This window comes from Pseudorca crassidens, chromosome 13, assembly GCF_039906515.1.
Source record: "Pseudorca crassidens isolate mPseCra1 chromosome 13, mPseCra1.hap1, whole genome shotgun sequence".
Taxonomy (NCBI): domain Eukaryota; kingdom Metazoa; phylum Chordata; class Mammalia; order Artiodactyla; family Delphinidae; genus Pseudorca; species Pseudorca crassidens.
The window spans coordinates 26,854,881-27,431,596 of NC_090308.1; the positions used below are offsets into that span (position 1 = coordinate 26,854,881).

The 576,716-nt window shown below is 38.7% G+C and overlaps 3 protein-coding genes across 16 annotated transcripts; 2 read left to right on the forward strand and 1 right to left on the reverse strand.

The window, feature by feature from the left end:
• Window positions 1–4,840: 4,840 nt before the first annotated feature.
• On the forward strand, window positions 4,841–34,466 carry BCLAF1 (BCL2 associated transcription factor 1). Of its 5 annotated transcripts, none has more exons than XM_067701977.1 (13): window positions 4,841–4,998; window positions 11,254–11,357; window positions 13,119–13,232; window positions 14,089–15,000; window positions 16,279–16,944; window positions 17,088–17,257; window positions 19,621–19,726; window positions 20,825–20,909; window positions 23,379–23,554; window positions 24,668–24,848; window positions 25,932–26,078; window positions 31,438–31,650; window positions 31,805–34,466. In XM_067701977.1, exons 3-13 carry the CDS (start codon window positions 13,129–13,131, stop codon window positions 31,808–31,810), a joined length of 2,766 nt encoding a protein of 921 aa, XP_067558078.1. In that variant the 5' UTR covers window positions 4,841–4,998; window positions 11,254–11,357; window positions 13,119–13,128; the 3' UTR covers window positions 31,811–34,466. The 5 variants fall into 5 exon arrangements, 4 of the variants coding, with proteins under 4 accessions (XP_067558078.1, XP_067558079.1, XP_067558081.1 ...); XM_067701978.1 differs by having other exon boundaries at window positions 14,095–15,000; XM_067701980.1 differs by lacking the exon at window positions 25,932–26,078.
• Window positions 34,467–43,798: 9,332 nt separating this feature from the next.
• On the forward strand, window positions 43,799–264,838 carry MTFR2 (mitochondrial fission regulator 2). Of its 3 annotated transcripts, none has more exons than XM_067701988.1 (8): window positions 43,799–44,126; window positions 44,752–44,864; window positions 48,777–48,881; window positions 49,336–49,448; window positions 50,747–50,982; window positions 52,456–52,807; window positions 57,923–58,097; window positions 264,693–264,838. In XM_067701988.1, the coding sequence occupies exons 2-8, from the start codon at window positions 44,802–44,804 to the stop codon at window positions 264,813–264,815; spliced, it is 1,167 nt and encodes a 388-aa protein (XP_067558089.1). In that variant the 5' UTR covers window positions 43,799–44,126; window positions 44,752–44,801; the 3' UTR covers window positions 264,816–264,838. The 3 variants fall into 3 exon arrangements, with proteins under 3 accessions (XP_067558089.1, XP_067558090.1, XP_067558091.1); XM_067701989.1 differs by lacking the exon at window positions 264,693–264,838 and adding an exon at window positions 129,546–132,255 and having other exon boundaries at window positions 43,800–44,126; XM_067701990.1 differs by lacking the exon at window positions 264,693–264,838 and adding an exon at window positions 60,199–61,314 and having other exon boundaries at window positions 43,800–44,126.
• PDE7B (phosphodiesterase 7B) lies at window positions 91,408–430,766 on the reverse strand. Of its 8 annotated transcripts, XR_010933671.1 has the most exons (14): window positions 243,327–244,108; window positions 177,996–178,079; window positions 138,401–138,552; window positions 136,343–136,406; window positions 134,303–134,398; window positions 132,152–132,252; window positions 130,576–130,707; window positions 115,084–115,175; window positions 109,622–109,766; window positions 107,571–107,667; window positions 102,626–102,706; window positions 95,367–97,211; window positions 94,047–94,126; window positions 93,530–93,955 (listed from the first exon to the last, which is right to left on the reverse strand). XR_010933671.1 is itself a non-coding variant. In XM_067701985.1 (13 exons), exons 1-13 carry the CDS (start codon window positions 430,405–430,407, stop codon window positions 96,976–96,978), a joined length of 1,362 nt encoding a protein of 453 aa, XP_067558086.1. In that variant the 5' UTR covers window positions 430,408–430,766; the 3' UTR covers window positions 93,530–96,975. The 8 variants fall into 8 exon arrangements, 5 of the variants coding, with proteins under 5 accessions (XP_067558086.1, XP_067558085.1, XP_067558087.1 ...); XR_010933669.1 differs by adding an exon at window positions 91,408–93,497 and having other exon boundaries at window positions 93,810–97,211; XR_010933670.1 differs by having other exon boundaries at window positions 94,047–97,211.
• Window positions 430,767–576,716: the final 145,950 nt, after the last annotated feature.

Below are 576,716 nucleotides of genomic sequence, written 5' to 3' on the forward strand. Positions count from 1 at the left end.
GTTTCTCTAACTGGAATATTCTTCCTCCTATTTTTCCTACTCCTTATCTTTTAGTTCTTCCCTTAAATCTTGTCTCCTCACGAGGACTTTCCTGATGAAGCATCCTCTCTGAAGTAAGTCTCCCTCTCATATTCTCTGCCACTTCCTTACCAGTATCAGACCTTGTATTATGTCTGTTTCCGTGTGTTCTGTCTGTCCCACTTATTAGATTGGCAGCCTCCTGGAGAGCAGTGTCAATGTTAGTCTTTGTCACCACTCTGTCCCAAGTACCTGGCTCAGTGTCTGTACACTGCACATACTTCATTTTCGTGTGTTAAATGAATGGATGAATGAATGAATGAATCAATAAGCATGTGGTGAAATCCCACCAATTCTTTAAAAGCTAGGCCTTCCCTCTTTCACCACTGGCACTTCTCCCATGAAGCTATCCTTTTGTTTCCTTTGTTTAGAGAGTTATACCCTATCTCTGCTAGATTTTGAGTTCCAACAGAGAAGAAGCAACGATGTCTTATTCCCATGATATCTGGACGATTATAGGTACTCAATAAATCAGTGGTTCTCAGATTTCAATGTGTGTGCCTGCCCTCACAGATTCTGCCTTAGTAAGTGTGACCTGAAATTCAGTGTGTGTCATGGTTTATTTTTAAAATAAGCAACCCAGGTTATTTTTGTATCACACTTTGAGAAAAAAATGGTACTGCCTGTCAATATCTGTGGTGACTCCTCTACACCAGGCTTAATTTTTAGTTCTCATAAGCAATGAGGGTGAAATTTCAACACCCCAAGAAGTCTGGAGAGCAAAGGGTTATTGTCCCCCTCCCCCAATGTAATATTTCCCCATTTTTGGATATCATCATATTTTTTGAGCCCTCTATGTAGTTTTAGCCCTCTGCTTGTGATGTCAATTGATTTTTTTTTAATTGTATGTGTAGAACTGAGAATTTAGACCTTTTAGGGAACAGACACAGAAATATTTGTCTGCAGTTGTGTAGACAACTGCTTTAAAGAAGGAGATGCTCTGCTCCTCTTATAGCCTCTCTTAAGGGAGAAATGATTTTTGGTGACGAATCTAATCATAATTCCATTACCACATTTTAAGTAGACTTTCCTCTCTGCTCTTTAGTAGTTACATTAAATAGCCAGCTGGCATAATTTTGGGGCAAAGATTTCTTATGAAAACTTTGAAAGTATTACATATTCCATTTGTTGCAATAATCTTTGTGAGGAAGATGCACGTTAATCTTGGTGGGACTTATGAACAATGGTTACCAGTTGCACTTTGATATTTTAATTATCTTTCAAAATGGAGAAATGAATATTAAGGAACAATACTGTAATAAATAATTCTTGAATAAATAATTTTTGTAATTTTAAATCTTGGGGGAAAACAAAAAACTTTCACATTCTTAGTAGGCAAAAGAGGATAGAAAGAGTGGGGGATGGAAAACCCAGTCAACTTGTGTTCACCAGTAGGAAGTGAAATAGATTAGGCAAGGGGAAACATTTATTTCAATAGTACAAATAGGGAAAACTGCCAGACCATTTGGAAAAATGTCTTCATAAACAGAAACTGACTCTACTCAAAGTATGCAATTGAGGATTCTTGTTTGTGAGCAACAGAAACCAACTCTGGTTAACTCACTCAGAAAAGAAATTTACTGAAAGATATCAGCTAGCTCAAAGTACAATGCACATTTTACCACAACTAAAGAAAAAAAAAAAGGAATGAATGCAAATCCTTGGGAAGAATAGGAACAGAGGAGGCAGCAGAAACGATAGCCAACCCCCTCCCCACTGCCCGCCCCCAGTCTTAATGGAACCTCTGTTGGCCCCATTTCCTCTTTTGCCTGCTTCTCACTACTACTGTTGGGTTAGCAACGTCACTATTCTCAGGGAGTTAGGAGACAGGGACTCCAAATCCCCCCTCAACTTTAATTTCCCCAAATAAGAAAACAGTTCCAATATTGTTCAGCCTAAAAGCACAAACAAAATAAAACAAGCAAAACTAGTAGAATGAGGGAGTTTGCCTTAGTGGTCTAGCCTTCCAACCCCATTTTCATTCCTATCTTCTTTGTCCTTTTCAGACATCACGTCTTTTCCTGTTCTCCCTTTCAATTATCTTAAACAAAACAAACCAAAACCAAAACCCTAAGGAAAGAGTTTTATAAATACATTTGTGGTAAATTGTCAATGACTTATAAGTTAAAATTAGTTTACTAATTTATTAGATGTAAAATATTTCAGTATTCCTTTTGTATGCATTTATCTTATTTTTAAGTGACCTTTTATTTACTAATTGCTTTTAATTAATTAGTTTATTTTGGCTGTGTTGGGTTTTAGTTGTGGCATGCAGGATCTTTCGTTGCACTGTGGGATCTTCGCTGTGGTGCGTGGGCTTCTCTATAGTTGCGGAATGGAGGTTTTCTCTCTAGTTGTGGCATAAGGGTTCCAGAGCGCGTGGGTTCTGTAGTTTGAAGCACGCGAGCTCAGTAGTCGTGGTGCAGGGGCTTAGTTGACTGGAGGCCTGTGGGATCTTAGTTCCCCTACAGGGATAGAACCTGCATCCACTGCATTGGAAGGCGGATTCTTTACCACAGGACCACCAGGGAAGGCCTGCATTTATCTTATTAATAAGGTTAGTCATTTGTTTACAATTTATATTTCTTCTTGGAACAATTTTCTATTTTTATTCAATGTCTTTTTGTTAAATGGGCTCTTGATTTTCCCCGTATGTTTCTCTCCACATTATTTGTATTTTCAACAGGAAACAAGAGAATGGAACAAAGAATGCAACTGTAATGGTGGAATTTCAGGTTTTGAAAGTAAAAGAAGACAATACAGTGAAGTACATAAAACATGATCTAAATTCAAGATCCTCTAATTTTGGAGGTTGGTAAAAGCAAGTATCTCAAATCAAATGGATTTAATTCAAGGGAAGCCTGGACTGCTTTTTATTGAATTCTTCAGGTATTCAGTAACACCTGTATCTTGGTATAGAACTGATCTTTTTTCTTTTGATTTCGAAATACCTGATATTAATTTGGAATGAAGATTCTGTTATAGAAAATGTATTTGAAGACGCTAAAGCAGAGAGCTGAAACAATTCTCACACCACTAGCGGTTGAGACGTACCTCTAGGTATTTTGAGGTATTTACTATTTACTAAATTTAGAAAGTTTTTATGTTTACTGTAAGTGCAGTAAAATTTACACACACCAGATACAGAGGAATTTTCGGTAGATTTTACTTGAGAGAAGGTGAGTATAAACCAATTTGCAGTCATTATTGTAATGACAAGAATACCGCTAAAGTGTTCCAATGTGTCTTGTCTCCTTTGTTATTACCTCAGGTTATTTGAAAGCACAGTTATACTACCTCACATTGAAAGGTGACTTCATTTTCAATGCATTTGCAATAGAATTGCAGAAAAAGGCTTAAGATAATATCCGAGCTTGCAAAGCATTGCTGTCAGATTTTTGTGTATTTTGAAAAAATGGATAAGGGCTTTTAGCCCTAAGGGGTCCACCCTCCCCCTCCTTTACCTGCAGAATAGTAGAGTTTTGTATTAAGCCATCAATGGTTAGGTTTTCTTTTTTTTCCCTTTTAATATAGTTTATCCATTCAACATATATTTACTGAGCACCTACTAAATGCTTGGGACTTATCAGTGCACCACATAGGCCAAAGATTACTGTTTTCACATTCTGATGGTGGTGATGGGGTGAGGGGCAGGCTGTACAACAAGAGAAAACTGAGAATACATCCCATGAAAATCACGTATTTTTTCCAATTGAGCTGGTATATTGGATTGTGAGGAGAGAACCCCCTAAGTACAGTGTTAAATTCACAACTAGGGTCCAATACTGGACTACATTTAACTGACCGAAGACTGGTTGCTAATTACAACTTTGAAATCCTTTAAGGCAGTTTACGTGCCTAAAGAACAAAGTTCTAACGATTTTAGGCCCAAAGGAAGTAAGTGCAGCAAAGTATTAATAGGAAACGTGCTATATGGCTCCTGCTGAAATTCTATCCAAATCAAATGTGGCTTGCCTATTTATAACCTGATTTATATTTTTGGCAGATTAGACTGTGTTTCTCGGCCGGCACAACTGATCGTTAAGCTTCGTGCTCTGCTTTATTTTCATGCTCATGCCAACGTCCCTAGGTTCCGAAGTGGTAACGCTTCAACCACGTCCGAGAAAAAGCAGCATCCTCTGACGCTAAACAGCCAAGAAGCCTAAGCCGCTTCGGAGCACTGCGGCGTGAACTCCGCTACGCGCGGCAGACTTGGTGTGACGCCACTCAAAAAAGGGACTTAGATCGTGGCCATTTTTCTCCTTTCTAAGTGCGTCTGACATATTTTCTATCAAAGCAAAAGCAGCACTTCCTGGTTTCCAGTTGGCGTCGGAGAACTCGGCGCTTCCTGGCGTAGAGACGCAGTGTGCGAACAGAGCAGCCCCTTGCCTCCGCGTCTTTTCCTCAGTGTGAGATTATCCTTTTGCTTCTGGCCTGGTCTGAGTTGGCGCCACAGAAAGCATGGACCAGACGAACAAAAAGTGGGGGCGACAGAAAAGTCCGGAGGGTTCCCTCAACGCAAGGCAGAGAGGCCAGCGTACCCAACTGTGTGGACCATCGACCTCAGGGCCGAGCGACAAGACCCCGCCCACTGTCTACCGCCACCCTGGCGGAGGCGGCTGCTAAAAGCCGGAAGGCGGGGCCGCCAGATCATCGCGCGAGACCAGCCACGCGACTTCCCAGAAATCCTCGGGAAACATCTTTTTAACGGCCAGGGAGCCGGTTTAGGGCGGAGGGGGTGGGCGGGGCCTGCCCATATATTTAGCGGCACCGGAGGCCACGCCCCAAATCGGAAGTGACGGAGAGGAGCTAGCGCGTCGAAGATACCTCTATGGTTTTCCTCCCGTGCTTGAGTCGGGAAATGGCCGCGGTGTAGTTACGAGGAAGATAAGTCCCGGGAACCGTGCTTCGGCGTGTCAGGTAGGCCTTGCGTTGCATTCAAATCACTCAAAGGGCAGTGTATGTTGAGGAGGAATGAATATTGTTGAACCTTTTGTTGGTAGTGGCGGGTTGGCGGCGACAGGAGAACCCAGGAGACCTTGCGCCGTTATTTATGCGTTTCCCGGTCAGCTTCCCTCAGGTTTTCGAGGCACTACGGCCCGAAAAGGTGGGGGTGGGGTGAGCAGCGAGAACGGTGTGCGCGCGCGCGCGCGCACGCGGCTCCGAGCCTGGCTCGATACCCACAGACCGCGCGGCCTTCTCATGCGCTTGCGCAGATCTCTCTCTTAATCCCTTCCCCCATTTCCTCAGCCCGGACCTCTGCTCGCGCCCGACTGAACGCTCGCCTCGCGCACGCGCGCTTCCTTCTCCCTCCCTTCGCCGCCTACGGCCCCTGAGGCGGCCCGAGGTACAACTTGTGTTCGCTTCTCGCCACCTTTATTCCCGGCCTTTGGGGCTTTGATAGGATCACTGACGTGCAGCGAAGTGCTTTGGGTAGGTTAGCTAACCCCTTTCCGCGTCGTTTGAACTCCTTTTCCCCGGCTTCACGCTCCCAGTCGGTTTACGCCTTATTTTGGTTACCTCACTTTGTCTTAGGATCCTGTTCCGCTCTTCAGACCCCGGCATCGCCTCCGGGGTTGCGGGAAAATTGTCTTCGGGGCTAATCTAATCGGGCCCCCCGGTAACTCTGCTTTGAAGCGAAAGTGCACTTTTGACTGTAGGAGTTGGTGCCTAATCACGGTTTCCTAGTTTGGGCAGCGGGCCTTAGTCGATGGATCTAAGAACGGCCCCGCCACCCCCGGGCCTAAAGGGCAGTTGTGTAGTACACGCGAAGCCACGTCCTTTTTGCGAGAGTTTCAGCCCCTTGTACCTCGTTAGAAATGTTGTAGCCGTGGTTGGTACAGTTGGTGGTATACATGGAGCGGAGTGGTGAGTTGAGGTTAAGGACTTTGCCCTCATTTTATTTAAGTCCGTAGTTGGCTTTATTTACTTTTAAGGTTTATCTCGTCAGAATCAATTAGCAGCACTGGCAGCTACTTTTCGATGTCAAATTTTTTTTTTTTATAAATCATTTTGAATTGAAAAAACTGAGACTAAAGTTGGAGGCAGATATGACCAGAAATGATGTACAGAGATTAGCTGCTTCAACTTGTATCTTTTTGCAGCAGCGCCTTTAAAATTCTTTTGGTATTAAAAAGCAAAACAAAATTTCTTATCTCTCAATGTGAATTTTCCTTCCGATTGGACTGTAGCTGGGAAGAAGGATTGGGCTGCAGGTCAGACAATAAAGAACCTTTACAGAGGAAAAACCCCTACCAGTTTATTTGCATTATTATGTGATCCTAGCCAATTTAGGGTAGGTAATCGAATCGAAGATTTGTGTGTCTGAAATAACTCACTTTAGGTGAACAACCTAAAGCCTGTTTACTGATGGCAGTTAGCTTTTTTTTTTATAAATACCACACTTTCACTGATACATTGTGGTAAACATTGAAATCCCTCTTGATTCAGATAATTAAAATGGTGGCAAAGGAAATTTTTTAGGCAGAGCTGATTCTTGACTTGGAAGAACAATAGTATTTTAGTACTTGGAAATAGACCTGTAAAAACTTGTCACTTGGTAGGCTCAGGTCTAGTTGAGTTTATTGAATGACTTAATGTGGGCAGCTAGCTGTACTAGATTAACTATGTGAGTCACGACTTAACAGAAACGAAGAAAGTCTTTTCAGTTCTACATAGAGCTTTGGATTGGGAGTTTCCAGAAGCTACATTCGAAATCATTAGTTGACTACTAGCTGAATTCTCCTGTGTAACTTACAGTGATTTATTAAACAACAAGAAGTAGGTAAGGGAATCAAGAAGTCCAACTTATATCTCTGGGTAGTAAGTGTAAATGTTGTTTATAGTTGTAGGTTAGGAATTTGTTCATTTTTCAACTCCAGTTTCTTAAACAGTGGTCATCAGTATTACGTTGGAGTCTTAAATATTTAATGTTTTATTTGTCCTCAGGGCTGGGAAAGAAACAGTCTACAAACATTAATGTAGTAATAATACAGGCCTACATTTGTGTATTATTTTGGAATTTTCAAACACTTTAATTTTACTTGATCCAGTATTTGTCCTTATACTAGGTGGAGGCCAAAAAAGGTAGAAAACTTTTTAGGGCTACATGAACCAGGGAGTGGCACACCCTGGTCTAGAATGAAGGTATTCTTTCTTTTTCTCAGTTCTGTGCGCTTTTTTTTTTTTTTTTAAAGCAGACTGACAAGGAGCTGGACAAAGAACTAAAAATTTGCAGCTAAACCTATCATTTTTTAAAGCTTTTACTTGTGGAAATTTTCAAGCACAAAGTAGAATAGTGAACTGTTTGTTATCTAGGTTAAATAATTATCAGCATTTACCAATTTTAATATTTGTTTTTTTCTGTTTTTTTAAAATTTTTATTTTATATTGGCATATAGGTGATTAACAGTGTTGTGTTTCAGGTGTACAGCAAAGTGATTCAATTATACATGTGCATATACCCATTCTTCAAATTCATTTCTTCTGGAGTGTTTTAAAGCAAAATTACTTTTTTGTAATGCTGGTTAATGCCATATCAAAAATATCAAACTTAAATATAGTAATCATTTGAAGCAGAATTAATAAACTGCAGTTAAGACTGTCACAGACCAGGTTTACCAATAATGATAGTTAACATTTGAATGCATACCATGTGCCAGACTTTAAGTTGCTTACATTTATTAGTTCAGTTTGTTAATTTTAAACCTATGAGTAAGTATCCTAATTAACCTTATTTTATAAATGTGGAAACTGAAGCTGGAAGAGATTAAGGTAATTTGTCCAGTGTTGGACAGCTAGTTAATGGTCAAGCCAGAATTTTGAACCTAGTCAGTTGGAGTAAGAGTCATGGGATATTAATTTTAGGATTATTGAAGATGTGAATAGCAATAATTTGTTTACAAAATCTGGAGCCCAGATTCCCTGAGTATGATCAAATTAAGACAGCTCAAGTATGCTTGATAGGGTAACCTAAAGAATCTCTTCTGGAGGAGCTTCAACTTGTGTATTTTGTTGAGCCCAGTTGTCTTTGCTCTTTCCATCACTTGTGTTCTAGCTGATCATTATGTTATTATTATTATTCCATAAACGATATGCTCTGTTAAGATATTTAAGAACTTTATTTATTTTTGGACCTGCTGCCTGGCTTGAGGGATCTCAGTTCCCTGACGAGGGATTGAGCTGGGCCACATCAGTGAAAGCCCAGAATCCTAACCACTAGGCCACCAGGGAACTCTCTTTAAGAACTTTATTTAAAAAAATAAAGCCTGACTCATTCTCTTGTGTTCTTCACTGGTTGGTGAATCATTTGGATAAAGGTGCATGAAGCACTTTATTCTCTATCTCTTTTTACAGTGTGTTAGTAAGTGATCTTGTTTAGAATAGAGGAAAGATTGATTTGACATTTTGAATTATATATGTAGGTTATGGCCACATCAGGCACCTGTCAGGGTATCGGAGAGAGCATAGGAGATCTTGGTCAAGTTCTGGATTAACTTTTTACAGTCTGTGACCATGGGCAGCCTAAAAGGGCAAACAAATCTCCTGTTTTTGCCCCCAAATTTGCACTTCTTCCAGATACTTGAGCCCAAAACTTAGAATTTAGGAGCACCGTTGATTTTTCGTTTTCTTTTTTTTGAATTCCCTGTGCTTCATACCACTAACAATCTGTGAGCAAGTACTGTTGACTCTATGTACTTCCAAACCAGATTCTGGATTTGCTTCTTTTTTCTTTCTTTATTGCTACCACTTTATCCAGGCAACCATTATATTGAACTTCAACCTTCTAGTTTGTCTCCAAGTTCTTCTTTCCAAGTTGTTCGTGCTCTACCCAGCAGCCATCTTAAATCATATGGTGTGACTTCCCTGATCAGGCTTTCCAGGGCTTTCCCATTACAGTTAGAATAAAATCTAGACCCTTTACTCTGGCCTACTTACTAGATGCTATTTGATTTGCTCCTTTCCTGTCTCTCCTGTTTTATCTTATACCCTCTCCTTGATCAACCTTCTTACTGGTCTTTTGTCCTGAATTTGCTACATTTGTGTCCTTTGCCTAGAATGCTTTTCTTTTCTTGGGTCTTTGCAATGTTCCTTGTCTTTAGCTTAACTGTTACCTCTTTAAACACGGTTCAAGGACCCACCGTAGTAGTCCTGCTCTTCGCCTCTTGACATATTACTTTTTTGTTTTCTCTCTTCCCCTATCTTGAACATAAGCTCCAAGAGAGTAGGGAACTTAATGTCTCACTTAAAGTGTTATATTTCCTACACTAGAATAGTTGTGCCTGGCTTGTGATAGGCACCTTTGTTGTAAATTCATATGAATTCTGAAAGCTTAAATTCATCTGAAAGATGGGGTTAAATATGTAGTTTCTAAGATTATGAGGATTAAATCAGGTGATTTTATTTAAAGTCACCTAGCACAGTTCTGGGCACATGGTTGGTAGTTAAATTTGCTGTAATTTGTTGATTTCTGTTCTTCTTTAGTTGTTTTTGGGAGGGCAGGGACCTTTTACAGTTATGTCTCCCATAATATTTAGCACAGTGCTTTGTACATAGATTTCATTAAAAAAAAATGGAGCAGATTACAGTCTTTGTACTATCTTAAATATTAATATATTATTAAATGTTAAATATAATGTACATTATATATTATTAAGTATATTGTGTGACATTTTATATATGATCATTGAGTTCTTGGTATGGATACTTGAGAATGTATTCATAGATTGTGAACAAGAATGTATGTCTCATCTACTAGTCTAACAGCCTACAGCCCCTCCTTCCTCACTGCTATTTCTAGTGTATATTTTCTTGGAACTTCAGAAAATCATCACTTGGAGTAAAGAGAGATTTGGCAGTTGGTTCTTCTCTGGATATATAGAAATTAAAATTAGCCTTTTAGAATTGTTTGGGGGAAGAGTTAGCTAAAATGAGCCTTGTATCACTTCCAGCAGTGAATCAGTAGTATTGGACTTCTAGGTCAGCATAAAGTTTCATAACAACGCACCAATTTAGATGATGAGAGGTTTCCTCTGCCCACTTGGGGGATTTGATATTTTTAAAACTAAACATGCAAGGACTTTAGAAATCTTTTTGTTTCTGTATCCATGACCTTTTGTTTTTGCTAATTTTTATTTTGGTGTATTTCCCTTAATTGCTAAGTTTCTGAAAGCTCAGATCTCTTAATCCCCTCAGCTGTAGGGCCATGGGTATTTAGGGGACATATTCTTGATTTACCAGTTTAATTTTAATTTCTTCTACTTTGTATTTTCATTGTTATTACATTTTTCATTGGATTGATAACTTGGTAAGATTCACAGATTTTCATATTAATGTTTTTTTTTCATTCAAGCTGGTTTATGAATTCCTTGAGTATAGGCATGTACAATGTTAATTGTTTAGTTTCTGCTCCCCTAGTGTTTTTTGACTGTTCTTTGCACATAATTGATAATCACTGAATGTTATTCATTAGGCTAAGTTTTTCAGTAAATACTGAAACTGCTTAATAGTCTGTGCAGAATTTAAATTTATTTGCATAGTAATGGTAAATTAGGAAGAGCATTGGCTTCCAATAGATACTTGTTTCATCTACTGGCTGTTCTTTTATTGGAACATCTGTACATGTATCAAAATGCTTTTAGGGACAAAATTAGAATTACTGTGATGGCTGTTACACGAATTTAAAAAAACAGCTTCAAATGAAACTAAACTGTATGAAAGGAAGTGACCAGGAGAGAATAAGGTAAATAGCAGAGCACTAAAATAAACTCATATTGTACTTAAGTTACGAACTGTAGCGTTATGAATACTAACTATAGATACACGACATGTTTTGATATACCAAGATGGCCACTTATGCCAGCCACTTTGGAATTTTCTGATAGGATGACAGCATAGCTTCTGTTTTCTAAAGCCCAAATTGCTAAAATTAGAATTCAGGTGTTTGAATTAAAGGTGCTTCAGTTTCATAATGCACTGCTTGATTGAAACAAAAAAAGTTAAGTTCCTTTAAGCTTTTGTGGTTAAAAATTTATTTCCTTAATCAGTTTTCCATTCCCTGAAATATTTAGTGCCTTTATTAAGAGTTTTTTATAGCAGTGTTGAGTGTGATGCCTTGTAAACAGTGGATTTTTAATTTACCATAATTCAAATTCATATTTTTTTTATCTTTGCTAGGAGTTTGAATTTAGAATTTAATTTCTCAGAACATTCTCTCCAGGAAGAATTTTACAGTATCTCAAAGACTTCACTTGATTGCTTGATCCTGCATAAAACCCAAGGTAAATAATATCCTTTATTCTAGTTTTCAGTTTTGGCTTATTTAAGAAAATGTGACTTCTGAACTCATGATTTAGACTGATTAAAAGTGATGTGGTCTGAAACTCTTGGGGGCTTTCTGGTGGCTTGTATGAAGTAAGCCAGATTTTAAAAGATAGTTTTAAGGAAAAGATTGTCTATCTCTTCTGCTTCTAGGTTGTGTGCCTGCTTCTACTTCTATAAACACATCTGCTTAAAGACTCAGAACACACAAAGTTATTTAAAAATAAAACAAGACAAAATAACTCTGCTTATTTAACTACCTTCCTTTATGCATGCAAGAGGAGGTCTGTAACTTAGCTTTTTTCCCCTTATGTGGGTGTTAAGGTAATTAAAATTGATTGCTTATTATGTGCTAAGCATTGTATTAAGTATATTACATGTATCAACTTGTTTAATCCTCACTATAACTCTGAGGAGAGTACTGTCTTTATGTATTTCCTAAGTTACTTGGAATTAAGAGTGAGAGAAGACAAAGCTGGTATTTGTCTCTTTGAAGATAGATATGTTTTGTTTTAAAATAAATACTTGACACCCCTTGAATTTGTCATTTATGTGGTTTTTTGGTGAGGAAGTATGCAGACATCATTGTCTCCTCTATAATTCAGCTCATCTTAGTACTTTCAAATAGTATTTCATAATACTGAGCAAAGTCTAGGTAGGTCAAATAAGTGCCCTAAAACATTTTGGTAGTAGGAGAAATGGTTTAAATATATGGCAATTGCAGGCTATTAAGAAAGTTTAATGAGTTGTTTTTTATGGAAAAAATTACTTATTTTGTATAAGTTAGTGGAAATTTGGAAATAGTGTAGCAGGAATAAAGTTGGGAGGCATATGTATATGTTTAATTTTGTGAAGAGTAGATCTTATAAATCATTTAGTCCTGTTACTGATTTCTGTGAGGTCTGATTATTGTATTAGATACTAGGTAGTGTTTAGAAAAGTTACAATACTGGTGCCCAAGTTCTCTTTTTCGTGTAGTTCCAAATTATCTCTTTCTTGCAGCAATCTCTTCAGTTTATTCATCTTTTATCCTTTTTCATCTTCTCACCAGAAGGCTACAGGGTGAACCTAGGCATTGTCACATAAGTCCATTTTTATTCTGCAGTCATGACTATTGAAAGCAGAGCCATGGCTCCAGCTGTTCAGACTTAGTGACCTTTATTCTACTAGGAGACTATCCATCACCATTCCAAGCAGTATTGTATACATGGAGTGGTCAATTTAGTCCCATTTCAAGGCCATAAAGCACTTATGATGGCAGTCGGGTAGGTTTATTCTGTATTTTTTAGTATTGCGCCACTTGTACTTTCTTTTTTTCAGGTTCGTTATCTGTAATACTCTGATGTTATTTATCTTTTTTACAGGAGAGGTAGGCATTTGTATTGGGCATGGAATAACATCTAACATGCTGCTGTAGTCTGATATCATTGCTCTTTCTGGCTTCTGCAGCTGCTGCCTTTTTGGATTGAGGCACATAGGTGGGGCAGTCCATAGAAATCTTCTGTTGTGTCTTCACTATACAGTACCTGTCATGTAGGTGAAAATACAGTTTTAGTTAGGGATAATTGACTGTCTTAGTACTCATATGAATAATGATGAGTAATATCCTTTGAGAAACTTACGTCTTGTAAATTCAATTTGTATCCGAAAATAAGTTAAATAATTGAAACATTTTCACTTGTATTGTGATTTTAACCTTTTTCACTCTCTCATTTGACTAGGAGAAAAGAAATGGGTCGCTCCAATTCTAGATCACACTCTTCAAGATCAAAGTCTAGATCACAGTCTAGTTCACGATCAAGATCAAGATCACACTCTAGAAAGAAGAGATACAGGTGAATTACTGTGCTTTTAATTCCTTAAATAATGATAATAATCATATCAGCTAATACTTATGAAGTGCTTACACAGAGTGCTACATTCATTAACATGTTTTATTCTCAAAGAACCCTGTGAATGGATCTATTGTTATCCTTGTTTTAGAGTTAGTTCACTGGGGGTCTTGGAATGTATTTCCTGCAGATAAGCGGGAACTGCTGTAATGTTAAGAGATGAATTGGATAATGTAAGAATTATTTGACAGTAAGCAGTCTTTGCATACTGTTTCTTAGTTTCTCATTTCTGACTCTGAGGTCTCAGTAGGTTTATTGTTTAAAAATTATAAACTCTGGTTGTCTTTCTTTAAGTAGTAATACATACTTAACATAGAAAATAGAGACCACAAGTTGAAAATAAAAGTGACCATAATTTCATTATGAATTAATACTTGTTTATGATTTTCCTGTACTATTTTTCTAGGCCTAAGTTTTTATTATGCATGCATTTAGCCAATGGTATTTCACTGGTGAATATTCTTCCATGGCATTACATTTTCTTTTAACACTATCACTTTAAGTGCCTGCATAAAGGTACTGTAATTTGTTAGTGTGTCCTGTTGTTGGTTGTCAATTTTTTCCCCTGTTTTCTGTGCCTTCATTCCTAAGCCCTTTATTTCTCAATATTTACCTTAGAATTGAGATTTTCTTCATTGAAAACAGTAAACTTTTACTTTTGTATAAATGAGGGCTTTTTAAAAAATAATACATTTTTGGCTTTGACACTTTATTTACGTGTTATATTCAACCAGAAGTATTTGGGATGGTAGGATGTAATAGTTTATTTTTCTTGGATTGATATTTATTTCATTTTTAGTTCTAGGTCTCGTTCCAGGACATATTCAAGATCTCGTAGTAGAGATCGCATGTATTCTAGAGATTATCGCCGAGATTACAGAAATAATAGAGGAATGAGACGACCTTATGGGTACAGAGGAAGGGGTAGAGGGTATTATCAAGGAGGAGGAGGTAGATATCATCGAGGTGGATATAGACCTGTTTGGAATAGAAGACACTCCAGGAGTCCTAGACGAGGTCGTTCACGTTCCAGGAGTCCAAAAAGAAGATCCGTTTCTTCTCAAAGATCCCGAAGCAGATCTCGCCGGTCATATAGATCATCTAGGTCTCCAAGATCATCCTCTTCTCGTTCTTCGTCCCCGTATAGCAAGTCTCCTGTCTCTAAAAGACGAGGGTCTCAGGAAAAACAAACCAAAAAAGCTGAAGGGGAGCCCCAAGAAGAGAGTCCTTTGAAAAACAAGTCACAGGAGGAACCGAAAGATACATTTGAACATGACCCATCTGAATCTATTGATGAGTTTAATAAATCATCAGCCACATCTGGTGATATTTGGCCTGGCCTTTCAGCATATGATAATAGTCCCAGATCACCCCATAGTCCTTCACCAATTGCTACACCACCTAGTCAGAGTTCATCTTGCTCTGATGCCCCCATGCTCAGTACAGTACACTCTGCAAAAAACACCCCCTCTCAGCATTCACATTCCATTCAGCATAGTCCTGAAAGGTCTGGGTCTGGTTCTGTTGGAAATGGATCTAGTAGATACAGTCCTTCTCAGAATAGTCCAATTCATCACATCCCTTCACGAAGAAGCCCTGCAAAGACAATCACACCACAGAATGCTCCAAGAGATGAGGCTAGGGGACGTTCCTCATTTTATCCTGATGGTGGGGATCAGGAAACTGCAAAGACAGGAAAATTCTTAAAAAGGTAAGAACTAAGAGAATTTAGATTATAATATTAATACTTCTGATCTTTGAATTCTTTTTGGATTTTAAGGCTAAAAATTGCATTGTGATGTGTATTTAGCTATTTTTACTCCTGACTTCCTTCTTTATAAGATAATTCCAAGTTGGTTTTATTCGTATCTTGTTAACTTTGGAAGTGAAGTATTCTAATAAATGTTTATGAAGCTAATTCATATTCCTCCTTTTCATTTTATCCATTTTTAGTCAGTCCAGAATTGAGAGTATAAATGAGAAATTGAGTAGCATAAAGCATAACTAATGGTTAACATGTTGTAAAAACAGTAAAAACAATATAACTAATGGTTAACATGTTGTAAAAACAGATTAATTTTATAAGTGTTAGCTTATTTTGTACTCTTCACCATTATAAAGTGACCTACATAAATAATGCAATTATATTACATGTTCTTGTGTGGTATTATAAACAGTCCAGCTACCAGTTTTTAACGAATGTGCCTGACTGTAGAAAAGATAATAAATGGTATTTCTTACTCAAGTAAACATTTCAGAGAGATACTTGGTTTGAATTCTAATTTCAAGCATTGCTAAAGGTTACTAAAAAGCTTAATGAAAATGGGTTGCTAAGGTAGTGTGATTGACTTACAAGTGAGGGAATATTGCAAGCATGCTATTTATGATTTAGTGCTATACAATCTAAAATTAATTTTCTTAGTGGACTGATACATAGTTTCTACTTAATGTTGCCAGAAAGCATCATTTTCTACTGCAAAGTATATATGAACTATTTTGTGGTCTAGATAGACTATTAAATATCTAATATTAATTACCTTGAAGTCCACTTTTTTGAACTCTTATTTATATTAGATAAGTGAAATAGTCTGAGATTGAGTATAATCATAAGTAGAATTTTAATAGATAAGTATATTGTTTATTAGTGGTTTTTAGCCTCAGAAATTAAGCTGTGTTGTATGTTCTAGAATCTCTGGAAATTTGGATTTGTTAGTGCAGAATTGTGGACTATAAATAGAACAGGTTTTTGAGATGGCTTTACTTTTTTTAAGCTTTAGGAAGTCTAATGTGTAAATTTATTTAAAAACAGTACATAAGCTGTATGGATGCTTTTAATGCTTTTTAAAAGTGGAATCTGAAAAAGCACTTTTCAGTAGGGTTTTTTCCTCTTATTACTGGTCCTGTGATATTGGGAAGCACAATTAAGTATGCAAGTGATCTGCAATGAATGCAATCCAGAGTTACCATCCTCTTCTTTGCTTATTCACAGGTTCACAGATGAAGAGTCTAGAGTATTCCTGCTTGATAGGGGTAATACCAGGGATAAAGAGGCTCCAAAGGAGAAAGGATCAGAGAAAGGGAGGGCAGAGGGAGAATGGGAAGATCAGGAAGCTCTAGATTACTTCAGTGATAAAGAGTCTGGAAAACAAAAGTTTAATGATTCAGAAGGGGATGACACAGAGGAGACAGAGGATTATAGACAGTTCAGGAAGTCAGTTCTTGCAGATCAGGGTAAAAATTTTGCTACTACATCTCACCGGAATACTGAGGAGGAAGGACCCAAGTACAAGTCCAAAGTTTCATTGAAAGGCAATAGAGAAAGTGATGGATTTAGAGAAGAAAAAAATTATAAACTTAAAGAGACTGGATATGTAGTGGAAAGGCCTAGCACTACAAAAGATAAGCACAAGGAAGACGACAAAAATTCTGAAAGAATAACAGTAAAGAAAGAAACTCAGTCACCTGAGCAGGTAAAGTCTGAAAAGCTCAAAGACCTCTTTGATTACAGTCCCCCTCTACACAAGAATCTGGATGCACGGGAAAAGTCTACCTTCAGAGAGGAGAGTCCACTTAGGATCAAAATGATAGCCAGTGATTCTCATCGTCCTGAAGTCAAACTCAAAATGGCACCTGTTCCTCTTGATGATTCTAACAGGTAATCCACACTGATACCTAATAAATAATCTGTGGGTGGTTAGTTAATAATCCAGTTAATTATTTTCTGAATGTACTTACCATTTTCATATTCAAACCAATGGTATATTTTGTTTGTATGTGTCTGTTACCGATATGCTCCAGACCTGCTTCCTTGACTAAAGACAGGCTACTTGCTAGTACACTTGTCCATTCTGTCAAGAAGGAGCAAGAATTCCGATCCATCTTTGACCACATTAAGTTGCCACAGGCCAGCAAAAGCACTTCAGAGTCATTTATTCAACACATTGTGTCCTTGGTTCATCATGTTAAAGGTATGTTTAGTATGTTTCTTACCGTGAATTAAAGTTATCTTGTAAGTAAAAAAATGAACAGCTATGTGTAATGATTAATGCACCCCAGGACTAGCAAGTATATATAGACTATTAAATTTTTGGAAAAATAGCACTACACGAAAGAGCTAACAGTCTGGTTAACATTAAGACCTATTTAGTAAAGTGATTTTTAATATTTAATAAAGTGATTAAAATGCTAAATAGAATTAAAACATACCCTAAAAATCTGTATTATGATAAAACATGACGTAGATTTATACAATGCTAAAAGTCTTTTTGAAATGTACCGTAATACTGTATTTGAAGTGCAGGGTGCTTACAGATTATCTTTGATTGCATGCATGGGACTTGTATTAATGTACTCTTGGCATTGGATTTATAACAAAGTGGGGCAGTATTGTTATTATTAAGAATTTCTTTTTAACTTTTAAAGAAACTTGAAACCAGTGGGGAAAAACAGTATTAATTTCCTGTGTTAATTTTGTATTAGTTAACTTGTTATAATATTTGGCTTTTTTATATGATAAATAAACAAGAAAAAACATTATTAGGAGTTTTAAAGGGGAAGAATTTCAAGAAATTTATAAGTATGTTGGGTAAGTAGTGATTCTGTGAATAGTGACTGATTAGGATAATAATTATGACATTTCTTTAGGTCCTGGGGTTGATAAGGGTGTTCGTTTCAACTGAGTAGTGATGTTCTATTTTCACTAGTACGTAGTTTTAGTTTCAAAGTTACTAATAATTTTCAAAGGTTTTAGCATGTGACTTTTTGGGCAAATAGAACTTGTTTTTATTATTTTGGTTTTGTGTTTGAAAGGCAGTTTACTTTGAAATAGTTTCTTACCCAGGAATCTCCATGGCTGTTGCTCTGAAAAGCCGTTTTCTGAAAAGTTTGTCTTTGGATGTGAGAACAACTGATAATAGCTGAAACTTGCCTTTAGCAAATTCTTTATGCATTTGATATTTCAAAACAGTGACTAGTTAATGAATTTCATTTTGACTGTAATTATTTAAACATAGTAACAAAAGAGTTTTGTTATTTGGCTATAACTAGGTTTGTGAACCAGTTTATGACCATATTACTGTGGTGCATAGAATATGAAACGTTAACATTTTTTCTTTTTTCACCTTTTTTTGACCTGTCTCCACATTTTACAATTTATTGGTGAATTTTGAGATCAGGTTTTCATAAAATTTTTCCTTTTTCGTTTTCCTTTTTTTTTTAAAAAAGAAAAAGAATTGTAGTTATGTTTCATTATTCGTATTGTGCAACCGATCTGAACAGCTCTTACTTAACATAGAGCTGAAAATGCCCAGTGATGTTTTCTTTTTCATTGTAACTAGGTCCTGGAATATGTTTTGAAATGGCAAATCCATGTTTCAAAGTAAAATAGCTGTTGAAAGATACAGGCAAAGTTGAATCTTCTGTCTTCCTGGCAAAAATGGCATAAAAACTGAGTTGCTAGCTCAAATTCCTGGGTTTCATGGAATTATGATTGAGGCACTACCCTTGTAGTGGCCGTTTCAAGTTTTAATGATTGGTTATGAGACATGTGCTGGATATTGGGCGGTAAGTTGACACAGATGTATGTTGACCTGTTAAGCAGATAGCTTGCTTCATAATGTAACATTTCATGACTTTATACGTCTTTCTATATTACATCTACAGCATATTTTGAAATGGTTTAAAAACTAATCAGTATTGCTATTACTAATTTTAAAGTTGTTAAAAGAAAGACAAGACAATAATATCAAATGTGCTGTCAGGTTTGCCAAGATGCCAGAGTTTTGGAGTAATTAGTGTTAATTGATTTAAAAAATATTTTTCCAATTGAAATGGCAGTATTCAGTTTTTTCTTAAATCCAGTTTTTGTTGTCAACATAGTTCTTGCTGAAATACTTTGATTAGCTTACTAAAACTAGCTGTGTAGTTACCGTAGCATTTTTTGTTTCCTGCAAATGATTACTTGAAGTTAACTTCATTGGTTCATATTGGCAAGGCTTAAGGACATTCACATATTGTTCCTTTTTGTTCTGTTTGAGGAAGTGTAGTGCATTATTGAAATGGAATTAGAGACTCAATTTAATATATTTATTGTTCTTGGTCTATATGCAATATTGACAGGGACCTGTGAGGAACTTTGCATCAGTTACCTGTTGAGGTACAAGAAGTTACAAGGGACAGGGTAGGAGTTCTTTGTAACACTTGGTTCTCTTCTGCTAGGTTTCTTGAGTATTTTTATTTTTCTTTTCACCTGCTACATGCCCTTCTGTCACAAATGAAAATCGCTCTTAAAGTAAAGATAACTAACTGGGCAGTGTTTCTCCTAAATCAACAGAGCAATACTTCAAATCAGCTGCAGTGACTCTAAACGAGAGGTTCACCTCGTATCAGAAAGCCACTGAAGAACATAGTGCCCGGCAAAAGAGCCCTGAGATACACAGGTAATGTATACTGGGCATGTAAAAATGTTGTTTTGATAGGAAGACGCTGTTCAAACAAGTTTATGTTGGAACTTTAGACAAGATATATGGAACTACGTGGATGTTATGACACAAACGAACTTTGATTTGTAGCTTGAATAAATATATTTCCAATCTTGAAAAGTTTGTAATTTACTGTTTCTTTTTAATTTTCAGTTTTATTTGGTTTAAACTGGTTGTTAGAACTTAAAACACTAATTCTTATCACTTGCCAGTATGAAATTAAATAGTTACAACATCTGTATGTTGGGAGGGGGTTGGATGCCTAGAGTAAGTAACCCTTGAATTAGATTTACTTCCAGTAAGTTTGTAAAATTAAAATGCTTGGTGAAAGGTAGAATTGTTTTTCATGAAAAGATCGTGAATGTTGAAGTCAGACGGTTGTATTCCAGTCCTTGCTCTCTCACTTAATTGCGTTGAGATAAAAAAGTTACTTAATCGCTTAACATTAGTTTTTCCCATCTACAAACAAGAATAACAGTGCCTGTTTTGCAGGATGGTGGTGACAATTAGTATTGATTATAAAATATCTAGTTCGGTGCTTAATACAAAGTAGGTATGGTTTTGGTGGTCACTGCTGAAGAGGCACTGAGAAGATGAAACTGACACTAGCTTAAAAAGGCAAGGAGAGGCACAGAATAAAACTAAAGATCTACTGAATCTGTAAAAATATTGGAGATACTTAACAAATAATCCTATTTGTGTATTCATTGATACACAATGATTATAATTGTATGATGATTAACACTTAAAATGATAATGTCCAATTTAATCAAAACATGTTTTCCTTTTTTTGATGGTTAAAGTAAGCTTGATATCTTGAAAGGTCAGGCTTCATTTATATATAAAAAATTGGTTGAAGCATTTTAATTCATTTTTAATATAGTTTTTATTTCTTAATTATCTATTAGGAATTAGATTAATAATCTTGCTGTGCTAAATTAGACAACTGGGAGAGAAACAACTGTCTAGTATTTCCTTTACAAAAATGGACAATTTTAGGAATTTGTGGAACCATAAAGTTAATGTGACTACAAATAGATTTTATTTTACATTAAGGAGAATTGACATCTCTCCAAGTGCCCTGAGGAAGCACACGCGTTTAGCAGGGGAAGAGAGAGTTTTTAAAGAAGAAAATCAAAAGGTATGTTTTGAATGGACCTTTTTTTTTTTCTCATGTTAACTTCAGCTTAGTTAATGATGTTGTACTAATAAGCATAGTTTGTTTAGGCAAAATGTTTAAGGATATCATCTGTAACTTGTAAATACATTATGTATATATTTATGGTAGCATATATAGTGTACTTTCCTAGAAGAAATTAAGCTGACACTTGTACTATATATCTAAGTTAAACCAAGAATGATTTTTTTAAATGCTACTGAAAGGAAGAAACTAGTTCTAAGAAAAGGGCAAAGAATCAATGAGTAGACAAAGGAAAATTATAAAAGCAAAGATATAAATTATATTAGGGTTTCTGTTAGAGGTGAAATGGATGAGCCAGAATATTCCTTGATTTATGTGTGCCTAAATTAATATCTCTAGGTTCTTCACAGAGAGAACAAGAAGTAATCTCCATGCTACTGGGCATTTTTGATCTGGACTAAGAAATAAGCATTCTAAGAACTGGTTTACAAATGAACATTTGGAACAAAAACTGTGTTATAGTTTTTGTGGATTGTGGGGAAGAATGCTTTTAAACTTGAGAAAGGAGTCTGAATGACTGGAATTACTGGCGTTGGGGTCGGAGGACTCTTGAATATGGAATTCAGTCGTTAAGGGACTCTGATTAATTGATAATTTGAAATTGACATTTTCAAAGTAGATTATATGACAGTCCATAAAAGTCTAGTTGAAATATGGAGCAAGGTTAAAAGGGAGCAACTGTCTGTTGTAGTGAAAAGGCTAGGGAACCTGGAAGCGTATTGCTTGGTTCCAATTCTGGCCATCACCAAGTACTGTCTCTGTGATATTAGGAAAGTAATTAGCTTCTTGGACATTGGTTTTCTAATAGGAAGAGTGAGAATACATCTATCTTGCAGAGTTGAATAATTGGGCTGTTATGAAAACATTGGCATTTTTATTACTAGAAGCTGTTATTAATGGTTGTAGTATATAACCATTTTAATTAGGCATGCTATTAATTCATTAGATAAGAAATTTAGAGCTTAGGAAGAAAGTGGTTTCTTTGCATGGGGCACATTAATCTTGGAAAACCAGATTCTGAGAAGTGAATGCTAATTTTGGCTTTTACTTTCAATACCTTGGGTTCAATGTTGGTTAATTTTGTTTTGCCCACAATTTAGTCTATTCTTGTACTCTGACAGAGTGAGTATCTTCCTTCTCTCCGTTACTCAGACCGATTTTGATTGAGAGGAGAGAAAATAGTGATAACTAATGGAAGGACAAGAGGATATGACATTGCTTTTTATCCTTTATCTTCCTATCTGAGTGAACAATTAACATATATTTAGTACTATGTTGTTTATATATATGTATATATATATGTATGCATATATATATGTGTGTATATATATAGTTTGGCCTTTACAAAATACTTTCACTTTTATTGTTACTTGTGGACTTGGTAATAATGTATTACTAGGTGAATAGGAAGATTTTTGCTCTTGATTAGATTTTTCTTGTTACAGTGGGAGCAAATGGGTGAGTAGTTGGTATCATTTGGAGATATGAATGTTTATGAACATTATAGCTAGACTTCCCAGAGTACTTCTTATTGTTGAATAGTAGCAAGGATGTCCACATTGCTTAGCATCTTACTGATGTATAATTTTTCTTCATTCCTAGATGCCTCTTTCCATCTTCCTAAATTATATAGTATTTGAAAAAGCAATGGAACAAGAAGGAGGTGAATTGTGACCCAGTTAAACTAATGTCCGTTGCAATACCTGAATTGAGAAAGGGCAGTATATGGCCCAGATACTGAGTACAGGATTGGGAATAATATCTTTCTGGCTTTGTTTCTACCCTTGTTCAACCTCAGTTGGTTTCCTTAATCATATTACGCTTGCATGTTATGGAAATTACAGAATACTTAACTTTTGAAGCGGTTTTTATTGGGTTGGTCAACTTATATGGGAAGAGCTTGATGACGAGGCTTAAATAATGAGAACCATTACTTTAGGATCCCTTAGCTTTATAGGCAGATGGCTACACCCACAACTGAGTATAACCTCTATCATTGTAAAACTATATAAAAAACCGTTTTGAAGGATAAATGAGGATGTGCTGAGTACAAAAATAATTGTATCATAGTACTGTATGAAAGTTTATTATGGATTGCTTTGAACAAAAACCTATGACATTTTCAAGATGATTTACCTTTTAATAATTTCCCCAGTCCCATTATACTTGCGTACACAAATGTTTAGTGAAAACATCAAGTACATTTTTAAACAAAAACTAAGTATGGAAGTAGTATGTTACTCATTCTTTTCTGATACTAAAATGCCAGCTTAGAAATTGGCATAAAATTTGGTTTTGTGTGTGTGTATATATACACACACACACACACATGTACATACACGCACATATATACGTATTTTTGTCCCTATAGTTTCCCTGAAATCTGTATTTTATATCTGTCTTTTATAGGGAGATAAAAAATTAAGGTGTGATTCTGCTGATCTTCGGCATGACATTGATCGTCGGAGAAAAGAAAGAAGTAAAGAACGGGGGGATTCCAAGGGCTCCAGGGAATCCAGTGGATCAAGAAAGCAGGAAAAAACTCCAAAAGATTACAAGGAATACAAATCTTACAAAGATGACAGGTAACTGTTAAAACTGTCTGAGTTAGGTTTTAGCTTCTAATTAGCCTTTAATAATTGTCAGCTTAATTGCTTTCAATTTTGACTGTGTAATCGAATGTTTAAATTTAAACAATTAAAATTATTTGTTTTACAGCAAAAATATATTTGTCTTTTACACGGCTTATGGTGGATGAGGACAAAAACTTTGGAATAGCAAGCTAACACTGAAAAAAAAAATGACAAATTAATGTGTCCTATTATCCAGGCTACATCAGGAGGTTGGACTTCAATGCAGTGCATTTCTAGAAACAGTTTGTGTAAGAACTTTGGTTCGTTATGCTTGATTCCGCACTTTTTCAACTCATAACACCCAGAGTACAAGAATTTTAAACTGATGTCTAGTGGTTTAACATGGGAGAGATGGGGGGGAGGAAGGACTAGTTTTTTTGAAATAGCAATGTGTATTAGTCTTTCAAAGTAATGTTTCCATGGATACTGTTAGAAGTGGTAAGAGTTATCGCAGGTATGACCTTTTCGGGTGTTGGATTAGAATCATGTAAAATTGTTCATCATAGAGTCAAATAAATAACAGGAATACTAAGAAGTATTATAGATAATTGTTTTCCTTGCTATTCATTAGGTAAATGGTGGATTTTACTTGTGTTTTTTAATTTATGACTGGTATTTGTAATGTCATATGCTTTTTATTTCAATAACGGAGTTATGGCCTAAACGATATCAACTGTTCTCACCCAGGGTGTACAAACTGCATTCATTTTGAAACATGGCCTTAAGACCATTCTTACTTTTTCCTACTCTTCTCTTCCTTTCCTTAAAATAAAAATAAGTTTAAAATATTGAAGAACTGAACCTTATTCTTGAAGTTGCCAGACTGCTAGTTTCTAACTGGCATGTCATACCATGTTTTTCAGTAGTCATGTAAAACAAATATTGAAGGAGAATGGAAACAGACTATGTCAGAGTTTAACACCCAATCATTTTAGTTGCATAATAATTTTAATAGGGGATAGTTTTTTTGACTTGAAAAATATCCCTCTTATTATAAGATTCAACAGGGGGTCTTTTTATCTTTTTAAAAAATAGCACACATTTTTTGTTTGCTTTATTTTGCAGTAAACATAAAAGTAGAGAGCAAGATCATTCTCGATCTTCATCCTCTTCAGCATCACCTTCTTCTCCCAGTTCTCGAGAAGAAAAGGAGAGTAAGAAGGAAAGAGAAGAAGAATTTAAAACTCACCATGAACTGAAAGAATACTCAGGCTTTGGAGGAGTTAGCCGACCACGAGGAACCTTTGTAAGTAATAAAATTATCTTTGATCATTTGGTAGAACTTTACTTAAGAGTACTATACATAAGGAAAGTAAAATATATGTTTTAGACATTGTTGTGTGAGTCATTACTCGTATAGCCTTGAAAAATAAAATGGTATTTGATATATCGTCATTAAGAAATGCCATTTAGGGGGAGTGAGGAAGGGCTTGGAGCTGGGATGATGCTTTCTTTGTATATAAAGTAAAAAATAAATGTTTTTGCCTGATTTTAAAAGAATAAAATGCCATTTTGAGATTTAGAAGCATCTATATAAACTAGATAACTTTTCTTAACATTGGAATCAGTAACTGTACATAGTGCTTAGAGACCCAAGAGTCAAGCAAAGTTAGTGATTGAGATCCATTTCTTTAATCACTTAGTCCTTGAAAAAAGTCTTGAAACAAACAAAAAAATCCATATGTTCATCTCTGTATTGACAGCTATTTTCATTTTTGCCTATTATCTTCAAGTTCTTGTTTATCCGTGTATCAGTCATAGAAATTATATCTTTTCTTTTTATTCTACATAGCATATGCATTATTCCCATGTTTCCATAAATTTGTTACAATTGTTAATTTAATGACTTCATAGTAGTGCATCTTCTTGACTCTTTAATTTCTAGATTCAGATTCCTACCTTGAGCAAGTATCCAGTTTGTTATTAGTGGGGTTCACTAATTAGATGATTTGGGAAAGAGAAGAGCTTTGCCTGTATGGTGATAGGTGTAGTTGAACACTTGGGATGTTAGTGTTAGGAATTAGACAACTCTTTTGGCTAGTAGAAGGGAAACAAACCAACTTGATTATTTAAAAATTTTAGTTCAGGCCTTGAAAGTGCAGCATTCTGACTGCACTGTTAACTAATTAGGTTGACTGCATTTCTTCTTAACCTACTCAGCTTTCAGTAGGCAGAATTTTTTGCCTCCTTACTGGCCTCAGTGGCCATGAAGTTGAGATTTAGGAAAGAAATTAGGGAATGTTTTTTGTTACTGCAGTAAAATTAGAGTTTGCATGTAACTTAATACCTCTTGATTTCACTACTAAACAACTTTGTTAATGTTAATCAGTTTCGAATTAGAGGCAGAGGAAGAGCCAGAGGAGTTTTTGCTGGGACAAATACTGGTCCAAACAACTCAAATACTACTTTTCAAAAGAGACCGAAGGAAGAGGAATGGGATCCAGAATATACCCCAAAGAGCAAGAAGTACTTCTTGGTGGGTGTTAGAAATCTCTGTTTATTTGGTTTGCATTAATTTTCAAAGCATACTGGGTGAATACATTTGAGTACAGGTATCCACTACTATGAGAAGATTTCACCATCATATAGGAAACTTTTAAAATAAATCATTACCCAGATGATTTTGCAGTTTTGAAAATGTGGGTCCCTTTAGTCCTGTTTATACTTTATTGATATCACCTATGGGCTGATCAGGGTAAAGTAAAAATATACCTGATTTGATAGCCACATTCAGAGAAGAACAGTAACTTGTTTCGTATCTGTCTATAAGACGGTAAAAGTTGTAGAAGCTTCTAATTAAGATTTACTTTTCATCATCGCAGCTATTTGTTTAATTGAAAGACAAGGAGAAGAATTCTTTCACAGTACATGTAATTAAGGTTCTCAGGAGGCTGTTAACTTTTATTGGAGTAAAAGGAAGATGAAAAATTACATTATGGAAAAGTTGCTAGATACACATTAATTTAGTGCTTCCTTGTGATGCTCTTCTCTCTGAAGTAGTTTTATAAGGGATGAAGCCAGAGGAGGTGGGTCCTGAAAGATTCTCTAGGTAATGATGGAAATTTTCTGCACTTTGGCATGGGAGAAGAGGGTTTTTTCCTGTATTATAGAAACTTGAGGAAACACCAAAAACTATTACCAGAATACTCATTTTTGTCATAGCTTCTCAGGGAAGTCATGTTTTAGAGACTATTTCTGAAGACTAATTGTTTTGTCGAAGCAGGGAGGAAAATAGTACTGGATTTTATAGAAATGTATCTTTCATTTGGCTTTTTATGAATATATTTGAATAAACCTGAATGTCCATGCCATCAGCTAAATTAGAGTTATAGAGCTGTATTCTGAAGTAGATCTATATTTTGTTTGAAGAATGGGCATTGTAGCTGTTTCAAAAACTAATTTCCATTTGCCTCTTTTTGGGATACTTTAAGGACCAAGAGTCTGAAAAAGTTAAGCATAATGTTTGCACAGCATATGCTCATGTGAGGAGAAATTTATGCTTGAGTTGACAGTCTGGAAAGTGAAAGGCATTTTATTCAGTTACAGAAAAGTTTAAAAGACCTATCTCCTTTTCGATTTAAGAATTTATGAATAGACTGCTGTTTATGCTGTAGATGGAAAGATAAATATGATTTCAATTCTTGGCTTACGAGACCTAGTAATGGAGAACATTCTAAATACATATGGTGGATTATTGCAAAGGAGATACTGATTAGAAGAGACTTCGTAGACGATATTGGATTGAATCTTGAGCTTAAAACATGAGCAGGTGTACTGTAAGAAAGCAGGAGTGAAACATCCTTAAATAGAGAACTCCAATACTCAGATGGCTAGATGATTGGTGTAAGTTTGGGAAAATTAAGAAAAAGCGGGAGCCAAATTTTAGAAGGCCATAATACTTTAATAAATTTGGATGTTAAGCAGAGTTTGGAAAATCATGGTTGTGACAAACATATCTGGGAAATAATTGTTTGAACTAAGGGGCTATAGGTTTGGAAAAAGTTTAAGGAACATTTATGAAGGCTTATTCAGGGAGCCACTAGTCGGGTGTTGGTAGTGAGAAGATGGAATCTCTCAAAGATAGGGAATAAAGGGGAAAGCAGCTAATTTGAGGTGAAGATTAAGTTCTGTTATTGAAGTGCCAGGCAGAAATTAAGTGGAAGTGTGCAGTAGGCAGTTGCTAATGCAGATCGAGAGAGAAAAAAGTCTAGGAGCCATCATTCAGTCACAAAGCCACAGTAAGATCATCCAGTCTGAAGAGATTAAAAGGCCAACCTTGCAAAGGAGGGGTGAGGAGTGAGTGATTGTAAAAATGCCAGACAAATAGAGCAAATGTGAAAGGACAAAAAGTTAAGAGGGAAATGAGAGGTGAACAAGTAGATAGTAATTGTTTAGCACCCTTAAACATTTTACGAATATTTAATTTAGGCCAGACCTTCATTTTTGTATGGTGTTCTTTCAGTCTGCAGTATCATAGTTTTTATCTTAAATTGGGACATAATTATTTTTTATTGTCATACAGCTAGGCGTTACAGTAATTAAGAAGAGTGTTATTTAACATTTTATATGTTGCTATTCTGGGTTATGTTTTAAAACCTCCATTTCTATATAAATATAGGCATACACGTGCATTTGTCACAGACTAATGCTTACTAGAAGTAAACTTAACGCATCACATTTTTACTTATAAATCAGTTTCCAAAATTAATTATTTTGTTAATTAATGAGCTATTGGAATGACAACTCTGGTTTTTACCTGGGAATTTAAAGTTAAAATATTTTGCGTAGTCTGAATAGGTCTGACTTTTCAGACAGCTAGTGTTGAGAATAGAAATATTAAAAAAAATTTGAGACTAAATGAAGTTGAAAATTATAGATTCCCCTAGGTTTTGACACACATGGAAATTTTGTCCAGAGTAATGAAGCATTTAATACTTAGTAAAAATAATGGATAGCATTTATTGAGCATATATTATGGTAGGCACCATTCTAAGTGTTTCACATATATGAATTTATTTTCATGCTCATGAAGTCCTTTTGAGGTAGGACCATTATTCCACTTGTATAGATGGAAAACGCAGAGGTACAGAGATTGAGCAGCTTGACCAAAGGTACATGGCCAGTAGGAGTGGGGTCAGGATTTGAACCCATGCCTTGGGCTCCAAAAGGTTCTTACAGCTCGTATCATTTTTCCTCCAGTACTGAGTAATAGTAACATTTGTTGCATTCTTAATCTGAAATTTACCTTCTCAGAAGTTTGATTTATGCAAAGATAAGGTAATGTTTTCAATAATAAGTATTCCAGGAGAGATAATAGTCTTTAGAACCTGAAATTCTCTGGAGAGGTGAGAGTACGTGAAGAGTTGGAGCAAGTGGAAAAGTACTAAAATGGGCAAGTTCTCCATGTTGAGTTGAAGTCATCTGAGGAAGAGAAAATCCCTGTGGGGAAGGACGTTTGGGTTGGCGCTTTAATAAATTCACTCTTTGAAACTTGATCATTCTATACAGAAGAGTTCAGAGGATTCAGAAGGTCTTGGTTCTAACATGGCCTCCTTTGTTAACATATTGTTGGCTGTGTATTATAACTATCTGACATCCTCTATGTCATCTATGAAGTAATTAATTTTAATTAGTCTGTAACAGGACTAAAATCTTGGATGTAGGAATTTGAGGATTAAGAGTTAGTATGCTTAGGGACTTCCCTGGCGGTCCAGTGGTTAGGACTCCGTGGTTTTACTGCAGGGAGCATGGGTTCAATCCCTGGTCAGGGAACTAAGATCTCGCATGCCTCTTGGCGCGGTGAAAAGAAAAATTAAAAAGTTAGTGTGCTTAGCATCAAAATGTCACTTAGGTATCTGCCGGGATACCCTCTGAAAAACACAGTGTGATCTTGGAGCTTTTGTTTTCTTTAATTTCAGATGATTGTATGTTTAAAAGTAATTGCTAGTTTAACTGTAGTGTCTGGCTTTGCCACTGCTTTTTCTGTTTCAGCTCTTAGCTACCTCATACGGTAACTATTTACTGTCACCAAGTTACCTAGAAAACGTATTCTGTGGATGATGGGCATAAGGGGCAGTGGAAAAGATTGACTCTGTGGCTTTGGGCAAGTTACTCAATTTCTCTGTGCCTCAGTTTCTTTATATCTAAAATGGGGTTAGTAACAGTATTTTACAGGGTTGTTGTGAGAATTAGATGAGTAATAAGCACCATATAAACTTTATCACCACCGTTGATTGCTTGCTTGTCAGGCACTGGGCTGGGCACTTTTTAACAGATCGTTTATGTTTCTTCAAGGCTATCTCTGGTTTTTTTAAATGAGGAAGTAAAGTCACACAGTTTCTGTTAAGATTTAAACCCATGCCTCTGGCTTCAGTGGCTGTTTGCTTCTTCCTACAACTCCATGGAATACTGTGTAAACACCACAAACAAGAAAGCATAAAGGCTATATAGAGTTAGTTGTGTTAATACCAAAAGGGAGCCTGAAATTATGTAATTGTGTGTGCATATTATTTTGAGTGGCAGACTATTTTAACATAGTTTATTTTGGGTTTACAATTGAACTTTCTGACATACTGAAATTTACACTTTTGATAGTTCCTAAGTTCATTGTTTGAGTCATGCACACCTCTGCCTAGTCATCTTTTATTGGTTTGATAAAGCTAGATTATTAGAAGTGGGTAAGGCCTCTTTCATATAGTCTGTTAATTACATGTGTGAACTTTTCAAGTGATTCAGGAGGGTGATCTGTATTACATGAATATGCACAAAGGCACATTGCATGTTTTGAAAATGTGTTCATATTATGTGTTTGAAAAGTTTTAGTGACCTTTGGACAGTTGATCAATATCAGTACTCCATAAGTTGTACTTAATGTATGTAGATTGTACTTGTGTACAGTATGCAACATTGTTTGCATTATGCCTGTTGTCTCATAAAGGGGTGTCACTCCCATTTTTGTAGGTACGAACTTAAAAGTAAGTTTGAGGTGGGCAGCAGTTAAATTACATTACAGGAGAACTTTGGCTTTTTGTTTTGTACTTTGGGATGTAATACTCTTCTGCTTGTCGACAAAGTCAAGTACTTTTCAGTTTTGCGGATGTTTTGATTAAAGGAACAATTTGTAACTTGGGGAACATCTGTTTTTGGATGCAGCTAATGAAAAATTAAGGTTGGGCTGTAATAACTGCAGTATTTTAGGTTAGTGAAGAAGAAAGAAGTTGAGATATTACTCTAGGGACCACGCCATCATGATTTGGCTTGTGAAATTTCCTTGCCAAGAAGACTGATGTGTAATACACATTGATTTAGATTTAAATCTCAGTAGGATTTTTAAAATCTGTTGCTATATGTAAACTATAATTCTTATCACCTGTTTTATTTAGTAAATGTTACTGATAATGTAATGATATTTTTATGCTTTGTTGCATATTTATGACTGAGGTAATTTTTTGGGGAAAAATATCGGTTATTTTATCATTTATACACAGTATAATATACTTATTAATAATAAGTGGACTTAGACGGAAATAAAAACGGAAAGCAAAAATAAAAATTTTGAAAATTGGCAGTAATTTAGCAGTTGAGATTCTCCAAAAAAATTGGACAGCTCTCAAATGCTTGGGTTACGAAGCAATGATATAACTGTTTGCTTTCATGATGGAGTATGTTTTTGTTGAAAAATTCAGTTTTATTGGTTTTGTTTTGTGTTTTGGAACAGTACCAATCTCATTTACCCAATCTTCAGACAATTTATACCATGACTTATGATTGGGGATATAATCATCTTCCTTACAAGAAAGACATTTCATTGATGATTGTTTTTAACCTTTCTGTAGCATGATGACAGAGATGATGGTGTGGATTATTGGGCCAAAAGAGGAAGAGGTCGTGGTACTTTTCAACGTGGCAGAGGGCGCTTTAACTTCAAAAAATCAGGTAGCAGTCCAAAATGGACTCATGACAAATATCAAGGGGACGGGATTGTTGAAGATGAAGAAGAGACCATGGAAAATAATGAAGAAAAGAAGGACAGACGCAAAGAAGAAAAGGTAGAAATTTCCAACTTGTTAGTGATTCTTATATTTTCTTATGTTATGGGTTTGGTGGGCCAGTTAATTAATTTTTAGGAACGATGATTATTTTGGATCATTTTCACTCTTCATATCTTTGCTAATCTTTCTCTCTCTTTTTTTTTTTTTTTAGGAATAGTAAATCTGAAGTGAGATTGCAACAGAGAACAGAACTTGCACCCACCATTTTTTTACATGATTTTTGTTTTCAAATAAGAATGTAAGCATTTTACTTAAATTTTACTGTTTGCAAGTAGTAGTCTAGAGAAATTTTGTTTTAAGTCTTCAAATATCCTGAAAAATAGTAGACTGTATGTTGGAAATTGTACTGAAATAAAGTAGAAAATTGTTACGTACCATATTTGTAACTATCAACTTTTAAAAAAAATACTTTTACTGTTTTTGTTACATGCATTGTAATTCTGCTTTGTCTATAAGATATGGTCAAGTACAGCTCTGTGAAAGTTATGATTCTCTTCCCTCCCTGTTTGTTAATGTTTATTCTGAAGTAAACGTTAGCTCTACATACAAATCCCTGAATAGCAGTTGTTTATAGAAACCACACTAACTATTTTAACTGTATACATCTGTTTAACATTCTCCTTAATTCAAACACACTACATTGTAGGGTGACTAATTTTTGAAGTGTACCATGGAAAAAGTTGTTATTTTGGTAAACTAAGCTAGTTTAACACCTCAGCAAATGTTTAAGAAGGAAAAAGAAACTTTGCCAATCGTGAAAAAAGTACAAGCTGTTAAAAGTTAGATTGAAAAGTATGAGAATATTTTTCTTTTTTCTTTTTTTAACTGAAAGCAAGCAGTGGCCTATATACAAACCATTCTTAGGAGCCTTTACTATTTGAGTTCAAAATTCAATATTCTCTTTCTATTCTTCCCTGAAAGTTTGAGTCATGGTCTTAGATATCAGCTATTGTTTGAGAGAGGAAACTGGTTTGCAATAGTACAAATAAAAACTCCCTTCCTACTGAACGTCTTAGACTTTAAAAAAAAAAAAAAACAGAACAAAACCTGTAATCCTGGCATTGGTATGGAAGAGGATTATTCTGCAGAGTAACTTGATACATTAAAAAGACGTGTACCTGATGTCATACCTTACATATTTATTTGAGCTTTTGGACAGCCAAATCATTAGTTTGTAGTATAACCATAAGGAAAAATAGGCGAACAGAATATACTGCTCATTAGTGGTATTTTAAGTAACTTGTTTTTCATATGTCACCAATAAAAAGATCTGACAGGAAGTTTGTCACAGCATTGATCTAACTTGTTTTTTATTTTTTTCCATATTTCAGTTGCAGTTTGTAAAATGGGTTTTCTTTTTCTTCCCAAGGGTTCTATTGTTCAGGAAGATAATCTTTCAAATGTGAATTGCCTTTATGTTTATGATGATATCTCTTAGAAGGAATGAAAATCCAAAATAGTAAATTTCAGTGTTTAAGTCTGTCTGCTCTTAGAGCATATATAAAAGTAGTCAAATTTCACTTGTTAATTCAGCAACTGAATTAGTTTTTATGTTTGCATTAAAAGGAGATAATGCTTATTCTGTTAGTGTAAACTTTTAAACATCTTAAGTGTATGGCTCTTTCATCCTCACTGATGGTTTGTTTACAGGTGCTCTTCTAGCACCTTAACTGCAGTCAGAGGCATTAGCTAAGAGCTGTATGAGGGAAAAACATGAAAACAAAACTCAGTATATGTGATGTTCATGGCCCTAAGATCCTTAAGTATTGCATCATTATTTTTATTTTGTCTTTCTGAAATGGTTTGAGCAGAGGAAATACTGTCAAAGGAACTATGTGTTGCATTAATCAGGGCATAACTAATATTCTCCTAGTCAGAATAATAATTAATTACATGCTAAAGCAACATGGATTTGATCTCTGACACAGGAGAATTTTCACGACCATTTTATTTTATACAAATAAATTTAGCTTTTATTTTAACAGTTATTATTTGGTTAGATACTGAATCTCTATGCATGTCTATAAATGTGCAGTTTTGCTTTTCCATGTAAGACAACAGGAAAGGGGAACCTACTGAGAAATTACTTTAGGGAGTAGGAATAAAGCTACCCAAGTCCTACCAGCAGGTTATATTTTAAGTGCAAATGCGTTGCTTTAACCCAAATATGTTAATGATTTGGTTACTTTTATTAAATAAAATTGAGGAAGGAGTATCCTATTAGAATATAGTAGGAAGGGTGATTGTGAAAACACTGCAATAGAATGCCATTGTGGATGTTATTTTTTTTTTAGAGCCAAGCATATAAAAAGCCTGTGTGAATTTTTTTAAACCGCAATTTAACACCCTACTTCATGACATGTTATAAAAGCTGAATGGTTCCTCTTGGTAAGGATATTTGTTTACAAGTGCTAGAAAATAGTAACTCCTTGATAACCTGCATTAACACACTTCCTTTTGCTTAGAGAAGGAAAATAAAAATGAACCAAAGGATATTTCCAGAAGGGATTAAGAAAGCTGTTTTAAGAAGGCCATGACTCAGTCCTTAGGTGTGTACACCTTTCAACATCGTAGGAATTTTAATTAAAAAAGCAAAATTTGTTTTTCCAGTTGTAGCCTACTTTAAGGAATTACTGTTTTTCCCCTTTTGTCACAGTTAAAATCAAGTGTTGGGAATTCAGTTATAATTTGAGTAAAAATATATCCAGTAAGAATGAATGTAGATGGCTAACTGATTCTTACTCAGTGTGATGTATAATGCAACAGGGACCCTTGTAAATTGTCATATGCCAATAAAATGTCATAAGTGGTAATAGCTGTTGTTTGTTTACCTGATTTTGAGACTGTTTCTGTGTGTGTTCTGTACAACTGATGGCAATGGCTTATGTCTCATTTTAGAATACCAGCTTATCTGTTAGTAAAATTATTAACAGGGATGATGTGGCTTTTTGAGGGTTGATAAATACTTTATAAAACTGCTCAAATCCCCATTTATTTTTTATTTTTTCTCCTGGGAAAATGGGAAATTTTACAGTGGGTAATTATAAGCCATTGTTAATACAGGAATTTCAGACTTCTAGTCTAGCCTTCCTGTTCCTGTGTTCATACAGGAACTTGTCAGCCATAATATTATGATGGAGAAATCAGCATTACTTCTCTTTCTTTCTAGAAATAGTAGTCAGTCAATAACTAAAAAGTGGTTTTTTTTTGTTTTTTTGGTTTTTTAACTTAGTCTTTGTTCACTTTGATTTAGATCTGGTGTGATTCTTACCATGCCCCTCGCATTTTCACAGAAATTTGTGTGCTAAGACATACATTTTAACTAATACAAATGACAAGTTATTCCTCAAAACTTTGTTAAAGAAGTAAGAACTCTGTACATGTATGCTGAACTATACTGGGTAATTTTAACACTATGTACCAGTTACCTACATAAAAATGTGCTATTTTATTTATTAGGGACATTTATTTTTAAAGAGAGTTAGTTGCTTTTTTCTTTTTCTCTTTGGATTTTTTTTTTTTTTTCTTCCTTTTTTCTTTTTGGGCACGGCATGTGGCATCTTAGTTCCCTGACCAGGGATCCAGTCCTTGCCCCCTGCAGTGGAAGCGCAGTGCCCTAACCACTGGACCGCCAGTGGCTTTGGCTTTCAACTGGAATCCCTTTGGGAAATACTTTGTTCCATATGGAACAGTATTTCTTTCACTTTCAGAAAGAGAAGTACAGAGACCTAAGTTTATGAAGTTGCTGAATAGGGAAGGGACATGGAGAAATAAACTTCACCTTCATGGGATTGTATTTGACTAGACTCAGTCTGTGAGTAGTAGATTGTGATACATCCTTTAACAAAATGTTAGAATATTATCTGTTACATACATTTAGGGTTCTCAAATAGTTGAAGCCATTATTGTTAAATCTGAATGTCAAGGGTCTAACTGTTCGGTTTATTGAGGTAGATGTTAAAAATTTGGAGTCTATGTTAATGAAGTTTTAAGTGAAAAAGTTATTAGTTTCTTCGAATTCAGGAATATATTGAAATTAGTTATTCCATTGTCTGACTTGAGAGCTTTAGTAGAGGTGTAAATTTATGAGCTGGACTCATGTTTTAGAAGCATTCAGTAGTGATTAGTGTGTCAGGTACGCAAGTGAAGCCAAAGTTGTACATTAAGTGTGCTAGCTTTCTTTATATTGTTGTATTACCTCCTAGTACTTTAGCTTTTAAAAATGGATCCCACTGGTTAAAAAAGAACAGGCATTAGGATGCCACTTACCACCACTACTAGGAGAAAAATTCCAAACAATGTGTCTTAATTATAATGATCTGTACATAAAGATTTTTTCCCAAGGATGTGTTAGGCATTTCACAACAGTGAGCCGATTTACAGTGCTCTTAAAGTGCAGATGTTAATCTTGATTCTTGCAAGTAGAAAAGGGTTGGGTAAGTGGTTTTAATGGTATTCTCCTAAGAATTGGGATCAGATTTTTCTTAGTAATCTCTTAGGGTTGCCCAACTTCCTGATTCAGTAGTGAGTCCTCCTTTTAATGAAAGTAGATGATATATATTTAAAATAGATAACCAACAAAGTCCTACTGTATTTGTACAGGGAACTCTGCTCAATATTCTGTAATAACCTAAATGGGAGAAGAAGTTGAAAAGGAATAGATAGTTGTGTATGTATAACTGAGTTGCTTGGCTGTACACCTGCAACTAACACAACATTGTAAATCAACTGTAGTCCAATATAAAATAAAAACAAAACAACCCCCCCCAAAAACTACCCCCCAAAATAAATTAGGAAGAGCAAAATAAAAGTAGATGATAGTTAAGTACACCGTACAGTTAGGTGACGAAAGGCTGTACTTTCACAGCATGAACTCTGTATTTGGCAATGATAACTTCTTGGTATTGTCATAGTAATTGCAAATTCCATGGCTTGTAAAGCACCACTTAAAATTAAGAATACCACTCTCACCCAGTCTAGTCCTTGAGTATGGGAGGTCGTAATTTTTTCTGTCTTGTACTGGAAGGGGAAAACTAGAAGCCTTTTGTTTTTTGGCCGCACCACGCAGCTTGTGGGATCTCAGTTCCCTGACCAAGGGTTGAAACCGGTCCCCGGCAGTGAAAGCGCCAAATCCTATCCACTGGACCGCCAGGGAATTCCCTAGAAACTTTAAGCTTCCAGTGTACTTCTAAGCCTGCCATGAGGGTAATGTTAAATACACTTGGAATATTTTTGAAAGATTGAGTATCACCAAATGTAGACATAAAAAGATACTTACAATACAGAATTTAACTGGTTAATGTCAGTATACAGTTATTTTTTTATGCCTTCATTTGGTGATACTCAACTTTCAAAATCAACGTGTTGGCTGTTTTTCACCCCTGTGATAACTGTGGTAAAGATGCTCATCATTTGCCCCAGTTGCTGCAGTATAGTCTTCTGTTGACCTTTTAATTGCCATCTGTGGGATGTTTTTCAACTGGAAGTTGTCTTTTTTAAGCTAAAAATTCTTCGATGACTTCTCGTTGCCTAAATCTTAGGATGAACTATAGGAATTTCCTGTGAGCAGCTTTTTTTTTTTTCCTTTTGCCTTATCCCACTCCTTGTTCACTTACCTATCCTAAAATCTTACACCCTACCAAAAATCCTAAAAGTTCCTCTTGTCCTCATTCCTTTAGGCTGGCAGCTCATTCTGTGTATGTGTCATGCTTTGCGAGAATAAATGTTTAGTACTTAGCATTGTGTATTGTGTAAGACATACATACCATAGGTATGCAATAAATGCTCCTTGAGTGTATAAAAGAAAGCATGTTAACTGCGTGTGGATATATAGAAATTTGATTGGTATGAGTCAGTTAACGGCTCCTGCTAAAACTTAAGTCAATCTAAGCCACCTTAAAAATGAGCTGAACTGGAGAGAGTTCAGATTGCTATGAATAGAAGAGTTGGAACCTTAATCTTTTTATACACGGCTCAAGTTACCTCTTGTGTGTTGTTTTGGAGTACTGTGATTTTAAGGGAAAACATTTAGTATATTTAAAGGAAGGAGAGCCAGAAGCTTGAGGTCTGAAATATTGTCATATGAATAATTGGAAAAGGTACATTTACTATAGAAAAGTGATGACCTGGATGAGTCCTTGATAGCAGTCTTCAAGTACTTAAAGGGCTGTCCCTTAGAAGAGGAAATACAGTAAAATTCGGATCACATAGGACCAGGAAGAGCATTTGATATCACTTTGCCTAGCCTCATCATTTTAACATGTTCCATATTTGGAGGGCAGAACCAGAGCCAGTGGATTAAAATCATAGATATATAGACTTTTGTTGACTCAGTGAATTAATTTTGATAACCAGATATTTAAAAAGAGTAGGCATTGACATAAATCACAGCAATATCTTTTTGGATCCATCTCCTATAGTAATAGAAATAAAAATAAACAAGTGGGACCTAATTAAACTTAAAAGCTTTTGCACAGCAAGGAAACCACAAACAAAACAAAACCCCTACAGAATGGGAGAAAATATTTGCAGACAATGCGACCAACAAGAGATTTGATTGGTATAAGCCAACTAATAATAATCTCCAAAATATACAAGCAGCTCATACAGCTCAATATCAAAAAAACAACCCAAAGGAAAAATGAGCAGAAGACCTAAATGTTGGTGGCCAAAAGGCACATGGCAAGATGCTCAACATGGCTGATTATTAGAGAAATGCAAATCAAAACTATGAGTTACCACTTCATGTGGGTCAGAATGGTTGTTATCAAGAAGTCTAGTAATAATAAATGCTGGAGAGGGTGTGGAGAAGAAGTAACGCATTTACACGGTGGGAATGTAAATGTAAATTGGTGCAGCTACTGCGGAGAACAATATGGAGGCTCCTTGAAAAACTAAAAATAGACTTACCATGTGATCCTGCACTCCCACTCCTGGGCATATATATGGAGCAAACCATTCTGAAAGATACATGCACCCCAGTGTTCATAGCATCACTGTTTACAATAGCCAAGACATGGAAGCAACCTAAATGTCCATCGACAGAGGTATGGATAAAGAAGATGTGATATATATGCACAATGGAATATTTCAGCCATAAAAAAATGAAATAATGCCATTTGCAGCAACATGGATGGACCTAGGAATCATATGATATTGCTTATATGTAGAATCTTAAAAAAAAATACAAATGAACTTAAATACACAAATAGAACCACAGACATAGAAAACAAATTTATGGTTACCAGAGGGGAAAGGGTGGGGGAGGGATAAATTAGGAGCTTGGGATTAGCAGATACAAAATAGATAACCAACAAGGACCTACTGTAGCACAGGGAAGTATGCTCAATATTTTGTAATAACCTATAAGGGAAAAGAATATAAATTATTATTTTTCTGTATACCTGAAATAAATACAACATTGTAAGTCAACTATACTTCAATCAAAAGTAAAATTAAAGGAGTAGGCAGCTTGTGAATATCATAGTTTTCTGCTTATAGAAGTATGGAGAATCTGGATATCTCCCTAGCAGGAATACTGGGCTACCTGAAGCTGAACTTTTTTCTAGCTATCTGAACTACTTAACTACATTTTACTCTCAGGTGCTTGCTTTATTAAACTGTGTGTTATCAACTGAAATTACCTGTGATAATTAAAAAGAAATGCTGTATTATTGCTACAGTTTTCAATGTGATAGGAATGAACTTCAATATTTAAGACTTATGCCATATTCTTTTTTGAAATATGCTAAATATTTTGATGACTGTCTTACAGTAGCAAATTATTTGCTACTGTAAGACAATATAAGTTATTTGGAATTTTTATGAAGTAGAGTTTTTTTTTCTTTTTCCTGTTACTCAGACCATGAGAGTTTTGAAAATTATGATTATTGCTAAAAAATGAAAAGGGCTAAATGGAAGTATTAGGAGTAAAGATGTTTAACTGGACTGTCTGGATGATCCAGAAGCAGAGTAAAACCAGGACATCCTTTAACTATGTTTTCTGTGTTCTAGGTTTTAATCAACTCTTTTTAAGTGTTTGAGAAAGTCAAGGCATATCTCTGTGGACATACGATTGTATCAGAAAACAGTATAGAATCTATTAAGTCATATGGATTTTCTAAAACTAATGGAACCAGAAAAATCAAGCTGCCATTCACCTTTATGCTTTTAGAGAGGTCTAAATATTTTTGTTCAAAAATAGTATAAGTAGCCAATAAACACATAAGACCTTTGGATTCAAACACTGCAATAACCTAGGCTTTTATATGTTATTTAAAGGTTCAAATAAAATAATTCCTGCATTTAGACTTATTTAACTTAGATTTTGTAATTTTAATATATCACAGGTAAATAGCAATTTATAGATATATAGTAGGTATAGATACATAGGTAGTAGTTCTCAACTGTGTTTTACGTTACTTAGTCATTTTTATTGTCAATACAAAAAGCAGAGATTTTCAGGACAGTTTAGTTTGAAACATGGTTTTAATATCAAGGAAAATCTTGGTCCTAATTAATGTCAACTAATACTTAAAAGTTTTGAATAAACAATTGTAAAGTTTTAATGCACCTTTAAGAAGTATGTAATCTTTTAAATAGTGCTGGTTGGTTTAAGTGTACTGCATTACTACTGCCTCTGAGAGGTTTCAAGCATAGGTAGCAGAACAGAAGGAAAAAGGCCCTAAGTATTATTTTTTTTGAAATGTAAAACTAAGTGAACTTTCTGGGCTGGGCATGTGCATCCCAATCTGGATATCACCTTTTCATGACATCCTATGGTTAAGGTTGGAGAGGCTATTGCCTACTTGTTAGAATGTTACATTGTATCCTGCCCCATTAAGATAATTATAGTAATTCGAGTACTCCTAATCACCTAAAACTTAGCCTTGTGTCAGAGGCTAATGGGGTTTCAACTGGGCAGTTGGCAAGATTGAGTACACATCTTTCTAGCCTCTGTTCAAGCCAGCCCTCAGCCTCCATTTGTTCACTGGGAAAGTATGCCTAGCATTGGCTGTAAAGTGAATAAATTATTGGTCTCGGGGATCCAGTACATAGTGTGATAATTAACTATAATGTATTATTAATGGTTCTGGGAAAATGGAAAAAATACATCTAGATAACAAAACCAGTTATTTTTGGACAGCATTTACAATTAAACTAGGTTACAAGCTTTTCCCACGAACCCACAAATATCGGGATGGGGACAAAACACCAACCTGCCTGGTACTGATTTCTATGTGAGTAGGAGTTAAGAATTGGGGTAGCATCTGACAGGCTTGAAAAGGAGAATCTCAAGTGAGCCTACTAAAACGGAGTTTTTCCTCTCCAATAGTGAGCACAAGGTACCCACAGTAAGGATTAGAGAGACTGGGATACTTTACCTCAGTGAACTCTCAAAATGGACCTGTCAAGGCAAGACTCCTTTTAAGGACGGGACCCCACACTGAGGAGAAAGAACTGAAAGTGGAATCCTAATTCGCAGGGTAGACACGGTGGATTGAGAGGGCCTAGATTCAACTGTGGGAGGGGAACACAGCCAGGAAAATCTTAGAAAGCATGCCATCAAATATTTGAACACAAAAATGACAGAAAAGGTAGAAAAGATTTACTGAAATTCTGCATCATTCTAAAAGTTCACGGAAGTAATTTCACTTAAAAGTAATAGAAAAATATTAATGTCAAATCGTAAAAGGTTGTCAAGATGTGGTATGTATGAATGCTTTAGTAAACAAAATGGAGGAAGGATCACTGGAGAATTAATTTTAGAGGGAAATTGTCAGCAAAGCATTCATGGAGATGTAGCATTTGACCTGGGCCCACCGTGTTGTTACCTAAATCAAAGTTGAATATTGAGCTCTATTAATAATGCACCCTGGGGCTTCCCTGGTGGCGCAGTGGTTGAGAGTCCGCCTGCCGATGCAGGGGACACGGGTTCGTGCCCCGGTCCAGGAACGCCTGGGCCCGTGGGCCATGGCCGCTGAGCCTGCGCGTACGGAGCCTGTGCTCCGCAACGGGAGAGGCCACAACAGTGAGAGGCCCGCATACCACACACGCGCACACACGCGCGCGCGCACACACACACACACACTAATAATAATAATAATGCACCCTGAAGGAGGCTTTAGTACCACTGGTTTCCCTTCTCATGCTCTCAAGGGATATTCTCCTTTTGCACCTATTGTGTGCTGTTTGATATCAGATTGGAAAGGGAGGAGGTTATAAGATCATTATTTATGAAGGCAAAAGGGAAGGACAAGGAACTTGAGAAAATGCTATGTAGGGTCGCTGATCCATTTGCATTCTTTTACATTTGTCCAGCACCCCTCTCCTGCTCCTTTAATCCTTATCTAGCCTAGACTACTGGGCCTGTCACTATAATCACTGTTGTTCTGCCGGTTTCTTCGTTTCAAATCATTCTTGGTGTCTGTTTTCTCTCATTCCATATCCAATTATTTTATTCAACAAATACTCAAATAATTTATCCAACCATTTTATTGAACGCCCATCAAATATACCAGGCAGTCTTCTAAAGCGCTGGAGATACAGCATGGGTCAAAACAAATTTCCTATTCTGGAGTTTTGTTTGGCAGTAGGTGGAGCATAAATATACACGGTATAAGTGCTATAAGGAAAAATAAATCGTGGAGAGAGATGCTCTTTATATATATTGCTCAGAGGAATCGTCTCTGAGGTTTCTACTAGAATGTAAACTCCAGGAGGGCAAGGACCTCAGCTGCCTTGCTCATTACATTCCCTGTGCTTTAGAATGATGCCTGGGACATAGTACATTCAATGTTAGTTTAATGAATAAATGTTATGGACACACAGAAATTAGTTGAAAAATTCTCCCCTTTTTTTTTTTTCTTTTGCTGTACGCAGGCCTCTCACTGTTGTGGCCTCTCCCGGTGCGGAGCACAGGCTCCGGACGCGCAGGCTCAGCGGCCATGGCTCACGGGCCCAGCCGCTCCGCGGCATGTGGGATCTTCCCAGACCGGGGCACGAACCCGTGTCCCCTGCATCGGCAGGCGGACTCTCAACCACTGCGCCACCAGGGAAGCCCCAATTCTCCCAGTTTTTGACAGTGTTGCTCAGCAGCAGACACAGTTGATCCTAAATTATATGTCACTCCAATGCATTTCTCACTGAAATGCTAGAAGCAGTAGCTGTTTTTTTTTTAATAATTTTATTTATTCTTGGCTGCATTGGGTTTTCGTTGCTGCACGTGGGATTTTCTCTAGTTGCGGCTAGTGGAGGCTACTCTTCGTTGTGCGTGGGCTTATTGCTGTGGCTTGTTGCAGAGCATAGGCTCTAGGCGCATAGGCTTCAGTAGTTGTGGCACGTGGGCTCAGTAGTTGTGGCACACGGGCTTAGCTGCTCTGCGGCATGTGAGACCGAACCCGTGTCTCCTGTGTTGGCAGGCGGATTCTTAACCACTGCGCCACCACGGAAGCCCAGTAGCTGTTGTTTCTTATGAAGCCAGTAACCTCAGATCAGAATTGAAAATTGGGATATCACCTGCCAGGACTTGGTGGTCACTTTACCATCGTAGGCTAGGCCAGATCAGCATTGGCAGCCTGGATAACCTGGAGCGTTTCATGAACGAACATTGTAAGTACTGCAATGCTGCAGATTCCTCGATGACAGCGTTTAGCATCTGCTAGTCGCATAAGCATAAAATAGATGTTTGCTGAATAGACGAATGAATTATTAAACAAATCGCGACATTCCACGGCAAGCGGACTTGGGAGAGCGGCCCCACTTCGGGTCTGTATGTAGAGGATGACACACTTTGCCTGCGAAGATCTGTGTGGGGCACGAACTCCGGATCGTGGGCCTGATCCAAGGGCCATAATGGCTCCATACTCTGGGCTGTAGACACCGGTATTATGGGAGCACCCGGGAAACCCAAAGGCGAGTCTTGAGCATGCGTCATCGTCCCTGCGCTGCCTGCCCCGCCCACCTGTGCCTCTAGGCTTCTATTGGCTGCCTCGCTGAAGGCCCGCCCTCTTGAAGGAGGAAGACACTCAGTAGCCAGTCTAAATAACCGTAAGTAACCTGACGTCATTACGTAACCAGTCACAAGCAACGATCTTCAGCCTTGTCCAATGAGGTCGGGCACGGGTCATGGCCCGCGGAGTTTAAGTTTAGTCGCGGGTTTAGACCCGGAAATGGTGAGCCCATTGTGGAGGCAAGGAACAGGTTCGGTGGCGCACGGGCGGAGGGCCGCGCTTCCAGCTGAGTTGCCCCGGCCGAGTGAGGGGCTACAGGGCCAAGCCCTGGGCCAGTGGAGGCGTCGTCACCGCCCGTGGCAGGCAAGCCGAGGCGCACGGGCGGACACGTGTGGACGTCTGAGCGCTCCCGGACCAGGACGAGTGCACGCCGGGCCTAGTCCTCTGCGGATTCCGCGGCAAGGTTCCTTAACGACTGCTTGAAGTTCCCGTGATTGCCGAGAGGCTGGGCTTCGGAGGAAGGTAAGCCAGGCGACCATGCTGGGTTAGGAGAGACGCCGAGGGAGCTTGGGGCCAAAGCGAGTGATGTGACTGGGCGCTAGTCTCGGCCTGTTATTTAGTAGTTAGGTGACTAAGTCACGTCGCCTATCTGGGGTTCATATTCTTGAAAATAAGCAAGGAGGTGGGTGGTACTCCGATACGTTAGTGAGGAAGAGCTACCGTTCCTTTTGTCAAAGCCTTGAGTCGGCCCCCTGACTGCTTTCAAGGATGGGTTGAACTCATCCCTTCTAAGAGTCTCAGCCCAAAGCTTTCGGAGAGAGGGCGCATCGCTGTTGCAACTAACCTGAAGGCTTCCCTGCTAAGTTTCCAATTTCGCTGATTGATATTTATTAACCAGGTCCCTTCAGAGGCTCAAAAAAATCCTATGAATTTTTAATGCAACTTAACTGATAAATTGAAGTTTCTTTTACCAACCCTTCCCCATTCCCCCGTTCCTCTTTTTCTCTCCTCTCATTAAAATAATGCTGGCCAGAGAGATTAGTTGATGGTGTAATGTGTAACCAAAGGAGTTTTCCAATTATTTAATACAATTTTGTGCGGCAGTTATTTATCAAGAATAATGTTTTCTAATTTTTTTTCCCTTAAGGTATCAAGAAACAATGTTTCCTTAAATTTGCTTCTGTATTTGCCTCATCAATGTCATTCATATTGAGTATCTTAAGAGAGATGCTGGAATATTTTGGTGTTCCTGTAAACCAGGTAAATATCTTTTAATGGATTTGAATGAACCTGTTGTATTTGTTTGAGGTCTTATTTTAGAAATGATTTATGTGTCAACACTCAAGGCAAAATTGTTACTTCTCTATAGGTGTAACAAAGGCGAGTTTCCTTTAGTATAGCTTTGATAGTTTGAGTTAAAAAAGGGATAAGATTATCAGGAACCCATTTATTTGATAGGTCAAATGCCAACGAAAGATACAACCGAAGCAAAAGATAGACATGACCTTCATAGATAAAATATTTAAAAAATATCTAGTGGCTTTATTTAAGGTAATTTAAGTTTGATACTTGGATATAGAATGGCAAGTTATAGCTCAGCAAATTCAGAATAAATATTAAGGAGAGAGGTTGGCTTAGGTGCGAGAAGCATAAGCAAATCAAATTTTGTCTACTTACTGAGTAGCTATGACATCTAACACAATATGCTTGTTTCTGTAGGTGATGCAGAGTAGCAGTACATGGTTCTTGTATTCATGATGCTTAAAATATAATATGAGATATAAGAAACGTATAGAGATAACTGTAATACAGGACTGAATATAAGAGAGACACAAAAATAATAGGGGGGCTTACAGAAAATGGGCAAATTGTTGCTGTTTGGTGTTGTGAATTAGAATAGACAAGGATAATTAAAATGTTTTAAACAAAAGTTGAAAAATGATGGAGCCATTAATATAAATGGACAATTCCATACGTGAAACTACTTTGAGTAGGGAGATAAGTCATATGTGCTGTTGGAATATATAAATACAAAGGTCCTGCAGATAATTGGGTATATGGTTCTGGAATGTAGGAAAGAAAAGAGATTCAGATTTGGAGTGATCGACATTCTTTTGATATTTGACTTTGATGACATGTAATGGAGGATGTCACTGGATGTTATTGAAGCATTTTGAATTTCAGAATTGGAGAGATTTAAAGACAACAAAGACTGAGTGATTGTTGAAGATTTGCTTATCAGTAGATTATTGATGCCTTTAGGGATTTCTGTAGGTGGAGAGTGGCAGCTGAACTGTAGTAGTTTGAAGAATGATTGAGGAAGGGAAGTGGCATCAGCATCCTTCTTTTGAAAAGTTTGTGAAAAGAAATTGAGAGAGGCCATCAATCTGAAGGAAAACTGCTTAACCCAAAAGAGCATGTGTTCTTGTTAATGGATAGTGGGAAATTAAGTTGGATAGATAGAATAGGGCTAAGTGGCAGAGGACCTTTGAGAGTGATTGGAGAATGAATACGCAATTCATGGAGTATGTTATGGCAACTGAGCTGGCAGAATTGATGGAAGGTTGTGAGGCTGCCTGATGGAATCAGTATTTAATGGTTAGAGCCGGGTGCTTGGATATGATCAGATAAATTCAGAACCCTTGCCATTTAAAAGCAGAGGAATGGCATGACTTTGTGCAGAAGATTCTATGAGCTGATGACTTTCAAATCATTCTCTCTAGCCCCAGTTTTTCTCAACTAGTCCTATGGCTTCGATTTTTACCTGTCATGTATTCTGTATGCTGATGATTCCCAAATCCATCTTTCTAATGCAGATTGTCTCCTAAGTTCTAGAACTGTGTATCCATCTGCTTACGGGATGTTTCCATGAGGATGCTGATAGGATGCTACCTCTGTATCTGTGGCTTATAATAAACTTCGTTTTCCTTATGGGATCTCAGGAAAAATGAAAAGTCCAATTTTTAATGCTTTTTGAAGAGAGAAAATGCCTCCTTTGTGTTGAAATCACTTCCAAAAGAACAAACGTTATGTCATATTTTGGGGGAGGTTTCCTGTGGGAATAGTTTACACTAATAGGGGAAACTCCAAGCTAAAGAACAAAGTTATTATTTGAGTTATAGAAGCACATTTCATTTCTGTTATCTTAAGAACTGACTACTAGAAAATGTATTCCACTGTAAGTAAAGCATTCTTTTTTTTCTCTTTTTAAAAATTGAAATATAGCTGATTTACACTATTGTGTAGTTTTAGCTGTACAGCAAAGTGATCAGTTATATAATATTTCAGATTATTGTCCATTATAGGTTATTACAAGATACTGATATAGTTCCCTGTGCTATGCAGTAGATTCTTGTTGCTTTTCTGTCTTACACACAGTAGTTTGTATCTGTTAGTCTCATACTCCTAATATAACCCCCCCTTCCCTTTCCCCTTTGGCAGCCATAAGTTTGTTTTCTACGTCTGTGAGTCTCTTTCTCTGTTTTGTTTATAGATTCATTTGTAGTATTATTTAGAGTCCCCATATAAGTGATAATATTTGTCTTTCTCTGTCTGACTTATTTCACTTAGTATGATATTCTCTAGGTCCATCCATGTTGCTGCAAATGGCAATATTTTATTCTTTCTTATGGCTGAGTAATATTCCATTGTGTGTATGTATGTGTGTATGTATGTATGTATGTATATCTACATCTATATCTATATCTGCCACATCATCTTCAACCAGTCATCTATTGATGGGCACTTGGGTTGTTTCCATGTCTTGACTATTGTAAATAGTGCTGCTGTGGACATTGGGGTGCATGTATCTTTTTGAATTAGAGTTTTCCCCAGGAGTGGGATATTGCTGGATCATATGATAACTCTACTTGTATTTTTTTAAGGAACCTCCATGCTGTTCTCCATAGTGGCTGCACCAATTTACATTCCCACCATCAGTGTAGGAGGGTTCCCTTTTCCCCACACCCTCTCCAGTATTTATTATTTGTGGACTTTTTGATGATAGTCATTCTGACCCACATGAGGTGATACCTCGTTGTTTTGATTTGCATTTCCCTAATAGTTAGGGCTGTTGAGCATCTTTTCTTGTACCTGGTGGCCATCTGTATGTCTTTGCAGAAATGTCTATTTAGGTCTTCTGCCCATTTTTTGATTGGATTGTTTGTAATTTTGATATTGAGTTGTATGAGCTGTTTGTATATTTTGGAGATTATCCATTTGTCAGTTGCATAGTTTGCAGATACTTTCTCCTATTCTGTAGGTTTTTTCATTTTATTGATGGTTTCCTTTGCTGTGCAAAAGCGTTTAAGTTTAATTAGGTCCCATTTGTTTATATTTGCTTTTATTTCTTTTGCCTTAGGAGACTGATTTAAGGAAATATTGCTACAATTTATGTCTGAGAATGTTTTGCCTATGTTCTCTTCTAGTTTTATGGTGTCATGTCTTACATTTAGGTCTTTAAACCATTTTGAGTTTATTTTTGCGTATGGTGTGAGGGAGTGTTCTAACTTCATTGATTTTCATGTAACTGTGCAGCTTTCCCAACACCACTTGCTTTTCTCCATCGTGTATTCTTGCCTCCTTTGTCGTAGATTAATTGACTGCACATGTGTGAGTTTGTTTCTGGGCTCTCTGTTGTGCTCCATTGATCTATATGTCTCTTTGTGCCAGTACAACAGTAAGTAAAGCATCCTTAAACTGTTTAGGGCCTGCTTCATTTATTCCCCTTTTTATTCCTCCTTTAAAGGAAATTACATGAATATACTCTGTATTACTTCACTGCTTGAAAAATTGAAATTGTCCATTTTTCATTGGGCCCAAAGATGGGATTTTTAGTTGGGAGGAGGGGAGACAATTTTTCTGAATAAAGTTCCCCAAGATATTTGGCCATTATCAGAAATAAAACAGAATGAATTTGTGGTGCTTTCTCAAAAGATCTTTCTTCCTGGAATCTGTATATGTTAACTCCCATCCCCCTGCTTCCCACGTTTTTAAAGACAGATATGAATAAAGTTTAATTCTTTGAAGAAAATACTTTAGAAGTATGCCATTCTATATTTTCTTTTTAAAAATAAATGTTATTGCATATTTTACATTTTTTCCATAAATAATATCAACACAAACATGCTCAATAGGGTACTACTTTTTAAACAATGCTTTATGTTTAAATAGGTTTTGCAGATTTGGGAAAATAAAGACTATGGATCAGCTCGGAGTATTGTTCGTATTATTGGGAAAATTCTTCCTTTAGAACCTTGTCCCAGGCCTAATTTTGAGGTAAGTCAGTCAACATGCATTGTTTAAGTACCATGTGTAAAATTATCCCAGGTACTCCTAGGGACATAGGGTAGAACAAAAGAAGAAATGTTTCCTGCAAGCCAAAAAACCTTTAGTTTATCCTGGAAACAAGTCATTTCACGTGTGTCTTTGTCTTTATTTTTTTAAGTAATTATATCCAAAGATTGGCAGATGCGAAGCAACCCCTGAGTAGCTTATTTCATTCTTCTAGTTTGTGTTTTATGTTGGATGACATTCACTAAGGAAGAGAATATTGCCACATGTGTAGACTTTAGAATAATTATTTTCCTCAGTTTTTTTTCTCGCTAATAGGTGTATGTTTTTCTATTGCATATCCTTTTTCCTTTGCACTCTTGTGGATTTTTAATTTACACAAATAGTTTCCACGGGCATGTGTCTTTCCCCGACTCCCTGACTTTCTTTTTTCCTTTAGCTGATCCCACTCTTGAACTCTGTGGACCCAGCTAACTGTGGATCTGTAGTCCCATCTTTTGCTGACGTTTTGTATGTGACGAATGATGAAGAAGCCAGTTATCTCAGATTTCGGTAATTTTTCTACTTATCTTGGAAAGTGGGGTGTGGGCTATAATCTGAATTCTTCCACATGGTGAAGTATGTTCAGACTGATCGAGCCTTTTTATTTGTCTACCTCTGTACTGCGCTGTGTCCTGCTAGTGTCTTCCTAATAGGGATGACTGGTGTTTTCTCATTTTTAGCCAGTTTTTTCTTTTTTTTTTAATGTATTTTATTTTTATTTATTATTTTTGGCTGTGTTGGGTCTTCGTTGCTGTGCGCGGGATTTCTCTAGTTGCAATGAGCTGGGACTACTCTTCGTTGTGGTGTGAGGGCTTCTCATTGCAGTGGCTTCTCTTGTTGTGGAGCACGGGCTCTAGAGTATGTGGGCTTCAGTAGATGTGGTGTGTGGGCTCAGTAGTTGTGGCTCATGGGCTCTAGAGTGCAGACTTGGTAGTTGTGGCGCACGGGCTTAGTTGCTCCGCGGCATGTGGGATCTTCTCAGACCAGTGTTCAAACCCATGTCCCCTGCACTGGCAGGCAGATTCTTAACCACTGTGCCGCCAGGGAAGCCCCTAGCTAGTCTTTCTTAATGCACATTTAATCCTCACCCCAGGCCTAGGAAGGAATGATATTAAAAGGATATAAAAATCACCATGTTCATTTTTGGAGAAAGCTTTTTCCTATACTAAATACTATATTTATTTTATATATTTAGCCAAAACTTATATAGTGTTTACTGTTTACCAGGCAATGATGTTAAATATATTTCAACATTTGGATGTTTTACTGCTTGGTAATACTAACTTAGCTGTTAGTGTATTCAGATACAGGCTGAAGTACAAAAGGGTCAGTTATTCAGAAAAACTGGCTAAATTTATTCTATATCAAATTGGTTTATAAATTTTCAAAAAATTAGAATACGGTAAACTTACCCCAACATAACAAGGAATCCTGTAGGACCTTATATTCCGAATATGTAGAATTTCTAAATAAATTAACTTTATTTCTAAATAAATCAATTTGTACTGTGTTTGAAGTTAATAGATAGGATCATTATTTTTGGTTTACAGTCTGTAAGCAAGATGTGTTCCTTCATTCACTGACCGCTTATTGGTCACCTATTAAAGTCAGCATTTGTTCTGGGTACTGAGAATATAAAGTTACATAAGATGTTGTTTGTCCTCAGTGAGTCTAGAGACCATTATAGGGTAAAGAGAGCTATTCTGGTTTTGTTTTGGTATCTTTATTCTTTAACTGAAAGAATTTATTTCTAGAAAATTTTTCTTCCTCCTTCTCTCTCTCTTTCCATTTTCTCCTTCCACCTACAGAAATAGTATATGGAAAAATGAGGAAGGGGAGAAAATTGCTTCTTTCCATCCTTTGCAACTAGTTGAAGATCCATTGACACCTGCTCTAAGGCATAACAAACCAACAAAAAGTGATTGGCCTGAAAGTGAAGCTGCAATTAAAAAAATAGCTGCCCTTGAAGATGAGCTAGCTTTTCTTCGCTCTCAGATTGCTGCAATTGTGGGAAGGCAAGAACTGAGAAACAGTACAAATTCTGGTGAGTAACGCTGGATTTTTATTTCAGTTGGATGATACTCATTTAGTATTTCAGTCAGTGTGGTTCTGAGTAAGAAAAGAATGTTTGCTGCTAATGTATCTTATGAATGACATTAAATATGAAACGATGTTGGGTGTATATATGTGTTACCTCTGATGTTTATTGAGAATAAATTAAGATGCATTTGTAGTGACAGGGATGGCTTTGGTTTAAAGAAGAGCTAGCTATGCTGCCGAAGATTGTAGTTTTGTATTTAAAAGCCTGTTTTCTAAGTACAGTTGTCCCTTGGCATCCGTGGGGTGTTGGTTCTAGGACCCCTGTGGACACCAAAATCTTAGGATGCTTAAGTCCCTTATATGAAATGGCATATTTACATATAACCTTTACACATCGTCCATCCTCCCATATACTTTAAATCATCTCTAGATTACTTATAATACCTAATAAAATGCAAGTAGTTATAAATATAATGGAAATGCTTTGTAAATGGTTGTCAGTGCATGGAGGATCAAGTTTTGCTTTTTGGAACTTTTCTGGAGTTTTTTTTTTTTTTAATTCATATTTTTGATCTGCGGTTGGTTGAATCTGCATATGTAGAGCCTGAGGATATGGAGGGCTGACTGTAAGCTTTTCTAACTCCGTAGAAAAGTGTTGGACATTTAAGCGGAGGGATGCATTAATTTGAGACAAGAGTATAGATTTGAGGCTTCATATATATATATTTGTAGTTTGAAGTTATTGCTGCTATACTTCCACCAAATCTAGGTGAATACTGTTTTCCAGATGATTCTTTTTAAAATTTTTAGAGATGTGACTTGCTTTAAATAATATACATACACACACACTATCTGTATGTATATAAAAACATCCATATAAACATATATATAATTTGTGTATAACATAATACTTATATAGTATTGTATATTTATAATTTATATTAAATATTATATATACTACTGGGTAATAAATGAGGTATGATATATACACTTTTTTAAAAGCAGTCGTGTTACACATGATTTTAGGAGCAGATCTGTTGTGAAAAAGTTAAGTATTTGGTACCCGTCGTAGGCTCCTGCCTAGAAAATATATGCCTGGGTGTTTCTACAATGTCATCATTAGAGTGAATATATCAGTTTGCATGTTTCTAGCCACAAGTTGTTGATCGTGTTTTAGCTTTTGTAAATAGAGGATGAAATTCAGATTGTATGTGAAAAAAGCACTTTTAATTTTCTCTTTAAAGTGCATTCTCCCCCTTCCCCTACACAGAGAATCCTAATTGGATTAAAAATGAATTTACTGTTTGCTTGACTCTTTCAGAAATTACTAAGCAGATGGGATTGCTTCACCTTCCTGGCCACAGTATCATTATTTTAGTAGCATTACAGAATTGTTCCTGTTTTGATTCTAATTAGTGTTACGTGTTACATTGGAGAAAATTTTGCATGGTTTTTCAACAGACCACATTTTCTTTAGGCTCCTTGGACTTGAAGAACGACAGACCTAGTGGTTTGGGACACATGCCATCATCAGGGACTACTCAACTGAGTGTCGAACCAGATTCGTTTTCAAGTTCAGTGTTTCCCTCTCCTCCTCCTCCACCACCGCCTCCTCAGGTTTCTTCTCTACGGCCTCCATGTTCTCCTCTCGTGCAAACAGCCTCTAATAATATTTGTGCATCAGATAATTCAGCAACTGAAGTGAAAAAACAGCACCCAGATACTAGGAAAACCAATTTTAGTCATCATTCAAAAAACCATAAAGATGTTCCAAACATGTTGGATGTTCTGAAGGATGTGAATAAGGTTAAGCTACGTGCTATTGAAAGGTATGTTGTCATAATTTGAGAAATGAACCCAAATTTTATCAATGGTGTTTAAAGAAATTATTATATTTATCAAAGTAAACATATATAAGTCTTCTCTGATTCCTCTTTACCCCAAATACCCCTCGAGAGAGAATCATTTTCAGTTTTTTGTGACTCTTTGTTCTAGTGTCCTATCTCCATATTTTTGAAACAACGTACTATTTTTGCTATTTCTTGATATTTTAGTTATATTTACTTGCAATTGTTAAAAATCTGGAATACGTTCTCTTAGACATTCTACCCCCTAACACACGTGCACACACACTTCTTATTACATCTTCCCGATATGGTTAAGTCACAGTCTTTCCTTAAATCCGTGTTCAGAATTTATATCCTTACTATAACAGTAAACATTCACAGGTAAGCCATTTCATATACTATGACTACATTTTGTTTGTTACTAATTTTATTTTTTATTGAAATTAATAATTGCCTCCTTGAATCCCCCCCACCCCGGAAATCCCCTCACGGAGCCCTCTGTCCTGTTCTAATCTCACCTGTTGCTCTAAACTTCCTACATTGTCATCCTAAGAATTTCCTTCGTCATCATGGGCATTCTCTTTGTCCTGTGTCGCATCACCCATTTCCTGGGTGTCATATCTTCTTCCTGCAGCTTCCTGAGGAGTGCATGAAAGGTAGATTTAAGACCTTGTATATCTGAATTTCTTTTTCTTTTATTCTCACACTTAATTGCTAGTTTGGCTGGGTATATAATTGACAGAAAATCATTTTTCCTCAGAATTTTGAAGACATTTTTCCATCGGTTTCTAGCTCTCAGTGTTCTTGTTGAGAGGTTAATGTCGTTTTGATTCCTGATGCCATGTATGAAACCTGTTTCTTCATTTTTTTTTTTTTCTTGCGGTATGCAGGCCTCTCACTGTTGTGGCCTCTCCCATTGCGGAGCACAGACTTCGGACGCACAGGCTCAGTGGCCATGGCTTATGGGCCCAGCTGCTCCGCAGCATGTGGGATATTCCCAGACTGGGGCACGAACCCGTGTCCCCTGCATCAGCAGGTGGACTCTCGACCACTGCACCACCAGGGAAGCCCCTGTTTCTTCATTCTTGAAGCATTTAAGATCTTCTCTTTGGTCCTGGTGTTCTTAAATTTCATGGTGATGTGCCCTGGAGATTTCTTTTTAAGTTTCTTGTGCTGAGCATTTACTTCTTTTTAAGTTCCTTATGCTGAGTTCACTTATTGATTGAACTCAATCAGTTTAGAGTTTTATGTCCTTTATTTTTGGAAATTTCTTATAACATTTCTCTGATAATTTTCTTCTATTCTTTCCTTCTGTTCTCTTTTCTTGGAAAGCCTATTAGAAGTTTGAATGCCAGAATTATTTGCCTTATCTTTCCTTTACTGTTTTCTTCTCTTTGCTTTTTTTTATTGTACTTTTTGAGAAAATTCTAACTCTTCTATTGTTTTTCCTGTCATCACTTGTTTTTTGGGGGTGTGGGTGGGGTGTGGGGAACTGTGCAGCTTGTGAGATTCTAGTTCCCTGACCAGGGATTGAACCAAGCCCTCGGCAGTGAAAGTGTGGAGTTCTAACCACTGAACTGCCAGGGAATTTCCCCCATCATCATATTTTTAATTTGTGAGACCCATTTCTTTTTCTTTGAGTGCTCCTTTTTTATGTCTTCTTGCTTTTGTGTGTCTTATGCTACTGAAAATATTAACTACAGTTTTATTCTTAGTTTTCTTCTGCTCTTGAATTATGTTCATTTTTCCTGAGTTCCTTTTTCCTCTTATTGATTTTGGTCTCCATTTATAGTTTTGGAGCCTTATTTAAGTATCTGGTGATTTGCAGCTATGCATTTATATTTAAAAGTGAGGTACGGAAAAGCTGATTGAAGTTTCTTTGTGTGAGGTGGGATTGCCAGCTGGTGGGCTTCACAATTTAGTGACTGAGGAGAGAACCTTGCCATTTTGTTAGCCAGATCCCGTATTTCAGTAGCTGTATGTCTTTTCTTTGGGACTAGAGAGTTTTTCTAGAAAGTTCTTCATTCTCCTTGGTCAGAAGAGTTGGGGATTTCACAGGTGGTGCAAGCTAGGTAGTTTGAGAGTTGAGTGGGGAAAGGGCAAGGGAGGAGCATATCATTCCATATGTGGACTTTTCCTCAATCCGTCTGTTTTCAGGAAGGCAGCTTACCTCCCATTCTCTTCACTGTCATCAGCTTTCCAGCTTTCAACATTTTGTTGCAATTCTTATCTACTCTCTCCTCTCGTAATCTCTTTGTCTTTGTGGGTGTACATCTTTTTCATTTCTTTGCTGTCATTTTAGTAGGCTTTCACAGAGATCTGCCATGTTCACCTGGAAATTCCTCAATGAAGTTTTGCTGAGAAAATAAATGTATTTTCTGTGTAATAGTGTTAGGACAGATAAGTCATTTCATTATCAATGAGGTTATGATTGATCCTTGTATGAGGCAGCTAGTACAGAGAAAAATCTTACGGTTGTACGTACCCATTTAGTCCCAACTAGATCTCTTACTGGTATCGTCGGGCACAGTCAGTGTAAAATGATGACTCTGTGGCTGTTACCATCACTGGAGAAATGACTGAAACGCCAGTAGACTCCACCCTCCACCCCTCTATTCTCTCATTTTTCTAACAACTGATCTTGTTTCATACATTACTGCTAAATCCGACGAGACTTCCCACATCTTTACATTTACAAATTTACTCCCCATGTTCTCTGCCTTCCATTTTGTTATTGCAAATGAAGCATCCTTGATCATGTCCATTGCTCTCCCCTTGGTCGCTGGTTCCCCTTCTCTCTAAGCATTTCACTTAAAATTCTCTCTTCTGTCTTCTGCACAATCAAATTTTCCATCTTTATTCTTCTCTTCACACTTGAGCATTTCCCATCTTCAAAACATGTATACCCTCAGCTATTATAGTTTCTCTGTTCCCTGTGTGGTATAAATTCTTGGTGTTGTTTATAGTTTGTTTCCATTTCTCACTGCCTTCTAGTCACTGTAATATGGTGTCTGTTCCCATCACTCCATTGAAAACTGTTCTTTCAAGGTCTCCAGTGACTCCACGTTGCTAAATCCAGTCAGTGGTCAATTCTCATTGCTCTTCTTACTTGACCTCTCAGCAGTGTTTGATACAGTCCTCAGTTCCCACCTCCTTGGAACACTTTCTTCACTTGGCCTTGAGGAAATCATGCTTGGTTTTCCTCTTCCCTCATTGTCCACCTCTTATTTCTTTGCTGATTCTTTCTTCTGGACCTGGTCTCTGAATGTTGGCATGTTCAAGGCTCAGCCCTCAGCCCCATTCTTCTCTCCACCCACATTGTTTCCTTGGGTGATCTCATCTAGTCCTAGGCTTTAGATACCAGCTAAATGCTAATGATGCCCACATTTATTTTTCTAGCCCTGACCTCTCCTCTGAGCCCCATGCCTACTTCACATCTTCATTTGCCTGTCTCACAGGTACCTCATGCTTCACATGTCCAAAACAGAACTCTTCCTTCCTACCTGTTCCGTCCTCTACCTTGAAAACTTGTTCTTCCCCCAAGTCTTTTGCTTCTCAGCAAATGGCAACAATATCACCCTCAGTCCAGACATCTGGAAATCATCCTGTTTTTTTCATTTCCTTTCTATCCCACATCCTTTCCGTCAGCATACAGCTCAAATTTATGTACCCTCAGTGGTCCTCACTGCCACCTTTCAATCTAAGCCACTATCTTTTTTTTTTTATTTTTGATGTGGACCTTTCTTTTTTTAAGTCTTTATTGAATTTGTTACAATATTGCTTCTGTTTTATATTTTGGTGTATTGGCCAGGAGGCATGTGGGATTTTAGCTCCCCGACCAGGGACTGAACCCACACCCCGTGCATTGGAAGGCGAAGTCTTAACCACTGGACCACCAGGGAAGTCCTGCCACTATCTTTTTTTTGCGGTACGTGGGCCTCTCACTGTTGTGGCCTCTCCCGTTGCGGAGCACAGGCTCTGGATGTGCAGGCTCAGTGGCCATGGCTCATGGACCCAGCCGCTCTGCGTCATGTGGGATCCTCCTGGACCGCGGCACGAACCCGTGTCCCCTGCATCGGCAGGCGGACTCTCAACCACCGTGCCACCAGGGAAGCCCCTTGCCACTATCTTATATAGCTTGGACTTTTGCAGTTGCCTCCAACCTGGTCTCTCTTTTCATTCTTGCCTCCTTATCTGTTCTTCATATAGTAACCAGAGTGACCTTTAAAAATTGAAGTCAGATCATACCATTCCGCTGCTTAAAATCCTTTGGTGGTTTTCCATTGCGCTTAGAATGAAATCTTGAAACCTTGCTGTGGCTTGGAAGTCTCTCTAGGATTCAGCCCTTATCTCTCTGACCTCACGTCCTACTTCCCATCTTACTTAACTGCACTCCAGCTATACCTGTTTTTCTTTTTTCTTTTCTCACAGGTGCCAACCTCCTTGCGATGCATCCACTGGATGTTTACACTAAAATTGACTGCTTGTCATTTCCTTAAAGAGAATGTCACCTCCTTTAAGAGGCTTTTCCTCATCATCTCATTGAAAGTGCTTTCAACCTAGCCACTATCACATTTCCCTCTTTTATTTTATCCACAGCACTGGATAATTGCTGTCCAAAATGTTCTTGCTTACTTGTTTTGGTGTAACACTGTCCTGCCACCAGAGTGTTCTGTGGAAGTAGGATACTGCTCTACCCCTGAAGCGTAACATAGAACCTGGTAAAATAGGGGGCATTAAGATTGAATGAATGAATGAACAGTTAGCCTGATGTTTTTCTTTTCTTGAACTCCATAGTCCTTTTAAAAGCTCTTAAATATTTCTTTAAATTTTTCTACCAACTGGAAAATTAGAAAATAAAAAATAAAGATGATATTTGATAAATCCCAGGTTACAACGGATTGTGGTAGAGCCTCACATGGGCTCTCAGCTTTCTGATTACTAATCCATTGTGCCCTCCAGATTTGTTTTTTTTTACAAGGCAAAACATTCCAATCTCTTGAAGATTGTAATATATTATGCTTATATTTCTGCTGTGTTTGTCAATAAGGAACTTAAATTACACAAAGTTTTAATTTATTCCATTTTTTTTTAAAGGTCCCCTGGGGGCAGACCCATTCATAAAAGGAAAAGACAAGACTCACCTTGGGATCCAGTGTCTTTAATATCCCATGCACTTAAGCAGAAATTTGCATTCCAAGAAGAAGATTCCTTTGAGAAGGAAAATAATTCCTGGGAGTGTTCTCCATTTTCTAGTCCAGAAACTTCAAGGGTGAGATTATAAGTTTAAATCTTCAGTTTTTCTAATGCGTATTGTTCGTGATGTATCTTTGCCTTCAAGTTCCTTGAAGTAATTAATTATGCAGAATGGGCTTAAAATTGTTGATGCTGTGTGCTGCTAATGTTTCTGTTGTTTGTGTTGACTTTCACGTTCATTTTTAGCTTTTAGCGTACTATGAAGTTTTTTTGAGGTGAGACACTTGATTTGAAAAATACTTGTGCATAAGTTTATAATGGTTTATCCTGGGCACGTGCTAACTTGACATTGCTGTCTGCAGTATGAACTGGGTGTCTGAAACTTTGAGAGGACCAGAGAAAAATGGTGTGATAGATTCAACCTAACCATATTTAAATGTGAATATTCCCAATATTTTTTCCGGTCAAATATGAAGATTGAATTATTTAGATAAATAGGACATTAACTGTGCTTTTAACAAAGCAGATGAGGTCATAATTACTTCAATGACCATGCTCATTGGATACTTAAAAAAACTCATATTTCAACCCTTGACCCTTAAGATTGCTTCTTTCTTGAAGTGTCTTTTCTTTGGTTTAGATACAATCCAAATCTGGGGGGGGTGGTTTTCCATCTCATAAACTAGTTGAGGTAGTAAATAAGAATAAGCCTTAGGAATGAGAGGAGAGTGAAAGATGGACAGTATATACAGTCCAGTGGGTGGCTTTAGAGTGGCGGACATCAGTCAGACAGCAAAGAAGATGGAAAAACTGAAAAGCAGATGGCAACTCAAAGAGCACAACGGAGCAGGAGAAAATCATTCTACTCAGTTTCAGCGCGTGTGTGGTTTCTAAGTTACCGTTGTGCCTGTACAATAGCTGATGCTTATCATGTTGACTCAGAAGATTATATTCTTAACTCTAAGAAGGCAAAAAAGTATATAGTTTACTTTAGAACTGTTACAATTAAAATTACAAATGTGTCTAAGTGTTCAACATTTGCATAGAACTGGCAAAGTACTTTTTTTACTCATCTCATTTGACCTTTGCAGCAATATTTTTTTCTATCGAAGTATAGCTGATTTACAGTATTGTATTAGTTTCAGGTGTACACCATCGTGATTCAGTATTTTTGCAGTTTATACTCTATTATAGGTTATTACAAGATAGTGGCTATAATTCCCTGTGCTATACAGTATATCCTTGTTGCTTATCTGTTTTATATATAATAGTTTGTTAATCCCATACCCCTATTTGTCCCTCCCCACTTCCCTCTCTCCTTTGGTAACCACAAGTTTGTTTTCTATATCTGTGAGTCTGTTTCTGTCTTGCATATACATTCTTTTTGTTTTGTTTTGTTTTTAGATTCCACATATAAGTGACATCATACAGTATTTGTGTTTCTCTCTCTGGCTTATTTTGCTAGGCATAATATGCTATAGGTCCATCCATGTTGCTGCAGATGGCAATATCTCATTCTTTTTTATGGCTGAGTAATATTCCAGTGTGTGTGTGTGTGTGTGTGTGTGTCTGTGTGTGTACCACATCTTGTCAATCCAATGATCCGTTGATGGTCCTTGGGTTGCCAATATTCCCTCTTTTACACATGAGGAAAATGAGTGTGAAAGTGGTTAAGTGATCTGCCATCTGACATCTAAGTGGCAGAGCAGTGAATAGAACTCGGTTTATTAAAATTCTAGGATATTTGAAAACTTTCAGTTATCTCAGAAATTCACTTAGGTGGAACACATAGTTTCCCAGTGCTAGTGGATCAAGGAGGTATTACTGGTTTGTCTTACACTGTTCACTGTTCTTTTCACATTTTCTTTCCAGCCAACTACAAGCATCTTAGAGAAAGAGCCATCTCTTTTTGTAAATTTTATAGCACCTTGCTTAGGGATGGGCACATAGAGACTCAAATTGTAGTCTACGGAGAGCTCAGTCTGTGCAGCTGTGACTGTCCTGCTCACTTTCATGTCCTCAGCCCTGACTGAGCACAGTGCCTGACATGTAACCCGCTCTTAAACAATTACTTACTGTTGAATGAGTTAAGCCTCAAAGGGTTATTTGGTGTTTGTGTTGCCATTCTTTTTTTTACATCAGAATAGTTTCTGTGTTAAATATTTGCTTCATTTCAGTTTGGACACCATATTTCACAGTCAGAAGGACATTGAACTAAAGGAAGAACTGACAAACACAGCAGGTATAGCCCAAGCCACGAGCTACAGGGCTTGTGTCTGCACCTACAAGGCAGGATTGCAGAAGTATGCCAGCATACGTATCCCCACATGTGAAAGGATCTCACCTCCTGTTAAGGAAGTTAAATGTAGTCTATACACTGAGGTATATTAGTGCAGAGGTCTGAAGGATCTTGACTCTTAAGAATACCTGTCTCTGGTTTTAGAAGATCCAGCAGTTAACTGGCTACTGATGGTAGTTAGGGAAATGGATCTTTTTTTTTTTCCCATGTATGTTAATGTTATTAAAAGCTGAATGTATACTTTGAGTGATTCTCCTAAGAGCTAAATAGTAAATAATTTAATGTTTCTCATTAGAGAACAGTAAGGTCTCATTATAAGGTGACAGATGCCATTTAATGGATTAAGAAAATGTAAACTAAGTCTGTATTGTACTACTCAACAGATGATAGTACATTTGGATTTTTAAAAACAATTTCTTAAAGCAGTTATGACTTTCTAACTTAAGAGCCTTTGAATCTTTTAAAAATTGGTAGTGATCGGGGCTTCCCTGGTGGCGCAGTGGTTGGAAGTCTGTCTGCCGATGCAGGGGATGCGGGTTCGTGCCCCGGTCTGGGAGGATCCCACATGCTGCGGAGCGGCTGGGCCCGTGGGCCGTGGCCGCTGGGCCTGCGCGTCCGGAGCCTGTACTCCGCAGTGGGAGGGGCCGCAACGGTGAGAGGCCCTAGTACCGCAAAAAAAAAAAAAAAAAAAAAAAAAAATTGGTAGTGATCTGGTTCACTTGGCCTCCAGCAACTTGGAGATTTTCAAAGAATATAAAATTATAATTTGTTCATTAAGATAGTCATACTTTGAATCATAGATTGAACCTCCTGAAAAATCTTCCTGAGGTGATAAAAGAATTAGAAGCTGATTTTGACCGTTAAATGCTAGATTGTAGAAGTATTTAAAGAATCTTCTTGATAAGTTTTGCCTACACTAGCTATGTAAATATGTACGCTTACCACTTTATTTCCTCTGTTCCTTTGTAAATAAATATGATTTTTTGAACTTGTTTGTGTTTTATAGCAGTTCCAATTCACGTTCTCTCCTCACTACATTTAGAACGTCTGAACTGTTTTTGGAAAGAGGGTTCTGTAGTTAGTTTCTTGGTCAATGCAATGAAACACAGAAAAGTTTGGAATAGGTGTTTTGTCCTTCTGCCAATACTAATGTGGTGTGGGAATTTACATGTTTCCCTAGAAATGGAGCTTAGGTTCCATTTGGAGGAACTCAGCACCCACCCATTTTACAGGCTCTCCCCTTTCGGAAGAGCCCAGTTTGCTCACAGGTTTCATGTTATTGTGGTAGAGAGTTGGCTGCCTGGTAACCCCTATTTCCGACCCCTTTCTCCTGGCACCTTCCAGTTAAGGGTGGCTGTGCAGCATCCATCTTATAGCCATGAGGAACGGGCTTGAATCACAGAGATGTAAACCCTGACATCACTGAGCTGCTGAACTAACACCAGCAAGAGCCATCTCCACACTTCTTGTTACATGAGAAAGAGAAATAAAAAAATATGCATTGTGGGTTTTCTGTTACTTGCAGCCAGAAGCATTCATGATGATACAGCAAGTACAGCAGTGTGACTTCCATACCTGCCTGTTACTCCTTCTGTGTAGTTTTCTGATACTTCTTATCCTGTGTCAGTAGTTTGTTCTTGCTGTTGTTCCTGCCCCTCCTAGACATTGCTCCCACCCTGCCTTTTCTTCTCTCTTGTCCTTGTAATTAGAGTCCTTTTCCTCTGAAATAACTGCTTTTTATCCCCCGGGGTAGTCTTGCATTTTCAGTTTTATCGTTTCCTTATTTAGAAATGTTTAAGGAACAACCCCTCCCCAACAGCCAGCAGAAACCTTTGGAAGATACCATTTTCTGCTGAGTGAAATCTATTTCTTAAGAAACCTCAAGTTAGTTTTTGGGGGGGCTTTTCTGTTCTACTTCAGAATGAATTTCCTGCTTGCCCAAAGCACATGTCAGCACCACGATGCATCAAGATTGAGTTGCCTTTAGATTCACCTCAATTTAGAAGTCTCACTTCCGATGTCCTGGGGGACATGAGACCATGCCCTGAAAGTCTCCTTCAGGAGGCCTTCTGAATAGCCTACACTTGGGCTCCTGGTGACTTAATGTTGACTGTAGAGTTCGTGAGGGCTTAGGCTTTCATTATGAATCTATCTGTAAATTATCTAATACCTAAGTGTTATTTATAACATTTTACTCTATTTTAAACTTGTCTGAACATATAGTGAGTGCTGACACTTTCTGTTCTTGCAAGGTATATAAACGCCAACTTCTTTTCCTGGCTCTAAAGCATTAATCCTCCCACTTGCCCTAGAAGAGTCCCTCCTCTCTCCTCCCTTTTCCTTGGATGCCTTAAACTAACTTGCATTCTCTTTCTTGATTGGCTGCTAGTTAATCCCTAGAAAAGAATCAGGGCATTTGACAAAACATTCTAACACTATTTTATATTGGAAAAAATACTGGCTTGGTAATATAGACCACAGGAAGTTAAAGCTGTTTAAAATCTTGACTGGTTGAGATGTGCAGATGATAGTAGTGATTGTCAAGGCAGGGAGGGGAGATGGGACTTCCTAGGAGGATGTAGCAGCATCTGGAGGGCACCCATAAATTGAAAATATTGGCATGGGACTGTTATGGGGATGGAGTATCAAAAGACTTTGCTTTTACAATGAGAATGCATTTGTGCTTTAATTATGAAATTTACATAAAAATTGGATTGGGAGAGAATTACTTGGAGGATGATTTAGATGAGAGCAATGGGGAAAGAAGACTTTTAAATGTGTTTTGCTGGATATTAAGCACAGACTCTCCTTAGACTAGAGAGGTTGCATATGCAATTGCGTTTCTTATAAATTGAAAATCAATAAAACAAAACGAAAAATGGGTCAGTGGGAATGAGGTGTGAAATTTTTATGTCAGAAAAGGGCTACTGCAGGTTGGGTCCTCTGGGAGGTGGACTGTGAGATGGCGATCAATGTGAGGAAGTCTATCTGTGTGTTCTCAGGATCACCTCCCTGCAAGGGAAGGAAGCAGAATTGGGTGAGGGAGAAGCTGGGCTGTAATGCATCCTCGGCAAGGGCCTCAGCACACCCTGGAGGGTGCTCTGAAGCTGGGGTAGCCCTCATAGTCGTCTCCCATTGCTCTGAGGGTGCTGGGTCTTTATGTCTTTACATTGACCAAACATTGAGGAGTGGGGCATGACCTTGAGCAAGGCATCCTTCAGCCAAGGGCATTTCCACAAGAGGTTTATCATAGTGGTGCATCACAGTCCATTAGAAGATTAGCCATCCACAGAAGACATGGGTTCCAAAAATGTTGCAGGGCCCAGCCTGCCTTCCACTGCCATTAGCCTTCAGTAGTATTGACTGTCCAGAATTACCAGAACCCATTACCCTGTCATCCTTCTCCCAGGCTAGTTCTTATACTTATTTTCTTTAAAATTTTTGCACTTTAAAAGTTGGGGACGAAAGAGGTGAGAATGCCTTTCTGTCTCCAAATATCCCCCTTCAAAACCCCCCACCCCAGGGTTTCTGTGTGGGTAACCTATGGTTGGTCTTTCACAGCTTTGTCCTTTTCTCTTCATGGAAATTACTAATGTTTCCAAGGACTCAGAAGCATTAAACAGTTATCTCATTGTGTGGCATTGGGAACCAATGGAAGAAGTGCTGGAAATGTGCCGGGAGGACTGAGTTATTACTTCTTTGGACCCCAAGCTCCTCAACTGGAAAATGAAGAGGTCAAGCAGGGTGTGCCCTGGGGTCCAATGTGTGATACTAACATTCTATGACTTACTTGCTTGGGTAAAAAGAGACATAATCATAGCTCAATTGAAATGGAGAATCATCTCCTGCTTCAATCTACTGCTGGATAGGAACTAATCAGAGAGAGAGGCAGAAGATGGAGAAGGAGGGCATCCAGGGCTTTCCTGATCACAAATCTCACCTCCATTCCAACTCTCTTTATAGTTTTCTTGCAAAAATAATAATAGAAATAAGGAAGTGGTGGGGTTTCCAAAAACAAAAATTGTAACTTTCAACCATCTGGGGAAGGCAAAAATCCCATCCACCACAGCTCTCAGTTTGAAAGTAAAGTTGTACCGCACACAATCAGGATGTTACTTAAGCGTGCTCTTAAAAGAACACATTGTGTGTGGCTGATAGGGTTTTGGTGCTTCGGCCAGGTGTCAGGCCTCTGCCTCTGATGTGGGAGAGCCGAGTTCAGGACATTGGTCCACCAGAGACCTCCTGGCTCCACGTAATATCAAATGGCCACATAATATCAAACGGCGAAAGCTCTCCCGGAGATCTCCATCTCAATGCTAAGACCCAGCTCTGCTCAATGACCAGCAAGTTACAGTGCTGGACACCCTATGCCAAACAACTAGCAAGACAGGAACAAAACCCCACCCATTAGCAGAGAGGCTGCCTAAAATCATAATAAGGTCACAGACACCCCAAAGCACACCACTGGAGGCAGTTCTGCCTGCCAGAAAGACAAGATCCAGCCTCATCCACCAGAACACGGGCACTAGTCCCCTCCACCAGGAAGCCTACACAACCCACTGAACCAACCTTAGCCACTGGGGGCAGACACCAAAAACAGCGGGAACTATGAACCTGCAGCCTGCGAAAAGGAGACCCCAAACACAGTAAGTTAAGCAAAATGAGAAGACAGAAAAACACACAGCAGAAGAAGGAGCAAGGCAAAAACCCACCAGACCAAACAAATGAAGAGGAAATAGGCAGTCTACCTGAAAAAGAATTCGGAGTAATGGTAAAGATGATCTGAAATCTTGGAAACAGAATGGAGAAAATACAAGAAACGTTTAACAAGGACCTAGAAGAACTAAAGAGCAAACAAACAATGTTGAACAACACAATAAATGAAATTTAAAATTCTCTAGAAGGAATCAATAGCAGAATAACTGAGGCGGAAGAACGGATAAGTGACCTGGAAGATAAAATAGTGGAAATAACTACTGCAGAGCAGAATAAAGAAAAAAGAATGAAAAGAATTGAGGACAGTCTCAGAGACCTCTGGGACAACATTAAATGCACCAACATTTGAATTATAGGGGTCCCAGAGGAAGAAGAGAAAAAGAAAGGGACTGAGAAAATATTTGAAGAGATTAGAGTTGAAAACCTACCTAATATGGGAAAGGAAATAGTCAAGTCCAAGAAGCACAGAGAGTCCCATACAGGATAAATCCAAGGAGAAACATGACAAGACACATATTAATCAAGCTATCAAAAATTAAATACAAAGAAAAAATATTAAAAGCAGCAAGGGAAAAACAACAAATAACAAACACACAAGGGAATCCCCATAAGGTTAACAGCTGAACTTTCAGCAGAAGCTCTGCAAGCCAGAAGGGAGAGGCAGGACGTATTTAAAGTGATGAAAGGGAAAAACCTACAAACAAGATTACTCTACTCAGCAAGGATCTCATTCAGATTTGACAGAGAAATTAAAACCATTACATACAAACAAGAGCTAAGAGAATTCAGCACCACCAAACCAGCTTTACAACAAATGCTAAAGGAACTTCTCTAGGCAGGAAACCAAAGAATAGGAGAAGACCTACAATAACAAACCCCAAACAATTAAGAAAATGGTAATAGGAACATACATATTGATAATTACCTTAAATGTAAATGGATTAAATGCTTCAATTAAAAGACATAGACTGGCTGAATGGATACAAAAACAAGACCCGTATATATGCTGTCTACAAGAGACCCACTTCAGACCTAGGGACACATACAGATTGAAAATGAGGGGATGGAAAAAGATATTCCATGCAAATGGAAATCAAAAGAAAGCTGGAGTAGCAATTCTCATATCAGACAAAAGACTTTAAAATAAAAACTATTATAAGAGACAAAGAAGGACACTACCTAATGATCAAGGGATCAATCCAAGAAGAAGATATAACAATTGTAAATATTTATGCACCCAACATAGGAGCTTCTCAATACATAAGGCAAATGCTAACAGCCATAAAAGGTGAAATTGACAGTAACACAGTCATTGCAGGGGACTTTAACACCCCACTTTCTCCAAAGGACAGATCATCCAAAATGAAAATAAATAAGGAAACACAAGCTTTAAATGATATGTTAAACAAGATGGACTTAATTGATATTTATAGGACATTCCATCCAAAAACAACAGAATACACTTTTTTCTCAAGTGCTCATGGAACATTCTCCAGGATAGATCATATCTTGGGTCACAAATCAAGCCTTGGTAAATTTAAGAAAATTGAAATTGTATCAAGTATGTTTTCCAACCACAATGCTATTAACTAGATATCAATTACAAGAAAAAAATCTGTAAAAAATACAAACACATGGAGGCTAAACAATACACTACTAAATAACCAAGAGATCACTGAAGAAATCAAAGAGGAAATCAAGAACTACCTAGAAACAAATGGCAATGAGAACACGACAACCCAAAACCTATGGGATGTAGCAAAAGCAGTTCTAAGAGGGAAGTTTATAGCAATACAATCCTACCTCAAGAAACAAGAAACATCTCACATAAACAACCTAACCTTACACTTAGAGCAATTAGAGAAAGAAGAAAAAAAAAAAAACCAAAGTTAGCAGAAGGAAAAAACTCATAAAGATCAGATCAGAAATAAATGAAAAAGAAGTGAAGGAAACAATAGCAAAGATCAATAAAACTAAAAGCTGGGGACTTCCCTGGTGACATAGTGGTTAAGAATCTGCCTGCCAATGCAGGGGACACAGGTTTGAGCCCAGGTCTGGGAAGATCCCACATGCCGCGGAGCAACTAAGCCCATGCGCCACAACTACTGAGCCTGCGCTCTACAGCCCATGAGCCACAACTACTGAAGCCCGCCTGCCTAGAGCCCGTGCTCCACAACAAGAGAAGCCACCGCAATGACAAGCCTGTGCACTGCAATGAAGAGTAGCCCCCGCTCGCCTCAACTAGAGAAAGCCTGCCTGCACGCAGCAACGAAGACCCAACGCAGCCAAAAATAAATAAATTTATTTAAAGAAAAAAAAAACCCTAAAACCTGGTTCTTTGAGAAGATAAACAAAATTGATAAACCATTAGCCAGACTTATCAAGCAAAAAAGGGAGAAAACTCAAATCAATAGAATTAGAAATGAAGTAAGGAGAAGTAACAAATGACACTGCAGAAATACAAAGGATCATGAGAGATTACTACAAGCAATTATATGCCAATAAAATGGACAACCTGGAAGAAATGGACAAATTCTTAGAAAAGGACAATCTTCTGAGACTGAACCAGGAAGAAATAGAAAATATAAACAGACCAATCATAAACACTGAAATTGAGACTGCGATTAAAAATCTTCCAAGAAAAAAAAAGCCCAGGACCAGATGGCTTCACAGGCGAATTCTATCAAACATTTAGAGAAGAGCTAACACCTATCCTTCTCAAACTCTTCCAAAATATAGCAGAGGGAGGAACACTCCCAAACTAATTCTGTGAGGCCACCATCACCCTGATACCGAAACCAAAGAGGTCACAAAGAAAGAAAACTACAGGCCAATATCACTGATGAACATAGATGCAAAAATCCTCAACAAAATACTAGCAAATAGAATCCAACAGAACATTAAAAGGATCATACACCATGATCAAGTGGAGTTTATCCCAGGAATGCAAGGATTCTTCAATATATGCAAATCAATCAATGTGATACACCATATTAACAAACTGAAGAATAAAAACAGTATGATCATCTCAATAGGTGCAGAAAAAGCTTTTGACAAAATTCAACACCCATTTATGATAAAAACTCTCCAGAAATTAGGCACAGAGGGAACTTACCTCAACATAATAAAGGCCATATATGACAAACCCACAGCCAACATCCTTCTCAGTGGTGAAAAACTGAAAGCATTTCCTCTAAGATCAGGAACAAGACAAGGCTGCCCACTCTCACCACTCTTCTTCAACATAGTTTTGGAAGGTTTAGCCACAGCAATCAGAGAAGAAAAAGAAATAAAAGGAATCCAAATCGGAAAAGAAGAAGTAAAGCTGTCACTGTTTGAAGATGACATGATGCTATACATAGAGAATCAGAAAGATGCTAGTAGAAAACTACTAGAGCTAATCAACGAATTTGGTAAATTCGTTTGGCAAAATTAATGCACAGAAATCTCTTGCATTCCTATACACTAATGATGAGAAATCTGAAAGAGAAATTAAGGAAACACTCCCATTTACCATTGCAACAAAAAGAATAAAATACCTAGGAATAAACCTACCTAAGGAGACAAAAGACCTGTATGCAGAAAACTATAAGACACTGATGAAAGAAATTAAAGATGATGCAAACAGATGGAAAGATATACCATGTTCTTGGATTGGAAGAATCAACATTGTGAAAAATGACTCTACTACCCAAAGCAATCTACAGATTCAATGCAATCCCTATCAAACTACCAATGGCAGTTTTCACAGAACTAGAACAAAAAGTTTCACAATTTGTATGGAAACACAAAAGACCCTGGATTGCCAAAGCAATCTTGAGGAAGAAAAATGGAGCTGGAGGAATCAGGCTCTCGGACTTCAGACTATACTACAAAGCTACAGTAATCAAGACAGTATGGTACTGGCACAAAAACAGAAATATAGATCAATGGAACAGGATAGAAAGCCCAGAGATAAACCCACACACATATGGTCACCTTATTTTTGATAAAGGAGGCAAGAATATACAATGGAGAAAAGACAGCCTCTTCAATAAGTGGTGCTGGGAAAACTGGACAGCTACATGTAAAAGAATGAAATTAGAACACTCCCTAACACCACACACAAAAATAAACTCAAAATGGATTAAAGACCTAAATGTAAGGCCAGACACTATAAAACTCTTAGAGGAAAACATAGGCAGAACACTCTATGACATAAATCACAGCAAGATCTTTCTGACCCACCTCCTAGAGAAATGGAAATAAAAACAAAAATAAACAAATGGGACCTAATGAAACTTAAAAGCTTTTGCACAGCAAAGAAAACCATAAACAAGATGAAAAGACAACCCTCAGAATGGGAGAAAATAGTTGCAAATGAAGCAACTGACAAAGGATTAATCTCCAAAATATACAAGCAGCTCATGCAGCTCAATATCAAAAAAACAAACAACCCAATCCAAAAATGGGCAGAAGACCTCAATAGATATTTCTCCAAAGAAAATATACAGATTGCCAACAAACACATGAAAGAATGCTCAACATCACTAATCATTAGAGAAATGCAAATCAAAACTATAGTGAGGTATCACCTCACACCAGTCAGAGTGGCCATCATCAAAAAATCTACAAACAATAAATGCTGGAGAGGGTGTGGAGAAAAGGGAACCCTCCTGCACTGTTGGTGGGAATGTAAATTGATACAGCCACTATGGAGAACAGTATGGAGCTTCCTTAAAGAACTAAAAATAGAACTACCATACGACCCAGCAATCCCACTACTGGGCACATACCCTGAGAAAACCGTAATTCAAAAAGAGTCATGTACCACAATGTTCACTGCAGCTCTGTTTACAATAGCCAGGAGATGGAAGCAACCGAGGTGTCCATCGACAGATGAATGGATAAAGAAGATGTGGCACATATATACAATGGAATATTACTCAACCACAAAAAGAAACGAAATTGAGTGATTTGTAGTGAGGTGGATGGACCTAGAGTCTGTCATACAGAGTGAAGTAAGTCAGAAAAAGATAAACAAATACCGTATGCTGACACATATATGTGGAATCTAAAAAAAAAAGGGCAGGACAGGAATAAAGATGCAGGCGTAGAGAATGGACTTGAGGACTCGGGGCGGGGGGAGGGTAAGCTGGGACGAAGTGAGAGAGTGGCATAGACATATATACGCTACCCAATGTAGATAAAATAGCTAGTGAGAAGCACCTGCATAGCACAGGGAGATGAGCTTGGTGCTTTGTGACCACCTAGAGGGGTGGGTCAGGGAGGGTGGGAGGGAGACACAAGAGGGAGGGGATATGGCGATATATGTATACATATACCTGATTCACTTTGTTATACAGCAGAAACTAACACAACATTGTAGAGCAATTATACTCCAATAAAGATATTTTAAAGAAAAAGAAATGGTTGCCATTTCAGTTTCTGTACTCTGTGCCAAATATTCTTACCAAGGAGATGTGGTCTTGGCGTGGACACTGCGGGGAAATTGTCTGTGCGTCCCTGAAAACTTCTGTTACTTGGGAGTGGGCTGTAATTTACGTTTCAGGTGATAGCAAATAGCTGTCGTTTTGAATGGCACTGATGTGTCAGCTCCTGTTCTCTTAGTGCTTAACATATATTGACTCATTTAATCCTCATAACAAGACAAGGTACTATTGCTATTCTCATTTCACGATGAGGATTTAGAAGTGGGGAACCGGAGGAACTCCCCCAGATTTCCACAGCTGGTACGTGGCCGAGGTGGGATTTGAACACAGGCAGATGGGTTTTCAAGCACACACACACGCACACACACACACACACGCATATATTTTCAAACACATACATTTAACCCCTGGGAAACACTGCCCATCTTGTAAATTTGTTTACTTGGGTGTTTAGAGTTTGCCTTTTTTCTTGAAAGTATTTAAGGCAGGATAAAACCTGGCAAAATAAACTGAGAGGGAAAAAACCTATATACTGCAGTTTTCTGTATTTGCCACAAGAGGGAAGTATAGCATTAGAGAGCACCTAGGCTGATGTTAAAGCTACTAACTAGTTAATAACATTTGAATGTCAAATTTTTAGAAGTTATAGAAAAAATGGGGTTGGATTTAGTATAACGTGCAAAAGCATCTTATTTTAAAGCATAATAATGAATTACAAATGACCATGGCCTTTATCAATCTGAGATTACATATGTTATCAAGCTAATTCAACTTTTTAAAAAAATCGAAGTATAGTTCATCTAAAAAATTTCAGGTGTGCAGCAAGGTGATTCAGTTGTACATAACAGAATCAGATTCTTTTTCAGATTCTTTTCCATTGTATGTCATTATGAGATATTGAACTTAGTTCTCTGTGTTATACAGCAGGTTCATATTGTTTATATGCAGTAGTGTGTATCTGTTAATCCCAAATACCCAATTTATCCCTTCCCCCTCTCCTTTCTCCTTTGGTAACCACAAGTTTGTTTTCTATTTCTGTTTTGTAAATAAGTTCATTTTTATCATGTTTTAAAGATTCCACATATAAGTGATATCACATATGTCTTTGACTTACTTCACTTAGAATGATAATCTCTAGGTCCATCCATGTTGCTGCAAATGGCATTATTTCAATCTTTTTTTATGGCTGAGTAATATTCCAGTGTATATATTTACCACATCTTCTTTATCCATTCATCTGTTGATGGACATTTAGGTTACTTCCACATCTTGGCTGTTGTAAATAGTGCTGAGATGAACATTGAGGTGCATGTATGTTTTTGTAATTCAGCTCTTTTCCCAACTAAAAATAAATATTCTATAATTCAAAGATAAAAGCAAGAGATAGCATTACTTAATTGCTAAACTTAAAGATTGCAGTGAGATTCTCCTAAGTTCTTCAGTATGAGTACAGCTATTATTTCACTACTAGAGAAAAGCACAAGGCTTATTATGAATAATAGGATTATAGTTTTTGCTTTTATTCCAGTAATAATTAGTACCTTAAAGTGGTGGAATTTTTATTAGGTATACCATAACTTACACTTGCAAATATGTGTTGCAAAGACATTATAATTGTTTAGAAGATCACCCTCCCTCCATTCCTCCCCCACTTTTGTGTTAGCCCGGCATCTTCCTGCAGTTGAGATAAGCCTTGTCAAAAGCTAATCCGGAGAGGGGTATCAGTGATTTCAGATCCACCTGCTGGGGCATGGAAGAATGGTGTGGTACTGGAGGGTCCCCTGAGTGGGATGGCACTCTGTCCCATGTGGTTTCAGGCTTTGACTAGGTCTCTGCCTAGTTCCCCCAACTAAGGACACTTGAGTTCCCCCCTCACGGTCGGGTTTTCAGCCTTGCCCTAAACAGCTGGTAGCCAGGGAGCCTGTATTGTGTCTGCTCTAGCCAGCCCTTCTTCTGTGGAAACCAGAGCAAGTCTTCTGCCCTCCATGGTTCTGCTGCCTATGGTCAGTGGTGATGATAATCAGTCATGGTAGCTAAATTCATTGAACGTGTAATTTGTGCTGGTCTCTGCACTAGACACTTTACAAGTATTAACTTGGTAAGTCATATTCCCTTTTTTACAGATGAGGAAACTGAAGAGCAAAGAGGTTAAGTACTTTACCCACATTCACTTTACTAGTAAGCCGCTAAGCTAGGGTTCAAACTCTGAGTTCTTGCATGATAAACCAGCCCCTTTCAACAGATACCAACCACTTCCTCATCTAACCTCCAAAGGCAACAAGTAATATTGGTCCCCAAAGTGCCATGCTAGCCTAACTCTGCTATGGCATTTGCTGTTTTTGCAGTATGAGGATTCCTACTCATTTAAAACCCAGTTTAGACAGCACTTTTCTCAGAAGCCTTTTTTTTTTTTTTTTTGGCCATGCATGTGGGATCTTAGTTCCCTGACCAGGGATCGAATCCATGCCCCTGCAGTGGAAGTACGGAGTCAACCACGGGACCACCAGGGAAGTCCTCTTGGAAGCCTTTTCTGACTCTCCCTTTCCTCTAAACCCTCCAGCAGATGTTACCACTTACCATCAACCGGGCTCTTCTCTCTAATTGCTTCTGGGGCTGGCTTGTCCCAACTCCACTGGGTGCTTCTGAACAACTTGAAGGTAGAAACTGGGTCTTACTCATCTCATTTCCTTCTACATCCAAGTGCAATCATAGCAGCAATTAGTGAGCACTTCGATGTGTTAAGAACGACGCTTAGGATATAAGTTATCTCATTTAATCACAACTCTTCAAGAGAGATATTTTTATCATTTTACAGACAAGAATGGAGCTCAGAGAATTGCTACCAACTGGAAGAGCTGGGCTTGAACCCAGGTTTGTCTGACCTCAGAGCCTGTGCATGTAACTATTGGACTCTGCGTCTTTTGTTGACAAATGTGATAGAAAATGACTTGACCTAAATGTATTTAGTTAAAACTGCATCTGTTATTTAGTAACAGACTTTATCCAAAAGTATAAAAAATAATGCAAGTTAATTGCTGAAATTCAGGAAGCCAGAAGATTTCAGAGCTGGGGTTTAAACCAGGGCTGCTGAGGCCAGGGCTGTTGCCCTCAGTCTTTGTGGCACGTGTTTGGAGGGAAAGAGCTTGCTCAGGCCAGGCTTTCTTGGCCGGTAGGTCAGGCTGGAACCACTGACTGCCTGAACCACCCACGGGATGGTGAGGCCTTCGGCCCTCACAGGACCACCAGCCTTGGGCCCCTGGTTAACACCCCTGACCATGCGCAGACCCTGGTGAGCAGGTCTGCCCCGCCTAGATTCCCTCCCACTTTCTGCTAGGTCTGTGTCCCAGGATGTATAACAGGAGAGCCTGCTCAAGAATTGCCTCAGAGTCTTTGGAAAACTACTTCAGCAAGAGTATCTTTTTCTCCTCTGAGGATGAATTTGATTTCTGGAAATAGACAAGTGCCAAATCTGATGAATGAGTGGATGATCAAGCTGGATGATGTCATGACTGGTCACGAGTGACCTACGACTTGCAAGTAATTCAAGTGATTTTTCTTGCAAGGACTGTTGTAATCTGGCCCTGAAGGCATTTCCTGAAGGCTGGTTCCAAAAATATTTTTGAGCAATGGCTACATTGGGTACATTATCCGGGATGACTTTTGGAAGCAAAATACTCATTTAAAATATTTTAAATATAGAATTTCTGATAGAAGTGTCAGTGCATCAGTCATAGGACTTTAAAATCATCCATGTTCTGTGATTGGTATTGCTTGGATAGGTGTTTGGTCCAAGATTTAAAATGTTAATTTTAACAGATGATAGAGTAAAATTTTGGATGAAGATAAAATATTCTTGTCTACTTGGGTCCAAAGCAGGTTAGTTTTGATAAAAGCTACCGAAGTATTACGTCATAAATACATCTGTTTTCCTATATTTTTAAAGATATATGTGGGACTTTCATACCTATCTGTTATTTTCTACTCGAACTGAATATTCTGACCAAATTTAGTCATTAAGAAAGTAGATGGAAGGTAAAACATCACAGATGTTGATTTCTTTTCCTTTAATGAAATCTGCCTGTGGTCAGGAATCCCTAAACTCATAAATTGTTGACACTGGTGATAATCAATTGAACGTGAAAAAAACTATTTTCTTGAATTCTACCAGTCTTTGTACATTTCACCTACTACGTGCTGTGTTAAGTATTAGTTTCATAGTTTTTATTTTTGAATTTGTTTTGGCTCGCAGCTTGTGGGATTTTCATTCCCCGACCAGGGATTGAACCCGGGCCCCCTGCAGTGGAAGCGTGGAGTCCTAATCACTGGACCACCAGGGAATTCCCAGGTTCATAGTTTTTAGTGCAAACTTTATTTTGTAAGAATTCCAGCTTTAGTCTTTTTCCACATAATTTCAGAACTAGAGTTTTAGGAAAGCATATTAAAATGGGCTCCTGTGCATTCTGTTACAGTGGTTCGTTTCCTTTTCCTCTGTCCTGATGTGACGGGGGCAGTTGTGATGAATTGAAAGACCACAGACTGGACATTGGGAGACTGGGGAACTAGTCATTGCAGTGACTCAGATGTATCAAATAATATTAGCTAAGTCTTAAATACTATATGATATCATTTATATGTGGAATCTAAAATATGACATGAACTTATCTACGAAACAGAAACAGACTCACAGATATAGAGAACAGACTTGTGGTTGCCAAGGCGGAGCTTGTTAGGGACATCAGCCTCAAGACTATGTAGTTGTATGTGCTATTGAACAGATATAACCGGGAAATCCTCGTTTCCCCTGGACTGAACCTTATTTTCTCTATGAGTGTTGGTTATCCATCTGAGATGCCTTCCTGGGGTTAGATGTTTTCAAAAACGTAGGGAAAAATATCAGTTGTTTCTGCGTCTGAGGTGCTCTTTCCCTCTCCTGCTCCCCAACCTTTCCTTCTACTCCCGCAGCTCAGACTTTCTTCCAAACACGAGGGCAGAAAGAACCAAAACCCCTGAGGATCTGAGAAAGATGAAGGGTTCATTACTAAGCCTTCCTATGAATCTCTTCTGCGGTACCTCCCACTGCCTTCTGCAGCTGGAACAGAGTTGCTTCTTTATACAGCTAAACACTGATTTTTTTTTAGAAGTATAGAGGTAATAAAATCATATTATCCCAAATCAGGAAATAAAGCAAATTTGAGGAATCCCTTGCTAATATGACTACTTAACAATTTACCGTAATTTATTTCGGCCCCCTTTCCTTTTTTTGTACATTGTGGGAAAACCTAGGCTTGGTTGCTTCTTGTCTTTCTATGCCGTCTTTGTGAAAAGAATCCATTCAATTTAGTTATTGGGAGTAAAGTAGAAATTACTGACATTTTCCCTGAGAATTTGGAGGAGAAGCCCTATAGGTTCAGCTTCTGCCCCAAAGGGCTTATTGAACCACTTCCCAGCCAAGGTAGGTCCCCAATCCCACCTTCAGAAGAAATGCTCATGCCAGCTGCTGAGAAGACAATTTTTGTTTATGTTACTGCGATTGCAATCACACTGCACATACAGTATTTTGCTCTTTCATTAACATTATCATCTAAACATTTTCCAACTTTTAGTGATTGTACAGTATTCCACTGAAGACGTATCCTCTTATGTACTTATCCATTCCCCCAATTGTTAGACACTTAGATTGCTTTTTTCTTTTCTTTTGTTTCCGATTGATCAATAATGAATATTTTATTTTCATTGGGTTACTTTTTTAAACATTTTAAATTTTAGTTTTTTTAAGGTATGCTTGGTTCACACATATATGTAAAAATGTAAACATGACCTAAAGATTTACAAATCAAACCACATTCCCCAGCCCCCAGCTCTCCAGGTCCCCTCTTCAGAGGCAACTGTGGTCATCAGGTCCTTCCAGAAGCAGTCTAGGCACACTCTATTCGTGGACGTATGTGCGCCTCTTTCTGTTTTACTGCTATGAGGCTATAGGGCTGCTGCGTGCAATGTGTGGTTTGTGCAAGGACCCTGCCCTGAGGCTGCTTCCACTTAGAAAATAGGGCATGGTTTACTTCCACCAGACGCTATCCATTCTCTGAGCCGCGCGTCTGCAGGGGGCAAAGGGGCAGAGCAGAGGAGTCAGCTTTAGAGACTAGAGCCCTGGGTGGCTAATCCTGTATTTAACTAGTTAGCTCCTGATGGAAATTTGGGTTATTTCCTGTACAAACTACAACCTTGTACCAAAAAATGTCTACATGCATATTTGTGGATTAAATTCTTGGAAGTGCAGTTGCTGACAAAAAAGGCATATGTAACGGTACCCCAGTTCACACTGAGGAAGTTCATGACCAGCGCTGGCTGGTGATGTAAAGACTTGCCTGCTTCGGAGACTTCAAGCAAGGGCACTCTTCAGGGAGAGTCTGAAGGGCCGTCCAACCCTGTCAGGCTCTGGAGCCAGGTGGCCTGGTCTCAGTGCCGCAGACAGTGATTTAACCCTTTGGTCCTCAGTTTTCTCACACTAGAAGAAACCAGAGGACCAACTTCACAGGGCTGTTGTGAGTTAATTCATTCAAAGCTCTTAAAACAATACGTTGAAAAGTGCTTAATAAATGTTAACCGTTATCATTATCGTGATCGTCGGCCTGTTCCTGGAATTCTGGGCAGGCTCTCTGAGAACCTCAGTGAGGCTTGCGACGCTTTCACATTTTAGGTCCTTTTGATTTGAGTAGCATCTCAGGTCACTGGATTTCAGTTAGGGTCGACATTTGTGACGAGTTCTCCCTCTGATTCCCTGTATAACTTGCCACTGGGTTAGCTGTCAAAATTTGAGACTCTCTGGGGCTTATGCTGTGTCCTCTCTCCAGTGTGGAGTTCTTCTCTGCCTCTTAGTAAGACCGCAGCAGTGTGCATAGTTCCAGCAGTGTGTGTGAGTGTGTGCGTGCGTGAGTGCACACGTGAGGTTGGGGCATGGGGTGATTGCACTTGTCGGCCTCGTTCTCTGGACTGTCCCTAGCCAAGATCCAGTTGCAGGGACCTTGCCAGTGTACTGCCACAGGCAAACAAGCGGTGGGCAAGGAGGAGCAGGTGTCCCCACTAACTGACTAATTGGCCTGGCTCTTGACCTCATTTTTCCACGTTCCGAAAGGGTTTCGGCAGTAGTACCAACTGCCAAAGTTAGCTGAATGCTGCATGTGTATAAAACAGCTTGTGCTCCATCAGAGGTTGAAAAATTGCTTTTCCTAAAGGTGATGACAATTTTCAGTGTTGCAAAGGGAACAAAGGCAATATTTGCAAATTATATTTACACGTACATCAGTACGTGTAGATATAATTCAAATAGCAGAAACAAGGCATGGGAGTATGGTCAGTCCTTTTCTCCACATGGAGATGGTGGGTGTGTGAGTTGCCTTTTCATTATGGTGTGGCTGGCAGTACCCACTCGGGGCCTGGGGCTTCTGTTGGTAGTTTTTGTTTATGTCATTTTTGCAAAATCAATGCGGGTGTTTGAAGCACTCAGGTTTCCTAGAGGCTATGTACTTGTTACAGATTGCCTGTGAGCGTTCCACGAAGGTTCACAGAGCTGCCTTTGGCCAAAGGGGCCTGTTTCAGTAGCTCTAAATCGCTCTCGCCGTCTGAGCTCATTCATGTCTGGCGCTGAAGACAGATTGTGCCCTTTCTGTAGAGCCTGCATTTTTTACTCCTTCCTTTTTTCTTCTTCTTTTAAGGAATGGGGCTCTGTCTCCTTTGTTTCTGCCTGTCTATGAGATGTGTATGGGACTGAAGCTGTGTCATTACATTTCCCACCCAATTAATTACACAAGTATTTCTGGGTGGGCGCAAAGTTAATATGGTCTCATTTCTTTCTATGTTCCCCAAATATTTCCCAGTGATCTCAGCAGGGTCATTTCTGTGGCTTGCTTCTGGTTTCACTAGTCTTTTTGTGAATGTGTTTATTTATTTTCATTGTGATCATACGTAAAATGCAATTTTAGAAACATGTTCTTGTTTTAAAGAGCAAACCAGATGTCAAAGCCCTTTGGTTTTGTTGGTTTGCTGTTCGATTCTCTGGTAGATGTCACAATGACTGTTAATCCTGGGCAGGATTTTACATGAGAAAATTGAAAGGAGTCGTCATTTTCTTGGAAGTTGTCAAAATATTACAAAATCAGGGTTCCACATTGAGCGAGGCCTTTGTTCACTCCAGCCCTGTGTCCACTTTGCTATTGACAATAAAGGGTCATTTATAATAATGATGATGATTCTATTGGTAAACTCTCTACTGTCTACTGAGTACTCTCATGGACGCAATCTTATTTGTCCTCCAAACTGTGCTATGAAGTATGAGGTAGAAGCATAATAATTATCTGTGACCCTTTTTGACCCCCTCCAAAAAAAAGGCAATTTTAAAAGACTCTACTAAACAGAAAAGGTGGCCATGCAAGCTAAGTGACAGAACCTAGTCCGAAACCCAGGCCTTGTTTCTGATGCCAGAGCTTCTGCTCTATTGAGGGCTACTAATCACTGGGTTTGCCTGAGACTTAGGGAGTTCCCAGGATGTGGGCCTTTCCATTTTAAAATGGAGACAGACCTGGACAAAGCAGAGTATTGGTCACCCTGCCACTCTCTGTCACCCCAACAGACACCTGTGAACGAGGTTGCTGCTCTTCTTTCAGGGCTCTCCATTCATCACACTGCCCCTTACTGACCCTACCTTCTCATATGGGGGTCCCTGCCAGGCCTGCCTCCCATCCCCTCACCAGCTCTTATTTTCTATTTTTCTAGGGCAGGGCTTAAATCAGAGAGGGCCCCCATTATAGGAGAAAGGGGGCTGAACTCAAAACCAGACGTCTAGTCCCAGCTCCACATTTTACTCTCTGTGGGACCTTGGGCAAGTAACTTATTAATGTCAAGTCCCAGTTTACTTGGTTATAAAATGGGGATCGTAAGTCCTACTCTATCTACATGACAGGGCCCTTTTGAGATTCTGCTGAAATAATGTATGTGAAAGCAAACATGAAGAAATACAAACTTGCTCATTTTTCACTTTGGAATAAAATTTCTGTGTGATTAAACTTAGGACACCTGACTAAGCTTTCTAGTCTCGTCTCTCTCTGTGGATTTGCCTTTTTACCTTCAGGCCTTTCCCGTTTGCCAGATACCCTTGCCCCAGTGACTAGTTGTCTGTTAGTTCCAGAAGTGACCGTGAAGCAGTCATTTGTTCTATTTGGAAAGCTCAGCTCTACATTTGTCTTGGTAGATTATCAAAGTCCCCCTTTACTACTACCTGGAAACTTCTGTAGTTTCTATAGTCTTATTATTATTACTAACTGGGCCTAATTTTCTTGATTATATGATAATGCATTATCTCTTTTACAAAATGTGTTCCGTAAATACAGATTTCCTTCACAGAGAATTTAGATTTCCTCTGCTCTGCTGTCCCATCCTCTGGCCCGCTGCTCTCTGTTTTGAATTCTCAGATTTGTAGCTTGGCGATACCTCATCCCATGGCCACCTTCCTTCCACCAGCTTCTGAGAGCTCCCAGCCAATGAGGCTCCTAGAAGATGAAGCATTCCAAATTCCCCCTGTCAGTTCTTATGTTGCTAAGGAAACAAAAATATCTTGATTTCTCTCTCTCTGCTTTATCTTTCATGCTTTATCTTGGGGGCTAATCACTTAGTCAACACCATTTCCCCCACGTCCTGAGCACTCCAGCAGGACCTTTTTCCTTTGACCATGGTTACACCTTCAAGCTGGGCCTGTTGTGGCTTTTTCGCTGGCCCTACAGTTGTACAATGATTGCTTTGTTGTTTTACTATTTACTGAACAAGTTCTTGTAAAAATCCTTCTCACAACCCATTTATAAATTCATAGATACTTTTAACTAAGTTCACGCACATATCTTTTCTCGTCAGTGGGAAACTTGCTTTCATTCTTACAACTCCAGAATCTTTTTTGACTTCTGAAATGTGGAAAAATATGGAAGCATCAAATTAAAGGAATAAAGCTCATGAAGCCACTTACAGCCAGCCAATCTGGTTTCCAGGTATTAAATCATTTGCTCATTCATTCATTTTTTCATTTTGACAAACTTTTCTTGAGCACTGTTGTTTTAGGTGTTGGGTTTCTAACAGCAAATAGTACACAGATTATATTCTCAAGTTGCTCAAAGTCCAGTCAGTGAGACATACACATAACCAATGGTGAGAATACTGAATAGTAAGTGCTATGGTAAAGGGTGCTATAGCTGTCCAATGGAGGGCCGCCAAATCAAACAGAATTGTTTGAATTGGTCCAGAAAGGGTGAGTTGAAGAATGAGCATTCCCATTGGAGAAAAATGCAGGTGGGAGGGCTCATAGATGGGAAATAACACGGGAGCTTCAGAAATCAGCAAGCGTTGACTGGACTCAAGACTGGGGGGAGCTGGGGAGGCAAGAGGGAGGGTGGGTGGGATAGTGATTGCGAGAAGGCTATAGAGATTGGCAAGCATTCAGAGTATGGACCTTAGTGTTCCAAAGAGTTGAATTTTTCCATGAAAAGCCACAGGGGGGACCATTAAATGGTTGCAGAAAGGTTAATTAGCTTAGCATTCTAGAAAGACTACTGGATTGGCAGAATGACTGTGATATATTTCAGATGGGGAATTATGAAGCCTGAACAAAAGCTGTATGTGTGAAATGGAGAGGGGCGAGGGATGAATATCTAAAAGGTAGAATCAATAGGGTGAGAGAGAAGGAGGAATTATAAAAGACTTCCAGATTTGTTTTGGTTTGGCTGACTAGGTGGATGGACACCTTGATCATTCACCAAGATAGAAAATAAGAAGCTTCTTTTGTGGAGAAGATGTGTTCTGTTTTGATACATTAGGCTATATTGGCAGTTTGGGTTTGGAGAAGATGTAGATTGGTAACCATCATCCAAATATATCAATAGTTTTTAAAGTCTTGAGTTGAATGAGGTCACCAACGAGACTTTATAGGGTGAAAGGGTCAGAGGGCCAAGGATGGTACCCTTGGGACACTGACATTTTAGTAGTGAGTGGAAGACACAGAGACTTCAAAGGAGACTTAAGACTAGGGTGACCAACTGCCCCACTTTGCTCTGGAGTAAGGGGTTTTTTGGGATGAGGCACTTTCAGTGCTCAAACTGGGATGGTCTCAGACGAACTGGGATGGTCGCCCCAGAAAGGAATGGCTAGAAAATGTAGGGAGAACAATCTGGAGAATATGATGTGAACAAGAGTGTTCAAAGGAAGAAAGAGTGGGCCCCAAATGACAATGCAGGGAGCATGTCAGGTAAGCATAGAAACGCCCTCTGAATTTGGAAAGATGAGACGTTTCAGGAGCACTTTTTTCTTTTTTAAAAAATTTATTGAAGTATAATTGATTTACAATGTTGTGTTTAATTTCTGCTGTATAGCAAAGTGACTCAGTTATGATATATATATTCTTTTTCATATTCTCTTCCATTATGGTTTATCACAGGATATTGAATATAGCTCTCTGTGCTATACAGTAGGACTTGGAAAAATTTTTCTTCATTTTTAGAGCTGAGTAATATTCCATTGTATGTTTGTACGACACTTCATTTATCCATTCATCCTCCAGTGGAAACGAGGGTTGCTTTGATCTGTTGGTTATTGTGAATATTGCTGCTACAATCATGGGTTTACAAATATTATTTCAAGTTCCTGTTTTTAATCCTTTTGATATACACTCAGAAGTAGACTTGCTGAATTATATGGTAATTCTATATTTAATTCTTGAGGAACTGCCACAATATTTTCCAAAGTGGCTCCACCATGTTATGTTCCCACCAACAATGCATCAGGTTCCAATTTCTTCACATCCTCATCAACACTTGTCTTTTTTTTTTTCATATTAGTTATCTGAATGCCTGGCAAGTGGTATCTTGCTGTGGTTTTTATTTGCATTTCTGTAATGAAGAGTGATGATCACTTTTTTCATGCTCTTGCTTGCCATTTGTACATGTTTAGAGAAAGTTCTCTTAAAGTTCTTTTCCCACTTAAAAATAAGGTTGGTTTCCTTTTGGTTGAGATGTAGGTATTTTTATTTTATTTTTTAAATTTTTATTGGAAGTGGGTACTTTTAAGATAGAAGATAAGAGTTCATGAGAAGTGCAGGCAGAGCTATAGGATCTTTTGCAGAGCTTTTTAAATAACAAGATTCTAGTCTTTTTGCAATCTTGGTTATTCTGTGCCAACTATTGTAGAATGTACACAAGAAGTGAAAATGATCTCAGGTTCCTGGGTGAGGGAAAGGTAAGTTTTCTACTTTTCTATGCCTAAATTATATCTGGTTATGTTTTGATAAGCTCTTATGATTCCCTAAGTGAACATATTTTATTTGAGCCAAGACCGTGGACGACCTGGCCCTTGAATCCCATTGAATCTGGTTTAGGAAGTTGTCCTTTCTCATTCCCCTTTCCATAAACTGTGCAAGCCTCTGATGGTTATTTTTCCTTTACATGTTTCCTACATGACTGGAAAATGAATACTTGCAGTATTGAGATATTAGAGTTCTTAAGATGAAAAAAAAAAGGCCTTTAAACATCTTAGGATATGCCTGAAACTAACACAACATTTAAATCGACTATACTTCAATTAAAAAAAAATCTGAAATATGACCACAACTAAAAATTTTAGGAAATGGAGGAAAAATCAGAGAAGAGCATGAGGTGAGAACTGGAGAAGAGATGAAGGAATTCTGCTTGGAGCTTTGTGAAGAGTACCTCTGCCACTGGAAGCAGAGAGTCCTCATTAGCACAGACAGGGCTCCATCCTCCTTGGCAGTTGCTGTCTGTGTCTTGTTTGGGACTCTTCCAAATGTTGTGCTTTTGCTCCCATCTCACCAAGACGTTGGAATTTTGCCTCATTTATTCCTAGTAAGTTGTATGGCTCTGTTCTAAGCAACTTAGTGATTATGCTTTACCAGCATGGGCAAACGATGATGAAGGGAACATGATCGGGTAGGAGATACTTGAAACAGGAGCTGGAGTTACAATTCTGCTCCCAGGTGTTGGTTTACAGGTTGCTCTGCCCAGTCCTTGGTTGGCCGCTCCTGGATATTTCCTTTTTTTTTTTTTTTTTTTTTTTTTTTGCACTCTTTCTCCTTTTGATAACCTTAAGTCTTCTATGACTGTTTTGTCTGAGGTTCCATTTAGCTGAACAATCATTCTTGGAGGACCTATTATCTGCTAGACATTTTGATCTATTCTGGGTTTGAAGAGATGAATCAGACAGTTTCAGGGAAGACAGGTATCTGGAAGCATCGACCCCAAAGTTAAGACAGTAATCTTGCAACATCTACCATGGAAGCAAAAACTGAAATATATACTGAAAATACTGCATACAGTAACCCTCCCTCCTTAAGCTCTGAGCAAGGTGAGAAGGTCAGGAGAGCATGTTTTCATGTTTCCTGTTCATATGACCATTTAACAACGAAAAAACTTATTAAGCTGCTGGTATGTGATCCACACTCCCTTGATCCTTGTAACAAACCCATGTGTGGTACTGTTATTACCCCATTGATGTAACAGGGACACAGAGGGATTAAGAAACCCTTCAAGGGGTAAACAGCTAGTAAGTGGCTGAGCCAGAGTTCCAGTTCAGGCAATCTGCCTGTAACCCCTCCTCTATGCTGCATCTCCACTGCTCACCACTAGAAATCACTGGAGTGGTACACAACTGCTCATTAATCATTAATCATGGGGGGATGGGGGAAGGGAAGAGTTACGTCTCAAATGTTGCATTCTTTGGGTGCGTGAGAAACGGTAGTAGCCATCTAAAGCCATCCTCTATTTTTCTACCAACGCTTTTTTGGACTAATCCAACGTCCTAGTATAACTTCAATACATTGTATTTCAGTGTAATGATTACCGACTTGGGTCTTGATTTGGAAATTACACTGTAGTTGAAATTGGTGCTTGTTGTTGGTAGTAGAATTACCATATAACCTTTTCATTTCTAGAGAATATTGGATTATAGACCCTGTGATTCTAGGAGGAAGAGGGCCTCTGCACATAATGTTAGCAGAAGATGTGGTTGCATTGGAAAATCTTGACTGAACTCTCTGGGATTCTAAATAAAAATTCCAGGAAGGCTTGAAGGCTTCTGGGCAGCAAGATCACTTCCAGGGAAAAAGAGATATTTTCTAGCGAGTTCTCAAATTTCAAGAATGGCCTCTTTCTTAAATTAAATGTTAATAAGAAATCACTGTACACGGGGTTGCTGTCTAAGCAATCTCTTTCTCTTCATGTTCTCCATTGCTTTTTGAGAGCCAACTCTGATTAAACGTAAGAGGGCTTGAGTGGAGCCATTTTTTCCCAGCTATTATTTGGGGCTCTTTTTCTCCCTGAACTGAATGTGGCCGGGCACAGGACCCTGAACTTAGATTAAAATATGGATGTTGCTTGATTTATACTTTACAAAGGGATTACATGCATTTCCAATGTAAGTATTTATCAAAAATCATTTACTTATTAGTATCCTCTTTTAGTCTTTGCTGCTACATGATGTTCTCCATCATTAAAGAGTGGCCCACTTGCTTGGTCAGGGGTAAATTTCTTTCAATTTTTCAGACTTACTCTACCTTTCCATTTTATCCAGAAAACTGGCGGGTTTGATGACCCTTCCTATTACAGCAAGCTGCCTGGGCTCACAGTTGATCTCTGGAGACACAGTACAAAGGAGACTTAAAAAGTGTTAGCTACAGACCCTATCTCTGCCTCCAGACTACACACAGAATCTATAACAGTAGTATTGCTGGGCTTGGAGTCCCCAGAGAAGAAGCAGAGCTGGTTGTATGCCAAGATCTCCAGGTCATTGCTGTTTCTTAAAGAGCCTGATCCCACCACCCCTTCCTAGCCTAGGTTCTCTGGGTTTGGAGCCCCTAACCACTCTCTGGGTAACTGCATGTAAATTGCTGATGCCCAGAACCTCCCTGGGACCATCACAGTCAATCCAGACCATAAGTCACCTCGTCCAAGAGCTCCGGGCTCCCCTTTCCCCTAAGGCTTGGAAGTGGATCTAGGAGGACTCTGTAAATCCCTGAGGGTCTCCTTTCAGCCACAGAGGGAATGTTCGGACCAGTTCTCTGGGCAGTTGAATGTCTGGCTTAACCCACCCTCCCCCACCTGTTTTACCACCTAAGAATAATGCTTCCTCCATTCATTATCTTCTTCCATTGCCTCATACCCCATGTTATTCTGATCTAACCTTCTTTTACCAGAGTCCTCCTTCCTGACCCTTATATTATGTTCTCTGGAGCTCCCAGAATAGGATAAACACACAATTATGCACTCTATCTCTGCACCTGACATTCCTTTATCCTTTATGCCTCAATAGAAAAACTGTCCCACCCCCAAGACTCTGCTTTCAAGATGCCTCTCAAATGGAGGCCATTCGTTGCCAACTGTCCTTCATGTCAGTGTTGGGAAATAGGATCAGTTCCCCCTTACATCTTACTGCCACTTCTCGACCATTAATTCTCTACCCTCATTAAGGGATCAAAAACTCTAAAACTCTTCTTCCTGGGGTTCTTGACATGTAGCAGTACCACCCCCTTGTCTCTGCCATCACTGATGTTCCATATTCTCTATTTCAGTTACTGGAGAGGTCCCAGGCTTCTCACCCCAAGTCCTGCCATCCTGTGTGTCACGATTTTATTACCAAGTCGATAACTCATCTGCCACCAGGTCCTTTTTTTTCTTATCTACCTTAACTTTCTCCTCCATGTCCTGAAGCTACCCACTCCTGTGGCCAACGCTCCTGGATCTGTCCTTACATCTAATTGCTTTGCTTCCAAAAGAATAAATGAATAAATAGATTGGAGTATCTGGAACATTAATGATGATGAGAGTGAAGAAGCTGAAATGTGGAATAAGAATCACATTGTCATCTCCAGATGGCAGATGCTAGAGGGATTTTCAAGACTTTTTTTTTTTTCTAAGACAGATCTGAATTAGTAAGGGAAGAATATAGGAGAAAGAAACAAAGATGTGCTTTCGATCCTCCTTCCTGTAAGACTTCTCCAGACTTTCCCCCCAAATATGCAAAAACAACCATATCTCAGACCTGAAGCAATCTGTCCCAGTAGCCTCACTCAGGGGAAATCTGGAAGACGTGTAGGTGCTGTGTGTGTGTGTGTGTGTGTGTGTGTGTGTTGGGGACGATGCCATGGGAGGTAAAGCACAGGGTGGATGGGTGAGGAGTGTCAAGGCTGAGCAGCAGCCCCCTTCCCCACAACATTCATGTCCACCTAGAACCTCAGAATGTGACCTTCCTTGGAAATAAGGTCTTGTAGATGTAATTGGTTAAGATGAGGTCAGACTAGATTAGGGTGGATCCTGATCCCATGACTGGTTTCCCAAGGAACACCTGGAAACCACCAGAAGCTAGAAGAGACAAGAAAGGATTCTTGTCTGGAGCCTTTAGAGCACGCAGGCTCCGACAACACCTTGGTTTCAGGCTTCGGCCTCCAGATCTGTGAGAGAATACATTTCTGTTGTATTAAGCCACCCGGCTTGTGGTAATTTGCTACAGCAGCCCTAGGACACTGATACAGCAGGGGAGTAGTAATTTTGTTTCTGCTTGGTTATTCTTCCTTAAATGCTTATTTTCCTTCACATGTTAAAGAACAATCAATACAAGCTCACTCACCTTGCCATTTCTCCTCCTTGCCTCCTGTCTCCATCGACAGCCTCATTTGAGTTAGAAGAATTGAATAACCTCTTGCAGCAAACGGAGCATAGCTCCACCAGTGTTTTTAGTTGATAAAAGCTACTAAGTGGCAATAGTATACAAAATAGTGTGCAAAGCACTCCGAGTACATTAGCTCTAATTCTCACTCCAAAGCTGCAAAATAGGCTGTATTATTATTGTTTCTGAAGCAAAATTAAGCCTCAAAGATCACTTTTTACAAGTGATTTGTTTTATATGGACAAAGTTGAATGATATACTTGCCATCTGGTCAGAGCCTTTGCCAACCATGTGTAAAAAATTTGTGTCCCTAAAACAGCTCTAAATATAACAAGGAGGAAACAAGGACTATGTCCAGTCATTGCTTGCTCCGTGCTTTGTTTTCTGGCCCCAATAAAACTTTATTAACATATTCAAGTCAGGGGTCCTCCCCTTCCCCCTTAATCCCAAGGCAATTTTCCATGACACTCGCACAGACCCAAACTCTCCGCAGACTGAAGCGTACACAGCCCTTGCTCTGTGGGCTGCTTCCCCCATTGGAGGCTCTTCTCTTCTCATCTTGCTCAGAGGCTGGTACTGGGGCCTCCGGGATTCACTGTGTAGAGACTGCGATCACCATCAGGGCAATGGCCTTTGGCTGTCTGCCTGGCTCTTATGTAGGTGGTTGGTAGAGTTAAATGTTCCCTCAATCATGCTAAGAACTGGAAACCTGCTGTTAAAGTGAAAGTTGATCAGAGTGAAAAAAATATCTCAGCCTTCCCATTAGAGTTTAAGATCAAGAAAGCTTCAGTTGCAAAAAGTTATTTTTTGGTAAACTTTTAGTGGGATGATTGATACATTTTTAGTAACTAACGTCAGTAGAAGCATCTAAGAACTATTTCACATCATGTTACATAACCTGAGAATTGAAAGATCTATCAGAACTTTTTGTTCTTCCCCAAGTCAGTCAGGTTAACACTTGAAAATTCCTCTGTAATTCTAGAATGTATTTCTCACTTATGCTAGTATGTGATACCGTTGGTATTTTGTTTGCATTTATAAGTTATTTTTCTTCAAGTGTGGATGAAAGTCCATTGATATGTTAAGTCTGACTCTCTGGTTAGAAAGGTCCAAACAAAAATGTAACAGTGGGAAGTGGAAAGGGATAAATAACCCCAAGAACTGACCCTTCATTTTGATCCCTTAGGCATACTTTGCTGACAACTTAAAAAATGCACATGTAGTTGCTTCCTGGGAAAAAAAAAGCAGGAGTCAGTTATGTGTGATTGCAAGTGCTTGAAACAAAGATAAAATAGGAGATTCATCTGCTGCTCTCATGTTCCTTTGTAAAGATGAGGGTTGGGATTTATCTCTGTCTTTTCTTGGATTGTGTATTACTTTTATTAGCTCTGCAAAGCTTATTAGCTCTGCAAAGGAAGTAATTTAGTGGTCCTTCTGTAGGTTTTTTTCTATTTGGATGGGAAAAAACTAGAAATCTTTGGGCATCAAGTTTTTTCAGGGGAATTATCTTTGCCCTCACCACTCAGAAGAGTAGGCTCATAAACTGGGAGGAGAAAACCTGTTGTCTTCCTAAATCATCTTCCTAGAAACAAAGCAAGTCTACTGGATAGAAATCAGCAAAATCAAAAAACAACATCTGCATTCAAATTATCGGGACATTTATTGTTCCAATAGGAACTTGTTTGTTTGGATTTAAATGTTAACATATTTTTCTGATATGATTTTCAATTTATCAGTCAAAAATGTGTTTTTTCATTTAAGAAACATTTGTTTTGTACTTTCTGTACTACACTGTGGAGAATATATTAAAAAGGATAATTATTCCTGTTATCAAGGAACCTGTAGATCAGGGGGCGAGGGAGATGTTGGGTTTTGCTAATACTTAATTGAGTGCTTTCTGTGTGCCAGACACTGTTCCAAGTGCTTTATATGCATGAAATCTTTCAATCTTCAGAAACTCTATGAAATAGGTATTATTTTTTATCATCATTTTACTGATAAAGAAACTGAGGCACAAAAAGTTTGGAAGCTTGCCCAAGGTCAGACACCTAGTAAGTGGTAAATTCAAGCCACAAACTCAAGCAAGTTAACCACAATGTTATATTAAATCTCAAGTTGGGCAGAAAATACACACACATATCAATAATAAATAATTAATAATCACTGACAAAACTAAAGCAAATGATAAACAGGGAGATCATTGTGGGTTGTGGTCAAGGAATCCTTCATGATATGAAACCGAAATTAGATCCAAACAATATCATTTATATTGTCTTCTTGGAACTGTGCATTAGCATATGGGAGGTTCACAGAAGCATGCAGGAGAGGAGCCTGGGTGTTTAATCCATTGTTTCTTAAATATCTTTGGCTATGAAGCCATTTTTTTTCAAGGAATACTTAGCATCTTTTAGCATATGCATTATCAAGCATAGTTTGGGAGAAGAGAATCTCTTTTAGGATCATCTATTTACAGAGACTCTCCTGGATTCTCAACCTCTGCTGTCAGTGGCCAGAATCTAATATTACAAGAGGAAGGGCCACTGGAAATTTCTATGGATAGAATTTATAGGATATAAATGGAATTCATGAAAAACTTGACAGTGTATCAAGTTTTGTTTGTTAACTAAATAACCGGGTTGTATTATCATTACCTCTAGGAAAGCCTTGACAGACTGGTTCTCTCTGGTTGGGCTGAGGAGTACTTACTTTACAGTCAGAAAAGACAGTTCCTTGTTTGTCCCTGGTCTTATTAGTGTATCCTTAGTACCCTAGGGACACTGTCTACCTCTATAATCATTTTTTACAATATTTTGTCCATATTATAAGGATTGTTTTATAGTCAAACTGGTCATCTGTATATACAATCATGCTCAATGTCTAGTAATGGGTCTTGTGTTTTCTTTTGCACAAAAAAGTACAACCTAGAGAGAGCAAAAGTCATATCCCAACTCCCACTTTGTAGATTTTTGTTCTTTAAATGATGTAAGAATTTATATTTGCTGAGTACCCTCTTTCTGCTAGAAACCATGCTATATGTTTATCTATGTCCTCTAATTTTGACCTCACACTGCCCTGGGAGGTACGTGTTCCTCTCGATTTATACATTTGGAAATGGAGGCACAGAGAAGTTAAACTGACTGCCTGGGGTTAAACAGCATGTGATAATGAGGGATTTGAATTCTGGTCTGTCTGACTCCAAAGCCTTCACTTTTGAAACTCCACCGTACCACTTCCTTAAAAGGAAAAAATTATTGGAGATTAAATCAGCACTTGCAATACTAGAATTTAAAGTATTTCAGGCAATTGAATCAAAAATACACTTGCTTAGATGACTAACTAAGCAAGGCAATCATGCATCTGCAAACCATATCAGCTAAAACTTAAAATTTGTCTAATAATCTCTCTGGTTTACTTAAAAAAAAATCATGGACTGTTTCACAGCTAAAAGCTCCTCATTTAGTCATTATTCAAATGTTTGTCTATTACATTCCCACGGAGGCAAAGACGGAGTCTTCTCCCTCCTCCAACACGTTGTTAGGAAATGCCTCTGCATTCCGCGCCCTGCTCTAGGGCAGGCAGTAAACTTTAGCTGAGAACACATTTGGAGACGTGTGAATGAGTGAACCAAGTGTATCCTGGAAGCACCAGCCCATGCCTGCTCCTGCAGAGCCTGTGAAAGCCCAGCAAACTTTTTGGGGACTGACGCAGAGGACCAGAGCTATCACCAGCTGGATTTGGGGCTTTGGTGGCATAGATGAAAGGGAGATAAATGCCTCATATTTTGTTCTTGGGAGCTGTTTCCTTCACAGAAATTTCTGACAAAACTGGTAACAAAAGATACACTATCTTCTACTCTAGAATATAGAGGACTAAACAGAAAAGTAGGCTGTAGTTGAGGCAAGAGTTTTCATTGAGTAATCTTTTTACCCAATCTTGCAATAAATGAGTACATAAACTAATCAATCTGTTTTAAAAAAATATATAGAAATGAGTTTGTCTTCCCAGTGTAAGATCACTAGCATCTCTTTACTGCATTATTCTCCATATATTCTCCACATTCTTACCACGTGTGAATGGCTATTTGTAAAGCATCTTATAATTTAAGAGGAGGGAACTTGCGTCTCTGAAAAGCCTACCACGTGTACCAGACAGAGTGCTAGGTGCTTTTTGTATGCAATCTCTTTTAATTGCCATAACAAAACCAGAAACAACACCAAAACCATAACAAAACCATTATTGTCTAGAAATAATTTTGTAGAGGTTCAGTAACTTGCCTGAAGTCACAGAATATGTTAGTGACAGAACCAAGACTGGGACCACTTTTGTCTCCACATCTTATCTGCACTATATTACATTGTTCTCCAGGAGGTAAGCCCTCACAGATGTCCTCCTGAAATCTCTAAGAAGAGTTCACTGGTAGTGCCAATCTCTGACACAAGTCTGAACGCTCTGGAGGGATTGGGTCTTTTTATATCCCAAGTATCTAGCCCAACCTCTGGCACATAGTAGATCCTCAATCAGTATTTGTTGATTTACATTATTCCAATTTCCAATGAGGAAAAGGCAATTGTGGCTTGCTGATCTCACAAGGTTACTGACTTTGGTTGTGATAGTCCTAATTTTTCCAATCCTGTTTTCATTGGGGTAAGGCTACACAGTTATGGAATCACTCTGACTGCCCAGATGGCATTTGCTTTTACTTATCCCTGTATAGTTCATGTGTGTGTTACAATCCTAGGTCAACACCTTTTACACAATAAATAGATTATTTTTTCCCTTGAATTTCCTACTTTATGGCAGTGACCAATATTGCAATCATGACGAAGTTTAAATCAAGCAATGTTGCAGTAAGCTGAAAGGAATATAGACCCTTGACTTGAAAGACCATGGTCTCATAAGTTCTACAGGAGTTAACAATTGTCAAACGGAAATTTCTTTTTAGTGAATTCTGTTTTCCAAATTTTTGACTGTGTGACATAGCAAAACAGCTTGTACAAATACACTTACTTGCTTACATTTCTACATGTAAATAAGATATTTTGTGAGAGACTGAGAGCAACAAATATTGTTTGTTGAAATTTATAGTTTTACACAAATGAACATACATTACCAAAGAGAAGAACGAATGCCAGTGTTTTTCTGTATTATGGAAATTCACACACACACACACATACATACACACAAAACAGATTAAAGGACACTACAAAATATTTTGCTTATTGGCACCACGTAGATTTTCACACTTAAGACATTTTCTGTCATTTTTAATATTAATATTTGGATAATAAAAATTTGCCAATTGAACTATTCTTTAAAAATATACTTTAAATATAAATACAAATAAATAGCTCTATTTTGCCTCTTTGGTATGAAACAGCATATACTATATTTATTGCAATAAAAGATTTTTCTTTAAAAAAAATTGATTTAAATTCAATTGCTTACATAGGCTTGGCCTATTTGACGATGTGTCTGCTAGGTTCCTGGGTACATTTGAAAGTCATGTCTGACCTTTACTTGGGAAACCACTGGGGGTCCCACTTTTTTTTTTTTTTTGCGGTACGCGGGCCTCTCACTGCTGTGGCTTCTCCCGTTGCGGAGCACGGGCTCCGGACGCGCAGGTTCAGTGGCCATGGCTCACGGGCCCAGCCGCTCCGCGGGCATGTGGGATCCTCCCGGACCGGGGCACGAACCCGTGTCTCCCGCATCGGCAGGCGGACTCAACCACTGCGCCACCAGGGAAGCCCTGGGGTCCCACTTTTGATTTTGATTGGATGATACGGAGTATGGACAAATGAAAAAAGTGACTTTGCATTCAGACATGGAGAAGCATTAGGGTATCAGTGAGATTCTGAATACAAATCTTAACAAAATGTACGTGAGGAGACTATGTAAAGATATAAGACTGTTCCTGGGAACCATGGGTGGTGGGTTTTTTTTTTTCCTCCTCTATTTCCAGATAGATTTAGACACTCAGTTGTCCTGCCTGAACTGTTCTATTGTTCTTGCTGGCTTTCAATCCTGAAATGCAAGACCATAGTCTTCACAAGTAAGTCCACTATGTTTCCACAACCTAAAACATTGTACCTCATTCTCATTCATATATGAATTTGACAAATGTGGATCAGAAAAATATCAGAACTCAGGGGAAATGCAGAGCTGAATGGTGGCCCTTTTTCCCTATCTTGGTACTAACTGGCAAATGATGGCTTCATGGACATGGCTGTTTCTGCAGCCCCTGGTGGAATGAGTCCCGTGGATCATGGCTGCATCTGTGCTCTTGACCTTGACCTTGAATCTGATTGGTTGGCTGGTAACATGTTACCTGGTGAGAATCAGAATATTTTCATATTGCAATATTTTTAAGAAATTATCTTTATTTTTAATTGTTTATCTAGACATGCCAATGGATATTTCGGCCACATTTTGAGCAAAAATTCACAAGGTGTGTTTTTTTTTTTTCCAAACCTCACGTGTGTACACAAAACAACACAATTGTAAGGGTTTGCGTAAAAGAACAAAGCATAAGAAATACAGTGAGATACAAGCTCATAACCAATGTTCAAATCAGTGAGCAGATCTGATTCAACATGAGAAAAGTTTACAAAACAAGTCTGTGGCTTGTAGGAAGCACTACCTGGTGACAGCTTTGCAGGACACGCTCCACATCCCATTGCGGGAAGCCTTAGGCAGGTAGAAACAGAGCAGGATTTTCACTCAGCCTAGCAGGGAGTTATGGGGAGGTCAGCGTTCCAGGAACAAGGTTCTGACTGTTCACAGGTGCTGTAAAAAGAAAAAGGCTTTGCCTATCAGGCCTGGCAGTGATATCTATTCTCTCTCTCTTAATTTGATTTTAACTTTAGCTTTCACTTACTAAAAATAGCTTTTTGATTCCTTTCTTCTCAAGCATTGAAGGAATTAAACTCGGAAAGTCAGCTTGTGATGGTCCAGGGACTAAGAGAAAAAGAATGTGAAGATAAAGCCCACGGATAATCCAACAGCTGTGTCTTAACTAGTAATTGGACACTGGACACCTTCTATTGAAATATTGCTAGAGAGCCACCAGTAGGCAGGAAAAAAAAGAGTTTTCATATTCTTTTTCTTTTTTTTTTTTTTGTCAAAAAATGAGAAACTCAAGAAATCTCCAGATGGTTGAAAGAAGGAGACAAATGTATCTAGTTTATGCATCACATCTCATTTTGCTTCAAATTTGTATTGTACTAGTAGCTGCTTCATAGGCTCAACTGTTAGATATTTGGTAGTTTTCTCTGTGAGCTCTTCTTCAAGACCTAATACACTTTTGTCCTATAAATTTGGAACTACTAAAACCACGTCCAGTCTTATTTATTTAAATTATTATATAAATATAGTTTAAACAAAGTCCATTTCCTAAACTCAAAGTAGAGGCTCCATTAGCTAAAATAGCATCTTCTTTCTTATCTCTACTGTATCTTCCCCAGTAATTGCTTTCCTTGATTTGATCTCATGTACATTAAAAATAGACTACTCAAAAGCCCAACCCAAACCAAAATAAGAGAGGTTTGGAAGCAGAAATACATTCAATACATTCTCTTTCGGGGCTTCACCAAGCTGAGAGCTTCAGAGTATTAAAGCAATAAAAAATCATGTGTCAGTTCATAGTTATTACAGGAAAAAACCCAAAGTTAGTGTTACGTTTTCACAACTTCCTTTCTTACCCATATCAATAATTTCAACTTATCATCCACCCATTTCATGAAGTTTTCACACTTTCTTTAGTACCATCTGACAATCTCTTCTGCTTTAATGAAAGTACGACTAACTTTCCAAATTTCCTCTAAACCTTTATTCTGCAAGCCTCAGTCTTTCTGCAGGAACTTAATACAATCCAGTCAAGTTTCTAACATTTCATTTGTACGTTAGGAGGAAAGAAAAAAAAAAAGAGTTGCACTTAGGAAATGAGAGTTAGCTGACATTCTATCAGCTTGCGAAACACGTTGATAGTGGCAGAAACAATCATAGTATCATTCTCCCACTACCACATTGTTTAAGGTAAAAAGAAAGGGGGCATTGCCAATTTTCATCTAACATTAGTTATGCTAGAGCTTATAAAGAAAATGTTCAATGCACAGAGTTTAGCTGACTAGAGAAGAATGCTGTAATAAATTGATTTTCTGGCCAAGTATATGCAGAAAAAATGGCAACAAAAACCTACCCAGGAAGGTAAATTCTATCAGACAACTGAAATATTTTCTTTCCTTAAGTTATGTTAACGTCTGCTAAACAGTTGCGTAGTTGTTCACATGAAATGAAGGAAAAAGGAAAATCCAGTTACTATTGACACCAAAGAAATGCACGCCAACCATAAACCAGAGATGCTTTGGTACTGTAGCCAGAACAGACGACAGCGTGCTAGGGGAGCAGGGAAGTCCCTGATGGATAGATGACGGGGTCACGGAAGGTTTGTGAGACCTGCTATGTGTCCCGCGAGGCTGACACACTGCCATGTCCATGACAAGAGTCGTATAAACACAAGCTTATCAGCTGGCTTGTTAAAACAGAGTGCAACATCGCTGTGTTGATAGTGACTTCAGGCTTGCTGAAGGGTCTTGTTCATCTGAGGAAACAATGCTTGGTGCCACAGATTAAACACTATGGTCTCAAGCGGAATGCATGTGAAGTTTCCAAAATATTTCCTCAAAGACTTTATTCAGTTTTGCTTTGTGACCTTAGCTGGAAAGCATAAAGATGGACATGGGAAGGCAGTTCAGAAGGACATCTGTGAGGATTTAAGTTGGGCAGCTTACAGAAGATGAAAGATGTTTAAAGTTAAGGCCTTTATCTGCAAACAATAGTATATTAATAAACTCTATACCATATTTACAAATGCATTCTCTTGTATTAAAACTAACAGTATTCTGTTCACAGTGCCATTGTTTATACAGGTAGCAATCCCATAATACTCATGTATTTTGGCATGGGAATCAGTAGCGCTTGATATTTACAGAGAATGTACAGGTGTGAATATAAACATGTCACTGAATCTGAGTTATCGATGAAAGACAGATTGGCAAGTGGTGCAGAGGAATGAACTGTACAGCACCTTCCCCTTGGATCGGATAGGAAACGTGGTTTCTTAATTGAGAAGATGCCAAATCTCTGACCCAAAATGGCATAAAGTCCGTAAGAAAACAGTGAACCCCCTGTTCGAGTTTGGGTACATTGAGTAATGTTTGCCCATAGTCTTAGATCCATTGTCTAGTGCATAAAATAGAAAAGTTAAAAAGATTTATTATTATTTTTATAATAATAATTATTATTAAAATAGAAGGTACTTTCTCTCACGCTCTCATTTGTGCTCTTGCACCTGAAACCAATATCCTTGGAGTTCCAAATATGCTGGTGTTTTTGTCATGCAGATCAGCAGTCCGAGGGCCAACGCTAAAAATGCTCTGGACTTAGGAAGTGCCGCCTGTCTCAGTGTGACCCAGGACCCGAGGGGCCCACGGCAGGAGCACCTCTTTCTTACTCCCCAGTCTTCACCTCGAGGGCCAAGCCGGCCCCTGGAATCAGCTCCCTCATGGCGGAATGGAGCTGCTTATCTCGGCAGCTAATGCTGAGGTGACGGATGGCTTCTGTACACTTGGAAAAAGGGAGGCAGGTGAGCGGGAGGAGGGTGGCGTTCCAAAGAGCCCCAGGACGACACCCAGAGAGGGGCTGGGTTTACCGGCAAGAGCCCCTCAGAGCATCTGCCCTCCCAGAGGCCTCTGCGTGAGGAGGCTGGCACTCTCAGTGTGCAGAGCAGGGGGCAGGCCTGGCTGGCACTACGGGGCGTCGCCTTCGGTCACGGTCTGCCCCTCAGCCTCGGTCCCTGGGCCGGTGTGGTCTGGGCCGCCGCTGCCACCGCCACCGCTGCTGCTTCTGCGCTGGTTGGGCAACAGCCTCTTCCACTGGGCTTTGTTGTGCGCCAGGTGGCTTAGCATGCTCTCAGACAGGGCGCTGTGTCCCGTGAAACGGGCCCATTCACGGAAGAGGGGCTCCACGATGTAGGTCATGAAACCTGGAACAGGCAAGGCCAAGCTCATCACCAGCAGGGCAGTAAGACTTACTTCTTCCTCCCTAACAAACATGACTGGGCCCACGATGTGCTGGGCCCGTGCGTAAGAAGGCCACCAAGATGCAGTCCCTGCCCTCAGTGTCGAAGCATAAGATATGTCACCTTGGGCTTGGCATCTAACCTCCCAGTGCCTCAGTTTCTGCAGTTGTAAAAAGGCGTTAAGAAGGGTACCAAACCCATAGGGTTGTTACGACAATCAAATGACTTAACACATGTGAAGATGCTTAGAAAGCTCCTGGCACATAATAAACACTCAATAAGTATTGGCTATTATTATTTGAAGAAGGGAGAAGACATATAAAGAAAAAAGTAAAAAAAAGTTTGTGCTAGAACTAAGGACGGTGGGTGGGGGATGGGAGGAAAGAGCAAATGATACCAGGAAGGGGCACCTCGTTGATTTAGACCATCTGAAGAATTGATACATCTACTCCGTAGGGTATTTTTTCAGGATTATCGTTTCACAGTTTTGTCTTACTTTCAATTATGTTAAACAACTAGGTGTAGGTAATAAAAGTTCATTCATCTTCAATACAGATTTTTACCTGCATAAATGTTCTGCTTGAATGACTAGATAAGATGGATTGATACGAGACTTCTTTGTTTGCATGTCTGTTCTCTTAATTATTTTAGCCTTGTTGCTTTCTAACCATGTTTCACTGTTAATGTGCCTTCCATATTAAACATGATTTATTAAAGCAAAGATAACTTCCAGTCTAGGCTGGAATAACTGGACTCATCACAAATTTGGATATATTTAGTTTTTATTGTATTTCCCTGAAATGTAGGTATGGGGAGAAAAGGCAGGTGTTTTTCAGCTAACGAAATCTTCCAACAACTAACCCTGTATGTTTACAGGCATGTGAATTATAAGGCTTGATTTGATTATCCTTTTATTGGACGAACAGCAGATACTTGGCCTTTGAGGATGCTATAGAGATGAAAAAAGAATGCAGCAAAGCAAAATTTTATTGTACATGCCTGCATCATCTCACCAGATGTGAAATATGATTTGAATAGTATAAGATTATTTTAGATTACCTGAACCTGAGGAGGAAGGTTAAGCCAGTGACTTACTGTCTACATCTTGATAAGGTCATACAGGGAGTCAGCAAGAAAGGATTTCATTTTGGAATGTCCTTGCTTGCTATTCTTGAATTTTCTTCACCTCCTTCACAATCTCCATATCTAATTTTGATATCTTTCATCTTAAGAGAGATTAGATATTAGGTATCTAAAAAGATAGTGCGCAATATTATACTATTCTGAAGTTTAAGTTGTGAATATTTATCAGGTTTACCTTAAGTATAAAAAAAGTTACAAATCCCACATTTAAAAATCCAGTACTTAAAAATCAACTCATTTTCTTCCTGAAATTACTCTGGAATTACACCTCTGTATTTCTACTCGTCAGATATAAAGACCTCTTATAGGAGATAGAAGAGTGATTTTAAAGTCTGAAGAAACACCATGAGGCAGTTTTTCACATGAAAAAGGCTTCTGCACTTGGGAGCCTGCCCCATAGGTTCCTTGTGTATTTGTGCAAACCTCCCTCTTCTATTCAAGCGATGTAGAGCCTGACTTTGCCGGGATATTGTCTTCCTGGAGTGGTGGGAGTGGGGCAGGGGAGAAATGATGGCTTCAGAGTACACAGGGATTGAAGGAAAGCCTCTTTCTCCTCATCTTTCTATAGGCTGCACCAATTAGAGATTCATTTGATTTAATGCCTTCTTTTTTTTTTTGCGGTACGCGGGCCTCTCACTGCTGTGGCCTCTCCCGTTGCGGAGCACAGGCTCCGGACGCGCAGGCACAGCGGCCATGGCTCACGGGCCCAGCCGCTCCGCGGCATGTGCGATCTTCCCGGACCGGGGCACGAACCCGCGCCCCCTGCATCGGCAGGCGGACTTCCAACCACTGCGCCACCAGGGAAGCCCTGATTTAATGCCTTCTTTTTAAAATGTAGAGTTTGATGGGGAGAGGGGAGGAATATGGGTGTGTGTGTGGGGTGGATATTAAATCCCTGTCTCACTTGGGTAAATATGAATTACTTAAACAGAAAATCAGGTCTAAGCCTGAGATGGCTCTCAGGAAATCCTCACTGTGGATTGGGAAAGGAAAAAGAGAGGGGACATTTTCAATCCCAGGGTAATCAGAACGGAGGAACTAGCTGCATTATTTAGCACCCACTGGAAAAATCCTTGTCTGGGAGCCTGGAGCCCACAGTTCCCATTAGATTCTGTTGATCTATTTGGGTTTTTCCAGTTTAGTCTGATCTACCTCTGCACACCACACCTCCCAGCCTTGAACCTACAGAGCTGGGAGATGTGGAACAGAGACAGAAAGATTTATCTACTAAGGGTTGTTTTATAATCACCTCTTTCTCTTTATTGGTGTGCTGGTGTAGCATCCATGGGATTTTCCTTTTCATTCAATCCCCATCCCATTTTAAAAACAGGTATCTATGGTAACCACATTTTCCTGAGCTGAAAATCAGGACATATGATCTGACAAAATAAGTGTGTTCTCATGACAACAAGAGAATAGAATCTCCGAAATCAAGTCTGTCTTGTAAATCTAGGTTGTGTGCTTAATAATGTGAATGCTTTTCTCTGGGGGCTCAAAATGTCTTTAACAGGTGCCTGGCAAATTTCTTTCTAGCCAGAATTTAGCAAGCTGGGTCCCAGGATGAGGATTTTGGTTGGGGTCTATTCCTTTTGAATTGCATCTGCAGAATTTCCTACTTGATAGGGCATTGGATCCAAAGAGGCATTTCTGTTGATGTTGATGCCCTTCCCCCTCCCCTGCAATTCTGTAGCTTCATCTGCTCTGGATTCTTGCAGGGTTTTATTTTTTATAACAACACCCCTCTCCCTTTTTCAGGTGGATGAATCGGTTTAATTGTAAAAAGAACGTAACGATATTAAGGGCATTTTGGAAAAAAAAAGATCACCAGTTATCTCAGAGTTCCAACACATCTATTTTAACATTTGTATATTCCCTTCAAATTTTTTAAACTAGATAAATTTTGTTCTTATTTCCTTAGGTTGACTTTGTGACTCTTTTGTGGGACTGTGGGTTCAACCTGACCCTCAGTAATTGGAAGCATATCTTTCTAACTGGCTCTGGTTTTCTCAGTTTTCAACTGATGTTTTCAGGTGACCCTTTCACTCCCAATCTCCAGGCATTAAGCCTTGAGCTTGCAGAGGTTTGCAACACTGTGAATGTGTTAAGCTGTCTGAGGTCTGTGGGAACTGGTGAAGAACATGAAATGGTACATGTCAGGGCCATAGTTTATAAGTAAAGAGTTAAAGTTTTGAGGTTTATTTTTTTTGTAAGTTTATTATCTCTGCTCTAACAAATCTTGAAATTAACATGCAGCCTTTAACTGCTATATTTCACTTATGTGGCAACATGTTTTTATTTTTAAAATTTTATTTATTTATTTATTTTTTATACAGCAGGTTCTTATTAGTTATCTATTTCATTTATTTTTTCACATTACCCAAAGCAATCTATAGATTCAATGGAATCCCTGTCAAACTATCAATGGTATTTTTCACAGAACTATAACAAAAAATTTTACAATTTGTATGGAAACACAAAAGACCCCGAATAGCCAAAGCAATCTTGAGAAAGAAAAACAGAGCTGGAGGAATCAGGCTCCTGGACTTCAGACTATACTACAAAGATACAGTAATCAAGACAGTATGGTACTGGCACAAAAACAGAAATATAGATCAGTGGAACAGGATAGAAAGCCCAGAGATAAACCCACACACATATGGCCACCTTATCTTTGATAAAGGAGGCAAGAATATACAACGGAGAAAAAACAGCCTCTTCAATAAGTGGTGCTGGGAAAACTGGATAGCTACATGTAAAAGAATGAAATTAGAACACTCCCTAACACCATACACAAAAATAAACTCAAAATGGATTAAAGACCTAAATGGAAGGCCAGACACTATAAAACTCTTAGAGGAAAACATAGGCAGAACACTCTATGACATAAATCACAGCAAGATCTTTCTGACCCACCTCCTAGAGAAATGGAAATAGAAACAAAAAGAAACAAATGGGACCTAATGAAACTTAAAAACTTTTGCACAGCAAAGGAAACTACAAACAAGACGAAAAGACAACCCTCAGAATGGGAGAAAATGTTTGTAAATGAAGCAACTGATAAAGGATTAATCTCCAAAATTTACCAGCAGCTCATGCAGCTCAGTGTCAAAAAAACAAACAACCCAATCCAAAAATGGGCATAAGACCTAAACAGACATTTCTCCAAAGAAGATATACAGATTGCCAACAAACACATGAAAGGATGCTCAACATCACTAATCATTAGAGAAACGCAAATCAGAACTACAATGAGGTATTACCTCACACTGGTCAGAATGGCCATTGTCAAAAATCTACAAACAATAAGTGTTAAAGAGGGTGTGCAGAAAAGGGAACCCTCTTGCATTGTTGGTGGGAATGTAAATTGATACAGCCACTATGGAGAACAGTATGGAGGTTCCTTAAAAAACTAAAAATAGAACTACCATATGACCCAGCAATCCCCCTACTGGGCATATACCCTGAGAAAACCATAATTCAAAAAGAATCATGTACCACAATGTTCATTGCAGCTCTGTTTACAATAGCCAGGACATGGAAGCAACCTAAGTGTCCATCAGCTGAGTTTGGTTTTAATTGGAGGGAACTGCAAGGAACAGAAAGACTTGCTTTAAACATAGATGGAATTGGTAGAGTGTTTCAAGGAGTGATAGAAACAAACAAGTACTTTAGAGGCATTAACATCACCGTTTAACATTTTAGTGCAATTGACACTTGAGAGTGTGGTCCTAAGAGAATGAGACTGAAAATCCATTTTGAAGTGAAGACTAGAGAAGCATGGGATCCCATGTCACATGGCTGGTGGGGCCTGGGCCTGGAGACCAAGCCCCTAGTATTGAGCATTGAGGATGAAGGGTAATGACCAAATTGGAAGGATCCTGAACTGCAGATTTCCCACCCTTCATGTCCTAAAGAGAGTGCGAGCTAATCCAGTCTTCAGCAGCCAATAGTTGATTCTTGTTACTTTCCTCTACTCATTTGGTTTTGATTCAATTCTGAACTACAAAGTTAATACAGTTTAGTTATTAAGGGTCTGTAACAAAGCCTTTACCCTATTTTTCATCTCAGTTGGTAATTAGTGATGACTAGAGTGTTCATTTGGACTCAGCCATTCAAAGGGCCATTGATTAAACCTCTCGTTTGGATCTTGAGAAAGCTGTGTGTAGATCTTCTTAGTGACTCTTAGCAGAGGTGCTGAAACTGTTGATTTAAAATTAAAATTGAATTCAACTCACCAATTTGTATACTAGGGATTGAATCTTTCTGTTGATTGCAAAGAGGACTGATTTCCAGTTCAAATTTCTGTTCAAGGTCACCTAAGAAGAAAAAAGAAGAAACACATTGGTAATCGAGAACCTATAAGAATGAGTGTTGATAGTTTTAATGATCTAGTTGGATGAAGTTATCTGGGAATTACTGTTCCCTGCCTTATCACTAGGAACCCTTTAGCAACAACTGGCTCTGCCCTGCTCCGGTAGCTTCTGCGAAAATTTAAAATATCAGAGTATCGACGATCATTTACAATAGGCTCATTGTAATAGGTATGCTCTGGGATTAGAATAAGCTTTTGAACAAAAATCTATAAAAACAAGAAAACGAATGGCCAGTTTCCTAATATGAGATGGAAGTTCTGGTTTTAAGTTGCAGATTAAGAAAACAGGTTTTATGCTTTTTCCCTCCTTTCACTCTGCCTGACCCTCATCTGGTTTCACCTGAACAACCGGGAATAATTAGTAGGCAGGAAATCGGGAAGAGGAAGTAGAAAGATCTCATTTGAAGAGCATCTCTGTAGCTACAAAATTAATCCAAAGTAAGGGTCTGGTATCTTTCATTCTTACTCCTTAGAGTTTTACTTAGTGTAAATGAAGGTTAAAGAAAGTATAAAGCTCAGGATGATCTTTCTTTTTAATGTCTCCATCAGCTAGAGCAAAAAAGAAATACATCATGCAAAGCTTTATCAAAGTATTTTATCAATTCTTCCTGAAGGTGAAAAATTGTGCATAATTACTTCATTGGGAAAAACAATCTGGTTAATCAGTACAGAAGCTGGGTCTCAGAAACACTTAGCTGAGTTCAGTTGTGAGTGCACTCCTCTAAACTAGAGGAGAGAAACACATAACATTTATATCATGCTTACTGTGTGTCAGGCACGTTCTAAGCAGTTTACCTATTTAATTAATTTAATCCTCATAACAGCCTCACTATAACCCCCATTTTACAGATGCGGAAATTGAGATGAAGCGTAGGGAAATATGTTGACCTAAGGTCCTTCTGCCAGTGAAGAGGGGAGCCTGGATTCCAACCCAGAAAGTCTGGCTTCAGAGGGTCTGCACTTAACCATTAAGCTAGGATCTTTTGAGATGCCACATGTCTGTCATTTTCCCTAAGACTTTAGCCATGGCTCCCATGGTCTCTCGGGCCCTCGTGATTCTCAAAACTGATGTGAGGAAATCACTTTGGCTTAACTGAGGAGTTCAGGGAAGTCAGATGATAATAGCCTTCTGAGGGCAGAGCATGACACCATTTAATATTAAAATGAATTCTCCTAAAGTTGGTTTTACTCCTCACCTCCATAGTTCTGTTAATAGTGATTTTTCAGTTAAGTCTGACACTTTGGAGGAGTTGTCTTTGATTTTTCCCTTCCATCTACCCTCTGTATTGAGGAAGCAAATCCTGTTTACTCCTCTGTTGAAACATCTATTTTCCCTACTTTCACTCTGCCTGACTCTAGCCTGGTTTCTTTCTTTCTTTCTTTAAATTGAAAAATAGTTGATTTACAATATTATATTCATTTTAGGTATACAACACAGTGATTCAATATTTTTATAGATTATACTCCACTTAAAGTTATTATAAAATATTGGCTATATTCCCTGTGCTGTACATTACATCCTTGTACCTTTTTAAAAAAATTTAATATTTATCTTTATTTTATTGTTTTTTTTGGCTGCACGGCATGTGGGATCTTGGTTCCCTGACCAGGGATCAAACCTGCGCCCCCTGCAGTGGAAGCACGGAGTCTTAACCACTGGACCACCAGGGAAGTCCCACATCCTTGTACCTTATTTATTTTATACCTAGAAGTTTGTACCTCTTAATCCCCTATCCCTATCTTGCCCCTCCCCCTTCCCTCTCCCTGCTAGTAGCCTCTAGTTTGTTCTCTGTATCTGTGAGTCTGTTTCTGTTTTGTTATATTCATTCATTTGTTTTATTTTTTAGATTCTAGAGATAAGTGAAAACATACAGTATTTGTCTCTCTCTGTCTGACTTATTTCAGTAAGAATAACACCCTCCAGGTCTATCCATGTTGTTGCAAATGGCAAAATTTCATTCTTTTTTATGGCTGAGTAGTATTCCATTGTACACATACACCACATTTTCTTTATCTGGTTTCTTTATAACTCATTCCGGTTTTTTGCTTGTTAGCTAGTTTCTTTCGTATTTCTTCTGCTTCAGTTATACATGTTGCCCTAATTGTACTTTCTAAGATGACTCCCATTGCCATGTTCTCTGCTTTTAGCATGGTGTACAGGGGCCTCAACAGATCCTCATATTCTCACCTTCTATGGGATCAAGCTGGTCTACGAGGCAGGGGGATGGTCTGCAGTGCTTCTGTCCATTTCTGCTCCTCTCTGTCTAGACCACTGGGACTGTCTGCAATGATGGAAATGTTCTCTGCACTGCCCACTATAGTAGCCCCTTGAAATCAGATCAAGAAAACTGAGGAACTAAATTTTCCATTTTATTTAACCTAATTAATGTAAATTTAACTAGCTACATGTGCCTCATGTTTATCCTATTGGAAAGTGCAGTCACTACACATCCTTGAATACCCAGCTCAGATTCTGCCATCCTCAGCACTAGGTCTTCTCCTGTGACCTCGACCATAATTGGTCTTCCAATTGGATCATTTAGTCATTCACTTATTTCAACATATATTTACAAAGCACTGCACATTTCAGACACTTTGTTAATCAATGTAGAGAATACAAAGAGGAAGATTGGAGTTTCTCTCCTCCAGGAACTCTACTGGTTAGTATTTTGAGCTTATGAAACATTAACTATAATTCTTTGCCTCCTTCATGACACCCCCAGTGGGTCTTTGCACATAGGAAAATCACAGCTTTGCTGAGGATTAGACAAGGCTGGAAGCAGATGTTCGACGAAAACTTCTGGGAATCTTGGTTCATTGAGAAATACCAATCTGCAGTTACAATAGGACAGAAATTCTACTTTTTTAAGGCACTGAGGGGACGAGGGTGAATGATGTTTGAATCCTATGTCTGTTCTGAGAATTTAACACTGTCTTCCTAATTCATGGGATCTCATCTTCCTTTCCCCTTCTGTCCCTGACCTTGATTTTAGGGTTTTTCCTTTGCTCAACATCACAAATCATTAAAGATACTTTGGCTGGGACTGTTAGCAGTCTGTGGAAGCCCAAATCCTAAACTGAAAGCCAGAAGAAGATTAGTCAAAGTGATACAAATGGTGCTTTACAGAATTTCTAAAAAAATAATTCAGTATGGAGGACAAGAAGTTTGGATAACCCGAGAGTCTGGTCTTCCCTTAAATAAGCTGAACTTCTGCTAGACCATAAGGCTATTAAATAAAAAGGACCCGACATACCCTCTGAATTCTCCTTTCTCTGCTAGGAAACATGCCACAGCAAAGTGTTTGAAAGCTCACCTTTAGTGATCAGAGTTACAAATATTCTAGGTTGTTCTATCTTATGATGCTGCACATGCAGATTATTATGAGGACAAGTTTTTGCCAAGACGTCTTACAGATTACCTTTATTGGTAGATCCCACTGATGCCACTTAGTTAACAACTTCCACTCACCAGCTCTGTGGGCCTTACCATCTGCCCAGGGGACATGGTCCAGGCCCCAAACTGCTCATAATCCAAATAGGGCTCAAGATAAGCAAATGAAAGGGTTAAACTCCAATCAGTGCCAACAAGAACGCATGACTGAGTCAAAACTAAGAGGGACAGAGTAGAATCATTGCTTGATCAAGGATGAAGATCCCAGCCCTTTTCTCACTATGCTATTTCCATATTTTCTGTATCTTATAGTAAAGAAAGTATTTATCTTATCTAACCTGAAACCTCCTTGCTCTAAGTTCATCATATTTCCTTTTGTTTTTCTCTCAGTGGAGATTTTATATCATGGGCAAGTAGAACTGGCCTTTTGTTTTCTAACCACTCACACTCATTTGAAGTGAAAGTACACAGAGAGGGAGCTCCATGAGTGCTTTTACTCAAAGGAAAGAGATGCGGAGCACAGCCTGCTGGTCCCACGTGAACCCTATCCGTCTGCTTTGTCTTCTGTCTTTGGGACCATCTCAGTGTCACTGACACATCTTTCTACGGAGGCTTCTCCAAAAGGCTCACTGTTGCTACTTGACCTCTCCACAGAACTGGTATGTGGGACACTTCAGGCTTTATTTGTTCTCAGCCTCTCAGACCTGATCCTGTCACTAACATCAGGGCACTGTTGTGCCTGAAAAAGCATCCCGAGCACTGAAACCGGGCCTGAAGAAACAAGCTGTGTTTAAAGGCCAAGATCCCACCCAACATCAAGATCCTGCTGTTAATTCACTGCTTTACTTCTGAATGAGGTTAATCTCTTAAAATTTATACCCTAACTTGGGGCCACTTGTCTTTTCACTGTATATATTTGAGAGGACGAACACTGGCCAGCTGTGCTCTATTTCATTATTCACTTTATTTAAGAAAGTGAGGGAAAGGAATACAAAAAAAGTCTAAGTCCTTCTGTCAGAGTGGAAGACATTGATCCCAAATGGCATTTAGCCTTTAGGCTGTGCTCAGCTCATAAAAATGAAGGTCAGAGTAAAAATCAAACAGTCCTGCACATTCTTATATCCACAGAGAAAAACCATTAACAAATTATATATATATATATCCCCCTTTTGCTCATTTTTACTGTACCTCATTACTACCTGTTTCCATGGTAAATCAGTGTTATTTATTAATATTTTCAAATTAATTCCAGAAAAGGGCTGGATGGTTCGCAAGAGGGTTAAAAGAGAAAGGCTGGGATAATATGAGTTGATGAAAGAACAAATGTCATGATAGATGATCCATTCCCTGTTTTCTTACGATAAATGCCTGAAAGGAGAAGGGGCAATGAAAAGTCAGCTGTCGGGTCACTACTAACCTTGCCTGTAGAATTCTTCACAGACCCTTTCACTCCATTGCTTGCTCATCTCCCAGATTCTACAAGGATTGCAAATGTCAGCACACTTCAAGGCAATCTGAGAAATGACAGGGCAGGGAGAGAGGGTCAGAGGATGATCTTTGAGCAGCAAATGCACCCCAAGCCCAAGGGGCCATCAGACCTGCCAGTCGGCCTCATGGTACCAGTCCTGTATTTATAGAGGCTTCCCTGACGTGCCCCTTCAGGAAAACAGCACTTATTCATCACAGCACAAAACCTTCATTCAGAACTCCCACTTTATAGCAGTGAGAAGGAGAGAAGAGCCATCGTCCAAGGACACGGAGCTACCTGGAGGAGACTTGGGACAGGCAGGCCAAGGAAAGCCGTGGCCTGTTCCTGCTGCTCCACTCCTTGTGGGCAGGGAGGCCGCAGCCAGGCTCAAGTGAGATCACTGGGACCTCACTCACTCTCACAGTGGCCACACTGACCGAGTCCATACATTAAATTATTTGTGTTTGCATTTATATGCCCGTGTCTGTGTGAACAAGCTCAGACTGCCAGCCAGGGAGCTGAGTCATATCAAGCCTAGGAGTGTTTGGTTTGCAGAGATAAATCTGGGCCTTCTTGGCTTTGCCCACGCTGTTCTGCATCTGGGATACCAGCTTTTGTCAGAGATGCTGACCCTAGGAGGGTTTCCTTGGATTTCCAGAGAAATAAGTTCTCCCCCTTAACTACCAGCTGCAAAGAGCCCACTGCGCAGATGGGCTTCTGGTGGCATGCCCGTCCATCAGCAAAGTCTGTTGGTTTGGACCGAGTTCTTTGGGATCATAGAACTGCTAGCAGTGCTGGGGTCTGGGAGAGCCTGGATCATATTAAGTTGCAAACCTGGTTGGTTCTTTATTTCCTGGTGAATGGGGACACCAGTACATGTTGGAGTAGGTCAGGGGCAGAAGTCCTCTCCAGGTTCCGCCCTTGAGGGATTCATGTGTGTTAGCAAGCTTTCCTTTTGAAATGCAAGTGTCCAGGCCAAGTCTTTCAGCTAGTCACAACTAGGCTTGAGTCTCTAAAATCAGGCGTCTGTGGCACTCAGGGACGAGAAGACTAGTTTGGGAAGAAAGATGGAGGGAGATACAGTTTTACAGCTGGGAGGAGGGTATTTCCTTAAAAGGATGGAGCAGTTGGACAGCTTCCGAAGGCAGCCTGAAGGCATGGAAGGGAAGAAACAGTATGGTTCAGTCTCCCACGTGCAGGTCCACGTCCGTGGTTAAAGCTGGCCTATCTAGATGCATCCAGGATTCACCCATTCAGTCTTTTGTGCCAAAAGGAAAGAAGGAAAATGAGAGAAAATGGAAGATCAAGCAAAAGGCTCTGGTTTGGATACAGCAGGTCAGACTTCTGCTTCCAAGGTCCACTTCCCATCTTGTTCTTTCTTAACTTTCACAAATGGCTTTTTGCCATGGAAGGAAGCAGAAAGGGTTGGGCTTGATATGATTCAATGCATTCAATTAAACTTAAAATCATTTATTTATTGGTGCCTAAAAATGGTAAGACTAGGTAAACACGTCTGAGCCTCAGATGAAAATATGAGTTAAGGTAGTAAAAGGAAGGAAAGCGGGGTTTAATTAAATAGGCTTTAGGTAGAGGAAGGATACTTGTTTTTCAATTTTCGTTAGTACTGTAGTTAACATAATATACTTTTGTATTAAAGAAACAGTTTTCTACATTGCACAGGTGTGATAGTGATCAGCTGTATATCAAGGCACAAAATGTGGTAGATTCTTACTGCATGCAACTACACAACTACGTTGTGGTGAAGCAGTTACCAAACAAGGAAAAATGAGATATTATGAACTTACTGACGTGAAACCCAGATTTTACTTGCTTGGAAACCACTTAAAAATTTCATGTCTCAAAGTTTTTAATAAAGTAGGTCACCGCTCTAGCTTATACCATGGGAGATCTTTCTTCTCAGATGCATTAAAATGATGGATCGTGTCCTTAAGTGTTATACCCAGTGAGGGTAATGACTTCTTTTTTTTGTTGTTGTTTACCTGAAGCATAAAGTGCCTGTCGTGTACATCCTCCAGGCTTAAGTCTTTATTGTGGAGGTGAGCTTTCAATCTGGTCAAAAATTCATTCTGTCTGTTGATGTCTGTTGCCAAGATCAAGGAGCCCAGCTGCTGTTCAATATTCTGTCTGCATCCACAAGAATGAAAGAGAAAACACACACACAAAGCAAATTCCTTTGAGGAGGGTGATGGATTCTGTCATCATCAGGTGGCTTGTACTCTCATTTCTGCCTCTGATTCTGTTTATTACACAGAATCCCAGTCCTTGCAGCCCGAGGGTGATTCTTTCACCCACCATCGTTTCTGTCCTTGGTTGGGATGTATGTCAAGGACTGGACAGAGAGATTGAAACCATGGGTGAACAGAGTTGTGGCAGTTTATACATTCCCATGGTTCCTATGGGTGGGAAGATCGAAAGCCAACGAGAAATGTATGCTTTAAGGAGGACCCAGAAAGACTCACAGAATCACAGGCATTTGAATTGTGCTTTTTATAGAGTTCAAACCAACTCAAACTTTAAGATTTGCATGGGGAGAGAAATGGGCATGATAATAGTAACAGTAATGAAGACAATAATAGCGACTGATTCTGTGGAATGGAAAGACCCATCAAGGGAACAAAACTGATAGGTTGGAAAGAGATACTGGAACTTAAAAAAAAATCACAGTTGATTAAGGCACCATTCAAAAGCAGTGGTCAAGCAATATATTGGTCAACAGATGGTATATGGAAAAATGGGATATTTTGGAAAGCTAAAACAAATCAGAGCTTATCCTCACATATGGAAAGTAATCAGTGGGAGGAATATCCGTACCTATTTTTAAAACTCACCTTTAAAAATGAAGTATACTTAAGTAGAGAGCATAGAGTACACATATACAATTTAATGAATAAATATCAAATAAACATCTTACAATCACCATCCAGGTCAAGATCGTTGCCTGCCAGTACCCCAGAAGGTCCTCATTGTGTCTCTCATCCAACCCCACCTCCCCTCAACCCCTTAAGTAACCACTCTCTTGACCTTTGTTTTAATAATTTCCTTGCTACTTATAACAATTTTACCACCTGTGTATGCATGTTTAAATAATACGGTTTAACTTTAACTGCTTTTGCACGTTATGTGATAAGTTATCAGTTTGTGACTTGCTTCTTTAGCCTAACATACTTTTTTTGTTGTTGTTTTTTTTTTGCGGTACGCGGGCCTCTCACTGTTGTGGCTTCTCCCGTTGCGGAGCAAAGGCTCCGGACGCGCAGGCTCAGCGGCCATGGCTCACGGGCCCAGCCGCTCCGCGGCATGTGGGATCTTCCCGGACCGGGGCACGAACCCACGTCCCCTGCATCGGCAGGCGGACTTTCAACCACTGCGCCACCAGGGAAGCCCATAGCCTAACATATTTTTGAAAGTCACCTAAGTTGATGTGTGAGCTGTCGTTCATCCATTTTCTTGATTATATTGTATCCTATTGTAGGACTATACTTCAATGTATTTATCTGTTCTACTTTTGATGGTAACTTGAGTAGTTTCTAGCTTTTGACTACTATGGAAAAAATGACACAATAAACACCCTCATGTACCTCCAGTTACACATGTGCAAAGTTTCTCTAGGGACTATATCCAGGAATAAAATTATTGGATCAGAGATGTTCATCTTCAATTTCTTAGATATTGCTGATTATTTCCAAAACAGTTGTATAAATTTACACTCCAAACAGTAATAGATGAGGTTCTCATTGCTTTATAGTCTTACACTTTACTTTTTTTTTGCCCATTTGCCAATGTCACGCAACTCATTATAATCTTAATATGAATTTCCTTGATAACTAATGAGGTTGGACATATTTCATGTGTTTATTGGCCATTTCTATTTTTTTGGTGAAGTTTCTATTCTAGTCATTACCTACTATTCTATAGGGTGGTTTCTGTTTTGTTTATTGCTTCTAAGAGTTTTTAATATATTTTCAATAATGGTCTTTTGTCACTTATGTGTTGCAAATATCTTCTCTCACTCTGTGGCTGGTCTTTCTGTTTTCTTTATGATGTCTTTTGATGAAAGGAAGTCTTAATTTTTAATATAGCTTAACCTAAAAATATTTTTATTTAGGTTAATATTTTTCTCCTATTTAAGAAATCCTTCCTACCTCTGATGAAAATATTCCCTACATTATATTCTAAAAGCTTTATAGTTTCATCATTAACATTTTTGTTTTTAAGCCACATACACATCTTTAATCTACTCCTGGACATTAGAAATAATCTCAGAAAACAGGCAATTCACAAAAGAACTTTAAAATGTTCCCAAAATATGAAAAGATATTAAATATTCTTAGTGTAACAAAAAATATTAAAAGAGCTATGTGATACTATTTCCCACACTTTTATTGGCATGGATTAAAAGCAACTGCTAAATAATATGATGAATTAATGAATGATTGTGATACTTAATGCTGTTGATGATATGGGGAAATCTTCCTTCTTATTCTCTGTTAGCCAGAGTATAAACTGGTGCAGTGTTCCTGAGGGTAATTTAGGAATTAGTGTTAAAAGCAATAAATATAAATAATTTGACCAACAGTTCATCTACAAATTTACTATGAACATGTTAGTAAAGATACAGTTAGTAAAGATATATGTTATGAGAATGTTTATCCTATTGTTTAAAATAATGAAACATTCTAGGGAGAAAAATATCACAAGAATTCATAAATAGGAGATTGGTTAAATGAACCATGTTACAAGCATACTATGCAATTATTTCATATGATGATGTATAGCTATATTTGTTGACATGGAAAAATACCATGTTTTATTGTTATGTTTAAAAACAGGATACAAAGTATGTAAGACATGATCTCTATGGTCATAGAGAAGAATTTGGAAAGACATATAGGAGAATTATGAATGATTTTCACTTAAAAAATAATTTTCAATATTGTATGAATTCTTTAAAAATACAAATATTTATTAAATTTATAACCAGGAAACATAACTATTTTAGTTAGGTGAAATATTTCATGAACCAGGTTAAAAGGCAAACTAAAAGCTTCAAATAATATTTACAACATATAACAAATGGTTACTGTAGTTAAAATACAAAAACTTCTTACAAATGAATAACAACACTCATAAGAAAATAAGAAAAGATCAAACGCAAAATTTTGTTCTCTAAAGAAATAACAGTGGCCAGTAAATACATGAAAAATTTTTAGTCTCATTTGTTATCAATGAATCTCTCTCTCTCCTTCTTTCTTTCTTTCTCTCTCTCTCTGTCAAATCTGCAAATATTTTAAAAAGGTAATAGAGATAAAACTCAATTTTGGTGACAGTACATTGGTAGATTTTCTCATAATCTACCAGTGGGAATACAGATAGATGCAGCTTTTTGGAAAAGCAATTTGATAGTATACAACAAGAACCTTAAAAATTCACACCTTTCTTTCTGCAATAACTCCTAACCACAAACAGTTTCTGAGAAAATAGAATATCGTAGTTTGGGATAAAAATATATGTTTAAGGATGCTTGTTAAGCATTATTTGTAATGACATAAATTTGGAAATCATCTAAATTCCCAACAATAGGCAATAGTCAATACAATTTGATGCAATGGAATGCAGTACTTTATTTTAGCAGCAGGTTTAATGATATGGAAAAAGACCTTTACAGTAAATGAAAAATAGCAGGACATACACTGTATGAGATAACTTCCCTATTTCTTTAAAATATAGTTGTACTGAAAACAAGACTAAAAGGAAACAAACCAGCCAGGTTAACATTTGCTATTCCTGGACTGCCGGATTACCAGTAATCTCATTTTTCTTCTTCCTATTAGGTTGAATCATATGAAACTGCCAATATTCTACTGTTCTGGGCTCAAAAACAGCAACTTCATATGGTGCAAACTAATACTTTTCTGATTTTTTCCTTAGTATGTATGGTTAACCTGTCTTTCAGAATCAGAAAAATGATTTGAAGGCATTTACATGAGGATAGGATACTCACTATGAGTAGGATGACTGTAAATTTCATTATAAAGTCCTTTCACGTATATTATTGCATAACAGTTTTTCTTCTAGCAAAAGCAACTTATAACACTATGTTCCACAAAAACATATAAAATATAGTATTTTTATTTGGAATCCATAGGGATGAGTAGAAGTATCTTAGGAAATGAATATTAATTGAGCAACGAGCAGGATTAAGGAGGGCGTTACAGGGACAAATCTGGTCCCAGGTTCCTCCTCCCTTTTTCCTGTTGTTTTATTCCTTCCTGTCTCCTTCTCCTTCCTTCCCTTCTTCTCTCTTTCTTTGGCTTCCTTACCATTCACCTCTTCCTTCCTCCTCCTTCTTACTTGATTTTTTGCTCTAGTTTTTAGTTCTTTTTGCACTTAATTCTTTCGATCTTTGCAATGTATTGTTTTAGTAAGAGGCACGAGTTTTTATTCCATGTGTGAGGATTGGTTTTATTTGGTTTCGGGGGTAAAATGTTATCAGAATTGAAGTTCCTTCCACAAATTCCACTTTCTTCTGGGTGCTAGGGAACAGCATGAGATAGAATCAGCGTGCCAGGGGTAAACGTGCGAGCCCAGAGCATCCTGCCTGCTTTACCGAGAGACACCACGTGGTCCTTGACCTTAAGTTTTGTGCCCTTCAGAAACATGGTACAGGGATCTATTTACTTTTTCCCTCCTAGCTACCCTGGGTTCTGTGCATTTGAATTAAACAGATAGGAATTAGCGGTGACCTTGGAAGACAGTGCAGCAGCTAAATTAAGGCCAATATGGTACAGCAGCTAAACTGAGGCCAGGTGGAAATGAGGCCATGGTCTTGGATTTAGTAGGACTCGACCTAAATACCCGGGCTAACAAACAGTGGACCAGGAAACTAGTATTTCCCTTTCTGTTTAAAATGCAAGAGACATAGGTAAATTCCTGGTGAAAAAAATTGCTGGGGCCAATTCAGTTACTTAACAAAAGACATTTTAGAAAAGAATTCCTGACTTCTCCTTTTGCTAAGACTGGCAATAACAAAACACGCTTTATTGAACTAGGCTTCAATCTAGCTTGGGAACTCCTGTGTTCCTTCTTGATAAATATTTATTATTTGGATCTACACAGGAGGACAATTTTGCTAACATAAAAGACAGGAATTTGGCAAAGCACAGCGTTGATGCCGAAGAGTGTGAAAGCTGAGAGCTGTTTATTATCTCTTTTCCTGACGTTAGGTCCTACACTCTCCAGGCCCTTTCAGAGTTCACAGAGGGATTCTGGTTTCTGGGTTGCTGTAACTGACACCGCATCTCCTCTGATAGGCAACCAAGGCAGCACGGGCCGGAAGCACAGCGGGCTGGCTCCCTGCCATTAACCCTGGCGGTCTCAAGCCCAAGAGAAAGAGGCTTATCTCTAATGTGTGGACATCGGTATGTTTCATCTCTACGTCACTTACGTCATTTCCTTTGGCAAGTGAGCCAGAAGTCTTGATTCTCGAAGCATGCCGATCGTAGATCGCCAGTGGTGATTCTCCAGCACAGACATATTCTAGAAAGAAAGAAAATTAAAACTATAAATGGGGGAGAAGCCAGATACCGATCTCTCTCACTGAACACAGCTCCGTGGAGGCCAGTATTTTCCCTCTGGCCAGTTGGTACCTGATGACATAGAGGCAGAGCAGAAATACAAAATAAAACAACCGCAGGCCTATTCTCAAGGCTATAATAATAGTGTGTGTGTGGGTCAAGGCCCCGCTGACCTTCCACCAGAGGGCTGAATGCGGGTCTATTTCTAGCAGCCGCAGTCCTGTCTCTGTCTGGTTTTGAAAGCGCATTCAGGTAACAGTGTAGAAGAAAGAAAGTGAGGCAGTAACAGTAGGTAGTAATGGATACCGTAGGGCTATGTGCATAATATAATCCCAAATCACACTACTCAGCGGAACAGAGGCAGGCCTCACCACCTCTGGTGTGATATGTGCCCCAGTCAATGCAGTCTTGTTTTGGTGGCTTTGTGGTGATTTATTATCGTGGACACTAAAGTCTGAGAACCACTGTCAGTAATCTTCGTGATCAGTATATCGGCACTTAGCCCATTAGGTCTGGGTTTGAATCTACAGTTGCTTCCTTGTTCAACTATCTTGATATTTCTTCCTTTGTGGAAACCTCTACTACATCCAATCTTTCCTTTGACCTTAAGTATGCTGCCTGTCTGAACATTAGCTAACCATTTAAATAATGAATATTTCTTACAACCTATTGTGTTTTGTTCTATATTAGCAAACATTATGGCCTTACCACTGACTTCATTTACAGAGAATAGAACTCTTCTAGTCCCCAAGAAATCTTTTCCCTTTATTTTCTTATTTATTTATTCATTCTCCATTTTGTTTCAAGAGGTGTTATAAACTTACAAAAAATATGGGAAGATAGCATTTATTAAAAGTGAGGCTAAATTGTCAAGGCATGGAAGCAACCTAAGTTTCCATCAACAGATGAATGGACAAAGAAGATGTGGTGTATATATATATACATATATATGTGGTGTGTATATATATATACACACACACACACACAATGGAATACTACTCAGCCACAGAAAATAATGAAATTGTGCCATTTTCAGCAACATGGATGGACTTGGAGGGCACTATGCTAAGTGAAATTAGTCAGACAGAGAAAGACAAGGACAGAGATATCACTTATATGTGGAATCTAAAAAAAAATACAACAAACTGGTGAATAAAATAAAAAAGAAACAGACTCACAGATGTAGAGAATAAACTAGTGGTTACCAATGGGGAGAGGGAAGCGGGGAGGGGAAATGTAAGGGAAAGGGATTAAGAGGTACAAACTGTTATGTCTAAAATAAGCTACAAGATATATTGTACAGCACAGGGAATATAGCCAAAATTTTGTAACTGGCTATACTGGAGTATAACCTTTAAAAACTGTGAATCACTATAGTGTACACCTGTAACATACAATATTGTATATCAACTATACTTAAGTTGAAAGAAGTAGGGGGCAATTGTGTGATTCTGCTTATATGAGGTACCTGAAATAGTCAGATTCAGATTCATGGAGACAGAAACAATGGAAGTTCCCAGGGGAGCTGAGTGAGTAGGGAGTTATTGGGTTGGCCAAAAGGTTCGTTCGGGTTGTTCCACACCATCTTCCGGACAAACCCGAACGAATATTTTGGCCAACACAACATTGTTTTGTGGGTACAGAGTTTCCGCTTTGCAAGATGAATTCTACAGCTTGATTGGGGTGATGATTGCACAACAGTGCGAATGTACTTAGTACACTGAACTGTACACTGAAAAAGGGTTAAGATGGTAAATTTTATATTATGTGTATTTTGCCACAATTAAAAAAAAGTGAGGGGGGCTTCCCTGGTGGAGCAGTGGTTGAAAGTCCGCCTGCCGATGCAGGGGACACGGGTTCGTGCCCCGGTCCGGGAAGATCCCACATGCCGCGGAGTGGCTGGGCCCGTGAGCCATGGCCGCTGAGCCTGCGCGGCCGGAGCCTGTGCTCCGCAACGGGAGAGGCAACAACAGTGAGAGGCCCACGTACCACAAAAAAATAAAAAAAAAAAAAAGTGAGGGGAAAGAAGGAAGGAAAATAATATGGAGACTGATGGAGCCAGGACAGACACTGAAAACTACTCCATCATTATGCAACCCCACTTTTCTTGCCACTATATCTGTGCCATCCGTGTAATGCTCAACTTCTTCAGCAAATGGGAAAAGAGAATCCCCCAGGAGTGACACAATCTAGGGTCTATTAGGAAAAAACAAGTTCAAGAAAACTGCAACTATTCTTGGTTGTAAAACCAGGTCATGATTTCTCCCCAGGACTTTGTAGAATGAGTTTCACGAGGTGGAGTCTTATTCCAACTCTCTGTACAGGCTGCTCTATTGCCATTCATTTCTCTTTGCCAAGGAGTCATTATTCCTTATGCACCACTTGACCAGGTTTGAACCTGTGATGAGATTTTGTTACTTTTATCAACCAGTCTATTATCTCCTTTTGGGCATGAGCTACACACAGCAAAAGACAATGTTTATGAGAAATAACATACTAGACTAATTTGTTTTGATTGTAAAGATTTATGAGAGCAGAGAGTAATAGGTTAGTGTGATGTAACAGATGTTCTATCCCTGCTGTGACATTTAATTCAGTCACTCATGAGCATTCACTTGCAAGACTAATTCAAGTGGATGTGACATGAGTGCCCTCACGTGAGTTTTTCAAGGGGCCAGAAAACTGTAACAAGACCTAATGATAAATGACGCCATATCCCTGTTGAGTGGAACAAAAGCGTCTGGAGAATTGTCTTAAGCATTGTTATTTATGCCAGCCTGACTTAACATCTTCATTAATAATCTTCCTGAAGACAGAATAAACAGATACTTGGGAAATTTGCTGGTGAAACCATATTTGGAGGTTAGCACCAGAAAAATGGGAGGAAATGGAGGGGGCCTGGACGCTGGCACAGAATAAAAGAAAATAGCATACATATTACAAACACAACCTTTCATGGAGCTGTCATTATAAATAAAGTATGTTTTGGCCAGAATTGTGTTGGAGGTAGGGGTACTCCACTGGATGCAGAAGAAGAAAATAAGAGAAGTTTAGGGAGGGGGGATTAACATTTCTGAAGCACCCACTGTGTGCCAGGCCCTTTACATGATCCCATTGAATTCTCACATAACTGTCTACTGTTTTAATCATTAACTCACAGCAAATGAAACCCCAGGTTTCTCTGACAGGCCACATAGCTTAGTCAGTAACTGAGAAAGGCCTTCAACCCAGGTCTGCCAGGCGTCAAGACCTAAGCTTTGCACACCTCCACTTGCTGTCTCCTAAGAATTACCTCTGTTCACCCACATCCAAGCATTCAGAGGCCTGACATTTAACAACTGATGAATGCCTACAGTTATACTTAATTTTCCCCCAAGTCATCTATAGTTGCTGCTTTAAAAGTCAATGGTTGATTGTTTTAGTTAGATGTTAGTTTCTAAATCCACACTGGAATCTTTGCACATACCTCCAAATTTGGTGTCACTTCAAAAAATCTTGTAGTTTGAGTGTGTTATGAGTTGAGGAGATTTAGATTGTCTTGGGGGAGAATTCATCCTTCAGCCACTCTCGACCCTCACATCTGAACAGTCTCTGAGTTGTGTTGGTTCTTCCATCATGGCGTCTCTTATACCCATCCCTTCCTTTCACTGAAGTGACCGTATTTTAGTGCTTTATTATCCTTAATTATCCTTCCTTCTATTCATCCTCCCTACAACTTCCAGAATGTGACTTGTTTATTTGACAAAATTTTTTACCATCTCCCTAATCATTGGTTGAAATATAAACTAATATTTTTTTGAACACCTCCTAATATGCCAGGTGCCATGGCAGGCACTGGGGGTCTAAAGGTGAATAAGACAAAATTGCGGCCCTCAAGGAGCTCACCTAACTTCATTATGATTGTGCCATCTGCCTTCTTCCATGCCCTGCTCCAAACTCTACCTTGGTGTCCTATCAGATAAATTAAGCTTAACTCCTTAGCTCGGCATTCAGTGCTCCCTAAAAATTGTCCCAACTATCATTCTGTTCCTATATGTTTGAGATAATTGAATACCTTTACCTTTCCTTTCCTACAAAGGTCTTATAGTCCAAATAAATGACACCATATTAATAAAACTATAACTTATTATTTACATTATTAAATTATTAATACATGAAAATGTCCTTTCCTTTTGCCACTTTCATGCCTTTCAAGGTAGTTTATGTTCCTCAAACTCCTCTATGTTTCCTTATCAAACTAAAACCTGTCTTCCAAAGTCCAATGCAAACACTCCATCCACAAAGCCACCTGCAATGAGTCCAGTTAGAGGCGAACTTGCTCTCCTCTGAGTCCTATAGCTCTTCTTCTCGGCATTCCTCAAGTCCTGAGGCCAGTTGGTCTCAGTCCCGTTGATGTGTGTGACAGTTGTGTATGTACTTCCTGTTCTTCTTACTAGATTATAAACTGTATGTGAGCAGGAACCCTGCCTCGTTCCTTTTGTATCCACTCAACTGTGTGCCTTGCACAGAGAAAGTGCTTTCTATTAATTTGCTAAGTATATAACTGAACAAATTACTTGATTTCATTCAGCAAACATATTGGACACTTACTATGTTCCAGGCACTGTAATATGTGCTTGGAATATATCAGTGAACAAAAGAGACAGAGAACTAGAGGTAGCAGGGATAGAGAGAGATAGATAATAAACAATAAGCACAAGAAATACTTTGGGGAAAAAAAGTATAGCATCCAGAAGATAGCAAATGCATGGAAAGAAGGAAAAGTAGAGCAGAATAATGGGGATTTGAGAGTCTTTGGAGGGGTGGGATGGGGAAGGTAAAGTAGTCAGGTTAAGAGGTGAGATGAGAGCGAAGACTTGAAGGTAGGAGGGAGCTCACCATGCTGATGAGGGAAGACTGTTCCAGAGAAAACAGCTGAAGTAAAGGCCCCCAAAGGGGAGCAAACAGCTGTGAGGTCCACGTGCAGCGAGGGAAGAGAAGTATCGGTACAAGGAGTTAGAGAGGTAATTCGATACCAGATCATGTGAGGTCTTCCGGCCATTGTAAGGATTCTGATATTTACTCTGAGAGAAATAAGGATCCACTGCAGAAGTTTGGGAGGAATGAAATTATATGGCTTAACCGTAAGTAAGATCACTTTGGTTGCTATGCTGAAAATAGACTTTGGTAGGGGATAAGGGTAGAAATAGGTGTAGAAGGTGGGGGGAGAGGGCAGTTATCCAGGCAAAAGCTGATAAAGGCTTGGACGAGGAAAGTGGAGGTGGTGAGATGGTTGATTTCTGGATCTGCTAGGATGGCTCAGTGTTTAGAGGAGTCTCATCATTGTCCAGAATAAAGATAACATTTCCGAGTCTCCTTTACAGCTAAGTGGAATCATCAGGCTAATTTCTGACCTATTAAGTGTAAGCAGAAATGTTGTGTGGGATTTTAAGGAAAGTTGCTTAAAGGGAACTGTTTCATCTGGGAGAGGCTTCTTTTGCTTTATCCCTTCCTTCCCTCTCACTGTCTGGAATGCAGCAGGAATGGCTAGAGCTCCAGCAGCTAGCTGGGCAATGAGGACAAGTGTCATACCCCAGTGATAGCAGATTGAAGAACTGAAAGGATCTTGGGTCACTCATTCTTAATTTTGTGAAGCCACCACGCCTGCCCTGGACTGCCAGTATCCAAACTTCTTTTATAAAGGATAGAAACAAACTTCTACCCTTGTTTAAGTCACTAACACACCACCTTATTTAAAGTTGCTTTATTATCTTCCATATCATCCCAAAAGAGTTGATAAAAAGACCTTTTCAATGTCTTAATCTAGAATAATGCTTGGTTTTTGCATAAGAATCTTAATAAAGAATTTTATAACTAAAAAAGAGTGAGGTGAAATCACCTTAGTAAAGTCTGAAACGCACGCGTGGGCTCACGCGCATCTGCGCGAGGGCGCACACACACAAACACACATTTCTTATTTCTGAGATCAAACATTGCCACCTACTAGGAAAGACTTTCCTGGTTCTCCAAACAGAACTGACAGCTCCCTCTTCTAGCTCCCCATTCCCAACCCAAGCTTCTATCCTACTGTCCAAAATACCTTATAACAACTTTGTTCACTGGCCTTGCTCCTACATATAAGTAATTTTCACATGTTTTGTTCATTTACTCTTAAAATAGTCTTGAAAAATTATGGTCTCCCTATGCTTTTAAAAATTGATATCTAAAATCACAAATTTCTATGGTAACAAAAGATGTAATAATGTCTGGGCTTCCCTGGTGGCGCAGTGGTTGAGAGTCCGCCTGCCAATGCAGGGGACACAGGTTCATGCCCCGGTCCGGGAAGATCCCACATGCCGCAGAGCGGCTGGGCCCGTGAGCCATGGCCGCTGAGCCTGCGCGTCCGGAGCCTGTACTCTGCAACGGGAGAGGCCACAACAGTGAGAGGCCCGCGTACCGCAAAAAAAAAAAAAAAAAAAAAGATGTAATAATGTCTTGCATTTTTGTGAATATTGGTGTTTTAATATAAAATCATTATATAACTCTTTTATGCATTAAATGTATCTAAGGGAATCAAAATACCAATGGCATTTAATACCTATTAATCACATGTTTAAGAAAACACATGAATAATTTATTTTTTAAGTCAAAAATTTTAAATTGATTTTTTCCCTCTAGAACTTACATTTCCATTCTATTTCCCCATAGAATTTTATTTTAATGCAATATATTTTGATGTGTGAAATTCTTTCATCATCACCCTATCATATCTCTCTGAAACAAAAATAAGTATTGATATATAAATTGAATCTTTAATTTAACAAATTTACTTGACATCAGGCTCTAAGTAGTAAATATTTTTCCAGCTTGGGTTTACAATGCAATTGCTATTGGTAACTAATTGACGAAAATACACGTATACTGCCAATTTGGAAAACATTATGCTTAAGAATAAAAATGTTTTGGGACTTCCCTGGCGGCGCAGTGGTTAAGAATCTGCCTGCCAATGCAGGAGACACGGGTTCAAGCCCAGGTCTGGGAAGATCCCACATGGCGCAGAGCAACTAAGCCCGTGTGCCACAACTACTGAGCCTGAGCTCTAGAGCCCGTGAGCCACAACTACTGAAGCCCATGTGCCTAGAACCCGTGCTCCACAACAAGAGAAGCCATCGTAATGCACACCGCAATGAACAGTAGTCAGAAATAAATAAATAAATAAATAAAAAGAATAAAAATGTTCTGACAATGCATTTATTCATGAGATGGCTGGGAGCATTATAGTACCTCAGTTATAGGAGATTTCCTTGAATATTTTCAGTTGTTCCTTTGGTATTTTTTCACACTGGGGCAATATACAATATTAGTGCAATTGGAGCAAGATGCAATACGCAGAATGGATAAGAGATATGTCTTTCTTTTGTACGGTGGGAACAGGGTAACTGTGAAAGAGGAGTGGAAAGTAGAACTGGCTTGACTGTCCTGCAAGCACATTCCAGGTGGTTCAGTTTGAGGAGCTGAAAATGAATTCTGTTAGCACTATTCATGCCTGTGTGCTCCTGGGAAAGTCTTCGCGTATCCCCACGGGCACACATGCCTGGTTTGAAGCTGCTGCCATACACGATTGCCATTGAGAACAAGGAGCATATCTTATTCATCTTTGTGCACCAGTATGTGGCACAGTGCCATCTAAATAAATATTTGTTGAATGGATACTAAGCCATTAACCTCCAAACCCCCAAAGTTCCGTAACTGCAAAAGTTTAAGTAATTGTATAAGTACCAGAGTCCTGTTAATTTTTTAGTCAATAGCTGATAAAAGCCAGACTTGGAATCTCCTGCTGTGAAATCCTTAGACTCAGGTAAAAGTCAAAGAGCTTTTACAATTATTATAGCGATGGGCTCTCTCACTATTCGCTCACAGATGACCAGGATCAGGTAGACGACTCCAGAAATAACATATATCAGATAGCATTTGTCAGTTGCAAGGTAAACAAATAGGAAGATCATTATGAAGAATTTTCCACGATGCTTCTCAGTCTTCATGGCGTACTCTTGATGTAGGGAAGTAATAATGCAATAATTAGCACAAGTACCGACTAAGTGGACAGTACGGGGATGTGCTTTCTCGTCTGTGTGCTGCTGTCTCTCAGATTTCCCCTCTGGGTCCCTGTGTGTGCTCACTGTGGCCAATATTCCTCATTTTTCAGTGTTCCTCAGGTTCTGTCTTTCTTGCTGCATGGGTCCAAACTGTGCGTCCATCCGTCTCTCCATCCATCTATCCATCCACTTACTCATCCAGCAAACGTCCCGCCACCCAACGAATATTCACTAAACGTGAGGGCTGTGCCAGAGGCTGAGGATACAGCAGCGGACGAGGTAGATGCCTAGACGCTTGCAGGCGACGGGGGATATGGACGTCTAATCAGGAAATGGCAGTTTAGAGAGGTAAACGCCGTGATAGGGCAAGTAAGAGAGTGCTGTGAAATCATATAGCAGGGGCACGGAAGATGGATTTTTAAAGAAAAAGAAGGCTTTCAGGAGGAAGATCTGTCCAAGTTGGGATCAAAAGGACGAGTAAGTTACAGAGGAGTCCGGGAATGCAGGCAGTACAGAAACTATAGCACTGCCATGGTTACATTTCATTAAAACAGGCGGAAGGAAGAAGAGCACGTGTGTGAAGACCTGGAGCATGAGGGACACTTTATACCTTCCCTCCCTGTTTTATTTATTTTTTAATCATTAGAAATGATCACTTTCAAACATACTACATATTTCACTTATTTTCTGATTCCCCTAGTAGAAAGCAGGGATTTCTATTTGTTTTGTTTTATCTTCTGTACTGCCAGCACTTGGCACATATGTCGGCTCTGGGATTCTGAAAGCGGTTCAGACTGGATGATGCATAGAGCCTGGGAGAGTAACGGTGGGAAGTGGAACTGGAAAGCGTAGTGAGGGTCAGATCATAACGAGGCTTGTAAACTGGGTTAGGATATTTGGACTTAACCCCGAGGGCAATGGGATTTTAAGCGGGCATCTAAGTGTCACAGTTGAGTTTCAGGAAACTCATTCTGGCTGCACAGTGGCGGAAGGGTTGGAGACAGGCAAGGCTGAGTGTAGATGACAGGATGAAAGATGATGGTGCCCTGCTCTAGGGGAGGATCTGGCATGAGCAGGCTGGGAGGTACTGGTATTTCATAGGCAATGGCCAAATTATCTTTGTCTTTCTTAAGAGGGAGGTGGCTCTGCTCCTACAGACTCACTGGCTTTCACAGCAGCTCAAAGACCAATATCAGCAAAAGGTAGATTGAAAAAAAGGAGATGCTCATCAGAAATGCTCATGGAGATCTGAACATAGGATGAGATGAGATTGCTTTAATAGCCATTTGAATCCCAGCACTGTTTTGGAATCCCACAGTAGGTACAACATCCCTCTACTTTCAGAAGCAGCAGCTCAGCAATCTCACATCATTCCAATGAGAATGTGTTCTAGTGTCACAAACTCTTCATACCTGTAGTTTTATTAGTAAGAATAATCTTCACTGTAAAGTTGAGAGAGTAAGCATCCACCTTTGTGGCAACAAAACCTACCAGAATTTATTTTGAACAAAATAAAACTCTTCAAATTGCTACTGCAAAACCTTTATTTCCCCTTTTATCTGAATAATCAAGTATTTTCCACCCTAAGAAGAAAACAATCTCTTTGTTCTAGAATAACAACACATCTGGCATTTAATAAACCACCAACACAGGTTTTCAAGTTAAACCGAGAGTCTCTTTGTCAAAGAGAATCTGGCAGAGCAGATTTGCTATCATACAGAGCAGCTTTAAACTGTTGTTGTTGTTTTCTCCTATTTACTGGACACTTTCTTTGATTAAAATACTTAGAATGACGTTGATAAACTGAGTCTGGTGTACAACAAGACTCAGAGTCAATTATACCTTTTAAACCAGTGGAGGCAGGAAGAAAAACAACAACAGGAACATAGTCTGTGTTTTCATTTTTAATTGCTCACGAAACCGGGAGGCGAGACTCCAGAAGATAATGAAGTCACTGAGTTCTTCCCTAACAAGCCCAGTGGTCTCCTTGGTAACGCTGCAAGGGCCCCAGCCCAGGAGGTCTCAGAGGAACAGAAGCTCCTTGAGTCCTAAACAAGATCTTGGCCCTTGAGGAAACTATAGCACTGCCATGTTTACTGCCTGTTGGAAGATGTCTTTCTCTTGTTTGATCTGCATCTGCTGAAGACACTGCTCTCACGGGGAGCCCGAACATTGATTGCTGTCCACGGGGCGGGCCTGTGTTCAGATCAGGGCCATGGATGTGCCACATGCCAGCTACCTCACTATGAACAGTGGAAACTTTATGAAACAGAAACTCAAATTTGAACCTCCTTTTTACAATTTTCACTCCACTTTCCAAAAACACCTTTCATGAGACAGAAATCATGAGGTTACATATAATCTTTGCAATTGCTTGTTTGAGTAGAGGTTATAGGACCATATGGAAGGAACATGTCTTCTGGCTCTAACTTCATATTTATGGTGCAGAGTCATTAAGAATAAAAAGTGGTTAAAAATGCTGGCCTCTTCTAAGTGCTTGTGATAAGTGACCAAGAAAAATGATTATAAACTTCTGCAAGACAAATAGAGAATGTAATAAATACAATGTTTCATGGAACAACTAATTATTAATTATTTTATTCATTAGGTTGTTCTGTCACTAGTTAATATGTAGTTGGACTCTATCAAAAGGAATTAACTTTTTTATATGGTTTATTACAAGATATTGAATATAGTTCCCTGTGCTATACAGTAGGTCCTTGTTGTTTATCTGTTTTACATATAATAGTTTGTATCTGCTAATCCCAAACTCCTAATTTATCCATTCCCCCCGGTTCCTCTTTGGTAACCATAAGTTTGTTTTCTATGTCTGTGAGTCTGTTTCTGTTTTGTAAATAAGTTCATTTGTATCATATTCTAGATTTTAAATTGAACTGAAAGCAATTCCTTTTGCAATTGTAATAAGCAATATCATGTCTGATTTAACGGTTACTTTGCAAAACTGCTGAACCCCCATGTTGGAGGATTGGAGGGTGGAGGGACAGAAAATAAATTCTCAGCTGTATCTCTCACATCCTGTTAGGTACACTCAGTCCACCACGGACACCTGGACTGCTTCCAGTCTGATGAGAGTGGTGCCAGGTGGAAATGCCTTTATGGTCTTCATGTTGAACTTGGGTTGGCAGTTCAGCTAGTGAGTCTGGCCCAGACAGAGGACAATGGGAGAGAGCCCTTTAACTTGGCCTTCACTCCAGCTGCCCTGGCTCTCTCTTTATCTCAGGGCAGAAGCACAGGCTGGGCCTTATGCAATGATCTTCTTATTTATTAGAACTAAAAGAGCACAGCCAACAAAAGGAGGGAGAGGAAGCCCTCTTCCATTTTATCTCATTTATAGTAAGTCTGGATTGTACAAAGTCACGCACAGGGTGTTCTCAAAGCCCCATAATTCCTGGCACATCTTCTTGGCTATTCTCGACCAAATGTGTGTTCATGTGCATGTACAGTTTTTGTATATATATATATATGTATATATATATACACACACACACACATATATTACACAATATGTGTATATGTATTGTGTAATATATATGTATATATATGATGTGTATATATATTTTTTCACTCATTATCACAGTTCTTAATATATTCTGGATCTATAACTCATTTTAAAATATAAGTCATGGATCCTCTCCCTAGAAAAATGTGTAAAGGTACGTCGTCTGAAAAGCTGCATATAGTTTCCTGAAAGCTTATTTATGTCTCAACCAACAGGCCCTTGGTAGGCTAAAAGGCTGTATTTCCAAAGATTTTAAAGTATCATGTGTTGTTAATGATCTTGCTGAGTTGATATTTTATGTAACACGATTTTTTTTTTCTTGAAATTGAAAACCTAAAGAGTTATGCCAGTTCTTCACTGACAATGTGAAATGATTTTCTGACCCAGATCACATTCTGTACAGCTAATCTACAGTGTGTACAAAAGGGAGAATATACACTTCATCATAACATGCCCAAGTCATTGAACAGAGAGCAGGGGCCATTCATGACAGGACTATATTCAGCTCAAGGACACAGAAACAGTCCATTTGCAGTTACTCTGGAGTTGTGGGTTTTCATCCCCAAAGTACACCAGTTTATGCTGCCTTTGGTGTCACACTCTCTGCCCTGCTACTCAAAATGTTACTCACACTTCAAGGCCCAGTTTATATTACTCTCCCTCCATGAGGTTGATTTTTGTTTTTTGTTTTAATTTTTTTTATTTCCAGAAACCATCTGCAGAATCAATTTCTCTTTCGCCTCTGTCTTCCCATCACATTTTGTTTGTAGCTAACTACCGTAGAGCACTTAGCAAAGGCTCTCCCACCTTAAGCTATTGATACACGTCTATAACCCTCCTGTCTCTCTCACTGCGATAGGAGAACCTGGAGGAGAGCTCTTACTTTCCTGCACATCACAGGTGATCAATATGAATTTTAGAGGCAGTATGTGTGGTGCTTAGGCACATGTGGCTCTGGAGATAACAGTCTTGAGTTCTAATTCCACCTCTGCCATTAATTAGCTGTTTATTATTTTCGGGAAAACCCACTTGGATTTCCTAATAACAATTTTCCTCTTTCTGGAAAATAGGTATGATGATAGTACCCACCTAACTGGGCTATTGTGAAGATTAAATAATATAATAGATAAAATCACTTAGCCCAGTGTTTGAATCATAGTAAGTGTTGAATAAAGGTTAGTTATACAATTCATTGAACTGAATTTTAAAGGGAATTTTCTTTATCTTTTTGGAGCTCCTTCATATAGTTAATAAGAACGGTATATAGCCAGATGTAAAAGCCATCATATATATATTTTTGGACAAAATTAAAATCTCATATTATTTTTAGGTCCTCTTAACAATTTTTACTTTAATATGTAAAGTCCCAAGTTGGCTGATAAAATTTCTTCATCTTTTATACTAGCCAGCTCTAGGATATTGGAAGTATCTTTATGACATTAAGTGATGCTGGTTTGCCCTCAACACTGTTCCTAAAACTTAGAGACATGGATCTCTAGCCTCCAAGAGAGCCTAAGACCATTTGAGCAGGGGACTGATGAAGACAGTCTCTTGAATGTGGTTTTTGAGTCCTATATGCCAACTTCTGTCTAGTCATTATGAAGAGGATCCTTCTCTTTCCTATCGAGCATCAGGCCAGACAATTCAGATGGATAAATTCACTGCTAGAAAAAAAAAAAATAGCTCACTTTATTGTTGTAACATCTTTGGATACAAAGAACAGCATGGGGAAATTTTGTCTTCAGAGGCTTTAAAAAAAAGCTGTTTCTAGGTATGTATACAGAGATATCCATGCGTATCTTTGGCTCTAACTCCTCTAAACCTTTTCAAACTGGGATTAAGTTTTCTTGGATTTTGCACATATTGAGCATCTGAGTTTGAACCAATGTCCAAGGGCTGGGATTATATTTTATTTATCTTTGTACTCCTAGATCCTAGTATATCATCTGATGCATGCAATCAATAGTTGCTAGTTCAAAATATACAAGACTGTATGTTGTGTTGAAAAGCCTGCAGAATTTGGTTGTATAGGAATGTTTATTTTTAACAAAGAGATTAAATATTATCAAAAATTATCTGTACTTCAAAAGTTTGAGTAAGGAATCCATTTATTTGAGAACATTTTTAGTATATGAACAAGTAATTGCAGTATCTTTCTTTTGAGAATCAGTTTTTGTTAATTAGCAGTGAGTAGTTAATGAAATTCTACATTCTTGGTTTTTACATCTTTAACATCTGGCATATTTCTTTCTGACTTTCTGTCTAAATGTGCATTCATTACGTGTTTTATATACACTACATGTCAAAGCACAGCTTTATGATCCTTATTTTCATGGACAAATCAGTCAGTAGCAGTACATACTCTCTTAAACTCCATTGATGTGATCTATTTGATGATAAGAAATTAGAATTAGGTAAGCATTTACATTATATGGAAGTAGATCAAGTAGCCAGTCTTGTTGCTTGATTTTCTTTATTTAATTAAAGACATTTGAAAAGTCAGAATTAAAATATGACAGGAATAGAAAATCTATTTGGGAGCTCTCAGTTCAGTCATTCATTTTTTTTCCGCGGGTCAAATTTTTAATGTTTTCCCCAAGCAATAAATTTAGCTTCTGAGACTGTTTAGAAAGTTTAGTTTTCATTTTATTTGTTTAGTTTTCAGCTCATCATCAAAAGTTTTTCTAAATTATGTCACCCTGTCCCCTCTTTATGGTCATTTCTATCCCCGCTCCAGGTGCTGGCTGACAGACCAAGAGAGCCGAGTGCTGAATTATGATGTCCCAGGGGATCCATAAACCTCGGAATGACAATTCCTACCTGGACCAAAAGCTAATCAACTGGATGGAAAAAAGCTCTGTTTCATGTTTCAGTTGTACTTTATCCTCAAGCTGCACTGTTTTGTATAACGCAACTGTTTTACGGGAATCCTTTAGAAATTCTTCCCATACTGAATTTTTTCAAAAGATGCACTAAAATTGAGATCAATGACTCCTTTGAATGCAGTGATTTTGTTAATGACAACCAAAGGTCTCCCCCAAACCATGTTGAAAATTCTGGGAATAATTCATTTATGATATAGGGTTATAATATCTGAAGTAATATCACAGATAAGAGTTCTTTGGGCCAATCTACTCGTGCTGTTGAACAATTTTATAACAACGAAGTACGCCTATTGTCTTCGATAACATACCTCTGACTCAGAGGCCAAAATGTTCAGAAATGGCCCTGGAGAATATAGCCAATATTTTATAATAACTATAAATGAAGTATAATCTGTAAAATCTTTGAATCACTATATTGTATACCTGAGACTAGCATAATATTGTAAGTCAACTATACTTCAATAAAAAAAAAAAACATGATTAAAAAAGAAATGGCCCTAGAGACGTAAATCTGAACTAGGATTGCACCTGGTAGTATCATTTATAGAAGTTCTACGAGGACTGGCTTCAACTGGCCATTCTATATTAGATGGTTCCTATGGAGACAGACAGTCTCAGACCATGAGACAGTAGACTCAGGAATCCTGTTTGACTTAGAACAATTTCAAACCTGCTTCAGAGCAAATTGAATTCCTTGGATATCCTTGTAAACCAATTTAATCTTCCCTGGGGGACACTCTGAACCTATTTCAAACCCATGCTCTTTGGCTGTGGTCATCATTGAGGCTGACCCTGAATGAAGGCTATCTCCAAGGGTGAGATTCAGGCTACAGCACTGGGCCTAAAGCAGTTAACCATATTGTATCATGTTGGCTCCCTTACCTGATACAGGTTGGCAAGGTGGTGGTTTGTTTTGATCAAAAATGGCTGGTTTACCCCTGGATGGTCAACATCGTGGGCTGCGGCAGCCAGCAGTCCAAGCATGATGTCCAGAGGTGTGAGGGAGCTGGCGAGCTGTTAAAGAATTGAATGGGGAGATTGACTGGTGTGTTTCCAAAAATAGGTTAGCATTTGTTTTGGCTAAATCGCACTGAATGAATCATCATAGTATCGTTCAGGCCTTTCATCCAGACCTTAACCTTCTGAAGCTGTCAATAAGGTAATAAAACCATGGAATCGCAGGAATAAAGAAAGGGCTGTGAGGAAAGGAATTAAGCAACTCAAATTGTGTAGCTCATCCAGGTGGCCTCCCCTTCCTGCTGCTACTGTCTTGTTTTGTTGTTGTAGTAGTATTACCTGTTGTTGGCAACACTGCTCTATAGTGGGCGGGGAGAAGGCAGAGTCTAAAATCAGCCTTGCTCCTAGGAAAGCTGTAAGTGAAGGAAAAAGCTGAAGCCAAAGCGATGGAAAAAAATCCCTTGTGTATTTCAACCATCCAATATATCATTGCCACTTCTTCGAATATGAAATCCACAGTGGGCTGAATTGCAAAATTTGCATATTTCTTCAATGTGTAATAAATAAAGTGGGGGAATGTGTGAGAATCTGTCTTTTTTTTTTTGGCTAGCTAGGAAAACAAGCAGGAAAATGGGAATCTAGTGTTAGCTTTAAATACACAACTGTGCAATCTATACAATTTTCAAATTACTTAGGGATTAAATAACAAAACCTTTAATGTCTTTGGGATATTTTATAAGGATAAGGCATACCCAGTTTTGTCTTGGGAATGCCTATCTGGCATCTGTATATTTAGTGGTTGATGTTAAAACTGATTGAACTAAACAGAGTCTTGGACTGAGATATCATTTTCCTTGGCTATCCAGGGTTGGATAACCCTAAAGAAACCTCATCCTGTATGTTTTAACAGCTAGGTTTTATATGGCTAAGAAATGCCTAGATTTTAAGTAACGAGCATTACTATAATGTTTTAAATTTTGGATTAATATGTTGCATCTAGGCATATTTTTAAAGAGGTTTTTGATGCTCACAATTTCTCTTGGGCCTGAATCAGGATGCCTAGTCGCCTCAGTAGGAAATGCAGCTGAGTCTTGAGGAGTTTTAATTCTATTTGTTGATCAAAAACCACGAGGTGGGAGACTTCCTAGAAAAGTTCAGTTCTGGTACTGTTGGTGGCAAAGGTTCAAGGCAAAAGCAGCTAACTTTTGTGATGGTTGAAGACATCTAGGACGTAGATTGTCATAGAGAGGGTTGTTTTCATCCTAATGCAGCCTTGAAAATATATAAATTATGAAACAGAATCTCTGAAAACTTACATCCTCTTTCATGACTATTATACAGTTTTCAGAGCTGATGCTGAAACCTTAATAGAAGCAATATGTATTCATGCTATAAATTGGCCCATAACCCAGTCGCTCTGATATGTCAGGTGATCTGGGACCCGGCAGGTAGTTTACATGGCATTTCCAGATGGCCGAGGAGGCAGCGGGTCTTGCCTTACCTTTGGCTCCTTTAGGTAGCAGTGCATGGCCTGGGTGACGTCGGCTGCGTGAACAGCATTGTGATAAGGGTTTTGGCTGTGGTAATCTTCTTGAACCATGACTAGGAGGTAAACAGATAACTCAATCAGCTAAACACAAAGGACATACTAGCTCAGACTTATTGAGGGTCCCTTTTGCTTAAAAATAACAGTGTCTCCAAAGTGTGCAGCCTGGGGATGCTTTAGAAATGGACACGATTTGCCAGCTTGGCAGTTCTACTGGGTTGATTTCAGTGGAGAAGGAGGGGGAGGGAAGAGGGAAGAAAGGCTAAAAGGATTTGTGAGGCCCTTGGGATTCCTCACCACCTTCATAAATCACCCCTCTCTGGCATTCATGAAGGCTCTCATTCATTGGAAAAATAAATATGTAGGAAAAGGGCAACTTTATTTCACACTATAGTTTAATTATTTAAGTTTGCTGCCATTTAAGAATAATGTGCCAATAAAAGAGGTTTCCTTTTAAAGAGACCTACTCTCATCCAAAGGTTGCTTTATCACTTAAGTAACAAATACTGACCAAAGCAAATCTGGGGATTCTTCAGGCAGAAATTCATAGATCCAGCTGAGGAATCCTTGGATTTATTTCTATCTTATTCAGATTAAATGATCATCTTTCTTGCCCTTCCAATCTAGGGACCGGAGTGTTCTTGGAACCAAATAGAGACACAAGGAAGGCAATTTGAATTTGCTATTTACAGAAGCTACTTGCCTGCTTCAGCTAATAACTAAGGCAATGTCTAGGATGCAATATATTCAGTGTGTATAGAATGTCCTGGCTTTCAAGTGTGGCTTTGTTCTCTCAGCCCAGCTATGACTCTGGCTCTGGATTCCAGTGTTATTTCTGTCATTGAATCTTTGCCTTTTCCCCATGTACTCTGGGTGCATACACACGTCCAAAGTATCTGTGCTCTCCCTCTTTAGACAAATCAAGATTATTTGGCTCTATTCATGGCCATTACTTTGCTCAATCAATCTGAACACAATTAGCTTGAGGTTATCTGTGTTTCTGGAATGAGCCATGCTCTGGCTTGTTTCCAGTATTTCTGTTGTGCCACATGTACCTTTTAATCAGCAGGTTTATTTGACTATTATATGAACCCTGGCTCTATTACTTATCTGTATTGGGCAAGTTACTTAACCGAAAGTTTCCTCCCTTTCCTTCTCTATAAAATAGGGATAACAACAGCTCTGATCTCAAAGAGGTGCTGTAAGGATTAGATGTGTTAATATATGCAAGTTCTTAGAAGACTTCCCAGCACATGTAAACACTATATAAGCCTGGTGGTTGCTGCTACTCTTGTTATCACCATCACCATTATTTTATCCTTGATGCGTCAAGTCAGCTTCCAAATGCAAAGCACTGCCATGTGCCAAGTCAAAGAAGCCAGGAACACACTACGAGGCAGAGGAAAGTCATTTGGTGACTAAAAATGTGCCCTGGATAATTCACTGGAAGATAAATAAGAAGATGCATGAAGTCAGATGAGATCTGGGGCTGCTTCTTGATGAGGAGAGATGGTGGAGTTGAGTGGGAAGACGGTAGGCTTTCAAATCAGACAGACCTGGGCTTGGACTGCAGCTCTGCCAATTATATGTTGTTGACCTTGAGCAAGTTACAAAACCTCTGTGTACTTCTCCTTACTTATGGGCCAAATGGTGATAATGGCCAACTTGCAGGGTTATTGAAGCTGTTAGAAATAACATACCAAAAGCCCCCTGCATACGGTGGGTGCTACACACGTGGTAGTTCTTATCATTAAAAAAAAGCCTGTTGAATATTTCAACAACTCATATCCAGAGTGGCATTATTTGAGGAATATTTTCTGGGATTTTGTTCATCCGTGAGCAGATCAGTAACTTCTGTGACAGTTATTTGCTCTTGAAGGTTGTCTTTACATAGCCTTTATCTCTTTTAAACATAACTAATCAGGTAAGCATTTTTTCCAGTGATTTAAATAAGTAAACTTATTTTAAAATTACGATGAGATAATTTAAGACTAATATGAGGTCTTCATCTACCAGGCTATGGCTCTTGCCAATTTATGTTAAAGAATATTGTAGACTGCCATTTTTCAGGGGCAAGGGGGTAGAAATAAGGATAAAAGGACTTACCTAAAAACCTGTGTAAGGTCACCATATCTAACTTGAAGTGGTGAATGAGCCCATGGGCATTGAAGAGGTGGCACAGCAGTGTTACCAGGCTGTTTCCTATAGGGGAACAGCCACCTGTTTTAATCCATTTTCATCACCATTAAAATATCAAGACTAGCAATAGGATCCAAAGTTTCTGTAATGAAAGTTCTCTGATAGGATCATTTCTTTTCCCCTTTAGATTTAAAATTATTCAAGTATAAAGATATTATTACTATGATCTGGTCCCATATTTTCTCTTATTGTACAAGTAAAATTAACTCAGACCTTCTCCCTATGCTAAAGGCAATGAAAACATTAAGAGTTAAAAGGAGTCTGCCTACTGCAGTATCAGGGACACATATACGTGTGTGTGTGTGTGTGTGTGTGTGTGTGTGTGTGTTTGTATGGTTACTTTTTTAAAGACATAGTTTAATGGTCACTTGAAATGTGTCTTAAGTTGCTTCCAATTGACTCTTACATTTACAGGGGTATCTAAGCCACCACAGTGCCTATTCTTCTTTTGGAAAATCACCGAAGATGAAATTTGACTGTGAGATATTTTATAACTCAAGCCAGCAGAGGTGCAAAATTGAAGCTACAATAACTTGTAAGCATTCAAGAAATACTGTTCATTAGAGATAAGGATTTTAAATATTAAAAGCATTATAAAGTTTATGAAAGACTTTGAAATGTACCAAGAAGATGACTGGCTGTCTTAATTGGAAAACTAGGTGTTGCCCAAGCACACTCTTCCAGGGTACCTGGTTCTATGTGTTTCTGTAGCTTTCATCATCTTTGAGCTATTTCACAACAATCAAAGTTGTAGATAACTGATATTATTGCAGATGATTCTTGGCTGTATACATGCAAATGAAATTAGTGAGGTGGAAATACAATTGATTTCCCCCTCCCAGTTTCTCACCTATTTACAAATTCATTTTGGCATTTCTTTCTGCTTTTATATGTATGGCTCTTTGAATATTCCTTTGAACTAGCTGTAACATTTTACTGGATCTCTAATTAATTGAGTTTAATAAAATCATTCATGTGATCACTTCATATCTTTATGAGAGTCGTGATTATACTCTCTTTTTAACAAATACCATTGAACAAATTCTTTTGTTCATGGTTAATTTCATATACTGGTCCCCATCTCTCAACTGATTTGAGCAAAGCGAAATGCAAGGTTATGAGATACAGCTCTATATGGTCTAGTTATCTTTCCACAGTGTAAAGCTCAGTGTCATGGTCTTAGGCCGTACCTCTCTCCACTGTGTGTTGTTTGTCAAGAAACAGAATGGTGAGAAAACCATCTGTAATGACTTAAAACACAAGCCTGTAGATGATAGGACATGTGACGGTCAGCATTAAACGTGACGTCTTTCATTGGCTCCCTATTATCCGCATTCGTTTAATGGGCAGATGAAAATATTATAGGATTTTGTTGTTTTCTTAAGGGAAGCCTCTATAGGCACAAAAATTTAAAAAGTGGAAACAATAAGAAGGTCTACTTTTCCCTTCAGCTGCAGCCTAAGTGTTTACACTCTATCCTCAGGAGTTGTTTTCTTCTCATGATCCCAAACATATCTGAACAATACCTGTAATGGGGCAGACTCTCTCACTTAATAAAAGTGCAAAACCATTGGCCCAGTAAGAGTCAGGACTGATCAGATGTGTTTTTATGTTTCTAGTTTTCATTGACTCACAACAAACTCCTTCCTTTTGCATGTGGCCAAAGTATTCTGCAAGGAAGGAATCTAATCTGTGGTTTCTAAATTGCTTTGGAAACAGCAAGACCAGAAGGAAACTGTCTTAAGATTTGAGGTCCAAATTCAACCCTCCTTCTTCATTTGAACTAATTTTCCCTTGCCCTGGTCCTTCTTGAGTGGCTGTAGATTTATGAATGTGGGAAAAGAAAGAAAAAAGAACAACAGTGTTTAAAAATATATTTTGTTTTTCACAAAATTAATCCCACTTTAATGGTGTGTACTTTAGTGAGAATTCTTTTGGGTGACTTACCATTTGTCAAGCGATCAAACAAGAAAATGTCAAAATCCCACATTCCCACTTTGGAGAGCATATGCTGAAAAGACAAACAAAAGCCAGCACTCTCATGAATCATATCGGAGACTCAAATATTTACTTTGAGACATCGTGAATTAAACAATTAAACAGTTGAAAATAGCATACTACTATCTATGTACAACTGGTTTGTAGTAAGACAAATCTTACTCTGCAGCCTAATAACAACAGTGTTAAAGGGACAGGCTCCGGAATCAGACCGCCACATCCACTTACTGGCTGTGATACCTTGCGCAAGTTCCTTAACTCTCTGTACCTCGGTTTCCTAATTTGAAAAATATAGCTGATAATACTATTGCTTCAGAGGGTTGTTGTGAAGATTAAATAAGGTAAAACATGTAAAAGTGCTTAGAGCGGTGTGAGTACATAGTAAGCACATGATAGATACCTTTTAAAATTGTAGTTCCGTTAAGTCTCTACATCACAAACTACTATGCACTTACGGGAGGAGGTTTACAGTGAACTTAAAAAAAAAGAAACCTAGATGACTGATGAGCACACTACTCTGCTCAATGTGGACGAAATGTGAAATTAACCCCTGTAACAGACAGGAAACTGAAGTGTGGGCAATTGAAAATATTGGGTACTTTAAAGACCTACTGTTCAATGTAGACTTACTGTGCTATTTTCCTTTTTCATAATACCCCCTGATTGGAATTAGATGGTGTTAACTCTCAGACACAAAGTTGCAGTTGCTGATTCTATCCTCACTGTAGCTCCTGCGACTGCTTTCCTCTCCTCTCACAGGCCCTGCTTCCCGTAAGGACCAGCTCACTCTCCTCTACCTGCCCTTGAATGGCCTCCCTGTGTCTTTTGATAAAATCCAACGGCCTCATCATGGCACACAAAGGCCTTCAGAACAGCATCAGAAAAATGAAGGGATAGTAGGTTTTTGGTGAAGTCTAGTTTGAGTGAGTTTTTATCCAAAAGTCACACAATTCTAAAGGCGGAGCCAAAATTTGACCTCTGATCCTGACCTCTGGTCTGTTGTTCTTTCTACATCTCACCGTTGTCCTTCTTGAGAGGTCCCCACAGAGAGTGCTCTGTCATGGATGCTGCAGCACTGGGAGCTTAGCCTTGCTTTCTCCTCCTCTCACCAAATGAAACAACCAACCAACCAACCATTCACTCAATCTCAGACCTTGGGCTGTTAGAAGGAGTGATATTTGCTTTCTTTTTGTAGACCTAATGTGGGGAATTAGTTCTTCTAACATTACTTGCTGCTTATTTCTTAATAGTATATACCATTAGAATGTATTTCTTAATTGCATATAGACAGCATAATATTCCTTATCATAGGAACCATAAGATATTACCTTTGACTTCTGTTTAAACTGAGGTGGTTTATTCCTGAAATTTAAATTCCTTTGGGAGTTTGGGCTAGAGATAACCTTTGAACTTTTTTTAGATTGTCACACATTAGATTTCTACCCTCTGTTGGATCAATGCATTGCAAAAATAGTTGTCAAATTAGTAAAATTTTTTTGAATAAATTAAAAATTATAAAAAAGACAGTGCACTGTATTGATAGCCTAAAGTGTAATTAAGAGTTGGTAATTACTGGGTTAATTTCAGGGTAGCTATTACGGTGAGATAATTCAACGGGTTAAAAAATTTATTCCTTCACTGGTAATCGGCCAGTCCAAAACTTCATTTTATTTAGTGTTGTGCAGATGTGTTTTGCACATTTATAAAAATCAAAATAGCTAGCATGTGCTAGGCATGAGTATATTAAGCATGCAAACATGCTTTGCCTTGTTTAATCCTTGTACCACCCCATGAGGTGAGCGTTTCTATTACTTCACTTTATATTTAAGGAAAAAGTCCAGATGTGTTGAATAACTGTCCAGAGGCACGGAGCTCTTCAGTGACAGAAGTAAAGACTCAAACCTAGGCGCTATTGGGGGGTGGGGGTGGGAGGGATGGGGAGTAGAGGGGGGCACATGCTCTCAGCCACTGGCCTGGTATGAGGCGACAGAGGGGTAACTAGCTCACCCTTGCTTGTCCAAGGTAGTCTTCATCCAGCAGGTGGAGCGGCGCTTGCGGTATAATTCCACGAAGCAGCCTTGATGCATGGAAGTATCTTTGAAAGCTTAACAGTCTTTTCACCTTCTTTTTGGTGCCAATTTCCCCTGAGTGTGTTGTATCTGTGGAAAGTAGTCAAATTCAGAAGTTATATATTTAAAAAGCCCCATTTTTCTCCACTATGTAAAACTACAAAGTACAATATAAAGGAGAGAAATCCAAGAGATGCTCTCCAGTGCTTTCTTAATACAGACCATTTAACTCTGCATTTGCAATTTTTCTAGAAAAAATGATATTTCGTATATGTTACATTCATTAAAATGAGATATTTCTGACTGATTTTGGAAGACATGAAATACATGAATTAAAAACTTCATTTTCTTATTAATGACGCTGGTAAACTTAGTGAGTGAATTCACATCCTTCTGCATGCATTTAAGGAACAGTTATGCTGTTTTTCCTGCTATACTGGAGCTGAGGTTCCAAAATTTAGAACACGTTCTCATCCTATCCTCTCTCTAGTCTGATGAAATCCTTCACCTGAATTAGAAGAGCTGAGAATACACTAGCTTAGACATGAGGAGATGTTTCCTAATGTCCCAGGACCATCAGCGGTAAAGGAATTAAAAATCTCAGCGCAAGAGTGACCTAGATTGCCATGACATGAGGCAGAGTGGGTGCTTTTTTCTTGATGGAGTATATTCTCTTTTACTGGTGGCCATAAAAATCTGATCCTGTCAGTACAGATATTTTAATACTCCTGTCACATGTGCCTTTTAAAACTTGACTGTTGCTTGTCCAGAAATACCCCAAGCACATTATTTGAATGTCTGTCAAGGTATGTCTCATCTCAGCTGAAATTCTATGAATCACTCAGCCACATAAGTGACGTCTGCTGCCAATTTCAGATCTGGAGTCAACTGAACAGTCCTAGTAGGAAAACGTACAGTTCATATACAAAGAAATTTTGGGTTCTCTCGTGCCTCCTCCCATGTCCCCTTTTCCTTTATAGAACTCAAAATCACGGTGGATATTAGAAGCCCAGGAATCAATGGGCAAGGGTCTCCTTAGCAATGTGGCACTCCCCAAGGGCAGGGAGTGACCAAACTCAGTTCGTTACTTGGATTAATTATGCACGCAAGGACTTAATTCAGGGCAGACAACACCTACTACTTTCTGAAAATGCCACCTGATTAAAATTCTTTTTATTTTTAAAATGGTTCTAGATTTCATGTGTGGGGAGATGTAAACAAAAACATAAGGAGATAAGAGGCGTAAACTGAAGTTAGGTGCTTAGGCTCACATCAATATTAAAAATGGCATATATAGACTCAATTCTACTGATGGCTTCTCACGCATTTCTATTTGTTTATCAAGTTAAGGTACAGGATAAAGTGGTTCATTCATTAAAAAAAATGTTTTGAGGGGGGACTTCCCTGGTGGTGCAGTGGTTAAGAATCTGCCTGCCAATGCAGGGGACACGGGTTTGATCTCTGGTCCAGGAAGATCCCACAGGCCACAGAGCAACTAAGCCCGTGCGCCACAACTACTGAGCCTGTGTTCTAGAGCCCCTGAGCCACAACTACTGAAGCCCGCGTGCCTAGAGCCCATGCTCCGCAATAAGAGAAGCCACCGCAATGAGAAGCCCGTGCATGACAACGAAGACTAGCCCCCGCTCGCTGCAACTAGAGAAAGCCCGTGCACAGCAAGGAAGACCCAACGTAGCCAAAAAAAAAAAAAAAAAAAAAAAAATGTTTTGAGGGAATTCCCTGATGGTCCAGTGGTTAGGACTCGGCACTTTCACTGCTGGGGCCCGGGTTCAAACCCTGGTCGGGGAACTAAGATCCTGCAAGCTGCTTGGCATGGCCAAAAAAAAAAAAAAAAAGTTTTGGGCTTCCCTTGTGGCACAGTGGTTGAGAGTCCGCCTGCCGATGCAGGGGACACGGGTTCGTGTCCCGGTCCGGGAAGATCCCACATGCCGCGGAGCGGCTGGGCCCGTGAGCCATGGCTACTGAGGCTGCGCGTCCGGAGCCTGTGCTCCGCAACGGGAGAGGCCACAGCAGTGAGAGGCCCGCGTACCGCAAAAAAAAAAAAAAAAAAAAAGTTTTGAGTGCTACTAAGGAACAGGCACTGTTCTAGATGCTTGGTGAGATCCCTCAGTTCTAGATCCTCCAGTGAGCAAAACACAGATCCCTGTCCTCAAAAGCTTGCGTTCTAACATAGAGAGATAGACAATAAACAATAAACAACAAAAAAGAAGTAATGTATAAAAATGTATTAGAAGCTGGTATGTGAAAGGGTGAAGGAAGAAACGCAGGGAATGAGGGATCCAGGGTTCTGTGTTAGCGTAGTCAGGGTTGGCCTCATTAGAGGCTACGATTTGATCAAAATTGAAGGAGATGAAGGAGCTGGCCGAGCAGATATCTGGGGAAATGCCTTCCTTACAGAGGGACCAGCTCGAATAACCCTAGAGTGGGAACGTGCTTGGTTGGCTGGCATGTGGGGTGAGCAGCAGTTCAGTGTGGATGGGGAGGAAAGGAAGAGGAAGGAGTAAGAGATGTGGTCATAGAGCAAAATGGGTGTGTGTGTGAGAATTATGCCCTGAAAGCTATTGTGATGGCTTGGGCTCTACTGTCAGTGAAATGTGAAACCACCACAAAGTTTTGAGAGGAAGAGTAATATGGAAACACTTAACATTTAAAAAGGGTCACTGTGGTTTCTGTGTTGAGAAGAGATTGTAGCAGCAAGCTTTGATGCAGTGAGGTCTGTTATGAAGCTATTGGAATAATCCAGGCAAGAAATGACGGCCGGTTAGATCATGGGGGGAACAGTGGAGAGTAGAAGTGGAGGGATTCTGAATATACTTTGAGTGCCTTCAAGTTTTTGGCCTAAATAACTGGGGGAATGGAGCTACCATCACCTGAGATGGGGAAGCCTACAGGTGGAGCAGCTGTGGGTGGATTTCAGTTTTGTACATGTTGCATTTGGATGTCAATTGGAGATTCAGGTGAAGATGTCAAGTAGAAGTAAGTGGATATAAAAATCCAGGGCTTGGGGGAGAAGACTGGGTTTGAGATACAAATTTGGGAGTTGTCAGATGAGATTAACCTAGGGAGGGAGTGTAACTACAGACGAGAAAAGCATCAGAATCTGAGTTCTGGAGTACTTCAACTTAAAAGGATGTGGAGAAGAGTAGAGAGAACCAAAGGAGATTGAGAAGAAGTTATCCTGCGGGGATGGACGAAAACCAAGAGTATCATTTCCTGGAGGCCTAGTGAAGACAATATTGCAAGGAGGCAATATTTGATCCTCAGTTTCAAATGCTACTAATAGATCAAGTATAATGAAGACTGAGAATTGACCATGGGTGTATACATCTGTCAAAATTCATTGAACTATGCCCTGAAAAGAGCACATGTTATTGTATGTTTAGAAGCAACAACACCCAGTAGCTACAGGCACATCTAGCACTCAAATTTTGTTATTTAAATACAAGTTATCACTAAAATGAACCAGATAACCTTGGTGAAATGGCCAAGTCTAGGACTCGGGCAGGCAGAATCAAGATGAACTGTAACTTCTCGTAATGCCAGAAAATAAGGGAGAGCTCAAAAAATGGTGGGCTCATAGAAAAATGACAGAGGAGACAATGTGAAGGGGGTCCCTCTGAACAAATACGGGAAAAGCTGAAACTCAGCATGGATAATAGAAGAGTGGATTATAAACCATCGACTGAAAGAAGACTCCAGCAGTCCATACCGTTAGTAAGCAAGCGAGTAAATAAATAAGGGAAAGCTCTTCCTTGCAATGAGTGCTGACCAATAAGGTAGAAGAAATAATAAGAGTTAGTTACCATTTTGCAACCTTTATAGTAATAACTGATTCAGGCCAAGATCATTAATGGACAATAAAATTGTTAAGTGAAAGCTTAAAAAGCAACAGGATAATTACATAGCATCAAAGTCTCTCTTCACAGATAACTTATTAATCGGAAAAGAAAAAATGGACAAATATAGAGGGGGCACCATCTTCACTAACTATTCAAAGTTAACATCACCGGTCATAGGAAAAGCTGGCATCTTACTCTTCCTGATGTAATTCACTGAGGACACAACATCACCTATTCAGTGTTCCTGCCCCAAATGCACATCCCATCCCCCAAAAGAGAAAACATTAGAAAAACCCAAGCTGAAGCATACTCTATAAGTGAACACTCGGCCTGTACTCTTAAAAAAAAGTCAATGTCATAAAAGGCAAAGAGAACCTCAGGTATTGTTTCATAATAATGGATACCAGATATAGTGCGCTAAATGCAATGCACGGCTCCAGACCGGATCCTGGATCAGAAAAAAATTTCCATAAATGACATTATTAGGACAATTTGTAAAATTTGGATATGGACTTGTGTATGAGATAATAATATCCTATCTATAAATGTCTTGAATTGCATAGCTGAACTGTGGTTACATGAAAGAATCCCTTGTTCTTAGAAAATACATGCTGAAATATTTAGGGATAAAGGGGCATGCTGTGTACAACAAACTCTCAAGTGGTTACGAAGAAAGTAGCAGCAAGGCAAATTGGGCAAAATACAATAATTGGTGCATCTGGGTAAAGGGTATATGAATGTTCTTTGCTCCGTTTTTGCAAATTTTCTATAAATCTGAAGTTATTTTGTAATAGAGTCTAAAAAGAGGGGGAATGGGAAGGGAAAAATCTGAGGCAATGACATGGAGTATATTCAGCTCTCAAGGAGTTTTGCTACGTAGGGGAGCAAAGAAACTTGGCGATATTTCTATTATAGAACTATATAGAATGAAATCAAGTGTGTCAGTAAAGAAATGAAATTAATTATTCCTGTGTTATGTAAACCTAAAAGGAAATATCCATACAATGATCTATTCCTTTTTTTTTATAGTCTATGAAAATCGCCCAATTTTAAAATACTAAAAGAGAATCTCCTATGTGGCTGAGAGCATGCTGTGTTTACATAATAGAATGTAAAGCAAGCAACTTAAGACTGGATTATGGAAATATGCCACGAACATAGCAAATTGAAATTATGGATTATTTCTTTGTCAACTTCCATTCAGCTTTGCAGGTGGTATAATATTTTAAGCAGAGTCATAGTTAAGATAATGACACTTGTCATATACAGTAAGTATAGGTGATAGGAAACAATGGTTTTTAGCCACTAAAATTATCATTTTGACTCAAATATTGCTAATCTAATGATGCTGTGAGCTGGAGATATCAAGTTGAGAGCCGTTTTCTTTCCTTAATCAAAGAGGAAAACAGCAAGATTCTCTCCTTCCCTACTTATTATTTTCAGCTTGTCAAATAGATGATAGTCTACCAACATGATAATGTATATCTCTTTCAATCTTTATTTCAATTTTTGATATTTTTTGTCCTAATTTTTATTTTAAAAATATTATGTTAAAAAATGAAATATTTTAATTACTGAATTATTTGGTACCTTCTAAAATTTTGAGCCTGAGATAAGTGCCTCACTTGTCCCAACCTAGTTTTGGCCCTGTCTTGCATCTTTGCAGCAAAAGCTCAGATAATGTAAAATATATTTAATATTGAAATAAATCTATGTATAGATAGATTTATTTATAAAAACTTCTCATACTTAATTTTTTATGGTAGTGTGTAGGTTAAAAAAATGTAGCATATAATGTCATTCACCGTGAGAGTTTCAAAGTTTTGGAACCAATTAGCTGTAATGATGTGTATTGTTACTTGTGCAATTTCAAACTTATTGTCTGAGATGAGCAGGTAGATATCTGCCAAGTTACAGTATTCATTGGTGGCCAATATTTTCTAAAATACCAAGGCAAGTCATGACTATGCCATTTAGTACTGCTATCTGGGTTATTCCTTAATGCACAAGAAAATAATTCAGAAGTGATGCTGGGTGACCATTTATAAAAACAATAGGGCTTAATTTTCTTATGTCAGGACGTTCATAAAGCTAAATGAAAAATAAAATCCTCAAGGTAGCTCTCTAAAGAAGAAGAGCATTCCATAATGACAGAAAAATAAATTTATTTTAAAACAATACTGATAACTAATTTATCAACTGTCATTTAGGGAGCATTTTGTGCTGTGAGATAACGGAAAAGTAGGATATAAACTGAAGGTATAGTTGGGAGAAAAAATCCATATAAAGAACAAATTGTGAATAAATCACCATGCTGTATAATAATCCTAAGTATTACTTTTCGAAGTGCCAAAATGTTTTATACAGTTATTGAATAAGACCTGACACATTTGTTTCCAAAAGGACTTTCAGTGAATAACTAGCATATTTTTGCTTTTATTATTAGGGGTAAGTGATAGGCATTTCTGGAAAGAAATTTAAATGATTAGCTAAGCTAAATTTTGCAGATAGTTCAGTTAAAATCAGCTTGCAAAAATTTAAAGAATCTTAACAATGTACGTAATAATAAAATACTGGGTTTATTTAATACTTTTATATAATTAAACCCTTATTATTTAAAGGCATTCACAGCTATCTTAATGGTGTTTTTTGTTTGGATTTTGTTGTTTTACAGGCTATGGGTCTCCATAGTCTCATTTGGAACAGTTATAAAATGGTGCTCCAGAATGTTTCATTGCCTAATCTATGTGCACATTGACCCTGATTGTGAAATTCATTTTCTGTTTACTTGTTCTTTTACAAATTTCACAAATTGTGCATATTAACACATTTCTGCACTATTTAGAAACTAATTTTAGGGTTATGAAGTTTATATTGGCACTGCTGATATGGTAAGTTTTAAATTTCACAAGTTGGGGTCGGCTTAAATGCAAAAAATGTTAATAAAAATTATTTTCATTTTGAGTATCTTCTCTATGTCATATTCTCTTTACGGGGGGCTGATAAATTTTGGTACTTGGAGAAATCTTAAACCTAGAATAAGTATCTGGGATAAAAAAAGTTATAAGCACACTTATATGATGAGGCTGTTTCTGTCGACTGTATACATAGTTCTCCAGCAATGTCTATATCTACTGTTCCCAGAATTTGAATAGTTAGTAATTGGTGCAGAAGTAGCTCAGGTGATAGTAAGAAAAAAGCGCTTTTAGGTTTAAATGAGCAGAACTTGCTTCAAGCAAACATGGACACCCAACTCCACAAACCTAATATCAATACTTTCAGAGCATTAATTCTACTGAATACTTAAAATAATGTTATTAATAAATGCCCTAGGGCTTCCCTGGTGGCGCAGTGGTTGAGAGTCCGCCTGCCGATGCAGGGGACACGGGTTCGTGCCCCGGTCCGGAAAGATCCCACATGCCGCGGAGCGTTTAGGTCTGTGAGCCATGGCCGCTGAGCCTGCGCATCCGGAGCCTGTGCTCCGCAACGGGGAGAGGCCACAACAGTGAGAGGCCTGCGTACCGCAAAATAAATAAATAAATAAATAAATAAATGCCCTAATCTGATAATTATTGTACTAATAATTATAATACTTATATATTATGTAAGTATTATATAATTATATATAATTGTTATATCATAATAATTATAATGAAATTCCTTGCTGGGTTAGTGGCTATTCATATGCTTTCTATATTCTTACAGGATTTTAAATATGTCGTACTATAGAGATATTGGTATAAATAACTTATTACTCCTCTAGGTCAGAAACCATCTTATCAAACTTTGTAACCCTTTCTATCTAGTGCATAATCTTGCTCATAATGGAAGCTCCATACAAAATTTGTTGCTTTAATCTGCATCAGTTCTCTCAATTAGTTTATAGAAATATCATTTTAAAATAATAAGCCAATTTGTAAAGTGTGATTCTAAAACTTACACTTGTACGTTAGCTTTTTTTGGAAAAATTTATTTATTTATTTATTTATTTTTGGCTGCATTGGGTCTTCATTGTTGGGTCTTAGTTGCTGTGCGCGGATTTTCTCTAGCTGCCGCGAGCGGGGGCAGTGCGTGGGCTTCTAATTGCGGTGGCTTCTCTTGTTGCAGAGCTTGGGCTCTGGGTGCGTGGGCTTCAGTAGTTGTGGCTCGAGGGCTCTAGAGCGCAGGCTCAATAGTTGTGGCGCACGGGTTTAGTTGCTCCGCAGCATGTGGGATCTTCCCTGACCAGGGCTCAAACCCGTGTTCCCTGCATTGGCAGGCAGATTCTCAACCACTGTGACACCAGGGAAGTCCCTGTACCTTAGCTTTTAAAATCATTTTCTCAACCCCGCAAACGGAGTTCCAGGGACCATGTCCTCCTGCTACTGCCATTTCCTGTGAGTGACCTCCACTATAACATTGTGCCCCGTGTGACTGCAAATTTATTTACACATCTTACTTTCTTATTAGGCTGTAAGCTCTCAGAGGCCAGATTCCTGCTAGTTTTCTTTGAATTTCCACAATATACTGCAAGATATAGGTGTTAAATATATGATGATGGAATTAAATAACTTTCCTGTGTCTGTGCTCCAGTTTTAAGTTCAAGAATGATGAGTCTTGGAGAAATCAGGTTGAGATTCTAGTTTTAAATATGTAGTTTTTAAAAAAGATGAAAAAAGTTAGTTAGTGTGATTTTAGGGGCCCTGAAGCACAAATAGCAGATTTACAGTATAGCTCTTTCTCTTTTATTGCCAATTCTACTAGTTTAGGATTCAGGATTCCTGCAAAGTGGGAAGGTTAGTGGAGTTGTCCAGGATGGCAATTTTCTTGAAAACATTCATGAGGGTTTTAAGATTGAAACAACCACATGCTAAGATGCAGTTTCCCTGTAGATATAATTTTTAAGTAGACTACTTTAAAAAAATGAAAAAAAACCTAGTAAAGAGGTTATGTGTAGAAAACAATATCAGTGGATTTCAAAAGTGTATAATGTGGACTTCTAGTTTTTTTGACGAGGTGCTGAATGAGACTAGTGCTCATTTCAACATGTATTAAAGACTTCAGTTTCATGTGCTTCAGTCAAATCCCAGCTTTCACAGATTAGTATCTCTAGACATTAAAGTCTCCATTTCTTCCTAAAATAACCAGATGCTTTAAAATATAGAAATGATATTATGATTTTGATACATGATATATATAGAAAGCCCTAAAGACTCCATCAGAAAACTCTTAGAATAATTGAATTCAGTAAAGTTGCCAGATAAAAAATCAATACACAGAGATCTGCTGCCATTCTGTACGCTAATAACAAACTATCAGAATGAGAAATTAAGAAAACAATCCCATATACAATTGTAATCCCATATACAATTGTAATCCCATATACAATTGTAATCCCATATACAATTAAAAAGAATAAAATGCCGAGCAATAGATTTAACGAGGGAGGTGAAAAATCTGTATACTAAAAATTGCAAGACGTTAATAAAAAAATTTGGAGACAAATAAATGGAAGGATATTCTGTGCTCATCAACTGGAAGAATTAATAGTGTTACAATTTACATACTACCTAAAGCATCCTACAGATTCAATGCAATTCCTATCAAAATTCTAATGACATCCTTCAGAGAAATAGAACAAACAATCTGAAAACCACAAAAGATCCTGGATAGGAAAAAACAACATTGAGAAAGAAGAACAACGCTGGAGGCATCACACTTGCTGATTTCAAACTATTTTACAAAGCTATAGTAATTACACAGTATGGTATTGGCATAAAAACAGACAAATAGATCAATGGAACATAATAGAGAACCTAGAAATAAACCCTTAACATATATGGTCAATTAATTTATGACAAAGGAGCCAAAATTATACAACAGGGAAAAGATTCTCTTCAATAAATGGTGTTGCCATTTGTGACAATATGGATGGACCTCAGGGGCATTATGCTAAGTGGAACAAATCAGTCAGAGGAAGACAAAGCCGTATAATCTCCCTTATATGTGGAATCCAAAAAAAAATCAAGCTCATAAATATAAGGAACAGATTGGTGGTTGCCAGAGGTGGTGGGTGGGGGTGAGAGAAATGGGTGAAGGGGGTATTAAATGTTAAAAAGAAAAGAAAATACCATGTCTATCCCGATCTTTCAAAAATCATCAGTGCTCATAAATGACCATATTTGTTTATTTTTCCTGTACATATTGCCAGCAGTCAGAAAATGGTGCATAGAAACTAATAATGACCAAAGATATTATTTCTCCTGTAACATGAAGTGTGGAGACTGTTCTCACGTGGGTCAACATATATTTAAGACAAAGTCAGTACAAGTGACCTTTGAGATCCTGGAGTAATTGGATTGAGATAAAATGTAAATTAAATTCCTTCTGGAGAATTTAATCTGGAGCATTTTCTAAGGTCTTTAATAGAAAAGTGAGAAAATCAGTTGTGATATCAAAAAACAAACAAAAATACACACAACGTAACATTAACAATAATAAACACACACACACACAAAAGGAAAGAAACAAAAGGAAAACAAACCCAAACCAAAAGAAAACTCATCATTACCTTAAAATTTAACTTGAAGTTGGAAAATCAATTTGGGTTAAAAGGAGCTAAGTTATTTTAAGTTTTCTAAACTCAGGTCTTGGACAGAGATGTATTAAAGCTGCACATCATTAGCTCTTCTACGTATGACAAATACTCACGACTTCTTGATGGCTGTCACTAGAAGAAGAGTTTTGCTTCAACACTGCCACAGAGTGGGAAGAGGTAGAGGAAGAGGAGTCTTCTTTAAGGCAAAAGGAGAATTGTTTCTCTAGCTCTACTTTCTAACTTGTTTATTTATTTTATTTTATTTTTAAAAATTTTTATTGGGGTATAATTGCTTTACAATGGTGTGTTAGTTTCTGCTTTATAACAAAGTGAATCAGTTGTACATATACATATGATCCCATATCTCTTCCCTCTTGCATCTCCCTCCCTCTCACCCTCCCTGTCTCACTCCTCTAGGTGGTCGCAAAACACCAAGCTGATCTCCCTGTGCTATGCGGCTGCTTCCCACTAGCTATCTATTTTACGTTTAGTAGTGTATATATGTCCATGCCACTCTCTCACTTTGTCACAGCTTACCCTTCCCCCTCCCCATATCTTCAAGTCCATTCTCTAGTAGGTCTGTGTCTTTATTCCTGTCTTGCCCCTAGGTTCTTCATGAACTTTTTTTTTTTTCTTAGATTCCATATATACGTGTTAGCATACCATATTTGTTTTTCTCTTTCTGACTTACTTCACTCTGTATGACAGACTCTAGGTCCATCCACCTCACTACAAATAACTCAATTTCGTTTCTTTTCATGGCTGAGTAATATTCCGTTGTATATATGTGCCACATCTTCTTTATCCATTCATCTGTCGATGGACACTTAGGTTGCTTCCATGTCCTGCCTATTGTAAATAGAGCTGCAATGAACATTGTGGTACATGACTCTTTTTGAATTATGGTTTTCTCAGGGTATATGCCCAGTAGTGGGATTGCTGGGTCATATGGTAGTTCTATTTTTAGTTTTTTAAGGAACCTCCATACTGTTCTCCATAGTGGCTGTATCAATTTACCTTCCCACCAACAGTGCAAGAGGGTTCCCTTTTCTCCACACCCTCTCCAGCATTTATTGTTTGTAAATTTTTTGATGATGGCCATTCTGACCAGTGTGAGATGATATCTCATTGTAGTTTTGATTTGCATTTCTCTAATGATTAATGATGTTGAGCATTCTTTCATGTGTTTGCTGGCAATCTGTATATCTTCTTTGGAGAAATGTCTATTTAGGTCTTCTGCCCATTTTTGGATTGGGTTGTTTGTTTTTTTGATATTGAGCTGCATGAGCTGCTTGTAAATTTTGGAGATTGTCAGTTGCTGCATTTGCAAATATTTTCTCCCATTCTGAGGGTTGTCTTTTCCTCTTTTTGGTTTCCTTTGCTGTGCAAAAGCTTTTAAGTTTCATTGGGTCCCATTTGTTTCTTTTTGTTTTTATTTCCATTTCTCTAGGAGGTGGGTCAAAAAGGATCTTGCTGTGGTTTATGTCATAGAGTGTTCTGCCTATGTTTTCCTCTAAGAGTTTGAGAGTGTCTGGCCTTACATTGAGGTCTTTAATCCATTTTGAGTTTATTTTTGTGTATGGTGTTAGGGAATGTTCTAATTTCATACTTTTACATGTAGCTGCGCAGTTTTCCCAGCACCACTTATTGAAGAGGCTGTCTTTTCTCCACTGTATATTCTTGCTTCCCTTTTCAAAAATAAGGTGACCATATGTGCGTGGGTTTATCTCTGGGCTCTATCCTGTGCCATTGATCTGTATTTCCCATGTTTATTTTTTAAAATTGCCATTTCCCAAACCAAGCTATGGTGACAGATTGAGAACAGTGGTTATTTTTGGAAGGTAAATACCTGAAAGGAGACACTAGGGGAGTCTTGGGTGCTGTAGCTTATCCGTGTGCTCGTTGCACTGGTGTGATCAGCTTGTGGAAATTTATCAGGCTGCAGTCTCATGGTATGTGCACTTTTCTGTGTGTGTATTATATTTTCACTTAAAAAACTTTTTTAATGAACAAAAGTGAAGGGTCAACTGCAGATGTCCAGCCAGGACCAAATCACCCAGCTGGCCCTCAGACTCATAAGCAATAATAAATTGTTGTTTTAAGATTAAAAAAAAATTGCCATTTCTCTTTTATGTTCTTGACAGTGAAGAGAAGACCAATATGGCTGACATGAGTCATAGAATAAACTCCCCCAGTTCACTGTACCCACACCTGCTGCTTCATTTCTAGAAAACGTGTTCAGAAAGTATTCAAGAGGGTCAAAATTCTTGTCCTCCTCAACCATCCAATGCACTGGGTTTTGGCAAAATGTGCTGGTTTTAGTCTATTGTTTTGCCTACCAAAAATTCCATTCCAACCCATGGATTACGAATCTCTAACTTCTGGGGTTCAGGGATAGTTGGAAAACTATTATTTCCTTTTTGTAAGGAGGGGAAAAGTCTTTAAAAATAAGCTCTTAAGATTTCTCTGGGCAATAGAGAGGTTTTTCAAAATCCCAGTTTGAATGAAATTTAAATGAATTAGTAAGCAGATCAAATTTCCTCAGTTTTAAAGGAGAAATATGTGCCAGGCACAATGTGGTTTTATTGAACCCTCTGCTTCTCAGAGTTTGAAATGTTTAGCAAATCCCAAATTTTGAGGGCAATGGTTTGTGGTGAGCAAATTGAGGTGACCAAACTTTCAGTTGATTCTAAGTCTCCAGAGGTTAAAAACTGCTGCATTAACTCCCTAGTTCTCAGCATATATTTAAAATAAGTGTGGTCTTTTATCTGGTGATATGTGTTTGGATTGTTATATTTCACTACAGAAATTCCAAATGTGTGTTGTAATGTACGTCTGCTCCTTGCCTTTCACTCTGTCTGCTGGTCTACACTCCCCACCCCAGGAGAGTAGACTAACCCTCTGATTGTCTCCAGTTGTCCCCTCCAATCTCTCTCACCTACCACTGACAGATTTATTCCCCAAGCTCAACTCCTACCATGTCAGCACCCCCCACCCCACTCCAAATTCTTCACTGGCTCCCCAATGTCTACTTAGTTATATTTATAATATTTATTCTGGTATTCATGGTCCTCCACAATGTGATGCCAACTTAGTTTTCCATTTTTGTCTCCCACCAGTCCCCTTGCAGATAGATAGGTCTCTGTTTTTGCTGTTTTTTCCCCTGCCAGGTCCCTCAAACTTCTGTATGATTCCCATACTCCTTCTCAGTTGAATACTATCTCCATCTATTGAAATGCCATCAGCCTTTCAATAGCCCACCTCAAGTAATTCCTTCTCACTTCCCAGTCAGATGCATTCAGATCCTCTGTGAGTCCCCCTAATGCTTTACAGTTGGTATTGGAGTAACCTGCGTTCTTAGCTCTCCTGCTATGTAGCAGTTGCTGCACACACTACTGTAAGCCCTGTCAGGCTAGGATCATGTCTTGTACAGTACGGTGGCTGGCTTAAAAGGTGTTCATTGAATGAGGGAATGAAGGAATAGGTGATTATTTATTATTAATTTTTAACCATTTAAAAAAATGGAAGTATAGTTGATTTACAATGTTGTGTTAGTTTCAGGTGTACAGCAAAGTGATTCAGTTATACACATATATACATCTATTCTTTTTTCAGAATCTTTTCCATTATAGATTATTACAAGATACTGAATATAGCTCCCTGTGCTATACAGTAGGTACTTGTTGTTTATCTGTTTTATATATAGTAGTGTGTATATGTTAATCCCAAACTCCTAATTTATCTCTCCCTGTCCCCTTCCACCCCATCACTGTTGGTAACCATAAATTTTCTTTCTGTATCTGTGAGTCTATTTCTGTTTTGTAAACAAGTTCATTTGTATCATTTTTTAAGATTCCACATATAAGTGATAACATATGGTATTTGTCTTTCTCTTTCTGACTTACTTCACTTAACATAACAATCTCTAGGTCTATCCATGTTGCTGCAAATGGCATTGTTTCATCCTTTTTTATGGCTGAGTAATATTCCATTGTGTATATATATCTATATATATCTATATATCTCACATATTCTTTATGGAATAAGGTGATTGGTTGAGATATAAACTTTTTATTTTTCCTTTCTCCTGTGGCACATTGTCTTTCTCATGATAGATACCACCACAGAGTTGTTGAATTGAATGAATTGTCCAGAGCAGGGAAGATTCATTCATCTTACACAACAAATAACAGGGTGATCTCCTGTGCAGAAGAACTTGAACTTCTATTTCTTTTCTGAATTTGTTGGGTTTTCTGAAATGATTTTAAGTATATCTTTAGAATAGTGGTAGATTAGTACTAAGTGTATCCATCAGTAGAGGCCTGGATAGGAACATGGATCTCCAAAAGCTTTCGGAAAAGGATCATTTATATTTTATTCTTTGGAAAGGAAGTTCATCTAAGTGAATTCCTTTCTCTTTATGGGTTACGATAGCTGCCTTGAATTATAGTTCACTTGAGTGAATCCTCTGATTTAATGGATTGAATCAAGTGGGTATTATATGAAGGTGGAATATAACTCTTTAAATGCAAATATCCACTCTAGTTTAGTAAAGCTTGAGATTTTTACTTGTACATTGAGATTTGTCTCTTACGGCACATGGCTGTCTGTGGGTTACAGTGGCATCTTAGTTGTAATCACACCTGCAGCTCTTGGTGTAGGACACTGTTAAGGAAACGCTCCCACTAAGACACCATTAACAGGCCATGGAAAGCTATAGATTTCCATATTGAGTTAGATCAGAGAGAAGAAGGAATTGTTTTAGATGGTTATTCCAGTGTCCACTTGCATGGGTACCTGAACTGTCCCCAAAGGTATAACTGATATACTTAATCTAGAACAAGCACCCCTGGCCTCCTATTCCAAGCAAAAACAGGGCTTGGGGCAAGGGGGTGATGGGACTAAGAAATATTGAGCACCTACTAGTTAGTTTACATATGTCATCCTACTTAATTTTCAGAAAAGTGGGTATTGTGAAGCTGGTATTACTAGGTATATTCTACAGATGAAGCAATGGATTTGGAAAAGTTTACTAATTTATCCAAAGTTGCACAACTGATAAGTAGCAGAGCAGGGACTGGAACCCTGGTCTATCTGATCTTTCAAGATGCTCTGTTCATTATATTCTGCTCTTTATAGGAAAGGACAAAGGGTAGGGGACATGTGGCAGTCCAGCACGGGATCCTATTTTCCCTGAGGCACAGTGATGCATCAGTACTCAAGGAATCTCAGATTTCCTTCCTTTTTTAAAAACATAGTAAAACAAAAGCAAAAGACGGACATTTCAATGTAATTCATACATTGTGTTTTAAATACAAGTGTTTTAAAAACAAAGATTTAAAGGTTGAAGATTAAAATCGGTATCATTGAACAGGAATGTCAGAGTGAGAAATACTGTAGGGCTAATATTGAAAGACAACCTGTAAAATAACCAGAAAACAACCAGAGGAATAAATTCATAGCAAAACTTGGAAGTGATTCTTTGTATGTAACTTTCCTGTTTCTCTCACTAAATGTACAAATGGAATATTGGGAGGTAAATAATAAATCACTTGTGGGTTTTAAAATTGAAAACACATGTATTACTGACACTGACTTAAATGTGATTTGATTATTATGTTATTACACAAAGAAATTCACAGACATTGGTTAGTACCTCAAGCTTTGGAAAAGACAAACATTTTTGTTGTGTACATAGAACAGAGCGGCAGTTTCTGGGGAAGGGAAAGAGTGGGAGGTACTTGGGCAAACAGGCTGCTCAAAATAAAACTGTAACAGGATGCACACAGGCCTCGTGTTTAACCATTTCTGAGCCGGGCCTTAAAGTCTCCTAGGATTTTTACCTGAAGGGCGTCTGCTGATTCCGACGTGGTCTGAGAGCGTAATCTTACACTTGTTTCACATGGCCCGTGGGCTTTCTCTCCTTTTCTCCTGTCTTCTTCCCTCTAGAAGACACATCTATCTTTTATGTGTTTTCTGAATATTTCTAATTACCTCTATAATGTTAAATAATATTCTAACCAGGAATGGTTATTTAATAAATATCTAATATCCTTTGGTAGGTGTCACTGAATGAAAATGAAGTCCTTTAGGCATGAATTGGCTGGTTTTTTTCTGAGTCTCTCTTGGTGCTTAGATCTAAGCAGTGTGGTAAACACTGGGAAAGCCCCACCCACAGATATTCATTGAGCACTTACTCTGTGCAAGCTACTGTGCACTTGAATCCACAGAATTTTCAAGACAGTGTTTCTGCCCTCAACTACTCAGAGGAAGGTGGTGGGATGGCCTCGTTATCACCTTCATTACTTTTGTTTCTACTTCAGCTGTGGTGGGTAAGGGATACTTCAATATAAAAATGCCTCGAAATTATCATATAAAGTGGAAAATATGAGCAAGAGAAAGATTATTTGTCTAGTGGGCTCTACGCTCAAGAATATGATGATTCACTTTGCCCCTTGCCCTGGGCGGAGTCAGAAGCCTATCTTTCCACAAGGGATAGAGGCTAGATGGTGCCTGGGATGTACGTAGGGGACGTGGCAGGGTGGAGAGGGTGGAGAGAGCAGGAGAAAAGGAATGAAGAAGGGAGGTCAAAAGAGGAGGGACAGGGCTTCCCTGGTGGCGCAGTGGTTGAGAGTCCGCCTGCCGGTGCGGGGGGCGCGGGTTCGTGCCCCGGTCCGGGAAGATCCCACATGCCGCGGAGCGGCTGGGCCTGTGAGCCGTGGCCGCTGGGGCTGCGCGTCCGGAGCCTGTGCTCCGCGGCGGGAGAGGCCGCAGCGGTGAGGGGCCCGCGTAGAGAAAAAAAAAAGAGGAGGGACATACAAGCACCCATTGGAGGTGGTCTCTGTACTAACGAAAGCCAATCTGAGAAGAAATGTAAGGAATTTGTTGTAGCACCCTCTGAGTCCCATATGGGTTTGCGATTTCCTACCAATGAGGTCATGTTTTTCCTGGCAATGGACTGGGTCTTGCATGTTCTTCCAGATGAGGTGAAGCCTAACTGCAGGGGTAGAGTAGTCAGTAAGAAATATGTTCTTATTCTTAGGACTATAGAGTCCACAGAGCTCTAAAAACAAGTTTATAGCAGCCTGTGTTAAAAAAAAAAAAAGTGAATATACGTACAACCTGGTAAAGCTGTAGAAAACCCCACTCAAGTAGGAGCTGTGGAGATGCAAATGGCAAGGAGTGAAAGTGGAGTGACAAAGAAATGCACGAAGAAGTATATGAAGTGTCTGTGCTGAGGTTTCTCTTGCCTTCCCCATCGTTCCTCTTTAGCACTGGATTGCTCAGAGCGAAGAGTTTAATTGACGCGCCTGAAGGAAGAGGCAGAGAGGGAGGGAAGGCAGAGACATGACAGCTGTGGAATCAGTTCAGCTAAAGGACTTGTGGAGAGACCCAAAGAAGGACTGTCCGTGATTGTCTCAAAAGCTCATCTCTCCTTTTCCTTCCCTCCCCTTCCTTTCCCTTTCCTTCTTTCTTCCTTCCTTTCCTTCTCCAAACATTAAATAAGGGTTTACTTTGGTCCAGACGCTGGGTGGTGTTGGGGGTGAGAGATGATGATGACATGGCCTCTTCCCCTCAGAGAGTTCCCTGTCAAGAGGGGAGCCCACTCCTGTTCCTCCACGGCAGTAATAGTAGAAAACTGTAATCCTGGCTTTGGAGGGTGATATCTCTACTCTCTTGGGACCTCCAACTGCCCTTCTAGCAGGCAGCTAGTGTCGCTGGGTAACTAAGCAGTGCCCTCAGGGTGTCTGGGTCTCCAGGAGCGGCTATGACGCCGTGATGGTGCTTGTGCCAGCGTTTGTCCCTTCTTCACGTAGGTGAGCCGTGTTAGCACGATCCTACCGCTCTACTTGGAGTCTCAGCCAGTGGGGCTATCTAGCTAGGCAGAGCCAACAGACTGTGATAAAAGAGTGTAATTCCAAGGAATGAGCCTTTGGTCTATAGTGAGCTTACCAGGCTCAAGCCTTGGTTTTCCCATTCATCAGTCTTCTGGGTAAAAGAATTGAAATTAATCCACACAGTGCATGCTCAATAAAGATTAGTGGAATGGGTAAGGACAGCCCTAGTCAGAATGCAACTATCATCTGGGAAGAGTCACTTAACCAATCAATGAATACCTTAGTTGACTTAGTTCACAATTAGATAGGCAACATCAAACAGATTCTGATGGAAGGGGCAGAAGGAACAGTCTCAAGCTTGGGGTTCTATCTCAGAAGGGCAGCCTCTGCTTTGGGGAGAGCTGGAAGTTGGGGTGGAGAGGCTGAGAGAGGAGATAGAGGATGTTGGAAAGTCTTCTCCATCCTTCCCAGTGGTGGCTGGTGTTCTGCACTGGGTTCCCATAGCAACCCCACCTCTCTGTTCAGCAAAGCAGTTATTCATGCACGGCAGAATTGTCATATTTACTTGTTTTCTCACCCACTAAAATGTTAGTTCCTTGAGGGCAGGAGCTATGCCTTAATGACCTTTTAATCCCCAGCATTTAGCACAATGGAATGAGTTAAAGAAGGTGTGAAAGTCAAAGAAAAACTTCATCGATTTGGTAATTTTGCCCAGAGTTCCCAGTTCTCCAACAACGACAACAAAACCCTGAACTAATAATAGCTATCCTCATTCCAAGTTTATAAGCAGAGAAACAGAGTACCGAAAGGTTAAAGAACTCGGTTAAAAAAACCCAAAACAACAAAAACCTAGAACAAGTAGAAGAAGAGGCATCAAGAGTTCCCACCTCTCAGTAACTGATATTGTTTCTTTGTCTCCCACAATAGAATTAATAATTTTAAAAAATCAGGTTCTGCTTCAGCTGAGGTGTTTTAAACTTTTCATTTTCTGCAAATAAAGCTCTGTTAGTTGTTTTCAATGATCAGCTTTCTGATAAGAATTAAGAGGATGGATGTCAAATGTCACTTGGGTAGCTTGTGTTTGATTCAAGTGTATGTGCTAAGCCAGCTTTCCCAATGTATAGAAATCAGTCCCTTTCTCAAAAAGCCAGGGTCTCGCTCTTGGTAAAAAGCAAAATCTGCCCAGCTTCTTCAGTGTCCTAGAGAACATCCCTCTCTATGACAAGTCACACTCTGCCCTCTTGATGACCTGGTTGGGTTGACAGATTTCACACTGTTTAAGAATGAAGAGTGAGGAGTGTGCTCTCTGGAGACTCTCCAGAACGATTCTTCAAAGTGTCAGAAAGATCACAACAGGGCGTAAAGTTCAGAAGTTCAGTTAAGTTTAAGGTCCCTCACCCTGGAAAGTTTTCATTAATTTTTTTTTTCTCTTTCTTGTACATCCCAATGAATGCTGCAGTTGCAAATTTCTCAGCATGACTTGGTCAAAACCCACTCAAAATTATGCCAAGAATCTGCTTTTAAAGCTATGCTGTCAAAATTTGCAGCCCTAGGAGGCTTAGATAATTCGGAAAGTATCCGATTTTCAGTAACCAGATTTCTAGCTATATTGAATTTCAGATTCTTTTAGGAGCCCCAACTCTGAAATATTTTTCGTAAAAGCAACAAACTCTCTGAAATTTACGTTGAGTACTTATTCTTTACCAACTGTAAGCCAACAAACTTTCCAGTTAACAAGCTGTAAACAATAAAACTCCTGTAATAATAATAAAATAGAATATTTTTATAGTTGCTTTAGAAGCCATAGAGCTAATGTTTTATATTTAAGATACTTTAGAACCAAATGCTATCACTGATAAACAGAAAGCTCAAAGTGCATTAATGACTACCCATTAGTTAGCGGTGAAGAGCTTAAACAGCGAAACCCAGGAGCGCTACTGGATTTATGAGATCAGCGTGGGAGGCACTTGGGAAATGTTGGGGGCATTTTTGGTCACCACAACGACAGAAAGAGCCTGAACGGAATTCAGTGGTAGGGAGCCAGGAACACTGGATGTGCTGAAGGGTGTGGGATAGTTCCACACATCAAAGAGTTATCCTGTATCTTGTTCCAACTTTTCAACGGCCACTCAGGTATTCATGTAGGTGAAAAGTCTGTTTATAATTATCTGAACCTGGAACCTAATCCTGTTTCCTTGTTTTACATACAAGCACAAAATATTCTTTTGCAAAGTTTAATATTCCTTTTTCAGGAATGCAACTACTATGCAAATTAAGGGAGGAATGGAATTTTGGCAGGGAGGGGTGGTGGGCAGGACTCTATCAGAAGTTGTTCTCCATCTTGGGAAATCACCAGTGGCAAAACTGCTTATGATGTTGGATTGCGTTACCTACGTAACACCCTTGCGCCAGTCTGTAGTAGGAGCTGTCATTCACAGCGATTCTGCATGGAGATGCAGTATTTAACTACATCATTGTGCCTTCTAAGGTGATTATCCCCAAGGATTTACATATTGAAAACATGATTTAAGTCACATGTTGCTTGTATTGTACTTTTGCTTTCTAATACAGCCAGGACCTTAGATTGATTTTTTTTCGAACTTACGTGAACAAGTAAGTAGGTTACAGATTTCGTTTCAAGATAGTATAGGAGGACATTATAAATTATGTGCTATAAAATGGAAGCACTGAGTCTGAGAAGGTTAAAAGCCATTCTACCATATAAAAACTTAGCTGGTGAAGGTGGTAAAGCAACAGACTTCAGTCTTGTAAGACGGTCCTCATAAGGATGCAGGATGTGTCTTGCTCCACGCAAGAACTAAAGTCAGAGTCTCCCCCAGTTTCATTCATCCACCAGCCATTATTATGGTCTTTACCATGTCTACTTACACCACTGTGTACCTAGTACCTTTCTTTAAATCAAGTGAGTTCATTTTTACTTAAGTGTATCTTGTATTAATTTGGTATCAATAAAAAATAGATTTGATGTGCTAGTTACATTTTCCCTAGTACATTAAAATAAATATGTAACTATTAAAGGAAAAGATCTTCCTGTAACAAGAAGATCTTCTTGTGTACCCTTTGGTATGTACATCACACTTTGGGAAATGGTGCTATAAATGATACATACTAACGAAGGCTATAGGCTTGAAAATACAGCTTAAGGGCAAAGGATGATTCAGTCATATGTTTGTGTTTTTTTTGTGGTACGCGGGCCTCTCACTGTTGTGGCCTCTCCCATTGCGGAGCACAGGCTCCGGACCCGCAGGCTCAGCGGCCATGGCTCACGGGCCCAGCTGCTCCGCGGCATGTGGGATCTTCCCAGACCGGGGCACGAACCTGTGTCCCCTGCATCGGCAGGCGGACTCTCAACCACTGCGCCACCAGGGAAGCCCCAGGCATATGTTTTAATTTTCTTTATTCCTTACAAAGAACATATGTTCCTTTTGCTAAAATATATCCTATATATTGCATTTCAAGTATTAACGCTGTGTCACAAATACGAGTACTTTAGAATGGAATATATGTAATATGGTAGCTGTACCACATAATGTTGCTAGTCTTCATGAAAATACTCTTTACTGAACTCTTATTTGAAAAACTTCTTGTAACAACGCAAACCTTCAGCCACTGTTGTCAGCATATTATGTACAAATTAACTTTAGTAAAAATAGAATATGCCATCCATAGTAACAAGTCTTTTTGAATAAACACTTTAAATAATATATTTATTCATTCAACAAATATTTGTCAAGCCCCTACCACGTGCAAAGCATTGTTCTGGGCACTAGGATACAGCAGTGAACAAGATAAAGTTTCTTTCCTTGTGTAGCTTATATTTTATTGACATAAGATGGGAATAAAAGCAAAATTGATTTTCATTAGTTCCAAGAAGGAAGACTAAGTTTGGCATCAGGGGATGTGCACACATGATACTGTCATTTGGCATAATTTTATACAGCAAAGTGATTTTAATGTTCTTTTGTTTAATGTTTAATGTTCTTTTAACAATATACTATTTTGTTGAACTCATACAGTTCAGTACCAAAAAAACAAACAACCCAATCAAAACATGGGCAAAAGATCTAAGCAGACATTTCTCCAAAGAAGACATACAGATGGCCAATAGGCACATGAAAAAATGCTCAACCTCGCTAATTATTAGAGAAATGCAAATCCAAACTACAATGAAGTATCACTTTTTGGTGATGGTCAGATTGGCCATCAGCAAAAAGTCTACAAACAATAAATGCTGGAGAGGGTGTGGAGAAAAAGGAACCCTCTTGCACTGTTGGTGGGAATGTAAGTTGGTGCAGTCACTATGGAGAACAGTATGGAGGTTCCTTAAAAAACTAAAAATAGAGCTACCATATGATCCTGCAATCCCACTTCTGGTCATATATCCAGAGAAAACTATAATTTGAAAAAATACATGCACCCCAATGTTCACTGCAGCACTATTTACAACAGCCAAGACATAAAAGCAACCTAAATGTCCATCAACAGATGAATGGATAAAGAAGATGTGGTATATATATATATATATATATATATATATACACACACACACATACATACACACACACACACACACACACACACACACACACAAAATGGAATATTACTCAGCCATAAAAAAGAATGAAATAATGCCATTTGCAGAAACATGGATGGACCTAGAGATTATCATATTAAGTGAAGTAAACCAGACAGAGAAAGACAAATGTCATAAGATACTGCTTATATGTGGAATCTAAAAAAAAGATACAAATGAACTTATTTACAAAACAAAATTAGACCCACAGACATAGAAAACAAACTTATGGTTACCAAAGGGGAAAGTGGGGGAGGGATAAATTAGGAGTTTGGAATTAACATACACACACTACTATATAGAAAAGAGGTAACCAACAAGGATCTACTGTATAGCACAAGGAACTATACTTGATAATTTGTAATAACCTATAAGGAAAAAGAATCTGAAAAAGAATATATATATATCTGAATTACTGTGCTGTATACCTGAAATTAATGTGACATTGTAAATCAACTATACTTCAATTAAAAATATATATATATATTATTTTGTTGATGATTTGCACATATGTCTCATCCTGATTTAAAATTCCACTCCACAATGTAAGAAGTGGAATTTAAGAATTCCTTAATACTTCAGCTCAAGTTTTCATCTTTCATATGCAATTTAAATTGTCCTTAAATCACCTTGAGTCACCCTTCCTTAATATTCATGCCATTAATATCATTGGTAAATGGTTATCAGAGCCTCTTAATTATCATTTAAAGGAGTATAATGTGCCTTCTCTTCATCTTCTCTATTTAAAACACTTAAAACATAATACCAATGGGTGATTTAAGGTGGTAAGAGCTGTTAAATAGGTAGCTCAAAAATACTCTAAGAGAACATTCCTGTCATAAGACTATAGTGACATCTTACTAATTTCCATATAGTGGGTGCTTTTTACTTACCCAACTATTAATGTTAGATGAAATTCATCCATTGTATTACTCTGTTAGTCATTTCCAAACAGCTGAAATAAAAACCCACTGCTTTAGATTATTTTCAAAGTCTCGGGTGGTACCACTAGCCTGTGCAAGTTCAGCAAATGGGAAGTTTACACATAAGAAAGCTAAAGTCTTCACAAAGATTGTTTTGAAGTTCCAGGTAATAATTGCTATTAAAAATAATTGACTCTGAAGAATTCTAAGATTCTGAGAAGTCATGAGTCACTGAAGAAAAACTAAAAGTTACATCTCAAATAGCTTTTGTTTTAGGAATTTTTGGTTCTATTATAATTCTTTCAAAACAGGTTATTTGTGTTTGGCAATTCCCAATTAAGAGAATATTCAACTGACTAGAATATGCTTGTCTTTCAATATATTGATAAACACTTATCTTTTAAAACATTTCCCTCTGAGGTATTATCATTTATTTGTCTTTGAAACTAATTTTTTACATGAAGATTAAGATGCTTTGGCAGTGGTATCAAGAATACTGTTTACATTTTGGAGACCTAATATTTCCCCTTAAATAATTGTCGCTATAATCAAGAGGGACAAATGTGGTAGAGAAAATACTCTAAGAGAAGAGGTCCCTTAAAAGAAGGAAGTTTGTTGTTTGTTTCCTTTCCACTGGCAGAGCTAAGCCCTTAGAACACTGCCTGACAGAGTAGGTGCTCAATACATATCTATTTAGTGAATAAATCAATGAAAAAGAGGATCCCAGCAGCCTTAGTGTGTCTGGAGACCTGCCTAAGGAGGATGCCATCGTCATCAGGGCGCGTGGTGGGGAGCCTTCCAGCAGAGGGTTATGGGGGATGATCCCTAGAATCTACTGTGTGGCTTTGCAACCTGACTGTGTCCCATACAGCTATGTGGACTTCTGCATCTTCTTGGTGCCTCCACTGCCTCGTGTCAATTGAAGATAATAATAATTAACAGAACCTACCACATTGTTAAGAGGGATAAAAAAGGTTATACATAAAAAGTGTTTAGGGGCTTCCCTGGTGGCACAGTGGTTGAGAGTCCGCCTGCCGATGCAGGGGACGCGGGTTCGTGCCCCAGTCCGGGAAGATCCCACATGCCGTGGAGCGGCTGGGCCCGTGAGCCATGGCCGCTGAGCCTGCGCGTCCGGAGCCTGTGCTCCGCAACGGGAGAGGCCACAACAGTGAGAGGCCCGCGTACCGCAAAAAAAAAAAAAAAAAAGTGCTTAGCACATTGAACCCTCTCAATAAATATCAGCTAATTTGAGTTATAATGATACATTTTATATTGATATCAGATTGAGATCCTAGACTTTCTATGTAACAATTTGAAATAGAATTGGACATCAAGAGCAGTATGTGGGGTTTTTATAAAGCATGTCATTAAAGGAGTCTTGCCCTTAGGTATAGGAGATCGGACTAAAGGTGTTGAAGTGGTACAGAACGCACTTTCATTGTACAGCCGGGAATCACTGGCCATTCCTTTGTAGCTTAGTTTTAATATTAAAAAGAAGAACCACTTGCTGTGCAAGGAACAAGGGAGGAGAAAACGTATTTTTCTTTACACACAAGCCTTCAGTGAGTCTCCATTTTATTTTTTACAGAGTAAATGACAAACTGATATTCAAGACAGCCCCTGGTATAGTTCTAAACAATCCCCATGGTTTAGTAAAAGTTCAGCCTAATTTTACATCAATTCTGATTACATTCCCTCCAACTGTGCAGCTCTCTCCCTTCAGCACTGCACATTCACTCTAGGATTTGAAGGCACTCAGCTTTTGAATGAACCCAGCTTTTCCCCACCTCTGGTCTTTCTTTTGAATGCACCTAAAAAAATTTCTACTTATAAAAATCCAACTGTTGTCCAAGTACCAAGGCCAACCCCTCCATGAGGTCCTTCACTAGAATGACCAATGCTCTCTCCATGGGAGCCTCCTTGGCACCTGTCAGTTTATCTGGTGTTAATTTCGCTGGTGTTTGTCTGAGTTGTGTACCAGCCTTTCCCCAAATGTTTTGTTTATCTTTTATCTCCTGTAGCTCATATCCTGGCACTCAGTATATTCTCGATAAATATGAATTGTTTAGTTTACCTTTCCTTCTTAAAAAAAAGAGAGAGAGAGAGATTTACTCCAGGTCTTCCAAGGAGAAGGTGTTTTGGGTGGATTTTTAGTTTCCTGGTCTTTACCAAGAATTGTCTCCAAAATAGAAAGCAAAGCAAATCTGCTAAGGCACAAAAGGAGAGAATGAGAAAAGAAGAAGAGAGGAGATGGGGGGACTTTGCTTTTTCACTTGGCAAGGATTGTCAAAAAATGGTAGGTGGGAGAGGGAAGGGGGGTACTAGGGCTTGCAATCTACACTAAGGTTAAGTTTGTTCTACTTGACTGAGTCTTGGTGACTCTTGGGAGAGAAGGTGCTAGAAATCTTCACGTTGCCACAGAATCCACAGCCACTGGGGGAGGAAGAGCAAGGAGGAAACGTCTCCCAACCCCCGCCTAGACATAAACTAGCTGCTGCCACAGCTGTCTTCATGTGATGAATTGGCTCCTGTGGGTGGTCACGGGGTGGGTGTGCAGGGCAGAGACACTGGAGACAGAAGTAAAACTTATTTTCATCGACATTCCTTACAGATTATATTACCCACAGAGCACAAGTAAGCCCAGGAAAGAAGAGAGGAGTCTTTGACAGGAGGTTATCATTTTCTTTTGTTTTCAGTTTTGCACTGTGGGAGATGTGGGAGAGCGGGGGCGGGGGGGGGGGGGGCAGGAATGGTGACAAGCTTATCTATACTGTGACAAGCTTATCTATAATGGTCCACACTGTGAGAAAAGGGGAAAGCAATGACACCGACTTAGCTGTCCCAGGTGGGGCCAGGCCACCATGTTGTTGCTGGAATTTTCCTTTAGTGGCACCACAGCTGTGGTCCAGCAGACGCCGAGTGCTGGTGGCCAGGTGGAGCACAGAACTCTCTCTCTGGGCCACAAATGCATGGCCATCAAGCTCAGAGGGTCCTCCAGTCCCTGTCTCTACCACCCTCCACCTTGCTTCCTACTTCATGGAGAGATTGAAAGTCACTAGGTGGGACATTCCTTACCATTTTGCTATAAAACCTATAAAACCTCCTACTCTGCAGACATTCTTGTCTTCGTTCTATCCATTCTATTAGATGAGCTGCCTCCTTTTCTAAGGCCAGTCCCCCTACTATGTTTCCAGGACAGTTTGCTCTGTTGGGGCCCCAGGCAGGTCACCCCAAAATATGCCTCAATGGCATATTGATTATTTTGAATTAAAATTACTTAAGAAACGGCCAATGTAAGAGGGATGCTCTGATTTTCCTCTCTGTCGCCCTGAAAGCAGGAAATCAACCTCTCACGTGAAAGGTGCACTCCTTGTATCTGGAGGTAGAAGGACACCCTGATCATGGACGACTGGGAATTTGGGCTGAGACGCTTGCATAAACAAACCTTATTTCTTCTTCTAATTTACAAGCCCAAACTCTGTTTAGTTTCTTCACTAACTGGGCACCTCAAACCTAAGTTTCTTCATCCTGTCAATTCCTCACAAATTTATTCTGTGTAAAAAAGTATAAAAGTAGCCTGCTTTGGCCACTTCTTAGGTTCCATTTCTATGAGTCCTTCATGCACATGAATTAAAATTTGTTTCTTTTTCTCCTTTTCATCTGTCTTGTGTCCATGTTACTATTTGTCTCTCCACAAGAACTCAAGAGGGGTAGAGGGGGAATTTCCCCCTCCCTAAATAACGACTCCCAGTTATGACTTTTCTCTCTCATATATTTCATTGTTTTTTCTCAACTAGATCTTTCTCACCATAATTTCATTATGCTTCAATGTCTTGCAAAAACAAAACCAAAATTCTTCCAGTCCCATGTTTCCAGCTACCATTTTCTCTCTACCAGTTTATTTAGAAACGTGCTTGGGAAAGAGATGTGTCTGGCATTGCAGGGGGAAGCTCCATAAATATTTGTTGAGAGAACGAATAAGTGAAAGGATGAAAAACTGAAAAGGGTTAGTGAATCACTGCCTTCAGTGTAAGTCAAATGTGTTATGTATTGTATACTCTTCCCACAAAGCACTTCTACATATGGTCATAGAGAAATACAAATATGAATAACCGTAATAATAAAAGCCCACAGTTATTGAGGACCTGTACTGGGATGGCTACTGCGCTAGCACTTTACACACATTTACCCATTACTTTTCACAATAAGCCTATGAGGTCTGTACTCTTCAATCCTTTTCCGGCCCAGGAAGTTGGAGCACAGAGAGGTCTGGGCAGCCCCTGCTGCCGGAATCGAAACCCAGGCAGCTGGCTCCCACCAGCTTCAGGGAGAATCCTTGTTTTATCTTTCCTCTCATCACAAGTGGTAAAAGTTATTTTATATCACGTTTAAATAAGGAAGGCCGTGTGACTGTGTGGAAAAACAATGTCAAAAGGCCTGAATCCTTACTCTTTCATTACCTTGCAGTGAGTCACTTGGCCTCTCTGTTGTTTTGCTGGTTGTTTTTTTTGCTTGTAAAACTGAAAAACGGGGCTGAAAGATCTCTTGAGTGCCTTCATTTAAAAGCTTTGTCAAATGTAAAGTGCTGTTTAAATGTGAATTAGAAGTTTGGTTTCATGTTCTTTGGAATACACTTCATCTTTAAAGGACAAGCCATCATTGTGAAGTACCATACGTGGCTTCGATAACTACCCAACCTCACAACTTCCAATCAGTTTTTCAAGAGAGCCCAGTAAATAATGTTTTCTGGACCATGGCTGCAACTTCATTTGCTGTGTGCTGATATTACTTTATTTAGGAAAAAAGGTAAAGATTCTATTTCTGGTCAACATTGAGTTTTTTTCTTTTCAATAAAATTTCATTTTTTTTTTCTGAATATAAGAGGAATAAATGCTTATGATATAACAAATAGAAAAAAAGAAAAGAGGGAAATAATAATCATCTAGAAATAATCCCTGTTAAAATTCTGGTGTATTTTTAAAAACATAACTGAGATCTTCTTTTAAGTTACGCGATTTGTATCCTGCTTCTTTTTACTTCATGTATTATAAACATTTTGAGAAACTGTCTTTCAACGATGCAGTTTGCATGACAGGAAATAACCAACTCCCCCTGGAGAAAAATTAAAGCAACCGGTGGCAGCCTCAAATCTGACTTAAATTTGTCACAATAGTGATTCCATTTCCTTCTTCGTGGGGACAGTTGACAAGTGTCCTCAGCTGTCACCACCACACCCTTCTCTTTCTTATCAAAGAACACAAGGTCGGGTGATGAAATGAGCAATTTGTCACTCGGCACATTCTGCCAGAACAGTAGGAATATTGAAAAACAGTTGAAAAGTTGCAAAATCTAGTATTTAGGTGTATAATTACACATTTCTTGTTAAGTTATAGAAACATTTGTTCAATGATATTGAAGCATTTCATACCAAAAAGGGAACTGTCTAAATGTACTATAAAAAGAAAATAATGATTATAATGTAAGAAAAATACTTCATATGAGTAACTGGCACTTAAAAGGAATGTATGGCATACATGTATTGCCTTTGAATATTAAAATGCATATATAAGGAAGAATTATAGTCCAGGATGGTTAAGAACTTGTGCTCTGGCATTGTATTTTTGAGGTTTGAATTCTGACTAACAAGTTATTTCCTGGGAGAGTTATTTCTCCTCTTTGGGCTTCAGTTTCCTCATTTTAAATAGCAGTGCCTACTTCATAGGGATCTTGTGGGGATTAAATAAGCCGATCTGTGCAAAGTATGTAATACAATGTCTGGAACCTAAAGGCTCCACACATTTTAGCTATTATTATTATCATCTGATATGATATGTGTGTGGCATAACTGACCTATGTCAGTGGTTTCCAAATACTCATAGAAGGTCCAGGTTTGCTGCATCAGATCACCTCAGGATGTTTTGAGAATATACTATCTGGAGATTCAGGTTCAAAGAGTTTGCAGTTACAGTGTGATGGATAGTTTCTTGGAGATATGGTGGGAGCACAGAAGCGGGAATAATTAGTTAGCTGGGAGGGTTGAGGGAGTCTTCACAAAGGTCATAATGCTGGGCCAGAGCTCGAGTGGTGAAGACAGACAGACGGCTCTCCCTATCTGCAGGTTTCGTATCCGCGAGTTCCGCATCCGCGGACGAGGAGGACGGATTGTAAGGGATTTGATCATTCGCCGATTTTGGTATCCGCGTAGCCCAGGGCTCCTGAAACCAATCCCTTGTGGATACGGAGGGACGAATGTAGATGTCTCCTAAGGAGGAGGTGGCCAGGTAGGCGTATACTCAGCAGAGGCAGTAGGTACATCCAAAGTTAAACTACATCTATTGAGGACCTATTAGGAGCCAGACGGGCTGCTGGACACATTGATCTCATTTACCTCTCACCGTGACCCAATGAGTCTGATGTTACAATGTCCTTCCATATGTGTGGACATAAAGTAGTTTGAGCATCTTTCCCACACTCACAAAAGATGTAAGATTGAAACTCAGGTCTGACTTGCAAGTTCATCGTCTTTTTGCCAGTCTCCTTTGCTGACTGCGGTTCAGTGGGTGCGGGGATCTAGGTGGGCAGCCATGGTGGACCCGGCAGAGAAGCAGCCTGCGGGGGTGTGAAGGCCTCTTATTTCTAGTGCTCGCAGCAGCCTTCCTGTGCTTCTCGGCCTTGGGGAGCCTTGCCTGAGAGGGCTCCACCGCCAGCCACCTGCATCCTGGACCTGGGGTTAAGCACCTCCTAGGTTAAGGCTGTTGTGGTGACCGTTGTTAGGTGCAGTGACATTGGCCACCTTCCCTTGGGATTTTCCTCTGTAATTGCTGCCCCTTTCCTCCGCATGTGTTCTACTGCCCTCCCTCCTAAGGTTACTTATCAGTAATAAACCACCCAGGTGCCCCAAGGCAATCTGGTTTGCTAGTTAGAAAGAAATCAAGATCTTGATCTTGTGTGTTAACCGTGAGATCTCAGTTTGGAAACACACAAAAGATTTTAAGGATGGAAACACTGTATTTTTCCATATATAGTTCAATGGGGACCATGGTGAGTCTTTTAGATCTTCTGAAACTTTGAGAGTAGGGTGGCAATCAGAGGACATAACCCCTCATTTTGTTTATTTAATGAAGCCACAAGAGATCGGCTGTGACTGCTTCTGGGTAGGTTGAATTTAATTTTATTTAACAAACAAGTCATTCTAGCTCAGTGACTCAGAGGGAAACTTCAGTCAAAAAAACTTGACTTACTCTTGCTTCCCTCTATATTTTACTGTCTCCAGAAATCCAAAGACACCACTATGCCAGAAATACTCCAGGTGGGTTAGGGTTTTATTCAAGGAAATGCTGCAGTAGAAAATTGCCATTTCTCTGTGCTGTGTTCAGGTGAGTCAGCAAACCCTCTGGGCTCTGATATAAGCAGCCACGTTTGTACCAAATAGAATCCATGAGGGGAGGGTTGGGGAGAGGTGTCTGAACTGTGATGTCTAAATTATTTCTCACAGAGGAAAAGAAATTGCTGGTGAAACTTCCTTCCTTGTGGGCTTTCTTGTCAACTGTCTTGTGCTTTGCTAAATCAAGCTTATTCTAAACTAATACTCTAGGAGCATTTGAACAAAGTAGTCGTTGATTTTGTGATACCTATTCTGGCCATATGGCTCATGGACGGATGTGACTCCCAAGTGGAGCTTCCAAAACAGGCCTCTCTGCCCTGCACTGCAATCCCTTATTTCCAGCTTTCTCCTGGACATTTCCACTTGACTCTCCTGCAAACAACTTGTCCTGACTGAGCTCACTATACTTTCCCCACCACCCTCCACTTTCCTCACCACTGACCTCACCTCCAGATTTTCAGATGACCAGACCAACCCCTGGAACGCCCAGTCTTCAGTATCAGCATTTTATCTCCTTTTCTCCACATCATGTCTGGATTTATACTTTATTTCTACTGCCATCATAGCCTGCCACCTGACTATATTCCTTTTGATTCATTGGGTCTGTTCCCCCTAACATACGGATGTGACTTAATTTTCTGAAACACTACTTAATTCACGTTTTTCTTAAAATTCTCTAGCGATCCTCTTTGCTTTATGAATCAAGTTCAAATCCTCTATCTTGGCATTCCAAGTCTTTTCATTTTCTCTCTAGTCAACGTATTTTACTACTTTTTGGACCTTCTTCCTACTCAGTGCTTAATATCTCCCATATGTCAGCTCAGTCTCGCTTCTAGGCAACTCCTGAACCAGCCAACACTCTGCTGTATCTTTTAGATTTCAGCATGAGACCATAAAGTCCTGTTCTCCTGCTCAGGGCAATTCAGTAATCTCTGCCTTCTCTTGTCTCTGATTTACTGTCCAGTGTCATTTACTTAAGAACTAGTTCATTTATGCTCTTGTATGGTCCTTGGTATAATGTATATTTGTCTTATCCATCTAATAAGGTTGTTAGTTCTTTGAGGGTAGAGGAATATCTAAGTTTCCTTTTAAACACTCGGAATCTTCAGCCCAGGGATGTAGTAGGTGCCATCCCACCACCCCCAGTCCTTGTTGCCTGGAAAGGAATTATTTGGATATTTGTGTTTGGTGCATCCGGCAGACTCCAGTCCATTGTCATCGGAGACAGGAGCCAGCCATCATGTAAAACGCTGTCTCAGCCCGGTGGTTATTGGTGTGGCCCACGGCACCTTGGCCTCACGGCCTGCTGGGCATAGAGCGAATGTTTGGTGAATGCGTGGATAACAGCCCAGAGGAAATACTGGGCTCACGGATTCAATTTTCTGTTTTTCATCACTCAGATAAAAAATCAATTTGTTAAATGATGTCAGCCAGGTTAATAGAAGGCAAGGGCTATTTTCAGTTCTGGCTTTAGAGGGTGAAAACTCTTTCTTTTTGAATATGGTTTTCCTCAGACAGTCAGGGCTACTGCATGATCTCTCCTGACTTCTCTGGCTCCTCCTTGAATATTGCATCCCCCAATAACATTTACAGCTAGTGGAGTAGAAGGGTGGACGACTCTTTCCTGGTTCCTGAGGTCCTGAAGCCCTAAACACTGGCCTCTGTGTGCAGCCCTCCTTCACATCATCGTTGTTTCAGAGCTGCTCATGTTTTAGTTCCTCCGGAAAGCCTTCTCTCATTTCCCAAGATAGAGTTAATTCTTCCTTTCTTTAACTTCCCCCAAGTTGATCACGCTCTCCTCCGAATCTCGTTTACACATATGTTTCTCGTATTATGTGTACTCTTATTCTAGACACATGTATTATTAGATGTGTCAGTCATATCAAAATGTATTTGCTTATGTCTCTGTAAATTCCTTGAAGGCAGTGGTTATGTCTCACGTATATTCGTGTCTTTGGGGCCTGGCATACTGCTTATCCTAAGAAGTAGTCCGCTGATGGCCAGTGATAAACAGTGAACGGGAGCGAGGGAAACAGTGTGGACACCATCAGGTCTGTCTTCTGCAGTGCAGTGGCGTTTCGGTGGCTGACCATCCTACTGGTCTGGCGCTTCCGCATCTGAAGTGCTGGGAGCCTGCAGCCAGAAACCCCGAGTGCCCATCACGGAGTACGTTCCAGGTGAGTCAGAAGGCATCACAACCACAACCACAACCAACGCCTTGCCTTTCTCCCAGGGGAAGGCAAATATTGAACTTTGAAATTGTGGGGCGTTAACCTTGGAGAAGTCTGAGCTGATCCCAGCCAGCGCCTCCCTCCTCTGTTTGGGGAGCACAGGGCTGGGGGCCGGGGTTTGGGGCTGGTGGGATATCATCCTCTGAGCATGACTCCTTTCAAATCACAGTAACATTTTTTAAAGGATGTTTTTATTTTATTTTCTGTTTTTAATATATATATTTTTTTGGCCGCGCTGCGCAGCATGTGGGATCTTAGTTCCACGACCCGGGAGCAAACCCATGCCCCCTGCAATGGAAGCACAGAGTCTTAACCACTGGACCGCCAGGGAAGTGTCTATTTTCTGTTTTTAAATGTTTATTTTTTAAAACAATTTGAGATATAACGACATAGAACATTGTGTAAGTCTAAGGTATACAAACGTGTTGATTTGATAACTTTATGTATTACAATATGATTACCACTGTAGCGATAGTTAACACCTCCATTCCTTCACCTAGTTATCATTTCTTTTTTGTGGTGAGAACAGTTAAGAGCTCTTGGCAACTTTGAAGTATATAATACAGTACTGTTGACTAAAATCACTATGCAGTGCGTTAGATCTTCAGAACTTATGCATCTATTACTTGCAAGTTTGCACCCTAAACAATATCTCAGCTGTCACATTGTAGTTTAGGTTCTTTACATTTTGTGTGGCTCTCATAGGTAACATTAAAAGTTATCATTCAAGGGCGGGTGAGGGGAGGGATAAATTAGGAGGTTGGGATTAACATATACACACGACTATATACAAAATAGATAACCAACCAGAACCTTCTGTGTAGCACAGGGAACTATACTCAGAATTTTGTAATAACCTATAATGGAAGAGAATCTGAAGATAGTATGTATATTTATATTTATATCTATATCTGAATCGTTGTGCTATACACCTGAAACTAACATGATGTTGTAAATCAACTATACTTCAATTTAAAAAAAGTTATCTTTTAGAAGATTACTGAAAGGCTGTTACCATCTGCTACGAATTCTCTCTTAGAAAACGGAGTTTATAATCAAATTGCCGCCCCTCCCTCTTTAAGATGGGGATATCACTTAGCACCAGATGGTTTGTAACATGCAGGGTGGCTTTTGGGTGACTCATTTTGTGAATGTATTTTATATTTCTGCAGGGTGTAATGTGTTCAGATGGAAGCTTTTAAAAAAGCATTAAAAAAAAAAAAGCATTTGAGTCTCTGGGTCAATTCTTCATAAAAAGGTCAATATATATATGTTTGCAAATATTCTGTGTTGGAAATAATGATCAAAGGAAAATATTTTGGTAGTGCTACTAAAATTACCTCATGCTTGTGCAGCTAAAATGGCCCTGCCTGGAGAGGCAGATCTGGAGGAATAGAACTTTAAACATCAAGATTAGCAAATTAACTGACAGGAAAAGCCAAATAGCCAATTAACCTACTATTGCACAGCCCCGGGGCTGGTCTCGAGCTCCAGGCTCTCTGTGGCAGCTGATATCTGGTGCCCTAAAACCTCCAGCTGATGCTCCTTCTTTCTCTCAAGCTCCACAGTCACTGGGCATGTTTGTTTTGTATGTCACTTCCTTTGCTGAGCCAGTGTGGAAATCACATCGTGTTGCTCTGAAGTGGTTGCCACGGGAACATCTCCACCTAGTCATTATCTACTCAGGCTCCTGATTATATTAAGCCAGGAGACAGAGATGTAGCAGGGGTCACTGGAGCCACCTGCTCTGCAGAAACTGTAATTGCTTCTGCGACGTTCATCTCTGGCCACCCGTCTCTCCGAACACTCCTCTACATTTTCCCCTCTCTCGTTTCCCCCCAAACAAAGTCAGTAAATGAAGTCAGTATATAGGAAATCAGCATGGGGATAAGATGAGCCATTACATTCCCATCCCTCCTGCCCTCCTCCAGTTCTCTGTTTTAGAACCTCATGTGGATTAAAAATAACTGTCACCCTTTTTTCACATTCTGTTCTGCCCCTCCATGCTTAGAGATAAAGATGACTCTCTTCTTTAAAAGTCTATAATTCCTGTGTCCCACACAATGGTGCTGAAGTCACAGTTTCCTGCTACTTATCCAGAGAAGCTTCTAGAAATTCACATAGATGCCTCTTTTCTAAATTGTATGAAATATCAATAGGACCTGAAACTGGTTATTAACAAGTAATTTTATCTCACATGTTTCTATTGATCTGGATGAATTCCTTATGAGGAGGATTTTCTGATCTTCATTCTCAGATTGCATGTGACATAGGAGGGGTGTTGTCTCAGAGTACTTTTTGGGGGAAAAACCATACAATCCATTGGCCTTGTAATTTATTGTCCAAATAAGGATGTTTTGGGAGTTGAAAAGTGGCATTATTAATGGGTATGCCTAGACAACAGGTGTAAATTAGGACCATCTCCGGCAAACCAGGTATATATTGTCATCTTAAATGTAGATGACAGGTACATGGGCATGGTAGTACTATGCCCTCACAGAATATGGGGAAAGGAGCACCTCTTGCAAGAAAAATTTGTGCATTTAGAAATTATACTTGCGGAGTTAAAAATCTGGATCAGCAAGAGTTTCCCTTTTTGTTTATACTTCTACTGCGTGTAAATTTGGTTAATGTGAGACCATTCTTAATGTAACGTGATGGCACTGGGAATTGAAAAGGAAAAAAATATGACATTAACAAAGGAAAACAGACTGGACTAAATGTGCCTATATTGATGTCATAAACTCTTTTACCCCGATTAAAAATCTAACTTAAACGTTGGTAACTTTTTTCTGTAAAGGGCCATATACTCAGTATTTGGGGCTTTGCAGGCCATATGGTCTTTGTTGCAACTACTCTGCTGTTGTAGGGTGAAAGTAGCTGTAGGCAATATATAAATGGATGGGCATGGCTGCATTCCAATCAAATCTTGTTGACAACAACAGGCAGGGTAGGGACGCAGATTTGGCGCATGAGCTGTCGTTTGCCCATCCTTGTTCTAGTTCTCTGTTTGAATATCTAGAGACTGTTCTGATAGAAGGAAAGTTATGTTAGATATGAATTCTGATGTCTCCTGTCCTGTTGTGACAGGTTGGGGGCTGTGGCTAGTGGGGCCCATGGAGAAGTACAATGGGTCTTACTACTTAGTGTACAGTTTTGCTTAGGCGTGTTTCAGCCATTCAAGGCATAGCTGAGGTGGGTGGTGGAGGGTAAGCCATCAGGGACACTTCGGACAGGGAATGGCAGCCATGTAGGTTTCAAAAAGCCTTTTAGGAGGAATGCTGTAGGGATGCAGACACAGGGAAGAGAGGCTACGGTGATTCAGTTTTTCGTACAAACTTTTTTTTTTTAAAGTCCTAGATGAGATTCTACCTTGGGAGAGTGTGCAGAACTGCAAGCACCTGAGGAAAATGTGTCTGTGCCTATTCTTGGAAAAAACTGACTCAAAATTAAGGTAAATTACATTTAAAAATCACTTGAGTTTGGCACTTATCACGTAGAATTGGAATCAGCTGGTAAAACTAAAAGCTTTAGGAGGAAGTCTCAAAATATTCTCAGGGGTTTATTTCAAATTTTTTATAAAGTTATATTTAAAATGTTTCCCTTTAGGCAGAAAGCACACACTAACAACTCAGGCAAACCACAGCAAGGACATGAAAGAGATCAAAGAGAATTAAGTAGACTGTATATGATAAGGCAGTAGGAGATGTGACACATGTATTATATCTTATGTGACTCTATATAACATAGACATGCACACATCTGCTGCTACTTGGTGACAATCTGCTTTAACTGTAGACTAAGGAAACTGTGGAGAGTGACCACAGTAATGTCATTGGTTCTAGACAATGGAATGGGTAGTATCACAAATAAGGAAAAATCTCGGAGGGCTTCAGTTCTATCTGATTTGTTTGGTTAAATGAAGAGGATGATTGACATTTATAATTATTTAATACGATCTTTTCAAGGGGACCCTTTAATTGGTCAGTTAACAGGAGTTACTAAGATGTCAATAACTCTAAAGAAAATATCCTTTCGGATCTTGTAGTCTATCTTGGGATGTGGTTTTCTGTATAGAGGAAAAAAAATTGAGACCACTTAGAAAACAAAGTACAGTGAAGGCAAATTATTATTGCCTTAGCATATGTTACTGATAAAGAAATACGAGTGAAAGAGTTATCCAGAGTGGAGTGCTGAGCAGAGGAGAAAGGGAATTGCAGGATGGATGGCCAACACTCACTCGGCAGGTGGGAGGTCATGAGCAACAGGCAAGGTGAAATGGGGATGGAGGGCAGAGAGTCAGGGGAAGGAGGCTAGGGTTGAGTCCAGGTACCAGGAAGTTCCTGGAGGACCTACGGCAGAGGGATGACAGGATGGCATCTGCTTACAGATGGTCTAATATTATGTTGTGAATAATATAACAGCGAAGTATTATCTGCATTGAGTTTCTCTTCAAATTTTTATAATTTCCAGTTTTTTTCAGCTTAAAAAGTGAAACAAAGTATTAAAAAAAAATCCAAGTGTTACAGAAACCTAAGATGTAGACAGTTAAATATTCCATAATCCCACCTGCAAGGATAACTATCATTAGTAGTTGATGTTGCTCATTAACACTAAGATAAACAGAAAAAGTTTATCATTTGGAACCTTGGAATTTTAAGGAGAAATGTCTCCTATTTTCCTAATTTGTTCATGGCGTATATTAGGACCCATGATATAACATCTCATTTATTGAAAAGAGGCTTTTTGGTTATTTTCTGCCTCTGACCCTAGGTATGTGATGCCGTTGAGAGTCCTGGTCTGTATAAGACAGTGAATTGGACCCTTGCTTATCCCCACACTGCTTGGTGGGACCATATGGCTGGGACCTGGAAATCCATACAGGCTAGGGGCTGTCAAAAGGATAACTTCCATGGGTAGCTGGAACAACGCGTTTAGGGTTATAAGGCGGGGTAAGAGACACCATCAGAGCTCCCCATAGGCTGTAACCAATATTGCATTAGTCTAGGAACTCGACTGTATCCTCTAAAATGCATTTTTTTGGGTCTGGGTGGGGGAAGTGGTCTCTAGTATGAAAAGAGTTACTCCGAATCCCTGTGTCTCTGACAGAGCTGAAAAAACAGATACTGTACAGTGATATGGGAGGTGGACAAACCAGGAGAAATACACATGTCCATCTTTCACTGGCCTTTGGCAGATCTAAGGATCAGAAATAGCAAGTTGCAATTTCTCCTAGTAATTTTCAGGGGTCAAGGTAAATCAAATTACCTCTTGAGTTGAACTCGTTTATGCCAAAGGAAAGTAATATTTTGTGGGTACAACCCAGCACTTTGAAATTTATGGATGAGAAGCGCTATGAGAACCACATACCGAAAACCTTGGAGCAAGTTGTGAAATTTATCCATTTTCTTCATTCCCCACCCCCAAGTCCCAAGTGAAGGATGATTGTGACAGTTAGAAGACATGAAATCTGGAGGGGTGACTGGTACTGGTTCAGGTTTCCAAAGGAACATGAAATTAAGAGAATTATAAATCAGAGGTGGAGCAGATCTCCAAAGGAGGAATAGTATATGAAGGGGAAAGTTAGAAATAAATGAACTTCTGAAGTAGTCATACTGGAGGAAGCAGCAGCAAGTGCAGGCTGAAAGGACTTTGCCGTGGTGAAGCGTTTTACCAGGGATGCAAGAACAGACCTCAGGACTTAGATTAGATAAAGAAAGTAAAATTAGATAATGGATGGTTACTAAGGGCAGCTGTACAATAGGTTACCCTGTGGGGTTTTAAAAATAAAATAGAATCTCCTCTAGTCTAGTCCCGGCTGAAGGTGGAGAGAATGTCCTGGATAATGAAAGGAATAGCTTCCTCGTGTCAGGCTTCACTGTTTTCAAGATTTACGTTTCTAAAGCTGGCGTGATTTCACTGGACCCTCATTGAAGCTCTGTGAGGTAGGGCAGGGCCCGAATGACTTCACTACTAAGGAAATCTAAAGACCAAGGGTTAATTTGCAACTGGGCAGGGAGAGATGGAGGAAGGGAGGCGGACCTCCAAGGGTTTTGAAGTTCAGAGGGAAACGAGAATTTTTTTTTCAAGGAAACATTTGTTCCTTTCCAGGTACACTTGATTACTCACTGTTAAGGAGGCGGAAGTCAATGAATGGGTAGGAGCCGCGGCGTTCAGCAGGAACCCCCGTCTGACCCCTCAGTCGTACATCTCCTAGAAAACAAAATCCAAGCAAATGTTTGAAAACGTTGCCAAGTGTATTCACTTTTCCTCTGTAAATCCTCCTACCCACTTATGTCACTGGAACCTACACCAAATAACAGGGGAAAAATGATTCCATTCACCTTGTTTAAGAGAGCGCTATGTGGGAAGGGATATTTAATGAATGCTGAGTGTAGTGAACTTGGCAATATTCTAACAAATGAAGCAGCACTCCTTTCTATTTGCCTGGAAGATAGGTCTGTGAACATTTTGGTAACTTACAAAGTTTCCATAGTCCTTTTTATTCTTCCTAGTGCCATAAAGATGAAGCATCTTAATCTGGAGGACAAAACGGTGTGCTGGGATTATAGCTTTTATTCTAATTAGAAGTTTTAATTGCCCACAGTGCTATTTTTCTTGGTTCCAGCACAGTTTTTGTTTTTTTTCTGGCTGGCATCCACCTTACTTGTTTCTCAGGTTGTATCATTCATTGACCTGCTTGAGAATGCGCTCAGATCAGGGCCAGTCTAGCTCTGGGTACTTTAGACCCTCAGTCTCCCTTGCACTTATGAGTCTGTAGAATTTCTAGTCCTTATTCATTTGTAGGTTTCCTTTAATGTCTGTGTTCACTTTCCCTGATTAAGGAAAGTAGTGAAGTTGAGTGGAAAGGTTTCACGTGGACTTCAGAACAAGGTAGACCTTGGATAAACCTGGCTCAGACACTTGCTAGCTGTGTGAGCTTAGAAAATGTATTTCTCTGAGCCTCAGTTACTTCACTTGAAGGTGTCATTGGTTGGAGAATCTGAAATAACACTTGCTGCCTGGAAATAAATGCTGGTTTTCCTTCTACAATCCTGCAAGGCAGGGATCATGTATATTATGTGTTTTGCATTTCTCTGTAGTGCTTTGTGTGTTGTCTGGTACTTAGCAAACTCTAAGTGAATGTCTTCTGTTAACAAGAATAGATATAATGACCAAATTCACCAATTAGTACATATAATACGGAATCAGAGGAGAGGTAAAAATATAGTAGACCTAATATATTTCCGGAAGACTTGAATTGGGGAAGGTTTCAGTTCCAAGAGTGATGCTTCCATTTCCATAAACCACTCTTTCCAAGACAAGAGGTGGCACTAGGGCCTCAGCCTACGAGTACAGAGCAGGAACAGTCTTCTCTCATTAACTCCTGGAGTTAACCAGAGCCTGGATGAGATCTCCATCAGCTATAACCCATGCAATTGACAGTGTTTAAAATATCCCTCACAGATGGGCCTTGTGTACACATGGGCTTGTAAACTGTAAGCTGTGAGCCCTTGGGCTATTCTTTGCTTTGAATTTTATACTGATGCTTTATTTAATGTTTTGTATAATCTGATACGGTAGTGCCATATTGATATTAAAGAACATTACAATTTATGGAACACAGTAAAGCGGGAGGAGGAGAGAAGAGATGGAAAAGTACATTTAAAAATATGAATATAATCTGACATTAAAGAAGAGAATGCTAGTATTTGATAAATTCGTGGGGCTGGATGGTCAATAGTCATAGGAAAGCCACCAGAAAAAGCTGAGGAGTTTTCCTCTCCTCGAGTTGTCTTCAACACCTTATGTTTATAACTCTCTAAAGAGTTTACAAAGCACTTTCACAAACATCACTGTATATTTATTTTCTTGTTTTTCTCATTGGATCTTCACAATAGCCTCGTGAGGAGAGTCATATTACTACCCTTCCTTTATAGGTGAGAAAATAGAGGCTCAGAAGAGAGGGTGAACGATTGCTATTCACCCTACTGGCCCCAGCTCAGGACTCAGACCCCTTAAAGGCACTCAGTAGACTGACTTTATATGCATGTTTAAACTTTTATTATTTTTTATTGAAGTGTTGTTGATTTACAATATTATATTAGTTTCAGGTGTATAGCATAGTGATTCAGTGTTTTTACAGATTATATTCTTTTAAATGTTGTTACAAGATAATGACAGCAATTCCTAGTGCTATACAGTATATCCTTGTTGCTTATCTATTTTATACATAGTAGTTTGCATCTCTTAATCTGATAACCCTATCTTTCCCCTCCCCTCTTCTTTCTCCCCTCTGGTAACCACTGATTTGTTTTCTGTATCTGTCTCTTTCTGTTTTGCTATATACATTCACTTGTATTAATTTTTAGATTCCACATATAAGTAATATCATACAGTTTTTGTCTTTTTCTGTCTGACTAATTTCACTAAGCATAGTATTCTCTAGGCCCACCCACGTTGCTGCAGTGGCAGAATTTCATTCTTTTTTATGACTGAGTAATATTCCATTGTGTATCTATACCGTATCTTCTTTATCCATTTGTCTATTGACTTTAATTGACTGCCTGAGTTTATGGTGCTTTAAGCTTATAATTAGCAGGGCCAGTCCTTAAATCTAGCTTGTTAAACTTCATAGGCAAAGATCTCTCCTCTCAATACCATTGATTTTTTGTCTATGAAGTGTGCGCACCTGGTTTTTAAAGTTAAAAAAAAGTCATAGACCTCCACATGATAGAAGCTGTGCTTTTAGTATTTATCAAGAAAATACAGCATGTTAAAAATGATACAACAAATGCAGCACTGCCTTTGAATGAATTTATATTTTATGAGTGACAGTAAGATAGACACACACTTGAAAACCTAGGCAGACTGGGACTTCCCTGGTGGTGTAGCGGTTAAGACTCCGCACTCCCAATGCAGGGGGCCCGGGTTCGATCTCTGGTCAGGAAAATAGATCCCACATGCATGCCACAACTAAGAGTTTGCATGCCACAACTAGGGAGGCAGCAAGCCACAGCTAAAGAGCCAGCCTGCTGCAACTAAGACCTGGCTCAACCATATAAATAAATAAATAATAATAAAAGAAAACCTATGTAGAGATGAGACTGTCTTCATTTGGTCTAAAGCTGGCTCGGCTTGTGGATTTGTTCACCTGTTGTGTCATCCCTTTGGGCTTCTCCTATGGGTTTCAAGCTCACTAATTGGAACTCACTTCCTCACTAGTATTTGCTTCTCAGTGTTACCAAAGAGTTCATCCTGACTTTGTAGTTCTGAAGATACTATTTTGCCAGAAATTTTCTGTCTAATATCAATGTGGGTTTTAAAGCCTCTTCCAGAGTTTATTCCATCTGTCCATCTGAGGGTCTAAGGCAGAGGTGGCCCGTCCTCATGACTTTAGATTTAGACTTCAGATTTAGAGAAATCGTGAGGAGACAGCACCAGGTGGCGGAACGGGTAAAGGGGGGGGTGGTGGTGATACGCTGAGAGTCAGGAAACTCTTGTTACTGAGAGGATCAGAATTTTGCCACCTTGGTGACCTTGGGCAAATCAATAACTACTTGGAGGTCCAGTTTTCTAATATTTAAATTTGCATTATATAGCATTCCCCCCCATCTCCCCACAGGATTGTTGTGAGGAAATTATCAGGTGCCTGAAAAATAACATGACGATTAACATTATTGAATACTTATGCTGTGTTGAGCATTTCACATGCGTTATCTCATATCATCTACCCAACAACCCAATGAAGGAGGTATTATTATTATACCGTTCACAGATGAGGAAACTGAAGCTAATGGAAATTTGATATTTTGTCTGTGCTCAGAGCTAGTGAGTGGGGAGCTCGTGCTCAAACTCAGAACTGGCTCCAAAACCCATGTTCTTAACCAACCCTGCTCCTATAGCATCAGGATAAAAAAACTGTATAAACAGTTAAGCATTAACTTTTTATTGCATAATGTATGCTCTGATTGCTAGTTGCCCATAAACCAAATATATATTCATCATGATTCCAGGAAACTAAATACCAGGGGAATCTACCCCCTTGATGAATTTGAGATTCAATCAGACAGATGCTGTTTATTCAAATAGCAGTTCAGTGGAAATGCGCTGCATGAATAAGACGACCAAATCCTGCTCTGGATCAACAAGGCATTTATTATTTTCAAGTAAGAAATGGAAAGCGATTATTAAAAGTATTATTCAGCAGAACTCAAATGACCTGGCAACTAATTTACCGAAGCTCTTAATTAAGATAATTTTTTTATGATGCCAGCCCACTTCTGAGAAAAAGAGACAAGTAACAGTGAAGCATGTTGATAGAAAAGATACCTAAACAAACAAACAAAACAAATCAACAGCAACAACAACAAACTACAAAACCCGAAAGGTTCCGTTGCAGTGTTTATTCTTTCTGTAACTATTATTATAGTCTTGGAAGCAGATACTCATGAACCTAACGATGGCCTTTAGGTGTGGCAGCTAATTGCTTTGAAGAAGGATGAAATCATATTAAAAATACTAATGAGGCAGGAGGCAGGACAACTGTAAGTGGGCTAACAATGCATTTTAGAAATTCTTCAACATGAAAAGTTAAATACAAACAAACCAAAGATTCCGTAGCTTCAGTGTTCTATTGAATCAAAGCTTGAATGGGGTAAAACGAAAGTTTTCAGTATATATTTCTCATATAGAAAGTTCTTGCTCCTTCTCCCTGCTTTCATGAGCCCCTTCTGATATTAAATTGCTTCAATATGCTCGTGGGAAGAGAGAAATCATTCAGTAACCATGGTCCCTGGAGGAGCAGAGGCCACTGGTCCGAAGAACAGAACGAGTGGCGTCCTACTGCACTGCTTTTACTGGCCCACGGTCTCAAGCAATCATCTGTTTACCTAAGGCCTTATATCCAAGCTAAACAATTACTTTGACTATTCATTAGACCCTTGTTTAACTGAAGCAAATTTTTTTCTGGCAAACGGAAGGTGCAGTGGAAGCAGGGAGGAAGCGTTGACAGCTCAGAATCGTGTCCTCGCTCTGTTCTTATTGTGTGCCAAAAGGAAACAAACAGCGGGGGAATTCTTATTTTGAAAGGGCTGCTTCTCTTTTGCCCCTTCAGGCCGAAAACATAACATGTCGTCCTCGGGTATTTAAAGCTGCCAACACAGGCAGAGAGCTGAGACAGCCACTCACCCTCCCGGGGGACGAGGTTCCAGGATGGACCTCTTGCCCACTTGGCCTCTCAGGCCGTCTCTGCTTAATAAAAGCTTGGGAGGGAGCAGACGTTATGTGGCCTCTTATGTAACTGGCAAAGAGGGTGGAGACGCTGACAGCGATGACAACTTACAGTGGCTGAAACACGGGCCACATGACGAGAACCAGACTTTGGCCCCAGTCATGGTGTCAAGGTCATTTCAGGGTGGGGAAAAGAAGCGAGAAAGGAACAGAGCAGTAGCTACTGTGCTCTGATGGCCTCTGAGACGAAGGAAGAAGATAACGAGAACAGCTGCAGGGACCACGGGATAGACATTCATGGGGCACCACAATGAACGAGGAAGATGGTCGTAGAGTCAGAAAGGTGCTACTGAGCCACCATTCTGGCAGGAGAGAAGACGCTCCCGTGAAAGGTATCCCTTTGCGCTTCCTTAGACATTTCTAATTCATGTCACTGCCACAAACTTGCAAAATGAAGGCAGAGAGAAGTCAGATCCCCAAATCTCACACTGGAACTTTCAACAGGCTGCACTGCCCCAGAGCTGGCGGCTGTGAATATTTCAGATGACTACTCTCAATTAGCAAAGTGAATTATTTCTCCTAAGACGTTTATCTAGCCAAATAAAAAGGAGAAAGTTTGTGCAATTTAATCACTCCACAGATTTATGGGATAGGACAGGCAGCCAGTGTAGATGAGTCAGGCAGAGAGGGCCGTTCTGAGTACTGTGAGCCCACGTGAGATCCAAGATGGCTGATGACACCCCAGTTTCCCACCCAGAGGTTCAATCTTCTGCTTTACTTTCCTGAGTGGGGCTGGGCCTGTCTCGTTACTAAGAACCTCTCCAGTGGTCTGTTGCACTAATTGTGTCTTTCTGGGCTGTCGCTGAGAGAGCTTTGTGTGTTGGAAAGAGAGGAACCAGGAGTTATTTGTCCAGAAACCATGCTTTTGGCAAAAGGAACAATATAAAGTTTTCCTTGCATGTGCAAAAAGTCCTTTCTTTTCTTCTCTTTGAAAAAACCTTGTACTTTCTGTCAAAATCAGAGAAAGGGAAATTTCACCAAGTTAGAGTTAATGTTCTATTGCCTGTACTTTATTACCTTGCAGCTTTAGAATTATTAAATACTTCGTGACAAATGCACATTTTGGGACTTAAATGCTGCAAAAGTGAATATATAAATAGCAGTGCTTTTATTTTTTAAGGCGGGTATGGTATGTTTTAACTCAGACTAGACATCCTTTAGCTTGATGGTTTTACAGGGGGAAATGAGAAAAAAAGTTACAATCACTAGGAACACAGAAGACTAATAAAAAAAGATATTGAACAAGAAGCAGCAGGAATGCCTAAAGAGAATTCCAAGAAGCTGTAAAAGGACTTAAAAGGACACCAAGCACATGTCTTCTTGCAAAGATTGAGAATAAGGGGAATAATCTGAGGAGTCAGTTTAGGGAATACGTGATCTGGATCTGCCTTAAGTAATGAAAACACCAGTGTAAGCTTGCACATTATTCACTTATTTCTGGGATAACGCTTTTTACCTCCAGAATCTCACCGAAGCAAAGCTTGCTATTTTTTAATAAATGTATAATACACACACACAATGCCTGGCACGTTATAGGCACTCAAAAAAACCTACAAAAAAACAGTAGCTATTATTATTATTTTGTTGCTGTTCTGAGATTCCTGTGCCCTCCCCCACCACAGTAGGTATTATTTAGGAGAATTTCAAAGTCAGGAACTGTTTTAAGGACTGTACATGTATGAGCTGGTTTAGTCCTCATAACAGTCCACCTGAGGTAGGTATGTCTAACGTCCATGTTGTGCTGAGGAACACAGAGTTTGTAAGTCACTGAATTGGGATCAGAAGCCAGGTGGCCTCGGAGCCATTGCTCTCTAAACCACTGCTGTGCAGAGCCAATGTCTCCATTCTTTACAACAGTGACCAGTCAGATCACCCATGATGTTTTTCATGGCTTTCTTGACCTTCCAAGGCTGTGTTTTTCCTCCCTCTGCTGGGCAGGTCAGGGTTAATGAAAGTCAGTACCAAAGCTGTGTCCTGAGGAAATCAAGATGCTTCATGTCTGTACTATAAGCCCAGGACCACAGGGGGTGCCACAGATCATGACACTAGAAGCCACGAGTCTCAGATGATGCAGGTTAGACTACAGGGAGTCTAGACTCCATTGGAGAGCTAGGTATCTTGTAGGGAAGTAGAACTTTTGGGTAAGTGTGTCAGCAAAGGGGCCAATTCTAGAGCAGGCTCTGAGGAGACCCTAGACTAATTCAGTTCCTTTTGATAAATTGTCATGCAAAACATTATACAAAGTGTTGGAAAGTAGGTGGGGAAAGGGAAACACAAATGAACAGAAGATGTCATCCTGGCACTAAGATCATTAATAATCTAGAAGAGATTCATAGAAATGAGTAAATATGGTATAAAGCCAGAAGGAATCTAACTTTTAGTGATACTGAGATATTTGGGTTTGGATCCCTGTCTCAGAAGTGCTGTGAGGTTTTCTGATTTTATATGGATAAATAACTTGCACATTTCTGGGTCTAAAATAACTTCCTAGTCATCTACAAAACTGTTGCAGTTAGTAGAACTGAAAGAGAATCATTTAACGTTCAATTAAACAATTTAATATAATTTTACATTTAAAAGGACTTCACATTTTAGAACAATGATTGAAGGTGTGATTTAGACTGTCATACCAGGTCTTCAGTAAGCAAATTTCTGTGGGTACAGGTGAATAATTTAAATTAGAACACTCTTTCTGAAACCACTTGTCACTAGGAAGAGACGTCCTTTGGATTTCATGAGTATGTTAGCTTTCTGGAAAAAAAATATACATACAGCAGAAGAGGTGGGGGAGGAAGAAGCACAGAATGAAGAGGAGGAGAGAGAGAAGAGGCTACAAAGAAAACGGACACAGGGAGGGACCGAATCCTGCGGCTGAGGGAAAGGGAGGCATCAGAGATAATTTGTAGATTTTTGTCTTGCATAACTGGATGGTTGGTTGTAGCCATCACAGAAAAAGGAAATTCTCACAGAGGAGTCATTTCATGTCCTTCATTTGATAAATGATATTTAATATAAATGATATTTATGAGACATGATATTTTTGGCAGGCAATACAATGGTGAAGAACCTTGGGAACAGTCTTTGCCTCATGGAGTTTACATTCTCTTGGAGGGGACAGCATAGAAGAATTATATGCATAGATGTAAAGTTGCAACTTTGGGTACTGGAACAAAAGAGAGGTCTATTGATGTTAAGAAAGTTACAATGAACTTCACTTTGCTAGGGAGGTGGTTGTGAGCCTCCCCGAGAAGGTGACATTTGATCTGAGATCTTGGGAATAAACAGGAGTTAATTTAAGGTGAACACATGTCCCGATGTGCCCTGGAAAGTCTTGATTTAGGCCTATTGTCTCTCCTGGCGTAATCAGTAATAGTGCCCCTTTCACACTTGGAAGTATTCTGATTGGATCACACATTACATGATTACCCCGAGTGCGGCAATCCAGGCAGACAGGTGTGCATGTCCAAAGGCTTCATTGCAGGAGGATGGTGTGTCTGAGCTCCTGTAACAAGACCTAGTGTGTATCATGGGAAAGAACAAAGCAGATGTGGTGGGGCATGATGCACAATGAGGCTGGAGAGGTGTCAGGGCTTTGCAGGACAGGCTGAGGAGTCTGACCTTATTCCAAAAGAACTAGGAAGCCATGCGATGGTGTTAAGGGGGAGATGATATAACTGGATTCGCATGTTGAAAAAAACAACTTTGGGTGCACAATAGAGAAGGATTGGAAGGGGCAAGAAGGACTAGTTAGGGGATCATTGTATTGATAGTAGTCCAGGTGAGAAGAAGTGGTAGCTTGGAGTATGGTAGTGGTCCTGGCAGAGAAGTGAATAGACTTTAGACATATTTAGTAGGTAGAAATGACATGTGGAATTGCCTGGGAGGTCTGAGGGAGAGGGAAATATCAAGGATAATTCCTAGATTTCTGGCTTTTCGTAACTGGATGATTGATTATGCTAACCACAGAAAAAGGGAATTTTAAAAGGACCAGATATGGGAGAAGTTCATGTGATCAACTTTGGCTACACTGAGTTTAAGTGTTACTGTTATTTCAAAGCAAAAATGTCAAGTAGGCGGTTGGACATATGGGTCTGGACCCATAGGGAATGTCTAGGATGAATATATAAATTTATAAATCAAATAAAACTACAGGCATGTATAAATTTGCCTAGGAAATGAAGTGATAGGTGAATAGGGCCTGGCATCCAGGGTTAAGCAACTCTAACATTTAATATCTTGCTGGAGGAGGAGTCTGTAAAGGAGAAGAGGCAGCCATAAAGATAGGAAGAAATCCAGAAGCTCATTTTGTCATGGAAGAGAGTAATTCAAGAGGGAGGGAATGGCTTTCAGATAGATCTTGCTGAAAGCGTAAGTGAAAGGAGGATTGAAAAAAGTCCATTGTGTTTAGCTGAGTGACAGTAGTGTGAAATAGAAGCAGAGTCCTTTGGGCATCACATGGAGTTGGGAAATTGGGAAGGTTTTATTAAAGAGCCAATATTTAGATGATCTTAAAAGATATGTAAAATTTTGAAATTTTACAGTGTTGGCTTGCAGTCGATCCAGCTATGATGATTGAAATGAAGGGAAGAGATTTTAAGGAAAAAATCATGCTGATCTTAAGAACATTGGTAATCCATAAGATTGATATTAATAACAAAATATAATTTGAAAATTGCACAGAGGATAAAACAGCCCTGGTCATGAAAATGCCTGCAGATTTTTGCAAAATATAGTGATACCCCATCTAATCACTTCCTATACCTAAATATACTTCAAGAAAAAATAAATAGTCTCCTGGAAATCAGTGTCAAGGAGAGTACTTGTTGGGAAGAAAAGGATGGGCACATTAACGAGAAGAAATATAATTAATAAGATAAAATACCAAGTCCTAATATTGTTGAATAATTTCTTGTTTTCTTGAACTTTGAATAATTTGAGAGAAGTGTTTCAATGTATTGTTTGTTTTCATGTGCTTCTGAACTTCCTGATTCTGGCCGGGAACAAGGACAGACCTGCCAAAATACTGCAAGAAAAGATGTTGCTGATCACGGGCAGGAAATACTCAAAGTCCCACGAGATAGCCTGTTCTTAGGAGACTTCCACATGAAGTCTGCTGACCTCAGAAGGACCATCAGGCCACCACACTCACTGCTGGAGCCTGCTCAGGGTTAGGAGGTGTTTGGGAGTTCTTCATTCCAGGCATCCGTGCCAACATGGCACTGGAGATTCTTTTAAACTCCAAGTGTTGTTCATTTTTTGTTTTTCAGAAGGGAAACAGATGGCAAAAACTGGACTGAGTTGGGAAATGGTTGAATCTATTATGTTACATCCATGTTATAGGATGTTATTTTGCTATTAAAACCTGTCACTTATATTTCTATAGTAATCGCTAACATTTATTGAGCATATAGTATGTGCTAGGTAATGTTTGAAGTACTTTTCATGAATTAACTCATTTCATCCTCTCAATAGCCCCCTTAAATAAGTACTGTTGTCTATGTCGTACCTGGGAGACAGAGGTGTTAAATTACTTTTCCAAGATGATGTAGTCAGTGAGTGTGAAGGCAGATTTGCAACCAGGATGACTGGCTCCACAGCCTGTGTTTTCAACTAATATGGTACAATATGTCTGTTCAAATATGTCTTGATCTGAAGTGAGAGCCATGGTATATTGTTAAGGGAGGGTGGGTATTATGTAGTATTGAAAAACTATCACAAAGAAGAAACCAATAATATGAGAAACTATTTACTACCTCTATGAACTTGGTAACTATTAACCGTTCTGGGTTTCATTCAATCTTCTGTTTTGTTAAATAGGGATAATAATATCTGCTCTGTATACCTCATAGAAGGTAGGAATCAAATCATGTGGATAAAAGTGCTTTGTCAATCGTCTTGTCATAAAGTTTATTATTAAGAATATTCTTATTGATATTGCTATATAAAAGTTAAACATACATAATATACTACACATTATATAAATTATATATTGAATTATATTTTATATATTGTATAAATAATATTATTGATATTGCTATATAAATCTAGGTCATTGTTAAAATAGATTCAAACAGAGTAACATTACTGTTTGATATATAATTAAATGTGAGTTGGGGCTTCCCTGGTGGCGCAGCGGTTGAGAATCTGCCTGCTAATGCAGGGGACACGGGTTCGAGCCCTGGTTTGGGAGGATTCCCACATGCCGTGGAGCAATTAGGCCCGTGAGCCACAACTACTGAGCCAACAGAGCAAAAATAAATTAATTAATTAATAAACTCCTATCCCCAACATCTAAAAAAAAATGTGAATTAAGGGTGCTGTAGTCAAATGTGCTTGTGAAATGTAGAGGTTTAATAAAATGAAACTTTTAAAAGTGGCAATATTATGGGCTAAATTGTGCCCTCCATTCATATATTGAACGTGTAACCCCCTTAGTACCTCAGATTGTGACTATATTTTGCGATCTGGCCTTTAAAGAGGTGATTACGTTAAAATGAGGCCATTATGATGGGTCCTAATCCAATCTGACTTGTGTTTTTATAAAAAGAGGACATTAGACACACAAGGAGACACCAGTTTTGTGTGAGCCCAGAGAAAAGGCCATGCGGGGACATAGTGAGAAGGTGGCCATCCGAAAGCCAAGGACAGAGGCTTCAGAAGAAACCAGACATGTTGACACTTTGATCTTGGACTAACCTCTAGAACTGTGAGAAAACAAAGTTCTGATATTTAAGACACTCAGTCTATGGTATTTTGTTAGGTAGAAAGGCTGCTTCTACTGTCAAAGAAGACTCGTCGGAATTTGGAGGTTCAATGTCCCCAGCTTCATCAGGGCCTTCTCATATGTCTCCATTCCAATTTTCAGGGTCCCATTCCTTCCCACTCAAGGCCCTCACTTTAATAGTAAACACCCTCCAATGTTGGAAATTCAGTTTGTTTTGTAATTCAGCCATTAGCCGGATGAGATTCTGGGCTCAGGAATCTCAGCTTTGCAGCTACAGGAAATGAGTCTCTTTCAAGGCAGACATAGAAGCTTTCAGGGTCATTTATACAGCACTTGAGCTGGAAATTTGAATCCCTGAAGTCATTCTTTTCTTTTCCCACTTTGTCCAGTAACGTTAGGAGTAACCAGCCAATCTCATTATTCTTGTTAGTTTGACAAAAAATTTGAAGGGATTACATACATGCGTACCCAGAAACTTGCCTCTTATACATGTTTGGTTAGGAGAATCTATTGTTGATATTTTGCATATCTCTATTGCCACATCACTCTATGAACTCATCAGTGTTCCCTTTACTAATGGGAATAATTAGCATCCTTAAATCTAATCATATTAGACAGCCGATCCCAGACAGCCCAGACCAATTGAGAAAACCCATCCTTAAGATTCTGTTCCTCTCGAACCACTCTTGTTACCAAAATCTGTTATTAGTGAGGGTTTTGTTTCTCTGAAGAACCCTGACTAATACGTGTGAGATTTTTTGGATTCTTCCAATTATTGAGCTTCACTGTGAAGGTGAGATCATACAGAATTTCCCAAACACCTTTGTCCACAAAACACGTTTTTCAAGTACCTTCTAAGATGACTATTTTGAGGAAAATAATTGGGTATATACTGTTCTACATGGAGCGTGTGTGTGCGTGTGTGTGTGTGTGCGTGTGTGTGTGTGTGTGTGTGTGTGTGTGTAATACTTAGGTCAAAATCTCAGCACTGGAAGGAGCTTAGAGGTCCCCTAGTGCCCTTCTCTGGTACCATCACTCTTTGCATTCTTGTCCTGTATGACTAAGTCTACACATCTGGTTCTAATTGCTTTCTTGGGGTACAGACCAACTGGATATTTATTCATTTATTCCTCAAATTGTTTTGAGTGCCTACTATGTGCCAGGCCCTGTTCTAGACTCTGAGAATATGGCAGTGAAGAGAACAGACAGAACATGCCTGCTCAGGTTCCAGTGGAGGCAAGACAGATAATAGACAAAATTAACAAATACATTGCTGATGGGACCTGATGTAAGTGCTCTGGGGTGAATAAAGCAGGGAAGGCGTGAGGGAGTTCTGGGTGGGCTGGGTGGGAGGTGGGACTGAGGTTTAAATAGAGGAGGGTGTGGGAGGGCTGCTCGGAGGTGCCTTGGAGCAAAGACCTGAATGAAATGTGAGAGGAGCCATGGGACCATCTGGGAGGAGCATTTCAGGCTCAGGGAAGAGCAAGCACAAGCCTGATATGTTCTAGAAATAGCAAGGAGGCCAGCATGCTGGAGCAGAGAGAGTGTGGGGAGGAGATAAGGGCAGAGAGATGACAAGTGGGGAGGGGTGGGCAAGGAGGGGAGTCAGAAATATCAATAGCTTAGAGACTCAGAGAGAAACGGAGACACAAGAAGGTTTTGAATAGAGAGTGACATGATCTGACTAATGTTTTTAAAGGATGGCCCTGGCAGCTCTGTTGCTGATCTCGGGTGGCCTCTGTCTGCAGTGGCTTGAAGCAGGATTTCGGTTCCCGGCCAGAGGCCAGACATTGAAGTCAGGCCGTAGCAGTGAGAGTGCTGAATCTTAGCCACTAGACTATGATGGCCAGTGGCCAGTGACAAGGCCCTGGCCCATCAGCTTTGTAGAAATAAATTTCCACAAAGAGATGGAAAGAAGTGAATCAAGTAAAGTGTTTATTAGGAGGAAAAAAAGGGTATGTGTGGACAGACACACGGGCGGACTCAGAGAAGGAGTCACTTGTGGTAGTTTGAATCACTTATATGGGGCATTTCTTCCAGTTTCCTTTGGCCAGTCATCTTTCTTTGCCTGGTTCTGAGTCCGTATTTGGTTTATCTCAGGGTCCTCCCATGTTGGTGTGCGCCTCTCTTAGCCAAGATGGATTTTAGCGAAGAGGGCTTTGGGTAGGTTGACATCACTCCCTTTTTGACCTCCAAGGAGCCTTTCTGCGCCTGTATAGTCGGGAAGGTCTCCTTGAGCTTGAGAATGAGAAATATGTGGTCTCTGTCTTTTACCTGGGCAGGGCTCAGCTCTTCTCTCCCTCCTGCTATTTTGGAATATCTGTCCACAGGGGACAAACTCCAGCTGCTCAGCCCATCTATCTCCTGCCTCATTGGGAATAGACTGTTGGGGAGTTTATACATTTAGTAGATTCCCAAACAAATGTGGTGTCTTTTCCTCTAACCCAGGTGCTGTCTTGTGTCCTAGTTATGACAAGTCCAGTCAGCCACCAAGGCCTGTTACTGTGTGCCGCTCCCCAATCCCCAGAGTTGGTCTTATCACTCAGCAGGGGTAGGCGCTCTATTAAAGCGTGTATATGCAGGGCCCTCTCTAGGAAAGGGGGCTAAGGCCCAATCAACATTCTTCTGGCATCATGGAGAAGGCAGAAAATTGGTCAAGTCACATGATCATGTGGCTACTTCATTCATACAAGTTCCCATCAAATTTATAAGTACGTAGGATACAAATACATCTATTTTAGGGAGAGGTGTATTTTAGAATATTTTATTATCTGTAAAATTAATTAAACTGGTCCTAGCAGAATATATACTTGGAAGAAAGACCTTGCAGCATACTGACTTGGAATAGGAACTATTTAAGAAGCAGATAAAATATAAAACTCAAGAAACACTGGCTCCTAAAGAAACGGTCCCTGAAACCTGCCCTTCTGTGCCTGGACTTTACTTACGATAGGGTTGATTGGAACATACATTAATTTGCCCACTCAGGACTCTACTCCCTTGCCTGTTTACACAGCCATCATAATTACCCTTGGCGACTAAGCTGAAGTAGAGGTACTTTATAAACAGAGATCATTTGATTTTTTTTAACCAAATAATATTCAGACAACTTTTGCCTTTTTTCTAGTTTTCTGACACTTTCCAACTCTCCATAATTCCACCAGGATTATTGACAGGAGTTTAGCAGATATATCTGCGAATAGTTGGGATTATAATTCACTAGACCCAGAAACTTGAATTTTTGCAAAGTGGCCCTTGTTTTTGTCTATTGTTTGTTTTTTTGCTTTCTTGGGCTTCCATTCCAACCCTCTACACTGACCCTGTTTAAAACAAAGCTATACCTTTTCTACTTTGAATTCATTCTTTTGGACAAAAAGAAAGAAAAAAAAAGGGGTGGTTCCTGGGCCATAGGCTGGTTCTTTTCCATTCTTGTTCTTTAAAAAGCATTTTAAGAAATCCTTTAAAAAATCCTTTCTCATTGGTTTGCATCACGCATTTGTGTTTGCCTTTGGTTACATGAATCTTCCTCTGTCTTTTGTGCATGTTATTAATAGTTTAAAAAATATTTGAACTCATCAGAGAACTTTTTATACACCTTCATTGACTTCTTCAGGTAAACCTCTCTATTCTTGCTTACTGAGATACCTTGTGATCTCGATATAATGTGATTTCTACGTTTCTTTCCTACAAACCCAGAAGTCCGAGAATACATCTTAGCTATCACTGGGAAAATTATGCCTGAATTAAATGAATAAATACACATTCTAATAAGTTTGTATTTTAGATTTTTCTGTCCTTATCAAGTCTTACAGCCTTTTAGAATCTATTTTGATGGCAATATACATTTCCCTTTATGAAATTAAAGTCTAACAATGTCCCGAATTCCTTTCACTACATCATTTTCCTCTTGTGATAATTAAACCCAGAGAAACAGTTCTTCATGTCCAAACCCAATTATGTGATTTTAATCTGTTTGAATTTGAGAACTGGAACTGAAAAACAGATCCAAATATATGAACTCATTCTTTTGGAGATGATAAATGAATAAACAGTAATATTTGTTTTCAATCAATGTTCACTGACTACCAATTATTAATCTATTGTACTCATGTATTATTATATTAGGAATTTGTGAGCAATATAATATAATGTTCCCCTCAAGTGATATTGGGGGACAAGTCTTTTAGTATTAATTGCTTAGTTTTTCATATCTGATATGCTGCTGCTTATGGCTTTACTCTTAGTATGATTGTAACTGATGGATGGATTTTGGCACAGTATGTAATTCCTTCTGCACTGAGTAAAACCTGGTGCTCTGTATTGCTTCTCACTTTAGACACTCAAGATTCTATCATCTGTATTTCTCCAGGACTTCCCTGCTTTTTCACCTCATATCATACATAGAAAATAACATTTGATTCCACTGGGTTGAATGTACCTGGTTGCTCAAGTTGAGAGCCTTTAGAACTGGGATCTTGGCTGCCCCCCGCTTGCCTGGATACCCCAGGGACTGAGGGTGATCAACATCTCAGCACACTGGAAACCCATTCACAGCACATTGGTTGGGGAACACTGATCTGTACAACTAAGATGAAGCTACCTGGATACAGCCCTCAGAATAGCTTATCATATGTTTGATTTATTAGAATATATACTTCTTGAGGTCAACAGACTTCACAGAATCATAGGATCAGTCTTCAGAAAACTATTCATCAGCAGGGATTGGGCAGGGTGGGGTGAAGGTCATGGAAGATTGGAGTAGAAGGAGTGGACTGTCATTGAAAGCAAATGTTTTATTTCTCTGAACTAACATGGCAGTGACCTGGAAAAAGATAAGCTCTTGCCTACCTTTAACTTTCTAGTCATATGATTCAGCAGGATACTTAAAATTATTTTTCCCATTATACTTTCAAACTGGTCAGAATTTTCCCTCTGCATCCCAGGATGGGAGCGAAAAAGAAATTAGACTAACATTCTACTCTGTTTCACAACCATCAAAGATCAGTTGTTTTCAATCACATCTTCTGACTTAATTGGTCTGGGGTGAATTTGGGCATAGGTATTTTTACAAAGCTTCCCCAGTGGCTCCAATGGGAAGACATGGGTAGGAACTACTGATGAGTATCCCATTTTGTAACTGAGCACATATGTGAAAGGACACATCCCAAAGCACAATCATCCAGCAAAATAGAGATGAGACATGAGGCAAAAGCAAACAGTACAGGAAGCAAATATTTATATTAGGCGTCATCTTTGGGCATTTCTGAGTTGTGTCTCGTGGGATTTGGGCACCTTAGTTGGGGAAATGGATTGTCACTGCTCTGGTGAGCTAGGAGAGGTTTTGTGGAACAAATCAACTTAAAGAACATTCTGAAAGAAAAAGGTAGTGAAAATTTGGGGTATGAATTCACAGACCAGGAAGAAGAAGGGCCAGAGCAGCAAATGGAGAAATAGATGGAGGAGTGGTTTGCTTAGTGAAAGAGAATTTGCAGGGGGTGGGTAGTAGAGAAATGGGAGATAAAGACCCTTGGCCTTCCAACGAGGAGCTCAGTCACTGAGCAAAAACTAGGGTGCTCCACAGGTGGCCTGGTTCAGATTTAGAAGGGGAACTGGCACATTTTTTCTTGGATTGGGCAATCAGAGCTGAGGAAGGACTTTGTCAACAATAATCTGTACTCACACTCAAAGAAAAACTACATCAAAAATAATACAGAATACTACCATGGAAAATGTTTACTGACAAGATTAAGAGTGCAATAAGGTACAGGTATGTTTCATATTATATAGTATAAGGAAGTTACAATTCAGGTTCTGAAGAAAAATACAGGTAACGACCCAAAGCCTAACTTTATTATACAGCATCTGTGAAGCCATCTCATATCTCTATAATCCCTCCAACGAGAAGCACAAATTCTCCAAATTCCTAAACAAAGAACTTTAGCAACGACTTATTACCAGCTTTATTGAGGATTTACTTTTGGATCTTTTCTAGAATTTTCAGTGTCACTTTTTTCTCTAAACCTTAATGCTCCACACATGTTCGGGCTTTCTCATAGCTAAGTGAATGGCCCCATGCTCCCCCGTCAATGGAAGGATATTATTCCTGAGGGTACAAACTGAACAGTCATTTCTGGGTTTTCAAGGTTAACGCTGATAGAGCACTCTTTGGATTAGTTTAAAAACCTCATTTGGTGTCTTGCAGTTATCTCAGAGGGTCTACACAATCACTAGCCATCACTGTGTGTATCACTAAGACAGACAGTTCAGAAAGACGGACAGTTCCAGGGGGATTATATGCCTGTGACTGGGCAGAATATTCGTAACTCCAAATAGCTAAAAGTGCCTTCTGAGCACTAGAAATAGAAAATAAGGAAGAGAGAAAAAGACACACAAAGAAGGAAATGTTTAGAATGTTAAGTCCCCGAGGGTGAGAGTTCTGCCTAAATGTGACAAATATATGTCATAAATTAAAAATGTTCAATAAATATTTTGTTATTTTATTTTATTCAAATGCATTTTTTCCCACTTGGGAGTATGCCCGATATAAAGATGCATAAAATGTTCACTTTGGCAAACTCATTTCCATTCATTTCTTGTTTTTCGGCATTCGGAAAATCTACAACGGTGTCAATATAACATTCTGATTTTGTTTTTCAACTTTCCCATTCATTTACTTGGCTTTATACAAAAATAATATTCAAAAGATGGCCCCAAAGAAAATATGCTGGGTACCAGGGTCATCAAGTGAACAACTGCATCTTTCTCTGAGAAGGGAGCCGGGGAAATGGACCAAATTGCAGGAGGTAGAAGCACATGTTTGTAGTCTTCTCTTTTCTCCATTTTTAATAGCACGGAACCATTTATTTATTGACTGCTTGAAATAAATTCAAATAGAAGAACTTTGTAAATGCTGCAGTCTCTGGTAAGACCTACCTGGTGCCAATCTTTTTTGTTATTTATGAGAGGGCTTCAGAGAGCTTGAATGTCTACTCTTTTCATCCAAGAGCTTGTGTTGTTGTCAGCTAAAGCGCTTTTGTCTGGAAAAGATGCTGGACGATAATTCACAGGCTCACAATTCTCCTAGGACTGAATTGGGACCTCATCGAGCCTTACACTTAAGCGGGTTCTCTGAAGAGTATTTCACTGTTTCTAAGCAAGCAAGAGCATTTCACAGCTTCCTCTGTTTTGTTCCCTGTGGGTAGGTGAGAAAAGAGGGCAGGCTGTGGGGTCAGGGTCCTGACAGGGAAGACTCCACCCCTGGAGTTCTTATGGCTCCTTTCATTTACTTGGCTTTTCTTTCTCCAATTTTTAAATTACCTTAGATTTTTAAATAATGGCTTTGTTAAGATATAATTTACATACCACACAGTTCACCCATTGAAAGTGTACAATTCAATAGTTTTTAGTACATTCACAGATATGTGCAACCATCATGACGGGGGATGTTCAACTTTACGACATTTTCATCACCTCGAAAAGAAATCCCGTACCCTTCAGTTATTACCCCCGTAGTCCTCTATCCCCGCCCTCCTTGGCCTTGAGCAGCCACTCATCTACTTCTGTCTCCACAGATTTCCCTGTTCTGGACATTTCATATAAATGGAATCATATAAGATGTGGTCTTTTGTTCACCCGGCTCTTTTTTTTTTTAAGAAATTTCATCTTTTTTTTTTTTTTTTAAAGAAGATGTTGGGGGTAGGGGTTTATTAATTAATTTTTGCTGTGTAGGGTCTTTGTTTCTGTGCGAGGGCTTTCTCTAGTTGTGGCAAGCGGGGGCCACTCTTCATCGCAGTGCGCGGGCCTCTCACTGTCGCGGCCTCTCTTGTTGCGGAGCACAGGCTCCAGAAGCGCAGGCTCAGTAGTTGTGGCTCACGGGCCTAGTTGCTCCGCGACATGTGGGATCCTCCCAGACCAGGGCTCGAACCCGTGTCCCCTGCATTAGCAGGCAGATTCTCAACCACTGCGCCACCAGAGAAGCCCCTGTTCACTTGGCTTTTAATCCCATTTTGTCTTATGACATTTGTAGTCATGTTGTCTTGCATTATTGTGCTTTGAAAACTTTTAGTGTGTCCCTGCCTTTTCGCCTCACGTAGCTTATGGTCTCCCTGAGTGAGGGCCACCCGGCAGAGACGGCACACCTTCAATCAGTGTTTGTGAAATTTTGAACCAGCTTCTCTTGTTTCCTCTCCTAATACAAAGAGAAGTTCTCTGCAATCTCTCTCTAAAGAAGGTCATCCCGCTTCACTCCCGCATCATGAAGCAGTCTCTTCTCCCTCCAGCACGATGAGACTTCATAACACCTATAGTACATGTACAGTACGTGTGACAACATGCTAAAAACCCAGGTCTTCATCTCCTGTCCTAAGCTTTCACTACACCTATCTCCGTCTGCTCCCATCTCTATTCTGTCCAATTTTCAGGAATGTTCCTTAGCAGCCTACTTGCTTGGTTTGAAGCTATCCTGGTAAAAGAAATCAGAATAACACTGAACTTCAAGTTGTGTGGATACTGGTATGCTGGCAATAGAATGGATTACTCCACAGGAATGCTACCAATGGTCTACTCTTCCTTATGTGATTTAGAGAAAAGACTTCCTCCCACTGGGAGTGACTTGTTGAAACCATGGAAAGTATGATCGTTTTACTTATCTATTTATTTGATTTTCTGAGATAGTTCTAAGAGCAAAAGATTTACCAATTTCAGTTGTAGAAAATAACTCCTCTTGCTGCACATCCACACTGCATGACCATCTAAACAGGCCTATGAGAACAAATTGCGCTCAAACTAGGAATACGCATATGTATATATTTCTCAAAGGGACATATGCATGTATGAGCATTCTTTTTTACTGCCCTTTTGGAGAAGACTATGCTATTTAATTAGGAAGCTTTGCATGCCTTAGACATATTGGAAAGGAGGGACATGAGGTTACTACTTTCTAATTGTTTGTCTAAGTTAACGCTTCGGATCTCAAAGAACTGCTTACGTACAGCCAAAGTGAAAGTTAACTAGGCCTCATGTTTACAGAATTGACTTAAATTCCAAGCCTGAATAAAATTTGGGGAAAATATCTCTTGCTCTTCCTACTCTGTGGTAAACAAACTTAAAGGAAAATGTACTTTGTCCTCTCTGCTTGGAGGTAAAAAAGAAGTTTCTTAGGGAAATTTCGAAGTACTGCTTTTTGTTAGCCAAAATTTCTGGCTCCCAGCTAGCGAGCTTGAGAAAATGGATTGACCCATATGGGCTGGTGCATTAGTCACCCTTTGAAGTTCGCTTGTGTTTGTTTATATCTGCACCCTTCATCAACCAAAGATGCCAGCCAGGCTATAATCAATATTTAAACCGTAAAGTTATTTGTTATAACAATGTAAAATGAAAGATTTTACATTGTTTCCCTCTTCAGTATCCTCTCTTTCTCATTCCAACCTGTGAAGGGAGAATGCGTGATTAAAGAAAGGAAAGGACGTAAGTAACTGCTATAATTTTGACACATAGACACGATAGGGCCCCTTTCTAGTTGGCATGGGAAGGCGCTCTTTCCCCCAGAACTTGGCCCAGCCTTCCTGCAGCTTGGATGGTGATTGGCGCATTCCCTTGCCAATGGGAATAACAGCTGGCTTCTCAATATTCTCCTACAGCAGCTGCCACATCCACCTTGGCGCTGGTTGCACACAGCTTTAGCCGCTGACGTTCTCAGGCTGTTGCTAAGTGTCTCTAATAACAGTACTTTCCATTTTACGCTTTTTCTTCTGAGCAAAATACATGCATCTTCGACCCTTAGTCAAAGGGGGTGCAATGAAAAATAACCCTAGGGTGAAAGGCACGCTCAGAGTCAGGTCAGTGTCAAGCTTTCTGTAAATTACTGTGGTCGGGAAAAGAGAAATTGGATTTCTATATTTACGAATATTGTGATACGTGCCTTTTGGAAAAGTTTCAACTTGAGGCCGAAGTGGAATAAAAGAAGAGTGAAGGAGAAAGCAGAAGTGTATGGGAATATTTAAAAGTCATTAAGAAATGAATTAGAATACTGAAAGTGTAAGTTGCATGTAGACAGGGAAAGGAATACTAGCATAGGGGGAGATGCAAGACAGGTCCAGACTATGCGGAGTGGTGCAGAGTACTAGAATATTCTCCAAGTGCAGGAGTTATAACTCCAGTTACCCAGATACACAATCCAAACAGAGAAAATACAATAATTGGAAAAGGTCTCTTCTGACACAAACACATCTTGATGGGGCCTATCGGGAAGTGCTGCAAAAGAACTGTCTGTTGGACAATAATTAAAAATACCTATGTAAGAAAGGAAGCAATCTCAGCCTAGCAGGGGATTGTAAAACTTGGCCGATAAAGCAACACCAGAAAGGTATCTGGGGTAAACATTTTGTGGATAATACTCCAAAAATCTTACAAAGCTCAGAGTTTAATAATCACCTGCAGGTGACATGAATTCTAAAATACTGCTGAGTCCACAGTGTGGTCTCTGCAGCTCAGTCAGACTCTGTCATCTCTGCCCAGTGAGGTAGAGTACAGTGAAACCAGGGATTAAAGTGGGCAAAGACACGCAGTAAATACAACACCTAACATTCACTTCCCAGTATTACATGGGGAGCTGTTCTGGGAAAAGGGTGAGAGCTTCATAAATTCATTTTACTTTTCAATATTGACTTTTCTTTCCACCACTTTGCCTCAGTTCTTTGCCTTTAGCCCTGCATCCCCTGCATAACCAGCATCCTCCTGATGAAAGTCAAGATTTCCAAATCTGCCTGGGGATGTTAATTGAGTCCAGCAGCCAAAAGTCAGCCTGGCAGGGAGCTGTTTATCTGAACACCCAGCCGCCCCATGCATCACAAAAACAAGACCAACTGGGCTACCAGCTTAGAAGTTTTTGCCTTTGCTTTTCACAAATCCCCATAAATTTCAAAAACAGACTAGTACCAGGACAGCACTTTTGGCATAAGAATGCAAAGTCAAGACACAAAAAAGAATTTCCTGACTTATTCTCTATGTGTAGTTTCTATGAAAAGAAAAATTCCTTTTTTTTTTCCTCCTGCTTCTGAGAAGTGAATGGTGTGGCAGGAAAGAGTGGTAGAATTTTTCTTTTCCTGTTTCAGAGTTGGGAAGCGAAGTCAGACTGTGACATAAAAGGCTCACCAACAAAAAGGTCCTATATCTTTGGTGCCTCGGTTACTGCTTTAAGACCCTATGAAACGTGTCTCAATACAATAGTGCACTTTTGAAAAGATTTATTGTCAGGCTTAACTGGGGTGGGACAAATGCCGGAACGATCATCTCCAGGATGTGCCCTGCCCATTCCACCTGGCTTTCCTGCAAGTACTAGAACTAAGCCGTAGAGACCGGCCATCAGCCGGCCTGGAGCTGAGACCCGGAAGGTAAAGGAGGGTGGAGAGAAAGGGAGGTGGTGATGGGTGTTTTGGAGAGAAAAGGAGGGCATGGAGAACTTGTGGAGTGTTTTTTCCACTCCTTGAAATGAGATGAAATTAGTGTCTCCTTGCCCCCAGATTATATGGAACCCGTATTATTCCTAGGCTTTGATTTACTAAAGCATAACAAAAAATTCTCCCTAAAGGGAGAACATAAATACTTGTACATTTTAGATGCCCTGGCCTGCAAAAAGATTCCCTAAACCAGTTGAAATACGACAGATTTCACAGTTCTGAGACAGTGTCTGGCACTAGCTTTCTACCCCTAATACTTATACAACACTTTATACTTACAAAATGTTTCACAACCACCTATATTAGCTAAGCCATAATTAACCATTCTGACAGAGACTACTGTTGTTTATCTTAAATCTCAGAAACATGAAATTGCCCCCAACTATGAGGTAATTAATCATTGAGGCAATAGTGTTGATCTTTCAGGCTGTGAAGTTTCTCTTCCTTGTTCTTTCCTTCCCTTCTTGGAGATCTTATCTCTAGAGTTCAAGCTGAAAGTATATTTCTGGTACAGTTCTCTTGATATTTCATATGTAAGTGCATTTCAATCCATATTAAGTAATTTCCCATGGTATCAATTGATTTGAGATAGCATAGATTCGGCCAGTAAAAGCTTCTGTGTCAGGAAGACCACTCAACTTCATTGAGGTTGATCTAACTTTTTTTTTTTTTGCGGTACGCAGGCCTCTCACTGTTGTGGCCTCTCCTGTTGCGGAGCACAGGCTCCGGACGTGCAGGCTCAGCGGCCATGGCTCACGGGCCCAGCCGCTCCGCGGCATGTGGGATCTTCCCTGACCGGGGCACGAACCCGTGTCCCCTGCATCGGCAGGCGGACTCTCAACCACTGCGCCACCAGGGAAGCCCTCATCTAACTTTTAATGAACTGGGATATTTGGGTTTGACTCTCTTTCTCAGAAGGTTGTGAGGCTTCATGACTTTATATGAATAAATAACTTTAAAATGTTATGGACCGAAGTGACTTCCTAGAGACTCTATAAAATGTCCCAGTTAGTACTATTGAAAAAGGAATATTTTAATGTTTAATTTTTAAGTCAAACAAAATTGTACATAGAAAAGTCCTTCACATCACAACTATGATTGTACATAGAAAATTCCTTCATACAAAATTGTACATAGAAAAGTCCTTCACAACTATGATTGGAGGTGTGATTCAGATTCTCACACCAGGTTTCCAGTAAGCAAGTGTTTATGAGCACAGGCAAACAATTTAAATTCACCAACTCTATTTTCAGAAACCGTTTGATATTTGGGAGATATGTCTCCTGCGTCTGATGAGTTTATGGCTGTCTGAAAACCAGATAGAGCAGGGGAGCTGAGGAAAGGAGAGAAAGACAGAGGAGGAGGGCAAGAAGGGAGAAAGGAGGAGGAGAAGGACATGAGGAGGCTCCAAAGAAAATGGTTAGTGAAGGAGAGCCAATCATAATCCAGCTGTTCCAAGCCAACCAAAGCATCTGGTTTCTTTAATTCAGGACACTTCATACTAAAAGGCCGGCTTGTTTACACTGTATATTTTGAGTTATTTAAACACTCTCTTCCAAACCATGGGTTTGCAACTTCAGGGGAGGCTTTTCAAATGTGGCTGAAAAGTATCCCCACATCAATATCACATGGCATGAACGATATGGAAAGAAAGAGAGAAGTTATAGACATTTTAATAGTCGTTAGCATGCCATTTCAGACTATTTTATTATAATTTTCTGAGAGGACTGAAAATGTCCCCAAGTCAGCATCTATACCATGCAAACGAAGCCCTGTTCTCTATACAGGTGGGCACAAATGCAAGTGGGCATGTGCACGCCCTCAGATGTATGGGGTATCTATCCATAGGCTACCCTAGCCTGTGTTCCAGAAATACTATTTACATTTTAACCAAAACACGAGCCGAAAATACACAAAGGTATCAAATCCAAGAAGAACCTATTTGGAACCTTCCGGAAGGACTGTTTGGGGTTCAGTCCTCAATCCTCTCACTGTTTCTTCACAGACCCTCTCTCAGTGAACTCCTCATTGACAGGGCTTCAGTTTTTCACTTCTAAGTAGGGGTGACCCAGCAGGATCCTCCAAGCCACTGTTCTTACCCAAACTCTAGTCCTAGATTTCCAACGATTTCCAAACACTTCCACTTCATTGCCCCACTATCACCAAGATGTCCAAGACAGAACTCAGCATTGTACCTACACCAATCCTTCCTCGATCTTTACATTTATGTAACTGATGCCATCCTTCTCCTGGTCAAAAGAGCTGGAAACCTGAGAGTCCGTTTCAACTACCTTGTCTCATCCCACATAGCCCCCATGTCAAAGAAGCCAAGCCTTTTACCATTTTCTTTATAATATTCTTTAAATTTGTCCCTTCTTTCCACTCCCATTGCTCTCTCTTCACTTGATACCCAAATTACTCAAGAATTTCTTGCTTGATTTTCCTGTATGAGAGACTGAAAGACATATACCTGAAAGGCAAAGACCAGAAAAGCTTCTGAATATCATGAGTAAACAGAAGGAGCTTAACTCTGCCTAGAAGCGATCCACAATTCGAAACCACTCACAAGAAAACAAATTCATAGTGAGGCATTTGGCAAGCCATTACGTTCACAATGACACTGTGAGACAGGTTCTTACCCATTTATCTTTTTTGTGGTCCAGGCCAACTGCATGACTGGACCTGAGATGATCACTGCAGCCCTTCCAGTGTCTGGCAATATTTGGCAAACCTTGCCACTTTCTCCAGGTTTACTGATCTTTGACTTTTAAACTCAGGTAGGATAGAAGTTCAGACAGAGGAACGTTTGCTGCCATTTCTCAAGTCTCTCCAGCTGGGACTATCTGATCTCATCAAGAGCCGTAACTGCAGCAACTTACAGACCAATAGCGACAGCAGTGCCCAAGGGGGAATACAGCTGATAAACAGGAGGCGAGAGCTGGGTGGTGAGGGGATAGCCATAAACACTTAAGGCCTCAGTGTGACAACTTTGTGGCCTATGTAATTCCCATTGACGTCAATTCCATGTTATGGATATGGAATTGTTTAGGACCACAGGAAGAAAACCTTACATTGCTTCACAGATCAGAGTTACTCTCACTCAAAGCTCAGAGTGTGGTCCTTAGGCCAGCAATATTGGTAGCGACTATAAAGTTGCCAGGAACGCACATTCATGGACCCTACACAGACTGACCTCCTGAATCATAATCTCTGGGATTAAGGCCCAGGAAATTAGTTTAACAAACTCTCCACCTGATGCTTATTCATCCTATAGTTTGAGAACCACTGTGCCAATGTATGATGATAATAACTAGATTTTAGCAAACAATCAAATAACTACGCAAATAAAAATGAGATAAAGAACGATTTGAATAAAGGGTCTATTTTCTCTTGTACTTACAATTCTTAGCACAGAATAAACTTCAGTAAACATTGTTGACTAAATGACTGAAAGGGTCTTATATAGGTTGATGCCAAAATTAAAAATATTGCACATAGCAAATGATGTCTTAGATTTCTGTGTTTTGAGAGTCACTGAAGTCTAGAAAACAGAACACTAATCTGAGAGGCAAGGCTTTCAAGGATAATGAGAATCAGTTGTGATGTGCACAGAACATCCAAAATGTGCTCTTCTTCTGTTTCTTGCCTTAAGAATGTTTCAATATTTCATATTTCAGATGCCAGTGTAGATGTTCTGATAATAGCCACCCCTCCCTCAAAGCAACTCTTAAAAGACTAGTTTATTTTATAATCACTCAGTTATCCTTGAAACTATTCTAGTTCCCTTCCATTTGTCCAACTGGTTATCAGATCCTGAAAATTTTACCTCCTAACATTGAAATCATATCACTGGGCACTTCCTAGACCTTCAATACTCCCTTAATTTAAGCATTAATTTCTCATTTGAGGCACTGTAGTCACAATCAGTATGCTGTCTCTCTCTCTCTCTCTTCTCATGTGTGTCCCCTTTTAGTCCAACCCCTACAAACACACCACATAAATCTCTCTGAAATTATGAGTCTCTCTTGTCATTGCCATGCTTAAAAGCCTTCAATGGCTTTATATCACTTTCAGAATGAAATACAGGGTCTCTCATCATCTGACCCTGTCTGACCTCCAGCCTTATTGGTTTATTGTACCAACCTCACCACGTTATCTGCCCTTCTGCAAACATTGTGCCATTCTCCTTTTTCACTGTGCTGGGACAGTCCTTCCCACCATCACTGTTTGGCTAATTCTTAGCTATCCTTTAAGACTCAGTTCAAGCATCCCCTCCTGGAGGAAGCTTTCTTAGACCCCCTCCCCCTCCCCCATTTTTCAGTGGGTGCCTCTCCTCTTTGCAGTATTCCCTCTTAGCATTCATCACATCTTACTTCTCTTTTTCCTTAGAGCTTCTTAAGGATAGGAGCCATTTCTTATTAATGTTTGTAAAAATGACATGGCTCTCTCCCTGGTGCATAGCAACTGCTCAATAAATGTTTATTAAGCAAAGGAATGAACAAATTAATAAGTAAAGACAAGAGCCCTTCCAAAGACTGCTCCTTAGGATGCAGAGATGAGAAAGACCTCCATGTCACATGGGTATCACTGAACACAGATGGCTCATAAGCAGAGATAAGACAGTTCATATCAAATGAGAAATGACTCCAAGTCTTCCTACAGACCTCAAACTGGGCCATTTTGGGAACCTATAGAAATTGAAAATCGCTTTTCATGCTAATATTTTCTTCTCATATTTCCATACTCCTATTAGGACTGGGGGAAGACGTGTTGAAATGAAATCCCAAAGGCCATTTGGAGGAAGTTAAAATTTAAGTGGAAGGAGGAAGGATAAGAAACCTTCTGTGAGAATGTTTGTTCTCACTGCCAAACTTTTAGTCTCCAGAGATTTAAGAAGGGAGTTTGTGTGAGACTGGAGAGCATGTAACTTTAGGTGCTTATTCAAGCTGCACATAAATTTTGAAAATCTGAAAGTTTATCTTCTCAAATTATTGGAACAAGCCTGTGTATTATGTTCCCTAGAGACACAGGGACCAAGAAGGGGGAGGGGTTATTTGCTCAGCCTGAGAACATGACACTGAACACGTTTTTTTCCCCTTCTATTCTTTTCCTCATCGTTATAGCATAAGACCTAAAGGAACTTCAGGTGGATGGTTGGTTTGGATCCAGTTCCCAGACCCTGCTGCTCATTAATTGTCCTTGTTTTATTTATATTCTGAAATTTGGAGTGATCTTCCCACGCTGAAGTAGGATGGGACCCAATCTACCAGGCAGCACCTACCCTCAAACTCTCATACTCATTCTGAGTGAACAAGAGCCATGATATCTCAATCAATGGAGCCGAGTGTTATGAAGAGCGTTATTCTGGTCACAAGAACATCTGGAAGTCAGGATCTTTGAGAAATCACTGGAAATGGTGGGAAAGGCTTCCTCTTTGCCTTCTTTATCCAAATGGCTGGTTGCTGAGTTGTGACTTCTGGCTTCTACAGTGGGATTTAACCCTGCATTATGTTGACAAGAGTCAAAAGTCAGAGCCCTTGGAAAATTCAGGTGTTTCAATAAAACCTCAGCCCTTAAGTGGTCTGTGTCTGAGAAACATCTGGTTCCAACACAGTACTGTCCAATAGGATGTTCTGCAATGACGAAACTATTCAGTCTTGTCCTATAGCGTAGCCATATGTGGCTGCTGAGCCCTCGAAGTGTGCTTAGTGTAACTCAGAAACTGAATTCTAAACTTTATTGAATTTTCATTAATTTAAATTTAAGTAGTCACACATGGCTAGTGACTACTGTATTGGACAACGCAGTTTCAAGATATGGTATTAATGTGTAAAACAGATACCCTGAGCGTGCAAAAGGATGGTTTTTAAAAAGGAGAACACATCTTCTTTATCCATTCATCTGTCGATGGACAAGATATGGTACATGTATACAATGGAATATTACTCAGCCATTAAAAAGAATGAAATAATGCCATTTGCAGCAACATGGATGGACCTGGAGATTATCATATTGAGTGAAATAAGCAGACAGAGAAAGACAAATATCATATGATATTGTTGCTATCAGGAAACTAAAAAAAATGCTACAAATGAACTTATTTATAAAACAGAAAGAGACTCACAGACTTAGAGAATGAACTTACGGTTACCAGCGTGGAAGGGTGTGGGGGAGGGATAGATTGGGAGTTTGGGATTGACATGTACACACTGCTATATTTTAAATAGATAACCAACAAGGACCTACCATAAAAAAACGTAAAAAAATAAAATGTGCAGGAGACTGAGGGAAGTACCCTCACCTCAGAAAAAAAATTAAAAAAAATAAAAAGGAGAAAAAAGCCAGGGTACTACCATGCCTGATGGAAGTTTATCTACCTGTTAAGAGTATAGAAGTCTCCCAGTTAGACAACAGTATGAAGGGCATGGCCCCATTTGTATAAAATTGCATGTGTGTTCATATAGAGGTGTCTGGAAAGGTATTAACAAAATAGGTTTTCCTGGGTGATAGCATCTGGGCTATTTTTTACTTCGTACTTTTCTGTTTTTTAAAAAATATCTGCAATAAAAATGTATAATTAAAAAAACTTAAGGCTGTTTTATAAGAATGTATAGTGTACATCTTTCAACATTATTTAGTCTAAAATGTATATGTACTTTTTAAACATAAATTCAGCTACCTCTTATGATATGATTTAAACTGACCAAAAGAAGGCTATTGGGCTTCCCTGGTGGCGCAGTGGTTGAGAGTCCGCCTGCCGATGCAGGGAACATGGGTTCGTGCCCCGGTCCAGGAAGATCCCACATGCCGCGGAGCGGCTGGGCCCGTGAGCCACGGCCGCTGAGCCTGCGCGTCCGGAGCCTGTGCTCCGCAACAGGAGAGGCCACAACAGTGAGAGGCCCGCGTACCGCAAACAAACAAACAAACAAACAAAAAAAAAGAAGGCTATTTAGGAGTTGGGGTAGGTTTTCGCACACAAAGTTGGGTGTCCCTCTTGCTAATCAAAAAACCAAAGAGATTCTTTTTCCTCTTGTCTCCTTCAGATACTAGCTTTTTTTTTCCAGGGTATTTAAAGTTTTTCACCATCATTGGAATTCTGGGATACCCTTGCAGTATCGTCACTCATCTGGAGCTGGGATGCTCAGATATCCAAGACTACTTTAACATTGAGGTTTTTCAGGGAATCAGTTAGGTGTGGACTAGATAGGATCTTTTTGGGGTGGGTGCAGGAGGCGTTAATGTCTGATCATAAGAGTTGTCAGGTGGGCACTCGTCTATTTTCCTTAAATCAAAGGTGTTGTGAAGGATGAGTGGTCTTAGCTAAATGTTGGAAAGGCATTCTAAGAATGCAATCTTCACCAGACACCTATCCAAAGACGAGTATAGCCTGTATTCAGCCCTCACTGGCATAGGGAGTTTTTTCCAGATGAGTTAGTCCTTTGAAGTCCTGCTAAGCCATATATATCCTCTTTGTACCTAACTTACAGCTCTGCTCAGTATTCTTGCAGAAGAGGACCTATGCTAAAACATCAACCTCATGTGATCTTTCTTTCTTCGATTTGTCACCTGGCTTCCTGAAGCGCTCAGCTCACACGGAGCTCAGCGCCAGGCTCACAGTCAACTGAACTGAACATTCCGTCTAGTAGCTAACCTCAATTCACCCTGGGATGAGATTAGAATCAGGCAGCCTGGCCAGGTTTGAATTAGCGATGCATGACTACATAGGATTTCAAATAATCATGGAAACCATTGTGCATGTGTGTGAGCCAGACTGGACCTTCAATGTTCATGTTCATGATCAAGGAACTCAGCTTTTCAATAAACAGCAAAAGAAAATATGCCTTACATGAAAAACATAAAAATCCAGGATTGACGGAACCTCTTTACAGGCATAATTACAGGAACATTATACAATGTGATAATAATTTTAAAGACTTACATTTATAAAATTCTGCTTTTTGGAATCTTTAATATTTATTAAAAATACTTTTTCATTTAGAACCATGTTGAAATATGTACTTCATATGGGCTAATTAACCTAATATTTTAAATTTAATTTAAACTTTTATATAAGTAATATGGCACATAGTTTAAAAAATCAAGTAATACTAAGAAGCTTACAACAATCAAAAAGCCATCCCCTTTCTCACCATCCCCTCCCAGTCCCCAGTCAGACACGCTGCTGGTGGTTACTTTTAAGAGTTTCAGTTTTTTAAATGATAGTTACCTCCATACTTCTAAATAATATTTTTATATTTCTGTATCTTGATTTTCAGTTTTAGACAATTAGGAAGTAGCACTCTTATACATCCTTCTCCCCCACGCTTTCTGTTCTTTAATCATTCCAATTTGAGTTAAATCATATGCATTATTATAGCCTTAATATTTCACAGCTGAGCCACATTGGGTACTATGTTGACATTTTCTTTATACTTTTTTTTAGTTTGCTTAGCTTTCTGTGTATCCTAAATAATGATAAACCACATTAATATTGTCCAGCACAACAGGTGTGATATTTTTCTTATCTTGTTCATTCTGTTTTAGACCTCCTTCCTATAGCTCTTTGTCACTGTTCTCCTGGTCATTCTCTCCTTCTCTCCTGTGTTGGATTTTCTAATTTTTGCTTGCGCTCTCTTTCTCTCTCTCTCACACACACACATGCATCTCTGTCTCCATCATCTATCTCTATGTTTGTTTATATCCTGATTTGATGGAACACATTCTCTTCAAGCTCCCTGACAAAGAGTACATGAGGAGAAAAAAGTTGACATCTTGCATATCTACATATGGTTTGTTGCATCTTTATTCATTGTCAGGGATTCAGAGGGACTTAGCCATTTTTTTCCCAGGGACTCCCAAATATGAATAACTTGAGATCTCTTTCCTGGCTGGACCACTTTCCACAGTGAACTGATTTCAGTGCTGCTAGTTAGTAGACATATTTTGACTTCATTCCTGTGACTTTAGAATGGTGACCCACTCTCTCCCCAGGTGTCTCCATGTTCCATTGTCCAGAACCTTGCTGGCTCAACCTCCCCAGAGAGTAAACCCCAGTATTATGCCAGGGTAGAAGGGGAGGATTTGCTTGGGTGTGTATGTGGGGGGTGTGTGTAGGGAAGAGATCTGGGGATCTAACTGCAACCCACATAGACTTTGTACCAATTCTTTTATTTTTAGCACTCTCATATCTCCTTTACCCCTTGTTGATGGCTTCAATTCCTGAGGGTTTTAAGGTTTGAGACACAAATCTTCTTAGTTTGCCCAGGTTTCCCCCTTCTGCACTTAGTGGTACTAAGAAGTAAACATAACTCAGGCATCACCCTCCCATCCATTTTCCATCCGCCAAATGTATCTCTTGCTTACTGGTGTCTCCTACACTCTTATGTCTTTGGGGGTTTATTTATTTCTTTTTACTGTTGCCCCATCATGGGCTTTTTGGGATAAACAGGTGTGTTCCATCTACCACATTTATCTTCCCTATTAAAAAGTAAAGACAAAACATGTTGTCACTGCATGGATGCAGAAATTGAGACACAGAGCATAAGATACATAATCAACACCCTAGCTAAATGAGTGACGTAGTTAGGGCCAAGGTTTGCTTTCTTTGCCTCTGAGCAGTCCTGCCTTTTCTTGAGGCATTGTCTGTCCTTGAGGGTTTGTTATGTAACCCAGGTAACTCTTCTCAACGGTGAGTACCATTCCCAGGGATCACTCTAACAAGAGGGGTTCCTAGAAGAGGGAAAGGATGAAAGGGAAGGGGCAGTTAGGGAGCAAAGGCCATCAATCCATATGTGTACTGTAGGCATTCTGAATTGTAATCTGCAACCACACTTCACCCAGTATTAGGTCCTCAAATGGTAAAATGGTGCCCCTGCAGATTAGAACACACAAAACCCCATACAGCTGGTGGAGAGACGGCACAGCTCTCATCCTTGTTATAATGTGGGACAGTGAGAGCATCGTGGTCATGAATGTGTCACAGCTTTGTGCCAGCTCTAAAATATCTCATTTATTATGTACAAAAAGGAGAAGTCATCAACAGATCTAAGCAATACAGTTCAACACACTTTCCTTTTTGTGAGAATCTCAAGGGGGCGGGTCTTTCACTTTGCCTAATGCTTTGTAATCCTGGCACATGAGTAATAATTTACATGATACTGCAGCTGTCAGAGGACACCAAGATAATTTTCTGATTCCTCCAGTGCTTTAATGTTTTGAACAATTCAAGTTTCAAAGAGTCTAAAATATGCTTTTGCTGTGGCTAAAGAGAAGCACTCAGGAGAGGAGAATCAGAGACATTAGACTGAGGGAGACCGTGGCTTGAAAACATTTTATCCATTAACAAAGATGTCGATCAAAGTCTTTGATTTGTGAAGTTGTTTCAGAACTTTTCCCTCGTTACAGTTAACAACTGAATGATCTCACGTGGAGGAAAGAAACCTAGTTTTCCCAAATTTCTTTTTGTCATTGGAATGGGGTGGGAATGGATTCTCTACCAAGGAATTAGGTCTATTGGGTAGCATGTGGGGAGTAAAAGTTTTCATTTGATTCACATATGGAATTTCTGGTGAAATTTCATTTTTTTCTGTTTGCATTTTACTTTCATAACAAGTTTTTAGAAAATAGGTTGAGATTCTTAGCTAGAAAGATTTAAATGATCACCACCCATGGCCACTTATACTCTGATACACTTTGGTGATTTATTTCTAGATTTATACTATATGTGGCTATAAAGATGCTGATATGGGCTGAATTGTGCCCCCCCTTCAATTTCATATATTAAAATCCTAATTCCCAGTACCACAGAATGTGACTGTATTTGGAGATATGGTCTTTAAAAAGGTAATTAAGTTAAAGTAAGAACCTTAGGGTGGATCCTAATCCAATATGACGGGTGTCCTTATAAGAAGAGAAAATTTGGACACAGACAGGCACAGAGGAATGATCATGTGGAGAGAATGACCATCTACCAGCGAAGGAGAGAGGCCTCAGGAGACACCAACCCTGCAGATACTTTGGACTTCTAGCCTCCAGAACGGTGAGAAAATAAATTTCCATGGTTTAAGCTACCTGGTCTGTGGTACTTTGTTAGGGCAGCCCTAGCAAGCTAACACAGATGCCCTTATTTTGGGACTCAGGAAAGAAAATTTTCACCTTTATTTAACCCAATCACATTCTTTACACAAAAGGGGGGATGTCTTTAATATATGTTGTCCCAAGACCTACCACAATGCCTGGTATAGAGAGGCACTCAGCAACACACTTTGAGTTATGTACACCCTCCTCAACATCATTCAGATGGAGATCCTCGGTTGTGGCCCTAGTTGTGTGATATTGTGGGACAGGAACAGGGCCACAGTGACCTGGATTGTGAAATGGAAGGCAGATGTAAGGGCAGCTGCCCCTACTGACACTGCCACTTCAGATATTCCGTTAACACGCTTTAACCAGGAGAGTAGGCCAAAGTGACGTAAGAGCCAACACTGTTCTCAGAGCAGACCAGCCACAAGCAACACTACTCCCTGGGACTTCTCCAAAAAGAGGAGGGTGAGCTGAGTGGCTCTTAGCTGTTCCTATCAGAATGTACAGGTGAGCCAATAAAAAACACATGACCAGCTTTATCGAGAGCTGCTGACAAGCCCGAAAGTCCAAAATGGACACCTGACCCATGTCTGTTGTCAAGACATTATCCACCATGGCAACCGGGCCAGTTTCCACTGCACATGCTGCCCTACAGCTCAACTGAAAAGGATCAAGAAAGTCAGGATTCCAAATATCAATAGCATCACCCTGTCAAAACCCCTCCTGTGACCTTTCTCAGAAGAGGAAATGTAATGACAAAGTGAAAGCTAGCCGGACTATCCATGTCCAGAAAAGTCTTCAGTGGTCTAGCTTCTGTCTGAAATACTCTGTCCTACCAGTCGGTCACAGTCTTTCCAAAGGGTAACGTGGCACTGTGAAACTTATGCTAAAACTGATAAGTTTTTGGAAGACATGTTTTTTCTTTCTTAAGATCAGTGGAAAAATAAAGCAACAAAATTCAAGCATCAGCTAATGCTCTGAGCTACCTAATCAGGTCCCCTCCTCCCCTGCTATTTCCTATCTGTGAACCTTGTTCAATCCCTTCATAGCACTGATGACAATTTCGATCTGTCTCTCTCCCTGTCTCTCGCCCACCCTCCCCCTTCCTTACTTATTTTCTGTTTTCCTCATCAGATTGTGGCTTCCACGAGGGCAGGAACTATATTTGTTGTGTTCGCCAATGTATATTCAGAACCAATTATAGTGCTTGCTGCATAATCGTTGTTCAAAAAATATTTGTTGAGTGACTGGAAATTAATGAAAAATATCAATGGAAACTAAGGAAAGAAATTGATATCTATTTAGTTCTTACTGTGCCGTGTACCTTATAAGGCACTGTCATAAACTCATCTCATTTAATCTTAAAATATGAAAATGATGTATTCTGAACACCATTTTTCTGATGAGAAAACTGAGGCCCAGAGAAGTATCATTTCTTGGTGCTCCTGTAATTAAAGTGGAATGAACTATCTCTCGTTTCCTCTCTAGTACTTTGAAAATAAAATTCCTAATACTTTGGAATTCAGCTTTATTTTATATGCATATGTGTGGCTTCCCCCTACCTGCCCCATCTCTTCCTCTTGTCCAAGCTTTCTGATGCTTTAGTGATTCTAAACTTAGAGAAATGCTGAGGTGAAGGTGAAGGTTGGCTGCAGAAACCATGGCAGCTCAGCTACAAAACAGCCTGTGTGATTTTGTTTTCATTGGTTATTTTCAATATATTTATTGGTTGGTAAACTGAACCATGTTGACTTCCTCAGCCAAGTTTCTTACAGTGCAAATGGCACATTAACTATGCAGGTATAGTGAAAGGAGTTAGTACTCTTAGGTGAGTGCCTGAATCTGAAATACAGATGGGTAAGCCATGAGTGGGTCGAAGGTTCAAGGCAGTCTTTTCCAAACCTCTCTGGTTTGGAAATCTAACTAGAAACCTCCTGGGGTCAAGGTTTCTGATGAGATTCCTGGAGCTTCTTGGTCCAGGCGTGGGTTTGGAATACTTGGGAAACAGTCAACCACAGGGATCTCAGGGCTCCTCATTCTGGCTCGGTTGGGAAGTGCTGAGCTGCATGAAAAGTAGGACACTTGAGGGGGTTGTGGAGACTTTTTCAAACCTCAACAGGAATTTCAATTGTTCATTTTGGGTAGGAGTTTGGGTTTGGTTCCTACTAAGCCCAAATAACTTGCTTTCTTCTGACTTTAGATTTTTTGATTTGAGTCGTAAGTGTTCAAGTAATATTACGGTATTTTAGTTTGCTGATAATAAAAAAGTCAATATGCTGCAAATTAAAAAAAAGTCAGAGTGCCATTCTAAATGATCAGGGAGTTTTTTTTTCTTTTGTGTTCTAAAGTATACAAAAATATGGCATAAATGAATGTCTAAAATGCTCTTCCAGCTGGATCAATTACTGACCTTTTTAAATAAAGGAGATTAGAGTACACTTAATACTTTTTTCCTTTGAACAATATTGTCATTAATGAGATCCAATTATGCCAGTATTAATATTTGAGAACCACACATTAATATAATCATACAAAATGTGAAAAATGTAGGTCTGAAAGCAAACTGTGTGGGTATTCATAGAGTTTAATAAATATTCTACCTGGACACCATTGTGAAATTATACATAATTTGCCTTAACCTACTGAATCTCATCCAAAGGAACTCAAATGGGATGGATTTCCTTCTCCTGTTCAATTGGAATTTGAAGACTCAATCCACTTCTAATTAAACCTTTCTTGGTATCACATCAGTATGTTATGCTACCACCTGTTTTTGAGTATAGGTAGCTGTTTCTTCAAATTGGTTTTAAATCTTGCTTCTGCTTTTTTAGGCTTTGATTCTTTAAAATACAGTGCACTGTATTTTAAATTGTCTGTAGCGTAATATGTATGTTCAGGAAGAGTTGACCAGTGGTGGTAGTGGGGAATTTCTAATTTTTGATATTTATCAATTTAATATTCAAATTTTGGTAACTTTTGTGCTCAGTTTAGCTTAGATTTGCTGTTTGAATAACACTTTTCCTTAATGGTGAATCAGATTGGAGATAGAGAGAGGATATACCACCTCTTTAACTTTAAACCTTATATTTACCATTCTGAATTTATTTATTTATTTATTTTTGCGGTACGCGGGCCTCTCACCGCTGTGGCCTCTCCCGTTGCGGAGCACAGGCTCCGGACGCGCAGGCTCAGCGGCCATGGCTCACGGACCCAGCCGCTCCGCGGCATGTGGGATCCTCCCGGACAGGGGCATGAACCCGTGTCCCCTGCATCGGCAGGCGGACCCTCAACCACTGCGCCACCAGGGAAGCCCTGAATTTATTTTTTTAACATTCATTTTTGTGATATTTTTACCAAGGCAATTTATCTCTGAGTTATTTCCTGATGGAGATACTGTGATTTTAACACAGTAATAAAAACAGAGAAATAAACTAAATTTTAAGATTATTTTTCATATTTCATGATTGTATATTATAGAAAAACGTTTTCAAAAATGTTGGAAGCAGTTCATTCATGAGACCCAGTTTAATTTAATTGGCTAGATATCCATTTAAAACCTTTAAGATAGACAGTACCTTACTAACTGCACTCTTGAATGCCCTCAAAACTCTGCACATTTATATAACCAAATGCTTTGCAAGATACCAGTCATGCATTTTTGGGGACAGGTTTAAACTGGTTTATTTCAAGGATTTAAGTTGAAGGGGAAAATCATGACTTTCTGTTTGAGGACACGTTCACTGCCGATTATTTTCAAATTCCTCCTTGAGTGTGATCTAACATGACCTCACGTGTCCGTATTTACACACACGCGTGCAGTCACACGCAGTCTTTCAAATGGTTTAAAGATTGATTCACAGTGCGCAGAGAGCATTTTCTCTCTTATGATTTGTCCCTGTTTGCTTACTGCTTCCAGCTCCTCTGCCTTTAAAGTTTCATAGAGAGCACATTTTCAAGTTATTTCAAGATTGTTTTTCCTTTGCTATGAGGATTAATGCGATGTGGGGCAGCTAACCATTGAACTGTTTTTAGGATGAAAACATAAATCACGAACTTTCCTTTCAGACTGAATTTCTATTTCTTCTTCTCCTGAAGAAAATCAAGAACGAGAATTTCAGTTCCTTCTACATTAATTAGAAGATCATTGTTTTCTGCTTTTCCTCTTCCTGACCTTCTCTTTTCATTGACTCTGAAAGGGAAGTGTGTGCAGCACTCGTTTCAAAGGAATGATTGCAATTTGGCGGTAAATTATGCAAACTCCAATTAGTGATCCACAAGTTGTTGAAAAAACAGAGTCCGATGTGTGGGAAATACTGGGCGGCTCACTTCCAGCAACTTGAAAAACACCTTCCTTGCTTAGATGTGAAGCCACATCTATATCAACATGAAATGCTGGTCAAAGTCACATCTGCAATAGTTGAAATGGAAAACCAAACCAAACCAAAAGAAGAAAAAGTAGTAAAACACCTTCATTCTAATGTTTGGTGCACAGAAGTCCTTACACATTGCTATTCAGGTCTTAATTAGAATGTCCTATATAGTTTTCGGTTTTAAAATTTATTTTTTAAATTAAAAATTGTTTTATTGAAGTACAGTTGATTTACAATATCATGTTAGTTTCAGATGCACAGCACAGTGATTCAGTTATACTGAATATATATATATTCTTTCTCAGATTCTTTTCCCATATAAGTTATTACAAAATATTGAGTATAGTTCCCTGTGCTATACAGTAGGTCCTTGTTGCTATCTATTTTAAATAACAGTAGTGTGTATATGTTAATCCTAAACTCCTAATTTATCTTCAGTTTTATAATTTAAATACTGTTCACTTCTCATTCACTCATTTTGATTAAAAATATTTACGTTAAAAAATATTTATGCTCAGTTATGGGTGTACAGCTCTTCACAGAGTGTGGAGTCCAGTGAGATGGAGGTGAAAGTGGACAGTAGAAAACAACAAATGCAGATGGTTAGAGTTGAGAAACAGAAATTTCATGCTGTCTCACTTAGAATTGGGATTATTTAGTCTGGAGAAAAGTGGGTAAACTGTTACTATAAAGATGTCTTGGGCTGAAACATTTTATATGCATACTTTATCTTTTTATCTGAAACGTTTCTGAGAATGAAGGAAAAAAACATTATTTCTAATGTGTGAAGGAATTTTCCTACAGAGATAAGAAGTGGGTGTCCAGAGGAATACTCTGGGAGTCATTGACAAAGATGCAGCCAGAACTGGCTGGTTTGTGCTCTATCTCCCCGTCTCTTCTGCTTTGGTTGCTATGTGATGTTGTACAACTTTATTTTTCTTTTTAAAGAATATTTACCATGGTACTGTATGTAACAGAATATACTGCATACCTGACAATTTTTTTTAAAAATTCCCTTTTATTTTAGATGTCTTTTTCCATAATTGGTTTGCATTTGCATAGTGAGGGCTGATTAACTATTTTTTCTGTTGCCTAGGCCATGCCTGTTCCATTAATTTGTCCAAAGCATCAGATTCTCTAAGGGCTTTGCATTTCTCATAATTTAAGGATGCTCTAATAAGAAAACGATGGCTTTGTATATGAGCATCAACAAGGTTTCATTTCTGTTCAGGGTTTAGTTCAGAATCGTCCCACATTCTCTGACCATACAGCTGCCTTCTAGAAGTACCAAATCAAACCCAAATGGCAAACAAGACATCCAGGGTGCACCTTTGTTCTCAGGGCTCACTGAGTCATCCTGGGGTGGGAGGGCAGGTTGCCCTGCCTCAAGGACAAAAACTTGGGCACAGCTCTCAGTGCTGCTGTGTAAGGAGGATGCGGACGACTGCACTGCCTCCCTGGTACTTCCTCCTGGACTGCGACTACGTCAGACTGACTGAAAATAAGAAAAGAGCCACATGTGGACATGCCTGGATAGCACTTAAAAAAAAAAGAAAGAAAGAAAAACTTTTATGGAAACCATTGGAATGTAAGACGCTTTGAGGAAGCCCTGTGGCAGTGGTGTGTGAAATTGATGACCTGATCGTAAACCACCGGTTAGAACTCTGAAAATCATAGGGGGAAATACTATTTTTGTATTATTACTAAGAACTGATAAAAATAAAGAGCATAGCTTAGTGCTTAACTGCTCAATGACAGCTGTTACTCTAGAAAATGGATTTTCTGAGATTTATGAAAATCCTACTCAAACATATTTTTTATCTAGAACAAAATATTTAGATGAACACATCACAGAACCACCTTTCCGCCTGATCAGATATACTGAATTGTGTAATTTAACAACATTATTGCATATACAGCCATGCACCGTGGATTCCTTGTCTGCTTCTTGGGTTGGGTTGGGTGTACCCAACCCAAAGGAAGCCCACACCTTTGGCCTCAGGGTATTTGGAAGTGGTGGGAAGATTCTGAACAGAGTCCTTCAATGCTTCCTAAACTGGAGGTAAGGGAACAATGCTCCCGGCACCTGGGATCAAATTCGATGCTTGTTGAAGATCATTAGACTATCATTAATTACAATAGAAGCAGTGGACTTACAAAATAGTCAAATCAAGTCCAAGGTCTCTTCGTTCACAAGCATTCGCATGGCTTCTCATATGAGGGAAAAAGGATGTCAATTTCAGTTTTTTCTCATGTCATTTTACTCCTGGGACTTCGCCTCAAAGGTAGTTTTGTGAAGCGGATGCTTAATTTGATAAGCTTATTTGTAGGAGAAATGGTTATTAACATAATGATGTGACATCTTCAAGGTAAACTGAGAAAACCCTGCAAGCCCAGGTTTCGGCAGCATTCCCAGGGAGCTGCTGCTAAATTCTCCCGTCCCCAGCTGAGTCTAAGTAGGTGTCTCCTCCATGGACGTCTAGGCACATGTGAAATTGTGCTCTGTGGTACTTGGGCTTGTTGTCTATAAAGGCTAAGTGTAAATGTCACACACACACATACACATGCCACCCTCATAAACCTACAAACATTTGGACTCTGTTACTTGCATTGTTTATTCATTATTCACAACCAATATTTACTGAGACTCTACCATGTGCCAGGTACAAAGCAGTGACAAATACTGTTTTTGTCCCTAAGGGGCTTACAGTGTTTTGGGGAAAGGTAGAAATTAAACATATAATTACCGGCTTCATAAAGGAGAAGGGAGGGTGCAACAGGAACATGTCTTAGAGACCTAACCTATCAGGGGCATCAGGGAAGATCTTCTGGAAAGAGTGACAATTAAACTAAAGACAAGGAAAGCAATGCTTTATGGGCTGTGAGACGGACTCCCTTTTAGGAGGGGAAGTAAATGGAGCTGATTGTCTCACCTCATTGTCAAGTTCTTGGTTGAGGTTCCAGACATGAAGGTAGAGACAACTATTTGAGACAGCTGAGAAGGGGTCAGATCAGGCCAGGGAACCAAATAGGACTCAATCTGAGACCCTCAGAGCTTCAAGAGAAGAATGGTATCCACTCAGGCCCCATGTTTGAGGGAAGAAGTGGCCTGTTGTCGGTTCCTCCTCTTGAGCCCCTTGTCGCCAGCCTCGTATCCAATGAACTTGCCACCAACAGAGAAGCAGGCGGGTAGCTTTTGCATTTACGAGAATTTTTTTTTTTTTTGCCTACTGTTGGGTGATTTGGGGCTCCTCTCACGCACAGACAGAAAGTCATTAGAGGTAATTTGGTTTTTCTTCTTTTAAAAGCATTTGTTCGACCTGTTTGTGCTTTTCCTTTAGGGCTGCAAGGTTAATACAGGTGCACTTTCAGAAAAATTTTAGCTACTAATAGTCTTCTGTTGTACACGAAAACAAATCCCCGGGTAAAAAGATGTACGGTTAAGAAGTTGTGAACATTTTGATCGTTTTATCACATGGTAATAGAATCCTAAACCAGATGCTATTCCACACGTTGTATTAAAAAAGAGATTGTGTTCTTCGTTCAACCTTATTAATTAATTAAATAAACGTTAATGGGTACCTGCCTTGCCTGGGACAAATGGGTGTTGGAGGGAAATTTATTATGTAGCCAGGGAAATATAAAATATACAGTAATAACTATAGCACAAGCTAGAAGGTAAAAAAGACAACGCGATGGGTCACAGGTGTGGAGGTGTTTATTACTGAGATAGTAGGGAAGGCAACAGGAAGGTGGTGATTGGGCTGATCATTGGACAATAAAGGCATCTGGAAATTAGAGGTTTGGGGATGAAGCATGAACGTCCACGGGAGATAACTTTGAGTAAATGTTCAGAGGGAGGAAATAACAGTGATTATGTGAAATAAAAGTATTCTGTTTTGCTGGTGCAAAGGGGAGGTGAGGCAGAAGAGTGGAGTAAGGAGTGGGGCCAGCTCATGGTTTGTCTCAGATGTCAGGTGAATGGGAAGCCGCTGGAAGACTCTGCGGCGGAGTGGTATAAGCAGAACTCTGCCTTGGATGGGGTAACCTGTGTTTAGGATGGATTCGTCTTTAGGACGTACTGAAAGCAGGGAACTCAGATAGAGGACTAGGGCAGCAATCTATGTATGAAATAAAGAGGTCCTGACTTCCCAGGGTGGTGGGAGACATGGGCTGGAGTGTGTGGGTGGGAAAGATATTAATGGTTGTATACAGTTCCTTTGACTTTGTAAGATATTTCTGGTTTACTTTTTAATCTCAAAATATCCAGTTGTGGTTTTCAAGTGCTATCTGTGAGCTTTATCAGCTACTGAGCCAGATTCTCTATGTGCCTAAGTTAATCAGATGCTGTTAACTCAGGCAAACTCTGCTTACTCTTCCAAGCCACTGGCTACAATTTTGTAATTCCTTGCATTATTTTTTCCCTGTATTTACTTGAAATTCATTTTCACATATATTGTCCCTTATAGAGCCTTGTTTATGCAGGCAGGGTAATTAATATTAGTCTCATTTTACTGAAAACCTGCCCAAGGTTATAACAAATACTCGATTAAAGGTTCTTTTTCACTGTTTCTTATTGTCTCTCAATCGGCCTCAATTTTGAGGGTTCAAGCTGATCTTGAGACTCTGGAATGGCCACAGGAAATCTACTCCAAACGCAGATCAGTGTGGTCGGTTCCTGTTTCCCTTGTTTCTCCTCCCCATACCTTCTGCCCCACAAGAATTCAGGATGGCCTAGAATCAACTGATAGATTCTAGTGCATTCCTAGGACTATCTCAGCCTTCAGTTCAATCTGGGGCCTTGGAAATGACTGCAGATCCACTCTCGAGAGGGGTTTGGACTTGGAGGTTGGCCTAGAGCCTAGCTGGGCATTGGAGGTGGAGAGGAGGGGGTGGTGGGAGGGAAGGGATCTTTTCAGGACCCCAGAGCTGCTGTTCTCAGGCCTAAAATGGGCTTCTTCTATTTTGTTTACTTGGCAGCTCTCTGATCCTCTGAAAATCCTCCACGGAAAGAGGCTTTGTGCCATCCTGGTTAAGTGTGGGCTCTAGAGACCCCAAATGTGAGTTCAAATTCTGCCTCACTAGCTGTGTGGCTTTAAGACAACTATCCTAACCTCTTGGTGGCTTCATTTCCCTATCCACAAAATAGGATAATAGGATTTACCTCATGAGGGTGGTGAAAGGATGTAAAACATTAGAACACAGTTTAGTTCATCACCACACTGCATCCTCCAAGGCCATTAAGCTTTCACTCCTCTGTTTTCTCACAGACCCTTGCCTTCTATCACAACAAGCATCACATAGTATTTTATTATTTCCATTTCTGTCTTTTCACTAGACCATGAGCTCCTTAAGGGCTGGTTCAGTAATGCTAATAACCCATGTTTGAGGTCTGGCAATGTACCAGGAACTGCGCTAACTTACACACTAGAAGCCTGAGGACGAAGAGGTTAGATGGCTTGCCAAGAATCACATGCGTAGTAAGCAACAGACCAGGATTCAAAGCTGGGTATGTTGGGCGGCATTCTCAATCGCTGGCCTGCAGTTTCCTAGTCTTAGTCATTTTTGTACCCCCTGGGGCCTGGTGCAATGCCCAACATGGATTAGATGCTCATTTAATGCTTAATGCTTGATGAACGAGTTTGATGGCTTCTACCCTATGGGGGGTCGAGTTTGAATACATCTCATGTGACCTCTGTGGGGTATTGCTAAGTAGCTGAAAACATTGAGAGGTACTGTTGTCCTGGTTTTCACAACCTCTCTGACTTTCAGATTTGGCAGGCAAGCCCCTTTTTCCTTAGATGGGGGAGGGAGAGAGGAAGAAGAGTCATTAAAGGTTAAGTTCATTGCCTAAGAATTCCTGATTTTAGACTAGTTCTCAGGCCTCTCTAATCTAAAACAACTATCCTCGAATTGGTGCAGAATTTCTTATTCTCTTGATGAGACTCCCCTGTAAACAATGCTATTAACAGTAACATTGATTCATTCGGAAGTAAAGCTGTTTGTTATGCTACTAGCTAAGAACTGAATTTATTTAAGCGTCAAATAAAACAGAGGGTGGCCGTCATTTGTCTCATTCATTTACATTCATGAATTCAAGAAATCATTATTGAGCATCTATTACATGGCAGCCACCACGCACAGCATCATGTTCTAGGAAACAGTGTGACAATCCTCCCGCTGGGGTTTGCCCTGAAAGAGCAACCAAAACAACTCAAAGGACTTGACTTTTCTTATAGAAGTAGAATGTATCAGAGAAGTGAAAAGAACCCTAGACTTGGAATCAGATGCAGAGGATTACGGTCCCTACTCTGTTGTAGAGTGATAAAACCTGGAGTTTACTGAGCACCTACTCAGTGGCAGGTATTATTCAAAGCCTTTTCATTTACTATTATTATCAAATGTAAAAAACAGCTTTATTGAGATTCATTGACACATAAAAATTGTATACATTTAACATATACAACTTGATGTTTTGTTGTATGTATACATCGTGAAATGATCACCATAATCAGGCTAATTATCATATCCATTACCTCCATGTAGCTATCATCATGCGTATGTGTGTGTATTGAGAAGATTTAACTTAAGATCTATCCTCTTAGCAAATTCCAGTATACAATACAGTATACTGTTGGCACCATGTTGTGCATTAGATCTCCAGAATTTCTTCACTGTGTGTAACTGAAACGTTGTACCCCTTGACCAACATCACCCCATTTTCCTCTCCCCACAGGTGCTGCCAACCACCATCCTAACCCTCTACTTCTATGAATCTGACTATTTTAGATTCTACATATAAGTAAGATCATGCAGTACTTCTCTTTTTGTGTTTTGCTTAGTTTGCTTAGCGTAATGTCCTCCAAGTTCATCCATGTTGTTGCAAATGGCAGGCATTCCTTGTTTTTTTAAGACTGAATAATTTCATATATATGTTTATGTATATATGTTAAAAATAAATATATATGTATCACATTTTAAAAAATCCATTCATCCATAGAAAGACATTATATGTTGTCTCCATATCCAAAGACTTATTTCTCATTTATCCGTGCATCAGCTATGTGCTTCGGTTTCCCGTTCATGAAGTGGAGTGATAATTCTGTATCTACCTCACTGGTTGTTATGAGGATTAAAGGAGTTGCTACAAATGTGAAAGCTCCTTGCACACACTAAACCTCTATCTCAAGGAATCCATTATAATAAGCTTTTTTTTTTTAACCACAATTTATATTTTCTTACAATTCATTCTTTTTCTCTAATTTATTGCCTTTCTTATTCTGTTAATAAAGTGATTTTAGGTTCTTTTTTGTAAGCTTCTTTTTAAAAAAATTTTATTGAAGTACAGTTGATTTACAATGCTGTGTTTAATTTCTGCTGTACAGCAAAGTGACTCAGTTATACATATATATGTTCTTTTTCATATTCTTTTCCATTATGGTTTATCATAGCATATTGTACATAGTTCCCTGTGCTATACACTAGGACCTTGCTGTTTATCCATCCTATTTATAATAGTTAGCTTCTGCTAATCCCAAACTCCCAATCCTTCCCTCCCCCACCTCCCCTCCCCCTTGGCAACCACAAGTCTGTTCTCTGTGTCTGTGAGTCTGTTTTTCTTTCGTAGGTATGTTCATTTGTATCATATTTTAGATTCTACATGTAAGTGATGTCATATGGTATTTGTCTTTCTCTCTCTGACTCACTTCGCTTGGTATGATAATCTCTAGGTCCATCCATGTTGCTGCAAATGGCATTATTTTATTCTTTTTTATGGCTGAGTAATATTCCATTATATATGTATACACCACACCTTTTTATCCATTCATCTGTCATGTTAGCTTCTTACATAAAGCCACTATCTATCCTAATTTGGCTGTTTATTTACAAATATGACTTTTAATATATTAAGTTTTCTTAAGATGGGCAGTGAAGAAGAGAGGGCAGAGGAGACAGGTGGAAAAGAAAACACAGGGAGAGAAAAAAAATGACATAAATCAAATGTAAGCAAAAAGAATCACCCCTTCCTCCATCAAAATTAGGGACAGGATGAATGTCTGGGATTATGACCCAGATTTAGAAATAACCCTTATTCAAGAAAAAAGCTCTGCAAAATGGTAATTAGCTAAGGAAGAAGGAGGGATTAGTTAGATATTCATTTTTATCAATTAAATTTAAAATAATGATGCATTTTGATTCTGATGCATTCTAATTTTTCAAACTAATATTCTACATCAGAACACAAGGGTTTGAATTGCTACTTAATGTTTCATGCTCAATATCTTGATTCCAAACTGCACTGTAAATTCTCAAGAGGAGGGGTTGTAATCTGTATTTCTTTGTATCCCTCTCCAAGTTTGGCAGAGGTCTAAGTTTCGGTAGATGGGGAATGATCAATTTATAGCAAATACTTTCAGTAAAGTGATGTTCAATGTTCCTAATAGCATCATCACTATTTTCTTAATTGAAAAATAAGATTTTAGCCTTTTATCTATGGAAGCAGTTCATTTATTTCAACTGTGAGGAGGTGAGAGCTAAAATCCTGAATGTGAAATAGTTATGAAAACTGAGAAGCATGATTTGGGGAGATTAATCAAGTGGACTTTAGGATAGTATTCAAACAGCCACTACGTTCTTGGAGTTTGCATAATTAAAATGGAGAAATTTATGCCTAGTGCCTTGGTTTGTCTTGATCAAATGCAGCAAAACACCCCCTCACCCCTACCCCAGCCCTTGCCAAGTTGTCATTCTGAGCTTAAATCAAACGTGGGCTCGGTTTCAAGTGACTGTGCCCTCCTGGCACGATTCCACCAGAGTTCCGATCTCCACGGTTCACACTTCGGCTGGCTGTGGTGCAGAGAGAGGAACGTTTACATCTGCATAGCAAGTAGGAAGGTGCCTTTTGATTCCACATCCAGGGATTTGATTAATTCTGCATAACTGCATTGAGGAACTACAGAGCGATCAGAGCCAGGGATGGAGTCTGCATACATTCTTCTGCCTTCTCTCTGCCTCAACAATGAGTCACTTCTAATTCCTACCCTGTAAAGTTACTATTACACCATCTCTGGTCCAAAGCACAGGTCAACCTGACATGTCAACACCGCTCAGGCTGAACAAGTGCTCAGGGTGGCTCATTCATAATTCATGCATCTGAAAAGTAGATTGTGTGTATTTAGGTTGCTGACTTCCCAATCCTATTTCTGATACTTTCATAGAAGAACCTAAAAGCCTTACATTCTATTAAACGATTTTTTATGTAAATCACTTTTTTCTTTCAAATGGAATTCATTTTGGTTTAGTAGACGTTTAAAGTAAATAAACATGGTATAGTATGTTTTCCTCTGCATTCCGTTAAATACCACCTATGAAGATCCCTCTTCCCTCTGCCCCTCCCTTTCATCTTTCCCAAATCCACGTTTTACAGCACGAGCGAATACCAACCAAGACTTGAGCTGATAAGAGGTGAGGTATATAAGCTTCCTGAAACTAATATTGCTCAAAATGTTGGAATATCATATACTAGGGCTACAAATGAGTTGTTCATTCTGAACAACTGGGATAATTTTTACTAGTCCTATTCCCCTAAAAGCAATTAGCCAGATATTCTTTTTCTTAATCCCCTTTGATTGTTATTTCTACCCTGCTGCTCGGTTCCCAGGAAAGAGACCTTGGAGGTGGGGTGGAGGCACAGTCTTTGTTCAACAAACATGCTGGTAGTTCTGAATATTTTCAGGTGTCCTTGGACATTTTGGGGAGAGCAGATGTTACATGATTTCAGGGTGTCCTTTGTCTCCAGTTGAAGATCGTCTGACCTCTGAAATCTCATGAGGAAATCTAATGGTTTTTCTTCGGCATAACTAGAAGACATCAACTCCTGCCAGTTTCATTAGGAAATGAGCTATTACGTTGATCTCCTTACAAAACCCCTGGTCTCTGAGAAGTTTCTCTCCCTGTGGTAATTTGGATAGGTCTGCTGCTTGTCAAAAGTGATCAGTCTTGATTCCTAAAAAGCTGTGGCTGGAATTCTAAGGGCAACCTGTTATGAATTGGCTTTTTGGATTAATAAGTCTTAAGTAGATATTGTCCCAACAAAATGGTAATCTAGAGGCTAGGTTCAAGTAAAAAACCCTTTGTGATTAAATAGGTTTTTGATGTTAAGTGGCCATTCATGCCATAAATAATTGACTACTCAAAAATAAGAACACAAGCCTCTCACATTTTACCTCATTTTAGCTAAGGATTTAGTTGACAAATGAATACTGGCAAATTCAGTGTGCTTTTAGAAATTACTTTTGCATGTTCTTTGACCCAACCAAAACTTAAATTCCATTACTTCACCCCAAATCAATCACAACATTTTGGCAACTGCATGATTAGAAGTATTAGTTTTCATTGTATATGCTGATGTATAATGGATGAAAGTTTGATTAAGAATGATAAGTAAAGGGTACTTTCAAGATTGTATCACTGGAATTGCAAGTATAATTAAGCCAAAATTCTGTTCTATGACTTTTCTTCCCACTTTATTTATGACTCAGAGTAATGCACCTTAGATGAGGGAATATTAATTAAGTGCTCCCTGCTTTTTCAATGATAAACTAAAAAGCTACCTTAATACTTCTGGGTAATTATTAGAAATAAGAACAGTGTGGGATAATAATCATTAACGCTTACAGAGTACTTACTATGTACTAGGAGTATGCTAGTTTCTTTACAGAGATCATCTGACTTAATCCTGCACCTAAATCAGTTTCTATTGTTATTTCCATTTTACAGATGAGAAAACTGAGGTCCAAAGAGTTTAGTAAAGATACAAAGCAGTCTGACTCCAGAGCCCATCTTTTAACCATGATAATGAAGTAAAGAGAAGTATTCCCAATGACAGGGCTAAAGGGGAGTGTAGGGTAGTAGGCAGTTATTAATTTTTCATAAGATTAAAAGAAAATAACATAAACCAGAAGCATAAACCCTATAAAAATGGAGTCTATTCCCCAAGGAGTTGAGAATTGAAGCCTCTCTGAGAAGTGCAGCTCTTTATAGTCTTTAAATTTCAGCTTCGCGGGGGGCAATAGCAAATATCAACAATGACTACAGAAAGAACTCAGCACCCTCACAGGTAGGTCCAGAATTATCCTGATTCAAAGTAATCTTACAGTAGTGAGTATACCGCACACATGGTCTGCATCCATGTTGGTCGGTCCTTAGTTTAAGTTTGGTTTTCAATTAAAGTGCAAAGTTATTCAACTTGATTAGTTTGGCAAAGACTGTTAATACAAATGTATAGCAACTGTTGATAATAAAGGGCTCACCTTGACCTTGGCGAGCTGTGAGGAAGCGCATCTCAGCTCTAAGAAGTTAGAAGATATAGTATATGTAACAAGCCTTTCTACTGCATCCAGACTCCACCTCCTCTATTTTCTGTGCCACCTTTGGCATTATCCAGCTCAGGCCTCTTTCTTCCTTTTTAAACCCCATTGTTCTTTTCAGAAAGCAGGTGTTACCCTGCTCAGTTATGCTTCCCCTCATCTTTCAGTCTTCTATTCTTTTCCTTACTTATTTTGCAAGATCATCGTCTGGTATATTATACTTGGACAAAGCAAAAGCCTGTTTTCTTTCTGACATTAATCTGCCCCAACATACACTGGTAACCCTCCTCGGTAAGTTTATTTGGAAGTGGTCTCAGAAAAGATGTCAGGACTGCACCTCTCAATACACTTAATACCCAGCTGCTCATCACTTTTGCACTGAGTAGGAATAAATCCTTTTTTTTTTTTTTTTTTGCGGTACGCGGGCCTCTCACTGTTGTGGCCTCTCCCGTTGCGGAGCACAGGCTCCGGACGCGCAGGCACAGCGGCCATGGCTCACGGGCCCAGCCGCTCCGCGGCATGTGGGATCTTCCCGGACCGGGGCACGAACCCGCGTCCCCTGCATCGGCAGGCGGACTGTCAACCACTGCGCCACCAGGGAAGCCCAATCCACTTGTTTTCAATACTTACTGTGCTTCCTTGAATATAGTATTTATCTTTTAATCTAGACACATACATTCTTTCCAGTTGTCTGAATCCTTGGGAAGTATTAAAATGATTTTGACTGAGCAGAATGTTAGGCGAAGTGTGGGAAGTGGTTTCAAATAAAATGAAATATGCATTCAGATATTGTTAATTCTGAACTTTTAAGACAACATGTATGTTTTGAGTTGTCTACATGGGTTCATACACTGTAGAAACACTGATGAAATAAAGGGCTTAGTTGTGGTACTCAAAGTAAAGCGTATCAGGTAAAAAACCTGGTAAAGAGTCAAGACTCACCTATGAGTTAATCAGGACCCCTTATCGATGTATATTTAATTAGAGCCAAATGTCCGGCACAACCAGAGACAAATATAAAAACACTTCTACCATCTAAGAGCAGGAATTTGCTTCTTAATTTTTCTCTTTCCATTTTAATGATTATAATGGCAGGTATGACCATTAGGAGACTGGTAGAACTGTTTGACATTCCAGGGGCTATGACCTAACTTAATACATTCACAAGAGCTGAACCCTTCGCTGAAGCTACATGCTTTCATTCTCACTCCTCACAGTTTTACACATGTTCTTGACCCTGTTTTATGTCTGACTCCTTATTATGTCAGACCACCCCAAAGCCACAATGAGGCCACCTCACTTTTGGCTCCCAACGAATGGTCTCTATGGAACCATCTTTCACTGAGAAAGTCTGTAAAACTCCCTCGTGGTGAGGCACCTCTTCACAGCTGCATATCAAACTCCTTGGAAGGACATCCTCCATTATTATACAGAGAGCTCTTGTCAAAACTTGCTCCACATACCCAAAGCCAGGAAAAACTTCTTTTTTCCCAGCTACAACGAATGCTGTAACCATCCCGTTTCCCATTTTACCTTGCCTGCTGGTAAGTTCAGATCTCAGTTTTGCTCAATTACTTTGCATATTTGTTCTCTTTCCCTCTTACTTTACTGTATGGTTTTTGTTTTTTATCAGGACACGATGGTTTTATGTCTTTGGGTCCTTATGTTTTATTATAATCTTCTTAGAAGCTTACAAATCTTTTTAGAAATAGATGTTATATAAATAAGTTCTTATTCTCAACCTTTTTTATTTTAAATTTACATGTAATGCAATATTGATTTAAATCTTGATTTACTCTCTTACCTCATCCTCTGACAGCCCATACATGTTCCTCTGCTTATGATCTAATGGTTGAGTTCCATAGTTTTGGTTCCGAACTTATGAAAACTTTTCACAGGGGAATTTATTCCCCATGTCATTTATATCTAACCAACCCATACATATTTTATTGCTGTGGAATGGAGGTGGTGGTGCCCAAAGAAAGGTGATAGTAATGATGACTGGAGTTACTGAATACTTTGGCATATCTTGGGTACAGTAATGTATCTTTTAGCATATTATCAGAGACATTTCATAGCCAAGGCTTAGCTGTCAAGATTGGAAATGTTAAACTTTGGGAAGCAAACTCATTTTGAGACAAACCAGTTAGTTTCCTACGTCTTACTAACCGTCAGCTTCATCCAAGATTTACAATGCACGAAGCAAGCTGAATTCACTATGGGACCAATGTAGAGGCTCTGTGTAATATCTTTGAATACCTTCATGTTGACATTCATCCATAATTCACAATTTCAGGATATGCTTCTTGGGGGGAAAGAGAAGAGGGCAGGGGCAGAACAACAATGCGAGAGTTCAAAAGGGTTGAAGATGCACTTGGGGTATTTGGATTGGCACTCTAGCGCTCACGGATGCTTGTGATTGCTTATCTGACCTATCTAAACTGCTGACGTCAAAAGAATTAGGCTAGAAATCTTATGATTACAGCTTTTCTTGTGATCTTTTCTGGTATTTCCTGTTTCCTGTCAGGCCAAATATACTTCGAGAGAGGGTTATTTTATGGCATCTCACCGTTTCTGTCTCAGGGAGAGCCAGAGGTACAGGGAGCACCAAGTAAAAATAATGAACGACATCACAAAGCTCTATCCGCCACCACTCCCCCATAGTCACTGACATTTCTTCTTAAACATCAGAAAAAGTTTCTGTAATGGTTCAGAGTAGGGTCTTATTTTTAATGGAACGAGGTCTATTATTCATTAAAAAGAAGCCCCTTCAATTGTGTTTCTAACTATTACCTTATTTGGGGGACAAGAAGCAGGCAGGCTGTGCCTGGTAAAATGCAGGCTGCCAAGGAGGCTGCTGAGAGAAGGCAGACAGTTTCGGAGGAAAAAGGAGGAAGAACAGCCTCGAAAGCCTACACTTTTCCTCTGGAAACACAAACACCTTCTAGAAGCAGGAAAGAAAAAAAGGGCGGTTGAGGATGAGCTTCATCAAATCTTGCCTAAACGCTGCTAAATCTTCAACTTGCTTTCTGAGCTCGGCACCGTGTTTGCAAAGACAGCCCGAGGGATTGAGGGGTTAACCCTCAATGGTTTATGGGCAAATGCACTGCAGACCCAAGCTTCCAACAGCCACACGTACTGGCTCTGTCTGGCCCACACCCCCCTGCAACTCTATCTCCAAGCGACAGGCGGAAAGAAGAACCACGGAACAGGATCACAGAAGCATCTCATTTATGATGGTTTTAGCAACCAGCAGCTACCATCTCTATTTATCTCATACGTAACTTCCTTTAACCCCACGATCCTGTTTAAATTCTCAGCTCTAGTATTCTTTCCTGGTGAACAACTCACCTTTCAGTGCATCGCAGGCCCTCTAGATGGGGAAACTCACAAAGAGAGGGCTTGGGATATGCCCCCCACCACAATTCACAGTCAAAGTATGAAAACAAGAAAAAGATGTGTATACATACACACGTAAGTATGCGTTTACGGGTACATATATAACGAACTCTTGTTCGTGTAAGATGAACACCACACGCTATAGAACGCAATCACGGAGATGTTGGCGCTCGGCAGTGAAAAGGACAGAAAATTAGAATTAGAGAGATTATCACGTAGAGAGGCATTTTTGGAGTTGGGGGACTCAAAGTTTGGACCACGGCAGAAAGCATGACTGAGTCAACGGCACAGCTGTACATCAAGGAACCTCGAATTGTCTCCAAGCATGTTATAGCCTCCAAGTACATTTAATTTTCTTACTTCAGAAAATGCAGTGGTTTAACTAGAAGATCTTAAAGGCACTTTCTATTATACAATGCAAAGAATCCTCTACTTTCCACTTAACAGTTTTCAACGGTTCTGCAAAAATTAACATTTCTTGTTCAGGGGCAACCTGGTCTTATTAATGTCATGTCTTTCTGTTTTTCTGTATTCTTTATGCCAAACATCAGACCAAGTTAATTTGACTAATCTCCATTTCTCCATCATTTCTTGTGATTTTCTGCTTCTGTACCTACATTCATGTTAATTCACCAAGAAAGTCACCTTGTTACACCTTGTTGAGATCTTAACCATTTTAAAGACATAGTTGTAATGACCAGTCCACACAAAGCCTTTGTAGGTCACTCTAGAGAGGGATGAGTTAACTAACATCCAGTCCTCATGGATTATCTGTCACACTTGGTTTATATTTGAGGAAGTAGTTTTACCTAACTCAATACATTATAAGCTACATAAGAATTGTGTTTTTCTTATACGTTTTCTCTTGAAAGAACAGTCTGCTTAAAAAAAATGGCAACCTGAATTCAGGGAGAAACGTGACTTGACAAATTAGGAGGGATAGGCTGTTCCGAGATTGTGAGGATAAACTGTGTCAGGTTTTGAATTTGGGGAAAAGATAAGCACGACTTTGAATGGGAGGTCTGGATGAAAGAACATTAAGGATGTAAATCCTTCAGGACAGGCTGGTATCAGGTGGTACAGGGTGTTGGCTTGATGATTTGTGTATTATTTCCTGTAAAATGCTATAGCACTTGGGAAAGTTGGTTTGTAAGTTAAAGAAAAAATATTCATCGTCTCAAAATTCTCAATATCTACCTAATACGGTCAATGAACACCAAACTGATGGTTAAAAATCCATTGGTATCCTTACCCCAAGTCCAGCTCTCCACCAGCCATTGTTGCTAGAGCGACCTTTTGAAACTAAAATTTATCACTTCCCACTTAAATTATTTGAAGGCTTCTCACTGCCTGGAGGAAATACTCCTTAGAAAGGCAGATGAAGCCCTTGGTAACCTGTCCCCCAGTTTGCCTTTCTAGTCTCATCCCTAGCCGTCTTCCTGATATACTTCATATCTCACGACTTGGCATTGCCCAGAATTTCTTGCATTTGGTCCTACTATTTCTTTTTCCTGAAATGTCCTCCATTTCTTCTTCATTTGGAGAAATATAACTTACTTTGAATGGTACCTCAAAATAACCTCCTCTCTGAAAACATCTTTACCATCCATAATACAGACAGAATTAATCGCTCCCTTGTGTGCTGGCACAGACTTTGTGTAGCTACCTCCAGTGTAACATATGTCACCTACCTAGCCTGCCCTATCTATCTATCTGTGACTGTCTGTCTGTCCAACCATTCATTCGTCCATTTACCTCAACTTTCTTGGTTCATGAATTTTTATTTTTTTAAGGAACCAAAACGGTGTCTGGCGCATGATAATCACTAAAAATCTTAGTTGAATAAGCAGTCTTAATCTTTCTTCAGTGTTCCCAGAGAGTATTATTTCTACTGTATCTTAAAACATATGCCATTCTGCCTCGGTATCAGTAAGTTACTTATAGATCTGTGTGTTCTAACAGGTCGTGATCGCCCTTCCTTCTGCTTTCCTCCCTGGTACATTAACAATGCTGCACACTGAGGAGACACTCAAAAGATAATTATTCAATTGAATAATTGAATAAACCTAGAAATTTGAATTATTTACTTCCTTTTCTAAGTATCTTGAATAAACAACCAGTAAATATAGGTCTCAATTTCTTCTATTTCTAAATGGGGAATAAATTCCCATTCAACTGATACTTATTGTACGGTAGAATAAGCTAAATACTTGTATGTAACATCAAAACATCATTTTCTATTCTGTGACCTAGAATGTTCCTAATTATTTTTGGAGTGTTGGAGACATTTTCAAAAATATTTTCAAAGCAAAATTTGTTTTAGTCCAATTTTGTCTATTCACATTCTAGGTGCATTTATCACCAAATCAAAGAATAGGGCATTTAGGATGAGAGAGGGCAGAAATCATCTGCTTTAGAGTTTATAAAGTCCAGTGAATTCACAATTCTTGATTTTGTATACCAGTTTAATTGACAAGGAAATATTTTCTTTTGTTCTACTGTAGAATTAGGGATTGATCCAAGAAAAACAGTGCAGAACTCAACTAATATTCAAGAGAGATAACAAGGGCAAAAAAGATAGGTGTACCTAAACCTCAGGTGAGTTACAGAGAGGATAGGGAAGGAGACAGCAGTTTCTGTGTACCAGCTACCACGAAGGAGGCAATAATGGCTCCTATGATGACACTTGAAAAAAATATTGATCCCTGTTATCATATGTAAGGCTACTGTTCTTTCTACCAGTACATGCCTCCCACCCCATCTTCTCCCTAGGGGCCAAGGTGCAGAGAAAGGAGAAGAACTCTAGAAATTTCCAATTAGCACATTTAAGCGATGATAATGTAGCAGACCTGACCAGAGTACAACGCACGGTATGATTATGACGACAATCCTAATTTGCATTAGATAGAAAACCTCAGCTTTCAATGTGGAACCTGATCATAAAGGTGTGACTTGCACACATCCTGCTTTGTGCATTACGATCATTCAGCTGAACTTTTCAGTGTCAGAGTCCTGAGATGGTTACTGAAATGCACATGCATATTTTTGGAAAACGTGAAAGAGGGAGTAGAAAGCGGAGAATGACTGGGTTCGGCACATGCATGGGAATGTAACTAAAATAAATAATATTGAGCACGCGGTACTCAAGTACAGGGCTCAGCACATGGTAGCACAACCAGTGGATAACGGAGAGCATGTTTTTGGAAATATATCCATGTGATTTTTCTTTTGCCCTCTCTTGTGTGTATCTTCCCCATCCGTCCCACCAGAGGCAACCATTAGGGATGATTAGGAATGCTATAGCAAGAAGGAAAGGAGAGTGAGTCAATATTCATAATTTCATCTTCAGAGTAAGGGTTTTCATTTTTGTTTGTTTTCATTTGTGTGTGTGTGTGTGTGTGTGTGTGTGTGAGAGAGAGAGAGAGAGAGAGAGAGAGAGAGAGAGAGAGAGAGAGTTTGTAGCAGAACAATGATCTTAATAACTGGTCTTTGTGGAAAGATAAAGAGACTCTCTACAGTCATTTGTCAGGTCTCATTAACATTGAGAGGTAGGCTGTGGATACGGTTTCTTGTCCCTTCCACATTGAGGCTTCTTTCTGGAAAAGAGGATATGGCACAGAGTAAGGCCATCTACTCCTGACACCCTGAAGAACTGTGGGAAGAGAAGCAAAGGCAGAGCCCAGTGGTCAGATGGACATGCTTCCCCGTCTCAGACCGGCACTTTATGTTGCGTGTGGTCGAAACATTCAGTTGAGAGTGCGGGAGCCCAAGACACATTCACCAGATAGTACCTTGGAGAGGAGCAAGGGGAAGGAAAGTATTTATCCAAAAGAAGTCATTTAATCCAGAAGAGTCTGACCACCACCTCGTTAACTAGCGAGTTCAAATTTTCTTACCCCTCATTAGGGTGGGTTCAAGGAAGCTTTGATTAGTTGAAGAAAAGAAACAGGCTACATGTACTGTACATTTGAGTGTGGGAATTTGAGATCCCTGTGACAGATGTTTTTAACTGTTTCCTCTTCATTTCTGTATGTGTTTTTGATTCCTCTTCTTACACTTGGATCCACTTTCTTCGCAGTGTCCTCACCTCACTTCCTTCTCCTTGATGCTCTACGCTTGGCCCCACCTGTCTCCTTCTCTTTTCTTTCTCAATCATTTTCTTCAGCAAGTTCTATTTACTTTTCTGAATACATTTTTTGTCACACATCCTCTAAATGAGTATGTCTTTGGGTTTTCCTAAGTGCTCATCAAGTCTGTAGATTTCTGTGCCATCCAAAAAAGAGATGGAGAAGGAAGCAAGAAAGAGAATCTTGTGCTTTGGCTTTAATTCCAGAGGTCGAGGAACATCTGGAGATTTAATGGGAAAAGTTCTAACGATTACATTATATGTCCTATTACCCTTGGTTATTGAATTTTCTTTTAAAATACCCTGACTAAAGTTTTACATTCATTCCCATTATATCTCTCACCGTCATTTTACTTTACAATTTTCTGGATTCTTCACCTTTCAATTTCTACTACCGGGTACGTGCAACCGCATCCTACTCAATCTCTCTTGAAATCTGTCCTTTTCTTTCTAGGGATTTTGTCTTTCTGAAGTAGTCCTGGACGCTTGGACTCCTTTTAAGGCCATACACAGCTAAACCCTGCTTTGCCTTTGTCAAGTATGCCTTCCAATTGCATACAAGGTTGACTTTTAGGTTTTATCTTGTTACTAATGATACAGACTGTCGTGTTCCCTTAGCACTGTGTGAGAGCCCAAGAATAACAAAATGTTCAGGACAGGGGCTTGCTTTATAATCTATAAAATATCATGCCATGCGGATATTTTAGGTGAGGAGAAGTACTCTGAAGGAAGGGTCTCTGATAATTTTGTATTTTGAGGAAATCTGAGACAAGTGCACAGATACAAATCCAAACCCTTGGGGTGATCTCTTAACATTTTGGAGATGGAAGTCAATTCTAAATAGAAATCCATGGAAAGGCAGAGAGAGATAAACAGAAAAACAAAGAATAAGGTCTACATTGTGTGTACATCTAGGCTAGAGCATTGTATTAAATCACAAGTACTTTGAACTTTGCTCCCTATCATATTTTTGATATGGTGATACGCACTACTATGTATTATGAAGTAGACTGATAATTAAAGAGAGAAAATATCAGATAATAGGAGAGGGCACACACTTTGAGTTGCTTTTGGTCTTTTAACAATAAAGCTTCTAACGTTTTCCTTTTAGAAATTAGATGCAAAAGTCAATGCTTTGCTGCTCAGTGAAACCAGTCTTGTTAAAAAAAATAAGAAAAAAGAAAAGAGAAGCTGTTTCCAGGCAAAGAGCAGGGGACATGGGAATAACATCCTCTATTCAGCTCCATGCCCCCAAAAGCTCATTTGTAGAGCCGGGTAAACACACACCTTCCGCATTCTATTTTTGAAATTACATTGAGGAATATACAGACTGTTATCTGTAAAAGAAGCAACTTTTGAAACTTTAGTTGATGTAAAATGTTCCAAGATTTATGAACAGAGTAATTATTTTAAAAGTATATAAAAGCAGGCATAATTTACAGGCATTACTCTAAAATTTGGTAATTATCAGTAAATGACAACTCTTCTATATGAAGAGAGAACTGTCTCGTATTAGTTTTGCACATACTTTATACCTTTTAAATGGTTCTGACATCCACTCTTGTGTATTCTTTTCTTTTACTTTAAAAGCCGTAATGACTAATACTGATCTTCTGCCAGAATATAAGTTTAAAAATGACTCCATTAAAAGCAAGAAATAGAATTTATATTCTTAAGTAATCGTGCCTAGAAAAGAATGTTCATTCATGCATTTAATGGCAACTCATAAGCTATTTTATTCCTTCTGATAATTTTCTTTTTTTCACTTATCAAAGTGTATTGAGTGGCTGACATGTGGAAGATGATAGGGAGAACACAAAGAAAAGAGAATTTTCTCCAGATTCTCAAAAAACTGAAAGTCTAGGAGGGGAGGAAGCAAATGTATATTAATTATAATAAAATAAAGTGGTTTGCCTGTGAAATAAATACAAAGAAAATTCTGTAAGACTTCAGAAGAGAAAGGCACACCCTTCCTCGGTAATCTCAGAAGGGCTTTGTGTGGGGAACGGCGTGTGAGTGAGGTCTTAAAAGATGGCAGAAGTTGGGGACATGGAGGGAAGTAATTTTAGGCATTGGCAACAATGAGCAGAAAGCACGTAGGAAGCTGTGGGATGCTTGTCCTATCCGGGTGGAATATAAGTGACAAATCAGATGGTAAAAGTTAGCTAGTTTCAGAGTGTGGAGTGCTTTGAATGCAGGATGGTAGAATTTGGATTTTCTCTACAGACAATGGAAAAATCATTGAAGGATTCTGAAGAGGGGGGAGATCTATTCTGATTTTTCTTTTGATGTTATTGATCTAAATGATGGAGGAGAAAGAAGAGGGGTGGAGAGAGTACTGGAGTTGGAGGCTATTGGAAGATTAGACCAAACAACATGAGGTTTGGCTAAGGGCCATGTAACTGAATAGAAAGAAAGCAATGAATGTGAGTAAGTTGTTGAGGAAATAGCAGCGATATCAGTAATTATGCTAGTGAGCACTTGCTGAGCCTGTGGTAGGATGTAGGCTCTTTTTTAGGCACTGTTTTGTATTATCTCACTTAATACTCACCTTTTGCAAAGGTGCTGCTGTTATTCCCCTGTTTTTTAAAAGAAGGGGAAACAGAGGCACAGAGAGGTGAAGTAATTTGCACAGTTCACACAGTCCATAAGAGAGAGGCAGGACTTAAAATTAAAAAAATCTCAACTCTGCCAACGACACTCTTAACCTATTCTATGGAATTGGAGAACTGGTGGGAGCGGTTTTTTGTTTTTGTTTTTTTTTAAATGAACAAGTGAAGGTTTATGTAATCCACATGAACTGGGAAGTACGAGGGAGCAGTTTTGAATCTGGGTTTCTGCAGGAGTGATGCCATTTATGAAAACTAGGAGGTCTGGTGAAGCACAGGTTTAGTTCAAGGAGTGATGACGTGTCCCAGTTTTCACTCAAATTTGCATTCACATTTAAAGAATGGATTGACTTGTCGATGGTTATTATCTAGTATAGCTACAGGATGAGTGGAGGCTAATGTCTACAAGAACATAGAAAAATGCTTTGAATTAATGTCAAGTTATCTACTGTTAAGACTAATTGATTCTTTGATCAAAGCAATTTGTCCTGCTTTGAATGAAATCATTAATATTGAGGAGTATTTGAAAGTGCGCTTGAAGTTTTTACTAGTGTTTTTGAATTTTACTGGCCAATTTTTATAGCCAGTACTTTCAGCTGACATAGAAGTTGAAACTAACAAATGCTTGTTTTCACACTGACGTTCTAGATAGAATTCTGATTCATAAACTCATAATTGTTCTCTTCTTATTAAGTTTGATTGCTCCCTGAATCTTTGGTGCCTACCACAGTCCGTGGTATACACTACACGTCTAATAAATGCTCCTTGATTTATAATAATAAAAGTGTTCAGTCTTCAACATATTTAATTTATATCATGCTTGACACTTGAGATATTTAAAAATAGCCTCTTTGTCAATCTGAATTGTATAGTTCTGGAATCAGTGAATTGTTTCAGAGATTTTCCCTTCCGAAGCTGTTTGATTTTTAGGGTTCAGTATAAAGCAAATTTCTGACATTTTTATTCTTCTTGAAGACAGGACAAGTTACAATGGCTATGGGGAAAATGAATGCTTTTTTCTTTTGAGGGAGGTGTGTGTTTTATACATTTCTGTAACCAAAGGCTATTGAAATGGAAACAAGCTTAATAAATAAGTAAAACATAATGTAAAATTTAGACCAGAGATACCAAAATGAATGGTAAGTTCCACAGCTGCAGAGTTTGCAGGTATTTGGTTGAATTCTGAAGTCAAATTATTTATTCAACTAAGACCAAGTCCTGCTAGGGGATGTCTAGTCTTAGGTTGCTGACTAGAATAACAATTAGAATAATATTTGCACTCAAGAGCATTTAAGAAACCGTTTATTTATTCCCCATCCTTCTTCCCTCTCCTCACTCCCCACTTCTGGGCACGCTCTGACCACCATGCTTTGAAGCTTATTTTCTATTGGTAATAGATGGATAATCTCCCCCTGGGAATCTTCTCAGCACTGGAAACTTGGACCTAAAACTAAAGCCCACAGAATGAGTTTAAAAATGTAAAGGAGGCACAATTCTTTGACTTATTTTCCATGGTAATATTATTTTTCTGCTTTGACCAAGGCTTATATTGCATCCACAGCCTCCGTGTTTGTCCAGCTACATGTAATCAGTAAAACAATATCTTGGTTTAAATTGAAATTACCCAGCTTGTGCCTCAATCATGTCCGTTCTGTGGATTAGACTTGGATGACTGAGATGGTCTGGTTCTGACACAATGTCAAGGTCTGGACAAGTTGTTTAGTCTCTAGCTCATTATTCGCCTCGTTTGTGTTAACTAGACAGTTAGACCATCCTTTGTTTGCTTCATAGAGGGAAAATGATGTGAGTATTAATACAATTAAATACTTGGGTAAGGGGTAATGAACTGAGCTGACACTCCAACTTTGGGCATGCCGATACGTTCCAGAGTCCCTCTCCAGGGCAAACAGTGCCTCTGCCCATGTCCAGCTCCTGGGGGCACGCTTAGACGCATGCACCCGGAGGTGTGACTTTGAAGAGCCTCTCTTCCTCCTATCATCCCCCATTCCCTCCTCCAACCTATTGCTTTAAAAGTCGCTTTAGTCTCCAGCAAAGATGTTCCCACTTCCTCCTCCCTAGCTCGTCCTTGCTCTCTTCAGGGGACTCTGTTCCTGTCTGTCTTCCATCACTCAGTTCAGTATATTTCATCTTAAACCTCTCTCATGAATACATATGTATGCATTTATTTTTCCATAAATCCTTTTGCTCTCTCCCTTTATTACCTAAGCAAAATCTCAGAACACTTTTCTATTTCCCTTATGAGAAACAAAGTTCCAGTCTTGACTAAGGAGTATGAGTACAAATAATGATGCCCTTCACTAAGGAAAAAAAAAGCTAGAACTTTTAAAGTTAAATTCAACTTATTAAGAACGGTGACATCCGTCTCTAAAGTTCTCTGGACTGTTGGTTCTCTTCAGAAGTTCTGCAAGTTCATGGTTTTTAGAAATGTAAACTCATTTATCTGTTATCACAAGCAGTTGAAATATACATAGAATGTTATAGTATTTAATGTTCCTGTTTTTAGTTACTAGCATGGCAAAAAATTGTGTGCTGTAAGTGTAAGATGTTAAGTTCCTACAGGCAAAGAGAGCAAAGGAGAGGGAATAAATGACTGTGGGAGAAGATTTGGGGATGGGGATGGAGATCAGAAAAGTCAATACAGAGAAAGGGATGCCTGAGCTGGACTCTGTATTTGAATAAAAATTTTCAATGGCCCAAGCCAAAAAAAGACATTCTAAGCATAAGGCAAGGCTCAGAGGTAGGGCACCAATTGATGCATGGTGATGAATAGTAAACTGTCCCATGTCGTCAAAGCATAAATTGTTCGAGGATTCTGAGGCAAGGGTCAGATTCCAGAAAGAGAGGGAGGGAGGGAGGGCGGGAGGGAGGGAGGGAAAGAGAGAGAGACCACCATGTGTCTTGGTGTTTTCTACTTACACCCCTGTACTCAAAATGAAGACAGTTTAAACCATCTCCTTCTAAAAGTGGAAAGATTCCAGGCTTTTGGAAATATTCTACCCTCACCATCACGCTGTTACGGTGAGAATGGCACAAAAACTTGATGTGAGGAGGAAATGCAGCCTCAGCAACAAGAAGAGAGAAACAATAAGACAATTTGGAAAGTGAAGCAACTTGCCTTTGAGGTTTCAACATATGGCCCCATGCTGCGTATATGAACGATAATGGCTTTATGTCCATGTCAGAAAGTGTGAGCCCCTCATCTCCTTGAGGCTGGGGAGGCAGGGAAGGAAGAAGAGAAGGTAAACAGATAGCTTGTGGGGAGGTGTTGAAATAGAGCTTGGCCTCCTGGAAGGCAGGATGAAGGGACCAACAAAGCAGGGGCAGTCTCCCTGGGAAGCAGCATGGCTGCTGAGATATATTCCACAAAGGGTGAGGCAGGGGTCCAGGGGCACATTAAGACTCAGTTAGCTCAACTTCATAACATCCAGAAAAATGTAGCTTTTAAGTGACAAAAAGTTATAGGGGTTTTGTTTTCTCTCCGTAGTATTGCTTTTTCAGGAATTAGACACCTGCTAGTATATAATATAAAGAATAATACACACATATCTCTACAGACATGCTAACATCTGTTAAATTAAGTAGTTTTACCAAAAGTGTAATTTGAAACATGCATTTTAATCATTTAATATACTGAAACAAACCAGAGCAGTAGAAGTTGAAGTGTCACAGTTAAGTTTTCTGCCCAGGTGGGTTTTTCCATTTTTCTTGTACTCACATGAAATATGGGATGGCTTTAGCATTACCTCATTTTTTCTGACCAGGACCCATTTCCCTGGGCATCCATCTCCCAAATGCCACATAAACGTCAGTCTCATTGGTTTCCTTCTCTTTCCTAAGTATTCGTTGTTTACTAGAGACCAATACTGTTGTTTTTTTAATTCCTTTCCAATCTTTTTTTTTCTTGCCCAGAGCATTATTTTTTAATAATGTTCATTTTAGATCATCAGGCAACTTAAAAAAGGTTTCTGCATAAATGATTAAAAACAAGATTAGCCGAGTTTTGATTTCCTAGTCTTTTTCCACGAGAAAAAAAGAGAGGTACTTTTTGGTATTGCTTTTCCATCTAGGTCCCCATCTCTCACCAACAATGGCATGTCAGGATTCCGTGCATAGGGCTAGCCAAAACTTCAAATGCATAAACACATGCTCACATTCGTTCTTCTAAAGCAAACCATCACTTTCCAAATATCTACCAACATATTCCCCTAAGGAAGAGTGCATCCTATATTCTTAGTGTACGGAGTTATCGGAGTCCCATCCTCCACAGGGATCCTAGGTATGTTTGTGGTGTGGTACCCCCTGTTAAAAACACAGCAAAGTGCTCCTCAACTGTCCCAAACACAGCACATTCTTATAACATAACAAAGCTCCTATGAACCATCATTTCCAGATCTGTGAGTTGATTTTTCCTGATATCAATGGAGAAATCTGTATTATTGTCATTTGTCAAAAGGGAAAACTGAGGCAAGGAAGTTTATCAACTTTCTCATGACATAAAAAACAACCAGGCCAAACTCAGTCCTGGGAAGATTTATACATGCTGTAGTTCCACAGTTTAAAATGAGAAAATATATTTTACTTTCTATAAAGCATTACAAAAAAGCAACCCAAGAAGAATATTCTCTCAGAGGTAACTGTCTTGTCAATAAGAAATTGCAGAGGCAGGACAGACACCCAATTTAAAGAGCACGCAATTTCATCCCCTCCCTATGGAGACTGAAACTTAGGAAATTTCACTTGTTTAAGCCACAGGGCAAACAAGTGACAAGCTAAGCCCAGATCCCAGGTTTCTTGATTGTCTGTCTGTTCATGCTCCTACTCCCACATCGCTCTTAATTTTAAGATGCATTTCTATAATAGAGCAAACGTTCATTAACCACAGCCCTCGGGCCCTATGCTGCAGTTTGTCTTCCTTCCTTTTCCCATTTTTATTTCGTGGGCTCTCCAAGAAAGGGACTGAAAGTCATGAGACTTGGCCCTGGTACCTTTCACACCTCCCACAGCTGATTTACCTGGAAAGCTGTGGAGAGCATCTTCATTCTCCAGAATGCCTCTCTGTTTGGTCGCCTGCAGCTCACTTTTGGATTTCCAAACCAGCTTTACCATCCTGATCATCTCTGGCAAGTCCCAGGGCAGCGGCCCCTGCTGGCACACCGGCCGGCTGCCCAGGGAGGAGGGCAGCACACCTTCTGGGGCCGTCCACCTTCTGCCCAGCTCTGCCGAGTGGAAATAGCGCTCGAGCACAGGCATTCTGCCCTGGTCTCCAGAAGAGGAGGTCGCGCTGCTGCTGCGGCTGCTACCAGAGGGGAAATTCTTCCCAGGCAGGGGAAGGCAAACCCCCGGAAAATCCTCTCCAGCTTCGGAAAGGCAAGCCTCCTCCAGCCTGGCAAAGCCCTGTCCCTCCAGTCCCTCCACAAACACTGACGATGAGAGCGACTCACTTCCCAAGGTTTCTCACTGGTGAGAACGGTTCCTGTCCTCCTGCCTTAGAGAGAGAAAGCATTTTTTTTCCCCCTTCTCTCTCAGGCACTGACTTTGCAGCACTTAATTAATCCCAGGCTACAGCTGGAACGACAGCAGGGGGGGAAAAAGGCCATGGAGGCTTTAGCCTTCGCTTTTTCTCTCTTCTGATTTATTTGTTCTCGAGTCTCTTTTGGTGCTTGTCAAAGTTTGTCAAGTGGCTTGTTTAGCCCTCAGAGACTTCAGGCAAAGATGTGGGGCGGCGCCCCTTTGCCAGCCTCCCAGGGGGTCCTCCAGAGACCAGTTACCTGAAGGTGTCAGGTAAGGAGTCACCCCTGTGGTGCAGGAAACCTAGACGCTTCCCTGGCTCCAGCCCTGCAAGCATCAAGGAGAAAACAGGGGAAGCTCAGCATCGCAGCTGCTTCTCTCCGGAAGGTCTGGCTGGGGGCCACCTTACCCTCTCACCACAGTGTGCGCTGGACTGGGGCTCTTCAGAAGGCTCTTGGGTTGGTCCTGGGCACCACGGTTCACACACTCCCCTCCTCCACACCCCTCCCCCTTCACTGTCACTTGCTTTTCAGCAAACTTAACTGGGTTTTGGCCTATTAGTCAAATTCCTTTGTAACCTCAGCTGCCCTTCAGCTGGAAGGGAAATAACACTGAATCACATTCCAAAGCTAACTGTGAAAGAAGTGAATTGGGGAAGCATCAAGGTCCTCGTGCAAACGTGCGGTGCAGTTGCAGAGTCTGGACAAATAGCTGGGCATGGTTAAAAACTCATTTCAAAGGACTAGTAATTTCCTTTAATAATAATTTTAAACTAGCTTTGTTGGGGGCATAAATGACAGTGAAAAGAAAGTGTTGAAGGTTCACTTTCCAGAGACAGAGCGCTGTGGACATAGTATTTTGGCCACAAACTGCTCCCCCCACCTGACAGTGGTTCAGTTGAGGACGATCGCGGTCCATGTGTCTTGGATCCTGAGGCTCAGAGCTGGAGACACTTACCCTAGAAGTCAGAACCCGTGCAACAGAAAGGGATGGCCCCTGGAGCTAGTGTGCAAAGCCCTGGACACAAACAAAAGTGGGATGCTATTATATTTGGTACTTTTGCCAGCAAATTGGGTTTGTAGGAACAATTTGAACTTGTGCTATTCACGTGAATAGCTCCTATTTTCTTGGGGAGGCCATTGTAACAATCCCATCTTTCTCTCCTTTTCATGTCTCCGTATTGCAAAGTGCATTATTTTGCTTGGCATTTTATTTTGCTGATGTACAATCTGTTGCTTCTGCTCTACATTCTTTTTGGGGCTGTTTTATCACACAATCATCTGATGTTTCTTTAGGGGAGAGCAGAGGGGACTTGGAGGAGAGGAGAAAGACCATTGTAGGGTGTGTATTATTTTCATTGCCCTTACTTTAAAAGTTGAAACTAGCAAAGGCTACTGTAATTTTGTTGTTGTTGTTATTATTATTGCCCTAAACCCATGGTTAAGGAGTTTAGTTTTCCACACTGAATTAAGTGGCTTTTCTTTTTTCTGGATGGAAAAGTACACTGGCAAACCTACTGTCTTTCCTAATAGGCGAAGAAGGGTCAACATCCTTTAAGGATAAAACACAACAATAAAAGACATTTAAGACACTGCTTCTTGTGAGTTTCATGATTAAAATATCGATCAAACAGCTCTTCCTATTAACAACCAGATATTCATACAACCCAACTAGGGAATAATCAATGATCCACTTATGAGAAAGATGTGCCTTTTTAAACTTCCCTCTTTATAAGGGATGAAGGGATTTAAGCCTCAGTCTGACAGTTTCACCACTTTTGACAGCCCTCCCAATTCTTATCTTACCCTTCCATCAGAATGGAGGCATTCAGGCTCTCTAGAATTGAGACACTTTTATTTAATAAGCACATGTAGGCTGTTGTACTCTATTAGCATATTTCCTGAATAATGTCTTATACTCACTCCTCAGTCACAAACTTCCTTGACATAACAACCGAAGAGTTTCCTAAGTGTTTGACTATTTTTATTTTTGTTCAGTTATTTTGCAATAGTACTTTGCATCAGGATATCCTGACCCTCAGAACAAAGGGGTTAAGAACAAAGAAAACAAGTATATGGTATAATATGTCACATACGCTAATGTATTAAGAATATAACTCTTCATTGCACGTATTTCTTCAAGAATGGCTTTCTTAAAAAATCCAAGGATATGAGTTTCCACTGTATTTTCTATATTGTCTTACATATTTCCTCGTAAAAATATCTTAGAGAAGTTGCAAAACGTTGAATCACTGAACATGAATACTTCCTCGTGGAAATGAATTAGGGCCAAGCAAATACCATCTTAAATTTTCATTCTCAAAGAGGAATCTCCTTCATCTGGATATTTGAAAATTAAAAATATTGCATGATTAAAACCAAAAATTCTCCCCAACATGGGATTATCTTCACTCCAGGGTAGAAGTGCAGAAATACCACAAGGAAGGTCATTCTCATGGTATTTCTGGCTCACATAGAAACAGGAAGTACAGGAAATCTTGCGAGAAAGCTTGGCTCAGGAGAATTTTGGCTCAACTGCAGGTTCAAGAGAGTGGGATAAACCGATGAGATGCTAGCACTTGTTGGACTAATATTGCTATCCCTCACAAATTCTCTGAAAGGTGGCTTTGTTCCATTCTGTAGGCTGGCATCTCTTTTGTCTTAAAGACAGTTACTTTAGAAGAGCATGTCTGTAAACCTATGATTTTTCCCTTACTCAGTGAACATCATTCACCTATTATTATACTAGGGATGGGGAGAAGGGGCTGATGGGGAAGTTCTGTGCCCTGAGGACTCATGGAGCAAAGAGGTCTATGTGACTCTGTGACTTGTAAGATTCTTATAAGTCTTAATATTTGTAACTAATGTGCTACAAATAGGAAATTTAAAATGGACTTTCAAAATAATTGCATTTTTTTTCAGGCACTGTGAGTCAACCTAACATCCCGGTAAGAGGGAAATAGCGTAGTCCTCTTCTTGTGTGAAGGAAATGTAATGAGAACTAACAAAGTCAAAACCACTTGTTCCAATGGATACCTAATTCTATCAAAAATACTTTGCTGTGTGTTTGCAGCTATAAAGGAAAGAACTGATAACCACAATGCTGAAGTATATGACCAAGAAAAAAGATTTGAAGACATAATGTTATAGAACCTGGATTATCTTGAAGAATTTCTAGTGTTCTGGGGGCTATGTAAAAATCTTGTGGACTTATGGCTAGGCAGATAAGCCCTTATTATATATGATTTTTAAAAGAAAATATTAACAATATTAAATATTTCTAATCATTTTAGAGAATGTACATTTTTTAAAAATGGAAACTTAGAAATACACATTCATTTCAATTTTAGATTATTTTGAGTCTAGCAATAGATTTTCACAAAACGTCATTTTAATTAATTAAAGTATTCTCACTCAGATATTTTGTAAGTTTTTTAAATACTTATTTTTTTGCGGTACTAGGGCCTCTCACTGTTGTGGCCTCTCCCGTTGCGGAGCACAGGCTCCAGACGCGCAGGCCCAGCGGCCATGGCTCACAGGCCCAGCTGCTCTGCGGCACGTGGGATCTTCCCTGACCGGGGCACGAACCTGTGTCCCCTGCATCGGCAGGCAGACTCTCAACCACTGTGCCACCAGGGAAGCCCTTAAATGCTTATTAACCCTCATCCTGTTTCTATATTTAAAGAAAAATTTCAAACTATCGTGGGAGTTTATTCATTTTGTCCTGGCCTTTTCTCTCCATCAGTTCAAATACGGATGTGTAAACACACACACACACACATGACCACCCGAGGTTTCACAAATGCAATTCAAATGAAATTCAAAACGAGCAAGGGAGGAAAAACCAGTCTTTCAACTTTGTTTAATGTAGTCTAAGTAGAAGAAGCTCAAACAATTTACAGTGTCCTTCAGGAGAAATAGAAATGTAATAACTGTGGCCTTAACTAATCTCAAGGAATCATGCCAGCAAGCAGGGAAAAGGACTTGGTCTACAGACCGACCATAGAAGGCAGCACATATCTCCCTTGTCATGTGGAAAGGGAGGAGAGTGGTGGGGCAAGATGAGAAAAGGCGAGGTGGGGGAAAGTAGAAGGGGGCTGAGCTGACAGATTCATGGTTTGATTTCACAACAGGTTTCTAAACTACAACCAATTATTCCCTTATTCACTCTGCAAATATGTATTAACAGCTAGAGCAACAGCAGAGGAGAGAACCTCTTGTACCAGCCCTTGGGTCCTTTCTCAGGCACTGGGACCTGTCTGGCCTCCCTCACCTCGATTCTGATTTTCACTGTGGGTTAGGTCTTCTATTACTTTTCTTTGGACATTTGAAGAGAGAAATCAGAGTTTGAGCTGGCATCAGATCTCTATCCTGGCTCTCAGATATCTAACTAATGCTGTTTACTGTCTCTGACAGTTAACCCACAACAAATGAGTCCAATAACACAAGGGTTGAGAACAAAATGGCTGGAAGGGGCTTCCCTGGTGGCGCAGGGGTTGAGAGTCCACCTGCCAATGCAGGGGACACGGGTTCGTGCCCCGTACCGTGAAGATCCCACATGCCACGGAGCGGCTGGGCCCGTGAGCCACGGCCGCTGAGCCTGCGCGTCCGGAGCCTGTGCTCCGCAACGGGAGAGGCCACAACAGTGAGAGGCCCGCGTACCGGGAAAAAAAAAAAAAAAAAAAAAAAAATGGCTGGAAGAGTTGATTTTCTCCATCTGGCTCCTCCTCCCTGCTGTTCTTTCCAGGACTAAACACCTGATGCTTTGCTGTGTGATGATGGCATCCTCTGGCTGAAACCTTCCTGGGATTTCAGAAATATTTCTGATTGTCAAAGATTGTAAAGTGGTGGTAGAGTACATTTTTCATAATTTCATGTTTGAGGGCATGTCACCTTCTTAAAAAAATAGCTACAATGATGAAATCTCCAAGAAGTCCTTCAAGACAACTTATCTTAGGGTTATAAAAACTGTACTTCAGTCTCAGTTCACCACTGAGCTTTGCCTCAAACGTAAGAGATTTATTTATAAATGGGTATGATAGCAGTAACGACCTCATCTATCACATGGGGATCTTCTAAGAGTAAAATAAGATTAAAATGTGAGTGATTCGTAAGCACTAGTGTGCTGTAAAATTTTTGAGTGATTGTTTTTAAGCTAAGAAATCATAATTGACAATTTATCTAAACTCAAATTTTGGCTCTACTTTCCTGGGATCTATAAGAAAACTGACAAGTCAAACCCCCCATCCTTGAGTTAGGTACCGCTTTGGAAATTCATGTTCCCCATGAGGATGGAGGAGTAGAGGAAATCAGAGACAGGGGTATTGGAGAGAGTATTGGAGAGTGGCCCCATGGGAGAGATAGTGAGGGATTTAATGGTACAAAGGTGAGGAAAGGTGGGCAAAGCGATTGACGCGTGAATGAGAGTAGACAGATTAAGGACAAAGTATGTGTTAAAAGAAGGGTCCCAGTAGGATAAATGTTCACTGTAACTGCATTTTGGAGGTGTGATAACGGTCATGAATCCTGTCTAGGGGGTAAGCCTGCAACCCTGCTTTACCATGCGTTATTTAGTGTTCTGTATCGATTCCCTTGATTGGGAATTTCAATTTCAGACCACAGTGACTAATGGGTATGTTTGATGTTCATGAGCTGTACAGCTTTGTGTCGTGTGCTGTGGCAGTGAACATGCGTCCTATGCCTCCCCCGGCCTCATTTCTCTAAACAAGTTATGTGGGCCTCCAATTTTTTGCTTGGGGTCTATATTCCTCAAACGTTTTAATAATTTTGACAGCTCCTAGCTCATCTCCGTTTAATTGACAAGTGTTTTTCAAGGTAGTATAGTATGTAAAACCAAATACAGTGTTTCAAAAGTGGCTTAAAAACAGTCTGACATATGCTTTACTTCTTTTTTAAAAAAATTTTTATCGGAGTACAGTTGCTTTACAATATTGTGTTAGTTTCTGCTGTACAGCAAAGTGAATCAGCTACATGTATACCTATATCCCCTCCTTTTTGGAGTTCCTTCCCATTTAGGTCACCACAGAGCACTGAGTAGAGTTCCCTGAGCTATACAGTAGGTTCTCATTAGTTATGTATTTTGTATATAGTATCAGTAGTGTATATATGTCAATCTCAGTCTCCCAATTCATCCCCCCCTCCCCCTTTGTTCTCTATGTCTGTGTCTCTATTTCTGCTTTGTAAATAAGATTGTCTATACCATTTATTTTGCAAGTGAGATACATGGATTCTGGAAGCTCTCAAGAATTAGCCCAGGCTGAGAAGACCTCAAGGAGGCAGGAGGGGAGATTGTCCAGACATCTTCAAAGACCTGCTGGGAAATGCCCGAGTGAGGATTTTTCCCTCTTAATATAATCAAAATAAACTAGTAAGATAGAAAAATATTATTAGTATAAACAACATAAAAGGAAAGTGAGAAAATGGTAAGGAATAAAACCTTCTAACAGTACCAATTTTTCCCCCTTGGCATTCATTTATGTTTATGTTTACGGAGTTCAAAGTCAATTTGGAAGAAGGAAGTTTCAACTATATGTGTATGAAGTGTAATCCTACTGCCTCTTCAAATTATTATTTATTTTTCCCTCTTTCTTTCACTTATTACCTCCTGGTGATTATGAATTACATAAAACATCTATGCCAAAAGGTGTCTCTCAGATGCTGTTTTGAGCAATGCTTTTCAGATGTTAGTGTGCAAACAGATCACCCGGATATCCTATTAAAATGCAGATTCTGTTTGGGCAGGTCTGGCTGGGGACCTGAGACCCTGCATTTCCATGAAGTTCTCTGGGGATGACAAGGCTGCTAGTCTGCGGTCCACACGCTGAGTAGCAAGGCTAGAGGATTACTATGTGGCAGGTATTTTCTGCCTCTTCCATGTTAGTTATTTATGAAAGAAAATGCAGCAAAAGTGCCTACCTTTACGGGAACATGTGTTAAGACTTTTTTTTTTTAACATCTTTATTGGAGTATAATTGCTTTACAATGGTGTGTTAGTTTCTGCTGTATAACAAAGTGAATCGGCTATACATATACATATATCCCCATATCTCCTCCCTCTTGCGTCTCCCTCCCACCTTCCCTATCCCACCCCTCTAGGTGGCCACAGATGTGTTAAGACTTTTGAAAACAATCAATAGTGGCTCAGGATAAGTACTCTCAACTGGAAATAAGCAACCAGGACTGCAATATAAGAGCAAGGGCTATATGTGCAGGGACATTCATGATATTGAACCACTGCTTGGCTTTCGAATTTTGTTTCATTAATTTCTTTCCCTTAGAAATTAACTTGAAAGATAAGGTTGAACATCCAGTATTGGCCACTGTGATGAAGAATATATACAATGGAGTCAACTTCAAAACCAAATGGTAATTTTTGAAAGTCTTTCCTCACCAAATGTCAAACAAAATTTACTTAGGCCAATTTTGCCAACCCTCTGTCTTTCCAGCATTTTGTTGGGCTACTACTATTGCTATTTTCAGAATGACTGAAATACAGGCAAGGCTCTGAGTCTTTGATCTTCATCATCAGGGATATTCTCACCAAGACCTACTCCTTCATTTGATTTATTAAAGTCTATGTAAAGCGGTCTTTGGATGAAGCCTGGTAATCTTTCCCACTGTAATATTCCATGCATGAAAGAATGGTGACCAGATGATTCCACAAAGCAAAGACGGAAGAAAAGAAAGTAGGCATTCATGGCACTATAACCAGCGAGTGGCCCATGGTGCTGCTGACTCAGAGAGATGTACTGTAGTTTCACAGCCTCGGCGAAATACGAAACAAAACACAAAAGATAAATAAACTCTGCAATGGGCTGCGCTCTTTACCATGTATCACCTGGAATTCATGCAGCTCCTGGCATGGTATTCGTGGGAAAGTGATGCCAGAAGCAAAAGGCATGTGAAATCAACTGGAAGACAAGAGCAAATCCAGAGCACAAGGCTCGAACACTACCAGGTTTATATGATTAAAAATTTGTACAGTTAACTGAATAAGAACGCTTAGAATAAATGGAAGCATCTGCTGGTAATTGGAAACACAGTTTGCTGTATTTTTTTCCCGTTGTTTTCCCTGGTTCTTTCTAAGGCTAAGCGCTTTGCTGCAGTGATGAACACCTATTTTCCTGTCATCTACAGGAGTAACTTAAAAAAAAAAAAAAGGGAAAGCTGGAAGATAATGGATTAAAAATGAATATATATCATGGTTATTTTTAAGGTAATTTTAGAACCTGTTTTCCTCTGTGATGGCAGGAGAATCAAGGGTGAAAAGTAAAGGTGAAGCTTTTTAATGTATAATGTATAGACAATATATACTACTCTCTGTGTAGTATGGTACAGGGGATCCAACGGAACCCCCTCCCCCACCCCGCTTTTTTTTTTTTAACATCTTTATTGGGGTATAATTGCTTTACAATGGTGTGTTAGTTTCTGCTTTATAACAAAGTGAATCAGTTATACATATACATATGTTCCCTATCTCTTCCCTCTTGTGTCTCCCTTCCTCCCACCCTCCCTATCCCACCACTCTAGGTGGTCACAAAGCACCGAGCTGATCTCCCTGTGCTATGCGGCTGCTTCCCACTAGCTATCTACCTTACGTTTGCCCCACCCCGCTTTTTTGATATGTAGTGTTGCTAGAAGAATAACAGCAGTATCATCAATGAAAGAAAGCCTAGCACGCTGGAGTAATCGACAACACTGGTGCACGTATGAGATCTTAACTGTCTAAAGATTCTCTAAGAGTTTCATTGTGGTAACTTTCTTTTCCATCCCACAGTTAAATTCTAAGATTTTCTCCTTCTAGTCCATAAAATATCTAAAATGATTGCAAATCTTTCTGTCTCTAAGATATCGTTACCATGGGTCTCACTCTATTTTCTCATCTGGACCTCTGGGCCCTCCTACTCTCTGTCTTCCATGACCTTCTCCCTGAATCCGTTCTGCAGTCTGATCATGAGACTTCTTGCATTCTTTGTCCTCTTATACATCTTTGTTTTTGACATTCATGTTCTGCTGCCTGTTTAGTGCAAGGTAAAAATACCTACCTTTGACTTGCATGTGTTCACATACCTTGCGGCTCTTAGGTTTGTGTGTCTGGATTAGAGTATACGGGGTCAACTCCAGAACCACCTATAACTAGGTTTTTAATAAATACCTTTTTAATGTTGTTATTACTTCTTTGCTTTCAAAGTTTGAGGAGTAAATTGATTGAGCTACTTCTAAAACGTGTTTTTCAAGTCTCTCATAAACCATTAAAAAAAGTTCAGTGAAGTCTTATTTATCTTTAAAAGTTTTGGTATTGTGAATTAGACATACCTTATAATCATGTCATTTTCTAATGTGTAACAAGTAAAAAGTGATGGCAGATATTAGTACTAATTCGACACAAAGAGAATTATTACTTAAAGAAACAGTACAAATCCCTTTGCTGGGCATTCAATGTTTTCACAAATAAGTTGCCACTGACCTCCTGTAAACTCACTCAAATTTACATTTAACACTCAAAATTCCTATGGAAATCACATTGTTGCCCATACATGCTAGATGCACTGTGACATTTTGCATGGTAGGCAGAATAATGGCCTCCCAAAGATGTCCACATCTTAATCCCTAGAACCTGTGAATATGTTAGTTTACATGGCAAAGAGGAGTTAAGGTAGCAGATGGCATTAAGGTTACTAATCAGCTGGTGATAAAATAGGGAGACTCTTCTGGATTACCTGTATGGGCCCAGTGTAATCACAAGGGTTTTAAAATGTGGATTCTGGGGGCAGGAGAGTCAGTGTCAGAGTGACGGGATGCGAGAAAGACTCAACTAGCCAGTGCTGGCTTTGAAGACAGAAAGGAACCCCCAAGCCAAGGAATGAGGGCAGCCTTTCAAAGAAAAAAAAAGGCAAAAGCTGGATTCTCTTTAGAGCCATCAGAAAGGAATGCAGAGCTGCAGACACTGTGATTTTGGCCTAATGCACCCATTTTAGACTCCTAATCTCCAAAACTACAAGATAAAACATTTGTGCTTGTTTTAAGCCACTGAGTTTGCGGTAATTTGCTACAGCAGCAATAGAAAACTAATATGTTATTGTTCACATTATTCTTCTCTTTATTGGGAAAGAGTTTCCCATTCACCTAATCTGAAAAAAGTCCCACTTTCTTCATGAAGTCTTTGTGCCCCACTTCAAATTGCCTCTTTTATTTAAATAAAGCAGCACCTCATCCATCTTATTTATCTGTAAGATAACTTTACTTGTATCACTCTTTGCCTTTGATGCACTGGCTTGTCTTTCAATTTAGACTGCATTGTTTCATACTTTGTAACATAAAATCCTGGTGATGTATCCTTCCTTCCTTCATTCATTCTGCATTTACTGAGTGGTTAATAATTTACTGAGTGTCCCATGCTAAGTGCTTTATATACCAAACCATAGTCCCTGTCTTTAAAATTATTTACAAATTTAGTGGAGAAACAAACATATATATAACTAACCATAAAGCACAGTGAACTGTAGTGTTAACATATAATTGTGGACAGAACAGGTCTCAATTAGTGTTTGTTATTAATAACGATGAAAACCAACTTTCTTCATTACATTTTTTCTCATTATCTTGACAATTAAGACAATGTCTAGAACTCCTTTTAAAACAAACAAAAAATCATGAACTATATTATATAGAGTTTGTATATCTCCAGGATAACATGGATAGTTGATTATATTTTTGTTATCTTTTACGTGCTGATAGGATTTCTTTAAAGTTTAGCTGTAATGACTTCTAAAACGTCAAGAATCTTCTCACCACTTTTCTCAGGTGAGGTGGCACCGTGTTCCTAGTGAATTGGCAGCTTAGGAAAAGTTCTTGCTCCTAGATAGCCAAGAAAGACAAATCATGTAATGCCAGGGTTTTAAGGGACTTTAGAGATAAATTAACCATTTCAATTAGATCATGCCTTAGCTCAGGCTGACGACAGGCTGGGTGGCTTAAACAACAGAAATTTATTTCTCACAGCTCTGGAGTCTGAAAGTCTGAAATCAGGGTGTCAGCATGGTCGGGGGCAGGTGAGGCCCCTTATCCCAAGGCTGCCTTCTTGCTATATCCTCATGTGGTGGAGAGAGATCATCTCTCTCGGGTCTCTTCTTATAATCTCATGAGGGCTCCACTCTCATGACCCAGTTACTCGCCACATTTGGATTAGGGTTTCGAGACAGGATTTTGGGGAGGACACAAACATTCAATCCATAGAAGATCACTTTCTAATTTTACCAATAATGACAGCATAAGCCCTGGATTCTCACAGACCTGAGCTTAGGCATTTCCTTTGAGTGCTTATGTACCCAATACGGTACTAAGCATTTTATATGAAATGCCTTATTTTATCCTTACAAGAACCAGGATGAGGTAGGTATAATCGTGATCCCCTGCGAAAGTAATTTGCTCAAGATTCAAATGCTATGAAGCTTTAGAAGAGTAACTTGAGCCAGGGCAGGCTGATTCTAGAGAATGCTCTCTTGACACTACGCTACGCTATCTGTGTGGCTGGGTGTTGTATAAAGCAGTAGGAACTCTGTTGGATTCATGGACTGCAACCATATCTGGCTGTATCATAAACATTTACGTGAGGCAAGTCAGAAGGAAAGAAAGAAAAATTATGACACCCCAGCACCTATTTCTATAACTGTTCCGCATGGCAGGATTATGTCTTGTGTTCCTCAAGCCATATTCACTGTGGTTATGACTGTAGCCACCAGGTTGGACTTTAGATTTCTGCCACAACCTTCATCCAGGAAGTGCTGAAGAGGGTCTTCCTCTCTCAGGATGATTGGAGAGAAACGACGTGGTGCACATAGACATTTTTTTAAAAATTAGATGAACGTCCGGTCTCCCTTCAGTAATGGGATGGTTTCCTCAAACCAGACTGTACACTCCTAAAATTACCTTATCCCTTATGAAAAGTGACTTGATTTACCCATACCATCCCTTGTGATTGCCAACGCCTTGCGCTGGAACTATTCGGGGTAGTGATGGAAGAGTATCAGAGTAGTTTCTATGTGATTTAAACATAACTGCAGGAGCAACTCTGCCGTCTCTGACCTAAATCTTGGATCTGAAGAACCAGAGAACAATGATGTGAAACTGGTGAATGGAGACGACTAGATTTACTCAAGACATTGGAGGGATATTTTCCTTTTGGAGTCATTTAGCAAGGCTGCTTACAATATCACAGTGCCAGCTGCATCTGTGCTTTCTAAACAGCTTGGCTAGAAATGGGGGAAAAAGGAGCCTTAAAGTGTTTCCAAGTGTTAAGGAAACGACTTGGGTCACTTTTTTGTATGTACGATACATGTGGGGAATCCAAATCTGGTCCCCAGCTGATTTCTGTCCTGGGGTAATAGATCAGAGATGAAGTTGAGGACAGCTACGTTTCCAGTGGGCCAGGCATCTTCTGTTTTCTGCCTCAGCTCCTTTCTTTGGCTTTACTTCCACATGGTAGATTTGGTTACCTAGTCATTTATATTCACAGTCCTTCTGCTAGGGAAATATAAACCTATAAATTTCACAACATCTTTATATAGGACCTTCTTTATAAGTTGTTGCAAAGTGACAGAACTCTTCAGAAATGTCCCTAAAGAAAGGAAAGTTCAAACCCTGGGGCAAATCATTCCGATGTGCAGAATGCTCAGCTTCTTTTGGTATTCACCTGGTCCTGTCCCCAGTAATAATTTATCAATAAATTAATTCACTTATTTGAAATAAGAGTAAATACTCTAAATCTTTGCCTGACAAGACCCAATTAAGTCTAACTATTCCATTTGTCCTTCTACACATTTGTCCCTCTATCCATTATAACCGATGCCTTGTTTTATTTAACAGTTGTCTCTGTGTTCATCTTGCATGTAAATTCTGTATTTCATTTTTGTGATGTTACATTGAGTACAGGTACTCGTTTCTTTGATAGCTTCCTTAGAGCACCTCTCAAGTGGTCAAGGTTACAATGAATGCTGAAATAGCACTATTGTTTCTGTGGTAAAAATAAGAAGAAAATCCTGTGGGGCATAGCCACTGCATTTCTGGGAAACCTCAGAAGGGATACTTGGTGTTGCAAAATCAAGTACTCTTTTTGACCTAAACCATATACTGGTTTTCCTGAAATTATTGAAGGGTCAGAACTTTTCCCCACTAACATGGTTGGTAAAGTCACGTTTTCCCTCCAAAAGCACAAATGTGCAAATAAAAGATTGGTTACAGAAATCTACTTGAGATTTCTTACAGGCCCTACCCAGTTGTTTCTTATCTCTAACCTATTGGACAAATGTGCCTCTTACATTGATTTTCTTCAAGTTGGCATGTCTTGGGAACTTTTCCTTTACAATCTTTGGAACTAGAGCTTTCAGAAACAAAACAAAAACCAAAATAGCCTCTATCTTTCAGTAGAACCAGGGTGTTGGGAAAATTAGACTGAGCTCTTGGGACAATTGAGAGGACTAAGTGAAGAGCATTCGCGGAAAGTATGTAGCGCAAGGCCAGCCGCAAAGTAGGCATTCAGTAAAAGCCAGCTATGATCATCTCCTCCAAATTATCTGCTCTCTTCTGCACGGAGCTGGCACCAATAGCCCCTTTAGCTCTGGGTGTTATTGGTAGAACCAGAAAGTGATATACAGAGGGTAAAAGATAGAAAAGGTTAAAGTGGAGGTGGGGGGATAAATTAGGGGTTTGGGATTAGCAGATGCACACTACTATATATAAAATACATAAACAGCAAGGACCAACAGTATAGGACAGGGAACTATATTAAATATCTTGTAATAACCTATAATGGAAAAGAATCTGAAAAAGAATATATCTATATGTATAAATGAATCATTTTGCTGTACATCTGAAATTAACACACCACTGTAAATAAACTATACCTTAATAAAAGAGTTTTAAAAAAGAAGTAAAACTAAGGGAAAAAAAGGGTGTGTGTGTTTGGTATGGAATGGTCAAGGAGATGGGGGAAAAGAAGACAAATAAAAAAAAAGAAACTACAGACAAAAGAAAAAAAAGTATGGCTTTTCACTACCAATGATCATAAAGGTTACTCCAGGACCCTGGAGAACATCAGTTGCTGGGCCCTTCTGTTCAATAGTGGTCTGTTTCTATCTCTTTTTCTCATGTTCTAACTTCTAACATGAGTTTCTGATCATCTGGAAGGTTCTCCAGATCCAGTTCTATAAAACATGGGTTAAAATTATTTTTTTCTAGTGTGGTCTAAATAGACAGCCATAGACATTGAGTACTGAACTAGTTTCTCTTTAACTCTCTAGAAACCCATTACAATGTAATTATTCCTAGAGAAGAATTTTTTTTAAAGTCATTATTTCCTCACTTTCCATCAAAGGATGTAGTTACTGAAGTATCAAATCTTTCTTGGTAAGGCACAGTCATCTGTAAATCAGCCCCTTAGGACTTTGCAAGAAGCATGCTCCTGGCTGGTAATTAAAGCACTCTGGGAAACTCCTTTACCTCTTCAGGCCTTAAGAACATCATTTAGGGCATTAAAGTACCAATTTTCTAAACAATATCCCTGTGGTCTGAAAAAGGTAAAGCAACTTCAAAAAGACTTTTTTTTTTTTTTTTGCCATAGGACGGTTCCTGTAATAAGAGAACTCAGAGCTTTCTTATGAGAGTGTGAATTGACTTTTGCTCTAAAAGAGATTGTAGAAACTGACTGTGTTAAAACAAACTAAGAGAATGGCTTTCTTCTCCACCACCAGGAGATCAGGATGGTGAAGGAAAGGTGCTCTGTTCAAGGAGCTTTGGGGAGCTGTAGTTATAGAACCACTCTGAACTGTCCTTTCCTCAGCCCCTCTACTGAAGACTGGAGAAGGGTTGTTGGTGAGACTAGTGTGGTGTGGGACCAGGGGACAACTCGGGAGATTTGGGGGCCTCAGTCCTACATCAAAGATTCAAATGGAATAGTTCTAAGCATCAACTTTTCTTTAGGGTTCTGTTCAACCCACTTTAGGGGTTGAAGAATATCTTTGAGTTTGTCAGACCTGGCAATATCCTGCTGTTCTGGGGTCTTCTGCACTGAGAGATGAGCCTGGACCAAGAGTGACATTACTACCATACCATCGATCAGAGCAGACTGTTTTCATCAGGTGTAGTAGATACCTGTTCAGTGAATGAATGACCATGTACCCCCAAGGGGCCTCATGGGCAACTAAAAACAGTTCCATAATTTGGGAAAAAAGCAGGAGTGTCACAGTGGCCTGATGGTAACTCAGACAGTGTAGGACTGTATTAGCAAACAGTTGGAAAGAAAGAAGGTTTCAGGGTTTCCTGGCAGTGGGGTAAAATGGATGAGTGAGCTGATTTGTTTTTTCTGAGACCACCCTGTTTCTCTCTGTCCCTTTCTTTCTCTTTCTGGTTTCCACCTGTAACCTCTGAGACTTAACAGAAATAGTGTTTTGTAGTTTCTCCCACCCGCTCTGCCAGCACTCTCTAGTGGGACAAGTAAATCTGATCTCAGAAGGAGCTCAGTCACTACCCACCCGAGGCCTCAGGCCAACTCTGGGAAAAGGTCAGGACTTTGTGCGCGGCACACACAGGCTCTGCACTCAGCCCCCACCAAGCTGCTGGCGCCGGGCAGGGAGGTCAGCCCTTCTGATACCTGAAGAGCGGTGGCTTCCACCTCCTGCACTGCGGGTATCCCTGCACATGGTCAGGGCAATGGGACAAAAGGGATCACTCTGGCTCTACAGGCGCCAGGATGAGGAAAATCAACGACAGGGCCCAAAGAATGCAACTGCTGGGGACAAAAGGTCACTACACATTAACAATAGGTCTTCACAGAAACATTGAGTAGGTGCTCGAGGGTGGAAAAGAGATGAGATCTTTTGACCCTAGATGACAAATGGTTTTCAGGTAGACTCTGAGGCACAGGACTTCATTCATCTTGCGCTTGTCAGCAGCCACGGCAGGAAGGTAAACTGAACAGCGCTGAGCAACAACTATTTATGAAGCACCTTATGAGCCTGCACTAGTCTAGGCAGGAAGCAAAGCTTTAAACAAGTCAGACTTTACATTCCAGTGAGGAGAGCCACAAAGTAAACACATAAACGCGCACAAAAATACATTAACAAGACTATATTCGGTCGTTATAAGAGCCATCATAAACAAAATTAATTAATTACTTAATAGACGCTAAGGGGGTATTTTCACTGTATGGTCAGTAGAGGCCTCTTGAACTAAGTGATGTTCAGGCTGAAAATTAATGACAAGGAAAAGCCATCCAGGCAGAGATCTGGGGAAGAAGATTTTAGGCAGAAGGAACAACCGAGGGAAAGACCCTAAAGCAAGAACTAGCTGGTTGTGACTGAGAAACGAAGAAGAGTGGGTGACAGGGAATCAGTGAGTGAGGGAGAAGGTGGTGTGAGATGAGGTTCTGAGCAGACAATGTTGGGCTGCGTAGACTAGAGATGATCTTGGATGTCATTTCGAGTGGGATGATAAACCGTTAGAAGCTTTCCAGAGGAGTGGCATGATCAAATGTAGTCTGTATAAGATCATGCTGGTAGCTCTGCTGGGAAGGGATTTTATAGGATCAAGAGCAGAAGCAGAAATTCGCTAGCAGGCTAATAAAATTCAGGAAAGAAAGAACAATGGCTTGTCTAGGGTGAGGCTGAAGGAAAAATGCTTCTAGGAAATATTTTGGAGGTAGGTCTATAGAATATACCCATGGATTGGCATGTGAGGGAAAGAGGGCGGCTGAGTTCTAGTATCCTAGTTATTTGTTGGAATGGGAAGAATTATATTTAGATGTGGTGCTAGTCAAGCATTTAGCTGGATATTGGGAGTTTGGGATGCCTTTCGGATACCCTAGTCAAGGTTAAGTAGATAGTCCCAGTATAGAGTATAGGGGGAAAGTCAGTCCTGACATATTAATTTGGGAATTATTGGCATATGAAGGGATTTAAAGAAAAGAAAACAAAACACTTTGTCCAGTTCAGTCCAACTGCTTCCATCCCAAGTCAACACTTATGGAACTAAGTACAGTAAGTGCTGAAGGTAAAGAGATCAGAAAGCCCATAACCCCAGAGGGAGGGGCAGAACAAAGTGTGTATGATTGGCATAATGCAATGGTAAAATGGAGGAAGGAATAGATACAAAGCAAGCTATACTGTGGGACAAATAATTATTCCTGGAATGGCCAGGGACAGCAGAGACAAGAGGTGATCTGAAAGACAGTCATTTGATAGGAACAATTTTCTTGTGAGTTCCTTGCTTTTAAAGTAAGAGCTTATTTAGAGACCATAGAAAGTAGATGGGATTGGTTGCAGAAGTTTTATGGACAAAGGAAAATTCCATTTTTAATGGCTGTTTGATTTTGGAGAAGGCAGTAATCACTCTAGGACTTATTCTCCTCTGTGAAAAGAGAAGATTGAGTTGAAAGCAGTTTCTTGCCCCAGAGACATGGTAAGATAGGGAATCATGGTCTGTAAGTTATTTTTCTGATATATTTAAAAGCTATCTTATATTATCATACATATTTCAATATAGTAAATGGCTTAATATATAGATATGTATATATTTATAAGCCCATTATACATATGTCTAGTAGAAATAAAATATTTAGCCTTGATACACTAATAAATTAATAAAATAAATTGCCTTATGCAGATTGCCAAAAAAGTCAAATTTTTAACTTTAGTTATATCAGCTCAGTGAAATAAAATTGTTAACACCTTGTTGAAAATAAGGTCTAAGTGACTGTAGTTAATAAAGAAGGAAAAGGAAAAACGAAATAATTATTGCCAAATTAAAACAGTTTCATAGACAAAATATTTCAAACCGTGGAGTACTTTGGGGGAAAATGAGAAAAGGCGTATTTGGAGGTGCCCATTTTGAGCCTCTTGTGGCTGGGTGATAAAAGTATCAATGTCAGCCCTGACAGCTATACTAGATGCTTGACTTCTTTGTCACTTAATTTCACTCTTTGTGAAATTTAAAAATTTGTTTTCTGGGAATTAATTTCTTAATCGTATAAAACAATGTAATTCTCTCAAGGCACCCTGTAATTTACCAGAAGAACGTTGGTTACAGAGTCCTGGAATGTCCTTTACTTTATTCATCTTACAGGGTTGAACCATTTATTCCCAGAGAGTCATTTACTAACCTCAGAAGCCGGTCAATTTTAAGAACAATACTTGGCATTTCTGTAGTATTTATTTCCAGGATTGTATTTAAAAAAAAAAAAAATCCACTTAGTAGTATGCATATTGACTCCATGAAGTGGATACAAGCGGAGACTACATTTTTATAAAAACAGAGAGTAAGCAGGATGGGTGGCCATGAGACAATACTGGGCCTCTGGGGGAAGGGGGGGAACCAGGCATACATCACCGAAGGTGAGAGGTGCTTGGCCACCAAGATCAGTTAATACATAGGCTAAATCCATATTTAGGGGATTAATGAAGCAGGGTCACCAAAATTTTCTTATAATAAAGATTTGTTTTTTGATATATATTTTTTTAAAGTATGGAAATAAATATCTTAAGAAACATCAGAACTTTGCTGGACTTCTTTTTTTTGCGGTACGCGGGCCTCTCACTGTTGTGGCCTCTCCCGTTGCGGCGCACAGAGCGCAGGCTCAGCGGCCATGGCTCACGGGCCCAGCCGCTCCGCGGCATGTGGGATCTTCCCGGACCGGGGCACGAACCCGTGTCCCCTGCATCGGCAGGCGGACTCTCAACCACTGCGCCACCAGGGAAGCCCTGCTGGACTTCTTTAAGGAGATGAAGATTTCTTTATTGTTTTGTTTTGAATTACTTAGATGAGGGGGCGCCGTGTTCTCTTCGTTGCTTAAAGGGTTCAAAGGTTTCCATTTGACTTTAAATGTCATGATGGTCCAGATACATGCTAAGTGTTGGCCTCCTTTTTCTTGACTGGGTTGGGATCAGGATTGTTCATGATGCTGAGGGGCTGATCACATTTAGTCAGGTTGGCCATAATGCTCAGGTGCTAAGTCCACTGTATGATTTTTCCATGTCTGTCTAAGACCACCTAGGATAAGGACCAAAAGTCTTCAGGGGAAGAATGTAGTCCCAGAGTGATCACCTATTGATCTAATCAGCCTGGAGCTACCAGGAAATTGGGATATATAATAGGAGTCTGAGACTAAACAGGGAACGTGTTGGAGTAATGCTCTAAACAAAGAGACAGGTGAAAGGAAAATCAGTCCATCTCTCAGGTGATGTTTTGTCCGGTCCTCATTTATTAGTTTTTCAAGGACCCTGGTTGGGTGGGGGGAGGTGTGTCTTGCTGATTTATGCTGGATTCAGTAATCTGCATTCTGGGGCTGAATATATTATGTCTGCCCATCATACTGGGATTGGAATTCTTCTGGGGATCAAATGATTTGTTCCCAAACGCATGAAAAAGCTACAGATAAAAGTCAGAAGACAACTATGCTTTAAAAAATCCTGTTACTATTTAATAATTAACAAAATTTTAATTAACTGAAATTTTCCCTGGTTACCTTATCCACAGACATCATAGTCCCTAACTTCTCAGGGCTGTCAGCTAATGTTGTCAAAGATTGTTGAAAGAACCTGTTCAGTCAAAAATGCTCAAGGTAGGTGGGGGGGAGGGAGACTCAAGAGGGAAGAGATATGGGAACATATGTATATGTATAACTGATTCACTGTGTTATAAAGCAGAAACTAACACACCATTGTAAAGCAATTATACCCCAATAAAGATGTTAAAAAAAAATGCTCAAGGTAAAAATTCTTAGGAGTCTCCTTGTTTCCAGACAATGTGCTCATTTTCTTCCTGACCATACTTTATGATAAAAGTTGCCAATTCCTTCTTAAATGGTGCAAGAACCCATTTCCCATGCTAGTCAGTGAATGTTTGAATACTGCCTGATGTAAGAATTGCCTTTGGTACAACTTTGATCAACCAATTCAAAAAATTATACATAGTGAAATAAAGTCCCGCAAGCCAGAAATTAGCTTATGTGGTCAAATTTTCAGGATTAATAATGAAAAAATTAATTTTGTCAAAATCCTTTAGTTAGCTAATACTACCAGCAGAGGAAGTGTATTTAAGTGATTTTTTTTTTCCTGCTGATACTTCTTATTTAAGTCCCTGACCCAAAAAGAATAATATTTGGATGGAATTTGTTTTTTATATGAACTGTGTAACACATTTCTCTTCTAACAATTTAACAGTTTAAATGACTTTATTATGACAATTACTTCAAGGACTCCTATGCTAAATGGATCCAGGCTACTATGGTTTTTAAAAATTTGGGGTCAGCATTTGGCAGGATTTTGGAAGTCACTTTTCTTGCTTTCAAGGCAATTGGCTGTAGAAACCTGTCCCTACCTTCTGTTGCTTCAAATCTTTTAGAGGTGAAGGAGATCTAGAGATATAAACTCCTCATTATAAAATAAATATGTCATAGGGATGTAATGTACACTATGGTTACTATAGTCAATGATATTGTATTGCAAATTTAAATGTTGCTCTCATTATAAGAAAAACAACCTTTAACATTTTATGGTGACAAATGTTAACTAAACATTGTGGTGATAATTTTCACTGTATACAAATATTGAATCATTATGTTGTACACCTGAGTGGAATGTCATATATCAATTATACCTCAATTAAAAAAAAAAATCTTCTAGAGGCTGTGAGACGAGATAACCAAGCTGGTTAAGTATCCTTGAAGCGCATTATGCTTGCGAATAAGTAGGCTTAGAGATAGCTACTGGGACTTTCTCTTAGAACGCACAGGTGAGAATGCCAGCTACCTTGTCTTTTATTTTATTTTGGTTTACTTCTGATTTCCCTGTTCTGTTCCAGATGATTGAATTCACCCAAGGCCTGCCTGACCAATACTTCATATACTTCAGTAGGTGTGGCATGTGCAGGGTAAGGCCAGGAGCTCTGGAAAGGATCTCAGTTGAAATTCTGGCTCTGTTATAATCCTGCTGTATGACATTGGGCAGTTACTTTACCTCCCAAGCCTTAGTTTCATCGACTGGAAAATGAGAATGAAAATAAACACTCTTCTGAGTTATTGTGAGGATAAAACGAGGTGTGTGGTATGATAATAGCTAACATTTATAGAGCATTTATTATGTGCCAGGTATGCAGTTAGCACTCATAAATGGTAGCTCCTTTAGACATAACTGGCTTTGTGCCCTTACCAGTTGGACTTAACACAATTAATCCACTGAAATCCTCACACACTTTTTTCAAATGCCATAGAAAATAACAAGAAGATAGTAAGGAATGCATCAGAAAGAATCTACTGTGTACATTCACCAGGTTAGAAATTTTACTTATATTGTATCATCTAATCATCTCCACAGCTCTTTGAAATGGGACCTATTATCTCCATTGTACAGATGAGAAAAGTAAAGGCCCAGAGAGGTTGTTTTATATTTTCTTTTACATGATAACAGAGAAAGCAGCCATATAAACAGAACACATACAGTACAATTGAGAACTTAATTCTGTAAGAGTAAATTACAACACTGACATTAATAATCTAGTTAATTTCTTCTTGTTTATTGGCAAATCATCACATTTTCTCTTATGGAGTTAAAATAATAAAATGTAAAGCATCTGTCCACATATTAAAAATAGAGATCAAATTCATTTTATTCTGCTTAACACAGATGTTCTCATAGATCCTTGCATGAGTAAAAGGCTAAATTACTTTGTTTCAATCATAATACATACTGAGGCTTGCTTTTGCTGCCAAAACTGTTCTCTGGTTTAGAAAATTTCCCCTAGGTCACTTAGAAGTATTCCCAGAAAAGATGAAAATGCCAAAAACCTGGTCAAAAAGTTTTTCAAGTATTGCACCAAGTATGGAAAATATCCGGGAATCAAGAATGTATATTTATCTGGTCACAAGGAGAATAGGGGTTATCTGAACGCCACCGACTCAGTGTTTGTCACTGTCATAGTTGGCAATTTCCCCCTCATTCTCTTGCTAATTTCCTGTACCGTGTGGTCAATCATCCTACCTTTCTCTTATTTTCAATTTTATTACTTATTCTCAGGAGAAAAGGCACTTGAGAAAAATTTCTTTTGGGGGCTCCACCTTTTCAAAGGAAGATGCAAATTCAATGTAGTAAATTTGTAATTCTATTTCCATCTTTAAAAAGAAATAGCGTTCAGGCATTGGTCTGCTCTGTCACCTTGAGTCAGAAAACAGCTCCATCTGGTTTATTTAGTTTTTGATAACTCACACTTCAAAGAAAGGCAAGGGTTATATCCTCTGACAACTGTGCAAGCCTGCGCAAGCAAAAAAAAAAAAAAAAAAAAAAATCTTCCCCAACCCCTGCAGTGATCAGTATGTATATCCTGAAGCACCAGAGATCTGATGACGTCTGTTGTGGTTTGCTGACTCCCAACAGACTTGATTCTGCAGGCTTAACTCAGGAAAAAAAATCCCACTAGCTTCAAGTGAAATTGTGCCCAAGTAAAGATTACTAATAAAAATATCGTGGAATTGGGCCCTGGTGCTACTTTTGGTCTTAAAATTCTGTGTGTGTAGCTGTATGTTTGCACATGGGCACACCTATGTGTATTTTAACTTCATCATACATATTCAACGTAATCTTTTAGCATTCCCTGTAGCTCTAACACACCATTTAAGCTTTCAGGCAAGAGTCTGGCAGTAACTCTTCATATGCAACTGGCTTAACTTTCCATTGATACCCATGTGGACTCCCCAAGGTCAGATTTGTTTCTTAATTCATGGAAAAGTAACAGAGGGCCGGTATGATTTATGCATTATCATTTCAAAGAGATGAGGCTTTTGAATAGAAATATAAATCACCAACTTTTAATTTCACCTATAATTTATATTCTACCTACTTTCACAATAACCCCAGTATATTTCTAGCTTTGCCTTGGTTATGCAATTGCTGTCTGCTTTGGATACCCCATCTGCAATACAGTGATAATAATACTTGCCACCTACGTCATTTCACAGTGGTGTCTTAAAACTAATGAATAGAGGCCGGCGTGAGCCCAAGGCTCTTTGAAATACAACAGCTTTATAGCTTACGAATTATTTTCAACTGGGCTGAAAGTTACACACTAGATATAGTTCTACAAAAAACTGCAAAATAAGAATGTACTTGTAAATTATGTAATTAAAATTGGTTTAAAAATAAATGGAATATATATTACATTGCTAACATTTGAAATTGCTAAAAAACTTATTATGAAATATTTCTATAGAAAACCTGAGAAAATAATATAATGAGTATTCTATGCAAATTAATACTGACGATGGTTATCAGCATTGGTGGTGTTGTAGGTAATTTTATTTTCTTCTATATAGGTTTCCTCTATATTCCAAGTTTCCTAAAATGAATATGTAGTTTGTCCAAAATCAAGAAAATAATCTCAAATATTTTTATAAAATTTAACTGGACAAGATAGAAAGCAAATGTCAGAGCTTTTAAGAAAAAATCCTGGGCTTCCCTGGTGGCGTAGGGGACACGGGTTTGAGCTGTGGTCCAGGAAGATCCCACATGTCGCGGAGCAACTTAAGCCTGTGCGCCACAACCACTGAGCCTGCGCTCTAGAGCCCGTGAGCCACAGCTACTGAGCCCACGTGCCACAACTACTGAAGCCTTCACCCCTAGAACCCGTGTTCCGCAACAAGAGAAGCCACCGCAGTGAGAAGCCCGTGTACCGTAACAAAGAGTAGCCCCTGCTCGCTGCAACTAGAGAAAACCCAGGCACAGCAACAAACACCCAATGCAGCCATAAATAAATAAATAAAATTTATTTTAAAAAAATTCCTTTGAAATTTTTGGGATTCGACATTAATGACATAAATGCCAGTCCTATAGAACTTGAGTTTGAACCCAGTTTATAATAGGAAGCTCAGAGAAAACCTATCATTTAAGGAAAATATTCAAAGTCTTTGTCCATATCCATATCTAGTTTTTCTTTTTATTCACAAGTTTGTATGGTGTGTCAGCAGTTAAAATTAGTCTTATCTATTTAACTAGCACACTACTGAGTGTTCATAAATTTAATGTATTCAAAAAGTGCAAAAGGGAGACTCTAACAGGTAAGTTATTACTGCTCCCCACCACGCCTGTCACACTGGATTTCTCTGGATTCTAACCAATATGCTGCCAGCTCTCTCATCTCTAGGTCTTCTCACATCCTGTTCCACCTTTCTGGAACATTACCCACACTCCTTCACCAGGCTCATTCCTACACATATTTTAGTTAGTTTGGTCCTCACCTCTTCCACAAATTGTATCCTGATCCTTAGACCAAGTTTGATGGCCTCCCATATGCTCCCCAACATGGACGGCCGTCCATGTTCACCCCTAAGAGCACGCTTATCTTACCTATAACCTCTGATCTGAAAACCACTTGAAGGCAGAGACCTCTGTACCTGGCACACAGTAAGTCTGACTCACTAGATAAGAACTGCTGTGACTTCTCCAATGCAACAACTCTTTCTCTCTACTGGATTTGGGAAGAAAGACAAAGACTTTAGTCTTGGTCATTGTCATCATGCCTTGTGTTTTTCTCCCATAAAAGAAGAGAGTGAACGAAACTTTTAAGATTTATTACAAGGAAATTTTAATTTAACTTGTTGCATAATTTATTTAGTTAAATTTTTTATTCATAAAAAACACCTTGGCTTTGTCTTAGAGAAATGACTACATACACAGAGGAATTTTAAAATAAAAAAGATGAAAAAGATTTTTTTCCCCTCTGACTATTGTAAGTCTCAAAGGCAGGCATTCTGTTAGTTCTACACATGTTACATCAAAGATAACATGATTTGTGCTTCTTCTTTGAAAAATATCCTACATCTGTAAGTCATTAGCTTTTGTCTGGCTCTTTTGTTATACTGGATGAAATCCTTGAATGCTCTGTGTCTCCATTTTTCTAACTGTAGAATGGGGCTAATTTCACTCGCCATAGTGAAGTTAATGTTAGAAACAAGATCATGCCGAAATACAGATGTTAGCTGGCTACTAATTAAAATGGAGAAAATTACTTTCACATTAGAGTTTTTTTGGTCAGAGTATTCTCTTTAACCAAAGGAATTATAACCTTCTTTTTCTTATATGTTTAACTAGCTCTTTCTGCATATAGACTTTCACACTTCCCTTCTTCAGTTCCTAGCTAAAATGACGGAATTGCTGAAAAACCACAGTATGGTTGAAAGGTGGCTCCGTAAGCACCCACAAGAAAGGGGAGAAGACATGAAACACATATTCCTCACTCCTTAACTTTTCCATATCACAACTCTGAAACCATCTGTGAACAGACATATTCATAAAATGAGTAAGTTAGGTCAAAGTAAGCAGTTACTTAAGTCAGTCTGGTTGCATCTCTCTAGGTTAAGTCTGCATGTCTGTCCCTGAAGGAGTCTTGATTTCTCCCATTCTCTAGACGTTGCTGATATTGCGAAGGAGCCACAGTTCACAGTGCATGGGGCCGAAACCAGACCAGAAGAGTGCAAAGAGAGTCATAGGAAAAAGTGAGCCCCGAAGGCCTCATTTTGTTCACAGTGGCTCCTCCTGAGCAAAGAGAAGGTGAGAAGGTGACTGTGGGCCGTGGGCTGGGAAGGGAGTGGGCCCCCAGTGGAAGGTACTGAGTTGAGGGAGAAGCTGGTAAATCAGGGACGTGAAGGGGTCGCTTGAGTGCTTTTCTTAGTTTATTTTTTTCTTCAATTGTCACAGATATGTTATTGGCTTGGAATTGGATTTGCCATCTCATGAGACAGGCACACACAGAACAAAGACACTAAAGTCTTAACCAAGGGAGACACATAAACCATATTCTAAACCATTATCATTTCCTAAAAACTTCAATTCCCCCAATCCAATAAAAGCTACACTCTTAAACTTCTTCCTCTTCTTCTTCTTTTCCTTTTTTTTAAAACAAGAATCTAACAACAGATGCCTACACAGCCTATGAATCCAAGCCCAACAACCCTGGATAACATCAGAGATGAAGACCTAACTGAGGCTATTTCACCAAGTTAGCCACTATCCATACGGCTTGTCCCATGTTAGTTCAGGCACTTAGAAATATACACACACCTTAATGCTTCCCAACTCTGATCCGTCCACAGTAAGCCTCTGGTTAGCCAAGATAGACAAGTTCGGGTAAAAAAGGAGAATATTATTCAAAAGGCCAAGATCCACATTTGGACACAGGGATACTGCAGTCAGGCAAAAGAGTGATTCCAAGGTCAGGCTGCTAATAATAAAGGATCTATTATGAAATGATAATTATATTTTCCATTACTTTTTCTATATGATTCAGATCCTGTAATATTTCAAATAAAGAGTGATAACTGAGCCTTTTGTGACCTCAAGTTAGTCTTACTCTGAGAGGAAAGATGCTCCATGTTTAAGATTCACTCGAGAAGGGAGATGACTAAATACTGGGACTCACTGAGTACAGCCAACTCTGTAACAGAGTGGCTTGGGAATTCAGGGCAAATTGTACACATATTTCTGCTATAAAGAAGAAAAAGGAAAGTAAAAACTATATATATATATTATTTTTTACTGTTAGAAGTGAAAAAGCACTATTAGGATGAATTTCTTTCCCCATCAACCATGTGCAAAAGTAAAGCAAACAAACCTCAGTTTGTGATTAGGCCTGAGATGCGAGTAAAATGTAAATTCAACGGGAAAGTGGTCCATTCAGCACATGACATGGACTAGAATTCTGGGTGAATGAACCTCCCCTGCAGGAAATCTGGGAGCGCACGTGCAACCTCACCAGGCCTTCAGGGGCTGGACTCTCAGACTTGTTTCTCTGGCCTGACCTTGTTCTAGCCCTAGAACTTGGACTGTGATGGTTTCCCCCTAACCTTCTGACCCTGACCTCCTATGCTCCCAGTTCTGGAATCCATTTCTCATTGCTGTGTTTCTGACCTTACTTTCCGTTTAGAGCTTCTTGCTCTCTTTGATTCAGCTAACAAACCAGAAGCTGACTTCACATCTTATTAACTTTGTCAAATTATTGGCTAAGCCTAAAATATTTCTTTTAGGAGATAAGAAAAAAGCTAGAATGTGAATTGAAGAAGGGCAGGGTCTAGGAATGGAATTAGGTCCAATGCCTACCCTTGCCCCTGTGGGTTAGAAGTTCCTAAATCCTGGTATAGACTGTTGAAGTGTTGACCTCAAAAGGCAAACAAGGATTTATGAACTCTGTGATTTTTTTTTTTTAATTGTCACCTGGTGGTTTGTGAAAGTTTCCAGAAATATCTCTCAGGATATACACTATCTATTCCCTCCCCAAACTAGACTGACCCCCAGGCAACCTAGCTGCCAAAATCCTTTGATTTTTCTAGTTCCGAAGAGTTGTTACTTGCCTCTTCACCTAGGAGTCTGCAGCACAGAAAAGGTCATTCTGTTTCCTCTTCCTTAGCATATAGGAAAATTATATTTCCCAACCTCCCTTGTAGTAGATTTGGGACCCATATTTCTGAGTTCCTTCTGTTTCTTTCTTTCTTTTTCTCTCCTTCCTTCCTTTCTCCCTCCCTTCCTTACTTCCTTCTTTCCTTCTTTCCACTGTTTGAATCAGTGATAGAAAAGGAATGAGAATTGTAATGTTCTAGTATCACTTTTTGGAGTTTTAAAGCTATGGCTGTCAATTTTAAGGAAAGGTTGAAAAATAATGCAAAATGTATATCACATTATATAAATAAATGGAAACATTTCATTTATTAAGATAACTAATTTGCATTAGTTTTTTACTTAGTCTACAGGAACCAGGCTCACTACAGTCTTCACAGTTTCCTTCATTGTGGTCAGAATTCCAACCGGTGGCAGAAGGAGTGATGGCCAAACTGTCTTCACTATACAGGCTGACCTGCAAAAACTATGAAAGGCCCTCTTCCTCTACCTCCAAGAAATATATATATTATATATATATAATCATATGGGGTTTTTTTTTTTTTTTGCGGTACGCGGGCCTCTCACTGTTGTGGCCTCTCCCGTTGTGGAGCACAGGCTCCGGACGCGCAGGCTCAGCGGCCATGGCTCATGGGCCTAGCCGCTCCGTGGCATGTGGGATCTTCCCGGACCGGGGCACGAACCCGTGTCCCCTGAATCGGCAGGCGGACTCTCAACCACTGCGCCACCAGGGAAGCCCTAGGATTTTTAAATTAAAATGGTTTCAAAATACATTATATCAGCTAACTCTAGCATAGTCTTATGAGATAAAATTACCATAGCGTATGAATAGAGCATTGATTAGAGATTTTCCTAACATCACGCAATTTACAATGGTAGGATAACTTGGAAAATTAGCTTTCTGACTTCATTTCTAGTGGTTGCGTGCCTGTGTGTGTGTATTTGTTCGTTTTGTAAAATGTGAGAAATGCTTCGTGTAATAAGTGGGAAATAAAAAGGACAATATTAGGACGGGAAGAATCATGTATAATCCCCCGCCCACCAACTACTGTTAACATTTCCTGTTTTCTTTCTAGTCTTATCCTGATACATGCATAGCATATATTTTATATTATACATATATAATAGTTGGCATGATATCATGCATACCATTCTGTGTTCTTTTTCACTTAACATTGTAAGAAAACAGTTCTCTTTGTCATTAAAACTTTTCACAAATGTAGCGTTTAATGGCTGCATGATGTTTCAACATATGCTCCTATGATAATTAAATTCATCTCTTCCCTATTCCTAGGCATGTGGATTGTCATTAAATTTTTGGTTCTTATAAATAACACTGCTGAAACATCTCTGTACAAAAACCTTTTATGTATTTGAGATTATTTTCTTAGGATAAATTCTTAGTAGTGGAATTACAGAAAAAGAACAAATGCGTATGTTATCTTTCCCAAATGAACTACTTCCTCTGCTTCTTGAAGTTATTACACAGTCAGTAAACAACAGCAACAGTAACAGTCTAGCTCAGGAGCACAGGCTTGAAGCGAACAATGATTCCCAGCTTCCTTCTGGACCCGGAAGATGGACCTGAGTGATGTGCCTGAGTGTTTCTTATCAGCCTTAATATTTGGCCACAGTATTATATTTCTAAAGAACTGTAATTGGAATTTACTGTGACTAACCCTCACAGCACCCCTGTGCTCTAAGTGGGGATTGTTATTTCTTAGGGAGGGAGAACGCCAAACAATATATTCCCTGTACTCTGCTCTGGGCCCTTCAGATTTACTCATACAACTGCTGTGCACACTGGAAAAGAATTAGGGTAACTAGCTGGATTTTTCTTCTCTGTATTGGATCAAAACAACCAGGTCAAGATAAAAGACTACATTTGGGGTCAAATGGGTATATTTCTGCTGTTTAGCATTCCACAATGGGACAGAGAATGAGTTAAAAGAGAGGATAGGACACATCTCTTCTCTGCAACAAAGCTAGATTGTTTAAATGGGTTAAATCAACAGTGAACAAAGTCACAAAACACTCCGCCTTGTCCTATATTGATAAAAATCTGCACTTTTGTCTCTGTCATTTTCCTGTCCTTTGTAATGGTAGAATACTAATATATTACTTTCTCTATTAGCTTTTGGGAGTCTATACAAATATATAATTTAAAGGAAATCTAAATATATCATATAAAGTAGTTGGTGGCTGGATCATTTGGTAAATCAACGGGTTTCTGAGTGAGGTTAATTTTTGCTCAAAAATATTTATGACCTAAATAAGAGCGAGTATCATTGCTTGATTTATTTGAATAAGTAAAGCTAGAACTCTAGAAAAATCAGTTTGAAAGACAGGCTTGTTTATAAATGAGCCAATAATCATGTCAAAATGTAAAGTCATGATTTTGAAATTAGAAAATTCTACGCTATTATTCTCAACATATTTATTTATGTTTGCATATTTGACACTAAGGAATCTATGTCTTCTGGGAAAGGTTCTTACAGCTAAACATATATCAGCAACAAGTAGAGATGTTTTTCTCAGTTAAGGGTGAACTTTAAATGAGATTTAATTAACTTGGAGGAACAATTTTTTAAATCAATCTCTCTCTTTCTGTGTGTGTGTGTGTCCCTTTATTTAAAGAAAACTGAGAAATTAAGTGTTAATTAACAATTAAATTAAAAAATAATTCCTATATAACAGGCTTTTAAAGAAAACAAACTTTTAAGTTTATTTTAATTCCTTTTCCACTAATTTTTATTTTCATGTATACCCAATTATTCCGCTGACAAATATGTTAACTAGAATATTTATTTATAACTCATTAAAATTATGTTATAGTAAAAAGCCTTTATATGTAATAGATAATGGCCAAGGCTTTGAACTGGTGTCACTGGGCTGGTAAGATTATCTGTTTCAGGCCAGTCAGCCACTCAGGACAGAAGGTACCTTGTTCTGTACATGGCAGAGACAGTAGGTACGTTAGTCAGCTTTAAGAAGTTCGCCATGGCTATCTTTTTCTAACAGCAGGGAATACTTTTCTGTTCTCCTCAGAAAAGACCAAATTTCCATTTGTACACATGGCTTTCCTTGCCCACTGTCGCCCCTGAACTAGCTCACAAGAAGGATTCTTACTGGCTATGGTTCCAACAAAAAATAGTATTTGTATCTCTTTCAGAAGTGGACCTTTTAAAAAAATAGCTCTTTTAGAATCTTTAATGTTTTCAAGATCCTGGGATTCAGGCACATTTCTAGGGACACACACTGCTTCCTTTTCTTGGACCTGTCAGAGCAAGTTTCAGGTCTGGGGCTGGATTCTGATGGACAAGTAGGAACTAATTAGGTCTAAGCATGTGTGTGGCTGGGGGGTTAACGTTTGGAAGGTGGAGGTGGGGGCCAGAGGACCCTGAGGCCTGAAGGAGCCGGGGCAGAGGGGGCTGTGAAGGGGCTTGGTCTCATTGACTATAAACTGCGGAGTTGGGGGGCGGGGGAACACAGGACAAATCACAATGAATGGGTCTAATTCTGAATAATCTGATTCTGGGGTGAGGAAGTTCGACTTGATTTGATGGTAATGGGCAGCCAGTACTTACTACTGATGAGAGCGCTGTTTTATAAAAGTTTGCTAGAATGAGCAAAGAGTGAAACTGAGCCCTAGGGCTCTTGACCAGCTTTGTTTTCTGTCCTTCCAACTGCTGACAGTACTTACTGTTTCTATTCCACATTTCTTCTTCAGTAATGGCATAGATTTAAATGAGAACTTTATTATCTGCTGTCTTATATAATATGTCTATTATATTGTGTAGCATTCTCTGCTTATTCAATATGTGTTTTGTAGTTATTATGAGGAGGTCCTATGTTATTTTTTACTCTCAGCAATGTCAAAACCATGATGGATCCTCAAGAAGCACGTGCTGGATAAAATTAAAAACATGAACCTCTTTCCCCTTCTAATGTAATAAAGGCAAGTTCTTGACTTTAGAAAGTCTACTCCAGTTGCTTCTTTTTGCTGTATTGTGGGTTCGTCTTCTATAAATCGTGGAGACATTTCAGTTGATTTTGAATGAGTCAATGGTTTTCTGATTATGAATCCATTTATATAAGGGCTTAGCTGCAAAAGGTTAATTAGTAATTAGGTATCTCCTTACTCCAGGTAGGGTGCAGTCAAACATATCTTTGGTGAAATAGAAACTTCAGATGCAATTTGTATATTCAACCCTATTAAGGAGCACCATCTAATTTTTTCCTCTAGTACTGTAACTTTGTATGATACATTCATCTCCTCATTTTTATATGAAATGAATTATTTCTTTCTACTCATCCACTTTAATAAACTTATTTGTTCTTAGGTGTTTCCTTAATGGGACTCTCTCACACATACGTACACGTAATCCAATATAGGGAGAGGAAAGAACTACTGATAAAATTTCTAGGGGTTTCCTTGTGCAGGGGATTAATAAAGGAAGGGGTAGTTTAAGGACAGACCCTAGGTCCCTCTTAGATTTCTAGAAGTTGTTTTTCAGGCTGCTGTTTATTACTTTGCTTACTCAAGTTAATTATAGCTCTCCCCCTATGTCTATCTGGATAGACCCAAGTTTTTAAAAGGGCTGGTCCATGCACATTTGACTGGTAAAGGAAAGAAAGCATCCTTTTTATTACCACCAGTGCTTGTCTTGTGAGAGATAGGAAACTCAAAGTTAAACTTGAAATCTGTACCTCCACATTGGTCACTTTGTTAATCTGCCCGAATTTTGAGGTTCAATCTGCCTTAATGCTCACCATTAATTCAGCCCATCAGTTAACCATAAGCCCTTTAATAATAGCCCACAGGAATTCCCTGGTAGACACAACTTTCTGGCTTGTTTGGAAATTATACAAGGCCTCCACATAGAAATGGCTGGGACTGTCAACAGACATGCTCTTTTTACCTAGTTTGAGGAGGAAAAGAGGCAGCTTCTGTGCCAGTTTATAACAGCCTCGCTTCCATTTCAGCTGTATCAGTGGATCTCAATCCTGGCTGTACATTCGTCACCTGGGGAGCTTTAAAAAATATCAATGTTTGTGCCCCATCTTAGATGCACAGGGGCGAGGCTAGAGCATCTGAATTAAAAAAAAACTTCCCAGGTGATTCTAAGGGTTAGTCAGGATTGAAAAATCACTGAGTTTAGGACCAAGAAGATATACTCCTCTGAAAGAGGACATAGGTGATACTTTCAGTGTTACTGTGGCAGGCTGAGATGTTGATGAAGACTAGACTTTCCATGTCTACTTTTAGAGTCAGATACAGGATAGCTTCCATCTCCCTCCAACCAAGAGTCGACCTATCAGAGAGCTCTCTCCTTTCCTTTTATGCCACCTACTGAAATGTGACCTGGCCCAATTCTGTGGAGGTTGACCAGACTTGGGGGAGTGGGGCTGGGAGAAGCTCAGCTCACAGTGACAATGGATGAGGTAACTGAGCATGGGTGACACAAGCATCTGGGCCAATAATTGGTTTCATAACTCATTGTGTGACGTTGGGCAAACCACTGAATCTTCCTAGACTCTTTTTTTCCAGTCAAGTACATAAGAGGTAATAACCCCATGCCTACTTCACAGGGCTGTTGGGAGCATCACATGAAATTGCGTCCCTGAAAGCACTTTATAAACTCTAAAGTTTCATATTTCATTGAAGGTGATATTCCCACTTGTGTAACAGAGTTATTTTGAAGTGTCTTGTGTGTTCTTTCTATGGACCAAACACTGGAAGATAATATTTTAATATCTGTAGATGAAACATGAACAGACATGTAGCTCATATCTTGCATCATATTTTCCTACATTTGTTATCATTTATCCCGATGGTAAACCATTCACGAAATCTAGCTACAGGGAACAATTAAGTAAAAAAGAAAAGCCAGTCTGTTTATTCTGATATTTCAAAGCTAGAACAGAGAAAACCTAAAGTATTATATTATCACAAATGTTACTGAATATTTATTGCCCATGACTATGTGTTAGGCATTGTACAATGCAGGCTTAATTTGACTTTAAAGAGATTATAAACTAAAAATAAACTGAAGCACAAATAAATGATACATATTTGAAATCTAAAATGATCTGGAGTTGTCACCTGAAACAGACTACTTATGAAGTGGAATTTTTTTCAGAGACTGCTTCGGTGAAAATTTCTAGACTAACGTAAGTGGGAAGGAACGGAGAGGCAGCCACCTTCAATCTTGCTTTGATTTATCACAGTAACGACGAAGATGGAGAAACTATGGATTACAGTGACAATTTTGATTGACGTATTCTTCGGCAAGGAAGTCCTTTTGTGGATTCAACAACAATAAAAATAAAAACAAACTAAAAATCCTCAAGAATCACATGAAACAAAACAGTTTGATTTTGCAGATACAGGGGGGAAAAGAATCCGTTTTCATGAAGGTCTTCAAATGAATACACTTGCTGAAGGTAATTCAAGGCATGGCTGTAAAGTCTTGAAAGTTCACAGCCTCTTTTTTCTTATAGCTCCCTGATCACTCCCATCATTGGAACCCCTCTCTTTCTGCCTTCAGCTAGTATTCTCCTGTTTGTCATCACACTTAGAAAATGATTTGTTACGCATGACTAAATAGCATCCACAGAAAATACTACCTTAACCATGAGCTGTTTTAATCTATTATTATAGGACCTGTAAAGCCCTCACCATGGGTTTCCAAGAGAACACAAAGCTCATCGTTCTCAAAAGTGAGTGTGCATCAGAATCACAAGGAGTGATGTCGAAACAGATTACCCTGCCCCAATTCCAGAGTTTCAGATTTAATGGGTCCCATGTTGGGCCAAAGAATTTGCATTTTTAACAAAATCTCCAGTGATGCTGAAGGAAAACACTTTAAGCACCATCACTTTAGACTGACCTTCTGTGACTTTGTCTTGTCTCCCATTTTATGGATGAGCTACCTGGGGTCCAGGATGCTAAATGACACCCAAAGTGTTGATAAAAACCTAGGGTTCCTATTACCAGGCCAATGTTTTTTCTTACTGCGTTCTCTACCTTCATATAATGAGAATGTGTGTTCTATTCTCTCACTTCAAGGCATTCAAATGCATATTTTTTCGTCTCAATTTCTTTTTCATACTGTAACCATAGTCTGCAACCATGCACTCCCTATATAATCTGTATTATCCATGCTTTTGCTTTTTATAACCTTTGTTTCTGACGCACAAGCATTTCAATGAAGCAAACTTTCTTCCGTTAATGGAATCTGTTAGTAAATTTCCCCCTAAATCTAACTGAACTTTTTAGAAGAGGCATAACCAATATTCAAATCTAATTGGAATTTCACATCTTATTAAACATCTGCTGCTCATGCAATAACGCAACAGCAAACAGGAGGAAGAAAACAGAAAGAAACAAAAGGCCCTGGATGATGCACTAAGTGGGTAGTTCTTGAAAAACCAACATGGACCACTGTAATTGAAGCAACTTTCTAGTGTGAATCTGATTGATATGTTTTTAAATACCTCATCAGATGAATCGTTAGCGCTCTGAAAATAATTTTTCATTAATTTGATAAATTTGTATTGAGCTCCTGGTAGCAGACACCACAAAACACAAGAAGGAATACAGTGAGGGATAAAACAGATACTGTCCTGTCTTCATTATTTCAAATTCTAGTAGGTTTAGTCAGTCATTGGAACCACACACATTTTATCAAGGTCTAATCGATATCCATTAGGTTGGCTGGATTTTCAGTTGGTTTAAACAGAACTGAATTTTTCAGAAGAGAGAGTAAATTAATTTGTATCTTTGTTAGAAGAAAGTGAACTCATATATTTCCAATATGAAAAAAGAGAGACCGGGTGCTTTATTCTAGAACTTCGATTATTTAAAAGTAGGCAAGATTACATAAGGGATACATTTCCTTAGTACTGGCAGATAACTGATAAGACAGACCAATCTTAGCTTAGATTGAGATTAATTTTTCTTACAACAGGCTTAGTTACTATTTTTGGCGTCATGAACCTCCATCCATCTGTCCTTTCCATAGAAAATACACAGTTCATGAAATAAACAAAACGTATGCCCTTAAAACAAAATAAACAAAACAACAACAATAAAACTCTTATCTCATGATTCACTTGAGATGAGGTTTTTCCTAATTATCAACCAATTCCTTGGTTTATAATTCTTTGCAACCACTTGGTCTGAAAATTATATTTCCTTTGAATGCTTTATCCTAAGCACATCCCTAAAAGGAAGAGCACATTTTGGATGCCCTCTCCTACCCTTCATTTAACACAAAATAATATTGTATATTTGGCCCTTATATTCTTTCTCCTACTCACATTTGGATCATTTAAAGACTATCATTAGAGGCTGAGCTCTTAAAACATAGCATCTTAGGGTCAGAATGGACTGTGGAGAGATCTGGTCCCAGGTTCTGCCTGATTCAAAGTCTGCCGCTAGAATGTCTCTGAAAGAACATTGTCAGTCTGAATGAGTTCAGGGCTGAAGACCTTACTATCTAATTTGGGGGCAGTTCTCTTTATTAGAAAGTTCTGTCTTATACTTTTCCAAAATCTACCTCCTTCTAATTTCCACTTATTCCACTCTGAAACTATAAAGAAGTCAAGTCCTTCTTCAATATGCAAGTCTTCAAATATTTTCAACAAATACTTGTGGGCTGTGTCCTCTCAGATTTTCCTTCTTAGCTTCAAAGAGCTCTGGTTCCTTCAACATCAATACCGCTTATGATATGATTTCTAGTACTTTGGCTGGTTAATCTCTTTTCTCTAGATGCAGTTCTCCTTTTCATCAATCCACATGATCTAGAGTGCTTAGTTTGGGCATAATATTACAGGGAATAGTACCTCTTTAAGACTTTGTGTAATTCGCAAATGTGATAAGCATGTGTTATGGACTGACTGATCGGGTCCCCTGACCCCCAAATCCATACGTTGAAGCCCTAACCCCCACTGCGATGGGATGTGGAGATGGGGGGTTGGGGAGGTAACGGGATTAGATGAGGTCATGAAGATAAGGCCCTCATAATGGGATTACTGCCCTTATAAGAAGAGACCCCACAAAGCTTGCTCTTTCCCCCTCTCTGCCACAGCAAGAGGGGGTCCTTCTGCAGACAGGCTCTCACCAGGACCTGACCGTGCTGCCACCACAATCCCAGACTTCTAGCCTCCAGAACTGTAGGAAAATACATTTCTGTGGTTTAAGCTACCCAGTCCATGTTATGGCAGCCCAGACAGACTAAGACAGTTAAAAAGAGAGGGAAAATATAATTTTGACTGCTTGGTGAAATTACTGTGATTTACTCAATAGATTATTTGAATTTTAAAAATACACAAATACCTTGAAATCTTGCTTATGATTTATAATTTTCACTTTGAAGTTCTATGACTGTTCTGAAAATAGACAGCTTTGATATACAGTTTCCTTCCCTTTTATCACTTACGCAATAAATGTGTGTGTGTGTGCATATGTGTGTGTGTATGTATACACACACACACACATATATGCACACACACGCATATGTCTTTATTGTTTGTTTCCTGCTTGGCAAATGTTCACCTTCTTATGTATTTATTAGTGAATCAAAGCAGAAAGATGAGCCACCCTATGTGGAGAAATGCACCTTGTTCAGTTAAAGTGTCTTATTCTTTCTCCTTTGGAAGATAGAAGTGGGAGTAGTTTTTGCAACCAGGTTACTAGCTGTCATCACTGTGCTCATGAACACAGCCTACCTTGGGAGCAGATAAACATCTCCAGTAACAAGTGGGATCTGTCATATGCAAGTTAACTCAACTACCACTGTCTGCGGGCGTCCAAGGAGGGAAGGCTCAGGTCTGGTTGCCTCTACACACTGCAGTCACAGATACAATACATGTGTATGTAGTGTTGGACTCTAATATTAACTGTACAGGGAAATCCCCAATAATCTAATCCGGGAGCCACACCATTCATCTCACAAGTCGGAGGCCTGGGACTCACACTCAGTACAGATTCCAGAGGGATCGTGCCCCCAATTCCTGTGAATTGGCATCACCTTATCCTTGCCGTTAACTCAGAGGCACTCCTTGCAATTCTGACCAACTTTCACCTGAGCTGAGACTATGATCCGGAGTCATTTAAAAATGGCTAAACTCTGTTCATGATTGTTCCTCTAAATGTGTCAACCATTACAGATCTGTTACAAGGTTAAGGATCACTTTTGTTACTGCGGGGAAAGTTTCAGTTACTAGTAAAGATAACCTATTCTGGACAGAGTTATTACTTCAAAGATATTAGGTCTACACACACCCTCCTTTAATAAGGTAGAGCAGCAAGTTCACAGGATTATCATAGCTCCCTCCTAGAAGTTTCCAGAGTAAACTTATTTGGAGGTAAATGTACCAACAATAATCTTGTTTCCTCTTCTCACCCCTTCTGCTCCACTGGTAACAAGACTGTCCCTAAGATGAGGCAGATCATAGAATGGGGATATTTTATTCTCTTCTCCCCCAAACTGTGGCCAGCCTCATCAGATTCTTGGTCTGAGACAGACTGGAACTTTGGGAGGAAAAAATAGGCTATCCTAATGATTAGAACTTTGATGAATAATATAAAACATTTTATTGGAACATCAACATTCAGAATTTGTTTCCTTCATAACACCCCTTTCTGAAAGAAGCTTCTTCAAGAAATTGACATGAATACAGGTTCACCACATAAAGGAGATTTGGGAAAAATAAGCAGGTAAAGAATTGTGATTGTATTGTTCTCGTTTCTCCTGTGTTCTTCAGACCTGGCAGATGGAGCTGTCCAGGGCATATTTAGCATCAAATATGAACAGAGTACCTGTGTCACCCTGCGTGGAGCCATCACGTGAGGATGCCGACACTGAAAACATAACCGTATTTTAACTTCCTAAACACTAGCCTGGTCCTGTTCTGTAAGCAAAGCTTGATCAAGTTTCTTTAGTATCCAGTTTGTAAAATGCTTGCTTAACTTTGTTGCCATTACACTTTTCTAAATGTTTTCCCTTGAATAAACTATATTAATAAATTGACCCAAAGTCCACCATTTTGCAGTGTTCAGGAAGAACATTTTGGTTTGGACATTTTCACACAATGCACTCAGAGGAGAGGACGAAAAGGAAAATGTCATCACCTCAGTTACTGAAATTACACTCCTTTTAGAGATATTTTGGTAAACGAGTCAAGGCAGCTCACACAGCCATCAGCCAGTCTTCCCCGCACGTATTCAAAACAAGCTAGGTTTGTGTTCTCTGCAGATTCAGTAATTCGAAAGCTTCAGCAACGACGAGGAAGCAGACACTGAACAGAGCTTTGATTCCAGGGTCTCTGGTGAGCAGCATGGGTACCTTCTAAAACGTGCAAGGCTGAAATCTCTGCTAGAGAAGTAACTGCATTGTAATTGGATCCCAGGAGTTTTATTAACAGTGGGAGGGGAGGGGAGTTGAGAGCATCAGCTGGGTGCCTGAGCGACAAGCCTTGCAAATACCCTGCTCTACGGGATCCGGAGATGGAAAAGCTGTTCTCCAGGGCTCAGTGGCTCCTGTGTGCTGCTGCCCTGATCAGGACTATCAACAAGGGTGCTTCTCTGACCCATAAACTTGCCAGTGCATTGAGGAAGTCTTCAGTTGCTCTGAATATGGAATGCTTAGAATTAAGCCAGGCTTGACTTGAGCTAGCTAAAAGATCACTGGTTCTATCTTTCCTACATTCCAAATCCATCCAGGGGACAGAAATACTTTTGGGCACTCCAAACTATGTTTATCTGTCTTATCTTTTGTGTGGATGAAGAAATGTGGTTAGATGAACTAAAATTGTCCAGAGCAACTTTACTTTTTTATTTTGATGTAGCAACTTTGCCAAAGTGGAGTCTATGTCCAAAGAAATCGTTCCCTTTCGAGATGTGAAAGAGAATCTTTGGACTAATCTTTTTGCTCCTTCCCAGCCCCCTCTTCCCCATCCATTTTCATTTCTCCACCAGTCTAGAAAAATGGTAGAATACTTTGGATCCCCCAGAGTAGTGACATTTTTGGGACTGTTGAAGACTTCTAGTTTTCTCTCCTACCCAACTGTGGAAAGCTGCAGCCTGGGGGTCTTTGGGGCCCCCAACAGCTTGGTTCTGCTCAGCCAGGAGGGCAGAGGGCACCATAGGACAGTTGTGGCTGAATAGGGGAAACCAAACTATTTGGAGGGTTTTGTTAATTTCCCAGTGGGGTTTCCCCTCTGAATTTGTGGCAAATACAGTAACACGACACTCTCTTTCCTTTCAAGAACAGTCACAGAGAGAGGAATGCAAATGATCAAAGTGTAAAGTCTGGTGCTTAAGCAGGGTTAGCCTGGTAGCAAAAGGGCAGGTGAAATGGGTGGTGGTGTCCAGTTTGCTTACGGAAGACTTTAATTTCATTCCATGGCTTCTAAGGGGATGACAGTGGTTCTAGAAATTTCTCCAAAGCTCCTCCCATCTTCCCTTCCATGTAACCTTTGAATTTTTATTTGTTTGTTTCTGTTCTGTTTTCCTTAGGATTGGTGAAGACTGGGTGGAGCTAGGCAGGTGGGATCAGAGCTGTGTAGCACCAGCCTTAGTGCTCTGAGCTCTCCCCAAGTGCCCACTCTGTACTTCACCCACGTGATCTCAGCGTACCCTCACAGTGACTGTTTCCATAATTGCAGGCAACGAACCCAGCATGTTACAAGCAAGGTACTTTGTTATCAGAATTCAAGCTCATGTTTGATTCCAGAGCCCAGGCTGTAACAACTGCAATAAGGAATCATCTTTGCTCTTCTCATTTTTCTTACATTAAACCCCAGTCTAAATCTTACTTTCTATATGAAAATTCAATACTCTTTTTTTGGCCTGGAATGGCCCTGGATTGGGTCTGTACAAAAGCCACCACATGCCATGTGAGACACCACTGGTCATTCATCCCATGGGCCCCTTTAATTGGCAAATTAATATAAGCATTTGTCAACCAATTTCTGTAATCAGGGGAATTAACTGTTCAAACTGAAAATGTCTATATCTCTTAGATTAGATGAAGATATTTTGAAAGAGAATAGAAATATGGTCTGGGAGGTTCTAAGTTAGCAGTAGCCAGGAGCTATCATTTCTGAATGTGTGCTAGCATCTGAATGACATGAACCTTTTTTTAAAAAACTGGGAGATTACAATCTGCTTCCAGGTCTTCTGATGAATAACCTTGATGTCTTAGGCAGGGACTCCAATATGCGTCACTCCTTACCTCAAGCAGACTGTTTTATCAACAACGCTGGCTGATGAAAAATCTTCCTGCAATTGTTTTATTCTTATTCAAAGCATGCCACTTTCCCCCATTCCGGCTGGTCTAATAGGTGGATAAAAGAATTGCTAAAAACACACTGCAGGAGCATCTGCTTCTGAAGAAAAACACACCAAGCTTATCTGCTTCGTTCCTGTTCCTTCAGCATTTGTAGAATATTGAGGAAGTCTATTTTGCAAGAGGTTACTAACGACGGGAGTAAATGCTCTTGGCTTGGCGTGCAAGCACACACGTATGGGAAGTGAAGAAACTTGATAAACACTGAGCCTTGATGGCAGCAACTGATATCTTCCAAGATTTTCAGGCCCCGGGTGCAAGAGGCAACAGATGCCTGGAGCGTTTTGCAATGGATTCCAGGTGTTTATACTGAAGATCAATACATTTTTATCTTTAGGAATCAATGAAATCTTACAGAGTCTGCAGAGGATTTGGGAAGGCTTAGAGAAATGCCTATAGGATAGTTGGGAAGTATTTTCATTAAAATGCTCAGATATGAGACAGGAAAAAGAAAGGAGTTCTTATTTAGAAAAGTTTAATGCCATGACCAAAGTATTTAAGTTGGCTTAAATATTTTTTAAACAGGCTTTAAGACAAACTCAGTAGTTACTTAAGACGCATATTAAACCCTGCAATGACTAAGAATTCAGGTGCACAGCCTTGCCCCTCCTTATTCTTCTGCTGGCAGAGTGTTTACATAATGTGGGTAGTTTTCCTCCTGAAAATGCTCAGCTGCTATTATGCACATCAAAATGTAGTTTTGAATGCAGGAGACAGATTCTGCATAAATTACCTGGATAATTTCAGCTGGGACATAGCCAGGACGCTTTGGCTACCATCCGTGGTTCTGATGCTGGTTCAGAACCCCACAGGTATTGCTGAGCCAGCCAGAATCCATGGCTTCTGTGGACCCAACTGAAATTTGTGCACCTTTACCTGTAATATTTTGAGACAATGGGTAGCACTGTGCCTATCTTGTCTTAAGATTTTTCTTTATCTACTTGCCACAGTGACTGAAATGGCTCCATTAGATATTCATTCCTTTGGGAATATAGCATATTCCCTTAAAGAAAAAAAGCAAATATCCAAATATTTCTTAAATATTTTGATTTAATCAATGTTTGCCAATTAAATTACCATTAATGATGTGGATTGGTTCATCAAATCTCTTTTCTCCATGAAAACTAGGTGAGAACCAACACTTAGGGATTGGGAGTTTTGAGGAGGTGAGTTGTTAGAGGATGGTGAGAAACTAATTATTTAGAGAACATAAGGGTCTTCTCAGAGAGGACAGGCACCCCTGAATAAACTCCACTCCATGACAAGGGGAGATGAGCACCCAGGGGCCAGAAGAAGGCCATGAAGTTATGTGCTACACTTTGCAGGGAAAAAAATGGAGTCACTGTATTGGGAAACGCTCCAGCCCACATTCCATAACTGCTATATGGGAATCACAGACCAGCAGCAGCAGTATTACCTGGGGGCTTGTTAAAAATGCAGAATCTCTGGCCTTATTCCAGACTTAATCAGAATTTACATTTAAACAAGATGACCATGTGATCTGTATGCACGTTGAAGTTTGAGAAGCACGGGTTTCTAAGACTGGATTCCTCTGAGTTATGGTGTCATACGTGAACCACCCCCTAGTGGGTCCTGATTGGGCAAGAGATGTACACCGGATCCAAGCTGGGCCAATCAAATTCTCACTCTGCATTTCTATATTAAGACAAAAGCAAATAAGAGACAGGGAGAGAGGGAGAAGCTAACATGTGGACCTCAGAGTCAGAGGAAGCTGGTCTGCAGAAAGAGAAAAAAAACGAAGCAGAGGTTCAGAGAAGCAGACACAGGCTCTCTAATTCCTATTTCCAGTTCCTTCCAAGTCTGGCCAAAAGATTTACTAACCGTGAGTTCCGCAAAGCCCCCCTGGGTCCTTATAATAACCCCTCCTTACTTTGTGCTTAAGCCAGCTTGGCATTATGTTTGATACTTGGGGCCAAGAGTCCTAATATATAAAGCTGGCATGAGTCTGAGTTGGGTCTAGAAAGGGGAGGCAGGTAGGGGCCAAAATATAACTACAGGTTTGTCTGATTTAGCCCAGGTAGGCACAAGCGATAATATACTCATTATGTGTGAATGCTCCACAGACCTTCTGAACTAATGAACTGAGGTATTGTTCTCAATCTTTTGAAGTGCATTTTTATGCTAATCTCAAGCAATCCCACTTCAAATTCGGAGTGCTTGAGAGATGGTCATCTGAGTTGGCCAGTGTTTTTTAAACTACCCACCACTTTCCTCTCCGTTTCTCTCCTTTCTTACCTCATCCTATTCACTGCTCCTGTTCTTGGCCTCACCAGCTCTTAGTGATAATAAATTGGTCTCTGTCCCCAGTGTGACCCAATGAGAGCTCTGTCAATCACGTTAGAAGACCCATCTCACCTTTGACTAGGGTCTGGAAGCTACTCTGTTGCTACTTTCTCTTTGATGGGCATAACCTTTAGGGTCTGGGTGAGTGAGAGGTGGCATCCTTTAATGTCAAGAGAAGTAAGCCTGTTTGACTAGTTTTCTGCTTGGGTCTTTGGATACTTGAGTCTATTCAAGTTTTCTTGGTGGAGCTATATGTAACCAAATCTGAATCCCAGCAGAGGGCAAAAGGATTCTGGCCCCTCATCAAATTCCTTCAAGCCTATTTCTTTGGAGCTGGGTGATGTGTCCACCCATCTTCACATGACCAGGGCTGGATCCCCAGACCTATGATCCCATAGTCATCACTGATACTATGAACCTCCCAGAAGTCCCTCCCCCATACTCCAGACTGTTCATCTGCTCCAATGGGTTGGCTACTGCCATTGGATTAACCAGAAGCAGGATGACTCTGTCTCTCTGGACCACGTGATGTAGACTGTTGGCTTCCTGCAGGGGCCTGTCCTTGTGCCCTTGCTGATCTCAGCTCCTTTTCTCCACCATGTTAACCATAATACTGATAGTTGTGACAAGCTGACCTTAAGCTCTATTAGAATACACAGATTTCAGAGGATAGATTTCTCTTCCTCTGTATCTGAACATGCTCATAGAGGTCTAATGCTAGGTAAAGTCACCAATGCCCATTATGTAGTGCTTATATGTAAGGACTTCTAGATAATGAATGGGTAGAGAGTACATGATTTCAGGACCTAATATAGCCTGGGTGAACCAGCAAGAAGCCCAAACCAAGGGAATGTTAATGCTGATATTGCCAAAGTCATTACTGTATTCCTTGGATATCACAGACTATTTGAGAATCGTGAGGAATTGACTGCCAAAGCAAAAAAAAAAAAAAAAAAAAAAAAACCAAAACAAAAAAACAAATTAGGGAAAATAGCCCAAGAACTGAACTCCAGGTAAAGAAATCACACAGGACCTCTGAAACATTTCCTGACATTTGCTGCTGTTTAAAAGATGACTGAAGAAACCTTCCCATTTCACTGTTTAAGTTGTCTAGATGCCTTTTCAGAGATCCAGAGAAAGGTATAACAAATGAAGTCTAGAGATCTAAAATGATCCAGGGAAAAGTATAACAAATGAATTCCAGAGACCAAAAAAAAAAAAAGACAAAAAGAATCCTGCATCTTCCTGGAGCTCTGTTGCACCTGCTTCCTCTCTGCCCTGCTAACAGGTGTCTTATCACTGTAGAGTCTCCCCTGTGAGAGGTGTGGAACAGAGCTCCCAGAAGCAGTCATCAGAGAAACAGTGAAATTGGCCCCTAAGGACCACTGTGAGAGCTGAGAGACTATGGTGATGACCAGAGGACCCTCAAAGCTCCCCCTTTTCCCTCTTCTCCCCAAGTGGTCCAGGAAAGCAAAAGTTGAACTGTGGAGAACACTAGCTAAGGAATAAAGAGTAAAAGTTCAGAAAGAATTAATTTTCAGTTCAATCCTCCTTGATAAAAATCGTTCTAAGGGATTACATAGTTCCCTGGCTTCTATGAGTATGCCAAACTCATTTTAAAATACTCAAGGTCCCTGACTGATGATGGTTTGGCTAACAATTTTTCGACTTTACAGTGGTGTAAAAGCATTATGCATTTAGTAGAAACCATACTTCAAATATTGAAGTTTGATCTTGTCTTGGGCTAGCAATATGCTTGAAGATCCTCTCTTATGATGCTGGGCAGTGGCAGCTCCCAGTCAGCCACGCAATCAGGAGGGGAAACAACTGATACACTTACAACCATTCTGTACCCAGACAGCCATTCTGTTTTCACTTTCAGTACAGTGTTCGATAAATTACATGAGATATTTAACACTTTATTATAAAACAGGCTTTGTGTTAAATAATTTTTGCCCAACTGTAGGCTAACGTAAGTGTTCTGAGCACGTTTCCGGTAGGCTGAGCTAAAGCTATAATGTTCAGTAGATTAGGTGCCTTAAATGCACTTTGATTTAGAACATGTCCTACTTAGGATGGGTTTATTGGGACATAACCTCATTGTAAGTTGAGAAAGATCTGTAATTTGATTACCTGTGATTTAATAAATGGGTTGTTTTCAGGGCCCCCTATAAATAGATTTCTCCGATGTCTGCCGTGGTTTGGATACTAGAACGCTACCATTTCTGACTTCTCTGAGCCTTGCTTTTCAGTAAAAAATCTTCATATGGGGTTTCCCAACGTTACCAAATGCTGCTTTCTGTTGCCATTCACTCCTTTGCCTGGTTGGAGACATCCTCTGTAGGTTACTGTAATATCTCACCACTGTGAGTGAGTCTAGGTCAGGTCCATTTCTTTACCACCCCAGTCCTGGTGATGGCGCCATATTTGTTATGGGAATTATATCGGTTCTCTTGATTTAATTGTGTTCTCCACTCTCACAGCTCCCAAATCTGTAATTTTGAGACTTGTATTTCAGTTAAAATCTACCCTAAATTTCTTAAACTTAATTTGGAAGGCTTGCTTTTCCCTTGAGCCCGATACATTGAAAATAGAGATCTTGTTTTCATTCTCCTGACTTTCTTGTCTCTGTCAGAGGCCCCACAGTGATCTGTTAAGGGCATGTGAACGCTGTAAGGCTCTCCCTCCTTGGAGAAATTCAAACCTGCACTCACTCTTGTCTGTGATGGTGTTAAATTACATATGGCTCTATCCAAAGGCAGGAGGGAAGGGGCTGGATTTGGGTCTTTAAAGGACCTACTTTTCACTTTCTCCAAAGCTCATACCCTTCCCAGTGGAAGGGAGGCTGCTTCTTGTGATGTCCCTCTGGGTGTGAGAGAGCAGAGAGGAAAAGCCCTTGAGGGGAGTGGGGCAGAAACATTTTGGAACATCTCTCTTCCCCCTGAGAATCCCTAAAGCAGAAGTTGCAAAATGGTGGCCTAGTGAACTTGGCTGCATTGTATTTAAAAGAAAGGAAAATGACATGACCTGCCATCATTTACAAATCAGGGTATTTGCACAGATATCTGAATTTCCAGATTTTCTTGGAAAACTCGTAGACTTGGCTACGTGAAGTTGGCATTCCCTCCTGGCATCGTGTGCAGGAGCTGAGCTGCGTGCTGCAGGCGGGACACTTACTCTCCAGGTGGCCTCAGTGCTGCCACCGTGCCTTGTATTGAAGCCACTCAGTTTCACTCTTATACATCACGCCTCTGGCCTGGAGGCATGTGAGTGTGTGATCTCCAGGAGCATCCCTGGAGAGGGACATTTGGAGGTTTGCAAATCCACTCATAGAATCAGCAGCACCATATTTGGAAACAATAAGAACTTGACACATGCTTATTGAATTGATGTGATTTTGAATCTTTGGACGAGAAAAGGTTACACGAGGAGGACTCTAGACTTGAATGATAACAGTGATTATATAGCTGTAGTTAAAGAACTATAAATCTTGATTTTGTTCAAGTACAAGAAATGTCTGTCACATATTCCTGACATATTGAGAATACACTTTCTGGGATTTAAGTGCCTTGTTATTTTATCAAGCGTCCTGCTAAGAAGTGACACACGTTTCCCAACCACCCAGCCTATAAAAGAGAGCCAGACTGCTGCATATACAATGCTGACTATTTCCCAGTTTGTTCAGTCTGAGCCACTGGGGAGAAATAGTCTACTTTCATTTCTTTCACCTTAACCAGCAACATCTTTGAATATAAATCACTAAAATTTTCAGCAGTAATTGCCTGGTATCTCAGGGTCAGTGTCTTAGGGGACAAAGTGAACATCCATAGAATGAAAATAAGAAAATCTAGTATTTGTTAGATAAAGAGGATGAGATTATATATATATATATATATATATATATATATATATATATATATATATATACACATTTCGTTCAATTTGAATGAGAGGAAATTGATAGCATTTAAAATATTCCAGGTATATTTTGAGGATTGATGAAAAATAATGCATGGAAAGCACATTGCACAGTCTGGCAACTAAAAGAGTCCAGTAATTGTTAGCTATTGTTAGTTAGTTTATAGATTAGCCTTGCTCTAAGTATCTGAAAAGAACCTATCTTGAACACTATATTGTTAAGATGTTAGGGGTGATTTAATCTTGGTCATTGATTGGTGTCACTCTCCAGTTTGGAATTTCCAAGTCTCCACACGGGGGCTGAGGACCCCTTGGACATGGAGACTGAATCGTCTTCCTGCTCCTGTAAGTGGGGCTCAAAGAGCCAGGTAGCAGAAGTAGCTGGTGGTGCCTCAGTCTGGTAATTGTTCTGCATGAGGTGACTAAACTGTCACAATTCTAACGGTCATCTTCTAACAAAACATAATTTATTACACAGAATGAAAGACAATATTAAAGGGATTAAAATAAGCCCCAAGACCTTGGGCGGAGTGGACAATTGTTTTAATTGCAATTTCTGTACCTTCCTCTCCCCATACCCTCCGCCTTCCCACCTTAACTGGGCCAAGAGCATCATAGCTGTCATCTATCTGCCTTGGGTTTCCTTTCTATTCAGTCCATCACCAAAGCTCAGGAAAACCTCATGGCTTATTTCAATGAGCTGCATAATTTGATGCAACAGTGGTAGCTAAAATGGTTCACTTTCAACCAACACAGTACTGATTTATAGAATTGACATGGCTTATTTTTTAAATAAGAGTTCCTACAAAAAATAATACTTCCCATCCAAACAGTTCTGAGAAACATAATGTGAGTTTTTGCTCTTGTTTTTGTTTTTGTTTTTTTTTTTGAGGGGGAGTGATTTAGCAAATAAACACACTAACTTCAAAGATTTCCATCTTGTTTTCATGTAACCTAAATGAGATTAGATGACTAGTGATTTATGCTACCACAATCTTCTGTTGCTCCCCACTTTAAATAAAAATATGGTTATAATTAAAATCACATGAACTTGATTTTTTAGCTTCTAAAGAACAAGATGGATGACTTGATGATCGCCAAGAGAGGCTCTGGAGTGTCCTCATAACATCAAGGCACGCGGCTCTTGAGCTGCATGTCTGGGGTGTGCGTAATGTCCATTCACTAAGGCATTAGAGCACAGTCTCTATTAGAGCGGAAACAATAACCACAGCAGCGGCAACAACCAAACAATCACCACAACTCACACTTACATAAGGCTTTGTACTTTGTGAACTACTTTCACTTGTACTTTTATTTGCTTTGGACCTCTCAGCAGCCTGGTGGGGTACGTGCCATGGGTACTCTTGTTTCCATTTCTGATGAGAAAACTAAGGCTCAGAGAGTCGAAGGGACTCCCTCAACATCGTGCAAAAAATAAGTGGCAGACTTAGAACGTACTATGTCTTTTGAATTCTGATCCAAGGATCTTTGTACTCTAACCCTGCAACTCAACCATGTCACTACTTTCTGGGGTTTAAAATAAAATTTTCCTGTCATACAGAGTGAAGTAAGTCAGAAAGAGGAAAACAAATACCATATGCTAACACATATATATGGAATCTAAAAAACAAAAAAAAAATGGTCATGAAGAACCTAGGGGCAAGACGGGAATAAAGACGCAGACCTACTAGAGAATGGACTTGAGGACACGGGGAGGGGGAAGGGTAAGCTGGGACGAAGTGAGAGAGTGGCATGGATATATATACACTACCAAATGTAAAACAGATAGCTAGTGGGAAGCAGCTGCATAGCACAGGGAGATCAGCTCGGTGCTTTGTGACCACCTAGAGGGGTGGGGTAGGGAGGGTGGGAGGGAGGGAGACACAAGAGGGAGGGGATATGGGGACATATGTGTATGTATAACGGATTCACTTTGTTATAAAGCAGAAACTAACACACCATTGTAAAGCAATTATACTCCAATAAAGATGTTAAAAAAATAGATAAATAAGATAAAATTTACCTTTGGACACCACCCATTCCCATGTCAGGGCTTTCACACATGTTCATGGGCTGTTCTCTCTTCCTGGAATGCTCCTTCCCCAGTCATTAAAGTCGACTCCTGCCCAGATAGGGTCTGCCTCAAACAGTGCCTCCTCTACTGTTTTAGTTTGCTGCTATGACAACATAACACAAACTGGGTGGCTTAACCAACAGACATTTACTGTCTTACAGTTCTGGAGGCTAAAGTCCAAAATCAAAGGGTTGATTCCTTTGTGGGCTATAGGGAAGGGTCTGTTTTAGGCCTCTCTCCTTGATTTGTGGATGGCCATCATCATGTTCATATGGCATTATCCCTACAGACACATATCTGTGTGTCCAAATTTCTTTCTTTTTTTTTTTTTTTTCCAGTACACGGGCCTCTCACTGTTGTGGCCTCTCCTGTTGCGGAGCACAGGCTCCGGACGCGCAGGCTCAGAGGCCATGGCTCACGGGCCCAGCCTCTCCGTGGCATGTGGGATCCTCCCGGACCGGGGCACGAACCCGTGTCCCCTGCGTCGGCAGGCGGACTCTCAACCACTGCGCCACCAGGGAAGCCCCAAATTTCTTTTTTGTATAAGGACACCAGTGATACTGGATTAGGGCCTACCCTAATAATCTCATTTTACCTTAATTATCCCTTTAAAAACCCTGTTTCCAAATACAGTCACATTCTGAGGCACTGGGGGTTAGGACTTCAACATACGAATTTGCGGGGGGACACAATTCAGTCCTGAACACCTGCCTCCTCAACGCACGTCTCTCTCGACCTTCAACCTCCTGCTACCATCTCAGTCAATGGCATCACCGTCTGGCCAGTTGCTTTGGCCAACTCTTCACGATTCTCTCTTTTCTTCTGTTTCCTACATCCCATTCATCAGTTAAGTTTCATCAGCTCAACCTTCAAAATGTTGCCTGATTCCAAACTTCTCACTACCCCACTACAGCTTTCCTAGCCCAAACTACTAATCTGCTTGAACTAACGTTATCATTTGTTTCCAGCGGTTACGTGGAATCTATTTTCTGCACAGAAGCAAGTGTGACCTCTTTAAAACACAGGTTATGTCATGCCACTCCCTGTTCAAAACACTGCATTTCGAACAAAATCTGAACTTTTTGTCATGGATGAAAGACCTGCTACTTAAAATGTGTTCCAAACTCTATCAGTATCACTTGGGAGCTTGTCAGATACATGGAATCCTGGGCCCCGCTGAAGACTTACAGACACAAAATCAGCATTTAGCAATAGTCGCAGGCGATAGGTATACATTTTAAAGTTTGAGAAGCACCGGCCTAGAGAAGCCTGCAGGACCTCCCATGTGTGTCTTCCAGCTCAACTCCTTCCCACCACTCTTACTCTTGTTCTTCCCATTCCAGACTCTGGCCTTGCTGTTCCCACCCCTTTCTGGCTCCCTCTCTCTGCCTGGAATGCGTTCTTAGAGACGACCCTATCTCCATCTCTCCTATCTCTAAGGCTACCTCCTCCATGTCACTCTGTATCCTCCTTATCCTGCTTTGTTTTTCCTGCATAGTCTCTATTACTACCTGAAATTGAGTAAGTATGTGTTTACGTAAGTTTTATTTATTTCCATCAATCAAATGTAAACTTCACGAGATCAGAGATCTGGCTTACTTTACTCATGGCTATTTTCTCCTAGGCAGAGAAGAATGGTTGGCACGTCGTAGGTACTCAATAAACATTTGCTGAAACGATAAATATCTAGACTTTTGGTACAAGATAGGTCGTTGTTTTGGTGCTGATTCAATTAATTATTTTCTTCAGTAAACGCTCAGGCTACTGTTGACTGTAGCATGGCCTTTTACTAATTTACCACTCTTCATAATTATCCCACTTGGGTTATTTTTCTTCTCTTCTCATCCCATCTCCCCTCCTTCCTCATTGGAAGAGCCATGGGGTTATTTTCCATTATACAGTACATTAAGAATGGCTAGGAATGATAAAACAGGCAGCTTCTACTAAACTTTCCAAAACAACGTGAAATAATATAGGCTTAATAATGATTTTATTGTACGGTAGTTACTGGCTAGAACTTCTGAACTTGAAGTTTTGAAATCTAAGAAACTTTTAAAACTCCGATCTTACTATAAGATCTTGGCAGTAAACTCAGCACAGATGGTAGCAACATTTCAAGCTGTGCTTACAAAATAGTGACCTTATCTTTTGATCTGTGAGACCCCTTTGCTCTTTAATGAGACAAGGAAGATTCCGAAATACCATTAAGTACCAGTGAGCTCTGATTAGTTCTTCCTTACAGAGAAGGTTCTTTTTAAAGCTATCCCTAGAAAAATACATATTTTAATACGTGTATATGATGCGTAGGAAGAGGCCATTTTAAATTGAGATTCTTGAGTCGTTTGTTTCAATATGAATTTAAATCTGCTTCGGTGTGGTCAAAAGCAGGCCTTTCTTCAAAAGCCACAGTATTCTTGCCAAGTCTTCGGAACAGAATATTTCTTCAGAAGTCACTGACTTTCTCTTTTCTCAGCTACCTTGGCTTGGGGGCTTGGGCACTTGCAGTCTCAGTGGGCCTTCAGGTCCAGCCCAAGTGGCCCTGGCTCTCTTTTGTTCTCACTTATGTCTTTTCTCACGTGATCTCTTGCTGTTACCTCTTTATCCCAGGGTTCATTCTGCCAAAAGCTTTCCTACAGCATCAATGTGTATTTTTGGAACCAGAGATAAGCCAAACCATTCAACTGAATACAAATTAAGCATCGGTGATTTTTAAAAAGGACAAATATGGACATAGACCCTAAAAAGTTAATCAGGAAATTTATTCCAGGGATATTTGCTGGCCAAGTCTGCTAGTGGCAGTGCCCGATGGCAGAAATGTTGTCACTTCTGATCCCAGATTCAAGACTGCCTCCTTCAGATCACTGTCTCAGCTTTTTGAAAGTTGAAATATTGGTGATGGCAAGTCTGTTCAATTAGTTATCTTGCACTGAAGGTAAACTACAGCAAAAGCTAGTTCACTCAACTACCTTACCTGGGTCTAGACAATTGTTTTTTCCCATGTGCTTTACTCATACCACTTTATCTTCAAACTCATAAGCAATGTAGTTAAAATAGGAGTTGGTTAGGGGGTTGTTCGGAACATTTGAAGGACAAGGCATTTGAGACAGAGAGACATTGTGACACAGTTCTTAGGGGAAGAGGCAGGACATGAAATCAGGTCTCTGGACTCTCAATTTAACACATCCATTAGAGTTTTCTGGGGCCATCAGTGCTTCACCAGGATTAGCATGAAACAACTCAGAGGGGATGACCAGGTCCTGGGCTGATGTGTGTCCATGAATATCCACATGTTTTTAAGAAAAATGCCACTGCAGGGAAGGGACCAATCATGCCCCATTCTCTGCTACTACAGCCTTTATCCTTAGAGCCGAAGGGGCGGATGGTATAATGCTAGAAAATAAGAAGGTTGGGGAAGGGGGACATCACTATTTCTTCCTATCTCTGCTATGAAGCATTAGTTCTAGGATTACAGTAGATGCTCAATTATTGTTGGCTAAACTGAACGGACAACTGTATATTGTGTTTTGGGACTCTTTCTCTGAGTTACGTTATATTGTTTTGTCTTAAGAAATTCTCACACATCTTTCTTTTGAGGTAAAATTCAAGTGAATGGGAGCGGAAGAATGATGGTATTCTCATTTTCTAACTGAATAAGTCAAAGAACACGCTGGCATCTGTCCATGGCTCTCAGACAAAGTGGGCTTCAGAGAAGCCCAGTCCGTAACGATGTACTTCATCCTCCTTCTCAGGGCCCACGTTGCAACTCCAGGGGCGCCATTCACATTCCAGTCTAGGTCAAGGGCACGGTGGGGCTTGTGGGTGTGCCGCCTTCCAAGAACCCGGTGTCTCCGCTCTTTGCCATAAGACTCTCGGGCCTTGCTTAACTCTGTTAGTATTTGTAGACACTTATTTTATTTTTTTAGCTTTTTTAAATTTATTTTTTTAACATCTCGACTGGAGTATAATTGCTTTACAATGGTGTGTTATTTTCTGCTGTACCACAAAGTGAATCAGCTATATGTATACATATATCCCCATATCTCCTCCCTCTTGTGTCTCCCTCTCTCCCACCCTCCCTATCCCACCTCTCTAGGTGGTCACAAGCACCGAGCTGATCTCCCTGTGCTATGCGGCTGCTTCCCACTAGCTATCTATTTTACATTTGGTAGTGTATATATGTCCATGCCACTCTCTCACTTCGTGCCAGCTTACCCTTCCCCCTGCCTGTGTCCTCAAGTCCATTCTCTATGTCTGCGTCTTTATTCCTGTCCTGCCCCTAGGTTCTTCAGAACCTTTTTTTTTTTTTTTTTAGATTCCATACATATGTGTTAGCATACGGTATTTGCTTCTCTCTCTCTGACTTACTTCACTCTGTGTGACAGACTCTAGGTCCATCCACCTCACTACAAATAACTCAATTTCGTTTCTTTTTATGGCTGAGTAATATTCCATCGTATATATGTGCCACATCTTCTTTATCCATTCATCTGTCGATGGACACTCAGGTTGCTTCCATGTCCTGGCTATTGTAAATAGTGCTGCAATGAACATTGTGGTACATGACTCTTTTTGAATTATGAAAACACTTACTTTTAAAGATAATAGAAAAAGGAGAGTTTTCCCTTTCCTTTGGTTTTTAATGAAACTGGTTTCCTGAGTAGACCATTAACTATGATTCCAAGCTACTATTTAGGAAAGTAAAGAGTCTAAGAGGGAAATGTAACAGAGATGGGTCCTTCCATTAAAACAAACAAACAAACAAACAAAAGCCACTCTAAAGACAAGTTAAATAAAGAAAGAACTCCCTTAAGGAGGGAAAATTTTCTAGAGGTGAGATTGCCAATCACCTTCCTTTTCTAAATCCTAATCACTTTAAAGTGATAGTTCCTCTAGTTGACTTTCTAAGTTAGATGAACATTAACCATTTCACATATCTGGCGCATGTATATAACATACGGTGTTAAATCTGTTCACTGTTATTTTCCTAAATACATCCTTTCAAGTACCCATTTCAGGACAATGGGAATATACTTCTCCAAAACCATAATGCAAGCACTCTTTCCTTACTTTGTTATTTTTTAAAACGAACATAATATATCCAGTACTTTAAAATGGAAGTCAGCTCATGTGACCCCAGTGCTCAAAAATTTCTGATAGTTCCTCCTCTCTGGCTGAATAAATCCAGAGGCCTCACAATGACTCACAAGGACCTGGCTCCCAGGACCTCTCAGCTCTCTTCCTCATCCCTGGGCCTCTGCGCACTCCTCTCCCTCTGCTCCTTGGGTTGTCCAGGCTGCCTGCTGCTTCAGGACACTCTTCTGCAGAGCCTGGCTATGCTCACCTTGGGGAAAGCTTTGTCAGCTCTAGTTAAAATCTGCACCACCGCTTCCACCCTAACCATCTTTACTCTACCCTTCATAGGCACCCTGCCTTATTTCTTCCTTAGTAGAATTTCTTCCATTGTCATCTTTAAAATTCAATATAAGATTTATATTATTTACAGCCCATCCCTCACCCTCATATGCCCCTAGAATCTAAGTTCTGTTAGGTAAGGAGTTTTGTCTGTTTTACTCACTGCTGTTTTTCTAGTGCACAGCAGAGTATACACACTTGCTAGGTACTCAATACCTATTTTTGTTGGACAAATCAGCATTATCAGATCATACAGTTATACAATATTATGTTTTATAAACTCTGGATTAACCAGGTTCATATTATAAGCAAAATGTCACACAATTTTGTCAAGACAAGGGTTATGGGTGCGATTTAGAAGCTGTGTATTTTTAGGGAAGTCACTGAATTTCCTTCCAGTGGACGGTTTACTTTAAAAATGAACCCAGAAAACCCTTCTTATTTGAAAAACAGATGGATTGCTAAAGGGGTCACAACACATTTTAAGCTGCCTGTGAGAAGACAGTAAATGATAGAGCCTGAACAAAGGCTCGCCTGTCTCTTAGTTCTCAGAAAAGCTTGACACCAAGGTCCTGTCCCTGGACAGTCTCTGAGAGCCTCTGCGGAGCTTGCCGAAGCACCACTACACACTGCTTTCAGCCTCCCCCCATGTATTTTTACCCCTCTTTAATGTTTTTAAAGTTACCAGCAGCCTCCCTCCCCAGATATACATAACTTCCGCCATAATCAATATCCCCCATAGAGGGGTACATTTGTTACAATCAATGAACCAACACTGACACACCATCATCACCCAAAGTTCCAAGTTTACATGAGATTCACTCCTAGTGTGGCACATTCTGACTTTGGACAAATTTATAATGACATGTATCCACCATTATACAGAGTATCTTCACTGCCCTAAGGTCCTTCTTTTATGTTTATGTTTTTCTATTATAAGAGTAATACACACTTGAAATACACACGCACACACACACACTTCCAAAAAAATACAAATAAATAAAAGTAACACATGCTGATGGTAGGAAAGCTGTGAAATACAGAAAAATATGATGAACCAAGTAAACTTTTTCCCTACCACTAAAAATTATACACGCACGTATGCAACCTTTCACATTTGGAAAACCACAGTATATGTGTAGTTCTTTAAATAGCTTTACATCAGCAGAATCTTCCTTTATTTGAGACAGACTTTAGGACACTCAGAGCCATTAAACATTTCTCCTTGTCTCTTCTCCAAATACTGCAAGTAAACTAACTGGTGGTGCAAAATAACTACCTACATACCTTTATTCCCTTAGACAAAAACCGTGTGGTTTCTGGGTCCCAGCTGAGAAGAAAGGAACAAAATAGAGATCTTGAGCTTGGAAATGGGCAATTGCCTTTGTGCGTTTTTAGCCTAATGAAAGCTGCACTCTCTTGAAATAACTGAAACACTTCTTGGTACCACCTCGAGGGGGTCTCTGGGGTGAAGGCAGACGTGTGTGTGCGTGTGTGTGTGTGTGTGTGTGTGTGTTCCTGCATGCATGTGTATCTGTGTGTATGTTACATCTTATAATTCTGAGAACCTAAGGAAGTTCCACAATGTTTTGTTCTGCATTGGTCTATAGCATCTGTGCAATGAGCTCTCTCCCATCCCTGATGCAATGGGCTCTTTAGTGTGTTTGTTCTGGAAGGCTTCCATTTGCCACAGAACCACAAACCTCAGTTACTTGACTTTCATATTGTTTGGCGACTTCTGTGCTATTTCATGGGCTGTGTTTCAAGGGATGGCAATTTATTTTTTATTATTAGTTAAAAATTTGTTATTGGAGTAGACTTGATTTACAATGTTGCGTTAGTTTCAGGTGGACAGCAAAGTGATTCAGCTATACATATACCTATATCCACTCTTTTTTAGATCCTTTTCCCATATACGCCATTACAGAGTATTGAGCAGAGTTCCCTGTGCTGTACAGTAGGTTGGATGGGACTTTAATCTGTGACACAAGGCACAGGATTGCTGGGATGACATGCATTCTGCAAAGGGAATGGCTGATCTCAGAAAGTCCATTTGTTTGGGAGAAGGTGACTCTGTGAGAGAGAATTCAATAAGAGCCCAACTCATCTCCAAGATGTAGCAAACGGAGTAGTGGTTCCCCCAAGGCACAGTTCATGTTACAAACACCTCTTCATCTATGTCTAGTTCGCCACCAGAATAAGTTTGGCACTTGTCAGGTGTAGGTTTTAGTAAAGGAAACAACAATAAGAAACTATCTTTGTATCCTTAGAAATCAGAAAAAATCTGCCTAAAATCTCTCTTATTACAAAATGAATGCTTAATTTTTGTTGAACACTTGAAAAATATAGAGAGACAAAAAGAAGGAAATAAAAATCATCCATTATCCCAATATCCAGGTAGCCAAAAACACTTCTTGAGTATTGGGAAATTATAATTCTCTCATTCGACTCAATTCTGATATTGACCAATGGTGAGCTTCCTATCTCCACCTGGACATACCCAATACTGAGAGAAACTCATAAAAAGAGAAAAATGGGGCTTCCCTGGTGGCGCAGTGGTTGAGAGTCCGCCTGCCGATGGAGGGGACACGGGTTCGTGCCCCGGTCCGGGAAGATCCCACATGCCGCGGAGAGGCTGGGCCCGTGAGCCATGGCCACTGAGCCTGCGCGTCCGGAGCCTGTGCTCCGCAACGGGAGAGGCCACAACAGTGAGAGGCCCACGTACCGCAAACAAACAAACAAACAAAAAGAGCAAAATGAAAATGATTTGTTGCTTCATTCCTAAAGCAAGTGTGAATAAAACCCACGAAAACAACATATGAGGGTTAAACTTCGAATCACTATGGCCATGTGATTTCATAGTGAGGGACTAGCCTCTTGATTTTTCAGAATTAGATGCTGTAATTATAATTTTCTAGTATAACTTCTATTTTATAACTTTAGATCTGTAAAAATGATAGTTGTGTATTTTTTAGCAAAAGAAAAAAAAAGGAGATGATTTATCTCAACAAAAAAGAGTGTTTATTTATGAACTGGGGTTTTGCTGTGGGCGGGGAAGGACTAATTAGGATCATTTGTGGGATATTTAATTCCAAGTGGTCAACAAAGAATAACTGTTCGTTTGGTTTAAGCAACAAACTCCATCATCTCATTAATGTTCATTGATAATCAAAAACTTAAATGTACCTGTTTTATTGCTACTATTATCAACGTGATGATCTGTTTACATAAATGCTAATCGTGATCTTCATTAAAGGCTATTGCATGAAATGTTGTTTGTGTTGAGTTGAACGATGATTTATGTATTCTAACTTTTACTCAATGATAATTATCGAGTGTTAAATTGTTTATGGGACTTTCATACACAGCTGGTGGGAGGGTAAGTGGGTACAGCCTCTTTGGAAAACTGTTTGGCAGAATCAGTCTAAGTTGAATATGGACATGCCCTATGACCCAACAGTTGCAATTCTAGGTAAGTACTCAAGAGACAATGTGTAATTTTGTGCACAAAAAGACTTGTACAAGAATGTTCACAGCAATATTATTTGTAACAGTCCCAAACTAGGGAGAGCCAAATGTTCATTACCACTAGCATTAATAAATAGTCACATGCACATACACATACATACACATACACTGGAACAGTCTACAGCTGTGGTCAGAAATCTTTTTCTGTAATATGTTAGACTTTGGAAATCATGTGGTCTCTAACACAGCTACTCAACTCTACCAATGCAGTGCGAAAACAGCCTTAGACAATATATAAATGAATGGCAATATTCTAATAAAACTTTATTTACAGAAACAAGCGACAGGCCAACTTTAGCCCATAGGTCATTATTTGCTGATCTCTATTCTGTAACAAAAGAAAACAGAGAAAGAATGAACTATAACTGTGTGCAACAGCATGGATGAATCTCATAGACAATGTTGAGTTAAAGAAGGTAGACAGAAAAATATATATACTTTTTGATTCCATTTATAAAAATCTCAGAGGTAGGGGATAGTGATAGAAGCCAGTGAATTAGTATGGATCTTTGGGAGGTGATGTCTGGGAGGAGGTGTGTGTGAAGCTGTCTACACTGGTCTGTGTGGTTTTACATGCATGTGTTAACTTTGCAAGAATTAATGAGGTGTACACCTAAAAATTGGATATTTATCATAATTTAAGCTATATTGCAATAAAATGTAAGAAAAAATTTTCTATCTAAATATATCAGTAGCTAAACAAACTAATAGCAGGGGAGTTAGAAGTGCCAATAAATATGCGAACTACAATTTCAATTGTTGAGGGATATCAGGCTATTGATAAATATAAGCTTGGACCCATGTACACATATTAGTTCATATATACCAATGTTAAATACATTAATTGAAAACTTGCTCTTTTAAAGATGCTAACATTTGAAATGCATCTTCCAAGAAGTTTTCCCTAAAAGAAAGTAAAGAAAATTGACATGCATAGTCAAACTTTCTTTTTTTAAAAAAAATCAGACACTTCTCCATTTCCAACAGTACAATTGCTACAGGGAAAAAATTCTTTATTTATTGTAATGGCCTAAAATTTACACAACTCTGTGTGGTTACAAGTCTGAGCCCTGACCCTGAACTTCTGGAGTCCAGGCAGGTGGATTAGGTTGAGAGAAATGACTGGCTCCTTCTCCTACTTGACTCTCAAAGCTGCTTTCAATCTTAAACGCCTATGAAAGCAACATCTGAAAAAACTAAGCTCCTTCAAATATTGAGAGATTTGCTTTAGCCTCTGTGATGACCAAGTTCCAAATGTCTTTGCTAAATTACCCACAACGTGATCATAGTCATTCATATACTGCTTCCCAGAATCATCTTGGCATTTCATTATCGACCATGTTGTACGCATGATCCATGAAAGAAGACTCCTTGACACAAAAAGTGAGACAGCAGACAGAGGACAATACCTTTTCCCACTGACTGCTTGGTAGAATCAATTATTAACAAACCCGTTCTATAAAGAAAGTAGTAATTCAGGAATAAGATGTTGTACTTTTCCTGAGAAATGTGGAAAATGTATTTCTGAATTCAATATCTACTTCCAAAACGTTCAACTACATTTTTCCAAGTATTTGATTTTCTAAAAGAAGACAAAATATTGAAATGCATTCTCTTGACATTGCTATATAATTTTATGGTTTAAAAAATTTTTTCCAGCTCTACTAAGGTACAATTTAAAGAATGTATATATTTAGGTTGCACAATGTAATCTGTTAAAGATTTATGACCTGATGGTTTAACATATACATATATAGCAAAATGATTACTACAGTGAAGTTAATTAGCACATCCATCACTTCACATAGTTACCATTTTTCTTTTGTGGTAAGAATACAAGATTTACTGTCTTAGGAAATTTCAAGTACACAGTAGTCTTATTAACTATACTCACTATGCTGTACATTAGAACACTGTAACTTATTCATCTCATAACTGGAAGTTTGTATTGATGGAAGAAATTTTCACATATTGAGGTATGGGGAAATCATTCTGGCTTATACATGATTTAACTTGAACTTTTGGCTAACCAAAACAGCCTGTCTGTGGCCTATTAAACATGCATTGTGCATCTGTTTGAACCATTAAAGAAAAGAATGCATTTAAAAATCAAAATGGAGTAACTGTGGTTCAGGCACCCAAAATGGAAGTAGGTGGCCATGGTGGATGTGGTTTCAGACACGTTCCTGTATTACTGAGAACTTGAATATTTTGAACTGTATCAGACTCAAGGACATCACCAGCTGTTCTCAAAACAATATCTGCTAGCAGATGCCAGCTGCAACCTCAGAGTCTCAAGGCCTACCCTTGTAACTATGCAATCATTTCCAACCTCAATCCTTGCTTAATAAACACTCTTACTTCTCACCAGCTCCAATGCTAATTCTTGACAAATGACTTATATAATTTTGTGGGTTTTACCTTTATAATCTCCCCCGCATTTTGTAGTCTAGCAGAGCACAATTCAAGTACTTCTTGAATCTGTGCAATATGATTTTAGAAAGAAGCTTGGTATGGGAAATATTTTTATAAACTTACTATACATATTGCAGAAACTCTCAGATTTGTAGTTTATGATGATCACTGAAGATACTCATGTTCTCCAATCTTATGGAATTCTATATCCTATTAACATTTCTGGCGTTATTTTCTTACACTTATGAATGTGAGGGTCTCTTTCGGAATGAAGTTTTCTGCTGTGCCAAATAGAATTAGAACCCTCAGAGTCCAGAATTTAGTTAAAGATAAAATGACAAATATACAAGATTTCATAATGTTAACTACCTCATTAGGTTACACGCCATAAAACCTTTTAAATGTTGACTAGACAGCAAATGTAGTAAACTCATATGTGGTTGACTACCCAAACGTAGGCAAAAGCAAATTCTTTGCATTTGCTTATTGTTATATATAACATACCTTTACATTTGCTTTTAAGATTTTTGCAGTAAAAACTCAGTAATTAATTTTGATAGTGTCCAAGCTAGCCTCACAAAAGTTGAAAACTTGCATTAATCTGTCAGTGTAAAAGCTTTGGGCTTATGGAAACTGAGCTTTTCTTTATTACCAGTTAGCTGTCTCGTTGGAACTGATATCCTGGCAAGTTAATAAAATAGCTTTTGACATTTAGATATGACAAAATCTTATAGCTCAAAGACAGCAATTGATATAATGGGAGCAAATATTTATTTCATCTAAAATTATCTTTTGGTGTATCTTTGATAATATACATTACATTGTCTCATTCTTTGAAAATTTCTATATTTGTGAATGTTTATTATCTAGACACATTAGAAAATATTATATACTTACAGCTGGCAAGGCAGGTGGTTTGAGATTGACAAGTTGGGACCTCTTAAGCCATGCTGAATAGCTAGCTATCATGTATAATTTGTCTGTTAAAAAGACTGAACTATTACAGGGAAATACAATTATAATCTGTATTCCTTCCAGTAAAAGGCCCAACACTGTTTTGGGGTCAAAACAGAGATAACATTGTCTCTGGAACATTATAAAAAATGCAGTTTGATGAATACAAGGATTCCTAGGGGGACTCATCCTGAGATCAAAAAGCCTTTGAATGAAATTTGTGAGAGGGGAAAGTGAACTGGAGAAGGAGTAGCTGAGGAGGAAGAGGGAGTTTGGATGTGATTGGCCAGCGGTGGGCGCAGCTCAGGAGACATTGGTACTGTCAGAGCTCAAATGGCTTAGCACCTTTGGTCTCCTTGACAACTGGGAAGTACAGGTAGAGGCATGCCCTTTATGAAAGGGCAAGTCAGAAAAGAGAGTTCTTGACGCACCACGAGGTCAGAGGAGGACTTAAGAGGCGAATACATAACCTTACGCTTTTCTTCTATCTTCATTCTGAATTTTTTTGGTGCTTCTTTGAAGTTTTAGGCCAATTCTGGGTGCTAGGGATACAAAGATATTTAAATAAAATGGACACCTGCTCCCTTGAAATATGCAGGCTAGATGGAGGAATGGAGAAATAATTCAATATTTGCAGTATGAGAGAGAGGCGCTTGTGAATTAGGGTCAAGGAAGGCAGCCCCCTGACCATTGCAGAAGGAGCAGGCATCAAAAGGAGAAAAGGGTAGGGTGTCCGTGAACAGGGAGCATCTGAAATGCGTGTTGGAACACATAGCTTGCGTTTTACATTTTATGTTTAGTGACTGGACATTAGTTCATAAATTCTAACCTTAGAACTGCTTCAAATAATTACCCATTTACCCCTCTTTAGTTGGTTCTTTCTCATTTCCGTCATTAATTTCAGACCTTCACCTACCACTTTCTGCTTGCCTCCGCTACTCTCCTTACTCTCATCAGAATATCATGCTTTCTTCTTAGAAAGAAGGGAAACAATTAGATGGATTAGTCTCAGTTTCTGCCCTCAGATATGTGTCACTCCGAGAGATGTGTCTCTATCCTTACACTTCCTTGTCCACCATCACCACCTTTGCCCAGTCACAGTGTGAGGGGGGTTTAAGGCTCACAATTACTCTCTTTCTCTTCAGAAATATCCAACCACTTCCTCTACTCGCTCTTTCCTCTCTGCATCAAAATATCCTCAAACCTTTCCCATCTTGAGAACTCCTTCCAGGCACTGTCAGATTACCCACCTTCCTTTCTAAGACAAATTTCCTGAGAGAGTAGCACCCCTCCTCGGTTCTCTTTATTTAGCTCCATGCTACCCTCCTGACCCTTTGCCCTTCCACTAGCTATGCTCTTGCTGATACTATACTACCTTCAGGTTGCTCAGTCCAAGAACACCTTTTAGGCTTGATCTCATTTGACCTCTATGGTGTTTCACATTTTTAGCATGACCTTCCTTTGGAAGTCTTTCCTCTTGATCAAGATGATAGCATTCTGTTTTTCCTTCTGTTTCTCTTAATCTTAATCTCCTACCTACTTAGGCTTCTTTAGACTCCTCTTGAACCTGCCCAACTCTCCAGTGGTGTTTCCAAGTGTTCTAAGGTGCATCTCCATCTCACTCCTCGCCTTCCCCGGGGCGTCATCATCGTTGATAGGCAGTCACCACTGCCTACCAGCAGATCACTCTCTGAGCTCCAGACTCTCTTCTGCACCTGAGAAGTCCTTGGGCATCTCAGTGTATTATGCCCAAATTGAACTCATCATTTCCCCCATTGCAAATCTGATTCTCGAATACTCTCCACTGGGAGTAGGTGGGGGGAAACACATCTCTATCTGTTCTCTATCTACTTAGCTATATTTCCTACATTCACTCCATTGTAAAGTCCTATCATCCTCTCTCAAAGTCCGCTGAATCTCATACCTTCTGTCCTCCCTGACACTGTCTTAGTTCAGGCACAGACTCATCATTTCTTTCCGAATTATTGCTGCAGTTCCTTAAGCTGGTTTCTTTCTTCAGTCTTGTCCTCCACCAGTGCATTCTCTATTCTGACCAGGTGATCCCTCTAAAAACTGTATTTCACATTGTAGCTCCCCTGCTTAAACATCCCTAAATGGTCTTTACCCTGTTATAAGATTCCTTATAATCTGCCCCACCTTCCTCTCCATGCTAATTATCTTATCATTTCTTTCCTCTTATTCTGTTCTCCAGGTATAATGACTTCCAGTTTCTCTAACTGGTCACATTAAGCATCCTGTACCCGCTGCTCCTGTTACCTAGAATTGCCAATGCCTTTCACAGCAGGCTGCCCTTTTCCAGGCTCACAGGGCTGTGAGTTGCTTCTCTTTGACACTCAGCTCCTTATCACCACTTGCACAGACCTGTCCTGACACCCTTCTCCCTCCCATAACACCCTGGCCCATCCTTATTATGGTTTCTCATGCTATGTTGTCATTGCCTGTGTCGTTGTCTTGAGGGTAGGAACCAGAACTTCAATGTCTTCGTATCCCTACACTGGCACACAGTATGTACCTATAAATGTTGGTTGATTGAATACTTTTTTTGAAGTGTAGCTTTGTGCGAAGGATGATAGGTCTCATTTTCTCTTCCTTCAGACCGAAAATGAAGCTAATACAAGACTGGCACATTTATATTTTGGGCGTTTGATAACTTCAGTTCTGATAGTTTGACCTTTGCTTGTGTTGTTGTTCTGCAGCTAGCTCTTATCTGAGTTCTGGTTTTCAGCTGCAAACAAAAGTGTGGTGTTTGGTTGCTGTGGAAATGCTGCCACATTCCTCGGAAAACAACTGTGAAACTAGCAAACTTATTTTCCTTATGCAAGACAATATTGATTTCCAAATAAAAATTTTTGAAAGGCAGCAAGAGAATGTAAAAGCCTTTTAAATGATAAACCTCAGGGTGAAATAATACTTTCTTATTATACTTATTTCTTATACTTATGTTCTTGTAAATATAGAGAAGACGAAATAATAATCCTCCTCCTGTTTTCTTAACCCAGTGTTCCAGCTGCAGAATAAAGGGTGGTGACAGGAATTCTACCTAGCTCACTATTACATCAACTTTCAGAGTAACACTAGCAGGGGGGTAGGCATAGAGTAGTGCTCAAGAAATAATTGGTAATCACCTATATTTTTAGGATATGTTCTAATTGCCTATTTGTAGAGAACTATGTCTTTCTCATCCTGTAACCCAGAGTAGTATGCTTGGGAAACTCTCACTTAGTTCAATTAGGAGATGACCCATTCCTTGGCTGAGTTAGCAGAGGGTTTTAAATGCTATACCCATCAGTCTTTGGCACATCTGGGCCATGCTTTACAGACAATTGTGCTGTTTTGACAAATGCATCAGCATGTATCTCTTCAGCAAATATTAAGCTCCAGTGAGGGGCTAGGTGGCTGGACCCTCTTCCAGATGCTGGACCCTTAGCAGTAAATAAACTAATTCCTTGTTTCCATGATATTTACATTCTGTATATATGGGTGTGTGGTGCAGTGAGACTGGGAGAGAGCGATGAACAAATCAAACGAATATAAAATACATCATTTGGGGCTTCTCTGGTGGCGCGGTGGTTGAGAGTCCGCCTGCCGATGCAGGGGACGCGGGTTCGTGCCCCGGTCTGAGAGGATCCCACGTGCCGCGGAGCGATTGGGCCCGTGGGCCGTGGCCTCTGGGCCTGCGCGTCTGGAGCCTGGGCTCCGCAGGGGGAGAGGCCACAGCAGTGAGAGGCCCGCGTACCGCAAAAAAAAACAAACAAAACAAACAAACAAACATCATTTGGTGATGAGTACATTGAAAAGTAAAACAAGGCCAGGCCCTGGGTGAGAGATGAGGATAATGCTGTCTCTGTCCTCCCTTGGGAATGTCCAGGTTTCAATCTGTTCTCTTTTAGATTTAGAAAATATCATCCTTGGACATGCATATAGGAGTGAAATGATGTACTCACATGATAAGAATGAAGTGCTTCGTAAGTGTAAGACGAAATTAATTAGTGGGAATGTAAATTGATACAGCCACTATGGAGAACAGAATGGAGGGTCCTTAAAAAACTAAAAACAGAACTATCATGTGACCCAGCAATCCCATTCCTGGGCATGTACCTGGAGAAAACCATAATTCCAAAAGATACATGCACCCCAATGTTCATTGCAGCACTATTTACAATAGCCAGGACATGGACGCAAACTAAATGTCCATCAACAGAGGAATGGATAAAGAAGATGTGGTACATATATACAATGGAGTATTACTCAGCCATAAGAAGGAATGAAACTGTGCCATTTGCAGAGATGTGGATGGAACTAGAGACTGTCATACAGAATGAAGTAGTCAGAAAAAGGAAAACAAATATCGTATATTAACACATGTATCTGGAATCTAGAAAAATGATACAGATGAACCTATCTGCAAAGCAGAAATAAAGACACGGACATAGGGGGCAAACGTATGGACACCAAGGGGGGAAAGGGGGCGATGGGATGAATTGGGAGATTGGGATTGACAATATATACACTACTATGTATAAAATAGATAACTAATGAGAACCTACTGTACAGCACAGGGAACTCTACTCAATGCTCTGTGGTGATCTAAATGGGAAAGAGGGGATACATGTATACGTATAGCTGATTCACTTTGCTGTACAGCAGAAACTAACACAACATCGTAAAGCAACTATGCTCCAATAAAAATTTTAAAAAATTAATTCAAATTCCCAAGGCATTTTAATCTCAGTAAATCAAAGTTAAGCAACTTGAAAGCTTTTGTCTTTGAACATAGACCTTCACTTTTATAAAGTTAAGTGCACATAAAATAGTCCTTACAATAATCTTTCTTTAATAACCTATGATGATAATATGCTTATTTCTAGGTTGCAAACATGTACTTGAAAATATCTATTCACTTGAAGCAAACTGAAACAGTTTAATATTGAAAGTATATCAAAGCTGTCAGTTTGCATAAAAAATACTACTAATATTAAATTAAATGCAAGAACTTAGAACATTTTAGTTATTAGTATAAATAAAATAATATCTATATTTCTAGGACTTCTAACAGTTTACTGAATGCTTTAATATTTGTTGTGTTATTTGATCCTCAACAAACCTAATAAGGTAGATAATAATATTGTTATTGTTACTTCTTATTCCATTTTAGGGAGGAATAAACTGAGATCTATAACTCTTAAGTGACTTTCCTACGACCACACAGTTTTTAGCTGGTCCAGATATTTAAATGCCCTGTTCTTTCCACTATGCCACCAAAGTAGTGACCTACTTTGATAACAGATATTATGTTGCCTTCAAACAGACTGTGTATTAATTTCTAAGAAAAAATGTATAGACCTCAAAATTGTCCACATACAAAAATCACAGGCAGATGCCAGTGATAAGAGCAAAATTTTAAAATAAAAAAACTCCCAATTTTATTAGATGAAAAAGTGAAAAAATATCAATTTTTTTCCAGTATAAAAGATGACAATATTGTACTTCTTAAATAAAATACTATGTATCTGATATCAAAGAGAAAAGACAAAAGTAATATTCATTAAAATAATCAAGCCTAGAATTCAGGCCATCAGTTTCAAATATACATTGGGTTAAAATTATTTAATTTCACAAGTATTTGGTGAACAGCTGTACTCAATACTGCCCCGCAGAAACTAGTTTATAGAATATTCTATAATACCCTCTATGTAAATTAAAAAATGCTCTCTAACTGACTAAATAAAAGAGACCAGAATGCTCTTTCGTTTGGTACTTCTGTCCTTTTTATAGCTAGTGGTAACAGTCAAACTGTCTATAATAAGGCCTCAAATTCCTTTCCAATTTATCCTTTTATACTGCTTGTGGCCTGAAACACTTACTTCCTTCTCCACTCCTCAGTTTTCTTGTATTTGGGCTTTTAAAAATGGTCATGTATCTACCTAGAATGCTGCCTCTTTCTTGGTCTTTGCATATCAATCCACGTGTCTTCATATCCCAATTGTATGCACTCTTTTCATCTTCTGAAGTTCCAACACACTTTATTTCTTTTCTATCATTTGTCACTCTCAAGCTAGCATTGCAGATTTTGGGGTTTGGGGCTTGAATCTCTGCCTGGAATGTAAACCCTCTGAGTGCAGGGCCTGTGCTCCACTGGTCTTTGCATTCCCAGTGCCTAGCATAGTACCTTGCATATAGTAAATGCTCAATGAATATCCTTTGAATGAATATTAGATGATGCCTTTGAGATATGACAAAATTTTGAAGAACATATTTAATATTTTTTAAAATTGATCTCACATTTGCATAGATTTGTCTTTTCAATTGCTTTTCTAAACACTGTTAATGTCATAAATAAATAATTTACTGTTTGTTTATTATTATTTATCATCAATGTGCTTATTTTCAGTTGTTATTATTTATTTATTAATTTATTGATGCATAAACCATATCTAGGGCACCATAGCTGGGAACATCTCCTCACAGAACATCACATTCTGTATTACCAGGACAACCCCTGGGCTGGAAGGGACAGACATTTTTATTACCACTTTGCAGAAAAACTATAAATTGAAGTCTAAAAGATGAAGCAACTTCTCAAAGTACACAGTTAATTTTTCAGAGGTTGGACTACAAAGCAAGTCTCTCTGTGCTCATGTTAAATGTTAATAAAATATTGATCTTATGGTATTCTATTTCTTTGAAAACTGACGACCTCTTGAAATGATTTATAAAAAATTTCAAACAGAAACCTGACAATATGAACACCCCTTTCTAAGCCATGGCAGATAAGAAAGTACGACCTTATATTCTAATGATATGACACCAATCAGCATGAAAGGAATCACCCATGAAACAAAAGCAGGGCCACTGAAAATTTCAAATTGTAAAATTACAAGGGAAAGAAGGGCACCAAGTCTGATCGGGAACTCTTTTTAGAAAGTTTCTTTTCCCAGGATTTAGCATTTCCCAGACAGAAGTTAGCAAATGAACTAAGTGAATTAACATCGATCATTTTATGTAGTTTCTTTAAATACTCTTGGCTCTTTGTACCCTAGCACTTTCATTATACTTTGAAAAATAAAATCCTTTTAGGAACCGGCCACACCTCATACGTCAATTGTGTAATGAGAGAGAATTTCTCTTTCACTTCCTTCTTCCCTTGGTTATCAATTCATTATACCTAATTAAGGTACACATCTTACTATACAGTTGAGTACCCTTTGATATAGTTCTGTAAACTTTGAGGTCTATCTTGATTTGAGAGAAATCTTATGGCTAAATTGAGAAAAAGGAGGGAGATGGGAGTTAGCAGTTTTGAACTCCTTAAGGGTGAAGGAAAGAACAAAGCCGCATTTATTACAATTTCGTACTTAACATTGTCTACATTTTATCCCTCTGACAGAATTTTAAGGAATAAATAGTAAATACTCAGTGTAGCCAGCTCTGCACTACATCTTTATTTACCTTCATATCCAACACGAACTATTCCCCTGAACATAGAAATGATTGCCTGTAAGGCCCACATATGACAAGAGTTTGCTCTCACTTAAAATTGCTTTGAATTCAGTACTTCAGAGTAACTTCAGATGAATTTCACACTTATGTCTCATTGAATGTAATGAGCCAGAAGTATGAGTTTTATGAGGATGACTTGTTCATGGAGGTCATGAGGTAAACGACTCGAAGCATAAAAATTGTATTTTTCAGAAAGGTCTGGGGAGACACTGGTGGGACAGAAGAAAAGTGCAAATGGTGTGCCTGGCTAGTGACTGTCTTCCCTGTTCCATCTCAAACGTGCTGAAGCACAGCTGGGGCCAAGGCAGGGGCCCCAAACCTGGTGTGTGAGTGGGTAGAGAGGGAATGCCGGAGGGGGTGAGCCAAGAACTTGACACTTCAAAGCTCTGAATGTCTTAGGTTGGCCTCCATTAGGGATCTCAATATTGGGGTGGCATAAAGATCAGAGTGAAGTTTTGGAAATGCAGACTTGATATATTTGGTTTTCTTGTTTCAAAATTTTGATTTATTCATAAAAAGGTTATAATGTGATCTGCAAAAACACAAACTACATTCATGACTTAGAAACACTTAGAAAACTTAACAGTCCCTTTAAGCAGCAGAGACTCCTTATCCTTTACTGTTGAAGATATAAAGTTTTCTCAAGAAATGCTTCGGGAAGTCATAAGGGCACGATCACAGGTTCCTCTCAAAGGAAGCAACAAACGAACTCAGATAAGACCTCAGACAGTGGTGAAGCGGAGGTTTGTTGTTATTTTCGTGTTATGCAGATGCCCCTTCTTGATAAATATGTGGTCTAAGATGTGGTCTCAGTTCTAGTGAGTTACAAGTTCATGCCTTGAGTTTCTCTTGTTTCTTTTAAGGGAATAAATCATTCAACTTTTTTCATTATCTTGCACACTATTGCTGTGAAATGGTAGCCTTTGGCTTCAGGTGGACACATGCTCATGGCGGATTGATCCATCTGTACTGATACCCATAATAGTTTTATTTTGGTATTCTCTTTCATCTAAGATTTCAAAGGACTCTGTAAATGCTTCAGTTACATTTTGTAGCAAACCTCTTAAAAAGAGAAGTAGGAAAAAGTCTAAGCCTTCTTATGTGTAAGCTCCTTGAGGGCATAATTTTCATGATCGGAGTAACTCCAGCTCACTAGACATAGTAATATCTTCAACATTCAATAAATATTTACCACCTGCTTTAAAGGTAAAATGTACGAGTGTTCTTCCTATTCCATCTTTAATTATCCCACGCCCTTAAACTAATAAAAACTTCCATTTTCATGGTTCCTTTATATTATTTAGTTCTATGTTCCTAAGAAAATAGAAATCTAATAAACTAATGAAACCTACAAGCTTAATAATATACTGCTATTGCCAAAGATATCTATATTTTGAAGGAGAGGCTATGTCTTAATTTACTTAGAATAAATGATCTAACTATGTAAGGTACTCTGGATGGACTTCATCTGTGACATATTTAAGTACTCAGTTAATTGTAAATCTTATGACAGTGGTAGTAACAGAAAGCTGATTTATATAAATATTCTTCTAATTTGGGGAATTTGTGTAATTTGGCAGATTCATTGGGGGAATGCATTTGGTGGCCAGGAGTGTCTTCCGGTTAGGGTTATAAACCACACCATATTATCCAGAAGAGATGGAAAGATGATTGACTTTAAGTGAATTCAAGTCTATAGGCAGTAGTAGACAGTCTATTGCTGTCCTTGTCCTAGCTATAAACTAATCAAGCAACTCACATGAGAGCTCGTACAAGGAAAAATTCATCAAAATAAGTTATGTGTTCATGTGCTTAAAGTCATCATGAATTAAAACTGATTCATGTTACTAGATCATGTAGAAGCTATAAACAAATAATATTTTAGTGGGATTAAGGTCCTATAGTATTCGATCATTTGTCACAAATTTCCTTCTGTAAAATGAGGATTATAATAGCACCAAACCATACTGCTATTGTGAAAGTTAAATGAGTGAGTTGATGAATAGATCTGATGCGGTGATGAGATGGTCTCCCACATCCAAAGCTGGGATATATGGCTGGACAAAGGAAGTTTTTCTGCTTCCATCTCTCTCTCTCTCTCTCTCTCTCTCTCTCTCTCTCTCTCTGTGGTTTGTACCCTGCCCTTAGCATTCTGAGGCATTTTCACGGTTAAGGGAAAGGAATACTGGACATTTGAAATGGATTTATGGATGCTATGCTATATTCACTGTTCATGTGCTTCCAATAGAATGTTCATTTTCCAGTGGCTATGTTACTATATAGCCCCATCCTAATTAAAATAAAAACATATAAGAACTGCATCAGAAAGGTTTAAAATACTAGCACAAGAAAATAAGAAAGATCAGAAGACCAGGAAAATACAGTGTTTGTGTCTGGTTTCTGTTTTTGGTTTGTTTTTAGGTAATGAGCAACTTTTGATTATTTATTACCTGATTATCTTGAATTATAAATTACCAAGATGTTCCCCTGCCTCTATCTTGCTGTCTGCTTTTGAGCCATCTTACCAATAACCTAGGCTGCCAACATATGAGGTAGCCAGAGAAAACAGAAGGAGCTAAAATGAATAATTTTTTTCTTTGCTTATGAGTATGGTTCAAAGTTGGAATGGATTAGGGTGAAATTTTGGTGAAAGTCAAATTTAAGGATTATTTTTATTTATTCATGCTACTGCTTTGTTCTATTACTATAATTACTTAATTAAAAGTTCATTGAACATAGTTCAGTGGCTCAAATAAGATCTAAACACTAGACCTAAATTTTTACAGATTAGAAACTTTCATATCATGATTTGGCTCATTTCTCATTTTGAGGTTAAGTGCATCACTTATATTCTCTGTATTAGTTTTCTACTCTATAAAATGAGGAAAATAATATCAACTTCATCTTTTAACAGAATATTATACATTAAAGAGTTTGTGAAAGGCACTGATGATATATCATCCCACAAGAACAAATGATTATTCATTATGATGCTGCAATTTTTATTACAAATGCAGTGTGGGTAACTGCGGTGCTGACTTCAGTTTAGTTCAAATGTATATTCCTCCCAGGCACTGTAAGTAAGGGCTTTGTGCTGTGGTGTAAATACTTAATAGTTTACTTGCCTAGCGTATGATCTCTAGTTTAGGAATTACAATGTGATTCTTCTTACTTTCTCATCACAGTTGCCTGAATACAAAGCACCCAATACTATGTTATGTTGATGATCCAAGAAAAAATTTGAAAGACTCAGAAGCATGGTTCCTGACTTACTGACAGTTATTAAAATCAAACCCCTTCTGTATCATCAAGTGTTCCACATACAAATGTGTTATAGCTGTCTATAAACCTATAAAATAGCCTATTAGCCTCTGCAATATGGAACAAGAGACAATCACTAAGGCAACAGAACAACAGTAAGCTCACATGACATCAGCATACTTAATAAATTTTAAATGAGAAGACTTCTTACCTAGCATGCAAACACATTTGACATTCTGATCAGGGTTTTCAAACAAGATTTCGCCACACCTCTGAAATAGAAAGAAAGCCATCATTATTTTAAGATTTCCTATCAGGTTTCCCAAAGCAACATGTCCATGCAACCTGACATCACCATGACATTATTCTGCTCTTCATGTTTTCTTTAGTTGCCTGAGTCTAGGGACTTATGTCATGAGCAGAGACTTTCCTCGTAGCAAAATATTGGAGAGGTAAATTGGGGACAGACTGTTCCTGCGTGCCTCATGCCCCTGCCTCAAGCTGATCTGTGTGTTCCTATGAGGGGTCATGGCCAGAGACGCACCCAGTGTCCAACAGTTTCTATTTCAATGGAAGATACACAGTCTATTAGATCTAGTAATTTGAGGTGAATGACTCTCAAAATTGGCTCTTATTCAGTACTGAAATTATCCTAAGCTACCTACTCTGCAAGCAAACAGACATTTTCAAGTACAACCTAGGTGGCCTACACTTAACTCTCTGAACTTGGGAACTCTGAACTCTCTGCACAAATAAGGAAATGATGAAAAAGTGGCATTCACAATCCTTTTCCAGAAGCATCGACTCATGGAAATATCAACTCTCTTATCTACATCTCAGTTTTAACTTGCATCTTAACATTTCTGTACAGGGCAAACTCCAGAGATACAACCAGTTATTTAAGAATAGACCACATTTATGTATATGATTGACAAATGGTTAGTACCTGAATGTATAAATAAATCCTCCAAATCAATAAGAAAATAACAAATAATCCAATGGAAAAGTGGATAAAGGACATAAGCAATTCATGGAAGAGGAAATCTGAATGGTCACTAACAGAGAGGATATATTCAACCATACTAATAATCAGGAACCAGCAAATAAAAGATAAAACGAAGCCTATTTTGAGCCCATTGATTTGGCAACACTTAGAAATCTGGCAAAAACAAGTTTATCAAAAATGTAAAGAAATGGATCTTCTCACACACTGTGGGTTGCAGTATAAAATGATGGAACCATTTTGGAGAAAAACCGGCAAAATCTTACTAGATTTATACTTATTACTTACTAGATTTCATTCTTACTAAGTTGAAATGTGCATACACTATGACATAGCAGGTCATCTTCTAGAATGATAACTACAGAAACTTTACTGTTCAGCTACAAAACAGATAAATGTTAGTCATACATTGGAGTGCTATATGGCAGTTAAAAGTGAAAATGGGAGGAACACTCCCAAACTCATTCTAAGAGGCCACCATCATGCTGATACCAATACAAAGATGTCACAAGAAAAGGAAACTACAGACCAATATCACTGATGAACATAGATGCAAAAATCCTCAACAAAATACTAGCAAACAGAATACAACAGCATATTAAAAGGATCATACACCATGACCAAGTGGGGTTTACCCCAGGAATGCAAGGATTCTTTGATACATGCAAATCAATCAATGTGATATACCATATTAACAAATTGAAGGAGAAAAACCATATCATCATCTCAATAGATGCAGAGAAAGCTTTTGACAAAATTCAACAACCATTTATGATAAAAACACTCCAGAAAGCAGGCATAGAGGGAACTTACCTCAACATAATAAAGGCCATATATGACAAACCCACAGCCAACATGGTGGAAAACTGAAACCATTTCCACTAAGATCAGGAACAAGACAAGGTTGCCCACTCTCACCGCTATTATTCAACATAGTTTTGGAAGTTTTAGCCACAGCAATCAGAGAAGAAAAAGAAATAAAAGGAATCCAAAATGGAAAAGAAGAAGTAAAGCTGTCACTGTTTGCAGATGACATGATACTATACATAGAGAATCCTAAAGATGCCACCAGAAAACTACTAGAGCTAATCAATGAATTTGGTAAAGTAGCAGGATACAAAATTAATGCACAGTAATCTCTTGCCTTCCTATACACTAATGGTGAAAAATCTGAAAGTGAAATTAAGAAAACACTCCCATTTACTACTGCAACAAAAAGAATAAAATACCTAGGATTAAACCTACCTAAGGAGACAAAACACCTGTATGCAGAAAACTATAAGACACTGATGAAAGAAATTAAAGATGATACAAATAGATGGAGAGGTACACCATGTTCTTGGATTGGAAGAATCAACATTGTGAAAATGACTCTATTGCCCAAAGCAATCTACAGATTTAATGCAATCCCTATCAAACTACCAATGGCATTTTTCACAAAACTAGAACAAAAAATTTCACAATTTGTATGGAAACACAAAAGACCCCGAATACCAAAACAATTTTGAGAAAGAAAAATGGAGCTGGAGGAATCAGGCTCCCAGACTTCAGGCTATACTACAAAGCTATAGTAATCAAGACAATATGGTACTGGCACAAAAACAGAAATATAGATCAATGGAACAGGATAGAAAGCCCAGAGATAAACCCATGTACATATGGGTACCATGTACATATGGGTCACCTTATCTTGGATAAAGGAGGCAAGAATATACAATGGAGAAAAGACAGCCCCTTCAATAAGTGATGCTGGGAAAACTGGACAGCTACATATAAAAGAATGAAATTAGAACACTCCCTAACACCACACACAAAAATAAACTCAAAATGGATTAACGACCTAAATGTAAGGCCAGACACTATCAAACTCTTAGAGGAAAACATAGGCAGAACACTCTATGACATAAATCACAGCAAGATCCTTTTTGACCCACCTCCTAGAGAAATGGAAATAAAAATAAACAAATGGGACCTAATGAAACTTAAAAGCTTTTGCACAGCAAAGGAAACCATAAACAAGATGAAAAGACAACCCTCAGAATGGGAGAAAATATTTTCAAATGAAGCAACTGACAAAGGATTAATCTCCAAAATTTACAAGCAGCTCATGCAGCTCAATATCAAAAAAACCAAACAACCCAATCCAAAAATGGGCAGAAGACCTAAATAGATATTTCTCCAAAGAAGATACACAGATTGCCAACAAACACATGAAAGAATGCTCAACATCATTAATCATTAGAGAAATGCAAATCAAAACTACAATGCAATATCATTTCACACTGGTCAGAATGGCCATCATCAAAAAATCTACAAACAAGAAATGCTGGAGAGGGTGTGGAGAAAAGGGAACACTCTTGCACTGTTGGTGGGAATGTAAATTGATACAGCCACTATGGAGAACAGTATGGAGGTTCCTTAAAAAACTAAAAATAGAACTACCATACGACCCAGCAATCCCACTACTGGGCATATACCCTGAGAAAACCATAATTCAAAAAGAGTCATGTACCACAATGTTCATTGCAGCTCTATTTACAATAGGCAGGACATGGAAGCAACCTAAGTGTCCATCAATAGATGAATGGATAAAGAAGACGTGGCACATATGTACAATGGAATATTACTCGCCATAAAAAGGAATCAAATTGAGTTATTTGCAGTGAGGTGGATGGACCTAGAGTCTCATACAGAGTGAAGTAAGTCAGAAAGAGAAAAATAAACGCCGTATGCTAACATATATATATGGAATCTAAAAAAAAAAAAAAATGGTCATGAAGAACCTAGGGGCAAGAGAGGAATGAAGACACAGACCTACTAGAAAATGGACTTGAGGACACAGGAAGGGGGAAGGGTAAGCTGGGACAAAGTGAGAGAGTGGTAGTGTATATATGGACATATATACACTACCAAAGTAAAACAGATAGCTAGTGGGAAGCAGTTGCATAGCACAGGGAGATCAGCTCGGTGCTTTGTGACCAGCTCGAAGGGTGGGATAGGGAGGGAGATGCAAGAGGGAAGAGATATGGGGATACATGTATGTGTATAACTGATGAACTTCGTTATAAAGCAGAAACTAACACACCATTGTAAAGCAATTATACTGCAATAAAAAAGTTTAAAAAAATAAAAGTGAAAATGAATTAGGGCTACATATAGTGTAAAAACATGTTATATGTATAATATACACATATAAATATATAATATTCAAATTGTATAATATTTAAATCTTATAAAATATATAATGTTCAAATCATGTAAAATATATAATATTCAAATCATATAAAACATATATAATGTTTAGGGACTTCCCTGTTGGCGCAGTGTTTAAGAATCCACCTGCCAATGCAGGGGACACGGGTTCGATCCCTGGTCCGGGAAGACCCCACATGACGCGGAGCAACTAAGCCTGTGCGCCACAACTACTGAGCCTGTGCTCTAGAGCCCAGGAGCCACAACTACTGTATCCGTGTACCACAACTACTGAAGCCCATGTGCCTAGAGCCCGTGCTCCACAACAAGAAAAGCCACTGCAATGAGAAGCCCGTGCACAGCAATGAAGATCCAACGCAGCCAGAAGTAAAATAAATTAATAAAAAAACCCGAACATATATAATGTTTATATCATGTAAAAGTATCATGCTAGGTAAAAAAAACTGTCTCCATGTTTTAATGAAGTTAAAAATATCTAAACATAGCGCATGTTGTTTATGGATACATTAATTTACAGAAAAAGCATAAAAGCAGGCAATGAATAAGGAACATCAAATTCAGGGTAGGGGGAAGATATACAGAGTAATGAAATGTTGGAGGGCATACAGGGGTTATCAACTTTTTCTATAATGATCTGTTCCTTATTCTCTGTTTTCTGTGCTTGAAATATTTCATAATAGGAAAGAATTGTCCCCATTTGCAACACTGTGAATATAAAAATGTCCCGTCATATTCTGCCTCTCTACACACGTCTCCCATGGGCTTATGGATGTCATTTAGTACCAGGCTGGACTTGTTTTTACCATTTATTTCCTTGTCCTTAGAAAGACTGAGGGCATCTATTTTGGTCCATTTTCCTCTTTCTTTCACTGTTCACAACTTGGTTAATTCCACTCCCGTCAATCTTTATTGTACTTACACTTAAAATATTATAAGACAAAGTAATTTCTGGGCAAAACGATTCCCAGATGAAAGAATTCATATTCTTCACACCTAATGATGCAACCTCCTGGTACACAGAGGCACAGGTTGAGAGGAGAAAGGATGACCCAACTACATTCAAATCAACCCATTTTCTGGGATGACCTACACTGTGCACAGAGATGGACAGTTGGTTCAGGACCACGAAAAGGAAGGAAGCTGCTGGCTCGTTAGACTCCCTTTGGCAGGTCAAGCGAATGGACTGTGGAGGAGGAAGGCTGGGTGCACCCGAAGGTTGCAAAAGTGCACTGAATACTAAACAGAAAGTACATAGCATGAACTTTTTCCCTGGCTACTCTGCTGAACTAAATATCATGTGATATTTATCACGTATTTAATCTCTTCAGACTTCATTTCTCTGTAAATAACATGGGGAGGCTAATAGATGCCACAAAGTCAGATCAGAGAGCAAATGTGAGGATTAATGATCCGTGGAGTCTGATCTGACTGTTGCTGTTTTGTTTGTGTTTTGGTAGAGTTTAAACCCTTTCGAGTTGCTAAGATCTATTTCCTGTATTACCTGCTTTTTAAAGTGGTATTTTTTTTATGACCTGAGTTAATCATTATTTTTAATTGAAAGATCAGATGTTTCTAAAGTGTTTTCAGCCTCTTGGTGAAACAAAGTGCTAGGAAGCTCTATCAGTCCATGTTCTGGGTCCTACAGGGAAATAACTCTGGAGTGATTGCTTGCCCTTTGTTAAGGATGAAAGCCCACGCACGTGCTAGGATGGAAGAGCTTTCCTTCTTTAATTGCAGGGGCTTGCAGTGGATGGTGGCTAACTTCCCACAGCTACCCAAGTCCAAGGGCAGCCTTACATATACCCCTTCTAGATGCAGGTGGTGTGGGTGTGGGTGTTCCATGGGGGTCTTGCTCCCTTTCCTGGATGCTAACAAATCCAGGAGAAGTTTGTAAAATTCCTGTGAAACTTGCATTCATTAAAAGCCATGGCCTGCCTGGGTTCAGTGACCACGCAAGCTAATGACCAAGCAGCAACAGTGGGTGCAGTGGCCCTTCCAATGATCACAAGACAGTCCTTTTCCTTGTCTTCATCTCCCTGGCTATCTGGGAAATGGCTGAGGCACCTCTAACTAATTCTGTAATTGCCCTGCTTTGTAAAGTTACCTGATGATGGTACCAGATTTTAAAGCAACGCCCAGAAGGGAATCTGATTGTTCTCAGTTCTCAGGACTTGAAAGAAACCAGATTTTTTCCAGTGCTTTTACTCATTGATACCAGTGTTTACAGGGCCTTTGCTGCCAGGTTCCTGCTTGCCGTGCAACCCAGGGTGATGACCCAGTTTAGGAGATTAATTGGGCTAAGCCACAGGCTTCAAGTCTCAGAAGACCACAGGATCTGCCGTGGGGGAAGGTCCCATGCCTCCCTGGGTTCTCAGGGCTGCAGCCCTCCTCGCTTGCGGCTCTTCCTGGTCATGCATGCTGGGACTCCCCAATCCAGTGCCTTGCTGCTGGATGACCCTGGCTTTGATCCGGTTCTGATTACCAAGCTTCTGCCTGATTCTCAGAATCCCATCTCTCCAAAGAATCTCCATCTTTGTTTTGTCTCCTGTGCCTAAAATAATGAGACCACCTTGCCTTGCTTGTTTCCATCACTCCCAGCTAGCAACGCCCCTAAATAACGACATGGTTACTGAAATTCCTATCCAAGGGGCTGGAGCCCTGCTAGCAACAGGGAGTCTCCTGGTACACGCTCTCCTCCCATAGCACAGAGGCTATGCTACATATGAGCTCAGGTGTTCGTATGCCTATTTTCCTCATAGACCATGACGAATCAAACCACTTTCACTGTTAGCATTTTTAACATGTCTCATTATTATAACCTTTGTGCCTTATATATACCAGACCCTTAATAAATATTTGTGAACTAGCTAAAATTTCTTTAGCCCATACTGTGGGCTAAGCACTGTTCTATGGGCTAAGCTATGCATCTACCATCTTGTTCTCTGATCATACCCTTTTAAGAGAGTAGAAAATTGAGGCACAGAGAGTACTACTCACTATAGAATACACCCCGCACCCCCCCCCCGCACCCCCGCCAATGAGTGAGAGAATGAAAGCTGACAGCTTACTTAATGCTTGACTAGATTCCCAAATACTGGCTACTGCAGGCTTCGATATTGCCTTGGCCAAGTACACCAGGTCTATTTACAGCCCCTCCTCTCACTCATTAGTCACTGCTGTTTGCACGAGTTGCCACCTATTAGAATATAGGCTTTGGATTAGACTGACCCAAGTTCAAATCCTGTTGCTTCATGCACGTACTGACTATATCATCATGGGCAATTTATTGAGTTTGCTAAACTTGCTCTCTCATCTGTAAAGTAGGGTAATATTATCTACATCATAGTATCATTGCAAGTTTAGTTTTTAATTATAAGCAAGAATGTACCAATTTAAATTACTGTAGATGACATAATAATACAAAAATATGAATTAATAAATTGAACTCATTCATTATAATTTGATTTTAATACCCATATTATTATTTAAGATTAAAAATGAAGAAATACTTCTAATTTTAAAAGTCAGACTATTTCACAAGTTAGTTGCTAATTTTATTTACTAAGAATTTTCTATATTAAATCTTAAATTTACCTTTTAGTCAGGAAGAACAAGATGGATGTTATAAAATACTGCATCTATTCTAATACATTAAAAATTTATATCAAAAACACTTAATTTTCATTAGTTTAATTATGTGTTCCAGCAAAATGTACAATAAAGTATATTTCTCTTAGGTAGACTGTATATTTTCCATTACTTTCATCATAAAATTAGTTGTGAAAAATTAAGTGTGATTCAAAAAAATCACATTTAAGTACTCGGCAAACCTGTTTTCTTAAGGGAAAGTTATATCTGAAGTGAAAATAATATTCAAATATTAATAATACTACCAGATTATACTCTAAAGAAAAAAAGTTAAAGATAGTGAAAAGTTTACACATTGTTCAATTGGCAGCACTCCTAACTTTCTTAAATCAGTTAATGTTTTTTTTTTTTGCTTCACATAAGATTTCATACTCTTTTTTTTCTGAATATTTGTTAGCACTTGAATGTACAGGCATACCTCATTTTACTGTGCATCGCTTTATTGTGTGTTTTACACACAATATTGTGTGTTTCACAAATTGAAGGTCTGTGGCAACCCTGTGTTAGGCAAATTTATTGATGCCATTTCCCAACAGCATTTGCTCACTTTGTGTCTCTGTAATTCTCACAATATTTCAAACCCTCCACCAGCAAAAAGATTACAACTCACTGAAGGCTCAGATGATGGTTAGCATTTTTTACAATAAAGTATTGTAAAATTAAGGTATGTACATTGTTTTTAAAGACATAATGCTGTTGCACACTTAATAAATGATAGTATAGTGTAAACCTAACTTTTATATGCACTGGGAAACCAAAAAATTCATGACTCGCTCTATGGCGATATTCACTTTATTGCAGTGGTCTAGAACTGAACCCCTGATATCTCTGAGGTATGCCCATGTTGTTCTCTCAGCAGGCCTGCAGCAACTAGTCTTTTCAGGTCAGGTATCTTGATATTTTTGGATGGGAGGAAACATTAGCAAACAAATAAAATCCAAGACAGAAATCTTTTTGGCTTGGAGGTTTTCTCCAGTATCAGCTGAAGCAATAACTGTTTTCCACAAGCAGGTAATGTTAAATGTTATCAGCAAATAATTAATAGGCTGTGATTCTTTGATTATTTCCTTCCCACACTTATAGCCTTTTTTTTTTTTTTTTAAGCAGAAAGGAAATTAGTAAAGGAAATTAGGTGTTTATAAAATCATTGGACGAGCAGGCTATAGGCTGGGCCTCCAGGAATGACTCAGACAAAAATGCAGAATTGATTCGTGAGGGGAGCTGATGGTGGGCCACAACTGGGAAAGTGGACAAACAGAAGGCATCGCTGGAATTGTTGGTCCAAGGTCACATCACCATGGCAGTGATCCAGGGATTAGATAGCTCTGGGCACAATTGCCTCTTGACACCCACGGAGCTAGTGACTGAATGTTGGAGGCTACTGTAGATTTCAGAAAACCCAACATCTCCATGACTGTACTTGATGGAGCATTCAACCAAACAGAGCAAAAAGAGCCTCTGACATATGATTAGACCTTTTTTAAGAAAAAAAAATAAAAAGAAAACTGAGTTTCCTGATCTGAAAAGTGCTAATCATGGTCACTGGTGGAAAGGGAAGCCTATCTCATCTGCCCCCAGAGGCAACCGAGACAACCTGGAAGAGGCACGTCCTCAGCACAAGTTACCTTCATTCCACCCTCACCCCATCTTTAAGTACTTGGATTCTGCAAGTTTGCCATTCAATATAAGAATTTCTCTAGTGAGGTTTTTAGTAAATAAGGCAAATGCCTGTATGCTGATGCATCTGTTTTCTTTGATCATCCCTTACGTTATGACTAATGCATAACGGCACTCTCAATGCTAATCAAATAAGTGAATAAATAAATTTTTACTGCAATTTTGTGGGATATAGTTGAGATTTGGGATTATCTGGGGTAGCATGAGAGGAGACTTTTTCTGGTTATTTATGTATACACACCAGTGAGTGCTGCATTCTGTGGGATACAGCTGAGGTTTGGGATTATCTGGGGTAGCATGAGAGGAGATTTTTTCTGGTTATTTATGTATACACACCAGTGAGTGCTGCCATCAGATGCAGCCATGTGATGTGGAGCTGCAAAGGGGTGGTGAAGGGGAAACTTGACATTGAGAAGACATCTCAAAACATCTGGGTCACTTCCCATCTCACATTTTCCCCAACAAAGAACTGAATGGTACTAATTAAAGACAGACTCCTGGAAGATCAGCCTGGAGAGAACATGGCTTAGGTCTGCAGATCATAAAAAGATAGGTTCTGTTAAGGGACTGCACTCCCTAAAGTCTAACAGGGCCTGGAAGCCTGGGACTACATTACTATCTGTCAAATTAATGAATGAATATTCAAGAAGACACCATTATCAAGTGCCTACTCTATGTAGGCATTATATGGTGAGGATGGCCAAAAAAAAAAAAAAAAAATCAAATGAGATTTAGGCTAGATCCTGTCCTCAGGAAGTTTAGAGCCTGGTCTTAAGTCAGAATATGAAAGGCTATGGGCACCCTCAATGGTGGGCACCCAACACTGCCTGGGGCTACCAGAAGGCTTCTAAAAAGAGATGACAACAGGAAGAAGATGGCTGGCAAAAGAGAGGGCTCCTCCTGGCAGAGGCAGCTGGCTGTGCAAAGCCCAGAAGCCCTGTTAGAATCCTTCAGTGGCCTCCCAGGATGGAAGCAAAACTGTGATGGGTCAGGGCGAAGGGCTTAATCAAAGTGGCCATCACTGGTAGATGGGAGGAAAGTAGAGGATAACAGTGATTCTAAAATATATATATATAAATACATATATATTTCTTGGCTGGGATAGTGAGGCTGGGTTTGCTTTAGAAGAGCCAAGATGCTCAATGAATTCTTTTAGCAAGGTGACAAATAATTACAATACTATCGTACCAGACATCACTCACCAACAGTATTGGCTGCAATCTTTCTGTCCATTTCTACCTCAAAAAAGGTACCAAGACTGAGGTGTTTTTTAAGTCCTTTTTATTGGATCATATGCCTACGGCCAAAAGAACAACCCCTAACTACCCAGCTGAAACCTCACGAGAGGCCGACTTCTGCTACTGATGGAGCCATTAGCACCCAGTGTTGATCCCCAGCTCCCAGAGGTGCATCTTCAGAGGCTCCAACTTCCCAGTGGCCGAGTCCCTTCTACCCTGTGGGTGGCATAGTCAGGCCTTGATCTCTAACGACTGTGCAGCCCTCGGCACCCTGGTGCCAGAAGACGGCGGATTTGGACCTGGGGATGATTTCAGCTCAAGCTCATGTTTTCCTTTCTAAGTTTTTCCAGTGAAAGAGCAGATTTCCACCCCATTGCAGGCTGTTAAAACGTCAGACTAACAAGTTTTCAACAATCTGTCAGTGCAGATCTCCAGCAACGACCTGGCACTGTCTGTGAATCGGGGCCTCATCGTCCAACCCAACCTCAGCCAGTCAAAATAAGAGACGCACCAGCAGAAGAAAGAAAAAAGATAATCACCTCGAGCTGAGCAGAAATTCTTCACAAAGCCATTGTTGCCAACAGTCAATAGCAAATCTGTGGGCTGCCTAACCTGAGGTGACCCATCAGGAAGGGCCATCCCTCATAAACCTCTAATTAGCTATGGTTAGGAGTGACTTGAAAGATATTAATGCTATTGCTGTTGGAAAAGGAGCCTACCAGCTTTTAACAGCTTTGTTTTTTTCTTCAGTCAAATGTTAGCTCAATGCGTATGCTTTCTATCAGCATTTTATTACACACCCCTGTTTTTAAATGTTTAAAAACTACTTATTATAAACCAAAACTTGGAAAACCCAATGTCAGCCCAAGAGTAAATTATTTTTTTTAAGTTATTAAACTAACATCCAGAATACAGAACTGTGTTTCCTGTCATGTCGGTCCTGGACAGTAGAGGGCACCAGGAATGCTGTATCTCTAACATGCAGTTGGGCCCCCCTCAAGGGAGATCCTGGGATTAGATGGCTCACAGGTTCAGCATCACTGTGTTAGGTTATTTTACGCCCTTCGGTTCCTGCAGACCTTCTCCTCGTACCACTTTTAGTCTTGAACTCCACTGCACACATCAAAATGCACACTGAAAACCACATTTTTCATCATGCAAAACAGTGGCAATAGCCTCTGGGTAAGCCCAATTTTAGCAGAACCTGTACCTGTGAGGGCTGATGGCATGTGGAATATAACTGGGGTATCTCTCTAACGCACCCAGTTATAGGAACTGAGTGGGGATCTTGGTCCAACGCACTTTGGGTTTCTGGTATGAACTCTGAGAATTCTCCTCCATCAGACACAAATAACTATGCCACAAATCTTGATAAACAGAGCAAAAATTGTGTCAGAATTTTGCAATATAATTTCATCTTCCATCCTCTCAGAGCCCCAAGCGTTGATAACAAGCTATGGCTAGTTTTCAGTGAGAAAGATAGACACTTCTGTGAAAGCAAACAACTAAAGCCATAACCATTTCGCTCTACATAGGGACTTCTGAACGGTGAAGTCCATGGACGCTTTGTGTTAGAGCAAACAGAAAGCAGTACAGAGAGAGGACAGATTGGTACATATAGTGGAAAGAACTTAGAATATCTGGATTCAAATCCCAACCCTATCCCTCACTAGCTGTGTGATCTTAGGCATGTCTTATCTTTTTGAACCTCCTTGTAGAAAAGATAGAGTAACAATGCTCACCCTTCTACTGAAATAATGTAATATGTGTGAAAGCACCTTGTGTACTCTGAAACCCATCATGGGGCCTGGTGTGTTCGGTGTTTTGTGGAATTTCTTCCACAAAACAGGTGGAAGTAGGAGAGGGCCGTTTGGTGGTACTGTGTACAAGAGAGAGATTTTATGAGGAGAAAACGTTTGCTCCTCCCACAATGGAGAGCACTGGTCCTTCAGAGGGTAACCTGCAAAACCAGAGGTCTAGAGAACAGAGGTCCGTGGGGCAGGACAGAAGTAGTAAGCTCGGGCTGGGTACGAGCAGCAGCCTTTGAGAAAGTATTTGAGAAAAAGCAAAGTCTAGTGTGAGGTGCAGATCTGAAAGAACGCAGGAAAAGGAAGAGGGCCTGTGTGAGGATTTGCACATTGGACAGGGCAGCTCCAGTACCATAAACAAGCACTGTTAATCTGGGAGGGATCTGGGAGACCACTGTGGCCAACTAAGTCACTTTACAGATGCAGCAAACAAACAAGTCCCTGTGGGGTCAGGTGACTTTCCATTCCAAGGTGTTATGATGATCAGAGTATGGGCTCTTGAGTTCAAATCAAGACTTCAGTATTTACTAGATGCATCACCTTGGGCAAGTTACTCAGCAATTCTTTGCCTCAGTTTCCTCATATGTAAGATGGAGATAACACTACTGCCTACATCCTGGGTTCCTCACGAGGATCAAATGAGGATTAATATAAACACCTAGAATAGTGTCTGGTAGAAATAAGTACCCAATAAATTATTACTTTTAAGAGTATACAATTATTTAGAAGCAGAGAAGCCATGAAAACCATAGCTTTTTCAACTGCCATTCAGTGATGTTCCATGTTACCTCCTTATTTTGGACATTGAGCCATTGCCCTGGGCTCAGGCCCTCTGAAGCATGCATAAAGGGACAGAAGCCAGCGGTACCTGTTAGACGGGAGTGCCCAACAAATATTTATTTAATGAATGAATGGGAAATCAGAGGGCAAAGAGCAGATTGAAAACTGGACCAATCCTTACTAGACAACTATCTCCAGTTCCTGCAAGGGAAGTGTTTGAAGGTCTAAAGTCAGGTCTCATTTTTTTTACTGAATATTTCATTCAAAATATCCATTCAGCAAAACTTCATTGGGGGCTTTCCAATTCAGTAAAGATGCTGACATATCTGTAGTCAGCTGCTTATGCTGAACTTATTTATTAAGTTCAGTAGAACCTATCTCCATTTTGATTACATTATTTTCAAATAATTCTTGTGTGTGTCTGAAGTCCTAATTAAGGAGGAGTAAGCAGACTTTTTGTGTAGTGGAGCTGCTGACTGTAGGAGGTTCCTATAGACCATGTGGTTACTGGACTAATGCCCAGGGACTATCTAGCCCTGCCCGATGCACCCTTATCCTTGGCATCAAGGAAGAAGGAAGAACCCAAATAAGTTTGGGGAAGTGGAGACTTCTCATAGGTGATCAGGTACACTGGCTACATCCTGATGGGTGTGGAAAAGCTTCTGAATAGCGTATTCCGATTGGATAGGGGAGAGAGGAACTTGTTATTAATCAAGTCCTCAGTGGGCAGGGGGAGGTGTTGAAGATCATGCGATAAGCTGGAAGGGTGTCTCTTCCAGGTACCATAAACTGTAGGTGCAAAAGCCTAAAGGCGATTGAAGAATTGAAGGAAGTTAAATGACTAGAAGGGGGCTTCCCTGGTGGCGCAGTGGTTGAGAATCTGCCTGCCAATGAAGGGGACACGGGTTCGAGCCCTGGTCTGGGAAGATCCCACATGCCACGGGGCAACTGGGCCCGTGAGCCACAACTACTGAGACTGCGCGTCTGGAGCCTGTGCTCCACAACAAGAGAGGCGGCTACAGTGAGAGACCCGTGCACCGCGATGAAGAGTGGCCCCACTCGCCACAACTAGAGAAAGCCCTCGCACAGAAACGAAGACCCAACACAGCCAAAAATAAATAAACAAAAAAATAAATAAATTAAAAAAAAAAAGAATGGCTAGAAGGAGATGAGGTTCAGAGAATGAGGAGAACTGGGGAGTGGAGAGACAGGAGGCTGGGGAAGTTGGCAGGGACTACATCACGCACGGCCCTGTGGGACTCCATTTAGTGATTGGACAGCAGCCTGGATTCTGTAGACCCTGGATCTGAAAGAAGTCACTGCAGGTCATGAGCCATCTGTTCAAGGCAGTAGAGAAATCCCAACAGTGTTTAGAAAGCTTTTGTAACAGGAATACACGTTTGCTGACCCGTGTTGTTCTTCACAACTCTTGGCAGTACCCTTCGGTGGCGAGAGAGTTCTGCTACGTGAGGGAAGCACCATCTTATAATTGAGTGTTTAATGACATTATCCCAATTATCCCTAATACTTCTGGCACTCAACGAAGGCAGGGAATTCCACAGAACTGCTCACCCATTCTCACTCTGCAGTATTACCTCACACAGGGTGTTTGCAATCAGATAGATTTCTCTAGATTTAGTGCATTCCATATGACCCTTACGAAGGGCAGATCATGGAAATGAGACTGTGACTTGCTATATTTCCGAGTCTGGCAAGAATATATTATGGAGACCAGGGCCTTTCAACTCCTGAGTATGGTGAGGGCTGGGAAGGCATGGAAAGGGGTGATTAGCAGTCAAGACCCTGGATGCCAGGAGGTAGAGGAACTAGGCGCCTGGAGCGAAAGTCCTTCCCTAACACTTGAAAAGAAATCTCAGAAACGACTGGGAAAGCATGCTGTACTTCAAGAAAATCGTTCCTTTATTGGACTGTCACCTCCAGAGTGAAATTGAACCAGAACAGGACTCCACATTCCTGCCCTTCAGGCCGACGCAACGTGCAGCAATGCCCCACTCTGTCCTCCCGCTGCCCCTGGAAGGCTGACGCTGAGCGCCTGGAACAACAGCCTTTTTGTCTGACCTGTGTGCTGCCAACAATATGTACTCACAATGGCTCAACTCCAGCCATCTGGTCGAAGGGTCCAAGCTTTAGACATTGTTTTTCTTGATTTACATTGCAATTTCCAAGCTACTTTATATGACCCTATAGACAGCAAAACCTTAATAGATAATATCAACAGTATCTCCAAATCCTCGCACAGACGTCATGATTCAGAGATTCATGGGACCTCATCCAGCCTGTAACTGAATGAATATTTACTCAGGACAAAGGAGTACTTATAATGTGCTCCCTGCAGCTCAGGGCAGTAATGCTCCTGTACATAAACCAACAATTAAATGTAATCCTATACACTTATAGTTTTAAAAGAAATTCAAACCAGTCCTTGGAATTAAATAACCCCAGTGCTAGAGAAAATGACTTCCAGAACATCAAGCCTAACATGCAAACACAGGGCCTCTGAGCCACAAAGGAACAAACACTTTTCCACAGGGATAAGGGCCTGTTGTATAACGACTTGTGAGGTCAAAGATCCAGATGTTCCTGTAGACAATCAAAAAACTATTGCTGGTCAAACTGTATTGACCATCTCCATGTGGACAGCTCTGAGACATGGCTCTGGCCTCAGAAAGGAGCTTTCTGTAAATTCTACTGGCAATCAGTGGCAACCCCAGGCTAGAGCTGGAAAATCCAATATCTTGGAGAAGTGACCTGACGGGTTTTATAAGCTGCAAGTGAAAATGAAAATCCATGAAAATAAGTGTTTATTTTGCTAACAGTTATATTCTGCTTTGGTATCGCTTACTCATTCTCACAACCTACTTTGAAAAGAGCAATATTAGATAGTCACCTCCTCTTGGGTCTCTCTCACTTCATGAAGGTCAAGACTTTTGGTCTAGATCACTGCTGTCCCCCAGCTAGATCAAGGTCTGTTACATCCTAGGCTCTCAATAAATATTGCTTGAAAAAAGAATGAACAAATGAGTTGGGACACAAATATACCCAATCCCTTCATTACTATATAGCAGTCAAGTTAAAAATCTGTGAGATGGTGTGAATTTAAATTGAAAGACAAGAATAAAGGACTAAAGTTATACTTAAAATTTAAATAAACTCATTTGCAAGTTTTGATGCCATTACTCCATTAAGAAGTTGGCATCTGGGGTTGTGCAGTGAATCTATATACTATGAATTCGTTTAAGTGGAGTCCAACCCGAAGGCAAAGATTTCTCCAAGTATTATAGCTTTGAAAGATAATTGTCCCTGGGGAAAGCAAGAATCATAAATGCTTCTATTCTTTAACCAGCTGCCCTTTCCACTGACAAATATTACTAAAATTAAACAATGAAACAAAATTTCTCTTAACTCTCCTTGTCAGAGTCCATGTCAGGAAAATAGAGGTAATACCTATATTTTATCTCCTGAGTATATGCTGAAGGGTTAAATCAGCAAAATGCTTCCAATGTCTGAGAAGAAGAATTGTATAAAAGTCACTTGGGGATTATGTGGACAGGCTGTATTGTTGATAAGTTATGGCTCTCATTTTAATCACTTTATTGCCTCAAGATCCTCTGCAGCCTTCTTACACGTAGAGATGATCACTGATTTAAGATTTAATTCTTAATGGTGTCAGTGAACTCGAGGAATACTGAAGATCATGCTTTGTTAGCTTCCCAGCAAATCTCCCTGTGAAACTAACATTGCAGTATGACATACATTCATCAAATAATAATGCTCATTAATTAACTAATGCTCGGCAAACTAGTAGGTTTCGGCTTATACTGAATCTTTTTAACCTAATGACGTAAAACTGTTTTCTCTATGTATTTTTAGCAAAGCAAGAGAGAACTTGAAACAATAATAGCAAGTAACCTTAGAAATAAAGTAATGCTTATAGACCCATTGTATTAATTTAGCAACCTTGAATTTCAAAAGGGTAGGCTATTTAATTATAGAGGCTGTGTCTTAGCTTTGAATTCTGGTATCCGGCAGAATGTTTGGCATAAAACTAGTGTCCAATAAATGCTCTTTAATGCATGGCAGAATGCAGACAATAACACAAACCAAGGAATGTGGTTCTACTAACGTTCTACTAAACTCAAGACATATCAACACAAGCATTTCTGGATATCACTGTTAGGTATGAAACACGTGTTTGTGTGTGTGTGTGTGTGTGTGTGTGTGTGTGTGTGTGTGCATATACACATATGTATACACACATATACTATATATATCATATTCATACACATACATGATGTATATCACATAACTCTGCTTTCTAGGGCATTGTAGTTTAGCAGTTAAGAGTCCAGGCTCTTGTCTGGAGTCTCCTGACAGTGAGTCTGAACCCTAGCTTCACCATTTCCTAGCACTTTGACCTTGGAAATTGGCTTACTCTTTCTCTCTAAGCCTGTTTCCTTACCTAAAAAACTGAGACAATACAGAATTGTTAGGAGATTAAATGAGATAACATACATAATATTCTTAGCGCAGTGCCTGGTACACAGGAAGTGGACAACATATGCCATCTATGACTATGATACCCTTACCCTCTGGCCTTCATCAGGTCAAATAAACAAAGAAGGAAAAGGCTTCCTTTTCACTCTGGATATTGTGAAATTCACCTTGCCCTCCAATCAAAGTGCATATTTGCTGTTTCCTGAGTTTGTCTTGCAAGTTCATGTCTGCAAATCTTTGAGGAAGTGTAAAGAAGTGGCAACAGAGAGCTTGGGCTTTGGAGTCCAGCGGCTGGTGGGTGATGTCTACCAGCCATGTGACCTCAAGAAACCCTCTGAACTTGCTTCATTCTCTCTAAGTTAATGTGATAAAATCTACCTCACAGGGTTGTCCCGAGCATTAGACGTTATCAGTAAAATTCTTGGATCCACAGTATTATGACATATATGAACACATCTATGTAGTTATCTATCTCTGCTCTAGTTTTTTAACTTCAGTATCTTTCCTTCTCCATATGTTCAAATTATCCCTATTTTTCATGGTCCGAATAAAATGGTGATCCTTTATGAAGCTTTCTAGATTTTTTTGGAGCCTAAGTTAACCTTTTTCTCTTCTGAATTTCCTGTAATTCTTGTAGCTACCTTCCACTTTTTTTTTTATTGGAGTAAAATTGCTTTACAGTGTTGTGTTAGTTTCTGCTGTACAATGAAGTGAATCAGCTATATGTATACATATATCCCCTCCCTCTTGGACTTCCCTCCCACCCCCTGCACATCCCACCTATCTAGGTCATCACAGGGCGCCACCTTCCACTTTCTACTTGACATTTTCGTTACTTTGTCTATTAGGCCATCTGGATTAAGACCTAAATCCAGATCTACTTTATTTACTTATTCCATTTATTTCCCATTCAGCCTCTGGAATAGTGTATATATCTCTCTCCGTGCGTGTGCGTGCGCGTGTGTGTATGTGTTTATGTATATGGTAATGAAAAATATTTAACAAGCATCTGTCTTTAAAATCTTGTTACTACTCTGCCTTAGTCTACAAAGATGTTGAGGTAGATGTTTGTTTCTCTTTGTGCGCATATGTGCGTGTTTATACACCGATCATCACCCCCATACACACACCTACACGCATGTATATTTCAATGGGCTTAAAGTCTGGAATTAAAACCTCAAAATGTTCCAAAAAAGAATATGTAGTACACAGTGTTAAACTCATTGTGGAATTCTGTTCTTCATGTTGAAATCTCCTATTTATTTTGAAGTGATTAAGAGAGGACACATTCTCTTGTAACACTTCCTGTAATATATTTTGTTATTATTCCAGGAAAATTTTCGATCACTGTTACTCACTTATTACAAATGAAAATACTAAACTTTTGGAATCAAGGAAGTAATAGTCAGTTGCTTTCTTGGCCTGCCACCGTTCATACCTTTCACTTTTACCGCTGCCAACATTCTTTTAGAGCCCTTTGTTCCCGAAACATTTCTTCATCTAAACCCCAAGCGTAATTCTTTTTATTTTCAAAATGAACGATCTTGATGTTGGATAACACTTTCAATGTCATCTCTACAAACAGGTCATCAGTACTTCATATGCTATTATCTACATCAGATAAAGAATATTCTTTTAAAGAGAGCACTTAGTTGAAATTGATGAACAAAGGAATAAAATTATGAAATTTGGTTAAAAATAAAGTTCTAAAATCAAGATGTGATTTTGAGTATTTTTAAGTTAACAACTCATTGGGTATATGTGTTAGTTTCATGAAATAATTACTAGTCTTTATTTTCAAATTTTAGACCTTTATGTGGCTTCTACTCCCTAAAAAGGAAAATTAACATCTTTTCTGAACTTTAATGTGCAAAACCTTTAATGTAAGGCAACTTTTAAGGAAGACAAAGTATCAGCCAACCTATTAACAACTGATGTTTCAAATAAGTGGTTAGGTGAGTTGGCAAGAATGATTCCTCATAAGGAAACTATTTCGATGGTCAGAATAATAAAGCCAAAGAGTTCTGGCAAATGATACTTTGAAAAAATGAACTATAACAGACTTTCAATTGCCCATATAACCCAAGTAGCCCAGAAATCTTATGGTGAGTAATAAAGTAAATGTATATTAAACTTTTTGTCATGAATACACCACTAAAATATTTGGAATCTGGGCAATAATTTTATAACATTTTTGATTTCTCCCTTATTTGCTAGCTCAGTTGCACAAGCCAGCATCCTAGGTGTCTTCCTTGATTTCTTCCTTCTCCTGCTGCTTCCCACTCTTATCTCCTTCAGCCTCAAAACAATTTAATGAATTTTCAAGTGCTTTTGTTTCTACTTCTCAAATCCATCTACTTTTCCCTGTCCCACCTCCAGCACTTCAGTTCCCATAGCACTCTCAGACTGTGCTTAGATTTCTGCACAGCTGCCTCATACATCTTTTCTTTGGGTCACCTCCCTCCATTCTAATTGTCACATAGCAGCTAGAATGGTCTCTGAGTCTGATTCCACCACTTCTCTGCTTAAAAGTCTTCCATGGCTACTTTTCTTATCATCATAACCTAGAATTCTTAGTCTGGCACACAAGGCCCTTCATCCACAGGCTCTTGCCCCCCAATTGTACACTTGCTCTAGGCTTACTAAGCTACTTTTCCAAAGCCTTACTGTTTTGCCTCACCTGCACGTTCACCAAGGTGAAGCTCCTCCTTATCTATCTTTCAGGTTACAGCTTTGACATCACCTGCTCCTCCTACGGGCCTTCTTCAACCTCAAGGTTCTACTGAGTGCCTCTTCCTAGTGTCCTGGTAGCACCCAGGATAGACATCTATGGACCCATTAATCACACTGATGTCATTTCCTAGAGCAAAAGTCAGGTAAGGCTCCCAGCTTTTTTCCAGTTACTTTCTTGGTGCCTAATGCAGTGCCTCCTACTTAAATGTTTGCTGAATGAAAGAAGGAAGGAAGGAAGCAGGGGTAGAAGGACATATGACACTAATAGAACAAAAGGGAATACAAACAGAAGTCTACCTAGTACTCCAAGAGTATGTCCAAAGTATGAGAAAATTTGAATTCAAAACAACAGCCAAATAAACAATAAAAACCCTTGACACTTTTTTGATACCAGAGTTTTTGTCTTGCTGAAGAACAAAGACTTTTGGGACTGAGAGTAACGTAGGCTAGGTGCATCACATCCTTATTATTTGTTAACAGCACCCAAAAATATCATTAAAAAAGAGCAGAACCCAGTGTAGGGGGATTGGTTTTAGTTTTGGACCTCTGCTCATTGTGCAAATACAGAGACATAACTTGCATGATCTGTTGGCATTTTAAAGTTTAGATTTATTAAAGAAAAACCGTCACGATCAGAAATTTCAAGACTAAGTACCTCCTTTCTCCATATCAGCACACACTGATATATTTTGGGACCAATCTTATATATGACTAAACATAGAGCTAAAAAATTATACACGCAGTTACAAATTTTTATGAGGCAAATATCTGATCACTTGCAAGTTTTAAAATACGTATAATTATCATGTTAATTTTATGGTCTTGCCACTTTTAGTTTGTGAACTAGACTCTGTCTTTTTGCTTACTCTCCACCCAAAAGAGATAAGGAAATTTTATATGTTTTTGAAAAATAAATTCAATTAAGAAAAAGATACACTTTCTATTTGCGGCGACTTCATTTAAAATGGCTGAAATTTAAAACACAAATTCAATATTAAGCAGAGACAGTGGCCTTTTTAGGTGACTGATATCGATATATCATTGCATGTGAATAAATTTCACCTGTCCACAAGATCCAGCTTAAAGACCACCTTCCTGGTCTATCACCCTACCCCTCACGTCACACTGCTGTATTAGCCATATGTGATTTCTCTTTTCTCCAGATCTTCAGGCCAACTTTCATTTTTCTCTAAGCTGCACTGTCTGCATTATAAGCAACATCTTTATGCTAGGATTCATTACTCCTATTTAGATTTTAAGCTCATTAAAGGGTGGAAATACTTCTCTTTGGATCCACAACATGACCTAGATAACACAATTAATTGTTGAATTAAATCTCTGACAAATAAAAATAACAAACATTTATTTGTTTTTGCTATTGTGTTTCTCATTTCATTACTAATAACACTAATAAAATTCCAAGGCTTCTAGTAGCATGAAAACTCGGCAGTTACACAGTAACGCTGATCTCTTGAGAATCCCTTTCTATGTAATCTCTTTTTTTCCCTCGCTTCCCAGAATGATTCCTGGATCCTACTGATACAATATTCTCCATATATATATGACTTATTCATAACCACTTCTGTGCATTCATCCAAGATGAACTCTTACCTCATCTGACCTCAATAATGTGGGACCATGGCACAGTTCACTGGCTCACATACCTTCCTCCAAGAAGGCTCTTATAATTAATCTCTCTTAATTTGGATCAGTTTTCCAAATTGCCTACTTCAATATATATTTTATTTAATATACTTTTTGTATTTAAAGAAAATATTCTGCGTGATATGTAAGATGTGTTGATTCTCAAACTCTATTTGGCATAAAAGTTATCTGATGTGTTTGCTAAAATGGGTGGTCCTGGGCTGTACCATGAGAGAGAAAAAGAAGAGGACCCAGGAATTTAAACATCTAAGAAGCACTCCTGGTGATGCTGATGATAGTATCCTTTGATGTTACCTTGGGAGATGCTGGCAAAGCAGAACACATTTCTAAGAGTGAGGAGATCTGGGTTCTAGAGCCAGCTCTGATCCTGGGCAAATTCCATGGCTTTTGTGAGCCTTAGCTTCCTCATTGGGAAAACAGGAGAGTTAGGCTAGATGTTTCTCAACTCCTTCTGATCCTAATTTTTTTTTCTTTTGTGATTTTCTTCCAAACATAGTCTAGTAATAAGCAAGGAGCAGACCTTCAAACTGCCCCCAAGTCCCAGGAATATAGAAATCCTGAGTCCCAGGTCCAGCTCTGTGACCTTAGGCAGGTTTCTTACCACTCATGGTACATGGTACAAGCAAGGTACATCAAGTACGTAGAAAAGCAGTCTGACTAGAAGTATACTGTTTTGTAAGCAGTAAGCCCTTTAGTGACTACATATTCTGATTTTTTTTCCAAAAGAATCATTTTTAATTCAAGGAAAATGATTGAAATTAGCTAGGAAAATGAATTTGAATATTATATTGCAATGACCAGATTTAAAATTGGCAGAGTTCATATATTTTTAACAAAAAGGGAATTTCCCAGTAATTCTGTAAAACATCACTCATCTTGCCAACTTTTACACATCAGAAAAATATTCAAAATATACTATCAACTAAATTTTCTCCTCCCAAGATCAGTATTAACAAACATAACTAACCTTATGAACTACAGGAATTACTGTACTTTTATAAATGTGCTGAAAAGAGTGGTTTAAAAATATAATGTGACTCTTTGTAGCACTCTGTATTGTAGACTGTAGCCTAGAGAAATAGTCTAGAACTGAAATTTCATTCCACCTTAGCAAGATAGGAACTACTAAAAATATACTATTTAAAATTGATGGATACACACAAATCACTGAAGTCAAGAAAAGTCTAAGAAAGGCCTGTTTTTCCATCTGGATGGAATATAATCCAGTGGAATGATAACAAAATATTGGTTTTGGTTTATATTTTTTGTGTGTTTTATGTGATATTTCACTGCCTTATGGGAACTCTTCTGTTAGTCTATTAAGAAACACCTAGTGTTGACATTCAATTCACTATTTCAGAAAACATCTTACTAATAGCTTGCTTCTTGCGAATAGAAATTTGCTTCTTTTGGCAATTTTGTTTTTAGTCATTGACAGAAGTTAAATGGCATGTAGCAACAGGATTTAGAAACCCCAGAAAGACAAAAAGACTGTTTTGATAGTCACATTTAAATAACCATAACCTGTGTTCACGATTAAACAACTTCTTAGTTTCTATACATATCTATACATCAGAGAAATGCACATCAAAACCACAATGAGATACTACCTCACACCTGTCAGAATGGCTATAATCAAAAATTCTAAAAAATAACAAATGTTGGCAAGAATGTGGAGAAAAGGGAAACCTGGTACACTGTTGGTGGGAATGTAAATTAGTGCAACCACTATGGGAAAACAGTATGGAGGATCTTCAAAAACTAAAAATAGAACTACCATATGATCCAGCAATTCCACTCCTGGGTATATATCCAAAGAAAAAGGAAAACACTAATTCAAAATGATACAGGACCCCAATGTTCATGGCAGTACTATTTACAATAGCCAAGATATGGAAGCAGCCTAAGTGTCCATCAACATATGAATGGATAAAGAAGATGTGGTATGTATCTACAATGGAATATTACTAGGCTATAAAAAAGAATAAGGTGTTGCCATTTGCAACAATATGGGTGGACATGGAGGGTATGATAGTGAAATAAGTTAGACAGAGAAATATAAACACTATATATTTTCACTTATATGTGGAATCTAAAAAAAAAAGAATGTAACAAAACAGAAACAGACTCACAGATATAAAGAAAAAACTAGATATTACTGTGGGGAGAGGAAGGGAGGAGTGGCAAGATAGTGATAGGGGATAAGAGGTACAAATTACTATGTGTAAAATAAGTTACAAGGATATATTGTACAACACAGAGAATATAGCTAATATTTTATAATAACTTTAAATAGAGTGTAATCTATACAATATTGAATCACTATGCTATACGCCTGAAACTAATATAATATTGTAAACCAACTATAATTTAAAAATAAATAAATAATTTATTTAGAAAAATACTACAGTGAAGAAAAACAAAGTCTATAAAACACTTAGAAAATTTGCCTGTCACATAGTAAATGTATAATGAATTTTAATTACTGAATGAATACATGCATTTAAAAAATTATTTTAGTGTTTCTGAGACTTATGCACTTTTTAATATCTCGAGTCTTCTCTCTTGTCATTGTTATTAAAAATATTTCGTCCTATGGATAGATTTTAATATCTATATTTCCGTATAACACAACAATTAAGCTATTCCCAGTTTTTTAAATAATAAAGAGCACTGTGATTAATGTATTTTCTTGAACTTTTTATCTTTTGCTCGTTATATATTTATTTACTTATTTTTTTAACATCTTTATTGGAGTATAATTGCTTTACAATGTTGTGTTAGTTTCTGCTGTATAACAAAGAGAATCAGCTATATGTATACATATACCCCCAATATCCCCTCCCTCGTGCATCTCCATCCCACCCTCCCATCCCACACCTCTAGGTGGTCACAAAGCACTGAGCTGATCTCCCCGTGAGATGCAGCTGCTTCCCACTAGCTATCTATTTTACATTTGGTAGGGTAGATATGTCAAAGCTACTCTCTCACTTCGTCCCACCTTAACCTTCCCCCTCCCCGTGTCCTCAAGTCCATTCTCTACATCTGTGTCTTTATTCCTGTCCTGCCCATAGGTTCATCAGGAGCATTAAAAAAATTTTTATTACATTCCATATATATGTGTTAGCATACAGTATTTGTTTCTCTTTCTGACTTACTTCACTCTCTATGACAGACTCTAGGTCCATCCACCTCACTACAAATAACTCAATTTCATTTCTTTTTATAGCTGAGTAATATTCCATTGTATATATGTGCCACATCTTCTTTATCCATTCATCTGTCCCTGGACACTTAGGTTGCTTCCATGTCCTGGCCATTGTAAATAGAGCTGCAATGAACATTTTGGTACAAGACTTTTTTTTTTTTTTTTTTTTGCTGTACGTGGGCCTCTCACTGTTGTGGCCTCTCCCATTGCAGAGCACAGGCTCCGGACGCGCAGGCTCAGCGGCCATGGCTCACGGGCCCAGCCGCTCCGCGACATGTGCGATCTTCCCGGACCGGGGCATGAACCCGTGTCCCCTGCATCGGCAGGCAGACTCTCAACCACTGCGCCACCAGGGAAGCCCAAGACTCTTTTTGAATTATGGTTTTCTCAAGGTATATGCCCAGTAGTGGGATTGCTGGGTCATATGGTACTTCTATTTTTAGTTTTTTAAGGAACCTCCATACTGTTCTCCATAGTGGCTGTATCAATTTACATTCCCACCAACAGGGCAAGAGGGTTCCCTTTTCTTCACACCCTCTCTACCATCTACTGTTTGTAGATTTTTTGATGATGGCCATTCTGACTGGTGTGAGGTGATACCTCATTGTAGTTTTGATTTGCTTTTCTCTAATGATTAGTGATGTTGAGCATCCTTTCACATGTGTGTTGGCAATCTGAATATCTTCTTTGGAGAAATGTCTACTTAGGTCTTCTGCCCATTTTTGGATTGGGTTGTTTGTTTTTTTGATACTGAGCTGCATGAACTGCTTGTAAATTTTGGAGATTAATCCTTTGTCAGTTGCTTCATTGTAAACTATTTTCACCCATTCTGAGGGTTGTCTTTTGGTCTCGTTTATGGTTTGCTTTGCTGTGCAAAAGCTTTTAAGTTTCATTAGGTCCCATTTGTTTATTTTTGTTTTTATTTCCATTTCTCTAGGAGGTGGGTCTAAAAGGATCTTGCTGTGATTTATTTCATAGAGTGTTGTGTCTAAATTTTTCTCTCTGAGTTAGATAGTGTCTGGCCTTACATTTAGGTCTGTAATCCATTTTGAGTTTATTTTTATGTATGGTGTTAGGGAGTGTTCTACTTTCATCCTTTTAAATGTAGCTGTCCAGTTTTCGCAGCACCACTTATTGAGGAGGCTGTCTTTTCTCCATTGTATATTCTTGCCTCCTTTATCAAAGATAAGGTGACCATATGTGCGTGGGTTTATCTCTGGGCTTTCATCCTGTTCCACTGATCTATATTTCTGTGTTTGTGCCAGTACCATACTGTCTTGATTACTGTAGCTTTGTAGTATAGTCCGAAGCCAGGGAAATGATTCCTCCAGCTCCGTTTTCCTTTCTCAAGATTGCTTTGGCTATTCGGGGTCTTTTGTGTTTCAATACAAACTGCGAAATTTTTTGTTCTAGTTTTGTGAAAAATGCCAGTAGTAGTTTGATAGGGATTGCATTGAATCTGTAGATTCCTTTGGGTAGTAGAGTCATTTCACAATGTTGATTCTTCCAATCCAAGAACATGGTGTATCTCTCCATCTGTTTGTATCATCTTTAATTTCTTTCATCAGTGTCTTATAGTTTTCTGCATACAGGTGTTTTGTCTCCTTAGGTAGGTTTATTCCTAGGTATTTTATTCTTTTTGTTGCAATGGTAAATGGCAGTGTTTCCTTAATTTCTCTTTCAGAGTTTTCATCATCAGTGTATAGGAATGCAAGAGATTTCTGTGCATTAATTTTGTATCCTACTACTTTGCCCAATTCATTGATTAGCTCTAGTACTTTTCTGGTAGCATCTTTAGGATTCTCTCTATATAGTACTATGTCATCTGCAAACAGTGACAGTTTCACTTCTTCTTTTCCAATTTGGATTGCTGTTATTTCTTTTTCTTCTCTTATTGCTGTGGCTAAAACATCCAGTGCTATGTTGAATGAGAGTGCTGAGAGTGGTCACCCTTGTCTTGTTCCTGATCTTCGAGGAAATGATTTCATTTTTTCACCATTGAGAATGATATTGGCTGTGGGTTTGTCATATGTGGCCTTTATTATGTTGAGGTAAGTTCCCTCTATGCCTATTTTCTGGAGAGTTTTTATCATAAATGGGTGTTGAATTTTGTCAAAAGCTTCTTCTGCATCTATTGAGATGATCATAAGTTTATTCTCCTTCAATTTGTTAATATGGTGTATCACATTGATTGATATGCATGTATTGAAGAATCCTTGCATTCCTGGGATAACCCCCACTTTATCATGGCGGGTGATCCTTTTAATGTTCTGTTGGATTCTGTTTGCTAGTATTTTGTTGAGGATTTTTACATCAATGTTCATCAGTGATATTGGCCTGTCATTTTCTTTTTTTGTGGTATCTTTGTCTGGTTCTGGTATCAGGGTGATGGTGGCCTTGTAGAATGAGTTTGGGAGTGTCCCTCCTGCTGCTATATTTTGGAAGAGTTTAAGAAGGATAGCTGTTAGCTCTTCTCTAAATGTTTGATAGAATTTGCCTGTGAAGCCGCCTGGTTCTGGGCTTTTGTTTGTTGTAAGATTTTAATCACAGTTTCAATTTCAGTGCTTGTGATTGGTCTGTTTATATTTTCTATTTCTTTCGGGTTCAGTCTCAGGAGGTTGTGCCTTCTAAGAATTTGTCCATTTCTTCCAGGTTGTCCATTTTATTGGCATATAGTTGCCTGTAGTAACCTCTCAAGATCCTTTGTATTTCTGCAGTGTCAGTTGTTACTTCTCCATTTTCATTTCTAATTCTGTTGATTTGAGTCTTCTCACTTTTTTTCTTGCTGAGTCTGTCTAGTGGTTTATCAATTTTGTTTCTCTTCTAAAAGAACCAGTTTTTAATTTTATTGACCTTTGCTATTGTTTCCTTCATTTCTTTTTTATTTTTTTCTGATCTGATCTTTATGATTTCTTTCCTTCTGCTAACTTTGGGTTTTGTTTGTTCTTCTTTCTCTAATTGCTTTAGGTGTAAGGTTAGGTTGTTTATTTGAGATGTTTCTTGTTTCTTGAGGTAGGATTTTATTTCTATAAACTTCCTGCTTAGAACTGCTTTTGCTGCATCCCATAGGTTTTGAGTCATCATGATTTTATTGCCATTTGTTTCTAGGTATTTTTTTTATTTCCTCTTTGATTTCTTTAGTGATCTCTTGGTTATTTAGTAGTGTATTGTTTAGCCTCCATGTGTTTGTATATTTTACAGGTTTTTTTCCTGTAATTGATATCTAGTCTCATAGCATTGTAGTTGGAAAAGATACTTGATACAATTTCAATTTTCTTAAATTTACCATGACTTGATTTGTGACCCAAGATATGATCTATCCTGGAGAATGTTCCATGAGCACTTGAGAAGAAAGTGTATTCTGTTTTTGGATGGAATGTCCTATAAATATCAATTAAGTCCACCTTGTTTAATGTGTCATTTAAAGCTTGTGTTTCCTTATTTATTTTCATTTTGGATGATCTGTTCATTGGTGAAAGTGTAGTGTTAAAGTCCCTTACTATTACTGTGTTACTGTCATTTCCCCTTTTATGGCTCTTAGCATTTGCCTTATGTATTGAGGTGCTCCTATGTTGGGTGCATAAATATTTACAATTGTTATATCTTCTTCTTGGATCGATCCTTTAATCATTATAGTGTCCTTCTTTGTCTCTTATAATAGTCTTTATTTTAAAGTCTATTTTGACTGATGAGAATTGCTACTCCGGTTTTCTTTTGATTTCCATTTGCATGGAATATCTTTTTCCATCCCCTCACTTTCAGTCTGTATGTGTCCCTAGGTGTGAAGTGGGTCTTTTGTAGACAGCATATATATGGGTCTTGTTTTTGCATCCACTCAGCCAGTCTATGTCTTGTGATTGGAGCATTTAATCCATTTATATTTAAGGTAATTATCGATGTATATGTTCCTATTACCGTTTTCTTAATTGTTTTGGATTTGTTATTGTAGGTCTTTTCCTTCTCTTGTGTTTCCTGCCTAGAGAAGTTTCTGTAGCATTTGTTGTATAGCTGGTTTGGTGGTGCTGAATTCTCTTAGCTTTTGGTTGTCTGTAAAGGTTTTAATTTTTCCGTCGAATCTGAATGAGATCCTTGTTGTGCAGAGCAATCTTGGTTGTAGGTTTTTCCCTTTCATCGCTTTAAATATGTCCTGCCTCTCCCTTCTGGCTTGCAGAGCTTCTTCTGAAAGATCAGCTGTTAACCTTATGGGGATTCCCTTATATGTTATTTGTTGTTTTTCCCTTGCTGCTTTTCATATTTTTTCTTTGTATTTAATTTTTGATAGTTTGCACAACATGTGTCTTGGTGTTTTTCTCCTTGGATTTATCCTGTATGGGACTCTCTGCCCTTCCTGGAGTTGACTGACTATTTCCTTTCCCATGTTAGGAAAGTTTTCAACCATAATCTCTTCAAATATTTCCTCAGATCCCTTCTTTATCTCATCTTCTTCTGGGACCCCTATAATTCGAATGTTGGTACAGTTAATATTGTCCCAGAGGTCTCTGAGATTGTCCTCAATTCTTTTCATTATTTTTTCTTTATTATGCTCTGTGGTAGTTATTTCCACTATTTTATCTTCCAGGTCACTTATCTATTCTTCTGCTATTGATTCCTTATAGAGAATTTTTAATTTCATTTATTGTGTTGTTCTTCATTGTTTGTTTGCTCTTTAGTTCTTCTAGGTCCTTGTGAAACATTTCTTGTATTTTCTCCATTCTATTTCCAAGATTTTGGATCATCTTTACTATCATAACTCTGAATTCTTTTTCATGTAGACTGCCTATTTCCTCTTCATTTGTTTGGTCTGGTGGGTTTTTACCTTGCTCCTTCATCTGCTGCATATTTCTCTGTCTTCCCATTTTGCTTAACTTACTGTGTTTGGGGTCTCCTTTTCACAGGCTGCAGTTCGTAGTTCCCATTGTTTTTGGTGTCTGTCCCCAGTGGGTAAGTTGGTTCAGTGGGTTGTGCAGGCTTCCTGGTGGAGGGGACTAGTGCCTGTGTTCTGGTGGGTGGGGCTGGATCTTGTCTTTCTGGTGGGCAGGCATGCATCTGGTGGTGTGTTTTGGAGTGTCTGTGAACTTAGTATGATTTTAGGCAGCCTCTCTGCTAATGGGTGTGGTTGTGTTCCTGTCTTGCTAGTTGCTTGGCATGGGGCGTCTAGCACTGGAGTTTGCTGCCCGTTGGGTGGATCTGCATCTTTGTGCTGAAATGAGATCTCTAGGAGAGCTCTTGTCGATTGGTATTATATGGGGTCAGAAGGTCTCTTGTGGTCCAATGTCCTGAACTTGGCTCTCCCACCTCAGAGGCTCAGGCTTGACACCAGGCCAGAGCACCAAGACCCTGTCAGCCACATGGCATTTAAATTTCAAGTACTTCATCCATTTCGGTGACAAAGGTGGTTTAGCAGCTATCATTACATTCCTTTAAACTTCAAAGTGCTTTGGGTCCTTCCAAGATGAATGTCCTTTCTTCCTTGCCTCTCATTCCTTAACTTATTTTCTGAAGATAGCAACGTTTACAACATGCCATCCCTCACACCCCAATCATCACACTTCAGGACACAAATGCCACACAAATAACACCCCTTCCTAGGGAATCTTTTACCAGGTCAGGTACAATGATGAACTGGTGAGATCCCTATGATGTCCTCCCTTTCGTCTTTGCCCTCACACAAATTCATTCCCCAGTCCACAGCAATATGACTTCTGCTAATACCATTATATTAATCCAAGAGTTCTTAACCTAGGACAGTAGAGTCTTAGGTTTTCAGACAAATCCACAAAGAAATGTCTACAGTGTAAGTTCCAGTTTGATCAGATACCTGAGGGGCTCACACGCCGCTGCAGTGACTACCTTCGCTGGCCGTTCCGTACCCTTCCTGGTGATCACAGCCGCCGCCACCGAGGAACTGACACTGACTAACAACAGCTAACTACTCGCCGCCACTGAGTCCACCGCGCGCTCCTGGCCGCCCATAGCCCCCAGCCCACCAGCCTGCCCGCCTCCTCCCAGCCCCGTGCGCCCTGTATTTTTACATAAATGTCTTATTATTTGTTCAACACACTTTTCTAGAACTGGCATTATTGGATCAAATAATATTATAATTTAAAAATTTTCTTAATACTTACTGTCGAACAGATTTCCAGAAAATGTATTTTAGTGTCAACTAGAATTGAATGAGGTTGACTGTGCACCTTCATAATATTAATCACATGTATCTTAAAAAACTGTCAATTTGATAAGCAAAAAATTATTATTGTTGCCTTAATTAGATTTCTTTGATTACTAGTGAAGTTTAATGTATTCACCATGTATTTCTAACTGCTATTTTTCTCTACTACATGGTTAGTAGTATTAGTTGATTCATATCAAATCTTCACTTATTAAGGATATTAATTTGTTGTCATATTTTGTAAGTATTTTATCAAGTTTGCATTTCTGTTTTAATTTTATAAAATTTCTACATACAACTTCTACATTTTTATACTATCAAGTTTAACATTTGGTCTCTCCTCCATGACTTTTATACCTAGAAATTCCTTCCCTATTCTAAGACCATTTCATATATACAATATTTTCTTCTACTTTATATGGTTCTTAATATGTACAATCGACTATTAATCTACTTTTTATGGTGTTCTGCTTGAGGCTGGTATAATTTACGTTTTTTTCTAAATAGTCAGTTTTTGCTGTACCATTTATCGAATGATCCACCACGTTCTCATTGCTTGTGAAGCTTTGCTCACCACATATTAGGTAATTTCCCATGTAATAAAGTCATCTAGCCTCAATTTTATACACCTTTAAATACTCCACCAAATATGACGTTATACAGATATCTCCACACATCTCATAAATTACTTTTGATTATTTGATTCAGTTTTTTCTGTGGAGCTCCTCCAAAACAGGCCAGACATCTTCTTGGTGTCTGCCATACCTAGTGCAGAGTTTGGCACATAGTAGGCACTCAACATACAGTTGTGGAATTGCATGAACTTTTTTCATGAGAAATGTTCTGTTCTGTGCAACAAAAGGAGGAGCACAAAGCAGGCTACATAGACTGTGTTAGCTACTTTAGTTTCTTTTCCTTCTTTCATTTTTAAATAAACACTAATAAAACAGGATTGATATCTCTTGAGAGTTCTAGTAAAGCAAGGAGATTTTCCAGAAGGTGGTTTCATCCTTTTATTGAAAGCATCTGTGTCACAGCCCCTGGCATAGACCCAAACAACCTGAAGTGGTTGGCTCTGGGAAATCACAGAGATAGAACATAGCCAAATTCTGAGACGGAACAACATGTAAAATCGTACTGCATCTTAAATTGATGACCAAGAGGAAAGATCTTTCTGCCTCATCAAATCTTATAAAGCAAGGTGATTTATGATGTCCTTGTGAGCCTAGTAGGTAACAAGAAAAATATATAATAATGCTATTTTGTAGACTTGGCATAAGACTCTTACGGTATTTTGTAATTAATTTTCTACTTTCATTTTCTCTCTCTATGTTTGGTTTCATATTCGGTGTTTTATAATAGATATCCATTTTCCGTGAAACACTCTTAAAGCATGAAAAGAAATCCTCTGCGAATATCATCTTAGTGAATAGGCACAGCAATGAAGTTATATATCTCAGAAGATGAAAATGCCATATACTTCCTCTCCAGTACGATAAATAATTACCGAGAGTCAACCCTAGATGATCTGTATAGCAGGGTGGTAGACAGCATTTAAAATCATAGCTGAACTCCGACTGATTTATTTATTTATTTATTCTGGAATGGTTCCTGTACTTACATATGAAGAAGAGAGTGACTTATCCCCTTGGGAATTCACAGCACATCAAACCAAATTAGGAAGCCAGGCAGCTGTGACCTGCTTTTGTAAGGGCCAGGAAAGCTATAGAGTTTCACTATTGAACCCTGCAACTCAAAATGATTCCCTGGTTCCCATGCCATTTGGGACCCAGAAGCAACTCACTGACCCATAAAAAACACCACTCTGGGCCTGTGTTTTCTCTTACAGTATCCAGAATTGTACACGAGGAAATAAAGACTTTGATGTGAGAGGTCTTGAGAGTGGCAGTCTGCAGAAGAAATGCACATAGGAATTAGAATGAACAATGTTAGCTAAGAAGAACTTGGATTCAAATTTTACCTTACACAGTGGAAAGATTTACCTCATGTGGTGAAAATAACCCTCGTGAACTGAGTTCTAATGCCAATGCTCATTTCGTGGATGTTGAACTGCAGGAGGCAGAGTCAGTCAGCTGCCTATTCTGCTGAGTCTGACTCCGTACATTTTATTTTTCATTGTTTTAGGGATGATCTTGGGAGGGATAGGAGAGGGAATGAGTATTGAAATTAGAGGTTGGCATGAGAATACAAGGGAGAGTTGAAGCTTTCTTTGGTAGTTGGAAGGGAAATGGAGAACAGGTTAGAAAGAGACTCTAGTTTTTTGTTATTTGGGGTTTGATAATATTCCTCCAAATTCTGAAGCCCTCACAACCTACAAGTAAGTGTAGCTTTTGGAACCTAGTTTAACATTCTCTGAAGGTACTGAATAAAATTGTGAGCTATATTTTATTCATCTTTATTAGCATATCAGCCTTGTTTCTTGAAGAAAATGAAAATCCCTTCCTATAAACAACAATTCCTCAGGTAGTCTTCCTTGAAAAAATAAAAATATCAACACTTGGAGTATCTAGTATGTATTCTGTTATGAAAATTTTAATATAAGGGAACCTATCATAATGGAAACAGTTTAATAAGCAGGGAATTTTCATGTGCTCATTTCTGTAAAAACTCTACTATTATTTTTCTTCCTAGTTTGGTGACAAGCAATATGTTCTCTTGGCTTTTGTTCAGGGATAAAGCTTGCAAAACCGCCTGTTGGTTTCTTTCATTGTTATTGTTGCCACTGGGGGAGCTTTCACCACCACCATGTCACCCCATCAGCCTCCTGAATACTCCCATTCATCTAAGAAAAGCGTTCATTCCAAGATAACCTTTGCCATCTGGATTCTACCACAGAGTGTTAGGATGGAGACTGAAACAGGAGACAAGCGGTGGTTAGTTGGAAATAGCTTATTTTCCAAGAAACTCCATTTCTTTACTGATGTTGTACTCAAAGAGGAGTGAAACCAAACCAAAATATTGTCCTCAGCGCTCCCTGATTTTAATAGGTGATTTCATAGGTGGCGTCTGACCACTCCCAAGCTCTTTCTGTCTTACTCTCTGTTGCTCTTTAAACAAAGCTTAAAAATGAATTAGGAACTTTGCTGGTTCCTCCTAAGAGAAAAAGAATTCACCAGTGGCAACTACCAGCACCACATTGTTTATCAGAACATAAAGTTCGGTAGAAATCCCACAGTGATGTCATCCCCCAGCACTTGCTGATGAAGCTGGAGACGTTTCCAAGACATTTTCAACTGGATTGGACACTCTTTGCAGGAAATGGTCAACCAGCTCACACTTCAAAGGCCTTTCCTTTACTAGGTTACTCATAAAAGAAGTGGAAAGTAACCTAAATCATAGACTCAGTCTAAATCGGTATTAGAAGGATTCCAAGAAATTTCATGTGCTGGGATTATTTTTCCATGGGTCAATAAGTTAACTATAATTACTGATATTTAGGTGAATCTCCTTCTGAAACATCGTTAAACTAGTAGAGCCTTGCTATGGGAATGGAAAAATGCTTAAGAAGACATACATGGATAACACACAAAATCAGTCCTAGAGAGAGACTTATCTTGCCAGAGGTCAAGCCATAAATGGTTTGAAAGGAAAATTATCCACATTGGTAGAGGGGACCATGTGTAGCTGGGAGCTGAACCCTAGGATCAAAGAAATAACTTTTCGGAAGATTAAGAAATCAAAAAGTTGTATATATTTATTTAGAAGGAAGAAGGTGCATGGAGAGGAATTGGCATGCTATATGCCAGCTGAGGTGCTGCACCTTTAACTTGTTTTTCATCTATTATGGTAAGCTGTTCTATATTCTAATTGTAAAGGATGTTATAGGGGACTCAACAGATACAGCCACATTGTCTATTCGTAGAAATACATCATAATCTTGAACTCTCTTCTATGAAGGAAATTTTTGGTTGACACTAAAAATATCCTTATTAAATTATTATTTAAGTTAAGTAGATGACCAAGCTACACTTAGCAAAGGCTCGTCACCAGCATGAAAAATGTCTGAGTGTTTTAATATTCAGAGGAAAGCTGAGACAAAAATACAGCCTTTTAGAGTTAGAAGACCTACAGCTAAGTTTGGTTTTCTTATTATAAAATAAGGATAACAATATCTACTTGAAAAATCTATTGTAAGGACCAAATAATCTAATTTTAAAGAGCTTTGTAAATGGTAATAGTAATGATGATGATTAACGCAATAGGTTAAGTTTTACTGAGTGCCTGCAGTAATACCAGGCAGTATTGCCACCTGAATTAGTTCCTTTAATTTTCACAAGTCTCTTGTGAAGCATGTACTATCCTAATAACCATTTAACATATAAAGTGAGTCAAAGAACGGTTAAATAGTTTGCTCAAGGTCATTTAGCTATTAAATGGCAGAGTCTGAATTTAAACTTGGGTCTTGTGTTTCTGGAGTTACTTCCCACTGTAAAGTTCATATTGAAATATTAAGAAAAACAAAATACAGCGTGTTTTGCCTAAAGACCGCCTGTGTAGTAATCACAAGTGCTCTAATGGGGCTTGTGCAATCACAGCAGGAGTGTACTATTGTCATGTTGAGAAAAGAATATATCTAAAAGTGGTTCTAGGGAGAGAGAGAGCAATTTGCAGCAAATTGATTACTTAAGTGTATAATTTACATATTCTGTAATAACATTTTATTAGATGGCTGTATCTTAGACTTTTTTCTCTTAGCAAGATTCAGGAAGTCATAACAAGACAAAGTTACAGACGTAACATCCGGAAGACTGGATCCTTAGGTGAGCCTCCTGAAAGGCTCCTTGTTAGATCAAAAGGCATGGAATGTTCATTATCTGCTGCCCTTAATTTTCAATTGAAACTGAAGTAAGAGGCTTTCAAAAAAGGAGGCGTACGGTAGCACAGGTGGAAAGATTGGCTTGGATTATTATCCTCTCATATTATAGCCGGAGGAGTTCTTTTATTTTGAGAAGACATTTGTGATTCTTTCTACAAGCTGAACACACATTTACCCTGGAGAATGACTCCCACATGTGGTTGACCTGAGAATGTGGTATGATATCTTGATGCTTTCATATTTCCCCCTATTAGGAATAATAATTTGGGGGAGTGTTTTAGATTAGTACACAAGGCAGTTAGCTTTAAAAAGTTCCCATAAGACCACAGAGGAAATAAACACAACCAAAACATTCCCCATGTTAAAACATAACAGCAGACTTATAGCGATAATCTGATTGGGAATGTTTCATTCTTTATAAAATGTTAGATGCTTTATTTCAAACATGATAGGACTCTGTACTTACTCTCTGCCCAAGCAGAAATGGAATGCCTTAAAAGCCATAGTTATTGTATGTCTACTTTAAACAAATACCTTTGTGACATCTCTATTAATCATACGTAAGAACTGTCTATGATAAAAAAGTAAATTTGCTTCAACTAAAATTGAAATTTCAAATATTTTTCAAAGTTCTCTCATAAAATACATTCTAACACAGAATCGCATCCTACAGGAATATAAACTTTAGCAGGACATATGGTCTCCTAGAAAATACTTTCACTCTGCTTTATAGTTGCACATATATAAGTAGCAGTAAAGAAACAAAATCGGAATTCTGGTTTCAGAGATGACATCAAATGTGAAAGATGGAGGAAATGTCTGAGGCCTAAGGCTTCATATGCTTTTTTTTCATATTCATAAAAAATGACAATGGGTAGCTTCCCTTCCCAGTCACAATGAAGGAACCAATAGTGATGAGCTCATCTGGCCATAAACAATGGAAAGATGGCAAAATATGTGAAGCAACTGCTCTTGGATATTGGAAGATACTTAGCACAGAGCCATGGTCGCTGAGAGGGAGGAATCACATGATGAGAGCTCCTTGATTATCCCAGATATATGCATAGACACAGGGACGTGGAGCCAAAGCAGCACACAGTGGTCTTGCCAAGCTAAGGAGGCAGATACACCTTGGGGCTGATGGAGTGGCTAGAATTTTGGAGGAGGCTCCTGGAGAGAAGAGAACTGGGAAGTGCATAAAGAAGAAACAACAGAAACATCCAGGAAGGTCGCTTTAAGGCTTCGGAAAAATACGAATCTGTTCATGCCCAGGGCAAGACCTGTGAGGTACAGCAGGGTGGAGCTACTAGGGAGCTGGGAGCAGAAGGAAGATGCCAGGGGTACCTTGGGCTGGGAGTTGTAGGAGGTTTCACCAGCTAGAGTAGAGAGGCCTCACTGACACTCTTGATGAACAGTTGAGATCTGAAAATCACCACACTTTAGGAGGAAGGCCATTCTTTTCCTAGAGTAAGGGTTATACAAAACCTACCCTAATGAATCTTAATAACAAGGCTTAATAGAGTTAACCGATTCATAAATAACTTAACCTTCTAGAGAACAGAATTCGATAATTATTAAAGGAAGACAACAAAATTCAGATTCACAACAAGTTAGAATTCAAAAAATCCAGCATACCCCCCCAACAAAACAAAAAACAATCCCCCAAAACACTAAATGTACAAAGGAATAGAAAAATTTAACCTGCAACCAGAAAAAATGTCAACAGAGGCAAACCTGAAATAACAAAGATGCTGGAATCAGCGGAAAAGCTAACACTCCAAAACGCCTCTTTTTTATACCTAAATCTTACTCAGCCTTCAAGGCTCTGGCCTTGACGAGATGGTTTGCACAATAAACCTTCCATATTGGGCAAAACAGTATTATTCACTTAAATGAACAGTAAGTTTTTGAAGGCAGGGGCCATAATTGTCTCTAGCAGAAAAGCCAGTCTATTTCCAGCAAAAAGCCATTAGAAGCCTAGCATAAGAGTTTACCATGTTAAAAAAAAAAAAGAAAAAAAAAGAATATAATAACTAATATCAACATGCTAAAGGATTCAAAGGAAAAAGATCAATATAATGAATAAATAGATGACAAATCTCAGTGGAAAACTGAAAAAGACTACTAAATGAAATGTTTAGAACTGAAAAACTCAATATCCTAAATTAAACACTTGCTTGGTGGAGCTTGGCAACAGATTCGATATAGCAAAAGAAAAAAACAAGTGCCAGTGAAAACTGGAAAATTAAAACTACACAAAATTGAAGCACAAAAAGAAAAAAAAGTTTAAAAATTCCCTGCAGACTTTTGTAAACTTTAAAAGTTAATTCTAAACCATATATGAAAATGCAAAGGATCAGACCAACCACAAGCACTGAAATTGAGACTGTGATTAAAAATCTTCCAACAAACAAAAGCCCAGGACCAGATGGCTTCACAGGCGAATTCTATCAAACATTTAGAGAAGGACTAACAGCTATCCTTCTCAAACTCTTCCAAAATATAGCAGAGGGAGGAACACTCCCAAACTCATTCTACGCGGCCCATCACCCTGATACCAAAAACAGACAAAGATGTCACAAACAAAGAAAACTACAGGCCAATATCACTGATGAACATAGATGCAAAAATCCTCAACAAAATACTAGCAAATAGAATCCAACGGCACATTAAAAGGATCATGCACCATGATCAAGTGGGGTTTATCCCAGGGATGCACGGATTCTTCACTATATGCAAATCAATGTGATACACCATATTAACAAATTGAAGGAGAAAAACCATATGATCATCTCAATAGATGCAGAAAAGGTTTTTGACAAAATTCAACACCTATTTATGATAAAAACCCTCCAGAAAGTAGGCACAGAGGGAACTTACCTCAACATAATAAAGGCCACATATGACAAACACACAGCCAACATCATTCTCAGTGGTGAAAAACTGAAACCATTTCCTCTAAGATCAGGAACAAGACAAGGTTTCCCACTCTCACCGCTATTATTCAACATAGTTTTGGAAGTCCTAGCCACAGCAATCAGAGTAGAAAAAGAAATAAAAGGAATCCAAATTGGAAAAGAAGAAGTAAAGCCGTCACTGTTTGCAGATGACATGATACTATACATAGACAATCCTAAAGATGCTACCAGAAAACTACTTGAGCTAATCAATGAACTGGGTAAAGTAGCAGGATACAAAATTAATGCACAGAAATCTCTTGCATTCCTATACACTAATGCTGAAAACTCTGAAAGAGAAATTAAGGAAACACTGCCATTTACCATTGCAACAAAAAGAATAAAATACCTAGGAATAAACTTACCTAAGGAGACAAAACACCTGTATGCAGAAAACTATAAGACACTAATGAAAGAAATTAAAGATGTTACAAACAGATGGAGAGATAAAGCATGTTCTTTGATTGGAAGAATCAACATTGTGAAATGACTATAATACCCAAAGCAAACTACAGATTCAATGCAATCCCTATCAAACTACCAGTGGCATTTTTCACAGAACTAGAACAAAAAATTTCGCAGTTTGTATTGAAACACAAAAGACCCCGAATAGCCAAAGCAATCTTGAGAAAGAAAAACGGAGCTGGAGGAATAGGCTCCCAGACTTTAGACTATACTACAAAGCTACAGTAATCAAGACAGTATGGTACTGGCAGAAAAACAGAAATATAGATCAATGGAACAGGATAGAAAGCCCAGAGATAAACCCATGCACATATGGTCACCTTATCTTTGATAAAGGAGGCAAGACTATACAATGGAGAAAAGACAGCCTCTTCAACAAGAGGAAAAACTGGACAGCTACATGTAAAAGAATGAAATTAGAACACTCCCTAACACCATACACAAAAATAAACTCAAAATGGATTAAAGACCTAAATGGAAGGGCAGACACTATAAAACTCTTAGAGGAAAACATAGGCAGAATGCTCTATGATAGAAATCACAGCAAGATCCTTTTTGACCCACTTCCTAGAGAACTGGAAATAAAAACAGAAATAAACAAATGGGACCTAATGAAACTTAAAAGCTTTTGCAAAGCAAAGGAAACCATAAACAAGACGAAAAGACAACCCTCAGAATGGGAGAAAATATTTGCAAACGGAGCAACTGGCAAAGGATTAATCTCCAAATTTACAAGCAGCTCATGCAGCTCAATTTCAAAAAAAACAAACAACCCAATCCCAAAATGGGCAAAGACCTAAATAGACATTTCTCCAAAGAACATGTACAGATCACCAAGAAACACGTGAAAGGATGGTCAATATCACTAATCATTAGAGAAATGCAAATCAAAACTACAAGGAGGTATCACTTCACACCAGTCAGAATGGCCCTCATCAAAAACTCTACAAACAATAAATGTGGAGAGGGTGTGGAGAAAAGGGAACCCTCTTGCATTGTTGGTGGGAATGTAAATTGATACAGCCACTATGGAGAACAGTATGGAGGTTCCTTAAAAAACTAAAAATAGAAGTACCATAGGACCCAGCAATCCCACTACTGGGCATATACCTTGCGAAAACGATAATTCAAAAAGAATCACGTACCACAGTGTTCATTGCAGCTTTATTTACAATAGCCAGGACATGGAAGCAACCTAAGTGTCCATTGATAGATGAATGGATAAAGAAGATGTGGCACATATATACAATGGAATATCACTCAGCCATAAAAAGAAACGAAACTGAGTTATTTGTAGTGAGGTGGATGGACCTAGAGTCTGTCATACAGAGTGAAGTAAATCAGAAGGAGTAAAACAAATACTGTATGCTAACACATATATATGAAATCTAAAAATAAAATTTAAAAAAATGGTTCTGAAGAACCTAGGAGCAGGACAGGAATAAAGATGCAGACGTAGAGAATGGACTTGAGGACAGGAGAAGGGGGAAGGGTAAGCTGGGACGAAGTGAGAGAGTGGCATGGACATATATACACTACCAAATGTAAAACAGATAGCTAGTCGGAAGCAGCCACATAGAACAGGAAGATCAGCTCAGTGCTTTGTGACCACTTAGAGGGGTGGGATAGGGAGGGTGGGAGGGAGACGCATGAGGGAGGAGATATGGGGATATATGTATATGTGTGGCTGATTCACTTTGTTATAAAGCAGAAAGTAACACACCATTGTAGAGCAATTATACTCCAATAAAGATATTAAAAAAAAAAAGATGATATGAAAGATAGCTATGACACTTGGTAAGAGGAAATAGCAAGGCCCAAACAGTATGTAAAGGATTAAATTAAATAAAATCATATTTAAAAATAAAAAAGAAAATGCAAAGGTTCTAGAATTGCAAAAACAATCTTGAAAAGAAAAATGTTGGGGGATATTTGATTTTAACTTTTACTATAAAGCTTCAATAATCACGATAGTGTAGTATTGCTCTACCATACATACACACAAAATAATTTTATGTATCTCAGACCTAATGTAAAAGTGAAAACTACAAAGTTTCTGGAAGAAAACATAGAATATCTTTGCAACCTTGGCGTAGGCAAAGATTTCTTACATAGAATATTGAAAAGACTAACTTAAAAACATTTTTGATAAATTAGACTTCATCAAATTGAAACATTTGCTCATGAAACATATATTTGTATTTTATAAAATATATCTATTAATGTATATTATAAATTACATTTATATGTTATAAATACATTATGTAGATATACAAGTAATACACAATATTATATTATTAATATATCATATATTACATTACATTATATTTACTTATATTTTATTACGCTTTTTCCAAGCCACACACACACAGAGAAACATATATCTGACAAAGGAATTGTATACAAAAATATGTAAAAAAAACAACTACAACTCAGTCAATGAATTACAGTTCAGGAATAAACAGATAACCCAATAAAAAAAGACAAAATACCTGAGCAGATACTTCATCAAGGAGAATATACAAACGGGCAAATAGCACAGGATTAGTCATCAGGGAAATGCAGTACCACCACAACGAGATATCACCACACACCCATTAGAAGGGTTAAACTTTAAAAAAAAAAAAAAAAGGAAAACAATTTGGCAAGGATGTGGAACAACTGAAACTTATACTTTGTGGGTGGAAATGCAAAGTGGGAAAGCCACTTTGGAAAACAGATTGGCAACGTCTTCTAAAGGTAAACACGTACCTACTCTATGACCCAGTAATTCCACTGCTAGCTATTTGTTCAAGAGAAATAAAAATGTGTCTTCACAAAAATGCTTGAACAAAAATATCTGTAAGCGTTTTAGTCATAGTAGACAAAACCAGGGAACAACTAAAATGTCTACCGACAAGAGAATGGATAAACAAATTGTAATTTATCTGTATGAAGGAATGCTAGTCAGCAATAAGAGGAAATGTCCAACAGATACTCGTTGCAACTTGGATGACCTTCTGAACACATCAGGCTGGGTGAAAGAAGCTGGCCATTGATGGCTTCTGGAGGAGGAACCAAGATGGCAGAGTAGAAGGACGTGCTCTCACTCCCTCTTGCGAGAACACCAGAATCACAACTAGCTGCTGAACAATCATCAACAGGAAGACACTGGAACTCACCAAAAAAGACACCCCACATCCAAAAACAAAGGAGAAGCCACAATGAGAAGGTACGAGGGGCGCAATCACAGTAAAATCAAATCCCATAAGTGGTGGGTGGGTGACTCACAGACTGGCGAACACTTATACCCCAGAAGTCCACCCACTGGAGTGAAGGTTCTGAGCCCCACGTCAGGCTTCCCAGCCTGGGGGTCCGGCAATGGGAGGAGAAATTCCTAGAGAATCAGACTTTGAAAGCTAGTGGGAATTGACTGCAGGACTTTGACAGGACTGGGGGAAACAGAGACTCCACTCCTGGAGGGCACACACAAAATAGTGTGAGCATCAGGACCCAGGGGAAGGAGCAGTGACCCCAGGGTAGATGGAACCAGAACTACCTGCTAGTGTTGGAGGGTCTCCTGCAGAGGCGGGGGGTGGCTCTATTATACCGTGGGGACAAGGACACTGGAAGCAGAAGTTCTGGGAAGTACTCCTTGGTGTGAACCCTCCCAGAGTCTGTCATTAGCCCCAGCAAAGAGCCCAGGTAGGCTCCAGTGTTGTGTTGCCTCAGGCCAAACAACCAACAGGGAGGGAACCCAGCAACACCCATCAACAGTCAAGCGGATTAAACTGTTACTGAGCTCTGCCCACAAGAGCAACAGTCAGCTCTACCCACCACCAGTCCCTCCCATCAAGCCTCTTAGATAGCCTCATCCACCAGAGGTCAGACAGCAGAAGCAGGAAGAACTACAATTCTGCAGTCTGTGGAACAAAAACAACATTCACAGGAAGACAGACAAGATGAAAAGGCAGAGGGCTATATACCAGATGAAGGAACAAGACAAAACCCCAGAAGAAACAACTAAATGAAGTGGAGATAGGCAACCTTCCAGAAAAAGAATTCAGAAAAATGGGAGTGAAGATGATCCAGGACCTCGGAAAAAGAATGGAGGCAAAGATCGAGAAGATGCAAGATTGTTTAACAAAGACCTAGAAAAATTAAAGAACAAACAAACAGAGATGAACAATACAATAACTGAAATGATAACTACACTAGAAGGAATCAGTAGCAGAATAACTGAGGCAGAAGAATGGATAAGTGACCTGGAAGACAGAATGGTGGAATTCACTGCTGCAGAACAGAATAAAGAAAAAAGAATGAAAAGAAATGAAGACAGCCTAAGAGACCTCTGGGACAACATTAAATGCAACAACATTCACATTATATGGGTCCCAGAAGGAGAAGAGAGAGAGAAAGGACCAGAGAAAATATCTGAAGAGATTATAGTCAAAAACTTCCCTAACACGGGAAAGGAAATAGCCACCCAAGTCCAGGGAGAGCAGCGAGTCCCATACATGATAAACCCAAGGAGAAACACGCCGAGACACACAGTAATCAAATTGGCAAAAATTAAAGACAAAGAAATATTATTGAAAGCAGAAAGGGAAAAACGACAAATAGCATACAAGGGAACTCCCATAAGGTTAACAGCTGATTTCTCAGCAGAAACTCTACAAGCCAGAAGGGAGTGGCATGATATACTTAAAGTGATGAAAGGGAAGAACCTACAACCAAGATTACTCTACCAGGCAAGGATCTCATTCAGATTCGATGGAGAAAGCAAAAGCTTTACAGACAAGCAAAAGCTAAGAGAATTCAGCACCACCAAACCAGCTCTACAACGAATGCTAAACGAACTTCTCTAAGTGGGAAACACAAGAGGAGAAAAGGACCTACAAAAACAAACCCAAAACAATTAAGATAATGGTCATAGGAACATACATATTGATAATTACCTTAAACGTGAATGGATTAAATGCTCCAACCAAAAGACACAGGCTTGCTGAATGGATACAAAAACCAGACCCATATATATGCTGTCTACAAGAGACCCACTTCAGACCTAGGGACACATACAGACTGAAAGTGAGGGGATGGAAAAAGATATTCCATGCAAATGGAAATCAAAAGAAAGCTGGAGTAGCTATACTCATATCAGATAAAATAGACTTTAAAATAAAGAATGTTAAAAGAGACAAGGAAGGACACTACATAATGATCAAGGGATCAATCCAAGAAGAAGATATAACAATTATAAATATATATGCACCCAACATAGGAGCACCTCAATATATAAGGCAACGGCTAACAGCTCTAAAAGAGGAAATTGACAGTAACACAATGATAGTGGGGGACTTTAACACCTCACTTACACAAATGGACAGATCATCCAAAATGAAAATAAATAAGGAAACAGAAGATTTAAATGACACATAGACCAGAGAGATTTAATTTATATTTATAGGACATTCCATCCAAAAACAGCAGATTACACTCTCTTCTCAAGTGCGCACGGAACATTCTCCAGGATAGATCACATCTTGGGTCACAAATCAAGCTCAGTAAATTTAAGAAAATTGAAATCATATCAAGCATCTTTTCTGACCACAACACTATGAGATTAGAAATCAATTACAGGGAGAAAAACGTAAAACACAAACACATGGAAGCTAAACAATACGTTACTAAATAACCAAGAGATCACTGAAGAAATCAAAGAGGAAATCAAAAAATACCTACAGACAAATGACAATGAAACCACGACGATCCAAAACCTATGGGATGCAGCAAAAGCAGTTCTAAGAGGGAAGTTTATAGCTATACAAGCCTACCTCAAGAAACAAGAAAAATCGCAAGTAAACAATCTAACCTTTCACCTAAAGGAACTAAAGAAAGAAGAACAAACAAAACCCAAAGTTAGCAGAAGGAAAGAAATCATAAAGGTCAGAGCAGAAATAAATGAAATAGAAACAAAGAAAACAATAGCAAAGATCAATAAAATTAAAAGCTGGTTGTTTGAGAAGATAAACAAAATTGATAAACCATTAGCAAGAGTCATCAAGAAAAAGAGGGAGAGGACTCAAATCAATAAAATTAGAAATGAAAAAGGAGAAGTTACAACAGACACCACAGAAATACAAAGCATCCTAAGAGACTACTACAAGTAACTCTATGCTAATAAAATGGACTACCTGGAAGAAATGGACAAATTCTTAGAAAGGTATAACCTTCCAAGACTGAACCAGGAAGAAACAGAAAATATGAACAGACCAATCACAAGTAATGAAATTGAACCTGTGATTAAAAGTCTTCCAACAAACAAAAGTGCAGGACCAGATGGCTTCGCAGTTGAATTATATCAAAAATTCAGAGAAGAGCTAACACACAACCTTCTCAAACTCTTTCAAAAAACTGCAGAGGGAGGAACACTCCCAAATTCATTCTTTGAGGCCACCATCACCCTGATACCAAAACCAGACAAAGATACTACAAAAAAGGAAAATTACAGACCAATATCACTGATGAATATAGATGCAAAAATCCTCAACAAACTACTAGCAAACAGAATCCAACAGCACCTTGAAAGGATCATACACCACAATCAAGTGGGATTTATCCCTGGGATGCAAGGATTCTTCAATATACATCTCAATAGATGCAAAAAAGGTTTTGACAAAATTCAACACCCATTTATGATAAAAACTCTCCAGAAAGGGGGCACAGAGGGAACCTACCTCAACATAATAAAGGCCATATATGACAAACCCACAGCAAACATCATTCTCAATGGTGAAAAACTGAAACCATTTCCTCTAAGATCAGGAAGGAGACAAGGATGTCCACTGCTACCCCTATTATTTAACATAGTTTTGGAAGTCCTAGCCATGGCAGAGAAGAAAAAGAAATAAAAGGAATACAACTTGGAAAAGAAGAAGTAAAACTGTCATTGTTTGCAGATGACATGATACTATACATAGAGAATCCTAAAGATGCTACCAGAAAACTACTAGAGCTAATCAATGAATTGGGAAAAGTTGCAGGATACAAAATTAATGCATAGAAATCTCTTGCATTCCTATACACTAATGATGAAAAATCTGAAAGAGAAATTATGGAAACACTCCCATTTACCATTGCAACAAAAAGAATAAAATACCTAGGAATAAACCTACCTAAGGAGACAAAAGACCTGTATGCAGAAAACTATAAGACACTGATGAAAGAAATTAAAGATGATACCAACAGACGGAGAGATATACCATGTTCTTGGATTGGAAGAATCAATATTGTGAAAATGACTATACGACCCAAAGCAATCTACAGATTCAATGCAATCCCTATCAAATTACCAATGGCATTTTTTACAGAACTAGAACAAATCATCTTAAAATTTGTATGGAGACACAAAAGACCCCGAACAGCCAAAGCAGTCTTGAGGGAAAAAAAAACGGAGCTGGAGGAATCAGACTCCCTGACTTCAGACTACAGTAATCAAGCTACAGTAATCAAGACAATATGGTACTGGCACAAAAACAGAAACACAGATCAATAGAACAAGATATAAAGCCCAGAGATAAACCCATGCACATCTGGTCAAGTAATCTATGACAAAGGAGGCAAAGATATACAATGGAGAAAAGACAGTCTCTTCAATAAGTGATGCTGGGAAAACTGGACAGCTACATGTCAAAGAATGAAATTGGAACTCTCCCTAACACCATACACAAAAATAAACTCGAAACAGAATGTAAGGCCAGACACCATCAAACTCTTAGAGGAAAACATAGGCAGAACACTTTATGACATAAATCACAGCAAGATCCTTTTTGACCCGTCTCCTAGAGACATGGAAATAAAAACAAAAATAAACAAATGGGACCTAATGAAAGTTCAAAGCTTTTGCACAGCAAAGGAAACCACAAACAAGATGAAAAGACAACCCTCAGAATGGGAGAAAATATTTGCAAACGAATCAATGGACAAAGAATTAATGTCCAAAATATATAAACAGCTCAAAAAATAAATAAACAAAATAAAATAAACAGCTTATGCAGCTCAATATTAAAGAAACAAACAACCCAATCCAAAAATGGGCAGAAGACCTAAATAGACATTTCTCCAAAGAAGACATACAGATGGCCAAGAAGCACATGAAAAGCTGCTCAACATCACTAATTATTAGAGAAATGCAAATCAAAACCACAATGAGGTATCATCTCACACCAGTTAGAATGGGCATCATCAGAAAATCTACAAACAACAAATGCTGGAGAGGGTGTGGAGAAAAGGAACCCTCTTGCACTGTTGGTGCGAATGTAAATTGATACAGCCACTATGCAGAACAGTATGGAGGTTCCTTCAAAAACTAAAAATAGAATTACCATATGATCCAGCAATCCCACTACTGGGCATATACCCAGAGAAAACCATAATTCAAAAAGACACATGCACCCCAATGTTCATTGCAGCACTATTTACAATAGCCAGGTCATGGAAGCAACCTAAATGCCCCTCGACGGACGAATGGATAAAGATGTTGTGGTATATATATACAATGGAATATTACTCAGCCATAAAAAGGAACAAAAGTGAGTCATTTGCTGAGACATGGACGGATCTAGAGACTGTCATACAGAGTGAAGTAAGTCAGAAAGAGAAAAACAAATATCATATATTAACGTATGTATGTAGAACCTAGCAAAATGGTACAGATGAGCCAGTTTGCAGGGCAGAATTTCAGACACAGATGTAGAGAACAAACATATGGACACTAAGGGGGGAAACCACGGTGGGGTGGGGATGGTGCTGTGCTGAATTGGGAGATTGGGATTGACATGTATACACTGATGTGTATAAAATTGATGACTAATAAGAACCTGCTGTATAAACAAACTGAAAAAACAACTAATACTAAACTTTCTTTGGGTTATTTGTATGGAAATATGTTAACATAAATGTTTTAGACATTACATGAAATTTCTAAAAATCTTATATGTTCTGGTATAATGTTATTTGATAATTCTAGTTATTACTTTAAAATTTATATCTCAGAAATAACTAAATTTCCTTGTCAATTGCACTATTATGAACTTTCATCAAATCTTTAACCGTGGTCATTTTTAAGTCTTTTGTCATTTACAGATAGTTCTGGGTATACTCTGATGCTCTTGCAAATATGTTCCTATAAAAGGGTTTCATCTTCAAGGAATTCACGGAAAAGACTGACAAGTACAGGTTTCTGGTAACTGACTATACTGCTGAACTGAATGAATAAGCCTTTTCAGAACTCTAATGGAAAACTGATGAACTCATAAAAGTGCTAACAAAAGATCAAGATGAAAAAAAAATTAATTACATGGCACTGAGTGAACTGATGAGGATGATTATAATTTTTGTGACTTTCTGTTTGAATAATAAAAATAAAAATCCCACAAGGACTCAGAGGCAAAAAATATACAAATCAATTTTCACTGCAAAGTAAAGGAGCTGTTACAGTGGAGCATTACTGGACTAAGTGGGAAACACAACATAATATGTCAATATTATGACCTAGTATGAGTGTGTTTCGTGTTTGGTAATTGCAATCATTGTTGCTTTTGTTGTGGTCATCCATTTACAATGCTTGGTGTCAGTCTATTTATCTCTTGTAAAAATAAAATACAGTGTGTGTGTGTGTGTGAAAAGAAAAAAAGGAGCTGGCCATAAAAAAGTATACTCTGCCTAATTCCATATATATGAAGTTCTACAATAGGCAAAAATAATCTATGGTGGAAACAATTCACAACAGTGGTTTGTGTGGTGGCGGGAGACTGACAAGGGTACGAGGGATTCCTGGTGGGTTGGCCGTGGTTTATACCTTGATCTGGTGTGGGTTACACAAGGGGTGTGCATTTGTCAACTCACCCAACTGTATCATGTGAGACCATTGTACTGTATACAAATTATGCCCAAAAAAGAGACCTATTAGTGACATCTCCAAGGGAATGCAAATTAAAACCACAATGAAATACACCTACCAGACACGTCTACAACAATGGTTAAAATTAAAAAGACAGATGCCGAGTATTGGCAAGGATGTGGAGAACCTGGAATTTGCCCATACTGCTGCTGGGAATGCAAAGTGTTATAGCGACTTTGGAAAACGGTTTGGCCGCTTCTTATAAAGGTAAACATACACCCACCCTAGGACCATTCCTAGGTATTTTTTCAAGAGAAGGGAAAACATACATCGACGCCAAGACCTGTTCACTGCAGTTTTATTTGTAACAGACAAAATTCCAAATGTCCATCACCTGGGGAATGGACGATTAAATTTTGGTATATCCATACACTGGAATAACAATCAGCACTAAAAAGAAGTAAATGCTGAGAGATGCAACAATAGGGATGGATTTTAAAAACATTATACAGAATGAAAGAAATCAGTTCAAAAGGCTACCCACTGCATGATTCCATGTCTCAGAAAAGCAGATCGATAGGGACAGAAAGCAGATCACTGGTACCAGGGGCTCAGAGTGATGAATGGGATTGACAATAAGGGAGCACAGGGAATTTTTTGGAGTGATGGAAATGTATATTTTGATTGTGTTCTATATGCAGTTGTGTGCAGTTTTCAAACTCAATGAATTCAAAAGGGTGAATTTTAGTGGATGTAATTAAACCTCAATAAAAAGGTGAACAATTTGAATATTCAACGTAAGTATTTTTTCCCTCTGAAGTGGCAACTACATGGCAACACTGCTTAGAACATGCAACTATGGAAGACTGAGGTGTGAGGAGAAAGAAGCGACAGGGCTTAAAGCCATAGGTAAATAAGGGAATCAAATAAATCCTCTGGCCTCAGCCATGGGCCAGCAAGATCTCTGGTGAACACTATTGTCCACTCAATTCTGCATTTCTGGAAAACTTTATGTTAATCACTGTGCCAGTGATGAATGGGTTACAGAGAAAAGAAAGTGACACAGACACCGTCATCCAGGAATTTATAGTTTTAAGAAACGGACAAGCTTGCCGACAAGCTTGTCATTCACATAATGACAACAGGAACATGGAGTAAGCTTACATATCTGTTTTCATACCTCAAATGGCACCAAGAAGTTCTGTTCTGTGAATAATGCATATTCCTTCAAGGAACATTTTTTTTAAAAAGCAAACTATATCAGAGAGGATAACAAAAAGTAGGCTTTTACTAAAGCAAGCATAATTGCTTATAATTTTAAAAACAAGTTGTGTGGCGACTCTTTCTGGTACATGTCAAATGAGAAAGGGTACTTTTTTTTAATGTACCTTCGAAGAACTCCTTTTGAATCAGAACACCTACTAGAAGGTAGGACAGGCATTGGCAGGATTTCAATAAGAGAGGTTATTTCAAATGGAGACCGGCAGGATAAAAGCCAGGGGGAATGTTTCATGCAGTAAAGAGTAGCTGCAGTAGAAGCTGGGTGCTGGAGATGAAACCTATGAATTCCAGTTAAGCTGGGTTTTCATACTAACATGACAGAACAATAAATGGATGAGGCAGAAGGCCCAGTGGGGACTGTGGTCCTGTGCCAGTGTATGAGACGGCAGCTTGCGTGGTGGGTAGCAGTGCTGGCCCTGCACTGGGATGGCCTGAGTTTGAATCAAGTTTGAATCCAGGCACTTACCAGCTGTGTGACTGGGTAAGTTGCCAATGACCTGGGAGACTTAATTTTTTTTTTGTCCCGGTTTTTTGGAGAGAAAAATTAGGTAAACTTATGAGATTGTTTTGCAGATTTAAAAGATAATTATGTGAGGTACTTACTATAGAGTTTGTGGCACACAGAAAATATTCAATAAATATTTGTAATTATTAGTAATGCAAAGAGAATGGGACTTAAGAGTCAGAAGATATAGGTTCAATGGAGGGTGACCAGCCGCCCTGGTTTGCCTTGAACATTCCTTCTTCTAGCACTGAAGCTCTGGTGTGCTGGGAAAACCCAGTCCTGGGCAAACTGGACCATTGGTCTCCCAAGTTCTGGACCCACCATTAACTGACTTTGATCTTAGGTAACTCTTAAATTTGGGCCTCAATTTCTTATCTGTAAAATGGGAATAATAAAAACAGATTTCTATGATGATGAAATAAAACAATGCCTGAGATGAAATCTTTGTAATCTAAAAGCTATTTAAAAATATTAATTGTTGTTATCAATAGCACATTTGTCACTATTCCTCCTAAAGACCCAAGATTATGTTTTTCTTTCAGCTTTTGCTCAATTTATTTTTCTTATCCAGAATGCCCTTCTACCTTCCCTCCTATTTTCCCTCAATGATCTCGCTTGCCTGTCCTCTCAATTTCTTCTTTCAGTTATGCTCTTCTTTTAAGTCTCCAACTTATGTCTCATAGAACACTTAGAAACACTAGGTAGGAGATTCTTCCCAATAATGTCGAACTCTTTTATATCAGTTCTTCACTGAGACTGCTCATAGATGCATGGAAATTTGTGTGAGTGTGTATGGTGGAAAATGGGGGCTAAGGTGAGAACATATAAGAACTTTTACATCATTCACTTTTGAAAGTCTCTTCTAGTTGGACATTCTATAGCTCTAAGACTCTGACTTCTTTTTAAAAATACTTCCACATGTGCTTTCAGCCCACAAATCCAAAAGGCCCTTTAACATAAATATATGCAAACTACAAATACAAGCCACATATGAAATTTAAAAATTTCTAGTAGCCAAATTTTTCTAGCAGTCAAAAAGTTATCATTTCAACATAGAATTAATATAAAATTATTCATGAAATATTTTCCTTTTCTTAATTCCAACTCGATGTGTATGACCTGTGGTGGACGAGACCATCCAATAGGAGAAAAATTCACTACCCGTCTGAGATCAGAGCACATGTTGGGTTTGCTTATATTTTCCCCTGAACAGCTGTGGGTACGGAGATTTAATAGACCACCTAGAATTTTCCTGCCACAGTCAATTACTCATAGGGACAACTTACGACTTAATTAGAGCTCTCCAGCCTTCTTGCAAATAAAGACTATGTTTAATGAGGTGTTCACTGTAATTACTGAATCCTTTTTCATAGTCAAACGTTTTTGCTTTTTTCTATTATTCTAACATTTCAAATATTTTTCCTTCTGTACTCTTTATTTATATATACAGGCCTGGTAGAACCTTGTGCTATCAACTATATAATTACTATTATGTAATTATATACTAACTTATTAGTTAGTAACTTATTTTTTAACTCTTTCTTAGTCATGCTTCTGACACAAGAATGTAGGTTAATTACGCAGCGTAATACTCTGATATGTTTTAACACTGTGGTCACTCTTAGAGAAATTTTCTTTAGATCATAAAATAATATCCTTGGCTGTGTAGCAATCATGTAATCAGAGAAAGATTAAAAATACAGTTAGTGAGGATTTGAGTGTATCCATAGGTGGTACCTATATTCCTAAAGTACTGACTGTGATCTTGGTTTGTAGAGGAGTGGGACACGTGGGTACCAAGACTGCCCCAATGTCATCTCAGCACAAGGTACTGGCAGATGAGAAGTTGGACGCATGCTGGATGTTGCAGTGAGTCCTCTTTGGAATTTATGCTTCACACTCCCTGGTGTGAACTCATCTGCAGTCTTAGTTTCGACTGCATATTGATAACATCTATGTGTCAAGCTCAGACATCATTCCTAAATTTCAAGCTTGTATTTCTAATGGCGATATTGAACATCCTCACCCGTTTCACAGACACCTCAAAAGCAATACGTCAATCAGGGATTCCGGTCGCAAGCAACAGGAACTCACTCTGGCTTATGTAAGCAGTTAAGTATGTTACTACTGTGATAACTGATAGCTTCTGGTATATGTAAGCAGGACAGAGTGCTAGATGTGGTCTACTCATCCTAGAACCACTCCCAAGATCACATCTGCATGTTTGTTGAGGGTCCCAATGCTGCAGCTGCAGGCTTTTAGATGCTGACCCTTACATTCTTCTCTCCAGCAGCCCTGGGCTCTGTACCCTACCTTACCACTGGCCCTTGTTGCCCAGACACTTCATTTTCCATAGCAACTCCGGAGAGCACTTAAAAAAATTATATAGATAAAATAAAAATAGAAATATGGAAAATAACATATATTATTGTGAAATCTGTATATATATACCCAGAGAAGAGGGTATATATATTTATGCACAATTTAAAGAATATGGTAATAAAGCACCCAGGTACCCTCTGTAAGCATAGAAAACAGAACATCACAGCACCACATTTTTAAGATCCCTTCTGTTTTCTTCTACACTCATATCCCCCTCATTCCCTTCCATCCATCCAGAGGAAACACCCATTATAAAATTTGTATTATAATTATCTCCCTTTTCTTCTTCACTAGACCCATCCATATAGATATCCCCCAAATAATCTGTTACTTCATGGTGCTTGGTCTTGAACTTTACGCAAATAGAAACAAACAGTTTGAATACTTGTGCTTCCTTCTTCCAAACATATACATTTCCAAGCTCCCTCCACGGATGCAGCTGTATTTTTTTGCATTTTTACTGTGGTATGGTACTCTAATGCGTGAACATGCTACAACATATTTATCCTTTCTGCTGTTGATAGACATTTGGGTTGCTTCTAGTTTTTTTTTTTTTTAACTATTAGCAATGATAGTCTTATGAACATTTTCATCCACATATGTGTAACAGTTTCTCCAGGTAAATACTTAGGAATAAAATTGCTGGCTTGTAAACTAGATGATGACTTAATATTTTCTAAGGAAACTGAAATAATATATATTTCTATGAGCAGCTGATGAGCCTTTTTGCTTCTCCACAATACTTGATGTTATCTGATTTTTAAATTTTTGCTGATTTGGTAAGTGTAAAATAATATCTCCTATGAACTTAACTTTACATTTCCTGATTTCTGGTGCAATTAAGCATCTTTGCAAATGTTTATGGGCCATTTTCTATTTCCTTTGCTGTGACACGCCTTTTCAATCTTTTGCCCATGTTTCCGCTATGGGGGAATTAATTTTTTTCGTCTAAGAACATGACACATATCTTTTTAGTTAAATTCTTCCAAAACTGTTTATTCAATAAATTTCATCATTTTCTCTGTAAAATTCTTATACATCTTCTGTAGTGTTGTCAGGTCCTTTATACCCTTCTATTAAATTATAAATGTAAATTAAATTACATTGTCTAACTGCTTTTTTCCGGGTATATAGAAATGGAGTTGATGTTGCATATTCAATTTTTTAGCCAGTATATTGTGAATACTCTCTTGTTAATTATAGTAATTCAGGAATTCCAGGCCTGAGCATGGTAGAGTAGCTCGTATTGGACAAAACTTCCTTCTGATAATAGCTAGATAATCCTAGTTAAAATGCAAACGATTGACTGAAGGCACTGCACAGCAATGAGAGCAAGCAGCAAATGGAATGAGAATGATCCTTGAAGGAAGGGGGCTCCATATTTCTTTGGGGTGCCAGGGAAGAAGTTCAAGTGGAAAGGCACAATTTTACGGTTTAAGGAAACAAGAGGTCAGAGTTTAGGGCTTCAAGAAGAGATGGAAATCGAAGGGAACTCCAAAAAAGAAAAAGCCATATGGGAGGAACGCTAAAAACTCTGCACAAATTCCTCTTAAGTTATTGGCTAACTCTTAAATTATGCACATGCAGGCAGCGTCTCCAAGAATCCTACAGGAAGCAGCACAAAGCTGTAGGCAGGAGTTAAACCAAAACTAGGCAAAGATTTTAGCAGAGATTTCCTGGTATGAGAAGTTCACCAACTGTGAGGCTACATCAGTTATTGGCCTCTTGACTTACCAAGTCATTCTTCTCTTACCAAGCTTTTCATGAGCTGGCAAGAGCAGGTGGGATGGGCAATTAGGAGTCATTTTAGCTGGTTCAGTTGGGTTACCCTACCAACTGTAATGTGGAAGTTAAAAACGCACATGGGCTCTAGAGACACCTCATTAACCACATTGGCAAAATGACATCCTGAGAAAAGCCTAGAGGATTCAAAACAAAGCCTCGTTAAAATCCAAGTTAAAATAAGAAATGTAAATATTCATGTCATTGAAAATATTTGTGTGATTCATTATGTGAGGACACTGTGTAAGTATGTTCATACTGTTTTTTGCAGTATATGCTTACAGAGAAAATGATACATACTCCAGAACTTCAACTCCCTCTTAAACCGAAGAATAAAATCCAACAAAAACTAGCAAAATAGGGAAGATATAAGGAACCTCTTTCTCAGGGAATGTTTTATATATAAGGTCAGTTCTCAGCAGAGGAGACTGTGTGGGTAGGAGTTGAGTTTTGGTGGCAGGATGGGGGAGTGTAGCATGCTGAATGTTCAGAGGACTGAGACCCAGACTGACCAAGTGTTGGCCAAATACCAAGCATCAGGATAAAAGCAGAACTTGGCATTTCTCCAACAGTGTAACACTGTAGCCAGTGGATCTATAAGCAGACCAATAGTAAAAATTTTGATTACTGTTTTGTAAAGAATTTTGAATATTTTTTGATAAACTTTAAGATACCTTGAAAAGAATTCTGAATTTTTCTCTTGCGATTCTGTACAAGAAGTTCTCTAAAATGTTATTTGTTACAGGGCTTTTTACTCTCCCACCTCAGGCTTCGTCATACGACTGACTGAAATGCCCCCTGAGTCTCTACAGGGCCCTGTTCTGCTGGGTCCTCTATCATGTCATTCTGAGCACACTTACTGAACCGTCTACGTCCAAGCAGCCAGAAAGGGAGGCTTGCACTTTCGAAATAACAGCATCCAATTGAGAAAACTGGGTTGAAGAATTCTGAATGTATGGGATTCCTGTTTATAATCTGAACAAAGAAGAGGAGGAGAATTACAGGGCCGCAGAAGTACAGAGAGGGAGGCTTGCTTTCTGTCCTTGTTCTGCCACTCCTTGCACGATCCAGCAAAACGATGTCCGCTAACACCGCTCCAGAAAGGGACCGGCGTGCATTCCAGCGGCTCGGCACACAATCAGTCCTTTCTCTGCACATGAAGGCCTGGGATTCATGCTGGCTTTTGCACAGTGCATTGAGTGTCATGTCGGCCCACTCCCCACGCCCTTGCACCCACACAGAGAAAGAAAGAGAAACATGGTAAGACTGTGCTCGCTGATGGCTAAGAAGGCCTTTAGGCCCCTGTTTGTCTGGCCATATGCAATCTCAACTTTGGTGACATTGCACATTTGCAATATTTTTATAAACAACAATAGTCCAAAAATAAATAAGAGAGGATTATAAATTCTCTGAAAGAGAAGAAGTCATGTAATGATTATCCTGAAAGGAGACAGTACTGAATGTTTTAAGAGTTTAGCTAAGTTAAAAGATTTTGGAATCTGGTTGGTCTTTCTCTTTTCTCACTTCCCTCCCGCTCAATTTACAGAGCTTGTATATATACATCAATATACATGTGTGCATGTATCACATAATACATTAGAGAATTAGATCAGTTTAAAAAATAGAAAAAAAATCTAAGTATATTTACTAAATGGGACACATCCTACTTGGGGAAACTCTCAAATATGTTAGTGGCACTTCAGTTAGTTTTTCATTTTAGTTCTTATACTTTAAATCAACTCTTTGTACTTGCTACATTAACATTACAATGTGACCAGGACTAGCTACATAATTTGCAGATAATACAGCAAAATGAAAATGCAAAGCCCCTTGTTCATTAAGGGGCTTCAAGGATTTCTAGATCCCACAACAGACTGTTAAACCAAGTATGGGCCCTTCTGAGCGCTAAACCCTTCTGAGTGTTAAACCATGTATGGGGCCTGTGCAACTACTCAGGTCGTGTTCCCATAATCTAGCCCTGAATGGGACTTGCAGGAAGCTGAAAGTTCTAGAACCCAGATTTACAAAGGATAAATAAACTTTGCATCCACAGAAGGTAAATGAACTCTGTGAGGTTAATGAACAGCAGTGGGTCATATATTGCGTTACTCATGCGAGATGAACGGGAACAGCTTATCTCTGATCTTGGGTGTATGCAGACCTGTTCAGAGATCCCTGTATATCCCAGGAAGGACAGAGAAGTTAAAAACTGCATTCAAGTTGTGCTGATGCTGTGATTAAAGGGAATACTATGTTCCTACACATGTCAAAGGTACTTTACATCATAACATTCGATGTAATATTACACTACAGCTAATATATTGTTGGAAGGCCATGATATAGTTGGGAAGACTGTTTATTGAGCCCATTTTGGGTGAAAGTTGTTTAGAAATGTTATTTCTTAGCAGAATGTCCATTCAAACATGGGTAAAGTATTGACTGAGGTGACTTGGTGTCTATAAGTATTTCTGGGTTTTCAAGAGCTTGTGGTGGCCTGGAAGGTGATGAAATTTGCAAGATCAAATGCATAAGGGATGTGGGCTATGAATTAGGGAGAGAGGTTCTCCGGGAGACCCTCACTCTCAATATGTATAATCCAGCCCCACTACTAACAAGGGAACAGCTGTCCCTAGGCTAATAGATGGTGTCTGGGGTCTCAGGAACATTTGTTTCCATTTCCAGGTGGAGGTATTTACTTATTCTAATTCACCACAAGATCAGGTGCTTGCTCCACTTTGCAATAATTTGGTCTTTGGCAAAGCAGATATTCTGGCCTTAAAAGTCTTGAAAAAGTCCAGTTTAAACATACAATTTCTTGCCCATTCCCTGTGGTATTTAAATATAAATAAGACATTTGGTGTGATGTGAACCAACTCTGAAAGGAGAACAATTTAAACCCAAACTGCCTTTTATTTAATTGGTAATATTTTTGAGGAAAAGTGTTCTATTCAAATAGAGGAAAAATAGAATAACTTTAAATGTATATTACATTTTGATTTTGAAAAACTTAAAGTACTTAAACATTTCTCATATATTTCACCTTTTAATATTTATAGAATGGTTGTTCTAGGACATCATATACTGGATGCTGATTTCCATTTCTGCACATACTCATAGAAAACTGCAATTTAACTCAAAATTTCTATTAATTCATCTAAAAATACCAGAGCATATATACAAAATAGTGAATTCACTCACAATTGCTTTAAAAGGGAATTTAATGTTATGATGTTTTTTTTTAGATCAAATAGATACTATTAATCAGAATTATGTTAAAATTTGTCCGTGGACCACTTTGGACCTAGACTTGTATGCAGTCCTCCCAATACTGTTTGGGCCATGCAGACTACAGTGGAATATAATAACAGACATTCTCAAACATAGAAATACCCTTTGGTAGCAGCACCTCTAAAACAATTCTAAGACCTTCCCAAATATTGGAGGCACTTGTGCGTGCCCCCCCGCTTTAGCCAAGACAGTGAACTCCTAAGTATTTTGTTCACTCATGCTCATGGGGGCAGTGTGTGTAGAGAAGAAAGTGCAGGTTGTAGAAACACACACTTGGGTTAAAATTCAAGGCTTTATCAGCTCTGTGATCTTCAGCAAGTGACAACCTCCCTAAAACTCAGTTTCTTTATCAATAAAATGTCACCAATACAACTTTGCTCATACAGCTTTTATATAAATTAAAGAGATGGGAGTCGTCTAGCACAGTGTCTGGTCCAGTACAGATGCAAACAAAATCTGAATTCCCTTCCCTATCTATTCACTTTGTTTCCATGTCTCTATTCCACATCACCTAGTAACTGACTGTTCTCAGAATCTAGAATGGTCAGGTACCATTAAATGATTTTTGAATGGAAAAATAAACAAATTACTCTCTGGATAGCACAGTGGTTAGATTCTGAAGCCAGACTGCCTGGTTTGGAATCCGAATGCTACTTGCTCAGCAGTGTGACTGTGGACAAATGACCTCACTTCTCAGATCCTCAGTTTCCTAGTCAGAAAAATCAGGAGACTAACAACACCAACCTTACAGGGTTACTGTGAGAATTGAGCCAGGCTGTGCCTATAACATGTTAAGAGCCACGTGAGTGTCAACTATTCTTTTTCTTATAGCCTTATTTGTATTACGTAGAATGCAATTACCAGATCTATTTGACTTTACTGTGTGAAGCTGAGCTGAGGACAAAACACAAGTTATAACTTCTTGCCAGGAAAGTCCTTTAAAATATTTTCAAGAGCTAAACCATAAACCCAAGATGTATAATAAAATCAATAGCACGATTGGTGATCAAAACTAGGATCAAAATAAGAATAATTAGGTGTGTTTTTCCAGTTGTCCATCTAATGATTATTTATCAGCCTTCTATATTAAACTTAGGAGGAGGTATGACAAGAGGAATATTACTTAAAGAGTGTTCAAGAGTCTCAGACATCCTGTGTTTCACACAACTAAGTCCTGTTTTACTTGATGTGTAAAAAAGGAGATCTTGCTTTATTTTCCACATTATGTCTATTGCTGACTCAGGGCACAAAGAAGAACAAATTGTGTAATTTAAGTTGAGAGAAATCATTTTTGCAGTTGTTCTTTAGAAAAAGAAAAAAACCCTCACAGAATGAGCCAAAGCTTGCCTAGAGATCTGTGTGCTCTGCTTCCATTGACGTCACTTGGAGGTTGTGTGGGCAGAAATTGGCTGCCTTCCTCCAGCGTGTCTTTTGAAAACTGAACATATTGAAAAAAATGCACCCTTTGAATCTCAAACTACAGTGGGGAGAGGAGCATTCTAAGCAATTTTCCTGTTTACATCTAAACAAACACGTATAAAGTTCTGAGAGACACATTCACAGAACAAACCTTCTTAGTGTCCAAGTAAAGGAAACTGTGTGTTTTCTGAAAAAAGAACTGTAGGGTGTTACAGCCAAAGCACCTTTAGAGATGATCGTGTTCAATTTCTCCATTTTTCAGATATGGAAACTGAAGTTCAGAAAGATTCAGAAATATTCTCAAGGTCTGACAGGGTCTAAGGCAGGGTTAGAACCCAGGCATTCTGCTTTCCAGTTCCTTGCAATTGGGCATATAATAATCAAAGTTTCTCTACACTTATCTCTCATTATATAAATCCCAAGCACTGAAGTGACTGTCCTTGAAAACTAGGGGCTTTGTTTACTGCAAAATTTATCAATTGCTGCGATACAACAAACTGAACATGGTCTGTAGGAACTGAATAGATTGTGGAGACAACTGGAGGCTGCTGGGTACAGTTGCTCCCTGGAGATGATGCTGCAGATAAACATGGAGCTTGCACCTTTCACCTGGGCCCTTCTCAGCGCCATGTGTCCTACTCCCCACGGCTCAGAGATGCTACCTTGTGGGGACAGGAAGAAGGGAGTAGCCCCAACTTCACCTCAGCTCTCTACCTCTTTTAGGTTTATTTTTCCAAAGTTATGGTCTCTACTCATTCAGGCACTCATTGAAAAATAGTTATTGAACATCTACTATGAACCGGGCTGTGAACTTCCAGCAATTGTAAACATATTCAAATTCAGTTTAAAGAATCACTTAACAAGGTTATATAATTACTATTTCTCCCACCAAATAAAGATCCCATATAAACCACAGTCAATTTCAGCAATCGTCCATCTCACATACATAGGAGAATATACAGGTTTACGTGGCTCCTGAGTATAAATTATTACCTATTATTTAACTAGCCTTGTAAACTTAAATCCATAGGAGAAGCTCTCATTGCTGCTTAGCTCCATTCCATTTCTTCCTAAAATGAAGCATTCGTCATTGGCAGTAGGTCACCTCCTCTGTGGCCATCTGGTTTGAAGACCCTAGCAGTGGTTGTCACTTTAGTTTCTTTGATAAATGTCTGTGATGGTCAAATACATAGCAGTCCTGTAAGTGGTGGTTCAACATCTAATTTTCCCCACTCTAGCCATTGGTGCTACATGGACTGTGGCATCCAAAAATCTTTGGGGAAAAAGGCTGGGCAAGGCTTTTGAAGGCCCAAGGGCATTCAGATTCATGGTGTCAAAGAGCCAGATATTGAGAATAGAAGATATTGCATCAATCTAACAGAAGTAATCCAGTTGAATATTACCTAGACACTAGAAATGGAGCTAAGAGGATCTGCCACCGATCATCAACACTGAAATGTGAGAAGGTCCAAGTACAATCAAATATTCTATCAGTTTGGAAAAACTGAGTATGCAAAGCTATTCTATATATGAGGATTTTGAAAAATATTACAGAATAAGGTAATTATCTAAAAATACATAAGAAAAATAATTATTGTCACAACTAAGAAAAAATATTTAAGAATTTGGCTCCTAAAACAGGCAGCAAGTAGGCCTGCCTTTCATGAAATAGGAGCAGAAAGACATAAGGATGCAGAAAAGGCAAAAAAAGAAAATCAGGATGAAAACCAAAGACAACAAGCTGAATGAAAGATAACTGGGTGAAATAGGGTAGAATTGAAAGAAAGCTGTAAGTGCAATAGAAATATCTGAATTCTCATTGGGAAGAATAAAGATCAGAATTAATACTGTAGAAAATTGAATCAGAGATAGAATAAACAAGAAACTAAGAATGCAGCTTAAAAAAAGACCTGAAAACAATGATGGCAAATATGATAGATATGGAGGACAATATGGTAAAAATCCAACCTAAAGTTGTTCCTGAAAGAACAACTGATGCTCCTAAAGAATAAAACATGGAGTAATGAAGACACAGCTAAAGAAATATTTTTTGTGCTAAAAAGATACATAGACTCAGATTGAACATGCTCGCTATGCCCTAAGAAGTTAAATTTAAAAAGTAAGAAAGAGAAGTGTTAGTGCTAACAAATGACCTGGCCAGAGGTTTTTCCTTTATTAAAAAATAAAGAAAAAAATTTTTAAATGAAAAACAGGAGACAAGAGGGAAAAGTTAGTAACAAAGGAACAATCTTAGACTAATTTTAGATCACTTGTGGACAACATCAAATTCTTGAAGTCAAATAGAAAACAGCTAGAATTGGAGGTTTAAAAGGGTGTTAACAAAGAATTGTATACAACATGAAATTCCAGAAGTCATGTAAGGAAATAACCAAGAGTTTTGAGATGAAATGAAGGCTAATAAAGAATCACAGATGCAGAGAGTTGTCATCCATGGACATACGTGAAACCAACAGAAGGATTTTGTGGTATGTGAAATGGCTTTGAAAATATACTGCCCATGGATATTTCTTTAAAAGTTTGCAAACGGCCTTTGTTGCAAATGAAATAGGGAGGAATCAAACACTACTATGAACGAAATTGAGTCCCAAACCAAATAGTTATATCCTTGTTCTTATTTCATAATTAAAATTACTATTCATAATAAAGAGCGTTTATAAATCAATACAAAAAATATAAATATGTCAGTGGAAAATAGATGAAGGATATAAGTAGGCAATATGGACAAAAACACATATAATTTTAATAAGCCATTTTAGACTATGTTTAGTCATACAAGTATATCACGTATATAAAAGTAAAACTAATAAAAGCAAAACTATAAATTTATTAGTTTTTAACTTATTCAATTGCAAGGTAGATTTCAACTGCAAGGTAGATTATACATATGGTGTTGGCAAGGGTGCAGGGAAAATGGGATTCTTATTTACTAAATTACGAAGCATAATTTGGCAGTATGTGTCAAAAATCTTGAAAATGTTTACAACATTTGTCATCAGAATTCTACTTCTAGGATTTTTTTCCCTAGGAAATAATAATATACTCCCAAATGTAACTATAATATTATTAATCCTAGGGTGCTTTATAATGGAACATAAACAACCTTAATGTCTAATAATAGGAGATTAAATAAATTTTGTACACAAATTTCTAACCATGACAGATGATGCTGTGTAGGAATTTCTAGTCAAGATAAATGGCTATGATTTTTTCCTGTTTTTTAAGTATGATCTCAATTTTGTGAAAATGTTATTCTTTCTCTCTCATCAAAATGGCTAAAATTTATCTATGTTTTATGGATGGTAGAACTGTAGGAGATAATTATATGCTATGTGCTGAGTAATTTCTAAGTATTCTACAATAATATATATAACTGCCTTCTTCAAGATCAGGAAAATAATATTTTAAATAAAATACTCATCACCAGAGGACATGATTATAGATCCTTATTGCCTTACATTTTACAAATTTATTTTCCAAAATTTTCAGTTACTTTTATAAGCAGAAAAATAAAGTTTGTGTTTTTTCCGAAGAGTTTAGTTAGGGGACCAAATATGTGTTTATTAATTCAACAAATAATTATTGAAGTGTGTGACAAATTTCTGCTGGAGTTTATATATTTACTGGCAGACAATGAAAACTACAAACTACGAGTGTCAGTTTCCTATCCAATACATACTGCTTTTTTCTTCCTTGCAAAACGAATGCCAGTTTTGACCTGGAGAGCAATGAGTCCTGCCATAGTAGGACAGATGTGCTCTAAAAAATTTATTATTTTTGTCAAAGAGTGTTCTGCCTATGTTTTCCTCTAAGAGTTTTATAGTGTCCGGCCTTACATTTAGGTTTTTAATCCATTTTGAGTTTATTTTTGTGTATGGTATTAGGGAGTGCTCTAATTTCATTCTTTTACATGTAGCTGTCCAGTTTTCTCAGCACCACTTATTGAAGAAGCTGTCTTTTCTCCATTGTATAGTCTTGCCTCCTTTGTCATTGATTAGGTGACCATAGGTGTATGGGTTTATCTCTGGGCTTTTTTTGACCAACCTCCTAGAATAATGAAAATAAAAACAGAAATAAACAAACGGGACCTAATTAAACTTAAAAGCTTTTGCACAGCAAAGGAAACCATAGACAAGATGAAAAGAAAACCCTCAGAATGGGAGAAAATGTTTGCAAATGAAGCAACTGACAAAGGATTAATCTCCAAAATTTACCAGCAGCTCAATATCAGAAAAACAAACAACCCAATCCAACAATGGGCAGAAGACCTAAATAGACATTTCTCCAAAGAAGATATACAGATTGCCAACAAACACATGAAAGGATGCTCCACATCATTAATCATTAGAGAAATGCAAATCAAAAGTACAATGAGGTATCACCTCACACAGGTCAGAATGGCCATCCTCAAAAAATATACAAACAATAAATGTGGAGAGGGTGTGGAGAAAAGGGAACACTCCTACACTGTTGGTAGGAATGTAAATTGATACAGCCACTATGGAGAATAGTATAGCGGTTCCTTAAAAAACTAATAGAACTACCATATGACCCAGCAATCCCACTACTGGGCATATACCCAGAGAAAACCATAATTCCCAAAGATACATGTACCCCAATGTTCACTGCAGCACTATTTACAATAGGCAGGACATGGAAGCAATGTAAATGTCCATCAACAGAGGAATGGATAAAGAAGATGTGGTACATATATACAATGGAATAATACTCAGCCATAAGAAGGAACAAAATTGTGCCATTTGCAGAGAGGTTGGATGGACCTAGAGACTGTCATACAGAGTGAAGTAAGTCAGAAAGAGAAAAACAAATATCGTATATTAATGCATATATGTGGAATCTAGAAAAATGGTACAGATGAACCGGTTTGCGAAGCAGAAATAGCGACATGGACGTAGAGAACAAACGTATGGACACCAAGGGGGGAAAGAGGGGTGGGATAAATTGGGAGCTTGGGATTGACATATATACACTACTACGTATAAAATAGATAACTAAAGAGAACCTACTGTATAGCACAGGGAACTCTACTCAGTGCTCTGTGGTGACCTAAATGGGAAGGAAATCCAAAAAGGCAGGGGATAAATGTATACATATAGCTGATTCACTTTGCTGTATAGCAAAAAGTAACACAATATTGTAAAGCAACAATACCCCAATAAAATTTTTAAAAATTTTATTATTTTATTTTTTTCATTATGGTAACATTGGTTTATAACATAATATAAATTTCATGTGTACAACAAACTAAACTTTTGGAGGACATATGCTTTTAAGACTGTCTTCCAGCTAGAAGTGACAGTTTGCCATAGTTCTAATCAATAAAACGTAGGAAGGAGTCTATAAAGGCTTTTCCTTTTCCTGATATAAGCAGCAAACATGGTTTTTAAAGTGTCCCTTTCTTCATGCCTTAAACCTGGATGTGATGTCTGGAACAGCAGCAGCAATCCTGAAACCATTACAGGTGAGAAGCCTGAGGAAAAGACCAAGAGTCTTGCAGAGATGCTGGCTGGCCCTGGCACAATTCAGCCATTGAGTCAAGGTTGGCAGCCACTTCAGACCTCCGTGAGAGGAATAAACTCTTATATGTTTAAACCACTGTGAGCCAGGTTTCCTACTGTTTGCAGGCAAATGAATACTGATAAGCCATGGTACTGAATGGTTTCTGATTTTGTTTTAGTTGCTAGGGAGCATTACTAAATCAAGTGCCCAAATTGAAGTAAGTAGTTCATTTCAAGTGAACTCTTCCCTTTATGTTGTCTCAGTCCAATATTATTCTTAATTGCCTAGCTTTACATTGTTTAATTGTGTTAGAATCTCAAATCCTTTAGCAAGTTGGTGAAATCCAAATACTAAATAAATGTGCACTTCTCTCTGTTGCCATCTACCCCCTCACTGCCTTTCTCTTCTGTAGAGTGCACGCTCATGGGTGTATTCAATGCTGACTTGAAAATAGGGCCATTTATTCTGGTGCCTTCAGCAGGCAAGGGGCTTTGAAAGAGAACGATATAAAACTGGAAGACACTGTTCCTATTCTCACAAGACATGAAATCAAGTTGGGAAGATGAAAGCACACACTTTTGTCCTCTGTATCTGTCTCTTTCTCTCTCTTACACACACACAGACACACACACACACCAATGGGAAAACCCTTTTAAAGCTTCAAATAAGCTGCATTCAGCAGGCACTCGCAGTCTCTGCCTGTGCCAAGCTCTGTGCTGGGTTGCAAATGTGAAGGTGAGAAATACCTTCTTACCTCCTGAGGCTTATTGCCTAGGTGGGAACTCACCTGAAAGCGGGCACTGTGACACGATACTATTGCGAGTGCTCTGGGAGGGGATGCGCATCAGCTGCTGTATATAAGGGGGGTACCAGGAAGTCCTTCTTGAGGGAACCCACGTCTAGAAAAGCGAGGGGTGCTAAGCTACATTGGTGACAGTATTTCAAGCAGAGGAAAGAGCATGAATACACGCTGAAGAGGACGGAGTTGGTGGACTACAAGTGTTTAACTATTACTGTAGCATTAAGTGAAAGGCAGGGAGGGCGGGAGATGGTGCTGGCATTCAGGCAGCAGCAGAGTTGTGGGGGGCTCTGGGAAGCATGCTGAGGAACTGTTACATGGTATGAGTTTGACAGCAGTGAGCCTCGACTTTGAAGCCAGACTTATTTTGGCTGAATTCTCAGCTATATCACCATTTTTGCACTCTTAGGCAAATTCTTTCATCACTCCATGCATGTCTCCTTTTCTTCATCTATAAAATGATGATAACAATATATACGTTAAGTAGCAATGATCTTAGTAGATATGTTTCAAGCATTACAGTAGATACATGTAAAGCATCTCACATATTCCAGACACAGAGTCGATACTCAATAAGTGGTAGTGATGATTATAACGGAAAGTTTTTAAAGCAGAAGATTGACTTGGCCAGATGGGAACAGGGGTACAATAAGAATTTGGGCTGTGAATGTTAGTGCTAAAGTCACAAGGCCTAACGAGGTGCTTACAGTGGCATTCGTTGGGCCAATTCTAGGGAGCGGTGGCTTAGAGTAGCTATCTGGGACCCAAGGAAGATGTTTCTGGCAGTGACCCAAAGGACTGAGTCAACCTATTCTGTATGAATAGGTTCATGTGAACTAAGGCTCATAAACGTTAGTTCTATCTCTGGCTCCAATCCTCCGCAATCGTGAATTCACCAAAGCAAGGATAAGGAGCTGTCCTCTGCCCACTTGCTCACATATATTGTCCCTTGGCACATTCTAGGTCCAACCTCTAGAAATTGTCCTCTATTTGCTCAACAGTTAAACTTCTCATAAGTGGCTCTAAGTTTTAAATCTAGTTTCAAAGAAATATATCAGAAGCAGAGAAAGATGCGTGGAAAAGGGTGAGACATTCTCAAGATGTCTGTTTCACAGGACGTAAGAAGATTGGTACAGCTGAACAGGAAGGAACACTTGGGGCAGAGATATGGAAGGTGACGGAGCGTGGGCTAGTAGAAGAGAGTGGTTGAAGGAGAAGTACGAAATACAAGGCTATGTTTTTTTCTGTCAAAATCCCCCTTGTATTCTTTTCGCTTTCTACCTTCTCTTGGCCCGTTCAAGAACACTAAAGCGAATGACTTAGCAAGCGCTCTCAGTTAGCAGCAGCAGATTTTATTTACAGGTAGAAAGCTCTGCCTGGTCCTAATGCTTTACGTGTTTTCATGAGGCCTTATTTCCATTCCCAGGCTACAATGAGTGTACCTTTTAGCCAATATTCCCAAACCGTTCTTGCCCATAGCAGCCCTGAAGAAACGTACAACCACATTTAATTCTGATCTTTGTTAAAACTCTTGCTGGCAGGCCAGCACTGAACTTAAAGAACATTGGATAAAGGACTTCTTTCTGGGTTAAGAATGGGCATGCTAGTGTAACTGAATCACCCACGGGCCCGGCAATGTTGGCAGCTATCGAAGAGAGGTCACGGGGCACTGGGTCTCTTTCTAGTCCAAAGGCAGATCTTTCTCTCCCTGATCCAGTTATCATGGCACCTCACGTTTGGTAGCAACCTCATCTGGTGTGGCAGAAGTAAACCTGAGTTTGTTTTCCAGGGCCTGATGAAACAGCATTGACTTAGGACGTGAAATCCTTCGCTTTTCCTGCTCATTATAATTATGAGTAGATTTCCAATCATTTGTTGGTTTCTTTCTGGATGATATAAAGTTTTTTTTCTTCTTGCATGTGGGCCTTCTAAAAGCTGAGGGGCAACCTTCATGTTACTGTCAATTCAGAACCTAAATCTCAAACATACGTTCATCTAATTCCTTAATTTTTAAAAATTACGTGACTGTCTTTATTGAACAAACAGGATTTGTCTGCTTTATCTGATCTGACTGCTTAACCATATTTTTAATGAGAATTCATTAATAAAATCTTATTGTAATCTCACCTAAAATAAAAAGGCATTAAATCAAATGATCCAATATTTAAAGGCCATCTACAATTCTTTTTCTGTGAAAATTTTCCTTAAAAAACTCTAAAATCACTTTGTAGTTTTGTAAGCTAGATTGGAATTTTATTTCATAGTGTAGAAATTTTGATTGAACCCACCTGGGTAAAAATGTTCCCACATTTAGCAGTATCCATCTTGTACTGAGGTGTCTAAATGTTTCATTTTCAATTTAAACTACACGTTCAATATGTACTGTACATTTCAACATAGCTAGGCGGAGAGTTAAATCTCTGCCACACCCTTTGGACAGGTTAATTGTGCAAAGCTCACTGGAATCATGCAATTTGGTAAGTGCACTTTGGATGGAGGGAAGATGGGAGCCTTTTGTTGGGGGTCTCCTCTCTCCCTGTGTCTCCATTTGCCTCATGTCGTTCTTAGAATAGAATTCTCTTGTTTCCTTGGAGTCCTCACCTTAAATCACCTTTCAAGAAAAATGGGAACAAGTTATAATTCCTGTTATGTAGCTTTGCTGAGACCTTAAAGTGTTTGACTTCCCAACCCATTGGAATTCTCCATATTTAAACTCATTTGAAGCCAGGAGTCAAGGTATTTAAATTCACTGTACAGTTCATAGCATTTAAAATAGTGTAAATTAATGGTATGGATTAAAAAATAATATAAAATGCTATATTTGAAACAGAATCATAATAACTAGCTTACAATATTTAACAAATACACCTCCCCAAACTCTATTTGATGTAGAAATAATGCATATAGGTATGGTCAATGTTTTGACCTAATTTAAACATTTAAAAATACCAATATCAAGGTAAGTTTGGGAATAGAACTATTTTGTGATTGGTTTTGTTACTGTATTTCAGTAGTTTTCATAATTGGCATCACCTTAATGGCTCCTTCAATTAATTTCTGGAAGTAGGTGGGATATAAATTATGCATGAATATATAAGTGGATCAGGTTTTTAACTAGAATAAATGCCTTTGGTGACAGCTTAAAAGAGCCACTTTAAATCAGCTTATAGCATCTATTTTTAAAAGGCTTCCAAACTCAAAGTTAAATGTTCTCTTTTTACTTCACTGACAATGGTGTAATTATTCTTGGGATTAAGTACATATTGTCATTATTAATTTCTGGATAACAGATTATCAAGTCAAAGATTCTATAATTGCGTACCTGCTATGCACTTGTCATAGCAGGAGACCCAGGATGAATAAGAGTGACTCCTATTTCTACAGGTGTTTGCAATTTGGTAGAAAGTCTAAAAGAAGACAGAACAAGGTAAGTGCATAAATGAGCTACAGAATCAGTGTATGTGGGTTCAAAGAGAGGCAAGATCATAGGTAGAGGGAGAATAGGGAAGACTTTATGGCACATAAGTTCAATAGTGAAGGTGGAAACAAAACACACATCTCGCTTATACATCTTCTACTTGGTCGACTGCAAATATACTGCACCTAAAGCATAAGCATCTTTAATAAAGACATTGAGAAATAGTCTCAATATCTTATTATAATTCCGTGATGTTAACTAGCTGAGCATTTCAATTCATATCTTCTATATATGAGCTTGGATGATGGATTATAATAACAACCCACATTTGATCAATTTTATCATTCCTGGTTATTTTCAGTTATCAGTGAATGTATTCAAATAACATGGAAAAGATGGGCTATTGTGTTACCTTACCCAACACTATGCCACTGTTGATTGCAGTAATTATTCAATGACTAGAACGGCTCTTATTTCCTTTCATGTACTTCACTAGAACATATAAGAAGTATCTCCTCATAGCAGAAGAAGGTTTACAGGACCTTAGAAGTCATGGTTCAAATAGTTTTTGATGCATGTGTTATAAAAATAAAGCAGTATGCTAGTCCTGGGAGGCAAGATTGATTACTAATGCTATTTAGGAAGGTACCTGAAGTAATAGCATCAACTGTATCTGTGTGTTTTGTTGCTTCAGGTTAGTTGTTTGATTCCCAAGTTTCTGAAAGGAGGTACAATTGAGTTATTCTCACCAAGGCTGGTAAACCAAAGATGTATTTTACAATAGCCCAAAGAGAGAACATGAATATAAAGTAATAAGGTTGATTTCTACAAATACCACTCAAAAACCCCTTAAACTTCTGTCTAATTTTCAAAACTCAGGATGTTCAGTCAACAAACATTTGAGACCCATTAAGTATATAATGAGTAATAATAACAAGAGAAAAGAAAAAATTAAGTCTGTATATAGATAATTAAAGTCTACTGTTCACTTTTTTTTTGGCCCCATGGCATGTGGGATCTTAGTTCCCCGACCAGGGATTGAACCTGGGCTCTCAGCAGTGAGAGCACAAGTCCTAACCACTGGACTACCAGTCAATTCCCCCTAGTATTCACTTTTAAAATTCAATTTCTTGGGCACCAACCACAGACCTCATGCTCTTCTATCTGGGGGGTGGGGGAGAGCATGAGAAATTACAGTAATGAATAAAACTAGCACACACTCTTCTTTTCTGAGGCTCATAGTCTTGGTGGGCTAATGACAGCAAAAGACACAAGGTAAAAATGGCAGGCTCCTTTCAAAGGAGTTTGTGATCCAGTGAAGATGGTAGATATGTAACTACAAGGTAGAAAATGCTTTCTTTTCTTAACTAGAGTTATCATAAAAATCACCTGGGGAAAAGTTTTCAAAATTCATATGCCTGAGTTTCATTCCAGATCTAAGTGAATGAAAACGACTGACAGTGGAACCCTGGATTGAACATTTTGAAAGGCTCTCTCCAGATGATTCTGTCTTGGACCTCTGGTTAAGAACTCCTAGTCTAGAAGTCGTTCGAATTGCTTGTCTTGGTTTGCTGACTTCATTACAATGCGTTCATAACTTTATAATGCTCAGAAGGTTGCCTTGTTTTTCCCAGCATTATTGAGACATGTAGATAGAATTCTTAACCCGTGGTAAGAAAAGATACAACTCACTGGCCATTTCAATATCAGGCACATACATTCTTCCTTTGGTCCTAATGACCTATGACTTTACGTGCACTCATCTCCACAAAGATGTTCATTTTAATGAGCCTCACTGTTTCAGATTCTCTTCATCCACCATTTTTATTATTCTTTATAACTGTTGCTTCCACTTTGAAATCTAGTTTTCCCTAACTCAGCACGATATTATAGTTAAGTTAATCAGAAAGATTAAGACTGTCTCCACTCTTTGGCTTGGGCTGGGAGAAAATATATTGTACCTGTAAATGCAGCATTACCTGTGGAATGTGTCCTAGTAAAGCCAAGGCACATGGTACTGTGGGAGGGTATACATCCCTAGCCTATTTGCAGTAGAAATCCTCTGAATCCTGGGAGCAGGTGAAACAGCTTTTCTGCCATGTGGCTTCTGATTACAGAAAAGGAAAATATGCCTTTCTTTTATACTATTGACTTTTAACAATAACATGCGAATGAACACTTCAACTTTTAGTTGTTTCTTGAAGGACGGGTTGCTCATGAGTAGAGAGGCACGAGTAGAGCAGGGGCACCCAAAATATCATAGTACTAAGTCTACCAGACTCATTTTCACGTTAGCAATTTGCATTTTCCTCCATGGACCTTAAAAAGTGCATATTTGCTTTCCTGGACTTAATGCAACTTATCTCACACCAACAAAAAAGGGGAGGCTTCTTCATTTGATCCTTCTCCACATTCTCCTCCTACTCATTTTTGTCGATCTATAGCAATTTTAGGGAGGATAGTGCTGATTCCTTGGAGAGTTTATGATGCATACTTTAAAATGCCAGGTATACTGATTGCCATGCTGGGTTACCGGTGGAATCAAGCTGCACCTTTGAAGCTATGCACATTTTCTTCCTTCTGTTTTATCTCTGGTAGGACATATCCTGCTGACCATGAATCATTTACACTCACCAGAGTGAAACAAATCAATAGCAGTGCCCTGGTCTGCTTCTTTGGCCAGTTTGAATGCACAGAAGACCCGCAGCTCCAAACACCACAGGGAATGCCTAGAATCTGTCTAATAAACATACTATGTTAATAAATCAGAGAGTAAAAACCAGTTTTGTCGGGAAACTCTGGACTTGTTCACCACATCCCAACATTATGCTTCTTCAGAAATCTCTGATAATAGAACTTCTTTTTTGAAAATGTCATTGGTTTATCACAGCAAGTTTATAAATTCTTATGAATCATGTGTAATACAGAGTAAAAAAGGAATATAACTGGTACGCTCATGTCCCTGATCTAGTCACACTGTGAGGCTGGTATGACAAAGAAGTGAGATCCTCCAGCTGGAGCAAGCTGGATGGGATGGGCCAAGCCAGGGTCCTCCCGCTTCAGCAACAGCCTGATTGCATTTAGATCTACACTCTGATGTAAGCCTGGGGCCTCTGTTGGTGGATCATATTATCCAAACCTCAGGACTTCTCTAGAATGAGCCAGTTTCCTGAAGAGAACTTAAAGATGTTCTTGAGAATCTGCAAATTGGCTTGACCCATGGAAGATCAGACTGTTGAGAGAAGAGATTCCATTTATATTCTCAGGCAAACTCCAGATAGTTTGTTCTGCTCCAAACAAGTTCAGCTCAAAAACAAGTATTGTAGAATATGTTGCTATCATAGTAAAGGAAGATTAGAAACAAATATTAAAATTAAGTGGGGTAGAAGAAAGACAAGAGATATAGGGACTCCCTCACTGTAGGCTAGTCAGTATAGGTTAGTCATCTTTCTTTTTTAAAGCTTTACTGAGGTATAATTTATTTACCATAAAATTCACCCACTGTAAGTCTAAAGTTCTATGATAGTTAGTTTATCCAGTTGTTCGACTATCTCCACAATCCAGTTTTAGAAACCTTCTATCATCCCCTAAATTACCTGTTGTCAAGATTGCCGCGAGTCCCCACACCCAGCTTCCACAGTCACTCATCACTCATCTGCTCTCCGTCTCTATACGCTTGCCTTTTAAAAGACATTTTCCATAAATAAAATCAATATCTGGTCTTCTGTCTGGTTTATTTCACTTAGCATGATGTTTTGGAGGTTATCCAATTGATGAATAGTATTCTGTTGTATCGATATTCCACATTTTGTTTATCCATTCATCAGTTAATAAACATTTGTATTGTTTCTAGTTACTGGCTATTGTGGATAGCCAACAACTTATATGAACATTTACATACAAGTCTTTGTGTGGACATCTGTGTGAATTTTTCATGTGTGGATAACAAGAAGTAGAATTGCTGGGTCATATGGTAAGCAAACATGATTTATCTGTTTAAGAAACTGTCAAACTGGTTTTCTAAAGTGCTTGTACCATTTTACATTTCAATCAGAAAGGTATGAGAGTTCCAGTTTCTCTATACCTTCACCCACATTTGGTATTGTCACATTTTTTGGAATTAGCCATTTCCAGTGGGTATGTAATGGTCTCTCACTGTGATTTTAATTTTCAGTTCTCTAATCACTAATGATGTTGAGCATCTTTTCATGTGCCTGTTGGCTATCTGAATATCTTGCATTTTGGAGACAGAATTTACCGACCACTTCATGTCACTTTAGCCAGAAGTGCCACTCATTTCCTGCTTCTTGAAATGTTCCCTCTCTTTGTATTCTGGGGCACCATATGCTTATGTTTCTCATCCTCTCTCTCTGGCCACTGGTCATTCTTCTTTGTTCACAACTCTTCCTCCACTTGAATTTTAAAAGTTGTGTTTCTCACAATAGCAAAGATCAATAAAACTAAAAGCTGGTTCTTTGAGAAGATAAGCAAAACGGATAAACCATTAGCTAGACTCATCAAAAAAAAAAAAAGGCAGAAGACTCAAATCAATAGAATTTGAAATGAAAACAGGAAAAGTAACAACTGATACTGTACAAATACGAAGGATCATGAGAGATTACTATAAGCAACTATATGTCAATAAAATGGACAACCTGGAAGAAATGGACAAATTCTGAGAAAAGCACAACCTTCCGAGACTGAACCAGGAAAAAATAGAAAATATAAACAAACCAATAACATGCACTGAAATTGAGACTGTGATGAAAAATCTCCCAACAAACAAAAAGCCCAGGACCAGATGGCTTCACAGGCGAATTCTATCAAACATTTAGAGAAGGACTAACACCCATCCTTCTCAAACTCTGCCAAAATATAGCAGAGGGAGGAACACTCCCAAACTCATTCTACAAGGCAACCATCACCCTGATACTAAAACCAGACAAAGATGTCACTAAAACAGAAAACTACAGACCAATATCACTGATGAACATAGACGCAAAAATCCTCAACAAAATACTAGCAAACAGAATCCAACAGCACATTAAAAGGATCATACACCATGATCAAGAGGGATTTATCCCAGGAATGCAAGGATTCTTCAATATACACAAATCAATCAACATGATAAACCAAATTAACAAATTGAAGGAGAAAAACCATATGATCATCTCAATAGATGCAGAAAAAGCTTTCGACAAAATTCAACACACATTTATGATAAAAACACTCCAGAAAGTAGGCATAGATGGAACATCGTCGTCAATGGTGAAAAACTGAAACCATTTCCACAAAGATCAGGAAGAAGAAAAGGTTGTCCACTCTCATCACTATTATTCAACATAGTTTTGGAAGTTTTAGCCATAGCAATCAGAGAAGAAAAAGAAATAAAAGGAATCCAAATTGGAAAAGAAGAAATAAAGCTGTCACTGTTTGCAGATGACATGATACTATACATAGAGAATCCTAAAGAGTCTATCAGAACACTACTAGTGCTAATCAATGAATTTGGTTACAAAATTAATGCACAGAAATCTCCTGCAGTCCTATACACTAATGCTGAAAACTCTGAAAGAGAAATTAAGGAAACACTCCCATTTACCATTGCAACAAAAAGAATAAAATACCTAGGAATAAACCACCTAAAGAGACAAAAGACCTGTACGCAGAAAACTATAAGACACTGATGAAAGAAATTAAAGATGATACAAACAGATGGAGAGATATACCATGTTCTTGGATTGGAAGTATCCACATTGTGAAAATGACGCTACTACCCAAAGCAATCTACAGATTCAGTGCAATCCCTATCAAACTACCAATGGCATTTTTTACAGAACCAGAACAAAAAATTTCACAATTTGCATGGAAACACAAAAGACCCCGAAGAGCCAAAGCAATCTTGAGAAAGAAAAATGGAGCTGGAGGAATCAGGCTCCTGGACTTCAGACTATACTAAAAGCTACAGCAATCAAGACAGTATGGTACTGGCACTAAAACAGAAGTATAGATCAATGGAACAGGATAGAAAGCCCAGAGATAAACCCACACACATATGGTCACCTTATCTTTGATAAAGGAGGTAAGAATATACAATGGAGAAAAGACAACCTCTTCAATAGGTGGTGCCAGGAAAACTGGACAGCTACATGCAAAAGAATGAAATTAGAACACTTCCTAACACCATAAACAAGAATAAACCCAAAATGGATTAAAGACCTAAATGTAAGGCCAGACACTATAAAACTCTTACAGGAAAACATAGGCAGAACACTCTATGACATAAATCACAGCAAGATCCTTTTTGACCCACCTCCTAGAGAAATGGAAATAAAACCAAAAATAAACAAATGGGACCTAATGAAACTTAAATGCTTTTGCATGGCAAAGGAAACTATAAACAAGACAAACAGCCAACCTCAGAATGGAAGAAAATATTTGCCAACGAAGCAACTGACAAAGGATTAATCTCCAAAATTTACAAGCAGCTCATGCAGCTCAATATCAAAAAGACAAACAACCCAATCCAAAAATGGGCAGAAGACCTAAATAGACATTTCTTCAAAGAAGACATACAGATTGCCAACAAACACATGAAAGGATGCACAACGTCACTAATCATTAGAGAAATGCAAATCAAAACTACAATGGGGTATCACCTCACACCAGTCAGAATGGCCATCATCAAAAAATCTACAAATAGTAAGTGCTGGAGAGGGTGTGGAGAAAAGGGAACCCTCTTGCACTGTTGGTGGGAATGTAAATTGATACAGCCACTATGGAGAACAGTATGGAGGTTCCTTAAAAAACTAAAAATAGAACTACCATATGATCCAGGAATCCCACTACTGGGCATATACCCTGAGAAAACCATAATTCAAAGAGTCATGTACCACAATGTTCATTGCAGCACTACTTACAATAGGCAGGTCATGGAAGCAACCTAAGTGTCCATCGACAGATGAATGGATAAAGAGGATGTGGCACATATATACAATGGAATATTACTCAGCCATAAAAAGAAACGAAATTGAGTTATTTGTAGTGAGGTAGACAGACTTAGAGTCTGTCATACAGAGTGAAGTAAGTCAGAAAAAGATAAACAAATACCGTATGCTAACACATATATATGGATTCTTAAAAAAATGGTTCTGAAGAACCTAGGGGCAGGACAGGAATAAAGATGCAGACATAGAGAATGGACTTGAGGACACAGGGAGTGGGAAGGGTAGGCTGGGATGAAGTGAGAGAGTGTCATGGACATATATACACTACCAAATGTAAAATAGATAGCTAGTGGGAAGCAGCCGCATAGCACAGGGAGATCAGCTCGGTGTTTGTGATCACCTATAAGGGTGGGACAGGGAGGGTGGGAGGGAGACGCAAGAGGGAGGAGATATGGGTATAAATGTATATGTATAGCTGATTCACTTTTTGAAATGCAGAAACTAACACACCATTGTCAAGCAATCATACTCCAATAAATATGTTAAAAAAAAAGTTGTTTCTCAGGGTTCAGTTTTTAAATTCTCTTCACTTCTAACTTTATTGTTTTCTCATTCATGTTGTTTTACTTCAAATGCCATAGTCATGATGTTAATTTCCAAATTTATAACTGTAACGTTGTCTTCTCTTGAGAGGTATAGTAGTATACTGACTGCCTTCGTGAATACTTCACTTGGATATCTCATAGAGATCTTACATTCCAAAACATGCTCCAAATGGAACAATAATCTTCCCTGTAAGATCTCTTGCCCCCCTTCCTTCCCCCACCTCCCTTCCTTTCGCCTTTCCTTCCCTCCTTCCTCCCTCCTTCTCTCCCTCCCTCTCCCTACACCTCCCTCCCTCCCTTTCTTTATGCTTCCACCTTCTTCTCATCCTCCTCCAGTCTTTCCATCAAAGTAAATGATACCATATGCTCAGCTGCTCCGGCCAGAAACCTGGGAGTCATACTTGATACCTTTTCTTTGTCACATTCCACATTCACCAATTCCTGCTAATTCTATCTTTAAGGTATGCATCAATCTGTCAATTACTTTCCATCTCCTTTCCCCCCACCCTAGTACAGCCATCCTTTCCAAGGTTGACTGCAAGAAGCTCCCTACAAATCCATTCTCTACACACCAGTCAGAGAAAGATATATACATTTTAAAATATGATCATGTTGCCTCCTTTTACACACATTCTTAAAATCCTTTAACTGCCTCCCATTTCTCTTAGACTAAAATCTGGAAAACATAACATAACCTAGAAGGTTAGCACTCAAGTCTTGTCTACAGCCACTTGAGAACCCTCTCCCTTCTTTCTTCGGAAGTCCTTCTCTTTCTCTTATGAAATTGGGTAGGTACTATTCCCTCTGTCAGCCATGTCTCTCCCCGACTTGATTCAGCTGATCAGCTCCTACACATCTCTTGCATCCCTCCTTGCATAAATGTCTCCTCATCAAGAAAAACTTCTTGATTTACCCATTATTTATTCCCCCACTTAAACACTCCAGTTATAACATACACGTCTCTTTAAAACACTTAGCCCAGTTGTAAGCAAATAGCTATTTGTGTGATTATCGATCTAATGCTTATTCCTCAGATCCTCAACTCCATGAAAACAAGAACTCTGTCTTTTCACCACTATGTCTCCTGAGCCTAGCAGAAAAGCTAGCTCAAAATAGGTGACAATGAATATTTTTCACCTAAATGAAGTTATAAGTGAATTAATGCTTTTAAGTTCTCTTCAAGAGTACCAAGACTATTCTCAGAAACATTTTCTCTAACCAAGAGGGATAAATAATTGGAAAAAGCATCTGGGCTGGATATTTTAAAGAGTTTACTTCTAACTTTCAGAAATCACAAACTTTAGATATATTTATAGCATCTATGTTTGTTTTCCTTAAGTGTATATTCTTTGGGGTAGATCATATCAATCACTTTTATCTTCTGGGTACCCAGAATTACACAGATGGAAACAGATTTACAAACACAGAAAAACAAAAACAAAGCTACCATACTTCACTGTTGACACTAGTTTTACTTCTTTGATCTATGTTGCTAAATAATCCAGGATAGTGACATTTGTTTTATACCTGTAATAACCATAAATGAAATATCAAGAACCTATTTTAAGGGTTTACTGGGGCTCAGAGATGTTGGATGATTTTTCTGAGGTACAAAGATAACTACCCAGAGCTGTAAGTCCTTGGAAGCAGCAGAACATAATGGTTAGACACCTAGACTTTGCAGTTAGACAGATTTGATTCATTTTGTTTTGTCATTTACTGATTGTGTGACCTTGGGCAGATTACTTAGTTTCCCTAAGCCTTAATATTTTTAATCTTTATAATGAGGTTCACTGGGTTCATAGGCTACCATAACAATTACATGAGATAATACAGGTGAAAGCACTCAATGCAGCAGTTGACATATAGTAAGAATTAAATAAGGCCAGTAGTACTATAGTGGAGAGAATTAAGAGATGACATTCCAAAAGAAGAAATGATGTAAGTAAACAAAAAGATATATCCAGGGAAATCATAAGCATGGTGGAATAAAGCGTTAGAGAGTGGTGGGAGATAAATTATCAAAAGACAGGTTGTGACCAGATTATGGAGAAATTGAAACAGGCTGAAAGACTGAATTTGGTGCTAAAAACAATGAGAATCCATTGAGAGAGGACTATGTGAGATTTTTTAGTTTATAGGTTTAGACTTGACTACAGCAAGAAACTGCCATAACTTATGCTCATTTAGAGCAACTAACTACACTTTTCCCAAATGTGGATAACTGAGAGGACACAGATTAACATAACCAATCAAGCGTTTTCAAGAAAAGCCCTTAATTCAAATATTCTTCATAAATACAGGTTAATTACTAAGTAGAAGCTTTTGCTTAACAATTTTGAAAGCAGACTATAGTACAAACATTTAAATACATACCAACACCTCAGTGTGTATTTAATATATACTAAACAGATCCTTTCATGTTCTCTTATTTTTCCTGGTAGGATTAGAGTTTAGGGAAAAATTCTTTTCTCTTAGGCCTATGCAATTAATCTGCAGAGAAACTGTAAGATACTCAAAAGCGAGACATTGTTTTATATATATAGTCCCTAGTACACGGCCTTGTACAGTACCAATGCTCAGCAAATACGTGCAAATATTTGACTAGGGAAAGAAGACAGAAAGGAAGCAAAGAAGGAAAAGGAAGGAAATATCCCTTAAAATATTGTTACTCTCCCAGAGAGGTCTATTTGTCACAGATGTTGCCTCCCCAAAGGGCTGTCTTTTATTTTCCTGAACGTTTAGAAACATTTAAAGAGAACTGTTTATAAATGGAGATAAACACTGGTTTTCTGACAGGCTGATATAGGAAAAGTGATATTTCAAATATTGAAGCATAGAATGGGCTGATGATGGAGAGACCAAAACCTGGAAGATCACTGAAAAGGTGTTTAACGTTACACGTACAGGTTCATCAAGATGCAGCTCTAGGCCAAGGTGGTGGCAGTGAATTAAAAAAAAAAAAAGCAGATTCTCAAGGCATCGTGAAGAAAGGCTCTACTGGACATTGTAAATATTTGGCTCCAAGGGTCGGAGGGAAGCAAGAAATTGGGAGATGCTGAATGTGACTAAAATCAAGGCTCTGAAATCGAGAAGAATAGAAATGTGGTGACAGAACAAGAAAATCAAAAGGAGAGTTGGGTCTGGGCTTTAGAAGATCCTGAATGACGTTCTGCACAAGTTGAGGATACAGCGTGTAAACTCTCTGGCTTTTACGTAAGTTGATGTGGGCTCTGCCACTGACCAGCTGCAAGATCTTAGGGAAGACACCTAATTGACTGGGTGTAATCTCCTCATCTGTAGAATGCTACTTGGGTTAACTGGTACTATTGTTCCTTCTAACTCCGAGTTTCTATAATTTTACTAATTTGACTCTTAGGAAGACAGCTCAGACGAAGAGCATGAAAAACAAACAATGGATACGAGTTCAGGGATGATGAAGAACTATGGAGAAGACAATAGGAAAGATATACACAAGTAGGACCTTAGTGTTCAGTAAACACCTGTTGACTAATCAGTAAGATCAGAAATAGAGAATGTCCCCACGAACAGGGAAGGGAGGGTTCCAGAAATACTGCTAGTTGCCAACAATATGAAATGCTACAGTTACTAAAAGAGAATAAAACCCAAAAAGGGCTCTGGGATTTGGTGTGTAGGATGCCAGTGACCTTAAGGAAGCATTGGGACCAGCGTACACATTCTGGCATGAAACCCAAGAGCCATGATTAAGGAAGGGTACAGAAAGGGTCCAGTTTGAGTGTGGAGGGCCCAGGGATCTCGGGAAGCATTTCTGTATTGTAGAATCAGAAAAATTATGAAAATTATGCAAAATCAATACATACTAAATGGTTACTAGGTAGATCCAATTTATCTAGTGTAAATCACCTCTGTTGTCTAAGGGAAATATGAGGCTAGTGTGAATCTATAAAATATAGAGAGGTTTTTCTATGTTTATTCCACATGGACAGTATTGGCACCCAAATTCTATGAATGTGTGGGATGTGAGCTGCTAAGATTCAGAATGGGCAAGAATTTATCTATATATACTAAGATTCAGAGATTATTTTACATAAAACATTTATAAAATAAAGTCATATTCTGTGTATCAAATGAGTTCTTCCTAACGAATACAAAGCAAAGCTGAAACCTGAAAAACTTTGCTGATATAGAAGTCAATCATGCAGATTTAGTCATGTCCATTCAACCTGGTGAGGCTGGGCAGAATCTGATGAGAAACCAACTCCCTTCACTGGTGATCTGAGTATATCATAGTGCAGGGCCCCAGAGGGTAGGGGCTCAGCACTGCCAGGGAGGCCCTGAAACAAATGCTGTAGGTCTCAGTGGAGGACATTTTGTGACCTGAGACTATGTGAATTTTCCTTGTTTACTTTGACCCACATTTAAATCCCTATAAGAGTCTGCACTAAGGGCTGAGAACACAGCTTAGCTCAGTGGCTGGCCCATGTGAGCACTTGATGAAAGTTCTTTGAATAAAGCAGGTTTCTCCTTAATCTCATTGACAAAGCTTCTTCACTATAATTGCCCTGTTGACTAAAGCACTGTCTATTCCAGGCCCATATTTCAAGCAATAAACATCATCAGATTTTGCAGACACAATTAGAAAGCACTTTTCTGAGAAATTTATTTTACTTTCCAATGACTTGATGGCCCAGGAGAATTAATATAGCTTATTAATAAAGATTAGACATCAAGAGATGCTCTGTCTCACTTAGCTCTGCTGAATTATTTGATCGATAGAAAACATAAGCCTATGTGGGCTGGGCAGCCTTCAGGGTCTCCCATTGAGGGCTTAATGTCACCACCTTCAACAGAGCTGTTAGGACACCTAGTATATGTCCAATTGATGCAGCATCTTCTTTAGCTGACAGTGACCCACGTTCTTGGGCTATGTGTTTAACAGGTCTTTGGGAAGAATGTCCCACTTTTAGGATACACATTAATATTTTAATGGCGGTCATAAGTTGTGTATGACCAATCCATTCCCCCAGATCAAAGACAAGATTGAAATAGGAAACTTGACAAATTTCAGTGTATCAGTAAAAGGAAACCATGAACATGAAGGACCTGGATCCTTTGGCATTTGAGATCCCTTGGCCTGGAGTCATTAAGGATGCTTAGTCTGAAGAGTGGGAGATGTATCTTCCAGTTTCAACCTCTGCCTTATGAAAGGGAGAGGACATTTGTTCTCTGTTGTAGTAACAGAGAAACATAGACATGGATTTCAGCTCAGTCTAACGGATACTTTATAATAACTGGAAATGTCAAACTACTGGCCTTCTAGTGAAATACCGGGGTCCCCACTGGTCACTGGAAGTTTCTAATAGGGAAAAGTGAAAATCTTCATTCTCACTATAAAATAGATCTAGGTAACAAAATAAAAATTACAAATCAAGGATGGTAAAGATCTTGCCTTCTGAAGTTGCATGGCACACACAGGGCAAAAACTGCTTTAAAAACCTGCGTAGACACTCTGCAAGGGTTGAATACTTTATCATCATCACCATTATTTTGTTTGAGAAGTGAAAATTGCTATACATGGAAATCTTAAGGGAAAAAGTCCTGTAATCCATCTGTTCAGTCTGTGAAGTATGTTTGTTATTGAATAAGGTTTAAATTGGGGAAATTCTTAAGGGAAAGTGGCAGAAAAATTGATGAATGGCAAGGGGGAAATTGAGAATGTTCAAACTGAAAGAAACAGTGACTTCTGATTTGATATTGAAGGGAAACAAACCAAAATTGGGCAGGAAGCAGGAGAAACACAGAGGGAAAGAAAGTTGAAAACAACCTTTTCTCAGTTGAAGACTTTTTTTTTAACATGAATTACATAGAACATTTTAGTCAGCACTATGAGGAACTCAGGGAAACAGGAGACAATTTAACAAAAGTCTTTGTTCCGAGGTGGTCACACTGCATGCTAACAAACAAGAACTTGGTGTGCTGTGGATATCCAATAGGAGAATTAACTGCAAATCTTACACTTAACGGGCTTTGAGAGATTCCTCTAGACGAATCAGGCCAGCTGCTCCTGCTGGCCTTACTTCCCATCCCAAATCTAATCACTTGCAAATTTCAATCTGACTTAAGGAATGGTTCCAAAGCATATTATTAAAAATACAGTAAAAGAATTTTAGCTCTACATAATAAAGAGTACAGCCATCCCTCCTTATCTGTGGGGGATTGGTTCCAGGACCCTCCACGGATACCAAAATCCATATATTCTCAAGTCCCTTATATACAATGGCATAGTATTTGCATATAACCTATGAACATCCTCCGCTAAACTTTAAATCACCTCTAGATTACTTATAACACCTAATACAATGAAAATGCTATGTAAATAGTTATTAGAGGTAAATTAAGCTTTTGCTTTTTTGGAACTTTCTGATTTTTCTTTTTTTTTTTTTTTTTGGAATATTTTTGATCCACAGTTGGCTGAATCTGGTAATGTGGAACCCGCGGTTATAGAGGGTCAACTGTACGCTTATTCTAACCCTGTTCCACAAATTAAAGCAAGTGGGAGGATAGAGGAGGTTAAGGTAAACAAGTTTTTCTCAATTTTGTTTTAGAAAAATTTTCAAACATTTTTAAACAATGTGTCATGAAATAATTGTGTAATGACTTCAATTACACGATACAATTATTTCAACTGCATTCTTCTAGAATATTTTGAGTCCCTCTAAAGTAAAATCCCATATAGCATACAGAAAGAGAAGGGAAAAGTCCAGAGATGCTAGCGACTTGCTAACAAATTGGGTCCTGGGGTCAGCACGTTGCTTTATTTACATTAAACTTTGGCTTTATTAGTGTATAGCCCCTTTGGTCTTTAGGCCAATGGCCGCTCTAGATTTACAGGTCACTCCAGTAGGTATTTGTTATTAAAAACATATTGCAGGACCTGGATATTAGCATGCAGCCTCCAGCACCGGACTTACTATTTTTTTTATATATTGTGTTTCTAACACAAACTCTCTCAAAGATATGCCCCCCCATGTAACATGATAAAACAGCACATGCCACTTGCATGTTTCAAAACTGAAATGTCATGAAAGCAAATGATGCACAGCCTCTCTGTGGGGCCTCTGAAATACACTGAGGAAAATGTGCAAACACCAAACCTGGTCTGAGATTTACCCTGAGATGACTCTTGCTTGGAAAAGAAAAAAAAAATCCTCTTCAGCATCTCTGGGATTGGAACTATTAGCAAACTTATAATTTTGTTTATTCATTTGCTGAGCTCTAGTATTATCTAGATTGCAAAGAAAATATCCAGACAACTGCCTTCTTCCTGCTTGTTTCACCCCCTGAATGCAACTCTCCCTCTCTTTACCAGCCCCAAATGGAAATTATTCAGCTAAGTTCTTTGAAATCCCCTTTGCTGAAGGATTTCTTTTATGTTGGAAACTTGGCGTTAACTCCCTCTGCCTTCCTCAACTTCAGGGCCAGTGGAAGATCAGCTCCAAATTCTCTTTTTCTTAAGCTCCAGGACAGAAAAATAAAAATTCACTTCTTCATATTCATGATGGAGCTTCCAAGCATTGCTTTCAACACTGTTTTACTTTCAGTTTTCCCACTCAATCTGAAACCTCTTCCCCGCCATCAGACTATGTCTGTGGTGTTTTCCTTAGATCCACACATCCAATTTACCATTCCAATTTATCCTACTCTTGCCTGACAAATCACTTCTTAACTTAAAAAGTGACTCTTGATCCCACCCATCTAAACATATGGTGCTTGCACTATGCATTTGGTAAGTGATTAATAGATGAATAAACTCATGACTCCCTCAGTTATACACCAACATTTCTGCTTCCAAAGTATGTGGCCCAGAGCAGAGAATTCCCCAATTAGATTTTCCGTTTGGTGGATTATCTGTAGTCCACTGTTTTCTCCTTCTGATCTTCCCTCTGAATCCCCTTATGTTGACAGGCAACTCAAGCCAAAGAGGGTCAGGCTGGGCAAGTGTAGGAGGAGTGACTGTCAGCAACGTCACTATGTGATTTGTGGGATGGAGTTTTACTACATATACAAAAACAAAGATAAGTGAGTTTTCTAGGGCATCTGCCTTCATGGCTTACTCACTGTTCTGCTCTACTACATTAACATAAAAAAATCAAGATTTTGGGGTTGTCCTTATTTCTTTACTTTTTTGGTAGATATTTATATTTTTACATAATTTTATACATATAAAAACTTAGTTATATTTATATCTTTCCCACTGTCCAAAAGTTCTTTATGTCAGCAAATGTCAACATGGTCTACAAGAATACAACTAAAGGATTCTCTGCATTGAACTAGTATAATACTGTCGATCGCTACAGGGCCACTGAGTACTGTTTTCCTAAGCTGTCAGTATGTGTATATACATAGGGTCTGTCCCACACTATTTGTCTTCAAATTATTCTTTGTTTCATTTATGGATATTTTGCCTCCCCTGTTATATATTTCCTTAAGGGAAGGGATTGTGTCTTAAACAGTATTCCCTTTCATCAACATTTAGTGAAATCTGATCATTACAGTAGGTGTATAAAAATGCTACTGAGATAAGTCTTGGTTAAACATACAAAAAAATACATTTTGAGAAAACCCCTCTTTTTGTAGGTCTTTCAGGATTTACCTCAGCTCATAAAGAAGTGGCACTGTTTGACAGTCTTAAAGTATCAGTATGTAAACAGACCTTGAGTTCTAGGCCTGGGTTTTCTTGCTGATGACTTCTAAATATTATTATTTACTGCAAGTGTTGATGTTTTGACTGGTTTACGATTTTCCTTAAAAAAAGATACACAAGTTTGGAGAATTGTTATCTGTTCCCTTGTTTGTTTGTAGAGGGGAAAAGGTCTATTTACTTCATTCCTTCTACAGAACAAAATATTTTATATTTAATATGATACTTTTTGAAGCAGTAAAAGGCTTCTCATTCATCTTTGTCCTTTTCCTTCATGCCACGGTATATACAGTTCATAGTGAGTATTCAATAACTGCTTACATTCTTTTTATAATTAATAATTATAGAAGGGTTTTTTAAAAGCATGATATGAAAATGAGAAACCACAAAATCAAAACTGGATGAAATTGGTTACATAAAATTTTACATGGGTAATAAAACACAATAAACAAATTCAAAAATGAAATATAAACTTCAAAAAATATATTTGAGATATATAACAAAGGGGTAGTGTTCATAATATAAAAAAGCTCTTATGAATCAAATTTAAAAATGAGAAGACCTATAAAAATATTAGCAAAAGTCATACAAGTGAATACCAATGAACAGAAGCATATAAAATTACTTGTCTTCACTAACAATTAAAATAAAACAAATTAAGTAACCTATTACTTTCACTCTTAAGATCATCAGTCAAATGATTGATATTACACATTTTTGGTAAAGATAAGGGAAAAACCTTCATTTGCTATGGGTGAGAATAAAAATGGTTAAAAAAATTTAGGTGGATTTGGTAATATCTTTTAAAATTTAACTGTGCTAAAAGTTTGACTCATAAATTCCAGTACTAGGAATTTATTCCAGAGATATACTATCAATAAATATGTAAGAATATAGGTGAAATAATGTTTATTGCATACTTTGTAATAGCGACATCTGTAAAAAATTATCTAACTGTAAGAATTTGGAGAAATAAATTTAAAAGAATGAGTAGACCTACCTATATGTCTGGTTATGGAAAAAGTGTCAAAGTTGTTTTAAGTATAAGAGCAAGTTATGATGGCATATTTAGTACGACCTTATTTTATAAAATTAAAGTGTACATTTAAGTATCTTAGAATATTTGTTTCAGCAACATGAAATCTGACCTAGACAGACCTCTTTCCAATTATAAACACATATAAAAATAAAAGTTTGATTAAATATGTAACAGAAGTTGTAAATATCTTGTGAAATATAAAAGAAAAGAAAGTCCCAGGACTTCCCTGGTGGTGCAGTGGGTAAGAATCCGCCTGCCAATGCAGGGGAAATGGGTTTGAGCCCTGGTCCGGGAAGATCCCACATGCCATGGAACAACTAAGCCTGTGTGCCGCAACTACTGAGCCTGAGCTCTAGAGCCCGCGAGTCACAAATACTGAGCCCACGTGCCTAGATCCCGTGCTCCACAACAAAAGAAGCCATCGCAATGAGAAGCCCGCACACCACAATGAAAAGTAGACCCCCGCTCGCCACAAGTAGAGGAAGCCCGTGCACAGCAACGGAGACCCAATGCAGCCAGCCAGCTAGCCATCAATCAATCAATCAATAAACAAACAAATAAATAAATGAAAGTCCCTAAGAACCAGAGTGAAGAGGGAACCTGAATCCAGGTGTTCCAGTCATGAGAGAACTGTGGCAACCAGCGGGATGCTGTAGCAGATGCTGTGAGCTCCCAGGACACATCCCTCGGGCCTCTTAGGGTGCTCCTGCTGCTTTTCAGTGGCCAGGATCCACATCTCTGACTTCGGGCTTTCTTTCCCTAGAACTCTGGAAGCTGCTCTGATTAAATGCACATGGCATTTTGGAAATGTCAAAGATATCTCCTTCTCCCCCAGCCCTAGTAACCCTCACCCAGTGATTCCTCAGATATGACATATAAATATAGCAGCTCCCTCACCCTTTGTGGTGGGTTAATTGTGGGCATGTGTTTTGAACCATTTCCCAGAGTTTAACACTTTAATTGTCCACTGACATAGCTGGTGGACACAGCCTATTGGTTTCCTTCACCTTTCTTCCACTCACTTTCCCTCTGTCTTACTGGGGTTCTGTGTACCCCCCAAAGGGTCTATATGTCCTTGAGTCCTTGTCTCAGGACCTGCTTCTGAGGGAACCAAAACTAAGAAAGATGTTAATGACTTATAAGATCTAGGGTATAGGACTGTGGTTTTACTATCTATTCAGAAGAAAACTGGAACCGAGAGGCTTATAGTAGCATGACGCTGGGCTGTCCCTCGGGGAAAGGAGAAATAAAGGTCTTGGCTCATCATTCCAGGGAAACGACAAGCCAGTTTCTCTTTCTGTTATAAAGGGAATATAGAAAAACTCACATGAGAAATGGAAAACCAAGACCTGAGCCTGGCATTTGAATGGTATAGGATCGTAAAGTGTAAAAAATGAATGTGTGGACTGGCTCTACAATGGCAAAATTCCTAGGACACTGTTTGGAAGAAAACACAAAACACGTAAGACATGAAAAAAGTAACTCTCTGCTGAATATAAGCTAAGCAATGAAAAATATAATAAAAAGGAAAGAAAATTCATCAAGAAAGAGTCAGCAGACAGGAGAACTGGAACGTTTTGAAGGAATCCATAAAACAAGTAGGCTAAACATTATTGGAGATTAATGAAAGGATCAAAATTATAGGGAAGGAACATGAACACTGACATAAGAATGGGTAACTTTTCCAAATAAGACATGAGAAATAAGATAATTGAAGAGAAAACTCAAATATGGGTCAGAAGCCTTTAGACCTAGCTCAAAAGATTATGTAGCTGGAAGAGAAATTTAAGGAAAATTTTCACAATAAAGTCTAGTGAAATAAAGATATGGTAAATATGAAGGAGTGTTTGAGAAAAACGGATAATGGAATGGGAATGCAGCACATATATCTGTAACAGACATTCAAGAAACTGAGAAAGGGTAGTAGATACAATTTTCAAAAAAAATGTGGCTAAAATTGTACCATATTTGATGACATATGTGAAACGTAGGATAGGAGAAATAAGAGTATAAGGCAAGATAAATAAATCTAGATGTTTTAGTGAGCCTGCAGAATGTGAAAGACAGAGGGTGGCAACCCTCAGCTCTCATCCCAAGAGAGGATCTGCCACCAGCAGGGCAGTCAACTGACAGCCTCCAGTGGCTGCACCTTCAGGCTCTACAACAGTGGTCTCACGGAGGCCACTCTCTCCAGATGGCTCCCAGCCAATGTGGGGCATGATGGGCTACCACAGCCGAACCCTTCTGGTCCATGCCAAACTCTTCCAACTTAGGAGATCCCCACGAGCCTGGCCAAGGATCTCAGAGCTGCCCTGCAGGCTAAGTCTCTTCCTACACCAAACGCCTTTCGCAGAGTCAGATCTGTATTGTGGTTTGAAGGCTCTCACCATCTACTCCTGCTCCCTTGGCCCTTTATCCATTTTCCCCAAGAAATTCTTCGTATTTCTCTCTTGGAATGTACGTTGCAGAGGGCCTGAGCAGACACAGAGGGAAAAACCTTAAAAGCAACCAGAAAAGACAGTGCACTACAAAGAAACAACAATTAGACTCACAGAAAGAATTTATCAGCAACAATAGAGACTAGAATGCAAGGGAATATTACCCTCAAAGTGTTGAGAGAAAATGACTCATACTTGGAGAATTCTATATCCTGTTAAATCATCATTCATGAGTGAGGATTAAAAAGAATATTGACAGTCTAAACATTGAAAGTATTTACCACTTTCGGATCCTCAAAGAAAGAATGTGAACCTAAAAAGAAAGAATGAGATGTAGGAAACAATACTGAGCAATGTTGGAAACCATAGGTAAATTTAAATAAGTATTCACTATAAAAATTTTAAAAGATGATAGCTCAGGGTTTAAAAATGAGGTAGAACTCAAATACAGATAAAATAACATAGTTGGGGTGTGTGTGGACATAATCTAAGATGATTTAAGTAAGTTCCTTATATTATTCTGGGGTGTGATGTTAATAGAGAATACATATAAATTTACTTATATTTTAACTCTACTGTGAATGTTAAAAATTTAAGGGTAATCACTGAAACCATAAAAAAATGAAATGTCTAATCTCCAAATTAGTGGAGAGAAAATGAATTAACAAACTCAAATCCAGGGGGTGGGGTGGGATAAATTAGGAGTATGGGATTAACAGATACAAACTACTATACATAAAATATAGGTAAGCAACAAGGATTTACTGTATAGCACAGGGAGCTATATTCAATATCTTGTAATAACCTATAATGAAAAATATTCAGAAAAAAATATATATAACAGTCATTTTGTTGTACACCTGAAGCTGACACAACATTGTAAATCAACTATACCACAACTAAAAAAAAATCCTCAAATCCATCCAGTAGAAAGCAGAAAGAGTAAATAAGAAGTAACAGAAAAATGTGATGAATAGAAAACCAAAGTTTAAATTGAATAAATAAATTTTAATGTATATTAAAATTATACATTAAAAATAAAATTAGTTTAAAAATAACTAAAATTTTAAAAATTAAATTATTTTTTATTTTTAAATAAAAAAATAAAATTCAGCTATATGTTATCTAAAAAGACACACCAAAAATATGTACTCACAGAAATGTTGAAAGCAAGAGGATGAAAAAAAGATATGTCAGGGAAATAGTAACCCCAAAGAACTGGAATAGCAGCTTTTAATATTAGAATATTTTCAAAATATTAGTACTATTTTAATACTAGATGGGATAGACTTCATAGCAGAAATAAGAATAACGATTACCAGGAAGATAATCATTCTGAACATTCATTCACTTACCAGGCAAAGCTCGAAGTGCACAAGGCAAAAATTGACAGAAATACACGGAGAAATTCACAAATCCACAATTACAGCAGGAGATATTAGCATGCTTACTGCCATCACTGATCAGAGTCAGAAAACTAGTCAAGGGAATAGACCATTTTGACAACACAGTTAATAGGCTGGAGCTGACGACTTTATATAAACAATTACAGGAAATATATTCTTTTCTGTCTCATATTGATTTTTTCACAAAAATTAGCAACTTAAGCTACAAAGGAAGTCTCAAAACTCTCTAAAAATAAAAATAATCTAAGAATCATTTTACATAAGCAGGATTCCCTGAACACAGTGCATCAATTTTAGAAATCAACAATAAAGGACAGCAATCTCCTTTTCACTCCCCACACTTAGAAATTTAAAATAACCACTTCTAAATCATTATTGAATAGAATAAAAATCATGGAATTTACAAAATATTTAGAAAGAAACCACAATGAATATATCATATTTCCAAGATTACAATGTCCAGCTAAAAATACACTTGGAGGGAAATTTATAGTTTGAAATGTATGAATTAGAAAGGAAGAAAGATTAAAACTGAGCAATAGAGTAAACCAAAAGTCAGTAGAAGAAAGAAAACCACTGGATTAAAGACAGAAATTAATGAGGCAGAATAAAAGAGATAAAGGAGAAGTTCCACACATCAGCCACACACCCATCTCCGGGCATTGGCCTTGCTGTGCCCTCTGTCTAGAACTTTCTTTCCCCAGGTATCTGCATGGTTCACTCTCCCAACACTTTCCCATGTCTTTTCTAAAGTCACTTAGTGGGATTTCTCAAGCAACCTGTTTAATATTTCATGCCCAGCTCCCCAATATCCCCTAACCATCTTCCCTGCTCTCCTTTTTGGACAGCAATTTTCACTAGCTATCATCTTTTACACATGCATTTTACTTATTGTCTGTGTTCCCCCATTATCTGTTTTGCTCACTGCTGAGTCTACAGGTGCCTAGAACAGTCTAGCTTAGCAGTTTTCAATAAATGTTTGTTAAATAAATGATTTTATAGCTATCTAGGTGGTGCATATACAGATGTCTGTCACATCATTTTCTATACTTTTCTGTACATTTGTAATATTTGTAGTTAAAAATGTAAGCTTTTTTAATAAAAGAAAAATATCTAGGTCTATGAAGTATTAACAATGATTACCAATATTTACACTTTCATATTTTTCCAATTACGTTTATATTGCTTCTATAATCACAACAAAATGAAAGTAATGCCACCAAAACAAATCATATATGCCTAGTTCATATATTCAATAAATTTTGTTACTGTTTTAAAGCACCTGTTCTTCTCCAGAATTAGTGAAATTTCCAGAACTATATCATACTATATTAAAGATTGCAATAAAAGAACATTTAAGAATCCTTTAAAAACACTTTAGGCAAAAAACTCCATAATCAAAATATTCACAGGATACTGTATTATTTCAGTGAAAAAAATTTTGAGAACATTCGTGGACTCAAATGTTGACTCCAAAAAACCTAGAAACTAAGGGTCACTTGAAAGTATAGGGAAAATATCTTTACCCCCATTCTTAGATATTTTCATCTATCATGTCATTTTGTGTTTGCTGATGGTTCAGGAATTCAGATATGTTTTCTGACAGGGAAATTTAGAAGCTTGTGGTAGAGAAGAGGGAAGGAAATGAAACAATAGTTGCCACTTATTGCTAGATCACTGGATCAGTTTTGCTCTCTGCTCTGTCCTTCCATCTTCGGTGTAAGTACAATAATCTGATACCTTTATTGTAGGCAGTGATTGTGTACATGAACTGTTATCAGAGTGAATTTTTCATGCTTGAAAATTTTTTTCATTAATACAGGAAGAATGACAGAAAATTAATTAAAATCAGATGATCAAAATACTAATGCGTTAGACAATACACCAAGACACAAAAATGGTTCTGTTACATAGAACCCTTTTTATTCATAGAATAAAATATAAACTGAGAAAAATCCTCATTAGTCCAAGATAATTGTAATCTGCTGATTGTGAGGTTTTTAAGAACAATATAAGTGAAAGATCTGGATATGAAGAAATGAGAAATACTGCATGTTCACTCTATAGTGATATGTAAATGGTGGTGTTAACTCAGGTTATGTTTTCCAAAGTTCACACGCACAGTGAGTACAATTTATTACGTATGAACTAACCAAAAAGTCGAGTAAGTGGGCAGAAAAGCGAGATTCCAGGTGAAACTACTGTGGTAGACTTCAATTAACAAGTTCACACAGTTCTTGGTAGTCTTTATCTAACAGACCCACTTCAAACATAGAATGAATTTGCTCTATGAGACTTCTTTAATTACGGACACTCCGCAAAGTTGTGTTTCCTTCCTTGTGCTGTCTTGAAGCAAAGGGCATTAATTAGACAGAATAAAAAGGAAACATCTGATTTCTAACCATTTTAAAATATTCTGTGAACACCTGTCCTTGATGTCTGACAGTACCTTAAAGGATATCGAAAGTATCCTAAAAAGACAACAGCAGAGTTAGTGTGATGTGGACAATACTGTATGAGAAAAGTTCAAGTAGTGTCCATGTTGGAAAGTCATTGATAAAATTATGAAATCTTAAACAGTAATTCTCCCTGACTGAGTACACAGGGCAGCACTAAAATGCTAAATAATGATTTGTAATGAAATTCTAGATTGCTTTCCTGAGGTAAATTATAAGGCTGCTACTGATTATATTTACATAAGACAAAACTTGCTAAGGCAACTGAACTCTTCTCTGCAAGCACTCAAACCCTTAAGAAAGCTGGAATTAGATCATTTTTGACAACTCACTGAGCCATCTGTTAGGAAAGACTGGAAGAGCTAATGAGGTGACCTAGGAGATATGGGGATATATGTATATGTATAGCTGATTCACTTTGTTATACAGCAGAAACTAACACACCATTGTAAAGCAATTATACTCCAATAAAGATGTTAAAAAAATGTTATTATGAATAGAACTTATTCTGTATTGTTGGAATTAGTTGTTTCAAATTTCATTTCTGTTATTATTGTTCCACATTATTAAAATCCAGCCATTCATATTTTCCTAAATGTCATGAATTAAAATAAAAACCAAAGAGATGGTATGAGGATATGAGATAACAATAATGATAAACAGTAATTAATAGTTACTTAGATTTTTCTACCATTCACAGTCACACACAAATACATATTTTACATATATATGTATCTCAACATATGTTTATATATACATACAGATAATTAATACATATACATATAATGAATCTATTTTTAAAATAACACTTTGAGGGATTATTATAGCCAATATAAAACAAATGGAAACTGAGCCACAGAACACTTAGTGACTTCCTTGGAGTCATAGCTTTGGTGAATGTCAAAGCCAAGACTAGATTTTGAGCTTCCTATCTTTCCCCTGGATTCTTCTCCTCAATGCATATACCTGTGTTTTTTACAATCACTGACTATCTTTCATGTAAGTGACCGTGGTCACGGGAGCACAGTAATCTGCCCCCGACATCTCCATCAAATAGGCAACTCTCTATCCTTACTTGGAGGAGAGGAACAACGTATGCCTGGTATCTTAAGAAACCAAAGCAAATATTTCCATAAATGTTGTTCGTTTTGTTGTTTAGGGTCTACGTATTCTTTGCACTTGAATTTCACATCCTTGTGGGTTACATAGGCTTTGGTGGGCTGACTGGAAATCAATAATATAATATAGTGTCTAGGGAATGATTCTTTGCCAGTTCTAGACTTTTGTATCAAAAGTCTTTGTAAATTGGAGGCGCCATACTTTCATGTGAAGGAAAATATATAATAATGGCACAATTTAAAGCAGCTGAGCTCTCATTAGGGGCCACGTGTAACTGTGATTGTACCTAAAAACATCTACGAGTGAACATGGAGCGGCATATTTATACCACAGTTTCTTTGTGCTACTCTCAAGTATGTATGGAAAATTCCTGTCGTCGGGGTCCAAGCTGGAAGCCTCAGCCCCTTCATGCTAGGAATTTATAAAGAGGCTTTCATGTCTACAGAGTCTTCTGAAGCACAAGCTCTGGCAAGGCTCCAATAATATAGGCAGCACCATGTAAAACCCAGATGCGTATATATTTGAATCATTTCCTGGCTCCTCCCCCTCTCCCCACCTTTTGATGTTGATGGAAGGCTCAGTCCTCCAACCTCTTCCTATTTATTTACATTGTCTTCCTAGGTGATCTCATTCAGTGCCAAGGCTTTAAATAGCTAATGTATTGATAGATCTAAGTACAGTTCTGATCTCTCCCCTGAACACTGCACCTCAAACTTAATGCGTCCCAAATAGGACTCCTACTTTCTTCCTGCATCTCCCTTCTCCAACCTCATCGTCCCTCAATCTTCCCCATCTCGTCAACGGTACCTGCAGTGATGCAAGCCAAAAATCTAGAATTCATCAATTGTTCTTTATTTAATTGACATGTACGCAATATAAGTAGCACTGACTACTGAACCGAGTCCTAAGTACACACACACACAGATGCACACGCAGACACACACTCAATCTGTATAGCAATCCTATAAGGTAGGCATGGTTAGCTTCTTCCTCCAATTTTACAAGTTGGAGAATAGATTATTCAAACAAGGTTACTTGTCCAAGGTTACAAAGCTGGTAGGAGGCTGAGCCAGAATATAAACCCAGGGAGCTCGGCTCCAGAATCTGGGCTCATAAGCACTGTGTAATGCTGTCCTTCCTTTACAGCCAATCCGCCATCCATTCCTATCCATTATACTGTCAGATACTCACATCTGAACACTAACCATCACTCCACTGTCTCCGCCTCAATCCAGGCTGCCTTCACCTCTCCTCTCCTGCAATAGCCGACAGCTGCCCATGACGGCTTCTATACCCCAGCCTGCACAATCCATTCTCTGCACGGGAGCCAGAGTCATCACTTCAAGCACAAATCAGTTGAATCTCTTCCCTGTCGCCTTGGTTTCAGTGGCTTCCCATTCCCTGTGAGAAGAGTAGAATTCAGACCATGACTGGTGAAGGTGCACACGGTCTGGGCCCTGCCTTCTTAGGCTCACACATCTCCCTCCATCCTAGCATCTCATTTTGCTCCAGCAGCCCTGGCCTTTCTGTCTTTCAAACAATGAAATTTGTTTTCTTTTTAGGGCTTTGCTCTTGCTCCTTCCTCCACCTGGATCACTCTTCTTCCAGGTCTTTGCATGGCTGCATACATTTAATTATTTCAGACACAGACAAGACTCCACTGACCTCCCAGTTACATGCCCACATCTCTACTGCCAGCAGCTAGCCATCACACTACCCTGCTTTATTTTCTTCACAGCATTTAGCAATATCTGAAATGATCTGTCTTATCTACTTGTTTACATGTTAACTGTCAGGCTTCTCTCACTAGAATGCAAGTCCATGGAGACAGGGACTTTGTCTTTTCTACTTTTATATCCCCAGTCCCTATACCACATTAGGTCCCCAAATACTTGTTGGTTCAATAAATGAATCCTGACTCTGTCATTTGAAAGCAGTGACCTTAGGCTAATTATTTAATCAATGGGAGACACAGTTTGCACATTAAAAGGGGACAATTATACCTATGTATTGAAGATTTTATGAGGATATTTAGAGATTTAAGCAGAAATTAGGATTTTTCTCAAGACCTTAGTGCTCGTGAATATAATATACGAAAGTTTTGGGCTGATTAATAGTTTGTTATATGTGCACAGCCTATGTTTCAAATCAATTAAAAGAAGTCTATACCTATCCCACTTCTAAGACCTAACACAATTACTTGTAATTCTAGATTATCTTAATTAAAGTACTAATATTATGTGCCAATCATCATCGGGCTATATACCTTCATATGTGTACATGTATATACACACATATATAGATATTTCTAGCTATATCTGTATCTATATTTATATATCTATACCTGTCTACCTATATATATTCACATGGACACACACATATGTACATAAACTTGTAGCATATGATTACCTGAGGCACTCATAGAAAAAAAAATAATTGAGCCAGCATACTTAAGGCATCTAGGCCAAACTAAACAAGAGAAAATGTAAAATATTTGGCCTAAAATTCAATTTCAGTTAAGCCTGTGTAAAAATTCACTTGGATTGAATACTGGGCACGGTTCTGATGCTGCCTGTGCATGATGGGAAAGTCAGAAGAGACCCACCATATTACAGCTCTGAGTGTTCATGCAAGCCCCTCAACCAATATTCTTCTTAAATCGTTTCCACATGCTGATTTGTCAAGCCTGCTTCTTGATAAAATATAGGCACTAAAAGGAATGATAGTCAAAATATTTAACCAGTAATTTGACCAGAGGCAAAAGATGGGTATGACCATCCTGGCATCAAGCAGTAGAACACTGGCTCAGGACGAGGGCAAGGATGCAGAGAACCCTCACTACGTGGAACATGAAACTCATCTCAGCCATACAGGAAAACTTCTCCTAGCCTGAAACTATAATTAAAAAAAAAAAAGCTATGATATCAGATTCTGGTTTGGAAACAGTGACATAATTTTAGGACTGTTTCACAGCTAGAAAATAATTGAAGTCATCTTGTGTGCTCAAGATTGCATGAATAACTTAAATGCAGGTCAAAATTACCAGGTTTATAAATTTTTTTTAAATTCAACACATTAAATTAGCTTAAAAATTATTTATGACTTCCTTTTTGATTTCCTTAAGAAACTAAATACCTGTGTTAGAAACAGAATAAATTACTCATGTACCTTTTCACAAGAATTTGCAATTAAAAACTGTGCAAAAGTGCTATTTAGTTACTCAACAGTTTGTAATCACTCCTTGTTGTTACTCTATAACGTAAATGTCTTCTCAGTTTAAAAATTCACGGAGTAACACATAAAACTTAGTCTTTTGGCTTAAATATTAAGTCAATTCTCCTTCTTTTCTGTTACCTGTAATGTATGATATTATCAATTCAAAACAGCATATTTTATAAAAACATACCACTTAATATGTTTTTAATTTAATATGCTTTAGCATACATATAGTAGGCTAAACACTGATTCTTTTTAAATCCCATTTTTTTCAATTTCTATTTTAAAAAGAAAAAAATGACATGAAAACTAGAAACACACCTATTTAAAAAGAAACTCAATAAAGCAGGATATTTCAAGCATATTTTTCTTAACTGTTTACTGTTTTTTCCTCTAAAAATATATATTTTCTAACTATTTTTAAATTGCTTGTAAATAATTAATGATTGGACGCTAGGTTAAGGACGTAGCATATTTTGCATTTATTAGCTATAATTTCAAGTTCACCTGTGCTCCAAAGATAACCCAGCACTGGAAAACCTGCATAAAGTAGTACTAGGAAAACACAAATGCCCAAGAAAAGCCAGCAAACTGGCAGAGGCAATAGATAAATACAGAACACCAAAAACCTGGTTTTACATAACTAGACGAGGATTTGACTCTAGCGTAGCTAAGTTTAATCCTGGGTAGAGTATTTTTCTTGCAACTATTTAAATAATAATTTGCTCATTCCACAGGACATAGCTAGTGTACTGAAAATAAAATTTTTTGAGTGTTTACAACACATGTGGACTAACACATAACGTCTCATTCAGAGACATTAGATTTTGCTTGCATGGAGCTATAAACTGTGAAACAATTTGGATAATGAAGAAAGTTGCTAATAGCTCATCGTACCTAATTTATATCAGCTACTATATAAGATAACATTAGCTTCCATGCAAAAAAGCCATAAATCAAGACTTAAATGATACATTTTGGTAGGTATCCTTGATTGGAAATGTGAGGTGCAGATGGAAAACTGTCTATTAACAAATAGTTATTTGACCCAAGATCTCTTTAGGATATGAGCAATCTCCAAAATGATAATGTTTCTCAAAGTACTACTGGCGAATAATAATTATAAAATAAGGTAATTATACTGATGCAATCGTAATTCTGTTTTCAAATTGTACGTAATGGATATATGCCCGTAGTGAAATATGGGAGGTAAACACATACTTATCTTTATCTACTTAGTTCATGATTTTGATGAATACAACTTCTCATTTTTAAATTTATTTCAGATATAAGAAAAAGACAATAAAATGAAAAAAAATGAGAATTACTTCTGGTGCATACTGGAGTTTTTTAATGCCATGTATGTTATCCTTAGTTCTTTCTTCCCTTTCTCTCTTTCCACATCCTTTAGAGGAAGCAATGAAAGGAAAAAAGAGACAGTTGCACAGTACTTAGTATGTGCCAACCACTGTTTTAAGCATGTCATATACATTCATTCAACACAAAATCAGGACTATTAAGACAATCAGGACCATTAGTGCCACCAGTTACTTGGCAGAAACAAATGTAAATCCTATCTGGAGAAAGATAATATAACACTAGGCCTCAATTTATCTCCATATTTTTTATTTATAATGTCCAGTGCCCCATCGAAAATAACCAAGCATAAGAAAGGCAAGAAATGTGAACCAACCAGGAGCACTAGCAGACAACAGAAACAGACACTTATAAGATATAAATAAAACAAAGACTTTAAAATAATACATATAATATATACAAGGATATGATAGACAAGATTGAGAATTTTTCCAGAGATCTAGAAACTACCAAAAAAAACCCAGACTCTAGGACTGAAAATTACCATCATCATCATCATAATAAGAATATATAATATAATAAAAAAGTATAATAATACAGAAGACCTAAATAGACATTTCTCCAAAGAAGACATACAGATGGCCAACAAACACATGAAAGGATGCTCAACATCACTAATCATTAGAGAAATGCAAATCAAAACTACAATGAGGTATCACCTCACACTGGTCAGAATGGCCATGATCAAAAAATCTACAAACAATAAATGCTGGAGAGGGTGTGGAGAAAAGGGAACCCTCTTGCACTGTTGGTGGGAATGTAAATTGACACAGCCACTGTGAAGAACAGTATGGAGGTTCCTTAAGAAACTGAAAGTAGAACAATCATATGACCCAGCAATCCCACTACTGGGCATATACCCTGAGAAAACCATAATTCAAAAAGAGTCATGTACCACAGTGTTCACTGCAGCTCTATTTACAACAGCCAGGACACGGAAGCAACCTAAGTGTCCACTGAGAGATGAATGGATAAAGAAGATGTGGCACATATATACAATGGAATATTACTCAGCCATAAAAAGAAACGAATTTGAGTTATTTGTAGTGAGGTGGATGGACCTAGAGTCTGTCATGCAGAGTGAAGTAAGTTAGAAAGAGGAAAACAAATACCATATGCTAACACATATATATGGAATCTAAAAAAAAAAATGGTTCTGATGAACCTAGTGGCAGAACAAGGAATAAAGACGGAGATGTAGAGAACAGACTTGAGGACATGGGGAGGGGGAAGGGTAAACTGGGACGAAGTGAGAGAGTAGCATTGACATATACACACTACCAAATGTAAAATAGATAGCTAGTGGGAAGCAGCTGCATAGCACAGGGAGGTCAGCTCGGTACTTTGTGACCAGCTAGAGGGGTGTGATAGGGAGGGTCGGAGAGAGACGCAAGATGGAGGGGATATGGTAATATATGTATATATATATAGCTGATTCACTTTGTTATACAGCAGAAACTAACACAACAATGTAAAGCAATTATACTCCAATAAAGATGTTAAAAAATAAAATAAAATAATACCTAAATATATATATATATATGTATATATATAATAATAAATACAATGAAAACCACACCTAAGCAATCATGGTAGAAATACTGGAACTCAAAGATATAAAGAAAGAATTACAAACAGTCAAAAAAAAGGACAGACTGCTTTTAAAAGAGTATTTTCTGACATTAACAAAAACAGTGAGTTATAAGACAATGTAATAATGCTATAAAGTGGGGAAAGAAAATTACCAATCTAGAATTTTCTTCCCAGGAAAAGTGCATGTAATAAAAAAAAAAGATAAATACATTTCAGATAGAAAAAACAAAACTGAACCAAATTGTCACTATACTAAAGAAAATCCTCTATGTAATCTCAGAGATGCAGGAAGGAAGAAGAGTATACATGACTGTATGAGACCATAATAACAATAATCATTATGGAGCTTAAATTACATAAAATTAAATACCTAAAAACAGAATATAATTCTGAAGAGTCACAAAAGTAGTTAAGGTATTCATCTAAGGTTTTCAAATTTCCCACAAAGTGATAAAAGTACTAATTTGCATTGTACTTTCATTAGGTCAAAGATGAATCCTGTAACCTCAATAGTAACCAGTAAAACAATGTAAAAGAATGTAAAAATAACAAGCTAATAGGAAAGGGGCAATGTAATTATAAATATACTCAATCCAAAGACAGCAAGCAAAGAGATAAAAAGAAAAATAGAACAGGAAGGGCAAATATTGGGTTGACCAAAAATTTCATCCAGGTTTTTTGTAAGATGTTACAGAAAATCCCGAACAAACGTTTTGGCCAATCCAATAGCATAGTAAATCAGCATATTTAAACTCAAATATATCATTATGACATTAAATGTAAAAAGACTAAATACTCCACTGACAAGACAAATATCAGACTGAATGATAAAACAATATTTACTTATCTGATGCTTGTAAAGAGAGACATCTAAACCATAAACATATAGAAAATTAAAGACTAAGAGAATGAGAGATAAGTCACACAGACACTAACAGAAAGCTAGTGGTACAGATTTTAGTATTAGTCAAAGTAGACTTGAAGGCAAAATCATTAATAGAGAAAAAAAGGGATATTTTATTATGAGAAAAGTTTCAATTCAACAGGATGATATAACAGTTCTAAATTTGTATCTAACTAAGTATTTGTCAACCTTTTTTCCATTATCATCCCATTTCCTTAAGCAGACTTTTTAGATTTGTTTCTCCTAATCACTTCCTTCCAAAAGAGCTTAATACCATATACACTGTATATCTGTTTATGTACAGATTATATACATATGGCCCTCTTTGGAAGGCCATAGACCATTGTGATATGTATTGATTTTTTTGCTTCCTGAGAACCAACTATTAGATTTGAATTATTGAATTAATAATTTTCTAATTGACTTGTATAGAGCGCTGTACCTAACAACCACAGAATCCAAACTCATTTCAAATGTATATGAAACATTTATAGAAGTTGGCAATATGTTGAGTCATACAAATAAGATACAACAAATTTCAAAGATCTAAATCATGTATGATCAATTATGATCTATGACCATGGTAGAATTATACTAGGAAACAATGACATAAAGATAACTAGAAAACCTCAGTATGTCTGAAAATTAATAAATGCATTTCTAAATAATCTAAGTCCAAAAAGAAATTACAATTGAAATTGTTTTGAGCTACCTGATGATGGAAACTCTAAATTTGGGGATGCAACTCTGTTAGAGAAAAATTTATTGGTTTAAATGTATTTATTCAAAAAGAAGAAAAACTGAAATGTTATGAGCCAAAAAAAAAAAAAAAACCTGAGAAAATAGAAAAAAAAAGCTCAGAAAAGAAGGAAAAAAGGAAATAATAAAAGACTAAAATTAATACATATAGACAATAAATACACATAAATAAATAGGATTTAGGGCTTCCCTGGTGGCGCAGTGGTTGAGAGTCCGCCTGCCGATGCAGGGGACATGGGTTCGTGCCCCGGTCTGGGAAGATCCCACATGCCGCGGAGCGACTAGGCCCGTGAGCCATGGCCGCTGAGCCTGCGCGTCCGGAGCCTGTGCTCTGCAACGGGAGAGGCCACAACAGCGAGAGGCCCACGTACCACAAAAAAAAAAAGAGGATTTAAAAAGTCAAAAGTTGTTTACTTGAAATATCTAATAAAGTTGATAATCCTGTCAAAACTGTTGGAGAAAAACAATAAAAACAGAAATGACACAGTAAACTAATAGTAAAAATAGAAAGTTAGACTAATATTAAAGCAGGGAATTATGAACAACTTCATGCTAATTACAAAATTTTGATAAGATAGTTGACCTAGAAATATACAACTTACTGAAACTGAAAATAAAAGTAGAAAACCTGAATAACCCATAAAAATTAGTGAAATTAAAACCGTAATTAAAATCTTGCCCACAAAATATTCCAGGACCAGATGGATTTGTTTACAATTTCTAACAAATATTTAAGGAATAACATGAATCTATATAAATCTACCTCCTCCAAATTTTTAAAGGGTAATATTTTCTAACTACTTTTATGAGGTCAATGGAACCTGGTTGTTACCAGAAAGAATAATTTTAGGCTAATTTTTTTATGAACATAGTTGCAAAATCCTAAAAATTATTAGCAATCCAGAAACAAGGTAATAATGGATTAAAAAAAAAGAAGCATAACACATCATGACCAAATTGGGATTACTCCAGGACTTCAAGTTTGAGTTGACATTGTAAAATCAGTCACCACCACAACAGAAAAATAGAGAAAAATCACCTGGTAGATATCAGAAAGAACATTTGATAAATCAAATATTTATTCATGATAACTCTTAGCAAACTAGAAATAGAAGAAAATTTCTCAATATTATAGAGACTATAATACTGAATGACAGAATGTTGAAAGCTTTCCTTCTAAGACTGAAAATAATACACTACCCACTGTTACCTCTTCAACAATTTACTGAAAATCCTAGCCAGTACAATAAGACAAAACTGTCAGTATTAAAAAAGAATATATATGCCTACCATTATTCTTGGATAGCATGATTGCCTACATAGAATATAAAAAGAATCTACAGATAAAATATTTGAGAATTCCCAAGTGAGTTTAGTAAGGCTGCTGATAACAAATTGACACACCAACAATTAATTGGTTTTCTATATATTAGTAACAAAAAGTAAAAATTGAAATTGAAGAGATAATATTTAGAATAGCATCAAAATACTAAGTGTTTAGTAATATATCTAGCAAGAAATGTGTAAAATGACCACAAAGCAAGCTAGAAGATATTATTGAGAGACATTAACAAAGACCTAAATAAATAGAGGGATATACTATGTTCATGAATTGAAAGACTCAGGAAAGATGTCGAATCTTCCAAAATTGATCAATAACCAAAATTTCAGTTTTAGGTAAGAATCTTAAGTTAATTCTAAAATTTATATGGCAATGTAGAGAATGAAGAATGAACAAAATAATCTTGAAGAAGAGAACAAGAGATTTTATGAATGGGAGATAACATACATAGCAATCAAAGATATTAAAATATATCAAAAATTCCTATAAATTAATATATAAATGACTTGTTTAGACACGTCACAAAGAGGATATTTACATGGCCAATATATATGTGCAAAAGTGCTCAAACTTGTCAATAATCAGGAAAATGCAAATTAAAACCACCATAAGCTATCACTACACACCTCCTAAATGCTAATATGTAAGGTTAGCGAGGAAGGGAATTATCATACATACATTGTTGGTGGGAGGGTAAATTATTTTAACCACCTTGAGCAGTTTTGAATTTTCTACTGAGGTAGAACAGAAACATTCTCTGTGGCCCAGCAACTAATTCCTAGGTGTATGCTCAGCAGAAATACATGTACAGGTGTATCAAAAGAATGCTCAGGCCAGTATTATTCATAATATTAACAACTAGATAAAACTGAAATGTTTTTCCACAGTAGAATGGGTGAATAAATAGTTGCATATTCAAATAATTAGACACTATGCAATAATGAAATTAAATTAGAGCCATATGCAACAACCTAGTAAGTCTCACTGTATAATGGTGAATGAAAGAATGGAGGAGGCTTGATGGGATTTCTGAGGTGGCAATAATGTAATAATGTTCTATTTCTTGGCTTGGGTAATTGTTATATATTTGTTCACTTAAAATTAGTGAATCATTCTGTACATTTATATGTTGGGTATTTCTCTGTATGTGTGTTATAGTTTAAAAATAAAATAAAAAACTATATTTCTCTTAAATGTTTAAAACATCCAACAGGACTACGCCCAAAATAGTTACAACTCCATGAAATAATTTTTATAACTGTAAGCAAATAATACCAGTTGATACACACATGATGCTTACTACCTTTCATGCACCGTTCTAAGCATTTTACAAACAAAACTCATTTGATCTTCTCAACAACCTTATGAGGCAGATATTTTAAACACCTTCATCTTATAAATAAGTATAGTGCGGGCCAGAGAGATTAACTGGCTTAGGATCCCAGAGCTAATGAATGGTGCCAGATTCTGCACTGTTCATCATTACGGTTACACTGCCTTTCAGAACAAAACTTCTGAAGTTTAAAGTGTCAGATTCACCCACTGTGGATGAACTTAAAATGAAATAATGTTTCCTCTATACACTGGAACCTCATATAAATAAATATATTGTGTAGATTGCTTTAACATTTTGAAATAGATATTTTTATGTTTTGTATAATAATTTAAAAAGACTTTTCCTAACTCATGCTTAGAATGATCGAAGATGGATTTAAACAGTGCATTTGAAACGTATAAAAACAATAAAAAACTGTCATTAAAAAAGCTAGGGTTGAATTTCAACTCTATTAGTTTTAACTTCTGTAAACCTCAATTTCCTTGCCATTAAAGTGGGCATAATGGGGTTTCCCTGTTGGCGCAGTGGTTGAGAGTCCGCCTGCCGATGCAGGGGACACGGGTTCCTGTCCCGGTCCGGGAAGATCCCACATGCCGCGGAGCGGCTGGGCCCGTGAGCCATGGCCGCTGAGCCGGCGCATCCGGAGCCTGTGCTCCGCAACGGAAGAGGCCACAACAGTGAGAGAGGCCCGCGTACCGCAAAAAAAAAAAAAAAAAGTGGGCATAATGAATCCTCTCCTAATAGGAATGTTGTAAGAAAGAAGTGACTTGACATTTGTGCCCTGAACTAAGCGACTAATTACATATGAAAGCTAATCCATCTGCGTGTGTAGTGAGTAAACCTTCGAAAGTTTAGAACATAAAGGCACCTCATTTTAAGTTCACATTTAAGAGACTTAAAAAGTCAAAAATGCTAAATAACTCGCCCAAAGTATTACACTTAGTAAGGCTAGCATCCGGAGCTTGAACGCAGGGATTTAGGTTACAAGGTCAGTGTTCCTTGAAAAAAGTTTGATTCTCATTTTTTTCTTCCTGCTTTCCCTTCTCTCTCCACATAAAATACACATTTTTATAAATTACATATTGTTGCCAATTAATTCAATAAATGTATCTGACCTATTTTAAAAAAGATTTACGTTAAAGGAGACATATTTTAAGTAGGCTATATTCTCCAACTGACTGTTTTTGACACAAATACCATTAAAAGTTTTTATAGGGCTTCCCTGGTGGCGCAGTGGTTGAGAGTCCGCCTGCCGATGCAGGGGACACGGGTTTGTGCCCCGGTGCGGGAGGATCCCACATGCCGCGAAGAGGCTGGTCCTGTGAGCCATGGCTGCTGGGCCTGCGCGGCCGGAGCCTGTGCTCCGCGGCGGGAGAGGCCACAGCAGTATATAGTTTTTATATACATTTGTCTTCAAGTTTGAGAAGGGTTTGCCCTCTGTCTCTCTCATGCACTCACAGAGACACTCAGGGGCAACATATTAATGAAAAAGAAGATAGTATTTTTCAATTACTTTATTATTAGCCATTGGATTACTTTTAAATGATTAATAATTTTTTTAAAAAATTAAAAAGGATTTGTAGAGAAAAATTTAGAATGTCATTCAAAACTCCTATCATACATTAAAAGCAGATAAGCAGTTGTTTCAGAATGGAGAGAGGGGTAGAGGGAGGGACTACAAAGGCACAGGAAAAAATTGGGGGATGATGGATATGTTAATTATCTTGAATGTGGTGATGGTTTCACAAGAGTATCAAACTTATCTAATTGTACACTTCAAATATGTGCAGTCAATTGTGTGTCAATTATGCCTCAATAAGATTGTTTTAAAAAAAAACTCCTATCATACAAATTCCGATCTGTTCTGTGTTTATCCCTTTTGTTTTAACTTAAAGATTGTTCTTTACTCCAAACACAATAAAAGTCTAGAAAAATAGAAAATAAAAATTACTAAATAATTAAAATAACTAATACTTATATTTTCCAAATCAAACTAAAAACCAAATTAAAATTGTTTTCATTTCATTGAAAAAGCAAGAAGACTAGTCTGAAAGGCATGGAAATATACTATATTTCTATGACATGGAAAACAACTTTTTCCTTAAATTTAATGACCTTTTCTAAATCAAGGCATTCTTTAGACCTCTGTATTACTGCAGCATCTCCTTTTACGAGAATACATCTACACTTTTGTGAATGACTGAGTTCTTTCATCTGGCTGGACACAGTTGGCAAGTGGCATAATGGGAAAGGGAAATGAAAGTCTTTTTTTTGTTTCTCCTGAAAAACTAAGAAAGGTATAAATCATATTGAAACTGAAGCATTAGTTGCTTGTATTACTGCACAAACTACACATCTTAATACAAACAGTGTTTTCTACTGTTTTATGAATAAATGGTATTATAGCATACTTTAATTTTAAAAGTCCATGATGTGTGGTTTCCTTAAACACTATTTGAATAAATATAAATTGTGCATATTTAATTAATTTGAAAAATTAAACCAAATTGACCAATTCTAAAAGAGAAAATTTAGTTAAAGTGTTCAAAGCAATAAAATACATAGTCAAATATGTACATTTAGTTTATGGAGAAAGGTCTCAAATAGTTGGGCAGGCAACGGGCCAAAAAGTTTTCTTATGAAAACTTTGAAACGTCTATGAAAGCTGGAAGGAACTTTGAGCTTGACTAAGCCTCTCCTTTTGTACATGAGGAAACTGGTGCCCTGAGAGATGATTGGCCCAAAGTTACTCACGCAGGAGACCTGGGCTATCTATCTCCTCACTTCCTGGACTCTTTCTTCCGGGGCACGATGGCCTCCCTACCTGTGTTAAAGGCACACGGGAGAAATTCAATATGATTGAAGGAAGAAGCTAATGAAGCAATTAAAAAACAGAACTCTTTCTTCTTTTACTTTCTAATTTTCCTCTCAACTTTAATTTAAATATCACGCAGTAATAAATAAATATACACAATTTTTCCACTGTGTATGTAATAAACTTATGAGGAGAAAAGCTGAACAATTCTAAAGTATATACCTGAACAGATAGTCGTCCCCATCCCATGCTCAAAGTTCTCCTGCCAGAGGCTTCCACTGCTAAGTTTTTTATTTGAATTTCTAGAAATTTTCCATCAGTGTGTGTGAATGTGTATATGTAGTTATACAAATGTTAATGCAGCTTTTTTTCACTTAACACATCTTGAAAATCATTCCAGACTGTGCATGTAGATCTAGCTTATTCTTTTAAGTAACTATATAGCATTTTATTGTATGGATTCAAAATAAGGTACTCAACAACTCGCCTATTATTAGTTTAGGTAGTTTCTGAGTTTTTATATTACAAAAAAGGCAAAAATAAACATAATTTGATATGTTCTTAGACTAAGATTTACTAGGGTCAAAGAATATGTAAAACATTGAAAATTTAGTATCTTTATTTTAGATATCAAATTTTGACCAATTCAGGTATATGTTAACCTCCTTATGTCTACACCTGAACCCATGGAAATACCTCTCACCCCAGACTAACCCTGGACCCGACCTCCCATCCCAGGGGAAAAGAAGAATGTTTTTTAAAACTCAAAACTCTTAAATATCCTTCAGTATATTTAAATTATGTACAAACTCCTGTTTTGAACTGAATCCTTTTTTGTATGTCTGAAGCAGTGAGAAGGTAATGATGATTTTCATCATGTAGAAAGGATACCTTATATATTTATTTACATGTTAAATATGAATGTAAAACATAAAAAGGTATTAATAAGACAAGAATCTGAGCAGGAATTTTAATGAAAAATTTTGCACATATTCACCAACAATTAGAAAAGAAAAACTAAAACAAACATTACTTCAAATTTTACAAAAGGAAACTCCATCAAAATCTCATTACCAATCTTAATTTTTTCCATCTTCTCCTTACAAATGCAAGAAAGGGAAGAAAGGGAGGCAGGAAGGAAGGAAGAAAGGAAGGGTGAAGGGAGCGTGAAGGATGGAGGGGGTATGTATGACATAAACTTTCTTTACTGGTATATTGACTAAGGCTATTATTTTCATACTTCTATACTGTATGCAAATAAATTTATAAAGCATTCATGAAAGGGTTTTGATTTTCAATACTGGGGTATTTATACACTAATATATTAAGAATTATATATTGCTTAATAGACTTATGTGTGTTTTGTGTCATGTTATTTTTAGGTTTATCCAAAACTACAAACCCTGTCCCCTATTCTCCAAGCTTGAGACGTTATCTGTAAACCATACCCAGAGGAGATGCCAGAGGAATGCTCTGACCCAAGTAGGATCCAACCAGTGCCTGGATTAGAGTAACTCAATTGCATCAAATTCCACCAGCAGGATGAGGCAGCCACCTTGTACCATAGGCCCCAGGTCTCAGAGCAGATACTCAATGGACAACCAAACCAAAAACATCTTTCTTCTGAGGATTCCTCCAAGTTAGTTATTATCAAGTTTTCAGTTATTCCCTAAAGAAACCAGAATTGGAGCGGAAGAGATATTAAAGTGAGATAGCACAGAAAATCTAGGACAATGATTGGCACTTAGGAAAAAGACACTTGTCACATTAAAGTCTCCAGCTACAGTGAACACAAAGCACATCCCTTTACTGTCTGAAGGGGAGCTACAGCCACAGAGCAGCACATCAGCCTCAGAGGAGAGAAAGGGGGCGAGGACAGGTGGTCTTCCCTGGGGAGCAATAGTCCTCCTGCGGAGAAATTCTCCAAAACCCAGGGACTTGTTTTTGTTTTTCCTTAGCAATGAGGGTATTTTGGAGGTGAAATTGCATAAATTTGGATAACTGAGTAAAGGCAAACTTTTAAGGGAAATGGTAGAAATAAAGGATGGGAGAGGTGGGAGAATAAAAAGAAATTAATGCTAACTAGTCAACATTAATCTTGTCAGGGTGAAGTTCAGAATCTGGAAAGGAAAAAGGCATCCCAGAAGTATTCCAAAAGCCTCATTTTAAAGAGGAGGCAGTTAGGGCCTCCAAAGTTTAAGAAATTTGCCTTAACTCACACAGGTCTTCTCTGAAAGTTCTGAGCCACTTTGGGAGGTTTCCTGCCACCAAGAACATTCCTGCGACACTACAAGGCATCAGTGGTCAAGCCCATCACAGCCTGGGAACCCTCCTTGCTTGCACCAAATGGCTACTGGAACCTGGGGCTGTTGTTGAAGTTCTCAAAGGACTCCTGCTTTCTGGAACTCCTAGGGGTTCCAAGTCCAAGTGATGATGGAGAAGATATCAGTGCACTGATTTAATTCACCATTTCAAACCTATACAGTAGCTTAATCAACAAAAGGGAAAACTTTGGCCTCCTTTCACATTATATTTTTTAAGGACACCATTACAAATATATCATTTCAAAAGAATGACAATGCTTCCGTTGGTCATATTAAAGACTACAATAATAGGCGTAAATATCTATATAGATGGAAAATTTAGATTTTTTTCTTGAATTCAGTTGCATAAAGCCACCTCTTTTGTTTTTCTTCATCACCACCTCCCTTCCAAATTCTCTCTGTTCCTCCATTTCTCTGCCCAGGCTCCACTATTTGTTTAAGTTCAACCAGAATGTAAGTTTCCTGAAGGTGGGAATCATTGCTTATCTGTCTTTTTATTCACTTTGCCTCAGTAGACATAGCCCTTGACATGTTGAAAGCACACAGTAATTTTTTTTTAATAAAGGTTTAACACTTACATTTTTATATACAAATGGAATTTAAAAAAAAAACTCCAAATAAGAATACTGTAAAAAGTTTCATCTAAAAAAGGATTGTTAGAAATAACCCAATACAACCAGTTTCATTTACAGGTGATGAAACTGAGATCAAGAGTGAGCAAGTGGCTCAGAGTCATCCCACTAGTTAGATCCTGAATAAGGGTGCCCACTGGTCCCCTGCCTCTATCTACTGCTCTTTTTAGTGTGCTCCATGCAATCACTTTCTACGTACAAATTAAATCATGTAGATACCTAAGCGATTCTTGGGAAAGTATAACTACATTGATTATACACTAGAACTTTGACGCATTTTGTTGTACTCTTTGTTCAAATCTCTAACAATGCCTGGAACGTAGTAGATATTGTCAGTTTGGGTTTCTACATCCCTTTATCCCTTCTATCCCCCAAATTTCCATATTGACCACTTTAAAGATTGCTAATATACCAAGTATGCATCACCTCAGGAATCAAAGTTAGCATGTTGACAAAGCCACCTAGGATGCTTGTAAAGCCGATGGTGCTGATGCCTGTAAAGCACCCCAAGGCTTCCTCCCACAAGAGGGATGGGCGTGCTCCCCAAGACACATTCTCAGGAGAAGTGAGGATGCCCAAGGGGAAGCTCTGAGGAGGAATGGGGATGCCACCACGGGGCGGCGCTGAGAGAGAGGGTCTCATCTCGTTTCCAAATGCCAAATCTCTTCTTCTTTAGCTAGACTTGCCTCCTAGAAGAGAGATTCCTACTTGTCTGTGAATTCTCTGGGATATATAAGCTGAATCCATGGCATGATGGAGTCTTTGGGTAAAAAGTTCTGAACATTGAGGGTCCTTCAAAGAGTTACCCCCCAAAAGTCAAGGTAAGTTGAACCACTTAGAATACCTGTTAGCTTCTACATTTAGATGTTCTAAAGTCTATTCTGATTCTTAATTTTGACACTTCATTTTAATATAATGAGGCCCTTTTAGTCTTGCTTGGGATTAGTTTACTGCTTAATAAATTCCTTCCAGCACTATGTTCTGTCAGTCAACAAGCAGCTTCCCCTGTGATTTGAGCCTGCTTAACAACAAATTCAACTTTGGAAGATTAATTACTAGGCAGAGGCATTTCCATGTGGTACATGCTCACTTTGAGGAAACTTGGTCATTTTACTTTTGCATCTGTTTGGGGTAACAAGGTTCTCTGGCTGAAAAGAACACCAGTCAATGTTTGCAATGCCCTCCTACATAGATTATACTTTAGGTTGGACTAACACAAAAGCTTTTTTCAAAGACAGTTGAAAATGCCATATTTGAAATTTATTTAAATAATTTACAATATATGAAGGGTAGTAAATTCTCAGCGAACATTTTAACTAGGTATTTATTGAGAACCGACAATGAGTAACTTTGTGCTGAACATCGTGAAAGGCCTTACAAGATGTACTGGTGCAATTAATTTCCCAAAGTTGGTGTCTGCTACTGACACATCTTGGATTTTTCCACCCTTGCCCTAAGTAACTTGATTCAAAACAGAGTTTCTCCCAGCTAATTGGCTGACATATAGTCACCACTGATTTTGTCTCATGGTCAACTGAGTACACTCTGAAATCATACAGCTTACAGTGTCAGGTAAAAACCCTTATAAAGAGGATACAGACTTTGGAGTTGCAACTCGTCAACTCTGGGCTTCTACTTCAGACAAAAAGCGACTTCATTTTATTAGAGAAAATGTCAATCAAGACGTTACTACTGACACCCGTCTTTGTTTCACCAGCCAGTAATAAAAGATAAAGCAGAGGAAATGGAGGAGCTGCAGTTAGGCATTTGCAACACACAAAGTCCTTGTTTTCCCACTAGGCGCTACAGAAAAGCAATTGTCCATTCACAGCACATCCTCTGCATTTCAGACCTAATATTTTTGCAGTTCTTAACTTGGTACATTACACTCTTATGAAGTTAATTTCATTAATTCTTTGAAATTCACTATGTGTTTTACACTTGGTTATTAATCTTACTGCTAACATGACCCAGTTTTAAAAATTTCTCTTAACGTTGAGAATAGAAACCTTTGGGAAAAAAATCAAGCAATTCTGGAAACAGTAAGGGTTTCAAACAACCCTGTCTTACTTGCTATTTTATAACTTTGAGAAGGGTAATAAGGAAATCCATGTGAACCATATATTACTTGAATTGCTCCTACAATAACTGACTCTAGATAGGAATGATTTTTAGCAGGGGTCCCCCTCAACCCATAATAATAATGTGTCACTGAAAACAATATTAGCCCTGGGTTTAATTGCCCTGCTTCCCACCCTGGCAACGTTTAGGGGTTTACTGTATATAAATGCATATGCCTGCCTTCAGGGGCAAAGAGGTTTACTGTAACATTTTAATAGTCATGCTGGCTGAACACATGAAGAACAGAATCTATAGAAGATTAATTAGTCCCCAGGCTCAATCACTCAAGTGCCTAATTAAATATCTCACTCTGCTTTCAACTATTGTAAGAAAAGATAATTAGCAAATCTGCAGTGCTAATAAAGAAGTTTTATTCTCCTTTATAAATAATGAGATCTAAATCATTGGTCATGTAACTCAGTACCTGCATCTCCCCTGTTGACTTCTAAATCCAGAACATTTAAAAAAAATGCAACAAAATGATAAAGTGCATTTTCCTCAAGAGTTCATTTTTCTGACACACCTCGTATAGGATTTTCTACCTTCAATCTCATTATTAGCTTCCTCCTCTCTTCCTACTAATTTCTTCATCTTCTATCAACCAACATGACAAACTCAAGAGAAAAAAGGATTTTCTTTTTCTCTGTTCTGCAACCCTCACTAATCTCTTTACCAATATTTTCCTGTCCTGTCCCACCAAAAAGAAAAATTGACTCAACTCTAAGATTTACATTGGAGAAGAAATATTGCATTCATTAAAAAAGAAGCCAAAGGAAAAAAAGCAACCCTCCTCAGGAGGGGCTCAAAGTGCAGCGAAAAGGCCAGAGTATCTCATTAGGCTGCTTGGAATGAAACAGTTAATTCAGGGTAAGTGATAATGTTTAGTCAGTTCGCCTAGAAAAAGGAAGGAAATTCAAAAGCTGGTTGCTGTAGTAACAATCACAGACCAAAAAATATATACATACAGGTTCATTTAAAATAAAACTCCTGCCATCTCTCTGTGACTCTGTTCTCTCAAGAAAAATGAGTTGCCGCTGAAATCTCTTGTACCTACCTCAACCATTAAACAAGACATTTAACCATAGTGGCAGTTCTGTGACCTTTGAATGCCGTGAAATCTCTGAGCGGTGCTGCTTGTTCATGAAGACTTGTGCTGCGGAATCCAGCAACTTCATCCAGGATTAGGAAAATAATTAAAAAAAAAAAAAAAAAGTAACACAAAAGCACACAGAGAGATCGGGGAGGAAGGAAGGTAGAAAGAAATTCTCTCTGGGTGAGTATAACACGTTTCTTTCTCCCAGGCAAGTAAGTGCTGGGATGGAGCCGAGCCTGCTGCAGTGCCCAGACCCACCGACTGGCTGGGGGAGCAGGCAGCCGGCCTGCTAGGCTGGGAGGTGCTGTCAGTTGCCACAGGCAAGGAAAAGCGGAGACCAATCGGCTTCAACTCTGGCAGCTTACTGGAGTGGAGCCTTTTCTGTGTCTGTTTCCTCATTTCAGGAGTGACGTCAAAGGGTTTAGTTTTCCTCTGCATGTGCTATTAATTTTAAAGTGCTGTGCTATGGGAAGAATGTGTGTGTGCCTGGGCACCCCGCTCTCGGGAGAACCCAAGAGACATTTTCTGTTTTCAGGAAAAAATTTTAACAATTGAAACTACCTTGTGGTGAGGTGTATCAAAAAAACAAAATAGACGAGAAACACTGAGCTAAAAGATAGCAGCAAGATTTATATTTTTCTCCAATGTGAGTGTATGTACTTTTGCCCACTTCCCAGCTGTTGCCTGTGTTTGAACTAATTCGCTTTTACCCTTACCTAAAAATGAGTTGTTAATCTTGAGAGCTGTGGAGGGAGACCTGCGCAAACGAGCTGGTGAACAATATTACGTGCAGTGAAAAACAGAAATCATGTTGATGCTGCTGGTCCTGCTTTCCTCTCTTTCCTCCAGCTTCTGTGGTGAAGCGTCAGGATTATTCATGCCAGGGAGATCCCGCCTGCAACTCCCCACAGAGAGTCATTCAAGAAGCAGGGCCACACAAGCGTGCCTGGGGCTTCAGCACGTTCTCTCCCAAAGTGTGCGAAGGTACAGTTGTTCAGGGCTATTTCCCCTACCAGGGCCCCCAGCTCATCTCTGTATTTCTCTTCCCACTCTGGAAAATCTCAGCGGTGGCCATCTGTTGTTTCTGCCTTCTCCATATCCTCTCCCTTCTCCCCCCGCCCCATTCTGCTAACAGAACCTCTTTTTTTTCTTCCGGAACCGTTCCCTCCTCTATCTAGAGATTGCATAGCCTTCACCCTAAGACCCTCCCCTCCAAAAGAACCATAAGGGGCACGTGAACCAGACTGATCAATCCAATTTTTCCGTTGCTTTCGACACGGAAAATGTTTTGGGGTAAGCCCAACATTCGAGAAAGGTGAGTCCTTTTCCAAATACGAATGCTGATTCTTTGAGAAAGAAGGTATTTATACCTCCCTGCGATCCTACATGCTAGGGTTAAGCAAGCCGTAGTGCTTGGGGTTCCCCTTTGACGCTGAAGATATAGCAGTGACTGAAACAGGAGTTTACATTTGGGGGCAGAGGGAAGACAGGCAATAAAAAGAAGTAAATATATAATGTCAGTTGATCATAAGGGCTTTGAAATAAAGGAAAGTAAGGGCACGGAGGTGTGTGTGTGCTGTTTCAGGAATGACGATAAAGGAAGCACACCTTTAAAGCAACTGGGAGCAGAGGGCTGAATGCAGTGAAGAAGCAGGTCACCTGTGGCGCTGCATGCCAGGTAGGGAAGCAGTGTAAAGGCCTGAGACAGGTGAACGCTTGGCATATTCAAGAAACAAAAGGGGAACTAGAACGGCTGGAAGACAATGAGCAAAGGGAAGAAATGAGTTCAGGGAGATGTGTCTGGGACAAGATCAGGAAGTATCTTACAGGCCATGTAAAGGACTAGAATTTATTCCAAGATGGAAAACCTATCAGAGTGCGTTGAGCTATGGAAAGCCTAGGATCTGACATAAATTCTATGGGATTTCCTCTCTCTTCTGAGTGGAAAACGGCTCTAGGGGAGCCAGGGTAGAGGCAGGGAGACCAGTAATGAGGCCATTTGCAATAATGGCTTGAATTTGGGTGAAAGCAGTGAAGGTAAGAGGGCCAGATTCTGGAGGATGTGTGTGTGTGTGTGTGTGTGTGTGTGTTGCCTGTATGTGCACATAGAATTGGCAGGATTTCAAGATGTGGGGTGTGAGAGAAAGAGAGGCATCAAGGATAATTCCCAGGATCCTGGCTTGAGCAAATTGGAATAGAGTTGCCACTTACTGACATGGGGGAGACTAGGGGAAGAATCTGGTTTTGAGGTGAACTAAAGAGTGGTTTTGGGGCTTCCCTGGTGGTGCAGTGGTTGAGAGTCCGCCTGCCGATGCAGGGGACACGGGTTTGTGCCCCGGTCTGGGAAGATCCCACATGCCGCGGAGTGGCTGGGCCCATGAGCCGTGGCCGCTGAGCCTGCGCGTCCAGAGCCTGCGCTCCGCAACAGGAGAGGCCACAACAGTGAGAGGCCCAAGTACTAGAAAAAAAAAAAAAAAGAGTGGTTTTGGACCTTCGTTCAACAGAGGCAAATATTTATTGATTGCCTACTCCGTATCAGGCACTGTTCTAAGTGCTGGGGATAAAGCAGTGAAAAATACAAACAAATTAACCAAAAAGCTCTTGGCCTCATGAAACTAGATTCCCTAGATTCTTCTGAGGGGAGACAGACTATAATAGGATATTGAATAGTGATAATATCGTGGAGAAAAAAATTATGATAAGGAAGGGTTACTGGTCAGAAGGGGGCTTGCAATTTTAAATTGAATATCTAGGGAAGGTCTCACTGCAAAGGTGATATTTGAACAAGACTTGAAGTTGATGAAGAAAGATGTAGGGAAAGTGTTCTGAGTCGGGGGTGGGGGGTGTCGCAGGTGAGCAGGAGATGGCAATAGGCCTAGTGGGCGCAGATCATGTAGGGCTTTCTTGGTCATCCTAAAGACTGGCTTTTACTCTGAAAGAAGCAGGGTTTTAAGCAGAGGACGGAGGTGATCTGACTCGCATTTTAACAGGCTCACTGTGGCAGCTGTGTGGAGGTCAGACTGGAGGAAGGGGAACTGATGGAGGGTTTAATGCAATAAAACAAGCCAGACATCATGGTGGTGTCAACCAGGATGGCTTTGGTGGAAGTGGCTAGAAGGGTTTGGCTTCTGATTATATCTTGGTGTTAGAAACAGTAGGGTTTTTTAAATGGCTTGGACACTAGGTATTAAGGGAGGTAGACTAGTGAGAGGAGCCAGTAACATTTCCAAAATGTTGGGTTCCATTAAATGGAAGAATGGAGCTGGCATTGACCAAGAGACAGTGGGAAGAACAGCCTTTGTAGGGAAGACGAGGCGTCTGACAGTGAACATGTTACCTTTGCCTATAAGATAGCTACATGAATATATTGAAAAGGTAGTTGAATATACAAGCTTAGAGTTCAGGGGACAGTTTTAGACTACAGATATAAATTTGGAAGTCGCTGTATATTCACGGTATTTGACGCCATGAGATTGGATATGATTACCAAGGAAATGAGCACAGATAGAAAAGCCTCAGGTAGTCTAAGTAGTCAGGAACATGAGGAAGACCCAGTAAAGGAGACTGAGAAGGAGTCTCCAAGAGTTAAGAAAAAACCTAAAAGGGTAATGTCTTGGAAGCCAAATGAAATTTTCAATGATGAGTTTTGCAAAATGAAAGTTAGATGAAGAGTGAAAATTGACCCTTGAATTTAAAATGTGTAAAATCATTTGTGCGCATGACAAAATCAGGTTCAATATGCTAGAAAGGGTGAAAGATCAAGAGAGAATGGAAGAACAATTGGAGATAGAAAACTATTCTTTCAAGGTGGTTTTCTCCAAAGAGAACAGAGAAATGGGGCAGTAATTGGAAGGGAAAGTGAAGTTAAGGAAGCATTGTTAATATAGGAGAAATATCAGCATTTTGTGTGCTGTTCAAAAAAATCCAGGTGAGAGAAACAATGTTGAAGAGAAGAGAGGGGGAAATTGTTGGAGCACAAATGGAGTGTGGGATAGGCAGAATGGCCCTCCAAAGATGTCCACACTCTAGTCCCTGGAATCAGTTGAATATATTATATTACATGGCAAAAGGGAATTTGAAGATACAATTGAGGTATAATTGAAGATACAATTGAGGTTATGGATCTTAAGAGAAGGAGACTGTTCTGGATTATCTGGGTGTGCTCAATCTCATCACATGAATCATTTTTATTGGAGTATAGTTGCTTTCACATGAACCATTAAAAGCAGAGAACTCACTCTGGCTGGAAGCAGAAGATTGATGCAGCAGAGTAAGTTAGAGAAATTCCAAGTATCAGAAATATTCAGCACACCACAACTGTCTCTGAGATGTAGGGCCCATGTGCAAGGACCAGAGAGAGGCCTCTAGAATCTAAAGGCCATCCCACTGATAGCCAGCAAGGAAACAGTCACCTTAGTCCTATAGCTGCAAGGAATCGCATTCTTCTAACAACGTGAATGAACTTGGAAATGGATTTTCCCCCAGAGCCTTGAGAAAGGAACACAGCCCAGCTGATACCTTGTTTTCAGCCTTGTGAGACTCTAAGCAGAGTACCTAGCCAGGTCCACCTACAGATCCATGAACTAAGTTTGTGTTAATTTGTTACAGCAGTGATGAAACACTAATTAAAAGTGACTGGCTTTAGAAAGCAGCATGGATGATTCATCCATAGAAACAGAAGAGAAGGCAGAGTAAATGATAGAGCTAGTGCTGGGTGCATTGTGGTGGTATCACAAGATTGTGAACGGAAGTTCTCTGTAACTTCTAATTGCCCAATGGAATGAGAGTTAGGAGCATTGACTAAGAGAAAGGATAGGAGAAGTGGTGGAGGTTTGAGGAGACAATATGTGAAGTAGTCATCCAGAGAGTAAAGTGCAGGAATTATCAAAGAAGTGTAATATAATGATCAAGAGCAGTAAGGGCATATTTGAGTTCAGTTGTCATGACTTAAAATGATACCACACAGCATGTGACCTTTACAATATGCATGAGACATCGCAATGGAAAGACCACGTGGGCAATTTAGATATAATTCTGGAGAGCCAAGGGCAGATAAAATGTATTGAATGCCATGGGTGAGCATGAGATCACTTAGGGAATGAGAAGAGATTCAAGGTCTAAACTCTGGGATCTCCCAATGTTTAGATATTGTGAAATTGAGGATGATCGGAAACCACAAAGGAGTATCCACAGAGGTAGATGCACAACCAAGATAGTGGTCTCTCAGAATTCAAGTTCCAACAGTCAGTGCTATGGACTGAACTGTGTCTCCCCTGTCCCCACTCCACCCAAAACACAGAGTTATGCCCTAACCTCCAATGTGACAGTATTTGGAGTTAGGGTCTATCAGGAGGTAATTAAGGTTAAATGAGGTCGTAAGGGTGGACCCTAAATCCAATAGGTCTGGTGCCTTTTAAGAGAAGGAAGAGACACCGGCACTCTATCTCTCTCTACCATGTGAGGATATAGCCAAAAGGCAGCTGTTTACAAGCCAGGAAGAGAGCTTCCACCAGACATCAACTCTGCTGGCACTTTGGTCTTGGACTTCCAGTCTCCAGAAGTGTGAGAGAATAAATTTCAATGGTTAAATACCTAGACTATGATACTTTGTTATACAACCCGAGTGGACTAACCCAGTCAATCATGGGAGTCAATGAATTCTCTTTTTTGCCTGCAGCCATTTCAGTTGGCTTTCTGTTACTTACAACAGGAAGAGTCCTAACAGATTCAATATACAGTGTCAATGTTTCCTGGAGGTGACTCTTCTCTCCCTGATATAAATACTACAGCACTTGCAGCTCAAGAAAACTTTAAGGATATATCTATATCTATCTAACCATTTTTACCAAACACAGTAATATTCATCTGAGACTACTGTGTTTAAAATACTAACTGGTTTTCTCAGGCATCAATATTTAATGCATACTTTGGAATGTTCTTTGAAACACGATTTGGAGTGACCACATTTTCTACAATTTATTAGGTTTTTTGTTTGTTTGTTTCTTTTTTTGCGGTACATGGGCCTCTCACTGTTGTGGCCTCTCCCGCTGCGGAGCACAGGCTCCGGACGCGCAAGCTCAGCGGCCATGGCTCACGGACCCAGCCGCTCCGCGGCATGTGGGATCCTCCCGGACAGGGGCACGAACCCGTGTCCCCTGAATCGGCAGGAGGACTCTCAACCACTGCGCCACCAGGGAAGGCCCCAATTTATTAGTTTTAAAAATAATCTTAAAGGACCCACCTAATTTCAGCCTCTTCATTTTCTTCCCAAATCCCCTTCTTAAATAGCCTATGACTCATAGTAATGACCACTCTTAGTCATTTTCTCTGCTTTACAATTCAACTCTCTATTTTCTCTATTAATAGAATAGAAAATATGATCCTTCTCTTGCTGTATCTCTAGGAAGATAAATTTCTCAGTGACCTTATAGATGTTAAATTTGTTCTAGAAATACTGAGTATATATTACTGGCAAAATCCAGTGCTATATGTTCAAGATACTATTGGGGTCAACAGGGATCAACAGGATGTGATCTCTAACTTTAAAAGGTATATACTTGGCTTCAAAAAGAAGACACATGTTTTTTCATAGTGATGTCATAGTGATAAGAGGAAAGATGCAACAAGTGCTCTTAAAGTAGAAAAGATACAATGGAAATTCAGTACAATACAATACAATACAAAGAGAAAAGGGAGATTACTTTTACCTGGGGGAATATGGGAAGACTTTGCATAATGTTGGAGATTTCATCCCTCAACATAATGTGTGTCCCAGATAAGAAGACACACATTATGTTGAGGGACTGACCTGTACATTAAATATAATGGGAACATGAAAAGAATAATACATTGTAACCCCAACATGGTAGATTAGTGAAGAATTACAGAAAGTTAAATCTGGAATCTGACTTTTACTGATTAAGGAATGAGGGATTACTAAAGGTTTGTGAATAGCGAATTAAAATAGCACTAGTGTATTATCAATACTATTAGCAAAATGGCCTCATGCTGGATACAGACATGGTGATTACAATATGGTGGAATATGTAATGCGAGAGGGGAAGTTCAGGGTGATTTGAGAGTATGTAGGAGAGAAATCAACACCAGATTTTTAAATCAAAAAGACTTCTCCCTGAGGAAAGTGACATCTGAGATGAGGTCTAAAGGATAAGTAAAAGGTACTCTGGTAAAAAGGAGGGATACTTGAGATGAGTAGGAGAAATGCCAATAAAAAGAGGGGGTACCAGGGATGCAAAGATATTGCACGCTGAGACGATAACACAAAGACAGACAGGTGAAGATGAGCATGGTTCATTCTAGGGACCAAAGCGAGCTCAGTTTGGCTGTAGTGTAGTGAAGACACTATGGGGACTTTTAATCGTGTTAAGAAATTTGGACTTTGTTCCAAGAGAAATGGGGATATAGGGGAGGGTTTTAAACAACAAAGAACATGACCAAATCTGTATTGAAGTATTAGTTTATTGAAATATTAGTTTGACAGTTGTGTGGAGACCGGAAGAAGGAAGTCTGGAGACAGGAAGACCAGAAGAGAAAGTATGGTGGCTTGGAATAGGGTGGTAGTGATGTGTAAGGAGAGATATGAGCAGATTTAACAGTTGGTTAGGAAATGTCATCAATAAGATTTGGCGATGGATTGAAGGTAAAAAGATGAAAGATTTACTGTGAGATGAGAATAAGGAATGAGACTGTCAAGGATGGCAAGTTCCAGGAGTGACAAATGGGTGCCACTTGCTGGCAGGGAAGATAATAAGTTCAGTTTCAAACTTAACATCAAAGTGAAGATGGATATGTTGTTATAAAACTCAGCAGAAAAACTAGGCTAGAAGCTTTCATACCATGATATTGGTGAGAGAAGCCATATGAGTCAATGGGATCATTCAGCAAGTGTGCCTAGTGTGAGTCTGGGGAAAAACTGAAAAGGAACCCCAATATTTAAAGGGTAGACAAAGGAAGAGAAGCCTATAAAAATATGGACAAAGTGGCAACATGAGAAAAAAAGGAAGAGAATGTGACGTTACAGAATCTAAGGAAAAATGTGTTTCAAGGTGTAAAAATGTTAATCTGCTAAGAGGGAAACAGAAGAACACCTTTTATATCTACTAAGTGGCTATAAAAATTATAACATTATGGCATTGCTGTAGACATAAAGAAATAGAAAAATAAACCAATGGAACAGAATAGTCTGAAAGAGAATCAGTGTATACACCAAAACTTAGTACATGACAAAGATGGTGTTTTAAATGAGTGGAGAAAGAATTTACTTAGTAAATGAAGGTATTTTCAACCTACATAAAACATATATAATATGCATTGTAATAAACATATAATATATAATATTATAGATTAATATATCACTCTCAGATTTATAAACCAGAAAAGAAGGTCTGGGAGAAAAAAGGAGCACCAATATTTAAGGGGTAGGCAAAGGAAGAGAAGCCTGTAAAAGGTAGCAATTTAAGATGGGAAGAAAGAAAGTTGTATCACAGAACCCCCCAAATGTGTGCTTTGAGAAAGGTAAAACAGCCAGGGTTTCAAAATTCAGATGTTTTAAGACTTTAGAAAGGTAAGATGGGTATAACCCCTAACACCCTCAGGGGGTCCAGGGCAGCCCCTCAGCCTCTCAGCCCATCTCTCCTGGTACAAAGTCCCCAGGCTCTGGTCCTCACCCTCGTGTCCTGGACCTGACCCTTTGGACACACGCCACCCTTCCAAATCTATCAACTCGCCATTTCAGTCAACTGAACCTATATTCCATACCAACCTCTCCTTTCTGTTTCATTATAATCCTATGTGCCAATCTGAATCCTTCTCCTTGTTGGTGATAGAATAGTGGGGCAGTAAGAGCACATCTTAATGCCTTTGAAAATGGAATTTTTACTTCTTTACAGGAAAGCTATTGGTAAGCATAAAGTAAATAATATTTACAAATATTTATTGAGTTAGGCGTCTACTATGAGCCAGGGCTTATATCATCGACAACAAAATACATTAAGAATGAATTACTTAAATTCTGACGAGAGAGAAATATTGCCCCACTACCAGATTTCCTCCTATGCATTTAAAATCATCTTCTCTTTTCCTTCTACCACTACTCTCCTTTCACCAAAACTGTTTCCTAAATCAGTTTTTGGAGATCGTGCCTCCAAAGTGCTAATTCAGCTCAGAACCATGGCAAAAACATCAAATAGAAAGACTGGAAAACAAGAAGTAAAGAACTTCTAAACTCTACCATTTAATGTTTAACATTAACCATTCCCCACCAGGGCAAATTTGTAAATTACAATTTAGCTTCAATTACACACTTCCTCCTGTGTAATTGGACTCTTTCTCAGCCTGCAGGCATCAGGAGACATTTTCTGCAGCTCTGCCTTCCTCGCCTTCATCCAGCCGCCCGTGAGCACACCTTCTTGAAGGCAGCTCCTTGGCAGCATTTTCGAGCCCAATTCTTCCACTCATCTTCCACCCATTTTGGGTCCATTTTCCGTTCCTCTTATCTCTGCTGTCCATAGTGGGAGCTGTTACCACATCATCAACCAATTTTCAGAAAGTGTCTATTGTGAATGTAGCAGTTATCTGATAACCTACTCAACACTGAAGTTTTTATAGGAGAAAAGAAAGGTTGCATCATGACTTCTATGGCTATTTATTTTTGAAATGGAATTGTCTAATCTAGAGACATGTTATGGGCTGAATTGTGGCCCCAAATCCAGATGTTGAAGCCCTACCCCCAGCACCTCAGAATATGACTGCATTTGGAGCTAGGGCCTTTAAAGAGGTAATTAAGTTAAAGTGAGGTCATAAAAATGGGGCCCCAATCTAAAATCAGGTGTCTTTATTAGCAGAGGAGATTAGGATACTTACAGGTATAAAGGGGACAACGTGAAAAGACATCCATCTACCAGCCATAAAAAGCCGCCTCAGTATAAAACCAACCCTGCTGACATCTTGATTTTGAACTTCTAGTCTCCAGAACTGTGAGGAAATACATTGCTGTTGTTTAAGCCACCCAGTCCATGGTATTTTGTCATGGCAGCCCTAGCAGACTGATACATGGCAGAACATAGGTCCTATGGCAAAGACTTTGGGGAAAGTTGTTTCCTCAAACACAAGAGGTAAAGGTCCTTTGTATTGGGCAGCTTGTGTGTTTCTTTTCATTGTATCAATGTATATTTTTGCAAATGTATAATTTACATTTTGTTTTTCCTATTAAGTTTTTATATTGCTAAAATTTTTGCTTTCTGTAATACAGAAATTATAATTTTAAAGTCCTAACATTAAAAATAAGTTAATGGTTAATTACTTTCTTTGCATTGTCATATCAGGATTCCTTTAAATCGCAATTACCCTGGGAACATTTAAAATAGAGATTCCATTTATAAAGGTTTACTTTTATGCATTTTTTTAAATGCTGGAATTTTTTGAGCTATTTATAAAAGTGACCAACATTAAGAATGATTATTACTGCAAAAGTTCAGATTCATAATAAAAATTTTAAAACTAAAGTTTGATTATTAACCTTATAGGATTCTCTAAAATAGCAAGCTTGCACAAGGGCATTTAAAATCTGAATTCCATTTAAGAAAAGTTCAACTCACATATTGTTTTTTTAGTAGTCTTCTAGTGAGCAGGAAAACACTTTACCTGTATTTTAGGAAAGCACATACACATCTTTCTTAAGTATTCAGTAATATACCGCCATTAGGTAGTAAGCTTTATGAGGTCATTGAACCAAGTCTAACTAGATATGTTATATGTTCCCGGCACCTAGTACAGAACCTGATGCCATCAATAAGTAGCTCTCTTTGATGACTGAATTGATGAACAAGCGAGAGTAGGTGGAGAATTAATGTGTGTCAAAGGATGTAATTCAAAGAGACTACAAGGAGGTCCTTACGACAGCATATCCAGTAACGCAGGAGCGGTTAAACTCTGCTGGGAGTCCAGATTATGTGAACCCAGGGAAAAGAAGCTGGATACTTTATTGAGTGGCCAAGGCATGGGGCTCTTATTTTACAGGAGGACAAAGGTTTTGATGGGGAGGGGCAGTGGAACAAATATTCCACTGAGCATTAAACTAAAGCTATAAGAAATTACGTCTCAGGGAGTGTTGCTAGCAGCCGGAAACTCCACCTTTACATTTATTTTGGGGACCTCAGAAGAACAATGGAAATACATGCAGAACTGGCATAATGTGGGTGTAGACAGTAAAATGAGAAGTAGATAATTCTAATGATAGCAAGCCAGATATTTCCTGAGGAATAGATCCTTGTATTAGAGGGGCCAATTTATTCATCTCGGGTCTCTTAACTCAGTGTCACTAACTGGCTTTAACCAATCACTTAAGAAATAGAACAAGTGTGTACATCTTGCAGCTTCATGACCGAGGAGATGACTAACTTTTAATATTATCAGATCTACCTAGATATGGCTAAGTCCCTACCACATATACTACAGAATCCCTCTGTTAAAAACCCCAGGGGTGTGTGATGACTTCCCTCTTTAGATTTACAATCACACTGTGGTGATTTTGAACATTTATCTGAAGAGAGCGGCAAGTGGAGATGCCCGGGTACAGTGTGGATCCTGCCATGTTGGCTATAACTCATGTATTATGTAAAATTTATTTTAAAATGTTTACATCAAGTAAATCACATTAAAATTAATTTTGTGACATGAAAGCTATTTCCAGTGTTTACTATGTGAACATACAGACACATGCATACAACATTTTCAATGCCTAGAATGGCTCTTTCACCTTACTGATTGAGGTAGACATCTGTCAACAGGAAAATATTCTTGATTCTCAGGTTAAAAAATAGCTAGGGACATGTTTCAGCAAGAGATTGAAAATATGGGTGAATTGTTCTCTAGAGTGGTCCATTTTTTTCCCGTTATCTCCCATGTCTGCTGGCTGCCATGACACAAGCCATCCGCACATTTTCTATGCTGCATAATCTCAAATCAATACTGATTTTCGCACCTTCTCCCTATCATACACATGGCTGACCAATGAATAAGCAGGGGGGGCCTGTAACTTTCTCATTTCTTAAGAAGCTATAAAATTGATCCTATATATATATCATTCTCTGAGTCTAATTTGAACAATGGTAAGCTTTCCATTCTTTCCCAGGCTTATTCCCCAAGGCTATGCCAGAACTCTCTCACCCAGTTGCACTGAGAGTTAACGGAAACTTTCTAGCTGATTTACTATTGAGTTCAGGCCGAACTGCAGCCCAGGGAATTCCTATCATCCCCAGGGGTCCTCCTCCCCTGACTCCCACTGAAATCTCCGTGAACTTCCCATTCCTGGTCATAATCTACATTGACTTCTTTGAATGGGTTCTTGTTTCCAAACTACTCCTTACCCTCTCTTCCCCTGAACACACGCTTTTCTTCTTGCCATGACAGCTCTCTCACCCTGATTAAAGTGTCAGGCTGTAGAACACTTGCTTCTCTCAGTTATTTCCCGTTGCCCCCGCTTCTGCCCCATTTCTGGTCACCAGCCTGCAAGGCTGTTATGATCTTCTTATTCAATTTCTGGGAATCCTTGCTTTCGTGTTTATCACTCAATTATAAAATAAATCTCAGGGACATTCCATCTTACGTATGACAACATTTTGTTTTCTCCCAAAGCAGGAGATAAAACGCAAATTTATGATAGGAACATTTTCACATGTTTTCATAGGTAGTATTATGGCTTTAAGAAAAGCTAGAATGCTAAAGATAGCCAAGACTCCTACACAGAAACAAATGGTCCATATTTATCATCATTTGTTGTATAGTTTGTATCCTTCATTGTGCAAATCCTGGTTCCCTGCATGTAATAGGTACTCAGTTAATTATTCAACACTTTTCTCAAACACTTTCCCTCTGCTACTCCTAAATGTCGCATCAGATTGGAGAGCCAGCCTGTTGTATCTGCAGAGAATACATAACCTTAGCATGTACAGCACTCATCTCCATGGATACCAAATTTCTGTGAATGGCTCTTCGAGTGAAAAAATCTATAGGGGGGAGGCTGAATTTTGCTCATTTTTCCAATTCAGGTCCTTCTCTTCCTAACCCTTTTTTTCCTCCTACATTTTCCATCCCAGTCTATGTAGGGCAAGGATCCTGGCACACTTCATGCAATAGATAACCCTTGTATTAGGATCACAGGGAATCATGTTTGTATCTTTTTGACCCCGCTGTGAGCATCAACCCTTGGAAACTGAAGCTGCTGCCAGAAATGGGATAGTAAAAGTCTAAGTCTATTTTTGACAAACTCTAACCAGGGATCCCCACCTTGAGAAGCTCAAAAACCTGGGGTTTAGTAAGAACAGTAATTGCAGAGGAGGAAAGGAATCCTAGAGCAGTTTTTATATCTTTAAAAAAGCTAAATTGCAAAAATAAGCCATCACAGCCCCCCAAAATTGTCAAAGTTCTTCATATTTGGCTGGAACATTATTAACTTAGTTAGCAAATCCCTGTTTACCATCTTGTGCTGCTTAAAGCTGTGATAGATTGTTACTTTTATCCTTAAATAATAAAAACAGAAAACATGTCTATTACTATCGCAAAAGGGGATATATTTATGTGATATGAAGAGAAACCTAAGGAGGATGTCAAACTTAATTAAGGTAGTATGCAGTTTTCTTTACAGATGAAATCTTTCAAAACTGTAGTATCCATTAACAAACAGAAAAGGGTCCTTGATGATCAAAAATTTTCTTTGAGGATAACTGTTTTTACCCAATGCTTTGTTGGTTGGTATGTTCTATTTTAATGCCTATACTTACTTAAGAGCAGCAGAGACACTAAAGGTAATTTCTGACATGTTATCATCTTGGCTGTTTGTTTATTTTGAACTGAAGAAGGGAAGGTAGATCTCTGACCGTTAGGTGAGGAATCAGATATGACGGCCCTTGCTCAAAGACCCCATGGCAAGGCACTGAGGGGCCTGAGCATGGGTGCCTAAGAGACTAAAGCTGAAGAAGGCAAGGAGATGAGTGCCCCACAGATGCAACCGGGACTGCAGGCAGTTGTGACCTTGAGCATGGCATGGTGCCAAGTGTATACCTCAGCCCCCATGGCTCTCAGGGTACAGCCAGTTGAGACTTCCTGGAAGGACTCTAATGGAAGGAAGGAAGGAAGGGCAACCTGTTAGGGAATGAATGTTCTTTAGGGATCAGTTTGGATTATGCTGGGGTCAAGAATAGGGTTCAACACCAAAAATAGTTTTAATTATCAGACTGTCTTCTTTTTTCTCACAAAAATATATGCTAAGCTTGGGATATAAAGAGGCTTTCCCAATGAAAAAGAACCCATCTCCATATTCAAAAATCATGCTACCCACAGGGAGATCAGCTCGGTGCTTTGTGACCACCTAGAGGGGTGGGATAGGGAGGGTGGGAGGGAGATGCAAGAGGGAGGGGATATGGGGATATATACATATGTATGGCTGATTCACTTTGTTATACAGCAGAAACTAACACACCATTGTAAAGCAATTATAACCCAATAAAGATGTTAAAAAAAAAAAATCATGCTACCAACAGTGACAGATAACTACAGGTGAGAATGGCTAAAAATTCCTCCCTGCATACATCTGTCAGAGTCAAGCTCCCTCCCACACTGTAGGGATGGTAGACAGAGCAGAAGGGAGTTCTGGGAAACATTCTTGCCTCTGCCATCGTTTCAACATTTTGAAGCAAATCGAAGGAGTATCTCTTCTCCTTTTCTCCCAAGTCAGGCAAATACAGAAGCCCACATATTTCTTTCTTTTTTTTTTTGCGGTACGCGGGCCTCTCACTGCTGTGGCCTCTCCCACCGCGGAGCACAGGCTCCGGACGCGTAGGCTCAGCGGCCATGGCTCATGGGCCCAGCCGCTCCGCGGCATGTGGGATCTTCCCGGACTGGGGCACAAACCCGTGTCCCCTGCATCGGCAGGCGGACTCCCAACCACTGCGCCACCAGGGAAGCCCCACATATTTCTTATTCAGTAGCAGGTCACTATCAGATACGCCTGAGAGAGACATGGGCTTCGTTCCTGATCTGTATAAAATTTAAAGCTGGGAAAAAGATAGTCTCAAAAGAGAGCAAAAATGTGTAAAGGGAACTTCAGAAGCCATCACTCTGGGCACATCCTGACTTCAATATCAACACACCCAGTGAGTATAAAGGAACATACTAGTACTCACCACAATGATAGGAACATTTCTTGAAAAGGAAGAGTTTATGAATTGGATGACATCAACTAATTACATCCTGGAAAATGTCTGTCAACTCAGACAAGAACAATTCAAACAAATGCTAGGAAAATAGAGTGGGCTAAACAGCAGTATATTATTCACTTCACTGAAAACTGCAGAGTACATTCCACAAATCAAAGGTGAGTTTAACTTTGCCTTGACTCCCAAACAGAAGTGAATGCCACAGTTTTCTCTGTTTCATTATATACAGCATAACTAGCTCTATTATAATTATTTTTTACAAATTCATTTTTTTATATCAATCAACTTTCAAGAATGTAACAAAAGCAAATTTTTCTTTTTGTTTTTACTTTTTTTTTTTCCCCCAACTCTTTGGTCTACTTCTCCTTTCTCTCCAAAGCTGGAAAGCAGATGGACCACAGTGAGGAGAATCGGTAAGTTCCTCAAAGGAGGAATCATGTCTTATATTTCTTTGTCTTATATTTCTTTGCATTGCTTCATACCATGCTTGGCAGATTTAGGGACCCAGAGAGCGTTGTTTAAGAGGTTCAGTGGATGAGCTGAGGAATGCGTGAATGCATAAATATATGTATTTTATCCTTCTACTGTAACTTAGGGAAAAAAAAAACACGTTGCCTGACTGTTTATTACAACTCTTTTGTTAACACCATAGAGGATGGGTCGATGGACCATGTAGAGGTAGAAGGAAGGGAATGGCATTTGCTACACACTCAGAACATGTCCTGTGCTGGTGTTTTCACATGTGACCATAGTCAATCACCATGGTGGCTCTGTGAGAAAGTATCATTATCTACCTTTTACAGATAAGCAGATAGGGTCCCAGAGAGAATGCTAACCTGTCCAAATGCACATGGCTAGGAACTAGGATTTTAAACTCGAGTGCTTCTTCAAGCAGCACACCTTTCCCTCTATTTCCTCTCTAAACAGAAGAGCAAAGTATAAAGATTAAATCACTAAGAACTCAGGTTGTGAGACTGTTAAAACTCTTGGCACTTTAAGTGGCCCCTACCAATTAATTTATTTATTGAGCACTCACTGTGTACAAAGTGCATTTGCAATGCAATGGGGCACAAGAAGGTAAATGTCTACTCCCTTTTCCTAGGGGCAGTTGAGTCCCAGTGTCCATGATCCGGATAACACAACATTCTGAGTGAACGAGATGCTATCAAGATGATTAAAGAACTTCAAACATCTTTTAAAGTAGTCAAAATAATCTATCCTGAGACTAACAGCAATTTTCTCTCATTAGTATAAATCAGATTTAGTGCTAAAATATTATCTTCATACGTGTAATAAACATTAGGCTAATTTTGTATCCAAATAAACTTCTGAGGCTAAAAATGTCATTAAAATGGATGAACTTTTTAGAGAAGTTTTTTTTTCTTTTTTCTTTTTTTCTTTTTTTTTTTTTTTTTGCACTATGTGGGCCTCTCACTGTTGTGGCCTCTCCCGTTGTGGAGCACAGGCTCCGGACGCGCAGGCTCAGCGGCCATGGCTCATGGGCCCAGCCGCTCCGCGGCACGTGGGATCTTCCCGGACCGGGGCACGAACCCGTGTCCCCTGCATTGGCAGGCGGACTCTCAACCACTGCGCCACCAGGGAAGCCCTTGGAGAAGATTTTTAAAGAGTTTTCTGGACATCTAAAATTCTTGATCCGGGACCACTAGAGGTACCCGGATCCTGATGGTTACCACCTTCCTTTCTGCTTCCTCAGAATCCAATCAGAGACAATCAGGATTACAGAATTTTGAGAAATGCTGTCCTTTTTGCCATTTGTTCCAGTTCTACCACAGAGAAGCTATGGAAACTTGGACTATCACAGAATCAGGGTGGTTTCTTAGAACAGTCTCTGAGAATGTTTTGACAATGTGTGAAGGGGGTATGTTTGCCAGGGGTTCTACCCTTCCAAAACTCAGTGCCATTCTGAGAGATAAAATACTTGTCTAAATAAATAGCACTTCTGGAAAGCACTTTGCCCTGAATCTCTGCCTTTCTTGCCTCCTTTTTGTCTTTAGGCTAACCTAAAGTTCTCCTTTCTCTACCAGGATGGGTACAGGCTAAATGCTGTTTGGCAGCTAAGACTGCGAGCCAGTTGATGTCAGGACCAAGAGGCCTTAATTCTCACCTCAGTGGGGTACCCAGGAGCACACAGAGGGTCACAGACACAGTTCTGGGGGAAGCAACACCCGGATACAGGTCAGGGTAGAGAACAGTGGAACTAGACAGGGTTGGTCCATCCCCTCTCGGTAGACTGAGCCAGTCCTGGAGGTGGGGCTGGCATTTCTCAGATGCTCACCACAAAGTAAATGTGCTGCCCACAGCTGTGATCCACCAAGGCCTCTAGGTCCTGTGCTGTTCAGCCATGGATGGTGGGCGAAGGGAACGCTTCCCAAAGCAAACAGCTCTTCCTCAGCTAACCTTCACCTGGGCGGTGGCCCAGGCCAAACTGGGGAGCAGAAGTGGGAAGAAAATCCATTCCAGACCCTTATTGGGCCACCGACTCAGAAGGCTACATGCCAAGCTACTAAGTGTCAGGGTCCAGCCAACCCTTCCTGACAGGGCACGCACCAGGCAAACACTGTTCTCAGTCAGACCTCACATCACGAGAAAAAACTCTACAGCGTAAGCATGGCCAGATTCTCTCCCTTGTCTGAGATGCTATACTGCCGCATTTGTGTCCTCCCTGGGTCTGGGGAATCTTATATCCCTCTCAAACCTGTCAAGAAAAAGTCCCAGCACAATATTAAATGCATAGTTTTCTGGCTGTGAGTGAGTAGAGGTCCTCTTATCTACCTTCCTGAACTGAGAGAAAATGTTTCAGGAAGTTTTCTAATGAAAACCTCAGGGAGACAGAAGGAAACTTTAATTTTTCATGATTGATTCTTCTCAAGTTTTTATTTTTCACAGGAAGCATGCATTACTTTGTAATAATAATAAAAAGAAGGTCTAGAAGGAAAGAATTCACTTCACCCATTTCACAAAAATCACTATTACGAATGGGTTTAAAGATATTAAATATAATGCGTGTATGTAATTGAGTGCTGAGGGAAGTGGTACAATTTGATTGAGGATTTCCTGTGCTGTCTGGAGCTGAGAATAAGGGATTGTATTGTGGCCTCCCTGCCCGTTTTCCCTTTCCCCCAGAGCCTAATATATCAATCACATAAAATTAGTGTAATTAGGAAGTCGACTAAAGACAGAGAGGCTCTTCCTGTAAATTTTTCAAATGAAAACCCAAGCACCATTATCAAGCAAAGAGATTAATCTATTGATTGAAATTAAACGAATATGATTGTGGTAACTTTAAGGAACTCACATACTTTGAGATTCAGATCATTCAAAATACAGATGAATTCTTAGAGAATGAACACAGGCTTTGATGACAAATGACCCATGTTTCCTTTGGGGCATAACTGTGTGACTCCCGGGCATGTGTCCTTTGTCTTTCCACGGATGCCTGCTCGCATCCCATAGTTAAGCCCAACTCACCCTCTTCCTACCTCAGAGGGCAGGGGTCGGTGATGGGGTGATGGTGTGACCACTGGCTGGGCTCACAGAGGGCTGTTCCTGGAATATCAGCTCAGGAGAACGCGGAGCCCTACAGGGGCTGTGGGGAGCAATTTTAAGAGGGTGGCAGGAAGCTCAAAAGGTCGAGCAGTGAATGGGAGCGGACGAGATGGATACAGTCAAAGAGGACTAAGTTCTCTTGGCTACAGAGGAGAGGGTGAGGGCAGCCGCAGCTTGAGGAGGCTGCCAGGTCATAATCAAGTTACTTTAGGTTCGGATGAATTTAGTCTGTTTATAACCTGAGGGAAACAGCGAGGGAAGATGGGGACCTCTAGTTTTATGTTCATCCCAAATTTCCAGTGAGTTACTTCAGATTGCAAAATATTTGATCTGTTATTTGTTTATTTTAAGAAACGGAAATGTCTTTTAAGTGAGAGAATAAATCCTCCACGCACCTCACTACCTAAATTGCAGGTGCCGGGGTCTCTGGGGGTCAAAAAAGAAGACAAACCCTGGCAGTCACCCAGTGGCGAAATCATCACAAAACTTACCGTGTGGCTTTTAATATGATTTTACTGTATTTTAAAACAATAATGTACATTTTTCCCCTTTCACTATTCAGTGCATGTAAGGTACTTTCAAAAGATGCCTGTATTTTTCTTAGAACACTATTCAGATAGTGGTCTTTTCTGAAATAAATAAAGCAATCTACAGCTTCTTTATAAAATCTGAAGTTATTTTTGTTTTTCAAACTCTGCTGTAGACAGACCACCACTATGAAATGCTTAAACGTGGAAGAATTAGTGGCTGGTAACTGCCTAAATATATGCTGATAGTACTAATTTTTTTTAATTTATTTTTTATTGAAGTATAGTGGATTTACAATGTTGTGTTGATAGTACTAATTTTAAGATTTCTTATAATTAGTGCTAACCAGTTGCTGAGGGATTTTTGACCTATGATGCCAGGTGGTGTCTTTGATGTCCCTGCAAGAGATATTAGCTAGTAGGAATCAAATACATTCTGGTCTGTGAAGTGAGCATCACCAGGCCCATTTTATGAAGCAGAAATTGGAGGCATAAAGGCTACAAAGCTCACACACATCACATGGCTGGCTGGTAAGTGTCAGAGCAGGACTCAAATCCAGGGAGGGCTGGCCACAAAGCATGTGCCCTTTCCCATTATGCTGTAGCTCTCGCCTTCTCAAGGAAGAAAGGGAAAATGAAAGCACCAAAGGTCACACTGTACGACAGCAGAGATGGGCTTGTTCGAGCAGGTCCCTTCTGGGATAATAACTGTACCAGTAAAGCCGCACTTGATTATCTAAGGACATCTGGCCCAGCCTGGCCCAGCCTGGCACTACTCAGATCTGCTGCAACCTGCTCCTCATGCAACCTGATTGCTGAAATTCTCCTTTTTCCTTTTCTCTAAATTAGTTTCACTTCACATGCATCAAAATGCAGCTAATCCAGAAAGATGCGATCTGTGCTCTTTCCCATATCTGACTGTTTCCATCTATAATTTCAAAATCTTTGCGATCTTCTTTGTCCTATTTCATATCCTAAATGGCTAATATCCAGGTTACCTAACTGATATACTAAAATGTATCCTGCCTGTTCTTTCGGATACAGGTTAATGGTGGAATCAGAATTGGATAGGCTTTATTATGCTTCTACACTATGGTGACTTGCTAAAAATTTAAAATCTGGGCATGTAATGTACAGTATGGTGACTATAGTCTGTGGACTATAACAATACTGTATTGTGTATTTGAAAGTTGCTAAGAAAGTAGATCTTAAAAGTTTTCATCACATACAAAAAATCTGTAACTATGTGTGCTGATGGATGTTCACTAAATTTGTGGTAATCATTCCCCAATATACACATACATCAAATGATTATGTTGTAACCTAAAACCAGCACAATGTTACCTGCCAATTATATCTCAATTTAAAAAATTTTAAATCTACCTCTTTCTTGGCCATGGCTATCCTCTCTGATGAGACGTTAATGAAGATTTGCTGAATGAATGCACAAAAGCCTATCAGGTAAGCTTTGCTACAACAGTATATTCCAGCTGAAGTGATGATCTGAAGAAATCATGCACTGATATATGCCAGAACTCTGCAAAATCTACTTTTGCCTTGGAGGAAACAGAGGTGTCAGTTGCCTTATATCATTTTTAATTTCATAAAGTAGATAAGGACAAGAAATGTTTGCACATTGTGACAGAGCTGTGGAAGTGCAATTTTTAGACATTTGCTACTAGATCGGCTTTTGCTGAAAATGTTTTCACAGCCTCTAGTCTTCATGTGCTTCTCCATGCTGTCAGGCACAGAACAACTTTTCCACGAAAACAAAACACTTCCCGAGGAGTGTTCTCAGAAATTCTCAAGAACTTTAAAGGAGCATCCTAAATCCTCACGTTCTGATGGTTTCACAACTCTTACACTGCTTCCAAGTTCCCCTGTCCCTAATTTGTTCTGGTGAGTTTTTGTTTGTTTTCACTTGGAGGGTTTTCTCAACTGGGCTCTATAGCTCATGTCAGCAGAGAGTCAAAAATATCCTTAACTGGGTGCCAAGAAAGCGGTAACCACACACATACAAAATAGGACCGTCCTACTGGCTTTCTGCTCCATAGACATGAAGGCAAATTTCTTGTAGCCTAGCTGAGGAATTTATACGAGAATTCTATTTGAAGTGGGAAAAGTATTAGCTTAGTTATCTTGAGTCTTACCTGTATTAACAGAGAGAAAAAGAAACAAATCAGGACGTGGTGGGTTTTGCTTCCGACGGCTCTGGGTTATTTGTGTGGAACATGTCTTACGAAAGTAGCATTGGCAAAAATGTACCCACAAATATGTTTTGAGAAGTAAGCTATAGAGTATGTACACAATATGACACAGAATTACTACGTGAGGAAGTCAAACTCCTGCTGCAAATGTTTTGCATTTATAATGTCAGTGATCGGCCTTGTGTCTCTCCTCCCAACTACGTTTATTCTCCCAGCGCCCCCCACCCCCTTAACCCAGTCAGATCGATGAAAAATTAGCCACATGGTTCATTCTCTTGCCATTTAACAACTATTTATTGCATCATTACTACTTGTGGATACTGCCTAGTGCTATGTTCACTAAGGATAAGACCCTGTCCTGCATGAAGGTGCTTTGATACCTTGCAAACCTAAGAAGAAAGGAACCAGGCAGAGCATGGTGCGTGCAGGAAGGGAGGCCCGGCCAAAGACAGGGAGCTCTTTCTCAGCCACAAGTTAGGGAAACTGCATGTGGACCGTAACTGTCATTTCACCATGTTTGTATTTCTGTTGTTTGCTTTTTATTTCTCCTCAGTAATATTTCTAAAAAACATTAAAATAAAGTAAAAAGAGAGCCATTGACTTGCCTTCTGGACTGAGTTCTACTCTGCAGCCAGATGTGAAGACAAGCTAGCAAGGGATGAACTCTATGGAGGAAACTCTGAGGAGAGCACTGAAGGATGGAGCTTCTGCGGGGCTGACCTGCACCATGAACTGATCCTGTAGGCACACTGGTGGACCGGTCTGTTCATGGAGCTGACAGCTGAGCTTCACTTATGAATATCTGAAATGATCCTTTCAAAAGAATTTTTCCCTTTTTGAGCTAGATATCTTAGAGAATGTGTATTAAACTTTTGAATCAATTGTTGAGAAATGGAATGTTTAAGAGAAAATTTCTCTATCATATTGAGGTCAATCAGCACATCCTTTATGTACCAGGTACCATGTTAGATACAGAGGACCCAGAACTGAATAATGTGTATGTTTCCTGCCCGCAAGGAGCTGACATTCAGGGTGGGGAAGACAGGTGAACAGCTGACACGTATATATGGCTGGTGTTATCTATGACTTAACTCTGATATGTTCATTTTTCTGCTTGAATAGTTCTTAAGTTCAAGTTTTGAAAACAAATTCCTTTATGTCATGAGACAAAAAAGAATGCTCTCTTTAAAAGATACACATATTGAAAATTTATTATATTTTGTACATTTCTTGAATTATCATTTTTCTGAGAAGTTTATGGTCAATTACTCAAATTTTTTTGGTGTGAGGCATGGTGGAGAGGGATCATTCATTATGGAAATTGTGTTTGCTAAAATACTGAGAAACTAAGGTTGAGAAACTTTAGGCTGACTTCTTAGCTCACAGCTGCATCTTCTGAAGAGAGAAATTATCTTGGACCCATTAATTTTCATTGGAAGAGAACAATTGGACACAGCAGGGAGAAAACAACAACCCAAGTGCCTTGTAAAAAGCAGGACCAAGGAAAAGAGAAAGAGGGAACAGGATAAGTTAACACAATATACTTTTGTATGAATACAAACTGAGATTCCAGCCATTGATGAGAAAAATTATTCAGAGATATGGTATTAGAACTCATTTTTTGGTTTTTTTCTTATGTTCTTATGCTATATTTTCTACTGCTAAAATGTTAACATCTGAGGAAGCTACGCTAAGGATGCTCCAGAACTCTTTCAGTAATTCTTACAACATTTTTATAAACCTAAAATTACCCTGAAATAAAACCCTAAAAAATATGGACAAGTAATAAGTTCAAACAGAAACTAGCAGAGCCAAGATTCAAACCTAAATATATTTGACCACAAAACTCTGCATTTTGACCACTGTATTATTCTATTTCCCTTTCATTACACCAGATGATTCTATTCCTACTTGTTCTTCAGTAACTGTGTTTTGTACCTTTAACCTTAGCTAGAGGGGCCCAAATTTCTAAATCACGAGCTCCAGTTATTTCTATGATTGGGTGGCTTATTGGGGGATCTCCTGCCATCACTTACTACTGAACATGATTTACTAACCTCTTCAAAATAATCCCTTTTAGTCTTGGATATAGGATTAATTATCTATTACCGTCTAATAAATATTCCATAAATGTAGAGACCTAAACTAATGACAAACATTTGATTATTCCCGTTTGTCTGGAATTCAGGAAGGGCTTGGCGAGGTGGTTCTCGCTCAGGGTGTCTCATGAGGTTGCAGTCAAGGTACTGACCAGAGCTCAGTTATCCGGAACTGGAGGGTCTACTTTCGAGATGGCTCACTTACAGGGCTGGCAAGTTGGTGCTGGCAGGTGGCAGAAGAACTCAGTTGCTCTCCATGGGGCCTCTCCCAGGGCTGCTTGAGTGTTTGCAAGACATGGAGGCTAGATTCTCCCAGACAAAGTGGCTCGTGAGAGAGGAAGCTAGGTGGAAACTATCTATTTTAAGACCTAGTGTCAGAAGACGCATAATCATTTCCGCCATACTTTTTTTTGTTAGAAGCGAGTCACTAAGTTGGGTCCATAGTCAAATGGAGGGGAAATTATATCCCACTTTACGAAGGGGTGTGGAATGTCAAAGAATTTGCAACATATTTTAAAATTACCCTACGTGGGTTGGGGCCAAGGACGCATATCCTATCTATACTTCATGCCATGGGTAGGTCTGGCTATGGATTAATATTTCTGATTACTGTTCCTTGAAATAATCTGTCCCAGAATTTCTTTCCATTTTCACACCTAGGACTTTGCCAAATCCTCTGAATGGGAATCTTTATTTAAATGACTAATAACCCAAGCAATACCCACTTAGGACAAGTGGGCATTTATTGGCTCAGGTAACCCAAGGACGTGTTGAACTAACCAAATACCAGGATCGGCAGTGATCCAGAGAAATAAGTGGAACCAGGGCCTTGAATACCAACAGGACTATCCTCCATGTCCTGCCTTGGTTTCTCCTGGAGTGTCAATCTCTCTCACTTTGGAGCAGTTTTCCATACACGGCAGGAACAATGGCTACCTATACCTTCTAAATTCTACATTCCACAGCTTCTGCCATGGGGGAGGGTCTTCCTCATACCCTGTTTGATTCCAAGTTACACCAAAGAAGAGCCTGGGTGGCTCATGTTGGGGCCAAACGAGGGGCAGGACCCTGTAACATGGTAGCTCCTGCAGTTACCACAAGGTGACCATGGAGGAATGAATGGTCAGCTTTCAAAAGAAAAGGGTGCCCTGGAGGAGTGGGGTGGGACTAGGGGGAAGAGTGATGGAGAGACAAACACAAGAGTCCTTTAAAGTGTCTCCAGAAAAAGTACTGATATTGATAAGTATTGATATTAATACTGAAAGTAGAAATAGCATTTTTATGTGTATTCTGCATAGCTCATTTAAAATCAAAATAGTGACAGAAAAAAAATAGTGACAAACATTTATGTGGAATCCACACACTCTTTGTTTTGATGAACCTCATTTGTATGGATATTCACAGTCACAGTTGGCATTAATGTTAATAATACATCTTAATTAGAAGAGCATGGTCAGTGGGTATGTTGCTAAGTCTGGATTTGAACCCCCCAGCAAGGATGTAAGAACTGGTTCTATTCTTTTGTCAATTATAAAATACATTTCCTCCCCTTTGGCTTTTTAGCAATGTAGGAGCCACTTTGACAGTATTTTCATTTATGACAGGTAGACCACATTTCCCAGAAGGGCAATGAGCAACCGGTAACACCCAACTTCCAAGAAGTGAAAATCACCAGACTTTCACAAGACAGCAATTCTGCTATCAGTTGAGTGTGTGTATGGGTGAAGGGGAGATAGGGAAATACTTAGAGATGCAACTTTAGGAAGCTGTACACACACCAATATACCTATTTATTTTTGAATTTTAACTAGTCCAAATATGATGAGTCAGACAGTTTGAGGAAAAAAGTCTATGAATGCTAGCGGCATAAATAAAAGTTTTCAAAGAAACACACACCACATTCTTTATACTTTATAAAATGCACATATATATGCACTCTCTTTATAAAATTATGTTTACTTTAGACGTCTGACTTTTGGGCAGGCAATTTCTTCAGCTCTTGCTATGGCCTGGTTCGCAACTATCACCTCTCTACGATAGTTATTAGTCACACTTAAAAGGGGCTGTAGCTCTTTTTAAAGATCTCCCTTTTTTTCGAATCATCATAGCAATCGACCTTTCCCACTCCTAGCTCTCAAATGAACTTCCTAACATCTCCTCTTTCGTTCTGACCTCTCCATAGGTTCTTCAAAGATTCCACATACATACAAATGCTACCCTGGGTTCATTCTATTTCATCAGCCATTTCTGGTCAATGCTTCTAGTAAAGCAATAGCTCTTCTTTAAACATGTCTCCCAGCAGCCTAGATACTATGACAGCCCACATGCCAGCTACCTACTTCTTGGCTCCCTCCTCAGAGTAACTGATATGTACAGAGCTTCATTCAGCACTTCTCATTCCACTCTGTGGTCCAAGCTCCTGCCAACCCCCAGGGTACCTTATAGATGCTGATTGCTCTTCCCTCACCCCCACCAGTTTACATTCCTACCTTCCTCCCTTCAACTAAAATCTTAAACAGTAAAGCCATTCATTGATATGTAAGCCTGAAATAATAGACTAGAAGAGGAAGAACATTAACTTGTAAGCCTGATGAATGCCCCCAAACTCCTAAGAAAGTTGACTCTTAGTCATTGGACTACACAGTGTTAACATTTTAATCCTTGGCCTAAGTGGAGCAAGTCCACTTTAAGAATGGAGTCAGGGGGCCTCCCTGGTGGCGCAGTGGTTGAGAGTCCGCCTGCCGATGCAGGGGACACGGGTTTGTGCCCCGGTCCGGGAGGATCCCACATGCCGCAGAGTGGCTGGGCCCGTGAGCCATGGCCGCTGAGCCTGTGCGTCCGGAGCCTGTGCTCCACAACAGGAGAGGCCACAGCAGTGAGAGGCCCATGTACCGCAAAAAAAAAAAAAAAAAAAAAAAAAAGAATGGAGTCAGGGACTTCCCTGGCAGTCCAGTGGTTAAGACCCTGTGCTTCCAATGCAGGGGGCATGGGTTTGATCCCTGGTGAGGGAACTAAGATCCCACATGCTCATGGTGTGGCCAAAAAAAAAGACAAAAAGAAAGGAGTCAGGAGCCGTAGGTCTTGCTCTCCAATTTTCTTTGTCTTGTCCTCAGAGAAATTGCCTCTTAGAGACTTAGAGATCATGCAAGTCCTCTTTACTTGCCCACAGCCGAGCCAGGTCTTTCCTCAATAGCACAAACAGCCCTGACAAATCTATAGCAATTGTGCAGTAAGGACATTGCTTTGAAATTGCCGCCCATCAGTCAGAAAAGAAGACACTCATCTTTAAGATGTGGGCCCTTCGACTCATGAAAGAAAGGCTTCAAGTGCAGCCTGGGGCCAGGCCCCCCAAACGGCAGCACTCCTCACCAAGTTATCTCTCGGGTATACTTTCAAGGGCCAGACAGACAAGGCCCTGCCCAGTATCTTAGCTCCCATTCAGCCGCACCTAGGGCTTCAGCTGCCGGCTTCTTCACTGCCCGCCTGCAGGTGGGGGTTGTAATACACTGCTTCACAAAACTGGCCTTGGCGTGGTTAACGTGCTAGGCAGAGGGACATCTGTTGTCACTTCCTGGAGTTACTGGTCTAACTCAAGGAGATATCTGAAGACTGAACAGTGTGGGAGTGCTGACCGCCAGATCTAGAAACTCATCTCCAGGTCTGGCTCAGCAACAGAGCCCTACATCCTGATCAGAGATGAACATGAATGAACTTGCTCATTCAGTCATTAAGTTATTCAGAAAAACAAAAAAGAACTGAATGCATACCAAGTACTTTGCACTGTGCTCACAGATGAGTTCCAGGAGGGCTTACTCACTGCACTCGGGCCAGCCCTCTTGGGTGGAAGTAGCTCTTCCTGTCACTCTGGATTCTTTCACCAATTCTTTCAGATTAAGGGCTCATCGTGATCTTCTTCTGGGGTCTTCTCCCAGAAGTTTGCTTAAAGTCGGGAGTCTCAGTGGCAGCCCACCTTGATGCCAACCAAGTGCAGTCTTTAAAGACAGTTTGAGAGAAAACTGAGAAAAAACAGGGTAAGAGAGAAGTCCCTTTCCAAAAATGTTCTTGGTCAGGCCAGATACAAAATAGGTTTATCACCCAGTCAAATGATAAACCTGACCTTTCTGCTCCACCTACCCAACAAGCCTAAACGACAGATCTATCCCTTTGGAAAATCTGGAAAGTTTATGGACTTGGGATTGACAATATGGAACCATAAGCTTGTGTCTAGCACTGGGTGGAAAAGCCTTTCTGTGGCCCTATCAAATACAAGACATTTAAACTTTTTTTGTTTTGTATTTTATTTTATTAAGACATTTAAACTTTAAGACTTTTTCTGCACAGTGTTGCTTCAGTGAGGTCATTCAAAGTCAGCCTCATACATTTAACCTTCAGGTTTTAATACTCTATGCTAATATGCAAAAACTTCTCTTTCTAAAGCCACCAAAGACTCATCAGAGAGATAGTTTAAAAGAAAACACGTTCATAGTTATTATCAACAAATCCATTTATGGAACTGTCCAAGACACTTAGATAAAATAAATCAGAGAAAAAAAGTGTGTTTTCACGACCTCAAGAAGGTCAGAACGACAGACAGAAAACACTCACAAGGACATGTGGTGTTTGGTCCTCTCTTAAGGGGCCCTTAGGGTTTGGGTAAAGAGGTCAGAACAAGGTCAGGGGAAGCCTCCTAAAGCTGTGACGACTGAGGAAAGTCCCCAGAATGCTTCAGAAAGTGGGACCAGCCTGTTGAGAAATCAAACAAGCCTGGGGCTTTCACAGTTCATCTGTGATTGCTCTACGAGCCGAGATGTTACTTCAGTGTAGTTTTGAAAAATATTAATAACAGTAACAACTAAAATTTATAGATGAGTCACTTGTGAGAGACCCTGTTCTAAGTGTTTCCCATGTATAAATAATATGAGAATGAGGGTGGTGTGAGACAGCTTCAGTGGGAAGGAGGCATAGCACAGAACCTGGAATCTGGGGGAACGTGGAATTTTGAAAATAGGTATGAAAAGAAGAAACTCAGCAAGTATGAAATTTTGTTGCTGTTTGTTTTTGTTATTTCAGGCATGTGCAACTCAGTCTCACAACACAATTTGACTTTTGTGATGCTAAGCGTTGATCTACTCAATGGTGTGATTCTCGCCATGGTATCCCTGAGGCCCTCTCTAAGATTGTGTTAAATGAGTAAGATCGGGGCTGGATCTTTTGGTTAGATGATTGCTAATACTGATAAAGTCTAAGGCTGGATATAGACTTAGTGGGCAAGACCAAGCAATACTGTTTTGCACTGGCTCACAAATCCCCTTGAAAATGGAAGAATCGATATACAAATAAGGAGAAAGTGCAGAAAAAAGACTCAACTGGAAGGATAACTGTGGAAGGATAACTACCTGGGGAGGAGATGGGTAGTTGTTGGAAATGCACATTTCCAGGTCCCTCTTCCAGAGAACCTGATTCTGTTGGCAGTGGGTAAGAAGTGGGGACTAGAAACATTTTGGGCAAGTACACAAGCGGCTTTGATGCACGTTTCAGAAATACTTTGAAAGTCTCAGGAAAAAAACAGTAGAGAAAACAGTCCACACAAAATCTAAAAGGAAGAAGGACAGGAAAAGCACAAGATCCAGTCATCAGGAGCCCGAATAGGAATTATATTACAAAATCACACAATCAGTGATGAATTATAATGAGCAATCATGACTTCTTATTTAGTTATTGTTTACTCTCTGCCTACTTCCATTAAAATGTCTAGGAAGGAAAAGGTTTTATACACACACACACACACACACACACACACACACACACACACACTCGGGAGAATAAAAGAATAGAACATCTATTTTGAGAGAAGATATCTGGGACAAGAGGAAGGAGTGATGGAAAATATATCACCTGTTGCCTAGTATGAATGCCACATGCCTTACAGAGCTCCAGAGCCTGCTTTAATTGCTTACTTATAAGTCTGCATTCCTGAACGATTTTCTAGCTGCCCCGGGGCCTGGGGTTCATCTCAGGTGTGTGAATCTAATTGATTCATGCCCGGTAGGATAAGAAACACATAAGGAAATGCATCACTACTGATAATACTTGATATTTGAGGAGAAGGAAAGTAATGAATAATTAACTTTGAGGAATGTAAATGAGAGAATTTCTGTTTTAAACTTTTTATCACTGGAAATATTGGTCCAATAATTACATTTAGTATTCTATAAACAAAGAAATTATTAGCAGTTTTCAAAAAATCAAGCAGTGATAAAAATAATGGGCATAACTATTTAATCTCTATTAACTTTCTTTTTAAGGCATCCATATCCTTTCAAGCACTGAATCAAATGCGTAAAGAGATTCACTGCATGGAGGAGCACATAAAATGGATAGAAATGACTGATTAGTATGAACAAAAAGTATAGCATAATGTGATCGATACTTTTTTTTTTTTTTTTTTTTTTTGGCGGTACGCGGGCCTCTCACTGTTGTGGCCTCTCCCGTTGCGGAGCACAGGCTCTGGACGCGCAGGGCCAGCGGCCACGGCCCACGGGCCCAGCCGCTCCGCGGCAGGCGGGATCCTCCCGGACCGGGGCAGGAACCCGCGTCCCCTGCATCGGCAGGCGGACTCTCAACCACTGAGCCACCAGGGAAGCCCAATCAATACATTTTAACCAAGCAAAATACATTATTCCTTATGTTTAAAAAAGTTTTTAATATTAACATCCTCAGTATCTATTCTGTCACATGTTCTATGAAGAAAGCTGTGGAGATATAATTTTTTTTTCAGTAGAGTCTTCTTGTATTATTTCACCAAGACTCACTATGTAATGAAATAAATTTCCTTAAGAAAGGTGACCAACCATACTTGATTGAACTGAAGGACAAACTGTATGAAAATATCTTACAGTGAAAAAAAATAGACATCAGTAAACTGTTGCCTTTTTAAGCATCATTTCCCCTGTAATTCAAAATTCTTTTTCTGCTTTCTGAGCCGTGCGCCACTGAGCTGCCAGCAAGAGCCATAATCATGGGCAACACAAGCCAGACACAGGGTCAGGGCGAGCATGTGGCCAGCGCTGGCTGATGGAGGGCTGGGCCTTGTCTTCCTGGAGGAGTGGCTCCTTCTACAGGGGAGAGTGGTAGAGATTTTATTTGAAAGTCAATTACTTGTGAAAGAGAAGCGGATATAAAGGGTAAATCTCAAAGGGACGTGGAAACAGTAACCGTTGCTCTCATTCCTCTTAAACAGTAAATGCTCCAAAAACTGAAAAACAAACAAACAAAAACCACCACCACCAGAACGAACATGATGGGAAAGTTCGAGAAGACCTGTATCTTGGGTCAAACTATTCTTTTAAAAAATGTCTTACGTAAATAGAGTAATAATGAAAATGCCTAGATTGAGAGTACTAGACACACACAGTGACGGAACAGAGTAAAGTTGTGTGGGAGTTAAATACACCAAAACTTGCCCACCACTGATTTGAAATAACCAGGCGGAAGGGTTGGGCATGGTTTTGGGGTACAGTGAACGGTACTCCAGGGTCCACTTACCCTCAACCTATTTGTAAAACCTACTATTAGTGGCAAGTGACGGAGCAGGGGGTGGGCTGGAGCAATGTGAAGACTTTTCCCTTAAGAGCACATTGGCAACTAATGTTATATAATTTCCTTTTACTGACCACAGAATAGCTGGTCATTATAGCATCTAGGCACTATGCAGCGTTGTTGTCATGTAATACCATACACAATAGAGTTTACCACAAATACTGCAATGAAACTTTAAATGGTAAAATCCTAGTAAAATACTATGATTTGTAGAGCAATAGTTCAACAGGAAGGAAATGTGTGACTTTCTGTGGGCATTTACGGTAAGTGGGGAAGCATAATGATGATTATGGGTATTTGAAATGTGCTTTTGAGTAGAAAATTTCAAAATAAAGAATAATAAATAAAAATACTATGCATTAACATTTTAAACCGTTTCATACAAAATGATTTATACCAGTCATTTTATTTTGTTCTAACAATTCTGGGTTCAAGTGTAATTATGTGCAAGTTATCTTTCACATTTCCCATCTTCCTGCTCTGCCTAACTCCTCAACTATTCAGGTTATATGAACTGCATCCTACTCCCCTCAACACACACAGATTAAAATTTCCCTTCTGAAAAAGGATCTTAAAAGCTAAACCATACTAAGGTGTAACTGATAATGATCTTGATATCCTACCTGTTTCAAAACATTGGCCATTTAAGTTTTAGAAGGCTTAACTCAAAAGACTGAATCAAAAATGCTATAATGTAAAGAATTCCTGGATAATTTCTCCTGTATCTCCACACACAGTCCCTATTGGTTTCTCCTTCCTGCCTCAATATGACCATTATAGCTATAATTTCTCATTTTTCCTTATTAAAATGCCAATATACTTGGGAAGAAACCGTTATTATGCCTTATTAGCCAATAATACACAAGCTGAATTTATATGACCTTTTCTCTGAAAATTAATCAAAAGTGGGTTTGTTAGGGAACAAGATGGTGAGATCAGCTCTAAGAGGAAAAACAGAGAAGTTCACTTATTGAGATCGTTATACGCCAAGCATAATGCTGTATCAATATGGTACAAGGCTATGTATATTATTTCACTTAGTTTTCACTTAAATGGCATGATGTAGGTAGCTTCTCCATTTTATAAGTGAGAAAACTGAGATTCAGAGAGGTAAACCTGAAAGCAGAAGCTCATGAGTGACAGAGATTCAAACGAAAAGATGTGTGAATTCAAAGGCCTTCCTTTTTCAAGGAGCACTGAAATCCGAAGGCTCGAGGCCCACAAGCCCCACTAGAGTCCAGCAAAGTTGACCCTGCCATTCGCCCTCAAAACTGGACCAGGAACAGATCTCTGATTTCCTGACTCCTGGCTGAGTATTCCTTCCACGAGACCACACAGAAGTCTCTTATGCAATCATCAGGATTAGGGCTTGGCTCCCTTGCCCAGCAGCCAAAGCCAATCTCCATGAGTCAAGCCAGACCTTTTATACTGGTATGGGGCAACTGGAGGTGAGAGTCAACCTGTGCAATGCCTCTTCTGGAAATGCAAGGGGAAGGGAGCAACAGGAATTTGGCTTTCTCTTCAAACGCCTCTGGAAAAGTATCAATTATCCTTCAAGACAATTGTTCTCATATGTGGTGCTGAGACATGGGGGTGTGTGTTGCACTTAACAGAGGCAAGGCATAGACAGTGAGTCCTCATCAGTCATGGGGTCACCGTCCTGAAAAGAACCATAGCTGATGAGACTATAAGATCTCACCAAAAGCAGGGGGAGGGAGAATTAAATTAAATTAAACCAGTTATTTCATTTGAGTTAGAACAGTAGAAAGTCTAGGAGAACATCCACTTTTTTATCTACTGATGTTACAAATCTTCTCCAGAATGCACTCCCATAAATCAACTTCCTTCATCCATCCAGTGTTACTGAACCATCTAATCAAGTTTGATGTTTATAAAGTACAAATGCAGGTAAACAAAAAGATTTTCTTCTCCAACTGAACAATTTTCATAATTATCTGTACAACCAACCCTCTATTCTAGTTCAGGTGATTGTGAGATCCAAGCTGACTGTAATATTTTCTTTAACTTCACATTCTTGTGAATCCTACAGAAATTTCCGGTATAATAAATAACCTGTACTTCTTTCATTGTCGTGGAATGAAAGGAAGCTGAGAGACCAGTATGATACCTTTGCCATGTTTTCTCCCGGGGTTTTAGATTGCTCTTATCAATTTGCACAAACTCATTGTGTTTTACATACACCAACCACTGTATGTTATATTTGTGTGGATATTCCTTCTCAATTAGTTATTTTAACTTTGGTAATTTTAATGTAATCAATATATGGATGTTCTGTAATTTCTCCAATGATTTCTAAGCTAAGAAACTCCTTCCTACCCAGAGATAAGCTAAATATTTATCTATAGACTTTACAGATAAATCTATAGATTATCTTTTGTATTTTTAGTGTAATTTTTTTTAGCAATTCATTCTTAAATCCTATTGGAATTAATTCTGCATTTGGAATAAAGTGATGATGTAAAGTGATTTTTAGACAAATAATTAAACAATTTTTATTAATGCTGTCTACTGAATAATTGATTCAACTTCCATAATGATTTGTGATTTTTATTGCATCATGTCACTATATATATTAAGATGTACTTTGGGCTACATATATTTTTTCCATTGGTTTGTCTGAATTCTCTTGTAAGCTGACACAAAAGTATGAACTATTTTATGCCTGAAAAACCAAGCTGACCTATATTACTTTTCCCCAAACTTTAAAAAAAATATATATGAGTGTGTGTGCATATGTATTTATATATATATGGATATGTGTACATATATATTCACATGTATACATATTCTCATGCTACATTCTCATATGGGGTTTGGTTTTTCTTTTTTTTGGATTACTTGATTTTTCATGCAACAATATCTAAAAACATACGATAGAGGGGGAGCTTCAAGATAGTGGAAGAGTAAGACGCGGAGATCACCCTCCTCCCCACAAATACATCAGAAATACATCTACATGTGGAACAACTCCTACAGAACACTTAGTGAAGGCTGGCAGAAGACTCAGACCTCCCAAAAGGCAAGAAATTCCCCCACGTACCTGAGTAGGGCAAAAGAAAAAAGAAAAAACAGAGACAAAAGGATAGGGACAGTACCTGCACCAGTGGGAGGGAGCTGTGAAGGAGGAAAGGTTTCCACACACTAGGAAGCCCTTCGCGGGCAGAGACTGCGGGTGGCCGAGGGGGAAGCTTCGGAGCCACGGAGGAGAGCGCATCAACAGGGGTGCGGAGGGCAAAGTGGAGAGATTCCCGCACAGAAGATCGGTGCCGACCAGAACTCACCAGCCCGAGAGGCTTGTCTGCTCACCCGCTGGGGCAGGCGAGGGCTGGGAGCTGAGGCTCAGGCTTTGGTTGGATTCCAGGGAGCGGACTGGGGTTGGCAGCGTTAACACAGCCTGCAGGGGGTTAGTGCACCACGGCTAGCTGGGGAGGGAGTCTGGGAAAAGTCTGGAACTGCCGAAGAGACAACAGACTTTTTCTTACCTCTTTGTTTCCTGGTGCGCGAGGAGAGGGGATTAAGAGCGCTGCTTAAAGGAACTCCAGAGACGGGTGCAAGCCGCGGCTAAAAGCGCGGACCCCAGAGACGGGCATGAGACGGTAAGGCTGCTGCTGCCGCCACCAAGAAGCCTGTGTGCGAGCACAGGTCACTATCCACACCCCCCGTCTCGGGAGCCTGTGCAGCCCGCCACTGCCAGGGTCCCGTGATCCAGGGACAACTTCCCCAGGAGAATGCACGGCGCGCCTCAGGCTGGTGCAACATCACGCCGGCCTCTGCCGCCGCAGGCTCTCCCCGCATCCGTACCCCTCCCTCTCCCCGGCCTGAGTGAGCCAGAGCCCCCGAATCAGCGGCTCCTTTAACCCCGTTCTGTCTGAGCGAAGAACAGACGCCCTCCAGCGACCTACACGCAGAGGCGGGTCCAAATCCAACGCTGAACCCCGGGAGCTGTGCGAACAAAAAAGAGAAAGAGAAATCTCTCCCAGCAGCCTCAGGAGCAGTGGATTAAATCTCCACAATCACCTTGATGTACCCTGCAGCTGTGGAATACCTGAATAGGCAACGAATCATCCCAAATTGAAGCGGTGGATTTTGGGAACAACGATATATATATATATTTTTTCCCTTTTTCTCTTTTTGTGAGTGTGTGTGTGTATGCTTCAGTGTGTTATTTTCTCTGTATAGCTTTGCTTTTACCATTTGTCCTAGGGTTCTGTCTCTCTGTTTTTTTCCTTTGTTTTTTTTATTACTTACAATTTTTTTTAATAATTTTTTATTTTAATCACTTTATTTTATTTTATCTTCTTTCTTTCTCTCCCTTTATTCTGCGCTGTGTGGAGGACAGGCTCTTGATGCTCCAGCCAGGCATCAGGGCTGTGCCACTGAGGTGGGACAGTCACGTTCAGGACACCGGTCCACAAGAGACCTCCCAGCTCCACGTAATATCAAACGGCGAAAATCTCCCAGAGATCTCCATCTCAACACCAAGACCCAGCTCCACTCAACGACCAGCAAGCTACAGGGCTGGACACCCTATGCAAACAACTAGCAAGAGAGGAACACAACCCCATCCATTAGCACAGAGGCTGCCTAAAATCAGAATAAGGCCACAGACACCCCATAACACCTCACCAGACGTGGACATGCCCACCAGAAAGACAAGATCCAGCCTCATCCACCAGAACACAGGCACTAGTCCCCTCCAGCTGGAAGCCTATACAACCCACTGAACCAACCTTAGCCAGACACCAAAAACAACAGAAACTATGAACCTGCAGCCTGCGAAAAAGGAGACCCCAAACACAGTAAGTTAAGCAAAATGAGAAGACAGAGAAACACACAGCAGATGAAGGAGCAAGGCAAAAACCCACCAGACCAAACAAATGAAGAGGAAATAGGCAGTCAACCTGAAAAAGAATTCAGAATAATGATAGTAAAGATGATCCAAAATCTTGGAAATAGAATGGAGAAAATGAAAGAAACGTTTAACAGGGATCTATAAGAACTAAACACCTAACAAACAGTGATGAACAACACAATAAACGAAATTAAAAATTCTCTAGAAGGGATCAATAGCAGAATAACTGAGGCAGAAGAACGGATAAGTGACCTGGAAGATAAAATAGTGGCAATAACTACTGCAGAGCAGAATAAAGAGAAAAGAATGAAAAGAATTGAGGACAGTCTTAGAGACCTATGGGACAACATTAAATGCACTAACATTTGAATTATAGGGGTCCCAGAGGAAGAAGAGAAAAAGAAAGGGACTGAGAAAATATTTGAAGAGATTATAGTTGAAAACTTCCCTAATATGGGAAAGGAAATAGTTAATCAAGTCTAGGAAGCACAGAGAGTCCCATACAGGATAAATCTAAGGAGAAACATGCCAAGACACATTAATCAAACGATCAAAAATTAAATACAAAGAACAAATATTAAAAGCAGCAAGGGAAAAACAACAAATAACGCATAAGGGAATCCCCATAAGGTTAACAGCTGATCTTTCAGCAGAAACTCTGCAAGCCAGAAGGGAGTGGCAGGACATATTTAAAGTGATGAAGTAGAAAAACCTAAAACCAAGATTACTGTACCCAGCAAGGATCTCATTCAGATTTGACAGAGAAATTAAAAACTTTACAGACAAGCAAAAGCTAAGAGAATTCAGCACCAGCAAACCAGCTTCACAACAAATGCTAAAAGAACTTCTCTAGGCAGGAAACACAACAGAAGGAAAAGACCTACAATAATAAACCCAAAACAATTAAGAAAATGGTAATGGGAACATACATATCGATAATTACCTTAAATGTAAATGGATTAAATGCTCCAACCAAAAGACACAGATTGGCTGAATGGATTAAAAAACAAGACCCATATATATGCTGTCTACAAGAGACCCACTTCAGACCTAGGGACACATACAGACTGAAAGTGAGGGGATGGAAAAAGATATTCCATGCAAATGGAAATCAAAAGAACACTGGAGTAGCAATTCTCATCTCAGACAAAATAGACTTTAAAACAGACCATTACAAGAGACAAAAAAGTACACAACATAGTGATCAAAGGATCAATCCAAGAAGAAGATATAAGAATTGTAAATATTTATGCACCCAACATAGGAGCACCTCAATACATAAGGCAAATACTAACAGCCATAAAAGGGGAAATCGACAGTAACACAATCACAGTAGGGGATTTAACACCCCACTTTCACCAATGGACAGATCATCCATAATGAAAATAAATAAGGAGACACAAGCTTTAAATGATACATTAAACAAGATGGACTTAATTGATATTTATAGGACATTCTATCCAAAAACAACAGGATACACATTCTTCTGAAGTGCTCATGGAACATTCTCCAGGATACATCATATCTTGGGTCACAAATCAATCCCTGGTAAATTTAGGAAAATTAGTATCAAGTATATTTTCTGAACACAACGCTATGAGACTAGATATCAATTACAGGAAAAAATCTGTAAGAAATACCAACACATGGAGGCTAAATAATACACTACTTAATAAACAAGAGATCACTGAAGAAATCAAACAGGAAATCAAAAAATAGATTTTGAAACAAAATGACAATGAAACAAATGACAATGAAAACACAACGACCCAAAACCTATGGGATGCAGCAAAAGCAGTACTAAGAGGGAAGTATATAGCAATACAAGCCTACCTTAAGAAACAAGAAACATCTCAAACAAACAACCTAACCTTACACCTAAAGCAATTAGAGAAGAAGAACAAAAAACCCCCAAAGTTAGCAGAAGGAAAGAAATCATAAAGATCAGATAAGAAATAAATGAAAAAGAAATAAAGGAAATGATAGCACAGATCAATAAAACTAAAAGCTGGTTCTTTGAGAAGATGAACAAAATTGATAAACCATTAGCCAGACTTATCAAGGAAAAAAGGGAGAAGACGCAGACTGATAGAATTGGAAATGAAAAAGGAGAAGTAACAACTGACACTGCAGAAATACAAAGGATCATGAGAGATTACTACTGTAATCTCTGGCAACTGTCTGCCAATAAAATGGACAACCTGGAAGAAATGGACAAATTCTTAGAAAAGCACAACCTTCTGAGACAGAATCAGGAAGAAATAGAAAATATAAACAAGACCAATCACTGCACTGAAATTGAAACTGTGATTAATAATCTTCCAGGGGCTTCCCTGGTGGCGCAGTGGTTGAGAGACCGCCTGCCAATGCAGGGGACACGGGTTTGTGCCCCGGTCCAGGAAGATCCCACATGCCGCGGAGCGGCTAGGCCCGTGAGCCATGGCTGCTGAGCCCGCACATTCGGAGCCTGTGCTCTGCAACAGGAGAGGCCACAACAGTGAGAGGCCCGCGTACCACAAAAAAAAAAAAAAAAATCTTCCAAAAACCAAAAGACCAGGACCAGATGGCTTCACAGGCGAATTCTATCAAACATTTAGAGAAGGAATAACACCTATCCTTCTCAAACTCTTCCAAAATATAGCAGAGGGAGGACCACTCCCAAACTCATTCTACAAGGCACCATCACTCTGATACCAAAACCAGACAACGATGTCACAAAGGAAGAAAACTACAGGCCAATATCACTGATTAACATAGATGCAAAAATCCTCAACAAAATACTAGCAAACAGAATACAATGGCACATTAAAAGGATCATACACTATGATCAGGTGGGGTTTATCCCAGGAATGCAAGGATTCTTCAGTATATGCAAATCGATCAAGGTGATATACCATATTAAAAAATTGAAGGAGAAAAACCATATGATCACCTCAATAGATGCAGAAAAAGCTTTTGACAAAATTCAACACCCATTTATGATAAAAACACTCCAGAAAGTAGGCATAGAGAGAATTTTCCTCAAATAATAAAGGCCATATATGACAAACCCACAGCCAACATCATCCATATTGGTGTAAAACTGAAACCGTTTCCACTAAGATCAGAAACAAGACAAGGGTTGCCCACTCTCATCGCTATTATTCAACATAGTTTTGGAAGTTTTAGCCACAGCAATCAGAGAAGAAAAAGAAATAAAAGGAATCCAAATCGGAAAAGAAGAAGTAAAGCTGTCACTGTTTGCAGATGACATGATCCTATACATAGACAATCCTAAAGATGCTACCAGAAAACTACTAGAGCTAATCAATGAATTGGGTAAAGTAGCAGGATACAAAATTAATGCACAGAAGTCTCCTGCATTCCTATACACTAATGATGAAAAATCTGAAAGTGAAATTAAGAAAACACTCCCATTTACGATTGCAACAAAAAGAATAAAATATGTAGGAATAAACCTACCTATGGAGACAAATGACCTGTATGCAGAAAATTATAAGACACTGATGAAAGAAATTAAAGGTGATACAAATAGATGGAGAGATATACCATGTTCTTGGAATGGAAGAATCAACATTGTGAAAATGACTCTACTACCCAAAGCAATCTACAGATTCAATGCAATCCCTATCAAACTACCAATGGCATTTTTCACAGAACTAGAACAAAAAATTTCACAATTTGTATGGAAACACAAAAGACCCCGAATAGCCAAAGCAATCTTGAGAAAGAAAAATGGAGCTGGAGGAATCAGGCTCCCTGACTTCAGACAATACTACAAAGCTACAGTAATCAAGACAGTATAGTACTGGCATAAAAACAGAAATATAGATCAATGGAACATGACAGAAAGCCCAGAGATAAACCCACACACATATGGTCACCTTATCTTTGATAAAGGAGGCAAGAATATACAATGGAGAAAGCCAGCCTCTTCAACAAGTGGTGTTGGGAAAACTGGACAGCTACATGTAAAAGAATGAAATTAGAACACTCTATAACACCATACACAAAAATAAATTCAAAATGGATTAAAGACCTAAATTTAAGGCCAGACACCATCAATCTCTTAGAGGAAAACATAGGCAGAACACTCTATGACATAAATCACTGCAAGATCCTTTTTGACTCACCTCTTAGAGAAATGGAAAAATAAACAAAAAATAAACAAATGGGACCTAATGAAACTTAAAAGCTTTTGCACAGCAAAGGAAACCATAAAGAAGATGAAAAGACAACCCTCAGAATGGAGAAAATATCTGCAAATGAAACAACTGACAAAGGATTAATCTCCAAAGTTTACAAGCAGCTCATGCAGCTCAATATCAAAAAAACAAGCAATTTATTCCAAAAATGGGCAGAAGACCTAAATAGACATTTCTACAAAGAATATATACAGATTGCCAACAGACACATGAAAGCATGCTCAACACCATTAATCATTATAGAAATGCAAATGAAAACTACAATGAAATATCATCTCACACCGGTGAGAATGGCCATCATCAAAATATCTACAAACAATAAATGCAAAGATGGTGTAGAGAAAAGGGAACCCTCTTGCACCTTTGGTGGGAATATAAATTGATACAGCCACTATGGAGAACAGTATGGATGTTCCTTAAAAAACTAAAAATAGAACTACTATACAACCCAGCAATCCCACTACTGGGCATATACCTTGAGAAAACCATAATTCAAAAAGAGTCATGTACCACAATGTTCATTGCAGCTCTATTTACAATAGCCAGGACATGGAATTAACCTAAGTGTCCATCTACAGATGAATGGATAAAGATGTAGCACATATATACAATGGAATATTACTCAGCCATAAAAAGGAACAAAACTGAGTTTCATTTGTAATGAAGTGGACGGACCTAGAGACCTTCATACAGAGTGAAGTAAGTCAGAAAGAGAAAAACAAATACCATATGCTAACACATATATATGGAATCTAAAAAAACAAAACAAAAAAATGGACTTGACGATACAGTGAGGGGGAAGGGTAATCTGGGACAAAGTGAGAGAGTAGCATGTACATATACTACATACATTACCAAACGTAAAATAGATAGCTAGTGGGAAGCAGCCACATAGCACAGGGAGATTAGCTTGATGCTTTCTGACCACCTAGAGTGGTGGGATAGGAAGGGTGGGAGGGAGTGAGATATAAGAGGGAAGAGATATGGGGATATATGTATATGTATAGCTGATTTACTTTGTTATAAAGCAGAAGCTAACACACCATTGTATATCAATTATACTCCAATAAACATGTTAAAAAAATAAAAAGAAAAATGATAATTCAATACTAACATACATAATAACTAACATTTGTTGAGAGTCTGCATATGCTAGAAATGATTCAAAGTGCTTTGTATATTGCAGCGGTCAATTTTACATGTCAACTTGGTTGGACCACAGTGCCTACGTATGTGATCAAACATTATTCTGGATGTTTCTGTGAGGATGTTTTAGGATAAGATGAACACTTAAATTGCTGGACTTTGAGTAAAGCAGGTTTCCCTCCATTAATGTGGGTGGGTCTCATCCAACCAGCTGAACATCTGATTACAACAAAAGACTGACCTCCCCAGAGCAAGAGGGAATTCAGTCAGCAGATGGCCTTTGGACTTGAACTATAACACTGGCTCTTCCTTTGGTCTCCATCATGATGGTTTTTGGACAGGTCTGTGGCACTGACTTTTCCCTGGATATCCAGCCAGATGGCCCACCCTACAGATGTTGGACTTGCCAGCCTCTATAATCACATGAGCCAATTCCTTAAAATAAAATATATTTCTCCTCTGTCTCTCTCTTTCTGTATGTCTGGGGAACTGTGATGCACATATATGTATAGAGTCACTTTTTTCATGACAACAATCCCAACGGGTAGGTATACTTTTACCATTTTCATTTTACAGATAAGGACACTGTGTCTGGGAAGCTTAAATATCTTGCCCAACATCACTCAATCAGTTGGTGGCAGGATGGGGCTTCAAACATCATTGCCCACAGTTATAAAAATGGAAACTACTTTTTAAGATCAATGAAACTAACTTAAAAATTATTTTATTTCTCGCTTGAGAAAAAAGAACAAATCTAGAGATGTCATGCTTTCTGACTTCAGACTATACTACAAAGCTACAGTAGTCAAAACTGTATGGTACTGCCATAAAAACAAACTATAGATCAGAGGAACAGAATAGAAAGCCCAGAAATAAACCCATACACCCATGGTCAATTAATCTATGACAATAGAAGCAAGAATACACAATGGAGAAAAGACAGTCTATTCAATAAGTGGTGCTGGGAAAACTGGACAGGTATATGTGAAAGAATGAAATTACAACATTTTCTCACAGCATATACAGAAATAAACTCAAAATGGATTAAAGACCTAAGTGTAAGACCAGATACAATAAAGCTCCCAAAAGAGATTATAGATGGTACAGTCTTTGACATAAATCATGGCAATAGTTTTTAGGATATGTCTCCTAAGGCAAAAGAAACAAAAGCAAAAATAAACAAATAGGACCTAATAAAGTTAAAATCTTTTGCACAGCAAAGGAAATAATCAACAAAGTGAGAAGACAACATACTGAGTGGGAGAAAATATTTGCAAATGATATTGACTAATAAGGGGTTAATATCCAAAACACATAAACATCTCATACAAGTCAATGTAAAAAACCCCCAAACAATCCAACTTAGAAATGGGCAGAAGATCTGAACAGACATTTTTCCAAAGAAGACATACAGATGGCCAACAGGCACATACATGAAAAGATGCTCAATGTTGCTTATCATCATAGAAATGCATATCAAAACCACAAAGAGATATCACCTCACACCTGTCAAAATAGCTATCATAAAAAAGTCTGCAAATAACAAATGTTGGCAAGGATGGAGAAAAGGGAACCCTAATACTCTATTGGTGGGAATGTAAATTGGTGTAGCCACTATGGAAAACAGTATGAAGGTTCCTCAAAAAACTAAAAATAGAACTGCCATATGATCCACCAATTCCACTGCTGAGTATATTTCCGAAGAAAACAAAAACACTAGCTCGGAAAGATACCTGCACCCCAATGTTCATAGCAGCATTATTTATAATAGCCAAGATCTGAAAGCTACCTAAGTGTCCATCAACAGATGATAAAAAAGATGTGATATACATACATAGGATTATTAGCCATAAAAAAGAATGAAATTTTGCCAGTTGCAACAACGTGGATGGACCTAGAGGATATTACCCTTAGTGAAATAAGTTAGACAGAGAAAAAAATAGTCTATGTTATCACCTATATGTGGAATCTAAAAAAATAACACAAACGAATGTATATATCAAAACAGAAACAGACTCACAGATATTGAGAACAAACTAGTGGTTGCCAGTGGGGAGAGGGAAGGGGTGGGCAAGAAAGGGGTATGGGATTAACAGATGCAAACTATATTTATAAAAAAAAAAAAATAAGCAAAAAGGATATATTATACAGCACAGGGAAATATAGCCATTATTTTGTAATAACTCTAAATGGAGTATAATCTATAAAAATTTATGTTATACACCTGAAACTGATATAATATTGTAAATCAACTATACTAAAATAGAATTTGTAAAAATTATTTTGTTTCTTTAAAAACAAAATAATACATTGTAGTTCCTTATTTGGGTTTGATACCTTTTTAGGAAAATCAAAATACTTCAGAAGGTAAGTTCTTAAAGTGGTTATCAAAAAGCAAATACAAATAAATTATTTGCCTTTCTCACTCTCGTTCCCTCATGAATGTACAGTTTAGGTTTTCAGTAGCTACATGACATATGATGTCAGTGCTCTGATGTTAACAAGTAGTATGTTTATTTTTGCTAATTTTGAGTAAATAAACAAATATTTAGAAACTTCTCAAGTTTACCTTTTAATTTAGTAAATACTTATTGATATAATCCTCATAAACAAAAGCCCTTCGGTGTACTAAATAATTAATGAATTTAAAAGAGATTCCAAGGCCAAGAAGTTTGAGAACTGCTATTTTAGAGACATTACAAAAAGTAAGACACTTTTGTTAAGTGAATACTGTTATTTACAGTTTGGCAGAGGCATTTTTACAGTTTTTACAGGGTTCTTCAATTCTTCTTACAGTCAAATCTGAGCAAGAGAAGGAAAAAATAAACCAAAAATGAATCTTCACAAATATCTTCAATGTTATTTTCAATTTTTAATGTTTTTACTTGGCCACAGTCAGAATAATTTTAGGCCCCGGGTCTATAGTTCAGTCATAATTTTTCCAATTTTATCCAATTCCCATTGGGTATATGTTAGCTTATCTTTTTACAATGGTGAATAAAAGACTAACAAAACATAGCCCCATCTTTCTCAAACGTCAAATAGCGGACATTAGCAGGAGAGGCCACTGAAGGTGTATGTGGTGGAGAAGAGATCTGCATGCTGGCACTTGGGTGCATGGTGACCCTGCACTTTCTGGTCCAGCCTCCTGTGGGCTGCCTTGGGGGCGTCCATATCCCCTGGGTATTCTCCTAAGGGTGGAGCAACAGCCATAACAACTGAACATCACTTTGCTGAGCATTGCAGAGGAGCAGCAGCAAAGCTGAGGCAGAGTGTTCTTGGACCAGTGACCTCCTCTGGAGATGCAGCTTGGCTCGGCTCCAGAGGCAGAAGCAAGAAGGAGTTCAGAAGGCTCATCTTCCTTCTCTATATTTGATAAATGTGTGCTCTCCCGTACACCAGGGAAAATGCAGCGTAGAGTCCTTGCCTCAGTGTTATTAGATGAGTCAATGAGATGGAACAAAGGAATCTCGACTGACTCCTTTCTCTCACCACTGTTTGTGGAGAGTCTTGTTCTGTCGAAATCCCATGCTTAACACTCCACACGTCCACTGCAGGGAGCCTGGTTCCATCCCTGGTTGGGAAACTAAGATTCCACATGTCGCCCTGTGCGGCCAAAAAAAAAAAACCATCGACAACACCATCGCTCCTTGTGTTTGTATAGAATGTCACAGTTTATAGAGCACTTTCACATTCATTATCTCTCAAGGACACTGTGAAGTAAACCAAGCAAGTATTGCTATCCTTTTTTATGGATCAGAAAACTGAGAATCCAGAGTGTCGAGCAATTTACCCAGGGTCACAGGTAGTAAGAGCTTTGCCACACCTGGAAGGCAGCTCATCTGATTTCAATCCCACATCAGGTCCACTGACTATGCAGATAGTACACCTTGCTGGTTTCCTCATTATATCTGAAATTACCTAACCGCAGGCATGTTTTGGCACAAGTGTATTTGCAAAGAAGGTAGAGAGACAAAAAGAAAAAAGTGGAGATTGAAAAGGAAAAGAAAAACTAATCACAGGGAAATGCACATCCTTTTATAAAATTTGTGACTAACCTCATTTCTTAACTAATAATGCAAAGAAAGTCTGAGGTCATCACTGTCAACTTCCAGAGATTAAAACAAATTTTTTACATGCACCGAAGTAATCATTTGAAATAGTAATGAAAACACCTGTTGATACAAGTTTTCCTTTATGGGTGTCAGTGGCCAAAATAAATCAGGGTGCTTCGGAGGTTCCAAGATTAAGATAGGAGTCCTCTGGCGTTCGCCAGGATGCTCTCTTGAGGTCTACTAGCATGTAGAGGCAGCGGCTTTGGTTTCACAGCTCGTGCTGAATGCAGAATGGCCTTCTGCAGGATGTGCTAGAGTTTCTTTAGCCATTAATTACTTTTACAGCTGCAGCTCTAAAAATGGAAAGGATAAAAATTGCACTGTTTGTTCCACTGAAAGTGCAAAGGGGACCAGCAGAAAGAAATCCACGGACTCTGCCTTGCAAATGAATCAAATAAACTTTTCCTTGAATGTATTTTTGATTATCTGAAAATCACTTTTAAGAGAGTGTTAACAAATAACAAAATATGCATAAAAGAAAGTTCAAAGTCATTGATGAGGTAGGAAGTGAAAAACTGATGGCCCGGTGAGTGTGAGGACTTGCAGACATGGCATCTGGAGTGCTTTTTTTGCTGAGGAATATGACCATGCTCTGTCTCGGTAGAATGAGGGTTCACAATAAATTAAATTAAAAGGTACTTTATAGAAAAACAAAACTACATTTCATCTTCACTTTGTTTTACAGGTTGAGATGGGTACTTGCTCCACACATAAAGTCTTGACTATCCACCCTGAACACCGTTACCTTACAGCTGTATACAGTCATCTTCATTAGTTATTTCTACCTTATTTCCCATTCTCTATCTTCTAGTCTCTTCTCCATTTAGCACCAGCTTTTCACAGCTGCAGTTTCAGGGCAGATCTCTCATTCTTCCCTCGGAGGGACATTTATTTGCATAACCATTGCTGCTTCCAGTTACTCCACCGAATAAGTGCCACTTAGGAGCCTCGTAAGCCCATTGTTACCGCTATTCCAAAGCAGTAGCAACTTTGAACGCCAGGTTTGAAAAATGTGTTTGAAACTAGGGAAGACATTTTAGAAGAAATTAAATGTGAATACCTACTCTTCCAACAATTCCCTTGTGAGGGTTTTTCAAATGACGAGTTGATTAATGATAACATGAAAATCATCAACCGAAGCCATCCCCATACTTTGGAGATGCTGTCTTTAAGTTACTGACCTCTATACACTCTGATTTCTGATTCACATGGTCTTTTTAAAACTTCTTTAATTGGGCATATAGTAATTGTTTTATATAGTCAGACCTCTTCATGGGGTAGGTCACACATTGACATTCTGTTCGTAAGTGCACACCTTGAAACTACTTCATGTTTACATCTGGGCTAAAAAGATAAATTATTGGATGGGGTGCAAGATTTTCTAAATCATATCAAATTCTCTTTCATAGGAAATACGTTACATCTACGTTCTAGTACATTAATGTGTGGTGACAGTCTTCCTCACACACAAGTCTGAAATAAAACCACTGCAACATTCTTATTTGACAGGTAAACTATAGCAATAAATAAGCCATTATATAAAAAAGAATGTCAGACTTTTCTTTTCAGTTAGAAGATATTTTTCCAAATGAATTTAGAACCAACGATCATATTCCGTTATTAATAGTGGCTAAGAGTATGGGCTCTGAGGAGACAGACAAGGGATACACTATTGGCTTGTCACTTTGGGCTCCTTTGACCTTGAGGAAGTTCCTATACTCCTCTAAGCCTCAGCCTTCTCACTTGTAAAATGCAATAATAGTAGTGCCTATCTCATAACGTTGCTATGGGCATTAAATAGATGATATATATAAGAAGTTCAGCACAGAGGTAGGTACATAATAAGAGTTCAGTAAGGGAGAGCTACCATTTTTCTCTCCAGAATCCCTTTTTGTGCTTCCCCTTACAGGGAGGTGGCAGAAAGTACAGCATGTTAATTCTGCCCCATAATAAACCTATATATGAATATGTATTTGGGAAATGGGGAATGAGAAAAATGATAATATCAGGATCGTTTAGCTGAAAGGGTAAGCAGTTAATGGGAATTTAAACAGCAATGTTTACACTGACGATAGCACAAGAGGAAGTTTAAACTGAGGAATATAAAATTTAGGTTCAGATTAAATAATTCATTAACCACAGCTTCTCAGTTACCTATTTTTGTTGTTGTTGTTGTTGTTGCTGTTTGTTGATTTATTTGTTTTTCTTCTAGTAGTTCTCCTTATTATCTAGCCGTAAAATCAGAGTCATTATTTTTACTTCCCACTCCAATCAGTCAATGTTTCCTTGTTCACATCCATCGGTTCCTTTTAATTCCCATCTTACCTCCCAGGCTGAGTTTCCATCCTGTCACCCCTAGATTAATGTAATACCCTCTTAGACATTCTCTCAGGCTTTAAATATCTTCCTCCTTCTATTAAATCCTGCGTTCTGCTATCAGATTAATTTTCCTCAAATACCACTTTGTTTCATCTCTCTGACTTCAGACTGCCTACATGGTAAGATTGGAATTCCTTGGTTTAGCTTTCAAGACGCTATACAACTTTAACCCACCTTTTTAGCTTCTTTGGCCCCATCCCCCCATCCCCTCTAATCCACCCGAGTAAGAGGGAAGTGGTACAGTATGAAAATGAAAACGTAGACTCCAGAGCGCGCTACGTATGAGTGAACTCCAGCTCCACCACCAAACAGTTTTAAACTACAAGTTCAGATATTCTGAATTGTGGAACAAGCAACACATGTACCTGCTGCAGGTGGAAATGAGGGCTTTATCCATTGGTAAGTGTCCTACTTAAACATGCCAAATGGGCAACTAACCTAATTTCCATGTTTAAAGTAATCCTCTAGATGGAGATTGCAAAAGTTCCAATTCTAGAGAGACAGGGGATGGCTGGCAGCCAGAGGTGGGATTTAGGGCATCAGCAATGAGAATCTTTCATGAGTCCCTTTGCCAGATGCAGGAGGTCTGCAGAGTCAGTGGAGGAGGGGTGCTGGGATGGAGGAAGCTAGAGATGGCAGGGCTGGGAGAGTAAGCTCGCTAGAGGGCGAAGAGTCTGCCTGTCCCTTCTGTACTCTTTTCTCCCCACTCCCAGACAGAAATGAAAATTACAGTGTCCCAGGGGTCTGGACTGCTACCAACTCAGGCGCCTGAAGCGCTAAGAACCATCCAGTAGGTGTTGCTGTCACAGGTCACAGAGAGCCATCACGTTTGGGTCTGGACCTTACTCAGCAGACACTGAGGGCAACAACTCCCTGGCCAGTTTCTTAGAACCTGTGGGAGAACAGCTCTCCACGACTCCCTTGAAGCCCAAGACCTCAACAGTTCCCAGCTTTCTTCAGCTCCACCGTGATTTGCTCATGAATGGGCTTTGGGAGTGGTGTTTAGACCATAACCTGCCCAGAATCCCCTATATTTCCTAGATGACATCTATTATTACTTTTTTTTTTTTTTTTTTGCGGTACGCGGGCCTCTCACTGTTGTGGCCTCTCCCGTTGCAGAGCACAGGCTCCGGACGCGCAGGCTCAGCGGCCATGGCTCACGGGCCCAGCTGCTCCGCGGCATGTGGGATCTTCCCGGACCGGGGCACGAACCCGTGTCCCCTGCATCGGCAGGCGGACTCTCAACCACTGCGCCACCAGGGAAGCCCTATTATTACATTTTTATATCAAACGTTCTTTGGAATAATAAAAATAACATTTGTGAGCTCCTACTATATTTAGAACCCAAGCATATCTCCTCTAACCTTCACACTCAGTAGCAGCTCCTCTTCATCAGTGAAGAAACGGAGACGCGTTTAGCTTAAGCGGCAGAACCAGGATCCTAACCCACACCTTTCTGCCTCCAGAGCAAGAAGCCTTGCAGCCTTCCCCACACGGATCTCTTGATCTCTTACTTTCCCATTTGTTTCCCACAGCTCTGACCTGCCTCTCAGCCCCAGCCAAGTCTGAACACGAATTCTGGCTCTGAGCTGAGGCACCCTTCATGTAACTTCCTACGGCTCCTTCTCCACCCTCTTCTAACATACGATGGGCTGAGAGGATGTGAAATGTAAACGTTACAGTTCCTGTGCTATTCCTCATAAAGATTTAAAAGAAAATACAGAAAGCAAAGCAAAGCAAAGCAAAGCTAATAACTCCAGGTTGTGTCTGGTAGTTACAACACGATAAAGGGCAGAGTCAGTCCTACCACACAGCTAAAGTTACATTTAGAAGATAAATGCAAGATATTTAGAAAGCACCTCATAAAAAATGTATGCTGTACTATTATGGTCTTCAAGCCAAGCAGTCGGCGTGTCAACAAATCTTTACAGGGAAGCTATTATGGGACAAGCGCGGTGCAGGAGGCTGCAATACGTCTGCCTTGATTTATGAGTTTCATCTTTCCTACTGAGTTTCTCATAAACTTTTCAATATTCCTATATTCAGGTTAAAGATGCTAAAATTTTGAATAAATTATGTTAAATGACATACTAGCATACTAGTGACTACTTTTATAAGACTGTGTTTTATTCATTCTATTCATTTTCATGACTCTTTTGCAGGAAAGATGAAACACTTTTTCATATGCAATGACACTCTTATAACTTATAAGTTGGTTAATGACTACAGTTTAGAAATTTATTTTTTACTTCAAGAGCTGATATTTGAAGGCTGGATCAAATCGCTAATGACTTTTCTGTAGCTCTCTTTTCTCCAGATCTACTTAACTGACGCTCTATTTAAGAAACAAACCAAAAACACCAACACTGGCTCCGTCACTAAAGTTTTATCAGACTGGCAATCCAGGTCATAGAAACACCTCATAATGAGTATCATTAAAATATATATATAATAATAATATCCTTTACCTGTTAGAAAATATTTCATTAGCAAGGAAATGTCTCATTTTTTTAAAGCTCGACTTTAACCACTTTATCCTCTTGATTTATGTCCTGTTGATGCCTAAATTACCGGCTTAGCTAATTTGGTCCTGTGTCAACACACACTGTGAAATCCCACTGAGCGGGGCCCTAACTGATGTTCTACTTGTCAGGTGGCCTTCTGCTTGGCTTCCCTTTTATCTTTTCTCATGACCCCTTTCCTAGGGGAGTTATATGACTTTGTGTGAAGCACTCAGTTACAGAACAGAGCTACACGAAGAATGTACACACAGACAAGTGGGTGAGGGGTCCACCAGAGCTGAGGGGTCTTTCTCTGTAAAACTTAAGGACAACTGGCCTCTCAGTTGAAAAACATCAGAACTCTTGCACTGAAACCAAGGCAGCAATCCAGCTATACCCGGTTGCTGTTTTTTTTTGGTATCCATTCTAAGAAGTTATCATTTTCATGAGAATGAGGTGCTTATTCCACCACAGAAATTTTAACTTTGGAAAGCATCTCTGTGTAGTTCTAATTTCTTCGAGGGCACTATTTTTCAGGCTTGTTTTTGTCTTTCATGTTTGGACATCTAAGTTCTAACTTTTTGAGGCTTCTGCTTCCACAGTACTCTATCCTATGGTAGTTATGCTAGCACTCTATAATGAAAGCAAAAGCTGAAATGGAAGTTAATTCACACCCAAATCTATTTTCCTCATTTAACAACTTTTCTTTTGCGATACCTATAAAATTGCTTCAATCACTACTTCATTTAGGAAATGCTAATTTTTTATACAGTGCTGCTTCTTTTTGCTCTTCCTCCAGAAAAGCGAGCGATATAGTTCTAAAACAATATGGCTTATTGGTAGCACGTCATTATACTTTCGTTAATAGCAATCCCTAATACATTGAACATTACACAAAAGTTAATAAAATATCTTTTTATGAGTACTGTTAATAAGGTAAGCTTATCAATAGCTTACTAGGATATTCAGTTTATAGCATTTTTATATAATATCTTGAACATAAAATTATTTCTGTTTGATCCAATGACCTAATGAGAACCTGAGCTTTGAGAATCAGAGGTTGGTCCATTCCTGTTACGTAAAGCAATGCATTATTGATTTTGGAGTTACACCAAACTGACATTTTCACGACCATTATTGACCGAATGCTTGTGTTCCCCCACCTCAGTTCATATATTGAAGCCTTAACCCCCAGTTTGGGAGTATTTGGAGATGGAGACTCATAAGGAAGGAATTAAGGTTAAATGAGGTTGTAAGACTGGGGCCTTGATCCAATAGGACTAGGGTTTTATAAGAAGAGCCACCAGAGAGCTCACACTCTTTGCTCTCTCCCCATATGCATGCAACAAAGGAAGGCCATGTGAGCACGTGTGAGAAGGCTGCCATCTGGCATCCCAAGGGGAGAGGCCTTACCTGACACCAATCCTGCTGGCACCTTGATCTTGGACTTCCACTCTCCAGAACTAGGAAAAAATAAATTTTTGTTGTTTAAAACACTTAGTCTATGATATTTTGTTATTGTAGTCCAAGAAAACTAATACAGTGACGAACCTATTTTCTTGAAAAACGTTTAGCTAGTTATTCGTAAATTGGGCAATGCACAAAATAAAGATAATACAACTTTAAGTTTTCCAAAATAAATTTCTATATTGGGGTATTCAAAACTGTGATCACTTTTTGCTTTGGGTATTTATCTGTGAAATACCATGAAATGAACATGACAGTTGAAATCTCATTAAAACCAACTTAAAACTTATCTAGGACTATCTCAGCAACGACATTCAAGTTCTGGCATAGTTTTTAACTTCCAGATAAGGTGTAGCAAGACTGTTCATTATCATATATAGATCTGTAGAAATTGATAAGAAATTGAAAGTAAAGAAAAAACGTTCATGAGTTCTAGACAGTTTATAAACAAGAATCTTGCTTTCTGAGATTTATTAAATTATTTATAGTTAAGCAATATTAACTATGTAGTTCCATAGTTAAGCAATATAGTTATATGATTAGGTCAATAAAATTGAGCAAATTAAGTAACAATTGCACTTGCAGTATGATTTGTACCTAAGAGACATCAAACAAAACTTGCAAGAGTAATGATTTTTTTGTTTGATAAGAAAACATATAAATTATTTGGTTGTTATAAAACTCAGAACTGTATCAATCTTTAGCATCTTATTCTATAAAGAAATAATTTTTTCCCACTGTTTTCCACCAAAGAATGAAGAAATATAATTTTCCTAAGGTCACAAAATACTGTCTTTGAGGAAATAACATTTAATAATTATGTATTTTATCTCTGGACTTTTTCTTGAGTCAGAAAATAAGGATTAATTTTGTACTTAATTAGTGGAGAAACAAGCCTAAAAAATTGTAGATGAGGGACTTCCATGGTGGCGCAGTGGTTAAGAATCCTCCTGCCAATGCAGGGGACACGGGTTCGAGCCCTGGTCCAGGAAGACCCCACATGCCGCGGAGCAACTAAGCCCACGCACACTACTGAACGTGCTCTCTAGAGCCCGTGGGCCACAACTACTGAGCCCACGTGCCACAACTACCGAAGCCCACACGCCTAAAGCCCATGCTCCGCAACAAAGAGAAGCCACCGCAATGAGAAGCCCGCGCACCGCAACGAAGAGTAGCCCCGCGCACCGCAACTAGAGGAAGCCGGCGCACAGCAACAAAGACCCAACACAGCGAAAAATAAATAAGTTTTAAATAAATGGTAGATGAAATTTTCAATCAAATTGTAAATAAGAGGGAAGAGATATGGGAACATATGTATATGTATAACTGATTCACTTTGTTATAAAGCAGAAACTAACACACCATTGTAAAGCAATTATACCCCAATAAAGATGTTAAAAAAATTGTAAATAATTGTAATCCAACCAATAAAAACTAGTTCATTGCCATACTGAGCAAAAGTATCAAGTCAATATGGTATTTGTTCAACACCAGCAGATGGACTGGAGCCAATATGACCAAAAACTGACAATGCTGTCACAAAGTAACTATACCTGGAAATAGTGTACTGCCAAACTCAAACTAATTGCTGGTACTAGAAGGGACCTTGATAAAGTGCCATTTCCACCTCCAACCAGGTTAATTTGTACTCTCGTAATAATACACTCTCAGGCATATCTTTGCTTTTTCTTCATGATATTTGTCATATTTACAATTAAAGAATCATTTGTATAATGCCTTGTGTGACAAGGGGCTCTAAGCTCCACTGGGGTGGGGCTACATCTGTCTTGTTCACAGCTGTGTCGCCAGTGCTTGCAGCAGTGAGCTCTCAGTAACTATTTGTCAGATTAATGAACAAATGGAAGGGAGCAGACAGGAGTATCTATAGCTTGGTGGATCTATAGATGAATGCAATACCGCCAGATAAAGTTGTCAAAATGACAGACACGACAGAAAGAAGACCACACTTCAAGGTCATTTGTACATCAGAAAGTGAAGAAAACCCTGAGGACCTTCGGAAAATGATGCATTCTATTTCCTAATGGAAATCTCCCACCTAGTAAATTCAATCTATTTTTTTAAAATAGCAAATACCTAGTTCATACTTAGTTTGGTCAGGAGGCAATCTGTAAGAATATTCTCCATATTACTGTACGGAGTAGCTCCAGGGTTTACAAATATTTCAAACTAATTTAAATGAATGAATCAGGAATTTTTGAAAACTCCAAACTGTAGCATGAAAAATCATGGCATACTGAAAGGCTTATGAGAGGACATAAAGCCAGGATTTAAATAGTTTCTTACTCACTAGATTATTAGTGAACTTGATTCTTTGTAAAAGATGTTATTCTTCGTTATTGAGAGAATTTTCTGAATGAAAGCAGTCAAATCATGGAAGTGTGTTCTAAAGGCCTAAATTATTTCTCAGTGTGGATAATAGAGTTATGTGTTTTAAAGAAAAATTCAATGCAACTATTCAAAGGCATCTTGTAAGAACACAGATTGAGGGGACATTATGTGCTTCATAATAAATATGCGTGTGTTTTCCTCCTCATCCTGTTTCTCTTTTTGTTTCTTTAATTTGCTTTTTGGTTTTTATTTTGTTCCGTTCTTTTAAAACTTCAGATTTTCTCTCACTATCTTTTATTGAAGTATTGCAGTTTTTGTTTATTGTCCTAGGAGTTGATTTCATTCATTGATTGACTAAGCACGGTAAGGTCATCCAGCAGATGTTATGGGCAGTATTAGTGATTATTAGGTTCGACAGATTAACAGCCCCTCATAAACTAGTGGTCACTGAAATTGTAGCCCAGGGAAGCAGCTCGTGAAGATGGGCTCTGAGTCTGCTTCTGGGTGTCAAACGTAACCATGGCAAGAGGAATCTTAGTATGCATAAAGCTGCCTAACTAATGAGAATGCATGCTAGATAATCCCGCCAGGTTTGCTTAGCTTGTTTGCAAATGATGGACGTATTTCCTAAATTCGAATTTCAGTCTAACCTGGTGCACAGGTGAACTTGAACAGTTATTGTGCAGATGCATTCTCTGCATCATTTTGACTTTTCTGATCTTAGTAACTTCCCTTATTCTGGAATACTTAGTCAATCACAAGAACTCAGTGAGAGCTGTTAAGAGGTCCTGAAACAAACAAGGGCATGAGAATAGTAACTGCTTAGCAGGGCCTGGACAGGAAATTTTGACTTAGAAAGGCAGGAAACAGATGCTGAAGATAGTTCACGACTTAAAAAAAAAACAACTGTGTATGGGAGCATAATAAAAAATAATTTAGTCTCAAATTAAGCAAATATTTGAGCACTTATTATATGATGAACCTCACAGAAATATAGTCACATACAGTAAAATGACAAAGATTAAATGAAAGGCCTATGCATTGTGATAAGTTTTGACAACTGTATATAACCATGAAACTCAAATTTCTATTGAGTCTATAATCCTATCTATAATCCCAGAATGTTCTCTCATGCCTTTTCCCAATCAACCTCTATGCCCTCTACCCACAGGTACCACTATTCTGATATCTTCAATCATAGATTAGCAGAATCACACAGTATGTACTCTTTTGCTCTGGCTTCTTTGACTCAGCATAATTTTTTGAAGTTTATTCGTGTTGTTGTTAGTATCAGGAGCTAGTTCTTGTAATTGATGAGTTACATCAATATATTGTATGAATACACCACAGTTCTTTATCCATTCTCCTGTACATGGATATTTGAGTTGTTTCTAGTTTCTGTTTATTTATGAATAAATTTGCTTGGAACATTTTTGTACGAGTCATTTTATGTATATGAGAAAAATTTTTCTCTTGGATAAATGCCTAAGTATAGGACTGCTGGTCCTACGGTAGGGTATATGAGAAACTGCTAGACAGATTTGCAAAGTTGTTATATACCATTTTACAAGTCCTATCAGCAATGTATGACAATTTCAGTTGCTTCATATCTCCTCCAACATTTGGTATTGTCAGTCTTTTTAATTTTGCCATTTTAGTGGATTTGTAGTCCTATATCATGATCATTTTAATTTACATTTCACTGATGATTAATAGGACTGATCACTTTTTAATGTGCTTATAAATTGTTGTGCATATCTTTCTTTATGAAGTATCCATTCAAGTCATTTACTTACTTTTATTGCGTTGTCTTATTATTGAGTTGTAAGAGTGTTTGTAGTGTTTGTAAGTCCGTTGGGTTGCAAATATTTCCCCCAATCTGTGGCTTTCATATTTATTTTCTAAATGTTAGCTTTGATAAGCAGAAGTTTTAAATTTTGATCAAGTCCACTCTACCAAATTTTCCCCTTATGATTAGAACATTTTGTGCTCTAAGAAATTTTTCTCTCTCCAAGGGTTGCAAAAAAAAATCCTCTGTTTCGTCAAGAAGTTTTAGAATTTTATCCTTTACATTTTGGACTATGATCTATCTTGAATTAATTTTCGGTATGGTTTGAGGTATTTTTGTTTTCATATAAGTTGTTATCTTTTGCAAAACCATTTGTTAAAAAGACTTTCTTTACCCTATTAAGTAATGTTGGTACTTTGGTTTAAAAAAGAAAAATCAAGTGACTATGTAAATGTGGATCTGCTTCTGGATTCAATATTTGTTTTCATCTATCTACAAGTCTCTGTTTATGCAATATAACACAATCTCGATTATAGTAACTTTTGAAACCAAATTGTATAAATACTCCAAAGTACTATTTTATTTCAAGATTGTTTTGGGTAGAGTAGTTTATATTTCCACATAAAATTTAGAATTATGTTGTCAACCTCTATCAAAAAAAAAAAAAAAGAACCCTGCTGAGATTTAGTTTGGGAACTTTGAATTTATAGATAAATTTAGACACAATTCACATCTTAAAAATATTGAACATGAACATGATATATATTTCTATTTATTTAGGTCTTTTATTTTTCCAGTAATATTTTTAGTTTCAGTGTAACAGATCTTGCACCTATTATTCTTAAGCATGTTATTTTATTCGATGCTATTATAAATAGTATTGTTTTTTATTTTCCAATTGTTCTTTGCTAGTATATAGAAATAAAATTGATATATTTATATTGACCTTGTATCTGCAACATTGCTTAAATCACTTGTGTCAGTTGTATTTTTTTAGATTATTTAGTGTTTTCTACACACTTGATCATGCTACCTGTGAATAAAGATAGCTTTACTTCTTTCTTTTTAATATTAGAAATTAGAATACTTCTTTTCTGTCTTTTCTTTTTTGCTCATCTTATAGAACTGACTGAAACTTTTAGTAGAATGCTGAATTTACTGAACAAAGAACACATTCTTGCCTACTTCCTAATCCTTAGGGAAAGTTCTGTGTGAAAGAGATGGCTAGATATATATTGATACATGGGCTGTGGCTAACGGCTTGGTTGGATGATCATCAGTGAAAAGGAATGTGATCGGAAAATTGATAATAGTGAGGTCTGGGAAGAGGTATGTGGATAGACTTTGGGTATAGATCATGAGGATAGTTCAGTCCCACGTCAATGCTCACAAAAGAGCTGTTGATTTGTAAACCGGCCCCTGGACACAGAGAGCAAGGAGAGACCAAAGAAAGAAGCAGACCCCTCCAGGTTGGGAGGTGGTAGTTTTAATCAACAAGGGAACTTACTTAGGAGATTTGTCTCTGCATCCACCTGCCATAACCTTAAAAGTTTACCTAGAGGCCTTAACCAGGTTCAGTCATGTAAACTGTCCAGATGGGCTCAATGACGCGTTTATCTCTCAAGACTGTGTCCTTGGGACAGCTTCTAGCGCAGGGAAGGCAAGTAGAATGCACATTCCAAGGATGGGGAAGGAGTGAGGAGCTGCAGATTGTCTGGGTCCAGCTTGCAGCAGGTCAACTGGTGGTCACAACCTCTCATGACCTCCTCCCACAAGAGCCACTTGAGCAGCAGAGGAGGACACGATAATCCACTCTGTGGGCATGAGTGAACCTGTTTTTGCAGCTCCCCCCGTCTTTGTCCAGTGGGCTGATAAACAAAGTGGCGGTGGGCAGCAGGGAAAGAGGTTTTGCACAGGCTAAGCTATGTACACTTCCATGCATCAAGGCTGATTTGACAACAGCTACTGCTGAGTGCCCAGTCTGCTGTCAGAGATTAACACTGGGCCCCAATAGGATACCATTTCCAGGAGGATCAGTCCAGCTACAGGGTAGTAAGTAGATTATATTATTTCCATCCTAGAAGGTGGATACTTTGTTCTCACTGGAAGAGGAATTTACTATGGATACAGATTTGCCTTCCCTTCCTGCAACGCTTCTGCCAAATCACCCTCTGTGGACTTACGGAATGCCTTATTCCCACCGTGACATTCCACACAGCATAGCTTCTGACCAAGGAAATCATTCTACAGCTAAGGAAGGGCAGCACTAGGTTGGTGTGCATGGAATTCATTTGTATTATTATCTTGTCCATCACTCTGAAGCAGCTGACCTGACAGAATGGCCTTTTGAAGACTGGCATCCATGCCAGATGGATGACAACACCTTGAAGGGCTGGAGTAACGTCATCTAGGATGGGGTATACAGTCTGGGTCAGTGTTCAGTTTATGGTGCTTTTCCTCTCATAGCCAGGACTCACAGGTCTGGGAATCAGAAGAGAAGTAGGAGTGGTTCATGTCACTATTAACTGCTAAAGAGTCACCAACAAAAATATTGCTTCTCATCTCCACAAACTTGGTTCTTCTGGTTTAAAGGTCTTAGTTCTCAAGAAAAGTATGATTCCACTGGGGGACACAGAAATGGTTCCATTAAATGGGAATTTGACACTGTCATTTAGCCATGTAAAAATACTCATGGTAGTGAACCAGTGAGTAGAGAAGGATTTTAATCTGGCTGGACTGATTGATTCTATCAACAGGATGTGAATTTTCCACTGCATTAGGAGGGTAAGGAGGAGTGTGTCCGTAATTCATAAAATCTCTCAGGACACATCTTAGTACTTCCATGCCCTGTGGTAAAAGTTAGTGAAAAACTATAGCAAAACTGCTAATGGTTTATACCTTTCAGGGGTGAAGAATTGGTTTATCCCACTAGGCGAAGAATTATGACCAGGCAAGGCGCAAAGAGGATATGGGTGGCAAAATGAAGCTTACAAATACTAAGTGAAAACATGTGACCAGTAGCAGAAATGAAGACTGTAATGTTTGAGTATTTCTTCGTTATATTTATATGAATAATTTGTATTTTTATTAACCAGCTATATTTTTTCTCCCCTCACCCTCCAACACATAAGATGTGTTAAGAGTAGCTAAACTTATATCTCAGGATTTAAGTTAGAGTATATCAAAGAGGGAATGCGATTCAGCTAGAAGAGAAATGAACATTAACAAAAATTGAGTAAAGGGATTTTATATCTTCTTTTTGGGAGAGTGTTAGCATGATTTTATTTGTGTATCAGATATTTTTATGTTATGGAGAAAGATGTTTTTACTATTACATTTATTTGGAAACTAAGTATGGTTAAAAGAGGTATATATGGGTGCCAAGTTGTGAAGGGATGGACTGTGGTAGTTTTGTTTTGTGTCAATTTAGCTAAACTGGAACCATTTCTCAGAATTACATTCACTGTATCATTGGCCACAACAAAGATATGCGTGAGGTTAGGAAGGTGGAAAAGAGGCAACAGCCAGTTTTCACACACTGAAGGTTGGCATAGGGCAAGGCATGTTGCAGCTCGTGTGTGCAGTTACTGATCTGCTGGTCCACCTTACTGGTGTTGGGGAACAACAGGAGGGCTTAGAGTTCTAACCAGAGCCGCTCTTTCAGATCCTGTGAATCCCAGGCCGGGTCATATAAATCTTCATTAAAAAAGTTGACAACTTAGCGTTTAATTCACTCACATCATCAAAACTGAAGGGGATGAGATAAACACACGTTTTATTTGTTCTAGTGGGTTCTAGTTTTTCCTCATAGATTTCAATTTTCTGCCACAGGTTCCTTCAAGGTTCATCCTTGCTTTCTTCTACTTCATGTCTATTATTTCCTTGCTGACTTCAGGCCCAGTACCAGCACAGAGGCAACAGCCTTATGGAGACTGCTAACGAGCTCCCACAATGCACAAGGTCTAATCCTCAAAATAAATTTCTTATGTATATCACTTATAGTAGTTCTTTTACTTGATTGGATCCTGCTATGCCCCGGTATGGACTTCTTTGTGTTTATTCTGCTTGGAATTTGTTGAGCTTCTTGATCTGCTTGAAATTATACCATAAGTTATGGAAACTCCATTATTATTTTTCAGCTGCTTTCCCATGTTTTAGTTTTGATAATTTCCATTGCTCTATCTTCAAGTTTACTGATCGCTTCTTCTGCAGTATTTAACATGAGGTTAGGCCCATTCAGTGAGTTTTTAATTTTTGATATTGTATTTTTTACCTCTAGTATCCCCTTTTTTATAGTTATCATTTCTCTGTTGAGATTTCATATTTCTCTTTTTAAAATCTTTTTTTCCCTTTAAATTCTTGAGTATTTTTATAATAGCGCTTGTAAAGGCATGGTCTACTAACTTCATCATCTGTGTCATTCCTGGGTCTGTTTTTATTGAATAATTTCTTATAATGGCTATGGGTCACATTTTCCTACTTCTTTGCATGTCTAGTAATTTTTAATTATACACTGGACATTACAGATGCTTTACTGTTGACTGAATTTTATTGTTTTCCTTAATAGAGTGTTGAGTTTTGTTCCTCTATGCAGTTAATTTACTTGCAGTAGAATCTGATTCTTTCAAGTTTTGTTGATAACTAGGTCAAGAGTAACATTTTTTCTAGGACTAGCCTAGCCTTTTTGGAGTTTCTACTGCATCGGCACTGTTCATAAAGTCCTTTCATCTTGGCAGGTCAGCACACAAATATCTACCTGCTCTGTCTAGCTCTGGGAGATCAATTCTCTGCCCTTCAGTATTTGTTCTTTTCTAGCATTATACTTTGTCCCACCTCAGGGAGTTTCAACCTGCGTATACACTGCTTACTATTCAGCCAAAGATTCAAGGGGTCCCCTATGCAGATTTCTGGAACTGCTTCTCTGCACAGCTCACTTCCCTCAAGAACCTTGCCATACACATTCCAGCCACCTCACTGGCTGTGAGTTCTGACCTCTGTCTCCTCAGCTCAGGGAGACTGGGGTGCTCTGTTTGGGTTCCCTCTTTCCTGAGCCACAGTCTAGAAAGTGATGCCAGGCAGAAAGCCAGTAAAATTGCAGGGCTCATCTCATTTTTTTGCCCTTCTTTCAGGGGTCACAGTCTTGTGCTGCCTTTTGTTCAACATCTAAAAGAAGTGATTTCACATGTATTTTTCCAGTTTTATAGTTGCTTATGGCAGGAGGCCTACTGTGATACCAGTTCCTTCATCAAGGCTAGAAGTAAAATTTATTTGCTCTATTCTTGTTTAATCCTTAAAACAAACAAATCTATTTACATATGTTTTTAGAGACTTAATATTAAACCAAATGGAATAAACTCCACAGCAAGCAGAATCACTTAAAATTTGTCTCTCATCCCCCTCTTCACCCCAAACTGCTGAGGGTTTGATCATCTTAAAAGCAGAACCATTTGAATGCTCAGATATTTGCATGTAAGTTTTATTTTGTTCCTTTTGTTCGCTCAGTGGTTGTCAAAATTTACAGTGCATAAAAATGACTATACAAATCAATGATCCCCTACTTAATGGGATATTTAAAGGTTGTTCTAGGGTAGTTTTGACTACAATGCATTCAATTTTAGCCCCAAGGTAAAATGTGAGTCTCTTGTATGTCTTTTGTAGATACCGGGGTGGACTGCATTCTGATTTGCTTTTCCTAAGAAAACTTTCAAGGACAACTCAATCCTGTGGAAAGGAGATTTTGTGTGTGGAGTACATAGGGGGGAAAAAACCCACAAAGAAGAACCTAGAACTGAGACAATAGACCTTAGAAAGAAAAATATAATCTATGTCTAAACTTCTCTTCCAATTTAGATTGAAGATTATATATGTCTAAGAAATGCTCTAGAAAAGTAGAGTTAAAGACAGTCTCCTACACATGGAGGAAAATGAATGAAGTTGCTTTATCTTATCAGTATATGCCACTCTGACTATATCTGTAACTTTAGTATTTGTTTCCCTGATGCTGTTTCTTAATAAAGCCTTCTTGATTATTTCAGCTTCCAAGCCGTGCTTTCAAATAATTTCTTACCTTTTGAAAAAACGTGAGTTTGACATAATTTTAGACTTACAGAAAAAATACAATAGTGCAAAGATTTCTCCTATACTTTCACTCAGATTCTCCCAATTAATATTTTATATTTGCTTTCTGTGTATATATGTGTATGTGTAACTTTTCTGATTTTTTGAGAATAAGTTATAGACATAATAACACTTTATCCCTAAATGCTTCCACACTATTTCTTAAAAACAAGAATACTCTTGTACATAACCACCATACCTGATCCAGGATGCAATCCAGAGTCACAATTTGCATTTGTCTTTAATCTTTAACCTATGTCTTTATCTTCTTTAATTTAATACAGTTCTTTAGTCTTTATTTGACTCACATGATCTTGGTATTTTTGAAGAACATAGGTCATTTATTTTCAAGGATATCTCCCAATTTGGCTTTGTCTAACATTTCCTCATTAGATTCAGGTTATACATTTTTGGCAGGAATATCACAAAAATAACCTTCTAGATGCAACACATCAGGACATTGCCGTATGGTGACCAGCTTCACTTAGTTTTTTAAAAAGAAAATCCTTTTTACTATTTACAAGGTACCACATGATTTGGCCTCTGCTCACTACTGAACTTCACTCACTGTGCTATCTCCTTTCATTCTATGATCCGGCACTGGACATACCTGTTACTTAAAGAAAAATATTGCTGAAAAAATGCCAATTTCTACTATAGTTACTATCTCTAGTGAGATCTGACATATGTTGAAGTTATGTTTTAATTTGGCACACAGCATGTTCAATGATGGTTACTCGCCTAGTACGAGAAATGGAGAAGAAACCTTTGGATACAAAACAGATGACACATCCTTCTGTTCTGCAATATATTCTGACATCGTTTTCTGTGAATGTGGTCAGATAGAGTTGTTTGGGGACTTTCTTTTATTTTTGGTCTCTTTTGACGGGGCAGGAGTAGGCTAAAGCCATAAGAGGAAAAATGTGATACGTGTGTCTAGTATGTACTATTTTATCTTTGTTTTGTAAGAAGAGTTGAACTGTTTTTGAAAACATGAGTAAGTGGTGGAAAATGCTAAAAAATAAAAGTTCCTTCAAAATATCATGTTCTCTAAGGTCCTTCGTACCTATGGCCTTCGTAACTATACTTCAGTCCTCCCTCCTTTCAGCCCCTCCATTTTACCTGGCTGATTATGTCATTTGTCAGCTCTTCCTACCCTGGAATAGTTTTCCTGTTTTTGCTCCACTAGCAGCCCTAACCCTATCAAATCATTTGACATTATTAAGTACTTGTTTTATGTGTTTCATCCCTGGTAGACTCTAAACTTAAAAAGTGTGATATTGATATATTCTTAGTGCCTAAACTCCTAGAGCAGTATTTGGCACCTAGAACATTTTAAAATATAAATTTGCGTAAGTTTCTTTTACGGTGTAATCCCTTGGGAAGTTTGGGAAGAAGAAGTTCAAGTGTAAAAATGAAGGATGCAGGCACTGAAATAAAATAAAGCTGAATTTGTACCCAGTTCTACCACTTCTTAGTTCAGTAACCTTGGGCAAGTTCATTAAACTTCATGGGCCTTTTTTCTTCTTCTTTTTTTTAACATGTGTATTGGAGTATGGCTGCTGTACAATGGTTTGTTAGTTTCTGCTTTATAACAAAGTGAATCAGTTATACATATACATATATCCCCATAACTCCTCCCTCTTGCGTCTCCCTCCCACCCTCCCTATCCCACCCCTCTAGGTGGTCACAAAGCACCGAGCTGATCTCCCTGTGCTATGCGGCTGCTTCCCACTAGGTATCTGTTTTACGTTTGGTAGTGTATATATGTCCACGCCACTCTCTCACTTTGTCCCAGCTTACCCTTCCCCCTCCCTGTGTCCTCAAGTTCATTCTCTATGTCTGCGTCTTTACTCCTGTCCTGTGCCTAGGTTCTTCAGAACCATTTTTTTTTAGATTCCATATACATATGTGTTAGCATACGGCATTTGTTTTTCACTTTCTGACTTACTTCACTCTGTATAACAGACTCTAGGTCCAGCCACCTCACTACAAATAACTCAATTTCGTTTCCTTTTATGGCTGAATAATATTCCATTGTATATATGTGCCACATCTTCTTTATCCATTCCTCTGTCGATGGACACTTAGGTTGCTTCCATGTCCTCACTATTGTAAATAGTGCCGCAATGAACATTGTGGTACATGACTCTTTTTGAATTATGGTTTTCTCAGGGTATATGCCCAGTAGTGGGATTGCTGGGTCATATGGTAGCTCTATTTTTAGTTTTTTAAGGAAGCTCCATACTGTTCTGCAGAGTGGCTGTATCAATTTACATTCCCACCAGCAGTGCAAGAGGGTTCCCTTTTCTCCACACCCTCTCCAGAATTTATTGTTTGTAGATTTTTTAATCTACATTCTGACTGGTGTGAGGTGATACCTCACTGCAGTTCTGATTTGCATTTCTCTAATAATTAGTGATGTTGAGCATCCTTTCATGTGTTTGTTGGCAATCTGTATGTCTTCTTTGGAGAAATGTCTATTTAGGTCTTCTGCCCATTTTTGGATTGGGTTGTTTGTTCTTTTGATATTGAGTTGCATGAGCTCTTTGTAAATTTTGGAGATTAATCCTTTGTCAGTTGTTTCATTTGCAACTATTTTCTCCCATTCTGAGGGCTGTCTTTTCGTCTTGTTTATGGTTTCCTTTGCTGTGCAAAAGCTTTTAAGTTTCATTAGGTCCCATTTGTTTACTTTTGGTTTTATTTCCATTTCTCTAGGAGGTGGGTCAAAAAGGATCTTGCTGTGATTTATGTCATAGAGTGTTGTACCTATGTTTTCCTCCAAGAGTTGGATAGTGTCTGGCCTACATTTAGGTCTTTAATCCATTTCGAGTTTATTTTTGGGTATGGTGTTAGAGAGTGTTTGAATTTCATTCTTTTACATGTAGCTGTCCAGTTTTCCCAGCACTACTTATTGAAGAGGCTGTCTTTTCTCCACTGTATATTCTTGCCTCCTTTATAAAAGATAAGGTGACCATATGTGTGTGGGTTTATCTCTGGGCTTTCTATCCTGTTCCATTGAACTATATTTCTGTTTGTGTGCCAGTACCATACTGTGTTGATTACTGTAGCTTTGTAGTATAGTCTGAAGTCCAGGAGCCTGATTCCTCCAACTCCGTTTTTCTTTCTCAAGATTGCTTTGGCTATTCGGGGTCTTTTGTGTTTCAATACAAATTGTGAATTTTTTTGTTTTAGTTCTGTAAAAAATGCCATTAGTAGTTTGATAGGGATTGCACTGAATCTGTAGATTGCTTTGGGTAGTATATTCATTTTCACAATGTTGATTCTTCCATTCCAAGAACATGGTATATCTCTCCATCTGTTTGTATCATCTTTAATTTCTTTCTGCAGTGTCTTATAGTTTTCTGCATACAGGTCTTTTGTCTCCTTAGATACGTTGATTCCTACAGATTTTATTCTTTTTGTTGCAATGGTAAATGGGAGTGTTTCCTTAATTTCCCTTTCAGAGTTTTCAGCATTAGTGTATAGGAATGCAAGAGATTTCTGTGTATTAATTTTGTATCCTGCTACTTTACCAAATTTATTGATTAGCCCTAGTAGTTTTCTGGTAGCATCTTCAGGATTCTCTATGTATAGTATCATGTCATCTGCAAACAGTGACAGCTTTACTTCTTCTTCTCCGATTTGGATTCCTTTTATTTCTTTTTCTTCTCTGATTGCTGTGGCTAAAACTTCCAAAACTATGTTGAATAGTAGTGGTGAGATTGGGCAACCCTGTCTTGTTCATGATCTTAGTGGATATGGTTTCAGTTTTTTACCATTGAGGATGATGTTGGCTGTGGGTTTGTCATATATGGCCTTTATTATGTTGGGGTAAGTTCCCTCTATGCCTACTTTCTTGAGGGTTTTTATCAGAAATCGGTGTTGAATTTTGTCGAAAGCTTTTTCTGCATCTATTGAGATGATCATATGGGTTTTCTCCTTCAATTTGTTAATATGGTTTATTCCATTGATTGATTTGCGTATATTGAAGAATCCTTGCATTCCTGAGACAAAGCCCACTTGATCATGGTGTATGATCCTTTTAGTTTGCTAGTATTCTGTTGAGGATTTTTGCATCTATGTTCATCAGTGATATTGGCCTGTAGTTTTCTTTCTTTGTGACATCTTTGTCTAGTTTTGGTATCAGGGTGATGGTGGCTTCATAGAATGAGTTTGGGAGTGTTCCTCCATCTGCTACATTTTGGAAGAGTCTGAGAAGGATAGGTGTTAGCTCTTCTCTAAATGTTTGATAGAATTTGCCTGTGAAGCCATCTGGACCTCTTTTTTTCTTATCTGGAAAAGTGAAAATAATGCCTCATTTGGGATTAAATGAATCAGTGTATGACAAATGGTCAGTATAAATGTAGATAATTTGAACAGTGCTCCATAAGTGGTGGCTGTTATTATATTTGTTAGGAGTCTACTGTGCACACTTGGACCACGGTGTGAAAAGTAGTGTGAAAACTTGAGGCCACAGTGGAGGAAGCAGCATCTGACAGCCAGAAACCTTAAGGAGAAAGCAACCTCAGGGAGGCAGAACAGTCCCATGTGCAGCCTTTCTGTTCCTGCTTAGGTATTCCCTTGCAGGAGTCAACTTTGAAGTTATGGGTGTTTGTTTATAGCAGTTAAAGGTAGCCATATGATAAATGCCAATCCTAGGCACAGTGATGATTAAACGAAAGACAAAAGGCTTTGTGTGATAAAACCTATACAGTCCAGTTTGTGACATCATGCTGGAGAGGCCACTTCCTGAGTAATATACGCGTAATCTGATGGTAGGATTGTCTGGTTGGTATCTTTATTCTCTGCATCTGTATGTGCATGTATGTGAGGTAGCATGGCATAACACAGTGATTTAAAGTATGGGCTCAGAAGTCAAAATGCCTTTGAGACCTTGGACATATAATGTGACATCCAGTGTGCCACATAGTTTTTTATCTCTTAAATGGTGAGAAGAATGGGCTGTGAAGATTAAATGAGTTAGTCTATGTAAATCACTTAGCCTAGACAGAGTAAGCATTCAAAAATGTTAGCTATTATTGTTCTGTATGTGTGTATATGTGACTTTGTATGTGTGCAGCTATAATCTCTCTGGTCTTTAATGGTGCCACATCATGCAGAGATGTCCCTGCTTTTCAGCTTTATATAAACATCCTGGTCTAATCGTTTAGCAGCAATGCTTAGACTGCATTCTCTCAAATATGCTCATTTGTGGATTTAACATCTTCAGTAGAGAAGCACTGTATTTTTAAATGCTTTGTTTTGGATACAGTAGAGGCACCTGATTGGAAATATGCCAAATTTTCTGTCATAGGCCTATAATCAGCAGCTGGCATTCTTGCTAAATATTTGTGGTAATGTTAATGTGAAGCCTTTTCGTTTAATAAACAAATAAAATATATCAATAAATTTTATGGAAGTGAATTTTTCTAAATAATTTTTTAAACTATTTCAAGATTATTTTCTGAAATACACATTAGTCCTTTTGTTGACACATTACATACTTAGGTTTGTAGAATGTAGCTTTACTTCATTCTTCGCTAGAAAGACAACATTTGGATATGCTTATTCCTATGCGTCTGGGAAAATATTTGTCTTCAAATCCTCCAAGATTAGATTCTTTTACATCCAGTAACTGTAATCTCAGCCAGTTTTATTTGCTTTTTCTGAGAAAAGGTAATGTTATTTTTTAATGGGTTTAGTAGAATCATTTTTGCACATACAATCTTTTTATTTAAACTGTTTTAAAAAGAATTACATACTTTTTACAATTCCAAGAACTCAACTGCTGTGAGATTCTGTGCTATGGAAGGGAAAAAACAAAGCATGTAGAGAGATTTGCTAATTTATATTAATTCAAAGGGAAATTGTCCCATATGGTTCTGAAACCTTAAAAATGCAGTTAAATCACTAGACACAGAAAAAAATGTCTTTGTCTTGCTAACACACTCATGGTTCCGGTTGAACTGACAACAGAAGACAAATTTTCTAAAGCAAACTTCTCTTGTCTTTGTGCTTACAGAAACCTGTAGCTCCCAAGCCTGTTCTGCATGCTCAACAAATGATTACAGCACCTGGGATAATTTTAGAATTCACTATTCTTATTACATCCAAAATATGAGGATTTACTAATGAGAATATTTAGTGGAGTTTCACAGTCTGAGTTATTATGCAATAAAGTTTTGTTGCCTTAAAATGCAAATAAAAAAATTCAAGTTATACAGAATTTTCCATTAACGAATAATTGAGCATAAGCTAGCAGGGTGATAGGTATTCTTCAAAATAAATTATTTTGAGTAAATAAATGAATAGATAAAAACATGCTAATATTTTATTATGATTCTATTTGCTATAATCCTGCACAGATAAGCACAGCTAACTAAAATCCAACTTTCTGGCTATAAATCTGATATTGAAATAATAAAATACTGATTTTAAAAACTTGTTATTTAAATAACTCTCTAGTAAATATATTTTTTGTGTGTGTTTTGAAAAAAAATTATCATAGGTTGGATTAAATCCCAGTCTTTTTGAATAGAAGTATTAGATCCATATTTTTTAGTCAGAAATAGAAACCAATATTATGACATATAACCTAATGAGCCAGGCAAAATGTTCACAATTGAGAAGTATACTAACCATAAATTTAATTTCCCTGCAATGGCACTGCATTGTGGGGAAATCCCTATTTGTCAGTAAAATAGATAATACTCCTTGAATATGTTGGCTTAGAGCATACAGACTTTCAAAGTTGGCATTACTCATTAATGGAGATCATTATTTCAACTTGTGGAACTGGTTTGATAATATGAAAAAGCTCTGGTTTTTACTAGTTTCAAAATGGGTGTGGTCAAAAAATGAAGCTTCTTATTTCCTTAATTATAGTTGAAATAGGTTAACTTTTTAAAACATATGACCAAAAAAACCAAAAAAAAATCTGGGATTAAATTTACCTGTTTCATTTTTAAAATAAAGAGCTTTATGGAATATACTCATTATTTGCAACTCTTTTCCTCACGATATTGTGTAAAGAACATATGTTGTGCCTAGCATTTGTTTGATATTTTACATTTTTCAAAGAGTTTTAAAATACTTAATTACATTTGATTCTTACCATAGACTTTGGAGTAAAACAGGATAGATACTGTTAGCCAGGTTTTATAGATGAGTATATTATTCTAGGGGTATATGTTATTTTCTTCCCTAGCAGATGTGTCTGTGTGTGTGTGTGTACAACACACATGTAAATGACAATGTTTGTACTACTGTAGAAATTACTGAAATTGTAGGAAAAGCTCCAAATTCCATTAACATTAAAAAAATTATTTCACCACATAACACTTAGGTTAAAATTTTATTCTATAAACATTTATTATTGAGAGGTCAAAAGCACTTTTGCTTACATCTTGTGGGAACAAAAAGAGATCCACCAAAATCCTAACATTTATAGAAATAAGGAAATCTTTTGGAATCTTTAGGAAGGTTTCCTGCAAGGAAACACGACTGTAATCCATTCACTTAGTCAACAAATACGTTTTGAACACGAACTGTGTGCCGTCAGTGTTCTAGGTATCAGGCACGTAGCCGTGAACAAAACAGACAAAAATCCTGGTAGTCACAGAGCTTGCTTTGTTTTCTGATCGAAGTTGGCAAAAGTGATTTTCTGGGAAGTGTGTCTATATAAGGGATCAATGTAAAAAACCTTAGGATCACGATTCCTACTTTTCCTAACTGGCAGGTCTCCTAGCAGCCCTAGGAAGTAAATTTTCAGAAGGAAAGAAACCAAATTTCACCCCATCTATGCAAACATGCAGGCTGATTCCTAAATTTGTAACAGAAGTGGCAGTATTTCAGTATATCTGTCACACCAAAACATAAATTTACACACTAATAATTGATAAACGATACGGAAGAAATGTCTGTTCTTTCTATACGTAGAAAATGGACCCTGAAAATGTCATACCTCATCCAGAAATACTAGTGTTAGGTCTAATCTACATCCCATTTTGAGATGTAGGATCAGGTTAAATCTTGTCTCAGTAAAAGAGGTAACGAACCTGGATAGTCTGCAACAATCTCAGTTGGACACAAAAATGGCAAAGTGAAAGATCAAGATCTTTCCAACTGAGTCTATCATCTGGCTGATTATTTGGGGATATTTGAAATGTCCTTTCCCAGGAGACTTCCTATACAAATAAAAACTTTGATTTAAAACATTGAAAACACACTGAAGATATAGATGGTTTGCTCAGAAATCATTTCTAATGATAAAGGACAAAAATGAAAGAAGACTATTTCCAATGATGTTTCTTATTTGATCTCCCTTATGGGCTTTGCTCTCTGATAATTTGTACTCACAAATGTTCCTTCTTCCCTCCTCTCTTTTTTCATCTTGAGCTACTATCATCTTACAGTAAGAACTGAAAAGTTAGAGGAAGTAGGGAAGTAACGTAGTCCATATTAGCTAGGGCCATCCAAGCTGCTGAGAAAGATAAGAATCCAGCCTCATTTTCAATATGCACAGAAAGAGCCACAGAAGCTTGTCTTTGCAACCTGTGGTAATATTTAAGAACTCATAAAACTTGGGAAGCGAGACTTATATTTAACTAAATTTCTTTTTTTTTTTAATTTATTTATTTATTTTGGCTGCGTTGGGTCTTCATTTCTGTGTGAAGGCTTTCTCTAGTTGCGGCGAGCGAGGGCCACTCTTCATCGCGGTGCGCGGGCCTCTCAACTGTCGCGGCCTCTCTTGTTGCGGAGCAAAGGCTCCAGATGCGCAGGCTCAGTAGCTGTGGCTCACGGTCCCAGCCGCTCCGCGGCATGTGGGATCTTCCCAGACCAGAGCTCGAATCCATGTCCCCTGCATTGGCAGGCAGATTCGCAACCACTGCGCCACCAGGGAAGCCCTAACTAAATTTCTAATTGTTATGAAGGCAGAAAACAGCTGATTCTCATGTTTCATATAAAAATTAAATCACTTTTCTAGCTTCAAGCTAAATAATCTCGCTTTCTTTAAACTTTCTTATTATGGAATATTTCAGAAATGCAAAAAGTTATAAAATGTTTACTGTAATAAACACCCCCAAATCTACCACTTGCTATAAAAATGTTAAGCGTTATCAATATAATTGAATATTTCTGTCTTTCTCTCTAGATACAATTCTCTTTTCTCTCCCCCAATATAAACACGATTCTGATAACACGTTTGTTGTTTACATGCATGTTTTTATCCTTACATGTGTATGTCCCTAGTAAAAAAAAAAGATATAGTTTTCAATGTTTTCAACCATAAAAATAGTATCATGCCAAGTGTATCTCCATGCAACTTTGTGTTTCCAATGTAATGTTTTTGAGATACTTGTTTTGAACCAAATTACTATCCAAATTGGTGGAACCAATTTATACCACTACACCTTTATGTATTTTTAAAAACATCATGATTTATGCTATTTATATTAAATACAAAAAGGGAGGGAATCAGAGGTGAAAAATAATGAATTTTCTTTCCTTTTTATCTTCTCTTACTTGATCTATCTTATTGGAGGGTGGAGAATGGAAGAAAGGTGACTAGAAAGTGATACCATTAAATACTAAATTTTCTGTCAATTTGGTGCTTATATTCTTTATGGTTTGGTCTCAATATTGAAACAAAACAAAATCAAACAATGATAATGACCAAGAATCTCATAATTGAAAGTGACATGGACATGTCCTCTGGTTCATTATTCCATTTTTAGACTACATATTTTAGGATAATAGAATAATGATATATTTGAGTTCGCTGAACCTAACTAGTTGAGTCGCCACCTATTAGTGATGTGAAGACAAAGGAACAAAGAGGTTACAGGCCAGCACTTTAATGTCTATTTGGGACAAGCACTTGAGCCATTGCAAAAAGACAAATGATAAATGCTTATTCCTGAGTCTACATTAAACCATCAGCACTATCTATAATTTCTGATTTATATGTTACTTAATTCTCTTATTCAATGGTTCTTAAATTTATTTGTTACCATTTGAATCAGTCTAGATTCAAAATATGGTGAAGTATCTTTTCTCAATTTCCAGCACATTGTTCATTATGTGTTCACTGAATGGCTCATGAGATCTCTCTTTATGCTTTCACCTTCCTCACATGCAAGAACATAGCTACCACCAAGTTATATTTAAAGAGAATTTTTGACCTGACATTTCTTATGATGATTTAGAATTTTTATAAGAAAGTATTAATCTACCTTGGAAAGTTTTATTCCTGCTATAGGAACAGAATAAAATGAAAGTAGCTTTGAGTAAACTTGCACATTTGGAAGCATTTAACTATTTAAAAAAATCTTAAACTTGGAGGCTGACTTATTTCTAATTTTTGGCTTCTTTGGCTCTGCAGGCTCCATGAAAAATGGCCCTGTCCCATTACTAGCCATGAGAAGCATTATGTTCTAGTGTTTATATTGTATTTGGGTTGCTTCTCAGCTACTCATCAAAACCTTGACTTTGTGGTTTTAATATAATTTTCATAGAAACATTAAGAACAGATGTATGAGCCAATCAAAAGGCAGAAAATATGTAAATATGACAATTAAATCAGCATAAATAAGAGTAGTCTGCATTTTTTCTGATTACCACAAAGAAATATAAGATTATTATTTACTCATCTGCATAGAAGTATGTTCTGAAATAAAAACAAAAGTGACATGCCTATACTTTTTACAATCTTACATAATTCAATGGTATTAATGGAAATTACTATAAAACTATATGTTTTTTCCTAAAATATAATCAGTATCAATTTAACATCTACTTCAATATAAAAAAATTATTCCAATATCATGGATCACATTTTGACTGTTAAAATTGTTATCCATCTGTATATATTATAAAGTGTCTGAATATAACTTGTTTAGATAATTTAATAAATTCTCTAAGTAAATTTTCATCAGATGTGCATGTTAGAAAATATTTTTGAAGGCTCAGTAAGAAGCAGTTACTTTTGATATTACTTTTCTTCTACTCTACATCACAATTTCAGTTAGTGAGAGAATTTTTAAAGTAAAAACGTCTTTCAAGATTAAATTCAACTACCTAATTTTAGAGATCTGACAGACAGTTAACTGAGAAAGGAAAAAGCAGATTTTAGCAGTCTGATTTCTGGTTCTTTGGTACCTATCATTTAGTACCTGTGAAAGGGAACAAAATAAAATTCTAATTATTAAGTTTTAATCTTTGATCACAAGTCTAATAGCTTGTTTGGCAGTGATGAGAGAAATTTCAATGATCAGTTAAACTTTACTGTTGTCAAGCATGAATTCAATAACTTCTTTACTTTCCACATTTCCTGTTGATACAGACGATAGGAATGAAGCGGAATGATGAGACTCTGGCTCATAATAAGTAATCAGAACCAGGGGGCAGAAATAAGTAATTCTTGCAGACAAACAAGTCCCCTGGTATTTTTTTATTGCCAACAATGACAAACTTTAATTCTAGAGTCACATGCAAACCAAATGATGTGTGTTTTTTTAAAAAATTTACTTTCAAACTAAATGTGGGAAACCCTCTTGCTATCTGACTGATTCATGACATTTGTCTTACTTCAGACTCAGCTGCCAAACAACTATAATACTTATTATATACCATGAGGCCGATCAAACTTATCTTGAGAAGTAAAATTTCAGCTAATTTCCTTCTCATCTCTCTATGCATTGTAAACAGTCAAAAAAAGCTTAGTTCACTGCAAGCTGAGCAGCTGTAACTACAACTTCTTCATACCACACACATATGTAACTCTTACTATGTGAGACACTTTGGGAAATGTGTGACTTTATAAAAATCTTCTATAAATTTGTGACTTTATTTCTAACTAACACGAAGGTTTGAAAGATATTAATCGGTAGTTTAGTGAAGGACTACTGGGGCAGGAGGAAGTTAAAGGGACTACCTCAGGTAAACATGGAATTCTTCCAGATTGGCAGTTTCTGATTCAAATAACAAGTGGGTAATATTAATATAGAATATTAGTTTATATATACCTTAATTATTGTGATTCATTATGATTTTAAAATCAACTTTATGGAGGTATAATTTACATCAATAAAACGATGTAAAAAATCCAAACTGTACCCACTTTATATGTACAGTGTGAATTCTGACAAATGTAAGCATTTGTGTAACACTACTCCAATCAAGTTACAGAACATCCATCACATCACCAGGTTCTCACCCATCCCTTTCAAGTCAATTCCATACCATTTCCTTCTCAGCCCCAGGCCACCACTGATACGATTTCTGTCACTCCAGATTAATTTTCTTGCTGTAGAATTATATTTAAGTGGAATCATGGAAGATGGACTCTTTTAAGGCTGGCTTCTTGGGCTCACTGTAATATCCTTGAGATGTATCCATGTTACTGCATGTATCAATAGTTTGTTGTTTTTATTGCTGAGTATTATTTCATTGAATGAATATACCAAAAATCTTTATCCATTCCCCTACTGATGGACATTTGAGTTGTTCCCAGTTAGGCTACTGTGAATAAATCTGCTACGAATATTGTTGAATAAATCTTTTAATAGACATATGTTTGGGGTAAATACTTAGAAATGGTCAAAAAGTAGGTACATATTTGGCTTTATAAGAAACTGCTGAAGAGTTCTCCAAAGTGGCTGTAAAAGTTTACACTTCCATCAGCCATGAATGAGAGTTTCAATTGTTCCATGTCTTCAACATTTGTGCCAGCATTTTCAAAAAACAAGTTTCAGCCATTCTTGTGGGTATGTAATGGTATGTCATTGTGGCATTAATTTGCATTCTCCTGATTACAAAGGATACAGAATATCTTATAGTGTCCTTTTTGTCCATTGGTCTCATTTGTTTTTCGTTCCTTCTTTCCTCCTTTCCTATTTTCAATGAATTATTTTTAGTATTCTATTTTATCCTCTATTATAGATTATTAGCTATACCTCACTGCTTTATTTTTAGGTGGCTACTCCAGAGATTACAATTTTCAACCTTTACCTTTTTACAATCTACCATCAAATATTATAGCAATATTTGAGACAATGTGATAAAAAATACTATATTTGTTTCTCTACGCTTGCTCTTTGTAGTATTATTTTCATATATTTTAACCTATAATACAGTCTTATTATTCTTTATGCACCAGTCAATTTTATTTTAAAGACACCATAGAAAGAGAAAAAATTATTATTTACCCACATATTTACATTTCTGAGGTTCTTTATGTCTTTCTGTAGATTCAAATTTCCATCTGGTATCATTTTCTTCAGCTTGAAGAAGAGTAACAAATTCTCTCTGCTTTTGTTTGTGTTAAAATGCCTTTATGTTATCTTAAAAAGGATATTTTCACTGGACATAGAATTCTAGGATGACAAATTTCTTTTTTCTTTTATTGCATGTAAGTGGTCATTCCAGGGACTTCCCTGGTGGCGCAGTGGTTAAGAATCCGCCTGCCAATGCAGGGGACACAGGTTCAATCCCTGGAAGATCCCACATGTCACGGAGCAACTAAGCCCGTGCGCCACAACTACTGAGCCTGTGCTCTAGAGCCTGCGAGCCACAGCTACTGAGCCCATGCACCACAACTACTGAAGCCTGCGCACCCTAGAGCCTGTGCGCCACAACTACTGAGTCCACATGCCACAACTACTGAAGCCCGCACACTCTAGGGCCTGCGTGCTGCAACTACTGAGCCTGCGTGCTGCAACTACTGAAGCCGGCATGCCTAGAGCCCATGCTCTGCAACAAGAGAAGCCACCGCAATGAGAATCCTGTGCACCACAACAAAGAGTAGCTCCCGCTCGCCACAACTAGAGAAAGCCTGCACACAGCAACAAAGACCCAACACAGACAAAAATAAATAAATTTTTTAAAATAAATTAAAAAATAGTAAAATTTAAAAAATAAATAAAGTGGTCACTCTGTAGCCTTCTAGCTTATAATTCAGTTCAGCGATCATTCTTATTTTTGTTCCCCTGTATGTAATATGTCTTTTTTTTTCATTTTTTAAAAGATAGTTTCTATATTACTGGTTTTACAAAAAATGATGAAATATGCCTTGTATGTAGCCCATTCAGAGATTTTTTCATCTCAGATTTTTTTTAACTCTAGAAATTTCATCTGATTCTTTTAAAAATAACTTTCATTTCTCTTATAGCCAAATAAAATGTCTGTATATTCATTTTTTTTTCCAACTTGGCCAAATGTCTACCACTTCATAGAAGAATCTTAAAGAGCATGCTTATGGTCAGAATTATGTTTTTGTTTGTATGTTTGTACTACAAATTGGAATTCCTACCTATTGGAGTCAGAAAATCTGCCTGTGGTTCCTGGCTCCAATCCTTACTACTCACTGATCATGAACAATTTAACTTAAGTCTTGGTATGCAAAATAAGTCTACAAATCTCATTCTGGTGTCCTGACTCAATAGAATAATGTGTGAGAAAATGTTTTGTGCAAGAACTAAAACATGCAAGCTATTAATTTTTCATTAAACTATTTAATAAAATATTTACAAGAAATAACTATGTAGAATTTTGTTTACTAGGAACATTCAGAGCCTGGTTGCTAGCTCTCCAACCATTAAAGAACTGTTTGACTATTAATATTCACTTTATTGTATTGCCATGGGGAAAAAAACACATAAAAGGACTAAATAACATTTTCCAAATATCAAATTACTTCCATTGGCATAGTGTAAATCTATATGTACCTATCTTGAGTCTTGATGTGTTGTGGAAAATTTGAAGAATTGTCCTTAGGTCCAAAGAATACAAAACCTTTCTTAGAGAATGCTGTAAGAGGAAGATTTCTTGCTGCTTCAGAAGACTCTTGTAGGTGTTTTCTTCAATTAAAGAGATTCCACATTATATTTTAGTATTATAGAATAACTAGTGAGATTCTATGGTCTAAGAAAAAGGGTGACATTAATGGGTTTTACAGTTAATCCATGGCTCTTAGATTCTAGTAGATGTCTTCAATTTCAAGTAAAAGAAAATACCAACTCAACTTGCTTACACAGTATAAAAATATTTATTATCTCATGTCCAAGACCCAGGTTATTTTCATTGATCTTCTCTACTATTGTCAGTGAGCTGGTTTGCCCACAGGATGGCGTTATGAGTCGCATTGTGGTTCCCCAAATTCATGTTAAAACCTTAACCTTCCATACCCCAGAATGGGACTGCATTTGGACACAGGGCCTTTAAAGAGGTGATTAAGCTAAAATGAGGTCTTCAGGGTGGGTCCTAATTCAATCTGACTGATATAAGAGAAAATTTGAATGCACAAGAAGAGACACCAGCTGTGTGTGCTTAGAGAAAAGACCACGTGAGGATGTGTGAGATGGCAGCTGTCTGCAAGACAAGGAGAAAAGCCTCAGAAGAAATCAAACCTGCCAACACCTTAATCCTGGACTTCCAGTCTCTAGAACCGTGAAAAAATAAATTTCTGTTGTTTAAGCCACCCAGTCTGTGGGATTTTGTTATGGTAGCCCTAACGAATGAATACAGGTGGTTTTCTTCAGAGCTGCAAGATACTGCCACAGTTCTATGCATCACATCCGTACAGGAGCTACACTGTTTCTTCTGGTATCTTCAACTGAAAAAGAAGGATATTTTTCCAAAAACAACAAAACCTAGTCCCCCATGTTCACACTGACCAGAAATGAGTCCCATGTCCATCATCCAACTGGTCAGTGGCAAGGGGAATGAGATTAACTACCATAACTGGCTTGACCAAATTAATTTTTACCCAAGGCAAGGATGGGATCAGCGCTTCCCAAATAACACGAAGTATGGGTGTACACCAGTAGAAAACTGAGATTCTGTAGCAAGTGAGTATAGAGTGAGCAGTATCTGCTACAGATGTGCTATGACATTCTACATTCTGAACTGAACCACCACACCTTGCAGTGGACTACTGTGACTTACAACTCTTTTGACTATACCCATGATGACTTTTTAAAATCTTGAGATTATAATCAGTGATTCCTTTACTCTTATCCTGGAGAAGGTGTTAATAATGCTGATTTAGACTCCCTTAGAGGAATATTATTTATCACAGTTCCATTGATACTTAACTTCAAAGGACCAGAACAGATATGATACATATACCTTTGTGTCATTCTTTGTGGAATAAGGGCTTTCCACACACACACAAACACAAACATACCACGCAGTGAGGAAAATAATATTTGAGAATATTTAAATGGATTTTCAAAATTATTTAAAAGAAACTATTTAAGGTACCTTCAAGTAATTTAAAAACATATATTTACTTACACATAATTTATATACTAATTATAAATCACTTTTACCAGCCCTGGTGCATGTATCTCCTATTCAACAGATTTACCTAGTTCTCAGTTACTGCACTAGTTTGAAAATGTTAATTATTCCTGCTCCCAAAGGACTTTTGTCAAGATATTTAGATTTTACTTTGCCCGTCCTTCCTCTGTTTTTTTTCTCTTAAAAAAAAAAAAAATTATCCCTTCCTCAACATCCCCAAGACACAACTTGATTTTAACACTTTAATATGTGATCTTGAAGAAGTATTTACTAAATCCAGAATTATGTAATTGATGTCTCTGGAATGGGTAGTGCTAACTCATCAACTACTGGTTGCTAATATAGTTTCAGCTTAAGATACTACATTTTGCTTACAAACTGTACATATAACCAGCTCCTCATTGCATTTCCAAAGGAAGAGAAGAGGACTACAATTAACCACCTAAGACTTTCTAAAGCAGGCAGACCAAGTATTTACATCAATAAAGAAAATTATTAAAGTGTGTTTATATGTGAAAGAAAAGCATTTCCTCTTGGACAACTGAAAGAGTTTCACTTTCATGTAACTTTTACTTTATAACATACTAGTTTGTAACTGGAAGCAAAACTATATTTCCCTCCAATCTCTTGAATAAGCTTCTCAAATAAAAACACGATCCAAGTCCTTATTTTCTAAATTAGGTTTTCATTTTTATTGTAATTATTTTTATTATCTTATTTTTATACTAGTACAAGAATCCCCAATTATACCAAGAAAAAAAAAGCTCAGTGGCAGGATCTGAAGAGATTTGAAGTAAATCTGTATTATAATATTCTTTTTAAGTTAGTAAGTCAGAGAAATGTTTCTTTTGGTTTGATTTATTACGGCATGCTACAAAGTACAATTTAACACAAAAATAGATACATGTTCTTTGATATTGCTGCTGCTATTTACATATCACTATAGTTGTAATCTATAACTCATTATATACGCTTACTAACTTCAAATTCTAAATAATACTTAATATTTATATAAGAGTTTATAACTTAAAAATCATTATCTTGTTTGGCCTACATTTAAAATGAGCTGTGGGAAAAAGTATTACCAGAGCAATAAGGACGGAAGGAAGGAAGGAAGGAAGGAAGGAAGGGAGGAAGGGAGGGAGGAAGGAACTGAGATCTACAAAAGATACAATTTCTCCAAAGTTTCAGAGCTGGTAGATAGCAGAATCATGACTAGAACTCAATTTCTCATTCAAAGAAGCATCATTTGGTAAAAAAATTAAAAATTAAAATAAATAAAATCACAAGCAAATGATATTATAAAAGCACAATATCCTAAGCCAGGAGTAAGATTTCATCAGTGTGTACAAAGCTTTACATATAGAATACAGAATGTATGTTATTAAATGAGTAAATAACCAATAATCAGCATCTTAAGTTAATAGATATACAGTGGTGTATTTTGCCTCCTACTCATTTTCTGCTTCAATCTCTTCCCTTTCTTGGTCATATGCTAGAAACTAGAAGAAGCAGAAGAGTAGTGCCATAGGAAGAGCATAGGCTTTTGAGTCACAAGTTTGAGAACAAGCACAGAAACAAGTCTTATCACCTGCTAGCTCTGTGACAGTTAAATACACGTATATACCATATATGTATTCATATGTATATAAATATATATAATATACATTATATATATTATATATATATGACCTTTGAGTCTAAGTCTCCTTATCTGTAAAATGGCTAAGATAATATATTCATTCATTTAACAAATATTGATGAAGCACCAACTATATGCCAAGTACTGTTCTGGATGCTTGAAATACACTGGTGAACAAAACAGGCAAATACCCCTACTGTATCGTGCTTATATTCTGGCAGGATGGTGGGAAGAGGCAGACAACAATCCATGAATATCTGATAAATAATTATTTAATATGTTAGAAGGTAAGAGGTGCATGTTTAAAAAAAAGGAAAAATAACAGAGTAGGGGAACTTTCATTTCCAGCTATGAATGGAGTAACTAGTACCAGACTAGCCCTACTACGACAAACATCTATAAACTTAGACAATGTATATGAGTTAATTGTTTTCAGGGAGTGGACAAAGGGCCAAGAGAGTACTGTGACTTCTGGAGAAGAATAGCTCATGAGGTTAGTTCCATTACGTCCTTGAATCTCTGCTTAAAGACAATTTCCTGATTGCTACACAGACAGCAGGGTGCCACCCTAGCCCATCAGTCCCACTGAACCAACGAAGTTGAGTTAAGAGGGTGGGGTAGCTTAAGCAGCTGAAATCTGAGAAGCATGGCATTGGAATAGAAGGAATCTTAAAATTCTATGAGTGGGTTCTCTGCAGGTACCTAGCAGAGGCTGGGCTGTACCTGCACCAGGCAGCACCATCCAAGACTTACAATTAAACCAAACCCTACACGAATTCAAAATGACTGAATTCCTTGTTAAAATAACAATATCAGCATCCTTTGTGGAAATATAATGGAATCCAGAATCCCTAAAATGTATTATTTCCAAGACCCAGTGTTCAGTAAACAGTTCCTTAGACATACAAAGAAGCAGTCAAGGGAAAAATAAAGGGAACAATAGAAACCAAAACCAAGATGGACAAGATAATGGACTTAATAGATAAAGAGGTTAAAGCTGCTTTTATACACGTTCAAAATTTAAAGGAAAACATGTTAAATAATTAAAGAAAAATATGATCTTAATGAATGAATTGATGGGGAATTTCAGCAGAGAAATGCAAACTATAAAAATGAATCAAATATCACCAGCAAGTGGATGGCTAAAGAAATTGTGCTATATTTACACAGTGAAATACTACTCAGCAAGAAAAAGGGACTACTTCCACATGTGGCAACCTGGATGAACCTCATAAACATTACACTGAGTCAAAGAAGCCAGACATGAAAAGTATACATAGTGTGATTCTATTCATATGATTTTCTAGAATAGCCAGAACTATCCTATAGTAATAGAAAGGAGATTCTTGTTTCTGGAGCAAGAGGTAGGGGATTGACTATAAAAGGGCATGCGGAAACTTTCTGGAGAAATTTAAATAGTCTATATTTTGATTTGGGTGATGGGTACACAGAGGTATCTATTTGTCAAAAGTCATCTACCTGTTCATGTAAAGTATGTGAATTTTATCAGATGCAAATTATACCTCAATAAAATTTACTTTTCAAAAATAGAATAGGTTAAGGAGAAGTGTTTAGTCTGATGAACGCTTAGGCTTCAGTTAACTATTCAGACAGAGAAAGAGTCAAATGAGATTTGGCTCTTACCCTATTGTCTACTGGAGGATGCAAGGGAGCAAATGGATGACTTCAGAAGATTGTGATGGACATTGGTCAGCCTGGGGAATCACAGAAGCTTCCTAAAAGGAAATGGATTTTTTTTTTTTTTCGGTACGCAGGCCTCTCACTGTTCTGACCTCTCCCGTTGCGGAGCACAGGCTCCGGATGCACAGGCTCAGCGGCCATGGCTCACGGACCCAGCCGCTCTGCGGCATGTGGGATCTTCCCAGATCGGGGCACGAACCCGCGTCCCCTGCATCGGCAGGTGGACTCTCAACCACTGCACCACAAGGGAAGCCCAAGGAAATGGATTTTTATATGTTGAACTCAGGTACTGGCAGTGAGGATGAGAAGAGATATGAGTGATGTCAGCTGGTTAGACTTTGAAGATTTGAGTAATTAATCAAGTGGAGTAGTGTGAGGGGATAACTTGAATGAACAAAACAGGACAAAATCCTTTCCCTCTAAGAGTCTCACTGTTGTATCGGAGAGAGATAAACAAGAAACTCCAGTTCGATGTGATTTATGTCATAGAAATACACAGAGGTTCAAGAGTAACCATCTCAGTAAGATTCTGGAGGGTGAATGGGAGTTTCCAAGAGCTAAAAGAGCACACTCATTCTAAGGAGAGGAAAAGCCCTGTCCAAATCAGGTTATTGTGAGCAAATGAGCGAATTCAGAGGTACTCATGATGATGCCTAGCATATATTCAGCAATAAGTGTGCTGCCTTAGTGGAAAGGGTTTTCTCTCACTAAACCGTGAAATCCTTGACAGCAGCAGGATTTATTTTTGTTTGTGCTGACAGCACTCTTTAAGGAGATTCTAGCCCATATTAGACAACAACTCTTCTTCCATAAATGGGAATGTTCAGTTCTTATAGAAGGAGCTGTGGTATTATTCATATCAATAACATCCTCAATTGTTTACATATTCCTGGCTAAATTTCAGGTAAGTGTATATCCGACTACAACACAAATATAAGATCCAAACTACACAACAGAAACACAGGGTGGTTAGCATTAGAAAATAATGTGAGCTTTGTCTAAAAATGCCTATTTTATGCCCATGATATAGGCCTAAATTCAGATTTTGATAGATGTAGATTTTGCAAACAGATAATATAAAGCTCTAATCTCCTGGCACCTAAGATAAAATATCTAATGATAGTCTTTAAGAGAAAAATGCTCAAGGTATACACTTTAAGTTGAACTCTTCTTTTTAGAGCAAGAAAATTTCACAAGCACAAGCTATCAACTTAGATATGTTAAATGGCTACACCACTTCGTACATTCCTAACAGGACTTGCCCAAGATAAGGCTCAGCTTTAGCAAATACATGTTTCAGAAAAATAATTCCACTAGTAGTTTGCATAAGACCATAGAATATTTTTATGTCCTGTGTTACAGGGAAAGAATAATGAGCTTTATGTCTGAACATTTGACAAGGTGACCCTGTGCTTCCTGGACAATTGTACCTCCTCAGAAAAATGTGACTAATGGTCAATAGGCATTCATAAACATGAAATACAGTAATGTTTTAAAATTGCCAGGCATATAGCATCACTCCACTTATGTTTACTCCTTCCTTTCTAAGAAAAACATTCCAAATTTATATTTCTCCTTTCCTTTAAACAGCATTCTTAGAAGCTGTCTTGCAATGCGAGAGTAACTCACCTAAAAAGTTAATGGAGAACATGCACACCCCTGGCCGGAGGCTGCACAGCACGGAGGGGGCTGTTGCTCACCCCCACCCAGTGGGCCGCCCCCAACACCTCCCGTCAGCCAGCAGCCCTCCAGCTGGGGCACCCCACCGGCCCCCCATGTCCGACACGCAGAGCCGGCTCCCACTACCAGGTATAAAATACTGGAAAGAAACAAACAAAAATTAAGAGAGGAAAAAAGAATAGGCCTTTAATTGTGGTGTACAAATTCATATATTTGGAAAAAGAAGAATGGAAGCCGAGAGAGGAGACTGAGAGAGATAAATTGAGAAATATTTGGAATTCCTGGAGCAGTGGTCTTTAAACTGGGCGGATGGAATAAACCTGGCCTGGCAACATCACTTCTCCTGGGCTCCATTTTATCACTCCAGAGTTGGAAAGAGGGAGCAATTCTCAGATCCCTTGCTGGCCACTGTGGGTGAACCCCAGACCATCAGCTCTGGACCTCAAAGGTATTATTAGTCTCATTTTAAAGATGAGGAGGGAAACCTTCAAGATGGCAGAGGATTAAGACGTGGAGATCACCTTCCTCCCCACAAATACATCAGAAATACATCTACACGTGGAACAACTCCTACAGAACACCTACTGAACGCTGGCAGAAGACCTCAGACCTCCCAAAAGGTAAGAAATCCCCCACGTACCTGGGTAGGGGAAAAGAAAAAAGGAAAAACAGAGACAAAAGAATAGGGATGGGACCTGCACCAGTGGGAGGGAGCTGGGAAGGAGGAAAGGATTCCACACATTAGGAAGCCCCTTCGCGGGTGGAGATGGGGGGTGGCAGAGGGGGTAAGCTTCGGAGTCACAGAGGACAGCACAGCCACAGGGGTGTGGAGGGCCAAGTGGAGAGATTCCCGCACAGAGGACCGGTGCCACCCAGCACTCACCAGCCCGAGAGGCTTGTCTGCCCACCCACCGGGGAGGGCGGGGGCTGGAAGCTGAGGCTCGGGCTTCAGAGGTCGGATCCCAGGAAGAGAACTGGGGTTGGCGGTGTGAACACAGCCTGAAGGGGGCTAGTGCGCCACAGCCAGCTGGGAGGGAGTCCAGGAAAAACTCTGGGCCTGCCTAAGAGGCAAGAGACCATTGTTTTGGGGTGTGCGAGGAGAGGGGATTCACAGCACCACCTAAACAAGCTACAGAGACGGGTACGAGCTGCGGCTAACAGCACGGACCCCAGAGACGGGCATGAGATGCTAAGGCTGCTGCTGCCGCCACCAAGAAGCCTGTGTGCGAGCACAGGTCACTATCCACACCCCCCCTTCTGGGAGCCTGTGAAGCCTCCCACTGCCAGGGTCCCGTGATGCAGGGACAACTTCCCCGGGAGAACACATGACGCGCCTCAGGCTGTTGCAACGTCATGCTGGCCTCTGCCGCTGCAGGCTCACCCCGCACCCCGTACCCCTCCCTCCCCCTGGCCTGTGTGAGCCAGAGCCCCCGAAGCAGCTGCTCCTTTAACCCCGTCCTGTCTGAGCGAAGAACAGACGTCCTCTGGTGACCTACACGCAGAGGCGGGGCCACATCCAAAGCCGAACCCCAGGAGCTGTGCGAACAAAGAAGAGAAAGGGAAATCTCTCCCAGCAGCCTCAGGAGCAGCGGATTAAATCTCCACAATCAACTTGATGTACCTGCATCTCTGGAATACATGAATAGACAACGAATCATCCCAAAATTGAGGCGTTGGACTTTGGGAACAACTGCAGACTTGGGGTTTGCTTTCTGCATCTAATTTGTTTCTGGTTTTATGTTTATCTTAGTTTAGTATTTAGAGTTTATTAGCATTGGTAGATTTGTTTATTGATTTCGATGCTCTTTTCCTTTTTTTTCAATATATATAGGTATATATATATTTTTCATTTTCTCTTTTTGTGAGCGTGTGTTTGTATGCTTCTTCGTGTGATTTTGCCTGTACAGCTTTCTTTTACCATTTGTCCTAGGGTTCTCTCTGTCCTTTTTTTTTTTAGTAGAGATTTTAGCGCTTCTTATCATTGGTGGATTTGTTTTTTGGTTTGGTTGCTCTCTTCTTTCTTTTTTTTCTTTTTTTTATTAAAAATTTTTTTATTTTTAATAATTTTTAAATAAACTTTATTTTATTTTTTTCTTTCCTTCTTTCTTTTTTTTTTTTGCTTTTCTTCTGAGTTGTGTGGCTGACATGGTCCTGGTGCTCCAGTGGGGTGTCAGGCCTGTGCCTCGGAGGTGGGAGAGCCAAGTTCAGGACATTGGTCCACCAGAGACCTCCCGGCTCCACATAATATCAAATGGCGAAAACTCTCCGAGAGATCTCCATCTCAAGGGTCAGACCCAGTTCCACTCAATGACCAGCAAGCTTAGTGCTGGACACCCCATGCCAAACAACTAGGAAGACAGGAACACAACCCCACCCATTAGCAGAGGGGCTGTCTAAAATCATAATAAGGTCACATACACCCCAAAACACACCACCGGACACGGTCCTGCCCACCAGAAAGACAAGATCCAGCCCCATCCAGCAGAACACAGGCACCAGTCCCCTCCACCAGGAAGCCTACACAACCCACTGAGCCAACCTTAGCCACTGGGGGCAGACACCAAAAACAACGGGAACTATGAACCTGCACCCTGCAAAAAGGAGACCCCCAAAAACAGTAAGTTCAGCAAAATGAGAAGACAGAGAAACACACAGCAGATGAAGGAGCAAGGCAAAAACCCACCAGACCTAACAAATGAAGAGGAAATAGGCAGTCTACCTGAGGAAGAATTCAGAGTAATGATAGTAACCATGATCCAAAATCTTGGAAACTCAATGGAGAAAAAACAAGAAACATTTAACAAGGAAATAGGATAACTAAACAGCAAACAAACACTGATGAACAAAACAATAAATGAAATTATATATTCTTCAGAAGGAATCAATAGCAGAATAACTGAGGCAGAAGAATGGATAAGTGACCTGGAAGATAAAATATTGGAAATAACTACTGCAGAGCGAATAAAGAAAAAAGAATGAAAAGAATTGAGGACAGTCTGAGAGAACTCTGGGACAACATGAAACACACCAATGTTCGAATTACAGGGGTCCCAGAAGAAGAAGAGAAAAAGAAAGGGACTGAGAAAATATTTGAAGAGATTATAATTGAAAACTTCCCTAATATGGGAATCGAAATAGTCAATCAAGTCCAGGAAGCACAGAGAGTCCCATACAGGATAAATCCAAGGAGAAAAACACCAAGACACATATTAATCAAACTGTCAAAAATTAAATACAAAGAAAAAATATTACAAGCAGCAAGGGAAAAACAACAAATAACATACAAGGGAATCCCCTTGTATGTATAAGGTTAACAGCTGATCTTTCAACAGAAACTCTGCAAGCCAAAAGGGAGAGGCAGGACATATTTAAAGTGATGAAAGGGAAAAACCTACAACCAAGATTACTCTCTCCCACAAGGATCTCATTCAGATTTGACGGAGAAATTAAAAACTTTACAGACAAGCAAAAGCTAAGAGAAACCAGCTTTACAACAAACGCTAAAGGAACTTCTCTAGGCAGGAAACACAACAGAAGGAAAAGACCTACAATAACAAACTCAAAACACTTAAGAGAATGGTAACAGGAACATACATATCGATAACTACCTTAAATGTAAATGGATTAAATGCTCCAACCAAAAGACACATACTGGCTGAATGGATACAAAAACAAGATCCGTATATACGCTGTCTACAACACACCCATTTCAGACCTAGGGACACATACAGACTGAAAATGAGTGGATCGAAAAGATATTCCATGTAAATGGAAATCAAAAGAAAGCCGGAGTAATAATTCTCATATCAGACAAAATAGACTTTAAAATAAAGACTATTACAAGAGAGAAAGAAGGACACTACATAATAATCAAGGGATCGATCCAAGAAGAAGATATAACAATTGCAAATATTTATGTACCCAACACAGGAGCACCTCAATACATAAGCAAATGCTAACAGCCATAAAAGGGGAAATCGACAGTAACACAATCACAGTAGGGGACTTCAACACCTCACGTTCATCAATGGACAGATCATCCAAAATGAAAATAAATAAGGACGCACAGCTTTAAATGATACATTAAACAAGATGGAATTAAGTGATATTTATAGGACATTCCATCCAAAAACAACAGAATACACTTTCTTCTCAAGTGCTCATGGAACATTCTTCAGGATAGATATTTTGGGTCACAAATCAAGCCTTGGTAAATTTAAGAAAATTGAAATTGTATCAAGTATCTTTTCTGACCACAACACTATGAGACTAGATATCAATTACAGGAAAAAATCTGTAAAAAATACAGACACATGGAGGCTAAACAATACACTACTAAATAACCAAGAGATCATTGAAGAAATCAAAGAGGAAATCAAGAACTATCTAGAAAGAAATGGCAATGAAAACATGACAACCCAAAAGCTATGGGATACAGCAAAAGAAGTTCTAAGTGGGAAGCTTACAGCAACACAATCCTACCGCAAGAAACAAGAAACATCTCAGATAAACAACCTAAACTTACACCTAAAGCAATTAGTGAAAGAAGAACAAAAAACCCCAAAGTTAGCAGAAGGAAAGAAATCATAAAGATGAGATCAGAAATAAATGAAAAAGAAATGAAGGAAACAATAGCAATGATCAATAAAACTAAAAGCTGGTTCATGGAAAGATAAACAAAATTGATAAGCCATTAGCCAGACTCATCAAGAGAAAAAGGGAGAAGACTCAAATCAAAATAAATAGAAATGAAAAAGGAGAAGTAACAACCGACACTGCAGAAATACAAAGGATCATGAGAGATTACTATAAGCAACTATATGCCAATAAAATGGACAACCTGGAAGAAATGGACAAATTCTTAGAAAAGTAAAACCTTCTGAGATTGAACCTGGAAGAAACAGAAAATATAAACAGAGCAAGCACTGAAATTGAGACTGTGATTAAAAATCTTCCAACAAACAAAAGCCCAGGACCAGATGGCTTCACAGGCGAATTCTATCAAACATTTAGAGAAGAGCTAACACCTATCCTTCTCAAACTCTTCCAAAATATAGCAGAGGGAGGAACACTCCCAAATTCCTTCTACGAGGCCACCATCACCCTGATACCAAAACCAGACAAAGATGTCACAAAGAAAGAAAACTCAGGCCAATATCACTGATGAACACAGAGGCAAAAATCCTCAACAAGATACTAGCAAACAGAATCCAGCAGCACATTAAAAGGATCATACACCATGATCAAGTGGGGTTTATCCCAGAAATGCAAGGATTCTTCAATATACGCAAATCAGCCAATGTGATAAACCACAGTAACAAACTGAAGGAGTAAAACCATATGATCATCTCAATAGATGCAGAAAAAGCTTTCAACAAAATTCAACACCCATTTATGATAAAAACCCTCCAGAGGGCTTCCCTGGTGGCGCAGTGGTTGAGAGCCCACCTGCCGATGCAGGGGACACGGGTTCGTGCCCCGGTCCGGGAAGATCCCACATGCCGTGGAGCGGCTGGGCCTGTGAGCCATGGCCGCTGAGCCCGCGCGTCCGGAGCCTGTACTCCACAACGGGAGAGGCCACAACAGTGAGAGGCCAGCGTACCACCAAAAAAAAAAAACCCTCCAGAAAGTAGGCATAGAGGGAACTTTCCTCAACATAATAAAGGCCATATATGACAAGCCCACAGCAAACATCATCCTCAATGGCGAAAAACTGAAAGCATTTCCACTAAGATCAGGAACAAGACAAGGTTGCCCACTCTCACCACTCTTATTCAACATAGTTTTGGAAGTTTTAGCCACAGCAATCAGAGAAGAAAAGGAAATAAAAGGAATCCAAATCGGAAAAGAAGAAGTAAAGCTGTCACTGTTTGCAGATACATAGAGAATCCTAAAGATGCTACCAGAAAACTACTAGAGCTAATCAATGAATTTGGTAAAGTGGCAGGATACAAAATTAATGCACAGAAATCTCTGGCATTCCTATATACTAATGATGAAAAATCTGAAAGTGAAATCAAGAAAACACTCCCATGTATCACTGCAAAAAAAGAATAAAATATCTAGGAATAAACCTACCTAAGGAGACAAAAGACCTGTATGCAGAAAATTATAAGACACTGATGAAAGAAATGAAAGATGATACAAATAGATGGCGAGATATACCATATTCTTGGATTGGAAGAATCAACATTGTGAAAATGACTCTACTACCCAAAGCAATCTATAGATTCAATGCAATCCCTATCAAACTACCACTGGCATTTTTCACAGAACTAGAACAAAAATTTTTGCAATTTGTATGGAAACACAAAAGACCCCGAATAGCCAAAGCAATCTTGAGAACGAAAAATGGAGCTGGAGAAATCAGGCTCCCTGACTCCAGACTATACTACAAAGCTACAGTAATCAAGACAGTATGGTACTGGCACAAAAACAGAAAGATAGATCAATGGAACAGGAAAGCCAGAAAGCCCAGAGATAAACCCACGCACCTATGGACACCTTATCTTTGATAAAGGTGGCAGGAATGTACAGTGGAGAAAGGACAGCCTCTTCAATAAGTGGTGCTGGGAAAACTGGACAGCTACATGTAAAAGTATGAGATTAGATCACTCCCTAACACCATACACAAAAATAAGCTCAAAATGGATTAAAGACCTAAATGTAAGGCCAGAAACTATCAAACTCTTAGAGGAAAACATAGGCAGAACACTCTATGACATAAATCACAGCAAGATCCTTTCTGACCCACCTCCTAGAGTAATGGAAATAAAAACAAAAATAAACAAATAGGACCTAATGAAACTTCAAAGCTTTTGCACAGCAAAGGAAACCATAAACAAGACCAAAAGACAGCCCTCAGAATGGGAGAAAATATTTGCAAATGAAGCAACCGACAAAGGATTAATCTCCAAAACTTACAAGCAGCTCATGCAGCTCAATAACAAGAAAACAAACAACCCAATCCAAAAACAGGCAGAAGACCTAAATAGACATTTCTCCAAAGAAGATATACAGACTGCCAACAAACACATGAAAGAATGCTCAACATCATTAATCATTAGAGAAATGCAAATCAAAACTACAATGAGATATCATCTTACACCAGTCAGAATGGCCATCATCAAAAAATCTAGAAACAATAAATGCTGGAGAGGGTGTGGAGAAAAGGGAACACTCTTGCACTGCTGGTGGGAATGTGAATTGGTTCAGCCACTATGGAGAACAGTATGGAGGTTCCTTAAAGAACTACAAATAGAACTACCATATGACCCAGCAATTCCACTACTGGGCATATACCCTGAGAAAACCAAAATTCAAAAAGAGTCATGTACCAAAATGTTCATTGCAGCTCTATTTACAATAGCCCGGAGATGGAAACAACCTAAGTGCCCATCATCGGATGAATGGATAAAGAAGATGTGGCACATATATACAATGGAATATTACCCAGCCATAAAAAGAAACGAAATTGAACTATTTGTAATGAGGTGGATAGATCTAGAGTCTGTCATACAGAGTGAAGTAAGTCAGAAAGAAAAAGACAAATACCGTATGCTAACACATATATATGGAATTTAAGAAAAAAAAATGTCATGAAGAACCTAGGGGTAAGGCAGGAATAAAGACGCAGACCTACTAGAGAACGGACTTGAGGTTATGGGGAGGGGGAAGGGTGAGCTGTGACAGGGCGAGAGAGAGTCATGGACCTATACACACTAACAAACGTAGTAAGGTAGATAGCTAGTGGGAAGCAGCCGCATTGCACAGGGATATTGGCCCGGTGCTTTGTGACAGCCTGGAGGGGTGGGATAGGGAGGGTGGGAGGGAGGGAGACGCAAGAGGGAAGACATATGGGAACATATGTATATATATAACTGATTCACTTTGTTATAAAGCAGAAACTAACACACCGTTGTAAAGCAATTATACCCCAATAAAGATGTTAAAAAAAAAAAAAAGATGATACAAACAGATGGAGAGATATACCATGTTTCTGGACTAGAAGACTCAATATTGTGAAAATGAATATACTACCCAAAGCAATCTACAGATTCAGTGCAATCCCTATCAAACTACCAATGGCATTTTTCACAGAACTAGAATAAAAAATTTCACAATTTGTGTGGAAACACAAAAGACCCTGAATAGCCAAAGCAATCTTGAGAAAGATTCCTGAGAGGAGTCAGGCTCCCAGACTTCAGACTATACTTCAAAACTACAGTAATCAAGACAGTATGATACTGGCGCAAAAACAGAAATATAGATCAATGGAACAGGATAGAAAGCCCAGAGATAAACCCACACACATATGGTCAGCTTAATTTTGATAAAGGAGGCAAGAATATACAATGGAGAAAAGACAGCCTCTTCAGTAATTGGTGCTGGGAAAACTAGACAGCTACATGTAAAAGAATGAAATTAGAATACTCCCTAACACCATACACAAGAATAAACTCAAAATGGATTGAAGATCTAAATGTAAGGCCTGACACTAAAACACTTAAAGGAAAACATAGGCAGAACGCTCTATGACATAAATCACAGCAAGATCCTTTTTGACTCACCTCTGAGAGAAATGGAAATAAAAACAAAAATAAACAAATGGGACCTAATGAAACTTAAAAGCTTTTGCACAGCGAAGGAAAACAAGACCAAAAGACAGCCCTCAGAATGGGAGAAAATAGTCTCAAATGAAGTAACTGACAAAGGATTAATCTCCAAAATATATAAACAGCTCATGCAGCTCAATATCAAAAAAACAAACAACCCAATCCAAAAATGGGCAGAAGACCTAAATAGACATTTCTCCAACGAAGACATACAGATCTCCAAGAAACACATGAAAGGATGCTCAACATCACTAATCATTAGAGCAATGCAAATCAAAACTAAAATGAGGTATCACCTCACACCCATCAGAATGGCCATCATCAAAAAATCTACAAACAATAAATGCTGTAGAGAGTGTGGAGAAAAGGGAATCCTCTTGCACTGTTGGTGTGAGTGTTAATTTATACAGCCACTATGAAGAACAGTATGGCGGTTCCTTAAAAAACTAAAAATAGAACCACCATACGACCCAGCAATCCCACGACTGGGCATACACCCTGGGAAAACCGTAATTCAAATAGAGTCATGGGGCTTCCCTGGTGGCGCAGTGGTAGAGAGTCCGCCTGCTGATGCAGGGGATGCGGATTCGTGCCCTGGTCCGGGAAGATCCCACATGCCGCGGAGCGGCTGGGCCCGTGAGCCATGGCCGCTGAGCCTGCGCGTCCGGAGCCTGTGCTCCACAACGGGAGAGGCCACAACAGTGAGAGGCCTGCGTACCAGAAAAAAAAAAAAAAAAAGAGTCACGTACTACAATGTTCATTGAAGCTCTATTTACAATAGCCGGGACACGGAAGCAACCTAAGTGTCCAATGACAGATGAATGGATAAGGAAGATGTGGCACATATATACAATGGAATATTATTACTCAGCCATAAAAGGAAAGGAAATTGAGTTATTTGTAGTGAGGTGGATGGACCTAGACTCTGTCATACAGAGTGAAGTCAGAAAGAGAAAAACAAGTACCATATGCAAACATATATATATGGAATCTAAAAAAGAAAAAAAAAATGGTTCTGAAGAACCTAGGGGCAGGATAGGAATAAAGATGCAGACGTAGAGAATGGACTTGCGGACAGGGGAAGGGGTACGCTGGGATGAAGTGAGAGAGTGGCGTGGACACATATACACTACCAAATGTAAAACAGATAGCTAGTGGGAAGCAGCCACATAGCACAGGGAGATCAGCTCAGTGCTCTGTGACCACCTAGAGGGGTGGGATAGGGAGGGTGGGAGGGAGAGGCAAGATGGAAGAGATATGGGGATATATGCATATGTATATGTGATTCACTTTGTTATAAAGCAGAAACTAACACACTATTGTAAAGCACTTATACTCCAATAAAGATGTTAAAAAAAAGTTAATGGAAAAAGAAACTGTACATCCATCTGTTTAGTATATCTTTGTAAAGCATTGCCTCCCAAACCCTTCTCCCAAAGTTACAGTTTGATTTTGTTCTTAAATTTAAAACTTAGAAATAAAGAACAAAAAGTTATTTTTTTGAGAAATAAACATATTATTTTACGACTCTTGGTGAGATCAAGAGACTAAAATGTTCAAAGTGTTACTCAGAGACTTAACATTTTCCCAGACTCCACAGTGTAAATCTATGTCTTGCTCTCTTTAAAAAAAAAAAATAGACAACAGTATTTCTGTGACTTTAACTTTGGAAACAGAAATTTAAATCCATTTACTTTCAGATTTCTTTTACTCTGCTCTTGACACTAGCAATATATACTAATGTCTTTAAAATATATTTTTAAAGTAATTATGCTCCTGAGAAAATTCTTTCAGTACATCTAAATGTATTTTTATGGCTCATATGATGTATTTTAACCTAAAATATCCTTTTTTATTCAACAATATATCATGGGCTTGCTTCTATGCCAGTTCATTCTAACCTCTCTCTTTGCTTTTAATGAGATACAGTAAAATATATTTAAATAATGAAAGATGTTTTCAATTTATTGTTACAAGGCAATGTGCTGGAATGAACATTAATATACATGTATCTTTACAACTTTAAAATTATTATTTTTTTATTTTTCTTTTCTTTTTAATTTTTTTTGTGTGTGTGTTACACGGGCCTCTCACTGTTGTGGCCTCTCCTGTTGTGGAGCACAGACTCCGGACGCGCAGGCTCAGTGGCCATGGCTCACGGGCCCAGCCGCTCCGCGGCATGTGGGATCTTCCCGGACCGCGGCACGAACCCGTCCGTGTTCCCTGCATCGGCAGGCGGACTCTCAACCACTGCGCCACCAGGGAAGCCCTAAAAGTATTTTTTTAGATTAAATTCCTAAACATTGAGTTGCTGGGTCACATATACACATATTCAAATTTGACAGGCACTGCCAAACTCTCCTCTTGAAATAATGTTTGAATAAAAGTTACTAGGGCTTCCCTGGTGGCGCAGTGGTTGAGAGTCCGCCTGCCGATGCAGGGGACGCGGGTTCGTGCCCCGGTCCGGGAAGATCCCACATGCCGCGGAGCGGCTGGGCCCGTGAGCCATGGCCGCTGAGCCTGCGCGTCCGGAGCCTGTGCTCCGCAACGGGAGAGGCCACAACAGTGAGAGGCCCGCGTACCACAAAAAAAAATAAAATAAAATAATTACTAGTAACATGGCCTCTATATGGAAGTTGATAATTGTTTTTAGCTTGGGTTTTTATTCCTCTTAGCTTAATATATGAATACAGATATAGATACATACACATTTATACACATACATAAATTAAAGCACATCTATTTATATTCTTTAATATAATATGTACCACTTAGAATGAAATATGTGTATGTTTACATAAAATCTCCAAATCTCCATGAGAATCGATTCTGCATTCATTTATATACAATCATGAGTCTCCTCTCTGGGAACTTCAAATGTTTCAGATGATTGTTCTTTATTATGAAAGCTTATATTTAATTGGAGAAAGTTGTTTGAAGTATGGAGGAAACAGGATGCAGAAGATTCTTCATGTAAAAGACATGTCTTTTCTTCAACATTGTTAAAAATATAAAGTATCACCTGAAATTTTACCAGAGGACAGTTGAGTGTTACCATTTGAGCATGGGGGTCAGGCTGGTGTATTAGTCTCCTACTGCTGTGGTAACAAATTACCACAAATTTAGTGGCCAAAACAACCCAAATTTTTTCTCTTACAATTCTGGAGGTTAGAAGTCCAGAATGAGTCTTACAAGGTGTCTTAGTCTGTTTCAGGTGCTGTAACAGATACTATAGACTGACTGGCTTAAAGAGAACAGAAATTTCTCAGAGTTCTGGAGGCTGGGAAGTCCAAGATAAAGGCACCTTCAGATTTAGTGTCTGGTAAGAGTTCCCTTCCTGGTTCAGCTATCATAGATGGCCATCTTCTCACTGTCCTCACATGCGGAAACGGGTGAGGGAGCTCTCTAGGGTCTCTTTTGTAAGAACACTAATGGTATTCATGCAAGCTTCACCCTCATAACCTAATCACCTCCCCAAAGTCCCACTTCCAAATACTATCAATTTGGGGATTAGGGTTCAACGTATGAATTTTGGGGGAACACAAATAGTCTATGCCATGAGGCTAAAGTCAAATTATTGGCAGGGCTGTTTCCTTCTCGAGGCTCTAGGGGAGAATCCACTTCCTTGCCTTTTTCAGCTCCTAAAGGCCACCTTCATTCCTTGGCCCATGGCCTCTTCCTTACATCACTCCAACCTCTTGCTTCCGTCATTTCATCTCCTACTACTGCATTTGACTTTCTTGAGTCCCTCTTACAGGACCATTATGGTTATATTTAAGGCTCATCCAGCTAATCCAGGATGATCTCCCCATCTCAAGACCCTTAACTTAATTATGCCTGTGGTTCTGCCATATAAGGTAACATATTAACACCTTCTGAAGATTAGGACATGGACACCTTGGCAAGGGTGGGGGAGGAGCATTATTCTGTTTACCACTGTTGGTGAGGGGCACCTGGGCCACAGAGCTGGGTACGGAGGGGTCTTCTTGGGAAATTATTGGTGATTAGACCAAACCTCTATGTGAAGCAGGCCCAAGACATGTTGATCTGATGTGCCAGGCCCCATATGAGGCCCCTATGGTTTGCTGTAGTAACTCTAAGGAAAACATGGGAAAGTTCCAGAACCCCAATGGAACCCAATTCCACATCCTTGATTGTGGCTCCTTTTCTAGCTTACAAATCAGCTCCTATTTAGTATAAACTCTTTAAAAATCAATAATTCTACTTCTCACTCCATCACTGACTTACTCATTTACCAAAACATCTTCTTTCTGAAAAGGCACTTTTTTCTTGGATACAAAGATACATATTTACATATTTACATGTTTATTTGTATTTCTTTATTTGTATTTCTTTCTTGTCCAAAAATAATTTAAGACAACTAAAAATGAAAGACAAATTTGTAGAACAGAAACAGAAATATGATTAGGTCCAAGGAGACCTATTTAACATTTAAACATAATACTTGTGCATAAGTGAAAAACAGGCTTTGAGGAAATGAATTATTTCTTCCTGGTCCTGCACATAATTTCCCCTAAACCTGCTGTACCCATAAGGGGACCAGTGAAACTGTAAGATTAAAAACTTAGAGACGAGCTAAGAGATTCTCAAACTTTATTACTAAACTTTTGCTATCTAAAGTTGTTCACCACTACTTTTTGTTTTCTCAAAACTTTTTCAGGCTTCCTAATCTATTATGTATCAAGAAATGAAGTAAAATCTTAAACTAATCTTCCTAGCCCATATTTGAATAAATGTCATCAGAAAGATGGTTTGTAGAGGGAGGAACTCTAACTATGGGAAAGATCAGAGATATGGTGACTTAATGAGACTATCTGTTAGACAGGTAAGGCCAACTGATAGACTGAGTTTCTACTTTTTACATATACTGAGCATAGTGAGTGGAAATTTAAATATACAGGACAAAACGCATGAAGTTTGTGGAATTAGCAACTACTTTCTATGTATTAATCAATTAATTTTTCAAGGATTGAAGCTTCTAATATGTTGCTTAGTTCTCTGATAATGACGTATATTAACTATATATATATATATATATATATATTTTTTTTTTTTTTTTTTCCGGTACGTGGGCCTCTCACTGTTGTGGCCTCTCCCGTTGCGGTGCACAGGCTCTGGGCGTGCAGGCTCAGCGGCCATGGCTCACGGGCCCAGCCGCTCCGCGGCATGTGGGATCTTCCCGGACCGGGGCACGAACCCGTGTCCCCTGTATCGGCAGGCGGACTCTCAACCACTGCGCCACCAGGGAAGCCCCCTTATTTTCTGCATTCTTGATGCTCTCATATCTGGGGCCTTGCTGACTGGGGAGGGATTGCCCCTACCCAGAGATAACACATGTGAGCATATTTTTGATATACAGACCAACCAATCTGGAGTCCATACCTGTACCTGCTTTCTTTTATCAGGATACTGCGCTTTGGGGCTCTAAATCACCCATGGCCCAGGCACTAGACAAGTAGGGACCACCACTATAGCTCAGATCTAGCCAAAATCATTCAAACCAGTCAACCCTAAACCTGCTTAGCTTGCCTACCATGCCTCGCCCATTTCTTTCTGCAAAACCCGCATGCTTTCCCTTCACTCCTTCTGCCTCCTGACAGATCCTGGTGCTTCCCCATGGGGCTCTGCATGGTGTGTGGGCCCGCTCCTCTTGGGTACTGTGAGAAAAAACCCATCTTTTCAATGGCAATCATCTCCTGATCTGTTGGCCTCATCATACCTGAATGAAAACAAAATCCTGGGTACATTCTAAAACATATAGCAAAAGAGAACAGAAGACATCCTTAGTGATGGGTGGCTTCTCAGTATATTCGTTGGTGTGATGTTCAAATGCGAGTTTAATGTGGTAGGCAGGTACCTTTTCCTTGCTGAGTCTTAAAATTCTAGGGCAGGAAAAATAAAGATATGGCTGAAAAATAAAGAGTTTTTTTTTCATATTGAGTTTCCAGAAAATTCAAAGACAAATCAGAAAAACCTGCAGAAGGCAGGTAGGAAATTTGTAGAATTATTTGACACACACTTAGGGCTATTTTGGGATTAGATGGCTGTTTACTATATATTCCCAGGTCCTATAAATTCAGAATGTGTGGGAAGCTATGAACTTTGACTTTTTTTTAAAAAAAAAGGTTAATGTTATAAAAGTGTTGCCTTTTCACAAACAGTGCCATCATAAGTGACACAGACTCTGTCCTTCCTCGAGGGAGGAACATTTTCAGCCAGAATCCCTGTAGATGCCCTGTGTTTACTATGTCATTAGTGGCAAGATTTCCCTTGACTCAGTTGAACTGAGCTTAGGCCTTTGAGTCTACAGAAACTTAGACACATGAAGCAAAGAAAAATTGGCTGGAAGAGATACTGAGACATAACAAATCTGCTCACAGTTAAGTCAAGCATCCCATGTAAGAAGTTAGTTCCATTCAAAGATAGAGCTATAAAATATATTACACAGAGAGTCAGGCCAAATTCAAGGTCTTAAAAGTATTCATGTAGAGTATAAAATTGCTTTGTGTCTTGCAAATGTAGAATGACACTTGGTTATATAATAAAATGAAGTATAGCATTTCTCTTTTTATTTGAACTTATATGATAATTTCTATCTACAATATTGAATCCAAATTACTTCCTACATTAGTTGCACATGAAGATTCTTCTTTAAAGGTTGGAGTAATTATTTCTACTTGTCTCTTCCCACAATTTTCTTTTTCTCACCATCTGCCGTCCAATCTCAAAACATAAAGTTATTTATTTTTTTCTTTTAAACACTTTGCTAGGCAAACCAGTGTGATTCTGGTCCCCGTCTACATGTTTGGTGCTTCATATCTATCTCTGTGGATTGATTAGTTGAATGATGAGAGTGTTCACAGCATAGAACTGTGGCTCTGCAATCCTCCATGCTCTGTGCTCGCTCCTGCCAGCCGTGTTACATGATAGAACATGTCACTGCAGCACCAATGGACACATGTCCCAGAAATTCCCTACTGGGCATTCCACCTTGTGATTTGGTGCTAAGATCTACATATAGGTGATGACGGAATCTTATAGTACTAGTCAAAATTTCTTCCAATCCTCAAGGTCTCTGGCTTCCTGAGGCCAAAGTTATTTGTATGACAATACCAGGTTTAACATTTCTCTGCTTAGAAGTAACATTTAAGAAAATATTACTACTTTGACCCACCAAACAACATCCCATATTTCCTTTGAAGTCTTTATCTTTCCATTGGCAGACTGAGTAAAATACTTCTGAAAATGCTGATTAGTAGTGCATATTTTTCTTCTTGCTTTCAAATTGTCCATCAGAGTAGCTGAAGTATTTCTTTAATTACCTTTTCTGGTGTTCACTCATAGTCCCTGTAGTATTTTAATATGGATGACCAATGAATTGTGTTTTTGGTTTTGTTTTTTGTTTTTTTTTTGCGGTACGCGGGCCTCTCACTGTTGTGTCCTCTCCGGTTGCGGAGCACAGGCTCCGGACGTGCAGGCTCAGCGGCCATGGCTCACGGGCCCAGCCGCTCCACGGCACATGGGATCTTCCCGGACCGGGGCACGAACCTGTGTCCCCTGCATCGGCAGGTGGACTCTCAACCACTGCGCCACCAGGGAAGCCCAAATTGTGAATACTGATTATACCTGAGGTACGTGTAAACTTGGAATCACAGAAAGCTTACTGAGTTAGTTTGAAACTGTCCTCCTCAAATAACTGGCCTTTGATTGGACTCCATTTGACCAAGTGGCACTTCTCTAGATATCCACCTTCTCCTCTCTTTCAATCCTTCCTTGCTGGTGCTCCTTTCACCCGGCTTGCCAACTCCAAGCTTTTGCAGATGTAATGATGATTTGAGCACGCTTCCTTGGCTTCTTTTGGCTCCCTGTCTGGGATTCAGTTGGAATCCTCCTCTCCCCTGATCCTAACATCCACAGCCCCCAGGAAAGAGGCAATTCTGCCTCTGTTTCTGGTCAAGAGTACCCCGTTGCATGGGCCAACTTAATCCAGCCTCCCCAGGGAGGGAGGCTGGTAGCAGGGAAGACAACCAGCACATGCTTACTGATGTGCAGAAAATCATTTCTGGCTGGACAGAACTGGAGCACTAAAGGTAAATGGCTCACTTAACTAATATTATCATATAGTCAAGGAGGTACTATTGTTCTTAGTTGATAGCATGAAGGGTAAAATGGAATAGATCAAGAAGGAGTTCTGAGAATCCTCTGAAGACAGTTTTATTCATAACTCAGTGTATTTCAATCAGCTGAGTCTATCTTTCCAAGAGAGATGCTTTTTACAGTCAGCACTGGCATAAGAGATGGCATCTCTATCAGTCACATGGCTGCACCCAACTGCAAGGGAAGCTGGGAAATGTAGTATAACTCCGTGCGCATGAAGAAGAGGAGATATATTTTGGTCAACTGCTGACATTCCCTTCCATAGTTTTAGGCATTTGCTATATTCACAGATTTCGTTCCTATAAAAATATACTTGTCCTTAAAATATCATACCATAATAATGAATTAATACTCTCTCTACCTAAATTTTTAAAATAAAATCATGATAAAAAGAGAAATGGTGATCTAAGTAATAACAGTCATAGTAAAGGGAGAATATAATAACAGAAAAATGTGTTTTTCAGGCTAAAGCACACACCCTCATTAGACGAAAGTAGATACCTTCATCATATGAAAAAGCCAAATATTTTATAAATATATAATTTTTAACCCAAGATTATCAGGATAATCTTCCTTATTCTGTAGTTTTAATTACAGAATTTCTCCCCAACATGCAGCTCTATTTTTCCAATATTTTACATAAAAGTTTCTGAATCTTGAGACTATTTATGTACTTTTTCTGACTTTAGTGAATTCTGTATTTTTACTGGCAAAAGTATTTCATGCTGTAATTCTATGAAAGTTCTATTCATTAAACGTTAACAGACTAATCTTTATCAGCATCATACACATTTTATACACTATTATGTAAAATATGTGTTCCAATGGAAAATTTTCAATGCATGTACAGAATTATTTTCTTCTATAATAAAGAGAAAACAAAAAAGCTTACTCAAATTCCTATTTCTCATATCCCCTAAAATACTGGCACACACCAACTCTCTTTTTTCTCTTGGTCCTATAGTTGGGATATAATTTCACCCTCTTGAAAATGTAATTTCATTCAGAAATAATTTATTACTGTTTGGAGTGCCAGGTTTTTATGTTTTTCTTCTTGTTGCCAGATTTACTTAGCCAATACGTTACAATATTAGTTTTTGTGTTTTTAAGGTATTATATACAATTTGAAAGCACCAAAAAGGAAACAAAATATTCCGCCTTCTGAATAATCCAAAAATTGAGCACAGCTGAAAAGTGGAAATAAGACAATCTATTGCCTTTGGGAACCTAGTCAAATTCTTAAAAATCAAAGTAGATTGAATAACCACAAATATCAGAGAGAGCTCCAAAACTGGAGGAAGAACTCCCTAGAAAAATAAATAACTAAATGGCTTTCAACATGTGTTTCATTAAGTATGAAGTATTGAAGAACATAAAGACAGTAAGGATAATAAAAAAATTACCTTAGAAGCCAGCTAAAAGAAAGAGGAGAGTCGTAGGTACAAAAGTGACGCCAGCATTTTGTCTCCTAGGCTTTTTTTCATCCTATTTTCCTTAACTTTCTCTTTTGCCAAGTAACATGTGTCATGATCTAATTCTCTCTCTTCTCTCAGTCTTATTTTCTTTGCCAAAAACTGGAGTGGAAAGTTTCCTTCGGAAGTTTCAGTTTCCATATGCTCCATAATGTCATGGTTAAGACTCTGAACCTCTCTGTACCAACCATAAACTCTGCCTGAAAACATAACCTTGACAGCTGTCATGCTGGGAAGGGCAGACTCCCACTGATTTTACCTGGTGTGTTTCTTATGAAGTTAATGTCTTGAGCAGGAAAAAACCACCATTCTCATATATCATCCTCCCTAGAAAGGTGCAAGGATGAAGCAATAAACTGCAGAATTATCTTAGGGAAAATAGCCCTCTAAGAAAAGGGAAAGAGGAGGGGGCTCTTTTGGGGGAGGAAGGGGTATAATCAACAAGGGAACAAGGTACAGAAGCCAAAGGCTCAATGAACATAACATATATTTGAAAGTTCACAGAATACGGCCAAGTAGCTTTTCTGAGTGTGTGGAGCAATGTTTTCACTGTTTCGTTTTATTTGCTGTATGTACATTTTGTACTTTTTATCCCCAAATGCATACACATCATTGGAACTCCAATAAAATTCATTGATAATTTTAAACTGATAAAATATCTCCATAGCTAAAGTTTATACACACTAAATAGTTACGAAATTTTGCCAGCCCACGTTTCCCTCTTTGATTGGCCTGCCCTGCCGTATGGGGATGCTCTGTCAAATCAACGAGCTCACCCTCTTTTCTACTTGCTCAGTAGAGACAGTTGTTTAAATCATCTTTCTTTTGTAGGTGCTTCCTCTGCTTAAAATGGTGTCTGTAACCGTGTGCCTGATTTAGAAATCAATTGGTTGTAAATGCTTCCTGTGCGTTCATTGTTCAGATTTGTAAAGACATCTTTTGTAAAAAGTGGGCACCATGAAGGCTACCCAGACTGCAAAAACCAATGAACCCATAAAGTAGTTTAAATTTATTTCTAGAAAAACTAGGCTTAGTCTGTCTCCCGTTGGTAGAGGGACACTTGACCCAGGTGAGGATATAAAGGGGTGGAGATGGAGTAGAAATCAATGAGCAGGAAGAGATAAAAGTTGGAATTTCTCTCATCTGAATCAAAACCCATTTAAGACAAAATATGGAAATAAGAAGTTGGTCTGGCACTAACTACCTCATGCCTTTTTCTATACTCCAGTCTTATTTTGTGTGTGTGTGTGTGCTACCCTAAGAACTTCACACACAAACATCTTTTTACCATCCCATCTTCCATGTTCTCTCTTTCTCTCAAAGTAAAAATCTTATTCTTTCAGTGGGTGATCTCAGGTAGGAATTCGGATCAATCGATTGCTTAAAATATTTTATACCAAGTTAAAATAATTATAAAATTATATTTGACTGATATTTGCGATTTTAAAATAAGAGGCCTGTTAGTCTAAATGGTTCACGAATTTGAGATATTTCAACTTATGCAATAAAATAGAAATTTCAAAATTTCTAAGCTTTTTCTGGAAGACATTAATCTCATCAATCTCAGCCTGATAGGGTGAAGCTGGGAACAGAATGGAGGCAACCCAATAGTGGTCCTTTGAGAGGCATGGACATATTTACACTACCAAACGTAAGGTAGATAGCTAGTGCGAAGCGGCCGCATAGCACAGGGAGATCAGCTCGGTGCTTTGTGACTGCCTGGAGGGGTGGGATAGGGAGGGTGGGAGGGAGGGAGACGCAAGAGGGAAGAGATATGGGTACATATGTATATGTATAACTGATTCACTTTGTTATAAAGCAGAAACTAACACATCATTGTAAAGCAATTATAACCCAATAAAGATGTTAAAAAAAAAAAAGTATATGGAGTTTGTAAGTAAATAAGTAAATGTTAAAGTGTAAGCTTGCTATCACTTTAACATAAATACCTATGTACTCAGGAGGTCCCTGTTATTAGAATTTTATAATAATGGGCAAAGGAAGAGGGTATGGTGCTTTTTTCAAAGACCATAATATTTCTTCAGAAGGAAGAATTAAGAGTCCAGGGGAAAACACTGTCACACAATTGATCTTCCAGAATTAGGGATGGTTGCTTATATTTTACAGGGAAACTTTCAGAGAACATCTAGAATAAGGCAAAATAAAAAAGGAAGGTATATGAGACAGATGAAAGTAAGTTATTTGAAGGCTAGACTGATTTTAGGCTTCAGAATTTAAGGTTCAACACTGATCAAAACTATATGTAACTATAACTATGGTCTATTTTATTCAATTTTCAAAGCTGTATTTTATGCCTTCAAGCCTCTGTTCCTGTGCTTTACTCCAATAAAAGACACATTTACTTTAAAGAATTGATGAGTATTAACTTCTTAGGGAGATGTGTATTTTAATAGCAAATAGTAATCAATCGAAGTAATAAATTCCCAACTGGCATTTTAGAATTCAAGTGTTTGGACCCACTCATGGGGGTGGTGGCACCTGAAAGCATCACCCCTACATGGCTGTATACTCACCTACTAGGAGAACATCCAGGTTATTATACTGATCACTTTTGTAACATATTTTGGGTCAGTTACCAGTAATGCACTATATGGTCTCATTATGTTCTTTGCTGGACCTTTACAGCGTTAACAATTTTTAACTTTATTGACCCTTAAAGTGTTAGAAATATCCTTTCACACTGATTCTCTGTCAGTGCAAGAATAATAAAACTTATTCAAATAGGAAAACTTTCTCCACTTTTCTCCTTTTGTAGTTTATTTTTAAACTTCCCTTCCCTAAACATAAAGCTGGATCTAATGCTATTTTATTCCTAAAAACACAACCCATCATTGATATATTAATTTTTTATATTTTTAAAGTAATAAATCTGGCAGATTGCTTTTTAAGAAAAATTCAACTTGCAATTGTAAATTCTAATGGGTGCTGGAAACCTCATTCACGAGTTTCCATCTGCTGCCACAAAAACTTCAATTCTGTTAGTATACGTACTTTCAATTTTTGTGTTAGAAACTACCTTCTCCTTGTTACATTTCTCTACTCAGTAGATTCTTTTCTCAAGTAAATTAGATTTCGCAGAAGTCTGAATCAAACGTGTAAGGCATTAACTATGATATTTGTCATCAAAGTTCAATATAAGTTTATTACACCTCACTGGTTTGCTTACTTTAGTAATTAAAGGCAAAGTTTTGGAAAATAGTATTTTGTTGTCTAATATTGAGGAAGGAGGAGAAGAAAATTAGTTTCGCTTTTTTATAGAAAATTATTTCATGAAACATAAATTGAATTACAGTTGCTACATCTTACCATTATGATTTTCTTTTCCTGCTAGGAAATCCATTTCTTATGGAACAGAAGTAGAATTGACTACAATTTAAACCTTGACTAGTTCAAGTCAATTCCACAAACGTGGAGCACTTATTATGCGCAAGGTACCATGAAATACTCTGTAGAGGATTCAAATATAAATAAGACAAAATCCCTGCAGCCAAAGAATTCACCATCTACCCGAGAGAACAAGAAAAGCACAAAAATAGTAAAACACAAGGTGGACTAGAGAGAGCTATTTGGCTTAATGCAAAAAGCACAGTCTTTATACCCGAACACACTGCTTTCAAACTTGGCTGTGACATTTGGTAATAGTGTGTCTTTTCTGAACATAATTTTCCTCTTTTGCAAGACAGGGATATCAATGATTGCCTTAAAATCTTATTGCAAGACTTTTGGGGAGCAACAGATGTAAAGTGCCCAGCAAACAGTAGATGTTCCATGTTAGTTTCCCTGGAAAGAGACTCGGAAATGGAAATGTCCACCTAGGAAGTTGATTACGATGTGCTCTCAGAATTGACACCTGTTGGGGAGTGAAGGAAGCAGGACTGGACAGGGGAAGAAGATTGGATATGAAGCAGTTCCAACAAAGACTTCAGCACAGGGACCTCTGGAGCTGGATGGCCCTGCAGCGATCTCTCAAATTGAGGGAGGGGAGTGAGGCCTTTAGAACTCTACAACTGCAGCCATTGGAGGCAAACTACCCAAGGGCCAGGGACCTAACCTTGGAAGAGGCAACTCTTTTCAGCTGCAGCTTAGTTTTGGTAAAGGGCAATTGCTAGAATCGAGGGCAGGGGGTCCCAGCTGGTAGTGGCCAGCCTTCAGTACCTCTAGCAGCAGGGGAATGAGCACTTTGGTCCTAAACGATGAAGTAGTGGGGAGAGAGGAGAAGCAATCTGGGCAGCATACCACATGGTCCATTTTAAATGTTAGCATCAATTTTCCTGCCACTTAAAAAAAATTTTTAAACAAAATACACGCACAGGACAATTTGGAAAATACAGAAAAGCACAATATTTTAAAAATTTATATCAACCACAATCTATAACACCATTGCTAACATTTTGCTATATGTCTTTCTAGTATTTTTAAGCATATTTATCTTCCTCTGAAATAAGGGCATTATACTGGGAAAAATTATTTCATGTCCTGTTTTTTTATACCGTGAATATTTTCTGAGGTAAGGAAATATTCTTTTACGTGATTATTTTGGTTTTACTGTCTTCTATTATACTATGTTCCAAAATTTGCCAAACTAAAACTTTCCTTAGGAAAAATTCACAGAAATGGAAATTGTTACACCAAAAACTATTTACATTTTTAAGGTTTTGATATATGTTGCTAAATTATCCTCTAGAAATTCTTACCAACAAGGCTTGAGACTTCCCCTTACCAAGATTTGGAATTATCATTCTTTTTAATCTGTCCCTGCTTTAAAGATAGATTTTTATTATTAATGAATATAAATGCAATAAGAGTAGCAGAAATCAAACAGTATCTATGAAGATTCAAAAGTGGAAGAGATTACATCAAATCAAGGAGAATGAGAAAAGACTGCCAAGAAAAGAAGACCTTAAGTAATAGAATTTCAACAAATAAAAATGGAAGGGATCCCAGATAGAGAAAACATCAGGAACAAAGACAACATTAGGGAAATAGTGAATACCTTGTTTGATTAGAATATAACAGTGAAATAAGACTAAAAGTAGAATGAGACCCTAACAAAGCAAATGGCAAGTAGAGTTCAAATCTGAACAACAATAATTGCCTGACACTGGTGTTGATAACAGTTTGGAAGTTGTCATTAGAGTCATTAATTTAAGAAGCCTTTATTCGTCACCTACAATATGCCAAGTGCTTATATCATTGATGAAAGCACATGGAAATTCCTACCATTCTGGAGCGCACAGGAAGAAAGCACACAGAAAGAGGAGGAGGTCACAAAAACAACATTATGCTTGCAAATTGGGAGAATAGCAAGCTAAATAAGAGGCAAAGAGAGGATAATAAAAAGGAAAGCCAGGAGACTGAAATGCCACAGACACAAATGGAGGAATGTTGAGATGGACGTAGGAGTCAATGTAGAGAAACTGAGGAAGACACAGACTGAGAAAAAAATGATTGGATTTGGAAATTCAGGGATCATCAGTAATAATATAGAGTAGCTTTTTACAATGATGGAAAGGGAAGCCACACTGCATGGGAATAAAGTAAATAGTGTGGAAATGGGGGAAACAGAATCTCCAAGCTGGTCATTCAAAAAATGGACAGTTTAGGGAATTACAGTAGCAGAATGAGAGTAGGAGAGGGAACTACGTTGAAGGAAGGGGTTTTTTTCAATTAAATACTAAGTATCTAGGAATGAATTTAATAATACAAACAACAAAGAAGTGTGTGCAATTTTTGTGGAGTCAATTTTACAACCTCCCCGATAGGGATAAAAGACCTGAATAAGTGGAGAGGTTATCACGTGCACAGATGAGAAGACCCACCATGTTAAAGATATCAGTTTTCTCCAAACTAATATACGAAGTCAACACAATACTAAACAAAAATCCCAACAAGATTTTTCTTGGAATTTTTCTTGAATAAAGTAAGTGGGGGTAGGGTGGGGCAGGGCAGACTTGTTCTACTAGGTAGCAAAACATATACGCAACAGTGTGGCATTGGTGCAATATTAGATAAAATGGCCCAAGAAAACAGACTCATTCCTATAATGGTATTGATAAATGAAAGGGGCAGCGTTTCAAAAAATGGTAAAAGATGGACCATTAATAAGGATAAAATAAAAATTAGATACCTACATTACAATATATGGAAAAATTAATTTCAGCAAGTATAAATAAAGAATAAAAAGTGTTTAAACCTGAAAAGCATCAAAAGAAGACAGTAGTATCAGTTCATGACCTCAGGGTAGAAAAGGCCTTATTAAATAGTAAACAAAAGCCAAAAAATGATAGTGTAAAAGACTGACGACCTTGATTATATTAAAAAGATACCATATACATGGTTGAAACACAAGTAATAGACTGCAATAAAATAAAATTATTGTATAGTAACAAATGAAGGATTGGCACCCAGAATGTATAAAAATTCCTATCAATCACTGAGAAAGAGACAAACAGATGTGAGACTGATTGTCAGCTCACACAAACGAAAGGCAAACAAATGATAATATTAAAAACCATGCTCAGCCATACTGGTAATGATGGAATAAAATAATATTCCAATTGACTAAGTGAGATACCAATTTTTTTACCCAAGAGATTACCTAAAATTTTAAAGAATTTAAAATATTGAAAATGGATGAGGTAGAATTTGAGCTTGGGTCTCTTTGATTACAAAGATCCTGCTCTTAACCACTTATTTCTCTAATAGAATAAGAGTTTGGTTACTGAACAAGAACAGTGACTCAGAGGGTGGTTCCCAGACCAGCAGCATCAGCATCACTTGAAACTTGCTAGAACTGCAAATTCTCAGGCCCCATCTCGGATCCATGGAATCAGAAACTCTGGAGGTGAGGCTCACAGCCTATGTTTCAACAAGCAATTCTGATATACACTAGGGTTTGAGAGCCACTGAACTAGAAGACTGAAGGATCATTAAGGAACTGAAGTAGAAAACAGGGATAACCAATTGATCAGCAGAGGTAAGAAAATAAGTGGAGTAAAAAAAAAAAAAGCCTCTGTGGGGGGGAAAAATGTTAGAGTTTGGGGTATTAGCAATAAAATAGTTCTAAATGATGATGAGAGTTATGATGAGAGAGTGGCTAAATAGAATGGAGATGGAAATCGTGCTTTTTGTAAAGATAGAGGTAAGGTCAGAGAGTTGGAAGAAAAACAAAGAGTAGTGTTGAAGTCATTGTACTGTCAGGAAGAATGAAGAGCAGATGTGTGCTTCCATACAGAAGCTATAGAGAAATGCTGGAGTGTTTCCTGGATGTCAGCTGACTGTGACAATGAAAGATGAGTACTCTCTTGTTAGGTGGAATTCACTTAGAAGAGTCTGGGATGTTTAGTGATACGGTTGGGCAAAGTATGAAGGGCATTAGAACCTCATCTCCATGGTTCATGAGTCTATAGGAAAGAGACATATTTCCATTGAAAAGATTTTTGCAATATTCCATGACAGCGAAAATTATAATAATTTTGATTAATTACTGATATTAATTAACTGATATTAATTTATATGCTATTGTTTGTTATGACTATAACATGATATTGATCCCATTTTATTTTGAACACTATAGTAATTTTCTATCTATTGAAATCAGTAGTTGGAAACTACATTTAACATATAATGGAATATATTAACCAAATGTATGCCTTTTCCATACATTGCTTCTGATTCCCTGTGTCTCAGATTTTCAAAAGTTTAAAGCTTAGGAAAAAGTTTAAAAGGTTTCTTTAAAGTTGAAAAGTTGAACTATTTCTACTCTTAAAACTTATCCTGCCAAACACAGCAAAATTACAAGCAGTATCTTTAAAGAAACTTCTTCTTCCATATGTTCTCAGATCCTTGGTTTCTGCCTTTCTGCCTTGCTATACCTAGTGGCCTAATCAGAATCCTCTGATCATAATCCTTATTATAGACCTGGGGGACTAATTCTTAGATCGATGTCAATTAGAACAGCATTTTTAATCTTTAAGAGTTAAAGATTTATACCAAAAACTTTAGTGCTGTCTACTGTAGGGCCTGGCCAGTCACCAAATAGAAACAGGAAGTGTGTCACAGCAAGGCAGCACCATCCTTCCTCATCAACGGGTTAGTGAAGGGGACATTGCAATGTGCAAAAATCCACAAAATGTCAAAGTTTTAGACAAAATTCTTCAAAATCCAAACTGGCTGCTTTGTATTGGGAAGAACTTTTTTTTAAAAAAGGAGAACCACCACACACCTTCTTCCCCCAAAGACTATGGAGGCAAGTTTCCAATGTTCACCATGAAACAGTGTGTGTAAAGACTGCAAGATCAACCCTGGAATTAAAAAGCAAATAAACAAAACACTTTATAGGGTCAGACTCAAAAAGGCTGTACTGTTCTCTGGACAGAAATGAGGCTGCAGGTTGGTATTTCAAAAAAGCCACAAATTCTGTATCTGTCCCAAATGGGAAATAATAATTTTATTGAATAATAAATTAAAAATGAATCCACTTCTTTTTCCTTATAACTTTAGTAAGTACTTATGATGTGGTCTTTGTAGCCAGAGTGCAACTCATCAGTTAATGAATGAAAGAAGTATTTTGTGAGTCTGTGTGTGTAATTATCCAAAATGAAAGTGTAAGAACAAAGTGAAAAAATATTTCAAGAAACTTAAATTTTGAACAAAAAACAAACTAATGTCCTTCAGGGTTTCATATATGCTGGTGGTGCTGGCACTGCCCCCATAAGATTTTAGCCTCCTCGAACAAGAAGCACAGGGCAGCTCTGAGTACCTCTCTATCTCCATTCACAAGAGGGAAATACAACTAAGTTTATAAAGATCAGTTTAGGATTTTATCACTATCAGCCGAAGATCATTTGAAGTCTTGTAAAGTCATCGTCATATGGTTATTTAAATAAAAATCAAGAGGGAGCAAAGTTGAATGCTTCCTCAGTAGTAATGGTTCAAAACGTATTTAATAAGAAAGATTAATAATTAAGTCATTATGCTTTTAAGTGGTAACATGAAATTTTGATTCTTATAGGAGTCAAGCTATATTGAATATTAGAATTCTGATTAAAGATATAGTTATCACACAGTAGATAACTTACATTTTCTGTTATAGTTTCCAGTAAATGCTAATTTTATTTACACCCATGAATATTCTGGCTTTGCTCCAAATACACAGAGAACACTAAAATTTAATGAGAAAGGCCTACTTGGCCAAAGAGTTTATAAACACGGTCTTTGAAATAAGAAGTGTGGAGACACCTACTTTGAAATGTCATTATGACAGGATTTAGAACAGGTTGTTGGAAAGCAGTTTTTTCCTTAGGCCTAGAAGGTCACAGACCACTTTGACAATTTGGTGAAATACGGATCCTCTTCTAAGAACAATATATACACAAACACACACACAACATCGTGCACAGCAAGTCATAGGATTCACAAATTCTTTGACACCTATCCATGGACCTTCTTGGAGCCCAAGCACTCTGGGTGAAGAATGCCTGATGGCTCAACTGAGTTCAGAATGTCAGCCTGTCTGAATAGGACAATCTACTGAAATATATACTCATTGTAGAAAATCTGGCAAATACTAAAAAGCACAAATGATCCCATGTGATCCCATGTAAGTAATGAAAATCACCATGATTCCATTACTCTGCTTATCATTTGGATGTGTATTCTCCCAGTCTCTTTTCCAAGTAACAATACATTTTTCCACAAATAGAATCATATTGCACATAGTAATTTATTATAGCTTTTTAATTCAAATATTGTGATCATATTCCTATGCTATTAAACATTCAGTGATATCACTGTATTTTATCAAAATTCAATAATTTATTTAACTAAGTTTTATTATAAAACATTTTTGTTTTTTCTGATCTTTTACTTCTCCAGTCACTGCTGTTATGGAAATAATTGTTTGTATGATCCATGCTTATTTACCACAATCACTTTATCTTACATCTTCTAAAATCACTTCATCTCAAATGGCCAACCAATTGAACATTTAAGTCTGAATCAAAGGCTTTGTTACTTGCTCATGAAATATCATGTAAATATAAAAAAGCAAGATAACTAAATTTGTCTCCAGTGTTTTTCACCTAAGAACTTACCAATCAAGGTGTAGTATAAATTGAGCAGGTCATTCTCATAGATCACTTTGGTGGGAATGAGGGGAATGGGCAGGATATTTGGTTGGTTTGATTGCTGTGATATAGTTCGGATTTTTAATTCTATAATCATTTACCAGTGGGTTCTAATTGAGGGGAGTTCAAACTCTATACAAATTCAAGTTCCTGTGACACTAAAATGTTGGAAGGTTGTGTTTTCTTTCTTATCATTTTATGCTTTCCATATTTCCAGCCTGATTTATCTTCCCCAACTTGTTCTTTCCTTCATTCTTTTCATAAGGCAGCACGAAATACTAGAAAGGACAACAGACAGGGAGATAGGAGACTTAACTTAGAATGAGCCTTAGATGCATTCTCAGGGCTCTCTTAGTGCTAAAAATATTTTATTCTAGACTGAAAGGAAATTAATACACCAAAAGCTGAACACTGGTTGGTTCTGGATAAGGGAGTATGTATAGTTTTTTCTTCCTCTTTACATGTTATATTCTTTCTAAATGAGCTCATATGAGGTTGATCATCAGAAAAACACAAGCAAAATATTTAAGTGCGTTCTATGATCCTACTTGAACAATACTAATTTCATCTTCAGTTGGTTTTTCAGTCCTAATGCCTCCTAGTCATTTGTCACTCCAAATAATAAGGTCATTTCCCATTAAAATCAAAGTTTTACGCTCTTATAAATGAACAGAATTTATGAGACCAAACACCTACCCCAGCTTCAAATTCCGAGAATAGGTCTGTCCAAGATACCATGGCAGAAACTGGGAGCCATTAAATAACAGCATTATGTCCACCCTTTCTTCATTCTATGCACATTTTGGGTCTCAATGAAGATAGGAGGTGTAAGTAATAAAACTGAAAGCTTATGACCAAGAAGATGAAAGATTTCATCTTACACAAATGGCTGATCCTAAAATTTAAGGTAGGTTCATTCCAATCTTGGCTCATTCATTCTTCATTCATCAAACATTTGTTTGTGTTTTCTAGGTGGCAGGCAGTGTGCTAGGTGCAAGGTATAAACTAGAGCACAAAGCTGACATGGCCCCTGCCTTCACGGAGATAAAATATTAAACAAATAAACGTGCATATGAACAGATATATTCCTATCACAGAAATGGCTTACATTGCCTAAATGCTTACCAGGTACCATGTAATACATCGAGTGCTTTAAATAAATGATTTCATGTATTCTTCCCAATTTCCATATGAGGTAGGTATCATAGATGAGAAAGCTGAGACTCAGAGAGTCAAGAACTTTGCCCATACAGGGGTATACAGGGGCACAGGGTTTGAATGCAGGCTATTTGATCTCCAAACCAGTGCTGTGACAGAAGAAAAGTAGGGTGCTACCAGAGAGTGTGAGAAGGGAAAATAATTTCCCTTGGGGGTAAAAGGTGGCTTTTTAGAAGAAATGGCATTCAACTGAGACCGCAAGTCTGAGGTAGAATTAGGGAGGCTAACTAGCTGGTAAGGAATGTTTAGCTTTCATGTAGATTTCAAAGTGTTTCTGACCTCAATTTCACCCAAATTAATTATTTATAAAAAACTGATTTGCTTCCTAATATAGCCCTGAGATTATAATGGATTGGCTATATCCATTATATAACTATAATGGATTTGGAATAATGAGTAAGAGACCTTGGCTTTGGAGACTTCTCTTTCTTTTTTTTCTAAATTAATTATTTATTTACTTATTTATTTATGGCTGCATTGGGTCTTTGTTGCTGCGTACGGGCTTTCTGTAGTTATGGCGAGTGGGGGCTACTCTTCATTGTAGTGCGTGGGCTTCTCATTGCAGTGGCTTCTCTTGTTGTGGAGCACGGGCTCTAGGTGCACAGGCTTCAGTAGTTGTGGCATGCAGGCTCAGCAGTTGTGGCTCACAGGGTCTAGAGCACAGGCTCAGTAGTTGTGGCGCACAGGCGTAGTTGCTCCGCAGCATGTGGGATCCTCCGGACCAGGGCTCAAACCTGTGTCCCCTGCATTGGCAAGCAGATTCTTAACCACTGTGCCATCAGGGAAGTCCTGGAGACTTCTTTTATTCCTTTTGTTGCTGTGCTTTAAAATAGAGCACTCCAGGGCCTCCCTGGTGGCGCAGTGGTTGAGAGTCCGCCTGCCGATGCAGGGGACACGGGTTCGTGCCCCGGTCCGGGAGGATCCCACGTGCCACGGAGTGGCTGGGTCCGTGAGCCATGGCCGCTGGGCCTGCGCATCTGGAGCCTGTGCTCCGCGGCGGGAGAGGCCATGGCAGTGAGAGGCCCGTGTACCGCAAAAAAAAAAAAAAAGAAGGTAAAATAGAGCACTCTGCAGGGACAGCTGTTTGCCCATATCCCAAGCAGTCACACCCTCAGTGACTTGGTCTGGGGCGCTGTGCCATCAGTGGTCTCTTGCATTCATAACAGTCAAATTCTGTCGGCCTAATGCTCTCTCTCCAAGCCAGCACCTCTAACCCTAACCTGCAAGGGAGATGGTGGTTGTGGATGATGATATACTAGAGAAAAAGCAAAATATGTTAAATGTTCACAGCTGTTGAGTATTTGATATCAAAGAATTTAGGACTCTTTTTGTAGAGACATAAAAACAAATGAGTTGATGGACAGTTAAAGAGACATATAAACAATCACAGACTAGAAAAGAAGCTGAAATCTTTCACATGTAGTTTCCCCAAATGAAAACATACTCTAAATCGTGGACCATAGAAGTCCCTCACAAATAAGTCAAATGTTAAATAATCAGTTGTTACACTTTTAAATGCCAAAAAAGTCTACTGTATACACCGTATAAAGCAAATGTATCCTGCTTTTTCTTTCACTAAATACTATTTCTCTGTCACTAAATAGTATTCTAAAACTTCTATCACATGGCATTATAATTTATTTCTCGATTATTCTATCACTGAACATAATGATTTATTCCTGATTTAATTCATAAATAAAAATAGGATCATATATACAAGTCTTGATATACTTCTTTGGTTTTTTTTAGGCTAGATTCATAGTGGTTCAAATGTATGATTTTCTTTTGTGTGTGTGTGTGGGGGGGGGATACGCGGGCCTCTCACTGTTGTGGCCTCTCCCAGTCAAAAAACCTTCTTGACTGTATTTCTGCATGTGATTCTCTACTGAAATATAATGAAAACGTTCTGTTTTTAAAGGAAATTGTGATGGGTGATGAAAATTGGACACTGTACAACAATGTGGAATGGAAGAGATCGTGGGGCAAGTGAAATGAACCACCACCAACTACACCAAAGGCCAGTCTTCATCCAAAGAAGGTGATGTTATGTATATGGTGGGATTGGAAGGGAGTCCTCTATTATGAGCTCCTTCTAGAAAACCAAACAATTAATTCCAACAAGTACTGCTCCCAATTAGACCAACTGAAAGTGGCACTCGATGAAAAGCATCCAGAATTACTCAACAGAAAATGCATAATCTTCCATCAGGATAACACAAGACCGCATGTTTCTTTGACGACCAGGCAAAAACCATTTCAGCTCGGCTGGGAAGTTCTGATTCATCCGCCGTATTCACCAGACATGGCATCTTCGGATTTCCATTTATTTTGGTCTTTACAAGTTCTCTTAATGGAAAAAAATTCAATTCCCTGGAAGACTGTAAAAGGCACCTGGAACAGTTCTTTGCTCAAAAAGATAAAAAGTTTTGGGAAGACAGAATTATGAAGTTGCCTGAAAAATGGCAGAAGGTAGTGGAACAGAAGGGTGAATACACCCATCAATAAAGTTCTTGATGAAAATGAAAAACGTGTGTTTTATCTTTACTTTAAAAAACCGAAGGCACTTTTTGGCCCACCCAGTAAATACGATGTTGGGCCTTGGCTTGTGGGCAGGACTGCCGCGTAAAGCTGCTGTGCACTGCACAACCGCAGGGACGACGTTCACATAGATCATGATTCTACTGAGGAATATTCCACTCATATCCTTAAGCAAAACGAATCTGATGTTTTATGTGCTACTTCTGTCGCTTTTTTGACATACATATTTTCATACAGACATAAATTATTGCCTGCTCATCACAGCACACTCTTAGGGAACTGTCCCAGCCACAGCTCCTGGGATTTAGGTGATCATGCTTGGTAACTGTGACTCTTTCTCCGAAATACCTGAAGAAGGGCAGAATATGATGACCTGAGCCAATCATATTCCCTTCTTAGGAATATGAACTAGAAGAAGGCTCAAACAGATGATGAAGGATACTGTGGAAGAAAAAGAGTGGTGGGGTGGGGAGGGGGGATCAATGAAGCTGTATCCATAAGCCAAGTTCTGAGAAAGCAGAACCTCAGAGGGAGGAGAGGAACTGACTAGTAGAGCAGCAATTTTAGGAGAGGAATGATGCAGCCCAAGAAGGAATACCCAGTCCCAGGGCTGGTGCAAATGTACTTAACAGGAAGTCCACATTTTTGTGACATAACGTTATTGATTCTCTCTTCCTTAAAGAAAAAAAAAAACTACATAGAACAAAGATCTTAACAGCTTCTGCGAATGAACTGGACACTCCACATATCTTCCTAGGGTGTGGAATTAGTTACATATTTCAGAGTTGCTGTCATAAACCTTGAGAGTAATCACTGGTAATAAAATTGATAGCAGGTAAAATTTTTCCCACATTACCTAACAGGCTGCTCTAAGCACTTCACGTAGTGGACCCTCTTAATAATTACAAGTAGTACCCCTAGAAGGTAGATAATACTATCACCCCCCCTTTCAAGAGTAAATTGAGGCGTAGGAAGGCTAAATGACTTGCTCAGATGCCTACCATTAATAAAGGGCATTGCTGGGTTTTCCTGGTGGTGCAGTGGTTAAGAATCCTCCTGCCAATACAGTCAACGTGGGTTCGAGCCCTGGTCCGGGAAGACCCTCTTTAGTCATAGGATTAAATGAAGCTGTTTGCTTAAATTTTATTTTGTCTGAAATTCATATTGCTACCACTGCTTCCTTTTTTATTTTCTTTTACCTGTTGCTTTTTTTTTTAATTTTTATTTTTTTAACCACTGCTTCCTGTTGATATTTCCCAAGTAAACATCTCTTGTGCCTTCATTTTTAGCCAAGTGGGGGCTTAACGTGGAGAGCCAGTCTAGGACAGCAGTCACAGCAAGAGTGCTGGAGTCACATGGTTTACTTGATGTCCTGGCTCTGCAGTAGAAATTAAAAGACTGTGTATGAGGAAAAGTCCTGACAAATAAAAGACTAAAGGGAACTTTCTTAGCTGATAAAATCTATAACAAATGCAATTAAAAGTGAATGTTAACAGTATTCCTTTTAAAATCAGGAATAAGACAAGGATGCTCTCTGTTATGGGTTGAATTGTGTGTCCGTGCCCCCAAGTTAATTGAAGTCCTAACTCCCAGGACCTCAGAACATGACCTTATTTGGCGATAGGGTCTATACAGAAGCAATCAACTTAAAATGAGGTCATTAGGGTGGACTCTAATCCAACATGACTGGTATCCTTATTAAAAAGGGGAAATTTGGAGACAGACACTTTTACAAGGAGAGTGTTAATATGAAGACAGCCATCTACAAGCCAAGGAAAGAATTCTGGAAGAAAACCTTTCCTCACAGCCATCACTGTCAACACCTTGAGTTCTAACAACCAAAAGTGTAACATAATAAATTTCTGTTATTTAAGCCATTCAGTTTGTGGTACTTTGTTACGGCAGCCCTAGCAAACTAATACACCCTCTATACACCCGCTACTTCAATTAAACATTTAACTGGAGGATTCATCTCAGTAGGAACAGAATAAGAAGTAAAAAATACAAAGATTGTAAAGAAACATTACTGTCACTTATTGCAGAAAATATAATTGTATCTATAGAAAACCCAAGAGGATCTACCAAAGAATCGTTAGAATCAATACAGTGAATTTTAGGGTTCAACAAGGTGGCTGGATATATATCAGTATATATATCAGTATAGGAATCCATTACATCAACAGAAATCAACAACAATAGAAAACGAATGACAATATACTGTGATAATCATTTATCATAATGAATCAGAAAGTACTTAGGAATCTAAAAAATGAGCATGGTCTTTACAGATATAATTATGAAACATTTTTGAAGGTCATTAGGAAGGCCTAAAACATAGCTGTCTTTGTGAAGATTAAATAAAATAATCCACACAGAGTTTAGAGAGGATGCAGGCCCTTACGGGCACTCCGTAAGTTGTGGCTATTATGTTTATTATATTTTTATATAGTTTATATTTTTATAGTTGTGATTAAACATTTAAAGTCCTTTTATTCAGGTGCTCTTGTAAGGAACAAATAATTGTTATCCTTTTGCATTTTGGTTTTACCAAATTTGCGAATTAACTTTCCCGGCTTACCTTGGTAGATAGTGTTTATTTCACGCTAAAAACCCTCTAGACAAATAGCATTTGTTACATTCCTCAAACATACTTATATAAGGCTTTAAAATATGCGAATAATACTTTCTATTGCTTGAAAATACACATAAATACGTAGTAAAAATGGAAATAAATTTAGGTTAGAGGTAGCTCTGCGTGGAGAGAAGGAAACAGAAGCAGAGAGCAGTACACAGGGGGTCCAACTGGAAGTTTAAAGTTTCGTTTTTTTAAGCTGAAGGTGGATATCTGGGTATTCATTATTTTATCCTTTTTTTGATGTTTTGTATATCTGATATATGTCATAATAACTTCATTGGAAAGAGACCTGGTAACAGCTCATGTGAAACAAAAGTTGGGGAATTCCTTTTAACTATAAACTCAGTATGAGTCATCAGTAAGATGTGGTTTTACAGAACTAAGGCAATCTTGGGCAGCAGTAAGGAAAACACTGTCTCAGTCAAGGCTGATACTAGGAACTCTGTTATTTACAGATTCTCATTTCTTTCTTTCTGCTAGACTGTAAGAGATCTTTGTGTACCTGTTCTCTGATGTGTCTAAAGTTGTTATGTTGCTGCTTGGCACATACTGGCTCAAAAATATTTGTTAAATGATGAATGATTTTGTTCATGTGTATAAACACAAATATATTTTGTTTGGATTCAATCTGCTATTATGTTGTTTAGAATTTCTCCATCTATTTCATAAATCATATTATTCTTTTCTCATACAGTTTTCTTCTGGTGTTGGTATTAAGGTTATTTTAGCCTCATCACTCTCTTATTCTCTGGAATAATTTATGTAAGATTGGAATTAGGTGATCCTTGAACATTGGTCAAAGTTGTCTGTGTAATTATCTGAGATGTGTTTGTGTGTTTTTCGGTGGGGAGGATTATAACAGCAGCTACTGTCAACATTCCCTAAATATCAGTTGCTTCCCACACAGAAGGTTTCTTTGTCTTTCCTCACTCGTGTAGCAGTTGGATGTTGGTCTAGTGCCTCTCCTGGGTAGCTCTCTTTCAGCTTTTTCTATTGCATGGCTCTACCACCTAAAATTTTTTTTGCCTTCAGCTGCAAGTGAAAGCAAGCCAAGAACCCTAAGAAAGATTTTGGGTGACAGTCCTGTGTTATACTCATTTTTGTACTCATTCTACCAGCTAGCACCAGACTTATGGATTCAACCTAACTCAAAGGCAGATGTATTTCTAGGGAAAGGAAATGGCCTTGCTGAGCATCCAGCCAATCTCTGTCATATGACTGATTTCAGTTTCCCTATTACTTATAATTCTATTTAGGCCTTCTACTTCTTTCTGAGTCAGTTTTATAAGCTATATCTTTCTAGGGATTTTTCCCCCTAATTTTTAAAATATAGTGCCATAAAGTTATTTTTTAGGATTACATTATGAAACAGTAAATCTCTGCTGTTTCTGTAGTTATGTTGCACTTTTTATTTTTAATATTATTTGTGTTTTTTATTTCCTATTTTTCCTTGGCTCAAATTTATTACAGCTTTATCTACTGATCAGTATTTCTTTTAATAAAACAGCTTTGGCTTTGTTCTCCTCTCCTTTGTCACAGATTCAATTAATTTCTGTCCTTACCTTTATTAATTCTTTCAACTTCCCCTGGGCAATTTCCATTGTTCGTTTTGAAATTTCTTAATCTGAATGTCTATCTCATTACTATCCAGGCTTTCCTCTTTCCTAATGCAAGCATTTAATGGTCTAGCTCTGTCTCTGAAATTTCAATACTGAGTGTCTATAACACTGTACAGTTCTTAGTGCTTCCTAGATTTCTTTATAATTTCTTCCTTAACTCATAAACTAATTATGAATTTTTAAATTCTAGCTTCCAAATGAATAAGTTTATTCAAATTGTCTTGTTGATTACTAATTTCAGTTGATCAGGTAATCAATTCTGCATACTATAATATTTTATATTTATTATGATCTATGTATGAATATAAATGGTAACATTTTATAAAATGTTTAATGTGTGGTTGAGAATGTAACATGTGTTCTTTCATTTTCGGTTGCTGGCTTTTTTATATGTTTATTAGATCTAGCTTGTTAACTATGTTGTTCAATTTACTGAATTTTTCTGCTTGAATTGTTAGTCATTAAGAAGTATGTTATAACCTCCTACTATGTTGGTAAACTTGTTAAGTTTTCTTTGCAATTTGTCAAGGCTTGCTTTGGGTGTTTCAAAGGTATGCCATCAGGTATATAAAAGTTTGAAATGATCAAACACTTTAGGCATGTCACCTGTAAACAGTAATAGCTGGACTCTGATGTTTCACTTAGTTTGATCATCTCTTTTAACTGGTGAATTTAATATATTTATATTTTTATGATCACTACTGATGTATTTGTAATTATTTCTACCATCTTATTTTGTAATTTCCACTTCATTCTGCTTTTATTGTTTCTTATTTTCTCCATCCATGATCACTTTTAGAATCTTTTATATATATTTTCCTTCTATGGTTAGGAAATTATATAGCTTATCTATCCTTTCCATGGTTGCTCATAGAAGTTTAATATGCATACTTCATTTAACAAATTAATCAGGTTTCTACCTTTCTGCAAAAAAGCGCACCTTAAAATGCTTTTGTTTCAAATGCCTTCCTCCTTTCCATTACATTATTGGTATCTGTATTAGTTTTCTATTGCTGCTATACCAAATTTTCACAAACTTAGGAGCTTAATAAAAATTTTATCATCTTAGAGTTCTGGGGAGCTTAAGTCCAACACAGATGCCATCAGGCTAAAATCAAGGTGCTGCCAGATCTGCACCCCCTCCTACAGGCTCTGAGTAGGATCTTTTTCTTTGCTTTTGTCAGCTTGTAGAGGTCACCCATATTCCTTGGCCCATGGCCCTTTCTTTCCTCTGTCTTCAAAGCCAGCAATGGTTGGTCAAGTCCTTCTCACATTACATTCACTCTTACTTTATCTATAGTCACATCTCCCTCTTACTGACTCTCTTTTCTGTCTCCCTCTTCCACTTTCAAGGACCTTTTTGATTATATTGGGTCCTGGAGATAATCCAGGATAACCTCCTTATTTTGAAGTCAGCTGATCAGAAACCTTAGTTCCATTTGCAACCTAAATTTCCCTTTGCCATATAACTTAATGTTTACAGATTCCAAGGATTGGGACATGGACATCTTTAGGAGTTCATTATTCTGACTACCACGATAGCTTGTCTTTTTTAAACTTCGAAAATTATACACTTTATAACATGCTTGTTTAGCTTTGCCTACAAGTTTACAGATTTCTTTGTTCCCTATTCCTGCATCTCAGACTTTTGCTCTGGGATTATTTTTCCTCTTTCAGAAAAATATTAATTACAAGAGACTGTTAGTGATAAACTCTTTCAAGTTTTGGTTTGCTTGAAAATGTCATAGTTTCCCCTTTAATCTTGAAGGTTAGTTTTCTGCGTATGCTAATATAAGTTGACAGTTTTTTCCTCTCAAAATTTGAAAGCCACTATTACACTGTCTTCTGGCTTCCATTATTGTTATTGAGAAGTCAGCTCTTGGTCTAATTGTCACTCCTTTGTAGATAATCCATCTTGTCTTTCTAAGATTTTATTTTTGCCTCTGATATTCTGCATATTTTAATTATAATTATTCATGGTGTGCATTTCTTTTAGTTTGTCCTCTTTGGGATTTGTTCTGTTTTCTGAATTGAGGATTAAAGTCTTTCATTGCCTTTCCTAAATTCTCACCTTCTAAAATACTGAGATGTTTATTGCACTAAATCATTTTATTCTTCATGTTCCTTAATCTCTCTTTCATAGTTTCCATGTTTCCATTTCTCTCTGGTGCACGTTGGGAAATATATTTAGATTTATCTTATATCTAATTAATTCTCTTCAGCTATATCTTACCTGTGTAACCCACTCAATGGAAAATTCATTTTAATAAGTTGTTTTTAATTTCTAGAAGTTGTATTTGGTTCTTACATTTGTCAGTCTTTTTTTATAATACCCTCTTCCTTGCTAAGGTTATTAAATTTCTATATAATTTACTTAAATATTTTAAAATTTTTATCTTGGCTATAGCAAATCCAGTATCTGAAGTCTTTGGAGTCAAATTGTTCTTGCGCAAACAAGTGCAAGGTTGCTTGTTTTTCTGTGTAAGCTTGCTCTTATATTGCTAGTTCATGTTTTTCTGAGCTTTTTCTGTGTGAATCCTGCAAGTCATATGTAGTAGTGCATTCCTCCTGGACCTAGTAAGATTTTTTTTTTCTACTGGGAACTCTGGGGAACTACCAATTCAGCACCACTTAAAGTCAGTATCTTCACTTGGGGGTCTCCAAATTGCGCTATAAGGACACGCCGGCAGTCACCAGCTTTTACAAGGGGATTTTCACCCACTGAGACTCAGTGAATTTCCTTGTCTTCTTCCTTTATTGGTAATTGAAAGTCCTTTTGTGTTTGTTTTTGTAATGCACCCCTTCAGTGACTGAATATGTAGCTTTCGAAGGATTCTGGCTTTATATAGGGATACATTTCTCCACCTTGCACTGGCCCAAAGCTTTGACAAGTGCACCCATTAAAATTCAACACTCTCAGTTACTGAGAGCAGTTTATTTCCCCAAGATAGCTTTATGCTGAGTGTCAGTTCATTCTGGTTTCAAACTTCCCCTTTAATCCTCTGCTTTTCGTAAATTTACCTTACTTTCTTGCATGATCAACTATGTATTTTAAAACATATTTGTTATACTTTATCCAGCTTTCTACTATATTGTGTGGAAAATTTTTATTGTATATTATCCACCCTGATTCTGGAAAGGAGGCCCCCTAAGATGAATATTTACCTTCTGTAATCTCCTATATTCTTGAACATTTTTATAGTTTTTCTTCATCATATTCTGGCTTGTAATATAATTATATCTTTATACATCTTTTTATCTCTATGCAGTGGTTAGGTTTCTTGAAAAGGAACAAAATAAAGAGCAATACTTTCCATTTATTTTGCTAATTTCAACTGTGATCATGGAGAAGTGAACGTTTGCATCTATTTCTGAAAAGTTGACATTTTCACACTTTATTATTCTGTTCTTTCTATTCTTGAGCATCTTAAGCTGAACTGTTCTGCTCTGTAATTCAAACGATGCCAGAGTAAAGATCCTTAAAGAAGAAATATTACCAAAGGTTAGATCAGGACATGGAAGAAGGCCAGAGAAGGGGAAGTCCTTTATTCTTTCAAAATATTGAACTTTCATGTGATACAAAAATTTGACCAAGAAAAGAAAAGTCTATACTGATAGCCTGGAGGTGGGTGGGGTGAAGCTCTATTATATATGCCACACAACCAGGCTGCAATCTAAATGCTATTTCTGGGACTTCCCTGGCGGTCCAGTGGTTAAGCCGTAGCCTTCCAATGCAGGGGGTGCGGGTTCGATCCCTGGTCAGGGAGCTAAGATCCCACATGCCTTGCGGCCAAAAAACCAAAACATAAAACAGAAGCAATATTGTAACAAATTCAATAAAAGACTTTAAAAATGGTCCACATCAAAAAATAAATAAATAAATGCTATTTCTGTTCCTCTTTCACACAGAAATTTGATTGTTATTCCATTAAGTTTGTATATTTATATGAGAGACACATGTAATTTAACCACACATATACTGTGCTAGTGCTCAGAAGGGTTTTTGCTTCAAAGATGGAGACTTTTTTCCCAATACAATCTGCAAGACAACTTTCAGCATTTTTTCAGCTGGACCAGAAAATAAGCAGGCATTTGCTAAGCAAGAAGAGTACCTCAACTGACTGGGATTTAAGCCACTGATGTCAGCACACATTAGCCAAAATATTTTCCCCTCCTCCCCAAACTGTAAACATCAGCTTGTATGAAATTAGCCTGACAATGACTTTGGGAGAGTGAATAAGTGAATGCGAAATGCACTTCCCCAGCACGGCGGCCAGATTGCCAGAAAGCATTTTCATTCCTCTAATACACAGAATTGTCCATGTCTACTTGGTGCACAGCATGAAGCAGAGAGATAAAAATCTAAACGACGCAATCCTGGACATAGATGCAGGAGGATCTATCTAAAGATCTAAAGAGTGCCTTTCCTTCATGAGCAAGCATAATTTCTTCATTTCAATTTTCCTGCATCTTCTGATTCCACATTTCAGGACACTGATGTTAAAGGATGAGGATATTTGATTGCTTTTATGAAGCCTGATCATGATGACTTATTTCTGACAGGATTTTTATTCACAGCATTGCCTTTCTGTAAGGAATGCACATTAGGAAATTCTTGGTTTGTGGTTTGTTACAATACAACAGAGATTACATCAAATTTGCAAATAACCTTACACAGAATGGACCATGGGAACAAAAATTGAAATGAGCTGCTGGAAACCTAAAGGTATTACCCAGAAATGAGGGAGGTCTCAACCCTCCTGCCAATCTTCAAAGTTCTGCCTAGTTGTAGAAAAGCCTGAGTGGTCTTTACTCATAGAAGGATGAGAGAACATTACTAAGTGAGCTTTCTTCCCCATAGTCGAAGTATACCTCCTACACTGGGAGGAATGGACCCAAACCTAGCACTGTGAGGAATGGACGCAAACCTAGCCACCACGGGAAGAAGAGTAGGAAATGGGCAAAGAGAGAGGAGGTTACCACTGGGATACTTTATTGAATGTTAGGCTCCTAAAAATATACAATATTTCTTCTCTCTTTCATATGCAAAGAGAAAGTACATTGCATATTTTCCAAATTTTTCTCCCTGTCAATATCAAAGTACAAATCTCAAAGAATCTACCAGCTAAAAGATCATGAGAAACAGGCACAAAATTCTAGTACCATGTCACAATTCAAAATCCTCAACAGCACGAGAGAACAGTGATGATACTTAAATGGCACACTAAACATTGCTGGGACTTTTTTTTTGGAGCACAGGCTCCGGATGCGCAGGCTCAGCGGCCATGGCTCACGGGCCCAGCCGCTCCGCGGCATGTGGGATCTTCCCGGACCGGGGCACAAACCCGTGTCCCCTGCATCGGCAGGCGGACTCTCAACCATTGCGCCACCAGGGAAGCCCCCACTGTTGGGACTTTTTAGAATATAAAGCTCTTCTTACTAAATATGCCAGAACCAAGAGTTAATACACATGGTCAGGACATTTGTAAGAAAGCAGAACATTATATCTGTGCTATTCTGAGAGGCTCACAAGCTCTGGAGTTATGCAGAACTGTGCTGGAATCCTAGCTCTGCCTTTTACTAACTGTAAGACAAGCTACAGACCTGCTCTGCTAATTAACTTATAATTTTTAAAATGGGAATAGTAATGCTTCTATTCTAGTTCCTAGAAGCATTACTCTGCAGATAAAGAAAACCCATGTCGACATCTGGTATACAGTACACACACAATAAGTGATAGGTTTTATTCATATACCAAATGTTAATAAATTACTCAAAGTTATGAATTTTTAAAATATTTGATGCACATCTCTGTTACGCAAGCGTTCTCAAACACCTGGAGAATTTATAAAAGCAAGCCAGATTCCCAATGTCCATCTTAAAGATGCTGAGTTAGCGGTTTGGGGTGGAGGCCATGAATCTGGACCCTTCATTAAGTTCCACAGCTGTTCCTGATGATTAGCTAGGTTTGGGGACACCAGGATAATGAATCCATGTGAGAACTAAGTTCCAAAATTTGGTTTTCAGACAGACAAGAATTCTAGCACATGATCTGGGGATGTACATTAGAGTTTAACCTTGAGGCATCCAATAAGTAAAATAATTGTATTAATCAAAGTGACTTAATTCATCTCAAAGGACTCATTTCTAATTACGTTCCTGTTTATTAACATAATCACCTTTATCAGTTGTGATGGCCTGAAGAGAAGCCTCCATGTCTCACACTTATTTCACGAAAACTATACTCATGCTTTAAAATTTCTAGGAGAACGGCATGTACCCCAAGCCCATCACTAATACTAGTATTATCAGTGCTTTGTATAATTTTTCAAACACAATTATGACTGATAACACAAATTTAAAAACATTATTAGCTATCGTTAGAACTCCTAGACATGCTATTCCTGGGATTATGTCAGATCCAGCTCTCTGTTTATATTCCCTTCTCTGTTTCTACTTCTCACAACTTTCCTCATCACTCCTTGGTTAAAATGCTTCTTCTAATTCTATCTTCTGGTTTTCCCAACGGCCATTTTATACGATCTCCATCTTTGGTCACAAGTCTGGAATTAATAAACTTTTACTCCGAATATCTCAAAATGCTCTGCAGACATTAACATATCCACATACCCTAAATGTAGTATGTGACAGAGGAATAGATAATCACTCTCTTAGAAGCAAGCTTGGGCTGTCATCCCAGATCACAAGTTCCAAGACTGGATATAATATCCAAGCAAGTCAAATTTATAAAAATTATAAAATTTGACTCTACATACATTTACATGAGATGTCAAGTAATTACAATGGAAAAACCAGTTCAATGTATAAAAGAAAAAAAGTTTATTTTAAACATCCAGTTTTATCAAATTCTTAAAATTTGGAAGAACATTTTTGGGTCCAAACATTTATGTTTCTGCTTCCTGGTCTTTTTCCAATAAAGAATTGTTTTGGAAAATCTGAGTAAGGTCTATTTAGCTGCTTTCAAATATACAGTGAGCCAAAGCAAAAAATGAACAGGGATGCAATAGGATGATTCAAAGCATATTTTTTAAAATGACATTTTGAGTGGAGATTATTTCTCACAGGGGAATACTCTTTTAAGAATATTTTCTCACAGAGAATGTTCTTTTAAGGTAATATTTTAAGAGACAAAACACATCTGAAAGCACAATATATGAGGCAGAATAATAAAGCTGCTCTTATTCCAAATTAGCATTCAAGAAGATGTAAGAGCTTTTTTAATCCCGAAGTATTAGCATAAGTGACCACTTGCTATTAGAAACACATTGCTCTTTGTATAGAATATTAACAGATTAACAGCATATTGATTCTTGCACCCAATAGAAATTCTCAGGAAGATCTACAGCAAATAAATGTTCCAGATTTACACTTGAGCAATTATCACTGAGTAAGAAAAAACTTGGATTGCTTTTTGAACAGAGTTCAAAGTTTTTATCTAAAGCAACACACACACGGACACAAAACCACACAGCCAACATAAGGTCTACTTGACAATCACATGTAAATGTCCAAGAATATTTAAGTGCTTCTTTTGGCTTCAATTCTCATTCACTATAAACGCCATATGATGTGAATTGCTTAGGAAGTCCTGTGGGTTTGAATACCTTCCAAGTTTGCTATCACTATTGATCGAGGCAAAGAAAATGATTAGATTTCATACTTTTTAAAACTTTTATCCTAAGAGAGTACTTTTTAACAGACTGTAACTCATTATACTTACAAAAAACAGGAAATATATATTTATATTTATTAACTGGCATTTATTCTTTTTTTAATGATGCTACCAAATGAAGTCTATAGGAAACAGACCTAAGCTGCTAGAATTATTATACAAGATTGGGAAGCTATCTTATTTCTTTAAAAAATATTTCCTTCTTAAAATAATTATCATATTAAAATGACTGAAAAATACATAGAATAACAGAAAAACACCCATGTTTTCACCAATAATTGAAAATTGGTAACATCTTCTCATATTCGTTTTTTTCCCCAACAAATACTGCAGATAAAGTTGAAGTCCTCTTTGACCACCGCCCTTTCCCCCTCCCTCTCCCAAGAGGAACCACTAGCATGAGTTTGATGGGCCACAGTCTGGCCCTCTGGGTTTCATGGCTCCAAACTTGGGCTTAAATTAGAGCCTTGGGGATCCTGCTCTACACAAATTGTGTCATTTGGAACCCCATGTAAGGGATGTGGGCCAGGAGCCAATCCTTCATGGTGACTCTTCCTTCTCACCGAGTGGAACTAATTCAGGCCCCCACTCCCTATAAGGTCCCCCGCAGCTTTCCCCTGGTGGTCCCCCCCTGCCCCGCGCTGTGGCCAGCACACAGTCAGCTCCACCTCCTGAGCAGACACTGAAACCCCAGGCCCTTCTGTCCTAATTTGGTCCTGGCTTGCTGTCAGGCACACAGCTTTAGTCCCCACTCTGAGACTTCCTCTTTTCTAACCCCTAACAATTTCTCTCTTTTCTTTTGAGCAGAATGGCTTGCATTTAACGTTTGTAAAAATAATGGTCTGTGATTTTTTTTTGTTCGTTTCAGAGCATGGCAGGTGGTTTTAATATATCTTCCCACTCCCTTCTTGACCTAAAAGCCACTTATTATCTACAGATTTAAAATGGGTTTAAAAAGCTTAGAATGAAACAAAACATCTTAATTAAAATATATACATATATATTTTATAACCTCTATAGATAATACCATTCATTCATCACATAAATATTTATGGAACACTTACTGGGTGTCAGGGACTTAGCAATGAATAAAACAAGCATAATAGTAATGAAATACAAACAAAATGGGTCTGTGTTTGGTATAGCAAGGTTAAAAGAAGTTTAGTAATTCAGAAAAATCAATCAAATCCAATCAATTTTCAATCACAGAAGCATAATTATCACTGTATTAACCCAAATAACTGAGTAATAATATTGGCAAAAAATTAAATGTCCGATTAAGTCTTATATTCAGTAAAAATCATTGCCTGCATTAATAGATCAGATACCACTGCTCCATCTTGCAAACACTTCTACAAGCACAGTTTCTTCTTGTCAGAATCATAAAATTACAAAGGAAAATAAAAGGTAAGCATTCATTGAGTGCCTACTATATGTTCCTGGCATTGGGCTGGTGACTTACAATTTGTCTCTAGAAACTGAAGCTCAGCAACTCTGCATAGGTCAGAAATTAGTAAGTCTCCGAGTCTGCGTTATAACTCAAAATCTATAATACAAAAGACTTCTCCCTTAAAATACCATTTTTAAAAATCTTAATGCAGAAGGAAAAAGAACAAGTCTGTTCAAGGATTTGTTCTTATGTATCAGTTTGACATTTTCTATAATGCCTATTGTATTGGAGAGGTTGTTAACTATAATTTGCTTAATTAAGACATCTTTTGCCAATCTACGAAGTTCTAGGGCATGAGAGAGTGATTTCCTGCAAAGAACTCCTTACTCATCTAGGCACCCAGAGCCTAATACAGTGCCTGGAACATAGGAAGCACCAGTTCACTGAATGGATGAGAAAACTGGAAAGATACCAATCACTGGATTTGGTGATAACGAAACCAAGGTTTTTGTTCTTGTTCTGCCAATTATGGTTGTTGTTGGTTTGTTTGTTTGTTTTGTTTTGTGTGTGTGTTTTTTTTTTTACTTCTGTTATTTTGTTTTCTGTTATTTCTTTCCATTCCACCTTCTGCAAAATAAGGATGACTTAGACAAGATGGTCCTTTCCAGTGCCAAAGTCCTATGACTTTAAATATCACCTTAGATTCTACATGCTGGTTGGATAATTAAGAATCTTAAAGATACTCAGCCTAGACTTTAAAGGTCTAGAAGATGAAGATTTATTTGGTTGGGGATTTACTGACACAAAAACCTCACTTATAACAAAAATTATATCCAACATTCCTGAGGTTAATCTACAATCAGAATGTTTACCCAAAGTGCATATTTGGGAGAACCTAAGAAAGCTGATGTTTTTCCCTATATTAAGTTTTACCCCTAGTTCAAGAATGAGGGTAAACTGAAAGGCATGAACATATAAAACCTATAAAATGACTAAAATTTCTTTCAAAAGTAATTTATTTCTAAAGCATTGATAGCTTTTCCTCCCCCTGGGCTGTTTTTATGATGTCTATAATTTCCTTTGCCCCCAACTATGCAATAGTTGCGTTCATAATAGTTGTCGGACTCATTACTGTCATGCTCCTCCACGTCACCCCACGCCCAGAGGGCTCACCTGGCCACACGTGCTGGTCTTGTCCAGTCACTCCCTATTATTTTTTTTCTTCTCTTTTCTTTTTTTATTGAAGTATAGTTGCTTTACACTGCTGTGTCAGTTTCTGCTGTACAGCAAAGTGAATCAGCCATATGTAAACATATATCCCCTCTTTTTTTTTTTTTTTTTTTTTCGGTACGCGGACCTCTCACTGCTGTGGCCTCTCCCGTTGCGGAGCACAGGCTCCGGACGTGCAGGCTCAGCGGCCATGGCTCACGGGCCCAGCCGCTCCGCGGCATGTGGGATCTTCCCGGACCTGGGCACGAACCCGTGTCCCCTGCATCGGCAGGCGGACTCTCAACCCTGCGCCACCAGGGAAGCCCTATCCCCTCTTTTTTGAATTTCCTTCCCATGCAGGTCACCACAGAGCACCGAGTAGAGTTCCCTGTGCTATACAGTAGCTTCTCATTAGTTATCTACTTTATACATAGTAGTGTATATACGTCAATCCCAATCTCCTAAATCATCCCACCTCCACCTTTCCCCCTTGGAATCCGTCAGTTTGTTCTCTATGTCTGTGTCTCTATTTCTGCTTTACAAATAAGATCTCTACCTATTATTTCTTTATTCTTTTCTTCATTAAATACCATCTACATTTACCTTCTTTATCTGTTTATTATTTCCTGGCCTTTCCCTTCATTGAAACATAGCCTGGCAAAGCTCAGAGTCTCAGTGCTTTTATTCTCTGCCACGTTTCCACCACTAAGACAAGCCTCTGCCCTTTGATAGGTGCTAAATAAATATTTTATTGAGTGAACGAATTTCTCAAGAGAAGCAGCCTTATTTATCTTTGGATCCTCATGCCAAGCACAGTAACTGACATGTGGTAGGCACCCTATAAATGCTTGTTACCTAGAGGTGCCATAATAGGAGGTAGTTCTAAGAATAATTTTGAATAATGATAAGCATGTATGTTGAAGCAGAGAAATAATAAAATGTCATTTTGAAAGTTTTAAAAACTTCTTCTCTACAAAAACCGAAACTGATTTTACTGAAGCAAAATACTTTTTTCTTAAGTGCAGAAGAACTAAGGGGAAAAAATTAAGTCCACATGATTATCTTTGCAATATAAACCATTTGTATCTGGTAAAATTGTGTGTCACTCTTCTGGCTCTTTTCATGATAACAACTTCTATTTACTGAGCACAAACTGTGTGCTAGAGACCACCGAGTGCCATATATATATATATATATATATATATATATATATATATATATATATATATATGCACATAGACATATATATGGTACGATATATATATAATATAGAATTATCTCATCTAATCACAAAAATTCTTTAAGGTGGAAATAATTAACCTCAATATGTACCTCAAAGAAGTTGCATGGTCAAGGTCACAGAAATTAGGTGAGTCTAGGTTCCAACTCAGGTCCCCTCATGCCACAAGGTCATTCACCTACATGTAGTCCATGTTTCAAAGAGTCGGATCCACAGAATTCTGTACATTCCACACAACCTGATTTCTGCAGTTTTTCTCAAAAGTGCTCTGTTCATCTCCCTACCCTCCAAGTAGATGAATGGCTAAACTGGGAATTGAGAAATCTAAAGGGGACATTCCAAAGAAGGGTAAATTTTTAACAGTTTTAAAACAGGAACAGTTTTTAGTTGACAAACACTGCTGCTTCCTCTTCTCTTCTATCTACTGTTTAAAAATCAGTGTATTCAAGGACTGGACTCCATTCCTGGCTTTAAAAGTTCTTTCTGACCAATCATATCCCTTCACATGATTCCAACAACTCCTTAAGTGCTACCAGTGACCCCTAGACCCTGCCTTCACACCACATTGCCAAAACCACTACAAATTTTTTTTTTTTATATCTTTATTGGAGTATAATTGCTTTACAATGTTGTGTTAGTTTCTGCTGTACAACAAAGTGAATCAGCTGTATGTATACATATATCCCCATATCCCCTCCCTCTTGAGCCTCCCTCCCACCCTCCCTATCTCAGCCCTCTAGGTTGTCACAAACCATTGAGCTGATCTCCCTGTGCTATGCAGCTGCTTCCCACTAGCCATCCATTTGACATTTGGTAATGTATATGTGTCAATGCTACTCTCTCACTTCATCCCAGCTTCCCTTTCCACCCCTGTGTCCTCAAGTCCATTCTCTACATCTGCATCTTTACTACTTCCCTGCCATTCGGTTCATCAGTACCGTTTTTTCAGATTCCATATATGTGCATTAGCATACGGTATTTGTTTTTCTCTTTCTGACTTACTTCACTCTGACTCTAGGTCCATCCACCTCATTGCAAATAACTCAATTTTGTTCCTTTTTATGGCTGAGTAATATTCCATTGTATATGTATGCCACATCTTCTTTATCCATTCGTCAGTCGATGGGCATTTAGGTTGCTTCCATGTCCTGGCTATTGTAAATAGTGCTGCTATGAACATTGGGGTGCATGTATCTTTCTGAATTATGGTTTTCTCAGGATGTATGCCCAGCAATGGGATTGCTGGCTCATATGGTAGTTCTATTTTTAGTTTTTTAAGGAACCTCCATAATGCTAGGTACCACTCCAACTTTATAAGCCCCAGAGACATGCCCAGAGTTGAACCTGACATCCTCACCCATAAAGTGCCACACTCCCTATTTTTCATGCTTGGGCCTACGCGTTGCTGTACAATCAGTCATGAAGCTGAAAACTTTAATAGTTCTTGAGTCTTTTCTATCCTTAAGTTATAATATCCCATCAGCCATCAAGCCCAATTCATTCCACTCCTAGATATTCCATTTATTCATTCAGAAACATAACATTTATGGAGCCCTCGCTCTGTGTCCAAGATGCTGCCCTGGTCATCTCTATCTGCCCTCTGCTGCATCCCTACTGTCCCAGCCCAGATCAAGGCCTTCACCACCACTTCCTTAAATTTAGAAAATACTGTCCTAGCTTGCATGCAAGCTTCCAGTTTCCTGACACACCCAATGCATATTTTCTACTGTTACAAAAATTACCTTCCTAAAACACAAATCTAATAAGTTTGGGCTAGAAACCATTCCTCCCTCCCCTGGAGTCCATAAGGTTATGTCTTAGCACAGCATTCAAAGTCCATTACATTTTGGTTCCAACTTTTCTTTCCTGGCTCCTCTTCTGCTCCCACACCAGCCTATGCTCAAGCTTCTCTAGAAGGTCACTGCTTCCTGAACACAACACAAACTCGCCTGCTTGTTTCTTTGCAAATGTTGTATCTCTGGCAGCAATTTCTTTTCATATTCCCTTTGCCTTAGACTTCAAGATTCATCTCAAATATTGCCTTCACTGTGAAACCTTCTCAGATGTTCCCAGGAGGACTGAATCACTCTTTTCATTATACTATCAAAATGAAGAGTGTATCACTATATCATTTATTACTAAAGGACTGAATATACAAACAGATGATGGCCAGACCGTATGTGAAAACAGAACTTTGACTTGCAACCTGGCCAGAAAATCAACCCCCTTATTCACAATATGTAGTCCAGAAAGCCAGCTTACTATACATCGGACTTGTAGGACATCAGACAGCTATCTCTAGTAACAATCCAGGAAGCTAAACAATTACTTCTCTAGCAACCAGCCCCAGATGTCCAGGACTTGATTAATAACTGACAGTTTCCTTAATTTCTGTCCCCGCTTCCAACTTAGGATAAACCAGGGTAAGTCAAACTTTCAACCCTAATTAATCACATAGAATGCTTTGCTTCTAGCTGGTCAGCCTATAGCTTCCCCATGCCAACAGCCTCCAATTAGGATACACCTGAAGACTTCCTCTTTTTTTTCCCAATATAAAGCTTTCCCACTCTTCTGCTTGTCTTAGAGTGTCTGTCAAAGTGCAATTGATAGTGACTAACTCTCTTGGTATAGCAGGCTTTGAATATAATAACCTTTGCTTTCCTCATTTGGTTGGTCTTTGTTTCTACCTTGCCTAGCCAGGACCTGCCACATAAAATTACTCAATAAATGCTTTGTTGTTGTTATTTTGTTTTTTCTTGGTCGGCCACTGCCACTACAGGATGCTTTCAACAATGATCCAACTTTACTGTCATAAGATTTTTAATAATATTCCCTTATTATCCAGTTAAAGTCTGTAGGGTCTATAGTTATGTTCCTTCTTTAATTCCCGATATTGATAATTTGTGTCTTCCCTCTTTTTCCTTCTTCAACTTAGTTAGACACGTTGTCAAAGACCGGGCTTTCGGTTGCTTGAGTTTTCTCAATATTTGTTATTTGTAGTTTGATTTCTGCTTTTACCTTTTTAAATTCTTTCCCTTCTACTTAATTTAGGTTTAATTTTTCTTCTTTTTCTAGTTTCTTATGATAGAGACTCTAATAAACTTAGACCCTAATAAATTTATATCATTTTTTGTTGATATTTACTCTTTTCCAATATATGTATTTAGATCATTTTGAGGCTTGTTTTTAAGTTTTGTTTGGGCAGCTGTAAAGGAACATTTACTGCAGAAATAATTTAGCCTACTAGTAAAGTGTAGCCCTTCCGGAGCATTCCCCAAGTGATCAGTGAGGGCTCTCCATCCTATCTGGTAGTATTAGAAGTGATACTATATAATAAATATATATTTGATACTAAACAAAAGGCATCTGTATAGACAGTTCTGGGAATAACAGCCACTTTCTCAGTGGCAGAAAACTGTCTTTTTTACCGCCGGCCTCTGTTCCCTCCTTGCCCAACAGTTAGACCTCCTTCGTTCTTACCTTCCACTTCTGCTTCATCCCAGTTCCCAGGACAGGTCCCAACCTTAGACTTTGGGGATTAACTACCTCCAAACCAGCAGCATAGGGCCCAACATCATTTCACTCTTCTAGCTGGTCTTAGGCTTTAGTACCAATAAACAGATTTTTCCTGTTTAGCAAAACAGGATAAGCTTAGATAGCAATAAGATACATTGCTATCTTATTTCTGTGCATGACAGTCCTATCTTGGAGATCCGCCTCCTGCCTTATCTTTCCTAGGACCTTCCTTCCCTTGAAATCTACATTGGTGGCTGAGACCCTGCTTCACGCTTGCAAACATCCCTAACACTAATAGCTTGCCTACGTAAATTTCTTAGCCCCCTTTCTGTGCAATTCAGGTTTTTAGAAAGGTGACCCTTTCACTTCATATTTCACTCTCAACACGTATTACTTCTCTGTACCCTTTAGCACACTGTATTCTGCTAAGCAACGTCCAGTTTCCAAATTCCAAAGCTAGGTCCACCCTCTCCACCACCTTCCCTCTACCTCCTTGCCTTATATGGCTGACCAAGTTCCAGATCCCAGCCTCGCAGGCTGTACTCAAGAAGGCTCCTTATGGCCATGTGCTGAGAGAAAAAAAATGGTACACCTCTGAAATTCTACACTGAAGACATAATTTCTCTGGGTATCCCATTCAGGACAACTGTCAAGTATTACAAAATTACTTTTTCTAATACAAATATAAAGATGTATTCTCCCGACCAGAATGTCCTTTCTGGAATCTATAATTATTTCCCAATAGCTCTCACCTCCACCAAGGAGCCTCACTTCTGCTGCTAGGGCTGGGGAAGATGTATTTTGAGTTTCCTGAGATCACCCTCAGAGGTACTTCGCCAGAGAAACACTATTATAAAATATCATTATGTGTAATCGATAGCAAAGTTCCTCCTATCCAGAATCATATAAAACATAAATCTGTAACTTGTGATAAGTCCCAAGAACCTAACCAAGATTTAAAATATTGTTTCAGTGAAATATCATTTTGATTTCCAAATAACCAACTCAAAACTAACATTTTGTCTCTAACATTCATAATATAAGACACTTTCCAATTCTGTTTTATAGGTCGCCAAAATTATTTCCACAGTGATAGCTGTGGATGTGTATTATTGAAAATAATTCAAGTAAACATTATAAATGAAAGCAGGGGCCCCAGTGTAAGCACATATGAAACGGTTAATTTGAATTTGGGTTTGTCTTACTAAGGCAAAGTATCTTGTAATCCATGTTAGTCTTAATTCTCCCACGGGGACAGAAAACATAATCATGGAATGAAGGCTTCTAAGTAATGAGGAAGAAAATTCTGGTTTAGTTTTCAGTCCAGATGGTGGTCTCTTCCCACCAAAAGCCATAGATGGTACCCAGTAATTCTTGCTATCCCTATTTTACAAATAAGAAAACTGAGAATAAAATAGAACTATCTGAACCAGAAATGAAATGGACACAAATTTAGTGTTTCACACAGCATTTACATGTTAGTAGAGTGTAAAGCATTAAAAGAACCAATTCAACCAAAATTAAAATGCAAAAAATTAAGCATAGTAGTACTCAAGGAAACCACAGAATTCTTAATAACCTTAAAGTGGGAAGACTATCTAAGAATGACACAAACCCAGAAGCTGTAAGTGAAAAAAAACTGATGAATGTGACCATATATAAAAAAAAAACATTTTTTAAACTACTACATGGCCAAAAACAAAGAGAGAAAACATTAAAAAGTCAAAAAACACATGATTAGCAAAAAACACATTCCAGAAAAGAGCTAATTTCTTTAATCTCTAAAGAACTTCCAATAATTAATAAACAGAAAAAAAGACAAGCCCAGTATAAAAGTGGGCAAAAATTAAGAATAAGTAGTCCATAGTAAAGTAAATGCAGATGATTTTAAGCATGTATAAAGAGGCCCAACCTCATTCACAATAAGAGAAATAGTATACCTGCAGACCATTTTGTACATACAAAATTGGCAAATATCAGAGTGGATAATCTATTGTATCGCAAAGGGTTTGGAGAAACAGGTACCCATACTTTCATAGTGGGAGCAAACTGGCTTCCAGGAAAAAGAGTGAATCTTACTTTTCAACCACATACTTTTGTAACTTTCATATTTTGCACCATGTGTGTATTACCTATTCCAAAAATTGGATAAAATCTGTTCACTTGTTATTGAACAGAGATACCTGAATCATGTAAGACATATAATTTTTAACTATAATCCTGGAGCCTAGAATAAATGGACAAGTGAAGTAACATCCTTGATAAGTTTTCTTCAACAAGCTATTTTCCTATTTGGCTGTGATGACCCATGAAGTCTAGTCTTTTCTTACAGATGAGGCTGCTGTTTGCAGAATGAGACATTATGTATAAGTCTGTCCCAGCCCCAGGTCTATACCTTGTGAAGTTGGACTATACATATTGTACTAGTTTTATTTTTTTTTATTTATTTTAGTGAAGTATAGTTGATTTACAATGTTGTGCTAATTTCTGCTATACAGCAAGTGATTCAGTTATACACATATATATTCTTTTCCATATTCTTTTCCATTATCACAGGATATTGAATATAGTTCCCTGTGCTATATAGTAGTACCTTGTTGTTTATCCATTTTATACTAACTAGTACATACTAGTTTTAAAACTTGCCCATAAAGTCTTTGATATCCTTTCAAGAGGGGGAGCTTAATTCCCCTCACTTTGAGTGGGGATGGACTTAGTGACGTGCTGGTGACTTTCAGAATATGGTGGAAGTGATGCTGCATCACTTCCAAAGCTAGGTCGTAACAAACAGTGCAGCTTCTGTCTTAGTCTCTCTCTCATAAGTCACTTGCTCTGGGGAAGCCAGTTCCATGGCTTGAGGAGAGTTTCACGGGTGAGGAACTGAGGCCTCCAGCCAATAGCTGTATTAAGTAAGCCACTTTAGAAGTGGATTCGTCAGTCCCAGCTTCAAATGACTGTGGCCTCAGTAGACAACTTAACTTCAATTCCGTAAGGGACCCTGAGTCAGAGCCAGCCAACTAAGCCATTCTTGGATTCCTGATTCTCAGGGACTGTGTGAGATAATATATGCTTGTTGGTTGAAGCTGCTGAATGTTGGCATGATTGTTATGCTGCAATGGATAGCTAATATACATATCTTCTGCCTTCCCTTCCACTTCCCAGAGAATAGATGTGTCTTTGAACTCACCACACTGCTTGCCCTTCTGTTTGGTCCATCTCCAGGGACAATGAACTCAGGTAGCCTCTAGAGCAACAAGTGGGAGAAAAAGAAGAGGTCAAGAGAGGTGACACAATCACTATAGGTTCTGGCAGAAGAGGGAAAAAACATGTCAGAACATTCCTTACACGATCCTCAAATTACTACATAATAACTTGTCTTGGAACCTGCTGACTTGAACAAATCTAGGTGGTTTCTTTCAGGATACTTCCAATCATTTGCTTCTCTGATTTCATTTCATCTTCCTCCTCCCAACCCAGGTGGTATGCACTCTTAGATAAGAGCTAGAAATGTGGGAAAATTCAGGGCTTATATAATATTACAACATCAACAAAGAAAACAGATGCTAGCCTATTTAGCTATTTTTTCTAAACTGCATTTTGTTACAAATATGTAAATTTTGTTCCATTAAATTTCCCTGTACACATTCTGGGATTCACAGTCAACAGAGTATGTAGCAGTCAATACTTTGCCTTATAATGTCTTTATATTCTCCCCCTCCCCCTCCCCTCTTCTCCTCACTTTCCCTCTCTCCCTCTCCCCATGATTTGGTTATAGTAACTCCGAAAATTTCTTTGTCTTTCGGTGGAACTGCACTTTTAAAAGGTTATAGTAGAAGCCTTTTGGAAGTTCAAAACTGAAAGAAATGCATTTCACACTACTAAGGGCAATTCCTAAACACACAGGAAAGCATGGAACTGTACATTCATTCCCTTTGCATGCACACTTCTATTTTTTCAGTCTGCTTACTACCAGAAAAACAACACTGTCCATGCATTATTTCTGCTGAGACTCACACATCATAGTTTGTCCTTTAGCCCAGCTGCTACTTTACCTGACAGGGGAAGGAAACCAGCACCCTCGTTCCTACCATGCAGTGAAGTTTGAAATCACACTGTTCTGCCAATAGAGCCCATATCTAGAATGCCAGAGATGAGGCTGTACCCATGTAGCTACCAAACTGCCACCATGCTTACAGGGCTCTCACCTAGTTTCTGGGTCTAACATACACTATTGACGCTTCACTACCAAGACCACCAATCTTGCTTCAAACCCTTACCTGCATGGTTGGGAACTGATTTAATAAACCAAGAAGATCATGCCTACATTTATATATCTGGCATCCCTCTCCTGGATATTTCTCCCTCCTAACAGGCTGCTTCTAATGTCCATGCTTATTATGCTCTTGGGACATCCTGCTTTGAGCTGCAAAGTAGCAGAGGCCCAGACTCTATGGGTAATCCAGGGACCCCAGCTCTTGAACCCTCAAATCTGGGTTTCTCCCCACCCCCCTCCCCATCTACAACAGTCCTGTGACTGAGTTCCCAGCATGTTTTGTACTCGACATCACTCCCATTACATCAATCCCCCCCAAACTGAAACTGAAGCTAGTGATCCCTCCACAGAGAGGCTGGAAGGATCAAAACTTAGTCACTTTCCCCTATTGAGGCAACAGGAAAAAATGCACCAGTGCTTCAGTTTTGTTTGGGAAAAAAAGGTATTTTTGAAAAAGAGGAAGAAGAGGGCAAGGAGAATAAAAGTGAATATGAAGAGTACACATTCTCTTTTAACAAAACGGTTGAACAGCAAAACAAGGGCACGGAATTATGTAAGCTATTACTCCCACTCCCAGGAAAAAGTGTTAGGGAGAAGCCAAAGTGTGTCTACATGTTGGTTGATTATTTCAATGATTTTTTCACATTAGGCATATTTCCAAATATCACCAAGAAGAATAAAAAATAACTCTGCCTAGCTAGTTAATAAGCACTTCTGCGGTAATAAGGTCCTATCAGGAGAGTGATCTGCATGCATCTGTTCACAAAGTTTCCAGAGCTCACCATTGCTCACGAGCCAAAAAGTCTTAGCCTCTGCGTGTCTCCTCAGGCCTCTGACAGCTTCTGACTCATCTTCTTGACATTCACGCCCTCGCTTTCCCACCAGGCCCTATGCTCTTACACACAGAACGGTTTGCAATGCTCGAGGAGCGCCATGTTCTTCTGTCTCTCGGCCTTTGCACGCTCAGGACTTTCTGAAACGTTCACCCCTGCCATCATCGCCACCCCTCCCATCCCCCACTTCGTTTAGCTGGGGAACGCTCGCTTACTCCTCAAGGCTCAGCTTCCAAGTTGTGTCCTCAGTTAAGGCTTTCCTGACACTTCACACTCTGGCCTGAAAGGGCCGAACATTATGGGCTTTGTGCCTGGTGCATACCTTCAAATACATACCTGCCTCCATGTTAGACACTGAGACGGCTTCCTAAGGTCAAAGCTCACATCTTACTTTTGTTCATAGCTCTGAAATGGAGGGTAAGTCTTAGTCAAATCCATTTCACCCGCCTTCGGTAATCAAGGAGCTCTACAAAACTTGCATGTCCTTCAACTGGCGCGAAGCCTAAACAGTAAGACGTTTGCCCGAGTTGTCTTCCAGGAACTTGGGAGTCAGCCGTGTCTAGTTTCAGCTGCGCTGGTTAAAACTGTCAAGGACCACCGACCCTCCTCCACCTGGGCACACGTGAGCTTGAGCTTCGGCTCAGTGACTTCTGACGTCAGAGGACTGAAAACTCCACCCTCAGACGGTGCTGACCGCCGGCACTGTCTTTGCAGAGGCCTTTGGTTTTCTTACAACTGTGCAGGACGCTTTCAAATCTTTCTCCGGTCGCCGCTCCCGCACCCTGCACCGTGACCACGCCCCACGCGCCCCCACGCCCTGCAACGTGACCACGCCCCACACGCCACATGCCCTGCACCATACCCACGCCCCACACGCCCCGCACGCCCCGCACCGTGACCACGCCCCACACGCCTCCACGCCTTGCACCGTGACCACGCCCCACACGCCCCGCACCGTGCCCACGCCCCACACGCCCCCACGCCCTGCACCGTGCCGACGCCACACACGCCCTGCACCGTGCCCACGCCCCACACGCCCCACACGCCCTGCACCGTGACCACGACCCCCAAGCCCCACACGCACCCCACGCCCTGCACCGTGACCACGCCTCACACGCCCCCAGCCCTGCACCGTGCCCACGCCCCACACGCCCTGCACCATGACCGCGACCCCCACGCCCCCACGCCCCCCACGCCCCCAGCCCTGCACCGTGCCCACGCCCCACACGCCCTTTACCATGACCACGCCCCAGACGCTCCCCGTGCCCCACACCACTATGCATCTACCCCCTCAGACTGCCCAGCTTCTTTATTTTTTATCTCATATAAACCCTGAGTCACTTGCGTCTGGGGGCAGATATGAGACTTGTTCTCCCCTGTCCTCACTTGGCTGCCTTGCAAATAGCATTTTGGTTTGCTGGGCAAAACAAACCTGGTTTGGTAACAGTGCTTCTGACAGAAACAGTGGCTGGCACTTGAAGTGTTCAGTAGGCATTTAGTAAAAGGATGCATGGATGGATGGTGAAGAGTAAGAATCTGTGTCCCAAAGTAGCAGACACTGAGATACTGTACTAGGTTTTAGAGAAATGCTTTTTACATATATAATCTCAGCAAAAAGGAAACTGAGGCTCAGAGAGGTACAATCACATGTTATGTTCACACATTAGTAAACAGTGGAGTTAGAAAGGTAATGGTAACAATAATACTAAATAGTAGAGTAGGTCTGTTTGACTACAAAGCCCATGGTCTTTTCACAGCACCATAATTTTGTATTCTACTGAGTATAGCCATGACAGAAATAATATATTTAACAGGGTATTTCAAAACAGAAATATCCTGAGAAAAAGAATTTAGGGAGCTACCTTAGCTTAAAGGAAATGGTTAATACCTAGGTATCTTTGCTTTGCATCTATTCACACCAATAACTTACCAAACTATAAGGTAGCCTCCTGAAGGACTTACCTGTCAGGAGGTCATACCTGAAAATGACTGGTGTCCAGTTTTCTCTCTCACTACAGAGTAGTATGAATCTTGTCACCAAGCATACATAGGTTACTAGTTTTTAAATCAGATTTGTCTGTCTTAACACAAACTGATGGTCTATAGGGTCATCAGTATATGAACTGTGGACAGGAAGAGGCTAGGCAACAGAGTTGCCTAGTTTGCAAGTGTGTAGGGCTAAGGACTTGATCGACAGTATACCAGCTGAAGCCTCGTCTGCAAAGTAAGCCAGTGGGCACCATTCTCTTCCAGATGCAAACGTCTTTTAGCTATATGACAAGCTGGAGGGCCCTGAAGCAGTGGTCAGCTGCACTGCAATTTGTTCCTAAGATGACAAAGAGCAGAAAGTACAAACAGGGCAAGGTTGGAGACTTCGGTCAGAGGCCCTGGGTGATCCCAGTGTTGCCAAGAGCCTGAACTTGGTAGTGTAACTTCTTTGCTTGAAAGCCCTCCATCAAGCGGGACCTCTGAGGCGTACAACTGTAATTTCAAACCACAAAAGAAAACAGAACCCTTTCAAACTTTTATTTTGCTGAGGAAGCGGATGATTTAAATAAGTCTGTTTGACATATGCCTATCTGACTTCCCAGTTCCCTTAGGTTTCTTGCAAGTCAGCCATAAAGCTATTCCCCACTTGTTCTGACAGGATTTATGCAGTCTACATCTGGTATTCAGCAAGCATATTTTTCTTTCTTTTTCATTGAACTTCTGCCCATACACACATACAGGGTCTCATTTTAATAGTGGGATTATTCCCTGTGTATTTAAATACACAGGAAACAGGAAATCATCTAAAAGAACACAGTGATCTCATGGTTATATCACTTTTCCCCACAAGCCTGTTTGGAATCACAGACAAAGAGAAGATTCTGGAGCTTATAGCTTAAGAGTTTCTCAACCTGAGAGGCTGACTGACCTTAAGTTCCCTCTTCTGGTTCTTAACATAGCACAAATTAAGAAAATGAAATAGCACATTTATTCCAAGACACAGAAAAGAAAAGGATAATTATTTTCAAAATAAATCTGTGTTAAGCTCTCAGAAAAGTAAAAAGGCATTTTCACATTTGGTTGGCTGATAAAGCAGGAGTCAGAAGGTGTAGGGATAGCCCTCTAAGAAGGACTCAGCCCTCTAAGAAGGTCCCTAGACATTCCAACATAGATCACAGTTGGACATAGGTTCTCTCAAAGTTGAACTGGGAATGTAGAAACCTGTATTTACTGAGCACTAACATGTCTTGACCAGGTTCCACTTAATCCTTACGAAGGCCATATAAGATAGGTATTATTAGACCCATTTTACAGATGAAGAAACTGAGGTTGAACTCCTAAAGACTCAATACACTTTAAGGGAGAGTGTTTCTCCCAACTAGCAATTCTCTTCATGGGATAGGGTTGCCTAGGATGCTCTCACACCACAGCCTTGGGAAAAGGCTTGAGAGCACACTCTTCTTACAGCACCCTGGGAACGGAACTTCCAGGCTCCATCCCTGACTCTACCAGAATAGGTACCAAAGGTGCTCAAAGCGATGGCTCTGAGAAATGACAGCTCTAGAAGTCTTTTCTCCATCAAAGAACAAAGAAATTAGGCTCTGCATACTTCAGTGTATTTTATTACTTTAAATATTGGTATCTCTTTCTGGTACCTATGTCAACTCTGTTAACTTGAATGTTTAATTAATCTGAATATTTTATTCCCCAATCATGCCAAAGAATAAAACATCTGTGAACGCAGGATGCCTTTGTTCTGCTCCTGGAACAACCACCACCCTGCTCCCAACTCTTTAGTAATGCCAAGGTTTTCCTCCATCTCGTTTGATTCAGACATTTTGCTGGTTCTTACCCTACTTCCTTTTCTGTGAATGTTCTTCTTTCCCATTCATCAGAAACTGCCACCAACAAAACCTGGTTCAAATCTCCCTCAAAGTTTCGATTATTGGCCCCAAGAGGATTTTAACTTTTTAAACGTACCCTGAATAGATGTATATTCAGTCTATATAATCTTGGAACTACATTACTTTGAATTGATTCTCAACCCTTTTTAACTACTCTCTGATCATTTTCCCTATAACGTTCTTTGTTTCTCTAGCCTTATTAAAATTCTTTGCAGAGTGGAACAGCATCATTTGCTATTTTGAATCTTGAAATAGGGTGTGCTCAAAATCGCGTAGATCCAATGGTGTGCTGAAGCCAGGTTATGTCTGCTTGGGAGAGCCCATTGTGTGCGCTATGCCGCACAGTCTCTTCCCAGCTCAGTTTTCAGTGACATCATGTTGGTAGCTTGAACTTGGCCATTGTGGGAGGATTTATAGCATGGAAATTAGCAAATGCTACAAATCAAGGCTTGTTTTCCTCCTTTGAACAGCCAGTTTACCAGCACAGTATCCTTGCTACTCAAAATGTAGTTCACAGGCCAGCAGCCTACATCACTTGGGATCTTGTTAGAAATACGATGTCCAGCATCTCACCTCCCACCTCCTAAATCACATTTTTGCATTTTTTAAGAAGAGTCTAGAGGGATTTGTTTGCCACAAAATGTGAAACAAGGAACTCTTAAAATCTAAAATTGATTCACTATACATAGATGGTGTCCCATAAGTTTGTTACATTGATTGAAATCCACAATATGAAACTATTGCAATTCTCAAGGCTGCTTGCCAAAGGCTGAGATGTATTTGTCCTATTCACATAGTTACTGCTGTAAAACTCTGAGTAATTTGCTTTTAAAAGTTTGAAATGGGACAATGTCCAATAGCTGGAAGAAATCTGGATTTTTAATACTAAATTAAGGACACACTAAACTAATAAAGGAAATTAAAAGGATTTTCACACATGACACTGACAAAGATTTGGGAAGGGGCATGGAGACTCTTTTCTTGTTTTTTACATGCAACTTTGTTGGACTTAAGGTACCTAACATATGCACAAATCAAAGAAATTTTGAAACCGTGGGCTGTTATTAAGAAAGCAGCTGTAGCATCTCTTATTAATGGCTTCTTCAGTGCAGTAGAAATAGAGCAAATACCCTGAGTAACATATGAAGAATAAGCCTAGAAGCACACATGAAACTTGCAACATCAAACTCCAGTCTGCCCATAGTAGAAATTTCTGAAAAGCTTCATCAGATGAATATTTGTGAAAAAAAAGTCTCGATTATTGGCAAAGAATGAACCTCAAGTCAAGCTGCTTGAGTTCAAATTCCAGCTCTGCCACTTATTATTAGCTGTGTGATCCCAGGAAAGTTACTCTGTATCTCAGTTCCTTACCTGTGATACGGAAGTGTAAGAATTACCTACCTCATTGCATGTGATGGTTGTAATACCCAAGCCCACGCTTGTGGTCTGTGGTGTGGCCCAGGCGTCAGGAGTCCTAAAATATCCCAGGTGATTTTAATGTGCAGCCAGGATTGAGAACCACTGGTCCAAGGGCATGATTAAGCAGATGTAAGAAACAAGCATGTAATAATTTAGGGGAAGTATGTTGAAAAACTGTAATGGTCTCTATGTGATTGTTATCTATTTTTGCTTCAAGGGTTAGCCTGCTAGCACTGTAAGTCTGGAATCTTGATGAGGATAAGCTTACCCAATGCGGATCAGCTTGAGGGGTGCAAAAGGAGAAGGACACTACCTCTCACGGGTCGACTAACCAAAGACTAATTTGACTTGAAAGTCAATTAATCATTTACAATGAGGACTATCTCTTTCCAGAAGGAATACCTACTTGGGAAACCAAGTTAATGTCACAAAACTATTTGACAAACCTATGAAATCAGGAAAGGGTTCATAGTCTGGAGGAGGCACGAAATAAACTAGATTCTACATTCTAGATTGATGTTCTCAAACTCTGCTACGTGTTAGCATCACCTGGCCTGGGCCATACTGCAGACCAATTGAATCAGAATCCTGAAGGGTTGAACTCAGGCATCAGTACTTAAAAAAAAAACTTTCCAGGTCTTCCCTGGTGTCGCAGTGGTTGAGAGTCCGCCTGCCGATGGAGGGGACACGGGTTCGTGCCCCGGTCCGGGAAGATCCCACATGCCGCTGAGCGGTTAGGCCCGTGAGCCATGGCCGCTGAGCCTGCGCGTCCAGAGCCTGTGCTCTGCAAGGGGAGAGGCCACAACAGTGAGAGGCCCGCGTACCAGGGAAAAAAAAAAACTTCAAATGATCCCAAAGGACATCCAAGTTTGAGAACCAAGGAGATTATTCTTCTTCCCTT

Excerpts from the sequence above, each read along its gene's own strand:
- MTFR2 (XM_067701988.1), top strand. The coding sequence starts at position 44,802 with ATGTCATTCATATTGAGTATCTTAAGAGAGATGCTGGAATATTTTGGT. Across the intron at positions 52,808-57,922 it reads AAGCTACGTGCTATTGAAAG|GTCCCCTGGGGGCAGACCCA; the intron begins GTATGTTGTCAT and ends TTTTTTTTAAAG. Across the intron at positions 58,098-264,692 it reads CTAGTCCAGAAACTTCAAGG|ATGATTGAATTCACCCAAGG; the intron begins GTGAGATTATAA and ends GTTCTGTTCCAG.
- PDE7B (XM_067701982.1), bottom strand. The coding sequence starts at position 243,564 with ATGCCTGTGCTCGAGCGCTATTTCCACTCGGCAGAGCTGGGCAGAAGG. Across the intron at positions 134,399-136,342 it reads GTTTGATCGCTTGACAAATG|GAAACAGCCTGGTAACACTG; the intron begins GTAAGTCACCCA and ends GTTCCCCTATAG. Across the intron at positions 107,668-109,621 it reads ACAGGCACTTTATGCTTCAG|ATTGCCTTGAAGTGTGCTGA; the intron begins GTAAACAACAAC and ends GTCATTTCTCAG.
- BCLAF1 (XM_067701977.1), top strand. The coding sequence starts at position 13,129 with ATGGGTCGCTCCAATTCTAGATCACACTCTTCAAGATCAAAGTCTAGA. Across the intron at positions 16,945-17,087 it reads CCTCTTGATGATTCTAACAG|ACCTGCTTCCTTGACTAAAG; the intron begins GTAATCCACACT and ends GATATGCTCCAG. Across the intron at positions 24,849-25,931 it reads GCCGACCACGAGGAACCTTT|TTTCGAATTAGAGGCAGAGG; the intron begins GTAAGTAATAAA and ends AATGTTAATCAG.